Source organism: Bos grunniens, chromosome 3 (assembly GCF_055505025.1).
Source record: "Bos grunniens cultivar Pamir isolate PY7600 chromosome 3, Bosgru_T2T1.0, whole genome shotgun sequence".
Lineage (NCBI taxonomy): Eukaryota > Metazoa > Chordata > Mammalia > Artiodactyla > Bovidae > Bos > Bos grunniens.
The window spans coordinates 18,921,660-19,488,102 of NC_141167.1; the positions used below are offsets into that span (position 1 = coordinate 18,921,660).

The 566,443-nt window shown below is 48.1% G+C and overlaps 13 protein-coding genes, 5 long non-coding RNA genes, 1 other non-coding gene and 1 pseudogene across 96 annotated transcripts in view; 13 read left to right on the plus strand and 7 right to left on the minus strand.

Moving 5' to 3' along the window:
- The first annotated feature begins 4,136 nt into the window (after nucleotides 1-4,136).
- On the plus strand, nucleotides 4,137-88,463 carry PTPRF (protein tyrosine phosphatase receptor type F). 9 transcript variants are annotated; one of them, XM_086383813.1, is made up of 36 exons: nucleotides 4,164-4,354; nucleotides 11,242-11,318; nucleotides 18,382-18,517; nucleotides 27,170-27,315; nucleotides 27,501-27,642; nucleotides 39,524-39,712; nucleotides 45,426-45,443; nucleotides 48,152-48,262; nucleotides 57,691-57,960; nucleotides 59,476-60,057; nucleotides 60,272-60,408; nucleotides 60,850-60,994; nucleotides 64,432-64,737; nucleotides 65,416-65,609; nucleotides 68,565-68,591; nucleotides 69,895-70,012; nucleotides 70,092-70,670; nucleotides 71,338-71,435; nucleotides 71,597-71,850; nucleotides 71,947-72,040; nucleotides 72,596-72,814; nucleotides 73,091-73,245; nucleotides 75,768-75,883; nucleotides 78,856-78,888; nucleotides 79,678-79,775; nucleotides 82,795-82,918; nucleotides 83,064-83,239; nucleotides 83,965-84,084; nucleotides 84,376-84,530; nucleotides 84,606-84,891; nucleotides 84,994-85,172; nucleotides 85,386-85,512; nucleotides 85,695-85,820; nucleotides 86,069-86,223; nucleotides 86,303-86,438; nucleotides 86,789-88,463. In XM_086383813.1, the coding sequence occupies exons 3-36, from the start codon at nucleotides 18,427-18,429 to the stop codon at nucleotides 86,855-86,857; spliced, it is 5,775 nt and encodes a 1,924-aa protein (XP_086239939.1). In that variant the 5' UTR covers nucleotides 4,164-4,354; nucleotides 11,242-11,318; nucleotides 18,382-18,426; the 3' UTR covers nucleotides 86,858-88,463. The 9 variants fall into 9 exon arrangements, with proteins under 9 accessions (XP_086239950.1, XP_086239974.1, XP_086239972.1 ...); XM_086383824.1 differs by lacking the exon at nucleotides 45,426-45,443 and having other exon boundaries at nucleotides 4,137-4,354; XM_086383838.1 differs by lacking the exon at nucleotides 78,856-78,888.
- A 30,806-nt stretch (nucleotides 88,464-119,269) lies between these two features.
- On the plus strand, nucleotides 119,270-159,828 carry KDM4A (lysine demethylase 4A). Of its 6 annotated transcripts, XM_086383946.1 has the most exons (23): nucleotides 119,363-119,466; nucleotides 121,705-121,881; nucleotides 122,539-122,714; nucleotides 125,095-125,209; nucleotides 126,591-127,203; nucleotides 128,005-128,071; nucleotides 128,278-128,892; nucleotides 129,599-129,702; nucleotides 130,085-130,222; nucleotides 130,901-131,151; nucleotides 131,861-132,060; nucleotides 132,923-133,296; nucleotides 141,707-141,827; nucleotides 144,953-145,134; nucleotides 146,610-146,814; nucleotides 147,264-147,340; nucleotides 148,003-148,058; nucleotides 150,581-150,689; nucleotides 151,018-151,203; nucleotides 154,271-154,441; nucleotides 157,853-157,972; nucleotides 158,256-158,348; nucleotides 158,491-159,828. In XM_086383946.1, the coding sequence occupies exons 8-23, from the start codon at nucleotides 129,649-129,651 to the stop codon at nucleotides 158,629-158,631; spliced, it is 2,478 nt and encodes an 825-aa protein (XP_086240072.1). In that variant the 5' UTR covers nucleotides 119,363-119,466; nucleotides 121,705-121,881; nucleotides 122,539-122,714; nucleotides 125,095-125,209; nucleotides 126,591-127,203; nucleotides 128,005-128,071; nucleotides 128,278-128,892; nucleotides 129,599-129,648; the 3' UTR covers nucleotides 158,632-159,828. The 6 variants fall into 6 exon arrangements, with proteins under 6 accessions (XP_086240040.1, XP_086240022.1, XP_086240072.1 ...); XM_086383914.1 differs by lacking the exon at nucleotides 128,005-128,071 and having other exon boundaries at nucleotides 119,270-119,466; nucleotides 126,591-126,784; nucleotides 128,843-128,892; nucleotides 158,491-159,784; XM_086383896.1 differs by lacking the exon at nucleotides 128,005-128,071 and having other exon boundaries at nucleotides 119,334-119,563; nucleotides 126,591-126,784; nucleotides 128,843-128,892; nucleotides 158,491-159,784.
- On the plus strand, nucleotides 135,514-136,164 carry LOC147375170 (uncharacterized). The gene is made up of 2 exons (XR_015157819.1): nucleotides 135,514-135,653; nucleotides 135,979-136,164. It is a non-coding gene; the product is annotated as an uncharacterized LOC147375170 (long non-coding RNA).
- A 2,094-nt stretch (nucleotides 159,829-161,922) lies between the features above and the next one.
- Nucleotides 161,923-377,390, plus strand: ST3GAL3 (ST3 beta-galactoside alpha-2,3-sialyltransferase 3). 18 transcript variants are annotated; one of them, XR_015157735.1, is made up of 13 exons: nucleotides 161,923-162,082; nucleotides 190,904-191,048; nucleotides 255,992-256,039; nucleotides 275,551-275,593; nucleotides 303,550-303,642; nucleotides 350,413-350,507; nucleotides 354,247-354,310; nucleotides 355,187-355,282; nucleotides 355,580-355,766; nucleotides 356,795-356,878; nucleotides 370,567-370,713; nucleotides 370,890-371,036; nucleotides 376,352-377,390. XR_015157735.1 is itself a non-coding variant. In XM_086384037.1 (13 exons), exons 2-13 carry the CDS (start codon nucleotides 190,934-190,936, stop codon nucleotides 376,420-376,422), a joined length of 1,203 nt encoding a protein of 400 aa, XP_086240163.1. In that variant the 5' UTR covers nucleotides 161,923-162,082; nucleotides 190,904-190,933; the 3' UTR covers nucleotides 376,423-377,390. The 18 variants fall into 18 exon arrangements, 12 of the variants coding, with proteins under 12 accessions (XP_086240163.1, XP_086240186.1, XP_086240179.1 ...); XR_015157732.1 differs by lacking the exon at nucleotides 356,795-356,878 and adding an exon at nucleotides 368,857-369,043 and having other exon boundaries at nucleotides 370,135-370,713; XR_015157733.1 differs by lacking the exon at nucleotides 356,795-356,878 and adding an exon at nucleotides 368,857-369,016 and having other exon boundaries at nucleotides 370,135-370,713.
- LOC147375172 (signal recognition particle RNA) lies at nucleotides 209,379-209,668 on the plus strand. Its single transcript, XR_015161719.1, has one exon.
- Nucleotides 315,311-319,937, minus strand: LOC147375173 (uncharacterized). The gene is made up of 2 exons (XR_015157823.1): nucleotides 319,824-319,937; nucleotides 315,311-317,998 (listed from the first exon to the last, which is right to left on the minus strand). It is a non-coding gene; the product is annotated as an uncharacterized LOC147375173 (long non-coding RNA).
- On the minus strand, nucleotides 337,432-340,119 carry LOC147375174 (uncharacterized). Its single transcript, XR_015157818.1, has 2 exons — nucleotides 338,315-340,119; nucleotides 337,432-337,703 (listed from the first exon to the last, which is right to left on the minus strand). It is a non-coding gene; the product is annotated as an uncharacterized LOC147375174 (long non-coding RNA).
- On the minus strand, nucleotides 374,278-380,065 carry LOC147375175 (uncharacterized). Of its 2 annotated transcripts, XM_086384403.1 has the most exons (4): nucleotides 379,744-380,065; nucleotides 379,266-379,515; nucleotides 376,014-376,147; nucleotides 374,278-374,494 (listed from the first exon to the last, which is right to left on the minus strand). In XM_086384403.1, coding segments are annotated over exons 1-4 (693 nt in total). In that variant the 5' UTR covers nucleotides 380,051-380,065; the 3' UTR covers nucleotides 374,278-374,492. The 2 variants fall into 2 exon arrangements, with proteins under 2 accessions (XP_086240529.1, XP_086240519.1); XM_086384393.1 differs by lacking the exon at nucleotides 374,278-374,494 and having other exon boundaries at nucleotides 375,816-376,147.
- A 196-nt stretch (nucleotides 380,066-380,261) lies between these two features.
- Nucleotides 380,262-383,261, plus strand: ARTN (artemin). Of its 6 annotated transcripts, none has more exons than XM_086384341.1 (4): nucleotides 380,262-380,401; nucleotides 381,710-381,836; nucleotides 382,116-382,267; nucleotides 382,345-383,261. In XM_086384341.1, the coding sequence occupies exons 2-4, from the start codon at nucleotides 381,777-381,779 to the stop codon at nucleotides 382,877-382,879; spliced, it is 747 nt and encodes a 248-aa protein (XP_086240467.1). In that variant the 5' UTR covers nucleotides 380,262-380,401; nucleotides 381,710-381,776; the 3' UTR covers nucleotides 382,880-383,261. The 6 variants fall into 6 exon arrangements, with proteins under 6 accessions (XP_086240467.1, XP_086240497.1, XP_086240481.1 ...); XM_086384371.1 differs by having other exon boundaries at nucleotides 382,116-382,263; XM_086384355.1 differs by having other exon boundaries at nucleotides 382,119-382,267.
- Nucleotides 383,262-385,901: 2,640 nt separating this feature from the next.
- Nucleotides 385,902-393,270, minus strand: LOC147375177 (uncharacterized). Its single transcript, XM_086394040.1, has 4 exons — nucleotides 393,264-393,270; nucleotides 392,552-393,108; nucleotides 389,303-389,395; nucleotides 385,902-389,185 (listed from the first exon to the last, which is right to left on the minus strand). The coding sequence occupies exons 1-2, from the start codon at nucleotides 393,268-393,270 to the stop codon at nucleotides 392,558-392,560; spliced, it is 558 nt and encodes a 185-aa protein (XP_086250166.1). The 3' UTR covers nucleotides 385,902-389,185; nucleotides 389,303-389,395; nucleotides 392,552-392,557.
- Nucleotides 393,014-412,669, plus strand: IPO13 (importin 13). 6 transcript variants are annotated; one of them, XM_086383960.1, is made up of 20 exons: nucleotides 393,014-393,714; nucleotides 395,522-396,258; nucleotides 401,531-401,671; nucleotides 401,762-401,903; nucleotides 401,995-402,161; nucleotides 402,371-402,491; nucleotides 402,578-402,725; nucleotides 403,155-403,336; nucleotides 403,420-403,446; nucleotides 403,624-403,758; nucleotides 403,924-404,067; nucleotides 405,359-405,439; nucleotides 405,958-406,095; nucleotides 406,259-406,355; nucleotides 409,216-409,268; nucleotides 411,484-411,550; nucleotides 411,641-411,699; nucleotides 411,848-411,937; nucleotides 412,228-412,409; nucleotides 412,501-412,669. In XM_086383960.1, exons 1-20 carry the CDS (start codon nucleotides 393,631-393,633, stop codon nucleotides 412,595-412,597), a joined length of 2,892 nt encoding a protein of 963 aa, XP_086240086.1. In that variant the 5' UTR covers nucleotides 393,014-393,630; the 3' UTR covers nucleotides 412,598-412,669. The 6 variants fall into 6 exon arrangements, 5 of the variants coding, with proteins under 5 accessions (XP_086240086.1, XP_086240095.1, XP_086240128.1 ...); XM_086383969.1 differs by having other exon boundaries at nucleotides 403,230-403,336; XR_015157642.1 differs by lacking the exon at nucleotides 409,216-409,268.
- Nucleotides 412,670-414,695: 2,026 nt separating this feature from the next.
- Nucleotides 414,696-418,297, plus strand: DPH2 (diphthamide biosynthesis 2). 2 transcript variants are annotated; one of them, XM_086384026.1, is made up of 6 exons: nucleotides 414,696-415,079; nucleotides 415,277-415,389; nucleotides 415,915-416,138; nucleotides 416,337-417,020; nucleotides 417,110-417,286; nucleotides 417,368-418,297. In XM_086384026.1, the coding sequence occupies exons 1-6, from the start codon at nucleotides 414,933-414,935 to the stop codon at nucleotides 417,490-417,492; spliced, it is 1,470 nt and encodes a 489-aa protein (XP_086240152.1). In that variant the 5' UTR covers nucleotides 414,696-414,932; the 3' UTR covers nucleotides 417,493-418,297. The 2 variants fall into 2 exon arrangements, with proteins under 2 accessions (XP_086240152.1, XP_086240159.1); XM_086384033.1 differs by lacking the exon at nucleotides 415,915-416,138.
- Nucleotides 418,292-425,276, minus strand: LOC147375180 (uncharacterized). 2 transcript variants are annotated; one of them, XR_015157817.1, is made up of 3 exons: nucleotides 425,140-425,276; nucleotides 418,695-418,823; nucleotides 418,292-418,530 (listed from the first exon to the last, which is right to left on the minus strand). It is a non-coding gene; the product is annotated as an uncharacterized LOC147375180 (long non-coding RNA). The 2 variants fall into 2 exon arrangements; XR_015157816.1 differs by lacking the exon at nucleotides 425,140-425,276 and adding an exon at nucleotides 419,859-420,235.
- Nucleotides 420,300-423,626, plus strand: ATP6V0B (ATPase H+ transporting V0 subunit b). Its single transcript, XM_086384415.1, has 8 exons — nucleotides 420,300-420,450; nucleotides 421,237-421,285; nucleotides 421,518-421,601; nucleotides 421,730-421,807; nucleotides 422,015-422,084; nucleotides 422,197-422,248; nucleotides 422,456-422,646; nucleotides 423,327-423,626. Exons 1-8 carry the CDS (start codon nucleotides 420,384-420,386, stop codon nucleotides 423,351-423,353), a joined length of 618 nt encoding a protein of 205 aa, XP_086240541.1. The 5' UTR covers nucleotides 420,300-420,383; the 3' UTR covers nucleotides 423,354-423,626.
- On the plus strand, nucleotides 424,525-434,766 carry B4GALT2 (beta-1,4-galactosyltransferase 2). Of its 3 annotated transcripts, none has more exons than XM_086384122.1 (7): nucleotides 424,525-424,795; nucleotides 426,410-426,765; nucleotides 426,968-427,203; nucleotides 430,448-430,638; nucleotides 430,780-430,902; nucleotides 431,014-431,118; nucleotides 433,890-434,766. In XM_086384122.1, the coding sequence occupies exons 2-7, from the start codon at nucleotides 426,462-426,464 to the stop codon at nucleotides 434,038-434,040; spliced, it is 1,110 nt and encodes a 369-aa protein (XP_086240248.1). In that variant the 5' UTR covers nucleotides 424,525-424,795; nucleotides 426,410-426,461; the 3' UTR covers nucleotides 434,041-434,766. The 3 variants fall into 3 exon arrangements, with proteins under 3 accessions (XP_086240248.1, XP_086240260.1, XP_086240254.1); XM_086384134.1 differs by having other exon boundaries at nucleotides 424,548-424,902; XM_086384128.1 differs by lacking the exon at nucleotides 424,525-424,795 and adding an exon at nucleotides 425,777-425,908.
- Nucleotides 434,767-435,496: 730 nt separating this feature from the next.
- Nucleotides 435,497-439,209, plus strand: CCDC24 (coiled-coil domain containing 24). 30 transcript variants are annotated; one of them, XM_086384139.1, is made up of 9 exons: nucleotides 435,497-435,708; nucleotides 435,921-436,096; nucleotides 436,236-436,352; nucleotides 437,024-437,101; nucleotides 437,693-437,747; nucleotides 438,241-438,310; nucleotides 438,453-438,531; nucleotides 438,615-438,883; nucleotides 439,073-439,209. In XM_086384139.1, the coding sequence occupies exons 1-8, from the start codon at nucleotides 435,568-435,570 to the stop codon at nucleotides 438,850-438,852; spliced, it is 954 nt and encodes a 317-aa protein (XP_086240265.1). In that variant the 5' UTR covers nucleotides 435,497-435,567; the 3' UTR covers nucleotides 438,853-438,883; nucleotides 439,073-439,209. The 30 variants fall into 30 exon arrangements, 19 of the variants coding, with proteins under 19 accessions (XP_086240265.1, XP_086240266.1, XP_086240381.1 ...); XM_086384140.1 differs by having other exon boundaries at nucleotides 437,027-437,101; XM_086384255.1 differs by having other exon boundaries at nucleotides 435,921-436,086.
- SLC6A9 (solute carrier family 6 member 9) lies at nucleotides 439,169-470,674 on the minus strand. 2 transcript variants are annotated; one of them, XM_086384017.1, is made up of 14 exons: nucleotides 470,558-470,674; nucleotides 464,958-465,073; nucleotides 453,163-453,236; nucleotides 452,368-452,499; nucleotides 451,713-451,983; nucleotides 445,094-445,226; nucleotides 444,765-444,899; nucleotides 444,580-444,683; nucleotides 443,933-444,170; nucleotides 443,709-443,843; nucleotides 443,495-443,594; nucleotides 443,306-443,406; nucleotides 440,578-440,748; nucleotides 439,169-440,452 (listed from the first exon to the last, which is right to left on the minus strand). In XM_086384017.1, the coding sequence occupies exons 3-14, from the start codon at nucleotides 453,233-453,235 to the stop codon at nucleotides 440,258-440,260; spliced, it is 1,788 nt and encodes a 595-aa protein (XP_086240143.1). In that variant the 5' UTR covers nucleotide 453,236; nucleotides 464,958-465,073; nucleotides 470,558-470,674; the 3' UTR covers nucleotides 439,169-440,257. The 2 variants fall into 2 exon arrangements, with proteins under 2 accessions (XP_086240143.1, XP_086240136.1); XM_086384010.1 differs by having other exon boundaries at nucleotides 453,080-453,236.
- A 2,444-nt stretch (nucleotides 470,675-473,118) lies between these two features.
- Nucleotides 473,119-475,260, minus strand: LOC147375185 (uncharacterized). Its single transcript, XR_015157825.1, has 2 exons — nucleotides 474,614-475,260; nucleotides 473,119-473,775 (listed from the first exon to the last, which is right to left on the minus strand). It is a non-coding gene; the product is annotated as an uncharacterized LOC147375185 (long non-coding RNA).
- A 20,591-nt stretch (nucleotides 475,261-495,851) lies between these two features.
- LOC147375186 (non-histone chromosomal protein HMG-17 pseudogene) lies at nucleotides 495,852-541,092 on the plus strand (annotated as a pseudogene). Its single transcript, XR_015161400.1, has 2 exons — nucleotides 495,852-495,860; nucleotides 528,184-541,092. The product of XR_015161400.1 is annotated as a non-histone chromosomal protein HMG-17 pseudogene (transcript).
- A 9,857-nt stretch (nucleotides 541,093-550,949) lies between these two features.
- Nucleotides 550,950-566,443, plus strand: part of LOC147375187 (Krueppel-like factor 17) — a 15,616-nt gene continuing 122 nt past the window's right edge. The window contains exons 1-4 of one of the 2 annotated variants that reach the window (XM_086384474.1): nucleotides 550,950-551,147; nucleotides 564,204-565,068; nucleotides 565,389-565,601; nucleotides 566,204-566,443. The exon at nucleotides 566,204-566,443 is cut by the window's right edge and continues 122 nt beyond it. In XM_086384474.1, the coding sequence (XP_086240600.1) occupies nucleotides 551,064-551,147; nucleotides 564,204-565,068; nucleotides 565,389-565,601; nucleotides 566,204-566,241 (1,200 nt within the window). In that variant the 5' untranslated portion in view covers nucleotides 550,950-551,063 and the 3' untranslated portion in view covers nucleotides 566,242-566,443. Of the gene's footprint in view, nucleotides 551,148-564,203; nucleotides 565,069-565,388 lie in introns of both variants that reach the window. The other variant, XM_086384481.1, reaches the window with a different exon arrangement.

A 566,443-nucleotide genomic window follows, 5' to 3' on the forward strand; every position in this document is an offset into this window, starting at 1 on the left:
GTGGAAGCCCCAGGGCAGGGACGGCTGATCTCTGCAACAGCAGCGCCGGCCTGAAACAGACCTCAGCCTTTCTCCTCAAAGAGGACCACAGACTGAGCATCTTTGGGGCTGCGTGAGCCCCTCGGCGTTTTTGGATCACTGGAGGGAGGTGAAGGAGAGCTGTGAGTGATATGGAATTTTCACAAATCTGGTGGGTAGGGACTCAGGCTGAATTTAATTTGATTTAGACCCACTAAGAGATGACTAAGAGCTGTATTTACGTCATGAGTTGGAGCAGAATGTCCAGTGGGCCCAGGACCTGGACAAAGGGTGAACAGTGAGTGGGAGCTGACATCTGGCTCTCCCCCTACCCTGCCCCCCTGGGGCTGGAGCCCAGCAGACACAGACCTACCACGTGGTAGCGCTCGGCCTTCACAGATGAGCACAAGGACGTCCCTCCCCGCGAGGCCCAGGAGCAGGGCAGCAGGTCAAGTCCACATGGACCCCAAGCTCAGAGTTTGGCAGTCTGGACCGAGTCTTGGCTCCTCTCCTTCCACAGTGCTCAGGCACACACAGGCCCAGCCACCTGAGGCTCTCGTCCACATGCCCCCAGGGCCCAGGCCTCTGGTTCTTTTACCTCGGCCTTGTGTCTAGTCCCAGGCACTGGGCACACTGAGGTCTGGGCCGGCTGCTTGCAGCCAGTCTCATGCCCCACCTCAGCAAACACCTGAACCACGCATGGTTCTGAAAGATGGGCGAGCAGGGGGCTGGAGACCAATGGTTTGAGGTTCTGAGAACCCTGTGTCCCTGAGGGGGTTGAAGCAAGAGCCTGGTTGGTGTAGCATTGAGTGGGGCTGCCGACTTCAGCCACAGGCGAGTAAGGCCCTTGGCCCATAGGGCTTTCCAAGTATTAGGTTCACAGACCAGGCACTGCTGAGCTGAGGGAACTGGGCTGTCAGAGCTGCAGACCCACTGAGGCCCAGTCTGCAGGCAACAGGTCAGCAAACACCACAAGCCCCTCTCAGGCCAGGCCAGGCCAACAGAAGCCCCAAGTGTGGAAGAGATCTGAGGCTTGGTCAGGGAGCCTTCCTCACCTGGTCACTTATGTCTGACGGTCCCTGAGCACAGAAGGGGAAAATCTATCTTTTCAATCCTTTAATACAAATCTATTGAGCAGCTTTTGTGTATCAGGGCCCAGTACTGGCCACTGGGGTGCGGCAGTGGACAAGGCGGGCTCCTTCCTCCTGCCCTGTCCTCAAGGAACCCACCACCTTTAAGGTGGGGGGCAGACACAGATACTAACGGTGGTGACACCCAGGGTTTAGAGTTTGGGCAGGCAAGACCCCACTCAGCAAGAGGTTAGAGGTAGCTCCCTGGAGGAAGTGATGGCTCCAAATAGGTACCATTGTTTCCAGGGGACTGACCCCACTCAACATAGAGTCTTCTTATATATATATAGTGTGTGTGTGTGTGTGTGTGTGTGTGTGAAGCCACTGTCACTGACTGACATCTTTTTTAAAAAATATTTTATTTATTTATTTGGCTGTGCTGAGTCTCAGCTGCGGCATGCAGTATCTTTTTAGTTTAGGTCCATGGGATCTTCAATTGTGGCATGTGGGATCTAGTTCCCAGACTAGAGGAACCTAGAGCCCTAGGTTCCCAGGGCTTGAACCTAGGCCCCCTGTATTGGGAGTTCAAAGTCCTAGTCACTAAACTACAGGGAAGTCCCACAGAGTAAGTCTTAAGAGGTGTTTTTTATGACTATGTGTGACAGATTTTTGTGTGAACTGAAGCCCAAAAGTCAAAAGCTATCTCTGTCTCTTTCCCATCTCCTCCCCTCCTCCCTTGTTCTCTCTCCATCCCCACTCTCGCTCACCTCCCTTGGGATGATCTCTAGCCCCTTTCTATATTTCAAATTTTACAGGTTGCATTAGATGAGGGTGCAGAGGGAAGATGCCCTGTTTCTGGTCCAGTGACTGATTGAATGAGGTGCTGCTGCCTGAGAGGGGACTGCTGGGGGCTAGCAGATCTGGGGTGGGAGAGACAGTGAATTCAGTTTACCTGACCAACAACTGAGGAGTGGTCTAGAGAAGACTCTTGGAAATACTCAAAACATTGCTTCCCTGGTGGCTCAGACAATAAAGAACCTGCCTGCAATGCAGGAGATCTGGGTTTGATTCCTGAGTTGGAAAGATCCCCTAGAGAAGGGAATGGCAACCCACTCCAGTATTCTTGCCCAGGAGACCCATACCAGGGAGATAGATTTGGAAGTCATCAGCATTTGGTTGGTGGTGGTGGAGACGGTCCATGGGCAGAGAGCAAGAAGGGACAGTGTAGACAGATCCTGGGAGGAATAGGAGATGGTAAAAAAGAGACTGAGAAATGGCAATCAGGGAAGGAATATAGGCCACTGAAGCCAAGAAGAACTGTTTTCACGAGTCAGCAAGGAGCAGGCTTCACTGGCCGGAAAGTATACTTTTTTAAATTTAGAAGAAACCCTCCCCCGAAGCCTAAACTCACTCCACTTCTGAAAAACAGGCCAAAATGTCTAAAGATGCACAAAACTTGCAATACCTCCTCCACAGGACACCAAAATTATCAGTGGATAAAAAACCACAGACTAAGAATGTTCATTTTTGATCCGTTTGTCATCTGGAATCCGGATCTGATTGTTTGCCCAGAATCACTCCCATCCCCTTCTCACACACGAGGGGGCGCACATACACCGCCTCTAAATTCAAGTCCTGGGCAAAAGCAGGCAGTGAATTAGGTGGTAACCATAACTCCACTCAGCTCCTAGCCCCAGACCCCCCACCTCTACCTCTGCCCGGCACATCACATTGTGCTCCTGGAATCCAGGTGCTTCAACAATCTCCAGACTTTATTTCTCACCTGACCCTCAGACTCACAGAGATATCACAGAGACCCCACAGATCAGAGGCCCCATAGGGGTCCTCATCCGACCTAGGCAGTCAGGGTAGGCTCCCCATCTTTCATGAGGGGGGCAGGCAGGAGAGGGCTGATGTGATATGGACTGCACAGTAGGTCTGAGATCAGAGGCTTTGGTGCCAAGGTGTGTCTCTTGGTTTGGAGCTCACCAAGTTCCTATGAGTTAGGACCTGTAGTAAATCTTTTGGTAAGTTATTGGTTTAGCCAGAGATTTTATAGGGTCAGCATTTAAGTTTGATATGAGGAGTCAGAAATTCAATACTGAGGTTTGTATCAGGCTTGGAGGACACTATTTAGCGGTGAACTAAGGGCCAATTAGGACCTGACTCAGGTCTACCCCAGTTGGCATTGTTGATTTTGGGGCGCTGGCCAGCCTCAGGTTGGGGCTGACATCGGGTCAGAGGAGTAGAGTGAGTATGGGGCTGCAGTGAATTTGTATGGAGCTTCTACAAAGCCAGTCTCATAAATCCTAGGTTCCAAGATTACCACTAGAGGTGAGTCAAGTTAGGGTCTTAAATGGCCCCTCAAATGGACGAGGTCTGAAGTCAGTATTTGTATTAGGGTCCTTTTCTGGGGACTCAATCCTAGTTCACAGCATGTTGGTATTGACCTGGGGCTGGGACTGCAGTATTAAGAGTTTTATGGAAAGGCTTGGGGTTCACAAAAAAAGTGCTGGGTAGCTACCATAGCAAGGTAGCTATTGGACTAAGGTTCACACAGGGATTGGGGCTCAGCACTGGTACTGGGGTCCATTTAAGGACCAGAATTGATGCTGGGGTCACGGTCAAGTAGAGGTGATAACGGGGTTTTAGCCTAAGAATTGGTATTTCAGTTTAATATAGGGGTTCAGATTAAAACTACTACTCGAGCCAATTTCACGGCAGATTTAGGGGTCTGGACTTACTATTGAGTTGGGGTGGGTCCGGGCTCAATAGCAGATTCAGATCTCTATGGAGAGAAAATGGGGTCCTAGAGTAATATCAGGCTCACATTTGGATTGGAAGCCTATAGTAGGATCCGGACTTCGTATGGAAGTTTGGGTCTGCCCATGCTTATTATTGGGGTTCCGGTTCTGTACTGGGGTCCGGGTCGGTTTAGACGCGGGGTTGGGTTGCGGTCTCGGGCCTACGCGGCTCAGCAGCTCTACCAGCGAGAGTGCACGAGGGGAGGGGCGGCGCCGGGGACGCGCACGGCAGGGGCAGGGGCGCGGGCGTGGGCGCGGGCACGCGGCTGGAGCTGGCGCGGGAGCGGCGGAATCGGTGGCGGCGGCGGCAGAGGCGGCGGCTCCAGCTCCGGCTCCGGCTCCAGCTCGGGTGGCGGTGGCGGGAGTGGGATCCGGTGGCGGCGGCGGCGGCAGAAGAGGAGCAGGAGCAGCGGCCCCAGAGGCTTGGGGGGGACATGCGGACCGACGGCCCCTGGATAGGCGGTGAGTGACCCCCGGGCCCCCTTCCAGTTCCCTCCGCATCGGTCCCTTCTCCACTCCCCCGCCCTCTCCCACGTTCTCAGAGCAGAGCTGGGGGCGGTCCCGGGGGGCCGGGGGCGCCGCTTAGGCCGGGCCGCGCCCCCACCTGCCGCGCCCGCCGCCTCGGCTAAGCGCCCCCACCAAGCCCGGCGGCTCCTCCCCGCATTACCCCGCGGCAGACGGACCCCCCCACCATCACCCTGCCGCCGGCTGGCTAGCTCCCTGCCGCCCCTCGCCGCCTTCTCCTTTCTCCGCCTCGCCCCCTCCCTCCCGCCGCACCTGAGCCGCAGCCCGCGCCGCCCCCCCACCCCCCGCCGCCCCCCCACCCCCCGCCCAGCGCAAAGTTTCCCTTTTGCGTCGGGGCTCCCCCTCCTGGGTCCTGCCTCTTGTGCCCCCACTACCGGCGCGGACACGCTCCGGGGGCGGCCCTCAGCCTCCCACCGCCTCCCCAGCTCCGGGCGGGTCCAGGCCGCGCCCCCACCCCCGCCACACAGGCGCCCCCTCCCAGCCGGCGGGGGATCCGCAGCCGCCGCGCCCCCGTCTTGCTCGCGGCCCGGGCGCACGTGCCGTCCCGGGGTGCGCGGGGCGCGAGTTTGGAAACCCCCACCTCCCCACCCCCAACCCAGGTCGCCGGCGCGGGCCGGGGAGGCGCTGGGCCGGGCTGTACCCGCCCCTCCCCGGGTGCAGTGACCCGAAGGCCCTGGGGCGACCTGTCCCGTGAGGACGTGTCCACTCGGACCCGCTCCGGAAAGTTCACTCAGTCGCCGCCCGGCGTCCCGTCCCGTGTTGGTGTGCCCCGGTCCTCATCGCTGTGCCCACGATCCTGTCTCGGCTTATTTCTCCTTTTCCCTCCGTGTTTCCGTCTCTCTACGCCCTTCAAAGCCTCTGGATCTCTGTCTCCCCGTGTCGCGGCCTCCCACTTTCAACCCACTCCACCCCCCAAGCAATCCCGGGGTCTCTCTGCTGTCTGCGACTCCCTCCGGGGTCTCCCTGCTCTCTCTCGCTGGGTCTCTGTGTTCTTTCTCCCGGCTCTCAGTGCTCTTTGCCGGGTCTCTGTGTTCCTTCTCTTGGGTCTCTGTGTTCTTTCCCTGGGTCTCTGTGCTCTTCCCGGCTTTCTGCTCTCTCTTCTCAGGTCTCTCTGCTCCCTCCCCCATCTCTGGGTCTCCCTTCCCTGGTCTCTGTCGGGTCTCTTGCTGGTCTCTTAGTGTCTCTGTCTCCCACGGACAGGAATCTCTGCCGCCCCTTTGCAGAGACCCAGACCTCCTCCTCGTTCCTTTGGAATGCTGCCCCTCTGGTTCTTCCACCCCAGGGTGGGGGATGGGGCTAGTTTTTCTCCTCTTTTCAACACCCCCCACCCCCCAGTGCAGGGCCCCCAAGTTGGAACAGGTTGATGGGTGGGTGCCGGGTACCTGTCTGAGCAGTAAAATGGAAAGGAGGCTGCTGGCAGGAGTGGGTGGTAGGGTCCTCTGGATTCCCCTGGGCCCTCCCCCCCTCCACCCCCGGGGCAGGCCTGGAGTCTGGACTGCGAAAGTGTTGGTGATGAAGACTCCCCTTGGGCTCCCAGAGTGACCTGGTGTGGGATCTGACCAGAGAATCCAGAGAAGTGCATTGGGGTGAGAGGCCTGGAAAAGGATCCAAGGCTGGTGCTTCCAGGGGGATCCTCAATGGTGAAGGATCCACCAAGAAGGCAGGAGATCTGCTGAGGGATCCTTTGAGAGGCATATGGCATCCAGTGGGATCCAGAGCAAGGTTCTGTCAGAAAAATCTCAGGAAATTCTATGCTTGGCTCCTTATTAACTCTTGCTTCAGGGAGCAAGAGAATCCCAGTGTTTCACTGATGGTATGAATGAGCCTAGGGCTTCAGGAAGGAGTAGGTGAGCCTCCCCAAGCACAGCCCCCCACATCCGCAGCCCCAGCCCAGGCCACACACTCACAGCCCCCTTTTCCACACTCAGCTCACCCTCCCCCCCCCCACCTCCACTCCACATCCACTTGTCTCCCCAGTGCCCTCTCATTTGCACACTTGGGCCTGCGCAGCAGCCAGAGCTTCAAAATCTGCTGTGTTTGCACGCCCATGTCCCAGTCTGCATGCTTGCTTACACCCTCACTGCTCCCCTGTGCACAGCCTAGGAAGGGTGTGTGTACACGTGCAGCCTCATGCTTTCTTGTGCACACATTTTCTCATACATTTTTGCTTGCCCAGTTTCCCCTTGTCCTTGGAAACATCTCTGTAGTTCTGTTTTCTCCTTGCTCTTCCTCTTCCCTTTTTTCTCCCTTTACAAAGAAAATAGTTTTCATTTACTTTCTTCCTTTCTCCTTCCTCCTGCAGCTCCTGGCCTCCCCTCTGGTCAGCCTCGTGCACATAGCGCGCATGTGTATGGTGTCCCGGCTTCTAAGGGAGGAGGCTAGGTTTGGGTGCTGGTGAAGCAGTTGGGGAGGGGATTTCGGAGAGTGGGGGAGCGTTGCAATAAGAGCAGCCTGGCTGCTTTCCTTGGGAATTGTATTTATGTGCAGCAAAACGCTGGCCTTTGCTCTCTGTGCTCCCTCCACTCTTGTTCTCGTCAGTCCTGACTGTGGAAGTCCAGTACAGTCAGCAGGAGATAGGACCCAGACCTCTTCCTACAGAGGCTGTGACACATACTACAGCCCCTCCACTTTCCAGTTTGAGACCTTGGCCAGATCCTGTTCTCCCTGAGTCTCAGTTTCACTCCCTATAAAATGGAAGAGGTCGTCCAACCCTAGCTGGTTGCCAAGGCTGTCGTGGGAATCCCCTGTGTGGCAGTGTATCAGCAGCAGTGGCTATTGCTTCCGGTGTGACTGATACTGCTGTGTGCTTGGACCAAGCTTGCAGCCAGGGCCCTGCCGTTGAGAAGCTCATGGTCCCTGGGGGAACAGACTGCATCATGAGAATGCAGAGCAATTCAGTAACCTCTTATTGATTGCTGACTGTGTGCCAGACTCTAGGCCAGGCACTTTCAGCTGGGCTGCCATGCCTCCTATGGGACTAACTGCTGTGTAGAAGAGGCAGCCCACTTCTTAGGAACTGCTAAGGTTAAGCCCAGCATCAGCTTCACCTAAAGCAGCCACCATTCTGAACTGAGGTTAGAAGATTGGAGGAGTTCACCACAAGTTCAGAGATCAAGATGAGATGAGTCCCAAAGAAGACCAAGAAAATGGGCTATCTGAATTGGGGTTTGAGGGATGAATAGGAGTTTTCCAACTGAAGAAAAGGCACTCCAAGCAGGAAAAAAAAAGTATGTCTAAACACCCAGAGGTCTTATCACTTGTGGCGTGTTCGGAGATAGAGCAAATCTAATGCCATTTTAAGTAACTATGACTTTACTCTGAGAACACAAAAGGGAAACACCAAATAATTAAAGTTTGAATGAAAGGGAGGGGTGTGTGGAATGTGCTGTGATCAGATTCATGTTTCCAGAAGAGGATTCTGTGGCTGTGGGAAGTAAATAGAAACAGGATACCCAGTGAGGAGAAGGGTGAAGGTAAGTCAGATGAGAGAGAATGGTGGTTTGGTAGCATGGAGCCATTTAGAAGGCACACGTTTATTAGGACAGGATGATTTATTGGATGTGGGAGTGAGGGAGAGGAAGGGGTCTAGGTTCCTTGGAGTGACTGGGTAGGGCTTTCACTGAGCCAGGGACTTGGGGATGAAAGGTGGATTTGGGGAGAGGCAGATAATAAGCTCATGGTTCGACCTGTTGGCCTTTGAGATGCTTGGAACATCTGAGGGTGGGATGAGGGGGTCTTTTAGGAGGGAGATGTGTGTGAGAATCTGGAGCTTGGGGGAGAAGTCTGAGGAAGGATGGAGAGTTATATGAGAGCATGTAGAGCTGTGCCCAAGAGAAGACAGCCTCACTGGTAAAAAGTGCAGACTCTAGTTTCAAACTGATGGGTTCAAAACCACTTAATAGCAGTGTGACCTTGAGCAAGTTGCTTAGCATCTCTGAATTTGTTTTCCCTTTTGTCAAAGTGGATATAGCAGAAGTCCATATCTTGTGCGGTGGTTCGAAGATTGAAGTTAATATGCAGAAAGTGCTTAGAATAGGGCCTGGCATCTAGTAAGTATTGCTGTCTCAGTGTTAGCAGTTCTTATTGTAATAATCATCAAAGGGGGCGGTGCAAACCCAGCCCATCAGAATCACAGTGGGAAGGGCTTTTAAAACTCTTTGGGCATCTGCTCACCTAAAGTAGCTGCAATTCTGAGCTTTGGTTCGCAGGCTGGAGAGTGCCTAGCCCTCAGCCCTCAGCCCTCATGCCATCCCTGGGATCATGCGTGTTGCTCAGGTGTATCTGACGTTCAGGTGGGCTAGTGTGAGAAGACTAGAGGATGAAGCCCTGGGGAAGAGACGTTGGGAACGGGGGAAGGGGATTCTGAGAAGGGGCGGCCTCAGCGTGCTGGGTCCCCTGTCTCCCCACCTGCCCTGGCCCTGGGCGTCAGATGAGGTGTCTGCCTCTGAGGTCCAGATGTACCCAGACTCTGTCCCCAGTGTTCAGATCTGTGAACAGTCATTTGGCTCCTTGGCAGTGTTTCAGCTACTTCCGGGAACTGTTCTGGTGCAGCTATGGGGGCTGCCTGGGAGCCGCTTGAGAGAAGTGTCCGTGCTCCTCTAGACTTCAACTTGCTTCTGATCCTGCTGCCAGGCCGGCTTCCAGACTTGGCAAATGATAGAGAGCCCTGCCAGGGGCCAGCCCTGGCTTAGTGCCAAGGCCTGCTCACCTGATCCTGGTCACAAATGCCAATCTCGCTCCTGAGGCCTTTGTGGGTGCCAACTGGTGATTCCTAACTTGGGTCCGGTACCAGCCAGGCCCTTTCTGAATAGCTCTCCCGTTGGTCTCCTGGGTGTGCCTGGCAGGCCTGGCTGATGCTGTGTCTGGGGTGGTTCTGGGAGCTCTGCAGGTGACCCTGACGGGTGATTCCGATCACTCTCTTAGGTTGTTTTGGGCACTGGTGGCTCCAGGTGCTGTTCTAGCTCTTCTGGAATCCTGTTTGTGCTTCAGGGTCTTTCCACGGGCAAGGTTCTCTGCCTGCTTTGTCTGTCCTCTGACCCACCTCCAGGCCATTAGGGGCACATCCCCCTCTATCCAGGTGTGGCTCCTGCTCAGCTTAGGTCCAAGCACCAGGCCCAGGGCTCCTGGTGTGGCCCTGGGCGTGGTCATAGTGCAGCTGGCTTGGGGGACCCTCCCCATTCTCTGCCTTGGACTCTGCCCCAGGGTCCCTGAGCAACGGTGGAGCTGACAGCTTCACGCCTGGCCCTGTGAGGCCCCAGTGGGCGTCCCCAGACAAATGGGCCTTTGAGTTTGGGACATGGAAGCTGGTTGTCTGGCCAGACCCACCTGGCAGCCTGTGTGCTGGGAGCAGGGGCCACAGGGAGCTTTATGGAGAAGCCGGTGGGCTGGGGGCAGGAAGTGTGTGACCATCCCGAGGCCCAGGGCTTTGGGCTCTTGGGGGAGGGGGCAATGGAGGTAGGAGAGGATGTGAGCTTCAGGGTCAGCATGAATGGTCCTGGGCTGGCTAGGCCTGTCCTGGTCAGTCAGGATGGGGCTCTGGCCTGAGGATGTCCCCTGTGTTGCAGAGGTGGTCAGTCTCAAGTGAGGCTGATTCCCAGGTGCCAGGTGTGGGGGGTTGGCCTTGGGGGCTCCCTGACCCAGTCCTATGGGTCTGTTTGGGGAGGAGCCAGGGTGGAACTGCTGTGTTGGGCAGGATCCCTGTGTGCGTGGCAGCGTGAGACCGAGGAGAAACCCGTGCAAGGTGCGGCCCGAGTGGAGCAGGCAGCAGGGAGATGGTTGCTGAGCAGTGGGGAGGGGGCTGTGAGAGCTGTGGGCAGGTCAGACCCTTCCCCCACCCAGGAGGGGACCCACTCCAGGTCGGGGCTCAATAATGGCTCCAGAAGGACGGGGCCGGGCCCTGTCACTGTGTGTGTGCCAGTGGAAGAGGCATCCAGGGGCACACCTTCATTTTAGAAATTATAGAGCAGCACAGAGTCAAAAATAAACATTGCTTCTGAAGCTTCTTTGAAGGCTCCATGCATGTTGGCGCGGTTCTCCCCAGGTTGAGCTGTTTTCCGTGAACTCATTCATGTGTCCATCTGCCCAGTTAGCATATATTGACAGAGCACCTACTATGCGCTGGCTTTCTGCTGGGAGCTGGGGACCTGGAGCTGAGCCGGCACGCACCAAGCTTATTATGGTTGTGACTCAGCGGCCACTCAGCAATTGTGTAAATAAATAAATCATCACATCTGTGGTCAGTGCTCCGAGGCAAGGTCCAAGTGTGTAGCCTGGGACGTCCTGGAAGGCCTCCCTGAGAAAGTGCCCTTGGCTCTGAGAACCGAAGGGTCACTGGTTAGAACAGGTGGGGAGTGCAGTCCTGGCAGTGGAGCAGGGCCCAGGCAAGGCTGAGAGACTGTAAGAGTATGGCACATGTGAGGATCAGAAGAGGAAATTGTCAGGCTGGCTGGCTGGCAAGGGAGCACGGCCAGGTGGGGCTGCGGAGGTGGGTGGGCAGAATTGCTGTGCTGGAAGGTCACGCTAAGGAGCTTGGACACAAGATTTTCTCCCGAGGTCAGGGGCTTGCTCTGTGTTGTTCACGGCTCTATACAGGGTACCTGGCAGAAAGGCTGGCGCATAGTAGGTGCTCAGGAGCCTGGAAGGAGTGATTGAATTAAGCGAAGAGATGGGCATTTTTACTAAATGGAGATCGTCCTGCTTGAACGGTCCCATAACCTGCTTTTTCCACCCCTGCATAAACAGCACATTTTGAATGTCTCTGTGTCAGTACATGTTCTGCTGCGGTGCTGTTCTTAACGTTTCCTCGTCCTTTTCCCTCTTTCCAGGAAGGAGCGGAGGCCCCGGTGCCCTGCCCTCGGTGCTGGTTGTCCAAGAGTGACTGGCGTGAGCAAGCCAAAACCTGGTGAGTGTCCAGCCAGGTAGGGGTGCGGAGGACAAGGCTGGGCAGTTCAGATTTAGACTCAGACTGGTGGAGAGCCGTGCAAGGATTGTCGCCAGGGGACATGGTGATGCAGGGTGCATGTGGCAGAGAGGTAATGGAGGCCTGGACAAGGAAGGCAGTGGTGGAGGTGGAGAGGAGGGATTCGAGTGCTATTTAGGGAGGCCGAGTAGACAGGACATGGTGAAGGGTTGAATGTGGGGCAGGAGGCGGGGGGTGGCGGGGGGAGGTGTCGCTGATGGCTCTCGAGTCTCTGGCTGGAGTGGGTGGTGGAGGTGGCTGGGGAATGATATACAGCTTGTCAGCTGCTGTAGGTGTGAAATAGGCTTCAGGATAACATTGCAGGACCTCCACCAGGATCTCTGTGCTTCCCATTCACCATGTTTCTCTAGAAAAGACTGTTCCTGTTGACTGTAGGTTGTGGAAGAAAGAGCAGGATCCTCACAAGATCTGGGGTCCATTCTTCCACGTCTCTTTGAAATCGACTTCTATCTGCTAGAAGCCCAGAGCGTAGTTGCAGGGGATGAAGTTGGAGGGTTTGGTTGCAGTTGAAGTGTGTTAGGCCTTGGATGTCAGACTAAAGATTCTCCTGAGCGCGATATGAAGGCACTGAAAGTTCTTACTCAGAGAACCTGCATCCGCACATTCATCCGCCCGTTCTCCCATTCATTTGTTCATTCATGAAACGTTATCTGCATGTCTACTGTGGGCTAAAAGCAGCAGGCAAAGCTGAGGGCCTTGATCGGATATGCATTTCTGTAAACTGAAGGGAGTGTTGGTTTGTGTGCAGGAGGGGCTGGAAGGGAGTGACCAGAGGCAGGAAGCCCACTGAAGACAGGGGTGCTGATGAGATCTTCCTAACGTGGTGGTTGTTGGGGTAGAGGCAGGATGCATTCAAACGTATTGACCAGCTGCACAGGTGGGATGAGGAAAAGGGAGAATTTGAGGAGGCCCAGCTGGCTTGGGTGACTGGTCGTGGTGGTGCTCGTCGCTGAAGTAGGGACCTGGAGGAGGGGTTGGGGAGGATGGGTTCTGGTTGAGTCTGAGTCCTCTGCAAGTGCCCTGAAGGCAGAGCCCATGACTGTCTTGTTCATCACCCTGCCTTCTGGCTCAGGGCCCCATATACCCCCCTGGACAGTTCTGCATGATGGCCAGTGAAGAGGTCTGTGGAAGAGATGGGTTTGGCCTAGGGAGGGGAGGAAATGAGCATGTATCGGGCATCTGCTGGGGGCCAGGCCCTGTGTGTGGTGAGGCGGGCTTTGGGCGTCTGTAGAAGATGCAGGGGCAAGGCCATGTCACTGGTCGGAAAGGTCAGATGGGGAGGAGGGGTATGGGGATACCCATCACCTGTCCATCCACCCGTTATGGGTCTGACCTTCCTGGGAGCCCAGTCTCAACAGAAAAGGGGCCTGAACATGGAGCCCCTCTGTCCTCTGGGGAGGCCACTTGCTGATGGCATATGTGAGGGGTAGGACTAAGGTGTGCTATGTGGCTGGGCTTCTGGAGGCAAGACTGACTGGGAGGGGGTGGGCAAGAGGCCTTGAGATCTAGAGGCCTAGGTTCAGCTAATGTAAGAGTCAAGCATACCTGGGGTCTTGGGGTCCAGGGTACTCATAGGGCCTGGGTTCTGGGGCAGGGGCCAGGGCAGGATCTAGGGGACATCAGGGAACGATCTTGCTGTCCATATTCAGTTCAGTTCAGTTCAGTCGCTCAGTCGTGTCCGATTCTTTGCAACCCCATGAATCGCAGCATGCCAGGCCTCCCTGTCCATCACCAACTCCCGGAGTTCACTCAGACTCATGTCCATCGAGTCAGTGATGCCATCCAGCCATCTCATCCTCTGTCGTCCCCTTCTCCTCCTGCCCCCCATCCCTCCCAGCATCAGAGTCTTTTCCAATGAGTCAACTCTTCGCATGAGGTGTTTCTCAACCTCAGGACTGTTGACATTTTGGACCAGATAATCCTTAATTTTGGGGGGCTGACCCGTTAACTGTAGGATGTCCAGCAGCATCCCTCGTTTCTTCCTACTATGCCAGTAGCACTTACCCTCCCCCATCAGACAATCAGAACTGTCTCTAGACATCGCCTGATGTCCCATCGTGGGGCGAGATCACCCTGGATTGAGAAGCACTGGTCTGTGCCACTTTCTGCTGCCTTCTTTGTGCTGTACAAATCTGGAAAACTGAGGAGGGCCACTCAGGGAAGATTCGCACTAATCGGCCACTGGAGCTGAGTTCTGGTGGGTGAGTAGTGGCTGGGCCAGGAGAAGGCCTTTTTTCCAGTGGAGAGAACAATGAGTGCAGAGGCCTGGAGGCACCACGTTGGTGAACATTAACCCAGGGGAGCCTCCACTCCCCAGAGGAAGGAGGCCAGAGGGCTGGTGGCCTAGGAGTTATAGCTGTAGGAAGGTGCCTCTGCTGGCCCTTTGGTCTCCTGCCCCCAGAGCTAAGCCTCTGCTGGAGCTCGTGCCTCCCCCAGCGACTCTGGGACAGTCTTCCTAGGATCCCCATCCGCTCACACAGGAACCTGAATTGCTGAGGGCTGCCAGGGGGTCAGGGTCCCAGCTTCCTGGGTAGAGGGGGCTGATTCTGGCTGTGCCCTAGACCCTGACCAACTAGCTGGAGGAGCAAAGGCGGCCTGCTGCCGGCCACCTCCTTTCTCGGGGCCGAGGTCACGGCACGGCTGAGACTGATTTATTCCCGTCTTAATCTGGTGGTTGGTTTGGTGAGAGTTGGAAACATGTTGGTTTTCCCTTCCCAAGTGTAACAAGGCCTGTTTCCGCCTCCGCGGCCGCTGCTGCAGTGCCACGCGGTGAAGTGTCCGGGACGTGACAAAAGGGCTTGGTTAGCTGCCCGCCGGTGAGAAGATGAACAGCTCGCGGCGCTGCCCGCCCTCACATTCCTCTTGCCCAGGCGCTGGCCTCTCCCCTTGGCCGGCCGCTCCCTGGGGCCCTGCATACCCCTCTTTTTACTAACATCCATTCTGGGGCCCCAGGCCCCACTGGGAGCCAGGGTCCTGGCCCAGGGAGGAAGTGGGGAGGAAGCTGTAGGAACAGGTGGTATTTGGAGACTAATTAATATTTGTGAATAATAACACGTGCCCAAGGGAAACAAATCAATCTGTGTTTGCATATTCATGAGGAGGCCTCGGAATGATCCCAGCTGTTCTCCAGCCAGGGAAACACCCCCCACACACCATGGCTGGCGTCACATGGTCTCTCTGGGGCAGCCCCCATTGAGGCTGGCAGGGGTGGATGGCTGCATGGAGGTGGCCTGGCCTCTGTTTACAGGCCTGTCCGAGATGTTTGTGTTTGAATCCTATGGCTTGGTGTGGTGCCTGTTCCTTTTTTTTCCTCACAGCAGCGATCCCCAGGCTCTTCAATTTCACAAACCAGTACAATTTCCAGAAGGACTTGGAGGCCAGACTTGGGGTTAGCCATTTTTATTTTGCCAAAGTAAGGACATTATTAAAAAATAACTGGTATCTGCTATCCCCCATCACTTCCTATAAGAAAGGACATTTTAACACCAAGGACAAAATTTCAGAATAAAGGACAGTTCTTCCCAAGAAAGGGCAGTTGGCAGCTTTATGGTGATGTAGTAAAGAAAAAGGATATATGAAAACCATCCTGAGTGTAGAAAAATGGCATCCAGTGATACTGTACAATAGCATTCAGTACGGAGTTGTTTTCCTACCCAAGTGTGTCAGTTGGTAGAACCGACGGTCCGCAGTGCAATCCAGAGACGAGCCGAGTGTGCAAGTGCTCAGGCTGTGTTTTCATCTCGGCTGTTGAGAGTCCAGACTCACCCAGCCATGGGCAGAAGTGGACACTCTGCTCCTAACGCCGTCGCACTGAATTCAGAAGGTTCTCGGCCACCCCAGGCAGGAGGGTGTCAGCCCGCCTCCCTACTGCCCTCCTGCCGTCTCCTCCCAGGTGACCCTGAGCACCCTGGGGCTGGGGGCAGGGCCAGTGTCTAGACCCGGGGCCTGGGACTCTGATGGGACTTCAGCGTGGGGCCCTGAAGCTGGGAGCAGCCTGCACCGCCTGACACTGGGGTGGGCTCTGTGCCCAGAGTCGGGGCAGAGGCAGCTTGCTTGTACTCGGAGCTGATGAGGGAGAAGCCTGGCCGGGACAGCGATGTGCTGGCCAGAGTAATTCCCTGAGAACGTGTCTGTATTTTGTGTCCCCATGTTTCCCCATCACTCTGGGTGTCCCCATGTCCATGGAACTGCTGGGAGAAGCTGTCTAGGAGGGAACATCATCTTTTCAACCTCTTTACCTCTGTCTCCTCTTTCTGCATTTGAGCAGTGACCTTGGCACTCCAGACCCAGATACACAGGGCAAGCCAGGAGTCCCCAGGTCAGGGCCAGTTGTCTTTGTTTCAGTGGCAGTGGGCTTACCAGAGGCCCAGTTTCCTGACACCCATGGCCAGAATCTCATCCAAGAGGATACCACACGATATCTGCTCTGGAATAACAACCCCACGATGGCTGTACTGGGCTTCTCTGGTGACTCAGCAGTAAAGAATCCACCTGCAATGCTGGAGACTCAGGTTCAATCCCTGCATCAGGAAGATCCCCTGGAGAAGGAAATGGCAACCCACTCCAGTATTCTAGCCCGGGAAATCCCACGGACAGAGGAACCTGGTAGGCTACAGTCCATGGGGTCAAAGAAGAATCAGACATGACCAAGTGACGCTGTGGCTGTACTGGGGACTGAACACCCCCTGATATTGATAACTGGTGTTATTTATCTGTGATAATGTACCTCGGTGATGTCCATCGGGCAGCTGCACACCCATGATGTCTGTCCACACTCACATGGCGTCTGGCCAGGATGGCTACACCTCCATGATGGCTCTGCCTGGGAGATGCACTGCTTGTGATTACTATGCCAAGGCAGCTACAGGGGATTATGGCTCAGTGGCCATTATACTGGGGAGTTACACTCCATGATGGTCGTGCTGTGCTGTTCCTCCACAGTGTCTCTCCCGTGTAGCTTCATCACCTCTACATCCATGCAGAGAGCTGTGTGTGTCTGCACTGGTGGTAGAGGGGGCAGGCTCACACTTGGACTGCTTGTACAATACCTGGGGGGGAAACCTCTGTGAATTCCGTATTGCTGCACCCCGTGATGTCTGTACTAGTCCCCTCTGCCTTTGTCCTTTGGTGCGACATGCCACTGATATGCATACCAAGGATGCAGGGTGGTTTTATCAAGGGCCCATACCCCCGTGACAGCCCGGCCCGGCAGCTCACCACCTGATGTCTGCTGGGAAATTGAGTATCATTGGTCACGGTGCAGCATGACAGTGCCGTGGTGACCAGGCCCAGACAGACAGGGCCTTAGTGATGCATGACCTCCATCCCAACTTGGCCATACAAGGCATCACGGTGGGGATGCCCTCTCTCCTGGTCTCAGCTACCTGAACTCTGATCATTCAGCAGAACCCCAGGTGTGGGGTAAATGGGGCTGGATGCCCACCAGGCTGCCTCAGTGTTCTTGCTTTTGCTGCTAAGCCCATCTCAGACTTCTGGTAAGATCTTGAGACAAGAGACAGCTCCCCCCTTCCCGTTTGTGGTCAGCCCCTGCCTCAGTTCACAGTCCTCCTGCTTTGTCCCAGCACCTTGGCTCCCTTTCTGCCCTCTGCCCTTCTGAACTTTGTCCCGGTTGAGACTGGGGTCCAAGTTCCAGGGCAGAGCAGAGCCATCTTTGAGTCCTGTCTCTTCCTGTTACCAGCCCTGTCACCTCCTTGCAGATTCTCTCACCCTGTGGGTCTGCCGGGTCTGGTCCCCTCTCCCACCCGAGTCTGTAGGTACCACCGTGGAGCCCCGAGGTGTGTCCACCAGCACTCTGTGCCCTGTTGTGTCCCCAGGGCATTAATGAGGGACTTTGTACACCAGCCCCTGTCCCAGAGCAAGGTGTGAGTTGAGCTGGTGGGCACTGGAGCACATCTCCTGAAGCCCCCTGAACGGGAGCCGTGGGAGAGAGACCCTCAGGAGCTCGCCATCAGGGCTGGGGAGTGATAGCGGTGTGTCTGTACCGTCTAGTGTGACTATGCTGAGTGCTCCACATGGGTGCCAGGTAGAGTGTGTGTGGAGGGGGAAGGAGCACACCCAACCGAGGAGCCCTGTAAGCAAAGGCCTGGAAGCATTCAGACCATCCCGTATGGTCTTCCCCTGCCCAGGTTTCTGGCTCAGCCCGGAGGGCAGTTGTGAGTGAGTCACCATCTGAAGCTTGCCACCCCATCAGTTGATCTGCTCTGGGCCACTGGGGTAGGGCAGAGGAGGTGTGGGGTTGACTCTCAGGGTCCAGCACCCCCAGTCCTGGCCACTAGGGCCTCCCTGTGATTTCCCTGTAGAGAAGGTTGGTGCCATGGGAATTGGGTAGGATGAGGGTGGCCAGGCAGGGCGGCTGCAACTCGTCCAGAGCGCGTCCTGGCGAGTCCAGACGGGTTGCGGCTTTGGCTCCAAGCCTCTGATACCTGGATCCTGTCTGCCACTGCCAGGGCTGTGCTCTGAGGCCTGTGCCCAGCATGTGGGCTCTGCTGGGCAGAGGAGGCGCAACAGGAGGCCCCAGAACTCTGGAGTTCCTGGCCTCTGTGGGTCTGCTAACTGCTCTGGCTTGGTCTCCGTCTCCCCCTGTGTGTCCGTTGGACCCCGTTTCCCTGTCCCAGTCTCCTTACGGAGGCGTGTTGGAAACTCTAGGTCCGGAATGGAACATCCCTGTACATCCTCTGGTCTCAGAATCTCCTGCCCTCTACTCAGGTTCAGAGAATGACCTGAGGGCCTCTTGTACTCTCCCTGTGTATGACTCGTGGGTTATCCTTGGGGTCTCCAGGGAATTGATGAGGCGTCTGGGTTTGCACAGGATTTGGAAGTTCTGGATGGTCATTGCACACTCCAGGGTGGGGGTGTCTGTTGAACCAGGTGGTCTTGGTGGTGAGTGGGAGCCAGGAGGTGGCGGGTGGACAATGGGACATGGGTGGATACCAGCCAGTTAACTCTGCCCTTATCTCCATCACAGGTTGATTGTCCCAGGCTGTGGTTGGCCGCGGTGCTAGAGCCCCGGATGACCCCTGAGCCAGCCCCAGGGAGGACGATGGTGCCCCTTGTCCCTGCACTTGTGATGCTTGGTTTGGTGGCAGGTGCCCATGGCGACAGTAAGTCTGGCCCTCAAGGTGTGGGGCCTCCCAGATGGAAAGGATGCATTCTTCCTAGTAGGACTCTGGAGGGGGGATGGGACCAGTCACCAGGAGAGACCGGATGGCTAATACACCTCCAGACCTTCTGTCCCAGAGAGGCCTCCCGCTTGGAGCACCCGCCTCCAAGGAGCACCCCAGCCCTGTACTTCCCGGGAGCACTCTGTGTAATACCCGCCTGTCTCTTAAGGTGCTGCAGGGTGAGGCGTGTGTGAGTGTGACCCTGTTTGTGGGCTGGAGGTGAGACATGCCCAGGATTTGTGTGGTCACAGATGATGTGCTCAGGCGTGTCTGTGTCCACTGCTGTGGACCTGTGCAGAAGGCACAGTGTGGGTTGCATCAAGGGATGGTGTGGGAATAGGGGGGCCGCATACAAGGAACGTGTGTGGGTGTGTGAATGGGACACCAGGTGTGTGCACAGGTCCAGGGAAAGGTGAGAAGGGAGCCACCACAGCCCTTCCCCTGGTCTAGGCCCTTGTAGACGCTGAGCCCTTCTTTCCCTTCCCCACTTCAAGGCAGTGGGGGCATCCCCTCCCCCAGCCCCTCAGCCCTTAGAATGAGGGAAGATTGCACTTGGCCACAGGAAGCTGGACTCCAGCGCCCCTCCTTGTGTGTTGGGGGAGGTGGGATTGTCCCCTGCCCACATCCAACTCGGAACTTTGGTTCCTTTCCTGCCGCCCTTCCCCCTGCCTGGCACTACAAGACTGGCCGCAGCCCGCCCCGTCACCATGGTTACCACTGCTTGGTTACTGGTGGGAGGCGGGGCACAGGGCAGATTTAGCCAATCTGCACACGGAGGGGGAGGGGCGAGGTCGGAGCCAAGGTCCCCGGGAAACGGGGCTGTTCCCATCCTGTCTGGAGCCCAGAGGTGGCCCAGGGCCAACCTGGGGGTCAGCCTGGGGGTCAGCAGTCCATAGGTTCCCTCAGCCCCCTCTCCCAAGTATCTGGGTGCAGAGCTCTCTCCTTGCCCCACCCAAGCCCTTTCTCCTAAGGGCTCATTAATTATTCAGGACCAGATCCTGGAGGGGGTGGGACTGGAGAGCTCCACCCTTTGTCCTCCAGGCTGAGCTGGGTGGGGCTTGTGGGGCAAGGGGGAGACAGGGTATTCCTCTTGGGGTTCGGGGCATGGGGTGATGAGAGCCTTAAGGTGCTGGTGATGAGAGGGCCAGGCTAGCAGGAGCAGGGCAGAGTAGGGGGTGCTGGAGAGAGCTGGAGCCTGCAGGGACAGCCCAGGGTAGAAGTCACTGGATGTGACTCTGAGATGGCAAGGAGGCCAAGGCTCATCAGAGTCAGCCCCTGGACACTGACTTGCTGGCCTTGCTCCCCCACCCTCGCTCTGGACACTCGTAGGGCCTTCAAATGGGAGCTTGAGAGCAGAGGGAGGACCACTCTGCGGGCTGTCAAAGACAGTACACCCGGGAGTGAAACTGCCTCCCCTCCTGCTCAAACCCAACATGCTGGAACCTGTGCCCACACCCTCATCCCCCCAGACCTGCCCATCTTTCTGTGTTCTCTCTCCTGTGAATGGCTTTCCCACCCACCCAGCCACCCAAGTGAGAAACCTGGGCCTCCTCCCACTCTCATACCCACATCTAATCCATCACCAAGTTCTGCTGTTTCTCCCTCCTGAACATCTTTGGAATGCATCCACCTCTCCCTCCACGGCCTCATCCAAGCCAGGCTCAGCGCTCTCTGGGGCCTTTGCAGGCCACAACCTCCTGGTGGCTTCCTGTCTCCAGTCTCTGTTCCATGGTGGGAGTCAGGGTGCAAAATGAAAACCTGATCATGTTGTCTTTCAGTTGAAAATCCCTTGCTCTCTGCTGCCTTTCGGTTGGAGCCTTGGGGTCCAGGCCCTGCATCTTTGAGCCTCTGCAGCCTCATCCTCCACCTGCCCCATCCTTCACCACACCCCCGCCGCGCTGACTTCTCAGTTGCTCCCGTGCTCTTCTGTGTCCTCTGATAGGAACCCTCTTCCCCATCTCCTTCGCCTGACGATTTCCACTCACCTGGAGCCATCACCTCCTCCAGGAGCCTTAGTCATGTGCTGCTCCCCTGGGCACATGTGACTCTGTGTCAAGTCTGCGAGTCCCAGGGGGTCAGACCATTGTCCAGCTCAGGGCCTGGAGTTTGGTAGATGAGTAATTGAATTGGAAGGGTGGAGTCAGGCCTGAACCCCTAGTAGGAGCGGAGTGGAACAGAGCAGTCTAAGAACCTCCATGCTGGGCTCTTAAGGACCAGAGCCCAAAGTCTTGAAGTCAGGAACCAGCTGGAGATGCCTCAATAGGTGAGTTGGGTTCTGCTCACAGGCAGAGAGCGGAAGAGGGGCATGGGCTAGGGGCTGTGATGACCTGACCCCAGGAGGCAGGGTCTGCCTCACATTGCACAGACATGTGGATTTGTCCCCGCCCCACACCCTTGGCCAGCCTTAGGTTGGGCCTGGGGGGCTTCTAGCCAGGGCAAGCAGGCAGCATGGACAGAGCTGCTGCAAAAGGAGGGGCAGGCGCTCCAGAGAATTGACGACCGGAGCAGCGGAGCGCGGAGCGGACAGATGTGTTTCTATAGGCCTCTTAACGAGACAAATGAATGGGGGCCCTGGCCTCTGAGGAAGTGCAGGGAAGGGGGCGGAGAGGCAGCTGCCAAGAGTTAGCCCAGAGGCCCTGAGTCAATGCCGAGTCAAGTCCAGCGGGGACCTGGGCGTGGGGCTCGGGGGCTCCCCCAGCCAGGGCTTGTGTTTCTGAAGAGGGCAGCCTGTGGGGCCAGAGGTGGTCCTGAGCAGGAGGAGGTTTCTGCTGATCCGCTGTGTGCTTGTCAGGTGCTCAGTGGGAAGAATCCACAAAGGCCTGCGTCTGGAGCCTGCGGTGGGGTTACTACAGCGTGTGCTGTGCTGGGGGCGGTGCTGGCACCCCCAGAGGTAGTGACCTAAGCGTCGTGGGAGCGGGTAGGAGGCTTCCTGGAAAACCGGGGCCCTGAAGGGTGAGTGGGCATTTGCTAAAGGGGGGGTGTTGCCTAATGAGATGGGGGAACGGGCTTCTCCCTGGAGCCCACGAGAGGACCACCGTGAGGACCATCTCCCTTTTGTTCCCGGACAGCGTAGGGCAGACCAGTTACTTGAAATCATAGGAGCCCAGAGCAGGATGCGGAGAAGGCATTGGCGACCCAGTCCAGTACTCTTGCCTGGAAAATCCCATGGACGGGGGAGCCTGGTGGGCTGTGGTCCATGGGGTCGCTAAGAGTCCGACGCGACTGAGGGACTTCACTTTCCCTTTTCACTTTCATGCATTGGAGAAGGAAATGGCAACCCGCTCCAGTGTTCTTGCCTGGAGAATCCCAGGGACGGGGGAGCCTGGTGGGCTGCCGTCTATGGGGTCGCACAGAGTTGGACACGACTGAAGCGACTTAGCAGCAGCAGCAGCAGAGCAGGATGCCTAAAGGCTAGAAGTATGGGTGGGTGGGTAAAGTCCTACTAAGTAACTGGGGATGTATCTGTCATCACAGCCCCGACCCGGTCTATGGAGCTGGAATGGGGCGGGCAGCGTGCTGCACGTGGTTCAGCGGTGCCTTCCCCACCCCACCCCCGCCATCCTTGGGGAGGCCAGACCTGGTGGCCTGTCTAGACTCTGCCCTCCGTGGAACTTCCGGCAGCTTGCTTTCCCTCTCAGGGACTGTTTTCCTATTGCACAATGAGGATAGTCACTTCTACCTGGAAAGGTTAACTGAGGTCACATGTTGAAAGCACCTGACACTTCGTACGTGCTCCCTCCATCCCAGGCCATGACCTGGAGCTCCCTGTGTGTCCCCTGGGAGCCCAGGGTTGTCTCTGAGCGAATCTCCCTCCCGGGGATGCCAGAAGTGGTCACAGGAGCCAGCGTTAATGAGTCCCCAGCTCATTAGGCTGTTCAGGGCCGGGGAAACCTGCCTCCTTGCCCTCCCTTACAGCCCCTGGCTGCTGCGTGTCTGTGTGCCTGTGTACAAGGGGCTGCAGGAAGGTACAAAATAGCAGTTATCTCCCTAGGGAGTAGCCTCAGGCAGCTCAGTTTGGCTGGGCCCTGGGACTCATGGCCCCCCAGGGCAGCCCACTTGTTTCTTCTCCTAGGCCACTCCCTCCCACTTGGCATGGGCTCAGCTACCTAGGAGTGTCCAAGGCATATGCCCCTGGGAGTTGCTGCCCAAAGGCCTGTGCAGCCATGACTTCCATGTGGTCAGGGAGGGGTGGGTATGGAGGGGAGGTGGCCCCACATTCTGATGGGGCAAAAAGCCCCTCCAGCCATGTGTCCTTGGGAGTTCTGTTCAGACCCTTCCTGGACGCCAGCTCTGGTCAGTACTGGGCAGAGTGGTTAAGTCACTGAGGTTACCTGCCTGCCTGGAGACGTGACCAGTGACTGTAGCCCAGAGGCTGAGGGGCGCAGAGCAGGCTCTCATAGGCTTTAGGGCAGGGTGCACGAGAGGGTCTGGGCACATGGAAAGGCAAGGGGGATGCCCATGGGCTTGGGTGGGATGGCATCGCCACAGGACCTGAGCTGTGTCCCGCACAGTGCTTGGTCCGTGGCAGGGACTTTTTTTTTTTTTTTTTTTGAAAGAGTCAAGATAGGTGAGCCCCGAGAGGGTAGCAGGAGTGAGTGTGGGAAAGGCAGCAGGGGGACAGGATTTGTGCCCCCAGAAGTCCAGCTGGTGAAAGAGGTGAGGGCTTGGCAGAGCTGTGGGATGAGAGGTGCCTTCCTGTTGGGGGTGAGTGGGCTGAGAGAAGTGAGGGTCTGGTCTGATGAAGAGGAGAGACCTGCCCCCTGGACTGCCCCGGGCTTGCACACTGCCAGTCTTTGCCAGAGCCTGGTGGGTGGGTGGGCTGGGCAGGGCCCTGGCCCCTCTCCAGCCTCCCCGGGAGGTTCCGCCTCCTCGACGGCCCCAGGCCTTGGGCACCGTCCAGCCTCCACTGTACTCAGGCCTTCCCCTTTCTCTCTCTCGTGACCTGTACCTGGCTGCCTCCCCAGCTCCCGGTTCTTTGTTTGGCGCAGAGGCCCCACCCCCGGGCACACTCACCCGGCTGTCTGGTTCAGCAGGTTCCAGCCTCTGGTTTCTGCAGCTGGCAGGTTGAGGCAGGAACCAGGGGGGTTCCACCCCGGGCTGCTCTCCCCAGCAGGTGTTGAGGGCTCCCCAGTGTGGTGTGTGAGGGGCCGGAGGCCTCCATCCTCCTCCGCAGGCCTTCCCCCATGGTCTTCAGGTCACCTCCCTTGTGCCCCCCACTGCCCTGTGCCAGGAATGGGGTTGGCGCTGGGACAGGGAGGGAATCAAGGCAGGCAGATTTCTGCCCTGCCCAGGGTTATTGTTCTCTGTCGGGAAGCAGCCATGAATCAAATACTCCTCCACAATGTGGAAAAAGTAATAACCTCACACGTGTACATAACAAACCGTCAGCAAAAGCAGTAGCCTCACACGGGACGTAGCAAACCATGAGCACGGCTGTGAGGCAGAGGGGAGTCACCAGAGAGCCCCAAACACAGAGCCACGCCAGTCGAGGTGGGGGCGACCGCAGAGGGGCAAGGAAGGTTTTCTGAGGAAATGATGTCTAAACTGAGACCAGAAAGGTGGATAGGAGACAGTGGGTAAGGAGGTGGTCTAAGAGGTTTGTGGCAGGAGGAGCAGCTTATGCAAAGGCCCTGAGGCGCAGGATGAGCATTGCTCATCCAGAGGATGGGAAGCCAGGGCTCGGGGGGTGTGAAGGGCTGGGGTCAGACCTGGCAGGGCTCTGTCCACCACGACAGGAGTTTAAGTCTTGTTTCAGAAGCCATGGGAGGCTTCTAGAGGGTTTTGATCAGGGAAGAGGCTGCCACTTCGCTCCGGCTGCTGAATAGAGACTAGGCTGGAGAGGACAAGACTGGAGGCAGGGACTCAGCTGGTTAGGTTGGTGCAGTGTCCAGTCGAGGGAAGGTGTTGTCTGGACTAAGGTGGTGGCAGAACAGGAGAGGGGAGCTGCAATCTGGAGGTGTGGGGGAGGGGTATGCAGTGTGCAGAGGGGTGGGCAGGAGACTCTTCCCCACCCCCGAATGTGGGAGGAGGGGTCCTTTCTGAGAAGACCTGACTGAAAGGACCAGCGTACAAAGACAGGCTCTGCAGATCGGGAGTGTCCGGAGCCTCCAGAGGGCAGTTGGGGCAAGAGTGAGGGAACCTGAGGCTCTCTGAACCTTTGTGGTGTCCCCGTGCCACTCTGGCCCCCAGCAGGTTTGCGTGTTACCCCAACAGGGCTGCTCTCGCCCCCTCTGGGTACTCCCAAGTACAAGTCAGATAGGTCCCCAAGTCTCCCTCCTCCAGGGAAGCCCTAAGCTGTGCTTAGGGTGGAATGCTGGCTCAAACCCTGGTTTCCACCAGATCAGTGTTGATCTGGCTGCTGTTTGACCTTCTGAGCCTCCCTCTCCCCATCTCTAAAATGGGGATGATAATACTACTGGTGCTAAAGAGGGTGATAGCTGCCCACAGGCGAAGTCTACTACATGTCCAGCTGTGGGAGCAGCCTACAGACACCGTTACATTTTGTCTGCCCACACCCCTGCCTCTAGCACTGTTTAGCAGATGAGGCTCAGAGATAGTTAGTGACCTTTCTTAATAATTACACAAAACCTCCAGAGCCCACTGGACCCTGGGGTACTGGGTAAGATGGACCCCTCCCTGCTCCCTGCAAGGCTGAGCCCTCCCAGCTCTGCACTGCAACTGTCACTCCTGAGCCTAGCGGTTGGTCCCCAGACCCTTCCCTCAGAGACACTGCTCCATCTGTTGTCCCTCTTCTCTGTACTGGATCAGCACCTTCTCTCTCTGCTGGCTCCTTCCCATCAGCATTTAAATACCATCTTTTGGGCTTCCCTGGTGGCTCAGTGGTAAAGAATTTCACCTGCCCGTGAAGGAGACCCAGGTTCAATCTCTGATCCGAGAAGATCCCACATGCTGCAGAGCAGCTGAGCCACCCACGCACCACGACTGTTGAGCCTGTGCTCTAGAGCCCGAGACCTGCAACTGCCAAGCCCGCAGCCTCGACTACTGAAGTCCGCTTGCCCTAGAGCCTGTGCTCTGCAGCAAGAGAAGCCACCACAGTGAGAAGCCCATGCACCACAATGGGAGAGAAGGCCCCGCTCTCTGCAACTAGGGAAAAGCCTGTGCGGCAGTGAAGACGCAGCACAGTCAATAAATAAAATTATTTTTAAAAAGTACTGTCGCATCTTAGGAAAAAAAGAAACAAGAATGTAAAAACCTCCCTCCAATCTTCATCCCCTCCGAGTGCCATCTTTTCTTTCTCTTCCCCATCACAGCCAGTGTCCTTTAAACAGTCACTGTACTCTGCTCTCCACTTCTTCACCCCCAACTTACTCCTCAGCCTTCTTTGGTCTGGCTTTGGCCCCTGCCACCCCCCTGACTCTGCTCGTGACAAAGCCTCCAACTACACCAAGGCGAACTGTTTCTGCCAGGTGCTTTGGAGTCAAACAGGCTTGAATTCAAATCTCAGGTGTGCCGCTCATTGGCTGTGTGACCTCGGGCCAGTGACTTGACCTCTCTGTGCCTTTAAACTGGGGACAACAAGCAGTGGAGGACTAAATGAGATAAAGTACCAGGTACAGAGTGGGATTATCATCATTGCACAAACATGTTTTTGTGCCAGAGACCAGGCCGGGCCTGGCCTCATCAGCACCGAGCAGGTGGTCTGAAAGGTCACTTCTCACAGTATCAGCCTTCCTGGAGCTGTTCATTGGCCTGATTAATAGGAAATGGATCCGCTGTCGGGATTAACGAGGCGTTGCTACATCTTAATGAAGGCCCCGTTTCCCGCATCTCATGACCCTGGGTGGGATTCCAGGTTGACCCTGTTGTATATCAGAGTGGTGTGGGTGGGCGTGACCGTACAGTGTCCGACCGTACAGTGTCCAAGCCCATTCCCTTCTCCCCCTCCCGCTGCTTCTCGGTGGAACTCTGGGGAGACGTCCAGGCCGTCAGAAGACAATCACCCAGTCAGTGGGAGCTGGGTGGGGAGGGTAGATTTACAGGACAGCATTCACCTGGGAAGACATCCAGAGATAGGACGTCTCTGGATTAGGACATGGAATGTCTAGGCCTCCGGGACTGATGGTGCGTGGGGGCTGGGGAGAGGAGGAGTCATGGTTTCTGGCTCGAGCCTTGGGGTAGGTGGTGGTACCATCACCTGGGTGGAGAGCAGTCATGTCTGCGAGAGAGGCTGGGCCGTTCCCAGCAGCTCTCAGCATGCCTTTGTCCTGGAGCTTGGAATTGTTGAGGGGATGGGAGACGGAAGAGTGAAGCAATTAAAGTACAGACTCAGTACTCCAGACTCAGTTGCCTGGGTTCAAATCTTGGCTCTGCCACTAAGCAGCTGTCATGTTGGGCAAATCCCATCACCTCTGTGTACCTTGAGTTCTCTATAAGCAGAAATAAAACCCACCTGAGGAGCTCACAGCTCTTTGAAGAGCGCCTGACACATAAGAAGCACTGCGTAAGGGCCGGGCATCACTACCATTGTTTCCTTTATAGACCTTCCTTCCCCTCCCCCACGCCTGCCCGCTGTAACATAGGCCATGTCTGCAGTGACCATCCCTTGGTGACTTGATGTTCCTCTCTCTCCAGGCAAACCTGTCTTTGTCAAGGTCCCCGAGGACCAGACTGGATTGTCAGGAGGGGTGGCCTCCTTCGTGTGCCAAGCCACGGGGGAACCCAAGCCGCGCATCACATGGATGAAGAAGGGGAAGAAAGTCAGCTCCCAGCGCTTCGAGGTACAGCCTCGGGTGGGAAGGGGCAGGCAGGGCCCCAGTTCTGCCTGTTTTGAGGTCTGGTCCTATATCACATCCTCTTGATCTCCCGCCCTGGGGGCTTTTTCTCAGCAATAGAAAGGCTGAGCCTGAGCAGGCCCCGCTGTCTGTCCCGAGCAGGCTGTGACGGTGTGTCTATCCTCTGGCAGGTCATTGAGTTTGACGACGGGGCAGGGTCTGTGCTGCGGATCCAGCCACTGCGGGTGCAGCGAGATGAAGCCATCTATGAGTGCACGGCCACCAACAGTCTGGGGGAGATCAACACCAGTGCCAAGCTCTCAGTGCTCGAAGGTACCTGCTGGAAAGGGATGAGGCATCGGGGGGCGGGGAGACTCACGTAGGGGATCAGCCAGCCAGCCAGCCAGCTCCGGCCCCACCGTGGACTGCAGTGTGTTTGGCCATCCTGGGGTCAGAGAAAGTCAGTGGTGGACAGCGATGATCGCTGGGTATTTGGCATATGCGTGGTGTCTTTGTGTTGTGCTGAGCCGGGGTGTTGCTTGGCTGGGGTCTGGGGCCTGACCTGCGGTGTGAGGTGGTAGCTACGTATCACTTGGGGTACATGATTCGTGGCAGTGGATGTGATTTTCTTGTGGAACCTGGCAAGAGGCTTCAGAGAAGTGTGTTCCCAGTCGCTGTTATGAGCAAGGGCCCTAGGCTGGAGGCTGGGGCTCTGTATGTGGATTTTAATGACCTCTCTCACTTGGTGGCTCCTCCATTCATTCACAAACATGCCCTGATGACTCCTTGTGTTCTGAGAGTTATCTGACCTGATCCTGCCCTTGCGACTTCAGTCTCCAGTATGTTCTGCGTTCTGTACGAGAGGCCCAGGGGACTGTGGGGGGTGGGGGGCGCACAGGGGTTCAAGGGAGGAGGGAGCTGTTGTCTGAGTCCTGAAGACAAGTGGCAGTTGGGGTGGGGGCCTCGGTGGGGAAATAGCATCAGCTCACACCCAGGTCCAGAGGCAGGAGACCATGGAGCTTTCAGGGAACTCTTGAGTGGTTCCATTTGGCTTTGGGGTGGCGGGTGGCTGGAAGACACAGTAAAGTGGGGAAGAGTAGGTGGTTCAACATGAGCCTGGAGAGGTTGGAGGACAGATCACACCGGACCAACCAGGCTGCGAAACACTTTCCTGGGGACACAGGAAGCCGCAGACAGGGAGTGACATGATCGCCGCCCACCCCCACCTGCCACGATGAAGGCAACAGTCTGACTATGTCTGCATGTATTTTCAAAACATGGCTTGGACTGTTGCTTTAAAAAAAAAATTGCAATACCAATACCTGTTCACTGTTGAAATTTTGGTAAGTATAAAATAGCACAAAAGAAAAATTTAAAATCACTTGTTTATCTTACCACTACTATTAACATTTGGTTATTTCCTTATAGTCCATTTTCTGTGCATGCGTTATATATGTAACAAAAACGAGATTACATTCTGCCCAATGATTTGTAGACTGCTTTTTAAAAAAACATATGAACATCTTCCTGCCGATTAAGTATTTTTCTGCTTCATTGTTTTTAATGGCTGTGGGGGAGTGTCACATGCAAGCACCCTAATTTATTCAGCCATTCCCTTATTGTTGGACACACATGTTGTTTCCTGTATTTTGGTTGTATAAATAAGGGACTGTGTGCTTCCTTACAGATGTGTTCACTTTCCTGATTATTTCCTAGATGCACGGAAGTGGAATTGCTTGGTTAAAGGGCCACATGCGATGTTTAGCCTTTTCAGTATTTCCAGAAGACTGTGTCAGTTTACACACCCATCAAACAGGGCATGAGAGGGCCTCTTTTCTGCACATCCTCACCAGCAGTGGGAATTACCATTAAAAAAATCTTTGCCAAGTTAATAGGCAAAAAATGGCATCTCAATTTAATTTGCATTTTTTTGATTACGAGAACAGTTGAATATCTTTTTGTGTTAGCCGTTTTTACACTGTGGCTTTATGTGTTCACGTTCATATCCATTTGGTAACTCCTTTGTGCCTGTGTGTCTCCTGCGAGGCAGGGCAGGGCCCTCCAGCTTAGAGGGGCAGCGGCTAGGGTCAGGGGCTCTGGACCGCTTATTCTCTTTTCCTTGTGACCTTGGGTGAGTAGCTGTGCCTCTGAGCCTCATTTTACTCCATCTGTAAATCGGGGATGTGATGCCTGCCACCCAAGCTGGTTGGGAGGATTAAATGGGATGCAGTTAAGCACTTTGCTGGATTCCGGCCTGAATGGTCGCTGCTGTAGGGCTGAAAGCCACACACCCTAAGGTCCACACACGTGAGCTGCCTGCGCCTGGTGTCTGTGCTGCCTGGCCTCTGGGTGACGCAGCCCCCACCGTCCACTCCCCTGAGGGGCGGGGGCCCAGAGGACAGGCCCTGCACCAGGATCCCTGACGGTTGGGTGCTCTCGAGCTCCTCCCTGCCACCCCTGACCTCAGTTTCCCCACTCATGACCTCAGGATAAGTATTTCAGCACTGCCGTCCCTTCTGTTGCTCGCTGCCCCAGCAGGAGCCATCTGCCCTGCCCTGGCATTTGGGAGGTGGCCGAAGGGCCAGACTGTGGCTCCCACCCCAGAGGGCATCTCTCAGGCCCTCGAATTAAAGGGAAGAGAGACTCCTTATTAGTGTTGGAGGAAAAGTCCCCACAAAGTCCCTACATGCTAGTTCTGGAGGGGCCTTCTTGGAGGAGGGTTTCTGTAGCAGGGGACAGGGGTGTGTTCATGCTTCTGGGTGTGAGAGGTGTCTGATGAGATTGGGGAGCGCATGGCAGCCCCAGGCCTGCTCCTGGCCCGGTTGAGATGGAGCTGTGGGCCTGAGTGAGCCCCCCTCCTGCTCCTGAAACACAGCACCCGGAAGGTGAAATGCTGACTTGCCATGTTGGTCTGCGTAACCTTGACTGGCTCTGGGCTTGGCAGAAAGGAGTGGAGTAGGAGGTCGAAAAGGTGCCAGAGGGCGGGGCCTGAGGAAAGCACCTCCCCGCAACCGTGCCAGGCCTCCCCTGCTAGCCAGAGAGGCTGGGTGTATGTAGGAGTGGGGTGAAAGGATAGTTTGACTACAGCTGTGGGCTTGGGTCAGAAGAGAGCCAGGGCCATTCCTGGGAGGAGGGCTGGGGAGAGGAGGAAGCTGGCTTGGGGACTGGGACTCAAGGTTGAGTTCCTTACATGCAGCGCAACATGCACTGCGTGTAGCTCAGCACACGCTGGGCACTTCAGAGGAGTGGCCCGGGGCTCCCTGGGATGACTCGGCTCAGCTGAGAGGTTGCTGTATCCCCGGCCTGCGTGTCCATGCCGGGCTCCCTGCCCTGCCTTGCTGTGCCAGGCCCAGCTCCTCTCACATTTGAAGCACCCCACACCACTCCCACTCCGTGGCCTTTGCACCCAGCTCCCTGGGCAAGACTGCCACTCCCAGGGAGTCCCGATTGCCCAGCAATGCTCAGCCGGCTGCCTCCCCACCCCCTTGGCCCGGGCTGGGTACAGGGTGGGGGTGCCCGGCACAAGCTAGCTGGGGGTGAGCTGCCCAGCGTTCCTGTCTGAGTGGTAATTGAAGCCATTAGCGCGCCAGCCTCTCCCTCGCCGGGTAATGGCAGGAAAAGCTCTTCTCACTCTGCACTCTTGAGGCTGAATCACTCCCCCTCCAACCCGCCTGCCGACGCCACTGAGACAGGGAATCTGACATTTTCCCTCGTGAGGGAGGGGGAGCTGAGGGGGAGGGGAGGCAGGCCTTGCTTTCCGGCCTTTCCTTCCAGGAGGTGGGGGAGCCAGGAGGGTCTTGGAGCTCAGTCTGGAGGTTCAGGATCTGCCTGGGCCAGTGGGTTCCAGCCAGGAGGTACCGTGGTCAGGAAAGCCCCGGAGGATGCCAGACAGCAGAGGTGTGGCCCGGGCCCTGGTGACTTGGGCAGGTTCTGGAAGGGTCTAGGAGAAGGGGAAGGGGGAGAGGGGGAAGGAGGAGAAAGGCCAAGGAGCAGACATGAGCCATTCTGACTTGTCTTGGAGGGCTTGGCTTGGCGGACTCAGAGCGCAAGAGGCAGCATTTGCTTGTGGTCATGGAGACAGCAGACAACACGCACCCGTGTGGTGGCGTGTGTGCCCTGTGCGCTCTCTGGAAGGCTGTGTGTGTGAGGTGTGTGATGTGGTGTTACAGTCTTATGGGCTGTGTGTGCCTTATGGGTTGTATAGAAAACGGGGGCTGTGCATCCGACTGTGTGTGTGTGCATGCATGCGTGTGCTTGTGCGTACGTGCATCAGGCAGTGTGTATGTGGTGTGGTGTATACAGCAGGTGGTGTACGTCATGCCGTGTGTGCATCAGACAGTGTTTATATGGCGTGCGGGCTGAACAGCAGGTGGTGTGCATGTTATGGGCTGTTGTGTACAGCGGGGGAAGGGGTGTGCAGCAAGCAGCCTGGGCCCAGTGTGTGCAGTTAGTCTGGTGCTGCAGGAGGCCAGAGATGTTGGACTCATTGCCTCCAGGACCCCACAGGATCCCTGCTCAAGGCTGGTGGCCGGCCAGGGCAGCTATACAGAGATGGATGTGGGGCAGAGTGGTCAGCCTGAGCTGTTGTCAGTGCCTGAGAAACTATCCTTCAGCAGGCCAGGGCGAGGGGCACCAGGGAGGGATCCTACCCAGGCCTTGGGACTCTCTCCTCTTCGTCTCCTTCCCCCACTGAGCCCCGGCTCCCTCTCTCCTGTTCCCACCTGGCCTTGCTGTCTGCTGGTGGCTGACCAGGACCACACCACTCCAGGTCACAGAGGCCCAGGAATCCAGGTGCCTGCATGGCGTGCCTGGTCTTGCCCTCTTTGTTGGGGATAGGCTCTGGGGGAGGCCTGCTGTCAGGCCTGTGGGGTAGTGACTGGTGGCAGGAGGTGGGCAGTCAGTGCTGGGCCTGGACCCCCAGGCTTGGCCGTGGTTTTGGCCCTGGTCTGGGGACTGTGGGATGATGAGGCCCTCTTGAGCCCCATGCCAAGCCCCTTTGAAGATGAGGACTGATGAACAGCATACAACCCTGGCCTGCCATCCTGGGCTGGCTGCACCCGGAGCATGGCCAGTACAGAAGCTCGTGTTTTCAGGGTGGGTGGGCATTTCCCCAGGGAGTCAGCTCTCCCTGCCCCACCCTCCTCCGTGTCCCTGACCCAGGGCTGATGAGGGGGTGGGGCGTTTGGGTAAAGGGCTATCACAGGCAGAGGCCCACCATGCCCCTTTCCTGTTGCCTGCGTACGTGTCCAGGTAACGGGCTTGTTTTGAGGAAGCTGGGCCCATCACCTCCCTGATTTGCATCCACAGAAGGCATAGAAAGGGCCCCTAGAACCTAGCACCTAGAACCCAGGCCAGCTTCTGCCCCTTCCCTCACAGCTGAGGCATTACCTAAGTGCTTCTGGCCCCATGACTGTGGAATCTGTGACCTGTCCCTCCAGCCCTGCTGTGACCATAGTCACATTCAGGACTACACAGATATGAGGCTTTGCAGCCATTCCCTGGAGAGATCTGAGCCCCAGACGTAGGAGTGGGAGAGGTGTCGGTAGGTGGGCATTGCCAGGAAGGTCTTGAAGATCTAGGGAAGAAGAAACCTAGAGAAGATTCTAGGTTTCTTGGTACCTGGGTTCCCTCACTTCTTTCTAGTTCTGATCTATCTTCTGATCTATCTTGGGGCCCAAGTGGATCCCTTTCTGAATGGTTCCTCCTGTGGGGTGGGCAGTAAGCCTGCCTCTTCTGTTAGCCACAGACACTGGATGCCTTCTCTGTGCCCAGCCTGCCCCTCCCACCCCTGCAGTCACAGGTATTTACAGGGCCCTGCTGTGTGCGTGGCCCCCTCGCCTACAGCCCTTGCCCCAGCCTCAGGACCGCAGCAGAACCGGCAACTCTGGGAACAGCTAGCCAGCTTGGAGGTTTTAAATGCCCCTCTGTGTGCACATCCTCCACCCCTGATGAGGTGTCCCCTGCCTCTGGTTGCCAGGGGAGAGAGGATTTTAATCAGGGGAATGCCTGATAAAATGCGTGCTTCAGAAAGGTCCCTGAGGGTGCAGAGGCGGGCACTGGAAGACCAGTGAGAGGTCAGGGCAGCGGCCCAGGCAAGAGGTGGCAGTGGCCCAGACCCAGGCAGTGCGTAGAGGAGGAAGGGAGACTGGGTTCCATGCAGTTTAGAAAGCTTGCCTGTGGGACTTGGGGAGGCGGGTGACTCGGGATTGCTGGCTCCGGGCCATGTAGATGGCAGTGCTATTTGCTCAGGTTCAGGTATGAGAGGAGGACCCGTTTGAGGGGCAAGTTGATGAGTCCACTTAGAAATCTGTTGTAGTAGGTATGTGTAGGCATCCTGGGGAGGGGTGTCAAGGAGGCCTTGTTCAGATTTTGCCTGGCACTCTGAGGGACAGCTGGAGATAGGGGGGAGAGAAATGGCAAGTCTTAGGGAGCCAGAGGACAGGAAGAGGGCCTGGATGGAGCCTCAGATGCTAGGTCTTCCTATAGGGGTGAGTCCCTGGAAGTCAAGAGAAAAGAATCTGAAGGAACAGGGAGGGGTGCTGTCGAGAGGTCGGGCAAGATGACTGCTGAGACGTGGCCTCTGGACTTAGCTCCATGGAGTCATGGTTGACCTTGGTGAGCATGCTGGTGTCAAGCCATGGGGGTGGCAGCTGGGCTGCAGGGACCTGAAGAGCAAGAGGGAGGTTCTCAGTGGTCTGGAGGGCCCGGGCCGGAACCTAGTTGGGGTAAAGGGACCGAGAGAATGGTCCTGGAGTAGGACTGAGTTGGGAACCCTGGGAGGAGGGTTCAGCGTGGGTCAGACCCCAGAAGCTGGAATGTGGAGGGTGCAGACCTGGGGCCAGCCCCCGGGGTCACCTGGTGGCGTGCGGCTGGGAGGCCTCACCAGCCACGTTGAGTAGAGCCCTAGGAGGCGCCAGGGAAGTCCTGGGGAGGAGGGGATTGGGAGGGGGAGGCCTCGCCTGCTTGGCTGTTCTCGGCGACAGGCCCCAAACAGCTCAGATTCAAAAACAAAACAGGCTTTTAAGATGCCAAGTTTGATGAAATCTGAGTGCTGGAAGAGGTGGGAGTTTTCTCTTAGAAAAAGCTGAAAATGAAGACTGAAAGCTGCGAAGGGAGCCCAAGGCTCCCCAGGCCTCCCTGACTGCCTGGCAGCTTGGGGGAGGGGTGGGGCTCTGGAAAGGGTGGGAGCCTGCAGGTCCAAGGGGCCCTTCACGCTTGCTCAGGGGTGTCCTGACCTTGACCTTGCTAAGGATGGGGCTGCCTCAGGGACAGGGCCTGAGGTGGCCTTGGCTCCCTTAGAGTGCGGGCGGGCTGGGGGAGCCAGCAGCCTCGCTACCCACCAGGTCCCCTCGTGCGTCTCCACACGTCTGCGGTTCCCGGCTCTGGCCCCACAGGCGTCTCCAGGCGACTCGCCACGTCAGCATCCGTGTTGCTCTGCATGTCTGCACATGTGTGTTTCCGCGTCTCTGCGTGCCCTCCCACTGGCTCTGCTTGCGTGCGTCTGTTTCCACAGGTGCTTGTCGCTGCAGGTGCCCCTCCGCACGCACGTGGATGTTTCTATTTTTGCACCTGTCTCTCTCCATGTATCTCTCTGTGGGGCCCTGGTTGTGCACGGATCTAGGTGTCTGCGTTCAGCGAAGAGGTGAGGCCAGGTCCAACACTCAGGCACCGGGAAGGGGGTCAGGCCTACAGACGGTACACCCCAGGCAGCCGGTGTAAGTGTGTGTGTGTGTGTGCGTGCCTGCGTGCGCACAGAGACGCCAGGAAGCTGGGTAAACACGAGTGAGGAGTTCCTGCTGACAGACGGTGCCGCCGCTCCGGGACCCCGCGAGGCGTCTCCATCTGTCCGCCTCCCTGGTGCAGCCCCCTCCCTCTGGCCCAGACTCCGCCTCAGGCATCCCGAGCTGAGCTGGACAAAGAGACCTGTGTGTGCTTTGTAGGGGGCGGCAGCAGCCTCCCTCCCCCACTGGCCTAGGCTGATCCCCTGTCCACCCCCACCCTAGCCTCATCCATCAGGCCTCAGCTCCAACCAGCCTCACCTTCCCACTGTCTCCCTCCCCTCCCCCAGCCCTAACTCGGGCAGCCCCTCCCTCCCTCCCCACAAAAAGCTCTCCCTGGCTGCTCATGCTCAAGTGTTCCCTACTTCTGCATTTCCCTCCTCCTTCAGGAAGCCACCAAGATAGCACTGATCCAACTGCATTCCTGCTGTGGGGACCTGGGCCAAGCTCTTGTCCCTGTCTGAGCCTTAGGCTCCAAACACCCACCCCCCGGCCCCCGCACCCTTTCTCTGCCCAGTGAGGATGGCAGAGAAGAAATCAGGGTTCCCACTGCAGTATCTAAAGACCAGTGTATATGCACACGTGTGTCCCCAACCCAGGTACACAGATCTGTGGGCAGACCCTGGGAATGTGTGCGCCCTAACTGCATGCAGGCAGAATACACAAAGAGCTGTAGAGGCTTCCCAGTACCTCTGAGGTCCACTAAAGTCCCCACGGGTTTTTCTTTTCTTCGCGGGGACCCTTTTATCAGAGGATGGACCGACCTTTGCCTCAGAGGGACACACTGCAAAAACCTGGCCAGGGGCAGATGTGGGGACCTCTCCGCTCTGTGCGCACTGAGGGGGCAGCCCCCAGCTAGGCGTCGATTGAGCGGGAAGGAATCTGGGCTCCCTAGAGTTGGGGAGTAGGGTCTTGAGTAGGGGTGTTGTGACTCAGCTCAGGAGGGGACGGGAGGGGTCGCAGCGGCTCGGACCGCGGATGCGCGCACCGCTTGGACTCGCAAGCGCCGCCTTTCCGCCGAGGCGCCGGCTCTCCGCCGTTGCCATAGTTACCAGGAGGTCTGGAGTGGGGAGGGACCCTTCCTCCCGCGGCGCTGCGCAGCCCCGCCGCCCTCAGGATGGATTTTGAGCGGACTCGGCGTGACCAGTCTGTGCCGGTGTTGGAAAGTGGTGCGTGCCGGCGGGTGGCCGTGTGTGGAGCAGTCGTGTTCGTTTTGCAGAAATAAAAACGCGGCGGCGTTGTGTGCAGGGGTCTGCGATGGAGCGCCCAGCCAGAAGCCCAGCCGGCAGAGGGCGTGGTATGGGAGCAGGATGGTGGCTGGCTCCCGCAGGGCCATCCCGAGCCCAGCGCCCACACCCTGCCCAATGTGGGGTCCCACCACCTGGTCTCATCCCAGCCCCACCTCGACTTAACTCTGTGGCCTTGGCAGGTTCCTGGATCTCTCTGCGCCTGCATTTGCTCATATACTTTACACAGTTTCAGTAAAGATTAGATCAGTTTGTAAGGCATTTTAATGCATTATCTGGAACTAGGAAGTGCTCCATAAACCTGACCTTTATCCCTCTACCTGGGCCTCTGTTTTCCCCGTTGTTGATGGGTTTGAAGTGATCATGTGATGCCAGCCTGAGGAGGAATTTGCCCTGGTCCTTAGCGTGAGTGGTTCAGGGTACAGTGACCCCAAGCTCCTGCGGTTCAAGGTACAGGGGTTATGTGAAGAGGATAAACGTGACAGTCTGATGGTCGGTCAGTGTACACCAGCCTGCCCAGGACTCAGCTTGGCCAGACGGGCACAGGTGTCAGTAAGTGGCTGCTGTCCTTGGCTATATTTGAATGTGCCTGGGGGTGGGGGTGCTCCACCAAGTGAGTGTGGAAGGAAGAGCCAACAGCAGGTCATTCCTGAAGGGCTGGAGTCCTCCTGTGAGACACGCTCCCCCCACCAAGGTGCAGAACTGCAGCCTTCCGACTTGTGCCTGGAAGCCTAGTTGGCACAAGGGACTGGCTTTTGGGTCCCGCTGTTTTATGGACTCTTCACACATGCCGGTTTTAGGCTCTGGCGGCTATGCCTCAGGGATGATCTGAGCCAAGGACGGAGCCATTGAGGGCACGATAATTGAGGGAGGAAAATTAATTGTCCTTAATTTGGCACGATCCCAAAGACTTTCCCCGTGTTAGGAATTCAGAATACATTCCCAGGACACAGGGCTGCAGATGTATGTACTTCTTCCCTTCTCCTTGATCAGCACCTTGTGGGTAGAGATGGAGGCCCACTGACTCCTGGGCCCTAACTCTGGCAGGCCCTGCCCCGCTACCACTCCACTGCTCAGGAGGGCTGAGCAGGTAGAATTGAGGCCTGGGAAGAACTAGACTGGTGCCCCAGTGGGCTGGGATGGCTCCAACAGCCCAGAGTGTCCCCCGGCTGTTGGGGAGTCCAGGAAGGGTGGAAGTGGATGGAGCCCTGCCTGGGCCTTCCTGGAAAAGCTAGTGGCGGCAGGACCAAAGGAAGCTGTTTCCCTGCTTGGTGCATCCCAAGTCCTGCTTTCATTTCCATCCTCCCTTTTCTTGCCACGGTTAACATTTTCCTTTTAAAAATCAGAGCTAAAAGTCAGGATGCTGTGGCATCATATTTACAGCCAAACAGACGCTGGATTCATGTCTGGAATTTATAGGGCTGCAGGTGGGGAGATGTTCTGCCAGCTACCTAGAGAAGCTGGGGAGGTGACTCCTACTGGTCCCCGCCCCTTCCCCCGACAGGGTCACAGTCCCTTAGGGATGCTTAGGCAGCTGGAGCCTTGGCAGAGCGCCCCCTGGGGTGTGGCAGCAGAGAGAGGAATGTCTTGCCCTTGCCTGCTGGGGCTCCTCCAGCTTCCTCTCCTGCCTGCCCACCAGTCACCTCTCCTGGGTCTCTGGGGGGACCAGCCCTGCCAGCCTCTACCTTCCTCCTTTCTGAGGATGCCACTTGCCTTTTCCCTGGTATGGGAGCTGACCTCAGCAAACATCCCCGCACACTCGAGCTGGGCCTGTGGGAGGGAGATGGGTGTGGTGCTGGCCTCCCCAACCACGGGGCCCCGCTCCTCTATCAAGAAACTGACAAAGGACAGGGTTCCCATTCCCCTACTGGGTGTGCAGCCCGGCATCCACACTGGTGGAGAGGCTCTGCCGAACCACCACACTCACTCTGTGGTTTGCTCCTGGCAAGGGGCGCCTCTCACCAGACAGGAAGGGGGCCCCAGGCCCAAGTCTTGGTACTTGCCTGCCCTGGTGGCCCAGCCCTTGCTATTATAATAATGTCAGCCAGTAGTCCTTGGGTTCTGATTCTTTGTCCGATACTTTCCAGCACGTTATGTGCATCATTAGATGTAGTTTTCACGATGACTTTATAAGGAGGGCACTTGAACCTTGTTAATAGATAAAAATGGATAAAGGGAGAGGATTAGTAACACTCCCAGGTCGCAGAGCTAGTTAGTGATGGAGGCGGGAGCTCTACTTGGTCTGCACTTGTCCAGAGTCTGTGTTCAGCCCCATGTGCTCCCAAGGGTGGGGAGTGGGCAGCCTTGCCCCTGTCTGGGTCCCTCAGGGCTAATGCAGGAGTCCGTGTGCAGTGGGAGTAGGGGTGTGCTGCTGCGGTCCATCCCTGTTGCTCCTGTGGACATGACTGCTCTGTGAGCCCCCAACCACTGGCAAGCTGGGAGAAAGCAGTAGCCAAGGAGTTTTGCTTCCCTCATCAACTTTTGATGTCCTCACAGGGCTTTTTTTTTTTTTCCCTTTTTTAAATCTCTTCAGCCTCCACATGCTCAGGCCTGGGTTCCCAGGCCTGACCATGGCCTCCAGGGTCAGGACTGAGTAAGGAAGGAGGTTCAGGGTGGGCACCAGGGATTGAAGATGGGTCATTGGTAAGGCAAAGGGTGCCCAGAGTCAGGGCCAGAACCCAGGCGGTGACATGGGGCTCTGTCCCTGGTGGAGCTGAACGCTGGATGCAGGCAGCAGAAAGGACACTACCCACGCACACAAGAGGGTGGGGACTGGATGGCACAGGGAGCCTCTGGGCTGAGTTGTGGCTGGCGATGCCACTGTGGGAGCCATGGGCCCCCTACAGCCCAGTGTCCATGAAGCACATGCTTCTGTGGCCAGGAGAGGCTCAAAACTTATTTTCCCAGGGCCTGGAGAGGTAAGTACTCATGTCTGCAGTCTGAGGCCTACTTCTCAGACCTGTAAACTCCCTGGCGGGACACGGTGGGCTCCCTGGCAGCTCGCTGACCCCGTGAAGGGCACAGCTGGGTAGTAGGGCTCCAGACTCTGGTTCCTCACGTCAGGGCAGGCGTCGTACTTAGAATGCAGAAAAGAGAGGAGCCAAGGGTCACAGCCACTCTGGGAATCATGACGGTCCCATCCGGCAGGCAGTGCCAACCCTAACATGCACATCTGCTCTCTGTCTGCAGAGGAACAGCTGCCCCTTGGGTTCCCCTCCATCGACATGGGGCCTCAGCTGAAGGTGGTGGAGAAGGCCCGCACGGCCACTATGCTGTGTGCAGCAGGCGGGAATCCAGACCCTGAGATCTCTTGGTTCAAGGACTTCCTCCCTGTGGACCCCGCCGCGAGCAACGGCCGCATCAAGCAACTGCGTTCAGGTGAGCAGAGGGCTAGGGTCGAGGGGCCGCGCAGACTTCAGGAAAGGTGCTGGGCTGGACCCCAGCGCTTCTCTCTTGGGCCTGGGAGCTACGGGAGGCCTTGGCCTGGGTTGACCTTCCAGGGCTGAGCAGAGGGTACCTGGTGGGTGGGCCAGATACTGCTGTAGGCCCACCTGAGCTGCCCAGGAAGAGAGCTTGGCAGCGAGGGCTGCTCATCAGTGATTCCTTCACCTTCCTGGGACTGTCCGACTCCACACTACAGCCCGCCTCTGCACCTGGAGGTACGAGTGTCTTTCCCAGCCTGTGTTGGGCTCTGCAAAGGTGCTCTGTGGGCATTCATCCTCCACCTTCCCTGGAGCCCGGCCTGAGAGAGGGGCCCGGACAGTGCTTCTCTGTGCTTCTCTGGACGTCAGGGAAAGAGGCCAAAGATGTCTGATTCATCAGGCTTCCAAAGGCTGGACCTCAGAGGCTTGCAGCCAGGGGGATGTTCAGCCATCCTTTGGCCACCCGGGCCACCCGTCTCCTCTGGATGTCTCAGTCGAGCCAGCTTGGAGCCCTGTGAGCAAGGATACTGCCTTGAAACCGGGCGGGAGGTGTCGCCCCGTCGATCGATCTGCCTGCGAGGCTCCCGCCAGGATAATTGATTCCGTTTTTGTGGGAAGGGAGCCTTGGAATCCGCTTGGCTGCAGCTCTGCATCTGCCGCCAGTGCAGGCTGGGCTGGTCAACCTCAGTCCAGGAGCCCTCCTGCCAGCTGTGGGATGGTAGGCTCGGGCCGGGTGGCCAGCACCAACGTACCCATCAGCTGCGGTGTCAACACCGCAAAGGAGGTCATAACCCTAACCCCTCTCAGAGCCTTGCCGGCTACAGAGGTGTCATGTCACCCCCTGGGGTGCCAGCCCCTCCACACCAGCTCCCGCCGGGTGGGCGCCCCCATGGTGCCCAGGGAAGGAGGAAGGGATGAACCACCCAGCAGGGACAGGATTCTGGTCCCAGCTGCGGCCGCCTGAGACAGCCTACGAAGTGTTAGCTCATTTAATTTAATTAAAACTCAACAAGATGGAGGCAGCTGTAGCGCAGTTAATTAAAACAGCCATAATCAAGGCAGGAAACAGGCCGCCAGCGTTCGCGGCCGCTGCCCAGTGTGGCACAGCGGCTGCCACGGTTCGGCTCCTCTGCGTGTCCCCGCAGCCCCCAGGCAGGCTCCCCAAGCAACCAGATGGTCCTCCCCGCAGGCCTGGCCTCCGCCCGGCACTGTCTGTGGCAGCAGTTCCGGGAAGGCACGCCGTCTCGCGTGTTCCGTTTGTTAAGTATTTATGTGGCGCCTGCTGTGTGCCGGGCTTGGTGCCACCCATTCACGGCCCCATGAGTCAGCTCGTGCATGGTATGCTGCTCACTGGCCTCCTCAGCCTCTCAGCAGCCACCCTGCCTCCCTCTCAACCCACTCGCTCCCCGGTTGCCCCGGCTTCCCTCTTTTCCAAGCGCCCCTTCTCTGCTCGGCAGCCCGGTCTGCTCATTCCTCCGGGCAGGGAGCGCGTGAGCCCTGCTCTTGCCCCGTAGACAGAGCTCTTCCCCCAGCTGGCTTACCCACCCCTGTAGCTTCAGGTTCCATCTGTCTCCACGCCTGCAAGTCCCTGTTCTGTCATTCTAACCCAAACATCCTGCTGGAGTCCTAGACTAAAAAAAGCCCTCTGGCTTCTGGGTGTTACCCTGACCGTGAAGGGTGCTAACTCCTTTCCGAACAGTGGTGCCCTGCTTCCACTGACCCTCTCTCTGTGAGTGGCAGCCCCTCTAACCCGGAACTTAGGACATACCCCAACTCCTGCTCTATATAAGGAGCTCCCTAACCCTCTTGATTGGTCACCCACATGGCTTTCACGTTGGTCCTCTTTTCTCCTCCTGTATCCCAGGTCACTGGACACTGCTTTCCAAGCTCTCCCCTTGAATCCGTCCTGCAGCACTGGCAGAGTTTCCTGTCTGTGCCCCGTATGCTCTGATGGCCTCGGTGGCATCTCGTTGCCTCCGTGGTCACGTGCACACTCCTGAACAGGCACACACAGCCCTTCTCACTCTTCCCTAGCTCACATCTCTAGCTTCTTCTCATCAGGTCCTGGCTTCACCCACTAGCTTCTTGGCCTCACTGAAGTTATTTAACTTTGAGCTTCAGTTTCTCATCTTTAAAAAGGAGTTACAGTGAGGATTAAGTGAGGCAGTGGCAGTGAGAGCTATAGTTGACTGGCCTGTGAGGAGGGTTCTGTGAATGGGGCTCTTTGTAGCTCCAGTCACTCCCCAATTTGTACCGAGTCCCCCAACCACATCCTCACCCTCTGCTCACATTCACTAGAACGTGAAGCCCCCCTTCTCTGCGTGAGGCCCACTCCTTTGGGACTCGCCTTGCTATGTGTTGTCACCATCTGGCTCCAGCTCTGGTCACTTAGGCTGGGTGTTCTGCAGGGAGGGCCTGGGGTTGGCTCCTGCCTGCAAGGGCCTGGCAGGTGACCAGCACAAGCCCAGCTCTAGGACAGATATCTCTGAGCCCTGAGGATAAACGATTTACTGATTTTGGGCCCTGTCCTTGCAGACCTGCTTCTCAGGTCCAGGGAAACCTTTCTTGTTTGACCTTTCCTGCCACCTGAAAGCGGTGACCTAAGGGTAATGGCCCAGGATCCAGCTTCTGGGATGGCATCTGAGGGGGCCTCAGTCATCCCACTTGCTCAATAATCAGACTCTTTCCATCACTGCTTGACCCTGGTCCTGACCCTTGACCCAGTAGCTGATGCCCCTGGCCTGTACGGTTTAGAAGGGTGTGGAACTGTGCCGGGCACATCTGACAGGGGCGTCCCTGATGGAGTGGAATAGCCCCGAGCACTCAGCTTTTACAGGGACCTCACAGTTTACGCATCACCAACCGTTTACAAAGTGCTTTTCTGCCTTTGGTTGCACTTGACTCTCTTGCAACCATGAGAAGTAGGGCAGTTTGTGATTATCAGGCCTGCTTTACAGGCGAGTTAGGGAGTCACCCACCCGGGATCACGTGGAGATCCGAGGCTGGGGATATCCCCTGGGACTGCATCTAGGGCCTTCTACTATCGCATCTGACTAAACTGGGGCCTGGGGAGAGGCTGGGCCCTGCCAGGGCCCCAGAGCGCCACAGCCTCGTCTTCTCCGAACCTCAGGCCCTCCCCGACTGTACCCAGAACTCCTCAGGTGTCTGCGGACTGAGCCCCATCACATGGCATCAGAGCGTGGCTGCCTGGAGCAAAAGCATGAGACAAGTGCGTATGCCCAGGCACGACCCCTGCTCAACAGGTGCTTTCTTCTCCAAAGTGACGTCACCTGCTGCCACAGCCTGTGCCTCTTGAAGGATTTGAACTTGAGACCCGGTGTGGGCCCCAGAGGAATGGGCACAAACTCAGGGAGAGTGGAAGTCAGTCAGGAGTGGGCAGCATCACTGGAGCCAAGACGGGGCTGACCACCAGGTGGGGACTCCAGACCACTGCTGTGGGCCCCCACGCTCTGCCAAGTCCGGAAGGAGCACTGGGACACCTCAGTGCTGCACTCATCCCACGGCCTGAGTGTATATGCCACCATCCCCATCACCGTGGAGGACCACTTGCCCACACTGTCCGCTGCTCAGCCAGACACCTGAGCCTGGATGCCAGCATCTGGCTGCAGAAAGGCCCACCGGCCCAGACAGGTGGGCCTGAGGGCTGCAGCCCCCATTCCGTCCTAGCACCAGCTGGTCTGCCAGGAGGGCCTGCTGCCAGCAACAGTCCCTTTTATCCGAACACTCTGGCACCCCTCAGGGGTAGTGTGGGTCTGAGGGACCCTCCAGTCTCCCACACCCATCACGGAAAATGGAAAAGACAAATTCTTTCAGTTTGGTGGGGAAACGGCTTTCCAGAGAGGCCCAGAGTCTTGTCACACAGCAGGTTCGGTTTTGGGATTACTGAGGCCAGAGCTAGGGGTCCCAGCCCTGGAGCATTTAGGTGGCCACCCCTTCCCCTCCCTTTCCCTCTCCCCCTCCCATGTCAGACCTGCACTGTAGTAGATCAGCCTGTGGACATTGTGGTCTCAGGACCCCTGGTTGTAAATGTCAGAGGATCTCCAAGAGCTTTTGTTTGTGTGGATTATTTATCAGTATTTGCCATATTAGATGTTAAGACCAAGAAAATTTTAAGTATTTATTAATCCACTTTAAAATAATTTTAAAATCCATTACGTGTTAACATAAACAACATTTTTTTAATGGAAAATAATTATATTTTGTGAAACAAAAGCGTTCAGTGAGAAGAGCGGCCCTGTTTTACACTTTTACAAATCTCTTTAATTTGGGGTTTAATAGAAGGCAGCTGGATCCTCCTGTCTGCTTCTGTCTTTGGTCTATTGTGATATCACATCCTGATGCCTCCAGGAGACTCCCTGTTTGTTTATGAGAGAACAGGAATGAAAAAGACCAAAAGCTTCTCAGTAATGTGAAAATGGCTTTGACCTTGCAGACCCCTGAAAGGGCCTCAGGGACCCTGAGGGTCCATGAAGCATGCCCGGAGGATCACCGGGAAGATGACTCTCCCTGGACCGTCTCTGTGCGCCTCACACACTGCCCAGGGCCCAGCGCTGCCTTCGCCTTCTCTGCAGCCTCTGAGTCTGCAGGAGGCAGCCTGGTCCAGTGGGAAGGCTGTGAGCCAGCCCTGGTTGGTTCCTGCCACCTCGTAAGCTGTGTGACCTGGGGCTTCGAGCACTTGATGTTCCTCAGCCTCTATTTCCTCATTCTTGCGGACATGGATAATTCCTCCTCAGTGGGTGTCAGGTTCAATGAGCTGTAATCAGTGTTTGTCTCCAGCACACTGCTTTCCCCAGGAGTGGGCAGAGAGGGGCAGGGTCGACAGTGCTGACCTGGACCTGCCCATAGGTCCCCGCTCCTCTGGATGGGGCAGCCGGAGAGAGGGGCCGCTGTTGGGGAGGGAGCCAGTCTAGACCTGATAATAGCCCCGCACCGGGTGTTTGCAGGGTGAGCCTCTGGCCCTCTAGGCTGCTGATTCCCAGGGTTACAAGGCAATGAGCAGGCAAAGGGGTGTGAGGCATGGCCTCTGCCTCTCACCAGCCAGGTTGGGGGTACTCTGCAGGTCACTCTGTTCAGCAGGGTTGAGTGACCTCACAGGGATCTGCCACCCGATGGTGAGGAGGGGGCTGGTGTGTGTGTTTGTAGGGGGCTGGTCTGGAAGTGGCCTGAAGTGAGCCCTCCCTTTAGCCCTTTCTTCTGTCTGCTTAAATGCTTTGCTTTGGGTAAGTCCTCTGTTTTGAAATCCTACTCAATCTTGTGCACTTCAGGGACACCCTTCAGGGGTCCCTGCAGGGTGGGGTTATCACCTCGTCTCTTCACTTTCCCCCTCCATTGACCTCAGCCAGTGGGGTCTGCAGGAGCCCTGCCTCACCGTCCTGATTCCTGCCACCCCCCAGCCCTTCTGACCCAGCCTCAGTTGCCCCCCTCCTCAGAGCCATGCCAGTGACCTGGGGAACACAGCTTCGCCTCCACGCAGCTGGCGCTTGCTCACATACCACCTGCAGCGGCCTTAGCCAGACCTCAGTTTCTCCGTGTATTTATTAAGGCCCTCTCTCGCGTTTTATTTTATCTGATTTGGCTTTTTGTGGCTTTCCTTCCTTTTGTACTAATGCTTCTCTCTGATCTTATTTGCATTCAAATTACCTCGCCAGGTGGTTCACCAATCAGAGGTAAGAATGCTGTCCGTGCATCTCGCCACGCCACGCCACGCCGTCACCACCACTCCATCCCGTCCCGTCCCGTCGTCACCTCCCCCATCCCCACCTCTCCAGCCTCCTCATCTCCAGCTCCGGCCCCTCAGCACCACCGGCCACCACACACATCCACTCTCAGCCATCCCCTCCTGTGACTCATCCATTCCAAGTCTGGATTGTGGACATAACTCGGCTCTTCCCCGCCTTGGGGCTGCAAGCCCACCGACCAGGCCTTCTAGGCCAGCCCCGCAGACAGAAGGGGCTCTGCTGACTCCTACAGGGAAGCCGGGCCCTGGTCTTCAAGGCTGGCCAGAGATGGAGAATCTTCCCATGAGGTGGGGGAGCATGACCAAGCCTTGCCTTCCATCTCTAGAACCTCCTTGGTCTTGGGGCCTTCAGTCATTGCTAGCTCCCCCTTCAACATCCAGCCCTGTGGTAGAGTGAGGCTCCCCCTGTAAATCTCTCAGTCCAGCAAACGCTGGGAAGGACTGGCAGTTAAGACTAACACAGAGGCTGGAAAGCCAACAGAAATCAACAGGGTCCTGGGTAGCCTGATCCCCTGACCTGTGCTTTCATGCTGCAGGACCCTACATTCAGGGATTCCAAGCCCAGACTGGACTCAAAGATCCACGAAGAGCCATGTTCAAGTTTGACTCAACTTCGTGTCCTTTGAAAACTCAGTTTCTCTCTCTTGAAAGTCTGTTTCCTCCTGTTTAGGCTGAGGCCAGGGACCCACCTCATGGGGCATGATGACTAGAGCAGAGGGAGAGGATTGGGTATGGTCTGGCCCAGAGCAGACATCCTGTAAAATGGTGGCTTCTGTAGTGTTTGTATTCACATCGCTTTCTCCCCGCCTCTCAGTATCCTTGGGCACCTCTAGACCCTCAGAGTTCAGGGCCAGGCTGTTTTCAGAACAGAAGATGGGGCCAGGCCCCCACTGCCGGCTCATGGTATTGGTTCCAGACTTGGGGGTTTCTGTGTGCAGTAGTCTCAGGGTCTGCGTGGGGTCCCCTGACCAGTCCTGGTTCTTAATGCAGGGGAGCCTCCTCCTCCACCCAGAATCCCACCCAGGTACCACTTCCTGCTCTCACCTGTGGCACCAGCTTCCAGGACTCTCCTCTACCCTCAGCTGAACTGACCTTCGTACAGCCCCCTCTCCCCTTGGCCAGGGGCCTGACCCCCATTTGCTTGAATGAGCATTTTCTGTGACAGCGTCCATCCATCCCATAAACATGACCTGTTGGGTGCCCGTCAGGGCTGTTCTCGTAGGAGCTGGGTATTTGGCATGTGTCCTGGGTCCTCATGCTCCCTGATGCTGGTGGGGAGGGCTGACCAGGACCACAGAGCAGGCCAGCCCTTTCTCCCTCTGCGTTGGGGTCGAGCCTAAGCATTGCTCTCCCCACCTCCCGTGTTCATAGCCCCTCCTGCTGCCCAGCATTTGGGTGATGAAAGAGAGGTATTGGGGGTGAAGAGGCTGTTACATGCTACAGCTCAGACCTGCAGTGGGACCCCGCCCCCTGGAGCCTGGGCCCCGAGAGCTCCTCGTGGCTCCTGTCCCATTGGGTCAGGCGGGATCAGGCAGTTCTGTCTGCGTCCTGTGTGGGTGTAACTGTCAGCCGGCCTGGGCTCTGGGAGGGGTAGGTCTGTGTAGGCAAGGGTTTCTGTCAGGCTGTGTCCTGTGGGGTTGTTAACTGTCCCTTGGAGCGTCCTGCGTGGGTGTGACTGTCTGTCAGCTTGTTCCAGGGAGCAGGTGTTGCTTGTGCCTTGGGGTGTTCTGTCATGACGGTTCGCCCGGTGTGCCCTCTCCAGCAGCAGTGTTCTTAGGCGCTTACTGCCCGGGCTGGAGGTGGCCAAGTTCTGGTTTCGCCCCCACCCCCCACCTCGCCCTCGCCTTGGCCTCCCCTACCTGGTACCTGGACCTGCCAGGACTGGTCCCAGCCCTTTCCTCCGCCCTCTGTGAGGGTCATTTTCAGCGCCCACCTTCTACCCCCACCCCCACGTCCGGCTCCTATCTGTCCGTCTGCGGCCAGAGCAGCCCTTTCGGGCGCTGGCCTGAGTGGGAGCTGCAGCCTCCATTAGCCTCCTGAATTATGCAGGAGCCGCGGTGGGTCGAAGCACTTTAGCAGGGACCAGGCTGAGGAGAGGAGCCGGAATGGGTGGGGCTGGCGGGGGTGGAGGTGAGGGCGGGGAGGAGGGGTGCTGTGAGCAGAGGCTGCTGGGCACTAGGCCTGCAGGGCCAGCCCTTCCTTCCTGTGGGTTCTGGTGGGCGGTAGAATCTCAGGTCTTGCCCGAGGAGGGCATCGCACGCTCGTGGGTTCCAAGCTGCTCCCACCCACGCCTGGCTCCATGATGCTCTGATTGGGGATGCTCATTAGCAAACAGGCTCCAGTACTGTGTACTGGCCAGAGCGTGGCAGATGCTTGGTGGAGTTGGGGGATGGGGTGGAGCCCCTGGCCGAGCCCACAGGCCCGGCTAGACCTCGAGTGGAGAGGGCTTGCTATCTGGAGCATGACCTTCAGTTCTGTCCAGGAGGCCTCTGGGCTTGTCAGGGAGAGCTTCCCAGAAGCAGCACCTGTACCAGGTGTGGCCCTGATGCCTGCCACATCTGGTCGACCCGAGCCTCAGGTGTTGTCGAGACCCCTCCTCAGGTTCCAGGCCAGACCGCCGTCTCTGTGTCCCCACAGGTGCCTTGCAGATTGAGAGCAGCGAGGAGTCGGACCAAGGCAAGTACGAGTGTGTGGCGACCAACTCTGCAGGCACTCGTTACTCGGCCCCTGCCAACCTATACGTGCGAGGTAAGGACTCAGGTGGTGCCCAGCTCTGCCTGACTCAATGGAGCAAGCCGCAGTAGCCGGGCTTGCTGCCCAGAACCTTGGTGTGGACCATCGGGCTGCCATGGGCCTTGTCTCTCCTCCTTTTCACCTCTCTGCAGCAGCCATAGCAGCAGCAGCAGCTCCCACTGGGCAAGCTCCTAACATCCACCCGACTTTGCCTTCCTCCCGCAGGCCCTTTGGGAACAGCTACTCTTGGGAGCATTTGTATCTCTTATAGGTCCTGCCTCATGGGCTTGGAGCCCCATGAGAGTCTAGAGCCTTTCCAGCAGACTGTGTGTGTGTGTGTGTATGAACATATTCACACCTGCCTGGTCGTCCTTGAGTCTGTCCTGCCCGGCCCAGCAGGGTGGGCTTCAGGCCAGGTGTACCTGCCTTCTGACCAGGTTTGCCTTGGCGCTTCCTGGGGGAGGAGCCAGGTGTGCCTTGTCATCAGCCAGGACCCTTGTGTAGGGGGGTGAGGCCCAGGCAGCTTTGAGCCCCTGCAGGTGGGCACCTCATGCGTTTGAGGTATTTCTCGCTGGGACTAAGCGGGTCACGTGTTCACAAGTCCAGGTGCCCAGCAGAGAGGGTCTGGGGCTGTTTTGGCCTGTCCAGTCTCTGTTATGCTCATAGCCCAAGGGGAACCAAAGCTGGCCACCTGCCCCTTCCTGAGAACACTCTGGGTTTTGTGTGCACAGTGTCCAGGAGGGGCCTTTGGCACCCCTCCTACCTCTACCATCCCCCCAGTTAATCCTCCTTCACAGATGGGCGTCATGAAAAGTGAAACCGTCTCCCCTCGGGGGATTTCTAAAGGAAAGTGGATGCCGCTTCTTTGCAGTGATGATTTCATCACGCTAAGTGCTTAGTATAGCATCACAGCGGGCGTCGTCTGCCTGTCCGCCCAGGCCAAGCGCGGGGCAGGGCGGACGCAGTGCCCTGTCCCACCTTTCAGGGCCACGTGGTCAGACAGACCAGAGAGAATTAGGCCATCAACCATGAGCTTATTAAGGGGCTGTGCTGTCAGTGCACAAGATCCCAAGAGGCCACAGGTGATGGGCAAATGGGGCTTCAGAGAGTGGCTGATGCCTCGTCAGAATTGGGGGCATGGGATGGGAGGTCCCCATTGGTCCCCTTCTCAGGTGTTCTGCTCTTCAGGGCTCACCGGAGCTGCCCCAGGGCCTGTCTTAAGGAGCAGCGTCAGGGCATGGAGGCCAGGAGCATGCAGGTCACCCAGATAGCCAAGATGAGTATGTCAGAAATTGCACGGCCTTCCCCCCACGCTGCCCCCAGCGGAGCTTCTGACCAATACACAAGGTCCTAATGAGTCCCCTCTGAGAGGAGCAACTGAACGACTCTCCTCAGAGACCTCCCTCCTCCACCCAGACTGTTCCAACTGCTGTGTGGGCCTGACCTAGCACTTCTTCCAGAAGACCATCGTGTTGAGACTGTGGAGTTTCGAGGCCTCAGCAGTGAAGTCCTTCACTGCATGTGGCTACACCAGGGAGAGGAGGGGCGGGCAGAGCTGCAGGCACCGTACTGAGGCAGGAGGCCCAGAGCTGGGGTGGCTGAGCTCCTCGTCGCCATCTTGGCTGTGCGGCGTTCTCTGAAGTCACCGTCACGCTGGCCTCAGCCCGAGGTGGGACAGTAGGTCTCTTTGGATGAGCTGAGCTCAGCTGCTGTAGCTGGTGGCTCGGGCTCTGATCAGGGGGCTCTTACCTCCTTGTCTGTGGGAACTTCACTGTCTGCACGTGATGGGCTCAGGCAGGACTCTTAACTGGTTCCTGCCATGGCCCATCCCCCACTCCCACGGGTCTTCCTGAACTGCCTTCCCGGACCCATTTCCACAGGCCTTTTGGGCTGGGAACATGGGTGTTCCTTTAGTTCTAGCCCCACTTGCTGCTGCTGCTGCTGCTGCTAAGTCGCTTCAGTCGTGTCCGACTCTGTGGGACCCCAGAGATGGCAGCCCACCAGGCTCCCCCGTCCCTGGGATTCTCCAGGAAAGAACACTGGAGTGGGTTGCCATTTCCTTCTCCAATGCATGAAAGTGAAAAGTGAAAGTGAAGTCACTCAGTCGTGTCCGACTCTTCTCGACCCCATGGACTGCAGCCTACCAGGCTCCTCCGTCCGTGGGATTTTCCAGGCAAGAGTACTGGAGTAGGGTGCCACTGCCCTCTCAGAATCCTAAAATAGGGACAGCCTCGCTTTGGTTGTTCCTCGCTCTTACTGGCACACACACACATTCCTGTGGGGCCAGTCCTCAGTCCGTCCCTAAGACGTGTCTGATAGCCAGGCCCCCACCTGAATCCGTACCCACCCTGCTTTGCAGAGAGAGATTTGCCCTGTACCCCTAGGACAGAACCCTAAGCTGTGCTGCTAGGACCCTGGCATCTGGGGTCCACCCCCGCTCCTCATCATGGTCTTGGCAGAGCCCCTGCTTTCTGCCCCAGCAGTGCTGAGAGCCCCATCAGCCCTTTACTTTTCTGGGACAGCCTCTGTGGTGCTGGCCACCAGCTCTGTATCCTGAACCCCTCTTGGGGGTGGGCACGCATGGAGAAAGCCCCCAGTGCTGGCCTGTGCCCACCTGCTTCCCGGCAGAGCGGTGGTAAAGCTTCCTTCCAGACAGGGCACCTGTCACCCTCCAGGCCAGTGGGAGACCGGCCCTGGGCTCAGCCTTAGCATCGAGGTCAGTGGGGACACCAGCTCAGGGTTTCTCAACCTCAGCACCATTGACATTTGAGACCAAGTAACCCTACACTCTGTGGGGCTGTCCTGTGCATTTTGGGGTGTTTACCGACCCACTGGATACAATAGCACCCCCTGGTCACCGCTCACAGGGTCTCCAGATCTTGCCCAGTGTAGCTTGGGGGAATCCTCTTCCCCACCATTACGAAACACTCTTCAGATGGACAGCCTCACTCTGGCTCTTGTCTCCATCCATCTCTAACTCTCTTCTGCCACGTCCATGGGGCCCGAAGTCATGTCTCCTCCTCGGATTTGGCTCCAGTGTCCACCTCACACGCCTCCTCTGTCCCGCAGACTAGGGGCCCCCTCTCTCAGACCCTAAGTGGCTGCATTTCATAGGCCTGTGCGTGTAGAGCTCCCAGCCCGGTGCTGGGCACACAGAAAGTGCTGGGCAGTCAGTAGCCGCTGCTGCCGCGGGGAAAACACCATGGGGGCTGCACCACCCAGTTTCGTCTGACTTTGCTCAGTTGCCTGCAGCTCCACCCACGGTCTAGCAGGCCCAGGCATGCCGGGTGGACCAGCCTTTCCATCCCACTACCTCCCCCAGTGACTCACTCTCTCCTTCCATCCACAGCGTCTCTCTCGTCTAGCTCTTAGGACGCACAGCTGCCAGGGACCAGGGAGGGGCCACGCTTTCCACTGAGCCTGGCCTGCTTGCCCCCGCCCTTCCCCACTTCTCTGCAGGGACCTGGCCGCTGGGTCGCAACTGTCTGTAAACGGGGCGACAGCTCCGTGGCTTCTCCCCACAGGCTCCAGACCAGCTTCCTCACACTCTGGGGCCGCGCAGCATGGGGCTTCCTCAAGGTGGCGGGGTTCTAGTGGCCCATGTGCCTCGGTGGGTTTGTGGGCTGGGTGGGCCCTGAGCTCAGTGAGTCTGTTTGAGCCTTGGGGTGCGCGTGAGGCATGGGGGCCTGCCTGTGCCACACTCCCACCCGTCCCTGTCCCACCCTTTGGCACCCGGCACCTGCCGGCGGGACCCAGCCCTGTCCGCCCGTATCCTCCATGAGTCCTGAGTCTTTTGTGAGCGGCGTGGTCCGCGCGCACCTGTGGGCACGTGTGTGTGCGTGGGGCACAAGAGTCTTGTCTCGTTTCCGTGCTGTGTGGGCAGATGAAGGTTGGCCTGTTTTTACTCTCTCTGTGTTTCTCCTTGTCTTTTTTTTATTCCCTCCTCATCCTCATCGCACTCTGCCATCAACCCAAACTCTCATCTCTCAGATCAGCGAGAAGGTTGGTCCTTTTCACTTCTTATCCATCTACAGTTCGTCCATCGACGGGATGCCCCCGTCAGTAGGGACCAGAGGGCTCGGTCAGCTCTTCGGGCTCACCCCAGTCAGGCCTGCCCACCCGTCAGGCTCTGCACTCCCATTGTTCGAGCCGGCAGGCGGGCAGGACCAGGGGTGGGTGGGCAGGTCCCCCTGCCCCGCATGTTTCTGCTGCTTGGGTCCCTGACCACCCCACGTGTCTGCATGTCCCCTTAGCTGGGCTCCCCTGCTGGGGAGGTTGGGTGGGCACGGTGCATGGCACAAGACTGGGCCCTGCCTTTGTGCCCAGGCCAGGCCAGCTGTCTGCTCCAGGTGGAGCTCAGAAGTGGTTGTGGGCTCTGCAAGAGCTGTAGGGCTTTATGTGCACCTGTGAGGCCTTCCACAGTTCCCCCCATCCCCCCTGCTTAAAATCCACATTTGCTAGCGCTCAGCTGAAACCATTGGGAAAATGAAGGGGAAGGCTAATCTAGAATGAGCTCACCCCTCAAGATCCTGCGGCCCAGGGTGAACGTCCTCCAGGGTCTGCACTATCCTTGAGCACCTCCCCGAAGCTGGACGGACAGCAGCCATGCTGTGCCCACCGAGCTTAGTGTCGGGCAAAGGGTGAGTGGCGTCACCTTGGCTCACTGAGGAAGCGTCCCATTGACTGGTCTCTTCCCTCTCCAGTGAGATCCAGGTGAGGGCCTTCCCACCTGGTCCAAGCTTCCCACCTTCTCCCAGACAGCTGGCATTTCCCCAGCCCCGCACTGGGTGCTGGGCATCATTTGACCAGGAGCTCGCATCTGACCGAGCAGTCAGCTGCTGCCTAGAGCCATGTGTGAGCCTCGCAGCAGCCCTAGCATGGCCGTGGGTCGGGGAGGGCTTCCCGGAGACCTCGCAGCACCCCATTCCAGAGCAGTCTCACACCCTCAGGGCCAGGCCCCTACTCCTCGCCCTCAGTCCAACAGCAGGGGCCGAGGGGCAAGGACACAGGCGGCAGTCCTTCCTGTGTCCCTTGGTCTGAGCCGTCAGAGGAGGCACTCCCGTCCACTGGGCGAAGCCCCAGGGAGCAGACCCGGGCCACCTGGTGTCCTGTGCATTCTCTTTGTGGGTTGGGTTTCCTCCACGAGGAGAGGGAGCCTGTCGGGAGGAGGACTGCAGCCTTGGCTCAGAAACCAGCCCTGAGCATCATCATATGCACTCCTGAGCTCTGGGGCATTTCAGTTACACCGTTTCGCTGACCGGGCAAATCTGCCTGGGGCGAGTTCAGAAAACGGTCATCAGCAGAGAGAGCCCAGCCTGCCACCGCCTCCCCCTGGGCCCCTCCCCCGCCCTCCCGGTCCCTTGTCCCTTCTCCTTTTACCATTCCATGGTTCCACCAAAAATAATATTTAATGGGAAGGCAGAAATGAGTTTCTAAATATTCCAGGGGGGATTTGCCGTGCTGGTAATTTGTTTGGTGCTGATAATTACATCTTACATTTTTCCAGCTTTACTTAAAACTGTGTGCCGAGTGCGCTGGCATTTAATTACTGCTCTGCGGCAGCCACAAGGTTATTTATTAAAGAGTTATTTTATCTTGATACGGTGGATCCTGCCCCTTATCCCCTCCTTAATGTTGTGTTATTTTCATCAGAGAAATTTCCGCAAGTGAATGCCGATTGCGGGGCTGCCTCCCCCCTGCGATTAGGCTGTCACTCCACTGAATGCCGATGCCTCCAGGCGCCGCACCGCCCTATTATAGGGGGTTGTCAGCTCAAATAATTAGACTTAAAAGTTACAGCTGAAATACAATCCAGAAATGGCAAGGCCCTGTTTTGGAAATTGTCTATAAAATGTCAGCAGTAAGGATGCTCGGGGAACAGTAATAGACCGTCATTGTTGGAGCTCAGGATTAGACCCTAGGTGCGTTTTTTCCCCGGCCCTGGTTTTTCCTTCCCTGCTGTTGCTGCTGTCAGTAGACCCGAGTCCAGGGCGAGTCCTGCCCCTTCTGGAGGCCTCGTGTCAGTGACTGCAGGGAGGCACCAGCCACTCCTGGCGCTTGGGACAGCGGGGTGACCATCCAGAACTCGGGACTCCACAGATACTCAGGGTCCCAGGAAGTGGTCACTTGCCTCTGTTACCCCCACCTTCTCTCTGTAGTCCTAGCCCCTACACCGTGGGGAAGATGAGTCTGCTCTGCGGCAAACCTGTCCAGGCTCTTTGTGTTGGCTGAAGCCCAGCAGGCCTGTGAAGGGACGTGCCCTGCTGGAGCGTGCCATCCAGGAGTCCCTGGGCTTGAGGCCCTGCCCTGGTGCTAGGGGTGATCCTAAGGCTCACCTCTGACCTCTCACTCATCCTTAGCCCCTGGGGTTCTCCCTTCCACTTGCATCTGGAAGGGGGGAATTTAAAAATAAAAACAAACCCTTCTCAATGTTAGTTCCCCAAGGGCCCTTATTTCCTAATAGTGGCGAGAACACCTTGTCCTCCGGGACTGTTTGAGGTAAAGACCGGTCAGTTTTCTTCACAGCTTAGGTTGAGACCTAAGGTTTATCCACCAATGACCTACTTCCTTCCCCTGGGGCTCTTTGTTCTCATGTCCAGGGACCTGATCGGGTCCCAAGATTCTGCCACTGACCACCGTCAAGCTGGCAGGTGTGTCCCTGACACAGGCTTGAGGCCCATCCTCATGCCAACTGGAGAGTGTTTCTCCCGGCAGCCTCAAGAGACCCAGAAGCTTCTTCATGGAGCCGCCTGGGTCTCTCTTTTCACCCTGTGAGCCAGGGCTCAAAGGGCCCTGAGCTTTTCATCCCACGGACCTGCTTCCAGTACGTGTATAAACACGTCCCTGAGTGTCAGCTGTCAGTTCCCGCCTCTTTAACTGGGAGGTGCCGGCATCCACAGCGTGGAAACCCGCAGCCCAGAGGAGGTGCCCGAGAGTGGTTCTCTTCCCCCCAGACCCATTTGGATGCCCATGAACAAGGAGGAGATGGGGAAGCCACTGGCAGAGAGGAGAGGCAAGGACAGAGTTGGTCAGTTAGGACCGTGGAGCCTTTTTGCCTTAGCCAGGCTACAGAGGGGAGAGGCGAGGAGAGAGTTGGTCAGTTAGTGAGCCTTTTTGCTTTAGCCAGGCTACATCTCCACCAGCGGGCATGCCGCTCCTCATGACCTGTGCCCCAGGTTCAGCACCAGAGCCCAGGGAGTGCCTGCACCATGTCCGAGCCTCCCAGCCTTTTGCTGTTTGTGGGGAGCGCTCAAAGGAAGCTCTTTGTCGTGGCTTTCTCCTGCCAGCCGTGCCCCCGGGGTCCACCTGTGCCCCTGCCGCACAGCACTGCTCTGCCACCCAGTGCAGACTCCCGGCTTTAGGACAGATGACAGAAGCCCACTTCTATCAGCTTAACGCCAAACATGGAAACTCTTGTCTTACAAAACTGAAAGTAGAGAAGTAGATTTGGCGTCAGGCACGGCTGGATCCAGGTGTTTAAACAGTTCGGTCAGGCATTCTTCTGTCTCTGTCTCTACCTCTGCTCTCCTCAGTAGCTCCTTTGTTCTCAAGCAGGTCCTGTCGAGTATTGTGAAAGGTGGTCCCCAGCCTCCCACCCCCCAGGTTAGAGACCAGAAGTGGAGAGGAAAAGCCACGTGTCTTAATAGTTTTCGCAAAAGGCCAAAGGTTCTACCTCTCGAGCCACATCTGGGTCACATAGCCCATGAACCAAAAATGGGGGCTGAGATGGTTCTCCTAAGAAGATGGGGATGCCAGTTCTGGGAGGAGACACGCTGACACCACAGTGAGCGCGGGGCACCGAGGGAAGTAGACGCGGCCCCTGGCGCTGGCTGTGGCACTGGCGGTGCTTTGGCTCTGACTGGAGGCCTCAGAGGGAGGCAGTGTGGGTACAGTTGAGGCTGAGTAAAATGAGGGCTGAGGAGTCATTCAAAGCTCGGTGCGAGAGTTTTTAACTGGGCAGGTAACGTGAACAGATAAGGATTTGTGCCGGCTGTTTGTGGAGGGCCAGTGACCGGGTCGGGGGATGACCAGAGCAGGAGGAGCAATGGAGAACACAGCACAGCAATCCAGGGAAGGATGGTGGCTTGGACTTTGGAAGTGGCATTCACCTGTGGACTTGGCAAGAAATTAGAGTGTTGGAAAGCTATCTTAGGTGGTGCTTTAGCAGGACCTGGTGATATGCTGGATGTCTGGTCTGTGGGTTGCAGCTTTGACCTCTGTGTAATGAGGTCACAGGTTGGACCAGGTGGTGTCTGCAGTTACTTCCAGCTCTGATTCCATGCTTTTGGGCTGAGCGAGCAGCAGTCTGGCATCTGTGGTGGAGGTGTTCCCGATGTAGCACCATGGGTCCTTTGCATGCCTGGGCTCCCCAGCAAGGACCCTCAGAGACCTGCACCCTGAGTGATGCCCTCTGGGTCTAATCTTAGCCTCGCTGCCTGCCTTCTTCAACCCTGCGTGTAGGGGTGCCCAGGAAGGACACACCCCAGCCTCTGCCCACCAACTGCATGCCCTGTTTGCATGCCAAGCATGTCTGCCCATGGCTAGGTTTTGCTTGCCTTCCCTCCTTCTGCATGTTCCGAATGTCTTTACCAAGCTCGAGACTTTGGCAGGCGGGGTGGGAGGGGGGTCCAGGCTGCACCTTGAACTGAGAAGCGCAGAACAGCTTCTTTCCCGGGGAGCCCAAGGTTGGAGGTTGTGGCCAGGCACAGCCACCCTCCCCCTTGAGACCCTGTCCATTGGTGCCGAAAGCCGTCTGCTTGGCACCCTCATCATGTTACTGCCATCGTCATGCCCATCCTGCCCGCGGACCACGTCCCTGGCCCGCCCAGAACTCTGGCCCCTGTCCAGTCCCTCCTGGAAGCAGCCCCTCCTCTTGGGTTCTCAGGCTCTGCCAGGCTGAGGTCCTGGGAGGTGGTCCTGCTGCTGCCCTCATCTCTTCCCCGGGGATCACAGCCTGGAGGTGGAGGCAGTGGCCTCAGAGAAGGTGGCCACATCACTTCCGGGCTGACCCTCTGCCCTGCCCGAGTCCTGCTCTGAGGACCCTCCACCCTAGGGTGTCTGGATCTCTCGCACTAGTGCCCCAGCTAGCCCTGCTGGAGACCCTCCTTGGTGGGGGCAGGGGTGGGAGCAGGTAGAGGTGGGCACTGGAGAGCAACCTGGGATGTGGCCCCTACAGGCCTTGCACTGATTCCCCTGTAATCCTGGGCCTCAGTTTCCTAGGCTGTAAAACGGGAGCTTGGTTGCAGAATCTCTCGTGTTCCAGACATTCCCTGAGAGCGGGGGCTATTCTGGCCCCAAAGCAGAATGGGTGGGGGTCAGCCAGGGCCCAGGAACCCCACCCCTTGGCTCTGACGAGAGGGGCTTCTTGGACGAGGGGCCCCTGCCCTTCCACCCGCACACGTGCCCTGCCCGGCCTGTGAGCGCCTCTCTCCCTCCTCCCGCAGTGCGCCGCGTGGCTCCGCGTTTCTCCATCCCTCCCAGCAGCCAGGAGGTGATGCCGGGCGGCAGCGTGAACCTGACGTGCGTCGCCGTTGGCGCACCCATGCCCTACGTGAAGTGGATGATGGGGGCCGAAGAGCTCACCAAGGAGGACGAGATGCCGGTCGGCCGCAATGTGCTGGAGCTCAGCAACGTGGTGCGCTCCGCCAACTACACTTGCGTGGCCATCTCCTCCCTGGGCATGATCGAGGCCACGGCCCAGGTCACCGTGAAAGGTGAGCCTCACTGGTGTGCTGGCCATGGCCCGTGGCCTTCCCTGGACTGGGCGGGGAAGGGGGGCATGACTGCCGGGAGATGGGTGGGGCTGAGGGTTGTTACCCTGCTGGTGCCTGGCCCTGGGGGTCCTCCTGGCCCTCAGTGGTGGACAGAAGGCTTTCTGTCAGAAACTGGCTTAAATATTTGAGCTAACAGGTGCTAGGTCCCTGCGGGGCAGATGCCGTGCTGGTTAGGAAGCACAGGTTATATTGTTCAGGTGGCGTCACCCTGGCAAATAGATTCTCTTGTTGTTCCCATTTTATAAGTTAGGAAACTGAGGCACAGAGTTACAGGGAAGTAAATGATGGAGCAGGGACTTGAACCCTGGGGGTCTGAATCCACCACACACCCCTCTAACCATAGAACTGGACCCTCAGCTTTCCCAGCCTCCCAGAAAGAAGGATGGGAAACAGTAGCCAAGGCAGGTGGGTTCTCTCTGCCCTGGCCCTAGGACAGCCACATGTAGATCAGACTCCTTGGGGCGCTCTGCTTCCAGTCTTCCCTCTGATAACACCCCCATTCTGCAGCGTGAGTCCTCTGTTTAACAGAGCAGCATCACATTATAGAAGGGAGAAACACCCTGCGGTGGCTTCTGACTGCTTTTAAGATAAAGACCAGGATCCGCACTGCTGTGACCTGAGCAGGCTGACAGTCCCAAGTGTCACCTGCTCTCACCCCACCCTTGCTGTCACTGGCTCCACCTCGCTCTCCAGGTCTCAGTCCTGGGAAGCTTTCCCCAATCACCCCATTCAGGGACACCCTGGACTTTTCTCCATCTCAGCACCCTGCTTTCTGCTGCATTACACATACCAGAGCCACGATCATTGCTCGCTGATCGCGTCTCTCTCGCACTGGTGTATGAACCCCATGAGCGCAGCGACGTGACCGTGTAACAGCGCGTCCTCAGCCCTAGCGCAGTGCCTGGCGCCCCAGCAGCACTCAGTTTGTGAGTGCCTGTTGTTCGGGGATTGGCTGTGGACCTGGGACTTCTCCCCTCCTTTTGAGCCAAGCCATGGTGTCCGTGGGGCCAGCAGCCCCATCCGTCTCTCTCAAATCCAGGATCATTCCCTGAGGAAATCCCTTCCCTCTCCCCGCCCCTGTTACACACACTTGCCAATGGGTGAGCCCAGATGCACTGCAGAGGCCTGTGTGTCTCCCATCTGCACGGGCCCAGGCAGGCCACCTCTGGGTCCGTTTGCTCAATGAGCCACCAGGGCTGGTGTGAGGTCCAGGGAGTCCTAGAAGTGACTTAGGTGGACACCGAGTGACCCAAGGCCCCTGCAGGCACTGACGGGCCTGGCCACCAGCCCCCGCTACCAGACCTCAGTGGTCACCGAGGGCTTTTCAGGCGATTCTTTGCAGGGGAGGGCTGTGGGGGTGGGGTCAACCACACTCTGGTTGGATGAACCCCAGGGCAAGGTCAGCTCCTGGGGTCATGACCTCAGGCAGCCCTAAGCCTTCCACTTTGTCCCCAGCCCTGCCGAAGCCTCCAATTGACCTTGTGGTGACAGAGACAACTGCCACCAGCGTCACTCTGACCTGGGACTCTGGGAACTCAGAGCCTGTATCCTACTATGGCATCCAGTACCGCCCAGCGGGCGCGGAGGGCCCCTTCCAGGAGGTGGACGGCGTGGCCACCACCCGCTACAGCATCGGCGGCCTGAGCCCTTTCTCAGAGTATGCTTTCCGCGTGCTGGCGGTGAACAGCATCGGGCGCGGGCCGCCCAGCGAGGCGGTGCGGGCGCGCACGGGGGAGCAGGCGCCCTCCAGCCCCCCGCGCCGCGTGCAGGCACGCATGCTAAGCGCCAGCACCATGCTGGTGCAGTGGGAGCCGCCCGAGGAGCCTAACGGCCTGGTGCGGGGATACCGCGTCTACTACACCCCCGACTCCCGCCGCCCTCTGAGCGCCTGGCACAAGCACAACACAGACGCCGGGCTCCTCACCACTGTGGGCAGCCTGCTGCCTGGCATCACCTACAGCCTGCGTGTGCTGGCCTTCACCGCCGTGGGCGACGGCCCCCCCAGCCCCACCATCCAGGTCAAGACGCAGCAGGGAGGTAGGCGCAGGCCAGGCTGGATGGTACCCCCCTCCCTCGGGCCATGAGCCGGGGGGTGGTGGGGGCGGTCTTTGGGATGATGAAAGCCCGTATCTGCACACACAGCCGCTGGGGAGGCAGGGTGGGGGTTGGGTGAGGCCCTGCCTCCTTCCGCTGGGGGCCCCTGCCCTTGGGGGATTGGCGAGGCTGACGGCGCCTGGCTGGGGTATTGCAGTGCCTGCCCAGCCCGCGGACTTCCAGGCCGAGGCGGACTCAGACACCAGGATCCAGCTCTCGTGGCTGCTGCCCCCGCAGGAGCGGATCGTCAAGTATGAGCTGGTGTACTGGGCGGCAGAGGACGAGGGCCAGCAGGTGAACACCCAGCAGTGTGGAGGGAGGGGGGCTGCTCCCGGTCCTGGGGGTCCGTGCTGGGCTCTCCTAGGCAGGCTTTCCTGGATTCTGGGGTCGTGGGGACACAGCCCCTTGAGGCTCTGGGACCCTTGCTGGCCTGTGTGGTTCTGTAGTCTTTGTCACCCCTGTGCTGGGGACAGAGCTCCTAAGTCCGTCCTGGGTCTCCTCGGCTCTGTGGCTCTCATGGCACCAGCAGAGCCCTCAAGTTCCCCAGGCCACCATGTCCGTGGTGTTCCCATGCCCATGTGGTCAGTGAGGTGCCCTTGCATGGGCCACGTGGCCACATGGCAGGGAACCAGCCCTGCAGCTACAGTGGGTCCACAGGGATCAGTCCGTGTTGGGGGTGACCTCTGAGTGACCTTTGAGGTCAGGGTGGTCAGTGAGTGCTCTTTGCTCTTCCAGCACAAGGTGACCTTCGACCCCACGTCCTCCTATACCGTAGAGGACCTAAAGCCCGACACACTGTACCGCTTCCAGCTGGCCGCCCGCTCTGAGCTGGGGGTGGGAGTCTTCACCCCCACCATTGAGGCTCGCACAGCACAGTCCAGTAAGTGTCTCCCAGAGCCACGGCTGCTACAGCTGGGCGGGTGTACACACATGTGCACCCTTTCCCCTCGACCAGGCGGGTGGTCAGTTCCGCTGGGCCCTGGGCTCAGTCTGGATCCCAAGTGAGGGACAGGTAAGTGCCCTCTAGTCTGCATCCGGGCGGCTGCTGCCCTCGCTGCTCCCTGCCCACCTCCTGCCTTCCCTCAGCCCTGCCCCCGCCCAGGTAAGTTCTGTGTGTCCTCCCCCACCCGCTCTGTGCTGGTCACATTAGCCCGCAGCCACCCTCCATCGAGGCACCGCTGTGCTCGCTGTGTTTCCGAGCTGCTCCAGCGGCGTCTTCCCTCCTGTATCCCCACATCTCATCTCCCTGTTACCCATATTCCTGCCTCCTGCCCCCTCCACGAGAGTCCCTGTGAGCCAGGCAGTCTCACTGAGCCAGCCGCACGGGGGGAGATGAGGCCGCACCGGGGCCGTGTGGCACTCGCATGTTGGACTGTGCATGAGGCTGTGTGTGTACGCATTTAGGAGTGCTGCGTGCAACTGTGTTCCTGCGTGAGACTGATGCTGTGAGTGTGTCCATGTCTGAGCACCCAGCTGTGCAGCCCCTGAAGGTGTCTGTCACTGTGGCTGGGTCTGGGTGTGTCCATTGGCTGTTCTTAGGATTGGGACCCAACCAGTGTGTCTCAGGGTGTCTGGCTCTCTGCACCTCTCCCTCCCGGCGACAGATTGCGAGCCCATGGGCTCTCTACTCACATGGCCACAGTGAGCCATCATCTGTGAGGTGGCCTGTGATAATGGGGCCAAGTATGTGTGGCTGGTTGGGGTCGTGGCATTGAGACGGCACGTGTGATGACATGTCATGGTCCTGTGAGGCCCCTTTTGTCACATGGGATTGTGTGAATGTGCCGTGTGTGACTTGGTGTTCCTGGATTCATCCTACAAGCACCTGCCACACTCCTGCCGGGGCCCATGCACCCTGCTGGGAGTAGCACAACCATGACGTGGCCTCTGCCCACGGGGGTCCTTGTCTAGTGGGGAAGACAGATATTAAACCCACAATTACCCAAATGAGCTTTTAATTATATTTGTGTAAAGTGCCGTGGAGGAAACAAACAGTGGAGAGAAGATGTGACGGGAAGCTGGTGTTATCTGAGGGGTCAAAGGGGCTTCCTTGGGTGACACGGAAGCCCTAGGCAGGGGGTCAGCAGGTGCCAGAGACCTTGAAGCAGGAAGGCGCCTGGTTGTGGTCAGGGTGAGCAGCCAGCCAGTATGGCCAGAGCAGCCCCCTGACGACAGCATCAGGGCTTTGGGGACAGGAAACAGTAGAGCTGCCTAGCTAAGGGTGAGAATGCGCGGAACAGCCCAACAGCACGCTGGAGACGGGAGGCGGTGTGCGTCGTTCTAGGTAAGTGGTGGCGGCTTAGGGGAGCTGGAGGTGGGGGTCGGGGGTGGTTTTGAGAGCTGTCTGGGATCCCGCTGGCCAGACTTCGTGACAGATTAGGTGTGGGGGTGGGCTAAGGGAGGGGGTGCCTCGGGTGCAGCCTTGTACATGGTGTGCAGACCTGGGAGGAGAGTGGTGCCACTCACTCCCTGGGATGGGAAGTGAGACAGAAGCAGGCACGAGCGGCACGCCTGGTGCAGAGGCCCCCAGGCTCGGGAAGCTGTGTGCCATCCGGGCGCTGATGCTTGGCGGGTGGCCGGGATCCAGAGCTGGGGCTGGAGTTCAACTGAGAAGGAGGACCAGGGATGGGAGGGACTCCAGGAGACGGCGGTGTCTTGGAGGTCAGAAGAAGAGAGTTTCAAGAAGGAGACCAGATGTTGCTGCTGAGTGGTCAGGGCCAGAGCGTGACCACTGGGTGTAGTAATACGCAGGGGTGGACCTGGCGTGAGGGGCTGAAGCCGACTGGCGACCCAGGAGGCTTGTGTGGGAAACACGGAGGTAGAGACAGAGGCTTAGCTGAGAAAGGGGACACCGCAGCTGGTGCAGTAGGGGAGGCTGTGGGGCCAAGGATGGGATGTAGGAAGACTAAGATGGGGAAATCTTGAGCACACATAAACGTCATTGGAAATGTGTCCACGAGAAGTAGACAGTGCGGAAAAGAGGATAGTTGGCACCTTGGGAAGTGAGGAAGAGGGCAGAGCACGGGCAAGGGGAGAGACTGGCCTTGGACAGGAAGGTACTCCCTTCCTTCCTGGGGTGGGGGAAGGAGAAACCCGCAGCCAAAGCTGGCCGGTTGGTGGGTTTGGTACCGAGAGCTGAAGGAGCTGCTGTCGGGAGGTCTTGGTTTTCTCTGCAGAGTAGGAGATGGGATTATCTGCCGAGAGGAAGGGAGGTTTGAGGAGCGTGGAGGAGGTGGAAGGTGTTTTACGTCAAGCGGCGTGGTAGGGGGTGGCGGGCAGAGAGCAGAGGCCAGCCGACAAGCGTGGATCGTCCCGGGAGCCATGGGCACTCACAGGGCTCTCACCAGCCTTGGCAGGTTCTTCTACCTGCCCCGTGTGCTGCCTTGAAGGGGGTGGGGGATGGGGTCATTCAGAACCTGCCGCAGGCTAGGCAGGAGCTCAGAGTTTGGCGTGTTGGTATGAGTGGTGAGCGTCTAAGCTGAATAGCAAGGGCAGTGAGGATGGTAGGTCAGCAGATGGGGACCCTGGGGCTGCAGGGCAGGCAGTGGGCTGGGGACCCTGAGCAGCTGAGCTGGGCCATGAGGCGAGGGCCTGTCAGGGGGTGTTGGAGGCCAGTTATAGAGAGAGTGGCAGTGTCTGGGGCAGGACGCCCTCAGTGCAGGGAGGAGAAGGCTCTGAAGGTGAGGGACTTGGGAGCCAGTGGGTTGAGGGGCTGCTGGCATCCTGGGCAGGGTGGTGACAGAACTCACGATGAGAACACCCCCGTGATGACAGCGGAGTTCTCAGTGGGACTGGGGTCTGGGAATGATGAGTGAGGGCCCCTCTGATGGGTCCTTTCCCTTAGACTGCTCCGGGGGCTTTGCACCTTGGCCATAGACACCCTGTCCAGGCAGACACAGGCTCAGGCCGCCTCGCGCCACAAGAGCCATCAGGTCACTTGTCCTGAGAAGGGGAGAGCTGTGGGCACAGCCATGAGTGGTTGTAGGCGTGAGCAGGGATGAGGGTGGCATGGCCTCTGTTGCTTGTGTGTGTCTGATGCCGTGTGTGTTTCGTATGAGACAGTGGATGTGTGAGGCGCTGCGTTAGAGGCCTGCGTGTGTGTCTGTGTGCGTGTGTGGAGAGCCTGTGGTCCGGCGGGAGAGCTGGGCTGTCTGGTGGCCAGTGGCGGCAGCTTGCCTGGAGGGGCCCCGGGAATAACCACGCCACCCCCCCGGGGAGTAGCCCGCCTGGGTGAGTCTCCGTCCTCCGTGACCGGTCGCTGTGCCTGTGGCCCCCCACCCTCCATCTGCCTGCTTCCCCCCCATTTGTCTCCCCCAGCCCCCTCCGCACCCCCCCAGAAGGTGACGTGTGTGAGCGTGGGCTCCACCACCGTCCGGGTAAGTTGGGTCCCGCCGCCGGCCGACAGCCGCAACGGCGTCATCACCCAGTACTCGGTGGCCTACGAGGCGGTGGACGGCGAGGACCGTGGGCGGCACGTGGTGGACGGCATCGGCCGCGAGCACTCCAGCTGGGACCTGGTGGGCCTGGAGAAGTGGACGGAGTACCGGGTGTGGGTGCGGGCGCACACGGACGTGGGCCCCGGCCCCGAGAGCAGCCCGGTGCTGGTCCGCACCGACGAGGACGGTAGGCAGCACTGGGGATAGGCGAGGGGAGGGGCGGGGGACAGGAGAGCTGCCTGCTACGGGTGAGGATGCACGGGACAGCCCAGCAGGACGCTGCAGGCAGGAGAGGCTGTGCCTCGGTCTAGGCAAGAGGTGTCCCCACCGGACACCCAGGGCTCAGCCTCCCGAGCGCCTCTGAGGGACTCCCCATCTTCCCAGTACAGGCTTAATGGCCCCGCCTGGGGAGATGGAGCTCGTGGGACAGCCTGTGCCTGAATCCCAGCCCCGGAGCTCCCCAGGCAGGGGAGCCTCAAAAGGCTGAGGCCAAAGAGGGCGAGAATCAGAGAGACTGGTTCTGGAGACACTAGTGAGGCTCACCTCACTAGATGTCAGGGTGACGCGGGGCCCAGAGGAGACAGCACAGATTGTGCTGACTTGGGCAGGTCGAAGGCCTGGTGCCCCACCTCCCACCTTGGTCCTCCTCCCCACCGAGTGAGGCAGTCCTGGGCCCAAGGGCTGCAGAGTCCCAGGCTCTTCCCCGTGCAGGTGGAGGGAGCCCTCCACGTTCCTCTGCAGGACAGACAGTCTAAGGCAACCGCATCAGGGGCAGTGGGGTGCGGAGGCATGGCACTGCAGCTGTGCTGTGCCTGCCTGACTTCCTTCTCCACGCACCTGACTTCCTCCTCCTTCTGGTCCTCAGTGCCCAGTGGGCCACCGCGGAAGGTGGAGGTGGAGCCGCTCAACTCCACTGCCGTGCGCGTCTCCTGGAAGCTGCCCGTCCCCAGCAAGCAGCATGGCCAGATCCGCGGCTACCAGGTCACCTACGTGCGGCTAGAGAATGGCGAGCCCCGCGGCGCCCCCATCATCCAGGACGTCATGCTGGCCGAGGCCCAGGTGTGCCCCCGGGAGGTGGTGGGGTCGGCAGGCAGGCGGGCGAGACCATCACATTCCACTTCCTCTTTGGAACCCAGGTTCGCTCCCCTCCCCTGCCTGCTCTCAGAGGGCCGGTGACACCAAGACATGCTGTGGCATTTGGGGAAGCGCTGAGACCAGGAGGTTAGGGCCAGCTGCCAGGATCACTCCCTTCTCTGTCTTGGGTCTGCCTGAGCTGTCCCAACCCAGGCTTGGCCAGCCCCACCTGCCCTGGTGGCAGTCCCAGCCTGGCAGTCACCTCAGTGGCTCAGCCACTGGTGCCAGCAGTGCAGAGCTCTGTCGGCACGCACCCAGGCCTCAGCCCAACACTCCAAGCTCTCCTTGGCGGCTCGCAGGAAATGCACCCGCTGTCTGTTAGGCTGGGTTTTCGAGCTGTGCCTTCCTCCTCTCACAGCCAGGGCGGTCACCTCCCCCATTTGGCTGTTGTCCTGGCAGAGTTCCGTGAATCGGGCCAGGCTGATGTTTGCTCTCAAGGGCTGGGCTTACGGCCCGTCTCACTCACACCTCTACACCCTTCCGTCCTCAGGGGATGGTGCTTCTGCCCAGGAGCTTGGGGTGAGGTTCCTGGGGTATTCTCAGCACTGTTTGGCTATCCAGGAGAACCTGGGGCACTGGGAGACTGGGCGAGCGGGCCAGAACTTCCCAGGAAGGGGTGGCTAAGCTCAGATATGAGACCAGGTCTCAGGATTCCTGGGAAAGGCCTGTAATTGCTATCATAACTTCCCTCCCCACATAGTCTGTTGAAGATTCACGACACCTAGCGGCGTGTCTGTGCTGAAGGGCTTTCTGTCCAGAATCAGGGCTGTGAGGGGGTGGAGCCTGACTTACCCCCAGAATGCAACCCCCCGCCCCGGCCCCCGGTCTGGCTCTTCACACCACCCCTGTCCCGCAGGCTGGGATCAGACTGGTGTCCTTCGTGCCGCACTTAGGGTTGGACTCACCCACAGGCAGGCAGGGCTTTCGTGTCTCCAGCTCCGGCTGGCTTCAGTTTTCTGCCCAGAGGCCACGCTGTTCCTCCTCTGGGCCTACCCAGCACTAAGGGAGCAGGGGGGAGAAGGCGGGCCTGTGACTACATTCCTGGGGCAGGTTGAGGGCTCTTCCTGGAGCCTCGGTGGGTGGACACACCCACCCAGAAGCATCCCGGGAATGGGGAATGGGCTCCCTCCGGCCCTGCCGCCCCAGGAGACCAGCAGCACAGCTGCAGCCACTGCGGCTCCAGAGAAGCTGCTTCTCTTCGGGTGCCCCCTTCTGGTCCCGAGTGGTTAGAAGGGAGCTGGGCCGGAGGACGCAGGGCACTGTCCTCTTGGTCTCAGATCTCCTGTGACAGGAGGTAAACATGCGCCCGAGCTCTAGGGAAGCCGAATGAAGGTGGAGGACCCGCCTTTGTATCCCCTGACACCCGGACTGGGTCATTGTGCTCCAGGCCAGGAGGTGAGCAGATGGGGCCTGGTCCCCAGCCTGGCCACAGGGCCCAGCTGTCCCCCGAGTGCCTGGTCAAGGACATCACAGCCTGTCCTTCCCCACAGCACCATCTGCTCAGCCCAGGCCTCATCAGTGGCGTGCGTGCCCCCCACGACTGTTTGGCCAGACTTGTCTCCCTTCATGTGTGTGTCCCCATCTCCAGTCTGTTTCTCGTGGCCGCTGACTCCACCTCCCTGTCTCTTTTTTTCCCTGTGGTCTGTTTTTCCTTCCTCTCTGTTTCTGTCTCTCCCTCTCGCTGACTGCATTTTCATCTGTCTGTTCTCTTCTCTCCTGTGATCCCTTCCGTGCTCTGGCCCTGTGTTTTGCCTCAATCTGTTTCTCTTTCCCTTCGTGTCTCTCAGTCTCCCCCTTGCAAGGCCCTCCACACCTATGCCTGGCTTGGATAGCAAAGGCAACCCCCATCCCCCTAGGCAAGGAACCTAGAGCAGGGCTGGGCCCAGGCACACCTTAGAAAGTGGCCGAGGCCAGGAGGGACGGCCGAGGGCCTCCTCCCATATCTTGTCCCACACTCCTTGCAAGGACTTTCAAGACAGCTTCCCAGAACAGGAGCAACTGGGATTGCTGGACAGAGATCAGACCAGCACTGTGAGGCGGTTGGGCCAGAGGACCCCATGGTCGGGGGATGACATGGCCCCGCTTCCTGTGCTGTGCTGGACAGCTCTCAACCCCCAGCCCTCCAGTGCCCCAGAACCTTCCTCCCTCCACCCTCCATGCACCACAGCCTGGAGAAGAACATATTGAGAATCAGCAGCAGCAGTAGCGCCAGCCCAGATCTGTGCCTTCCTATCTTGATGTTCAGGTATCCTGGGAAGGAACTGGGTCTTTCCCAGTGCCCGTAGGGCAGGGTCCAGACTCTGAACTTGGCACTCATGGCCTCTGTCATCTTGCTGACCAGTCTGCCCCGCCCCTTCCAGCCACAGCATAGCTTCTGCTGTTCCTGGGACAACATCACTTGCCTAGAGCACACTGCAAAATCTGTCTTCCCAAGTGGGATGCTTCTGAGAGTAAAAGATGTTGTGAGTAATCATACCAGGACAGCAAGCTTAGACCAGGACTGTTTCCAGCAAACCAGTACAGCCACTTCTGTGTACAATACAGCACTTCCGTGTCTCCCCACCCCTCTGCCTGAGCTGTAGGACCCACCCCCTCAAGTCTGGCAGCCTCTCCCTCTAAGCACCTCCAGGCGGCGCCCTCCGACCCCTCAATGTCAGGGAGCCCTGTTGCTCTGGCCCTCTGCCCTCCAGGTCTCCCCTCCTCAACCTTGATGCCCCCAGCTGGGCCTGTGAGGCAGGGGCTGGGATCTTTGGATGGCGAGTGGTCCTGGGGTGCCACCCCTCTGGCTCGTGCCTGCCACCAGCCTTCCCCCAACCAGGCCCTCTCAGGGTCAGAGTCCTTCACATCCTGTCTCCCTTTCTCTCCCCGTCCCGCGGTCAGTGGCAGCCAGAGGAGTCCGAGGACTATGTAAGTAAGAGGTGTGCGAGCGCGGGCAAGACCTGGGTTAGGCTGGGCTCGTGGGACACTCCCCCTCCCCCGCCTCTCCTCCCAGCCTGAGCCGCCAAGATCCACAGGGCACCAGCCACATCTGGAGAAAATTGGCGTTTACGCCAAGCCCCGAGCTGAGCAGTGATTGGCATTTTCTCTAATCCTTACTTCTCGCCTGTCAAGCAGCAATTTCAGACCAGTGTTCAAGATTGACCGGGCCCTGGCCCTTGCTCTGGCCAGATGGGGATGGAGTTAAATCCGATCCTGATCGTTAGGCCTTATTGATCCCTGGAGTGAAAAATCACCTGCTCCAGGTCCAGGCTGGGAGGCGGGTCTCGGGGCTGGGTTCCGGCATCGGTGTGTTCTGGAGCCCCAGCCCTGGGAGACCCTCCAGCCAGGGCAGAAGGGGCCTGCGAGGGTTTGGTGGCCGCTGCAGTGGCCCCACCCGAGGCTCAGAGCTGGAGGGACGCCAGGGCTGGTGGTGACAGCTCTGTCTCCACTGCGCGGTGGTCCCCTTCCTCTTCCCACTGTTCCTTCTGTGTGGTGTGGCTTGGCCTCCCATGGTGTTTTTCCGCATGTCTCTGGAAATGATGCCTTGGCTGGAAATGGGCATGTGGGCAGGGCCTGCCAAGGCAGGGGGACACTGCCCTGGCTGACTTTTCAGGCGTCACTGGAGACAGTGTGCTCCCCAGGGTTGGGGGGTTCCCTGTCCTCTTCATCTCTCTTCCCTGCCCCAGCAAGCTTTGCAAGGCATACGGTGCTCACAGAGCCAGGGCCTGGATGGGGACAGGAGGGGTCCTACTCAGTGCTGCAGGGTGGTGCCTCGGCCCACCCTTCACTTCCCTCTGGTGTGCGTGTGCATGCGTTAGTGTCTACAGGTGGCCCTCTGCCTGTGGGTGCAGGAGGAGCCGCAGGCTGCATGGGTGTGCGTGCCAAGAGCCGAGCGAGGTGCTACGTGCGAGCGAGGCTGTCTGCCCTGTGTGTCACGTGTGCCCGGACCTCACGAGGTGTCATTCACAGTACAATGCAGTGAAGGAACAGTGTGGCCCTTTGTTCTTGTCTGAAAGGAAGAATGAGCAGCTTGTCTGCCTCAGGCTTGTGGCTCCCCGGAAAGGCTGGGTCCTCCTGGGCACACATCCACCTGCCTGTACTGCCTCCCGCAGAGTCCAGCACCGCACAGCCCCCCTCCCAAGACCTCTGGCCCACGTGCCTGGGGTGGCTGGCCCGGTCTGGTCCCTCCTTGCTCTCCTGTGATGGGAATGGGCCCCTCCTCCTCCTTTAGGAAACCACCATCAGCGGCCTGACCCCGGAGACCACCTACTCCATCACCGTGGCTGCCTACACCACCAAGGGGGACGGTGCCCGCAGCAAGCCCAAAATTGTCACGACCACGGGGGCAGGTGAGTGAGGCTTTGGGGTCAGAGCTGAGGGCGGGGCCGAGAGGAGGGCAGGGCCAGAGCCCAGTGCGTGGTTGTTCAGTCCCAGGACGGCCCACCATGATGGTCAGCACCACGGCCATGAACACGGCGCTGCTCCAGTGGCACCCGCCCAAGGAGCTGCCCGGGGAGCTCCTGGGCTACCAGCTGCAGTACCGCCGAGCCGACGAGGCGCGGCCCAGCACCATCGATTTTGGCAAGGACGACCAGCACTTTACGGTCACTGGCCTGCACAAAGGGGCCACCTACATCTTCCGGCTCACTGCCAAGAACCGGGCTGGCCTGGGCGAGGAGTTCGAGAAGGAAATCACGACCCCCGAGGACGTGCCCAGCGGTTTCCCCCAAAATCTGCGCGTGATAGGGCTGACCACATCTACCACGGAACTGATCTGGGACCCCCCAGTGCTGGCGGAGAGGAACGGGCGCATCACCAACTACACCGTGGTGTACCGTGACATCAACAGCCAGCAGGAGCTTCAGAACGTCACTGCTGACACCCACCTGACGCTCTCCGGCCTCAAGCCAGACACCACTTACGACATCAAGGTCCGCGCACGCACCAGCAAGGGCGCCGGCCCGCTCAGCCCCAGCATCCAGTCCCGGACCATGCCCGTGGAGCAAGGTGTGTGCTGCGGGCACGTGGCTACGCCTGGGGACCTCTGCTCTCCTTGACTCACTGACCTCTGGCGACTGTGAGCCACCAACCTCTGGTGTGTGACACTCCAATCTCTCATGACCATGATCACTAACCTCTAGTGAACAGGCGCCACATTCTCTGTGTGTGGCCTCTGACCTCTGCTGTCCTTGGCCTACTGACCTCTGCTGGGCAACTCCAATCTCTCGTGACCTTGACCCACTGATCTCTCATGACTGCATCACTGCTCTTGGGTATGCAACACTAACCTCTTGGGGCCACGACCCCCTGACCTCTAGTGAACACGGTCCACTGTGCTCTGGTGCGCGGCCACATGGCTTCTCGTGACCGAGTCCCACTGACCTCTGGTCACTCTGACCTGCTGTCTGTAAGCTCCAGCTTCACCCGTGCCCTTCTGGAGAGCCTGACCACGGGTCCTGTGGCTTCTGCCCCACTCGGTTCTCACCATGAGGAAGAGCTGGGACTGGGAGCTGAACTGTGTGCAGTGGAAGCTGGCGGGAGTGGGGGTTCTGGCCCTCTGCAGCCATCCCTAATCCCCTGCCCCCCCCAATCTCTTCCCAGCGGGGAGCCCTCCAGGCCCGGTTATCCCCCTTAGGCAGTCAGAGGTGACTGTTCTCCCCTTACATCCCAACAGTGTTTGCCAAGAACTTCCGTGTGGAGGCTGCAATGAAGACATCTGTGCTGCTCAGCTGGGAGGTGCCCGACTCCTACAAGTCAGCAGTGCCCTTCAGGGTAGGTGGGGCCGGCTGGCCCGGCACACGCAGTCCTGCTGCGGGGCCCACGTTGCAGTCCCTGCCTGCGAGTCTGTGTTCACAAAGCTCTGTCCCGCAGGCCTGGGAGGGGGCCCCTCACCCGAACACGCCACCTGCGCCCCCGCTTCCCTTCCCGTGCAGATCCTGTACAATGGGCAGAGCGTGGAGGTGGACGGGCACTCCATGCGGAAGCTGATTGCAGACCTGCAGCCCAACACCGAATACTCATTTGTGCTGATGAACCGTGGCAGCAGCGCGGGGGGCCTGCAACACCTCGTGTCCATCCGCACGGCCCCCGACCTCCTGCCGCACAAGCCACTGCCAGCCTCGGCCTACATCGAGGACGGCCGCTTCACCCTCACCATGCCCCGCGTGCAGGAACCCGCACTGGTCAGGTGTGCAGACACGTCTCCGGGGGCTGCGGGGAAGAGGGCGGGGCTGGCCATGCAAAGCCAGGGGAGGACGGTCCTGACTCTCCTCTGCCCACCCAGGTGGTTCTACATCATGGTGGTGCCCATTGACCGCATGGGAGGGAGCATGCTGGCGCCACAGTGGAGCACGCCTGAGGAGCTGGAGCTGGACGAGGTGCCTGGGGACCCGGCCAGGGCAGCCCTGATGGCAGTCCCATTGCGCTGGTTGGCTGTGCCCCGGGGACTCCCCCCAAACTGGAATTATTTTCTGATTGGCAGCCTGCCCGCGTCTCTGAGGAGACGCACTCTGAGCTGGCTCCTGGGAGCTTTCAGAGAACTCCTGGGGGGCTTACAGAGACCTCCCCAGAGGGGTTTGTGGAGGATCCCCTGGGGTGCGAAGTGGCAGAGACATCTCTCAGATCTAACGACTCTCAGGCCCTGTGAGCCTCACAGTCTCCCAGGGTTTAGAGGCCACAGACGGGCTCGAGTGGAACCCCAGCAGTGGTGGGCAGCCAGCCCTCTCTGGTGAGGGTGAGGGGCAGGTTACCCAGAGGGCCCCTTCTTAGCAGGTTGGCTGGGAGGAATGGCACCGCCTGCTGGTGTCCGGCGTGGCTCTACATGGACAGTGAGTCAGGCCGGGCTCAGGCCCCTAACACGGAAGGTGAGCCTAGCCTCAGCCCAGGAGCGTGTGCTCCAAGGCCCCTGTGTGACTCCTGTGCTCTGCTGCCAGCTGCTGGAGGCCATCGAGCAGGGCGGCGAGGAGCGGCTGCGGCGCCGGCGGCAGACGGAGCGGCTGAAGCCATACGTGGCCGCTCAGGTGGACGTTCTCCCGGAGACCTTCACCTTGGGGGACAAGAAGAACTATCAAGGCTTCTACAACCGGCCGCTGTCTCCAGACCTGAGCTACCAGTGCTTTGTGCTCGCCTCCCTGAAGGAACCCGTGGACCAGGTCTACCCGAGACCCCAGGCCTGACCAGACACCCCCAGACCGTCTCAGACACCCCAGAGGCCCCAGACCTGCACTGAGGTCTCAGGGCACTAACCCCTGGGATGCAGAAGGCCAATCCGACCTGGCCCTAGGGGCTCAGTGAGCTGACCAGGCCCAGGTCAACCTCTTAGTTCCGGGAGACCTGGTCCAGAGCCCTTTCTCCAGGAGTGGGGGTTGGAGGATGGGCAGTCTTACCCCGGGGCTCACCCGCTCTGCTGTTCCTCCACTGGGTCACAGAAGCGCTATGCCTGCAGCCCCTACTCCGATGAGATCGTGGTCCAGGTGACACCAGCCCAGCAGCAGGAGGAACCCGAGCTGCTGTGGGTGACGGGCCCCGTCCTGGCAGTCATTCTCATCGTCCTCATTGTCATCGCCATTCTCCTGTTCAAGAGGTGAGCGCTCTGGTGGACGGCCACCTGCCCGTGGACCCCCAGGCCTGCCCTGGCTAGATACATGCAGGCCGGGGCAGCCACGCCGGCCTGCAGCCCAGGGTGCACGCTCCTGGGCTTTGAGGGGAGCCAGGAGAGCGAAGCAGTGTGTGTGCACACCCACTGGTGTGAGCCTGGGTGTGATGAGCAGCCGCGCACCTTCACAAAGGATCTGTTCGGGTACATCCCTGGGGCATGTCCGTCTGTCTGTCTCTGTGGTTTGGTGGATGTGAACCTGTCTGTCTCTCAGCTTCAAAACACCACCTTCTCCTGGCCCCCTACCTTCAGTATCCCCTCTGCCACCAGCCCTAGATGACTCCCAGCCTGACTCCCCTGCCCAGGCCTTGAGAGGTCCAGACCCAGCTCCAGGTCCATGTGCCCACGGACACTGACTTGACAGACGTTTATTAAGTTCCCACTGTGACCACAGCATCCACAGCTGTCCCAGACAGAGGGTGTCTTGACCGTTCCCACAGCTCTCCCCGCAGGGTCCCTGTCACAGGGGATGGGCCCCCCTGCCCCCCCCACCCAGTTACTAACCAGAAATCCAGGTGTCACCCTCCCCCCTCCCCCCTCCCACTTCCCCCCAGTCTCTCGTGAATGTCACTTGACCTGCCCCCCACCCCACCGTGAGCTCCCCATGAGGTAAGGCACACGCACGTGGCACGCCTCAGTCCTGCCTCTCGCAGCTGCGGCCTCCGCCTCTTCTCACCGTGCCCGTTCCTCTCTGTCCTCCTCCCAGCCTGAAGGGTATTTGCAAAGATTTACTTTGTCACCCTCAATATAAAACTTCTCAGCTTTAACTAGAGAGTTTTATAGCCTGTCTGCAGCCTGACGGTCCATCAGATGCCTGGCTGCTCTGGCCCCTGCCGCCAGCCCTACGTCATCGCTGAACTAATGCAGTTCCCGGCCGGCCTGGCCTGCGCCCCTCCACTGCACTCTTGTCCCCTCCTTGGAGACGCCTTTCCAGGCTCTGGTGCCACGAGGCTCTGCCAGGCCCCTCCCACTCCCTGCTCACACCGTCCCCCACTGAATGATGGTGCTGCCATGGGAACATCGCTGGGCCTGTTTCCAGCACCCAGCACAAGGCTGTCAGCGCGCACTTGTTGGACCTTGTGTCTGCACACAGGTGCACACCCGAGGGGGCCTGTGCCCAGCGCCCCGTCTCTCCCGGCCTTGGACCCTGACCCTTGACCCAGTGCCTGCTACCTGAAGTTAGCTCCTTCCTCCCAGGGTGAATAGGGACAAGCTCGCCTGGTTCAGGGCCGGAAGATCCCTGGGTGGGGACCTGAGGAGCGACTCCCACACCCACTCAAGCCCCCTCCACTGCCGTCTGGGTCCTGGTGTAGGCCAGGAGAGGTGACCCCCTCCCTGTGAAGGCCACGTGGGTGCCGTAGATCGGTCCGCAGTGTCCCCGTGTCATGAGAGGGCCTGAGCATGTGTGGCGGAAACAGTGACGGTTCCTTTCTTCTGTCCTTGCCTGTCTCTCGGGACCTAGTAAACAAGAAAGGTAGGAGTCCTTCCTTCTCTCTTCACACGCCTCCCCCTTCACTTCTTGTCCTCCTGCGCACTGCGGGCCCATCGGGGAGGGGCACTGCTTGGACCAGAAGCCTCCTGGCCTGCGGCTGTCTGGTCAGCTCAGCAGACGCCGGGGCCAGCTCTGTCACTCTCTCCACCTGTGCCCTGCACAGGGGGTGCCCCTTCTCAGGAGACAGGCTTAGCTCAGAACTCCGATGCTGCCCATGCATGCATAGGCCGACTCGGAACTCCCCAGAGCCTGCCCCCGGCTCCCAGGTGTCTGAGGTCACCGAAGCGCTGCAGGAGACAGAGCCTGGCCTGCGTGCGAGGAGCGCTGGCTGCAGGGCAGTGGGGAAGTGTGTGGTGCGTACTGACGCACACTTGCATAAGTTTCCTCCCCGACACAGCTGTGTCCACTGCGCAGAAGCCTTGGATACTTGTCAGCAGATGGACCCCACAGTCTGTCTTTGATCCTGTCCCTGTAGACTGGGGAGCCGAGGCCAGCGAGGGAAGACTGCCCAGCTAGGGAAACGCCTTCCCCTGCTGCTCTGTGCCTTTACCCTGATCCCGAGAGCCAGACAGCGGGAGCCCAGCTCTCTGTGATGTTTGCATATCTTATGTGTCGTTTGCATGTTTACTCCTGGTGGCTCCTGCTGCCTCAGCGTGGGGGTCTTGCGGACAGCAGCCACTGCCCAGCCGTGACCTGTCCCTGTGGGAAGGAGCTACCAGCCTCTGCGACCCCTTCCTTTCTTGCTGTGCTGGCCCACTGTCCACTCCCTACCCCTGCTCTCTCCCCATCCCACCCTGTGAGGCTGCTCTGGCCCTGGCTCCCCTGCACTCAGAGACCCCAGGCCGGGATGGGAGGGGCAGAGCTGTGGACACAGAGCTCTGGGGCAGCCAGCCATGCCACGTGTCTCTGTCCTCCGCCTGGACCTCGGTTCTCACCAACCACCCTTCTGCCTGTCCAGGAAAAGGACCCACTCCCCATCGTCCAAGGATGAGCAGTCAATTGGGCTGAAAGACTCCTTGCTGGCCCACTCCTCCGACCCTGTGGAGATGCGGCGGCTCAACTACCAGACCCCAGGTAGGGTGGCTTCGCCAGCCTGCCTGCCCCGCCTGGGTGTGCCGGTCTCTGCCCAGGGATGCTGGCCTCACCCTGGCCCCCATTTCCTGTTCCTGCCTTCCACCCTTCTCCCTGAACCCATCGACTGTGATGAAGTGACCAAGGAACGCCTATATCCAGTGGCTGGACAGGCGCTGCAAGGCCTGGAAGCCTCAGTGGGTGGGGTGAAGCTCCTTAGACCCTGACCTGTCTTCAGTCAAGCCCTCCAAATATAGGTCCGGGATCTTCACAGAACCCACATCCCAGGCCCGGGGTGCCAGCCCCTGTACCTGCATTCTGACCCCTGCACCCAGAAGAGGGGTTTGTTGGGGAGGTGATGGCTCATCAGATCTTGTGGCAGGATGTGGGTGTCTGCACCTCACCCTTCCTGATGGCTGGGCCCAGATCTTCCGTGTGAGCCCTGGGACCCAGCACAAGACTTGGTGCCTGCCCCTCCTTCCCCACCACTGTCATGGGCTCTCTGGATGTCATTCCCTGTCTGCACCCCAGCAGACACAGCTCAGACTTCTTCCTGGGGGAGGCAGGGTCATTCCTCGGCTCCCAGGTGCTCTTTCCATCATGACACCTCTCGCCCTGGGCTGGGGTTGCCTCAGTGATAGTCTGAGCTCTGTGAAGCCAGGAATTGTCTTCGTCCTCCGCCATCTCTTGGGTTGTGCGCATGGTGGGTCTTGTTAGGTGCCTGTGAAACACACAGCTGAATGAACGAGTGAGCTATAGCACACACAGGGTTTGTGTGTGCACGAACTACTTAGCACTGAGTGCTGAATGACCGCACCATTTCATGGCTGGAAACAACAGCAATGATGTTAGTCTCACAGCTTTTATGAGTCAGAGATTCAGACAGGAGCATAGCAGGAGCCGCTTGTCTCTATTCCAGAATATCTGGGGCCTCGGCAGGAAGACTCATAGGCCAGAATCATTTAAATGAGAGGTCAGCAAACTGTGGCCTGGGGCCAAATGTGGCCCACCACCTGTTTCTGAAAATAAAGTTTTATTGGAACACAGCCATGCCCTTTCATACATGTACTGTCTGTGGCTGTTTTCACTCTAGAGCAGAGTTTAGTAGATATGATACATACCATATGTCCTTAAAGCCAAAAATATTTACTCTCTGGCCTTCTATGGGAAAGTTTGCTGAGCACAGAATCCTGGAGACTCGTTCATTCTTGTGTCTGGTGCTTGACACTGGAGTCAGCTATGGGTCCACCTGGGGTTTTCAGCTCTCTTCCTGACATCACTCCAAGTGCGTGTGTCCTGAGAGGGAGAGAGCCAGGCTGTTGCAACCAGGTGTGGTCAGATCTGCGAGGAATCAGAACTCCAGGGTGCTGGGGTCTGGAGGGCAGAGAAGCCTCCCCTGAGAGGGATGCAAAGCCCTGGGGGCCATAGGCAGGCAGAGGGGCTGGGAGAGACCTCCTTTCGGTGACAGTGGCGGGTGCAGAAGCAACGGGGCGCTGTGTCCTGTAGCACTGGAGCTGGGCGTGTTGAGAGCCCAGAGCTAAGTCTAGAGGGGGGAGTCACAGAGGGTGCCTGCACACCAGGCTAAGGGGTTTGGACTTCATTTTGAGGGCGCCAGGAAGGCATGAAGGGTTTTCAGCAGGGGAGCAATGGGGTCAGAATTGAGCTCTAGAAGTGTCACCCTGGCTGTGGTGTGGAAGGCAGATTGGAGGGGGAGAACCTGGGGAGGCAGACCGTTGTGAAGGTGCTAAGGACCTGGGCATGGGGGCTGGCCGTAGGGACCTGGCTGAGCAGCAGAGCTTGGGCCTGATTCCCTGTGGGGTGAGGAAATAGGGCCGGGGTCCCAGGATGGCTCCGTGGCTGCTGGTTGAGCAGTGGGATGGCAGGTCCAGGGGGACCTCCACACCGACATCCAAGCCTGCAAATAGATGAGCTCTCCCCGGAGAAGGGTGCAGAGAGGGGAGAGCGCGGCCCAGGAGCAGCCAGGGAAGGAGCTGGAATGTTGAGGAAGGGTAGATGCAAGGATGGCCAAGGAGGGGGAGCCAGACAGAGAGGGCGTTGGGGAGAGGAGTGTCTCTGAGGCCAGGCTGAGGGGGCTGTGCGAGAGCCTGTGGCTTTGGCGGTTGGAACCTCGGAGAGGTCCGAGTCCCGGGCAAGGAGCCTTTCAGCGGGTTGAGGCACTGTCAGTGGGGGATGAGCCAGTGGATATGCAGGCCCTGCTGGGGTCTGGATCCCTGTGGCTGTAGGGATCTGGGAAGGGAAGGCAGGGTGGAGCACAGGGGAGCCGAGGTGGTGGTATAAGGGATGGGGAACCAGAAGGTCAGGAGGCTGTGGCCCGGGGCGGGCCTCGGGGCGGGGCATGGTGAGGGTCATCAGAGGTGCTGAGGTCAGGGGACGAGGCTGCTGGCCGGGAGAGGGGTCTCTGTGCACAGGGTTATCCAGGGAAGGGAAACAGCGACCAGAAAGAAGGGTTGGCTGGAATGGCGGCACTGCTGAGGGTCCCCCTTCCCATGTTTTTAGTTCAGCGAATGTTTATTATTTTCTCTCGTAATCTAACTTTCCTTCTGAAGATGCTTGAAATGCACAGAATTGCTGAGAGAGCGATGCGGTCCCCATCTGCCCATCCTTGTTGGGGACTCACCCTTCTGTTTCTCACCGCATGTGCCTTCCCTCTCTCTAAAAGCACACTTCTCTTTTGCCAAATGATCTGGAAATAGCCAGGGTCAAACTTGATCACCAGAGGCCACAACGTTGGCTCGGACCTAGAATTTCTTCACAGGAAGAGGCCCCCAAGGCCGTGCAGGCTCTAGGGGGTGGGAGAGGGGCGTCTGTCGCTTGGGCAGGGTGGAGCAGAAGGGGCTGCGGTGGGCCAGCCCTCCGAGCTCCCCAGACCCCCACTGGCTGCGATCCAACAGCAATGTAACCAGAGGTTAACGGGTGTCCTCTTGCCCCGCTGTTTTTGTTCTTTTTCTCTGCAGGTTCCAGTGTCCCCAGTTGCCCGAATATCTCAAGTTAGTTTTTCGCGTTCCCCATCTGGGGCCCACTCTGGCTTCTGTGTGTCTCCTCTACTTCTCTCACCCGTCGCCTCTCTCCTTCCTTGAGCTCTTCTCTTCCCTTTTCCTGTCTTTGCTCCACCTTCTCACCGCCCCGTCTTTTCCTTCTCCATCCCACTCTCTCCTCACCTCGCCCCCTTCCTCTGGCCGCCCCGTCTTGTCTCTGCCTCTCCCACCTCCCGACTCAGTCCGACTCCTTTCTGGTGCCTCTCCCATCTCCTCGCCCCAGCGTCTCCCTCCTCTTCTCTTCCTCTCCCTCTGAGTTCTTCCTCATCACTCTACCGTATCGCCGTACATCATGATCACTCCATCCACATGCTGGGTGCTGGGATGATGAGGTCACAGAGCCTCCCATGGTGACTGGCGCCTTGAGGGCAGGAGCACTGTCCAGAGGAGGGCCTGCGGGCGGGGCACAGGCTGAAGCAGCCCAGCCCCGTCCCGTCCGCCGGCCTCCACCTGGGCGTCTGGCCCTGACCTGGGAGGAGGGCCAGCCACTCAGCACCGTGTCACGTGGCCATGCCCACTCGTGCCCACGGCATACATACCCCCCTGCCCTGTCCCCTCCCGCCCCCCGGCCGCTGTGTGCCCTGCCACCCCTGTCGCCGCATGTGCCGCTGTCTCCATGCCACCAGTGCCGAGTGCTCCATGGTCACACGTGTTCACATGCGCACATATATGCATCGGGCTGTCTCCGCCACCAGCTCAGGCCCCACGCTAACTCTGCTCATGTACCCCCGCTGCTCCCAGGTATGCGAGACCACCCGCCCATCCCCATCACCGACCTAGCTGACAACATCGAGCGCCTCAAAGCCAATGACGGCCTCAAGTTCTCCCAGGAGTACGAGGTGAGACATCCCTTCACTGCCACCCCTGCCACCACCATATGCCTGGCCCCAGGCCAGCTCCTGTCCTGCCTTGGGCCCCTGCTGTGTGTTTGGGGAGTGGGTGGTGGGCTCCAGGCTGCCCAAGAGCACAGACTGAAGGGGTCAGCAGTAGCCAGTGGGGAACTCAGCTTCTTAGGTACTGGGCCTGGTCAAGACCTTTCAGGCACTCCAAGATTAGGACACAAAGTCACATGCCCCTGTGCTAACAGAGGCAGATAGAAGGTCATAAACACAATTAGTAATAATAGCTGGCATTTGTAGAGAGCTCCCTGCCAGCCAGCTCCAGGCTAGGCACTCTGCATGCACCATCTATTTATGTCCTCCTTACAACCCTGTGAAATGGGAACCAGTGTTATCCCATCTTACAGATGAGGAGGCTGAGGCTCTGAGAAGGGAATGACTTGTCTAAGGTCACGTCACTGATGAGTAGTGGCACCCGTCTGGCAGCCTATGCCTGCACACGCGTGTGCTCAGAGTGTCTGTCACAGAGATGGGGAGTCTGGGAGCCTGACTCCTGCCGCCTGGGCTGCATAAACCCTCCTGCTCTGGGTGCTTCCTTCACTGTGGTTTCAACCCTACCTACTCCCAGAAGGCGCTAGTGGTAAAGAACCTGCCTGCCAGTGCAGGAGACATAATAGATGTGGGTTCAATCCCTGAGATGGGAAGATCCCCTGAGAAGAAAATGGCAAACCCACTCCAGTATTCTTGCCTGGAGGATCCTATGGACAGAGGAGCCTGGTGGGCTACAGTCCATGGAGTCACAAAGAGTCATGCAGAGTCACAACTAAACCGACTGAGCATGCATGCACGGTGGGGGCTCAGACTTCAGAGCACTGCTTCACAACCTGGAGTCAAGGCTTCTAGCTCCCAGCTGGAGAGGTGCTTTGCTAGTGAAGGAGGTGATAAGGAGAGCCCAGACTCCCCTGAGGAGTACTGGCGAAGGTGTTGTTAAAGCATCTTCTGCCTCAGCCCCACTCAGTCCCCACTCCCGGCGCAGGCCTGGCACAGGATTCGCCTCGGTGGATGATGGATGGATGGGTGATTGAAGGGCTAGCTCTGCCCTGCCTGTGCATCCACTCCCCTCCAGTCACATGTCCACCCTCCACTGTGCTTGCTGTCCTGGGCACCAGGGCTCCACTTCCAAGGGCTGTGGGTCAGGCTTCTGCAGAGGAAATTGAGCTTGGCAGGTGAATTGATGATCACATCTGCCTAGAGGACAAGGTGCTGCCTCTTCCTGTGGAGCTCCCACTGGGGGGCCTGCCCTGCACAGGGCCCCACCACAGAGGGGATAGAGCCACCGAGTCAGGCTCCCTGCCTCCAGTTCCCGTGAGGCCTTCACTCATCCAGTTCCACGTCCCACTAACCCTTCCTCCTGTGGGGCCCTGCACCCCACTGTCCAGGCCTGCGGTGTCCTTCTCTCACCTTCTGCTGCTTCTCTGCTCCCGTCTGCGCTCCCCTTACAGACCTTCCTCCTTCAGGAAACCACCTCTGGCCACCCTGGCCTGCCAAGAGCTTTTCTGCAGCCAGGATCCGACAGCTCTGTTACCTTTAATGATGAGCATCATCAGGCACTTAGCTTGTGCTTGCCACTGGGAGTGTGGAGACAAGTGCCCACAGGGAGTTCAGTCCGTAGGGAGATGAGTGCAGACAGATAACGCTAAATGTGACCTTGTGCCGTGGTGTTAAATATGCAGATGTGCAGAGAAGGTCCTCTGACAGCAGCACGAAGCAGGCAGGCCAGGGGTAGGGTGTGCTGGGGTCTCATGGAAGTGCTCACTGACCTGGGGAGAGTGACAGGCTGGTGCAGAAACCAACAGGCAGGTGTTGTGCTGTGCTGAGAACTTCGGGTCGTATTCATCTGTAAAAGGAGGGTAATAATAGAGCTGGTTTCATAGGAGGATTGGGAGAGGGAATACAGAGTGCAGAGAATAGCGCCATGCACACGGTAAGATTTTGCTGAGATTCAGCTGTTATCATCCGAAGTGACAAGGAACCATGGAAGGCATTAAGCAGGGAATTGATCATCAGATTGGCATTTTATAAGAATTGTTCTGGCTGCAAGACAGAAAGAGGCAGGGAAAGAGACAAAGGAAAGAGGCAGGGAGATGCCCAGTCTGAGCAGGGGTGGCCCAGCTGAGGCCCTGGCAACAGGGTGGCGAGAGCCAAGGAGCTGGGGGAGCATTGGGACGTGGTGACGGATGAGACGGGGGGCACAGAGGAGTTTGGAGGATGACTGGCAGGTTGTGGCCGCGGCTTTGGGGTAAACGAGGATAGAGCCCTTCACTGAGACAGAACCCCAGCAGCAGAGCCAGATTTGCACAGGGGAGCTGATGCTCAGCTTGGCAAGGGCTGAGACTAAAGAAGTGTGGGGCATCCTGGTGGGATATCAGGGGCCTGTGGGCTCTGCAGACCAGGGCTCAGGGGAGACTCTGGGCTACAGCTGAGTTATGTCAGCTCCAGCATATGGCCGTGAGGTCATCCAGGAAAGGTTGGAGAGTTCAAAGAGGGCCTAGGAATGAACCCCAGAGAAGCACTGTGTCCTGCCTCCGAGAAGGAACAGCCGGAGAGGGAGGAGGAGAGCTGGGCGAGGCCGTGCAGCGGTGTCTGGAGCCCAGCAGCACTGGGTCATGCACAGCTGGCTGCCTCTCACTTCTGCCCTCGTTGGCTAGCTGGGCGCAGGGCTTGAGGGACTTCCCCTGCCCTCTCCCCACCCCTACCACTCTCCTAGGCAAGGGGATTTGGTACCTTGGTCAGAGGAGTCTTCAGTCTGTAACCTTGCTGACCAGTGCCATGGTAGCCTCTGTGCTCCATGGCTGGGGAGCTGGGGCTCAGCCTTCCCCAGCACCACGGCACAGAGCCAGTGACTGTGGCCTGGGAGCAAAGGCAGATGTGGGCACAACCTGGAGGGCTGGGTCTCCTGGGGGCACTAGGTAGAGATCGGCTGTTACCCCACTCCACCTGCCTCCTTCCTTCCCTGCAGTCAATTGACCCAGGACAGCAGTTCACGTGGGAGAATTCAAACCTGGAGGTGAACAAGCCGAAGAACCGCTATGCCAACGTCATTGCTTACGACCACTCTCGAGTCATCCTTACCTCCATCGATGGTGAGCCTAGGGCGGGGCCCCCTCGCATCCCCTGGCTCTCCTCCTCCTCCTTCTTACTGGGTGACATCTCCTCCTTCAGAAGAGGCCCACTGACTAGGTTGGAGGCCCCGAGATAATGCTCTCCCATGTCCCTTCCTGCCTGTAGGTGTCCCCGGGAGCGACTACATCAATGCCAACTACATCGACGGCTACCGCAAGCAGAACGCCTACATTGCCACGCAGGGCCCGCTGCCTGAGACCATGGGCGATTTCTGGCGGATGGTGTGGGAACAGCGCACAGCCACTGTGGTCATGATGACGCGGCTGGAGGAGAAGTCCCGGGTAAGGCTATTCAGGGCCCTGCTGAGGTTGGGGTGTCAGGTATAGATACTCGGCCACCAGGTGACTTCGGGCACCTCTTCTGTCCCTGTGGGAAGACGCCCTTCAGGGGACTTACCAAGTACTATTGTTCTCCTGGGTTGTCCTCGTATCCCAGCTGCTGGGCGCTCCTGGGACGTGGTGTGTTCCCCAGACGCCAGTGGGTTCCTACCGTGTTAATATGTTGTCCCAGATGCTGTCATTTTCCAAGAATGTTAACATGTCCCCCAGTTACTGCATGTTTCTGGGACGTTCACGTGTTCCCTAGATGCTAGAGCGTTGCTGGGGCCTTAACACATCTCCTAAGTTAATTAGTGGAGTAGAGCTGCTGTTATCTGCTTTTGCACAGCAAAGCATTGACTGGAACATAAAATTTACAGAGCTTGAAAATGGTGTATAAACGTTATGGGTAAATTTGGCAGAAAACGCACCTGGTGCAATCTGGTCATGAATAAATGATTTTCAGTTCCATCCCTCGTTCCCCTCGCGAGGGCAGGGGTGGCGGCCTAGTGTGAGGTCCTGATTTGGTCTGGTGAGGGGGTGGTGTGATGAATCTGAGATCTCGGGGGCCAGGGGCCTGGCAGCCAGCACAGCTGGACCTTCCACCGGCTCCTGCCCTGGGCCCTGCCTGTCGGAGCCTTTGGGTCCCTCTAACCCCCTTGCCCGCTCCCCCTGCTATCTCTCTGCAGGTGAAATGTGACCAGTACTGGCCAGCTCGTGGCACTGAGACCTACGGCCTCATCCAGGTGACCCTGCTGGACACGGTGGAGCTGGCCACCTACACTGTGCGCACCTTCGCGCTCTACAAGGTGCAGCCCCGCCCCCGTGCCCGGCCCCGCCTGGGGCCCGTGTCCCGTGGTCTGAGCGTGCTGTGCTGGGGGAGCGGGGGCGAGTGGGAGTCCGGTGTTGGAGGTGTGAGCGGGCCATGCCGGCCGGTGCTGTGGGCGGGACGGATGGAGGCAGCACCTGAGTTCCTTCAGGCTGCCCCGTGTGACTTCTGAGTCCCGTCGGAGAGCCGGGGTCTGGCCTTGGTGTTGGGGCAGGCTGTAGCAGGCATGCTCCTTGCCCACTCACTCCATCTCTGCTGCTGTCCTCCGCAGAGTGGCTCCAGTGAGAAGCGGGAGCTGCGTCAGTTCCAGTTCATGGCCTGGCCAGACCACGGAGTCCCCGAGTACCCGACCCCTATCCTGGCCTTCCTGCGGCGGGTCAAGGCTTGCAACCCCCTGGACGCGGGGCCCATGGTGGTGCACTGCAGGTGAGGGGGTGCTGCCACCAGGGCTGGGTCAGAGGTGAGGGAGGCCTCTGCCCAGGCTGAGTCCTGTTCCCGCAGCGCGGGCGTGGGCCGCACGGGCTGCTTCATCGTCATCGACGCCATGCTGGAGCGGATGAAGCACGAGAAGACAGTGGACATCTACGGCCACGTGACATGCATGCGGGCGCAGCGCAACTACATGGTGCAGACTGAGGACCAGTACGTGTTCATCCACGAGGCGCTGCTGGAGGCTGCCACATGTGGACACACGGAGGTGCCCGCCCGCAACCTCTACGCCCACATCCAGAAGCTGGGCCAAGTGCCTCCCGGGGAGAGTGTGACTGCCATGGAGCTGGAGTTCAAGGTGGGCTCGGGGCTGGGCCTGCATGGCTCCAGCGCCTGGACCGGGTCATGGGGACGGCCCCCCCAAGGAAGCCCGGCCTGACCACCCCTCCCCTCTCGCTAGTTGCTGGCCAACTCCAAGGCCCACACATCCCGCTTCATCAGCGCCAACCTGCCCTGCAACAAGTTCAAGAACCGCCTGGTGAACATCATGCCCTACGAACTGACCCGTGTGTGTCTGCAGCCCATCCGCGGCGTGGAGGGCTCCGACTACATCAATGCCAGCTTCCTGGATGGCTATCGGTCAGCACGCTCGTGACTGCCCACCATGCCTATGAGTAGCTGGGCCCGCGCCTGGCCAGTAGGGGGCACAACAGAGTTGGGCTGGCCCAGAAGACCTGGGTGGGCTTCCTAGAGAGGGGGTGATCTGAGTGGGGCCCCAAGGGACTAGGCAGCCATGGGGAGACTCGAGGGGCAGCAACACCTCCAGCATATCCAGTCTTGTGTCCGCCCCAGACAGCAGAAGGCCTACATAGCCACACAGGGGCCTCTGGCGGAGAGCACCGAGGATTTCTGGCGCATGTTATGGGAGCACAACTCCACCATCATTGTCATGCTGACCAGGCTTCGGGAGATGGGCAGGGTGAGCACACCAGCAGCCTTCCTCAATCGCATCCTTTCCCTTCCAGCCCCGTAAGCATAGTCTCAGACCCTTACTACCACCTGCGGCTCCCAAATCCTCTGGAACCTGGAGCTCGCCTTCCCCGCTCCTCTCTTCCCCACCTCCTCCCCTTCTGACCCCAGGGCCGGGCCCTCTGTCCACAGGAGAAATGCCACCAGTACTGGCCTGCAGAGCGCTCTGCTCGCTACCAGTACTTTGTCGTCGACCCGATGGCTGAGTACAACATGCCCCAGTATATTCTCCGTGAGTTCAAGGTCACGGACGCCCGGGTGAGTGGACAGGGGAGTGTGTATATGTGCATGAAGGTATGTTTGTAACACTGCCTGAGCCCCTCTGGGGTGGGGGCTGCCTGCATGGTACCCCAGCTCCAACCGTAGGAATCTAAGGTAAGGTGTGGGGGCAGTGAGCCCATTTCCCAGTATGGCTTCAGGGTGCTTACCTGTGCTGATGCACTGCCCGCCTGGCCAGGGGGTGCTGCCACTCCAGCCCTGACCCTTGGCCCTGCCACCTCTCCCAGGATGGGCAGTCGAGGACAATCCGGCAGTTCCAGTTCACAGACTGGCCGGAGCAGGGCGTGCCTAAGACGGGCGAGGGCTTCATCGACTTCATCGGGCAGGTGCACAAGACCAAGGAGCAGTTCGGGCAGGACGGGCCCATCACGGTGCACTGCAGGTGGGGCTGACCCCGTGGAGGGCTGGGCGGGTCGGGGGCCTGGGGGCAGGAGCCCTGACCCAGTGCTCTCCCGTGGCAGTGCTGGTGTGGGCCGCACTGGGGTGTTCATCACGCTGAGCATTGTCCTGGAGCGGATGCGCTACGAAGGCGTGGTTGACATGTTCCAGACCGTGAAGACCCTGCGCACACAGCGCCCAGCCATGGTGCAGACGGAGGTATGCAGGCCACTGGCCAGGCTGAGGCTGGCTCCTCCCAGACACATGCCCCTGGCATTGCCCAAGGCGCAGGGGAGGGGTGACCGGACACACTCCCCGCTCAGCAGCTGTTGCCCTGGGTGCCAGTGGTATGCCTGGCTCCCAGCTAGGGTCACACGTGGCAGTCCTTACACGGGTACACAATCTAGGGACAAACTGGGATGGCAGGGGGGAAGCCCGAGCAGATGTCTGGGTCCAGCCCCTGCTCCTGGCCAGCAGAGGCTAAGTCCATGAACCGTTGGCTGCAGTGCATGTGCCCTTGGCCATGTGGGGGGGTATCCGCCCATGCTGACCGGCCCCCTGTCCCGTAGGACCAGTATCAGCTGTGCTACCGCGCGGCCCTGGAGTACCTCGGAAGCTTTGACCACTATGCAACGTAACTACCGCCCCCTCTCCTCCGCCACCCCCACCTGGGGGCTCCGGAGGGGACTCAGCTCCTCTGAGCCATACCGACCATCGTCCAGCCCTCCTGCACGGATGCTGTTGGGACCACAGCATTTCAGGAACATTGCCACACTGCACAGAGAGCCCAGAACTGCCCTGGGCAAGGGGGTGGGCCCGCAGGCAGGCACCACGGCATGGTCTCTGTCCACTAGGCCTGCCCCGGAGCCACTGCGAACTCTCTGTTCTGCTGCCGCGGTTCTCATGCTTCTCATGGGGTGGGGGGGATGGGAGTGAAGCCTCCCTTTTTATACATTAAGTGGGATTATAGACAGGGATTATAGCCTCTTCCCTCTGACTTTTCTTTTTGCAAATTCTTAACTGCAGACTGGGCTGCTGTGGGGGACGGGGGAATAGTTTGTTTTCTCCTTGAGTTCATTTTGGATCCTTTTCTTTGGTACGACTTTCGCTGCTGCAGGACGGAGCGTGCCTTCCCCATGTGTGTGGAGCCGGGGCCGCCAGCCTGAGCGGAGGCACCGCTGATCTGGCTGCCCTTCCAGTCCTGCTGACAAGACCCTGTTTCAGCCAAGTGGAGGGAAACACATTTGGGGGGTTTAATTTCTGTTCCATTTTTCCGTAAGAGCCTTATTTGAGGCCCCACAGACAGTGGTGGGGGAGAGGAAACGGGAAGCCCTCACCCCCAGTCGTCTATTCCAGTGCGTGTGTAACATTCACAGCCCAGACCACAGATGTGTCTGGGGGAGCAGGCGTTCCTCATCACCATCATGTTTTGCAAAGGTTAAAGATAAAGCAAAGATGAAAAACAAACACAAAAAAATCCAAAAAAAGAGAAAACCCAAGAAAAAAAGAGAGGTACCCCCTGGCCTCTGCTTCAAACACCTGAGAGGGAAGGTGACTCTAGGTGCCTGGGGGTTCCCTCTGGGTCCACAGAGCCTGCCTTTTGTCTGGCATTGCAGGATGGCACAGTGTTGGGTAGGCTGTGGGTCTGGCCACGTGGCCGAGACGGTGGGCGCTGGTCAGGGTGTGTGCCACGCCCCACACACCTCAGGGCCAGGCAGGGGTGCGGCTGGCCGTTCAGGTCCAGGCCAGTGGGCCTGGTAGCACACGTCTGTTCTCCGAGCGGGGGCCAGATGACTTCCTTCCCTGGTTTGCAGCTGTCTTCAAAGCCCCCAAGGAGCTCTCTTTTCCACTCCTTCAAGATGCCCTCCTAAACCAATGTGGCAAGACTACTGGACTTCTCTCAATGGTACTATCCTCAACCCTTATTATCTTGGCTTGCTGGGGGGCAGGGAGAGGGCCTCTTCCTCTGGGCAGCACTATCTAGGTAGGTAAGTGGGGGCGGGAAGGGTGCATAGCTGTTTTAGCCGAGGGGCGTGAGACGGGCGTCCCCAGGTCTAGCTAGGCTGTCAAGACCAACAGTCCAGGGTTGGTGATGTTGAATGAGACATTCGTTTTTACCTTGTGGACGCTAGTGCTGTAGAGTTCACTGTTGTACACAGTCTGTTTTCTATTTGTTAAGAAAACTACAGCATCATTGCATAATTCTTGATGGTATTAAATTTGAATAATCAGATTTCTTACAAACCGGGTCTCTCGTCTCCGCTCTTTCTGGAATGCGAGTCTGGGCTGTCAGTCCCTCCGGGTGAGTTCTGCCGATTTCCTGCTCCTCAGGAGACAGTGTGACTGTCCTGAGGATCTGGTGACGAGACAGGCTCCTGGGATGGTGACCAGTTTCAAAAGGGAGCCTGAAGACTGAGCCACCAAGCATGTGGAGGGACCACCCTGACATGAGCCCCAGCTCCCGGGGCTGGCAGCACACCCCTGCCAGATTCTGGGTCGCCACATCTGCTTCTCCTTCACCTCCTCCCTCTCCCTTTCCCCTGCTGTGAGGAAAAGAATGAAACTGCAGCAGTGGTGGCCAAGACCATATGGAAATTGGTTACAGGATACTGGTAATTCCCGCAGTGTGGGTGTCAGACCCAGTGTGGCCATCTGGCTCCTGGACACAGAGCAACATTTGTAGTGGTCTCTCCACTGGTAATCAGATAAGTCCTACCAGGTTGGAACCTTGGAACTTCTGGGGATAAGAGAGACAAAGTCCAGAACAAGTGGAGAAGAGAAATACATGTGATCAGCAGTGACCAGACTAGAGAGAGTATTGTGGTGAGCCCAACACAGAGGTGCTATGGCAGCACCTCACTCTGCAGCGGGATCAGGAAGGGCTTCCTGGAGGAGGTGACGTAGGCTGGATTCTGAGTATTACATAGGCTAAGAAGGTTTTGTTTCAAAAGATGAGAACAGCATTTCCAATGGAGAGAGTAACTTGTACAAAGGCACAAAGGCTTGGAAGCAAGAAACAGACTAACAAATATGATAGATTACAAAGAACACCCATGACTGGGGTAGACAGACATAAGGAGACTGAAGGCAGCTGAGGGGTTTGAGCTGGTTGTGGACCCTCTGCTGGGTGGCGCGCGTCTGTACCACGCTGAACAGAGGCTCTATACCATGCCTTTGAGGCCTTCACTGCCCCCCAGTGTTGCCAGAGGTCTCTTTGGTGGCCGCGGTTTCTCTAGCCCCTAGCTCAGTGCCTGGCGTATTTCTTTTCATTCAGAAAAACAGTGCCAGCATTGCATTATTCTTGATATTAAATTTAAATTTCCTAATAATGAGCCATTAAACACTTTCAAGTGAGGGTAGGTATCAGATTGTCACTTGAAGAGCAACAGTATATGAACTGTATGAGGCAGGCTCTGCATACACTGCTTTATGGACATGATCACTTAGCCTCAGAACAACTTAGCAGGTAGACCACACAGGGCAAGTCGGTGCCAGAGCTGGTTACGGCTGTTCCAGAGCCCCTGCTCTTTCCATTGCCTGGTGCCAGACTCCCTCTTGGCTGTCACCCCCTCCCAACCCACTCCTCGAGGCTCCAGGGCTCCCCATCACAGTGTGAGGCACCCCATCTACAGGTTCCCCGATCAGGCATCTCTTCTCTTCCTCCCTCACCCTCACAACTAGTCACCAAACCCTGCCCTTTTGGCCTCTTCTGCACCTGTTTGATTCTCTGCATTTCCGGGACCCGCCCTCTCCTGCCTGGACTGCTGCCATGCCTGCTCCCTGGTCTGCCTGCCCCCAGCCCTGCCCCAGCCAACCCATCCTCGGCATTGCCACCAGAGTGATTCTGTTAGCAGACGTGACCACAACACTGTCCTGACAAGCCCCGGCCAGGCCTTCACAGTCAGCCCAAACTCCATGGGTTTCTGAGGCTGCAGGACCCTGCTGTGCAAGTAATTTGAAATAGGTATTCTTCATGTGATTCTCACAGCAGTGTGTGGGGTGGGTCCTATTAGGCCATTTTGTAGATGAGAAAATCAGGCCTCATTCACTCATTCAACAGATAACTTGAGCACTTGCCGTGGGCTACTCATCGGGGCACAGACTTCTGCCCAGGTGGTGTTTATCCTCTTAGCAGGAGGATAACATGCACGCAGGAAATAATACATGGATATAGTTTGTTAGAAAACGATAGGTTCCTCAAAGCAGGGAGGAGATTAGATACACAGGGAAGGTTTGGTTAATAATCAGGGTGGTCAGAGGAAGCAGCATTGAAAAGATGGGATTTGAGGAAAGACAAAGCTGCTGATAGATTGGCCTGAACGTCTTTGAAATGAGCATCCAGGCTAAAGGAGCAGCTGCAGCAGAGGCCCTGGGCGGGAATGTGCCTCCTGGGTTGAGGCACGTGTGGCCGTGACATCGTGAGTAGGGGATGGGAGAGCAGCGGAAGATGAGGTTGGAGAGGAATGGGGCAGCTTCTAGGCCATTGGGAGGACTTTGGCAGAAATCCCGGTGTGGTGAGCAGTGGCTAGATACCAGTTCTGTCTTGGAAGCAGAACTAAGAGGATTTGTTTACAGACTGGATGAGAGAAACGAGTCAAGGTTGACCCCACAGTTTTGGTCTGAGCAACTGGATGAAGTTGCCATTTACTGAGATGGGGAAGCTGTACATAGGAGCTGAGGAGTTTGGAAATTTCAGGAGGGTCTGCCTGACTCTCCAGAGCTCTTTCCCCACTGCTCCCTGCCCATAGCTAGAGACAGAATCAGATGCATAGAGGAAGAAATATATATATTTAGAAGGAAATACACCAAAAGCTGTGAGTGTGGGTGGCTTTTTCCTTCATAATTTTCTAAATTTTCTGAAAGACTATTTTAAAAAGGAAAAACTTTTAAAATAGTATACCCAATACTTCATTTTATTTCACCATGCTACGCCTCTTGGGGGAATCTTAGTTCCCTGACCCAGGGAATCAAACCCATGCCCCTGAAATGAAAGCGCGAAGTCCTAACCACTGGCCTGCCAGGAAACCCCTGACACTTCATTTTTTGGAACAACAAAAATCTTCCATATAGAAGTGTAAAACATTAAAGTTTCCACCGTTTCCTTGCCCCCCAACTCCCTGGGGGGAATTCCAATTTATTCTTTATTATTCTGGGCATTTTATATGAATCTTGAAACATGTATAAACTTTATTTTTATACAACTATCGTCCTGTTGTTCATAGCTTTCTGCAAATTGCTCTTTTCATATTAGTGGGAGCTTCCTTCCATGTTTTTACCTGAGTGACTGAACTGAAACTGCTACATACTCTTCTATTATGGATATGCCATAAAATTTTTTAATGGTTATTATTGTCGCTTTTTTATTAAAGGAAAAAGTAGATACAGACTTTCTGGGTGCTATAGTGGATAAGAATCTGCCTGCCAATGCAGGGGTCACAGGTTCGATCCCCAGTCCGGGAGGATTCCACATGCCATGGAGCAGCTAAGCCTGTGAGCCGCAACTACTGAGCCCAGGAGGCTTAGAGCCTGTGCTCCACAACAAGAGAAGCCACCTCAACGCAAAGCCCGCACAAGGAACCAAGGAGTAGCCCCTGCTCACCACGGCTAGAGGAAGCTTGCGCACAGCAGTGAAGACCCAACACAGCCAAAGTTGAAAAGTAGATGCATACCTTTTCTTTAATAAAAATAATTTAAATCATGCCAACAGTCTTAAAAGACACAAAACCAAAGGTAAGGTTTCCTCCCTCCTCCCCACAACAGTTGCACCCCCTAGAGCTTCTGATTTTAGTCGTTTGGGTGTAAGCAGTACATCTTCCACAGTAAGCTGCATAGTAGCACACCTGGTGCTGCTGCTGCTGCTGCTAAGTCGCTTCAGTCTTGTCTGACTCTGCGTGACCCCATAGACGGCAGCCCACCAGGCTCCCCCGTCCCTGGGATTCTCCAGGCAAGAACACTGGAGTGGGTTGCCATTTCCTTCTCCAGTGCATGAAAGTGAAAAGTGAAAATGAAGTCGCTCAGTTGTGTCCGACTCTTCGCAACCCCATGGACTTCGGCCTACCAGGCTCCTCTGTCCACGGGATTTGCCAGGCAAGAGTACTGGAGTGGGGTGCCATCGCCTTCTCTGACACCTGATGAGTCCTCACAATAAAACCTGTGGAATTCGGTCAATTTAGGTGAACTCCCACCTGTTCCTCTTGATTTTGTTATATATCTCTTTTCATTCTTTACAAGCTCTCTCATGACTAAACAATATATTTAAATATTTATTTCCTGATTTATCATCCTTTTGACTACCCTCTATGAAGAATGAGAAAATTAGCTTACTCTCCTTGATTCTCCCTCCTCCAACTACCATTTTTTTATTTCTCATTGTCAAGGTTTATAATATTTTCTGATCTGTTGGTGGAGAAGGCAGTGGCACCCCACTCCAGTACTCTTGCCTGGAAAATCCCATGAATGGAGGAGCCTGGTAGGCCGCAGCCTATGGGGTTGCTAAGAGTCGGACACAACTGAGTGACTTCACTTTCACTTTTCACTTTCATGCATTGGAGAAGGAAATGGCAACCCACTCCAGTGTTCTTGCCTGGAGAATCCCAGGGAAGGCGGAGCCTGGTGGGCTGCCATGTGTGGGGTCGCACAGAGTTGGACACGACTGAAGCGACTTAGTAGTAGTAGTAGTAGATCTGTTGGTATAATTGTCTGATCCTAAATATCAAAAACCTATAAACAGCATTTTAACTGGATGTTTATGAAAAATCTTTCAAGCATCAATTTCAAATAAGTCTCTACTTTTTTATTTCCTTCCCTTCTGGAGCACACTCCACTCCCACAGTTTCTTATACAGCATTTTGAGCCTTTTTCTTTACTTTGGTAGAATACCTCTCACAAATTTTTTCTCATAGGATTATAAACTTTCTGATTATTGTATTCCTAAAAATATCTTTTTCTTACATTCACTCTCAGTTTTAACTTTGTCTGGCATGGGCTTCTTTATTGGAAAAAAAAAAAAAATTGGGGATATCCCTGGCTAAGTGATATCCCTGGGGATATCACTGGTTAAGACTCTGCACTTCCAGAGCAGGGGAGCGTGAGTTGTGAGTTCAGTCCCTAGTCTGGGACCTAAGATCCTGCATGCTTTGCAATGAGGCCAAAAAAAAAAAAGTTTCCAGAAACTTTTAAAGCTATTGTTTCTAGTACTGTATGAACCAGTTGTTGAAGGAGGAGGGTTATATATCACTGTTGATGCTTTGATAACAGGTTTCTTTATCAAGTTACCTTGATATTTGCTTGATCACCAATTTGATTTTTTTAATTGTAAATTCTGAACTTAAACCCAGTTCAGGCTTCACTTGGGAAGAATGACCCTTGACTCAGGGATCTTGGGCTTGTGCTTTTCTCAGCCCTGGTTTATCCATCAATCTGAGTTCATCTACTTACTATCTTTCAGAATTTTTCTGTTTGAGAATCCTTTGGAGTGTAGCTAATATGAGTATCTAAATTGGGGTTTTCCCCCAAAATACTTATTTGTTTAGGTCACCTTTCTCCCTGTCCTGATTGGTAATGCCTCCTTTTTATCACATTTGAAGTTCTTATAAGTACAGAGTCCACTCTACTCTGGGCCTGAAGTTTGTTTCACTTGTCCGTTCATCTAGTCTAAGCCAGAACTACTCATTTAACTTGCATGGCTTTGTTTCATTATCTGACACAGCTACCTAGTCCCCCATCATTATATTTTTTCTGAAAACTAATTAGTGCAAAAAAATAATAATAATTAGTGCCAGTCCCTGTTTTTCCTTTACTAGATATTAAATTATTTTTTGAAAACTCCATCCTCAATTCTGATTGCAGATTTTATTGATAAAATTGACAACAATGTATCTGAAGAATATATGTTAATGTAAAAGAAAGAAAACCTGATTGGACTCCAAATGAAGCCTAAAATTTAAAGTCAAAAGTAAGCGTGCCCATCCAGCCCTGCTGAGAGGGAGGAAACACTATTAGATATGTGCAGCCATCCCAGCTTCTAGAACGGGGGCTGTAAGGCAGGCAGTGCAGGCTGTTAGCATCCCCAGGGTCCACAGCCCAGTGCTTTAGATGTTATGCTCTTCTTCAGCTCTCGGTTCATCTCTCCTTGAACCTTTCACTCCAGCCTTATCTAAATACCAGAGTTTCTCAGGCACACCTTGCAAAACTTTTGTAACAATCAAGGGGTTAAATCTAAATCTTTCAAATCAATAAGAACAAAAGTAAACACCCTAATAGAAAAACAGGCATGGACACAAATAGGCAATTTACAAAAGAAGATACACAAATTCCGATAAAATAGGGGAAAATACTCAGCCTCACTATTAATCAAAGAAGTACAATTGAAGGAACAGGAAGGTACTAGTCTGCGACAATCAATGGACAAACAAATGCTAATATGCTGTGGGGATTTGAACACCCAGGTGGCGCTGCTGGTAAAGAACCCACCTGCCAATGCAGGACACCTAAGAGACTCTGGTTCGAGACTCCATGGGGCCCGGAAGATCTGGAAGAGGGCACGGCAACCCACTCCAGTATTCTTCCCTGAGACTCCCATGGACAAAGGAGCCTGGTGGGCTACGGTCCATAGGGTTGCAAAGAGTCAGACATGACGGAAGCAACTTAGCACACACGTGCATATTGCTAGTAGGGATATAATCAGCTTCTGTCTTTTTAGGGGGAATATTTGCCTTGTCTATCAAAGGCTGTAAAATATGCTTTGCCTTTGATTCAGTGATACAATTTTAGGAATGTATATAAAGGAAACGATCATACAAACATTTTAAAAAATCTATAGGCAAAGATTCATGGCAGCATTGCTTATAATACTGAAAAGTTAAAAACAACCCAAAATAGACAAACACAAACATAGCCTACAGCCTGGCTCAAGTGAATTTGGAGGCCATCAGTATATACATCACTTGGGAGCATTTTAGAAAATGAAGCTCAGGCCCCACCCTAGACCTACTGAATCAGAATTTGTATTTTGACAGTTTCTTAGGGCATGTGTAAAAGAAAAAAGCACAGGCAAAGATATACACTAAAATGTTAGCAGTGATTTTTCCAGGTGGTGATGCTCTCTGTTTGGTTTTCTGTTTGTTTTTATTATTGTTGTTGTTTGCATCAACTCCCCATCCCCACCCCAGTGCGCACACACGCACGTGTGCGTGCACACACACACACCTTTATGGACTTCAACTGTAAAAAAGGAATCTCCATACTATTTTTCCCATGCTAGTAGTTGGGGCCAAAAACATAGAAAAGGTTCTGGAAACTTCAGGACAAATGAGGGTCCTCCACCCCCTGGCAGGACAGATTAGATGTGCCCCCTCCCTGGATGCTTCTCCCATTCATTCTCCAAACAACACATCTCCCAAAGAGCAAATCTGATCTTGTCAACCCTCCTTAGAACTATTCTGAAAGTGAAAATGTTACTCACTCAGTCTTGTCTAACTCTTTGCAAATCTATGAACTGTAGCCCCGCCAGGCTCCTCTGTCCATGGAATTCTCCAGGCAAGAATGCTACTGCTGCTAAGTTGCTTCAGTCCTGTCTGACTCTATGCGACCCCGTAGACGGCAGCCCACCAGACTCGCCGTGCCTGAGATTCTCCAGGCAAGAACACTGGAGTGGGCTGCCATTTCCTTTTCCGATGCATGAAAGTGAAAAGTGAAAGTGAAGTCGCTCAGTCGTGTCTGACTTTTAGCGACCCCATGGACTGCAGCCTACCAGGCTCCTCTGTCCATGGGATTTTCCAGGCAAGAATACTGGGGTGGATAACCATCCCCCTCTCCAGATGATCTTCCTGACCCAGGGATCAAACCTGGGTCTCCCACACTGCAGGCAGATTCTTTACTGTTTGTGCCATCAGGAAAGCCCTGTAATCCAATTTCCCAATGCCCCTGCATTGGCAGTGCAGTCTTTTTTTTTTTCCAACTTTTTTGATAAATTTTATAGAAAATTTCAAACATCAATAAAATTGAAAGAACTTTACAGCAAGCACTCCTAAATCTACCATTAAATTCAGTCATTAACATTTGTATACTTACTTTACTCCATATTTATCCATCTATTTATCCCTCTATCCATAAATCTATCTTAGTTTTTTATGTAATTCAAAGTAAATTTCAGGTATCAGTACATTTCTGATACTTCAGATGCTTTAATATGCATATATAACCAGAATTCAATGTTTTCCTCATAGCTTTCTTTTTTTCCTGTTGATACAAAGCACAGACACAGATGCACAAATCTTAGATGTTTTTTAACAAAGTTTTGACAAATGCAAACAGACTGTGTAACACTGACAGCATGCTTCATCACAGTCATTGCCCAATCCAAAGTACAATCACTGATTTTTTTTTTTCCCAGAATAATTTTGCTTGTTTAGAAATTCTTGTGAAAAGAAAGTGAAAGTGAAGTCATGTCCGACTCTTTGCCACCCCTTGGACTTGTAGCCCACCAAGCTCCTCCATCCATGGGATTTTCCAGGCAAGAATACTGGAGTGGGGCAGTGCAGTCTTAACCACTGGACCACCAGGAAAGTCCTAAATGTAACCCAATTCCTTAAAGGCTACAAGGTCCTGTTGGATCTGCCCTGTCATTCCAGGGCAATGAAGTGTATTTCCCTCGGGTGCCTAGTTCTCTCCCATCCTTTCACACATCGTTCCCTACCTTTGCCTGGAAACTCAGCCCACCACCTTGCTGACTGCCTCCTAGCCCCAGGCCTCCTGAGGCCAGGACATCGTCTCTTCCAGGAAGCCTTCCCAGGAATGGTTGCTGCTGCTGCTGCTGCTAAGTCGCTTCAGTCGTGTCCAACTCTGTGTGACCCCAGAGATGACAGCCCACCAGGCTCCCCCGTCCCTGGGATTCTCCAGGCAAGAACACTGGAGTGGGTTGCCATTTCCTTCTCCAACAGGAATGGTTAGGGGTCCCAATAGCATAGGCACCTGGTCTATGGCGCTACAATCGGGTTGTCAGATTCATGAGGGCTGAGGCTGCATCCCCGTGGCCTTTGGTCTCTGCATTGAGTGGGGACATTTTGAGGCCCAGATTCAGTGACATCCCTAAGGTGTCTGCTGGCTCTGTCATTCAGTCCTCTCAGGGGCAGTTCTGGCTCAGAACATGGCAGCTGCCTGGGACTGGCTATTTTTGGGGGTGCGGCCCAGCCCTTGGGAGGATGATGAAAGGAGTACATATTTCTTTAAAGCAGAAGACACCCCTACTCTAAGGAGGATGCCCCTCACAAACATGGGTGAAGCCCTTCGGCCTGCCCCAGGGCCTGCCCCTCGATGGTCCCTGTTGCAAATGCATTTTCTTGTTCCTCTCCCTCTGATGGGCACTTTCTTTATGAGAATGTGTCCATGGTAGACAAATGCAGAGGTGTGGTGGGAGGTGCCTAGATGCCCTTCCTGGCACACCTGAGCCAGGACAAATCCTCACAGAATCCTCTTTTGGCCCCTATCTTCCCCACCCTCGACCAGACAGCCTCATATCCAGCTGTGCTGTGGGTCCAGTAACCATATCACTGTGTTGATATTATTCTTGCTTCTTCAGCTATTCCCATACTAAAATAGGGGGGAAAAAAAGAAATTATGTAGGCAGTGGTGGAGAAATTAAATGCAAATTGGCATTATAATTATTGTGTGATTCATCTGTCTCCTCCATTGGACTGTGAACTTTTTGAAGATAAGGACCCTTGCCTTCCAGCCTAAAGGAGGGACTCAATAAATGTTAAAAGGATAACAGGGCTTACTAGTTTGCGTTAGTGGTAAAGAAACTGACCACCCAATGCAGGAGGCATAAGAGATGTGGGTTCAATCCCTGGGTCGAGAAGATCCCCTGGAGAAGGAAATGGCTACCCACTCCAGTATTCTTGTATCTTGTATTCTCCAGTATCCCCTGGAGAATCCCATGTACAGAGGAGCCTGGAAGGTTACAATCTATAGGGTTGCAAAGAGTCAGATACCACTGAAGTGATTTAGCACAAAAAAGGATAACAACAGACTGGTTCAAGATTGGGAAAGGAGTATGTCAAGGGTGGATATTGTCACTCTGCTTATTTAACTTATATGCAGAGTGCATCACACAAAATACCAAGCTGGATGAATCACAAGCTGGAATCAAGTTTGCCCGGAGAAATATCAATAACGTCAGATATGCAGAAGATACCACCATAATGGTAGAAAGTGAAGAGAAACTAAAGAGTCTCTTGATGAAGGTGAAAGAGGAGAGTGAAAAAGCTGGCTTGAAATTCAGCATTCAAAAAAAAAGATCATAGCATCCAGTCTCATAACTTCATGGCAAATTGATAGGAGGAAAAGAAACAGTGGCAGACTTTATTTTGGGGGCTCCAAAATCACTGTGGATGGTGACTACAGCCATGAAATTAAAAGACGCTTATTCCTTGGAAGGAAAGCTATGAAAAATCTAGACAGTATATTAAAAAACAGAGACATAACTTTGCCAACAAAGGTACATCCAGTCAAAGCTATGGTCTTCCCAGTAGTCATGTACAGATGTGAGAGTTGAACCACAAAGAAGGCTGAGCACTGAAGAGCTGATGCTTTTGAACTGTGGTGCTGGAGAAGACTGTTGAGAGTTCCTTGGACAGCAAGGAGATCAATCAATCCTAAAGGAAGTCAACCCTGAATATTCACTGAAAGATCTGATGCTGAGGCTGAAGCTCCAGTATTTTGGCCACTTGATGTGAAGAGCCAACTTATTGGAAAAGACCCTGATGCTAGGAAAGACTGAAGGCAGGAGGAGAAGGAGGTGACAGAGGATGAGATGCTTGGACGGCATCATCGACTAAATGAATATGAGTTTGAGCAAACTCTAAGAGATAGTAAAGGACAGGCAAGCCTGGTGTGCTGCAGTCCATGGGCTGCAAAGAGTTAGACATGACTGACAGACTGAAAAACAAAAAGGATAAAGTGGGAGGAGTTTGATCTGGCCCTGAGGCAGGATGAAAATCTGATTGTTGGGTGGATTATGTTAATAAAGCCACTGGATGAGCAGATCTATTCAAATCCCTGAAGGATGATGCCATCAAGATTTGGCATTCATTATGCAAACCTGGAAGACCCAGCAGTGGCCACAGGACTGGAAAAGGTCAATCCTCATCCCAATCCCCAAGAAGGGTAGTACCAAAGAATGTGCTAACCATTGGATGATTGCAATCATCTCCCTTGCTAGTAAGGTCATGCTTAAAATCTTACATGCTAGGCATCAGCATTATGTGAACCAAGAAATTCCAGATGTCCAAGCTGGCTTTAGAAAAGGAAGAGGAACTAGAGATCAAATTGCCAACATTCGCTGGATTACAGAGAAAGCAAGGGAATTTCAGAAAAAAACATCTATTTCTGTTTCATCGCCTACGCTAAAGCCTTTGATTGTGTGGATCATAATAAACTGTAGAAAGCTCTTAAAGAGATGGGAATACCAGACCATCTTACCTGTCTCCTGAGAAACCTTTATGTGGGTCAAAAAGCAATAGTTAGAGCCCTGTATGGAACAACTGATTGGTTCAAGATCAAGAAAGAAGTACGACAGGGCTGTCTGCTGTCACCGTGTTTGTTTAACCTATATGCTGAGCACATCATGAGAAATGCTGGGCTGGATGAGTTACAAGCTGGAATCAAGATAGGCGGGAGAAACATCAACAACCTCAGATATGCAGATGATACCACTCTAATGGCAGAAAGTGAGGAAGAACTAAAGAGCCTCTTGATGAGGGTGAAAGAGAATGAAAGAGCTGACTCAAGACTAAATATTTAAAAAAAACTTAGATCATGGCATCTGTCCCCATTACTGCATGACAAATAGAAAGGGAAAAGGTGGAAATAGTGACAGATTTTTTTATCTTGGGCTCCAAAATCACTGGACAGTGACTGCAGCCATGAAATCAGAAGACAGTCGCTTCTTGGCAGGAAAGCAATGACAAACAGAGACAGTGTGTTGAAAAGCAGAGACATTACTCTGCTGACAAAGGTCCTATAGTCAAGGTTATGGTCTTCCGAGTGGTAATGTACGGTAGTGAAACCTAGACCGTAAAGAAGGTAGAGCACCAAAGAATTGATGCCTTTGAACTGTGGTGCTGGACAAGACTCCTGAAAGTCCCTTGGACAGCAAGGAGATCAAACCAGTCAATCTTAAGGGAGATCAACCCTAAACATTCACTGGAAGGACTGATGCTGAAGCTGAAGCTCCAGTATTTTGGTCATCTGATGCGAACAGATGACTCATTGGAAAAGTCCCTGATGCTGGGAAAGATTGAGGGCAGAAGGAGAAGAGGGTGTCAGAGGATGAGATGGCTGGATGGCATCACCCATGCAATGAACATGAACTTGGGCAAACTTCGGGAGATGGTGAGGGACAGGGAGGCCTGGCATGCTGCAGTCCATGGGGTTGCAAAGAGTCGGACATGACTGGGCGACTGAACGACAACATGGCTGGGCTGCCAGAATACCAACTTTTAGAATTTCTTCTCCCAGCTCTTCTGAGGCCCTTCCCTTCCTTTCTCCTCTCACCCTAGGCACAGACCCTAGTCAGACCCTAGAGGGTCTTCCCACCTTCAACCTCCTCATCTAGGTGGGGTCAGCATCCACCACCCCAAACTTTACCCTCTCCCTGATGAACTGCTTGTCACCCCATGCCCCACCCAATGAAAGGAATGGCTCATATGGAGATATACCAAGGAACAATAGCTCTTAAGGAAAGAAGAAACAGGACTTTCCTCATGGTCAGTGGTTAAGAACCCACCTGCCAGTGCAGGGCACACAGGCTTGATCCCTGGCCTTGGAAGATTCCACATGCCATGGAGCACCAGAGCCCATGCACCCTAGAGCCTGTGCTCTGCAACGAGAGACGCCACCACAGTGAGAAGCCTGAGCACCACAGTGAAGAGTAGCCCCCGCTCGCCGCAATGGAAGAAAGCCTGTACAGAGCAACAGAGACCCAGTGCAGCCAAAAATAAAGTTTTTAAAACAAAGAAAGAAGGATCAACCAGGACCTGGACTGGACTTTGACCTGTGATGAGGTTTTTGGCCCCAGAAGCAGACTCCTCAATCAGCCCCTACAAAGACCTTGTGTCCCAGGCCTCTTTCCAGGGATGGCCCCCTCTAGCCTCCCCTCGGGCACATTTTCAGGGCAGCCTCTGTCGTTCCTCCCATCTGAGCTCCTACATGGTCCCAAAGATTTAAATCCAAGAAACACATGGCATACATCTACGCTGTGCTGTAATAATGCCTGCTAGCACCACTCACCACTTATGTGCCAACCACTTTACCTACATTGTTGAGACTGAATTCCTCCAACAGTCTTGTAGAGTAGCTCATATCAGTATCTCCTTTTGCAGCTGGAGACTAAGATTCAGAGAGGTCAAGCAACTCACCCTAAGCCACACAGCTACAAGAGAAGTTGAATCTAAATTTGAACCCGGATCTGTGTGACTCCTGAGCCTGAATGCTTAAGCGTTATACAAAATGCAACCTGTGTGGTTTCATATTCCTGGAGTGTACAAAAGTCCCTTCCCTTAGAGGCTTCGCTGTATGTTGGGAAACAGACATTAGTCACAGAGATCTTAACGCACTTATGTAATTACAGACTCTCCTAGATACTCTCCAGGAAGAATGCCTAAAGCAAGGAGAACAACACAGAACCAGACTGGGAGTCAGAGAGGCTTCTGTGAGGAGATAGTCTTTAGTAAACCTAAACACAGAAATGGTATGGACCTAACAGAAGCAGAAGATATTAAGAAGAGGTGGCAAGAATACACAGAAGAACTGTACAAAAAAGATCTTCTCAACCAAGATAATCACGATGGTGTGTTCACTCACCTAGAGCCAGACATCCTGGAATGTGAAGTCAAGGGGGCCTTAGAAAGCATCACTACGAACAAAGCTAGTGGAGGTGATGGAATTCCAGTTGAGCTCTTTCAAATCCTGAAAGATGATGCTGTGAAAGTGCTGCACTCAATATGCCAGCAAATTTGGGAAACTCAGCAGTGGCCACAGGACTGGAAAAGGTCGGTTTTCATTCCAATCCCAAAGAAAGGCAATGCCAAAGAATGCTCAAACTACCGCACAATTACACTCATCTCACACGCTAGTAAAGTAATGCTCAAAATTCTCCAAGCCAGGCTTCAGCAATACGGGAACCGTGAAATTCCAGATGTTCGAGCTGGTTTTAGAAAAGGCAGAGGAACCAGAGATCAAATTGCCAACATCTACTGGATCATGGAAAAAGCAAGAGAGTTCCAGAAAAACATCTATTTCTGCTTTATTGACTATGCCAAAGCCTTTGACCGTGTGGATCACAATAAACTGTGGAAAATTCTGAAAGAGATGGGAATACCAGATCACCTTACCTGCCTCTTGAGAAACCTATATGCAGGTCAAGAAGCAACAGTTAGAACTGGACATGGAACAACAGACTGGTTCCAAATAGGAACAGGAGTATGTCAAGGCTGTATATTGTCACCCTGCTTATTTAACTTATACGCAGAGTACATTATAAGAAACGCTGGCTGGAAGAAGCACAAGCTGGAATCAAGATTGCTGGGAGAAATATCAATAACCTCGGATATGCAGATGACACCACCCTTATGGCAGAAAGTGAAGAGGAACTAAAAAGCCTCTTGATGAAAGTGAAAGAGGAGAGTGAAAATGTTGGCTTAAAGCTCAACATGCAGAAAACTAAGATCATGGCATCTGGTCTCATCACTTCATGGCAAACAGATGGGGAAACAGTGGAAACAGTGTCAGACTTTATTTTTGGGGGCTCCAAAATCACTGCAGATGGTGACTGTAGCCATGAAATCAAAAGACGCTTACTCCTTGGAAGGAAAGTTATGACCAACCTAAACAGCATATTCAAAAGCAGAGACATTACTTTGCAAACAAATGTCCGTCTAGTCAAGGCTATGGTTTTTCCTGTGGTCATGTATGGATGTGAGAGTTGGACTGTGAAGAAAGCTGAGCACTGAAGAATTGATGCTTTTGAACTGTGGTGTTGGAGAAGACTCTTGAGAGTCCCTTGGACTGCAAGGAGATCCAACCAGTCCATTCTAAAGGAGATCAGTCCTGGGTGTTCATTGGAAGGACTGATGCTAAAGCTGAAACTCCAGTGCTTTGGCCACCTCATGCAAAGAGTTGACTCATTGGAAAAGACTCTGATGCTGGGAGGGATTGGGGGCAGAAGGAGAAGGGGATGACAGAGGATGAGATGGCTGGATGGCATCACCGACTCGATGGACATGGGTTTGGGTGAACTCTGGGAGTTGGTGATGGACAGGGAAGCCTGGCATGCTGCAATTTATGGGGTCACAAAGAGTCGGACACAACTGAGCGACTGAACTGAACTGAACTAAAACCTAAACAGTTTATTAAAGAGCAAAGATCTCACTTTGCTGACTAAAGTCCATATAGTCAAAGTTATGGTCTTTACAGTGGTCATGTACAGATGCAAGTGTTGGGCCATGAAGAATGCTGAGCACTGAAGAATTGATGCTTTTAAACTGTGGTGTTGAAGACTCTTGAGAGTCCCTTGGACAGCAAGGAGGTCAAATCAGTCAGTCATAAAGGAAATCAACATTGAAAATTCAACGCAAGTACTGATGCTGAAGCTGAAGGTCCAGTACTTTGGTCATCTGATAGGAAGAGCTGACTCGGTGGAAAAGACCCTGATGCTCGGAAAGACTGAAGGCAAAAGGAGAAGAGCATGGCGGAGGATGAGATGGTTGGATAGCATCACCTCTTCAATGGACATGAACTTGGGCAAACTCTGGGAGATAGTGAAGGACAAGGAGGCCTGGAATGCTGTAGTCCATGAAGTTGCAAAGAGTCAGACAAGACTTAGTGACTGAACAACAGATGTCCTGAGGCAGCAGGGAGTACAGTGCCTTTAAAGAGTGTTTTAGAAAAACAGAACAAAGGCCTGTATGGCTGGAGCCCAGAGAGCGAGGGACAGTGGGGCAGGATGGGGTGGAGAGTGGCCAGTTGCCAGATCACTCAGGGCCTGGTAGGTCATGGCAGGGGGCTTGGAGTTCATGGTGAAGGCACAGGGAGCTTTTAAAGGGTTCTCAATAGAGTTGTGAATTCAGATTTGCTTTTTAGAAAGATCACCCCGGCTGCTGTGTGGAGAACAGATTGAAAGGGGCAGTGGTTGCTGGGGTCCAGGAGAGATGTGAGAGGGCTTGAAATGGGATGGTAGAGCCAGGGAGGTAAGAGGAGTAGGGTTCAGGACAGAGTTTTGAAAGTAAAGTCAATAGGATTGGATGTGGGCTGCAAGGGTGAAGAATCAACACAGACTCTGCACACCTGGATAGAGACTGGTGCTTTTACCGAAATGCTCAAGAATGAGGGAGGAGCAGGTTTAGAGGAGAATCAAGAGTTTGGTTTTGCCGAGTTTGAGGTGCCTGCAAATGTCCAAGTAGTGGGATAGAGTCAGTTTATCTTTGTATCCCCAGAGTCAGCACAAATAAGTGTTAGTTGCTCAGTTATGTCTGATTCTTTGTGACCCCATGGACTCTAGCCCGTCAGGCTCTTCCATCCCTCAGATTTTCTAGGCAAGAATACTGGAGTGGGTTGCCATTTCCTTCTCCAAGCACAAAATAGGTCCTATTTAAAATATCTTTAAATAAAAGAATGCACTGGAATTCCCTGGTAGTCCAGTGGTTAGGACTCCAAGCTTCCACTTGCTAAGGGCCAGGGGTTGAATCCCTGGCTGGGGAACTGAGACCCCACAAGCTGCTCGGCCAAAAAACAGCAGCAAGGAATGTACGTGGGTTGAATTTGAGTCAAGTCTTGAGGAATGGAGGGGATTTGGCTTTGAGATGAAGATATTTTGGTGCCTGAGATAAAGATGGTACAAAACAAACAAACAAAAAACAAGCCAAGTAGAAGAGCTGGTGGAAGCAAGGGAGAAAGGTGTGAATGTGATGTAGAGGGGGCCCACAGGGCGTCTCCTGTTGTGCCTCTCCATGGCTTCTGTGCCTTTGCTGGAATGCTGAGCCATCCTCTGCTGGGCGGGAAGGTGAATCAGAGCCAGAAAGAAACTTTCTGTTTCTGTTAAATGTAGAGATCCAAGGTGTATTTATGGGTATGCGTGTGTCTGCCTCAGGGCACTTTTATATTTGCATTTTTATATTTTGTAGGCTAGGAGGCACTGGTCTTTCCAACTGACTTTGTCTGCAAGACTGAATTGAGCCTGAATTCTCTTTCTCTATACCTAGACTGACCTGGCTGCAGAAGCTCCCCGCAGTGATCCAAGCTGAATAGGTCAGGCTGTGTCAATGTGTTTCTGTTGCTTATAGATCGTGGCTTCTTTCCTGGGCAACTAGTTATCAGGCCCTTTGACCAAAGCTCCTGAGAAAGATGTTTACATTCAGCAGCTTAGTCCATAGGCAGAGATTGGAATGCTACTGACTCAGAGGTGAAAGTCAAAGGCATCATTAACATACAAACGAAGTCCTTCCTGGTCCTTTACTCATTCAGTTCATCATTCACTCTTCTTTTTTACAAATATCCTCAGGCTCAGTGTCTGTTGCAGGCTACTTAACTTCAAGCTGAGCTAGTTCAAATCATAAAAGGTGATGCTGTTAAAGTGCTACACTGAATATGCCAGCAAATTTGAAAAACTCAGCAGTGGCCACAGGACTGGAAAAGGTCAATTTTCATTCCAATCCCAAAGAAGGGCAGTGACAAAGAATGTTCAGACTACCACACAATGTCCTCATCTCACATGCTAGCAAGGTAATGCTCAAAATTCCTCAAGCTAGGCTTCAACTGTACATGAACCGAGAACTTCCAGATGTACAAGCTGGGTTTAGAAAAGACAGAGGAAGCAGATCAAGCTGCCAACATCTGCTGGATCATAGAAAAAGCATGGGAATTCCAGAAAAGCATCTACTTCTGCTACATTGACTATGCTAAAGCCTTTGACTGTGTGGATCACAACAAACTGTAGAAAATTCTTAAAGAGATAGGAATACCGGACCACTTTACCTGCCTCCTGAGAAATCTGTATACAGGTCAAGAAGCAACAGTTAGAACCAGACATGAAACAATGGACTGGTTCCAAACGGGGAAAGGAGCACGTCAAGGCTGTATATTGTCACCCTGCTTATTTACATCATGTGTAGTGCAGGGCTGGATGAAGCACAAGCTGGAATCAAGATTGCCAGAAGAAATATCAATAGCCTCAGATAAGCAGATGACACCACCCTCATGACAAGAAGCAAGAGGAACTAAACAGCCTCTTGATGAAAGTGAAAGGGGAGAGTGAAAAAGCTAGCTTAAAATTCAGTATCAAAAAAATGAAGATCACGGCATCTCGTCCCATCACTTCATGGCAAATAAATGGGGAAACAATGGAAACAGTGAGAGACTTTATTTTCGTGGGCTCCAAAATGACTGCTGACAGTGACTGAAGCCATGAAATGAAAAGATGCTCCTTGGAAGAAAAACTATGACAAACCTAGACAGTGTATTAAAAAGCAGAGACATCACTTTCCCAACAAAGGTCCATCTAGTCAAAGCTATGGTTTTTCCAGTAGTCATGTACAGATATGAGAGTTGAACTATAAAGAAAGCTGAGCACCAAAGAATTGATGTTTTTGAACTGTAGTGCTGGAGAAGACTCTTGAGAGTCCCGTGGACTGCAAGGAGATCAAACCAGTCAATCCTAAAGGAAATCAATCCTGAATATTCACTGAAAGGACTGATGCTGAAGCTGAAGCCCCAATACTTTGGCCACTTGATGTGAAGAGCCGATTCACTGGTAACGAGCCTGATCCTGAGAAACACTGAAGGCAGGAGGAGATGGTTGGATGGCATCACCAACTCGATGGACATGAGTTTGAGAAAGCTCTGGGAGATAGTGGAGGACAGGGAAGCCTGGCGTGCTGCAGTATATTCAGTTACAAAGAGTCAGACATGACTGACTGAACAGCAACTTCCCTGCCTTCCAGTTTCCTCAGCTATAACATGGGGATGGTGAGACTTCCCCAATCCTTAAAGCTTCATCTTCCAATGCAAGGTGTGTAGGTTCCACCTGTGGTCAGGGTGCTAAGATCTCAAGTGCCTCAGGACCAAAAAACTAGAAGGTAAACAACAGAAACAATATTGTAACAAATCCAATAGACTTTAAAAAGAGTCCACATAAAAGGCAGTGGGGGAAGGACGGGGTGGGATGAACTGGGAGAGTAGCACTGAAACATACACATTATCTTATGTAAAATAGATGGAAGTGGGAATTTGCTGTATGACACCGGCTTAAGAATCTGCCTGCAATGCAGGAGGCCCAGGTTCAATCCCTGAGTCAGGAAGACCTTGGAGAAGGGAACGGTTACCCAGTCAGCATTCTTGCCTGGAGAATTCCACAGACAGAGGAGCCTGGCAGGCACAGTCCATGGGGTCACAAAGAGTCAGATGTGACTGAGTGACTAACACTTTCACAGGGAGCTCAAACCTTGTGATCTCTGACAACCTAGAGGGGTGGGTTGGCGTGGGAGGGAGGCTCAAGAGGGAGGGGATATATGTATACCTATGGCTGATTCATGTTAGTATATGGCAGAAACCAACACAATATTATTGTAAAGCAATTATCCTCCAATTAAAAATAAATTAACATTTTTTAAATGGTCCGCACAAAGAAGTCTAGAAAAATAAAAATAAATAAAATGGGGATGGTAATAATGACTTCTTCAAAAATTCATTCTGAGGATAAAATCCCACGCTTCCTTAGTGATCCAGTGACAAAGAATCCACCTGCCAATGCAGGTGTCAGAAGATTGCACATGCGGCAGAGCAGCTAAACCCGTGTGCTGTGTCTGCATGCTGTGTGCTCAGTCATGTCTGAGTCTGAGTGACCCCATGGAGTGCCAGGCTCCTCTCTCCATGGGATTTTCCAGGCAAGAATACTGGAGTGGGTTGCCATTTCCTACTCCAGGGAATCTTCCTGACTCAGGGATCGAATGTGAGTCTCTCTGATCCCCTGCTTTGGCAGGTGGGTTCTTTACCACTGTACCACCTGGGAAGCCTGTAGGCCACAGCTACTGAGCTCGTACTGTAGCGCCTGAGAGCCACAACTACTGAAGCCCCTGCATCCTGCAGCCTGTGCCCTGCAACAAGAGAAGCCACCACCATGAAAATCCCGTGCACCGTGACGAAGAGTAACCACTGCTTGCCACAACTAGAGAAGGCCTGTGTGCAGCAACGAAGACCCAGTGCAACCAAAAATTTTTTTAGAAAACGAAAACTTCAGAAATATCATTTGACTCAATATAATATTTAGTGAGCACACGCAAAGAGCCAGGGCTGTCCTAAGTGCTGAGGATCTTGGTGAACAAAACAGATCCCTGCCCCCACAGTGGCAGGTATTCTAATGGGGAGAGTTGAGCAACAGAAAAATAAATAAAGCATGTAGTGGTGGTCCCAGAAGGCTTCAGTGAGGAGGTGATATGTCAGCAAGGCCCTAAAGGGGGTGAGGGAACAAGCCATTCGGATTTGATGGGATAGGGAAGTGGAACAGTGAAGGAGGGAGGGGACGACACAGGGTTGAGGGTGGGGGGAGCCTGCAGGCCATTATGAGGACTTGGCTTCCCTCCAGAATTAGATGAGAAGTCATTTGATGGTTTTAAGAGGAGTAACTTGATCTGGCATCTAGTATTAAAGAATCACTCTGCCTGCTGTGTTGAGCAGACTGCAAGGGGCCTGGGAGAAGCAAGAATTATGCTGATCAGGCTACAGATGATGGTGGCTTGGATCAGGTGGTCACAATGGAGGTGGAGGAAAGTGCTGGGTTATGGATAAATTTTGGAGGCAGAACAGAACTAAATAAATGTTAGTGTCAATGCACCACAAGCACAATTCATACAAGAAAAAATTGATAAATGAGACTTCATCAAAATTAATAACGCTTGTGCTTCAAAAGACACTATTAAAATGAAGACAGGGAAAACTCCCTGGCAGTCCAGTGGTGAGGACTCCACACTCTCACTACTGAGGGCACAGGTTCCAATCCCTGTTTGGGGAACTAAGATCCCACATGCTCTGCAGCACAGCCAAAATATGGAAGGGAGAAAAAAAGTCGCAGAGTGAAATAAAATACGTTTAAAGCCTATATCTGATAAAGGACTTGTATCTAAAATATATAAAGAACTCTTACAACTCAGTATTAAGACAAACAACCCAGTTTAAAAATGAGCAAAATATTTGAAGAGACATTTCACCAAAGAAGATATGTTAATGGTCAATAAGCAAATAAAAATATACTCAACATTATTTGTCATCAAGGAAATACAAATTAAAATCTCAATGAGGGAATTCCCTGGTGGTCCAGTGGTCAGGACTCAGCACTTCCACTGCCGGGGGTCCAGATTCAATCCCTAGTCAGGGAACTAAGATCTCGCAAGCAGAGCTGCATGCCCTAGAAGTAAATTTTAATAGTAAAATAAAACCCCAGTGAGATACCACTTTATATCCACTGCTGCTGCTGCTGGTGCTAAGTCGCTTCAGTCATGTCCAACTTTGTGCAACCCCATAGACGGCAGCCCACCAGGCTCCCCCATCCCTGGGATTCTCCAGGCAAGAACACTGGAGTGGATTGCCATTTCCTTCTCCAATGCATGAAAGTGAAAAGTGAAAGTGAAGTCACTTAATCGTGTCTGACTCTTAGTGACCCCATGGACTGCAGCCCACCAGGCTCCTCCATCCATGGGATTTTCCAGGCAAAAGTACTGGAGTGGGGTGCCCTTGCCTTCTCCGTTATATCCACTAGAGTGGCTATAATAAAAAAAAAAACAGTAACAAACACTGGCAAGGATGTGGAGAAATGTGAAGAGAGTAATGAGAATGTGAAATGGTACAGTTGCTTTGGAAAACAGTTTGGGAATTTCTTAAAAAGATAACCATAAATTTACCATCAGTTCAGTTCAGTCGCTCAGTCGTGTCTGACTCTTTGCCACCCCATGAATCGCAGCATGCCAGGCCTCCCTGTCCATCACCAACTCCTGGAGTTCACTCAGACTCATGTCCATCGAATCAATGATGCCATCCAGCCATCTCATCCTCTGTCGTCCCCTTCTCCTCCTGCCCCCACTCCCTCCCAGCATCAGAGTCTTTTCCAGTGAGTCAACTCTTCACATGAGGTGGCCAAAGTATTGGAGTTTCAGCTTCAGCATCATTCCCTCCAAAGAAATCCCAGGGCTAATCTCCTTCAGAATGGACTGGTTGGATCTCCTTGCAGTCCAACGGACTCTCAAGAGTCTTCTCCAACACCACAGTTCAAAAGCATCAATTCTTCAGCGCTCAGCCTTCTTCACAGTCCAACTCTCACATCCATACATGACCACAGGAAAAACCATAGCCTTGACTAGATGGACCTTTGTTGGCAAAGTAATGTCTCTGCTTTTCAATATGCTATCTAGGTTGGTCATAACTTTCCTTCCAAGGAGTAAGCGTCTTTTAATCTCATGGCTGCAGTCACCATTGCAGTGATTTTGGAGCCCCCAAAAATAAAGTCTGACACTGTTTCCCCATCTATTTGCCATGAAGTAATGGGACTGGATGCCATGATCTTCGTTTTCTGAATGTTGAGCTTTAAGCCAACTTTTTTCACTCTCCACTTTCACTTTCCTCAAGAGGCTTTTTAGTTCCTCTTCACTTTCTGCCATAAGGGTGGTGTCATCTGCATATCTGAGGTTACTGATATTTCTCCCGGCAATCTTGATTCCAGCTTGTGCTTCTTCCAATCCAGCATTTCTCATGATGTACTCTGCATAGAAGTTAAATAAGCAGGGTGACAATGTACAGCCTTGACATACTCCTGTTCCTATTTGGAACCAGTCTGTTGTTGCATGTCCAGTTCTAACTGTTGCTTCCTGACCTGCATACAGATTTCTCAAGAGGCAGGTCAGGTGGTCTGGTATTCTTATATCTTTCAGAATTTTCCACAGTTTATTGTGATCCACACAGTCAAAGGCTTTGGCATAGTCAATAAAGCAGAAATAGATGTTTTTCTGGAACTCTCTTGCTTTTTCTATGATCCAGTAGATGTTGGCAATTTGATCTCTGGTTCCTCTGCCTTTTCTAAAACCAGCTTAAACATCTGGAAGTTCACAGTTCACGTATTGCTGAAGCCTAGCTTGGAGAATTTTGAGCATTACTTTACTAGCATGTGAGATGAGTGCAATTGTGCGGTAGTTTGAGCATTCTTTGGCATTGCCTTTCTTTGGGATTGGAATGAAAACTGACCTTTTCCAGTCCTGTGGCCACTGCTGAGTTTTCCAAATTTGCTGGCATATTGAGTGCAGCACTTTCACAGCATCATCTTTCAGGATTTGAAAGAGCTCAACTGGAATTCCATCACCTCCACTAGCTTTGTTCGTAGTGATGCTTTCTAAGGCCCACTTGACCTCACATTCCAGGATGTCTGGCTCCAGGTCAGTGATCACACCATCGTGATTATCTGGGTCGTGAAGATCTTTTTCGTACAGTTCTTCTGTGTATTCTTGCCATCTCTTCTTAATATCTTCTGCTTCTGTTAGGTCCATACCATTTCTGTCCTTTATCAAGCCCATCTTTGCATGAAATGTTCCCTTGGTATCTCTAATTTTCTTGAAGAGATCTCTAGTCTTTCCCATTCTGTTGTTTTCCTCTATTTCTTTGCACTGACTGTTGAGGAAGGCTTTCTTATCTCTTATTGCTATTCTTTGGAACTCTGCATTCAGATGTTTATATCTTTCCTTTTCTCCTTTGCTTTTCACTTCTCTTCTTTTCACAGCTATTTGTAAGGCCTCCCCAGACAGCCATTTTGCTTTTTTGCATTTCTTTTCCATGGGGATGGTCTTGATCCCTATCTCCTGTACAATGTCACGAACCTCATTCCATAGTTCATCAGGCACTCTATCTCTCAGATCTAGGCCCTTAAGTCTATTTCTCACTTCCACTGTATAATCATAAGGGATTTGATTTAGGTCATACCTGAATGGTCTAGTGGTTTTCCCTACTTTCTTCAATTTCAGTCTGAATTTGGCAGTAAGGAATTCATGATCTGAGCCACAGTCAGCTCCTGGTCTTGTTTTTGTTGACTGTATAGAGCTTCTCCATCTTCAGCTGCAAAGAATATAATCAATCTGATTTCGGTGTTGACCATCTGGTGATGTCCATGTGTAGAGTCTTCTCTTGTTTTGGAAGAGGGTGTTTGCTATGACCAGTGCATTTTCTTGGCAAAACTATTAGTCTTTGCCCTGCTTCATTCCGTATTCCAAGGCCAAATTTGCCTGTTACTCCAGGTGTTTCTCGACTTCCTACTTTTGTATTCTAGTCCCCTATAATGAAAAGGACATCTTTTTTGGGTGTTAGTTCTAAAAGGTCTTGTAGGTCTTCATAGAACCATTCAACTTCAGCTTTTTCAGCATTACTGGTTGGGGCATAGACTTGGATTACTGTGATATTGAATGGTTTGCCTTGGAAACGAACAGAGATCATTCTGTCGTTTTTGAGATTGCATCCAAATACTGCATTTTGGACTCTTTTGTTGACCATGATGGCTACTCCATTTCTTCTGAGGGATTCCTGCCTGCAGTAGTAGATATAATGGTCATCTGAATTAAAGTCACCCATTCCAGTCCATTTTAGTTTGCTGATTCCTAGAATGTCTACATTCACTCTTGCCATCTCTTGTTTGACCACTTCCAATTTGCCTTGATTCATGGACCTGACATTCCAGGTTCCTATGCAATATTGCTCTTTACAGCATCAGACCTTGCTTCTATCACCAGTCACATCCACAGCTGGGTATTGTTTTTGCTTTGGCTCCATCCCTTCATTCTTTCTGGAGTTATTTCTCCACTGATCTCCAGTAGCATATTGGGCACCTACTGACCTGGGGAGTTCCTCTTTCAGTATCCTATCATTTTGCCTTTTCATACTGTTCATGGGGTTCTCAAGGCAAGAATACTGAAGTGGTTTGCCATTCCCTTCTCCAGTGGACCACAGTCTGTCAGATCTCTCCACCATGACCCGCCCATCTTGGGTTGCCCCACAGGCATGGCTTAGTTTCTTTGAGTTAGACAAGGTTGTGGTCCTAATGTGATTAGATTGACTAGTTTTCTGTGAGTATGGTTTCAGTGTGTCTGCCCTCTGATGCCCTCTTGCAACACCTACCATCTTACTTGGGTGTTGGGTATCTCTTCATGGCTGTTCCATAAGACACAGAAATCCCACTCCTAGTTATCTATCTCTAGTTCCAAATCGGAAAAGGAGTACATCAAGGCTGTATATCATCACCCTGCTTATTTAACTTATATGCAGAGTACATCATGAGAAATGCTGGACTGGATGAAGTACAAGCTGGAACCAAGATTGCCAGGACAAATATCAATAACCTCAGATATGCAGATGACACCACCCTCATGGCAGAAAGTGAAGAGGAACTAAAGAGCCTCTTAATGAAAGAGGGAGAGTGAAAAAGTTGGCTTAAAACTCAACATACAAAACAACAACAACAACAAAAAAAAACCCAACATACAGAAAACTAAGATCATGGCATCCGGTCCCATCACTTCATGGCAAATATATGAGGAAACAATGGAAACAGTGAGAGACTTTATTTTGGGGGGCTCCAAAATCACTGTAGATGGTGACTGCAGTTATGAAATTAAAAGACACTTGCTCCTTGGAAGAAAAGCTATGACCAACCTAGATAGCATATTAAAAAAGCAGAGACATTACTTTGCCATCAAATGTCCATGTAGTCAAAGCTATGGTTTTCCCAGTAGTCATGCATGGATGTGAGAGTTGGACTATAAAGAAAGCTGAGCACCGAAGAATCAATGCTTTTGAACTGTGATGTTGGAGAAGACTCTTCAGAGTCTCCTAGACAGCAAGGAGATCCAACCAGTCAATCCTAAAGGAAATCAATCCTGAATATTCATTGGAAAGACTGATGTTGAAGCTGAAACTCCAATACTTTGGCCATCTGATGTGAATAACTGACTCATTTGAAAAGACCCTGATGCTGGGAAAGATTGAAGGCAGGAGGAGAAGGGGATGACAGAGGATGAGATGGTTGGATGGCATCACTGACTCAATGGACATGAGTTTGAGTAAATTCCGGGAGTTGGTGATGGATAGGGAGGCCTGGCGTGCTGCAGTCTATGGGGTGGCAAAGAGTTGGACACGACTGAGCGACTAAACTGAACTGAATTATCTATCAAAGTGAAAACATCCATTCACATGAAAACTCATACATAAATGTCGACAGAATCCCTATTCATAGTTGCCAAAAAGTGGGAAACAACCCAAATGTTGATCAATACTACCAAAGGATACTATTCAATACTAAAAAGAAATGAAATACTGATATATGCTATGGCATGGATGACTCTCAAAAAATTAATGCTAAAAGTCAGACACAAAAGACCATTCACTGTATGGTTCTATTTGCTTGAAATGTCCAGAAAAAGCAGTCCTATATAGATAGGAAGTAGAGTTGCCTCGGGTTGGGAGTGGGGATTGAGAGTGATTATAACTGGACATGAGGGATCTTATTGAGGTGGAAGATTTTACTGAGGTGATGGAAATATTCTGCAACTGGATTGGTTGATTGTTACACAGTTACCATCAGCCACTACAACTATGAGTTAGTGCAGTCAAGAAAGCAGATGTTTTTCTGGAATTCCTTTGTTTTTTCTATGATCCAATTTTGAGCATTACCTTGCTAGTATGTCAAATGAGTACAATTGTATGGTAGTTTGAGCATTCTTTGGCATTGCCTTTCTTTGGGATTGGAATGAAAACTGACCTTTTCCAGTCCTGTGGCCACTGCTGAGTTTTCCAAATTTGCTGGCATATTGAGTGCAACACTTTCACAGCATCATCTTTTAGAATCTGAAACAGCCCAGCTGGAATTCTATCACCTCCACTTGCTTTGTTCATAGTAATGCTTCCTAAGGCCCACTTGACTTTGCACTCCAGGATGTCTGGCTCTAGGTGAGTGATCACACCATCATGGTTATCTGGGTCATTAAGACCCTTTTTGTATAGTTCATCTCTGTATTCTTGCCACCTCTTCTTAATCTCTCCTGCTTCTGTTAGGTCCTTACAATTTCTGTCTTTTATTGTGCCCATTTTGGGGTGAAATATTCCCTTAGTATCTCCATTTTCTTGAAGAGATCTCTAGTCTTTTGATTCTATTGTTTCCCTCTATTTCTTTGCATTGATCACTTAAGAAGGCTTTCTTTTCTCCCCTTTGCTAGATTGTAAACACCACAAAAGCAGCTAAAGGTTTGTCCCCCTCATTACTGGTAGGTGGAAAGATTCTGAGAGACTTTTTGCTGGATCTGATAGGAGTAACAGGTGCTGCTGATACTATCTCTTTCCTCCATATCCCTATGAATAGGGGCAGGTTGTCTGGAGCTTCAGCAATCTCTTTATGGCTATGAAGAGCACACATGAAGGTCAAAGCCAAGTTGTGAAGTATGATGGAGAAAGATGAAAGGAGACTGTGTTTTTGGTGACTCTGTGGAACATTGAGCCAATGCCAATAAATGCCCCTCTTCCCTTCAAACTTTTTATTACATTTGGGAAAAATAATTTTGTTTAAGTTACTGTTGCTAGGGTTTTGTGTTTCTGGCAACAGAACACATTCCTAAATGATACCACCAATAAGACCCAAGTGATCCTCTCAAGATTTTTGTCTCATGGAAGACGATGGGCATGTAAACAAATCTAGGCACTTGTAAAGCACTTGCTTTGTGAACTCTGTGTGGGTGAAGTGATGGACCATATCAAGGAATCCCTAGTTGCAAACTGGTTTCTGGCCTTTTTTTGAGGGGGGCGGGGAAGTGATTGGATGGATGGCTGCCTCACTGAGATAGGAGTCCTAGGAGGTGGAGCTCATTTCTGGAGTGAATAGATTAGTTCTTTATTGGGCATATGGGTTTTATATACCATGGCACCCCACTCCAGTACTCTTGCCTGGAAAATCCCATGGACGGAGGAGCCTGGTGGACTGCAGTCCATGGGGTCACAACTGAGCGACTTCACTTTCACTTTTCACTTTCATGCATTGGAGAAGGAAATGGAAACCCACTCCAGTGTTCTTGCCTGGAGAATCCCAGGGACGGGGGAGCCTGGTGGGCTGCTGTCTCTGGGGTCGCAAAGAGTTGGACACTACTGAAGTGACTTAGCAGCAGATACCCAGGTGGTGGAGGGGGTGGTGTCCGGAAATAGGAGGATATATGGATCTGAACTCAGGGGAGACTTTATGGGAATACAGAATGGGTGTATCAATGTGCACTCAGTGTGCACATATGAGTGAAGCCTGAGAGTGAAAGTGCATCGAGCTCTTGTTTCAGGCTTTATGCTAAGTGCTTTGTATCATCACCACCACCATCATCTTCCACCATCACAGCTAACATTTACTGAGCACTTAATACCTTCCAGCTTGACTTCTAAGTGCTCTGCCTGCAATATCTCATCCAGTTCTCACAACTTAGAAAGGGAAGTGCTATTCCAATTTTAGCTATAACTAAGGATTAGAGAAATTAAGTAACTTGCTCTAGGTCATAATGCTAGAGCTGTAAAACACCTATGTGGGTTTGTAGAATGAGAAAAGAAAGAAAGAAAAGAAAGTGAAGTCGCTTAGTCGTGTCCGACTCTTTGCGACTCCATGGACTGTAGCCTACCACACTCCTCTGTTCATGGGATTTTCCAGGCAAGAGTACTGGAGTGGGTTGCCATTTCCTTCTCCAGAGGATCTTCCCAACCCAGGAATTAAACCTGGGTCTCCTGCATTGTAGGTAGACGCTTTACCGTCAGAGCCACTAGGGAAGTCCTCTGGTGTGGAATGAGAGAAGAGGACAAAGGTCAGAGAGCCATGAAGACTTCAACATTTTTTTTCTTTTAAAAATAATTTGCTTTTTAAAATTAATTTTGTAATTTAATTTTAAAAATTAACGTATCGTATACATGGAATGTTATACATAACTTATAAGTGTATATAGCTCAAAGCAATGTGAACACACCACTGTAATAACCACCTTGCAGATGGAGAAAACAGAATATTACTAACACCACAGAAGCATTCCTTATGCTAACCGCCATCATTCCCTGTTCCCACCCAAAGTTAAACCCAACTTGGTCTTCTTTCACTATAGATTAGTTTGCTTCAGATGTGAACATTTAAGGGGTGAGAAAGGAAAGATGAGTGTAAAAGGGTGACTAAGATAAACTGGTCAGAGATACAGGAAGATGAAAGAGAAAGGGATTGCAGTTCCACCTCTCATGCACACAGACCAACTGGAAAGCTAGTGATACAAAGTAACAGCAATCCTGGAAAATCCTTTTTGGCCTCAGTGGGAAATGTTACAAGATTAAATTCCTGGAGTAGTTGGTAGTAAAGTGGTGCTAGTAACTGTATCCATGCCCAGGGCAGCCAGTCAGTGAAGCAAGCACCTCATGTTTGGGGGCAACACTGAGGAGAGTGGTGGGTGATTTTCCTTGTTATGTATACTCCAAGTTGGATTCTTCAGACTTTTAGCAATTTTCTGAGCTAACCAATGTAATCTGTTACCTAACACAGTAGGTCAAGAGAGAAAACCTTTATAACTGTTGTGAAAGGCTATTGGTTGCCTACTCAAAAGTCATTCCCTTGTCTTTTTTTGAGAAATAACTCTGCTTTTTTAGGGAGAGGGTGGGGTTGGGGGGAGGACATAACCAGTCCCAGGGTGTGTGTGTGTGTGTGTGTTAGTTGCTTAGTCGTGTCCAACTCTTTGCAACCTCATAGACCTCCTCCGTCCATAGGATCCTCCAGGCAAGAACACTGGAGTGGGTTGCCATTTCCTTCTCCAAAAGGGACTATAGAAAGAAAGAAAGTGAAGTTGCTCAGTCACGTCTGACTCTTTGTGACCCGGTGGACCACAGCCCACCAGGCTCCCCCATCCATGGAATTTTCCAGGCAAGAGTACTGGAGTGGGTTGCCATCTCCTTCTCCACAGCCTCAGGGTATAAATTACAATTGCTCTACGTCCATTCCATTCTACCTAATACTTTGCCAGCATATATTAACTCTCATCTTTACAACAATTCTGCAAGGCAGATATTACCTTTTCCTTTTCAGTGATGCGAAAACCCAACCTCAGAGGAGCGAGTAGTTTGAACACAGATCTGACTGCACAGCTCTTTTCAGTGCACCACAGACCTACTCATCTGGGGGCACTTTTGTACATCTTAATAACTCAGGTTGAGAGTATTCTACTTTTCTATTTGACCTATCAGACTGTCCTAGCTGCTTCCTTCCCCATCACCCCTGACAATGTGGGGCTCCTTAGGGCGACTCACGACCCCTCAGGGACAGTTCCTAATGACTTCCAGGAATCCTCCTCGCCCTCCACAAGTGTGTCTAATGACTTCCAGCATCTTCTCCCTCCTCCCCAAGAGCTACTCCTAATGACCCCCAAATCTCTGCTTACTGAAGAACAGCTTTTTAATGACCCTAAGGACATTTGCCCTCAAAACTTGTCCTAATGACCCTCAGAGCTCCTTTCCCCTTAGGAACTGCTCCTTTCAAGAAATGTCCCGGTTTGCCGGCAAGTGAGGGGGTTCCCAAGACCCTTGATTAGCGTTTTAAAAACCGAGACATTGCTGCCCAAACTGGGACAGGTTGGTCACCGAGTCGGGAATTCTTTGACCTCAGAAGCTACCCCTAAGGGTCCGGAGCGCACTTTTACTTTAGGTAAGGGTTCTACTCACCCCGCAAAAGACTGTACCCACCCTTTAGAAACATCCTACAACGGCCTCATTACCGCCTTTACTCTGGCCAACGATCCCACTTCTAGGCACTCAACTGTCTTAAGTCCAGACTAGCTACGGACAGCCCGCCTTCGATTGGCCGGCTCTGCGACTCAGCCGACGTGCTCAGTGGCCGCAGTCCCGGGTGGTACTACTTTTCCTCCTGGCAACAGCCCGAGTCGGCGCTCATAGGCTGAGCAAACTGATACGCCTAGACTTTGGGGATGCTTCACAGCGCTTTCATTGGCGGGTTGAAGCTTATGGCGGCCCCCGGATTGGTTGACTTTGTGGAGCGCTGTGCGGCTGCGCAGAGGCCGACTTTAGAGGAGGCGGAGTCTCGTCCTTCGCCGGCTGGAAAAGCAGGGTGATCGGCTAGTGGCGACAGCAGAAGTCGAGCCTTAGCCCTTTTTGGGGCAGTGGGCTTTAAGTAAGAACTACCAGGTTTTTGAATCCTTTAGATTTGTTGCTTCTGTAGCCTTGACCGTGATCGCCGGTGGGGGAGGGGCGAAAAGCGGCCTTCTGCGGTGAGTGATAGGCATAGCTTTCGACCAATGGAAGCAGGCGCTTCTAAAATGAGCCCTGAGATTGGCCCTTTCCAATCTCTTTTGGCAAATGGGCGTCGGGAAGGGTGGGCGGGTCTACTGGGCCTTATTTTCTCTTCCTGCGGCCCGGCCTCACTCGCCTAGGCGGCGGGGCCGGGAGGGCCTGGACGTTTACGCGGTGAGCTTCGGAGACCTTGGGAGCGCGGGGGCTACCTTGGGAGCGATCCCTGCGGGATCCGATGCGAGGGGAGGGAGCGGGAGTTTGAGATAGTTAGTAATAGCTGCCTTTACTGAGTTGGTAAGTACCAGGCCTAGTGCTTAGCGTTTCGCTTGCATCATCTGAGTTAATCACAGCAACCCTGCGGGGTAAGGAGGTTGGGATCCCCATTTTACAGGAGGAGTAACTGAGACTTGGGCAATTTACACAGCCAGGGTCACACAGCTGATAAATGGCAGACACTAGATCTGTATTCAGAGTTGTTTTAATTCTGGGGCAGTGCTCTTTTAAACCACAAGGCTTTGTTGCTGAGTGGGGGAAGGAAGGTGTCAAGGAACAGGAGCTTTCCCGAGGGAATAGATTGAGGGAAGGGGATCCTAGAGTAGAAGAAAGGGAATGAGCAGATGATGTAAGAGCAAGGAAATCGGTTGTTCAACAGTTACTGAGTGTGTACTCTTGTGTCGTGCATTGTTCTAGGTTTTGGGTATACAAAGATGAATAAGGCCAGAGGCAAATAAGCCTCTTGTGGGGCTTTGGAGGCTTTGGGATGGGGCCTAACACTGTGTTCACATGATTTATATTTGCAAAAGTAAGATACTTTGTATTCTTTTCTTAGGAAAGGGGTCTTCAAGATTGCGTAAAACTTGAGGTTCCTTTACACTTGGATCTGCCCTTGCAAAGGGCTTAGATTAAGTGGAGATTATGATGTAGGCAGCACAGAGAAATGGAGCACTGGGAATGCATTGCAGGACTTTGGGTAAATTTCCTGGTATGTAAAACAGGGATTACAGTATACCTACCGTGCACAGTTTGTCAAGGTGCATAAAAGCACCAGGAAATGGAAGCTGGAGAGATGCAGGTACTGGGACTTGTCTTCTCTACTACCTTAGACAGTTCTGCTCCATGCTGTCTTCCTAGTCTTTCACTAGATTGTTGGTATGTTGGAGGAGTTTTCCCCCTTCTGATCTCTCCAGCTCTCAAGGGGAACTCTTGGAGCTGAACTGCCATGATTTTGGGTCTGAGATTTGGGGGAATTGAGTGAAGAAAAGGACATAAGTTTTTTGCTTCTAAACTGTTTTTAGCTGGTATGCTCGGTTCTTATTCAGTTGAAATAGTCTATTGTGTTACCAGGCAGTGGGGATGCACCCACTTAGCCAAAGGCCTCATCTAAAAACAAAGTAGTATTTATTTCACCTCCAGTCAGTTATGAAGTTTGCCCTGTACTGCCAATTTATTGCCTGTTTTAATTTTGTTCTTTGAGTTCTGGGTACAGTGCAATTGGACTAGTCTCTACCTTGATTTCATGTAACTGTGCTGAAACTGCATTTCGGTGTAGCTATGAGAACAATTTCATTTAAGGGTTTTAAAAATCGTAGCTCTGACTACTAATATCAGGATGCTTTTTAGCCCTTTAACTTTGTAATCTTGTAGCTAAGTAACTTTTCTTAAGAATCTAGAATCCTGTTTGAAATCTGTGCCTTAGAAGGAAGCCCGTAGATAGATTTTTATTTAAAAAAAAATCAGGTTGTAGTATATGAAGTTGAATACTTAGAATTAATTAGCCAAGTATGAACAAGGGAGCAGCTGTAAAGATGGGCGGGGCAGCTGCTTTGTCAGATGGGACCAACAACCAAATAATTAGTTTCCCTTTTTTAGTTGAGACAATGTCTCCATTAAATGAGGTTTGAATACCTGCAATTTTGATACATCAGAATCATTTAGGCAGAACCTTTTCTATCCATTTATCTTACTCATTTAAATAACCTGCCCCAGGCAGATTCCAGGTGTGAGGTCTTCTTGGTGCTGCAGACTTTCTTCCTCTTTCGCTGTTTTCAGCACTGACATTCCCAGCATTCAGTCTTAATTACATCTTGTATAATTTTATGCTCTTAATGTATGTCTTCAGATTTCTGCCTGACCAAAGTGACCTCAAAAAGGAGGGAAGATGGCTTCTGAATCTGAAACCTTGAATCCCAGTGCTCGGATCATGACCTTCTACCCGACTATGGAGGAGTTCCGAAACTTCAGTCGTTACATTGCTTATATTGAATCCCAAGGAGCTCATCGGGCTGGGCTGGCTAAGGTGAGGGGTGGAGGCCTTTGGGACTGAGGGCGGCAGTAAGATTTTTCCTAAATGAAGCCTTGAAGAACAGTTTTACTGAAAGGCAGGTGGGGTGGTAGTTGAATATATGCTGTCCTATTTACAAGTTAATTCCTTTCGTTAACATCTGAAACATCTCTTTTTTTAGGTTAGAGGAGAGCTGTTGAGAATCTTTAAAAGGGAGGGAAAGAGCCAGTGTCCCAGGGCCAGCTGCTGCGGTGCTTCCATCTCTTGGTGGAGAGGGTGTTTTTATCAAATCAACTTCTCTCTTTCTCGATTTCCCTCTCTTTCTCGGTTTCCCTCTTATTCCGCACTCTCATAGTAATTTGGCTTCCCATATGAACTTTCTGTTAGATTGAGAGAAAATCAACTCTTCAACCTCCTCTCTTGGTGCCCAGATAATATTCTGAGGCTGAAAATGAATGAATATTCCTTACTTTAGGTCATTGCGTCTAGGCAGCTAGTTGGTAGCAGAACTGGATCAGGGCTAGCTTGACAGTGTGACTTTTGCCGTGTTTGAGTGAGCATGGTTAAATCCACGTGACTTTCTAGTAAAATCAGCTGTTGGCCTGCACACTTCGTGGACTCTGATCATGCTTGCGAGGTTTCTGATCTCTTTGTTCCTTGTGTTCCCTACAGGTTGTTCCTCCAAAGGAGTGGAAGCCACGAGCCTCCTATGATGATATCGATGACCTGGTTATTCCTGCCCCCATCCAGCAGCTGGTGACGGGGCAGTCTGGCCTCTTTACTCAGTACAACATACAGAAGAAGGCCATGACTGTGCGAGAGTTCCGCAAGATAGCCAACAGTGATAAGTGAGTGAAGCACGTTCCTTTTAGCATCGGGACCTTATATTTCGTGGGCAGAGTGGTCTTCAAGACTGCTGCCATCCTACTGAAGTCCCCTTTGCTCAGCTGCTTTTCTCTGTCTCCTTTGCTGTTCTTTGCATGGAAACATTTCTCTTCTCAGTACACAGTCACAGTCTAAACTCGTCTATGTTTTTACATAGAATAATCCCATTGCTTTTCCTTCAAAAGTAGGACTTAATCATTTGCAAGGTTGCAAAGGGGAAACTTCTAGTTGGTTCAGAGGCGCTTTGGCCAGATGTATCGATAACACCCACTTATCAAAAAGTGGCCTCGGTAGAGTAAGTTAATCTCTTCCTTCTGGGTCCTTCTGTCTTTAATCATGTCAAACTCCTCACTACCTATCTCATTTTTTCTATGACATTAACCAAAGGTGAGTAAACTAACAAGCTGTTTGCTGTTTTCTGTCACTCCATGGTCATTGGTACATTCTTGTCTCTGTTGGAAGTGTCCTTGTTTAGGTCCGCTGTTTTCCATTGTTTTTCTGTGCTGTTTTTAATAATTTCGCTCTCATTTGACCTCAGATATACAGAGAATGAATTGTGCATTCCCCTTGTTGGACTGACTAGTCATTCTTATCCTCTTGCTTGAATCTTCTCCTTTCCCTTGTGTCTCTTCATTTTGAGGCTCCATAAGGGATTCGTCCCTCCCCCTCTCCTCACTTTTTCTCCTGAGTCCTTTTTGGTCCACAAACGGCTGAATTGGCTTCAGCCGGTCAGATGTTTTGTGCCTCCGGCTCCGGCTTGGCTGTGGAGAAGCCCCGGGGAGAGCCTCAGCTCGCCAGGCTTCACACTTAGAGCGCTTTGTAATCTCACATCAGGTCTCACTCTTGCTCCATCTGTGCTCTGCCTCTTTTCCTTGGACTTATCACAGTTCTGAATGTGGGCTCCCAGTTTTCTTGGCAGTCTAACTCTTAAAAGCATCTCCTTTGCTGGCCAACCTGCTGTCTAATTAGAGAATCTGTGTAAAAGCCTGTTGAAGCAGTGTGCTGTGCTCCACAGATATGAGCCTGTGTCGTCGTTCATGTCTGCTTCCTAGCTCTGCACTGGGCCAGGCACACTTGCTTTGTTTCTCCTGGGGTTGGTCTCATTCAGTCCCCGCCTGCCCCCTCGGTCTTCTAGTCTCCTCTCATTAACATATAGTAGGCCTTGCCTTTCAGGATATCTGTTCTTAAATCAGTCAGTCTTGTGTCTTTTCTCTTCATCTGAAATACAACCAGTTCTTACCCTTGATTTCTGTCTGCATGATCAGCCAGTTTTAAGAAAATCCAGTAGGTAACAACCTAAATTTATAAAGCAGATCAGTTGGAAGTAGCTATTTGTATTTAAAGGGAACTTCAGAGTTCTAAACTTCATTATCCATTAGGTTGACATCAAAATGTAAGGCAGCATTTAAAGTAAGATTGTTTTTTTACCCCCCCAGTTAACCTCATTATCTCCACACAATTTCAGTTTGGTCTTCCATTCCTTATCATATATATTTTTTTGCCAAGTTATACTGTGTATTTTCAAATACTAGGTTTACACGTTACTCTTTAAATTGTGTAATACTTTTTAAGTGGTTTGAATTTTTAAAAAGTTTATCTTGGAATAAGTTCTCAGTATGTGATTTTATTGAGCTAAAGAATATAGATATTTTTAACAGTATTATGTGGAGATACATATGGATAGGGTGTGTGTGTGTGTTTGAGCATATGTATGTACTTGTATTTCGCTCAATGGAACATTTGATAATGCAAAAACCTGTTTTTATGTTTTTAGGACTATTTTATATTTTTATTAAACTATTTTGTTTTCAGGCATGCTTATTTGTTGGATGTTAGCCACACTGCATAGGATGGTGGGAATGCAGCAGAGACAATTCAAGTGAGCCCTCTTGGAGACACTTCCTTAGAGTGCAGGGAAGTGACTGCTGTTCCAGGGCCTCACCTCTCCATGTGTGGGCGGGTTTTTGGTTGTCTGTGGATACACAGGGATTTGCAGTTGTTGGTTCTCACAAGTTTGTAAGCCTGTTTTCCCCCTGGGTGGCCAGGCCACTTGTGAGTGGAGCAGGGAGTAGTTTTAGTAGGGTCTTTTAAAAGAGTGGAGGATAGCATTCTGAAGGAAGATGGGTTTACATCTCGGTGTATGTTATCTTCCTTGGGCCTGGTACCCACAGAAGGGAGGTTGAGGGAGTTAGTGGAACCTTGAAGGCCAAGGTTATGTCTTGTTCATTTGAAATGTCTTGCTATCCCTGGAACAGGGGATTGTGTCTAGTGCTATCCATAATGCCTGATGAATTTAGTCTCTTATGAGTGGCTAACCCTTTTTTTTTTTCCCACTTTTGAAAGGTACTGTACCCCACGCTATAGTGAATTTGAAGAGCTTGAACGGAAATACTGGAAAAATCTCACGTTCAATCCCCCAATCTATGGTGCAGATGTGAATGGCACTCTCTATGAAAAGGTGAAAGTCACTGGAATCTCTATGCAGCGTTTTTGCAGTTTTGTGATTTGATACCATTTTCATCTGCCCAGCATGCAATAGACACCTAAAAGCTGTTTGTCTGTTTTGTTTTTTTTCCTTTTTTTTTTAACCATTTTCTTTATTTGGCTGCATAGGTCTTAGTCGTGTCTCACAAGGTCTTCATTCTTGGTGGTGGCACGCAGATCTTTAGTTGCAGCGTGTGGGGTCTAGTTCCCTGACTGGGGATTGAACCTGGGTCCCCGCATTGGGAGAAATGATTCTTAACCACTGGATTGCCAGAGATGTTCCCCTAAAAGCTGTTTTGCTGAATGGGTGTTTGCACAAAAGAGTGGTCCACCGCCAGCTGACGGGCTGTGCTCGCTTAATCGGGGGTAGTTTTGCATGTGACTGAATTTTATTTCTCCCAGTCTACATGTGAATTGGATGATATGGTGTTCTTTGCAAGGGCCATTAGAATAGTCTGTGGGTGGTAGCTCTGATGAGTTCTAGAGAGGGTGGGATCACAGTAAATGAAATGTTGGGGAGGGCGATGTGGTTTCTGTGAAAAAAAGATCACTGACTAATATAATGAAAGGGGTATATATTTAAGAAAAGAAACATTTAGATTTTGAGAATCTTCCAACAAGAGTCTATAGAAAAAGCTGTTTTTTAACGAATTGCATTGGCTTAGGATATAGTGGTTTTGGACAGCCTTACATGTGGTGCAAAAAAGGGCTATTTGGGACCGTTTTAGGATGATTTGAAAAATCTATAGAGTGTTTCAGGGATTATCACTCAGATTATTGTTTTTGTAAATTATTTGAAGGAAGGCGTTTAAAAAGTGCATTCCAATTTTGCTGTTGATGATCACTTTTTTGGGTGGTGGGAAGTGAAGCTTGTAGGCATAAATCCAGAACGTCTTTACAGGAGGTGGGCTTCTTGATGACCTTTTTAATTCAGGGTAACACTGTAGACTTTTTACTGAAGACATTGCCCAGTGGAAATAAGGGCTAGGCAAGTCACAAATTAGTAAATTCCCATGCTTTGTATTTGTTGTGATTTGAGAGGTCTTTCCTCTTTTGACCTAAGTTTATTTGGGTTCTGTGCCAACTGTTCATCTTGGGTTTAGAACAGGTGGCTATCACCTCGCTTTCTCCTCTTTCACTTACTAGTGTTCAGTGTTGCTTTGCTCTTTGGGGGCATAATGGCATCAATTCCAGTGGCAGCTCTGAACAGCGAGTGAGAGGTGCTGTGGTCTTTATGTCCACACAGTCTCAACAGTGTGCCAGATCTTTGTTAAAAGTGACAGCTCACCTGTGACCTGCTCTGTAATTGGTGGGTTCAGAGCCTCAGTTTTTATTCAATCTAACATCCTCTGCAGCATGTAGATGAGTGGAATATTGGCCGGCTGAGAACCATCCTGGACTTGGTGGAAAAGGAGAGTGGGATCACCATCGAGGGTGTGAACACCCCGTACCTGTACTTCGGCATGTGGAAGACATCCTTTGCCTGGCACACCGAAGACATGGACTTGTACAGCATCAATTACCTGCACTTCGGAGAGCCCAAGTCCTGGTAAAGTCGGCCTGCAGTTGGCACCGGGGCTGGTCAGCTCTGTGTGCACATGGACCACCTTGGGATGGAGATAAAATACAAATACTGGTTTGGCAGGCTTGGGGTGGGACTGGCGTGTTACGTTTTCTTCCGACTTTGAAGCAGCGAGGTGCTGTTAGAGCGCTGGGGCTCTCCCTGCCCTTGGCTCTCCCTGCCCTTGGAGCAGCAGGTTTTAGAGGGCAGGGCACCTAGTCCCATCGTGTGGATACGGAAGGTGGCTGAGTGACCGAGAGCCACGGGGGCTCTCCCAAGCTCTCCCACTGCTGTCTGATTTCTTTTTCTGAACAGGCCTGAGGCATTTCTTAGAGGCAGATTTCCAAGACTGGAGTCGCTCCTTCAGATGATAGAAAGCTTTCTTTTCCTCATGGAAAAAATATTTGGTGAGCAGCAGTGTGTGCCTAACCCACGAGGGGGCGCGTGGTCACTCGGCATCCACTCCCTGCTGTTCATTGCAGCCGAGGCAGATTCGCCCTCTCGTCTGCCTGCTCCCACCCATCCATCTCAGCACGTCAGCGAAGGTGGTGCCTTCAACAGAGCATAGGACCGATGAGGCGCTCACCCTCACACAGATAGGAGACTGATCAAGAGAGAGAAAGTGGGAGAAAAGCTGTGATGGGGAACAGTGGGTGCAGTAGGTCCACACAGGAAGGCACATGAGCGCTAGGCCTAGAGAAGCCTCCCCTGGAAGAGGTGATGGCCAAGCTGAGGCCTCGCATGTGAGGATGTGGCTGGGTGGGGTGGTGGGTTAGGAGGGATAGGAAAGCGTGTCTGGGTGTTTGTAGCAACATGTGCAAAGACTTGGGAGTGAACGCAGTGTGTTGAGTACCTAGAGGAAGCAAGTCCTTTGTGCTCTGGGTGCCGATTATGAGGATGGAGGCGCGAGGAGGCCGGAGGGGACACCGACCAGGTCTTGGGGAGTCATGGAAGCTGTGTCTGTCTCCATTCCTTTTCCAGCCTCTTCAGCCACATCCTGTCCCAGGGGTTTTCTTCTGTTCTGTCAGATGCCTTTCCAGTTTCCAGTCTTGGGGTGGGGAACCCTTTTGAGCCAGTGATTACCCCCTGACTACTGACCCAGTTCCTTAGAAGCTAGACTTCTATCTAGAGTCAGTAACTTTTGTGTCTTCCCCATGTTTACTCTGAAGTTCCTGAAACTAGACTTTGTTACTGCATACACTCTTTAGGTCACCTGAAGTGGTTCCTCCAGAGACGTCTGTGCAGGGTTGCCTGATGGATCCCAGAGCCCTTTAGGTGATAGTTTCCTCATCTGTTTTGTTTCATAACAAAACTATTTGGGATGGGAAGGTTTTGTTGTTGTGGAGTCATCTTTAGAACGCACTATAAAGGTAAACTAGACTTACTGTGAGTTCCTGAATATGAAGTTTTTAACAGTTTTGCAAAAGTTTTAAATAGTCTTCTATGTGTTTTTTAGTTTTTCCTTTTGTTTCTTAATGAAGGGCAATCCTATGGTGTCTGGATACCCACAGTGTTGGAGGCGTGAGTGGCTACTGGATAATCAGTGCACTGTTGAGGAGACGAAGGGAAATGGGCTCTTCAGCAGATGGGGGCCAGGTCTCTGGTACCTAATCCATCGTCACCTTGTTGCCCATTTTTCTCTCTATCCCATCCCAGTTAAGCCTTTCAGGCTCTGCCAGGAGCACTTTAATGCCATCCTCCTTCTCTCTCTCTTTTTTTTTTCTTTGTTTAAGTTTTATTGCATGAATAACATTATAAAGGAGAGCAACGTTGAGTGTGTGCCATAAATCCTGGTTCATGGTAACTATCAAATAAACGTCTTATTAATGAATATAAAAGATAAAAATCGCTTGCCCTTCAGTGTGGGTTCCCACTCCAGTGCCCAGACAGTCTAATACGTCATTTCTCCAGATCCCTTTCTAGTTCTTGTGGTCGGGAAGTTGAAAAGTCTGATATTTCGAGCTGTTCTGAGAGTGGGCACGAGCCCTTGGGCCCCTTCCCGGGCCAGCCCTCTGCTCAGTGGCCGCTGCTTCTGTGTACTTACAGGTACTCCGTCCCACCCGAGCACGGAAAGCGGCTGGAGCGCCTGGCCAAAGGTATGGTGTTCGCTCCGTGGGCCGGGTCAGATCTGCCAGGGAGCTGCGCTCATGGCTCTCGGATGTCCACTGTCAGTGGTCCTTTCTTAGGCCCACACGTGGGGGGTGAGCCAGACTGCCAGTTTGGGTACGTCTCAGAGCAGCTGAAATCACAGCCTTTCCCACTTTGTCCTGGGAAGGGGCTTAGTAAGCGTTAGACTGCCTTTGCCTCACTTTCATCATGCATGGGTTTGTTTGACCAGGGATAGTGTACTGGTCACCTTGGATCTGGTTCTTTTGCCAGAACCCCAGTTGGTCAAGTCAAAGTTGCATCTCATGCTTTGGTTCTTGTAAGTGGACTCTAGTAGATTTATACCTCTAGAGAGACTATTTCACAAGCGCTTGTCATTTGTACTTAGATGTGTTACTTACAAAAGATTGAGGGTCCTGGTGAATGGAGAAAGGCTCTAAGTAGTTTTAAAACTCTATGAGAACAGAGGCTGCCAGGGTAATCCCCCAAGCAGGATTTGATGACCACTACACCGGGGACAGTCCAGAGCCTCATCATAGAACGCTAGGACTGGCCTGGAGCTAGAATAATCTGTGGCGATCACCTTGGTGATTCATCCTCCTTACATTTAGACGAGATGCGCTGTGTGAAGTGACTCCAGGGTTACATAGCCAGTGTGGAGCCGTGTATTAACTGTACCCGTTTTCAATTAAACAGGCTTTTTCCCAGGCAGTGCTCAAAGCTGTGAGGCTTTTCTCCGCCATAAGATGACCTTGATTTCTCCTTTAATGCTGAAGAAATACGGAATTCCCTTTGACAAGGTGAGCGGATTGCGCACACAGCAGTCCTTGGCTTACATGGAAACCACTCTTTCTGGCGTGTGTTTCACAGGGAGCTTTATTCTACTTGCTCCTCTGTACCAGGTGTGGGCCAGGACTAATCTGTGTCACCTTTTGATTTCAGTGCATTAAAGGTGGGTTCCCGCCTTCCTGCTGCCAGAGGAGGGTCCAGCCCCCTTGAACAGCGTTAATCCAGAGGAGTCATTAATTACAGTCATGGTGTCTAATGTGCGGGGACTTGGCATGTTGCAGAAGACACTAAGACCCCTACAGGCTTTGTGACCTGTCCCTGGTCACTGAGTGCTGGCTGACCTGGAGTCCAGCATTCCTGCCCTTCAACTGCTTCCTGTTTGCTCTTGTTCAGGTGACTCAGGAAGCCGGAGAATTTATGATCACTTTCCCTTACGGCTACCATGCTGGCTTTAACCACGGCTTCAACTGTGCCGAATCCACCAACTTTGCTACCCGACGGTGGATCGAGTATGGCAAACAAGCTGTGCTGGTAAGTCCACTGTTTCCTTCATAATAACTGTGTCTAAAAACAGCTGAGCCAGCCAGCCAGCCTTCTTAGGTACACTGGCTGGTGTTTCTTTGAGCTGCTGGAGTTGAGAAACGGAGTGGCAGGGAATGTGCAAAAGTACCAGCATCTTGTGTTCACAGAGATAAAATTTATAAAGTTGTATAAAATGAGGTTTCCGTGCTTGAGTTCGTTGGGCATTAACACTGCACCCACACACACAGTGCTGTTTCTTGCTCTAGCCACTCTGGGTGTTCGCCGTCGAGGAGAAATCTGATGGGCTTCCCTTTAAGGAAGCAGCAAGGCTGGATGTTTGGCCGGGAGTAGACTTGCTGCCGAGGTCCTGGCCTGAATAGGTGGCAGAGGGCAGGTGGACGTTGACCGTCCCGGGTTTAATGCTGAGCCTTGTCTCTTAACTGTTCTCCACGCACCCTGGCTAGCGTCCCAGTTGACTCGCCCCAGTGGCATGCGTCCTCCAGCCTTTTCTCCTGCTTCCTTTCATGTGTGAAGGCTCTGCATGGACGCGATGCCCTCAGCCTGTGAACCCAAACAGTTCAGCCTGAAACTGTTCTCTTTTTCCATTTGGTGGGAGAAGGTGGGAGAGGGGGGTGGGGGGAGCTGGGGAAGGGTCTCACCTGGAACCGCTCTGGCGCCTTGCGACAGTGCTCCTGCAGGAAGGACATGGTGAAGATCTCCATGGACGTGTTTGTGAGGAAGTTCCAGCCAGAAAGATACAAGCTCTGGAAAGCTGGGAAGGACAGCACCGTCATCGACCACACTCTGCCCACACCAGAAGCAGCCGAGTTTCTTAAGGAGAGTGAACTGGCCCTGAGAGCCCGGAAGGAGGAGGATTGCCCAGAGGAGGAGGAGACGGAGGGGGTGGAGGATGGAGAGGAGGGCGACCTGAAGAGGAGGTAACCCCGAAGCCCCTGGGCCCAGCTGCCTGGGTGGGGTGGGGTCAGGTGGGGTGGAGTAGGGGAGTGTCTGGTAGGTCCCCTCACCTGCTGAGGGGCTGCTTCTGAGCGGGGTGTTTGAGCACAGCTGAGGGAAGGTTCTTGGTGCAGGCTCCAGAATCCTCAGGTATTCAGACCCTTCCTCATGCTGCACGCAGAGGTGATGGCACCTCTCCTTGGGCCATAGTCACCCAGAGGGAGGCTCACATGTCTGTGGGGGTGTGGCTCCCTCAGAGCCAGAGAAGCCCACCTTCTCGCTGCTGCTTGAGGGTTTTTTATAAAGGAGAGAGTGATGCAGGGAATGGGACTGGTGAGGGCAAGGGGCAGTGTCCTCAGTGTCTCAGCCAGAGGACCTGTCCTCAGCAGTTCCCCCCACCTGGGGCTGTGTGGGGAAGAGAGGAGGAACGTTCACGGGGGGACCTGCTGTACGCAGGTGTTCTGCGCATGCTCAGCACAGCTTTTCCCGAGCCTCATGTCGGCTCTGTGAGGCGGGGCGACGACATCCCTAACTGCACTTGATGGAACAGGTTCGGGGCCGTGAGGTCCCCAGTCTTGGGTGGCTCCAGAGTGTGAAGCAGGCTCTGGCGGCTCCTGTCAGGTTGCGTGGGGATGTGTTTGTGTAAGCGGATATACACACTGGCTCTTAAAAAGCGTGCCCTCCTCTTTGCAGCCTGGCCAAGCACCGGATCGGGACAAAGAGGCACCGCGTTTGTCTTGAAATCCCGCAGGAGGTGAGTCAGAGCGAGCTCTTCCCCAAGGAGGAGCTGGGCTCCGGACAGTACGACATGGCGGAGTGCCAGGCCGCCCTCTCTCCCGTGAGGCCCACCCACAGCTCCGTGCGCCAAGTCGAGGACAGCCTCACCTTCCCAGGTGAGTTGGTTGTGGTATTTTTTCCCCCACAGCCCTAACTGTTCTGTTCTATGTTGGATGCCACATCACTGCAAGGTCGCAGGCATGACATGAGGGAGGTGGGTCTGTGAGCAGATGGTGACCGGGGTGTGGGAAGCGCTCTGGGTGGGGACACCTAGGGTCACGGAGGGACGTGGGGGAAGGCCCACAGCTGTTGAGGGAGCTGGCCATGGTATCCTGTGATTTGAGCAGGGGGCGGGAAGGGGAGGAGACAGGTGTGCCACAGGAGCTTCTCCCTGAGACGTGGGATGAGACAGCATGGGGACTGCCTACCTGCCATCTGAGAGCTTGCTCACTGGGGGCCCGAGGGGCCATTGGTATTTCAGGAAGGGACGGCGTGGTCCAGCACCGTGTTTGAAAGCCTTCCCACGGACGGTTATCAAGGGTAGATTTATCTGGAAGGAGCAGGTGTCAGCCTCGGGTCAGGCCCAGCTTGGGGGACCTCTGCGTGGACAGAATTGCTCCGGGTGTGTGCTGGGAGCCATCAGCACTGTGGGCACAGCTTCTTCCATGGAGCAGACTTCCTGGCCTGGCTCGCTGGGTCTTTGCTGAGCTGAGGGGACTTCTGGGGAAGGGACAGCTGCCGTGTGCTGTGTGCTGGGCTTGGGAAGCAGTAGCATCCTCACATCACAGAGGAGGAAACCAGAGGCCCAGAGAGGCTGAGGCAGCTCGCCCCAGATTGTGCAGGGGACCCCCGTTACGGTGGAGCCAGAATTGGAAACCAGGCCTTCCTCAGCACCCATGTTCTTTGGTCTGTGCCCCTCTCTCGGGGTTGAGATGTGCAGGAGGGAGTGGATTCCGTCCAACGTGTCTTGTGTTTCAGATTATTCTGACTCCACTGAAGTTAAATTTGAAGAGCTTAAAAACGTCAAGCTGGAAGAGGACGACGAGGACGAGGAAGAGGAGCATGAAGCAGCTGTCTTGGACCTTTCTGTGAACCCAGCTTCTCTTGGACGCCTCGTCTTCTCAGGCTCCAAAAAGAAATCGTCTTCCAGCCTGGGCTCCGGTTCTTCACAGGATTCTGTTTCTTCCGATTCTGAAACCAGCGAGCCTCTGTCCTGCCGAGCCCAAGGGCAGACCGGAGTCCTCACTGTGCACAGCTATGCCAGAGGGGATGGCAGGGTCCTTCCAGGAGAGCCGTGCGCCAGGAAGAAAGGGGGCGCCACCCGGAGCATCAGTGAGAGGGAATTGGCCGAGGTATGGGTGCTGGGGTGGGCCACTGGGGGTGGGCTCCTGCAGGGTCCCCAGTGGCAAGAGGAGACCCTCAGGATGGACCTCCAGCCTGCAGTTGTGTCAAGCAAAAGCCAGGTGGCATTGGGTCTCTTTAGTTTGTTTTTTGCTGGGACGGCTTTTTTTTTTCTTCCCTGTTATCTCTATGTGACTATTGCTCCCCAGAATGGCTTTGTGGCTTCCCTGGCCACCCTCAGTGGATCTTCAGTTGAGCGGGGCACATGCTCTGACCCTCCTGGCCTTCGTGGCGCAGGGTTAGAGCAGCAGTGTTTGCAGCCTGGTGTTTGAGGGTTGGAATGACGTGGCCTTTCTTACCCTGGGCTGCCCTGGGAGTTTTCCGGCCACTCCCCGTGTTCATCCTCCCCCTCCTAGTATGACACTGCTGCCAGCATCCCTTTGGAGACCAGGATGAATCCCAGAGCTGTCAACAGGGACATGTTTGCTCAGGCTTCCTCCCAGAGCATGGTGTTGCCAGAAGCTGTGTTTTCTGTTTGTTCTGTGTAGAAAGGCGCTTGGTGAGTCTGTGTGGGGTACAGCAGGGCCACGTGGGGTGCAGCCCAACTCAGGCCTGCCCAGGTGACCTCTCTGTCCAGCCTCATAGCCTGTGGTGAAGTTGCATCTGGGCTGAGGGTTGAGGTGGGGCCACTGGCAGATTGTAGGAGTGAGCACAGAGAAGCTCTCCTCGATTCCCTGTTCCCTTCACCTTTGGAAAATTTGTCGTTTTGAAGTTTTTATTTGCTTTTTAAAAAAACTTTTCATTTTGTTTTGGAGTATAGCCGAATAACAGTCTTGTGATAGTTTCAGCTGGACAGCAGAGCGACTCAGCCATCCGTGTGTATCCATTCTCCTCCGAAGTTTTTATTCCAAAGCATTGTTAAACTATACACAAACGGAAAACTGTCACGAGCCCCCTGTGTGCACACATTATCCCGGTGTGCGTGCATTATCTCTGTGTATTAACATTTGACGTGCTGGCTTTATCTTTTCTTTGCCTGAAGTACTAATGCTTTATCCATATTCAAATTCTCCTAATTTTTCAGCAGTGCGTTTCTGTGGTTAGTTTGCCTCTTGTCTTTAACACCCGTATGATTTTTCTTTCTGTTTTTTCTGCATCTCAGCCTCAGTTTCTGTAGATGCTGTTTCTCCATGTGGAGTCCCCTTCCCTCTCATGCGTGGTGCAGTCTGGTGAGCCAGTGACCCCCGTGTCTCCTTCCCTGCTTTCCCATTGCCTCTGACCCCCATTCCCTGCTCTCCTGTGGTCACTTCTACAAGCGAGGGCTCTTCCCCTTGGAAAGCAGAGCCCCTTCTGTTCCTCGTGGCAGCATCCCAGTCGCCTCACCAAGCTCTGTGCGCTCTTGTGCGTCTTGCTGTCTGCGCAGGCCACACTGTCCTTGTGGACCGTCCTCCTGATGTGCAACCACAGAAGCTGCTAACAGTAGCAAGGACGTACTAGAGAGTAAATACTTTACAGCATTGAGGCCATGTATTAATATGTATATAGTTATTAATTATATATTATTAATCTTACCATGGAGTCAAGTTTTTTCTAGGGTTGGGTTTTTTTTTTTAGGTGGTAGCAGGGCAGTAAATAAATAACAGCCTTTTTTTTTTTCTCTCCCAAATTAGGAACCTGTAAAATTGGATACAGGACGTGGGCATATGGAGCTCAGAATGTCACTTTGTCACCAGTTAAAATGGTTGAGGAGAGTGGTTTTTGACCCGTGGCCAAGTAGCCCTGCTGCTTGTTTACCCTCAGTTAGAGAGATGACCCGTGTGGTCACAGGCAGCCCTGGGCCGCTCAGGCCCCCCCCCAGGAACAGACAAGCCCCAGTCTGTGTCCTTTGGCGTGTTGTGCACACAGGCAGCAGTGCAGTCCCTCTGTGAGAGGCAGATCCCACTGAAGCCAAAGCCAGGACTCCTCCCATGGAAACGTGCTGGGAGAGGAGGCTTCTCTCTTAACACGCCTCTCTGTGTGACCCCTGCTCCCAAACCACTGTGTGTCTTCCTGGTTCCTTTTCGCTCGTGTGTGGGCTTCTCGGCTGCAGCCTGAACACCTTTTCTCCTCTCGTCACCTGCCGTCTCTACCACCTCCCCCTTGACGTGCTGGCGTCTTTGAACTACTTCAGAGTCACTGATACGTCTTGGCTGCTTGACCTCTTCTCTTTACCCTGTAGTGGTTTGTGTGCCTGCTGTGGGCTAGGATGGTACCTTCAAAGGAGCTCGTCGTCGAGGCCAGCAGACAGCTGCGAGCAGGGAGTGCTAGTCCCTGGTGATCTGCGTCGCAGCACACGTGGTGGAAGTGTGCAGCTCCGCCCGGGGTTGGGGTAAGGGGTCAGGGACGGCAGGAGAAGGAGGTTAGCAGGAGTGTGAGTCTGGTGGGGGAGAGGGTTCTCTTTGGAGCTGGGGCTCACGCCAGCATCAGGGCAGGTTGGGGTCCACAGTGGTTTTGTTGGTCTCAGTGGGACGAGAGGGCCTTGGGAGGTGTGGGTGGAGGGTGTCAGGAGGCCCGTCCTAGACCTCTGCCTGTTCTCTGAGGCTCGACTTCAGTGACAGGGCGAGGGGGCAGTGGAAGTTTACCTGACATGTGTTTTTGGAGAGTGAAAATTTCTGTAACATGTCTTTTTCTTTTTTTTTTTTTGATGCACAAAGATACATATGGAGTAATACAGCAAACCACAAATACTCATCACCATCACCGAGATCTAACAGTTAATATTTTGGAAGCCCCATATGCTTCATCTGTCCTTTTAATTTCCTGAAGTATTATATAGCAAGCAAATCATGACATGGATGCCATGCAATTTTCTTCCTGCTTCAATGTGTATCTCTGAAAAATGTGGGTGTGTTTTAATCACCATGCTGTTATTATACCTAACAAAATTACAGAAATTTTCTAGGATCATCTAATACTCAGTTCGCAATCAGTTTCCCCAGTAGTCTAAACAAAATGTATTTGACAGTAGGTTTGTTTGAATCGACATTTAATTAGTCTTACACCTGACATTTGTTTATTATATGTCTTAATTCTGCCTTGATCTAGGGCTGTGCCCTTCTGACCCCCTATCACTGACTCAAGAAACTCCGTCAGTTATTCTTTGGACTGTCTGTGAAGTGTTCTTTTAGCTTTGTGTTGATGTTTCGGAAGATCATCTTGGAAGCAATGTAAAGGTTTTTTGGGGAAGAAGGAGGCAAAATTAGAAACAGTAGAGATTCTCTTCAAGGTGGGATTATGGATGATTTTCACTTCCTGCATTTATAAATTGTTTGAATGCTTTTATGAATACCATGTTGTTTTTATAATTAAATACTTGAGGACAGGAGGGGAAAAAAAAGGTTTGCAATAGGGAAATCAGTTTGGAACCTGCTTCTTAATCTGAGAGATGGTAAGGACCTGAGCTGTGTGATGGGGGGTGGGGGTCTGGGGCCACCACTTGGAAGGTAGGAGTGGGAGGGCACCATGCGGTGACGTGGGATTCTGGCTTGTGTTACTTACCGGATGGACAGGGGTGTGTCTGTGGCGGGTGAAAGTCACAGAAAAAGTGAAGGGGAGTTTGTGGCTCGGGACGTGAGTGCAGTCTGGGGCATGCTAAATGCCACCTGCGTGTGCGGCAGGCTGTGGAGATGTGCACACACACGCCCAAGATGGGTAGATGGGGGAATCCTCTCCACCTGGAGGGTGTCGGTGGGTGTGGAAGAGCTCCCCGGTGGGGCGTGGAGAGCAGTTTTCGCAGTGTGGGTAGAGGTGGAAGGCTCGGGAAGGAGAAGGACAATGAGAAGAGAGCGCCAGAGGTTTGGAGAACTAGGAGAGGGTGGTGTGTGCAGAGCCAGCGAGGAGAGCATGGAAGACAGTGGCAGCCTACCGAGTGGGCCTGTGTTGAAGAGGGAATGATGGAAGATAATGGGGGTGCTCTGACAGGAGCGAGTGCTGTGGTTTCCAGCAGAGGCAGGAGACGAGGGGATGGCTGCAAGAGGGTTTTTAATTGTAATATATGCATGACATAAAATGCCATTCTACTGTTTCTTGGTGCCTCACACCGCTGTCCTGCCGGCACCAGGCTTTGGAGGGGGGAAGAGGCCATTTGTCCAGTAACAGGCCCCTGCTTACGGGGACACGGCCCTTTTCACAGGCCACTAGTCACTTCCCAGCTGCTTCCCTGCCTCCTTTAGTCTCTCTAGCACTTTGCTCCTTGTCTGTGTTGCTGTCTTGGTCTCAGTGCGGTTGTCCCAGGCTAGTGAAGGTGCACTGCTAGGAACCAGGCCCTGGGCCACCTTCAGCCTTGCTTCTTGAGGCATCAATGTGGTCCCCAGGGCTTAGCCCAGGAGCCTCTGTAAATAGGGGTGGAATGAAGGGAAGTGTAGCTCCAGTTAGGAACTGACATGAGGGCTGATTCACTGGGCAGAATGGCGGACTGACAGTCAAGGCTTGGGCAGAAGCTGAGACACTCTGCCCATCCCTGGAGAGGTCCAAGAGCATTGTGTCTATATTTGGAAACAGCTGGGCTTTGAAGAACACCCTGGTGGGCTCCGTCCCCATGCTTTAAGTATCCCTCAAAGTGTTATCTGGCCCGCTTGTCGTTCAGTTTGTGTGCCGCCTCTTGTATCGGGGCCTTGGTGAAAGGGCCCCGGTGACTGGCTGCTGAACCCCCACCACCTGAGTGGTGAGTGGTGCACAGTGATGAGCCTGCTGCAGAAGTTCTTGTCAGTTCAGGCTGCTTTGAAAAAGTGAGTTCCCCGAAGAAGGAGAGAGAACGCTTGGTTCTTCTCTGTACAGAACCAGCCCCATCAGGAACATTGACCTTGACCTGGTTGCTCACATGAAGGGATAAAGGAACTCCAGGAGCCTGGAGCTCCAGCCCCCTTGCTGGCAGGGCCTGGGAGACCCGGCATGCTCTCCGACCCTCTCCTCACCAAGGGCTCCGGGCACAGTGCTCTTCACCTGCTCTTGTCACTGGGTTGCCACTGGCCCTGGCTCATGTGGTTAATTGGTTGAAACAGGGTTTGAGCCTAGTTCTGTTCCTACGGGCATTTAGAAATTGGAGTACATTGCAGGGAAAGGCAGAACTGGGAAGAGTATTTAGCCAGAGGCGGTGAAAATGTGGAAGGATGTTCACTATGGATAGATGCGACTGCTTTGGTTAGAGGCAGAGCGATGGTAGCAGGAAGGCAGCTTTAGACTCTGGCTGGGTCACGTCTCACTGTCTCTGCATCGCCCAGCAGCAGGCATGGTCCTCTGGGCGCATCTCGAGTGTGCAGTAGGCACTTTGGTTAAAGAGGTGTGGACAGAGGCAGCCTCCTTTCCCGGAGCCACATTCTGGTGTTTTTGGTCCTGACCCCTCTGCCTCCTCCAGGAGTGAATGAGAGGCATTTTGCTTGCCTGTAAAATGATTAATCTCCACCTCCTACCGCCATGTGCATTTTCTGTTGCTGCTTTAACAAGGGACACAAATTTAGCATCTTAACTCTAATTTGCCTTCTTCTGGTTCTTCAGTTCAGAAGTCTGAAATGGGCCTCATGGTGCTAAAGGCAAGGTGTCTGCCTTCCTTTCTGGGGGCGTCCTTTTCCTTGCCCTTTCCAGCTTCCACAGGGTGTCCTTATTGCTTGTCCCTGACCCTTTCCTTCCACCTTTGAAGGCAGCAACATCTGGCCAAGTCACATCACTTTGACCATGACCTCTGCTACCTTCTTCGATTGTTAAGCAGCATTTGAATACATGGGGCCCACCCAGACAATCCAGGATGATGGTCATCTGATTAGCAATCTAACAGTTCTTTGTCCTGTTAATCTAATGTATTCACAGGGATTCGGACTGTGCATCTTTGGGGGACAAGCTTCTTCACTAGTAAAACCATACTCAAATCCCCTTTCTTAAAATACAATTGAAGGAAATTTCCTTCTCAGCTGTCATCTAATTCCTTCCCTTTATCTTCTCAAAAATTGTGTGATGGCATTCGCTCCCTGGTTCCTTATTGTGTATCTACTGGAGTTTATCTCTAAAATAGTCCTGGCACCTCCCAGTTGCTGAGTCCCTTGGCCACTGCTCTTCTGTAGTCTGGACTGTGGATTTCCCCCTTGAGGAAACCCCCCTCTCCCCAGGATCTCCTTTCTTCTTCTTCTTTCTCCTGTCCTGGAAGGCATGGCCTCCAGTCAGTTTATCTTCCACTGATCATCTCATTCACTTCATCATTTAAATTCTGAGCCTGATGTCCAGGATTCCTAGATCCACAGGTCTTGCTCTGACTTCCTTTCTGAACTCCCAGGCTGAATTTCTTCTTGCCCCCTCCTGCTGCTGCTAAGTCACTTCAGTCGTGTCCGACTCTGTGCAATCCCATAGACGGCAGCCCACCAGGCTCCCCCGTCCCTGGGATTCTCCAGGCAAGAACACTGAAGTTGGTTGCCATTTCCTTCTCCAATGCATGAAAGTGAAAAGTGAAAGTGAAGTCGCTCAGTCGTGTTGGACTCTTAGCGACCCCATGGACTGCAGCCTACTAGGCTCCTCCGTCCATGGGATTTTCCAGGCAAGAGTGCTGGAGGGGGTTGCCATTGCCTTCTCCTTCTTGCCCCCTGGGTATTTCCAAATGAAGGACCCACAGACAGGTTGTGTGTACCATACGGAATGCGTTTAACTTGGCTTGTTAACCACTCCCCTCTCATCCACAGGAGCCTTCTTTGTCTCTCACCTTGGACACCCAGGAGACCCAGGCCAGAAATCCTCACCACCTCTGCTCCGTTTATTCTCACACCTGTACTTCCTGGTCTTTGCCATAACTCACTTTTAGGGTTGTTATCTAAGTAATCTTCATAGTAGGGGGTGCAAGAAGATAATGGAGGAGCAGGAATCAAATAATGGAACTTTATTTTTAATCCTTTCAGTCTGTTTTAAGGTGTGTATAAGTACATTACTATATATAACTCATCAGTAAGTATACACGCATTGGGTGCATATCCCTACATTTTTTATTTTCGTGATTACACTATCAAATAAATTTGGTGGGTATTTCCAGTCTGTTGAGCCGAAGAACACCCTCCTTACATGACCTCTTACTCACTTAAAAAATGTAAATCAGAAGCAGGGGTCTTGTGGTCAGAATGGAGGCGGCCTGGAGCCCCAACCTGTTCACTCCAGTGGCAGCTTTCATGGCCCCTTCCTGGTGTACATTTTGGAAGGCGCTGCTTTAGACTGCTGGTGTAGTTCTGGTCTGATGAAGTCTGTGATAGTCTTCGTCTCACTTCTCCACATCACCGCATGCCGCCCTGAGCATCACTGCTTGGGTCGAGCTAGGGAGCACGCCCTAGGGGCGTGTTTTATCTCACCTACCTTCCCCCGCAGGCCTTTGGACTCAGTATGTCTTGGTAAATGTTTGTTAAATGAGTGGGCAAACAGACACTCAGTTTAGGGCTCTGTGCTCAGCATTTGGTTTTTTCCTGACGTTTTCAAGTGTGACCCCTACGTCCTGGGGCTCTGTGTAGTGGCACATGGAGTCCTCAGGTCCAGTGTCCCTTCTCCGAGGGGGCACTGTGATGCTGCCCTTTCTCTGCAGCACTCTAAAGCTCTGGTTTCTGTCACAGTTGCAGAGTGGGCCTCTTCCAGGCCTCAGGTCCTCGTTCAATAGGTTTTGCCATAACCCGTGTCTCCTAAAGTCAGTACAACCAAGTTTTAAACATATCGATTAGAAGGAAACTCTGATGTGGTATTATTACTGATTGAGTCCTTATACTTTAAACCTACTCACATTTGCTCTGACATTATGTAAATGCAACATTAAATCAGCCTTTCTCTCTGCAGCAGGCCAGGGTTTCAGAGGCGTGCTCTGTCCTGGCTGGTGTTCTCTGGAGAAGAGGAACAAACAGTGTCAGCTAGAGCTGAGGTCTTGAAGGTGCAGGGGAAGTGGCCTGTTTTCTTTTTAATGGGTCGGCTACTCCTCTCTGCTTTGCTTGTGCTCGGGCCTTTCAAACCTAGATGGCCCAGGTGCCCAGCACTTTATAACAGCTGCTGCTGGCCTTCTTGTCCAAGGAACGGGGCCTCCTGTGCCTGTCTGGGCTCTCAGACACAGCCTCGTGTCAGTGAGCTTCAGGGAGGGGTGCGGCTCTTCTTTAGAGCTGGAGCAGGTTTGTTTTAGGTACGTTTGTTTCACCCTGTTTCTGAGATCCACACTTACTAAATCCAAAAATGGTTTACACAATCCTGGTTTGGCTGATTTGCATGACACTTGTCACTTTAGCTTCTTCTAAGACAGGTGTTTTCCATGTTTGGTTTTATATTTGTTCCTTTGAGTCTCTCTGCCCTGCTCTTTCCTTTGGTTTCCACTGTAAGACTGACTTCTGCTGTGTCCCCAAGTGGCGGGAAGGCCAACTTGATTTCTTCTTGTGGTTTGCCCAGGTTGCGGATGAATATATGTTTTCCCTGGAAGAGAGTAAGAAGTCCAAGGGCCGCCGTCAGCCCTTAAGCAAGCTCCCCCGCCACCACCCGCTCGTGTTGCAGGACTGCGTCAGCGATGATGGTAAGTGGTAGTTTCACTCATCTCCAGAGGAAAGGCTCTCAGCACATCAGGACCTCCTCCAAGACCTCCGGAAGCTACGCGGAGGGCCGGGGTGGATCCGGAGGGCCGGGGTGGACCTGTGGCTTAGCTGTTCCCCCCAGGTATTCCTTGCAGAGGGCTGGATTTCAGGGTATCAGACTTATTCTCAGATTTCACTATAGGTTCGGGTGTCTTGGAATTTGCCTATTGCGGGATCGTAACACGCAGATTCTTCCTTCGCTTCTCTTAGGAAGGAGTGGCTGATTGTTCAGGGGAGCAGGTTCTGTCACTGATGCCAAGGGCCCTGTGCTGGATGTGTGGAGACATAGATTAAGCTAAGATATGTCCATGCCCTCAGGAAGCCCACGGGGTAGTTGACTGATCTAAAGGGAGGAGGTGGTGATCCAGGCGGAGGGGACAGTGCGAGTAACTAACCCTGGTGTGAAGACAGGCAGGGAGGTATATTCAGAGGAGCCAGCCCACTGTGGCTGGGTTTTCAGAGCCAAGCCAGGGCGTGGAGGAGGAGGAGGAGGAATGAGGTAGTTGTGAGCTACTTCTCAGGAGTGAAGAATTTGCCTTGGGCGCTCTGAGCCCTGGAAGTGTTTCGCCAGAGGAGGGGCTTGGCCTGATATGCATTAGAAAGATTGTTCCTAATGATTGTGTTTAGAAGGAGAAGAGGGCTTTTGTCGCAGCCTCTGTGAGGTCCAGGGGTCTGAACTAGGAATATGGAGAGGACCTGGTGACCCCATGGGGAGGATAGAGCCTGCGGGTTGGACATGGCGCTGTGCGGTTGGTGGGACGGGGAAGCCTGAGCTGAGTGCCTCCCTAGGTTCTAGAGTTGGTTGGGTTTGGAGACCTATGTTCAGTGTCTAGGGAAGATGTAGACCGTGGAGGGTGGAGGGGGTATTTATATCTTTATTAAGGGGGGCCACTCAGGGAGGGGGCGTAGAGGCTGGGGTTGGGAGGACTGAGGAAGAAGAGGCGGTGAAGGAGACAGGTGAGTAGGCAGGGATGCACTGGAGGAGACTTGCAGCCCAGAGCGTGATAGCCATCAGTACAGCGTGGCCTCCTGTGCTGCCCGGAGCTGGCAGAGCCTCCGAGGTCCGCAGTGACTAGGCCCCTTGTTACTGTTGCCTGGTGCCCCGTCCTTCCCTGTCCTGTCCTTGCCCACGCCCGGGGCTGGGTGGGAAGGCCCAGAGGCTCCTCAGTCAGCCCTTCCCCCTGCTCCACAAGCCCCATGTTCCCTCTCTGCTGTGATGTTGACGCCCACCTTTGCTCTTCTCCTTTGATAGAGGATCAATCACGGTGAGCTGGGTGGGGAAAGCCTCTCGAGAGCACGATTTAGAGTCTCAGAAGTCCTCTATGGTCTTTCTCCAGCCCTGGTGGGGGCTTCAGGACCTCTAGGTTGGCAACAGCCTCACTTCTGATTTTTCCCCAGTGCGCTAAAGCAGTGCAGACTAAAGAAAACTGGGAAAGCTGGAAAAGCTGGAAAGATAACTCTACAGAGAGGACCGCTCTGAACACTTCAGTGTGTCACTGTTCTGATTGTCCTAGTCAGGTGTTAAATTACGTCCACGTGTGTCTTTTTCTGATAATGTGAATGAGATCATGATATACATCTCTCTAACTTTTTATGTTTAAAAAACTTTAAATGTAGAGAAATTGAAAGAGTAAGAACACTGTGTTGCCATAATTGCTTTGTCTCTCCCTGTACATTGTTTGGGCTCCCCGGGGGATACTGGTGGTGAAAAACCTTCCTGCCAGTGCAGGAGACGCAAGAGACCCCTGGGTCAGCAAGATCCCCTGGAGGAGGGCATGGGAACCCATTCCAGTATTCTTGCCTGGAGAGAATTCCTTGAACAGAGGAGCCTGCTGGGCTATAGTCCATATAGTCTATATAGACTCACAAAGAGTTGGACACAACTGAAGCGACTCCCCATGCACGCATGCGTTGTTTACCTATGGGCATACATATCTGCTGTGTCATTTGAAAGTAAGATGTAATTGTCAAGTCTTTTCATTTAAAGTGAACCAACAGGCATCTTCTACGTAGGATCATCTCCTGTGTAAACACTTGACCTCCGAAAGTCAGGAGTAACTTCATAATACCCTCTGATTCTCAGTCCATAGTCATCTTTCCCTGCTCATCCTAAAAATGTGTTCTTTCCTCTAAACCAGTATGAACCAAACTAGGGTCATACATTGCATTTAGGAGTTTCTTCAGTCTCTTAGTCTCGCACACCCTTCTCTCCACTTAAAACTTTTTTTTTTTAATTGAGGCATTTAGTGAAGCGCATAGTGAGTGCCTAAACTGTACAGCCTAATGAGGTTTTATCTAGGAAAGCTGTGAAATTTTGGTTCCTACAGTTTTCACTAAACTATTGAACTTTTTCATCGTTTATTCAGTATTCACAAGTAGAGTGGCTCTTGGCTGCTTTTGGTTGTGTAAGCACAGCAAGTGTGTGTGTGGTCATTTTTCTCTGGTGATTGTGAGTGGTCTGTTTCTGTTTCTCTGTTCCTGTCTCGATCACTCTTGTTCTGACTAGGATATGGAAAACGTGTGCTTGGACTTTGGCACCATGTCTCCTGTTTAGGCCTGATTGATGGAGCTTGTAGGGGTCGATTTTAACTGCAGTCCATTACGGTCGCCTTCACTGAGATCACATGCATGGCAGCTGCCAGATCCCTTTGGATTAAACGTGATTGAAGGTGGAGGAGATAACTGTTTGTTTGCACTGAGCTTGAGTTGCAAGGAATAAACAGATAAATGGGTAGCTTGTGTCGTATGTTCCAGAGCTTTCCTTGGGCTGCTCAACATAGGTCTCCAGGGTCTCTTGGAAGGCAGTCCTGTCCAGAAAAAAGTGAGGAGGTCATTGGAGGAGTTGTAGCCACAGATTGCAGGGCTCCCCATAAGACCATCCTAATTCTGGCGGAGTCCTTTGAAAATCACCCCTGCCCTTGGCCTTTGTCACCCACAGGTTCTCGGGTTAGTCCCGACCTGGAACCGGAAGGTCCCAGCTTGAGCTGAGCTCTTCGGCTCTCCAGGCGGAGCCACAGAGCAAGGCTGGTGCTGCCTGCCTGACTCACACCTCTGCTTCCTCCTCTAGAGCTACCAGAACAGCTGACCCCCGAGGAGGAGGCTGAGGAGACAGAGGCCTGGGCCAAGCCCCTGAGCCAGCTCTGGCAGAACCGACCTCCAAATTTTGAGGCTGAGAAAGAGTTCAACGAGGCCATGGCCCAGCAGGCCCCTCATTGCGCTGTCTGCATGATCTTTCAGACTTACCATCAGGTAAGCCCTCGTATCCCCTCTGTTTACCCAGTGCCAGCACTCAGGACAGCTAGCTTTAATGGTGGGGACATAGTTTGGGAAGGGTGTGTTTTTGCCCCATCCGCCTGCTGGATGGAAAGGCTTCACCAGGCAGGTGAGCATGTGGGTTTCACTTGAGAATGCTCTGGGTAAGAACAGAGGGTGTGGCTTGGGCTCTGGGGGATTCCCGGCTCCCTTTGGCACTCAACACTGTTTGCTGAGGAATCTGCTCTTTCTAGTAAGTGATAATTCCTTCTAGGTAGTTTGTCGTCCTGGCCAGTCTGAAGAACTGGGGATTCTTTAAATCAGATCCTCCAGCGTTGTCTCTTTTCTTCCTTGCCCATAGCCACTGTGGATGTTGGCAGCAGTGGAAAGGCACTTGGGAGGGGCAAGAGTAGGGGCTTTGCAGGAGGAAGAGGGATGGGAAAGCACCCTGGCTGAGCCCAGCCGTGCCCCTCCCACTCGTGGGGCATTTGATGCCTCCACCATCATGGGTCTCTTTGAGTCTAGCTCTTGGAGGCCAAAAGGGCACCCACAGCAGCCTGTGCCAGAGGACCAGCTCAGTCTCAGCTGGGACCTACACAGGACAGCACGTAGGGAGCCAGTCCCGTGTGCTAGTTGGAGTGGCGTGGCTGTCCCTGAGCCGGGCAGGGGCCCCAGGTTCATGTTTGCCAAAGAATGAAACTTCAGACCCACGTACTTTGAGTTAGTAACTCATTCTTTCTTTCCAGTGACCAAAAAGCGAGCCCAAAAGTTCACTACGTGTCCTTGACTGGGCGGGAAGCAGGCAGATGGCCTGGCTATTTATCTGTCGAGCGGGGCTCAGCGTTCCATGAATGGCACAGGCTTGGGGTTGACATGTTTCTGGGCCCCATCTTTGGAACAGGGGGTGTATGTGCCATCCAGCGGCAGAGCCCGCAGATCCTCGCAGTCAGGCTCTTTGCCAAGGGAAGGACATGGACACAGTGTTCTTCCCGAAGGGGCTCCAAGCCAGGAACAGCATGTGGGGCTCCAACCATGTGACAGAGTTGCAGCTCAGGTGACTGCTGACATGGCCTCGAGAAGAATCTGTGCTGGCCCGGGGGAGCACCTGCCCTGGGGCCTCTCTCTGGGTGGGGTGCTGTGCCATGCAGCACAGAGGGAGGCCCCTAAGAACAGCCTCGCCAGCCTCTCAGTGCATTTTATTACCGTCTGGTTGGGAAAGATTGAAGTCCCAGTTGCCTATTACCTCTCTTCCTCTTCCCGGTTGTCCCCGGGGGCCTTTGTTTGATGCTGCTGTGAGAAATTGAATTTGAGTCATTAGAGGTAACTTCAATTAGCAGCTCTGGGATAATGGCTGTGCACCTGGGAGCCATAGCCGGCCCCGTCAGGAAGAGAGCAGCTTTCTGCTGACAGAGCAGGTGGGGAGTGCAGGACCCAGGTCGGGTCCCTGAGGTGTGCGCTTGCCCCCTCCTTAGGTGGAGTTTGGAGGTTTTGGTCAGAGCTGTGGCAGCGCTCCAGATTTGGCCCCCCAGACGCAGAGGACCAAGCCATTGATTCCAGAAATGTGCTTCACCTCGACTGGCTGCAGCACGGACATCAACCTGTCCACCCCTTACCTGGAGGAGGACGGCACCAGCCTCCTGGTGTCCTGCAAGAAGTGCAGCGTCCGGGTCCACGCCAGTGAGTGCCTCACCTCTTCTCTGCATGCAGTCTCAGGGCAAGGGCATCTGATCAAGTCCTTCCACCTCTCAGTCTCCCGACAGCCTCCCAGCTCCCCACCCCACTGCCCCCCCAGTGCAAAGATTGCTTATATGTTGTTGGAGTGGTCAGATCGGGTCTGTGACTTGGGTCTGTGCTCGTACTGTCCACCCTGGGCTGTCCCCCTGGTTGCAGATACGTGGAGGGGACTAGTCCCTGCTGGTCACTGGGTGTTGGTACCAATGAATCTGGTTTCTGACTTTTTGAGACTTTGGTCCATACCATATGGCTGATTTGTGGGGGCCATGGCGCTAGAATTCAGGGGTCTCTGTAAGATTTGCTTGTCGCTTTGGGAAAGGGTATTTGGAGAGGAGCTGCAGGTCTGCTTTCTGACTCTGGGTTTAATTTGCTCACCTCGGTGTCCCTGTTAGGTTGCTACGGGGTACCCCCTGCAAAGGCTTCTGAAGACTGGATGTGTTCTCGGTGTTCAGCCAATGCCCTGGAAGAGGTGAGCGCGTCCATGCTGTCGCTGTCTCCCCGTGAGACGCGCTTGCTCAGGGCCACTGTTTCATGTGGACCCTGCCCCAGCGGTCTGAGCAAGACCCGGTACACAGTGATGTGAGAGTGTTGTCAGAATAAACCCCCCCGCCGTGAGCGCGCTTGCTGCCCATCTGCAGCGGGGCCTGATGGCGTCTGGAAGCTGTTTGCCCCATTGTGTCAGGACCGAGTAGAGGTCCTCTGGTGAACAGACCACTGCCCCCTGTAAAGAATTGAGCCATCAGGGCAGAGCATCAGAACAGGGCTCAGATGTTCATTTTGTGCCTTTCTCTTTATTCTTCACTCCTCTCTGGAACCTGGCAGTACCCGCATAGGAGGCAGGCAGAGCCCTGTAATGCCCGCAGCCTAAGCAGGGTATCGTTCATGACTTTCAGTTGTTATTATTAACAGGGAAGACAATTAGGTTAAGTCAGGCGAATAATTGGTGCACTTTAGCCCCGAGTGGCCTCCCTGTCTTCCTGCAGGGGAGTCCTGGTTCCGGGGGCTGTGCAGGCGAGGCCTCCCATGCTTTCTCATGTGAAGGCTACAGTTGCCTGAAGGAAGTCACTAGGAGAACAGATTGGATGTTAATAATTCGGTGGTGACCACTCCTCCTCCCCTACTTCTTGGCAGGACTGCTGTTTGTGCTCATTACGAGGAGGAGCCCTGCAGAGAGCCAACGATGACAGGTGAGTTTTCTGAGCCCTGAAGCCGTGTGCAGGCGTGCCGCCAGGGTAGGGGCTGTCATCCACATGACTGATGATGACTTGGGAAGCACACTGTTTGGGGCTGAAATAGCATCTCCAAGACCAATTTTAAAGATGGGAAGCCAGGCAGTCCAGAGCTTCCCCTTGGAGGCAGCATTGTAAGTTACACCCTTCTGGAGAAGCTAAGATGGACTCACGAGGGTGTGAAGACCCTGTGAAGATGATGCCGGGGCTTCATGGTGGACAGGGGACCTGACGGGTTAGATGTGGGGCTGGTGCAGAGGTGGCCATGGCTGTGGGCTGTGAGCCCTTCCCAAAGCAGACTCCCTGGCTGTCGGGAATGAGGGCGCATGTCCTTCAGGAGGGTGTTGGGACATTGAGGAAGCCCAGCTACACCTACCCACTCGTCAGCCAAACCCATAGAGGGTTCTGTTCCTCAGTCCGGAGCTGGGCTTCTCTGCTGCCAGCAGGTCACTTTCAGTCAGCTGAATATTTTAAGTCTTTATTGAATCTGTTGCAGTGTTGCTTCTGTCTTTTTGTTTTGGTTCTTTTGAGTGCTGGTCATGTGGGATTTTAGTGGGGTCTTAGCTCCCCATCCAGGGATCAGACCCACACCCCCTTGCGTTGGAAGGCGAAGTCTTAACCACAGGACCACCGGGGAAGTTCTGTGAGCCGAGTTTTTGTGCTTGGTCCCGGCTTAGTGGTTCTGGGGTAGAAATGTCAGGTGAATGAGGTTTTTGCTCTGAGGCCTGGCTGCCTAGGGGAGAGTACTCACAGGTCGATGGGGAAACAGCAGGGAGGACCCTGCTTCCAGCTGAAATCCTTAGCGCACACACCACCAAGCCTCTTGCCTCGCAGGCATCCCCTTCATGCTGCTCTGCTCACTCCTTCCACTGCTCTGGAGCACTTGCTGCCCTGACTGGAGGGCACTGTGTTCCTTACAGTCGCCAGAGTGCTGTTTAAGTCCTCCTTTTCTTTGAGTGGAAATGGCTCTGCTTGCACCTCCCACCTTCGCCATATAATCCTTGGTCTGCCCTGCGGAGCTGTGCAGAAACAGACCTGTCCCCACTCACACACTGCAGGTGGCCCCACGTGGCCCCTACACCGTCTTGTCGTATGTAGGTTTTCACCTGGCCTGATCCTGAGAGCACTCACCATCTTAGTGGAGCCCATCTAGGTGCGTGTTAGTTTCTCCAGCTGTCCCAAACTTTAATTCTCTGAGGGTGTCCATTGAACACACCTCTCAGAGTAAATGGGGCTGGACAGAAACGAAAGAGTGATTCTGAGGTGGACGAAGGGAGCAGAAGGGAGAGGTCATTTTGGCCCTGGGAAAGGTTTGGGCAAAGGCGTGGAGGGGAGGGCTGGGCTTACTGGCAGATTGGGGCCCATTTGGAGATATTTTGAGGAAGCGCCCAGGTTCTCCAATTAAAGACATCTGTAGGGAGTTCTCTAATTTATTTTCACTTTCTAAACCACACCCCCAGTTAGCTGTGGCTCTGTGTATTTAGCAGCAGGCTGTGAGTGGTGTAAACAGTGTGATGCTGTGCTGACCTGGGACTGTGTGGTGGGGACCTTTTCCCACTTAGTGTGGGAGACACTTCTGGTCTTAACTCTCTGGGTCTGAGGACCTTGCTGGGAACTTCAGGGGTCACAGTGGCAGAGGGAGGAAGCACCACAGTCAGGCCCACATCAGAAGAGGCCATGCTCTTCAAAAGCGGCAGTTGAATTTTTGTTCTCTGTATCTTTTTGTCCAGAGTTTGCCCCAGCTGTGCACGTGCACGTTTATTTTTAGTCCTGTACAGTTCCTTTGTATTTTGTTGCTTGAGGAGAAATTTGTCCAGGTAGAAGCATTGCAGCATTGTGGCAGAGGGTCCCAGGTCCCAGTCTGTCTCATCCCCCTTGCCCTCCACCCCCACCTCTATACTCTAATTCTAAGAGGTCAAAGGTCTCTTCTTCTGAAGCTTCTTATGCTGGACAGGGGCTGCAGACCATTGCCTACACTTCACTGACTGTTCCAAGGACCTGTAGGGACCTGGGCCACTTTCTCCCAGAATGGGTTGAACTCTTTGAGCCATCCTGAAGCCTTACTTCGAACTGTTGGAACCTAGAAGACACAAACTTAACCAAAAGGTTAAACAAACAGGGCTAAAAAGGAGAACCATGATAGCCATTTAGCCATTTGAAGAGCCCGGAGCAAAAACAGGGTGTTGGGAACAAAAGCAGGTACTGAACATGCATCCTGGACTCAGCACCACCAGAGGGGTGGGCACACCATCTACCCTTCTGGCCCGACCCCTAGACACATGTTACTCTCATCCTATATAAGTCACAAGCTTGCCTCCCCACCCTGCAGGGAGCAGGCAAGCAAGGGAACTTGTTCTTTGTTCTTGCTCCCCCTTGCTACAGCAGGGCCTCTATAAGCCTTGCCTGGGGGAAAAAACCAAAAACAAAGAAGAGAAAGCCATAGGGTCTGAGGGGACTGAAGTGGCCTTTGCCTTTGGCAGATGGGTCCATGTCTCATGTGCGGTGGCGATTCTGGAAGCAAGATTTGTCAACATTGCAGAAAGAAGTCCAGTGGATGTGAGCAAAATTCCCCTGCCCCGCTTCAAACTGGTAAGGAGAGAGAGATGAGCATGTGACTGTGCATCCTTTCTCTGTTTCCAAGGCTCTGGGTAGAGGGGAACATAGCACTTATGAGGGCATCCCCTGGCTGGTCTTGTGCCCCTTGGTTTGGGGCGTGATTTAACAGTTCTCACCCTGTGGTTAAAACTACTTAATGAGGGTGTCTGTTATCAGATATGAGATTAACAGAGGGTGTATGCACCCTCGTGTTTTGGGAAGCAGGTGGGCTCTTGCGTGTATGGCTCTGTGCATTTGGGGGAGCAGTAGAGGAGACCGTCCCAGTTTCTGCAATATTTGGCCTACTTCCCCTGTGTTGTAGAAATGTGTCTTCTGTAAGAAACGGAGGAAAAGAACTGCCGGCTGCTGTGTGCAGTGTTCTCACGGCCGTTGCCCAACTGCCTTCCACGTGAGCTGCGCTCAGGCTGCAGGCGTGATGATGCAGCCAGACGACTGGCCTTTCGTTGTCTTCATCACCTGCTTCCGGCACAAGATCCCTAATTTGGAGGTGAGGGGGCTGCCATTCTGGAATCCGCTTGACCATTTTTCCTGAGTCATTTTCTCTGCAGGCTGTTCATTTGTTGTGTCAGCAAGTTACTTCCTTAAGCACTATGCTTCTCAGAAATGCTAATGAGTGTGGAATTAGGAGGTGACCCCTGTCCATCTCTGCTTCCTGCCCTGTATTTCCTAATCCTGGGGTATCAACTGCCTTGTGGTTGATTCCTTGTTTGCCTCTCCTCCTGGATAAACTCCTTGAGGGTCCGTGTCTTGTTAATCTGGGTGTCAGGGACATTGCAGAAGCTCTGTAAATATCGTGAACTTACGGGAAGAGTAGTATACCATGAGCCCTACATGGCACTGATTTTCTCTAAGTAGTGAAGCTTAGTGAAAGCTGCATGAAAAGGTTTGGATTAAAGGTGGCATTGATGTGGGTCTTAAATAATAAAGGGGAATTATGAGCAGGATGCAGTTCAAGTCTTCAGAAACAGAATGAGCGAGCCTCAGGAGGAGGAACGTGTAAGACTGGGTTCTGGGAACCTGGTGGGGGTTGGTACTAGAAAGGCAGGCAGTGCCAGAGGAGGAAGGCCCTGGGCTGCCACGTTCAGTTAGGAGTCTGACCTTTCTTCCACTAGGAGAGGGGAACTTGATCAGTATTATGACTTCGAGCTATATTTTTTAAAACCATTCTGGTTTGAAGAAAAGATTGAAGGAATACGAATTTGAGGCCAGGAGACCAGTTAGCCTAGGTGAGAAGTTGAGGTCTGAAGTGGGAACACAGAGGCAGAGCTTTAGGATCACAACCAGCACTGGATCCCACAGTGGGTGGAACTGATGGGTCTGTTGACTGCCATGGGGAGAGGAAGAGGGAGGTGAGCGAGTGTGGATTCCATCCTTAAAGATGGAAGGGATGCTAATACGATATTAACTATGTTCAGGAGCTGAGATGGGCCAGGGCTGTTTTGTAGGGGAAAGTGGGGGAGATAGAAAACAAGGGAAGGACCTGTAGACTTTGATATTGCTGGAACATTCTGGCTGAGGTACCAGGAGGCAGTTGGATTCACTGGATGAAAATTTGGATATTATCAGCATTTAACAGGATAGTTAAAGCTAATTCCTATTAGAAACTGGGCTCTGGAGATTCCTAATAGAAGGAGTAGATGGTAGAGCAGGAAGCAGGGAAAGCAGCTGAGAAGCAGAGAGAGACGTGGAGAGAAGCAGAGCAGCAGGGGGCTCAGGAGGGCCTCATGCTGTCGGGGTGGCAGCGCTGTGTGCACCCCACCTTGGGGCTCCAGGGGCAGTCAGGACAGGAGCCATTGTGCCTTCCGTGAGGTGCAGTCTAGTAGAGGGGACGCCCATGAAGACTTGTCAGCAGTGTGGTAAAGAACAGTCATAAAAGGAAGGACACAATAGAGCACCAGCGCAGAGGACAAATTGTCCCCTTACCGTTTGGCTCTTGGAAAAGGCCTTGGCTGACTGGCTCTTTCTTCTTCTCCTTTAGTTACTTACTTATTTGGCTGCCTTGAGTCTTAGTTGCAGGACATGATTTTCATTGTTTGTTGCAGCCCAGACTTGGTAGTTGTGGCTCGCAAGCTCAGTTGCTCTGCGGCATATGGCATGCTTAGTTCCCTGACCAGGGATTGAACCCACATCCCCTGCACTGCAAGGCGGATTCTTAACCACTGGACCACCAGGGAAGTCCCTGGATCCTCCGTTTTCGTAAATATATTCTACTGAGTGCAAGAGGTGGTTGGGGGTGGGTTGGGAGCTTAGGAAGAAGGGAAAATAGTCAATGAGGAATAAAAGCCTGAGGTACTTTTGGTGAGGGGGTAGGAGTTTTGTTTTGGAACAGGATTGTGATGTGGTGGTGATTATTATCCCCCTGCCCATCCACACACCCTCACATTGGCAGCTGTAGATGGCTGGTACTATAAGGAAAGGTGGGTACTGTTGAGTATTTCTTTTACTAATTCATTCTTCACCCACGTACTGGGCATGTCTGACAGTTATTTGTGTTTTGTTTTGTTTTAACTTTATTTATTTTGGTCGGGCAGCTTGTGGGATGTTAGTTCCCTGACCAGGGATTGAACTTAGGGAACCTCAACCGCTGGAGAGCGGGGAATTCTCCAGGCACAGTTTTAGGTGCTGGGAACATACTAGTGAATGAGGTAACAGTGCCTGCCTTCCTGCTGCATTTCCTGTGGTTGAAAGATGTGTTGAAACAAGTAAACATACAGTGTTAACAGATGCGAAATAAGAGTAAGGCTGGATACAGGAATGGAAGAGGAGGTAGTAAGCAGTGTTGTCCCTGAGTTGACTCTTGGATGTGAGGGAGCCAGTGTGCAGAGAACTGGGGAAGAACCTTTCAGGTAGAGGGAACAGAGGTGCAGAGACCTTGAGGTGGGAACGCGCTTGGCACGAGTGCTCAGGACAGCAGGGAGGCCAGCGTGGCTGGAGCGCAGAGCTCGGGCCGCTTAGGGAGGGGTGGTTGGACCCGAGGCTGCCAGATACTCTGTGATCTCATTTGCATCAGGGGCAAGTTCAGAATGGGAAGAAGGGTGATATGAGGGCCCCAGAGACAGCAGAGTCCTTGTAATGAGGAGCTGTGTCATAGACAGCTGAGGACATCCAGGGAACCTCAGTCTTTGTGCTCTGACCCTGAGGGTAGAGCTGGTGGGAAGGTCTGTGTGGAGTATTGTGTGGGGGCCCCGGGCCTGCTGCACGTCCACTTTGATGTGTGTCTGGACTATGTGGATTAGTAGGTGCTGTCTGGCCAATTCCTCACAATAGGGAAGTCACAAGAGTCTGGGGAGTTTGGGGTGAGACAGGATGGTTGGTTGGCATAAGGACCAGTTGCGTACTATGAATGAGGGAGGAGCTACATTATGGGGGAAACGTGACACTAGGTTTTCCCATGTCCTGGCCGGGGTGTGGGTATCTGGAAAGACCTATGCCGTTTACCTTTCCATTCTCATGCCTCTCTTTCCCTGGTGAAGAGGAACCAGCTTATCTTGGTCCCCATTTGCTAGGCCTGTCAGCTCAACATGGGCATAACCCAAGCCTCTGTTTTTTTCCAGCGTGCCAAGGGGGCCTTGCAGAGCATCACCGCAGGCCAGAAGGTCATTAGCAAGCATAAGAACGGGCGCTTCTACCAGTGTGAGGTGGTAAGGCTCACCACTGAGACCTTCTACGAAGTCAACTTTGATGACGGCTCCTTCAGCGACAATCTCTATCCTGAGGACATAGTGGTAATGTCTGCGTGGAGCTTCTTGGGCATTTTGGGATGGGGGTATTTCTAGGTTTGACTGACCGTGTGCCCACCTGCCTTTTCTAGCCAGGCCCATGGATCCATCATTTGGCCCCCAAACAGAAAGAAGTGTTTGTACTGGTCTTTCTATACAGAGAACATTGTATGCCACTAGGGTACCCTGGTTTCTCTAGAAGCTTGTAGGAAGCAGTGTTTTCTGCAGTAATTTGAAACATGCTTGTATTGCTCAGTCGGTAAAGTATCTGCCTACAATGCGGGAGACCCGGGTTCAATCCCTGAGTTGGGAAGATCCCCTGGAGAAGGAAATGGCAACCCACTCCAGTACTGTTGCCTGGAAAATCCCATGGATGGAGGATCCTGGTAGGCTACAGTCCACAGGGTTGCAAAGAGTCGGACACGACTGAGCGACTTTGCTTTGCTTACCCTTAACTCATTGGAAAAGACCTGATGCTGGAAAAGATTGAAGGCAAACGAAGGGGACGGCAGAGGATGAGATGGTTGGATAGCATCACCAACTCAATGGACATGAATTTGAACAAACTCTGGGAGATAGTGGAGGTCAGAGGAGCCTGGTGGGCCACAGTCCATGGTGTCGCAAAGAGTCAGACACAGGTTAGTGACTGAACAGCAACAGCAACAACCTGTGAAGGTGTTCTGATGCACTGGATGAAGGGCCCAAGCTTTGGAATCAGATCAGTGTGCCAGTACCTGCTCAGCAGCTGTGTAATTTCTGGAGAATTATCCAGTTACCTCTTTTCTACCATGCCCTCTTGGTACATGTGTGGAGTGTGCTTTTGGTTCTTTACAGTTGAAGGCTTTGGAGGCTGAATAGAAGCTGCTTGGAGATAACCCTGGCCTGACTGTGTTACCAACACCTGAGACACTGGAGGCCCGGCCTGGACTTGGTCCTGGGTTTTCTGGCTCAGGACTCAGCACTCAGTTCAGGTTTCCCCTGTTGCTCGTCTCTCTGTCCCCATTCCCCCACCCAACCCCCAGCCTTTTCATGTTAGACTGAGCACTAGCATAGTGGGACGAAGCCACTTCTTCCTTTAACACGTCCACACACATTAGCAACTTAGCTAAAGATCCACTCATTAGTTGTAAGGCAGAATTCTATGTATTAGCAGCAGAGATGGTATCAGGTGTGTCTGTGGCAGTAGGCTAGCTATGCTTTGTGATGCTCTTCCAGTTTGGCAGGCACTGGGCTAGGTTCTTGACTCGGGGCTCTGTCAGACTCGGATAATACCAACTCAGAAGCAGGAGGTATCTGCAACTTAGAGAACTCTCAGGACTCTTAGACATTATTACTGAGGACCCTAAAGAGCTTTATGTGGATTGTCTATTAACCCTTGCCTGCCTGTGTTATCAACAAGGTTCATTATTTGCTCGTGATTTTCTATTGGCTCATTATTAGTAGAAATTAAAACTGAGATTGATTTGAAATAGTCCATTGTTTTTAACAATTTGAAGTAAAATGAAAAGTATTAGAGGAGTGCCAGTTTTCTATAATTTTGCAAACTCCTTTAATGTCTCAGCTTCATTTTGTTGGAATATATTGTTTTGGTTAAAGTGTATGAAGAAAACTCTGTCTCACATAGATAAGCAGTTGAAAAAGTGAGTATTTAAATAGCCTTCCAGATGATTGTGTTCATTCTCCTTTGATACTGCACCAAACCTCAGTGCAGTAGTTAGCTGCAGTGCGGACTCTGAAGGCAGCTTGGTGAACATGCTCTCTTAAATTCTGTTGGTCTGTCTTACACTGAGAATGCATCTTTCACCCGTGGTGATTGTGAACCCTCACCCATGTTGGTGTAATGGGCTATGCAGATATTTCAGGTATTGTTAAATTTTATTATACAGTACCAAAAAACCACTTTAATTTGTAGCACGAATCTCAGAAAAGTCTTTAAATTTTAGGGAGCATCAAGCTCATGGTGGTGATACGACTTTTCTGAAATTATAACTTGTGCTTGAAAACTTAGGTTTTATTACTGGCAGTACCGTCAATCCGTTTTCCTCGAAATGAAAGGCTCACTTCATTCATTTTCAATATCTCTGCCAGTACCCAAGTCTGAATAACCTGTTTGTCTTTTTTTTTTTTTTTTCCCCCAAATAAAACTAGTGTTTCACAAAAAAAGCAGTTACTTCTCACAACTCAGTTACCCTGTGCTTTTTCTCAGGACAGCCATCATGCTTCAGTGTGCAAAAGAAAATGTCTTCTGAGTACTTACACATGTACTTAAAGATTGTGGTTTAACAAAATAATTTTTTCTGCTTTATCAAAGGGACATTGTTACGTGGTTACAGGTTTTCCTCTTTTGTTCCTACATCATGAGTACACAGTGGCTAAGAATTAGTAACAAGTAGTAGACCTCAGGGTTGTTGCTTCAATATGTGCTGTGGTGCCAGCAATCGCACACTTTTAGGTGTTATGCCGTCACTGCAAATGTCAGCACAGTGAAAGAGACTCATGTTTTAATGTTATTGTGAAAATTATCATGCCCTTGCTTGCTCCCTGCTGGTGGCTCAGGAATCTCCCTAAAGTGTGCAGACCATACTTTGAGAACTGCCGTTATCGGAGGAAAAACTGAGTATCCTAGAACTTAAGTGATTTATCCAAGATCAATATTTATCAAAGATCAGATATTTGACTAGTTAAAACTGCCACCTCAGATTCTTTTGTGGGGCAGTGCTTTCTATTTAATTGTTGAATTCATAACACAATATAGTTACTGTGTAACTAGTCAATAATGAGTTGGCAATACCGTATAAAGCCATTTCTATTCAATAAATGAATTGGCAGTAGAACCTTCCTCTTGTCATGAGTGGAAATTGGAAAGAGCAATTAGAATTTTAGATATTTGGCATTTTAGACTCTGTCCCATTCCTGCTCCAAGGTGTATTTTTTGGGCCACGTCCCCAAGCACCTTCTCCCATTTCTGCCCATCAGACCTTTGATTCAGCTGCCATGAGCATGCTCACACACTGACCAAATTATGTAACAAGCCCTCTACTGGGAATGCAGCGAGGGTTCCACCCAGCCTTAGGGTGCCCCTTCTGCAGGGAGTCAAAGTGCTAAAGTTTTTTGCCAAGTCCCATGGTAGGTGGTCTTTTATTACTTTCCTGTTAAGAACCCCTCTCTTAAAATAGTGGAGTGCAGTTTGAGTGTTTCTTCCTGGCAGAACCCTTAGAACTGTCCCTTAGACAGTTGAACGGACATGAGAAAGGTTCTTGATGATGGTAGTTGTCTTCTACATTTATTAAGGTTATTATAGCTGCTTTTTTTGTCACCTGGAACAGCAGCAGCCAGCAGAGATAGCAGGTAGACTAGGACTTAAGCAGGTCTCTCAAATGGACCTCCCTTTCACCCTTCTTCTTACTGTTCCCTCAGAGTCAGGACTGTCTCCAGCTGGGTCCTCCTGCTGAAGGGGAAGTAGTCCAGGTGAGATGGACAGACGGCCAAGTCTATGGAGCCAAGTTTGTGGCCTCCCACCCCATCCAGATGTACCAGGTAACCAGAGGCTTTGCTGGGGATGGGGGGAGGCTGCTGTTTGGTTAGTTAAGTGTTTCCTCTTGAGCCAGAGGCGGGGCAAGTCTTTGCTCTTGGGAGAGGAGAGCTTAAGGTATTGGTCACAACCCTTTTCAGAGCTGGGGCTGCCCTGTGTCCAGTCTGCTGGGTATGGCTTCAGTGTTCTAAACCCTTCCTGTGTCTGCAGGAAATGGCAGGAAATGGCCAATGTGCATGGTGGACCAGGGAGCGACAAGATAGCTTAAGGCCTTTGTTTCCTTGGTAGGTGGAGTTTGAGGATGGCTCACAGCTTGTGGTTAAGAGAGATGACGTGTACACGCTGGATGAAGAGCTTCCCAAGAGAGTCAAGTCTAGACTGGTGAGTATGTTTTCTGTGTGCCCTTGGTTCCCCTCTGGGAGGAAGGGAACAAAGCAAGGACATGATCCTTTGTTTTTGCTTCGGGAGGTGGGGGCATTGGCCACAAAGTGCTCGTTTATTTGGCTTGCCTATTCTTCTATAGTCAGTAGCCTCAGACATGCGCTTCAATGAGATTTTCACGGAGAAAGAGGTTAAGCAGGAGAAGAAACGGCAACGAGTTATCAACTCAAGGTACCGGGAAGATTACATCGAGCCTGCACTATACCGGGCCATCATGGAGTAGGGGTGCTTCCGGCAGCTGAGAGAGTCCCAGTCATCAAGGCGAAAGCACTCTGGGGTTCCACAGCACAGCAGACACTTGGAACTCTGAAGTCTCTAAAGTGAATTGTAAAATGAAAAGGAATGAACTAACCGACCCCATCATCTTCTCACCCTGCCCTCATTGCATTCCGCTGTGGTGCAAGGATGAGCCCTTCTTGGACATGTGGCAAGATGCTGAGCTCCCAGCTGATGGGCTAAGCACTGGAATGCTATGGCTGCACTGGCCCCAGTCTGCAATGGGTCGACTGTGCTGACTGGGCTGGTTACTCTGTTCCTGGCCTCGGACTTAGCTTCCTAACGATCACCTGCACCAACTAGGCAGAGGTGCTGGTGCTTGCCCCCCTAACCCCTTTTGTATTTATGTGTGTGGGTGTGGGTGTGTGTGTGGGGTGTGGGTGTGTGTGTGTGTGTGTCGGTATGTATGTTTGGTCTGGACCAGCTTCTGCCAGCCCCTGGCCTTTACTTTCTTCCTTGCCTATTCAGGGCAACAAAAATGTGAAATTCTGCCCTCAGCTGAGCTGAGTAAGGGCCCCTGGGGGTTGGCTGGAGATGGCTGTGGCATCTGTCTGTCCCTAGAACTGCCTCAAGGGAGTGGTGGCAAAGCTGCAGTGATGAGATGGAGATGCTGAGGAAATAAGCCAGCTGTTTGCCCTCTCTTGAAGAAGAAGATAGGATAATCTGGGGGTGTGTGCTCATTATCACTTGAGGCACAGAGCACCTGTGGACACAGTATTAGAGGGTGTGGGTGGGGAATAATCTGAAGGGAGATCTAATGATGGAAGCAGGCAGAGCCTGGCGAGTGATTCTGTCAACAGAAAATTGCAATCATGCAGGGGTTGGGAGGGTTAAGATGAACTGGGGCCACTGGAGGCCAGGGGCAGGTTTAGATACGCCCCTTGGTCTAGGAGTGGGAGGGAGCTGATTTTGGGGGTGGGGGTGGGACTGGAGGGCAACACTGAAGGGGTTAAACAGGTTTTTGCTCCTCATGAATTTGTTTGCCTGGGCCCAGGATTGGAGGGCTTCACACTTATACCCTGTGTATACAAGAATCAGATTTATAATACTCCCCGTTTTTTTGTTACGTATGAACGCTATAAACCAAATTATTTTGAAAACTGGTGCATCACCTTGTCCTTAGCAATAAAATGTGTTGAGCAGAGGATTGGCTGTGTCTGCCCCAAGGAGCCTGATGGCTCAGGGTCAGGCCGGGAGTGTACCTAGAGTCCACAGGCTCTGGAGCAGGGCCATGCCTTTTAAGAAGGCTCTTGAAGGCCCTCCTAAAGAGATGGACTCTATCAAGTTCTGGTCCTTTGGCTCTGTGAAGGGGACCTGGGGAGAAGAGGCCCTTTGGCCGAGAGCACGTCCTTTTGCTTCTTTTACTTTAGAGATGGGATGGAAAAGCTAATAGAGGGAGAACCAGACCACTTCCACAACCTGTAGAAAGAACTGAGTTTGATCTCTTCTCATCTCAACCCCACTTACTAACTTCATTGAGCAGGTGTAAATTTATACCAGTGTCTGTTCCATAAAAACTGTAGAATCAGCTTGAAAGAAGGCAGGACATTTTAGGTACTTGAAGAGCAAGAGGTTGCCCCCTGTCCCCCTTCCCTTGGGTCCTGAAACCTTTCTGATCTGTCTGTAGTTGGTGAGACACTTCCTGGAGGACGACCCAGTTCCTTTGACCAGCGGTGGGTTCCTAAGGTCCGGGTGGACAAGGATAGAGCAGCAGCAGAGCAGGGAGGGACTGGTGAACTGGGCACAGCAGAGCTGTTCCAGCTGGTCTAGTTCTTGGCTCTGGCCAGGTGTGGGAGAGTCTTGGGTCAGCTTAGCAACTCAACGCTGCTTTGTGTCCTGGGGCTTGGGAGATGGCTGCCACCTCTGGTGTCTGTGGGGAAAGGATGAGCAGCAGGTTTCAAAGATTCTTTTCTGTTCTGCCAGTCTCCTGGGGCCAAGAAAAGGGAGGTTGACTCTTTTGTCCAGCACCCAAGGATTCTCAGGGGAGAGTGGACAGAACCTGGCCTTAATGGATTGGCAAGCCCTGGGAACACACATCTTTGGAGGGAAGGAAACTTTCCCCAGACTTGGCAGGGTCTGGAACCTCCCTCCCTCTCGCTGACCTACCATCCCCATCCGTGCTTCAGGACAGGCAGGAAAGTCCCTGGTGTAACCCCAGCTGTTCCTTCTCAACAGCTGATTATTTTTCTAGAAATTTTTGTTTTGGTCGAATGTAATAATCCCCTGGGAAACTTAAAGTTTAAAGAGGTGATGAAATTCAAGTCCCACAGAACAGGCCCTTGTGCCTACAGTCAGGCCCAGGCCTCAACCAACTCACCGGGCTCCCCCTCAGAAGCCTTTTTGTCAGGACAAACTGCCCATCTTTGGTGAGGTAAAGTCTTAGGGTTGGCAACCAAAGATCGCAACCAGACAGTTCTTCCTATCCCGTAAATTCGCGCGAGGGGTAATTGTGTTTTAAATTGTGCCCCAGTAGGGTGGGAGAAAGCTGGGATCTCCGGAGCTGCGAAGGGTAGACGAAACGGGGCGGATAGGTCCTGGAATAGAAACTGTAAAGGCTATTAACGTGTGAGGCTGTAAAGTAGTAAGAAGGGCAGCCAGCGACCCCTGTACGCCCTCACTCCACAGGATTGGGCAGGGTTGCCCAACCTGTGGAGGTCCACAGCCTCGGGTCTCAGCCTGGGTCTGGGGCGGATGTCTGCGTCCCTTGGCGTGGAGTGACCGTGGACCCCTGTCCCCCTCACGACCGAGAACAGGCTCTGGAGGGATTATCTGGGCGGACCGTGAGCCCTGCGGCCGTCAGAAACCCACATCCCGAACGCGCACCCCCCAGGGTGTGAAGCTGCGAGTGGAGGATTCCTCCAGTCGGCAGTCGGGCTCCGAGGAACCGGGAGGGCGCGTCGGCGCGGAGGCAACAGGGCCGGGCGTCGGTCCAGCAGGCCTGGCCGGCAGGACCGACTCCCCACCCTGCCAGCAGCCCTGGTCCGCGCGGGGCGGGGCGGAGGGGAGAGGGGGTCGCGGGATGGGCGGGTTGCAGAACTCGGGGCTCCGGTGATAGCGGGCCCCTCTGGGGTGTGCCCGCCCACTGCTCGCAGCGCAGCCCCGCATTGGTCAGCCCGGTGCCCCGCCCGGCTCCCGCGCGCCGATTGGCCATGAATGCCCGACCCCCGGCGAGGGCGCTGAGGCGGAGAGCCGGATTGGTGGTCCCGCCGTCCCAGGGTCGCGGCCGCGCGCTCCGCCCGCGGCTGCGTCCCCACTATGGCGGCGCCCAGGCGACCCACCGCGTCGTGGGCGCCCGCCGGGGTCCCCCGCGGCTGCCGCCCCAGCCTAAGCCGTCGCCCCCACCTTCCCGCCCGCGTCGTCCCTGGCGCCGCCTCCCCCCTGCCTCCTTTCCCGCTGCGGTAAGGATCGGTCCTGCGCGCGTCGGGGCGGGTAGTCTCCGGAGTAACGGTCGCCGCCACCCTTTCCCTCCCCTCCCCCGCTACCCGTGGTTCCGGGTCGCCGGGGCGCAGCGCCTGAGCGCGCTGGTGCTGGGGAAGGAAGGATCGCGCGCGGCCCAGCGGTCTCCAAATGATGAAGTCCGGCTCAAACTGGGGGCTCGGGGAGGGAGTTCGGTCCCACGGAGACCTTGCCTCGGTAAGGGCTACCAGGCCTCGGGGAAGAGGACGGCTGGACTCGGGCTGAGCGGTCTAGGTCACCTGCGCGCGAGACTCCGCAGCGCTGCGCACCTGGGTGCAGAGGAGGGACATGGTCAGGCGGGCCTTCGCTGTGGGAAGAGCAAGGAAAAGTGGAAAGCCTGAGTGGGATCAGCAGCGTACGGGTAGCGGTTGTCATTGCTTATTGCTCTACCAGCTGCCAAATGTTCCGGGAACCCGGGTCAACTTGACTGACAAAGTACGCCTCTTGCTTCGTTTCACCTGGCACTTCTCCCCATTGTTTACTCTCTGATTTTGTTTGCAGGAGGAAATATCTTAGTGATGAGAGGAGATTTGATTAGGATAGTGTCCCACGAATATTTTTTAATTCCTTTTTGTAAGCGTGCTCGTTTTATAATTCCTTAATAAGGACTTCGCTTATGTTTGTGTTTCCGGCACAGAGGAGGAAGGAGAGAAACTGAACTGAATCATTGTAATTAATTGAGAGAGGAACCAATGAAGGCACCTGCTATTTTGTAACAAACAAGCAACTTACAAACTTTTCTGTCGATACACTTTGAATGGTCTATACTATAGTTAGTTGAACAGGAAGGTAGGTAAAAAAGCACTTACTGGGTTCCTCAAAGTAAATAAACCTCATGGAAGATTAGGGTTATTTCCAAGTCAGAATCACCTTGGAGTGCTGATCATTGAAGTGTTAGGTATATCTTCAAGTCAAAAAGATTCAAAGGAAGCTGGCACAAAAATTTATGATCGAAATGGTGTGTTCAGACAATCTCTTAAGGCAATAGCGGTTCCTAAGAGTAAAGATTCTTAAGGATATTTTGAAACATTAAGTGATGAAATCTCCCTGTTTCACATGTCTAATCATGATTTAATAAAAGTAAATTATTAATGAAAAAGATGTGCGTATTCTTAGAGACTAAGTTACTTTGGATTATCAATAAAGTATCTGTTGTGTACATGTTGTGTGTAAGGCAATGTAACTGTGGGGACCTCACAACCTGTATTGTATGAGACTTGTTCTGATGAGATGGTTTGTGGATAAAGGGCACACAGGAAAATGATCGTTAATAATATGGTCTCTAGAATTCCAGGACAGTAGGTACTATGAAAATTCTGGAAAAGGAGAAATCTGTATGTTTGAGGAAGGTTTTACATGAGAACTGAGGCTTGAGTTGAGCTGTGAACTCAACTAGGTATGCATGAGTGATGATGAGAAGGGAGAACTGAGGAAATGAGAAAGTGAGGATGGGGAAGGTGGCAGAGGAGAACTGAAAACACTCGGGGGTGGTTCCAGGAGGTTCTTATTGGCAAAAGTGGGAGATAAGGTTGGTGGTATCAAATCAGGGCGTACTTTTGTCCTGCGTGAAGCACAGGGTAAACAAGAAGTAGTTCTTCAGATGAAACTGGAGCTTGCTATTAGAAAAACAGATGGCAGCACTTTATTTGCCCTTGTCACTTTTCTGAGTAACCTCAGCTATTTAGAATCATGGTCCTCTGGCTACCTAGCATCTGCACCTCAGGATTGATTCTTGCCTTCCTTTCATCTCCCCGAGGTGTTAAGTTGATTGCCAGTTTTAATTGCTACAACCTCCACACTGTTTCTAGTATTTGCTTCTTTTGGTTCCTACCATCATTATACTGATCTGGGGCCTTTCCCTCTTATTACTGCAGAAACCCTCTAACATCCCCCCTGCCTCCTTTCATCTGTCCTGTGTACTATCATCATTTCTAGGTAATTCATTTCCCCAACCTAGACTTTTTATTTATTTTCCCCCATCTTTATCAGATTTAATTGACACATATAACCCTGTAACTTTAAAACACACAGCATTTTGATTTGATACAGATATGTATTGTAAAATTATTACAATAAAATTAGTTAACATCATATAATTACCTTTTTTTGTGGTAAGATCAGTGGAATTATACCTTCTTATACATTTTCTTTCTTTTTTAGAGTATAATTGCCTTACAATGTTGTGTTAGTTTTTGCTATAAAGCAAAGTGAATCAGCTATATGTATACATATATCCCCTCCTCCTTGACCTTCCTCCTACCCACCCCCAGCCTAGGCTTTTAATGGCTTCCTACCTTCTGTTGAATTAAGGATAGCCCAGCCTGGTCTGGGCAGTATGGGTAAACTCATTTCTTGCTATTCCCTTTGATTTTACAATATTTTCCAAGTCTGGAACTGTTTGTTCTTTGTTGTCTGTGCTCACTGTCTTTGCTCTTGTTGCTTTTTCTGTCCTAAATGACTCCTTGGAATCTCTAAGTGTTGGTTCTTACCCATTTGTCAGGGCCATTTGATGGGAACTCTCTTTGTGAAACTCCTCTGTACTTATCTCCCCATCGGCATGGAACTCAGTTCAGTTCGGCCTCTCAGTCATATCCGACTCTTTGAGACCCCATGGACTGCAGCACGCCAGGTCTCTCTGTCCCTCACCACCTCCCGGAATTTACTCAGACTCATATCCATTGAGTCAGTGATGCCATCCAACCATCTCGTCCTCTGTCATCCCCTTTTCGTCCCACCTTCAATCTTTCCCAGCATCAGGGTCTTTTCAAATGAGTCACTTCTTCACATCAGGTGGCCAAAGTATTGGAGTTTCAGCTTCAACATCATTCCTTCCTATGAATATTCAGGACTGATTTCCTTTAGGATGGACTGGTTGGATCTCCTTGCAGTCCAAGGGACTCTCAAGAGTCTTCTGCAACACCATAGTTCAAGAGCATCAATTCTTCGGTCCTCAGCTTTCTTTATAGTCCAACTCTCACATCCATATATGACTACTAGAAAAACCATAGCCTCGACTAGATGAACCTTTGTTGGCAAAGTAATGTCTCTGCTTTTTAATATGCTGTCCAGGTTGGTCATAATTTCTTTTCCAAGAAGTAAGCATCTTTTGATTTCATGGCTGGCAAACCACTTCAGTATTCTTGCCTTGAGAACCCCATGAACAGTATGAAAAGGCATGGGACTAATTCCCCCTTTAAACAGTTATAACACTAGAATCTGCCTTTTTGCCCCAATTGCCAACATAAAACTGAAACTTTTTCAAGACATGAATTATCTTCATCTTCTAGCACAGTGTTTTGTACATAGTAGGTACTTGGTAAATATATTTTAAATTGAACATAGCTTTGAACCAAGATAGATGCAAAGAAAATTCTTTGTGCAAGCAAAATGTTTATCATAAAATCTTTAATAAAGCTACTTATGTGAGAAAGCGGATGTATTGGTCTGGATAGCTTGGATTAGGCTTCATTAACAAAAACCCTTAAGACTTTAGTGGCTTAACAGAACGAAAGTTGACTTCTCATTCATGCCACATGTCCAGCAGGACTACATGGGTGACTCTGCTCCTCTCAGTTACTCAGGGATCCATGCTGATGGAAACTCATCTTAATATGGTTTTCCATGACCATTTTGATCGAGTGGAGGATGGTGACCAAGGGACACTGGATTTTGAAATATCTGACCTGAAGTGGCACATGTCACTTTCATTTCCATATCATTGGCTAAAGCAAATCACATGGCCATGCCTAATTTTAAGGAATGGCAGGGAATTGCAGGCCTAAGCATGTGCCTGGAAAGCAAAGAGCCCGAAGTGACTGCTGGACAGCACTAATGACTGCTACATCTTCTATGAGCATCACGGCCCAGCCTGTGGAAGATTAGAGGTAGCAAAATCAGATGCACTACTAGAGAGAAACATACTGACAGTAGCAAGAAATGAAGCTCTAACGAGGCACGGAATGAGAGTGGACAGGGAAGTCAGAGCTCCACTGCAAGCACTGTAACGCTTGTAATGTAACAGGCTGAGGCTGTTGGTATGAGGGTAAGTGAAAGTCATTCAGTCGTGTCTGACTCTTTGCGACCCCATGGACTGTAGCCTGCTAGGCTCCTCTGTCCATGGAATTCTCCAGGCCAGAATACTAGAGTGGGTAGCCATTCCCTTCTCCAGGGGATCTTTCCAACCCAGCGATCGAACCCAGGTCTCCCACATTGCAGGTGGATTCTTTACCGTCTGAGACAGTAGTCTGATTTTCCAGTTATTCCTTAGGGCATTATTATTTTATGGCACCCTCAGAGATGAATTCAGGAATGGTCCTGAGGCATCCATAAAGAATTAAGTTTTATTCAAGATACACAATTTAAGAATCCAGAAAGTGTATAATAAGGTATATTTTTACTTGAATGGTTAAAAAGATCCTAGTTCAACCTTACTGGTTTAATTTGGTTTACCTAAGACTATCAAACTTTGGTATTTGGGGAGGAGATTTCACTTTGGGGCTTCCCTGGCGGCTCAGATGGTAAAGAATCTGCCAAAGAAGGGAATGGCAACCAAATCCAGTGTTCTTGCCTGGAGAATTCCAAAAGTGAAAACAGGGTTCAAATGTTGCTTCTGCCATTGATTGTCTAACGTTGGGCCAGTGTCTTGATTCTGGAGTCCAAGTTTCCTCATCAGTGAAATGCATAGGGTGGTTATGAGTTCATTTTCTATAAAGTGCTTTGCCCAGTACCTCGTTCAGAATAGGCACCCATGGTCATGATATTCATTGGCAGCAGCCTCAGGATTTGAAGAAACTGAGAAATCAGGTAAGGAAATCCCAGGATTCCCTACCCTTTTCTACTTCTTGGCATCCTGCCACACTCTTTCTTTCTCACCTTTCTTATTTTCACACGTATCCTATTTCGTTTTTTACTTGGTTGTATACGCGTCTGTTTGTTCTCTGTACTAGGTCCTCTAGTCATCCCACAAGTAGTTGTTGAACGTGAGCTCTCTACTAGGCTCGGTGCTCAGTCACGGCATTGCAGATACAAAAGGCATATCCCAGGCCTGAAAGAGCCTGTAGTCTGGTAGGACCAGAAGCCAGTGAACTCGCAGTTAGAATACATTGTACTGTGCTGTGTTTGGGGGTCCTGTGGGATCTCCTAAAAGGGAACCTGATGTCACACAGGGAATATAATTAATGATTTTCCCAGAGAAGCTCACACCTACCTAAGTCTCAGATAACTAATTATTAGCTGAGTAGATGTAGGTTTAAAAGACTTTTCAGGTAGGAAACAATGTGTGTAATGACCTAGAAATGCAAGAGAGTGTGGCTGCATCCCGAAGATGCTTGAATGGCAGGAGAACAGTCTGTCTGGGGAGTGTGTGGAGGCTGCAGAAGTCAGACTGTGAAGGCTTGTGAGTTCAGGAGTTTATCCTGACTGAGGAGGAGCCACTGAAGTACTTGAAGGTGGGAGATGACTTGATCAGCTTTTCCTTTTAGGAAGGTCAGTGTGTGTGGAGACACCAGAGGAATGAATGTTCTGTTTCCCTGCCATGGAAAATTGTGAGATTTGCAACCATAGTACCATGTCTGCTACACAGAATCATAAAATACCTCTCGATGAGGAGAGCTTAGAATAAAGTGAGGCTGGAGGGAAGGTTCCCAGTTAGGCTGTTGCAGTAGTAGGAGGGGTGTGTACATGTCCTGCCTGGGGTAGAGTCAGCTGACCAGGGTTTCCATCACGGCTTCACCAGTGTCTACGATGTGACCTTGGACAGTCTTCAGAACATCTTGTGTCATCTTGGTTTTTCAAACTGGTAAAATGGGATTAAAAAGTCCCTACCTTGCAAGGTTGTTCTGAGTATTTGAGAAAATAGATGTAAAAAGCCTGCTCCTGTACTGTTAGACACTTAAGGGACTTCTTATAATAAAAATAATAGTTTTCTTAATGCTTAGTATATTCCCTGATTCATGGTAAGTGATTGTTAGCCTAAATTCCCACCACCTGACATAACCACTGCCAACATTATGTTTTTGTTTTTGTTTTTAATACATCTTAAATGATTGAAATGCTGAATTTTGTGGGTTGGGCATGAGGGAATTATCCTAAGATCAGGAAGAGAAGAGTTAGTCGATATTAATACCATGGCAATTTAAACATTCTTCAAACAACAAATTGTATATGTTTATTCAGCTGTTCCCAGCCCTCACGCAGAAGTGGTTCATACATCTGCATATACTCTTGTCACTAATGTTATAGTGTGCTCACTGCCTGGGGTGTCAAAATACATGTGCCTCTCTTTCAGCCTGTCATCATCATTGTGACTCTGTCCCCCTGAAATTTTGCTGCTCCTCAGTCTTCTTCTGAATATATTTGTAAAGATGATAATAGAGGTTTAATTCCAATTTGTTCTCCTTTCAGTTTCGCCCTTGTTATCCAGGCTGACAGGAGTTCCTCCCCTATGAACTTCTACACAATTTATGTTATTCTAATTTAGTATTATCTATCGCCTTGTCTTACAGAATTTGTCTGTGTCAGTAAATTTCTCTTTTGTGGTTTTCTTTACAAAGTGATAGAAAGAAGGCATGTTTATATGTTTCTGACATGACTTAAAAATCCATGGGAACCTTGTGTTTGAAATATGTTAATAAATAGGATTTCAATATTCTATTCCTAAATTTTAAGTATATAGCAGTGGTTTTTCAGAGTCTTTGATATCAGGACCACTTTATTTTTTCTTTTTTCTCTTTTTTTTCAGGACCACTTTATAAGTTTGAAAATTATCGCAACCCCAAAGAACTTTTATTTCATGGGTTTGTCTTTTGATATTGAATGTATTAAAAATTACTGAGATTTTAAGTCATGAGAATGCGCTAGCTCACATCCCATTAGCTGTGAGGACAGTGGTGTGGTTACATGTCGTATTTACAGCCTCTGGAAACCTGCGCTGGACCCTTGTGAGAGAATGAGAGGGAACAAGGCAAATAATGTCTGAGAATTACTGTGAAAATAGTTTTAAACTCATGGATTCACTGAAAAGGCCTTAGAAACTCTCTAGGGTCCTTAGACCACAATTTGAGAACTGCTGACATGGAAACATGAGAGTTTTTATACTGGACGTCTCTACATCTTTTTGGCAACACAATAACGTAAGGATGGAAGCATTGCCAGATGTCTGTTTTCAAAATGCACTCAACAGTTTCTTAAAGAACAAAACAAACCACCCCCCCCCAAAAAAAAAAACACCAAACTAGTTTCCAGGTTTTGTTAAGACATGAGTCCCAGGGACGGGGGAGCCTGGTGGGCTGCCGTCTGTGGGGTCGCACAGAGTCAGACACGACTGAAGTGACAGCAGCAGTTTTTCACCTTGAAAGGACTTTTTATTTTGGGAAAATCTTCTAGGTGCCATACAATTAACAGACATTTGCCTGCCATCCCAGAAAAGTTGAAAAGATTTGGAACACCAATATTTGTAAAAGAAAAATAAGCAACTGCTCTTTAAGTCCTGGAAATCTTGTGCATACTTGCTTGGCCAGATGGTAAGCAGAGAACTTCTTTGAGGCACAGAAGTTTCATGGTTACGAACCATCTCATTGCCAAGTTTAGTTATGGTCCTGTTTGTTTAAAATAGGATCCAGCTTTTATGAATTAATCGCATTGATGCCATTTTGAATTGCATAAGCTGCACCACGCCACGGAGCAGGTGGTGAGTGATGGTACCACTGCCTCCCGTGTTGTGGAACTTTCACACTTCTTGAGGATTCTTCCTGAGCCTCATGTGCCCCAAAATGTCTGACAGAGGGATTGTTTGAGGAGGTCAGTGTCCACTGAAGTTAAGTATCAGATAAGTTTACTAACAGGAGTTCTGGTATTTTCTTCCGTGGCTGTGAATTATTTTGAGTGCCTTTGAGATGCTCCTTCTCTAGACAGCAGATGGTCTGGGCTGTTGCACATGCCTCTCGCCCTTGCTTGGCCTTCCTCAGACTGTGCTACTCAAACAGTCTTTCTAAAATGCAGATATGATCTTGTCATTTCTCTTCTTAACGCCTTCACTGGCTCTCCGTTGCCAGTGGATCCATTTCTACCCCTTTAGCATGGCATCTAAGGCCTGTCTCTCAGCTTCTTCACTGCAGCCTTTCTGAAACCTCACGGACAGTTATCAGTTTCCGCCACCTCATAATGTCTGTGCCAGTTTAACTGCGTGCATCACACTGTTCTCAAGGGCAGGCGTCACACTGTGTGCCTTCTGCTGTACTCAGCTGTGGGATAATGGCTTCTGCGTGGGCTGATAAGATGGCATAGCTTCCAGCATGGTTCTAGCATAGTTATTCTGTAGTATTATATTTCTTTTCTTACCCTTTTTAAAAAAAGATACGAGCTGATGAACAATATGGAACCACTACATAGGCCTAAGACACCTAAAGTCTCAGAGACATAATAGCAATGAAAGGGGACATTTATCTCATATTTTCTAATGATGTATTTTACACTTACAGGAACAGAACAATATAAAGATATCTATTATTTACCAAATAATACCATTATACTAAATCTTAATATACCATATTGCTTCAGTTTGTTTTTGTTTTTTTAAACAAAACTTGGCAGTTCCAATAAAAACCCTTTATATATTTTTCCCTGGTATCCTCTCTCCTTAACCAGAGAAAGCACTATCTTAAATTTAAAGTTTTAAAATTCACATACATTTTTATGCCTTTGTGGTTTTTCTACATCCTGTGTGTCTGTATACCATATGCAGCACGGGTTGGCAAACAGGCCTGCAGGTTTTATTGCAGCACAGCCGTGCCCATGTTTCAGTACTGTTCTCAACTGCTCTCACACTGCACCCTTCTGTTTCCCGTTTTCTGGACATAATGCCATCTTCTAACCACCTTCAGCACCAGTCCCCACCATTTTATCTCAACTGGCTCAAAGCACGGTCATCTTTTCAAGTATTCCAGTTGCATTTCCTCAAGACTTATTCAAGTCAGCTTTTCCAAATAAAAAATTATGTCTAGAAACTTGTCCTCTGAACACCATTAAAACAAATAAGCAAAAACCCAATTAAACCAAACAGCTCCTATTCAGAAAGACTATTTTTTTGTAACAAAAAATAAAACATTCAAAACTGAGAGTTTTGTTTCCTTGGATATTTACCCATTTTCTCAGCTACTTCTCAAGGGAACAGCTGACCAGGGACAGAGTATTTTTCAGCTTTACTTATCACTTTCACTGTTTTAAAACTTTGGTGAAAGTGATAAGTGTTAGTTGATCAATCATGTCCAACTCTTTGCAACCCCATTGACTGTAGCCCACCAGGCTCCTCAGTCTATGGAATTTTCTGCCAAGAATATTGGAGTGGGTAGCCATTCCCTTCTCCAGGGGATATTCCTGACCCAGGGGTCAAACCTGGGTTTCCTGCACTGCAGGTGGATTCTTTCCCATCAGAGCCACCCAGGAAGCCCTGACACCTTGGTGTTGACATCTAATTTCTATTCAGAAAGGCACTTACTGCACATGTTATGTGAGTCTGGGTCCAATCAAGAGAGAGAATCCATGTACTTTGAGTAGGTCAAGTTTACTGTAAGAATTATTAACTTTAACAGTGAATTAGAGTAACATGAGATTAGCTAGTAAGAGTAAAGAAATAAACACATGGAAAGATGCTCAACATCATCAGTCATTAGGGAAATTCAAATCAAAACCACACTGAGATGCCACTTGAAACCCACTAGGATGGCTTCATCAAAAAGACAGATGATAAGGAATGTTGGCACAGGTGTGGAGAAATCAGAGCTCTCATACACTGGTGGGAATGTAAAATGGTACAGTTCAGTTCAGTTCAGTCGCTAAGTCGTGTCCGACTCTTTGCGACCCCATGAATCACAGCACGCCAGGCCTCCCTGTCCATCACCAACTCCCAGAGCTCACCCAGACTCACGTCCATCGAGTCAGTGATGCCATCCAGCCATCTCATCCTCTGTCGTCCCCTTCTCCTCCTGCCCCCAATCCCTCCCAGCATCAGAGTCTTTTCCAATGAGTCAACTCTTCGCATGAGGTGGCCAAAGTACTGGAGTTTCAGCTTTAGCATCATTCCTTCCAAAGAAATCCCAGGGCTGATCTCCTTCAGAATGGACTGGTTGGATCTCCTTGCAGTCCAAGGGACTCTCAAGAGTCTTCTCCAACACCACAGTTCAAAAGCATCAATTCTTTGGCGCTCAGCCTTCTTCACAGTCCAACTCTCACATCCATACATGACCACAGGAAAAACCATAGCCTTGACTAGATGAACCTTTGTTGGCAAAGTAATGTCTCTGCTTTTGAATATGCTATCTAGGTTGGTCATAACTTTGCTTCCAAGGAGTAAGTGTCTTTTAATTTCATGGCTGCAGTCACCATCTGCAATGATTTTGGAGCCCCAAAAAATAAAGTCTGACACTGTTTCCACTGTTTCTCCATCTATTTCCCATGAAGTATGGGACTAGATGCCATGATCTTCGTTTTCTGAATGTTGAGCTTTAAGCCAACTTTTTCACTCTCCACTTTCACTTTCCTCAAGAGGCTTTTTAGTTCCTCTTCTCTTTCTGCCATAAGGGTGGTGTCATCTGCCTATCTGAGGTTATTGATATTTCTCCCGCAATCTTGATTCCAAAATGGTACAGTGGCTTTGAAAAATAGTCTGTCATTTCCTTAAACGGTTAAACATAGAGTTATCATATAGCCTGGGTATATTTTGCTCCTACATGTAATGAATGTACCCAAGAGGAATGAGAACCTATGTCCATATAAGAGTTTCTGCATAAATATGCATTGCAGCATTGTTCAGCCGAAATGTGGAAACAACCCAAATGTTTGTCATCTGACAAATGGTTAAATAAATGTTGGTATGTCCATATGATAGAATGTTACTTGGCAGTAAACAGAAGCGAAGTACTGACATGCAAAAACTTTGAAAACACTATGCTAAATGAAAGAAGCCTGTCACAGAGGACCACATATTGTTTGATTCCATTTGTATGAAATATCTATAAACATTTGCCAATTCTATAGAATAGAAAATAGTTTAGTGGTTGCCTGGGGCTGGAGGTTTGTAGGGAATGATAGCTAGTGGGTACAGGGTATCAATTGGGGGTAATAGAAATGTTCTAAAATTGATTGTGGATATGTTTGCACAACTCTGAAAATACTAAAAAGCATTAGAAGGTATACTTTGAATGGTTGAATTTTATAGTATGTGAGTGATGTCTAAATAACTGTCATATGAAGTAAAGAGAATGCTAAAGAATATAATAAACAGGTCTAAGGAGCAGCCACCACCACCGGGCTGAGCTAGCATGCCCAACAGAGAGCTCTCCAACCTGCTGCACACCCACTGCAGGCTGAGATTCAGACTTTGGTGTAGTGGACACCCCCATGAATCACTGGATTACAGATGGGTGTCTATGATGCTGCAGGGTGGGGTTTCCCAGAAATCTGCCTCTCAGGGACTGGGGAATGCTGTTTACAGAGAGGTGTCTCACCAGGCACTCTGTTAGTTCTCTTACACTGCTCAAGAGAAGTGCTGAGAGACGCTGTTGGCTGCTGTTGCTCCCTGTTGACTGCTGTCCACTGGAAAAGTTCTGTATGTTGCAGGAGCCTACCAAGGGAATACTGGAACCCAGAAACCATGGCTTTCCTGCAGCCTCCACAAAGCTTGACATCATGTCAGCTGGCAAGAGGAAAATACTTTAAGGGCCCAGGTCCATTTTCACAGAGCAAGCAGAAAGATTGAATTTGGAGCTAAGAGGCAATAAGTCTGTAATTCACACAATGGGTGATCAGAACCTCAGCATACTCTTAGCATTTTAATTCCCTTTGGAGATCTTCAGGTTTTCCTTGCCACCTTGGCTGTTGTGGCTTGGAGAAGCTAGGACTCTATCTTTGTGTCAGCCCAGCTCTCTCTAATTATCATTTTTGTGTATCTTCTTTTGTTGTTGTTCTATATGCTTGGTTCCCTTTTCAGACACCAGGTATACCTATACTGGATCTCCTGTGGCAGCTGTTGTGTTTTTGGATTTGGGTTTGGGTTCATTTTGGTAATATTTTTAAGTTTTTTATTTTTCATTTTCTTTTACTCATTTTTTATCCACCAGGGCCTTCATGACTCTTACTGTGTTTTTAGCAGTTCTTAATTGTTCCCTTTCATTGAGGCTTTTGTGGTGGTATTTTTCTTTCTTCACTTTTGGCACTTGAGTGCTAATTTTATTTTAAAAATGGTGTTTTACTGTACTTTCCGTAAGGCTCTCCCTTTAATCTTGGCTCTTTGGTCTTGTTTTATAGAACCTTTTGGGAGTGGGCAGTGCTTGGAGAACTTTTGTTAATTATCTGTAATCTGTAACCGTCCTGTGACATAGTTTTATTCTATTGTGTGGTCTTCATTTACTACACTTCCCCTTGACTCTCCCCCTTCCTTTCTTCCACTCTCATTTAGATTCTGTACTGGTTCTATTTCATTTTTGTTCTGTTGCCCCCATATAGCCTCTTCAAGTGAAGAGTTACATGATTAAAGGCAGATCATTTGAATTTGAATCCTCACTCCGCCACTTACTGGCTCTGTGATCTTAGAGAATTTTCTCTCTCTGTGCCTGTTTGTTCTCTATATAATGAGAATGATAATCTTGTAGGATTGTTAAGAAGATGCAGTGAGTTAAATCATATAAAACTTTTAGAACTCTGGCTAGTCCACAGTAGGTACTATATGAATATTAGCAATATTAGTTTATCCCTTGCATTGACTTGCAATTAGAAAATCTACAATTCTGCAATATTCTTCTATAATGTATTGCACATTAATTAACTACTTAAATCTGCTTAGCCATGCATAGTCTGAAAAGGAGGTATGCATTCAGCAAAACCATTTAAAAAACTGATGACTTTTTTAGTAACTTGTTCAGGAAGCTAGGTAATAAATGTGCATAATCACTCAGTCGTGTCTGACTCTTTGACCCCATGGATTGTAGCCCACCAGGCTCCTCTGTTTACGGGGATTCTTCAGGTATTCTCCAAGAATACTGGAGTGGGTTGCCATCCCCTTCTCCAGAGGATCTTCCCAACCCAGGGATTGAACCTAGGTCTCCTGCAGTACAAGTGGATTCTTTACCGTCTGAGTCACCAGGGAAGCCCAGATAATAAATAGTATGTAATAACTTCTAATTAGCTTGCCTCAAAATTATTCACAGGAGATATGTTCAGGAAATACTTTGTAGTTTTTGCTCCATGTAATTTTGTAATAATTGAGTTCATATTCATCATGCCTGATACTTGAAGGTCAGCAAAATTCTAACATTTCAGAGTAAAAATTGTTCCAGGTATAGATTAGAAAATAACCACATTGTAGGATGTTTTACAAATGACAAGACTTTGGTGTATTTTGTTTCAGTGAGTTCAAATTTTTATATAATTTTTATGGTTAATTAAAATAACCTAGATTTATATACCTTTTGTACCTTTTTTTGAGCAGACTATATGTGATTGAACATTTGGTCAGTGAGCACGTAGGTTTTGAATACCTACCAGGAATGCAATGGTGAATAAAATAGACATGTTCACTTTCTGGATTAGCCAGAATATATACTTTAAGCACATTACTCATGATAAGTAAATACTTGTGATTATAAGCTCACTATGTAATGGATAGGGATATATATGTGCTATGGGAATTTCTAACAGGGAGACCCAACTTACAGTGTGGTAAGGCTTCCAAAGACTGAGTGGGAGTTGGCTAGATGAAGTGGTAGGGTCAAGGAGGCTTTAGCCTGCCATTAGGAGACAGCATGGCAAGTTCAAAACACTGAGAGATGTTCCCTGTTGCAGATTCTTAGAGGTGAGGTCGTAAGAGATGACAAGAGAGATGGGAGGAGAGGTGGGCAGGGGCCAGATTCACCAGTCTTACAGGCCCTGTTAAGGGCTTTGGAACTTTACCCTAAAGACAGTGGGAAAGCTAAGAAGTTTAAACCTGGGAATGAAATAATATTCACGTTGGCTGCTATGTGGAAAATGAAGAGGATCAAGAATGGATATGGGAGTACCCAAAGGAAATGAAAACAGAATCTTGATGCATTATATGTACACACCTGTTTATCACAGCATTATTCTCAATAGCCATGATATTGAAATAACACAAATGCCCATCTATAGATAAATGGATTAAAAAAAGATGTGATACATACACTCAATGGAATATTCTTTGGCCACGAGAAAGGGGGCTATCCTGCTGTTTGTGACAACATGGATGGATCTTGAGCACGTTATGCTAAATGAGATAAGTCGGAAGGACAAGTACTACACAGCATCACTTAAATGTGGAGTCTGAAAAGCAAACCTGTGAGAAGTTAGAGCATAAGTGGAGGTTACCGGAGGATGAAGGATTGCGGGATAAGACTGATGCTGGTTTAGGGTACAGACTTAGCAAGTAGTAAACCCATAGAGAGCTAATGAATACAGACAATAATATTGTGCTATAATGTAATATGGCATGTATTGTTTAAATGGCAATCATATTACAATATATAAATGTATCAAAGTAACATGCTATATACCTTAAATTTATAAAGTGTAATGTATCACATTTATCACATATGAAATAATGGAGATGGGAGGTTTATTAGGAGACTGTGGTAATCGTCCAAGCAAAAGATTATAGTGACTTGAAAGATAGTGGTGGCAGTGAAGATAGAGGGATGGATGGATTCAAGAAGTATTTAAGAGGTAAAATTCATAGGGCTTGATGATTGATTATATGTGGAGGGTAAGAGTGAGAAGGAGGATAGTGTCAAGGTTGATTTCCAGGTTTTTGACAGACGCCTCTGTGAAGGTGTTGCCTTTTATTGAAATAGTGAACACACTGGAGAAAGGGGGTTTACTGGGGAAGTCTGAGACATCTGCGAAACATCTAGATGATGATACAAAAGTTAAATAGAGGAAATTCCCTGTGGCTTAGTGGTTAGGATTCTGGGCTTTCACTTCCGGGGCCAAGGTTCAGTCCCTGGTTGGGAAACTTAAGATCCCACAAGCTGGACAGTGTGGCTGAAACCCCCCCCCCCCCAAAACAAAAGTTCAATAAATGGAGATGGAACTGTCTTCTATCTGGATGGAATATATCAAGTTTGGGACAGTCAGCATAAGGATGGTAAATGAAGTGGAATGAGATTGTCTTGGGTGTATCTGTGTGTTAGTTGCTCAGTCGTATCCGACTCTTGTGACGCCATGGACTGTAGCCTGGCAGGCTCCTCTGTCCTTGGGATTCTCCAGGCAAGAATACTGGAGTGGGCTGCCATTTCCTTCTCTGTGGAATGAAAATATAAGAAAAACTCAGACATACAACACCTCAAGCTTCTCTCTATGGTTAAAATTGCTCATGCTCTCTCTCTTCCTCCCTCTCCCCACCTCCATCTCTCTCTCTCTACACACACACACACACACACACACACAGATTGTGTCTTTAGTATATATTTTTGTAATGTGAGCAAATTATATTGTATCTGGAGTTGGAATATAGTTAGAATATATTCATTTATTTGATCTTTAGACAAACACTTCTTGAATGGGCTGTGTACTAGGTGCTGTGTTGTTAACTGTGGGTGATTCATAGACCTAAGTTACAGATTCCGCTTTCAAATTATATGCTAATTCCTTAGACAAGATATTTTACAAGTGCTCGGACAGAGGTAAGCATGGGGTGTTACCAGAGCATAGATTGCCATAGTGTTGGGCAGTGTTTAAGGAAAACTTTTTGAAGGAAATGAGACTTGAACAGAGTCTTAAAAGAGGAGTTGGTGTTGCTGAAGACAAGACGGTGAGAAAGAGCTCTTACACCACCCTGTACTCTCTCTCAGTCTCAGATGCTTTAGAAAGGCCAAGTGATGGGAGACCTGTGGTGTCCAGTGGCTTTGGCAGTTAAGTGGTCAGTGGTAAACTTATTGAGCAACAGGCGGGAGCAGAAGCCAGATCAGATGTGGTGGGTGAAAGAGCAAATGGGGAGTGAGAAGTCAAACTCCTCCAGGGCAGGGTCTAAATTTGACTGTCTAGTATCCTCCATGGCTTGTAGTAATCCCTGGCACTTGGTGCTTGTTGCATTGAGCTTTGAACAGAAGAGAGACATTTCCTTCTTGGAGCTAAGACGAAGGCCTGAGGAGGGGATGAGCCCAACTGCTGCACGCCCTCTGCCTGCTGAAGAGAGCTGGCTGTGAGCATTTACGGCTCTTAACCTGCAGCTTTCTGTGGCTATGCAGGGAGGCCAGGTGTGCTCCCACAGTCAGAAAAAACCAGATTCTCTGCATGGATCTGTTAGTTTTCTTTTTATTCCAATTTTTTTCTTTTTAATAGTTGAGGATATGATATTTGTATCTTTTTTCCTTCAATATGATTTCAGAAGCATTTCTCTGTCATTAAAATTTTTTTCATAAACAGCATTTTAATTGGCTGCATAATCTCTTGATATTTACTTGAACATTTATATGCACATTGGTTTAATTTTTTTTTCTTTTTTGACTTTTAATTTTGAAATCATCTCAGACTTACAAATAAGTTGCAAGCATATAACAAGGAACCCCCATATATCTTTCAACTAGTTTATTGTGGTGCCTATCAGATTTCTGCATTTTAAAATTACTCTTTTCCTCTCTGTAGTTAATAAGTTTCCTTTGGGGAGATACTTTAAGATGTCCCATTTCTCAAAGTATTACTTATTAATTTTAGCATCCTTTGATGTTTCTTAGCTGAGTTATTCCTAAAATGATTGCTAAATAATTTTCTAATTACATTATTCTACATTCTTTCCACTCTAAGGAAGAGCTTTCTCCTCTCCTCACTTACTAAATTCTTATTTAATGGGTCATAATCCTTTATTATCAGTCTAAATTGCCACAGATCTGGCCATTAGGAGCCCCTCAAACCGACTGCTTTATCCTTTTGACATGTCTCTCTTTGAGTACTTTCCTACCGTCAGGCTTATCTTGTGCCCTCTCTGCCTCAGCCCTGAGTTCAGCCATTCTTCTAAGGATCCCTAGTTCCTATCACATAGTGGAGAATGGTATTTAAAAACCAAGATCTTGGTGCTAGATGTGCTCATTGCTATTGGGATATGACTGCTGCTGGGCCCTTTCAGTGATCAGAGCTAGGACTTCCATGCATGTACACACACAAAAGCACACACACAGTCCACATCTGTAGTTATTTTTATGTTTTTGTATGTGTATATATTGAAAACCTTCACTTCACACTGATACCTTCAATTCCAGTACATCCCAAAAGATGCATTCTAGTTTATCTTTTCCTACTTGCTCTTTGGAAGAGAAGTCTTGACAAACCTACACAGCGTATTAAAAAGCGGAGACATTGCTTTGCTGACAAAGGTCCGTATAGTCAAAGCTATAGTTTTTCCACTAGTCATGTGTGGATGTGAGAGTTGGACCATAAAAAAGGCTGAGCACCTAAGAATTGATGCTTTTGAACTGTGCTATTGGAGAAGACTCTTGAGAGTCCATTGGACTGTAAGGAGATCAAAGCAGTCAATCCTAAAGGAAGTCAATCCTGAATATTCATTGGAAGAATTGATGCTGAAGCTGAAACTCCAATACTTAGGCCATCTGACGTGAAGAGCTGACTCATTAGAAAAAAACCTGATGCTGGGAAAAATTGAAGGCAGGAGGAGAAGGGGACAACAGAGGATGAGATGGTTGGATGGCATCACCAACTCGATTGACATGAGTTTGAGCAAGCTCTGGGAGATGGTAAAGGACAGGGAAGCCTGGCGTGCTGCAGTCCATGGGGTCGCAAAGAGTCGGATGAGACTGAGCGACTGAACAACAGTCTTTTTGCACATTTGCGACTGACGTCTCCATCATTGAGAATTTGGCTCCTCTTAGTCTCAGTGTATTTAATTTGTTTGGTCAGTCCCATGTCACTGCCTGTCTTCTCTCAGACTTCTGTCATCTTCTGTCACTCCCAGACTTCTCACGATGGCCTGATGCCCCTTCTGTCTTCACTTCAGATATATGTGCCTACCTTGCCTGGCCCCTAAAGCCGAATGGCATTTAGATTAAACTGTTCAGAAAGAAAGAGACAGAGAGAGCACATTCCTGTTTATGGCTGCATAATCCTACGTTTTGTCAATACACGATAGTTTTTGAAGGTGTACTGGAGAACTTTTTCTCTTATATTACAGAGTGCTGCAATCAGCCAGTGCATAAGTCTTTTTGTGTTTTTGTCAGTGTATCTTTGGGATAGTTTCTTAGAAGTGAGAATATGTGGTTAAAGTGTTGAAGCCTGTGTGATTTTGTTAGATATTGCCAAATCCCTCCCATCACCAGTAACGTATGAGGATTCTCCCCACAGCCTCACCACTAGAATATCTTGTCAAACTTTTGTCCTGGCAGTGAGTTTGAAATGTCATCTCTTTCAGAATATCAGGATATTGTGCTCCTCCTTGTTTTGGCTTATTTTACACTCTTACTTGCTGCTTTGAATGTCATCTACTTCTGGAAATCTGTTTCCTCCTTAGACTGTTCTGCCTCTTTATTTGTAGATCTTTTTCCTTAATGGAAAAGTCAGAAATTAAATAGGTGATTAGTTCACCATTCTCACTGTCATATCTGTTGAACAGATAGTAAATCTATTGGTCGTGTGTCTGCCAGAGCCTTCGGTTGAAGTCACTGGCTGTGGCAGTTCAGTTGTCACATCTGCATTCAGGACAGAAGGAATGGGGAAGGGCTGGGATCAGCCACTTCAGTCCCCTTTTAATAGGAAAGAAGAATCTTTCCAAGAACCACCTGCTTTTTGTAGGCAGGCTTCTTATATCTTAAAGTTTTCATTGTTTTTGTGGGAGGATTGGACACAGTACATATCCTTTGTGCTACTGAAAATACGAGTCTCCAATTTCTATTTCACTTTGGAAACTTTGTACATTTATTACTTGCATGAGTACAGAAATTAAATATATGAATATATTATGAAAAATACCCTCTCCATACCCACTTTTGGGAGATAAGTATTGTCAGCAGCTTGGTGTGTATTCTTACATCTGTGTGCTTCCTTCTTAACTTTATTTATTTTTTTTGTTAACCTTAATTTTAAATATTACTGTTGTCCTTATTACCACCAGTATGGGGCCGTATATACATTGACATACATACTATTCTACAAGACTTGTTTTTCACTTAAGCAGTATACTCTAGCTATTTTTCTATGTCAGGACATGCCTCAGAAAAATGTGTGAGGCTAAGCAATCAAATACACTGTCCTGTTCGAGCCTGTCACATCAGCCAGAGCAGACACTGAACCTCCACCTTAGACATCAAGGCAGACAGCCATAGAAGATGTTGACAGCTGCAGGAAATCTTGTCACTAACTTCCTTTGGTTAACTCCTTTGCTGTCTACCTCCTGTGGTGACCTCAGTGGGAGCAGTGATATTGATAGCATTGTGTAGTTGTATCGTAATGTATTTGTCTGGTTCCCTATTGATCGACATTTGAGTTGTTTCAGGTATTTTGCTCTTATAATCATTGTTGCTGATAAATATCCATGCACGTGTCTTTTAAAATATTTGTTGAAGTGTTGCTTTAGAAAAAAGTCATAGAAATGGTGAGTCAAGGTGTATGAATATTGTAAATTTCAATAGCTATAGGTTTCCCTTGTCACCTGAAAGTACAGCATTCCTATGAAACTTTTCATAGGCTGAAGTGCTAGAAAGCAAAGAAACAATTACGTTAATTTATATGGAGAACTTTTTGAGTGTTCCCAGACCCCAAAAAATAACTTACCAAAGCATACCAAATAACACTTAAAACCTAAAATAACACTACATCAGATCAGATCAGATCAGTCACTCAGTCGTGTCCGACTCTTTGCGATCCTATGAATCGCAGCATGCCAGGCCTCCCTGTCCCTCACCAACTCCCGGAGTTCACTCAGACTCACATCCATCGAGTCAGTGATGCCATCCAGCCACCTCATCCTCTGTCGTCCCCTTCTCCTCCTAACACTAATATATAATGAAAGCAGAAATGACTTGATAAATACACAGCCTGTATAAGATAGAAATAATGTATTTATGGTATTGTTTCACTCACCAGAATCAGGAAGAGAGCAAGGTTAAGAGGCAGTGGTGATGGTGTGTTAGGCTGAATTGTCAGAGGTTGGGGTGGTGCGAGGTTCAGAGGTACAGACTATGGTGTAGGAGAAAGGGGAAGCGGGTCATTTATCAACTTCTCATTATAATCTGAATCCAACAGATCAAGCAGGTCACTTATATCTACATCTTCTATGGCTGTCTGCCTTGATGTCCAAGGCTGAGTTCCGTTGTCTGCTCTGGCTGCTGTGACAGGCTTGAATAGGACAGTGTACTTGATTGCTTAGCCTAACACACTTTTCTATCACACTGTTCTTTATAGGCACTCAAAGCATCCTGCACACCTGCCCTAAATTTGCATGTCCTTTCAAAATTAAAGTCATACTTTTCTGCAGTCATTGTAGCACTCAGTCATAGTGAAAAATCTCTGTGAGTGCTTTACATTTCAGTTTGTGGATGACTTCACTTTGGGGCGGTTTCCGTCAATATCCTTTACCCTTGCAGTTGCAGCAGCTGTTTGTCAGTTCTTGGTCGTAGAATGCCAAAACACTTCAACGTCTTCATCAGCTTCTGCAAACCCAGCCTCCTTAGCTGTAGTCATTGTTGCCACACTTATTGTTGATTTGAAACCCTAAAATTGCTTATTACTTCAGGACACAGTTTCTTCCAAATGCCATTTCTCAGTAAGACTTTTAGCCTGTTGAAAGTATCTCCACGGTTAGCAGTTGCCAATTTAATTAATAAATTTGTGTTTTGCTTATTTGTATTTTTTATTGAATGAAATATTCTTTAAATTCTGTAGCGCTTTTCGGTTTTCAAAAGTTTCACACACAAGGTTTCATATAATCCCATAATAACCTTTTGTTTTCCCTATCCCTGTACGGCCCCTCCCTGCTTCCCTTTCCCCACTGGGAACCACTTGTTTAGTCTCTATATCTGAATCTAGCAATTGCCCACTTTATATTTTAGTCTTTCCAATCTCTCATAAAGATGCTTTGGAGTTTTCTTCTCTTTCAGTGGCACGTAATAAGATGCATCACGCTTTTTGCATATAATAAGCCTCAATTGTGGCTCCAAGGCCTTAGTCACACAGTTGCAGCAACAGTGTCATATTTGGTGGTAGGAACACACCATGAATGCTACTGCTATACCTGGTAATACCAGGTGGAGAGCAGCAGAATTATCCATAATCACGAGACACCTGTTATTGAGGTTATTTTCTCAGCAGTATTTTTCATCAGAAGGACTAACATACCCAGTCATGTACTCAGAAAAAAAATCACTTGGATATTCCAACTACTTGGATGTGAATGAAACATAATGGGAAGTGTATTCTTACCAATGCCTTGAACGCCCTCAGATTTCCTGAGTGGTACATTAGTTGAGGCCTTAGGACAGCCGTCACCAGTGGTGTCAATAGTAGGCACTAGGGTAAACCTCTCCTTTGACGCCTTGTGTCCCTCAGCTTGCTTTTCTTCTCTTGAAATAAACGTCTTGCTCAGTATTTTTTTTCCCAGTAAATTACAATTTTGCTGTAATCAAATGCTTATGTGAATAGCCACTTTCTGTAATTACTTTTTTCTGTTCTTCTGGGAGCTTTTCAGCAGCTCCAGTATCAGCCAAAGCACTCTTACAAGTAACCTTTAAGCTATGAAGCTGCCCTCACCTCAGAAACCAATGCAACCATCCATAGGTGCCTTTAAATTTTACTCTTGTAACACTATCATCACCATTGTCTAGTGCTTCCTTTCTTTCTTTCTAATTCTTTTTTTTTTTTTTTTTTGGCTGCACTGTATGGCTTGTGGCGTTAAAACTAAAAGTTCTTTGACCAGGGATTGAACCCAGGCTATTGGTCATGAGAGTTTTAACGTCTGGACGACCAGGGAATTCCCCATCCAGAGCTTTCTGTTTCATCTTTTTGAAAAGACTGATATCTCCTTAAATATAAGATAAGTTAATGAAGGAACATGCTTTGTACATGCATCAATCCACTCAAGCAGTAGACTTTCCAATTTGTCGTAACGTTACTGGATGCCAATTGAAAGAGAACACTTTCTCTACTAGCAGAACCAATAGTAACTTTTTCAGCATTCAGTATTCTTTCAGAGTGTAAACAGTTTGAATGGTGGACACAGGCAAGTTCAGTGCAAATGCATTTTTATTTGGTTCACTACAGTTTAAATGCTTAATTATGTTCATTTTTATGCTGAGCATGACACTCTTACAAGTTCTCTTAGGCCTTTCTGAAACCTTAGGACACATCTTGCTAAGAGTTGCACAAAATAAATCAAGATGAAGTTCAGATGCTCATAAAAAGATTTCAAAGCCATGTTGGCTTGTTGCGGAGATGCTGAGTATAGTTACTGGGAAAGGAAGTTGGCGGTGCCACGCTCACTGCTCTGGGTGCTTGCTGCCTCTACAACTGCTAGGTGCAAAAGATACTGAAAGCTCTTTGCATCTCTTCATAAAAGTGAAGATCTCTGAATTTCTTTCATTTAGTAAAAACAGATAATGACATAGGTTTCATGGAAGCAAAGTGGTGTAAATTGAACTGTCAAAAAACAGGGGATACCTGTACTTCCACATTGCTCCTCAAAGAGTATACCAATTTATATTTTTATAATGTATTGTAATCACGATGGTGTGATTACTCACCTAGAGCCAGATATCCTGGAATGCGAAGTCAAGTGGGCCTTAGCAAGCATCACTACAAACAAAGCTAGTGGAGGTGATGGAATTCCAGTTGAGCGATTTCAAATCCTAAAAGATGATGCTGTGAAAGTGCTGCACTCAATATGCCAGCAAGTGGCCACTCAGCAGTGGCCACAGGACTGGAAAAGGTCAGTTTTCATTCCAGTCCCAAAGGCAATGCCAAAGAATGTTCAAACTACCGCACAATTGCACTCATCTCATATGCTGGCAAAGTGATGCTCAAAATTCTCCAAACCAGGCTTCAACAGTACATGAACTATGAATTTCCAGATGTTCAAGCTGGATTTAGAAAAGGCAGAGGATCCAGAGGTCAAATTGCCACCATCCGTTAGATCATCAAAAAGGCAAGAGAGTTCCAGAAAAACATCTACTTCTGCTTTATTGACTATGCCAAAGCCTTTGACTATGTGGATCACAACAAACTGGAAAATTCTGAAAGAGATGGGAATACCAGACCACCTGACCTGCCTCCTGAGAAATCTGTACGCAGGTCAGGAAGCAACAGTTAGAACTGGACATGGAACAATAGACTGGTTCCAAATAGGGAAAGGAGTACGTCAAGGCTGTATATTGTCACCCTGCTTGTTTAACTTCTATGCAGAGTACATCATGAGAAACGCTGGGCTGGAGGAAGCACAAGCTGGAATCAAGATTGCTGGGAGAAATACCAATAACCTCAGATATACAGATGACACCACCCTTATGGCAGAAAGTGAAGAGGAAATAAAGAGCCTTTTGAGGAAAGTGAAAGAGGAGAGTGAAAAAGTTGGCTTAAAGCTCAACATTCAGAAAACTAAGATCATGGCATCTGGTCCCATCACTTCATGGCAGATAGATGGGGAAACAATGGAAACAGTGACAGACTTTATTTTTGGGGCTCCAAAATTAGTGCAGATGGTGACTGCAGCCATGAAATTAAAAGACGCTTGCTTCTTGGAAGAAAGGTTGTGACCAACCTTGTGTGAAGTTGCTCAGTCATGTCTGACTCTTTGCAACCCCATGGACTGTAGCCTACCAGGCTCCTTCATCCATGGGGTTTTCCAGGCAAGAGTACTAGAGTGGGTTGCCATTTCCTTCTCCAGGGGATCTTCCCAACCCAGGGATTGAACCCAGGTCTCCTGCATTGCAGGCAGGTGCTTTACTATGTAAGCCACCAAGGAAGACATGACCAACCTAGACAGCATATTAAAAAGCAGAGACGTTGCTTTGCCAACAAAGGTCCCTCTCGTCAAAGCTTTGGTTTTTCCAGTAGTCATGTATGGATGTGAGAGTTGGACTATAAAGAAAGCAGAGCACTGAAGAATTGATGTTTTTGAACTGTGGTGTTGAAGAAGACTCTTGAGAGTCCCTTGGACAGCAAGGAGATCCAACCAGTCCGTCCTAAAGGAAGTCAGTCCTGAATATTCATTGGAAGGACTGATGTTGAAGCTGAAACTCCAATACTTTGGCCACCTGATGCGAAGAACTGACTCATTTGAAAAGACCCTGATGCTGGGAAAGATTGAAGGCAGGAGGAGAAGGGGACGACAGAGGATGAGATGGTTGGATGGCATCACTGACTCAATGGACATGAGTTTGAGTAAACTCTGGGAGTTGGTGATAGACAGGGAGGCCTGGTGTGCTGCAGTCCATGGGGTTGCAAAGAGTCAGACATGACTGAGCAACTGAACTGAACTGAATTTGTTTTTTTTTTTTTTTTTTTTAGTTGAAGTGTACTTGATTTATAATATTAGTTTCTGATGTACAGTAAAGTAATATATGTGTATGTATACATATATTATTTTACATATTCATTTCCATTATGGTTTATTAGGGTACTGAATAGAGTTCCCTGGGCTATATATAGTAGGACATTTATCTATTTTATATATAGTAGCCTGTACTTGTTCATCCCAAAGCCCCGGTTTGTCCTTCCCCGCCCCTTCCCCTTGCGTAACCATGACTTTGTATTCTGTCTGAGAACCTGTTTCTGTTTTGCACATAAGTTCATTTGTGTCATGCACTTTAGACTCCACATGTAATGATGTCATGGTGTTTGTCTTTCTCTTTCTTAGTTTGATCATCTCTAGGTCCGTCCATCTGGTTGCAGATGACATTACTTCATTCTTTTTATGGCTCAGTAGTCCTCCATTGTGTATATAGACACCACCTCTTCTTTGTCCATTCATCTGTCAGCGGACATTGTGAAAAGTGCTGTTATGAACATCAGGGTGCATGTATCTTTGAATTAAGAGTTTTCTCCAGTTATATGCCCACGAGTGCTATCACTAGAAAATATGACAACTCGATTTTTATTTTTTTGAGGAACCTTCCGACTGTTTTCTGTAGTGGCTATACGAACTTACATTTCCTACTACCAGTGTTGGAGGGTTCCCTTTTCTCCACACCCTCTCCAGCATTTGTTATTTGTAGATTTTTTTCATGATGGCCATTCTGACCAATGTGAGTTGTTACCTCAATGACATTTTGATTTGTATGCCTCTGATAGTCAGCAGTGTTGATCATCTTTTCATGTGCCTATTGACTATAGGTATGTGGGATTTCTGTGGAAGGAATGATGCTGAAGCTGAAACTCCAGTACTTTGGCCACCTCATGCAAAGAGTTGACTCATTGGAAAAGACTCTGATGCTGGGAGGGATTGGAGGCAAGAGGAGAAGGGGACGACAGAGGATGAGATGGTGGGATGGCATCACTGACTCGATGGACATGAGTCTGAGTGAACTCTGGGAGTTGGTGATGGACAGGGAGGCCTGGCGTGCTGCGATTCATGGGGTCGCAAAGAGTTGGACACGACTGAGCGACTGATCTGATCTGATCTGATGTATTCTTTGGAGAACTGTCTATTTAAGTCTTCTGCCCATTTTTAATTGGTTTGTTTATTCACTTTTTTTTTTCATTACTGAGTTATATGAGCTGTTTGTGTGTTTTGGAAATTAAGCCTTTGTCAGTCACATTGTTTGCAAGTATTTTCTCCCAGTCTGTAGGTTGTCGTTTTGTTTTGTTTATGGTTTCCTTTGCTATGCCAAAGCTTATAAGTTTGATTAGGTCCCATTTGTTTATGTTTGACTTTTATTTTTTAATTTTCTTAAAGTCTTTATAGAATTTGTTGCAGTATTCCTTCTGTTTTTTTAAGTTTTCTTTTTTGGCTGAAGGGCATGTGGGATCTTAGCTCACCTACCAGGGATTGAACCTGCTCCGCCTGCATTGGAAGGCGAAGTCTTAACCACTGGATCACCAGGGAAGTCCCATATGTCTGATTTTTTAAATTTTCAAAATTATAGAGGCAATACTTGTGACCTATAACAAATTTATTTCAAAGTGTATGAAGGGAAAAGTACTTTTCATTGTCCTATACTATTTCTTAGAGGTAACTACATCAACAGTTAGCTATGTATCCTTCGTATCTTTTTAAAAACCTTACATGCCTATTGTAAATTCAAATATATGGATAAATTCAGTTATATATGTGTGTATGTATCCATGTCTGTATGTGTCTCTTTATTGAGACAGCTCATTTCTAGACTCTGTTCTGTTCCATTGATCTATTTGTCTTTTCTTGTGCCAGTACCCATCCAGCTTAATAATTATAGCTTTGAGTTGGTTTTAATATGGTAAGGCAAATCTTCATTTCATCAAAAAGTTTCTTCACTCTTCTTGGGTATGAACTCTTCAGATTAACTTGGTGTGAGTGTGTGCTCAGTTGCTCAGTCGTGTCCGACTCTTGGCAACCCCATGGACTGTAGCCCGCCAGGCTCCTCCATCCATGGGATTCTCCAGGCAAGAGTACTGGAGGGTTTCCTCCTCCAGGGGATCTTTTCAACCCTGGGATTGGACCCGAGTCTCTTGCATCTCCTCTATTGGCAAGTGGATTCTTTTACCAATGTGCCACCTGGGAAGCCCTCAGATTGTTAGATCTAAGTTAAAAAAAAACACAAAAACATGGATTTTGACTGGCTTTAGACTAAATTTATAGAGAACTGACATTTCAGGAGAACTGACATGTTTCCATTTTTGAATTTTGTCACTTGGAAACCTGTCTGTTTATTTATTTGGATCTTTTATGTCCTTTGGTGAAAATCTTGTTCATTTCTTCTGAAGTTTATTTTTAGGTATTTTGTAGATTTTGTTGCCATATCATGAGTGGAATTTTCTCCCCTTACATTTTTTAAATTGATTATTGCTGGTATAGTTTTTAAGAAGCTGTTGGATTTTGTAAGTAAATCATATAATCACCTACTTTATTCAATTTTCTATTAGTTCTAACGGTTTTTCAGTTGAGTCTCTTGGCTTTTTTAGGTGGATGATTATATAGTCTGAAGATGCTAACTTTTTATCACTTCATGTATAATGTTTATATATAGGATATAATATTTATAGTATTTCTCATAGATTATTTCATGTCTTAGATATCTTAGTAGGGGTAGGGAAGAGTGATCCTAGGAAGTCATCTTGACTGAGGTTACATTTAAGGTAAGTATCAAAGAATGTGCAGCAGGTGCAATAGCAGGGTGGTAGAGAATAAATTCCAGACAGACCTTGAGGAGAGTAACAACAAGAACTGTTCAATGAATAGAAAGAAGAGGGGCTAGAGCATAGGGCGCAAGTGAGGTTGGGAGGAGCAAGGGGTGGTTGGAGAGTAAATAGGGGTGCAGTCAGAAGCTGCTAGACTCCTGAGGAGCAATTACTTTGTCTTATCGGAACTGAGAATTTAATGAAGGGTGTGTTAAGGAGAATGGTCCCTCCAAGATGTCCACACGTGGGAATTGACTGGCAGTCCAGTGTTTAGGACTCCTCACTTCCACTGCAAGGGGCCCAGGTTTGATCCCTGGTTGGGGAACTAAGATACCACAAGCCACATAGCACTGTAAGAAAAAAACAATCAAAACCCAAAACAACAACAATGAGGAAAAACAACCAAAGCTGTCCACACACTAATCCCTGAAATCTGTACATATGTTACTTTACATGGCAGACGGGTCTTTGCGCATGAAATTAAAGCTTCAGACTTTAAATAGGGAGGCTGCCCTAGATTATTCACGTGGGCCCTGTCTAATCACATGAACCTGAAAAGCAAGGAGGTTCCTCTGCCTGGAAACAGAAGCAAGATGTGGTTAAAGGGGAAGTTGGAGAGATCAGTGCAAGAGGAACCTAACCCACCGTGACTGAAGGGTATCACATGGAAAATCTGAAGAGGAACACTAAAGCAGACTGTCTGATAACCAGCAAGGTAGTGGGGCCCTACAGCTGTAAGGAACCGAATTTAGCCTGGAGCAGCTTGGAAGCGTGCTCATCCCCAGAGTCTGCAGAAAGGAATGCAGCCCTCCCGCGCCTCTGGTTTTGGTCTTGGGATAGCCTATGCAGAGGGCCCTGCTGAGCCATGCTGCACCTGGACTTGCCGCTTTTAGAGCTCTGAGATAATAAATTTGAGTGGCTTCAGGCTGCTGAGTTTGTGGTAATTTGCTAGAGCAGCAGTAGAACACTAGCGCAAAGGGGTTTACGCCAGGAAGTAGGGTTAAATTTTGTGTTATTAATAGACTGCCCTTTGTGTTGTGTGGAAAATGGATTAGGGAGACGCAGATTTGGAGGCAGGGCAACTTGTGTTGTGGGAATATGGTGGTGTCAGGGCTTAGGTGGGCAACGGTGGGAAGCAGGTATGATTTGAGATTTACTTGCGAGGTTGGAATTGCCAGTTTGGTCACTGATTTGGTGTTAGGAGTGAGCGAGAAGAGAGACACGAGGGTGACAGCTGGCTTGGATGCTGAGTGATGGTGAAGCTGTCCTTTGAGCCAGGCTTGAGCAGGTCGGAGGATGCCACGTCATCAATCAGTGATAATTCCAGGTTGTTCTTCATTTGGAAATTGTCCTATAAATACTTATTCTAAGGTAGAGTATATCAGTAAGATGATTGCTTTATCAGTTAAGACCTAAATTGTTTTTCTTTGTTGTTGTGTTTTTTTTTTTAGGTCATGTAGGAAATTGTAGATCATGTGAAGATGGGACTGTTGATATTTGTTCGCAATCTGCTGCTAGCCCTCTGCCTTTTTCTGGTACTGGGATTTTTGTATTATTCTGCATGGAAGCTACATTTACTCCAGTGGGAGGACTCCAGTAAGTATGGTCGCACTCTAGCCTACCCTCAGAAAAAGCCTGCTGTGGATCAGTTATGGGGCTTTCCCGTGGCTGCAATGCTCTCAGATTCTTCAGAGATGAGCACTGAGAGTAAACTGAGCTTCCTGGAACTTAGGCTCAGAAACCATCCACCACTTTTGTTGCTCTAGGGTGAGAACTTTGATGTTTTATAAAAACTGCATGCCATGGCAAATCTTTTTATGAACTTAAGGAAAATATGCTGTTTTATCTTCAATAAAATTCCAAACCATACCAGTACTTCTGGTACTCCAATGTTGTTCTTTCAAATTATTATACTTTACTACCACTCCCATTTGCCAGTTATCATCTTGGGGCTTGCTGTTGAAGTTGGTTTTCTAATGCCCTTAAAGCATGCATCTTTACCCTTTCCTTGGATTTTCAGCTTTTAATTTAACACTCTCTTTGTTTTATTTTCCCTAAAGAACTTTTGTCTACTTCATCTTTTTAGCCCTTGTTGGTACTGAACTTGTACCTGAATAGAATAATGGCTTTTCCCCCTACCCAGTAGCTCCTAGCCCTTTCTCCCGTGGCAGTCATTTCATGGGTTATACTTTTTTCCGTATGGCTTTCTGACCCGCCTCCCCAACACCAGCTTGCTTCTGGTTCACTCAGTGTCGCCTGCATTGTGGTTTGGGGTTTGCAGTTGAAGAATTGCACTGAGCCGCACCAGCCTCGGAACAGTGCCTTCTTGGCTGTCTTTCAGGTGCCACATGGTGGCCACACGTGGTTTTCCTTTTGCTTCTTTTGTCTCGTGGCTGTCTGAACTGGCTGCAGTAAAGTTTGGGTAGTCTGTTCTGATTCCTAATGTCTTTTCTCTAGGATAGTTCTATTTTTACAAACACTTATTGGATACCAGTGTGGAATTCACTTGAGAGTAGAGTCAGTCTCTAGCTCAGAGGTTAACTGAGTTAGAATGAGTTGGAAGAGGCAGCTGGCAATTGGCCTGCTACTGTATTGACTCCTTAATGTGGGAACTGTTCCTGTGAGGTTGTTCATAATTTTCTCACAAGGTCCAAAGTACTGAAGCAGCTTTAAGCCAGTTTTAAAAGCATAGTGTTATACTTTTCATATTATTGTTTTATGAGTAATGTTTAAGTGCCTCTTAAATGCATAGTTTATAATTATCATTACTTACTTTGTGTTTCTATTTAAATTTTTCTGTTCCAACTTATCTTTAAGATCAAGGAGAGGACCCAGAGTAAGGAGAGTTTATATCTGCTTCTGCTAAGTTGCTTCAGTCGTGTCCGACTCTCTGCGACCCCAGAGACGGCAGCCGACCAGGCTCCCCTGTCCCTGGGATTCTCCAGGCAAGAACACTGGAGTGGGTTGCCATTTCCTTCTCCAATGCAGGAAAGTGAAAAGTGAAAGTGAAGTCGCTCAGTCGTGTCCGACTCCTAGCGACCCCATGGACTGCAGCCTCCCAGGCTCCTCCGTCCATGGGATTTTCCAGGCAAGAGTACTGGAGTGGGGTGCCATTGCCTTCTCCGGAGTTTATATCAATGCAGTGTGAAATTCTGTAGTTAGCAGCATTGTCCATATCTGTAATGGTTGGGTTCATTTATATTCATAAAAATGATGGGAATATGTACAAGGAATGGGAGGCTTTCCTTCTCTGTTAAGAGGTACTGTGGAAGACATAGCCAAGGATTAGATGATTTTTTTCTAGAGAAATTGAGAAGGACATTAACTTTATGGAAGACCTATTGTGTGTCAGGTTTTAGGCTAGATAATTTACAAATTTAATTTACTTCTTACTATAACCATGTGAAGAGGCTATTATTATCTCTATTTTCCATTTGAGCAAACTAAAGTGTTTAGTTTAATTTACCCAAGTTACATAGCTAATTATTAGAACTGGAATTGAGTCCTGATTTTCTTTCTTTAAACATATTTTCATTATTTTACTGAAAAGTATAGTAAATATTAAGAGTATAAATTAATTCTGTATTTCAATTGGTAAAAAGAAAGAACAGAGAGACTCAGAGAAGAAATCATAGAGTGTCAGGATAGAGGTGAAGAAAGAAAAGGGGAGGAAAATAAGAAGAGAAAGAAAGTCCTCCAGGCGACAAGGGGTTTATTAGGTTGGAGGTGACAGTTGCTGTTCTTGTGCTGTAGGTTCCATAGTTTGTTAACAGTTACCATCTGCTTTGAGTTAGTTATTAGCTGACTACCCACTATCCACATCTTTTCTGTTATTCTCTCACGCCTTTCAGATATTTGACCTCGAATGGGTTTTTTAGACCTCCTTACTATAGCATGTTGTTTCTGTGCTGTAATATCAGAGGATGGAGTAATGTGATCAACCCTAATGTCTTACCAACTCAGGGGTTATCTTTTACCTTGTAACCTTTACTCAGTCAACAAGGTCAAGCTGAAGGAGTTTCTAAAGCAAATGGCTACTGTGTACTGAATTGTAAGTGATGGTTTGACAGTATTGATGCTGCTGCTAATAATAATGAAATGAAAATAATAATTTGTTGAGTGTCTACTGTATGTATCGTAATGAGAGCTTTATATTCATAACCTCATAGTTTACATTGATTATTATTATCCTCTTTTACAGATGTAGAAACTGAGGCTTCAAAGAGGCTCAGTGATCAAGAGTTTGTCTCTCATCTGTGGAGCTTAGAGGGCACTACCAAGCTTGAAAAATAAATGTCTTTGGCATTATTTTCCTTAATTTTTATTCATTTATGACTTAACCAAGGTTACATATTAGGATTCCATCACGTTGGGGGAAAGACGGGGAGTCAAGAGTTTTTTATTATCAACTGATTTATTCAGTAAGCAATATGTTCTTATTATGGTCCAAACTGTTCTATGTAAACTGCATATAAGATGAAGGTAGACTTTATGCTCTCAGCCTATAACATGAGAAAGAAATAAATCAACTACTATAATGTGTCATATTCTAAAAGAGAGGTCTGTGTGAAATGCCATGTTAGAGCATGGAATTCCTTCCTGCTAGGAAATTTTAAGAATTAATCCCAAGGCATGTGGTATTAATAGAAAGATGCAAACTGTTCTCTCTTGAGCAGTTTAGAGCTGCATGTGGCCAGTGCTTAGTCAGATTGCCAGGGCTTGGGTCAGGTGCTCAATCTAAAGGTTTGCTGTGTGAGATTGGTCCTAGTTATCAATGTGTTTTTAGAAGTTCTGTAGCTTGAGGTTTCCCGTTCTGCATGTTAAGGGGCTTGGAGGTTGCCACTCTGACTAACAACAAGTGAAACACTGAACAGACGAAAAGTCAACTCCTCTTGGCTCTGTAAGAGAGAAGAGCACGCAGGGCAGACCATTGCCACCGCATCTGGAGAGAACCACTAAAAAAAAGTTTAAAAAGTAGAACCTGTATGCTAAAAAAGGAAAGAAAATAGAATCATAAATTGCTCGATTAAAACCATAAAAAGCATAAAAAGAGTAGAGGATAAAAATAAGAACAAAAAATGAGGACAGCAAATAGAAAACTGTAATGAATATGGTATTACTCCAAATATATTGGTAGTCACTTTGAATATCAGTGGTCTAAATGCACCAATTATAAGACAGAGATTGGCCCAAACAAACAAGACCCGACTGCCTGTTGTCTGCAAGAAACCCATTTTAATTATAAAGACACATATAAATTAAAAGTAAATGGAGAAAAATATACGGTGCTAACACTAGTCAAAACAGGTAGGAGTAGATGTGTTAATTTCAGACAAAGCAGGCTTCAAAACAAGGAAAGTTATCACTGATAAAGAAGGCACGACATGATGATAAAGGGGTTGGTTCTCTGACAAGGCATAAAAATTCTCAATGTGTATGCACCTAATAGAGCCTCAAACTGTGAGGCAAAAATCAGTAAAATTGCAAAGAGTAGTAGATGAATACTATCATAGTTGGAGACTTCAATACCACTTTGTCAAAAATGAACAGATCCAGCAGGCAGGAAATATGTAAGAACCTAATTGAATTCAATCACACCATCAATCAATTGGCTATAATTGATGCCTATAGACTACTTCACCTGGCAACAACAGGATATGCATTTCTTCTCAAGTTCACATGCAACATTCAAGATAGACCATGTTCTGGGCCGTAAAACACATCTTTTTTTTCCCCCTTCAAGTATAGCTAATTTGGCAATGTTATGTTCATTTCTAGCATATAGCAAAGCGATTCAATTTATATACGTATATATACACAAATATACATATATATTCCATTATATTTTATTCCATAATATTGAATATAGTTCTCTATGCTATATAGGGAGGACCTTGTTGTTTATTTTATGTATAATACTTTGTATTTGCTAATATCAAACTCCTAATTTAACCCTCTCCCCCTTTTCCCTTTTGGTAACCGTAAATTTGTTTTCCATGTCTGTGAGTCTGTTTCTGTTTTGTTGGTAAGTTCATTTGTATTGTATTTTTTTTGTTTATTCTTGGATATAGTGGATTAACAATGTTATGTTAGTTTCAGGTATCCAGCAAAGTGAATCAGTTATACATATATCCATTCTTTTTTAGATTCTTTTTCCATATAGGTTATTGCAGATCATTGAGTAGAGTTCCCTGTGCTCACAGCAGGGCCTTACTAGTTATCTGTTTTATGTATGGTAGTGTATATATGTTAATCCCAATCTCTTAATTTATCCCCTCATCTTTTACCTTTGATAACCAAAAGTTTATTTTCTATATCTATGAGCCTGTTTCTGTTTTGTCAATAAGTTCATTTGTATGATATTTTAGATCCCACAAATAAGTGATATCATAGGCTATTTGTCTTTCTCTGACTTACTTCACTTAGTGTGACAATCTCTAGGTCCATCATTTTACTACAGATGGCAGTATCTCATTCTTTTTCCATAAACATCTTAACAAATTTATAAGAATAGAAATCATACAATGTGTTCTTTCAGACCACAAAAGAACTAAACTAGAAATCAGTGAAACAAAGATAACTAGAAAATCCCCAAATACATGAAAATTAAACTGTATACTTCTAAGTACAACATGGGTCAAAAAATAAATATATGAGATTTTAAAGAATATTTTTAACTGAATGAAATGATAGCCAAACTGATAAAAAAAAAAGTGGGATATAGCAAGATCAGAGGGAAATTTATAGTGTTGAAACATATATTAGAAAAGAAGAAAGATCTAAAATCAATTATCTAAGTTTCCACCTTCAGTTCAGTTCAGTCGCTCAGTTGTGTCTGACTCTTTGTGACCCTATGAACTGCAGCATGCCAGGCCTCCCTGTCCATCACCAACTCCCAGAATTTACTCAAACTCATGTCCACTGAGTTGGTGATGCCATCCAACCATCTTATCCTCTGTCATCCCCTTCTTCTCCTGCCCTCAATCTTTCCCAGCATCTTTTCAAATGGTCTTTTCAAATGAGTCAGCTCTTCGCATCAGGTGGCCAAAGTATTGGAGTTTCATCTTCAACATCAGTCTTTCCAATGAACACCCAGGACTGATCTCCTTTAGGATGGACTAGTTGGATCTCCTTGCAGTCTAAGGGACTCTCAAGAGTCTTCTCCAACACCACAGTTCAAAAGCATCAATTCTTCAGTGCTCAGCTTTCTTTATAGTCCAACTCTCACATCCATACATGACCACTGGAAAAACCGTAGCCTTGACTAGAAGGACCTTTGTTGGCAAAGTAATGTCTCTGCTTTTTAATATGCTATCTAGGTTGGTCATAACTTTCCTTCCAAGGAGTAAGCAAACGTCTTTTAATTTCTTGGCTGCAGTCACCATCTGCACTAATTTTGGAGCCCAAAAAATAAAGTCTGACACTGTTTCCATTGTTTCCCCATCTATCTGCCATGAAGTGATGGGACCAGATGCCATGATCTTCGTTTTCTGAATGTTGAGCTTTAAGCCAACTTTTTCACTCTCCTCTTTCACTTTAATCCAGGGCTCCTTAGTTCTTCTTCACTTCTTGCCATAAGGGTGGTGTCATCTGCATATCTGAGGTTATTGATATTTCTCCCAGCAATCTTGATTCCAGCTTGTGCTTCATCCAGCCCAGGGTTTCTCATGATATACTCTGCATATAAGTTAAATAAGTAGGGTGACAATATACAGCCTTGACATATTCCTTTTCCTATTTGGAACCAGTCTGTTGTTCCACATCCAGTTCTAACTGTTGCTTCTTGACCTGCATACAGATTTCTCAGGAGGCAGGTCAGGTGGTCTGGTATTCCCATCTCTTTCATAATTTTCCAGAGTTTATTGTGATCCACACAGTCAAAGGCTTTGGCATAGTCAATAAAGCAGAAGTAGATGTTTTTCTGGAACTCTTGCTTTTTTGATGATCCAGCAGATGGTGGCAATTTGATCTCTGGTTCCTCTGCCTTTTTTAAAACCAGCTTGAACATCTGGAAGTTCACAGTTCATGTATTGCTGAAGCCTGGCTTGGAGAATTTTAAGCATTACTTTACTAGTGTGTGACCTGACTTTAAGACTTATTATAAAGCTACAGTGATCAAGATAGTGTAGTGTTGGCAGAAGATTAGACAAATAGAGCAGTGGAACATTGATAGAGAGCCCAGAAATAGACCCACATGTAGTCAGTTGATAAAGGAGCAAAAGCAATATAATGGAGAAAAGATAGTTGTTTTAACAAATTGGAGCTGGAACAACTGGACATCCATATCCCCCCCCCCCAAAAAAAAAATCTAGATAGACATTATATCTTTTACAAAAATTAACTCAAAATGGATCACCCCACAGATCTAAATGTAAAACATAAAACTTTAAAATTTTTGGAAGATAGAGGAGAAAACCTACATGACCTTGGATTTGGTGATGACTTTTTAGATACCCTGGTGGCTTAGAGGTTAAAGCATCCGCCTGGAATGCGGGAGACCTGGGTTCGATCCCTGGGTGGGGAAGATCCCCTGGAGAAGGAAAATGGCAACCCACTCCAGTACTCTTGCCTGGACAATCCCATGGAGGGAGGAGCCTGGTAGGCTACAGTCCATGGGGTCACAAAGAGTCGGACATGACTGAGCGACTTCACTTTCACTTCACTTTTAGATACAACACGAAAGGCACAATTTGTGAAAGAAAGCAGTAAAAAACTGGACTTCATTAAAATTAAAAGCTTCTGCTCTGTAAAGAGAATGAAAAAACAATTTACAGTTTGGAATAAAATATTTGTAAAGGACACATCTGATAAAGGATTTTATTCAAAATATATGAACTCTTAAAACTCAACAGTGAGAACACAGGTAACTCTGTTTAAAAATTAGCCAAAGACCTCAACAAAGAATGTATACAGATGGAAAATAAACATGAAAGAATGCTCTACATCATGTATCATCAGGGAAATGCAAATTAAAATAACAATGAGATACCACTATATACCTATTAGAATGGCCAAAATCTGGAACACTAATAATACCAAATGCTGGCAAGGTTGTGGAACAGTGAGAACTCATTCATTGCAGGTGGAAATTTAAAATGGTACAGCTACTTTGGAAAATAACAGTTTCTTATGAAACAAAACATACTCCATGCTCCAGCAATCACATTCCTTGGTATTTATCCAAATGAATATTGTGTCCAGAACCTAAAGTTGTATGTTTATAATGTTTTATTCATAAGCAAACTTGGAAGCAACCTAGATGTCCTTCAGTAGTTGAATGGATAACTAAACTGTAGTACATCCAGACAATGGAATATGATTAAGTGCTAACAACAAATGAACTACCAAAGGCATGAGATGATGCGGAGGAACCTTAAATGCATATTGCTAAGTCTTGAGTGGGTGAGTCCCATTAAGTTACAGAAGCATGAAACACCATGGGCTTTCCTCAGATCCATGCTAAACGCAGCATTAAATCACGGCTACATAAGTTCAAGGTGATCAGGCAGTAATTGAACTACTACTTTTTTTTTCTTTTTTGGGCTGTACTGCATGGCATGTGGGATCATTTCCCCAACTAGGGATTGAACTTGTGCCCCCTGCAATGGCAGTGCAGAGTCTTAACCTCTGGACCATCAGGGAAGTCCCTGAACTGCCTCCATTCTTGTTTTTCTTTAAGATTTGTTCATTCATTCATTTTTGGCTGTGCTTGGTCTTTGTTGCTGTGTGAGGGCTCTTCATGTGTTGTGTGGGCTTCTCACTGTGGGGGCCTCTCTTGTCGTGGAGCACAGACTCTAGGTAGTTGGCTTCGGTAGTTGTGGCTCAGAGACTCTAGAGCATGGATGGGCTCAGCAGTTGTGGCACACGGGCTTAGTTGCCCCGCAGCATATGGGATCTTCCCGGACCAGGGATTGAACCCGTGTCCCCTGCATTGGCAGGCAGATTCCTAACCACTGGACCACCAGGGAAGACCCCTGCACTGCCTCTTAAAGCAAAAATCAGTGCTCTTCAGAGAAAGATAATAATACTCAGTTTCTACATGTAATATCTACAGTGTCCAGTGTTCAGTAAGTTACTAGACATATAAACAGGAAAATGAAATCCATATTCAAGGAAAAACTCCAAGTCTATGGGTAAGTTGGCCCAGATTTTGGACTTGGCGATAAAGTAGCTATTATTGATAATCTGAAGAATGAAAAGAAGTATAGTGAACAATAAGTAGTCTTAGCAGATAAATAGAAGCTATGAAAAAGAACCAAGTGCACAGTCGATATCTGAACAGTATAGGAACAGAAATGAATTTTTCATTTAATACTAGACTGGATAAAACAGAGGAAGTCAATGAACTTGAAGAGAGTGTAATAGAAATTATCCAATCTGAGCCACAGAAAGAAAAAAAAAATATTGAAGAAAAATGAACAGAATCTCTGGGACCTGTGGGACAATATAAAAATTTTTTAATATAAGAATTGGGCAGAAAAAATAGTTTGAAGAAATAATGGCTGAAAACTTCCTGAATTTGGTGGAAACAAATTAACTGATCTAGGAAGCTCAGCAAACTGTAATAAGGATAAATATTGGGGGAGAGAGGAAACCTAGGTACATCAGAAACTTGTGAAATTTAAAAATGAAAACCTTGAAAGACAGAGAAAAGGAAACATTGTGTATGAGGGTAAGAAATTCCACTGACTTTTCACCATAAACAAAAAGAACACAATGAAAGCTCCTTAAATGTTGAAAGAAAATACCAAGAACTTGTCATCCCAGAATTCTTAATCTAAGGAAAATATCCTGCAAAAATGAGGATGAAATAAAGACATTTTCAAATAGAGAAGAGTTAAGAGAATTTGTTGCTAGCAGAACTGTGTAATAAAAGAATCCTAAAGGATATCCTTCAGGCAAGTGGGAAGTGATACCAGATGGAAAGTTGGATCCCCAGGAAAAAATGAAGATCACTGGAAATGATAAATAATGGGAAATATGAGAGACTTTTTTTCCTTTCTTCTCATAACTTGCTTAAAAGACAACTAATTACTTAAAGCAAAAATAAAGACCCTGTAAAGTGAGGCTGTGAACGTGTGTAGAAATAAAAAGATAGGACAACACTTGCATAAAGAGTAGGGGGTGAGTAAATGGAATTTGCTGTTGTAAGATTATTACATTTGTGAAAAACAAGAAATGGGAAATAGGAATGTTGTGTATAAAGTAAGTAAAGGGTAGAGTAAATATAAAATGTCATATGTAGAAAGGTATTATATTGACTTTGATAAGTGAGGGGTATGATTCCTATCAATGTTCTACTTATTACCTAGTAGAATAACTAGTAAAAAAAAATAATAAAAAGAAGTTTTTATCTAAGAAATCAATAGAAGAAATAAAATAGAGCACTATAAAATTTCAGTTAATCCCAGAAAAAAGAAATATAAGAAGAAAAAAACAGAAGGGAGAAACGGAAAACAAATTGTAAGACAGTTGACTTCGTCCTTACTATATAAATCATTACATTTAAATGTGAACAGATTAAAACTCCAGCTAAAGGCAGAAACCATCAGAATGGTTAATGAAGTAGAATCTTAACTATGTCCTAATATGAGACATATGTATTAAATTTAAAGACACAGATGGGTTCAAAGTAAAAGGATGGAAAATATATAAACAATAAGCATTTGGTACAGCTATATTAATTTCAGCAAATTATACTTTAAGACAGAGAGATGAGAGAGGGTCATTACTTAATGATAAAAGGAGAAATTCACCAGGAAGACATATATAAATGTGTATGTGTAAAATAAGCTAATAAAAGCAGTAACAAACCTAGACAGCATATTAAAAAGCAGAGACATTACTTTGCTGACAAAGGTCTGTACAGTCAGGCTATGGTTTTTCCAGTAGTCATGTATGGACGTGAGAGTTGGACTATAAAAAAGACTGAGCACAGAAGAATGATGCCTTCAAACTGTGGTGTTGGAGAAGACTCTTGAGAGTCCCTTGGGCAGCAAGGAGATCAAACCAGTCAATCCTAAAGGAAATCAACTCTGAATATTCATTGGAAGGACTGATGCTGAAGTTGAAGCTCCAATACTTTGGCCACCTGATGCGAAGAGCAGACTCATTGGAAGACTCTGATCCTGGGAAAGATTGAAGGCAGGAGGAGAAGTGGATGACAGAGGATGAGATGGTTGGATGGCATCACTGACTCAATGGACATGAGTTTGAGTAAAACTCTGGTAGATGGTGAAGGACAGGGAAGCCTGACGTGCTGCGGTCTACAGGGTTGCAAAGAGTAGAACACAACTGAGTGACTGAACAACAACCAATAAGATTAAAGGGAGAAAAGGACAAATCCACAATCATGTTCAAATATATTAATACCCACTCAGTAATTAATAAAACAAGTCAGAAAATCTGTAAGGCTATAGAAGATCTCAGCAACACTATCAACTACTTCTACCTAATTGAAATTTATAGAACACTTTACCCAATAATGGCAGAATATGCATTCTTTTCGAGTGTAAGCAGCATGTTCATTGAGGCTGATGCTAGGCCATAAAATAAGTCTCAATAAATTTTAAAAGATTGAAATCTTAGTATATTCTGTGGTTATGATGGAATTAGAAATCAATAAGACAGTAATTACAGGTACAGGCAAATTAAAACTTGCAGGCCAAACCCAGCTGGCTGCCTGTTTCTGTAAAATTTTATCAGAACACAACTGTGTATAAATTCATTTACATATTGTCAGTTGCTACTTTTGTGCTATAATGGCAACATTTAAAATTTTTATTTTTATTGAAGTATAGTGGATTTACAATGTTGTGTTTGTTTCAGGTGTGCAGCGAAGTAATTCAGTTATGCATACATACCTACATGCATAGTTTCAGATTTTTTTTCCTTATAGGTTATTACTAAATATTGAATATAGTTCCCTATGCTATACAGTAGGCCTTGTTGTTTATCTGTGTTATATACTGTAGTGTACATATGTTAATCCCAAACTCCTAGTTTATCCCTTACCCTTTCCGCTTTGGTAACTATAAGTTTGTTTTCTGTGTCTGTGAGTCTGTTTCTATTTTGCGTATAAGTTCATGTTGTCGTTCTTTTTACAGTTTCCACGTATAAGCAAAATATGATATTTGTCTTCGGCTTCATTTAGTACAGTCATCTCTAGGTCCATCCATGTTGCTGCAAATGGCACCGTTTCATTCTTCTTCATGGCAAATATTCTATTGTATAAATATACCACATCATCTTTATCCATTCATATGTTGATGCACATTTAGGTTGCTTCCATGTCTTAGCCATTGTAAATAGTGTTGCTATGAACATTGGGGTGCATGTGTGTTTTCAAATTATGGTTGTATCTGGATATATGCCTAAGAGTGGGATCAAAAAATCATATGATAACTCTATTTTTGGTCTTCTAAGGAAACTTCATACTGTATTCCACAGTGGATGTACCAGTTTACAGTCCCACCAACAGTCTAGATGGGTTCCCTTTTCTCCATGCATTGAATAGTTGTGACAGAGACTATCTGGCTTGCAAAGTCAGAATATTTATTTTCTGGCCTTTACAGAAAAAGGTTGTTGACTCCTCAAATATTTGCATATTAAACAAGCTCTTAGGTAATTCATAGATTAAAAATGAAACCATAAGAGAAAACAGAAAATATTTTAAACTGAATGATTATGAAATTCTATATATTAAAATTTGTTGGGTGCAGCAAGAACAGTGTTTAGAGGAAAACTTTTAACTTTAAATGACTACATTAGAAAATAAAGTCTTACAAACAGTCTTCTGCATTTCTACCTTAAAAGACTAAAAGAAGAAGGGTAAATTTAATCCAGAGCAAGCAGAAGAAAATAAATGATACAGATATGAACAGAAATCAGTGAAGCAGAACAAATCATTGGGAAAATTAAGAAAACCAATATTTGGTTATTTGATAAAATTAAGAAAATTGATAAATTCCTAACAAGAATAGTCATGGATGACACCAAAGGCACAGACAACAAAAGAAAAACAAATTGCATTTCAAATTGAAGCTTTTTTGCTTTAAATGACAGTGTCAGCAGCATGAAAAGGCAACCAGTGGAAAGGGGGAGAATATTTGCAAATCATATATCTGATAACAGATTGATATCCAGAATATGTAGAAAACTCCTGCAACTCATGATTCGGGGACTTCCCTGGTGGTCCAGTGGTTAAGACTCTCTGCTTCCAATGCAGGGGCCTGGGTTTGATCCCTGGTCAAGGAACTAGATCCTTCATGACTCTATTATAGAGTTCACATTGCCACAACTAAGACCCAGCAGAGACAAATAAATAAATGAATTAAAAAATAAAAAAAACCCAATTCAGAAATTGTCAAAGGACCTGCATAGACACTTCTGCAAAGGAAATACACCTAAATGACCAATTAACATATGAAAACATACTATCATTAATCATTAGGGAAATGCAGACCTAAACTACAGTGAAATATCGTTTCACACTCATTAGGATGGTTATTATCAAAAAACAAAATAACAAATATTGGCAGTGATGTGGAGAAATTGGAACCCTCATTGCATTGCTGGTGGGAATGTAAATTGCATTCTTATGTGCATTCCTAAGTGCACCTGTTATGGAAAATGGTATGATTTATGAAAAAATTTTAAATTACTGTATGGTCCTGCAATTTTACTTCTGGGTATATACCAAAAGGCAATGGCAACCCAGTCCAGTACTCTCGCCTGGAAAATGCCATGGATGGAGGAGCCTAGTAGGCTGCAGTCCATGGGGTCGCGACTGAGCGACTTCACTTTCACTTTTCACTTAAATGCATTGGAGGAGGAAATGGCAACCCAGTCCAGTATTCTTGCCTGGAGAATCCCAGGGACAGAGGAGCCTAGTGGGCTGCTGTCTATGGGGTCGCACAGAGTCGGACACGACTGAAGCTACTTAGCAGTAGCAGCTTAGCATATACCAAAAAGAAGTGAAAGCAGAGACTTGAACAGATATTTGTACATATGTGTTCATAGCAAAATTATTCACAATTTTCAAAAGATAGAAGCAAGCCAAGTGTTCATCAGTGGATGAATAGATGAACAAAATATGGTATATACATACAACAGAATATTATTTCACCTTAAAAAGGAAAGGAATTTTGACACACACTATATGGATGAACTTTATATTCATGGTGCTAAATTTAATATCGCAGTCACTAAAGGACCAGTGTTGTATGATTCTATTACTTGAGGTTCCTAGGGTAGTCAAATTCATAGAGACAGGAGATAGAATGGCAGTTGCCAGGACCTGGAGAAAGGAGGGGGATGGAGATTCAGTGTTTAATGGGTACATAGTTTCAATGGGAAAGATGAAAAAGTTCTGCAGATAGAACTTTTGAAGAGGTTTAGTGCTTTGCTCTGGATTAGGTTTTTGCTAAAGATAACATGACTGGTTTGATTTTCTGTCCGGACCACTAAAAAACTTTCTCCATATCAGTAGTAAGGCTGTTTTGTGTTCTTATTATTCTGTGTGTTCACTGGATTAGCATTTTTAATTTCCTTCAAGAACTTTTTTTTTACATCCATAACTTGGCTGTTTAGTGAAAGAGGCCAAGCTTTTGGCCTGTCTTGGCTTTTGATATGCCTTCCTTACTAAGCTTAATCATTTCTGGCTTTTGATTAAACTGAGAGATGTGCAATTCTTCTTTTTACTTGAACCCTTAGAGGCCATTGTGTATTATTATTATTATTATAATACTTGGCTTAATCTCAATGCTGTTGTGTTTCTGGGAAGCCCGAGGTGAGGGAGAGAGGAGAACCGGCCAGTCGGTGGAGCAGTCAGAATACACGCAACATTTGTCCATTACGTTCACCATCTTATATGGGCACTGTGACACCCCAAACAGTTACAATGATAACATCAAAGATCACTCATCACAGGTCACCATAACAAATGTAATAAAAATGGGAGAAAAAAAGTTGAAATATTGCAGGCATTGCCAAAATATGACACAACCCCAAGAAGTAAGCAAATACTGTTGGAAAAATGGTGTCCATAGACTTGCTTGATGATGCAGGTTGCCACTAGTCTTCAATTTGTAAAAAAGCGCAATGCTGCAAAATACAGCAGTGAAATGAGGTATGCCTATAATAGGTTGTATTTCAGGTAATTATAGGAATTTTGTCTGCATGTGGGCGTGAGTGGTGATAGCTGTGTGGTACAATTGAATATTGCATGGTGTACATGTTCCCTAACGGAATACCGATTTAGAGTTCCACAGCAAACTCCAGTAAAATGTTAATTTTGATTTTACTTACACTGCGTTTTTGTAACTACTCAGTTATTTACTTTCTGAGTGAGTTTCTAATAACTAGGAATGCCTAATTATAAATAAAAAAATGAAAGTCTGTGAAATTCCGTGAAAGGACTACATATTTGGATTGATTTGTAGGTCATCAAAAGAACCTATCGGTAGACCGCAGATCATACAGAGAATCACTACTTGCTGTGAAAGTGTATGTGATGATGGGAAGGATGCAAGTAGCTCTCTGCTGCCGTCTTGCTGCTCTTCTGCCTCCCTTGCTGATCTCATGTTCTAAACACATTACAGCCACTCTCTTCTAGATTGCAGACTGTTGGCAGGGTCTTTCTGCCTCTTTGGTTTGATGAAGGCTCTTCCTGCTTCTAATGAGAGGCAGTTTCTGAGGGGATACTCCAAGCTGGGCCCTCGTAACCCAGTTCTTTCCTCTACACAGTTGTTTCAGAATTTGGGGGCTTCCCTGGTGGCTCAGAGGGTAAAGCATCTGCCTGCAATGCTGGAGACCCGGGTTCAATACCTGGGTCGGGAAGATCTCCTAAGGAAGGAAATGGCAGCCCACTCCAGTACTCTTGCCTAGAGAATCCCAAGGACAGAGAAGCCTGGTAGGCTACAGTCCATGGGGTCGCAAAGAGTTGGACACAACTGAGCGACTTCACTTTCACTTTCACTGGGTTAGGAGGACTGCAGCAGATTGGAAGATGCTCAGACACAGCCTCACACCAGATTCTTAATGTATGTGTGTGTGTCTAGTCCACTTGCCTTCAGAGAACCCCAGTTCATTACAGAAATCTGTACCTACTTACACCTCTGTTCATCTCTGTAAAGAGGGGGAGGGACTTGCCCTCCCAGATATTAAGACCTTCTTAAAGCCACACTATTAGAAACAATACTGTTGATGCTAGAACAGAAAAACTGGCCAGTTAAAAAAATAGCTCAAACCTATGCATGTAGGAATTTATTAGAGCATAAAAGTGACAACATGAATCAAAGGAGAAAGGACATACTGAGTTAAAGAAAGCTGCATCCATACCTAACTCCATGTACAAATATAGACTTTAGATGAACTGAAAATTTACATGAGAATAGGAAAATTAGAATGTTAATAGGAGAAAATGAAAGATTATTTTTGTGACTTAGATGGCAAGGGGAAGGACTAACAAAACCTTTAAAAGCACAACTCATAAAACAAAAAAATTGATGAATTTGTCTAAATAAAATTTAAAGATTTTTGTGCCATTAAACACACTTCAGACAAAGTTAATATATAGATATTATACTGGAAGAAGGAATTCTCACTATTTAAAATTTGCAAGACTTGATATCTAAAATACACAAAGAACTCCTGAAAATCAAGAAGAAAAAGGCAGCAACCGCAGTAGAAAGTGGTCAAAGAATTGGAACAAGGAATTTACAGAATAAGAAACTCATAACGCTAAGCATATGAATAGATATTCAAGCTCATGGGCTTTGAGAAACATTAAAATTAAAACAAGATATCACTTTATACCTCTTAGAAGTTGGATAATGTCGAATATTGACAGAAATGTGAGAATATAGTATCCTTTGCTGGCGGGAATGTAGACTGATAAAGCCATTCTGGAGCTCAGTTTAGCAGTAATTAACCAACTGAACTATATGTACATCCTTTAGCTCAGCAAATCTGCTTCTTTATATATATTCCATGAAACTTATCAGAGATATTCACTATTTGTAGACCCAGCGGGTTCAAGGACAAATACGTTTCTATTCTAGGGGTGGGTTGAATAGGTAAAACATAGGGTATTTATACATGAAATGGTAATGCAGCTGTTAAAAGTAACAGTTCACATATACATAAAACAACATGGGTAGAATTTTAAAATATAGTTTGAGTCAAAAATGAAACAGAGTAACACAGTGCCACTTATATAAATTAAAAAGACAGGTATACAAAGATTTCTTAGGATACAAAAAGCATAAAAAACAAAAAGCATGAGCTATAAAAAATTAAAATGTGATAAACTTTACCAAAATTAAAAATGTTTGTTCTTTAAAAAACACTGATACAATAAAAAGTAAATCACAGAATGGAAAAGAATATGTAGTAATTAATACAGTATTCAATTATAAAATATTCAGTAGTTGTATGTATTTATATCTGAAATGTATAAACAGTTCTTATAAATTAAGGATAAGTTAACAAAAATGGGCAAAAGATTTGAAGAGACACTTTACAAAAGAAGAGATATGAATGGCCAATAAACACATGAAAAGAGTCTCAACATTGTTATTCATCATGGAAATGCAAATTACAGCTACAATGAGATAACACTATATACCTGTGAGAATCACTCAGGTTTTTAAAGAAATGATAACAAAGCGTTGGTAATAATAATGAAACAGTTAGAATTCTCATATGTTGCTGTTGTGAATGTAAAATAGTACAACCACTTTGGCAGTCTCTTAAAAAGTTTACATACACCTGCCAAATGACAGTCTTTTCACTCTTGAGTATTTACCTAAGAAAAATAAAAATGTGTGACCACTTAAAGACTTGTATGTAAATGTTCATAGCAGCTTTATTCCTGGGATTCCCAAACTGGAAATAAATCAAATGTCTATTGGCAGACACAATGTGGTATATCCACACCATGATGTACTGTTCAGCAATGAAAAAGAACAAAGTTGATTTGCCCAACATCATGGATGAATGCCAAACTCATATATGAGCAAAAGAAACTAGATACAAAAGAGTATGTATTGTATATTTCCATTTATATAAAATGCAAACTAATCATTAGTAACTAAAAGCAGATCAGTACTTAACTGGATAAAAGAGGAAGGGAGTGATGGATTGCAGAAGAACAGGGAGTTTCTTGACGTTGATAGAAATATTCTGTGTCTTGATTGTGGTGGTGATTTCATGAATGTATATAACTGTCAGAACTCTTCAAATTGTATTTGAAGCAATTTAAAACTTTAAATGGAAGCAATTTATGTAACTTATTCCTAGATCAAGTTGGTATGAAAAAAGTAAATACATAAAACATATGTTAAAAGCAGATGAGCATATATATTTGTATAAAACACAATAGAATAGTTGTCTTTGCAAGTGAAAGGAAATGGGGAAAAGGGAGAATAAAAATTATGATTTGATTTATGTTATTTTCCATAGGGTTCCTTGCAGTTGGTTTGGTCTGGGTGGATTAACTTTCTGTATGCCTGTACATTTCATGATAGGAGGATGGTCTATTTGAGCATAAAGAAGAAGGCCCTCTAGGGAGCAGAATGGCCATTATGTACCTTGAAAACCACAAAATATTGCTGTAAGAAATGAAGGAATATTGAAATAGAGATACACTGTGTTCATGGATCAGAAGACAAGATTATTTTCAGTTTAAGAGTCAGTGTATTCCTGGGAGTTCCCCGGTGGTCCAGTGGGTAGGCGCTCTCACTGTGTGGGTTCAGTCCCTGGTCTGGGAACTAAGCTCCCACAGGCTGCACAGCATGGCAAAAAACAAAAGAGTCAGTGGATTCCCAGACTCTCAGAAGGCTTGGGAGATTGTTTTTTGGCAAGGCGAAGGGGGTTGGGGGCGGGAAGAAATTGACAGCTGACTCTAAAATTAAAATGGCGTGCGCCTGTAATCCCAGCTACTCAGAAGGCTGAGGCTGGAAGATCGCTTGAGCTCAGGAGTTCTGGGCTGCAGCTGCGCTATGCGGATCCGGTGTCCGCACTGAGTTCGGCATCAATATGGTGACCTCCCGGGAGCGGGGCCCACCAGGTTGCCTAAGGCATAGTGAACCGGCCCAGATCAAAAACGGAGCAGGTCAAAACTCCCGTGCTGATCAGAGAATTTAGAATAATCAAAAACAATTTTTAAAAATAACAAAGTTGTAGAGTTTATGCTACTTGATTTCAAAACTTAAAGTTACGATAATCAAGATAAGAGTGGTACTAGTATTAAGATGGACAATAGATCAGTGAAACAAAAAATAGCCCAGAAATGGACCCACACATATATGGCAAACTGATGTTTGATAAAGGTGCTAAGGCAATTCACTGAAAAAAGAATAATTTTTTTCCTGTAAATGGTAGCAAACAAACAAATCTCAACTGAAATGTGCCACACACCTAAATAGGAGTGCTAAGACTATCAAACTCATAGAACAAAATATAGGAGAAAATCTTGAGTTTGGTAATGATTTCTGAACTAGGACAAGAAAAAAAGCACCAGAAAGTTAATAGATTGGACTTCCATCGAAGCTAAAAATTTTGCTCTTTGAAGAAAATCACAAAAATTTAAAGGCAAGCCATAGACTGGGAGAAAACTATATGAATCGATACTTTACCAGAACAGATATGTAGATGTCAAGTAAGCACATGAAAAGATACTCAAAATCATTAGTCACTGTGAGAAAATGGGAAATAAAACCACAAGAAGATATTACTCTAAAGCCTTTAGAATGGCTAAAATTAAAAAGATGGACTGTATCAGCTGTTGTCCTGGATGTGGAACAACTGTAACGCTTAAACACTACTGGTAGGAATGTAAAATGATATACAACCACTTTGAAAAACAGTTCGGCTGTTTTAAAAAAAATTAAACATCCACTTCACCATACCTCCAGCCGTTCCAGTCCAAGCAAGGTGCAACCATATGTTCATACAAAGACTTGTACATGAATGTTCATGGCAGCTTTACTTATAATAACCAAAAAACTAGAAATAACTCAAATATAGGTAAATGGATAAATTGTGGTATACCTATACAATGGAAGGCTACTCAATATTAAAACAGAGTGAACTATTTTTTCTAGTTTTATTGAGACATAATTGACATAAACATTATATTGGTTTCAAGTGTACAGCATGACTATTTGATATATGTATATATTTCAAAATGATTATAATAAGTTTAGTTAATATTCATCACCTCCCATAGTTATAAAAATGGAATTAACTATTGATACACAAATAACATGGATGAATCTCAAAATAAGTGTGCTGAGTGAAAGAAGCCAGACACAAATGAGTACATAAAATGTGATTCTATTTATAAAAGACAAAATTATAGTGATGAAAAGCAGATTAAGGGTAGTATGAAATGGGGTAGGTTATCAGGTGGATTTAAAGGGGCAAGAGGTACTTTTGGGCTTGATAGATATGTTCATTATCTTAATTGTGATGATTTTGTAAATATATGTCAAAATTCATCAAGTTGTATACTTTATATTAATATATGGCCAGTCCTTGTATGTTAATTAGACCTCAGTAATAACTTTTAAAAAATAGAGAAGAAACGGTTGATTACCTTGAAAGGAATAACAAACTAACAGTTGATTTCTCAAGAGTAGCAATACAAACTGGAAGACAGTGAAGCATTTTACTGTGTTTGAATAAATGTGTCAACCTAGAACCTGCACATGCAGTGAAACCATTTTTCAAGAATGAGCAAACACTGAAGAAAGTTCGCTACCAATAGTTAAAAGCACTTACAAAATATAAACTTCAGAACAAAGAAAGTGATTCCAGAAGAAGATGCAGGAAGGAATAGTAAGCAAAGAAAACAGTAAATACGTGCGTCAATTTAAGTAAATATTGAACAGCAGTATTGTCCAAATATTTGGCATTATAAAAGCAAAAAGATGGAACCATATTACTAGTTAATAATAGCATATAAGTTGAGAGAAGATGTTAAGAGTTAAGAGTTTTCTTGTATTGTTTGGTAAGAGGATTAAGTATATTTGATGAGTTTAAGTAAATATGCAGGTAAGGTTTCTGGTATAACTACTACACAAATAGAGTGTATAACTTAAAAACTAACAAAAAGAAAAATGTATTGAGAAGAAAAAAGGAAAGTCAAACAAAAAAATAATTTTTAAGAAAGAGGCCAGCCCGCAATATCTGAAACGAAAGGTTGACTAGTTGGTAATTTAAGCAAGAAGAGCGTGCTTGTAAGATGTCATCTCTCTAAAGCAGAGAGCTATGTTTTGTAGCAGTGTGGTTTTAAGAGTTTGGTCAAGAGTATTAATATCTTCTTATTAATACGATACTGATTGCCCATTGCAGTGTGTTGACATTTGCACTAATACTGTAAAGTGATGGTAGGTAAAACTGTTCACACCTTTGCACAGATCAAAGCAGAGGCACCAACTGTACTATCAGTTGTATTTTTCATTGCCACGCAGAGTAAAAACAAGCAAAAAGTTGTTTCAGAAACTGATGAGAATCTGAATTTCTCATATTAAGTTGTAAATTAAAGAGATTTGCAAAAAATCTAAAATGATGCCACTCTGTTCCTACATTTGTTTTGAAAAGTTATTTCTTCATAGAATTATGATATGTATGATAATATATAGTGGGTTTATTAATTTAAAATAAATTACTATTTTGAAATTTCTTAGTTTCCAATATATTAAATACTAATGTAATTATTAACCTATATACACAAATACTCTTTGGAGCCCTCATTGAGTTTTAGGAGTGTTAAAAAGGGCCTGATACCAAAAGTTTAAGAACTACTGTTTGTTCTGGCTCCTTCGGAAGAGAGGAGCTCGGAGATTGGTGGACTTTCAGAAGGAAGAGTATTTAGGGATTGGTTGCCCACTGTCTGTGGGTTCACAGTTATCTGAGTAAGACTCACTGATGGGATGATTTTCAGAAGCATAGTCGTAGAAGTGAAGCTGCTGTTGTTGTCTGGCTTTCAAAAGCTTGTATTATGGTGTGAAACTATTATTGACTGATTTGGATGGGTTTGAAACTAGTTCTGGTGGTTACTTCTTGCTATAAAAGAGTAATCAGTACTTTCCTAGGTGCTTAGGAACCTTTTATTTTCAGTGGAAGAGATGGCGAAAAATTGAAAACACAACTCTTATAACTCAATAATAAAAAGACAGATAATCCAGTTTTTAAAACGAGCAAAAGATGTGATTAGGCAATTCTCCAGAGATGATCTATAAATGGTCAGTAAGCACATGGAAAGATGTACAACATCATCAATAGGGAAATGTAAGTCAAAATCACAATATACTATTTAATACCCATTAGATGGTTGTTCAGTCACTCAGTTGTGTCCAACTCTTTGTGATCCCATGGACTGCAGCATGCCAGGCTTCCATGTCCATCCATCACAATCTCCTAGAGCTTGCTCAAACTCATGTCCATTGTGTCAGTGATGCCATCCAACCATCTTGTCCTCTGTCATCCCCTTCTCTTGCCTTCAATCTTTCTCAGCATCAGGGTCTTTTCTAATGAGTCTGCTCTTCACATCAGGGCTATAGTCAAAATGACAGCTCATAAGTGTTAGTGATAATGTGGAGAAATTGGAACCCTCATGCACTGTTGTTGGGAATATAAAATATTGTAGTCACTTTGGAAAACAGTCTGGCAGTTTTCTTAATAAGTTAAACATACAGTTACCATTTGATCCACTCTTTTGAGTGACATAAACTCAAGAGAAATGAAAACATATGTCCACATTAAAACTTGTATACAAATATCCATAGCAGCATTATTCATAACAGCCAAAAAGTAGAAAAACCCAAATATCTATCAACTAGTGAATAGATAAATAAAATGTGTTTTATCTGTACAATAGACTATTCAGTTCAGTTTAGTTGCTTAATCATGTCCGACTCTTTGCGACCCCATGAACTGCAGCACACCAGGCCTCCCTGTCCAACACCAACTCCCGGAGCCCACCCAAACTCATGTCCATTGAGTCGGTAATGCCATCCAACCATCTCATCCTCTGTCGTCCCCTTCTCCTCCCGCCTTCAATCTTTCCCAGCATCAGGGTCTTTTCAAATGAGTCAGCTCTTCGCATCAGGTGGCCAAAGTATTGGAGTTTCAGCTTCAACATCAGACCTTCCAATGAACACCCAGGACTGATCTCCTTTAGCATGGACTAGTTGGATCTTCTTACAGTCCAAGGGATTCTCAAGAGTCTTCTCCAACACCACAGTTGAAAAGCATCAATTCTTTGGCGCTCAGCTTTCTTTATGGTCCAACTCTCACATGACTACTGGAAAACCATAGCCTTGACTAGACGGACCTTTATCGGCAAAGTAAGGTCTCTGCTTTTTAATATGCTGTCTAGGTTGGTCGTAACTTTTCTTCCAAGGAGTAAGCGTCTTTTAATTTCATGGCTACAGTCACCATCTGCAGTGATTTTGGAGCCCCAAAAAATAAATTCTGTCACTCTTTACACTGCTTCCCCGTCTGTTTGCCATGTAGTGATGGGACCAGATGCCATGATCTTTGTTTTCTGAATGTTGAGCTTTAAGCCAACTTTTTCACTCTCCTCTTTCACTTTCATCAAGAGGCTTTTTAGTTCCTCTTCACTTTCTGCCCTAAGGGTGGTGTCATCTGCATATCTGAGGTTATTGCTATTTCTACCAGGGATCTTGATTCCAGCTTGTGCTTCCTCCAGCCCAGTGTTTCTCATTATGTACTCCGCATATAAGTTATATAAGCAGGGTGAAAATATACAGCCTTGACGTACTCCTTTTCATTCACCAATAAAAGGAATGAGTTACTGATACATCCTACAGCATGAATGAACCTTGAAACATGCTAAGTGAAAGAAACCAGTCACAAAGGGTCACATATTGTGTGAAATGTCCAAAATACATAAATCTGTAGAGACAGAAAATAGATTAATTGTTGCTTAGGACCCCAGGGATAGGAGGATGATAGCTGAAGGGAAAAGAGTGAGTCTTCTTTCATCATCTTCTGTCAAGGCTGGTTGGACAAGGGAGAAATGCCCTTCCTGGGAGCTGTACAGCTTTAGCAGTTCATTTTCTGTTGGTGGGGGTTTGGGAGCTTGGGAATTGTTTTAAGATTTAATAACCACAGGCTTTTAAGCAGGCTGGGCTTGGAATTTCTTTAGCTGTACAGTTTCCTCAGAACCTAAGTAGTTGAGTGTAAAAAGGGTTTTTTGAGATAATTGTGGGAATATGAATGTGGACTGAGCATTTGATGATACTGACAAGTTTGTTAGATGTGATGACACTGTGATCATGTAAAGAAATGTCTTTGGGTTTTATAATTATGTCTAGACAAAGTATTTAGGGATGAAAGCATGATGTCAGGGACTTGTTTTAAAATAATGCAGGCAAAAAAGAGAGAAGGAAAAATAAAGAGGGGCGAGGGAGGGCCGACAAAGAAGAGAATGAAACCAGGAAGCCAGTAGCAAAATGTTTAATTGTTTGATCTGTAGGATGGGGCTCATTATATTCTCTCCACTTTTATGTGGTTAGAAAATTTTCATTAAAAAAAACCTTTCATAGGTTAGTATCCACAGCTGCCAAAGACTCTGATCTTTTGTTTACTGGCCTCTGTGCTCTGTCTATTTTCTAGCCCTTGAATTAATTTGTGGCTACTTTGTAAGACCTTTTGAAACAGTAGGCTAGAATGGGAGATGTACTTAGACGCTCAGTCATGTCCAACTCTTTGCAACCCCAGGGCCTGTAGCCACCAGGCTCCTCTGTCCATGGGATTCTCCAGGCAAGAATACTGGAATAGGTAGCCATTCCCTTCTCCAGGGGATCTTGCTGACCCAGGGACTGAACCTGGGTTTCTTGCATTGCAGACAGATTCTTTACTGTCTACTTCTAATTGTATCTTCTCCTGTGGATTCACTCCAGGTGTCTGGCAGGTAACTATAGGTTGAAAAATGTTTGGGACCATAGTTTTCTCCTGTGAAAGTTGCTGCTTGGCAGCACCCCTTAAATTGCTTCAATTTGGGTTACAAATCCTACCATTTATATGCAAGTATAGAGTATACAGAATATATATATCAAGGGGGGAAGACTTGTGCGTGTATATTCATATTTATACATACACAGGCATATATATTTTCCACAGTTAATTGTGATCCACACAGTCAAAGGCTTTGGCATAGTCAATAAAGCAGAAATAGATGTTTTTCTGGAACTCTTTTGCTTTTTTGATGATCCAGCGGATGTTGGCAATTTGATCTCTGGTTCCTCTGCGTTTTCTAAAACCAGCTTGAACATCTGGAAGTTCACGTATATGGAAGTTCACCTATATGCAGGTCAGGAAGCAACAGTTAGAACTGGACATAGAACAACAGACTGGTTCCAAATAGGAAAAGGAGTACGTCAAGGCTGTATATTGTCACCCTGTTTATTTAACTTCTATGCAGAGTACATCATGAGAAACGCTGGGCTGGAAGAAGCATAAGCTGGAATCAAGATTGCCGGGAGAAAAAAAAAAAAAAGATTGCCGGGAGAAATATCAATAACCTCAGATGACACCACCCTTATGGCAAAAAGTGAAGAGGAACTAAAAAGCCTCTGGATTAAAGTGAAAGAGGAGAGTGAAAAAGTTGGCTTAAAGCTCAACATTCAGAAAACGAAGATCATGGCATCTGGTCCCATCACTTCATGTCAGATAGATGGGGAAAGAGTGGAAACAGTGTCAGACTTTACTTTTTGGGCTCCAAAATCACTGCAGATGGTGATTACAGCCATGAAATTAAAAGACGCTTACTCCTTAGAAGGAAAGTTATGACCAACCAAGATAGCATATTCAAAAGCAGAGACATCACTTTGCCAACAAAGGTCTGTCTAGTCAAGGCTATGGTTTTTCCAGTAGTCATGTACGGATGTGAGAGTTGGACTGTGAAGAAAGCTGAGCGCCAAAGAATTGATGCTTCTGAACTGTGGTGTTGGAGAAGACTCTTGAGAGTCCCTTGGACTGCAAGGAGATCCAACCAGTCCATTCTGAAGGAGATAAGCCCTGGGATTTCTTTGGAAGGAATGATGCTAAAGCTGAAACTCCAGTACTTTGGCCACCTCATGCAAAGAGTTGACTCATTGGAAAAGACTGTGATGCTGGGAGGGATTGGGGACTCTGATAGCAAGAGGAGAAGGGGATGACAGAGGATGAGATGGCTGGATGGCATCACCGACTCGATGGACGTGAGTTTGCGTGAACTCCAGGAGTTGGTGATGGACAGGGAAGCCTGGCGTGCTGCGATCCATGGGGTCGCAAAGAGTCGGACACGACTAAGCTACTGAACTGAATTGAACTGAGGCATATATATTACATAGAGATTTGTGTAAATATGTAAAAATAATTCTGGAAGCATGAGACCCAGTAATGATAACAGGCTTCCCTTCAGGGAAGAAAGCTGATAGGTAGGAGAGGATGTAGGATAAAAGAGACAGGATGGAATCCTGGGGTACCAGAATCTAAGGGGTGAGCAGCAGGTGGTGACCTCTTACAAAGTCGCCCTGAATAACCAGTGTTTCTTACACTTCTAAGAAAGTATGGGAAGAAACCAAGAAGTAGCAGCCAGAAAGATAGGAGGGAAAGTCAGAGGAAGGAGTTTCAAAAAGGAAGTAGTCTTAAGACTTCCGTCTGCACTTTGACCCAGCATTTCGCCTTCCAGGAATCCATCTATAGGTATACGCGCACATTTGCCAAATGGTCTTTGCCAGATTATCTACAGCAACATTTGCTTTTTGCCTCATGTTTCTACTAGCAGGCGAGTGGAAGGAACTGGAACATTCACCAGTAGGAGCTAAGTTCTCCCATCCAGTGGGGGTGCTCTGACCCTGAATAAGGAGGCTCTGAATGTGCTGGTATGAACAGAGTTCTCAAGGATTGGGATCCTCAGAATGCTTTAAGCTTTTGTCATTGCTCTGAAAGGATGTAGCTGATTATTGTATTCTTTATCCTCGTGGCAGAATACTTTCTTTTTTTTGGCTGCACCCATGTGTGGCTTACAGGATCTTACTAGTTCCCTGACTCGGGATTGAACCCAAGTCCTCAGCAGTGAAAGCACAGAATCCTAACCACTGGACTGCCTGAGAATTCCCCAAAACACTTTTTTATTGTTGTTCCCTGAACTCTAGTGTATTGTTATTCTTATGAACTTTCTTATTACAAGCAGTTGTTGGCATACTCAAAGTTTTGAGTTATTAAATCTGCTCCATTTGGAGCCAATCACAGTTGCCGCCTGCTGTTTTGTTTGTTGGCTGCCAAGTGCCTTTATATGGTAGTTTAACTTTTTCATGACACTTTGAAATGTTGCAGTCTCCTTGAGCCACAAGAGGGCAGAAGAACCATTTGATTGCCTCAGGACAGGCTTGCGCTGATCTCCTTTGGCAAAAGTGTGCCTGAACTAGTTGTTACGCTAACTCATTCGCTAGGCCACGTGCACCTCGAAGGCAGAACTTCTGCCTGTCATCAGTGGAGGAAGTGGAGGGATGAGAGGAGACACCATAGGTTTTGGAATCATAGATACCTGCCTTTTGCTTTCCTGCCATCCCCCCTGCAAATTGCTTAGTGAACTAGTTGCAGTTCTTAGCCTCTCTTAGAGCCGAATATGCAGGATATATATGTAGTATGCAAGTATATGCAAGACATCCAAAAGCTGAGGCTTCACAGTAAGTGCAGTCTGACTTTGAGCCCCAGCTCTGCAACCTTGGGTGATTTATCTGCTCTGTGAACCTGAGTTTTATCACCTGCATAACTGGTTAAGGGCTTCCCTGGTGACATGGTATTGCATCAGGGATATAGTACCTGTCTCAGGTTGGGATCACAGGGAAGTGGCTCTGAGATAAAAATTAGTGTATGAAAAGCTTATTGTGGAGTGCTTTGGGGATTGACACTCCTGAAAGAAAAGAATGTGAAAAGGAGGAAGAAGAAGCAGGATTATCCAGAGGGAGAAGCTGGGCCATGATGAGTCCCAAGAAAGGCCTCAGGCTATACCATGAGGGCATTGAAGTTGGGATGGTCCTTGTGAGTTGAGGGAGGGGGCTGTGCCTTATAGTTTCTCCTTGACTAGTGATTGGATGCCACTAGCCTTGGATGAGGCCACCCCAGGAGGAGCATGACCCTGCGCAAGATAGCTCTCTTCTGCCAAGGCCTTCCCTGAAGAGGGCTGAGAGCTAGGGGCTTTCTGCCCACCACGATCCCAGCAGCTAGACTAGCCTGTCCTTACTCAGGGGAGATCTGAGGGGCACCAGTGCCCAAGTCACGCAAAAGGAAAAATAGCTACATGGCTAGTGAAATCTAACAAAAGATAGCTTCAGACAGAATTGCTTGTAAGGAGTACTTAGGAATAACTGTTACTTTTTAAAAAGTTTATTTTATTTTTGACTATTTGGGCTTGCTGCACAGGCTTTTCTCTAGTTGCAGTGAGCGAGGGCTACTCTGTTGCAGTGCTTGGGCTTCTCATTGCAGTGGCTTCCCTTGCAGAGCACAGGCTCTAGGACATTCAGGCTTCAGTAGCTGTGGCACACGGGCTCCATAGTTGTGGCTCCTGGGTCTAGAGCTCAGGCTCAGTAGCTGTGGCACACAGGCTCCGTAGTTGCAGCTCCTGGGGTCTAGAGCTCAGGCTGGGTAGCTGTGGCACACGGGCTCCGTAGTTGCCGCTCCTGGGGTCTAGAGCTCAGGCTCAGTAGCTGTGGTGCACGGGCTTAGTTGCTCTATGGCATGTGGGATCTTCCCCACATCAGGGATCGAATCCATTTCCCATGCACTGGCAGGCAGATTCTTTACCACTGAGCCACCAGGGGAGCCCAGGAATAATTGTTGCTTTTAACTTTGAGTTCAAAGTAATATCATTTTAGTTAAGGTAGACCCTTTAATACTATAGACGATTCCCAAGTTTCAGTGTGTTTTAGTCGCTCGGTCATGTCCAACTCTTTTGCGACCCCATGAACCATAACCTGCCAGGCTCCTCTATGTAATTCTGTCCATGGAATTCTACAGGCAAGAATACTGGAGTGGGTTGCCATTTCCTTCTCCAGAGTTTCAATGGCTTAGCATAAGGAATCTTCATTTCTCTCCTGGCACAGTCTAGTGCGGATCTGTGAGGACAGAGGCAGAGGTTCTGTCCTATCTCATTCATTCAGGGACACAGACTGCTTCAGTCTAGTGATTGCCGGCTCCTAGAGCTGTGGGGTCACCCACTGGGTCCTCTGGTCCAGCTCACAGGGCAGAAACAGGAACATGGAAAATATACAAAAGGTCTCAGTGGACCAGGCCTGGAGGTGATGTGTTCCTGCAACCCACATTCCACTGACCAGTTCCCAGGCATGTGGTCCCACCTACCAGGGGAGGTGGGAAACTAAAGTAGTGGAGTGCCCAAGAGGAATAGGATGGATGTAGAACCCTCACTGTACAGTAATCTCTTGCTCACATCCTTGTGGTGGCTGGATTTACTTACTCTTGGTGAGTCAAAGACACTTCAAAACTGTCATGTTTCAGTTCCCCAGAGTTACATAATTAAATCGCCATCATCATTATTTTGTGGCTTTGTTTACCTGGGAGTATTTAAAAAAAACTCAAGAAAACAAAATTTTACCAGAGAAAGGATACAACAGAGCTGTGAACTTAAGGATTCCTTGCTCTGAAAAGGCAGGAAGAGGCAAAATAACTTCAGGGGTGTGTGTGTGTATGTTTAGTGACACAGAAGAAAGCTGAGAAGTCTTTAATCCTGTCATATAGCTATGAAGACAGACTCTTCTGTCTCCCTCAGCTAAAGCAGGCATGTCGTCCTCGGGGTAACATGGAGGTAGCTGGGAGAGATAGGATTACAAGGAAATAATCATGCAAATGCCACTGATAGCTCTTTGTGGGTTTCATGTAAATACCACCCAAGCAGCCCTTGAGTTGGAGAGAGCGAAGCCAAGGTAGAGATATCAGTGACTTTTTCTGTCAGTCAACAAGAAGGGTTACCGCTGAGAGACAGTTGATCCCTCAGCTCTGTCTGAGGCAGTGTGTGACACATAGGATGAGAGGCACCAGGGCCCAACAGGTTTGCAGACTAAAAGCTGAGGTCGTAGAAAGGAACCAGGGATAAGACAGGGCAAGGTTAGGTGTTTCAAAGATGAGAAGGAACACGTGAAATCGTGGAAGGCTTGAGAGAGAAGTGGGCTCTGAAGCAGGGACTCTTGACATGTGAAGTAGGGCATCTGGGGGCCTGGGAAAAGGCTCCAAATTAGTAGAACACTCAGTATTTCTGAAGCAGGAGAGACTGCTGAGAGTGCTGTGAAGAATGGCGGGGTGGGCAGGTGGTGAGGAGTTATGGGACAGAAGGCTGTAGAGGGAGGGCAGAGTTGTATCACAGAGGGCCTGCATGTCAGGTGTGTGAGTTCAGATTTGATGCAGCAAGGCCATCAAAGGTTCTTGGACTTAATAGGAATGCCTGGAAATGTGGTGTTCTGGACTTCCATGTGAAGGAGGATTAACAGAACCCAAAAGTTTATTCTGGAATTTCTATTTGAGTACCTAGAATTTTTGTCTTCCTTTATTCCTTTAGTAAAATGCATTCCACAGCCATTTAATCATACTTATCAAGCTAGTTACTGTACCAGTCTCCAAAGATCAAAATTAAGCTCTGGTCCCTACTTTTGAGGAAATTATTGTCTGGTTTGGTGAGATATACTTAGTTCATGAGGTCTTACATATGTGAAGATAGAGGGGTGTACAGCTGTCCTTACGGTGCTTGCCAACCTTTTAAAAAGCCCTCATCCTCCTGTGAAACATTGAAATCTCAGTCTCTCTCTCTCTGTTTTAAAAAAACTGTTTATTGATTTATTTGGCTGCATCAGGCTTTAGTTGCAACACAACACAGTCTGTGGGATCTTAGTTCCCCAACCAGGGATTGAATACACATCCCCTGCGCTGCAAGGCAAATTCTTCACCGCTGGACCACCAGGGGAGTACCTCAGATCTCAGTCTCTTTTAATTGATATTTAAAAATAAAATCAATACCATAATTAAAAGTTCAGGGAAATTCTCCTGCCCCTACTGGTCCCCTTGATTATTACCGTTAGACAGGGAGTGGCTAATTGGACACAGAAGTACAGTGTTAGGGCGATGGGTGCAGGAAAGCCTTCATAGGGGAAGTGACTCTCAAGCCTGGACTTGAAAGATGAATAAGGTGAGAAGTGCATTTTAGGCAGCAAGACTAGCCTGAGTAAAGGGAAAGAACCTGAAGAAGGGCTAAGGGAGAGTCTTATAAGGCATACTGAATTTGGATTCTGTTTCAGGGAAGCTACTGATGCAAGGATTTTAAGCAGGAGAGAAATGTGGTGGGATTTGCATTTTAGGAGGATAACTTGGCAGCAGTATGGAGGATAGATGGAGACAGAAAGATGGGAGGTAGGAATACCAGCTACCACAGCCCTTCACCAAGTGGAGAGGTTCAGGGTTGAGGGGAAGGCCGGGAGAGGCTGCACCGTGGAGAGGAAGCCTGAGCTGAATAGAATAGGAAGCACAGAGTATAGCAGTAGAGACTTAACAGCAATGGGAAGATTACGGGCAAAGGCGCAAAGTATGAAAGAGCATGGCATGTTTGGAAAACGCTGGGAAGTCCCATGTGGCTAGTTTGTAGGATATAATTGGGATTATTCTCAGTGGGTAGATAGTGATTCAGGTCACATTAAAGCAGTTAGACTATCAGGTAAATGAAGAAGCCACAGACCACACATGAAACAAGTTCCAACAAGTCGTCAAGGGTTGATAACATACAGAACAAATTCTCTGGAAATAGGAAATTAACTTAGAAATCAATAACAGAAATATAACTAGGAGATCCTTTTATGTTTGGAAATTAAAAAAGCACTTACAATCATTGGATCAAAGAAAAACAGTCATAATGAAAATTGGAAAATAGTTTGAACTGAATGGTATGCAGAACACTACATGTCATAACTCGTATAATGCTATTAAAATCAAGCTTTGAGAGAAATCTGTAGACCTAAAGGCATATATTAGAAAAAAAGCACCAAAGGCTGAAAAATCTCAACATTTATTTTAAGAAGTTAGAGAACATATCATATAGCAAATTAGACCCAAAGTAGGAAAACAAAATAATAAGAGTTTGATGTAGAAAAATTTTACAGCATAAAGAATTAACAAAGCCCAAACTTTGTTCTTTCAAAAGATTAATACAATTGGCAAACCTCTGGCAAGACTGATCATGGAGGAGCGGGGGACTGTGTGTGTGTGTGTGTGTGTGTGTGCGTGTGTGTGTGTGTGTGTGTGTGTGTGTGTGTGTGTGTGTAAACACCAGTGCCAAATGAGCAACATCAGGAATAGGAATGGCTGGGACAACAATGGAGAAGCTATAGACGTTCAAAAGACAAAAAAGAGGATATTGTGAGCAATTTTATATCAAAAGTTTTGAGAATTTTATGAAAATCAATTTCTAAAGTAATATCGCTGACCAAAACTAACTCAAGAAGTAATGAAAACCTTAAAATCCTATAAACATAAACCAATGAAATAAAAAATAATTGGTTTATTGTTAATTATTTAATAATAATCAAAAATCTTTCCATGAAGAAAACTCTTAAGCTCAGAGGGCTTTCCTGGAGATTTATTTAAAAGACTGAAATGAATAAAAAAAAATTCTAGCCTTACACAAACTCTTCCAGAGAACAGAAGAAGAGGGATACCCCTTCTCATTTTTTGAGACTAGCACACCCTTAATACCAAAACCCAACAAAGACAAGACAGGAAAATTACAGGTCAAGCTACTTAAAAATAAGGATGTAAAAATCCTGAAGAAAAAAATTTTAATTAATTTATTTTAAATGAAGGATAATTACTTTACAATATTGTGGTTAGCAAATCCCACAATATATAAAAAAGAAAATACATCATGATTGAGTTGGGCTTATCTTAAGAATATACATGGCTGATTTAACATTACAGAAATTCATCAATGTGATTAACCACATTAATAACTTAAATAGATTTAAATAGGTTAAAAAGAAAAATTGTATTATTTCAGTAGATATAGAAAAAAATCAATAAAATCCAACATTCACCAATGCTGACTGCTTGGCAGATTAGGACTAGTAGAGGACTTTAACCTGAAAAAGGGTATCTAGCCATAAAAGCTCCACATAAAATGCATTATTTAATAGTGAAATTTTGAAGGTTTTATTTTCAAGATCAGAAACAAGACAAGGACCAAACATGACTCTATCAATATTGAGCTGAATGCCAATGCAGTGAGGCAAGGAAAAAAAATTACGAAAATTTAATTGGAAGAAGTAATATGATGGGGGTGAGGGCATGGGTTTGAAAGAAATTTAGGAAGCCTTGTCTGACTTAGATGCATGTATTTATTTATTTTGTTGATTAAATATATTACCTGGTAGATAGTGTTGGATAAGAGGAGCCTGGTGTGCTGCAGTTCATGGGGTCACAAAGTCAGACATGACTTAGCAACTGAACAATTCATTGGTCAAAACTCTTCAAACTGAACGTTTATGTTATGTAATCATACCACAATAAAACTAATTTTTAAACATCTTTTAAAAGATATATATGTGTGTGTATGTATACATACATACATATATTTATATATTACCTGTTAATGCTCCCAAGTCCAAGCTCATGCTGCTTACCACAGGATAGGCCAGTAAGTCAAGAGACGAGTTGTGGGGCAAGGAATAGTGACTTTACTTGAAAAGCCAGTAGACAGAGAAGATGGCAGACTGGTGTCTCAAGGAACCGTCTTACCCGAGTTAGAATTTGGGTTTCTTTTATACTAAAAGGGAAGGCGGTATGGCTAGTTATTGCAGATTTCTTGGTGTAGGAATCCTTTTTTTCTGCAGCTGTACAGGTAGGTCTGGTCACAGTGTTCCTATAAATCTCCAACATGACAAATGTTATTCTCTGTTCTGCAACTTTTTATCTCTATATGAATGGGAAAGTGTTATACTTTTAAAGCCAGAGCCCTGAGAATGGGCCATCTATCCTATGGATTTCAGGCTGTAGGCAGCATTATTTTGGAGAAGGTGCAGAGCCAGCATGACTAAGCACAGGGTTAGTGCTAAAGGAACAGATCCAGTATGGAGTCAGTTCGTTCTTCTCTGTTACAGTAATGGGGAAATAGGAAGAAGCTGAAGCAAAGGAAAGGGGCCTAATATTTATTTAGTTCTTATTCTCTGAAAGTTCTGGACTAGATGCTTTCACATATTTAATTATTTAATTCATGCATTCTCTTCACTGTCTTGAAAACTCATGCAATTGATGCTTAGGAAAGTTACGTGAGAAGAAGGACATATATTTGCATAAATTTATCCCCATTGTTAAATACTAGTTCAAGCTAAGTGAACTAGTGAAAAGTGAATGTAAAATTATACTGATTAGCTCAGTGTCAATATGGGACCAAGATTTTAGTCTTTCACTCCAGGGGGCACATACTATGACTTGAAAGCACATAATGAAAAGATTTTTGACATGGGAATATGTTGGAGTCCTAGAAGCGTGGTTTGGGTAATCACACAGAATATCTCTAGTCAGAGTCTATGTAAGATATGAGAGAGAGGGGGCAGGGTGGGGTAGATGGAGGAGAGCTGGAGGGGAAGAGAGAGATCTCTGCCTCAAGTGTACAGCTGTAGGTAAAGAGTAACCAATACAAACAGAGCAGATTTTAAAAAGTATTGACACAAGGAGGGAGGTATAACCCTATTATGACTTGCTGAAGAAGAAGAAATTATTTCAATTTAGCAAATACTTCTGAATTCCTGCTGCATTCCAGACAATTTGCCAAGTCCCTGGGATACTTAAACAAGTTCGATCTCTAAGCTGGAAGGAATCTCTGAGCCCAGAACTCTAGCAGAAAATGTCCAAAGCTTCCTTGCATGGTATCCAAAGGCCTTCTGTTTTGATCTCCAACCATCTTTGCAGCCTCATCTGCCAGAGTGAAAACATTATCATCTATAGTGTTTCAGTGCTCTATATTCTTATCTACCTTAATCAGGTCTTCACTCTTCCAGTTATTTCCAGTTGCCAAGTCCAAGTGGAATTCTTTTGTCCCTTATCAGCTGTTTCTCACCTTCAGTTATATTCCTCTCTCTGACATTTCCACTCTCCACTTTTTCCTGTCTTTTTTCCTTTGGACAATAATGTGTTCACTTATTTACATATACATAAAAATTGTGAATGTATTTCAGTGCATATAATAAGTGTTTGAATCTGTCTGCAGTAAGCAGATTGGCTTAGAATTAACATGAATTAGGGATCTCTTTTCCATCTACTATAAAATTGATTCTTAGAGATTATTGTTGTTTTTCAGTTGCTAAGATGTGTCCGATTCTTTGCGACCCCATGAATTGCAGCATGCCGAACTTCCCTGTCCTTCACTATCTCCCAAAGTTTGCTCAAAATCATGTCCATTAAATTAGTGATGCTATCCAACCATCTCATCCTCTGTCACCCCCTTCTCTTCCCGCCCTCTGTTTTTCCCAGCATCAGGATCTTTTCCAATGAGTTGGCTCTTCACATCAGGTGACCAAAGTACTGGAGCTTCAGCTTCAGCATCAGTCCTTCCAATGAATATTCAGGGTTGATTTCCTTTAGGATTGACTGGTTTGATCTCCTTGCTGTCCAAGGGACTCTCAAGAGTCTTCTCTAGCACTACAGTTTGAAAGTATTTATATTTAAATAAATGAGACTTGGGTGATATCTTTTGGGGAAAACACTTTTGATTCGGTGATCTAAAAATTAAACCAGAACTCAGAAATTATAGTTTTTAATAAAATTTTATGTGTTTACATCATTATAAGGCTCATTATAGAATACATATGTACAAGTCTGTCATTCAGAGGCAGTCTGAGGTAATTTTTGTTTTATCTTCCCCTGAACTTTTCCCTAGCTTTTTTTCTTTGTTGTACACACCTAATCACATTGGTGTATAGATACCATATATTTTCTAAAGTTTCTAATTGTGTAATTTAAATGTTATAGCATTAATAGTCTGAAATTAGGCTGGAGGGCTACAGTCCATAGGGTCACAGAGTTGGACATGACTGAAGCAACTTAGCACGCAAGCATGCTCATAAGATCACAAGGCATTATGGAATTCAGTTATTCATACATGTTAAATATGAATACATGCTCATTTAAACACCTTCAATAAGCAAGTAGAGTAAAAAATGATTTATCCATCACATAATCCCAATTTTAAAGGTCTGGGAACATGGAAGGTTTTGTTTGTTTCCTCTTATAGATCTTATATATTTTGTTAGACTCATACCGAAGTGTTTTATTTTGGGGATGCTGCTGTAAATGGTGTTGTGTTTTTAATTTCAATTCCCATTTGTTCATTGCTGGCTTATAGGAAAGTGATTGACTTTTGTACATTCACCTTGTGTCCTACAACCTTCCTATAATTGCTTATATCCTTATCTGTCTTAATCAGATCTTTACTCTCCCAGTTAGTTTTTTAATAATTTTTGGGGGGTTTTCTACATAGACAATTGTGTCATGTGTGAACAAAGACAGTTTTATTTCTTCCTTTCCTATCTGTATAGCTTTTTTTTTTTTAATGTTAAATATTTATAACTTTTTTTTTTTCTGTATAGCTTTTACTTCCTTTTCTTGTTTTATTGTACTAGCTAAGACTTCCAGTACAATGTTGAAAAGGAGTGGTCAGATGGGTCATCCTGGCATCATTCCTGATCTTAGTGGAAAAGCTTCTATTTTCTCACCATTAAGTATGCTGTTAGCTGTGAGTTTTTATAGATACACTTTATCAAGTTGAGCTAATTTCCTTCTAATCCTAGTTTACTGAAAGCTTTTATCATCACTTGGTGTTAGATTTTGTCAAATACCTTTTCTGCATCTACTGATATGATCATGTGATTTTTCTTCTTTAGCCTGTTGATTGGTGTATTACATTAATTGATTTTGAATGTTGAATCAGCCTTCCATACTTGAGATTAACCCCACAATCGTGGTGTATAATTCTTTCTATAGATTACTGGATTTGATTTGCTAATATTTTACTGAGGATTTCTGCATCTACGTTCTTGAGCAAGATTGGCCTGTAGTTTCTTTTTCTTGTAATGTTTTCATTTGGTTTTGGTACTATGGTAATGCTGGCCTCAAAGAACGAGTTAAGAAGTATTTCTTCTGCTTCTGAAAGAGATGAGGGGGGTTGATTTAATTTCTTTATTAAAATTTGATAAAATTTACCCCTGAACCCATCTGAGCCTGGTGATTTCTGTTTTGAAAGGTATTGATTAGTGATTCATTTTATTTAGTAGATACAGGCCTATTCCAATTGTCAATTTCTTTCTGTCTGAGTTTTGGTAGTTTGTGTCTTCAAGGAATTAGTCCATCTCATCTAGATTATCAAATGTATAGGCATAGAGTTATTCATAGTACTCTTTTATTCAAAAGTAAGTTGCAGCGTTTTTGATACTTTCTCTTAAATACCTCAGCTTCCACCTGCTAAAAATAAGGATATTCTATTACATAATCATAGTATCATTACACACGTAAGAAAATTGACTTATTAATTCTCATATTAATGATTTAATAATTAACTTAGTAACCACAAGGGAAGGAAACATTCTGAGGGTCAACACTTTAACCGAATGATCAACTTTAACACACCAATGTGATAGTCGGACTTCCCTCAGAGTTCAGCTGGTAAAGAATCTGCCTGCAGTGCAGGAGACCTGGGTTCAATTCCTGGGTTGGGGAGATCCCCTGGAGAAGGAAATGGCAACCTGCTCCAGTATTCTTGCCTGGAGAATCCCATGGGCAGAGGAGCCTGGCAGGCTACAGTCCATGGGGTCTCAAGAGCTGGACCCGACTTAGTGACTAAACCACCAATGTGATAATCTGACATTATATGCCTTCTAATGTGATGCAATAAGAAGCACACATCCCACTTAGAGTGTTTGTGCCAAAAATGTTTAATCAATCTGTGAGGAAATAATCAGACAAAAACAACACATAGGACATGCTGTAGGCCAGCTGTCCTGGACTCTTAAAAAAAATTCAATTACATTTACCAAAAAAAACAAAGATGGAGGAGATGGGTTTAGAAGCTAAAGAGATAAAATAGCCAATGCCAAGGGCAGACTTTGACTAGAACCCAGGTAGAAGGGAGAAAAGTCGTAAAGCACATTTGGGGGACAACTAGCTCAATTTTAATATCTCTATATATGACAATATTGAATTCTTGTTATTCTTATAATTCTTATAATATAAAACAAGGTTAATAGTGGTGGTGATTCAAAGTTGTTTTTGTTGTTATTTTTACTCTTATTTCTCTGATCAAATAGGACTGTATAACCTATAATGTATTTTAATAAAAACCAAAGCTGTTTTCTATCCCATTCCCTTGTGGAGAGTTTTGCAGTGAACATTTCCAGAGGGCTTCACCTGCTGTGTGTATGTGTGTGTGTGTGTGTAGGTGTTGTATCAGCTGGCTTCCCAGGTGGCACAGTGGTAAAGAATCTGACTGCCAATGTGCTAATGCAGGAGATGCAAGAGATGCAGGTTTGGTCCCTGGGTTGGGAGGATCCCCTGGAATAGGAAATGGCAGCCCACTCCAGTATTCTTGCCTGGAAAATCCCATAGACAGAGGAGCCTGGTGAGCTACAGTCCATGGGGTCATGAAGAGCCAGATATAAGTAAACACTCATACATGGGCTTCTCTCTCTGGCAGATTTAGGACCTTTGCATTACTGATCAAAAGCTGGATTTCATAGGATAGGAGCAGAGAAAGGACGAGGGCAATGAAGGATAAGTATGGGATAAGCTCTGTGAGAAGCAATAAATAACTCATCTCTTTGAGAGAGGAGGAACCTAGCATCCTATGGATATTAAAAAATACAGACTTCTAAGAATCTGTAGCTAGAAATACTGTGAGAGGGAATGGTAGGAAGACTATCCCACTTTGAGATGTTACCTCACAGTGTAACTCTAAAGATGTTTTCTCCTGTATCTCCATCCTCTGCTTTTGATTATGTTCAGTCCCTGTCTGCCTGATCCTGTAACATTTTCTTCCCTCCAGAACCAGCTAACTTATTCCTTGAGTACTTTGGATACCACTTTAAAGATAATTTGTTTCCCTTGCTGAATGAAGAAGCACCCTTCTATATTGCCAGAATTTGCCTGTTATTCAAGAGAAGCTGCAAATAATTTTTGTGTGAAATCTCCTGTCTTATGAATGTTAACAAATTTAAAACTTTTCATGCACTTTGTGGACTAAATGTAACACAAATACGAGCCTCCAGTTTGCAACATCTGCTTGAGGGAACCCGGAAGTATAGGTAAAGGAGAATTCTAAGCCAATAATGAGGCAAAACTCCCTTCTTGTGCAGCCCTAAAGTTAAAAAATAAAAGTTACCGAGTAAAAGACTCAGAATACTAAGGACAGAAACCAGACGAGGTATATATGTATATGTGGATGTGTATATATTTGGCTGCACTGGGTGTTCATTGTGGCATGCGGGCTCATCGTTGCAACGCATGGAATTTCTCCACTTGTGGTGCATAGGCTTCTCTAGTTGCAGCTCCCAGGCTGTAGAGCTCACGGGTTCAGTAGTTGCATCATGGGGGCTTAGTTGCCCCATGGCATGTGGGATCTTAGTTCCCTGACCAGGGATGGAAGCTGTAACTTCTGGACCACCTCAACTACTGGACCACCAGAGAAGTCCCACAAGCTTTTCTTTAAACCAATTCCTTTTCATTTTCTCCTTTAAATAATTATTACTTTTACTGATTTTTTAGCCCTCTAATGGTGAAGTTTTTTTCCCCCCTTGCTTTCATTAAAAAAAAAATCTAAACAGTAAAGTTCCCTCTGTTTTATAAGTGGCCAGCAAAGGATATTTGTCCAGTCGCCTCCATGATCACAGGGGTCAGTGTTTCACTAGAGAGGAGGTGTTCTGCCTTCCACTTTTATTTTTTAAGGTAACAGCTTTCTTAAAATATAATTTACACACCATATAATTCTCCCACTGAAAGTATAAAATTCAGTGGTTTTAAGTATATTCACAGAATGTGAAAACATCACAGTTAATTTTAGAACATTTTCATTACACCAGAAAGCCTGCACCCATTTGCAATTAGGCTCCATTTCCCCCTAACCACTTCTAGGCCTGCTGCTAAGTCACTTCAGTCGTGTCCGACTCTGTGCGATCCCATAGACAGCAGCCCACCAGGCTCCCCCGTCCCTGGGATTCTCCAGGCAAGAACACTGGAGTGGGTTGCCATTTCCTTCTCCAATGCAGGAAAGTGAAAAGTGAAAGTGAAGTCGCTCAGTCGTGTCCGACTCTTAGCGACCCCATGGACTACAGCCCACCAGGCTCCTCCGTCCATGGGATTTTCCAGGCAAGAGTACGGGAGTGGGTTGCCATTGCCTTCTCCACTTCTAGGCCTAGGCAGCCACTAATCTTATCAATGTAGATTTGCCTGTCCTGGACATTTTATATAAATGGAATCACACATAGTGTTACCTTTTATAACTGGCTTCTTGCACTTTATGTTCAAGATTCATCTGTGTTGAAGCATGTATCAATACTTCATTCTTTTATATGATGAAATAATGTTCCATTGTGGATATACCACTTTTTATTTATCCTGTCAACTTTAACAATATAATAGCCAGTTATTTTGCTAGCAAAAGTGAGTTTACATGGAAATAGTGGAGGACTTTGCAACTCGGGAAATGTAAGCTATGGTAAACCATAGGCAAATCCAGAGAATGAAGAAGCGGGGCTTGTTTTTACGGGGAAAAGACGGGGATTTGGGAGGGGCTGTGATAAACAGAGAGTCCATTGGAGGAAGCTGGGAATCCAGAGTATAGAGGCTTCTGATTGGTTGGACTGCTACAATCACTGATTGGCTGGGCTGTCCTGGAGCGAAGTTTTCTACTCTTTCTGGATAGTAAAGTAAAGCCAGCTTTCTGTTGGAGCTCTGGCACATCTCTTACTGCTTGAAGTAATTGAGGGTACATGGTTCGGTGTGAGAGCGTCTCCTACGGGCCTGTCCTGACTCCAGTTTTAGCTGAGATTTCTTTAATTCCACATTTCCACCTTTTGCTTAAGCTCTTTCCTTAAAAGCATTGCTGATCAAGAGTCAGGGTTTCCACATGCAGTAATTTATTCCTCAGACCTTCCCTGGTTGTCCCATTTCATGTCAGAGAGAAGGTACACAAATTGGACACCTCAGGAGGACACATTTGAGTAACTCTCAGGAATTTCTCATTATAAGTCCATATTTAGTAAAGCTTGTGTTATAAATTATCTTGAGACACTGGGCTAGCATCATCATATTAGGCATGTCATTTTTTATAAAGGTTTGATAAGTAATAGATGTAAAACTTAGCAAATATACAGAACAGAATTAAAAACAGCATTATAAATCCAGTTTTAAGATGGTTCTCAACCAGGAGCTCAGACCCAAAGGTAGCCAGTTGAATAAATCAGAAGACAGTAGGTTGTTGGGTAAAATGTGCTGTAACTAATATGCTTGCTCTTTGATTTTGTGTAATTGGGCCTCTGCTTCCCCAGAGGCATGTCCCCACATTTAACAAGAGGTGTTTGCTATTGCATAGACACCGTCTTGTTCAGCAAGTAAGTAATCAAAGGCTATGTGGTGATCCAAAATCACCTTGGCCAATGAGTTAGGTGAGCATTGCTGAGTTGAAACTGTGTTGGTTATGGAGTCAGCTAACTCCTAATATCAGGGAGAGATTCCTGATTACTTGTGCATTGGCACTCCAATCATAGGAAGAAAACTCTCCCTGTGGAGACAAAACCAGAATCTTGCATGCTTCCAGGAAGTTCTTCCTTAAGGTTGTTGTAAAGGCTTAATGAGATGGACCAATGAGAGGCTTCTGTTTGGTTATGTAGGGAGAACAAGATAGTGAACATAGCAAGGCTACACTCCACAGTCGTCATATTCTCCACCTGTCAAGACAATGACTTGCTTAAGCTTAAAGGTATTCCACAAACTTCCATATGTGAAGGTATAACCAGGAGATATGATAAGACTCCCACATAAACAATAGCATCTATGGGGTTATTCATTGGAATAGGGGCATTTGCATTACTTAACCAAGGCTCACACATAAGGTTGTTACACACCAAGAGGATATTTAGACATAGAGATGTGTCAGCAAGTTTACAAATGATGTGACTTACACTGGCAACTCCGCAGAACCTTTCATATAAATGTTTAGAAGATCTTGTTTTTCCATCCCAGGGTTGAGTCAAATTGAAGCAGGAAGTAAGTTTAGGCAGGTTTAGCACACTGACTTTATGAAATGGGCTCTGGAAACAATTTGGACAAACAACAGCATTTGGAACCCCAGTAAAATTTCTTATACAGTGAACCAAAGGGTCTTTGCTCCCTTAGATGGACTGATGTTTTCAAGGGCAAATCCAGCAATCAGAGAGGTTCCCCCTTTCACAAGGGATTGGGAAATAAAAATAAGGGCATTGTCCTTCCATGGAAGGGAGGGAGAAAACAAGGTGAGAGACAGTACTGAAAGAAAGGGACACAGGCTTGGTCCAGACATCCTGGGAAAGCTGTCAGCCTCAGATACTGTCTGCTTCGGATCCTAGTGCGCTTTATCTTCACGTTGCCAGATGGTCCCGTTGGGATTCAATACCTGCTTTAAATGTGATGTGTAGATGCAGGGGTCTACTTCTTGGAGTTTTGCGGTACAAAGGTTAGTTAACAGTACCTGATAGGGGCTCTTCCAGTGAGGCTGGAGAGAGTTCTTTTAAAGGTGCCTCTTCCGGTATACAGAATGTCAGGGTTATAGAGTGTGATAGGTGGGGTCTTTGACTCCTGGTAATGTGCTGCAGAAAGGGGGCTCTACTAGGGCATGGTTATTTTTAATAGATGTAATTAGACCTTTACAATACAGAAGTATTTTTGTCTGTATCAGTTGTGGATTGAAAGGAGCAGGGACCAGTTGCTGCTGACATCCTGTAACTGGAACAGACTCCCATTGAAGCTATACAGATATATACTTTGTCATGAAAAAAAGAATATTTAATAAGAATTTCAGAATTTGGGGGAATCAGACAGGGATAAAAAGATAAGTGCTTCAATCTTTGTGGCCAGCATACACTTTACCAAATTGCTGTGAATTATAGAAAACTTAAAGCAGAGGAGAAAAATGATCCCTTTATACCTGGAAAACAAAACATTAAAGCAGTTTGTTTTCCATTAGTTTTAGAAATCCTTACCCAGTTCAGTCATACGATCTTAAAGTTGTCAAAAACCCATATTCCACAGTACCTGTCAGAACTTTATACATGAATCTCTTTAAAGAAAAAACATATTTGCAAAAGTATTAAAGGAGTAACTGCCTATAACTGACAAAAAGACTTGAGATTTTCCAGAGACTGTGAGAAAGAGCTCAGAGTTAGCTCAAGGTCAGAAAGACTTCATTTAGAACTTGCTTTTGGGGAAGTTTATTAAAAATATCAAAAGGTTTTAGACATTTGATCAAACAGGATCATAGATTATCATGAAATGATAATTATCTGTTGGATCAAAATAACAATAAGTAACAAATTTCAAAGGCAAATACGAAAAGTTACATAGTTGTAGGCAAAACTTGGTTCTTTTAATGTTGAGAAGATTCCATTTTCTTAAGTAACCAGAGACCAGATTAAGACAATATGAAGCCTAGGAAAGAATTTTGGTAAAACACAAATCTTTGTTTTCTAAGCAAATTACTTAGAGGTTAAAAAAAAAAAAGGGAACAGGCTACTTAGTCCAAGAAAACTTTGCCCTTTTAAGAGATTAATTATTTTTCAAAAAAATTTCCCAATAAATCTTCCACAGCTTACTATTTCATTTAGCTTTTGTCCTATTTTTCATCTTTCCTATTCTGAATTAGCTTCACTTTAGGACAAAATTACACTCTTTCCCTCAATAAAATGCATTTCCATTCTTCTACCTTTTCTTACCAAAAGTGAAAGTGACAGTCACGTCTGACTCTTTGCAACCCCGTGGATGATATGTAGTCCTTGGAATTCTCCGAGCCAGAATCCTGGAGTGGGTAGCCTTTCCCTTTTCCAGAGAATCTTTCCAACCCAGGGATCAGACCCAGGTCTCCCACACTGTAGTCAGATTCTTTACCAGCTGAGCCACAAGGGAAGCCCAAGGGTGCTGGCGTGGGTAGCCTGTCCCTTCTCCAGCGAATCTTCCTGACCCAGGAATCGAACTGGGGTTTACCAAAAGCACCTGTCTTACTTGTGTTGCGTATATGCTTGTTTCCCCTAATTATTTCTGGTAGCTTTAAACAATTGTGAGTAGTCTATACGAACTAATGAATATATTTCATAATTCCTAAAAACGTATTTTCCTCAAGGAAATTTTCCAATGTGGTATGTTTACCAGTAGACCCGAATATCTTTAGTTCCTTTGTAAAGGAAGCCAAAAGTAGATGAACCTATTTTAAGTAATGTTCTAGTATTTTGATCTTATTTGGGAATGATCTAGATATTTAATGACCACCTATTATTTAATTTAACTTAGCAAAACTGTAAAGTTTCAGGATGCCAAAAAGATTTGGGGAAACTGTTTAAAAGATTTACCCAGAAATGTATATCTCATTCACATACTTTCAATTCACTTGTTTTCAACATTCATGAAAAACTTTATCATACCATGTATTGCTCACAAATTTTGTAATGAAGATAACATGAACTTATCTCACCAATTAACCCAGGCAGAATAAAAATTGTATGCCTGCATTACTTTCAAACACTGCTAACTCCAAGGACATGCCTGTTTTAATTAGACCACTACCCCTAAACTAGCTTTCAAACTGTATCATGTAAACCCAGAAAGTCTCTGTTATATTTTATTTCATTTAAGTGCTCATTTGTTTGTTTGTTTTGCTTTTTTTGTTTTTAAGCCAATTAAATAAAGCTCTTTTTGAATTAATTTTAGCAATACTATCCAGAGGTAGAAAAGAAAAAAAAAAAAAACCACACATATATACATACATATATAGATACACTGGTGGCTCAGAGGGTAAAGAATCTGCCTGCAATGCAGGAGACCCATGTTCAACCCTTGGGTCAGGAAGATCCCCTGGAGAAGAGAATGGCTATTCACTCCAGTATTCTTGCCTGGAGAATTCCACGGACACAGGAGTCTGGTAGGTTATAAGGGGTTGCAAAGAGTCAGACATGACTGAGCAAGTAACACACATATAGATACACATGAGCACACAGACAGATGCAAACAGGGAACTTGTAGTTTTATTTAAAATGTTAGCCATGTCTCAGGTACAAAAATACAAAACTCAGAAGAATAGTGTGATCCAAATTGTTTTTATGGCATACTATAAGGATCCTTTTAGAACTCTTTTTGGAGTCAAATTGTCTTTTAGAAACTTCTGCATATCAATCAAAGAAGGCAGTCTGTTGTCTCCTGAGTGGTTTGGAGTTCTCTCTGTTAAGATTTCCCCTTAAGATGGCTTTATTTAAAACAAAGGTCGAACCTTTGAACAGGATAGTTGACCTACCAAAAAACTTCACCAAGCAGACGGAAATAGAAAACAAAATTTCCCCTAAGAGTTTTGGAATCTATTTGTCTATTTTCAAAAATATAGGACAATTGCTGTTTAAATCTTTCCTTTTAGTTGTTTATTTGCTCCAATTGTCTTAGAAACAGTAATTAGGGGGTTAGCATTTGGATTCTCAGAGGGTCTGATTTTTTTTTTTTTTTTTTTTAGGGTCTGATTTTTTAAAGGGGCAGGTTTTTGCAGAGGAGAGAGGAAGAAGACATTGGGGTCAGAGCAAGAGCACAAGATGGCCGCCAGGGCCGAGGCTGAGACAAAGTGGGTGGAGAAGACACACAGATGGTCCAAAACCAGAAGTTGGGGAGGGGAATACAAGAGTTTGAGGCTCTGGTAGATTTTTTCTTTTTTGGTTATTTTGGCAATTTTAGAAACAGAATCTTGCAAAGAGGCAATTTTAGAGTTTTGTGCATGTTTCCAGTTACCAGTGAAATGTTTGTTTTAATTTTAGGATGTAGTCCTCCAATTTAATCTTATTTGAATTTGGGGAGCTTGAAAGTTCCCCTTAATAGCAGCTGTAATTCCTAATTACTTTTAGTTTGTCTAGCCCACTTAGTTTAAAATGCAGTAAAGGGTGTCCACAGTTTTTAAACATGAACTGGCCCGAGTCTCCAAAGGAGGACTGCCTTCAGAGCAATTAGATGAGTGGGGTCCCATTTCCCTAAGTTCTCCCAGAAACCCAAGAAAGTTGGTAGAGTCTTTGCACAGATTCCAAAAGGAATAGTTCCCAGTTAGCTCAGTCTCCAAAAGAGAACCTAGCTACCACATGCTCCAGAAACAACTTGAGTACTAAGGATAAAGCCTTGTACCAGACAAATGAAATCTTTCCCCTTAAAGGACAAAGCCTTTCCAGAGCCTGAGTAAAGTTAGAGAGCTCAAAACACAAAAGAGTGGAGCTTGGCATCCAAGAGAACACTCTCCAAATTGAAAGCGGTCAGCGACTCAGCAGAGGGATAAGCACAGGCGACTTAGTGCAGGTCACCTCACTTGATTCTAGGAGCCAAGTCTCTCGGAGTTTGCCCCTTTGGACCCCACTTGTGCCACCAAATATGTCAACTTTAATCATATAATAGCCAGTTATTTTACCAGCAAAAGTGAATTTATTCTACAGTACCAGAGGAATTCCCCTTTATGGATCACATCCTTGTCGCGGCAAAGGGGCTTGTGTAACCCAGTGAAGCTATGAGCTGCACCTTGAAGGGCCACCCAGGATGGACGTGTCATAGTGGAGCGTTCTGACAAAACACGGTCCACTGAAAGAGGGAATGGTAAACCATTCTGGTATTCTTGCCATGAGAACCCCATGAATGGTATGAAAAGGCAAAAGGATATGACACTGGAAGATGAGCCCCCCAGGTTGGAAGATGTCCTGTATGCTACTCGGGAAGAGCAAAGGGCAAATACTAATAGCTCCAGAAAGAATGAAGCAGCTGTGCCAAAGTGGTAATGATGCCCAGTTGTGGATGTGTCTGGTGGTGAAAGTAAAGTCTGATGCTGTAAAGAACAGTATTGCATAGCAACCTGGATTATTAGGTCCATGAATCAAGGTAAAGTGAACATAGTCAAGCAGGATATGGCAAGAGTGGATATCAGCATCTTAGGAATCAGTGAACTAAAATGGACAGGAATGGGTGAATTTTTAATTCAGATGATCATTATATCTACTACTGTGGGCAAGAATCCCTTAGAGGAAATGTCCTTAGAGGATGTCCTCTAAGGACAAAAATCCCTTAGAGGAAAGCTCTCATAGTCAATAGAAGAGTCTGAAATGTACTACTTGGGTACAATCTCAAAAATGACAGAATGATCTTGATTAGTTTCCAAGGCAAAAACCATTCAACAACACAGTAACCCAAGACTATGGCCCAACCACTTATGTCAAAGAAGCTGAAGTTGACCAGTTCTATGAAGCCCTACAAGACCTTCTAGAAATAACACCGAAAAAGCATGTCCTTTTCATCACGGGATTGGAATGCAAAAGTAAGAAGTCAAGAGATACATGGAGTAACAGGCAAGTTTGGCCTTAGAGTACAAAATGAAGCGGGGCAAAGGCTAATGGAGTTCTGTCAAGGGAACACACTGGTCAGAGCAAATACCCTTTTCCAACAATACAAGGGACGACTCTACACATGGACATCACCAAATCATCAATACTGAAATCAGATTGATTATGTTTTTTGCAGCTGAAGAGGAAGAAGCTATATACAGTCAACAAAAACAAGATCTGGAGCTAACTGTGGCTTTTGCAACTCCTTATTGCAAAATTCAGGCTTAAACTGAAGAAAGTAAGGAAAAACACTAGGTCGTTCAGGTAGGACCTAAGTCAAATCCATTATGATTATACAGTGGAGGTGATGAATAGATTCAAGGAATTAGATCTCATAGACAGAGTGCCTGAAGAATTATGGAGAGAGATTCATAACATTGTACAGGAGGCAGTGACCAAAACCATCCCCAAGAAAAAGAAATGCAAGAAGGCAAAGTGGTTGTCTAAAGAAAGAAGAGAAGTGAAAAGCAAGGGAGAAAGGGAAAGATATGCTGAACTGAATGCAGAGTTCCAGAGAATAGCAAGGAGAGGTAAGAAGGTCTTCTTCAATGAACAATGCAAAGAAGTAGAGGAAAACTATAGAAAGGGAAAAACTAGAGATCTCTTCAAGATAATTGGAGACATCAAGGGAACATTTCATGCAAGGATGGGCACAATAAAGGACAGAAATGGTAAGGACCCAACAGAAGCAGAAGCAATTTTAAAAAGGTGGCAAGAATACACAGAAGAACTATACAAAAAAGGTCTTAATGACCCAGATAGCCACAATGGTGTCGTCACTCCCGTAGAGCCTGACATCCTGGAGTGTGAAGTCATGTGGGCCTTAGGAAGTTTTACTACAAAAAAAAGCTAGTGGAGGTAATGGAATTCTAGCTGAGCTATTTAAAATCCTAAAAGATGATGCTGTTAAAGTGCTGTACTCAATAGGCCAGCAAATTTGGGAAATTCAGCAGTGGCCACAGGCCTGGAAAATGTCAATTTTCATTCCAACCCCAAAGAAGGGCAGTGCCAAAGAATGTTCAAACTACCATACAGTTGCACTCATTTGCATGCTTAAGGTTATGCTCAAAATCCTTTAAGCTAGGCTTAAGCAGAATGTGAACTGAGAACTTCAGATGTACAAGCTGGATTTAGAAAAGCAGAGGAACCAGAGATCAAATGGCCTACATTCATTGGATCATATAGAAAACAATGGAATTCCAGAAAAACGTCTACTTCTGTTTCACATTGAATATGTGAAAGCCTTTGACTATGTGTATCACACAACAAACTGGAAAATTCTTTAAGAGATGGGAATACCAGACCACTTTATTGTCTCCTGAGAAACCTGTATGTGGATCAAGAAGCAACAATCAGAACCAGACGTGGAACAACTGGTTCTAAATTGGGAAAGGAGTATGACAAGGCTGTATATTGTCACCCTGTTTGTTTAACTTATATGCAGAGTACATCATGTGAAATGCTGGGCTGGTTGAATCACAATCTGGAATCAAGATTGCCAGGAGAAATATCAACAACCTCAGATCTGCAGATGATATCACTCTAATAGGTGAAAGCAAAGAGGAACTAAAGAGCCTCTTGATGAAGGTGGAAGAGGAGAGTGAAAAAGCTGACTTAAAACTCAGCACTCAAAAAACTAAGATCATGACATCTGCTCCCATCATTTCATGGCAAATAGAAGGGGAAAAGTAGAAGCAGTGATACATTTTGTTTTCTTGGGCTCCAAAATCACTGCAGATGGTGACAGCAGACATGGAATTAAAAGATGCTTGCTCCTTGCTATGACAAACCTAGACAGTGTGTTAAAAAGGAAAGACATCTCTTTGCCAGCAAAGGTCCATATAGTCAAAGCTATGGTTTTTCCAGTAGTCACGTATAGATGTGAGAGTTGGACCATAAGGAAGGCTGAGTATTGAAGAATTGATGTTTTCGAATTGTGATGCTGGACAAGATTCTTGAGAGTCCCTTGGACAACAAGAAGATCAAACCAGTCAATCTAAGGGAAATCAACCCTAAATACTCATTGGAAGGACTATTACTGAAACTGCAGCTTCAATATTTTGGCCAACTAATGCAAAGAGCTGACTCACTGGAAAAGACATTGAAGCTGGGATAGATTGAGGGCAGGAGGAAAAGGAGGCGACAGAGGATGATGATTGGATAGCATCACCAACTCAATGGACATGAATTTGAGGAAACTCTGGGAGATAGTGAAGGACAGGAAGGCCTGGCATGCTGCAGTTCGTGGTATTGCGAAGAGTTGGACATAACTTAGTGGCTGAACAACAAGAACCAGAGGAATTGCTGTTCGGGAAACGCAATCTATGGCAAACCATAGGCAAATCCAGAGAACAAGAAAGAGTAACCTGCTTTTTTAGAGGAAGGGGAACTTGCTTTTATTGGGGAAGCTGGGTGGAAATTTGGGAGTTGTTGCTGTGATAACCAGAGAGTCCATTGGAGGAAGCTGGGAGTCCAGAGTATAGCGGCTTTTCATTGGTTGTACTGCTACAGTCTCTGATCGGCTGGGCTATCATGGGGTGGAGAGTTTTCTTCTTCCTTCTGGGTAGTAGAGGCACCTTTCTGTTGGAGATCTGGTGTAATCTCTTCCCATTTGAAATAATTGAGGCTGCATGGCAGATTTGTGACCCCATGGACTGTAGCCTGCCAGGCTCCTCTATCCATGGGATTCTCCAGGCAAGAATATCGGAGGGGGTTGCCATTTTCTCCTTCAGGAGAGCTTTCTGGCCCAGGGATGGAACCCACGGTCTCTCGTCTCCTGCATTCGCAGGTGGGTTCTTTACCACTAAGCTACCAGGAAAGCCCTTCAATTTGAGCAGGATTCTTTAATTCCACAATTCATTCATCAGTTGAAAAGACATTTAGATTCCTTTCTCTTTTTTGGCTATTGTGAATAACACTGCTTTAAACATTCATATTCAAGTTCTTGTGTGGACATAAAACTTTTATTTCTCTTTGGTTTATGTATACCTAGCAGTAGAATTGTTGAGCCATATGGTAACTCTATATTTGCCCTATATTTGTTCCTATATTTGAGATACTCCCAGGCTGTTTTCCAAACTTGCTTTACCATTTTACATTCCCATTAGTAATGTACTCCATTTCTCCCCATGCCTTCCACTCTTAGTATTTAAGATGAATGACAGTGATGTCAACCACTTGCTTTTCATTTCTCAATTATGGTATTGAGAAATAATACAAAATAGAAATAATGTAAAATATTAGGTATACAGTTTTTTTCATGACAAAATATAAAAACTTTACCAAGCAACCTTTCACTTTATTTCTTTCCTTTGTCTTAACTAAGTGATCTCTTGGGAATGGAATGGCACCATGCTCTTAATGACAGCCTATCAAATATATCTTTTTTCCATATGAAGGAAAGAATGTCATACAGCAAATGACTTAATAGTCTTATCCTGTCCAAAGGTCTGTGGCATGTAGGAATATTGTAGGCCCGCTTTCATAGAGAATCGTGGTTTTTTTATTATTTGGACTTCAAAAATTGTATTGGATTGTAAAGCAAATCCCAGACATCAGGTCATTTTACCCATAAGTATTTCGGTATCATCTCGAACAGTAAAGGACTTTAACAAAAGATAGCCAGTATGTTATTATCTCACATTAGCTATTTGTTGTCCAGTTGCTCAGTCATGTCTGACTCTGTGACCCCATGGACTGCAGCACGCCAGGCTTCCCTGTCCTTCACCACCTCCTGGAACTTTGCTCAAGCTCATGTCCATTGAGTCAGTGATGCTGTCCAACCATTTCATCCTCTGTCATCCCCTTCTCCTCCTACCTTCAATCTTTCCCAGCATCAGGGTCTTTTCTAATGAGTCAACTCTTCTCATTAGGTGGTCAAAGTATTGGAGCTTCAGCTTCAGCATCAGTCCTTGCAATGAATATTCAGAGTTGATTTTGTTTAGGATTGACTGGTTTGATCTCCTTGTAGTTCAAGGGATTCTCAAGAGTTTTCTCCAACACCACAGTTCAAAAGCATCAATTCTTCAATGCTCAGCCTTCTTTATGGTCCAACTCTCACATCCATACATGACTACTGGAAAAACTATAGCTTTGACTATATGGACCTTTGTCAGCACATTAACTATAATTCCTTAATTTTTTCCAATACCCATTTATATTTATATATCCCTAATTATTTTAAATTTGCATTTCCACGGGTTTTTTTTTTTTTTTTAATCTGAGTCCAAACAAGGTTCACAGATTTGGTTGTTTTATCTTTTAATTGTTTTTTATTCTAGACTAATTATTTTTTATAGATCATATTTAGATAAGTAAGATAATCACAAAATAATATAAAACAGTATTTAGTAAAGGATTTAGTATTTAGTAGGATATGATCAAATATGAGGCATCTAGGTTTTTAGTAAGGGCTTCCCTCATAGCTCAGTTGGTAAAGAATCTGCCTGCAGTGCAGGAGACCTGTGTTCGATCCCTGGGTTGGGAAGATCCTCAGAGAAGGAAATGGCAACCCACTCCAGTATTATTGCCTGGAGAATCCCATGGACAGAGGAGCCTGAGAGACTCCAATCCATGGGGTCGCGAGAGTCGGACGTGACTTAGCGACTAAAGACAGACAGAGGTTTCTAATATACTCTTCATTGACCCTGTTGGTAGATATATGATATATGGGTTAGAGAACCAGATTGACTAAATTTGAAGCTCCCGCCCTACCACCACAGGTTTTGTAATCTTTTGCAAGTGAATTTAATATTTGTTTTTATTAAAGTTATACATGTGCATAGTTCAAAAAGACAATTCTACAAGACTTGTTACCAACAAAAATGAACAAGAAAATCACTGCCTCATTACCACCAGTACTTGATTTCCTACCTCCAAGAAGCAGTTGTTTTCAACTCTTTTAACCTAATTTGTTTGTTTGCCTCCAGATCTCAAGGCAACCTAGTTATATTGCCATTCTTGATATTTCCTTTTAAAATTTTAATTTAATTAAAAATTTATTTTATTGAAGTATAGTTGATTCATTTTTGATATTTATGTTTTGAGTATTAACTATTTCTGTGGGCTCCCAGGTGGAGCTAGCAGTAAAGAATCCACCTGCTAATGCAGGAGATGTAAAGAGATGAATGTTCAATTCCTGGGTTGGGAAGATCCTCTGGAGGAGAACATGGCAACCCACTCCAGTATTCTTGCTTAGAAAATCCCACGGACAGAGGAGCCTGGTGGGCTGCAGTCCATAGGGCTGCAAAGGATTGGACGTTACTGAAGCAACTTGGCACACATCCATTTCTCTAATGGAAGATGAAGGTTTAGTTCTCTATCACACTCACTGCAGTCTCCCAAAGTGGCACAGTGGTAAAGAATGTGCCTGCCAATGCAAGAGACACAGGAAACATGGGTTTGATCCCTTGATTGGGAAGATCTGCTGGAAGAGGAAATGGCAATCCACTCCAGTATTCTTTCCTGGGCAATTCCATGGACAGAGGAGCCTGGTGGACTACAGTCCATGGGGGCACAAAGTGTCAGACATGACTGAGCAACTGAACGCACACACGGGCACACTGACTGCTCCTCTACTACAGATACCAAGTCCGTATTTCCATTCTCCTAAGATAGTTAGAAAAGCATTCAGTCTAAATAGTATAGCCATGAAGATGCTATTCATAGGTACCATGATTACTGTCTTTTCAGAGAACACTTTATTTTTCCTGAAGTCAGAAACATTCATGCTTTATATTTTGCTTAGTTTTCTATGTATTGATCAATAATTCAACTCTGCACCCTTCCTCAGTTGTATAAATCTGCTCTCCATATGTCCAAACACATTAGATAGTCTATTAGTTTCATTGTCTTGAAGAAATCTCTCTAGGGGCCTTGTGACTTGCACTGCTCTGGACTATTTTCTATCTATCCCTGCTGCCCTGCATGACCTTGGAGTCTCCCTCACCATCCTTCTTTTTTGGTATATTTCATTTCCTGGAGTCCATTTAAAAAATTTTTTTATTCTTCACTTACTAGAACACATTCTCTAATAATATCCTGAGAAAGGATGCATGAGAAATAAATTTTTGAGACTTTGCCCATATGAAAGTGTCTTTATTCTAACTTCATATTTAATTGATAGTCTGGCTGGGTATAGAATTCTTGGTTGGAAATTATTTTCCTCAGAATTTTGAAGATGTTGCAGCACTATATTTAGGCTTTCAGTGCTTTTCTTGAGAGATCTGAAGCCACTTTGATTTTTAAATTACTTTTATAAAATCTCTTTGCTGTTATTCTCTCTGGAAATTTGAGTGTTCTGAAATTTCATGATCACAGACTTGTTGGAGGGCTATTTTTATTTTGTGCTGTACACTCAGAGGGCCCCTTTAGGTTAAAAAAACTCAAGTTCTTTGGTTATGGGGAAATATTATTTAATTATTTCTTTGAGTATTTTCTCCCTTCTATTAAATATTTCCTTCTGTTAGAACTTCATAATTCAATTGTTGTGTTACCTAAACTGTTGCTCTAATTAAATAAACAAAACAAAAACAAAAAACAAAAAACTTTTGTCTCCCACATTCTATCTTTGTCTTTTGTACTACATTTCCTTGACTTATTTTATAATCCTTTCTATTTCTGCTATTATGTTTTTAATTTCCAAGAGTTATTTTTTGTTTTAATTCACTGAATGTACCTTTCTTTTAGAAATGGCATCTATTTCCTGAATAAAATATTTTCTCTTTGCAGATTTTAATGATTTTTAAAAAATTTTCACTGTCATCTGTGTTTTCTCTTTTTCCACATTGCATTTATTTTGCATTTGTTTTGGTCTCTATCATATTAGATACTTTCTTCTAATGCCTTGTGGTCTTGGCTGTCAGCCTACACTTAAGAGGGAGGTTTCTTCTTTTTAATATCATCTTCTCTCATACTTCTAGTGGTACCTGGTGCTGCCAGTGATTGGGCCTTTGGGGAATTCTGTGGTATATTTTAGGATATATTTCAGCTTTTCCCACTACTACTGTAGGATTCGCCTTTCCTGGTTTTGCTGGGTAAGTTCCACTTATTTATCTGCTTTCCAAAACTTCTGTTGCTGATGTCTCTTCTCCATTCTCTGTTCCTGTGTACTTCTGATTTATAACAAACAAATGACCTTTTCTGTCATTTGGAGGGGTTTGGAAGGGAGCGAGGTGTATGTGTAATCTACATCAAGGTTCAGCAAACTATGGTTTATGCACTAAAACCAGCTCTTCCCTATTTCTAGGGCACCACGACCAACACTTTCCCAGGTCCCTGAAGTTCCAAACTTCATCCTAGCTTCTCACTCTCAGTCTTAACACACACCTAATACCATTTTCAACCCACCTTCTATTGCACCAACAGGTGTTTGTAAGTGGTGCCACCCTTTCCCCCTTACCCCACCTCTTAGAGGGCAGTTGGTAGTATAAATCTAGCTACTCTCAGACTTCCTGGTCTCCCTGTGGGTGCTGATGCCCCCCGGGGGTGTCCTGCCCCTGATCCTCAGCCAAGTGCCTTTTGTCTCCTGGATGACATAGCAATTTCTTCTGCAATTTCATGGTGACTCACTTTTTAAAAATAGTCTTTGATGTGTCAAAGCCTTTTTTGAAAGTTTGAACAGGTTGTATTGACTAGTTCTCTTTTAGTCACATGCATTTTTACCTTCTAAAAGAAACCCTAATATATTATTTAGGTACAATTTTACCTTCCTGAAACCACACACCCCTTACTTTCCATGCTTCAATGCCTCTCCTTCAGTGTTCTCACATGACCAGCACAGCCTGTCCCGTGAGTTTATCTCACACCAGCTCAAATACCCGCTCCTTCAAGTCTTCCCAGCTTCTCCCAGAAAAAATTCTCCCTCTTGCCTCTTAACTCCTAGGGCGACTTCTCTAGAGGCTTGTAATATAGTTAATTATATCTTTGTATTCTCCTTCTGATGGTTCATAAATTCTTTCATGTCAGGAACCTTGTCTAATCTTTCCATACAGTCTCTTGAGTTTGGAAGAACTCTGTATATGTTTGATAAATTAATGACATAAACCTGGGGAGAGACTTCTTGAAATAAGTCTACTAAGTCAACAGCCTCCACTTAACCCACTCGTAGTTCAGTCCCACTAAAGTTACAAATGCCTTCCCAGTGAGTGATTCTTCAGTATCTTTTCATTCATCAGCTTCTTCCTCCTCTTTGTCACATTTCAGTTCAGTTCAGTCGCTCAGTCGTGTCTGACTTTTTGCGACCCCATGAATCACAGCACGCCAGGCCTCCCTGTCCATCACCAACTCCCAGAGTTCACCCAGACTCACGTCCATCGAGTCAGTGATGCCATCCAGCCATCTCATCCTCTGTCGTCCCCTTCTCCTCCTGCCCCCAATCCCTCCCAGCATCAGAGTCTTTTCCAATGAGTCAACTCTTCACATGAGGTGGCCAAAGTACTGGCGTTTCAGCTTTAGCATCATTCCCTCCAAAGAAACCCCAGGGCTGATCTCCTTCAGAATAGACTGGTTGGACCTCCTTTAGATACTCCTTTTTACCGACAATTCTTACCTCCTCTGGCTTCCTATGTCCTGCTACTCCTATCTCTAATTATTTTACTCATGTCTCTTCCATGTACCACACTCTTCTAAATCAATGCTTGTGTTTCGTTTTCTGTCCTTGGGCTTTTTTTCCCTCTATGTGTCTTCAGGAATCTCATTTCTCTATGTATCTCAGGAATCTTCAGAACTCATGTTATGTTTGTTTGGGGTTAGGGTTGAAAGGGAGTAAATCGAGGGGCTCAGACTAGGAGTTAGAGTTCCTCAGAATCTAAGCAGTGGAGAGAGTAGAACAAGATACAGATAGGCATATGGCTATTGAAGTATCAGTTTTGCTGATGGAACAGTAAATACCCAAAATTGAGAGCTCTTTCTTTCTTTTTTTTTTTTTATTCTTAAATTTAATAATTTTAAAACATGTGTTCCCCATCCTGAACCCTCCTCCCTCCTCCCTCCCCATACCATCCCTCTGGGTCATCCCAGTGCACCAGCCCCAAGCATCCAGCATCGTGCATTGAACCTGGACTGGCATCTCGTTTCATACATGACATTTCACATGTTTCAATGCCATTCTCCCAAATCTTCCCACCCTCTCCCTCTCCCACAGAGTCCATAAGCCTGTTCTATACATCAGTGCCCACTGATGTATAGGGTGCCCACTTTCACCATTACTATTCAACATAGTTTTGGAAGTTTTGGCCACAGCAATCAGAGCAGAAAAAGAAATAAAAGGAATCCAAATTGGAAAAGAAGAAGTAAAACTCTCACTATTTGCAGATGACATGATCCTCTACATAGAAAACCCTAAAGACTCCACCAGAAAATTACTAGAACTAATCAATGATTATAGTAAAGTTGCAGGATATAAAATCAACACACAGAAATCCCTTGCATTCCTATACACTAATAATGAGAAAACAGAAAGAGAAATTAAGGAAACAATTCCATTCACCATTGCAACGGAAAGAATAAAATACTTAGGAATATATCTACCTAAAGAAACTAAAGACCTATATATAGAAAACTATAAAACACTAGTGAAAGAAATCAAAGAGGACACTAATAGATGGAGAAATATACCATGTTCATGGATTGGAAGAATCAATATAGTGAAAATGAGTATACTACCCAAAGCAATTTATAGATTCAATGCAATCCCTATCAAGCTACCAACAGTATTCTTCACAGAGCTAGAACAAATATTTCACAATTTGTATGGAAATACAAAAAACCTCAAATAGCCAAAGCGATCTTGAGAAAGAAAAATGGAACTGGAGGAATCAACCTACCTGACTTCAGGCTCTACTACAAAGCCACAGTTATCAAGACAGTATGGTACTGGCACAAAGACAGAAATATAGATCAATGGAACAAAATAGAAAGCCCAGAGATAAATCCACACACATATGGACACCTTATCTTTGACAAAGGAGGCAAGAATATACAATGGATTAAAGACAATCTCTTTAACAAGTGGTGCTGGGAAATCTGGTCAACCACTTGTAAAAGAATGAAACTAGAACACTTTCTAACACCATATACAAAAATAAACTCAAAATGGATTAAAGATCTCAACGTAAGACCAGAAACTATAAAACTCCTAGAGGAGAACATAGGCAAAACACTCTCTGACATACATCACAGCAGGATCCTCTATGACCCACCTCCCAGAATATTGGAAATAAAAGCAAAAATAAACAAATGGGACCTAATTAAACTTAAAAGCTTCTGCACATCAAAGGAAACTATTAGCAAAGTGAAAAGACAGCCTTCAGAATGGGAGAAAATAATAGCAAATGAAGCAACCGACAAACAACTAATCTCAAAAATATACAAGCAACTCCTTCAACTCAACTCCAGAAAAATAAATGACCCAATCAAAAAATGGGCCAAAGATCTAAATAGACATTTCTCCAAAGAAGACATACAGATGGCTAACAAACACATGAAAAGATGCTCAACATCACTCATTATCAGAGAAATGCAAATCAAAACCATTATGAGATATCATTTCACACCAGTCAGAATGGCTGCGACCCAAAAGTCTACAAATAATAAATGCTGGAGAGGGTGTGGAGAAAAGGGAACCCTCTTACACTGTTGGTGGGAATGCAAAGTAGTACAGCCACTATGGAGAACAGTGTGGAGATTCCTTAAAAAACTGGAAATAGAACTGCCTTATGATCCAGCAATCCCACTGCTGGGCATACACACTGAGGAAACCAGAAGGGAAAGAGACACGTGTACCCCAATGTTCATCACAGCACTGTTTATAATAGCCAGGACATGGAAGCAACCTAGATGTCCATCAGCAGATGAATGGATAAGAAAGCTGTGGTACATATACACAATGGAGTATTACTCAGCCATTAAAAAGAATACATTTGAATCAGTTCTAATGAGGTGGATGAAACTGGAGCCTATTATACAGAGTGAAGTAAGCCAGAAGGAAAAACACCAATACAGTATACTAACGCATATATATGGAATTTAGAAAGATGGTAACGATAACCCTGTATACGAGACAGCAAAAGAGAGCTCTTTCATGAAGTTAGATTGGAAAACACAGATTAGACCCAATGTCCAAGAGGGGCCTTCTACTTCTTCTGAGATTTAGACTGTCAGGATGAGTTGTGCTTGGAGCAGGTTATTGGGAAGGAAGTGCTACAGGATATTAAAGCATGCAGGCTGGAAGGTAAAGGAAGTGAGTCCACTCAAACTATAGACAGCTCCAAGATAGCAAGAGACTTGAAAATGAGAATCTTAATTATAGGCCAAGTCCCTAGGAACTAAAAGCTAAATCTCAAGGTCTCATGGAAAGATGATGCATGGGATAGCTGACTGCACCAAAAGAATATTCTGCATCCAAGGCAGCTCTGGTGTCTTGTCCTCAACAACAGGGTTGTGGCTCTTCACTGTTGAAGAGTTGATGCTCTGCCACTAACATGGGCCCTAAGGCTCAGCATCAAGTGCAGTCCATAGCCTCCCAGCCTCTGTTCTTATTTGCTTGTTTGCTTGTATTTCCTGCCAACAGCCCCAGCTCTGTGCATCCCAACTCAAGTCTGTAAAAGGTAGAACCTGTCTGCATTTTAGATGGATGATCAGTCTATGGATTGCCTTCTCGTGGATCAGGTGCTCACCTGTGGTCCGGTTGTCTGACCAGAGGGGAGGCAGGGTCATGTGGCTTAGATGCAGGCTACTCTCATTTAAGCAAAGAGCAGCATCTATATGCCCAAGCCCAGAATATAGATATATATAATCCTCCTTCTTCTTAATCTCTTACTCATGTCCCACAAGTCACTAGCCTTATAAATGTTCCCTTTTAAACATTATTAGCATCCATTGGCTTTTGTTTTTTAATTTTGTTGCCACTGCCTTGGTTCAGGCCACCATCATTTCTCATCTGGAATGTTGCGTTCTTTTCTACCAGTCCTCTGGCCTTCAGTCTCTCTTTCTGTCTCTCCAATCTACCTTTTACTGTGTTGCCAGAACAGTCAGTTTAGTTGCTGCATAGCAGTGAACATTTATGTTTAAGAATATAAATCAGCACGCATGTACACCCATGGCAGATTCATGTTGATGTATAGCAAAACCAATACAATATTGTAAAGTTATTAGCCTCCAATTAAAATAAATAATTTTCAATTAAAAAAAAATAAAATAAAAAAAGAATATAAATCAGATCAGTTTCTCCCCTAGTTTTAAGCGGGGCTTCTCCCTGCTATTGAAATATAGTACAGATGTCTCGCTGTGGCCTCTTACATAAGGGCTCCTACAGATTTGGCTCCTGTCTTCCTCTCTGACCCCATGTCACACCCCCCTTGTGTTCTTCATGCTCTGTGTTCCAGCAACACTGGCCTTCTCTCTGTTTCTTAAATGCACCAAGATTGCTGTACTTTCTTTCCTTCCACCTGGAACTCTTTTTCCTTTGGTCTTTTCTTGGTGGATTCCTGCCTTCCAGTCTCAGTCATATGTCGCCTCCTCAGAGAAGTCTTCCCAAAACACCCAATCTAGCATTGCCTGTACTTCCACCTGTGATCACTATTACATCATTGGGTATTCTTCATGCCACTTATCACTGTCAGACATTATTGTGTTCATTTATTTACTGTTTTTTTTCAATCTCCCTGATTAAAATATAAATTCCTTGAGAATAGGAGCATTTTTGTTCTTCTTTATTATTGTATCCCTAAGTCTGGTGTATCGTAGTTGCTTAATTAATATGTTGAATTAATGAACAATGAAATATCCCCCTTATTTCCATACCTATTCATTATACTTAGCTTCCCCCCTTCAGCTTTCAGTTCAGTTCAGTCACTCAGTCGTGTCTGACTCTTTGCGACCCCATGGACTGCAGCACGCCAGGCCTCCTCCCAGACCATCTCCTGGAGCTTGCTCAGACTCATGTCCATCGAGTCAGTGATGCCATCCAACCATCTCATCCTCTGTCATCCCCTTCTCCTCCTGCCTTCAATCTTTCCCAGCATCAGGGTCTTTTCAAATGAGTCAGTTCTTTGCATCAGATGCCCAATGTATTGGAGCTTCAGCTTCAGTATCTGTCCTTCCAATGAATATTCAGGACTGATTTCCTTTAGGATAGACAGGTTTGATCTCCTTGCAGTCCAAGGGACTCTCAAGAGTCTTCTCCAATACCACAGTTCAAAAGCATCAATTCTTTGGCACTCAGCCTTCTTTATGGTCCAACTCTTACATCCATACATGACTACATCCATAGCCATGACTAGATGGGCCTTTGTCAGCAAAATAATGTCTCAGCTTTATTGAGTTATTATTGACAAATAGTTGTTGTGTAAGTTTAAGGTGTACAATGTAATTGTTTGAAAGACATATATAATGTGAAATAATGACTACAAAAAGGCTAGTTAGCACATCCATCACCTCACGTAGTTACCTTTTTGCATGTATGTGTGTGATGATAACATTTAACATCCACTGTCTCAACAAACTTCAAGTATACAGTATGGTATTGTTAACTATATAATGCTTAGCTTTATATATGTTTTTATTTTACCTGTTAGGTTGTAAGCTACTTGACAGAACAGTTTGGTTTTTTTTTTCCCCATTCATTCTTCCATCTCTAGGGCTTACCTGTGGTGGCTAGCAGAATATATGTGCTGAGTGTGTGCCATGACAGGTAGTACCCAAAACATAGCTTATTCACCACATAATATGACTTTTGGAAGCCTCTCCAGTGACTGGAAAGACTGGGCCCTGTTCTCTATCCTCTCTTTATATTCTTTTTATCCACTTCAGAAACCAGACACAGGAAACATCTGACCATAATAAAAGGTTTCTAGTCAATTCCTCACTGAACAAAGTCATGTGTAGCGATGCTCTGTTGTGCTTTGGTCTGGAATTCTGTTTGGTCACTTGTGTAGCGCACCACATGGCTGCCTCTGGCCTCAGAGCCAGGAACAGCTGGAGCCCAGGCTGCTTGAAATAAAAATGACGTATTTGTTAGCCTGAGAGGGGGAAGTCTGGATGTTCTTGCTCTGCTTCTTGCAAAACAAACTTTTCAATTTGTTGAATACTGAATTTTCCCTTTAGCTGTCAAAGTGGTTTATAGCTCAAATGATCTTACATCCTTCAGAATAAACACAAAAAAATGAATGGCCAAACTGATTCTCAAATCTCTGCCTTAAATGCTCAAAGCAATATCCATCCAAATTACACAAAACATGATATATGTCCCTGACTTCCTCCTGAAGTTTCTGCCCGCTCACTTGCATCTTCTGCAGTTTAAAGACACACGGTCTTGGGAGCATTCCACCACCACTGGAAATAATATTTACAAAAACTCTTTCTTTCCAGTAAGACTGTTATCTGTTTGGTGCTTGCTTCTTGCACATCTTTATCATGCTTTACTTCTAAGTGCCAATTAACATCTCTGCTTCCTTGGCTAGAAGGGAAAGACCAGCTCCTATCTGCTGGATAGGATAGATCAGATAGGATAGATTAGATAGACCAGCTCATATCTCTAGTATCACCAGCCCTGGCGCATAATAGGCCACTGATAATAGTTGTGAGAAGGAATGAAGAAGGAAAGAATTTTTTCAAAGCTGGTCTATTTAGGAATTGAGGTTACTGAGGTATAAGGAAAGGGAAAAGCCAAATAGCTTGTCAGCACATATAGTGAATCAGGAAGGCGATCAAGAACCTGCCATCCTTTTGCATTGGTACCAATGAGTTAGAGGTTAAAATCCTAGAGCTGGATTAGAAAGTTTTTTCCTAACTTTTTTTTCCCTCTGATAATACAAGTTACATGTTCACTATAGAAAATTTTCAAAACTGCAGGAATAAATATCATCTATAATTCTTTCACCCAGAGACAACCATTGTTCACATTTAGGTTTCTTTTTTTTTTTTTCCTTTTACTCTTAAAGTTTTAGTCTTTTAGTTAACGTGTAGCCTTTTTTCTTTTAGAAAAAGATTGAAAACTTTGAAAGAGATTATTTCAGAACTGCTTGTGTGTACAAAGATGGTAAATTGCAATTGGAAAAGTACCTGTCAACTGCAATAAAAATTTGAGATGGTGTTGCTGTTGCTCATCTGGGCAGTCAGCTTCTCAGAAAGGCTTTGCTAATCTCCTCCAGGTGACTGTGATCCCTCACCTAGAAGGCGCCTGGGGCCCTTTCCTTATTCCCCCTGCACTGCTTCGTGGGAATGCTTTCATCTTCCAAGGATGAGGCTGGGCTTCAACCTCTGAATCTTTCTGCTACAAGGACATTTCAAGGTTGACTTGAATTGAATGAGAATCTCTGTGCAGAATAGATCTCTCCCCACACCAGTTTGTGAAATATCACTCAGATACCATCACCTTTGAAAGGAAGCGAAGCCATTTACTAGTTTATTCCTTTGTTTAATGAGCATGTTGACCACTTTCTGTGCGTCAGTCAGTGCACTTGACATCAAAGCCTCAAAATAAATAGACAGTCCTTGTCCTCAGGGGACATGCAGTTTAATGAGAGAAGAGCAAGAGTAAAAACAGGATTATAATGCACTATGACAAATGCCGTAATAGCCGTGCAGGCCTAAAGAGAAGGGGCAAATTGACCAGAGAAGGCTTTAAGAAGAGGAGATGATCTCTTTGGGTCTTAATAGAAAAGTGGGAGATTTTCTATGCAAGCAGGTAGAGAAAACAGTATGTCAGATGTCTGAAAACATGAAGGTGAAGATCTTTTTGGGAAAATAGAAACAGTTTAGCATATCTGGAACATGGGATATATTACAGGTCATAAATGAGCCAGAATGGTAAAGACCGTGAAGGTCAGAGCTTGAACTTTATCTTTCAGGCTAGAGGAAGCCACTGAAGCATTTTAATCAAGAGCAAAGAGGTGGTCAGGTATACTTTTTAGAAAAGTCATGCAGCAGTATAAAAGATGATGGAAGTAGGCTAAGTTGGAGTTTAAGTGTGGATAAGGAGGCTATCAGAACACTCCCAGAAAAAGAAGGATAGGCAGATATCCACAAAAGGCAAAGAACCTGCCTTCCAGTGTAGGAGACGTAAGAGACACAGGTTCAGTGCCTGGGTCAGGGAAGATCCCCTGGAGGAGAGCACGGAAACTGCAGTATTCTTGCCTGGAGAATTCCCATGGACAGAGGAGCCTAGTAGGCTACAGTCCATAGGGTGGCAAAGAGTTGGACATGACTAAGTGACTGAGCATGCACCAGCTGTTATTCTGGTAACATGTCAGTGAACAAAGCATCCATAGTATCTGTCTGTATGGAGCTTATAGTCTAGCAGTGGGACAGATGTAACTTCCAGTTTTGATAACTCTTGTGTCAGATATCCATGTACAGTACAAAGAAAATGATGTATACCTGAGATCTGAAGGGTCCTGCTGGGGTGGGATGCTCCCTGGGGTGCAGATGCTGTTCCTATAGGCAGCCAGCTAGTATTCCTTTGTAGTGAGTGAGCCTTTTGAATATGATCCTTTTTGAGTCTGGAGTCTCTGGGGTTATGTTGGGCCTTAAATTGTCTTGGTGTCCCTTGTATTAATAATTTGCATTTATTGAGCTGTGTGTTGGCTTTATGCCATCATTTGTATTGGCTCCTGTTGTAGGAAACAGCCATAAAAGATTCACAGTTATTTATCATATAATAGAAATGTAGAAGTTAACAGTCTTCAACATGGTGCAGCATCTCCATTTATTAAGACCTACAAGAGGAATTGCTTTCTGATCACTATACAGTATTTGCTTTTCTACTTCTGGTTGCTCTGAGGCACCCTGTCCAATCCTGCTTCAGGTCTCCACACAGGACACCCTCTGCCTGGAATGCCCCTTCCCTTCTTGTCGGGTTTAACCTCTACGTATCCTACATATCCATCAGCTTGTAGTTCAGGTTTCACTTCTTTAGGGAAGCCTTGCCTAACCAATATACACTCCCCTTCCAAACATTTAGTGCTTTTCCCACATTCTTTGTTGTTGTTTTTACTTCATCAGTTTTCAGTTGAATAAGTTGTTGTTGGGTGACTTTTTTTCTCTTAGACTGATGACAGATCCATGAGGGTGGAGATCGTGCATTTTTGTGTGTGTCTGGATTGCAAGGGCATAGTATAGTATCTTGCACGTAGTAGATGCTCAATAAATATTTACTGAATAGTTGAATGAATGAATGAATGAATATACTGTGAGCCCTCAATCTTGTTCATGTTCTCCTTTATTTAGCTGTTTGGGAGCTCAGACTTCTTTGATTCAACCTGTAGTGTTTGGTTAGGTCCTCATGGCATGCATTTTGTGCACTAACATTCCCCTGACTATATAATATTTTTCCTTCCTTTGATTTCTTCATTTTTGAAATTCCAGTGTATACTGTAAATTCCTGTAAGTCACTTGATACCTTTTGGGGGAGGAAATAATAAACAATTGGATATAATAATAGGAAAAGAAAGTAAATCAAAGGAAAATGTTGGTGCCTTTAACCAAATTCAGGATGGACATTTTCTTTTGCTTTGTTTTAATTTTATTTTCACTGTGTGAAGGAAAAAGAAGTAAATTTGTCCCCTAATTTGGCAGGAAATACTTCTGAAGAATTTGGGGCATGTCTCTGCCCTGAGATGTTCCTCCCAGGGGCAGGAGGCTGGGGCTGGGCTTGGCAGGGCCTCCTGGCCCAGTGGATGGGTGGGACGGACCTGTGGAGGCTGTCTGTGCAGCTGATTCCTGTCCTGTTGACCTTTCCTTGGGAGAGGGTTTGGGCAGTGCCAGTGAGAGCTTGCTCTTTTTGTTTGTTTTTGTTTTGTTTCTACTGTAAGAAGGAGAAAGAAATGAACTTGTCCTCTTGTGTTGCAGATTCAGTGGTTCTTTCCTTTGACTCCGCGGGACAAACGCTAGGCTCAGGTACCAATCCCTCCCCTCTGTCATCCTTTCTGCTCTCAGCACTGGCCACAGCTGAAGTGGAGCCTAATGAGGTCGGGGAGGGGGCGTCTGGGGAGGGCACTGGAATATTTCAATATTGTGGGAAGATCTCAGGAAGCTTTTCTAGGGACCTGTAGTCTGGGAAACAGCAGTGGGATGCAGCGTCCAGAGGACTTTGCCAGTTGTTTTAAATGTGTGCAGCCAAGAGTTTGCAGTAGATGCTCCGTCCTCATTCAGGGTGGTCCAGGGTCATAGAAAAGATGTCTGTTTCCTGTGCATACATGCTGTCTCAGAGAGAGATGGGCAGAGGCCACTGAAAGATGCCAACCTCTGGGCACGCAGGAGCAGTGGACCATCAGGCTCTCCAGGAACATGCTGGGATGGTGAGAGCATCACAGCTTCCTGAGAACACACACCCTGTTGCAGGTTCACGGGCACACCCCATATAACTCAAATACACACCTGTGTGTAGGGGCATGTACTGTGCACACGTGCTGAAGCACTCCCATGCTTCCCTGTGTCAACAGCGCAGGACGCAGAAATCGGCACACCCACCACTTTGACTTGGATCACCCAGGCTTAGTGGAGCCCTGCTCTCCCCTATCTCAGGCTGTTTGCCTGCCCCACAGCCCTCTGCTGCTGGCAGTGAACAGAAAGGGAAGATACTGATTCTTCAACTTGCTGCCGTTGCATCCATATGGGAGCCCTAGAATGACTTTACCTCATGAGGAGAGCATCTCCATGCGTCAGGTCTTAATTTTTACTTGAAGATGGTGGTTCTTGTACCATGGGTGCTGCCTGTGAGTAACAGGGAGACTTTGCTGGCCTGTTAAAGGCAATTAACCCATTTTGCTGTGGTTGACTGCGATAGACTGATGCTTCACAATGCAGCCATGAGGTTCAGGCCACTGTAGCAATGTGGGCGAGGGGAAGGACGATCAGAGAATATAATCTCAGCTACCACTGTTTACTGAGGGCCTACTGTGCACCAGCACTAAAAACACCAAAGCCAAGTGCTTTTTCACACTTCTTGCAAGGTGTATAGTAAGTACATCTTTAATTATAGATAAAGAAACCTAATACTCAAGAGTCAAAGTACCCTGTCCAGGGCTACTCATATCTGTCTAACCCTAGAGCCTATACTCTCTGCCTTGCCATCTTGCTGTCTCATACCTTGATACTTGATACTCCACTGAAATGCTTTAAGACAGAATGGACAGATAGAAAGAGTTTTGAAATAGGCATAAAGTTGTGTCAGTTCACATAGGAAAACATGAATCAATTTTATTACATTTATTATAATTTATTACATTACAATTTTATTACAAAGTAAAACTTCTGTTAATCAAAAGATACCATTAAGAGAGTGAAAAGGCAGAGTGAAAAAAGATGTATAACATAAATAGCCAACAAAGGGCTTGTTTCCAGAATAAAGAGCTACAAAGATCAATGTGAATAAAGAAGCAACCCTGTGTAGAAACAAGCAAAAGACCCAAATAGGCCCTTCACAAAAGAGGAATCCAGATGGCCAATAACCCAATGAAAAGGTCTTCAATTGTATTAGTACCTAGGGAAATGCAAATTAGCATTTCAAGCACAAGCTGGAATCAAGATTGCCAGGAAAAATATCAGTAACCTCAGATATGCAGATGACACCACCCTTATGGCAGAAAGTGAAGAACTAAAGAGCCTCTTGATGAAAGTGAAAGAGGAGAGTGAAAAAGTTGGCTTAAAGCTCAACATTCAGAAAACTAAGATCATGGCATCCAGTCCCATCACTACATGGCAAATAGATGGGGAAACAGTGGAAACAGTGGCAGACTATATTTTTGGGGGCTCCTAAATCACTGCAGATGGTGACTGCAGCCATGAAATTAAAAGACGCTTACTCCTTGGAAGGAAAATTATGACCAACCTAGACAGCATATTCAAAAGCAGAGACATTACTTTGCCAACAAAGGTCCATCTAGTCAAGGCTATGGTTTTTCCAGTAGTCATGTATGGATGTGAGAGTTGGACTATAAAGAAAGCCGAGCACTAAAGAATTGATGCTTTTGAACTGTGGTGTTGGAGAAGACTCTTGAGAGTCCCTTGGACTGCAAGGAGATCCAACCAGTCCATCCTAAAGGAAATCAGTCCTGAATATTCATTGGAAGGACTGATGTTGAAGCTGAAACTCTAATACTTTGGCCACCTGATATGAAGAACTGACTCATTTGAAAAGACCCTGATGCTGGGAAAGATTGAAGGCAGCAGGAGAAGGGGATGAAAGAGGATGAGATGGTTGGATGGCATCACCAACTCAATGGACATGAGTTTGAGTAAACTCTGGGAGTTGGTGTTGGACAGGGAGGCCTGGCGTGCTGCAGTCCAGAACACGACTGAGCGACTGAACTGAACTGAGATACCACTGCACATCTACCAAAATAGGGACACTTGAAAAGCCTGATAAAAGGTTGGTAAGGATTTGATGCAGTGGAAATTCTGCTGTCAGTGGGTAAGTTGATCACAACCACTTTGGAAAAAACTGTGGTAGTGTCTAGCTAAATCTGAATAGATACATACCCGTGACCAGGCCCTGGGAAGGCCCTAGGAAATATATTCCCTGCATAAATAGATAGTTACATATATATACCAGAATATATGTATAAGATACATGTGTAAGAATCTGTCTCTGTAACTGAAAGCAGCTAAAGGCCTGGACATTTAGCAGCTATTTGAAAGACTCTGGAATAGAAACAGCAGTAGACAGATTGGAGGAAAAAGCTAGAATTAGAAGTACTACCACACTGGCAATGGATTTCTCATTTTTCCTCTGGTATCCCATGTCATGGACTTGAGGCGTCCAAAAACCTGAGCACAGAGTAGACATCAGGGCACAACTGGAGAGAATTCCAGAAGACCTCTAGTTATGGCTCTGGTTGGGAAAGGGGCTCTAAGGCTCAGACAGAGGGGGATATCCCTAAGGTCGTTTTTTCTGTTTTCTCATGCCTTAATCCCCAGGCAGTCCCCTGAGTGGTGGGGATGGCAGTGCCCAGTAATAGCAGTGAGGCCTTCAAGCACCTAAAACCGAAGAAAGGAAATATTCTTCTTTGATCAAAACTTCCTTTTTGTAATCCCAAGAGGGTGGGAGAAAATCCAGTTGTCTTTTCTCTCCCCACCTTCTTGCTGCTTGGTTCCAGATTTGGGTACAGTTTAGGAAATGTGTGGCAGAAAGTGGTAAATAAAACCCCAGCTTTGGGGCCAGAGGACCAAGAAGGGGAGGCCCGATAAACTGGAAAGTACAAGGAGACAGCAGAGAGGAAGGAGTTCAGAAAAGCAACTCCGTAATGTTGTATGTGAACTTCTGGGCTCACCCTGAGCTGTGCATGTGCACGTCTGATTCCAACCAACACACCAAAGACTTAAGAACTGAACTAAGGGATGGACCAGACTGGACACTGGGTAGTGCACACAGAGGTCACACCTGAACAGGCTTTGGAAGCAGAACTGGCACTGAAACCACAGCTCACAGAGGGCTGGTCAGAACTTGTCACCTAAACCCAGCTTGGTTGATTGTCTGGTGAAACAAAAATATCAGCATTCTCCACTGGATTTAAATCAGACCTGGATTTAAAGAAGATTTAAACACGTTTCACAACATAATATTCAAAATATATAAGACACAATCTAAAATTAATTATCATATGAAGAACCAGGAAAATCTCAACTTGCCTGGGAGAGACAATCAATAGATGCTGATGCTAGGGTGACACAGATGTTGGGATAATCTGACAGACTTTAAAGTGGCATTTATACAAATGCTTCTGGACGCCTTTCTCCATCTCTTCCATCTGGCTGTTCCTGAGTTGAATCCTTTCATAATAAACTGGTAATCTTGTAAGTAAACTGTTAAAAAAAAATGCTCTCAAAAGTAAGGATAAACACTGTTGACATGAATTTAGATAGAAAGTGTTAGCACAAAAAGAAAAAAACTTGTATATATAATGAAATGGAGATAAGAGAAAAAAATACAATAATTGAAAATTTAAAAACTTTGCTAAATAGGCTCAACCACAAAATCGAGATGATGAGCAAAGAATCAGTAAACTTGAAAATAAACTCTCCAATCTGAACAATAGAAGAAAAAAATGTCAAAGAAGTTGAACGGTGTCTCAGTAACTTATGGGACAATGCTGGAAGGTTTACAGTCTGTGTCACTGGAGTCCCAGAAGGAGAGAAAGAGTGCAGTACAGAAGAAATGTTTGAAGAAGTAATGGCTTAAACTTCCCAAATTTGGTGCCCAAGTAGGGTTTATCCTGGGAATGGAAGGCTGACTCAACATTCAAAAGTCAATCAGTGTAATCTACCATATTAACTGTCTAAAGAAGAAAAACTACATGGTCATGTCAATTGATAAAGAAAAAGCATCTGATAAAATTCCACACCTACTCACGATAAAAATTCTCAGAAAACTTAGAAGGGAATTTTTTCAATCTGACATAGGGCATCTACAAAAAGCCTACAGCAAACATCATACTTTGTGGTAAAACTGCTGTCCCCCTAAGATCAAGAACCACTCCTGAAAGTCCTAGCCAGTACACTGAGAAGAAAAAGAATGAATAAGAATGCAGATGGGAAAAGAAGAAATAAAACCAACCCTCTTCATAGGTGACATGGTTTCCTACATAGAAAATCCCAAGGAATCTGTTTTTAAAAACTGCCAGAACTAACAACTAAGTTTAGCAAGATAACAGGATGCAAAATCAGAATGCAAAAAATTAATTATATTTCTGTATACTAGCAATGAATAATTGAAAGTCAAACATTTTTTAAAAACTGAAAACAAATCATGGTACCCCCGCCCCCAAAAATAAAATGCTTATGTATACATATGGTGAAATGTGCAGGGTCTGTATGCCAAAACCTGTTTGTCCCCCATATTTTCTCCCTCACCTACCAAACTTCCAAGGCACAAACCTCGTGATCACCTTGATTGTTCCTCTTCCTCACCCTTTCCTACCTTTCTGTCTTCATGGTGTGTCCTTCTTTCAAGCATCACTGTCCAAGGTACCATCTTCTTCCCCCTTAGACAAGTAAACATCTCTTAACTGGTCTCTCTGTGCTCACTGGTTGCCTCCCAGTGGTCCATTCTCTATGTTGTAGTCAGAGTCATCTTTTATAAATGTGGGTCAGATCACATCTTGTTCCACCTGCAATCTCTCCAGGTCCAAACGCCATTAACTACAGTGTCCTATTCCAATTTCTAATTATCTCAACACTTTGATTTGTGTTCATTTGTCCCCTCGCTGTCCTCAAGCCACATTGGCATTCCTGCCATTCCATGAATATGCCAGGTTCCTTCCTGCCCCAGGGTCTTTGTACTCACTTTTCTTCTGCTTAAGTTAGTAAGTGTTAGTCGCTCAGTCGTGCCCGACTCTTTGCGACCCCATGGACTGTCCATGAGATTTTCCAGGTAAGGATACTGGAATGGATTGCCATTTCCTTCTCCCAGGGGATCTTCCCAACCCAGGGATCGAACCTGGGTCTCCTGCACTACAGGCAGATTCTTTACCGACTGAGCTACAAGAGAAGCCCTTTCTTCTGCTTAGAATGCTTTTATCTTTTACTTTGCATAATTGTCTCAAATCTCTGTTCAAATATCACCTCTGCAAGAAGGCTATCCCAGAACACTTTATCTAGTCTACTCTCTTGATCTCCAACCTTTCTCTAAGCAGATATGCCTTTATTTCTTCTTAGCTGTCATCCTTCCTTCAAATTACCTGCTTATTTACCTTCCTTCAAATTATTTATTTATTTACCTTATTTAGTTATCCACCCCTCCCCCCACCCCAACTAACATGTAGGCTTCATGTGGCCAGGGACCTTGCCTTTCTTGTTCACGACTGTATCCCTGGAACTTGGAACAGTACCCACCACATAATAGGTGCTCAGGAAATATTTATTGAAGGAAGGAAGAGTAGAAACATAGAAACATTATTTAGGACATAATAGGACATTGTCCAATGTCCAATGGCGTGTCCGTACAGTGGAATACTGTGTAGCCATTAGAAATGATGGTGCAATTTTATTTTTATTGACGTACAAGATGTTGAGGGTATTGTTGAGTAAACAAAATAGGAACAAACAGCATGTATATTGAAGGTACATGAAAGTAAAATTATATATGCATATTTACACATATATTTGTGAGAAGAGATTTCTGGGAAGATACCAAAATGTTTGCAACAAATAGCTTTAGATAATGAGAGTTTTGAGTGATTCTTACTTCATTCTTTTTAAGTTTTTTTTCATATGGATTTTTATAGTTAGCTTGTGTTATTCCTAAAACTGGGGAAAATAAAATTATTTTTGTTTGGAGAGAAGGACTGTATCTGTGCTTAGTGATTATTTGTATATATCCACCCAATGGGTGGGGCTTCCCTGGTGGCTCAGATGGTAAAGAATCTGCCTCCAATGAAGGAGGCCCCTGGTTTGATTCTTGGGTTGGGAAGATCCTTTGGACTAGGGAATGGCAACCCACTCCAGTATTCTTGCCTGGAGAATTCCATGGACAGAGGAGCCTGGAGGGCTACAGTCCATGGGGTGGTAAAGAGTTAGATATAACTGAGCAACTAACACATACACTAGCCAGTAAGCTCCATAGTTTGAGATACAAACCGCAGAGTGAGCCATTTTTTCTATTTCCTGTCCCAGCTGCCCTTTTGACATGCTGTCAATCATAATCTTGCCGCTTAGCACAACATGCCCTGGCATGGTCTGGGCATACTTGATATCATGAATAAAACTGAATTTACTGTCTGCTCAGCTCTGCTGCTAAGTCTCTTCAGTTGTGTCCGACTCTGCGATCCCATAGACGGCAGCCCACCAAGGCTCCCCCGTCCCTGGGATTCTCCAGGCAAGAACACTGGAGTGGGTTGCCATTTCCTTCTCCAATGCATGAAAGTGAAAAGTCAAAGTGAAGTCGCTCAGTCGTGTTCGACTCTTTGCGACCCCATGGACTGCAGCCTACCAGGCTCCTCAGCTCTAGACATCTGCTTTCCTTCCCAGGACAGAGGAGAGTTCGTGCATGGCCTCTCAGCCTGTGTTGGGATGGGGCTTCTACCTGCCAGTGGAGGCCCCAGGCTGCTTGGGTGGAGGGCGCACAGGCACTGAGGGCCTTGTCTTATCAGGACCTGCTCACTAGGCCTCTGCCCTCCCCCACACCAGTGTACACCCGTTTGAGATTGGGCTTCAGTTGGTGAACTCCTTACTTTACTGGGTCAGTTAATTTAGTCCAGGTCAGTGAATTCTTTCTGTGTTTATATTATATAACTGCTTTTCCTATTTTAGTTTGTCTTTGATTAATTGATCCTACATTATGATTTATTTTCCTGACTTGATGTGGGAGCTGTTTGCACTTTGGCCAGCCCCTCTTGGGCCTCTGTGGGACTCCCATGGTTCATGTGTGGGCGTGGCCAGGCCTTCTGACACCACCCTGGAGCCAGGAGTGGGAGGTAGGAGTAGATAATTGCTCTCATGGCAGCTCTCCTAATATGAGGGTCTGCTTTTCTTATCCTCAGAGAGTCAGTGTAGCATAATGTAAAGACAAGAAGCTGCAAAGTCAAACCTGGGTTGGTTCAACAATACCCCAGCTGGTCCATGTACTGGCTGGGGATCCTGAACATGTTAATTCTTATCTCCAAGACTCTGTTCCCTCCTCTGTAAAATGCAGGAAATACCCACCTCGTAGGAGTTGTAAGAGTTACACTGAGAGTGCAGGTGAAAGTTCTGAAAGCAGTGTGAATTCACAGTAGATGCTCAGTAAATACTCATTCCCTCACTTCTTCCCTCTGTCTGGCATGTCCCACAGGCCATTTGCAACTGTTGCCAACTTCCTCCTCCACCCAAGCCAGGACATACATTACTTATGTTTAATATAGCCTGTGACTTTTATTGGAGGCTGTACAGTGCCTTTTCTTTAGAAAAGAGGGATCTATTTTGGTTAGGATAGGTCCTCATTCCATTTACCCCTATGCCCTTTGCACTTAGCAATTCATCATAGCTCAGAGACTGGAGCCAAAGACCCCCTTGAAAAAAGATCTGGCAGCAGAGTTCTTCTCTTATGTACTTGGACTTTTCTTGCCCGATGGCCTATCCTGCTTTTCTGACTTTCGTGCATTCTAATATGAAGTGCTGTAGTTTTCTGATAGAATCAAGGCCATGGTTTTATCCCTTCACTAAACTTCATCTACTTCAGTAATATTCCTCAAGCTGGCCTTCCTGGGGAATATTCACTGTTGTCATCAGCCTAAGCATCTGCTTTGCTTTCTAAGCACAGTGACCACGCACGGGAATTTGTGGTGGCTCTTTACAATGATCAGAGGAGGTGGGTCACTGGGAACCGGAAGGGCCAGTCGCACAATCGGCTCACAGTGTGCAGCTGTGTTCCCTGAAAGTCCATTCTGGGGCTCAGTGGCTTGAGAGTGGGGCTGGAATGGGACGCTTTCTTTCAGGGAGCTCCCCCTTCATCCTAGAAGATGTTACTGTGTAGTCAGTACCCCAGCCACTTGCACATGAGAGCGTAAGTAGGAGGTGATAATATCCGGACCCCCTGCTAAGATAAGCAGGAGGGACTCAGGGTTACTTAGACAGGGAATTATGAAAACATTTTTAATTTCCTTTACATTATACAATTATGATAAAATAAAATACAAAGTGATATGGAATGTATTAAAATTTCAAATTGCTGTAAAACAAAAATATTTTTAAGTTTTAAAGTTAAAAACTTGAGCTTGTTTTAACGTTTATTAATTTTTATCTTGGCATTTATGCCTCTCAGGTCGTCAGTTTTCATAGTTTCCAAATATACTGGAAGAGAATTGCGTTCTCCACTTGTCAGGTGTAAGGTGCTCTGTTTTTCAGCTAGTTCAAATTTATTTATTCATTGTTCTGTTCAGGTCATCTGCTTTCTCACTGACTGTGTGAGCCTGGTTTTTCAGTGGTCTGTGAGTTTCCCATTATGATGACAGGAGACCCATTGTGTCGTTCTCCTTGTAATTCTTTTAATTTTGCTGATAGAGACATTATTAGGTACATACACACTTTAGTGCATGGCCTCCTTTTGTCTATGTCCAATTTCTGAACCTTCTAGGAGTTTATATGAGTTCAGAACACCAACTTACTGCTTTGAAATGGCAATGGAAGGGTTAATGGTTAATTTCAAGACTTGAAGCATTTGAACAGGCACTTTATGCATTCACAAGTCTGACTTGGTACAGGGGCAGGAAGAGAAGAACAGAGACTTGCATGGTTCATGCCACTACACACCTGGAGCCAGGCAAGGGACACACGTGCACTCCTTGGTTAGGGGTTTTTATAATGCTGGGCTCTCCAGCCTGGCTGAGGCAGGCAGCCTAAACCACCAGACTAAACATCTCTCCTTCACTGTGCAGCTGTGGCATTGCTGCTCTGACACCTGCGGGAGAGGACCTTCAGCTGTGTATGTACATCAGCATGTGTTGTGTCTGGTGACTTGAGAGTCCCAGGATCTTCCATTCTTATTACAGATTTGGCATCAGTTGACTGCCAGTGAGAACTGGGCTTTTCTGCCAGCTTCCCCAGAGGCGAATTTTCCCTGAAGAGTTGGTGCACTCAAAATAGCATTTCTATTGTATAAGCTGAATTCACATGCTACTTCAGGAACACATTTGTATACAGTGAGATATTCTGGGTGAAAAGTGGTACCGCTTATTAAGGCAGGGATACAGGAGGAGGCTCAGAGAAGGCAATGGCACCCCACTCCAGTACTCTTGCCTGGAAAATCCCATGGATGGAGGAGCCTGGGAGGCTGCAGTCCATGGGGTCGCGAAGAGTCGAACATGACTAAGCGACTTCACTTTGACTTTTCACTTTCATGCATTGGAGAAGGAAATGCAACCCACTCCAGTGTTCTTGCCTGGAGAATCCCAGGGACCGGGGAGCCTGGTGGGCTGCCATCTATGGGGTCGCACAGAGTCGGACACGACTGGAGTGACTTAGTAGTAGTAGTAGTACAGGAAGAGGCTATGCATGTGTGCAGGTGGTAAAAATGAACTCTGTGAGGCAGCCTGAGTTTCAGGTTACTATAGGTATCAAAGTGGAGATGCCACCTGGATGCCCAAGTCTGGAGCTCAGGAGAAGGGTTGGGCAGAGAGATTTGGTATGGGTACAATGGGAAGATAATTGAGGCAGGCTAAACTGAACAGTTAAGCATGGTAAAGTCTAGACCAGATAAGGAAAAGTGAAAAAAGGAGGAGAAACAACTGAAAAATAGACAAACTATGTGGGAAAGAAGAGTTCTTTCAGACACTGAACTATAGATGACACAGGACCCTGGTCTTTGAAAGAAGGGCAATAAATGAGATAAACCCTATAACTGCCCGAGCTAATGGCCTAGACAGGATTTCCAGACCATAGCACAGGAAAGGAGAACCCAAACAGAACCCAAGAGTCTTCCTAAGAGGAAAGAGAGTTGAGAATTTGTATCCCGACTAAGCTAGCGGGGAGAGTGAAGCTGACTGAGGGAGGTATGCTGGCACTCCAGCCACTTTTGGTCATCTGTAAAACCCTGCACCCGGGCCCTTCCCACACTTTGGTTATGTGATCCTCCGAGTAGCTGTATTTACCTAAGTTAGTGCAACCAGTATGTTGAACATGCAGGAGACATCAGGGGTTAATCACAGCCACTTTCATTGGTCTCTCTGTGTCCCCTTAAGATGTTTTCAGCGTGGGCGGTCCAGAGAATTTTTCGGTACCTCTGAGGTAATAGAAATCCCATGGTCTTATTGAGTCACCAATTCCAAAATTAGTGTCCTGCCCTGTGTAATAGCATAGCTTTCAGCTCATTCAGAGCTGCAGTGACTCCCCTCGCAGCACAGGGTTTAGAAGCAGTGGTGCTGACCCAGGAAGGGTGTGCCCCCTGTTTGTCCTCCTCTTTCCACTTGTACGCCAGTTGCCAGCTGTGATTTTGAACCTCTGTGGAATTGGAAAGGAAGGGAGAGAGAGGATGAGCAGAGAAGACATAAGATAGTGTGGGCACTCCCTGGACTGGCCAGTGTGTAACGCTGACTCTCGTGGGGTCTCTTGTAGATGTTTTGCAGACCCCTCCAGCTGGGGACCTCTCCCTGAGGGTCCCCTGATGTGGGCAATGCATTCGCCAGAGCCTTGTCATTCACTCCTGGTGTAGCTCCTGGGACTCTTGGAATCTGCTCTTATTTCTGTCTGCCCAACAGCCTGCTGGGCAGATCTTTAGAAAAGGACCTAAAGCCACCCCACACCAGCATATTCATAGATCCTTTTCTGCAACAAATTCTGGGAATACAGGCCATGTCCTCTGTAGTCAACTTATCTGCCAGAGTAAGACAGAGTTCACACTGCTGCCTGCATCCAGGCCACGGACATACTTCAGTTGATCCTCATAATCTTTAATTTTTTTCTTGAATCTATTGCCAGTATTTACAAACTGAGGAATTTTACCATAAAAGATCCAAATTCTTGACTTAAAAAACCCCGGATGATGTGACAACACCAGGTCTGCCTTACTGCCTGACATAGATAGCTGGAGATGGGAGAGGCTGTCCCATTTGACAGGGCATGGAATCACCAGAGGGACTCCATTCCCTCTTGGCTCTGTGACCTGAACCCCAATGTCAGTTGCCATTTATCATCACTGGACTCATGCAGTTACATTTTCTTAAACTACAGACGAAATGTGAAATATTTCTAGTGCTTATGTTTCTTAACAAAGAGAGAAAACAACAGATAGTCCAAAAGAGCCATGGAAAGGAAGGGTATAATTTATTTAGAAGCACAGTGTCTTCTTACCTGTTTAATGTGCAATTAGTCTGTATGAGTGTATAAAACACAACTTAAGACGCCATTCGAAAATAACCCATAAATAGAATCACGGTTACTATACAAAAATATGTGGTGAAGAAGACATTTCAGCTTTCAACAAGGAGGTTATGTGACTTGCTGCAGAAGGGCATTACACTCATCCTCTTCCCTGGTTTATGTTTTGTTCCTACTTGGCCCTGACTTTTCAGTTTGCGACAAGGGGAAAACATCCTCTGGCCTCTCTGGAGGAAGAATCAGCCAAAACATGGATTCACTGTATGTCTGAAGGTGTCTTAGCGCATATCTGGTAAGGAGTAACAGGATAGTTCCCAAGGTTTTGGCCACATGGAGAAAAAGCAACAGGTGTTGGCAAATTAATGAGGTTTTCTTTTTGATGGCAGGGTAAAACCAGATTTTTGAAACAGTATTCAACTTTGAAACTAACTCTTTTGGGAAATTTTGTTTTCAGTTTATTTTTAAAATTGAAACCTTATTGATTTTTATAAGTACCTGATATATTAAGCAGAGTCTTTTTTCCATTTATCTGAATTAGAGCAAAACCAAAATTATCTTGAGGAGAGGCTGTCACTGGCCCAGGTGTCTTCTCTTGGGATCCCCTTCATGGATCATAGCCTTGTTGTGGTGAAGGGGCTTGCATAACTCAATGAAACCATGAGCTGTGCTGTGCAAGGCCACCCAAGATAGATGGGTCATAGTGAAAAGTTCTGACAAAACGTGGTCTACTGGAGGAGGGAATGGCAAACAACTCCTGTATTCTTGTGAGAACCCCATGAACAGTATGAAAAGGCAAAATATATGACACTGGAAGATGAGCCCCTCAGGTCGTAAGATGTCCAACGTTCTACTAGGGAAGAACGAAGGGCAATTACTAATAGATACAGAAAGAATGAAGCAGCTGGGTCAGAGCAGAAACGATGCTCAGTTGTGGATGTGTCTGGTGGTGAAAGTAAAGTCTGTTGCTGTAGAGAACAATATTGCATAGGAACCTGGAATGTTAGGGCCATGAATCAAGGTAAATTGGACATGATCAAGCAAGAGATGGCAAGAGTGAAGATAGACAACTTAGGAATCAGTGAACAAAAATGGACAGAAACGGATGAATTTAATTCAGGTGATCATTGTATCTACTACTGTAGGTAAGAATCCTTTAGATGAAATGGAGCAGCTCTCACAGTCAACCAGAGAGTTTAAAATGCAGTACTTGGGTGCAATCTCAAAAATGACAGAATGATCCCAGGTCATTTCCAAGGCAAACCATTCAACATCAACATCTAATGGCAGAAAGTGAAGAGTAGTCCAAGTTTTTGCCCCAAACACTGATGCTGAAGAAGCTGAAGTTGACCAGTTCTATGAAGACCTACAAGACCTTGTAGAATTAACACCAAAAAAACAGATGTCCTTTTCATCATAGGGGATTTGAATGCAAAAGAATGAAGTCAAGATATACCTGGAATAACAGGCAAATTTGGGCTTGGAGTACAGAATGAAGCTGGGCAAAGGCTAACAGAGTATTGTTAAGAGAACGCATTGGTCATAGCAAACACCCTCTTCCAACAACACAAGAGACGACTCTACACGTGGATATCACCAAATGGTGAATACTGAAATCAAATTGATTATATTCTTTGCAGCCAAAGATGGAGAAGCTCTATACAGTCAACAAGACAAGACCTCAGATCATCAACTCCTTATTGCAACATTCAGGCTTAAGTTGAAGAAATTAGAGAAAATGACCACTAGGCCATTCAGGTAGGACCTAAATCAAATCCCTATGATTATATAGCGGAGGTGATGAATAGATTCAAAGAATTAGATCTGGTAGACAGAGTGCCTGAAAAACTATGGACAAGGATTCATAACATTGTACAGGAGACAGTGACCAAAATCATCCCAAAGAAAAAGAAGTGTGAAAAAAGAAAAAGAAAACAGCAAGAAGGCAAAGTGATTGTTGGAGGAGGCCTTACAAATAGCTGAGGAAAAAAGAGAAGTGAAAAGCAAGGTAGAAGGGGAAAGATATACCCAACTGAATGCAGAGTTCCAGAGAATAGCAAGGAGAGATAAGAAGGCCTTCTTCAATGAACAATGCAAAGAAATAGAGGAAAACAATAGAATGGGAAAGACTAGAGATCTCTTCAAGAAAATTGGAGATACCAATGGAACAGTTCATGCAAGGATGGGCACGATGAAGAACAGAAACAGTAAGGACCTGACAAGAAGAGATTAAGAAGAAATGGTAAGAATACACAGAAGCCAGAAAGAAAAACACCAATACAGTATACTAATGCATATATATGGAATTTAGAAAGATGGTAACAATAACCCTGTATACGAGACAGCAAAAGAGACACTGATGTATAGAACAGTCTTATGGACTCTGTGGGAGAGGGAGAGGGTGGGAAGATTTGGGAGAATGGCATTGAAATATGTATAATATCATGTATGAAACGAGTCGCCAGTCCAGGTTCGATGCACAATACTGGATGCTTGGGGCTGGTGCACTGGGACGACCCAGAGGGATGGTATGGGGAGGGAGGAGGGAGGAGGGTTCAGGATGGGGAACACATGTATACCTGTGGCGGATTCATTTCGATATTTGGCAGAACTACTACAATATTGTAAAGTTTAAAAATAAAATAAAATTTTAAAAAAAAGATGAAAAAAAAAAAAAAGAATATACAAAAGAACTATACAAAACGGTCTTAATGACCCAGATAACCATGATGGTGTGGTCACTCACCTAGAGCCAGACATCCTAGAATGTGAAGTCAAGTGGGCCTTAGGAAGCATTATGACAAACAAAAAAGAGAAGGTGATGGAATTCTAGCTGAGCTATTTACAAATCCTTTAAATGATGCTGTTAAAGTGCTGCACTCAATATGTCAGCAAATTTGGAAAATTCAGCAGTGGCCACAGGTGTAGAAAAGGTCTGTTTTCATTCCAATCCCAAAGAAAGGCAGTGACAAAGAATGTTCAAATTAGCATTCATTTCACATGCTATTTAAAGTGAAAAAGTGAAAGTTGCTCAGTCGTGTCTGACTCTTCAACCTAGGAAAAAACCCAGGAATTCTCCAGGCCAGAATACTGGAGTGGGTAGCCTATCCTTTCTCCAGCAGTTCTTTCTGACCCAGGAATCAAACCCAGGTCTCCTGCATTGAAGGCAGATTCTTTACCAACTGAACCACCAGGGAAGCCCCCATGCTAGTTAAGGTTATGCTCAAACTCCTTCAAACTAGGCTTCTAACTTCTAACTTCAGACTCCTTCAAACTAGCAGTACGTGAACTAAGAACTTCAGATGTACAAGCTGAGTTTAGAAAAAGCAGAGGGATGGTGGGATGATTTGAGAGAATAGCATTGAAATGTATATTATCATATGTGACACAGATTGCCAGTCCAGGTTTGATGCATGAGACAGGGTGCTCAGGGCTGGTATACTGGGATGACCCTGAGGGATGGGATGGGGAGGGAGGTGGGAGAGGAGTTCAGGATGGGGAACACATGTATACCCGCGGCTGATTCATGTCAATGTATGTCAAAAACCACTACAATATTGTAAAGTAATTAGCCTCCGATTAAAATTAATTAATTAATTTAAAAAAAGAGAAAAGGCAGAGGAACTAGAGATCAAATTGCCAACATTCACTGGATCATAGAGAAAGCAAGGGGATTCCAGGGAAACATCTATTTCTGCTTCATTGACTACATGAAAGTCTTTGACAGTGTGGATCACAGCAAACTGGAAAATTCTTAAAGAGTAAGGATTACCAGACCACCTTACTTGTCTCTTGAGAGACCTGTATGCAGGTCAAGAAGCAACAGAACAGGAAATGGAATAACTGGTTCAAAATTGGGAAAGGAATACAACAAGAGTGTATATTGTCACCCTTATTTAACTTATATGCGAAATGCTAGGCTGGATGAATCACAAGCTAGAATCAAGATTGCAGGGAGGGACGGGACATATGTATACCTATGACTGATTCATGTTGATGTTTAACAGAAAACAACAAAATTCTGTAAAGCAATTATCCTTCAATTAAAAATAAATTAATTTTAAAAATTAAAAAAAAAAAAGACCAAGGTGTGAAAAGCCTTACCTGCCAAGGAATATAAGTTAAGGAATATGAACTTCAGCCTAAGCACAGTACAGAGTACCATGACCACACTGGGTGTTTTTAGAATTAAAAAAAGAAAAAGAAAGATTACAGGGAGAAATATCAGCAACCTCAGATATGCGGATGATACCACTCTAATGGCAGAAAGCAAAGAGGAACTAAAGAGCCTCTTGATGAAGGTGAAAGAGGAGAGTGAAAAGGCTGGCTTGAAACTTAACATTCAAAAAGCTAAGATCATGGTATCTGGTCCCATCACTTCATGGCAAATAGGAGGGGAAAAAGTGGAAGCTGTGACAGATTTTATTTTCTTGAACTCCAAAATCACTGCAGATGATGACCAGCGTGAAATTAAACAATCTGCTCTCTCTTTGAAAGGATTTGGGAGAATGGCATTGAAACATGTGTAATATCATATAAGAAACTAATTGCCAGTCCAGGTTCAATGCAGGATACAGGATGCTTGGGGCTGGTGCACTGGGATGACTCAGAGGGATGGTACAGGGAGGGAGGTGGGAGGGGGGTTCAGGGTGGGGAACACAAGTACACCCGTGGCGGATTCATGTTGATGTATGGCAAAACCAATACAATATTGTAAAGTAATTAGCCTCCAATTAAAATAAATAAATTTAAATTTAAAATAAAATAAAATAACAGAGAGGACCATAAAAAAAAAAAAAAAAGGAACGCTATGACAAACCTAGACAGCGTATTAAAAAGCAGAGACATTACTTTGCTGACAAAGGTCCATATAATCAATGCTGTGGTTTTTCCAGTAGTCGTGTACAAATGTGAGATTTGGACCATAAAGAAGGCTGAACACAGAAGAATTGATGCTTTCGAACTGTGGTACTGATGAAGACTCTTGAGAGTCCCTTGGACTGCAAGATCAAACCAGTCAATCCTAAAAAAAAATCAACCCTAAATATTCATTAGAAGGACTGTTGCTGAAGCTGAAGCTCCAGTACTTTGGCCACCTGATGCAAAGAGCTGACTCATTGGAAAAGACCCTAATGCTGGGAAAGACTGAAGGAAAAGCAGAAGGGGGCGACAGAGGATGAGATAGTTAGACAGCATCACCAATTCAATGGACACGAATTTGAGCAAACTCTGCAAGAGAACGAGGACAGGAAAGCCTAGCGTTTTGCATTCCATGGGATCAGAAAGAGTTGGACATGACTTAGCCACTGAACAAGAACAGCAAAATTCTCTTGGGAGGCAAGTCTCCTGTTGAGTCGTGTGTCCTATTTGGTACATCTTCAGTTTTAAGAAGACGAATGACTCCCTGGAGCTCAGCTGTTTATGAAAGTGTACAGTCTGGCCTTAATTGGCCTTGCAGGTTATCGGTGTGGGTAATTTTCCTCTCTTGGCCATTCCTTGCTCATGTATGGATGTGAGAGTTGGACCATAAAGAAAGCTGAGCACCGAAGAATTGATACTTTTGAACTGTGGTGTTAGAGAAGACTCTTGAGAGTCCCTTGGACTGCAAGGAGATCAATCAATCGTAAAGGAAATCAATCCTGAATATTCATTGGAAGGACTGATGCTGAAGCTGAAGCTCCAATACTTTGGCCACCTGATGCGAAGAACTAACTCATTGGAAAAGACCCTGATGCTGAGAAAGACTGAAGGCAGGAGGAGAAGGGGATGATAAAGGATGAGATGATTGGATGGCATCACCAACTTGATGGGCATGAATTTGAGCAAGCTCCAGGAGTTGGTGATGGACAGGGAAGCCTGGCATGCTGCAGTCCCTGGGGTCACAAAGAGTTGAACACGACTGAGCAACTGAACTGAACTGCTTATTAAAGATGAAGTTCTTTGGAAGCTGTGTGCTGCTTGGCCTCTTCCAGCTGTTTAGGCTTGGTATTCTGTTTTATCCTCAGATTGAACTAGGCCAACTGCGAGCTGTTGAGTTGGCCAAAAAGGTCATTTGGGTTTTCTGTAAGATGTTATGGGAATTCCCAAATGAACTTTTTGGTCAACCCAATACATTCCTAGACCACCTTATTTTAATTTAGCCACTCTACACAGACACACACACATACTTAGCACTCATTGACAAAGCTATATAAAATAAGCAATTATATGACACTCCTTATCATCATTTTATACAAATATCTTTGAGGACCCAGAGGAAACATCCCTAAAATCTTAGTATTAAGAAGATCTGGGATTCTCCTGGTTCATTTTATGGACACTATAAACCATTATAACAGTGCTTTGTGTTTAGTTTTATCTGTGAGAAATCTTAGGGATATGTCTGTAATCCTCTCCCAGCAAGCACATAAAACCTTAGGACATGCACTTTTTAGTATTTCTATCCTGGCTGCTTTTTATTGTTTTTTCCTTTGCTTATTTCTCCTTTGGCCTACAAGATTTTTAAAAAGATTTTTTCCTTTTTAAAATCTTGTACTTTGTAAAACTGCTTCAACTTTGTTTTAGAATGAGGCAAATGTAGAGAAATTAAGTACAATATTCATGATTTACCATTTGTTACAAACATATTGTCAATTTGCTTTTAGATTTCATTTTAAATTTCCTATCCTGTATGAAGTCAGATCTTTTACTGCTTTGTGATTGTCATGGAGTGAATCATTGCTGCGAATCTGAAGATCCCTTGGCTGCCATATTTTCACCCCAGAGTTAACATGACTGATTCAGTATAAATCTTTTTTTAAAAATTGGAGTATAGTTGCTTTAAAAATATGTCCGTTTTTGCTATACAGCAAAGTGAATTTCAGCCAGATGTATACATATATCCCCTCTTTTTTGGATTTCCTTCCCTAAGCACTGGGTAGAGTTCCCTGTGCTATACAGTAGGTTCTCATTAGTTATCTATTTATACACAGGAGTATATGTATGTGAATCCCAATCTCCCAGTCCATCCCACCACCCCACCACCTCCCACTTTGGTATCCATACTTTTGTTCTCTACGTCTGTGTCTCTATTTCTGCTTTGCAAAGAAGATCATCGGTACCATTTTTCTAGATTCTACATCTGTGTGTTAATATATGATATTTTTCTCTTTCTGACTTCCTTCACTCTGTATGACCGTCTCTAGGTCCATCCACCTCTCTGCATATGGCACTATTTTGTTCCTTTTTATGGCTGTTTAATATTCTATTGTATATGCAGCATAAATCTAAGAGCTTAGAGGAAGCAGAGGTTGCTTACTGACCCTCTTAATTCTTCAAGGGGCCCATTTTTTCGGCTTACTAAATTTAAATTTCAAGTACCACATTTAAACAGGTAGGCAGTTATATGTCAGCATAACAGTGGTTGGCCCATAAGGCCTGGGAAATGCCTAGCACTGAACCTGGTCCTTCACAAGACAGGCGTTCAACAAGAATTTGGTGACTTAAATTTACTTGCGGTTTTTGTGTTTGGATCTAGAAGCATTTGTCTGCCCCGGTGGTCTGGGACTCGGTTGGGGAATGCAATCTGCTACTGTCTGCAATGACTTGACATCAGTGACACTTTCTGCTTTACTTTTCTCTTTCAGAATATGATCGATTGGGCTTCCTCCTGAAGTTGGATTCTAAATTGTGAGTAGAATGACCCAGTTTCTTGACTTTGTGATAGAGATCTGTGAGAGCTGGAGGCCGGCCTCAAGGGGCCAGCTCTCATCACTCCTGGGGCGTCTGTCCTCCGTCTGTCCGCTGAAGCTTAGAGCATGTTACAGTCTGTGGGTGCAAATATAAGGCCTTAGATTTGGCTGGCACAGGGAGCTGATTACAGAAGGAGCGTGCACCTCCCCCCACCACACCCCACTGGAGTTTGAAGGACAAGGAGGAAAGGCTTCAGCTGCAGAGTGGAGGCTGACTAAACCACGGCAGGAGACAGTGCAAAGCTTTCAAGACGCTTCGCAGCCAGGCATGCAAAGCCTTCTGTGCTCAGGTTTCCTCCCGGCTTTAACTCCTGTCTCTCTCCAACAGGTAGATCCTGGCTTTCCCTCTATCCTTGTATATGTTTATTATCCATGTCTCAAATCCCCTTTCCTTGTTTGTCCACTAGGAAAACTTAAGAACCACCTCCTTCCTATACAGAATTAGTTATCTCTTCCTCCGCTTCCTGTGAATTTTCTACCTCTGACACCCATCATTTCATTATACTATAATTAAGTGTAATAGTTATTCATTTATCAAGAGTGCAGGCTCAGAGCCAGGCCGTGCTTGATTCAAATCCCAGACTGCCATTTACTTTCTTTGTGATTTAGGGCTGACCACTTAACCACTCCGAGCCTCAGTTTCACCTGTAACACAAGGACCTCACAGGGTTGTAAGAACTGTACAGAAATGGTGAATTTACAGGGATTTTCAAATAAGTATCTCATTCTTTCAGAATCCTTCCCTATTCTGGCCCTCTCGGCCTCCTGAGCACCAGGGCAGCGCCAGCATATGGTTGTTAGGTGCTAAGTCAACACTGAACACATGGCTGCGTGGCTGGCTGCATGGCTGCATGATGACAGGTGCCTGTGTGCCTCCCTCATTAGACTGGCTGCCTGGAGACTGGGCTGTACCCCTCTGTTCATGCCCTGTCCAGGACCCCCTCACATGGCCGGTGTGCAGTAAAGTGTTGCAGAACTGTCTGTGGCTCCTTGCTGTGGTTAGTCATCTTCATATACCCTTGCCCCTGTCCTGTACCAGACAGATGAGAAAGATCAGAATTGAGTCTCCTTTCTTTCCTCTCCTGCTTGAGGCCTTGACCACAGCTGCTTCTGATGGTGATGGCTGCACCCACATGCAAGACACCAGCCCAGAGTTATTTGGCTTTCCCACTGAATGGTCTGGCATGTAGCCCCTTTTCCTGGCATCTGGCCTCTTGGCTCTGGTGCCCCACACCATGAGCTCAGGTGCTGCAGTTCTGCCAGCTTTTATACATCATGGAGGCAGCCACAAGGGAAGAGTGGTCTGTTCTGTCTACCAAGCTAGTGTACAGTTGTCAGCCGCATGTTACCATCCAGGGAATGGGGCTTGATAATGCTAGGAATCTATAGGCTTCACCCTTAGAAAATCCTTAATTTAGTGCTCTGGGCAAAAAACAAATCAAGCATAAGCTATAAGCAAGTGAAATGCCCTCAGAACGGAAGAGATGTAGTAATTTACCAAGTCACATCACACTGATGAACAAAAGACGTGGTATCCAGGACATGTTAACTATAGTGTTTAAGCTGTCTTCAGCAGTGTGAGAAGGGGGAATCGGAGGACACTTGGCCTGCTGTTCTGACAGTTGGGTGGTACGTGGTAGGCTCTTGTACAGCTTCTTTTTGTGTACCAGGCCGGTTCTATAAACCATTTGAGTCAACTTGGTCTTTAGCCTGGGGAATTGGCTTGGCTTCATTAGATTTACCTCAGAGGTCAAGGTACAAGCTCCAGCTTTCCTGCCTCGTACTGAAAAGGCCTTTCTAATCCAAGGTTATCTTCAGAACAAAATACAGACACATGGGAAAGGTTTTTATCTGTTCCAGAGAGAAGTTTCCAGGTTAAGGATTCTGGTTTTCAGAGGTAATTCCTTGGAAATATCCAGACCTCCCCTTACGAAGTCTTTCTCCGCTATGTTGTGTTCTATTTCTGATGCGTAGGAAAGGACCTACGCTTGGATCAGAACTGGATTTGAATTCCACCCCTTCTGCTTAGGATTATATAACCTTAGATAATTCATTTTTGCACTATGAATCACAATTTTCCCTTATCAAAAACATGAATAATAATACCCATTTCCTCAGGTTTTTATGAAGAATAAAAAAGAGTTCTATGAGTAAATATGCAAATGTAGAAATTTCTTATTTATCTTGATTGGATTCATTTAGCTTCTATCCCATAAGAATTCATGTGTTCTGGAAATTTTTCAGCCATTATCTTCTTTAAATATTGCCTCTGCCCAATTGTCTCTCTCTCTACTCCTCTTCTTAAACTCTGATTAAGTGGTAGACTTTCTCATTCTCACCTCTAGGTCTACTAACTTTCCATCTTTTGATCCTTTCTGCATTGAACTGGAATGCCAAAGGATTCAACATAAGGATAAACTAGAACTAAAACTGTACCCCTAAGCCAGGACTGCAGGAGAGGCTGCCTGCCGGGGACCAGCCCCGGCTGATCCAGGGTATTCGAAGGAGAGGCGGCGTAGGCGAAGATCAGGAAACAATTGCTTAATTAAACGTTAATTAAGGATATAAAGAGTAATAGAATGAGGATAGCTCAGTGAGGAAATTCAGTGGAGAAAAGAGGCTGAAATAAGGATAGCTCAGTGAGGAAATTCAGTGTAGAAAAGAGGCTGAATAATTCAGCCAGAAGGTAAGAGAAAGAACGACATGGTGAGACCAAGTTTCGGTGAACAAGGCCCGCACTTTATTTTCCAAAGTAGTTTTTATACCTTAAGTTATGCATAGAGGATAATGGGGGAAGGGGTAGAGTCATGCAGCAAGCCAGGCTTTCTTCCTGCAGACTTATCATATGCAAAAGCTTAGGTGATTTGCATCATCTTCTGGCCCGGAGGCCTGTTAACATTTTAAGACCTTTTCTTCAGAAAACTTATTTTTCTCTAAAGGTGATTGGTCAGGAGCCACCCTCCAAAAGCATTAGATAAAGTTGCATTCCTACAGAGCAAAGGTGTGGTGGGCTATAACAATAAAAAGAATTAACTCAAGGGTCCCAGGTTACAAACATTAAAGCTACTACTTATACCAATTATATTAATCAATACACTGCCAGGGACACAGCAGGTAAGGGATATGGAAACTTAGCAGCAAACATTGGCCCAACAAGTGAAAATCCCTTCACCAATACAATTTCCAATCAATCTTTTAACTACTCAAAAGAATGTGTATTTAGACAGTTTAGAACATCTCCTGCCTCTCACAGTTGGGAGGCTCTGAACAATCACATGTGGCCGGAAAAACCTATTCAGGCAGGCTAGAGGATTTCCAAAGGAGTTTGTAGGTTAAACACTGTCACACCCAGGAATTATTAACTGGAACTGTAAGCTAACTCTTTTTTCAGAGAGAGGTAGTGGGGGACAGCCCCCCGTAAAGTCAGAGGTGTAGGTGAGAGCACAAAGCAGAAAGTAGGCAGACTCTGGTTTTGGGTGTAAATGCTCGAGAATTTCCAGGGGGACTCCTGAAGCTCGATCCCGCCTTTGCGTATGCCGAGCCTCCTTCCTCATGACCTTTGTCATGGGCGGGGTTCCTCACGCTGGCTCCCGGCAGTGATAGAATTCCAGTTGAGCTATTCCAGATCCTGAAAGATGATGCTGTGGAAAGTGCTGCACTCAATATGCAATATGCAATATGCACTTAATATGCAATATGCCGGCTCCCGGCAGCTGCCAGAGCTCTAAGTGGATTAGGGCAATAAGTCAATAAAGAGGAAACAGTTGATATTCACAGCCTGGGCTCTCATACTCAGTTGGTCCACAGAACCTCAAGCTGTGAACTCTGTGTAAGGTACTCCAAACTGGCCATGCCTCCAAGCATGATAAAAGCAAATGCAATTCCTCTCTGGAGGAAGACATGAATTTCTCATGAATAACTTTTCAAGGAAATGAACGGCTCACAGGAAAAAATAACTAAGCACACAAGGAAATAACACTTCTTTAGAGAGAACCATGAACAACAACAGATGACAGAGGGGGACCCACAAAGACTTCCGAAATTGGAGTTATCAGACACAGTTTATAAAGTAATTAGATACTCTGTATTTAAGGAAATAAAGATAAGATTGAACGATACATGTAATAGGGGCTTCCCAGGTGGTCAATGGTAAAGAATCTGCCTGCCAATGCCAGAGACACAGGACAACAGGTTCGATCCCTGGGTTGGGACAGTCCCTTGGAGAAGGAAATGGCAACCTGCTCCAATATTCTTACCTGGAAAAATTCCATACATGGAGGAGCCTGGCAGGCTACAGTCCATGGGGTTGGAAAGATTTGGACATGACTGAGCAATTGAGCACAAGCATTCATACATGTAATACGGAACTATAAAAAGCAAAGTATTAGATTAGAAAGACAGAATTGAAAAATACAGTGACCAAAATGAAAACCTCAGTAGATGTATTTAGCAGCAGGTTCATTTCAGTGCAGTCACTCAGTCACGTCCGACTCTTTGCAACCCTATGAATCGCAGCACGCCAGGCCTCCCTGTCCATCACCAACTCCAGGAGTTCATTCAAACTCATGTCCATCGAGTCGGTGATGCCATCCAGCCATCTTATCCTCTGTTGTCCCCTTCTCCTCCTGCCCCCAATCCCTCCCAGCATCAGAGTCTTTTCCAGTGAGTCAGCTCTTCACATGAGGTGGCCAAAGTATTGGAATTTCAGCCTCAGCATCAGTCCTTCCAATGAACACCCAGGACTGATCTCCTTCAGAATGGACTGGTTGTATCTCCTTGCAGTCCAAGGGACTCTCAAGAGTCTTCTCCAACACCACAGTTCAAAAGCATCAATTCTTCGGTGCTCAGCTTTCTTCACAGTCCAACTCTCACATCCATACATGACCACTGGAAAAACCATAGCCTTGACTAGATGGACCTTTGTTGGCAAAGTAATGTCTCTGCTTTTGAATATGCTATCTAGGTTGGTCATAACTTTCCTTCCCAGGAGTAAGCGTCTTTTAATTTCATGGCTGTAGTCACCATCTGCAGTGATTTTGGAGCCCAGAAAAATAAAGTCTGACACTGTTTCCACTGTTTCCCCATCTATTTCCCATGAAGTGATGGGACCAGGTGCCATGATCTTCATTTTCTGAATATTGAGCTTTAAGCCAACTTTTTCACTCTCCTTTTTCACTTTCATCAAGAGGCTTTTTAGTCCCTCTTCACTTTCTGCCATAAGGGTGGTGTCATCTGCATATCTGAGGTTATTGATATTTCTCCTGGCAATCTTGATTCCAGCTTGTGCTTCTTCCAGCCCAGCGTTTCTCATGATGTACTCTGCATATAAAGTAAATAAGCAGAGTGACAATATACAGCCTTGACGTACTCCTTTTCCTATTTGGAACCAGTCTGTTGTTGCATGTCCAGTTCTAACTCTTGCTTCCTGACCTGCATATAGGTTTCTCAAGAGGCAGGTCAGATGGTCTGGTATTCCCATCTCTTGAAGAATTTTCCACAGTTTGTTGTGATCCACACAGTCAAAGGCTTTGGCATAGTCAATAAAGCAGAAATAGATGTTTTTCTGGAACTCTCTTGCTTTTTCCATGATCCAGTGGATACTGGCAATTTGATCTCTGGTTCCTCTGCCTTTTCTAAAACCAGCTTGAACATCAGGAAGTTCACGATTCATGTATTGCTAAAGCCTGGCTTGGAGAATTTCGAGCATTACTTTACTAGCGTGTGAGATGAGTGCAATTGTGCAGTAGTTTGAGCATTCTTTGGCATTGCCTTTCTTTGGGATTGGAATGAAAACTGACCTTTTCCAGTCCTGTGGCCACTGCTGAGTTTTCCAAATTTGCTGGCATATTGAGTGCAGCACTTTCACAGCATCATCTCTTTCAGAATTTGAAATAGCTCAACTGGAATTCCATCATCTTCACTAACTTTGTTCGTAGTGATGCTTCCTAAGGCCCACTTGACTTCACATTCCAGGATATCTGGCTCTAGGTGAGTGATCACACCATTGTGATTATCTTGGTCATGAAGATCTTTTTTGTATAGTTCTTCTGTGTATTCTTGCCACCTCTTCTTAATATCTTCTGCTTCTGTTAGGTCCATACCATTTCTGTCCTTTATCGAGCCCATCTTTGCATGAAATGTTCCCTTGGTATCTCTAATTTTCTTGAAGAAATCTCTAGTCTTTCCCATTCTGTTGTTTTCCTCTATTTCTTTGCATTGATCGCTGAGGAAGGCTTTCTTATCTCTCCTTGCTATTCTTTGAAACTCTGTATTCAGATGCTTATATCTTTCTTTTTCTCCTTTGCTTTTCACTTCTTTTCACAGCTATTTGTAAGGCCTCCCCAGACAGCCATTTTGCTTTTTTGCATTTCTTTTCCATGGGGATGGTCTTGATCCCTGTCTCCTGTACAATGTCACGAATCTCATTCCATAGTTCATCAGGCACTCTATCTATCAGATCTAGGCCCTTAAATCTATTTCTCACTTCCACTGTATAATCATAAGGGATTTGATTTAGGTCATACCTGAACGGTCTAGTGGTTTTCCCTACTTTCTTCAATTTAAGTCTGAATTTGGCAATAAGGAGTTCATGATCTGAGCCACAGTCAGCTCCTGGTCTTGTTTTTGCTGACTGTATAGAGCTTCTCCATCTTTGGCTGCAAAGAATATAATCAATCTGATTTCGGTGTTGACCATCTGGTGATGTCCATGTGTAGAGTCTTCTCTTGTGTTGTTGTAAGAGGGTGTTTGCTATGACCAGTGCATTCTTTTGGCAAAACTCTATTAGCCCTTGCCCTGCTTCATTCCGTATTCCAAGGCCAAATTTACCTGTTACCCCAGGTATTTCTTGACTTCCTACTTTTGCATTCCAGTCCCCTATAATGAAAAGGACATCTTTTTTGGGTGTTAGTTCTAAAAGGTCTTGTAGGTCTTCATGGAACTGTTCAGCTTCAGCTTCTTAGTACTATTGGTTGGGGCATAGGCTTGGATTACCGTGATATTGAATGGTTTCCCTTGGAAACGAACAGAAATCATTCTGTTGTTTTTGAGATTGCATCCAAGTACTGCATTGGATTAGATACAACTAAAGACAGGATTAGTGACCTGGAAGCTAAGTCAGAGGAAGTGACCTATAACAAGATTGTCCAGCTCTTTTTATAGAGTCAGATGGTCAATATCTCTGAGTTTTGGGAGTTTTGCTATCTCTGTCACACCTGTCTCCGCTGATGTGTTGTGGAAGCAACCATAGATAACACATACAGATGAGTATGGCTTAGCTGTATTCCAACAAAACTTTTTATTTATGGACACTGAAATTTTAATTTAATGTTATTTTTATGTCATTAAGTATTATTCTTCTAATTTTTAAACCCACCATTGAAAATGTAAAAGACATTCTTATCTCACAGAAACAGATAGTGGGTCAGATTTGGCTCACAAATCATACATGCTGGCCCTTCACCGAGAATGCAGCACAGATATATCTGCATGGGAATTGCCTCTCCACCCCAGGTGTTTTTTATTCTTGAAATTCTATTGCAGTTGACCCTTGAACTGAAGTGCATCCACTTATATGTGGATTTTTTTCAACAGTACACAGTTCAGTACTATACAATCTGTGACTGAATGAATTGGAGCACGCAGAATAATGGATATGGAGGAACCACATATGTGGTTATATGCAGACTTATATGTGCAGATTTTGACTGTGTGGAGGGTCAGCACCCCTAACCACTTGTTTTTCAAGGGTAAGCTGTTTATACAAATACATTTAAAATACCTCTATATCAAATGACACTTCAAAAACCTGGAAAGAAGTATCTTGGATTTTTTTTTTTGTTCTTCATTATATTCTTCTAATTATGTTTTTGTGTAATAAGTGGTTTCTGTTTCCTTTGAGAATTCCCTGCTGCTTATGTCTTTATGACAAAATCACTTGTCAGGACTATGAAAATTGTTCAGAATACTTATGGAGCTGTACAAGATCTTTTCCTTTAACAGCAGGCTGTATTCTTCAGGAAGGCAGTATTTTTTTGGAGGTTAAAAATGTGGACTGTGGAATCAGATGTGGATTTTTAAAGCCCCATTCCACATCTTACTAGCTGTAATCTTGAGTGAGTTATTTAACCGCTAGCCTGTTTCCTAGTATAAAGTGGGGATAAAAGTAATCACCCAAGGTTGAGATACAACCTGTGCTGTACCCTTATCAGTGTCTGGTAACCTGGGAAGCATATACCCCAAAATGAGACCTGAACCTCAGCTTGCCTCCTGCTTTACGCCCCAGACTTCATTTATTCACTTGTTCACTTAGAAAATATTTCTTGAGTACTGACTGTATGGTTTGTTAGTGGGATAAAACTGAAAATTCTAAGCCACATGAACAGCCTTACAGGCTTGGTTGGAAAGGATGTGTTGTGAGCTGAAGTGTAAGTGAAGCGGGAGGGAGTGAATGAGACCAGCAGGGGAGGGAAGAAAGTAGTACTTCTGGATAGTATGAGCAATGAACAGGCTTTCATTTTGGTTCATATTTATTCATTTATTTGGCTGTGCCGGGTCTCTGTTGAGGCATGTGGGATCTCGTTCCTGACCAGGGATCAAACCTGGGCCCCTTGCCTTGGGAGCATGGAGTCTTAGCCACTGGACCACCAGGGAAGTCCCTGTTTTTTTTTTCTTTTGTTTTTGTAAAGAAAGATGACATACTAGTGACTCAGAAGCATAAATGGAGTACAAAGAGGTATGAGGGATCTTCAGATGCATAGGGTATAGAAGAAAGAGCTGCCTCTATCACAAGGCTGTAGAGGAAATGGTGTTTTCAGGGGAGACCCAGGTTTCTATGAAATTAGAAGATGGAAGGAACATTCACTGAAGAAGTTGAGGCTGTAAGGAAATGAGGCTTTATGGGAGACAATGGTGAGTTATAGTGTGGTGATGGGGGAGAGAAGTGAGAGACTGGACCAAGGAGAAGCAGAGAGCAGTGACTTGGGCACAAAAGAACTGATGAGGGTGGCATCGAGGGAGTAAATAACAGGATGTGAGGGTGGCAAGTTGGGTTTTGTTGGCCTCATAGTTGTCCAAGAATTGTCCGAGAACATGTGTTCCCTGGAGGTTGGGCACTCAGGCTGCTCCATGCACTCAGCTGCAGCCCAATTGGATGATACCTCCAGAAGTTTCAAGTCTGGCCCCTGGAGAGACTCTGGGTTCTCCAAAAGGAATCTACTGTGCCAAGTGGAGGGTCCTAGAACAGGGCTCAGGCTTGCAGGCTGTGCCCAGACATTGAGAGAAGAGAGAAGCGCTTTCTCCTTCATTCACAGCTTCTTAGGTAGCTACCATGTGTCAGCAGTCTTCTGTGCTCTGTGGATATACCAGTGAACAGGTGGTCAGTAAATGGAAAGTGTGATCAACAAGCTTTGCAGTATCTTGGAAGGTGATGAATGCTGTGGAAGAAGATAGAGCAGGACAAGGGAATGCTGGAGAAGAGACTGCATGTTTAAATGGGATAGGGCAATCCTCCTTAAAAGGTAGATTTTAGCAAAGACTCAACAAAAGAGAGGGAGTGAGGCCTGCCAGTATCTGGAAGCAGAGCCCTCGGACAGAACCCTGAGGAAATCTCAGTCTCAATTATGAGGAAGATGACACCAGGAGCCGGGAATGTGCCCATCAGTCCAGCGGAGACAAGAGCCATCTGGAGCCGTGAAGGCACCAGAGCCGGGTGTCCAGGTGTGTTTTTCCTAAGCTGATGTCAGCCTTCTGGAAGCTGATTTAATTAAATGGAAGTGTCATCTGTTTCAGCTGGGTGTGGGTGTGTGCTCTGGGAAAGCTCCTGTCTGCTGCCACAGTGTGGGGTTTTATGGTTGCCATGTGGGCAAGAGCATGGAGGCGTTATTGTTCAGCCTCATTTCATAAGGAATTCTGTGTGAAGATACAAGGATATGGAAGCCAAAACCAACAACTTTTAACTCCCAAAGGCTTGTGAAAACCAAACCAATCAAGAAAGACCTATAAACATGGGGTAGTCTAAAACACATGTTGAGGCATAGCTTACTATTTCCAGAACAGACTGCCAAATCTCCTATGGCTGCCAGGATAAAGTGTTTATTGAGCAGCTACTATATACCCAGGGCCATACTAGGTACTTTCTGTGTTACCTGTTCCTCAAAACAGCCACTCACATGACCTCATCCAGTCTCATGTCTTGTTGTTATTCAGTCCTAAGTCGTGTCTGACTCTTTGTGACCCCCATGGGCTGCAGCCTGCCAGGCTCATCTGTCCTCCACTATCTCCTGAAGTTTGCTCAAATTCATATCCATGGAGGCGGTGATGCTATCTAACCATCCTACCATCTGCCACTCCTTCTCTTTTTGCCTTCAGCCTTCCCTAGCATCAGGGTCTTTTTCAGTGAGTCAGCTTTGCATCAGGTAGCCAAAGTATTGGAGCTTCAGCTTCAGCAACAGTCCTTCCAATGAATATTTAGGGTTGATTTTCTTTAGGATTGCCTGGTTTGATATTGCAGTGCAAAGGACTCTCAAGAGTCTTCTCCAGCACCACAGTTTGAAAACATCAGTTCTTCTATGCTCAGCCTTTTTTATAGTCCAACTCTCACGTCCATACATGACTACTGGAAAAACCATAGCCTTGACTAGACAGACCTTTGTTGGCAAAGTGATGTCTCTGCTTTTTAATACACTGTCTAGATTTGTCATCACTTTCCTTCCGAGGAGCAAGTATCATTTAATTTCATGCTGCAGTCACCGTCTGCAGTGATTTTGGAGTCCAAGAAAATAAAATCTGTCACTGCTTCCACTTTTTCTGCTTCTATTTGTCATGAAGTGATAGGACCAGATGCCATGATCTTAGTTTTTTGAATGTTGAGTTTTAAGTCAGCTTTTTCACTCTCCTCTTTCACCCTCACCAAGAGGTTCTTTAGTTCCTCTTCACTTTGCCATTAAAGCAGTATCCAACAACACAAGAGACGACTCTACACATGGACATCCCCAGATGGTCGACACCAAAATCAGATTGATTATATTCTTTGCAGCAAAAGAGGGAGAAGCTGTATTCAGTCAGCAAAAACAAGACCTGGAACTGACTGTGACTCAAATTGTGAGGTCCTTATTGCAAAATTCAGGCTTAAATTGAAGACAGTAGGGAGTACCGCTAGGCCATTCAGGTATGACTGAAATCAAATCCCTTATGATTACACCGTGGAGGTGATGAATAGATTCAAGGGATTAGATCTGGTAGACAGAGTGCCTGAAGAGCTCATGGCTTACATGTCATCTATATGCTGAGGACTCCCAAATTTATAGTTCAATCTCTTCTCTTTCCCCACACTCCATACTCATTTATCCAGTGGCCTCCTTTACTTGAATGTATATTAGGCATCTTACATTTAACATGTCCAGAAAAAAACCTCCTGATTCATACCCCCTGCCTCCCAGATCTTGCCTACCCAAGTAAATGGCAACCTCATCCTTCCACTTGTTCAGGTCAAAGATCATAGCATCATATGTTTAACACCAAACTGCTGCTGCTGCTGCTAAGTTGCATCAGTCGTATCCAACTCTGTGCGACCCCATAGACAGCAGCCCACCAGGCCTCCCCATCCCTGGGATTCTCCAGGCAAGAACACTGGAGTGGGTTGCCATTTCCTTCTGCAATGCATGAAAGTGAAAAGTGAAAGTGAAGTCGTTCAGTCGTGTCCAACTCCTGGCGACCCCATGGACTGTAGCCTACCAGGCTCCTCCATCCATAGGATTTTCCAGGCAAGAGTACTGGAGTGGGTTGCCATTGCCTTCTCCGTAACACCAAACTAGTCATCAACAAACTCTATTGGCTTTACCGTACGTACCTCTAGATCCAACCGCTTCTCACTACATCCAGCACTGTTAACTCTGTGCAGCAGCCGTAACGTCCTCATACCTCATTGTTGCATTCTAGCTTCTCTCCTTGCTTTCCCACTTGCCACCCTAAGGTCTACTTGCATACTGAAGCCCAGTGATCCTGTTACAGTGCAAGATAGATCTGGTTACTTCAGTGATCGGAACTCTCTCATGGCTCTTCATTTCTCTTTGACTAAAAGTCAGAGTTTGTTTGACTGTGCTGGGTCTTAGCTGCAGCACACAGGGTCTTCAATTTTCATTGCGGCATGAGGACTCTTTAGTTGCAGCTTTCAAATTCGATTAGTTGTGGCATGTAGGATCCAGTTCCTTGACCAGGGTTAGAACCTGGGCCCCCTGCATTGGGAGCGTGGAGTCTTAGCCACTGGACCACAAGGGAAATCTCAAAGTCAGAGTTTCTACCATGCTCCACCAAGACCCTACACAGTCTTGACCCCTGTTTTCTTACTACTCTCCTTGTTTATTATTCCCTACTGGCCTCCTTGGCCAGTGCTCAGTCATGTCTTGTGCTCAGTCCTGTCTGACTCTTTGCAACCCCATGAACAATAGCCCACCAGGCTTCTCTGTCCATGGGATTTTACCAGCAAGAATACTGGAGTGGGTTGCCATTTCCTCCCCCAGGGATCCTGCTCCTCCAACCCAGGGATCAAACCTATGTCTCCTGTGATGGCAGGTGGATTCTTTACTACTGTGCTACCTCGGAAGCCCATTCTGGAGTCCTTGCTGTTCCTAAAATACTCCCAGGTCAATCTTGGCATTTACTCCTTCTTTTATTTGGGACACTCTTTTCCAGATACCTACAGAGATCGCATTCTCTCTCACCTCTTCAGACCTTAGCTCAAATGTCCCTTTCTTAGTGAAGTCTCCCCTGACTGTGCCATTTAAAATTATAACCCACCCCCCATTGGCATTCCTCTTCCCTTTACTTTGTCATTTTACTCCAGTGTTTATCACTATTGGAAATCCACTTACTTGTTGATTGTCTGTCTCCTCCCACTTAAGGTGTGTGTTTTGGGGCGGGGGGAGTTAATTTGTTCACTACTGTTTCCTACCACCTAAAACATTGCCTAGTGCTTACTGATTGCTTAATAAATATTTGTTGGTTGAATGCGTGAGTTGGCAGATCACTCTCTGAAGTAGGCGGTATTAAATGAGAAACTAATCATAGAAGTAATTTCCTTGTGTTCACAGAAGTACAGGTGATGAAGCCAGCATTCAAAATGTTCTCAGCCTGGCACCAAACATCCTACTTGTCTCGATGTTCAACATCGCTTTCTATTTTTTACCCCCAAATTTGCACTGTCAATTTGATCCTAAATTTGAACCACTATATAGTAAACTTTATCAAGGCAGGAACTGTGAATGTCCTGCTCACAGATCCATCCCCAACGCTAGTATAACGTTTGTGGTGAATAGTAAATATTCAATAAATGTTTGTTAAATCAGTTAAAGACAGAGGAAGAAGCTCTGAGAAAGAATAGTGCCATCTTTAATAACAAAGCCCAGATTCCCCCCAGTATTGGAAGATTTGGGGATATGGGAGTGCATGAATGTGGACTCCCCTTGCCTTTAATCCTGAGTTTCACCATCTCCTGGAGGGTCTCTCACTTAAGAGCCTGCTTTCACCATTGTGTTGACTCCAGAGAGCACAGGTTCTCTTTAATACTTTAAAAAGAGAAATAATAACAGAAACAACAAAACTTTTCTCTTGGTTTCTCTTAGCAAAGCTAAAAATATTTCACTACAGATTCAACGAGGACAACAGGTAAATAAACCTTGAGAGTAAAAGAAACTCAAAATAGTCTGGTTTGCAAAATTCAGAGTTCTGTCTCTCCTGTAGACAGCTGAAGCCAGGGCCATACTTAGTTCACAAGAGGAGAGCACAGCATTGCAGGACTTGACTGGGTTCTTAGCTTGGTGACTTCTAGCCTGTTTCACAACTCACTGTTCACATTTCTTCCTAGATTTCTTGATACCTATGTGGTCAAGATCTTAAAAGTCAAATTCCCACTTGGTAGCTCATCCAGAGCTCTCAGCACAGTGGTTCTTAACCTTGACCTTGGAATCACCAGGGGAGCTTAAAAAATTACTGATGCCTGCCTCCCACCCCTTAAAGATTCTGAAGTCATTGACTTGAGGTGTGGCCTAGGCATTGGGATTCTTAAAGTTCCCCATGTGAGTCTAATACTGCTCTAAAACAGTGCATTTCCTGTCTGAGGAACTCACTTTCCCAGGTGAGTGATACCAAAAATAAACTCACCTTTAAGGGGAGGCCACTGCTTATACATAGGACATGTCTATATACAGTATTTCTCAACCCAGGATCTTGCCATCCAGAGTCCTGGTTTAGTTGATTAGGAATCAGACTCAATTACCTTTATGTTTAAAAGTTCCACCAGGTGATTCTAACATGTCAGGGTTGAGACCCAGGGTATCACCTTCAAGCCTATCACTATAACCACATCTGAATACAGTGTAATAACTACTGCAGAATGTAGTATCAGTTGTGCTAGGGCAGTCAGATTGTGAGTACGTTATTTCTTTTGAGCTTACATTTTCTGTATTGTCCTTATATACCTTTTTAATGAAAAAGTACATTGGGATGTGCCTTCTTTTCTGTAATTAAAAAAAAAGCTTCCATTATGCTCTCTAGGTCTCTAAATACTATTTTCAAAAATCCATTTTATATTAATTTTTGGCTATCAACCCTTTCTCTAGTTTTTTCTTCAGAGTCTTTTAAAATCTGAATCAATTTCAGAGTTTCTTGTACATTCTGTTGGCCTACTTAAATAGTTCTTCATTATGTATAACTGAAATAAATATTTGTGTAAAAACTTAATATCTGTCTTTTCTGTGCTGTCAAAACTCCATGATGTCTAAGGATGAGACATGATAAGTCTGGAGGAATGGGCAGACCAAATCATACAGGGCTTTGGAGGAGACAGCAAGAAGTTTGGGCTTCTTGAAGACAAAAGATGCCATTGAAGTATTTTAAGGAGTTGAAAAACGTAATTAGTTTTGACTTGTAGGAAGATGATTTGGGCTGCAGGAAAGTATACGGGTTGGAGAGGAACAGAAATGGAAAGGAAAATAAGACTTAGGAGGCCATCATAGGAACAAAGAGTAGAAATCAGTAGAGAAAAATCAACAAAATCAAAAGCTGATTCTTTGACAATATTAATAAAATCAATAAACCTCTAACCAGGTTAACCAAGAAAAAAAGAGAGAAGACACAAATTAACTAATGTTAGAAATGAAAGAGGGATCACCACTACTGATCCCAGGGATTTTAAAAGGGTCATAAAGGACTAACTCTGCCTGCAATAGACCAATTCCTTGGAAGACACAAACTACCAAAACTCATGCAAAAGAAATAGATCATCTGAAAAGGCCTGTATCTACCAAGGAAATTGAATCAATAATCAACCTTCCAAAACAAAAACACAGAAAAAAGAGGTTCAGATGGTTTCACTGGTGACTTCTAGCCAACATTTAAGGAAAAGATGATACCAGTTCTCTACAATCTCTTCCAGAAAAATAGAAGCAGAAGGAACACTTCCTGATTTGTTTTGTGAAGCCAGCATTACTCTGAAACCAAAACCAGATAAAGACATTATAAGAAAACTACAGACCAATATCTTTCATGAACATAATGCAAAAATTCTCAACATATATTAGCATGTTGAATCTAACAGTGTATAAGAAGAACCATACATCTTAATGAAGTGGGATTTATTCCAGATATACAAGGTTAGTTCAACATTAGAATATCACTTACTGTGTTGCATCACATCAGGCTACAGAAGAAAAGCCATATGATTATATCTGTAAGATGCAAAAAAGCACTTGATACAATTCAACATCCAATCATGATTTTAGGAAAAACTCTCAGCAAAATAGGAATAGAAAGAAGCTTGCTCAATTAGACAAAGAACATCTACAAAAAAATCAATACCTAACATCTTGCTTGATAATGAGAAACTAGATGTGGTGTTAGTGGTTTAGTCGCTAAGTTGTGTTTGACTTCTTTGCGACCCCATGGGCTTGTAGCCTGCCAGGCTACTCTGTCCATGGAGTTTTCCAGGCAAGAATACTGGAGTAGGTTGCCATTTCCTTCTCCAGGGGATCTTCATGACCCTGGGATTGAACATGCGTCTCCTGCATTGCAGGTGAATTCTTTATTGCTGAGCCACCAGGGGAGCCCTGAGAAATCCAAGTTTGGGAAAAAGACAGTGTCCCTCTTTACTATTCCTATTCAGCATTATGCTGAAAGGTCTGCTGCTGCGTTGCTTCAGTCGTGTCCGACTCTGTGCAACCCCACAGATGGCAGCCCACCAGGCTGCTCTGTCCCTGGGATTCTCCAGGCAAGAATATTGGGGTGGGTTGCCATTTCCTTCTGCAGTGCATTCATGCATGCTAAGGCGCTTCAGTTGTGTCCAACTCTGTGCGACCCTATGGACAGCAGCCCTTCAGGCTCCACTGTCCACAGGATTTTCCAGGCAAGAATATTGGAGTAGGTTGCCATTTCCTTCTCCCACTGAAAGGTCTAGCTAACAGTAAAGGAAATAAAAGGCATAGACATTAGGAAGGAAGAAATAAAATTGTCTTTGTTCACAAATGATGTGATTGACTATGTAGAAAATTCCAGAGAATTGGCAAAAAACTCCTGGAACTAACTAGCAGTTAGTTGCAAAGAAGCAGGATACAAGGTTAATATACAAAAGTCGGTTGCTTTCCTATATACCAGAAATGAACAATTGGAATTTGAAATTAAAACACAATATCATTTATATTGTCACACACACAAAAAAATACATATAGAAAGATCCAACACTGTTTAGATGTCAATTCCTCCTAACTTGATCTATAGGTTCAACATAATCTCAGTTAAAATCCTGGTGAGTTATTTTATGGATAGCAACAAACTTATTTAAAAATATTATTGACCAGAGGATTTTTGCAGAAACTAATGCCTGAAGTGTTAATACCGTCTCCAGTCAATAATGTGTTAAAGTTTATATAGAAAGGCAAGCAACTGAGAATAGTCCACATAATAACTGATAAAGAAGAGTAAAGTTGAAAGACTGATCCTACATTAGAGTTACAAGAAAGCTACAATAATTAGGAAAGCATGGTATTGGCAAAAGAATAGACAAACAGACCAATGGAATAGAGTACAGAAATAGAAATTCACAAATACAGTCAATTGATCTGTGACAGAGGAGCATAGGCAAGGCAATGGAATCTTAATGTAAATCACAGAACATCTAGAAGGTAACAAGAGAAAATCTATGTGACCTTGGATTTGACAATCAGTTTTTAGATACAAAACCAAAAGTGCAATTCATGAAAGAAAAAAAATCAGTAACCTGGCTTACCAAAATTAAAAACTTTTCTTCTGTGAAAGAAACTGATAAAAGAATAAAAACGCAAGCCACGAATTAGAAAAAATACTTGCAAAACACTTGTTTAATGAAAGACTTATTCAAAATATACAAAGAACTCTTAAAACTCAACAATAAGAAGACAACAAACCCAGGTAGAAATGGGCCAGAGACCTTAATAGATGCCTCATCTGACAAGATATACAGAAAGCAAATAAACACACAAAAAGATGCTCATGTCATGTGTCGTTGTTGTTGTTTAGTAGTAAGTTGTGTCTGACTCTTTTGTGACCCCAGGGACTGTAGCCCACCAGTCTCCTCTGTCCATGGGATTTCCCAGGCAAGAATACTGGAATGGATTGCCATGCCCTCCTCCAGGGGATCTTCCCAACCCAGGGATTGAACCCATTTCTCTTACATTGGCAGGCAGATTCTTTACCACTGAGCCACCAGGGAAACTGCGTGTGTCATTAGGGAAATGCAAATTAAAACAAGAATAAAATATCCCCACACACCTATTAGAATGACTAAAATCCAAGACACTGACACACCAAATGCGGGCAGGGATGAGGAACAACAGGAAGTCTCGTTCATTGCTGGCAGGAATGCAGAACGGTTCAGCCATTTTGGCAAGGTGTTATAAAAGCTAAACATAGTCTGAAGAGCAATTACTCTTGTAGGTATTTACCCAGTTGAGGTGAAAACTTACGTCTATACAAAAACTGCACAGAAATATTGCAGTATGGCACAAATGTTGCACATTATTCTAGTCTGTACAGTAATAAAGGCCTTTTTGTTTAATTACCTTTAAAACATTTTTAATTGCCAACAACTGGGAGGAACTGAGATGGCCTTCATTACATAAGTGAATAAACAAACTGTAGTACATCCAGGCAATGGACTATTATTTGACACTAAAAAGAAATGCACTATCAAGCCATGAGCAGGTATGGAGGAGCCTTAAATGTATATTGCTAAATGAAGGAAGCCAGTCTGAGAAGTCTACATACTGCATGGTTTCAACTGTATTACATTCTGGAAAAGGAAAAATTAAAGAGATCAGTAAATACTATGCTACAGTTCTTATGAGATTTAGCCTTCCCATTGAGCTCAGATATGGACTGGCCAGTTGAAGACAAGACCTTGTGTTAGAGATGTTTGCCTCATTTCAGTGGCCCTCCTTCTCTGTTCCCAGGAGCCTCCTGATCTCCCTACCTATAGAGCAGAAATTTGGAGACAGCCAAGTGAGTTGGAACAGTTTTTTTCCTCATTAAATTAGTGAAATTATGATGATAATTCAGGTGATCTAGAAGCAGTAAAAGTAGAAGTCAAACATTAAAAGAGTAGAAACAGTTACTGACATTTGTATAACCTTTAAACAATGTTCTGACCTCCATTGTTGCAAGAAACCATTTGATCTTCCCATCAGTCCTATTTATTTTAGCTATTTTAAGAGTTAAGGGAACTGATTATCTCATGCCTGAGGTTACACAACTAGTAAGTATAAGAGTTACTTTCTTAAACTCCAGTCTTTTTACCTTTAAGCCCACTGTTCTTTCTACCAAAGCAAGCAAAGGCTTTGATGGGAAAAAAGGATGGATTTTAGAATCAGTTTCCCTTGTCAAGAATGATAATAAATAGTAGAGCTGCTCCAAGGATATGCAGAAAGTGCAAGTGAAAGTTGCTTAGTCGTGTTTGACTCTTTGTGACCCCATGGACTATACAGTCCGTGGAATTCTCCAGGCCAGAAGACTGGAGTGGGTAGACATTTCCTTCTCATGGGATCTTCCCAACCCAGGGATCATATCCAGGTCTCCTGCATTGCAGGCTGATTCTTTACCAGCTGAGCCACCAGGGAAGCCCAAGAATACTGGACTAAGTAGCCTATTCCTTCTCCAGAAGATCTTCCCAACCCAGGAATCGAACAAGGGTCTCTGGCATTGCAGGTGGATTCTTTACCAGCTGAGATACCAGGGAAGCCCTAGGATGTGTGGAGCCCCAGCTAAATATTTTTGTAAGGTCTCTGCTGTATAAACAAGTCCATCCACTTGAGATGTAATGGTTTATTGATGAGGATTTAGAGCAACACAGGAAAGAAGAGATACTTAGATTTGTGTTTATTATTGAATCAGTGCACCTGAAGTATCTTTAGAGTATCCAGATACTCTCTCTTTCTGGTTCAGGGACCATCTCATCTTTTTTTTTTTTTTTAATTGTCAGGTATATCATTCCTGACTAATTTCACATCTTATACCATTAAAAAAGGTAGCAGTACTCTTATTATTTACAGTGCCAGGACTTTCTGGAACCTGTTTTATAGAAACAATGTAGATCTTCTTGTCTCTTCAGTTCTCTAGTTCCCTTTATTTCATGCTGGTTACATCATTAATCTTGATACCACACGACGTTATCCTGCATGCTGCCCACAAATACTGGATTCCAGCAACTCTGAAAGTTGTGACTGCACTTTGTTGACAATGACCATAAATGTAAGTCTTAACCAGAGTATGCAGGGGAAACATGAATTGTAATTAGTTTTGTGGCCATGTTAAACTTACCATATGAAACTACCCAGACTGAATCACGAAGAAGTAGAAAATCCTAACAGACCAATTAGGAGTAAGGAGATTGAATCAGTGTTCAGAAGCCTCTTGACAAACAGAAGTCCAGAACCAGATGGCTTCACTGGTGAATTCTACCAAACATTTAAAGAAGATCTAATACCAATCCTTCTCTAACTTTTCCAAAACATGGAAGAGGAGGGAACACTTTCAAACTCATTTTATGAGGTCAGCACTAATCCTGATACCAAAATCAGACAAAGACACTACAAGAAAAGAACATTACAGGCCAATATCTTTGATGAACATAGATATAAAAATCCTCAACAAAATTTTAGCAAACTGAATTCAACAGTACATTAGAAGAATCATACACTGTGATTATTCCAGGGATCCAGGGATGGTGCAACATCCATAAATCAATTGATGTGATACACCACATTAATAAAATGAAGGGAAACATCGTATGATCATCTCAGTAGATGCAAAAGAAGCATTTGACAAAATTTAACATCCATTCATAATAAAAGCTCTCAACAAAGTGAGTATAAAAAAGTAATGTAACTCAACATAATAAAGGCCGCTTCCCTGGTGGCTCAGAGGTTAAAGCATCTGCCTCCAATGCAGGAGACCCGGGTTCGATCCCTGGGTCAGAAAGATCCCTGGAGAAGGAAATGATAACCCACTCCAGTATTCTTGCCTGGAAAAGCCCATGGACGGAGAAGTCTGGTAGGCTACAGTCCATGGGGTTGCAAAGAGTCAGACACGACTGAGCGACTTCACTTTCTTTCTTTATGATAAGCCCACAGATAACATCATACTCCATGGTAAAAAAGCTGAGTCTTTCCTCTAAGATCAGGAACGAAACAAAGATGTCCACTCTTGCCACTTTTTTTCCATCGTAGTACCAGAAGTCCTAGCCAAAACAGTTAGGCAAGAAAAAGAAAAGGCATCCAAATAGAAAAGGAAAAAGTAAAACTGTCTATAATTGCAGATGACTTAACATTCCTAAAGATTCCACCAAAAATAAAAACAAACCTGTCAGAAGTATTTTTAAAAATTCAGTAAAGTTGCAGGATACAAAATCAGTATATTAAAATCAACTGTGTGTCTACACACTAATAATGAACTATCAGAAAGAGAAATTAAGAAAACAATCCCATATACAATTGCATCAAAAAGAATAAAATACCTCAGAATAAATTTAGTTGAGGAGATGAAAGATTTTACACTGAAAACTATAAGACACTGATGAAAGAAATTGAAGATGCAAATAAATGGAACAATATTTCATACTGATGGATTGGAAGAATTAATACTGTTAAAATGCCCATTGTATCCAAAACAACCTACAGATTCAATGTAATCCCTACCGAAGTTTATCCTTTGAAAATTTATAGAACAGCACATCTTCCAACCATGCTTCTCTCAGCCCCACGTGCCTGGATCTAAGGGCTCTTCTGCCTCAGAGGATTCCTGTAAAGCTATATTAGGTAATTAGGTCAACTGTCTGGCGCATAGTTTATGTTCAATAAATGCTAATTCCTCTGTTCTTTTCACTACCACCCAGAAGAGTGTGCATTTTTAACTGGAATGGAGAAAAAAGAGGCTTCCCAGGTGGCACAGCAGTAAAGAATCAGCTGTGAATTCAGGAGACACATGAGATGCAGATTGGATCCCTGGGTCGGGAAGATCCCGTGGAGCAGGAAGTGGCAACCTACTCCAGTATTCTTGCTTGGAAAATCCCATGGACAGAGGAGCCTGGCGGGCTACAGTCCATGGGGTTGCAAAGAGTCAGACATGACTGAGTGACTAAACACACACACACACACACACACACAACACACACACACACAACACACACACATGTAGAAACAAAATTGGAGTAATCAAAAGAGATTCCTGGTGGAGAGTCTTGGTGAGAACTACCTGTATAGCTCAGGCTAAAAGCATTTGCAAGAGCTTCCTGGAAAGCATCCTCCCAGCCAAAATGAAGTAAAGTAACAGGGCCTTGGAGACAAAGAGAAACTGCAGTAATGTCAGCTTCAGAATCACTGATCAGAGAGCAGAATGGCTGATTTGCTGAGAAGGTATTGCAGTGCCCAATAACAGGAGCTGAGAGGCAGGGCCTCCGGAGCTGAGAAATACCCTAAATTCCAGATGACACAGATCAAGCAGTCCCTGTTCTCTTAAAGAGGCATAAGACAGTGCCACCAAGTTGACCATAGATCACTCTAAGTGGGCAACACTGTATAGAAGCCCAAGTCTGCAGTGGAGTTCACAAAGAGCAAAGGGTCAGTGATGCCCAGGGCAGGACAGATCGGCACACCCCAAATGTGGGTGAATGGAAAGACTGAAGATAATTTAAGAAGAGCCAGCAGACCTGTAGTCACGGAGGGAGAGGCAGTCAGAGGAGATAGAAATTATCCTGAGGGAGAAAGCTCTATATCTTGGAGCTTGAAAGGATCTTTGGCAGTATTCAATAACCTTTCTTACATAAAAGTTGTTTCGGGGAAAAGAAAATGAAAATGTTTAGTGACAGGCTAGGATTACTATAGCTAACCTAAGCTGCTTCTGCCATTTCCCAAATCATGTCACTATTCCATAGACGTCTCTCTAGTCGTTGGAAAAGTGCATCTTCGCCCAGGAGGCTCAGGAGGACAGAACTGAAGATGCAGTGGCGGGATGAGCTCTGTGCTGAGGACTCTTTGCTGTGTGTTCATCATGCCAGCCCTCTCAGCACAGTCATATGTTGACTGGCTACCTTAATTAAGTTGCTATGTTTGCTTGATAAGAAGCTAATACTTGTTAACTACGGTTTGTCAGGCTGTGTGCTGGGTGTGTTACATTTATGGTCTTGTTTCATTCTCACAACCAGTTCTTTGAACTGCTTCTAGTAAACTAGCTCAGGGAAGGAGTAAGGGGGCACAATAGGGGGCTGCTCTAAGTTCAGTCTTCTCTGAGATGTTCTAGAAATTAGGCCATTGGTCATGAGATGCCCATCACTGATCTACAGAGTCCTAACCCTCAAAGTCCACTCTTCATTTTCCCCATCCCCACCCCACCTCACCCCCACCCTTCCTGTCAGTTCACCTTCCAAGTCAAGGTAACCAACTGAGTTCAGTCCAACAAACACTTTGCCAGGCACTCATACTCTCAGTGCCATGCATGGTACTTTGTGATGGGCACTATGCTCAGGTTTCATGGTCTGGGAGAGAAAGATGTCTAAATGGATAGTTACTCGTCAGGGTGACAAGTGCTAGGCCGTATTCCCATCCTAGACATCATTGTATCTCTAACCCCAGGCCAGCATCTAGGGCATAACAACAGCAAGACTGTTAGAGTTAGCATGTACCGAGGGAGAGGGAGACCTATGTGCCAGGCATTGCACTAAGCACTTTATTCTCAGTGTAATCCTCCCCACAATTTTATGAAGAGTTAGTGTAATTCCAGTTTTAAAGATGTGGAAATTAAGTCATAGAGCAATTAAATAACATGCCCAGTTAGTAAGTGGTGGAGCCAGGCTATAGGCCCAAGCAGAGTGACTCTGTTGCCTCTGAATATCTGCTGAGTGACTGAGTGAATGAGAGGACAGAAGGCCAGGAGGTGGGAAAGACAGAGAACATGGGAACCAGTGAGCAAGGTCAGGTGAAGGTCAGTGCTAGGTAAAATGAGGTCCACAGGCATGGGAGGCTGGTTCTGCTTGGCAGCGGAAGCCATCACGATAGATTTCCTGAAGGAAGTGGTGCTTAACTGAATGTTCAAGATAAATAGGTGGTCACTGGCTAGGGGAGGGCAGAGTAGACAGAGCTAAGCCAGCCCTTCTACTTTCCCCCTCTCACCTTCTCCAAGACTTCTCCAACGGTCCCACCTCTACTGCCCCATGCATGAGTTTTCCTCTTATTCTAACCAGCTTATATGCATGCTAAAGATTTTCCTAACCTCAAAAAAAAAATCTTTCCCTGTGCTTTCCCTCCAGCTATTGCCCCGTTTCATTGTCTCCCTTTGTAACAAAACTTCTAAAAATAGAAGTCTATTATTCCCTGGCTCCAATTCTGTTTTCTCTTAAACCCAATGAAATCACCATTTCACTCCCACTCCGGTGAAACAGCTCTGCTCAAGGTCGAGAGTAACCCCCGTGTTGGCAGATCCAGCCATCAATCCTATGTCCACCTCCTCCCAGGCCCCACACAACGTTCGATGCAGTTGGTCCCTGCATCCTCCTTAAGACCCTTCCTTCCTTTGGCAACTGAGACATCACACTCTCTCCTGGGTATTTTTCCATCTCAGGCGCTGCTTCTTTCAGCCTTTTGCCATGCTCCTCCTCACCTCCCAAATGTTGATCATGAAAATACACATGGTGATCAAGGGCACTCTCCCACTGGAAATCATTTAGGACTCTCCAGGACAGAATCCACACTTGAGCCCAGTATTCGAAGCCGGCACCGTCTTGCTGCCTGCCTCTGCCACCTCACCTTTCATGAAGTATTTGTGTGGCGCTCTGGAGACCAGCCAGCCCCTCCAGATGTCCTTTCTCACCACATCCTCCAAGATCCCTGGGAATCGAGTGGTTCCCATTGGCAGATGAAGAGGCTGAGAATCAGATTGTCCTTCCTTTGCCCAAGGTCACACGGCTTGCAATGTCCTTTGTGAAAGTTTCTAATTCCAGGTCCTGTGTTCTTCCCACTTACAACACGTTTGTTGTTTGACCTGATTCCTTAAACTCGGTGCTTCTCAGTGAAGCAGAGGCATGGAAGTCTGGTTCCTTCTTTTAGGTGCCAGCTTCTCCATCTGGATCTCCTCTGAAGAGCGCAGTGGTTTACACTCTTCACCCCAGGCGCTTGGTAGGCACGTTTGCAGGACAATGGGTGCTCTTACTGGTCCACATGCTAAATCTCCCCAAATGAAAGGCCAGCTGCAGAGCACGAGAAGAACAAGGGTTGAATGATTTGATCAGACATCTGTGGGGGCCTCCTGGCATTTGGAGTGTGAGCGCCTTAGAGAAACTAACCATTCTGGCCCGAGGGAGTTGGAGACAGTTAATCTTGGTGGTTCTGACCGCTCACTGCCCCAGAGGTCCCAGCCTGCTGCATGACTCAGAGTCCCCAACACTTCCCCTATTCTTCTCTCACTGGGATAGTTGGGAGGCCATTTCTAAGGCATTTTAATTTGGTAATAGCTTGACATGGCCCGCTATGCCCAGGGCTGTGTGTTTTAGAAGTTACTGTTGCTTTCTCAGTGGGGGAGTTGGTTTTGAGCTGCTCCATCCGGGACATCTGACTGCCCTGCATAGCCATGGGAAGAGCCTTTCCTGTTGGCGTCTGGCCTCCCATGCTCCTGCTTGTCTGGGCTTTTTCTTCTCCATTATGGATTACCTGAGTGCACAGACCTTGGACTATTCCATAGCCCAATTCTTTTTTTTTTTAATTTTTAAACATTATTATACAATTTTTAGAGACTACTTCCCACTAATGCTTGTTACAAAATATTGGCTATGTTCCCTGTGTTGTACAATACGTCCTTGAACCAGTCTTACACCCTATAGTTTGTATCTCCCACTCTCCCACCCCTGTTTTGCCCATCTGCACCCTTCCCTCTGGTAACCACTAGTTTGTTCTCTATATCTGTGAGTCTGCTTGTTTTTCGTTATATTCCCTAGTTTGTTGTATTTTTTAGATTCCACATAATCATGATACCATGCGGAATTTGTGTTCCCCTGTCTGACTTATTTGACTTAGCATCATGCCCTCCAGGTCCATCTGTGTTTCTGTACATCCACAGCCCTGATCCTTGAGGAACTTCGCCAGAAGTTGATGGTGTTTATTAGAGAGGAAAGATTTGGCTGAAGGTTCGCTGTTGTACATGCATTTCTACGTGCATTTCTGCAATGCACTGTGTTAAAGAGGCAATGGCCATCCATCTTTCCTTTGCTTTGTGGAACTTTCTGGAATTCACAAAGACCATAGGAACCAACAGTAAGAGGCAGGCAAGGGGATGGGGGGCCATGAGGGACTCTTGGTGCCTCACTGAATGTTACACACTGCCAGAGAGCTTCTCTACCCCATCTTCAGCTGCACTGACCGCTCGTGCTGTCCCTGGACTCTGTGCGACTCTCTGTGATGGCACTGACTGGGATCCATGCCAGGGCAGTGTCCTGTTAAGAGCTCCTGCACTCATGTCAGAGAAAGATAGGTTCAAATAGTATCCAGAACTTACTAGTTGTATGACCTTGAATAAGTCTCTTCATCTTTCTGAGCTTCTATGTAAATTAATAATTAACAGCACCCTACTCACATGGCTATTGAGAAGAATAATTGAAGAAACCTGTAATGTTCCTGTCACTGTGCCTAGTCCAGAAGTTTCCAGTAGGTTCAGTAGTTGCACTGAAGTTTATGTTTCATTTCTGAAATACAGTTGTTTCCATAAGAAAATACTGTTATGTAAATTCTCTTGTTAAACCCTTGACCTTTTTTTGCCTGCAAAATAAAGGCCCAACTATGACTTGTCACTCAGCATTTGTATTTGCATTTCAGGCTTTAAATTCCATTGTTAGGGAAGACTAAGAAAATGTAGATTTCTAGAAGAAAATGCATGTAGATACAGATGAGAGTTTGTCTAAATTCAATGAGCAGTGGCTCCGTATAAGGCCCTGGGCCAGGATCACAGGGCTGAGGAAATCATACATGATACACGCTAGGCAGTGGCATCATGGTTTCTGGCTGTCCTGTACAGGCACCAACCTCCCCCACCCCATACCCACTGCACCCCTGTCCCTGTAGAAGGCAGCCCCAAGGGAAGACTTGCTGCAGGGCCCTGGCGCAGCAGAGCAGCTGGGCATCAGTGTGCTGGCAGCTGGCCCAAGGATGGAGGCGGGGGAGGTTGGGGCTGGGAACTGGCCAGCAGCCAGACCTCCCTCAGGTGCCCCAGCAGTCACGGAATGGGTCCTGTTCTTCCGCTTTGGTTTTCTCTAGACTGCACTGAGCAGGGTTTGGGGAGGCAGGGCAGTGACTCCAGCCCCATGTGGAACCCATACAGATGTTGAAGACCAGAGAAGTGAGATGACTTGACTACAGTCACGCAGCAACAGATCCAGGGCTAGAACTCACAAGCCTTCTGAAAGATAGTGAGCGCTGTCTGACTTGTGGACTCCTGAGATTGCCTTATTTCCAGTGCAAGTGCACTGAGATTGTCAGTGAGAGTTCCTTCAGAAAATCGATGGGGTCTTCTTTGTGCCCATTCTCTGTGCAAGGAACTGGGCTTACAGGGTTAAATCAGACCCTGACTTTGGGAATTCACAGCACCATGAGGGAGACATAGTACCAACAGTTGTAGTTCAGTATGGCAAGTGCCCGTGTGGGCAAGCATGTAATGTGGGTGGTGGTAGATGGACAATGAGCACAGAGGAGGCACTTGGCCCAATCTGGGGATCTAGGAGTTACTCCCAGTGAAACTGACATCTGAGCTGAGTTGTGAAGGACCAGGAAGCAGAAGGAGGAGAACAAGGAAGAACATTCCAGGCAGAGGGAATAGGATAGCAGGAGAGCATACTCAATGAGACCCCCCAACATATATTTGATATATATTCAGGGCACTGAGTACTTCCCACTGGCTGGACCATAGTATGTGTGAGAGAATAAAGGCAGATGAGGCTGGACACGTAGAAACATTCAAGAAGGTTGAAAAGGCTGTGCCTGTGATTTTATCAAAGCCTGGGAGCTCTCTCCTTAGATCCCCAGGGCGCCAATCTCCTAGTCTGGGAGCCTGGATGGAATTCCTGATTTCCTTGCAACCAGGCTTACTGCAAAGAATCTATTTGAAATCCAGTGAGTTCCTTTTACCAAATTCCACAGAAGGGCCTTGTTGTTTATCTACTTATTCCTTTAGAATGTCCTGGCTCCTCCCCTCCACCCGCCTCTGGAAACTTGGTGTGGAAAAGGGACTGAAGTGCTGATTGTAGGAAATGAAGCTTGATTCAAGGTTTAAACACCAACAGCTCTTCATGAAACAGTAACCACTGCCCGGCAAGCTATGACTCTCCCTCTCTCCCCACAGGCCTGCAGAGTTAGCCACCAAGTACGAAAACTTTTCAGAGGGAACCTGCAAGCCTGGCTATGCTTCGGCCTTGATGACTGCCATCTTCCCCCGGTAAGTGCTCGGGTTTCTTCCCATCACCTGGTTAGCCCGGTCCATGGCCCAGGGCTCAGACACACCTGCCCCTGGTGGCAAGTGGTGTGCTCCTGAGAAAGTGAGATTCTGTGATGTCTTCTCTCCTGCATCCTTGAGTCTGTGGGTGCCTGAATGCCTGAAATAACTTTGCTTTTGGTTGGCTCCTACCCTAGTCCTACTCTTGGCCCTGGTTACACCTTACCTCATCCTCTCTGAGCTTGTACCTGCCAGCACAGCTCGTTTCTGCAGAGGAGAAAGAGGAGGTAGGACCTATGTGCTCCCCCTCGGAAGCCAGGTATCCAGAGGCAGCCAGACAGTGCTCCGCAGCACAGAAGCTCATAGTCCTTTTTAGAAGCTCGGACCTGGCTTCAGGGAGGCATGTCCAAATAAAGCAGGAAATAGAGCAGAGGAGTTTCTGAGGCTGGCTGTTTTGGCACCTTCCCTCTCTGTCCCTTTGGCGTCCTGGAGTTCCTGATTTCTTTGATTGCAGGCTGCTGAAAGAAGACCTGCCAAACCCTGGGAGATCCTTTCACCAAATTCCCCTAAGAGGCCTTGCTTGCTTATCTGCCTTTTCCTTTCGGGTTTTCTTTCCTGAAGCCTCGGTGTGGAAAAGAGCCTAATGTGCTGTGATCATCTTGTCTGCAGTCTGAGTGCAGTGAGACCCTTGGGGTTGTTTCACTCCATCAAAGAGCTATAGGAGTATCTGACTCAAGGGGTTGTAGGAGGGGCTGCTCAGGACCTCTGGGAGTCAAGATGTAGCACTCAGACCACCAGAGGAGCCCTTGGGGTGGCCTCTTGGAGTGGGCTCTGCTCACTGGGGGAAGGGTATGCACCCCATCCCTTAGAGGATGAGGTTAGGGCACACAGTGTCCTTGCACAGGAATGCTATTATGGTCTCTTTCTTTCCTAACATAAGCCATTCAAGCTTAGCTCCTTGTATAAAATGGGGGCTCTGCTGGCTGGATATCTGGTGTTCAGATAGAGATCTTTGTCCAGGCTCTGCATTCTGACTTGATTCCAGTATTTTGCTTCTCCCAGCTATTTACTGAGCACTTTTTCAGGGTCTGGCAGTATGTTCCATATTCTTACATAGGTTTTCTCAGACCTACAGGGCTCAGGCCCCTGGGCCAGACACGTGTGAGTTTTCCTTGACCTGCATGTGGATTTTATAACTGAAAGTAATACAAGCACATGGGGAAAAGAACTCAATAGTACAAAAGGGTATTTACTTCCACTCCAGACCCCAGAGATAGCCAATATACCATAAAAAGGAACAGACTGTAATTATTGTCCTGTGTCTTGCTTTTAGCCACCCCAAGGGCTCCTCTGAATCCATATATGCTGATAATAGGATAATCTCTAAGATATATTGCATAATATATAATTGTTTTTTTGAGTCTGCCTCTTTTGTTTGGTATAATGCATTTGAGATTCAAGCATATGTGTAGCAGTTGTTTGTTCCTTTTTATTGCTGAATAGTATTTCATTATACAGGCATGACATTTTATGTTGTTTATCTATTCAGCAGTCAAAAGGTATCTGGGTTAATTCCAGTTTCTAGCTATTATAAATAAAGCCAATATAAACATTTGTGTAGAGGATGTATGCTTCACTTTGTAAGAATTTGTCAATCTGTTTTCAGAAGTGACTATATTCTTTTGCCTTCCTGCCAGCAGCGTATGAAGATTTTAATTGCTTTACATCCCTGATATCCATCTTTTTTATTTTAGCTGTCCTAGTAGGTTGAGAGTGGTCTCTCACTATGATTTTAATTTGTATTTTACTAATGACTAATGATGTTGAGTCAGACTTGCCTGTGAGCATCCAGGAGTCTTTGGCGAAGGCCATGGGTTGACAGTGACCTCCATGGGGTTGCTACTACTGCTGCTAAGTCGCTTCAGTCATGTCCGACTCTGTGCGACCCCAGAGATGGCAGCCCACCAGGCTCCCCCGTCCCTGGGATTCTCCAGGCAAGAACACTGGAGTGGGTTGCCATTTCCTTCTCCAAAGCATGAAAGTGAAAAGTCAAAGTGAAGTCGCTCAGTCGTGTCTGACTCTTAGTGACCCCATGGACTGCAGCCCACCAGGCTCCTCCGTCCATGGGATTTTCCAGGCAAGAGTGCTGGAGTGGGGTGCCATTGCATGGGGTTAGGGGCACTGAATACAACAGGCCTGAGAGCCTCGGGGTGTGCTGCCATAAATCCTTTCAAAGGAGGTAGCCATTACCCCTACCATAGTTTGGCCTCAGGGCAGGAACTACAGGGAGGAAACACAGCCCCGCCCATCAACAGAAAATTGGATTACAGATTTACTGAGTATGGCCCTGCCTACCAGAGCGGGGCTTCCCAGGTGGCACTAGTGGTAAAGAACCCGCCTGTCAATGCAGGAGATATAAGAGACAAGGGTTCAGTCCCTGGGTTGGGAAGATCCCCTGGAAGAGGGCACGGCAACCCACTCCATTATTCTTGCCTGGAGAATCCCATGGACAGAGGAGTCTGGTGGGCTACAGTCCATAGGATCACAAAGAGTCGGACATGCCTGAAGTGACTTAGCACATCAGAGCAAGACCCAAATTCCCCCGCAGCCAGTCCCTCGCATCAGGAAGCTTCCACAAGCCTCTTATCCTCACCCATTTCAGAGGGCAGACAGAACAAAAACCACAATCACAGGAAACTAACCAAACCGATCACATGGATCACAGCCTTGTCCTATTCAATGAAACTATGAGCCATGCCATGTAGGGCCACTCAAGATGGATGGGTAATGATGGAGAGTCCTAACAAAATGTAGTCCATTGGAGAAGTGAATGGCAAACCACTTCAGTGTTCTTACCTGCGAACTCCATAAATAGTATGAAAAGGCAAAAAGATATGACACTGAAAGATGAACTCCCCAGGTTGGTAGGTGCCCAATATGCTACTTGAGAAGAGTGGAGAAATATCTCCAAAAGGAATGAAGAGGCTGAGCCAAAGTGAAAACGGCACCTAGCTGTGGATGTGACTGGTGATGGAAGTAAAGTCTGATGCTGTAAAGAACAATATTGCATAGAAACGTAAAATGTCAGGTCCATGAGTCAAGGTAAATTGAACATAGTCAAGCAAGAGATGGCAAGAGTGAACATCAACATTTTAGGAAGCAGTGAACTAAAATGGACTGGAATGGGTGAATTTAATTCAGATGATCATTGTATCTACTACTGTGGGCAAGAATCCCTTAGAAGAAATGGAGTAGCCCTCATAGTCAACAAAACAGTCCAAAATGCAGTACTCGGATGCAATCTCAAAAATGACAGAATGATCTCTGTTCAGTTCCAAGGCAAACCATTCAATATCACAGTAAACAAAGTCTATGACCCAACCAGTAATGCTGAAGAACCTGAAGTTGAACTGTTCTATGAAGACCTACAAGACCTTCTAAAACTAACACCCAAAAAAGATGTCCTTTTCATCATAGGGGATTGGAATGCAAAAGTAGGAAGTCAAAAGATACATGGATTAACAGGCAAGTTTGGCCTTGGAGTACAAAATGAAGCAGGGCAAAGGCTAACAGACCTTTGCCAAGAGAACACACTGGTCATAGCAAATACCCTCTTCCAACAACACAAGAGAAGATTCTACACATGGACATCACCAGATGGTCAATACTGAAATCAGATTGATTATATTCTTTGCAGCCAAAGATGGAGAAGTTCTATACAGTCAGCAAAAAACAAGACCAGGAGCTGACTGTGGCTCAGATCATGAACTCCTTATTGCAAATTCAGACTTGAGTTGAAGAAAGTAGGGGAAACCACTAGACCATTCAGGTATGACCTAAATCAAAGCCCTTATGATTATACAGTGGAAGTGACAAATAGATTTAAAAGATTAGATCTGATAGACAGACTGCCTGAGAAACTATGGATGGAGGTTTGTAATATTGTACAGGAGGCTGTAATCAAAACCATGCCCAAGAAAAAGAAATGCAAAAGGCAAAATGGTTGTCTGAGGAGGCCTTACAAATAGCTGAGAAAAGAAAAGTGAAAGGTAAAGGAAAGATATACCCATTTGAATGCAGAGTTCCAAAGAATAGCAAGGACAGATAAGACAACCTTCCTAAGTGATCAATATAAAGAAGTAGAGGAAAAAATAGAGTGAGAAAGACTAGAGATCTCTTCAAGAAAATTAGAGATACCAAGGGAACATTTCATGCAAAGATGGGCACCAAAAAGGAAAGAAACGGAATGACCTAACAGAAGCAGAAGATATTAAGAAGAAGTGGCAAGAATACACAGAAGAACTGTACAAAAAAGATCTTCATGACCCAGAAAAATCATGATGGTGTGATCACTCACCTTGATCACTCACCTGGAGCCAGACCTCCTGGAATGCAAAGACAAATGGGCCTTAGAAAGCATCACTACAAACAAAGTTAGTGGAGGTGATGGAATTCCAGTTGAGCTATTTCAAATCCTGAAAGATGATGCTGTGAAAGTGCTGCACTCAATATGCCAGCAAATTTGGAAAACTCAGCAGTGGCCACAGGACTGGAAAAGGTCAGTTTTCATTCCAATCTCAAAGAAAGGCAATGCCAAAGAATGCTCAAACTACCGCACAATTGCACTCATCTCACACACTAGTAAAGTAGTGCTCAAAGTTCTCCAAGTGAGGCTTCAGTAGTATGTGAACCATGAATTTCCAGATGTTCAAGCTGGATTTAGAAAAGGCAGAGGAACTAGAGATTAAGTTGCCAAGATCTACTGGATCATCAAAAAAGCAAGAGAGTTCCAGAAAAACATCTACTTCTGCTTTATTGACTATGCCAAAGCCTTTGCGCTGTGTGGATCACAATAAACTGTGGAAAATTCTGAAAGAGATGGGAATACCAGACCACCTTTCCTGCCTCTTGAGAAATCTGTATGCAGGTCAAGAAGCAACAGTTAGAACCCACATGGAACAACGGACTGGCTTCACATTGGGAGAGGAGTATATCAAGGCTGTATATTGTCACCCTGCTTATTTAACTTATATGCAGAGTACATCATGTGAAATGCTGGGCTGGATAAAGCACAAGCTGGAATCAAGATTTCCAGGAGAAATGTCAATAACCTCAGATATGCAGACGACACCACCCTTATGGCAGAAAGTGAAGAACTAAAGAGCCTCTTGATGAAAGTGAAAGAGGAGAGTGAAAACGCTGGCTTAAAATGCAGCATTCAAAATATGAAGATCATGACATCTGGTACTATCACTTCATGGCAAATAGATGGGGAAACAATGGAAACAGTGAGATAGTTAATTTTCTTGGGCTCCAAAATTACTGCAAAGGGTGACTGCAGCCATAAAATTAGAAGATGCTTGCTCTTTGGAAGAAAAGCTATGACAAACCTAGAGAGCATATTAAAAGGTAGAGACATCACTTTGCCAACAAAGGTCCATCTAGTCAAAGCTATGGTATTTCCAGTAGTCATGTATAGATGTGAGAGTTGGACCATGAAGAAAGCTGAGTGCCAAAGAATTGATGCTTTTGAACTGTGGTGTTGGAGAAGACTCTTGAGAGTCCCTTGGATAGTAAGGAGATCAAACCAGTCAATTCTAAAGGAAATCAGTCCTGAATAGTCACTGGAAGGACTGATGCTGAAGCTTAAGCTCCAGTACTTTGGCCATCTGATGCAAAAAACTGACTCATTGGAAAAGCCCCTGATGGGTAAGGTTGAAGGCAGGAGGAGAAGGGGATGACAGAGGATGAGATGGTTGGATGGTATCACCGACTCCATGGACATGAGTTTGAGCAAGCCCCAGGAGTTGGTAATGGACAGGGAAGCCTGGCATGCTGCCGTCCATGGGGTCGCAAAGAGTCGGACACAACTGAACAACTGAATTGAACTGACTGTTTCCTTTGTGTAGATGCATGTTTCTGTTTGTTCTTTTTCTTTTGCTTGAAGAATGTCTTTTAACATTACTTATGAAGAAAATTTAATGGCAATGAAATCTATCAGCTTTGGTTTCTCTGATCAAGTCTTTATTTTACCTTCAGCTTCAAAAAGTTGTTTTTGACTGCGTATACAATTCTAGGTTGACAATTTCATAAACACACACACACAGTACTTTAAAGATATAACTTCATTTTCTTTTGATTTGTATAGTTTCTATGTCTTCTGTCATTGTTACCTTTTTTTGCTTTGTATGTAACGTTTCTCTTTTCCTCTGGCTACTTTTTTGAGATTTTATTCCTTATCACTTGTTTTCAGCAATTTGATATGATGCACTTTGTTGTAGTTTTCTTTATATTATTCTTGACTTGCATTTATCTAGCTCAGTGAATCTGTGGGTTTGTATTTACTTTTAATCAAATTTGGATGCTTTTTGTCCTTATTTTTTCAAATATATTTTCTGTTCATCACCCTTCCCAGGATTCCAGTTACATGTATGTTAAGCCTTTGGTCCAATTGGTTTGTTTGATGCTATTGTGTTGGTGGGGTTTTTTCCCCCCAATTTCTTATTTCTCTTTGTGTTTCATTTTGGACAGCTGATATTTCTGTGTTTTCAAGTCCACTGGTATTTCTTTTGTGGTGTCTAATCAGCTGTTAATCCCATCTGGTGTGTTTTCATGTCAGATACTGTGTTTGTAATCCCTGTGGTTCTATTACGGTCTTTTTATATCTTGCACTTCATTCTTTATTATGTCCATGTGTTCTTCTATTGGTAATTTCATCATCTCTATCATTTCTGGGGTGGTTTCTCTTGATTGATTTTTCTCCTGGTAATGACCTATATTTCTAATTCTTCATATGCCTGACTGGTAATTTTTTTTATTAGATTCAAAACAATGTGAAATTTATGTTTTTATGTGCAAGATTTTTTTTTGTATTCTCTAAAATAGTTCTAGTTTTGCTTGGGTGTGTAGTTAAATTACTTGGAATCAGTTGTATTCCTTTGAGACTTGCTTTTAACACTGTTGGTGCAGGTGTTGAGTAACCCTTTGTCTAGAGCTAATTTATCCCCATTACTAATGCAGTACCTGTCTGAAGACTTGACTCAGTGCCTTGTTGGTTGCAAGGCGTTTCCACCCTGCCTGATTTATTTCCACAGTGCTTTTGTCAATACAAACAATGAATTTATAATTTTGAAAGTTATTGGCAAATTGTCCTCTGTAGCAGTTCTTGAATTTATATCTACACATAGTATTTTATAGAGTTGTCTTTGTCTATTTTCATCCAATACTTGTATAGCTTTATTATTTATATTTGAATTAATAATCCATTTGAGATTTTTATTGTTTTATTTTGGTGTTAGGCATGATTTTTGGTGTCAGGATCTGGATTTAATTATTTTCCTTATGGGTAACTAGTGTTTTTTTGATATTTTGACCAAAAAGTTGTAAGTAAATTTAGGAATTTGAAATTTGTAGCAACAATATTTTGACATAAGAGGTTTTGATACAGTTCTTTTAACATGTTAGTTTTGACCCCACCTAATAAAAACCAACTTAAATCTCTCTCTCTCTGTTTTGTTACCAAGTGCTGTATGAAGCATATTCTCACTCTGTTCCTAAGCCTCAGGCCTCTTTGAGCCCACCCAGTCACTGCCTCCCACACCTGAGCAAAGACTGGGGAGCAGGCAGTGGTAAAGGAAGGGATGCTGATACTCTGGCCTGTCCAGGATGCAGCATCCTGCTTCTCTGGGAAGCCAGCCGGCTCACTCTCGCACCTGCCTCCTTTCCTCTTCAAAACTTGCCTACCTGGATCCATTGTCCTCTAGTGAGAGAGATGGGGAGGAGGGGGCATGAGATCCAAAGGAACTCAGATTTATTGAGCATCTGCTCAACTCTGTACAGTGGATTAGGGCTTTTCATCCATTGGTCTCATGGAAGGGAAAATCTTCCCTGACCTCCTCCCATGAACACACTGTTACTCTTTCCTCAACCCATCCTGCTGAGTGCTGCACACATTGCTCTGTTACTGTACTTATAACTGTGTATTGATATTTCTTCTTCCATCATAGGCTGTGCACCCCTTAGCACAGAAGTATGGTCTTGTTCATGGCTGCTAGTACTTAGCAGACCCTTTAGCACTTAGTAGGTGCTTAATGCTTGTTACATGAATGGATATGGATCTCTGCCCTTGGGAGACTAAGAGTCTGAGGGTGTGAGAAATGTTGATAAAACACTGTTTCAGTGGAGAGAGTTACCAACGAAAAATAACTATTTTGACATGTCTTTGGATATCAGTTGTTATGTACTTACTGAAAGCCCATGTGCCTAGCGCCATACTAGGTATCCAAGAACACTTATAAGAGGAGTTCCTATTGGAGAGCACCTTATAATCCTAATCTTATTAATATAATAATCTTAAAAATAGCTCAAGTCTTCTGATGTTCCGACTCAAAACATACCCAGAAAACACACTTGCTTTATTCAAGTTATTTTATTTAGAATGGCTCATTGGCTTTTAAATAGTAGCTTTACCATTGATGATTCCTTGGTGGCTCAGATGGTAACAAATTTGCATGCAATGCAGGAGATCCAAGTTCGATCCCTGGGTCAGGAAGATCCCCTGAAGAAGGGAATGGCTACCCACTCCAGTATTCTTGGCTAAAGAATTCCATGGACAGAGGAACCTGGCGGGCTGCAGTCCACGAGTCTGTCACAAAGAGTCTGACACAACTGAGTGACTAACACACACACCAATGTGTGCTAGATTAGAAAGAGATGAGATGTGGGGACCCAACGTGCTCAGAGCGCTCTCCCTTAATAGGCTGTGCATGATCTTGGAAAAGTCAGAGCATCACATAACTCATTAGTCAAGAGGATGAAATGAGATGATGTATCTTGGGGCTATGAATGTTAGATCCTTCCAACAAAATTTAATATTAGACATTAATTGAATTCTGTTTTTTCAATGACTTTCATTAAATCAGGTTAGTTTTTTTTCAGTAAGAAATAAAGATCCCAGAATAGGTCATGGTATACATTTAAAATGTAGGTTTAAAAAATATGTATAACTCATAAAAGCTTTTTAAAAATATTTTTACTTCCTTATTTCTTTGGCTGGGCAGAGATCTTCGTTGTAGCGTGCGGGATCTTTAGCTGTGGCATGCAAACTCTTAGTTGTGGCGTGTGGGCTCTAGTTCCCTGACCAGGATCGAACCCAGGCCCCTTGCATTGGGAGCACGAGTCTTAGCCACTGGACCACCAAGGAAGTCCCTAATTCATAAAATCTGAATGGACGCTCCCCATTTTCCTAGCAGTGTTTTGCTATAAACGTACAAGTGGCTTTTTAGAAGTGCTTTCGTGAAAGATTGAGTATCATGTCTTTCTGATGGTCACCAGCAGAGCCATTCAGCATCAGGTACAAGCGCACAGCCATAGGTGAGGCCTGCGGCAAACAGTTGCAGCAGAAAGCAGAATCCAGACCCAGACTGTGCCCAAGCACAGCAGCGACACTGACAGCCAACACCTACTGACGTATCAATATTGACTTCCCAGATCCTCTGCTAAGAACTTTTCCTGTTTGTTCTGTTTAAGAATCTGCCTGCCAACGCAAGAGATGCAATAGATGTGGATTCGATCCCTGGGTTGGGAAGATCCCCTAGAGCAGGAAATGGCAACCCACTCCAGTATTCCTGCCTGGAAGATCCCATGGACAGAGGAGCCTGCTGGGCTACAGTCCATAGGGTTGCAAAGAGTCAGACCTGACTGAGCACGCATGCACAAGCACAGTCTTCCCAACAATCCTCTGAAATAGAACAGTTATTGATACAGTTTTAGCTCTGAGGAAATGGAGGCATAAAGAAGTTAAGCAATTGGCCTGAGGTCACATGGATAGGATGTTTTGAACCTGAGTACTCTGACCTCAGAGCTTACATGCTCAACTGCCACCTTCTACTGCCTCTTGCTGCTGCTGTCTTACGGGCAGGGTGGCTGGGCCAGATCACAGAGGTCTACCAGATGCCCTGCGGGGGCTCTAGCGGCATTGGTGTGGAACTGCCCTTTTGCCCAGCTCTACAGAGGAAAACCTCACTCCCTTGAGATGTTTGTTGCCTTGGGAAGGCCAGGGTGTGTAGTGTGTGTCTGTAACTGTGTGTGTCTGTGATTCTCATACTACTAAGGAATCATAGCTGTCATCCAAGCTGACCAAGTCCCCAGAGTGCAAAGGATGGCCTGTGAAACCTTGCTGAGATCTCTGAGGCAGGAAATCGGGAGGAATGACAGTCCCAGCTGCCTGTTTGGGGAACCGTGCATGAGAAGGTGCCGGAGGCCCATTGCACTGCCCTGGGGGATTTGAAAATTTATAGTCTTCTGGCCAGGGTGACTGGGTATCTTGTATCCCCACATTCCAAAGCCCCTCCCCCTCTGTCCTTCATGGATTCTGGGACTTTTATCACTTCAACACCAGGGAGGAGTGGAAAGATGGGAAAGGCATCCTTGTAAAGCTCTGTCCCGTACCATAAATTACAGAGGAGAATAGAGCACCATCCGCTTCCATAGATTCATTGTCCTAGCCTGAGAGCAAGCTGAGTGTTCCCCCACTCCCCTGCCCAGGAGTGTGCAAGAGACTTGTTACTCTTGCTCTCTCTGCTTCCTCATTCCCCCTTATTCTTAATTTCTGTACTCTCACTTCCATTCCCACCACCCCTCCCTGAAATGCTCTTGTCCAGATTGCCCAGAAGGACTAACTGACACATCCAATGGGCGGACCTCTTTTTTTGACCTCTCTGAAACATTTGGCAGTATTGATCTCTTTCTCCATGTTGAACATTTTGTAACCCTCTTTTCATTAATGCTTGTCCAAACTCCCTTCTCATTCTCCTATTTCTCTATTATTTCTTTTCAGTCTCTTTTACAAGCAGTCTCTTTTTCCTGTACCCACCCTTAAATGTTGATGTAAAAAAAAAGAAGAATATTGATGTCTGCTAGGCTTCAACCATGGTCCTTTTTCTTCTCTTCTCACTATATGTTAGCTTCAGCTACAAATACGTGCTGGTGACTCTCAAATCTGTTAGGACCCCAGATCTCTTCTATCTCTAGACCCAAATATCCAACTTCTTACTGAACAGCTCCACTTGGATGACTCTTGAGCATCTCAAAGTCAATGTATCCAACTCACCAAATTTTCAATCATTCTAATCAGCCCATGTTGCCTATTTCGGTGAATGATACCACTATTCACTCTGTCACCGAAATCTGGGTGTGATTCTTTCTCCTTCCATTCTAAATCAGATATCCGGTTAGTCATCGAGTCCTGACAGGTCTACTCTCTATAGAGAAGTCCGGCCGTTCCCCTGAGCACTGATTCCTCAACCTCTCTTTAGAAACCTGAATCTTCATTCTGCTTACTGACTCCTTCATATCACTATTTAATCGTACTTAGGTTTTTCTCCTCCCTTAAGAAGCTGCCATGTGGACTCCACTGTCCTAAGTAGTTGTTGTTTAATTCCTGAGTAGGATCTGACTCTTTTGTGACCCCATGGACTGTACTCCACCAGACTCTGTCCATGGGATTTCCCAGGCAAGAATACTGAAGTGGGTTGCCATTTTCTTCTCCAGGGGATCTTCCCAACCCAGGGATTGAACACATGTCTCCTGCATTGTCAGGCAGATTCGTTATGGCTGAGCCACCAGGGAAGCCCATCCTATAGTAAACGTAATGATAATAACTACCACATCATTCATTCAACAAATCTTTATTGAGCAGCTCCTAAGCACCAGATACTCTCCTAGGTGCCAGAAGCTTCAGCATTATGTAAGACACTTAAAATCTCTCCTCTTGATGGCTTACACTCCATTGGCAGCCACAAACAGCCTGTGTGTGTAAAATATCACAGTTTTATGGCATCCACAGCTTTATCCAGCCACTGTACTAAATATTGTATGTTCATTGCCTATTTAATCTTTACAGTAGCCCTGTGGAGAAAATGTTGCTATGCCCACTTTACAGATGAAAAAACTATAACCTCCCCAAGGTCACAACAACACAGAGCCAGGAACCAAACCCATCAATTCCACCTTGTGTCCTGAGTTATGGCTCTGAACCGTGAACCTATAGGGGATTACAGATGCCTTTTGATTGGAGAATGTAAGTATCTTCAGTAGGTACTTCTGCAGTGAAATCCTTGGATGCTGGGCCTTTCTGGAAAGAGCAGAGTGCTCAGTAACTAAAGCTTCTCTGTGGAGTGTTCAAGGGCTGACAGTCCTGCCTGAGCTGGACAGACTACATGCCTGTCCTTGACCTGGACACCAGCTTGTAGCTGAAGGAACTACCATCTGTGTCCTGTTGGTTTCTCTGCCGTCAATTTTTTTTTTCCCATGTGTTCCTAAGTGACATTTGTTCTCATCTCTTCTGGGAACCAATCCATGATCTGCTTTTAAAGTAACTCCACTTCTGGGAATTGCCTGAGGGTCCAGTGGTGAGGACTCCATGCTTCCACTGCTGAGGCCAGGGGTTCAATCCCTAGTTGGGGAGCCAGCATCCCATAAGCCACATGGCTAAAAAGGGGAAAAAAATTTTTTTTATTAAAAAATAAAGTAGCTCCACTTCTGGTCTCAACCTACCCCTGCTTCCTGACCTTTCCAGGAACTCATGCCCTGTAGCTACACCCTCATCTCCTTCCTCTTTGCTCTATCTTCCAATCTTTATAGGTGGATCTGTAGTACACGGCTAGAGTTGTTTTCTTTGGAGAAATCTCTTGCTCTAGATGACTAAGGACCTATATACTTCTTGCACAGGTAAATGCTGCAGACCCACCCGGTGAGATTTTTTTCTGGTTATAAACTCATACATCATAGACAAAGTGCTAGGCCTCCATCTGCTCACCACTCCTGATGTTATCAGAACGTGTCTTTTCTCCTGCCCCAATTCAGGACCTGAGGAGCTAGGTCTCATCCCCTCTCAAACTCTCCTACCAAGAGTCCTTGGCAGAATGCCCCAGCAGGTATCTGTCAGTAGGGAGCCTATTAAGTGTCTTAGAATCAGAAGTGTGAGAACTGGTCTACAACAAAGACTTTTGAGAAACTGAAAATACAGTGTTAGAAAGGTCTGTAGCAATTAGAGTAAGTTTTTGTCATTTGTCATCTAACAATTTTAAAATGGGGCTTCTTATATTTTATATGTGTTTTCATTTTTATAGTGATTCATTTTTATTATATTTTATAAAAGGATCACTCTGTGACAGAATTGAAATTTGAAATGCAGCACAACAAAGTGAATCAGTTATACATATGCTCTGCTGCTGCTGCTGCTAAGTCGCTTCAGTCGTGTCCGACTCTGTGCGACCCCAGAGACGACAGCCCACCAGGCTCCCGCGTCCCTGGGATTCTCCAGGCAAGAACACGAGTGGGTTGCCATTTCCTTCTCCATATATATATGCAAATACCACAACTATACTCCAATAAAAATTTTAAAAACAAACAAAAACTGGTCCTTCTTCCCAGGTAGTTTGAGAAGCATGGACTATAGTGATAAGAGTACAGGCTTTGAAAGTGAATAGGACTGGTTGGCATAATCTCTCCAGACCTCCCTTTCTTCCCCTGTACCCACTGACCCCAGGATTAAGGGAAGCAGCACCTGGACACACACAGCCAGGTGTATGTGCTCTGGGAGAGGCGAGGACAGCGGGTCCTGAGTGGAGGCGCAGAGGAGGCCCCTAAGCACGGCTGGGCGATGACAGTTTGACCCGGAGGATTCGTGGGGCAGGGGATGCGTGGGCTATCCCCGGGAAGATGGGGCTTCAGAAGCAAGTCAGACACCCTGGTGGGAGCAGCTTTTCCCCTTGCAGTCCCAGCTCCAAGCTGTGCCTGAGAGCAGGAAGCCTTAGAAGTGCTTAGTAGCCCAGCGCCTGGTGAGAGCAGACCGGCAGGCTGCATTCTTGTGGTATTTGGAGATTGATCTTGTCAAGATTAGCAGCTTTGCTTTTCTTAGTTCAGGTACAAGATCCTCACTTGGGGAGCTCTGCTGCCTGTGAGGAGCAAAAGCGGGCGAAAGCACAGAACGTGATCCTGGCCACTCACTGTTCGAGGTTCCAGGACTGGAGCAGCCCAGACAGACCCTGGCTACTCAGCGGGAGGCGGGCCCGACTCTGAGCTCCACCCACACAAGTCCCGGGAGGGGCGGAGGGAGACGCTCTGCCCTGCAGCGTTGGGGAGCAGGCCGGCGGTGGTTTCAGCATCTTGTGGCTCTTCGGGCTCCATCTGCTCCCCCACGGTGACTGGCCTCCACGCATAGCTAGTGCTGGAGAGGAGAAGCAGGGCTGAAGCCTCACCGCTCCCAGGTAGAAGGAAGACTCCAGCTGATGCCTGCCTCCTGTCGTGTGAGCTTTCTGCCCCTATGCCATGCATGGAACCCAGGCTCAGGGCTGGGCTAGGGAGAGAAAGGAAATGATCCATATACACAGCTCAGAGGGAAGGTGGACAAGACTGTCCGGGGCTACATGGAGAGGGCTGGGTAACCTGGTCTCTACTCATGGGAGACCCTCGTGGGGGAAACACAAGCCTGTTTGCTGACAGCATCACAACCAGCAGGCCTGTTGACAGCTGACCTCATGACATCTCTGTGCCTCTCATGTTGGGACAGTCCCATCCTCCCTCCCCACGTTCCCAGAGCTTGGTACAGGGAAGTTTCCTGCAGCAACACAACTTGAAAACAGATGGTTGCAAAACACGGAAGAACACCTTGAACTCTGTTTCTCAGCCCCTCGAGAGTGTCTGGGCCAGGGGCCAGCTGCAGAGCTTGCCCCAGGAAGCACACCGCCAAATGGAGTGAGACCCCCAAATGGGGCAAGGCAGGTACAGGAGGCCTGGGCTCAGAAACCGGCTCTCTGGGGCTGGATGAGGGATGGTTCTGTGCCTATCATCCCCACTACCCGTGGTCCCCTGTGTCCAGGGGCAGTGTCATCTGTGGGGTTCTGGCCAGGGAAACGGCTGTCTCTACTTCATTCCCCATCTCCCCCACCACCCTCCTGCAAGCCCCAGGACCAGCAACAGGGATTCAGGCAGGACTTGATTCAGCTTGCCCCTAGGACCTTTTGAACCTTCTGTTAAGCGGCCGCCAGGACGACCATGTCTTTCTTTTCTTGCTCAGAGGCCGCTGCCCGCACAGGTCCCCTCCCCCCAGTGGGCTTGTCTCCACTCCCCCCACCACCCCCAGGGAGGATGCAGCGAGAGTGATCGCTGGTTCGATTAGGCTTGCTGAGCCCATGTGGGGAAGGAAGGCCTCGGGGGCAGTGACCTTTTATAAAAATGTGGTCAGCAGCTGCCTCTGGTGTAGCCCGCTCTTCCTGAGGCATGATGGAGAGCAGTGCCAGAGGCAGCAGGCTCAGCAGACCATGCCCTAGGCTGTGGGGAAAGACAGTTCGGCTGGGAGACTGGGGCCCTTGACCCAGCCTGGTCTCCAGCAGGCTCAACAAAGCCACTGACCCTCAAGGAGATTATAGGGAGAAAACAAAGGATTCAGGGGCTACAGGCTGGTGAGGTGTCTGTCCACACAGGCACAGCTGCATAGAGGGTAGGGGTGCAGGGGTGACCTGGAGAAGCGTTTGCCCAAGGGAGAAAGGAAGGACAGTCATCCTCTGCCCCGCCTCTGGATCCCCAGGACGACCTCTGCTGTGAGCAGCAGGTCTTGTCCTTGTCAGTTATTAGCCCCTTGCAGGCAGGGCTTGGGAGCTGGATGCAGAGGGGGCGGGGCAGGGACATGGGCTACAGGGCTAAAGCCACCATGTTCCCTCTAAAGCTGGAGCTTGCTCATTTTCTTCCCAGACTGTGATTAGGCCTACTTATTGGCTACCTTTCAGTCCTTTTCTGAGGGTTTTCCTGAATTTCAAGAAGTAGAGAAATTTGTAGCTGTGGCAGAAGTAGTCCAACCACACTGTGCTGCGAAAGTGGGGAAGGGCATGTTTGCTACCTGACTTCACCCCAGGTCAGTGATCCCTTGAGTTTGGGGCCTTGCCAGTAGTACCCATGCCGGGACCACAGCATCTCATTCCTGCTATCTTAGCAAAGACCAAATGGGGCCAGGGCTCACCTTCCTCAGTTGGGGCAAATGAAAAGAGCCTGGATCTTGGAGGCAAACGAACTCAGGTTTGAGTCCCAGCTTCACCACTTAACTAGCCGTGGGACCTTGGACAAGGTCCTCTAGGCCTGCCCAGGTTCAACTTCCTCACCTGTCAAGTGGGAATAACAGCCCCTACCTTGTGGGCAGTCAGGAGAATGCCACGAGACGTGTGGTTCTGGCCGTCAGTGAATGCACAGCAGTGGCAATACTTGTTGCATTCTGTCCTTACGCTTGACTGCCACCACTCCCATCAGGACCTTCCGGTGACGTGTCTTGGCTGGGAGCTGTCTGGAGTTGTACAGACTGTGCGTACAAACGCAGGTGATTGGCATCTGTTGATACAGAAATGCCTCCACATATCAGGAAGTGTGGTTTTTGGCAATCTCAGCCACACAGGATGCAACTGATAACCTGTAATTTAGTGAAGAAAAAAAAAAAAGGAAAAGAAAGAAAGGGGAAAAAAGAGAAGAAAAAGTCTTCTGAACCCCTGATGGAGTTATCAGAGCACCCGGGAACTGATGCTGGCTGGTGCCCTAACCCCTGGGGAGCCCTGCCCTACAAACCATGGTCTTTTATACCTTTGTCTGTGCATATACTGTTCCCCCCAGACTGGCATGCCCTCGCCCTGATTCCCTGCCTTGAGGACACTGCCTCGATGACAACAGGCAGCTCGAACGTCACAGAGCACAGCATCTCTTGTGTGCGTCTAGGGGTCCCTCCTCACATTCTCCACCTGTCAAACTTCAGCACAGATGGCGCTTCCCCTGCGAGGCTTTCCCTACATGCACGGGCAGAGGTCGGCTCGGGGCTCCCACAGCTCCCTTTGTGCCTCTCTGTCACCCTCACACAGAGCACATAGTTCCCCCCCAGGTCCTCTAGTTTTCACCTTTAATGCAGCCTGTGTGGCTCATAACTGAGAGTGAGCAGGCGACAGCTCCCATGCCCTTGCCTTTGTCTATGAGCGCGGTTGTCACGGCAGGCTTTGGCTTGGAGTGGGGTCCTGCTGACCTTCTTTTGCCACGTGCACGCACACCATGCCCCCCACCCTGACCCAGTGCTCTTTGCTTCCTTGCAGCAGCCACACTACCAGCATCAGCAGTGAGAAAGGTCTAATAAATGTATTCAAGGACATATTAAATTCTAGATAATTCTCCCCTCTAAACACTGAATTTGATGGGCTCCCCGAATAAGCACAAATAACTGGGAATTGCATGTCTGTTGGTTCACTTATTTAATGCATTTTTTGTTCAGTGTCTGTGTTGGACACCGGGGAACTGGGTTTGAAAATACAGGCATGGTGCCAGATCACCATCTGGGGGACCTTCAATGCAGCTGTATCTCAGGGCTCCGGTGACATTCAAGCCAGGTTGAAAGGCAAGAGACAATGGAGAGCCCTCTCCACCACCTCCTGTGCTGGCCCAGCTCTGGCTACACAGTAGGTGTCTTGGGTGAACATCCCACTTAGCTCTGTGGGCTGTGGCAGGGCTGAGAGACTGACAGCTTTGTAGCCTCAGAAAAACGGGCTTGTGAATGGCTCTCATGGAGCAGAGTTGTAACGAAATAGAAACGACATCTGAAAAGACTTTTGAGCCAGTCTTCTTGGCATGTTCACCCAAATCAAGCCCAAACAAAAGGCTGTTGATGCTGTGTCTTCCACACAAGTCACGAAAAGCTTCAGACTGAGAGTGAGCTGTTTCTGTTTCTGCAGTCCAGAGACGATAAAGAATGAACACTGGCCCGGAGAAGTTGTCCCCTAGAATTGCACTTGTCTGTGCAGCATGTGATCTTAATCCCCCAGCCCCATGCAGAGGCTCCAGTGTGGCGAGAGTGCCCTCAGGGCCAGGGAGCAGGGCTCCCACATCTTCCACTTCTGAGGGGCCAGGACCAGACCCTACAGATCCCCATCTGGACACTTCCTTCCCCCTGGTGACTGCTTGCCTGGCGCCTCACTGCCTGGGGACCCAAGGCAGATTCTGCCCCTTCCCCAGCCCCTAAGCACCCTATCTCTGCCAAGCCTTATGCAGAGCTTTGGGAGACAGTGATCAGTAAGAAACAGTGCATGAGAGAGACAGGACAATGTGGTGACCACAGGGACAGAGCAAACCAAGGAGCTGTGCACACCCAGATGAGGGGCAGCTATACTGACTAAGCAAGCAGGAAGGGCTTCCTAGAGGAGATGCCCCCTGTGCTGACAGTTGGAGGACAATTAGAAACTGACCAGGCAGAGTCTGGGAAAGGCACTCACACTAAGGAAGGCGATGCATTGTCAAGTAATCTGGGCTGTCCAGGGTACAGGTCCTGGTGGGAAGAGGCCTTGAATGCCACGCCAAGGAGTCTGCCCTTATGAGGTCAGCAAAGGTTTTGAGTGGGGGACAGTATCAAGTCTGTGCTCTAGAAAGATCATTACATTGAATGGGGGAAAGGATTAGAGGAGGTGGGACTGAGGAGGGAGCCCCTTGGGAGGCAGTGATGAGCACAGGATGGATTGGTGAGATGCTGGGAAGAGAAGTGACCTTAGGTGGCTGGAGGCAGGGTGGCAGGAAGGAGTAGAGATGACCCCCACATTCTGATTTGGGGAGCAGGGGAGATGGTGGCCCTACTGTCTAAAGTAGAGACCACAAGGGAAGGGCAAGTTTGGGAGCAGCTGTTGAACTCATTTGGGGAAATACTGACCTTGAGGCTTCTACGAATCATCAGATACAAATGTGAAACACCAGGGTCCTTCTAGTTTTTCTCCACCCCTCCCCCCATTTCTTTCTATTATAAACAACATTGCTGTGAACAGTATTCTTATACAAATATGTTTTTAGACAGTTCCTTGACAATTTCAGTATGTTTTGGACACAACGAAAGAATTTTATATATCTATATATATTGCACAGATTCATTGTTTGCCTAAACTTCCTTCCCACTCCTTCCCTCATTATTTATCTTACAAGCATTTTCATATCTTGGATGCCCTACTGGGTACTAAGAATGCAGAGTCATGCATAAACCCTACCCTAGAGCTCCAGTCTCGAGGGGGGAGTCAGACATGAGCACAAAATGTAATATAGCGTTGATGCTGTGGTAGATGAAAATATAGGATGCTGTGAACATGCAGAAAAGAGACACCAAATTAAATTAGAAATGTCAGAGGCCCTTTTTTCCCCCTAACTTCTGGGTTCACTCCTCTTCACTGTTATTATTCACGGTACCCCTTGACCTTCATTCTAATAATTTACTTCTAGCATTTAAAAGCCATAGAAAGTCCTCTCGTTGGCGAGTGGTGACTCACCATCATTCTGTTGAAGAATTTTCTTTCTTTTTTTGTTTTTGTTTTGTATTTGGCAGAGGTGGGTACTGTAAGTGTCAGCAGTTGAAATGGATCATGTCAGTAGTTTCTCAAAATATGTGGCCTGTGGGCCTGAAAGGTTCATGGACCCCTCAAGGCTGTGTCCAACCAGAACCCAAAGAGCTGTGCCTTTTCCTGTCTCCTGATCTCTTCTGGAATCATTCTTTGTTTTCTCGCTACCCCTCCCTATTTTCTCAGCACTACCTGTTCTCAGAGACATCCAGGTAAGGACATGTTACGGTCCCCCCTTCAGCAGCTTGGGCAAAATACCTCAGAAGTTCCTTTCCCTCCCCCAGCGTAAGCCCGCAGCACTGGGAGGGTGTGTAACAGAATGCCTGGAGAAGCCATCTTTTTTGGGTGAAGTGATAGAAGAAGAATTTTTGCAGGAAGTGATATTTTATCCAAGTCTTAAAGATTGTTTAGGAATTAGGCAATTGAAAAACAATAGGTCAAGTGTTCTAGACAGAGGGGCAGCATAAACTCAGAGCGTGAGCCACCCAGGGATATTCAGAGAACTGCAAGTGATGTGGCATGTTCGGGGCACGGTGTTACGTCCTAGGATACTGAAAGACAAGATGTCATCCAGGGCAGGGTCCGGGGAGACCTTACAAGTCATTCTAAAAGGATTGTGATGCTGTCCTGTGAGACGATGTGGGGATATCATTGACATGTTTTAGACAAGAGAGAAGAGTATGCCTTGATCCAGTTTGCTACTTGGAAAGGTTTCTCTAACCTAGTATGGAAGACGGACTGGAGGAGGGAACATAGAGATGAGTTAGGAGACTGCTGCAGTGCCTGCTGAAGGCAATGCCGGGGATGGAGATTAGCGGCTCTTTGAGGAACACTTAGGAAATAGAATCAAACTATCCCTCCTCTTCTCCCGGAACATCTTGTGTGACTTTTCTCCCAACACCACCACTTCTGATCATGGCGCTGTAATTAGTCTCTCCCTCCAGGACAGGAGCATAGCATTCCTCTTTGTGGCCAACCCAAGCACCTAACTAGCACCTGGCACTGATCAGGTGCTCAGTAAGTGCTTATTATGCCTCCTGAATTCATTTGATGATTAATTGAGTGTGAATGGCTGGGGAGAGGGAAGTATCTGGAATGACTCCCAAGTTTCTGGCTTCAAAAACAGGAAAAGTTGGAATGCTATTCATTGAGATAGGGAATCTGAGAAGACGGGCAGTTGTTTCTCATTTTCCAATTCTGGCTTTTGTTAAGAGAAGATGAAAGGGCAGAGATCACAAATCTGGTTGTGGACATAATGAGATGCCTCCAGGACACTTAAGGAAAGATGTAATCAGTTACGTGTATGAGTCTGGAGTCCAGGAAAAGCGGTCAGAGCCAGAGATGACGCAATGGGAATCTCAGCATGTAGATGGAGTTTGGGCTGTAGATGAGGTTGTACGGGGAAAGTGTGTAGACTGGGTCCCAAACCTGCAGCTTACAAGATAAAGTTGACATGCTTTGTGTGGCCGGCACGTGCACGAGTGCTAAGTTGCTTCAGTCATGTCTGATTCTTTGCAACCCCATGGACTGTAGCCTGCCAGGTTCCTCTGTCCATGGCATTCTCCATTCAAGAACACTGGAGTGAGTTGCCATGCCCTCCTCCAGGGAATCTTCCTGACCCAGATTCAAACCTTTATCTCTTATGCCTCCTGCATTGGCAGGTGGGTTCTTTACCACTGGCGCCATCTGGGAGCCATGTGGCCAGCACAGTGTTTTCAAATAGTGTGAATTCTTTTAGGCAATCTGTCCTCTCTACTTGCCATGACCTAGTCCTTCTTGTGGAGAAGGCGATGGCACCCCACTCCAGTACTCTTGCCTGGAAAATCCCATGGATGGAGGAGCCTGGTGGGCTGCAGTCCATGCAGTGGCGAAGAGTCAGACATGGCTGAGCGACTTCACTTTCACTTTTCACTTTCATGCATTGGAGAAGGAAATGGCAACCCACTCCAGTGTTCTTGCCTGGAGAATCCCAGGGATGGGGGAGCCTGGTGGGCTGCCGTCTCTGGGGTCGCACAGAGTCGGATATGACTGAAGCGACTTAGCAGCAGCAGCAGCAGCCCTTCTTGTCTTACATCTGGCCCAATTAACATATTTGTAGTACCTTCTTGGCTCTGGAAGACATTTGAGCTTATAATTTTGGAGGGAGAAGAGAACCCAAGGACACAACTCTGAGCAGTATCAACTTATAAGGGATGAATAGGAAGGAGACCTAATGAAGGAGAATGGGAAAGAATGGCCAGAGAAATTGGAGGAAATCTTCAGAATAATATTTCCTTCTCTTGAAAATTATGGGAAGCAAAGTGTAATAAGGGCTTCCCAGGTGGTGCTAGTGGGAAAGAATCTGCCTGCCAATGCAGGAGATGCAAGAGATGTGGGTTCAATCCCTGGGTTGGGAAGATCCTCTGGAGGAGGAAGTGGCAACCCACTCCAGTATTCTTGCCTGGAGAATCCCCATGGACAGAGGAGCCTGGCGGGCTACAGTCCAGAAGTCGCCAAGAGTCGGATACAACTAAGCACACACACACACACACACACTCACACACACACACAAAGTGTAATAAAGTCTAAAATGCGGATTTCATTTGATCCAGCAATTTTTCTTCTCAGTATTTAACATAAGGAAATAATCATATCTGCGGACACAAGTTTTTGTAATGTGATGCTTGTTGCAGCATGTTCATCATAGCAGAAAATCGGAGACAACATAAATGCCTCTTAGCTGTGCATAATTAAGTAAATATAGTATGTCCACGTGATGAAATAATATGTGATCATAAAAAATGATGTCAGATTTTATTTCCTGACACAATCCCACAACCTACCATTGGATTTTTCAAAAGCAAGTTATGGAACAGTCCATATTAGAGCATTCCATTTACGTTAAGTGTCTAGTTATAGAAGGAAATGTCTGGAAGCCTTCACACACAAATCACAAGAATCTCCCAACAGCTAAATCCAATAGACCTTTCTCTGGCCTTTGTGGTTTTTGACATTGTTAACCTTTCTTGGTTTCTGCTCCTTGTCGTCATTCCCTGACCTTTGTCCCATAGGCTGGCAATCAAGACCGAAAAATGGCAGACTCAATCCTGGGAGAACCCTTTGAAACTGGCAGCCTGTTTATATAGTAGAGCACACCCAAAACAGAGCACTTACTGGGCAATTCTCTGGAAACGAGCCATCGAGGACAGTATTTCCCTGGTTCTTGCGTCTACAAAACCCTTCTCGAACACAACCCTTCCCAGGGTCTCTGGGTCTAAATTTCCTCTCCTTACCCACCTCCCCCACCCACTAGCAAAATCGCCTGGTTATCCCCTCTCCCACGCCTTCTGTTCAATCAAGGGGTTATTTTTAACAGTGTTGTGTATACCATGCTTCCATCCTGGCAAAACACCAGAACTTTGGGACAGATACTGAGATGGAAATAGTCTCCCACAACCTCCCCCCTTTCTAAAGTTTTTCCTTTTAAAGAGAGAAAATAAGTTATCTAAACTGTAGAGAGCTCTACCAAGAAAGTCCCTGGACACTAGCTTGGAGCGACTGAACTTACAGCCCTGAGGTTACACTGAAGGCTGGACCTGCTGCCACTGTGAGCCTAACTTCAGCCCAGGGCAGCCCAAGGAGGGGGCAGGGGACCAGGGCGTGCCGGGAGAGGCGGTTCCTGCCACTTTTCTGAACTTGGTGGGTCGAGAGCCCCTGTCTTAGAATAATGAAGATGTCCTAGTCCACCCCCCATCCCCAATAGCCAGAGGCTCTTATATTCCAGAAGCCACCCATCCACTTCAAGAAGGTCAACGACTAGAGGGTTTTAATTAAAAAAAAAAAAAAAAGCAGTAATATGGTAATATGCCTTTCTGCAGCTTCCACTTATGATTCTGGTTCTACCCACCAGAGCCACACAGAACAAGACTAATCCCTCTTCTCTGTCAGATGGTTGGACTTGAAGCTGATGATTGTTTACCTTCAAGTTCCCTCTAGTCAGACGTCTCTGCTCTCTCGAGGTATGATGAAGCCCCTCCCTACCACGGTGGGTTTCTTCTCAGGGTCAGTCCCGTCTTATTACTGTTCCCTGTAGAAGGCATCCAGGATGGAGCTTACACTTGCTCTGCAGTGACCTGCCAGGAAGAAAGGATGCAGGGTAAGCACCTCCCCATTTACAGTGCTTCTCACAGTGACACCGCAGAGACGCTGCCTTAGTGGTCTTGTCACCTTGACCATAAGTCTGTTCTCGACGTGCTTCTGCCGAGCACCCCTCCCCTTCCTACTCAGCATGTGTGATGGAATTTATGGACCCAAACCAGGTCTGGTCATGGAGCTATCTGGAACCTGTGGGATCTTCCTTGGACCTTCAACATAAGCTGTTTCTTTCGTTTCTCTTTGTTTTCCATAGACTTGATGACTAAGCCATTCTATCCCAGAACAGATTCTTCCACCGACCTGGTAGGTATGAGTGGAAGTGTCTACCGGCTACCAAACTCTTGAGTTTTCCTGCCATCCAGCCCACGTTGCCATCCATTTCTCACAGTTTGCTGTATCCGTAGGAGAGGGCCCTTGCCACATGTCCTTCTGGGACCTGTCCCCATCCGTTTGTGGTATCTGAGAGCTCCACTCACAGGACTCACATAGAATCTTAGAAGGAGCACAGACTTTGAAATCAGAAACCTCAGATTTTAGACCTGGTTCAGCACTTTCTCGCCTTGGACAAATTAAACTCTTTGAATCTCACTTTCTTCATCTGTAAATTAGGGGAAATGTAGTCCTTGCTTATTTAAAATTTCTTTTGTTAGGATGAAAGGATTATAGCCTAGTGAAAAACAGTAGGTAGGATAATTATTTCATAAACATTTAAGGAAAACTTTCTAGTACGTAAGCCCTGTGAGTGACACAAATAGGGATCACACGAGCCCTGCTGATTTTGACCCGGCAGGAGGTTTGGATATGCCATAGCACATGGCAATTCCAGGCCCTGCCAGGGGCAAGGGAGCTAGAACCTGGGGGGGCAAGGGATGTCAGGGCTCAGGGATGAGGCAGAGTCTGGGCTTCCCAGGAGAGTCTGAAATCAAGCTGGGCACAGTCGGCCTTTGCTAGCCCAGTCTGGTGTCAGGACACATGTTGAGAAGAAGAGGCTCGAAACTTGCGGAGGCAAGTCAGGAATGGGAGCTCAGAGACTGGAACTGGCACTGGAGAAGTCCCCGGCAAGAGCTGTGTCTCTGCAGGGGTTGGGGTGACAGCCAGCTGACATCAAGCTGAATCATGAGGCGAGGATATGTGGTCACTGCGCGGAGGCCGCACCCAGGAGACCGTGCCTGTAACGGAGTTGAAGTTGGGGCGGGTGTGGTCGGGAGGGTGAAGTGGGTGTGTGGATCACCAGTGGAAGGATCCTGTACACAGAGAGGAAAGTAGAAACTTGGGGGAGAAGGATGGGATAGATGACGCAACCAGGCACTGAGGGGAGGGGTGGGCCTCTGCTCTCAGAGGGAGACTCATATTCTACAGCAGGGCAGAGTGGTAGGAACATGGATGGGCTTGTAATTGCGGTATAAAGGTGAAGGAATTCTCCCTTCCAGTGGTTTTTATTTTCTCCTGTAGAAGGCACCCAGGATGGAGCTCACACTTGCTCAGGGGTGACCTGCCAGGCAGAAAGGATGCAGGATAAGCACTCCCCATTTCCCGTGCCTCTCACAGTGACACCCCAGAGACTACCTTAGTGGTCTTGTCATCTTGATCATTGTCTGCTCGAGATGTGCTTCTTCCAAGTCCCCTCCCCTTCCTACTCGGCATGTATAGTGGAATTTATGGACCCAATCAGAATAGAAGCAGGAGATGGGGCCATGCGCTGGACAGGAAGGCAGGGTGCTGGGAGAGAAGGTTGAGAAGAGTGGAGAACATTCGGAAGGCCCCCGTGGAGAATGGAAGAGACTGCTTACTAGGGCAGCCAGAAGCCATCCAGCAGCAGAGCAGGCCAGGCGGGTGGCCATGACCCTGTGGTGGCACCAGCAGACTGAGTCGTCCAAATTCGGGGCTAGGATTCTAGAAGGAGCAACCCCAGCCCAGAAATCTTGACCCCATTTGACTGTGCTTCCTCAGGGACTCATCTGTAGGAAATAGCTCCTGTTCCTAAAGTGAGGAGAAAGTGCTGGGAGCTGGGGTAGGGACAGGGCTCAGGCCATCCCTGAAGAGAGCAGTCACGGCCGGAATGGACTGTGCCAGGCGAGCACCTGACCGAGCATGGTTAGTTCCTAGGACCCACCCTGCGTGTGGACACAGCAGCAGTTTCTGGTGGACAAAGTGCTCTAGTCCTCCTGGGATGTGGTTGCCAGAGTCTTGGCAGGTCATACACTGGAGCATGGAGGGGCCCGGGGGAGCCAGGTAGTAAAGTCTGGAGAAGGAGGCTAGGGAGACAGCCCAAGCGTGCTATTGAATAAACCTGTGAGGCTGGACTGTTAGCCCAGGGGCAAGGGCTGTCAGGCTGTATTTGGGGTAAGTATGAGTGGCTAGGATGAGGTATGAAAGCTGACCTTGATACAAAGATGTGATCTGAGGACAGGACTTCTGAATGCTTTCCTCAGTCATTCTGCAGGCTTCAGCTTCCTGACTTAAAGCAGGGTGTCTCACATCTAACTACAGAAACCAGCATCAGGAGAAGGGCTGAGGGAGTCCGGGGGGGCTGTTGGTGGCTACTGGTAGGGCTGCTACTGCCATCAACCCGGCCTCTGACCTGGCACACCCTGGGGTATCAGTTTTGGCTGATACCAAAACTGGGAGGGAAGTAGGGGGTGAAGGAAACACAGTTATTGAGCAACTGGTGTGCTGGGAACTTGGCATGCCTATGTGACTTCATCTGTGATGCTGCATCTTTTCAGTCCCGTTTTACATTCATTCATTCAACAAATGTTTATTGACCTGCTAAGTGTTAGATGCTGCTGTCAGTGCAGGAGATACAGTAGTGAGCAAAACAGGCAAACCTTCCTGCCTTCACAGAGCCCATATTCTAATGGGGAAGCAGGCCAACAATGCCAGATGTATGAGAAAAATGTATAGTATGTTAGACTGGGCTTCCCAGGTGGCGCTAGTAGTAAAGGACCTAACTGCCAGTGCAGGAGGCACAAGAGACGTGGGCTGAATCCCAGGATGGGGAAGATCCCCTGGAGGAGGGTATGGCAACCCACTCCAGTATTCTTGCCTAGAGAATCCCACGGACAGAGAAGCCTAGCAGGCTACAGTCCATGGGGGTCACAAAGAGTCAGACATGACTAAAGTGACTTAGCACATAGCACATAGAGTTGGACTATAAAGAAAGCTGAGCACAGAAAAATTGATGCTTTTGAACTGTGGTGTTGGAGAAGACTCTTGAGAGTCCCTTGGACTGCAAGGAGATCCAACCAGTCCATCCTAAAGGAGATCAGTCCTGGGTGTTCACTGGAAGGACTGATGTTGAAGCTGAAACTCCAATACTTTGGCTATGAAGAGCTGACTCATTTGAAAAGACCCTGATGCTGTGAGGGCAGAAGAAGGGGGTGAGAGGATGAGATGGCTGGATGGCATCCCTGACTCAATGGACATGAGTTTGGGTGAACTCCGGGAGTCGGTGATGGACAGGGAGGCCTGGCGTGCTGTGTGGGGTCGCAAAGAGTCTGACACGACGGAGCAACTGAACTGAACTGAGTATATTAGATAGTGAGAAATAGAGCGAGAGTAGACAGGGTGACTGAGAATGGTGACATTTAAGTGACAACCTCGGAGAAGTTCAGGAGGGGCTGTGCTAGTTATCTGAGGGAAGAGCCTTCCAGGAAGAAGAAACAGACAGTACAAAAGCACTGAGGTGGGATCCAAAACCAGGAAAGAGGCCTATGTTGCTGGAGTGGGAAATAATAGGAGCTGAAGTCAGAACTTTAAGAGAAGGCTGCAACATGGGGACACTGGAGGTCATTCTAAGGATGGAGGCTCCTGAGCAGGGAGTAACTTAGGTTTTAGAGGAACACTTGGGCTGCCTGGATGAGATAAGACTGTCGTGAGGCAGGGAGGCCAATTAGGAGGCTGTTGTAATGATTGATGAGAGAGACACTGGTGACTCGGTCATGGTGGACACAGTGGTGGTGGTCAGAAATTGTCATGTTCAGGATGTGTTCTGGAAGAACTGACAGGTTTGCTGACAGTGCAGATGTGGGTATGAAAGAGAGAGAAGAATCTAAGCTGGCTTCAGGCATTTTGCCTGAGCAACTGGAAGAATGAAGGTGCCACTTAGCAAGATGGGGAAATGATTGCAAGAAGAGCAGGTTTCAGGGGGAGTATCAGGAACTCAAGTTTAAACATGCAAAGCATGAGATGCCTCTTAAACATCCAGATGGAGATATCGAAAAGTCTGGCATTCATGGGAGGAAAGGAGGCAGGCTGTGAAAATGGAAGAGGCGGTCACATAAGTGAATGTAGAAGGAGAAGCAAGGACTGAGCCCTTGGGCACAGCAACCTGTAGTGATGATGGAGACGAGGAAGAAACTGCAAAGAAGGCATGCGTGGAATGATAGCAGGAGAACCTGGACAGTGTGGTGTTCTGGAAGCCAAATTAGGCAAGTATTTCAAGAGGAGTAATAAACTATATAATATATTGCTGGGCGGTAGGGCAATTGTATAAATTGTTGTCTAAACTAGGACACTTTAGAGAATGAAAATGGGTATTATTAATAGTTACTCCAGGATAATCCCATGGACGGAGGAACCTGGTGGGCTACAGTCCATGGGGTCACTAGAGTCGGACACGACTGAGCGATTTCACTTTCACTTTTCACTTTCATGCATTGGAGAAGGAAATGGCAACCCACTCCAGTGTTCTTGCCTGGAGAATCCCAGGGACGGGGAAGCCTGGTGGGCTGCTGTCTCTGGGGTCGCACAGAGTCGGACATGACTGAAGCCACTTAGCAGCAGCAGCAGCAGCAGGATAACATATATAACCAAGATGGCTCCAGGCAAATCAGAATATTGTATGGTCATTATATGAGAACTGACCATTAGGTTTAGCATCATGAAAGTAATTGGTGACCTTAAATGATCAGTGTGGAGAATGGATTCAAGAGAAATGAGAGGAGAGAGATCAGAAATGTTGAGTGTAAAGTTCAGTCAGAAAGAGAAAGATAAATACCATATGACATCACTTACATGTGGAATCTAAAATAAGGCACGAATGAACTTATATACAAAACAGAAACAGACTCACAGACAGACAGAGCAGACGTGTGGTTGCCAAGGGGGAGGTGGGTGGAGGAAAGAAGGACTGGGCGTTTGGGATTAGCAGATGCAAACTGTTACATTTAGAATGGATAAACAGCAAGGTTCTACTGTATAGCACCGGGGAAAAATTCAGTTTGCATGTGCTCAGTCGTGTCAGACTCTTTGCGACCCCATGGATTGTAGCCCACTAGGCTCCTCTGTCCATGGGATTTTCCAGGCAAGAATACTGGAGTGAGTTGCCATTTCCTTCTCCAGGGGATCTTCCCCACCTAGGGATCGAACCTGCATCTCCTACATTGGCAGGCGGAATTTTTTACCACTGAGTCTAAATTCTTCTTTAGGTTACTCAGTTTCAATGCTGTTACCAGAAAAGCTGCATTCCATTTCTCATCTCCTTGCTCTGTGTCTGTTCCTTGCTGTTGAATACTTTAAAAACAGCATCTGCTAATGGAGAAGGATTCATTTCAAATATACCATCTAATTTCTGTAATTTTTTAATCTCTGGGGCGGCTTTGCCTGATGCAGGTCATATTCATCGTCTTTACATTCTCAGGGCCCCAGAGGCTATTTCTGTGCAGCACTTATAAACTTGATAAATCCTGTCTAGAAACTCTGATGGGTCCTCAGTTGATTTTTATCTCCTGAATTTCGTTCATGTCTTTTGTCTGGGTACCCCACTGGGTTTTCTCTCAGACCTCCACATCAAGAGGTGATAGTCCTCTGACTCCTTTTTATCCTGGTGCAGTAGCATAAATACTGTACATATAGTATCACATCTCTTTTCCCTATTCTTTTGCAAAAACACTTATCCTGTGATAAACCATAATGGAAAAGAATATTTTAAAATGTACATAGGTGGATAACTGAATCACTTTGCTGTACAGTAGAGATTGGCACAACATTAAATAGTAAATCAACTATACTTCAATAAATTTTTAAAAAAAAGAAAGAAAGAAATGAGGAGTATAGATAGTTCCTTCTCAAAGTATGTTTTGGTAGAGAAATGTGTGATAACTAAATCCGGGTGGTCATTGTACTGTTCTTTCAACTTTTCTGTATACTTGAACTTTTTGTTTGTTTTATATTCCACACATAAGTGAGATCATATGGTATTTGTCTTTCTCTGCCTGACTTATCTTACTTAGCGTAGTGCCCTCAAGATCTATTCATGTTGTTACAAATGGCAAGACTTAATTTTTTAATGGCTGAATAATATTCCAGTGTGTGTGTGTGTGTGTGTGTGACATTTTCTTTATCCATTCATCCATTGATGGACACTTAGATTATTTCCATATCTATCACTCGAATTTAAGGTGAGATGAGCCAGCATGCATTTTCCTCTGACCAGCTACTTTCATCTGCACAGGTCCAAGTCCAGAGTAGGTAGGATGTGGGATTTAACAGGAGTTGTGTTTTAGCTGAATGAAGGAGGAGCAAAGAAATTGAGGATATATACAGGGAGGTGGTTGATTTGGAATGTAAGCTGGGTGAGAACAGCAGTAAGGACATAAGGAGGTGAAGGACAGTGAAAAGATGGTAGAACTAGTGGCTTGTAGATCCTAGTGTGTTGAAGGATTGTTGGAGTTTTGCTAGAAGAGCAGGTGAGCTATAGTTATACAGATAGGTAGGGATAGTTGGAGACTGAGAGTTTGAGACTGAGATTAGAAAGGGCTTTAGTAATGGCTTGGTCTAGGATATAGTATATATAGGAATAAATAGCTGAGGTAGGGTAGAGAGTAAGATCACTGAGGGAGGAGAAGGCAAAGTAGGTCTGCCTTGAAATTTACCAGTTTAGATTTAGAAGGAAGCTCATCTCTCCTATTTCCTGCTTTTTGAGGAAGGAATACACTATAAATATGGAGAGTGATGATAACTGTTTCAGAGTTTCTCTTCTTCAATTTATCTTTGACCGAACCTGAAATTAGGGGGTAGGGACCTGCTAGGGAAGGTGGTGTTAGACATTAGCAAACCCAGTGGCCTGTAGTGGTCCATGGCCATAGATGGTCAATGGTCAAGGCTGCCAGAGATCAGAAAGGCAGCTAAGGTCATAAAGAGCCTGGGGGCAGAGACCCAGGCCAGTATCAGAATTGAGGCTCTTGGCCTCACGTGTAAGAGAGTAAGTCATAGAGGCCCTCATAAGGGACTGAGGGCAGGAAAGTCTATGGATTTGAGCCTAAGTCAGTGACATCAATAATATGGAACATCTAAAGATATTCCAAGGAGGGGACAAGATGGGTTGGGGCTTGCTTGTCTCCAGGACCCTTTACTCTACCAGGCACTAGCAATGTTATATCTTGGGAAGGTCCCTAGAATGACCTATAGAAAGTGGTTCTCTTCCTGGTGGTTGTCTGAAGGGTGATGGGGTGCTGAGTGCAGCAGAGAGCAGGGGAGCTCAGAATGGATGGGTGTGAAAGAGGAAATTGAAGACTGCAGCTCAGTGATTTTTAAGTGACAAATCCCTGCCTCATGTGCTGTTTATTCATTTGTCCACTGATTACCTACTGTTCTAAGTTTTAGGCAGGTGAGGGAGAAGATGATGCACAGTGATAAGACAGTCTTTCTCAGAGTACTTCTTAGCCTGTCATGAGTTCAGATGTAGGAACTCTTGGGTTTGCAGGGGCCAGGACACCCATGTAGAGGTGAGAAATGGCAGAAGTACCAAGAGTAGCAGCATCAGTGTTTGCACAGGGCCGGAAATTCTTACTGTAGGACAATCTCCCTGTGTATCTTGACAACAGGACTATGATAGGCGGGGTTCCCGTCTATCAGCTTGACCCATTCTGTTTGGCAATTGATCTGGTGTCTGGGGAGAGAGAATTCTGCCCCTGAAGCCTCCAAAGGTCTCCAAAGTCAAGAATAATACTGGACCCCCTGGACCAAAGGAGGTAGTGAGAGTATTCCATATGGGACCAGAGCCCCAGCTAGGCAGGGGAATCCCAAGAGCAGTCTGCATTAATGTATTGGCCACCCTGGAGCGGTGAAGAGAAGTGTGATGAAATCCAGCCACGTGGGTTCAAGGGCTTCAGACTTCCCTGGCTGAGGTTGGCATGTCCCTCACACTTCCCTACGGAGAGAAGCAGTTAGATCGCACCCAGGCTCTAGAGGCAGTGAACAGCTGGAGAGGTTGCCCCTCAGCCCGTGACTTAGGTGCTATTCATTGAAAAAAGAGAAAAAGAGAGAGAACTAGGGTTAGGGGAAGATAATAGACTCCTCTTAAAAAATACATGGAACATAGGTGCCGGTGGAGTATCTTGGACAAGATGTTCCAGAAGCAGTTGGATATAAGACTCGAACTCAGGGTAGAGATTCTGAGAGTAAGATGGAGACTCAGCAGCCACCAGCTGGACATAGGCATCCAGATGTTTGGAACTTGGACCCTCCTGAAGCAGTCCCATCTTCTAGACTTTTCCTTGCAGTGCTTCCAGGGACTGTCAGCAGTGGTGGGAGGCAGAGCAGGTGGTGGTCGACAGTGACGCGCTTGTGCCCTCACCCAGGCTGCCTTCCTCAGCCCCCTTCTCTGAAAGTAGAGGGGCTCATCTGAGAGCACAGCTGCTGCTCATTCTATGCTATGTTGTCTCATTTCTGAGCAGAGGGAGGAAAAAAAAAAAAACGGCTGAACCCTTCTTCTGTTCCATTTTCCTTTGGGGCTCAGAAAATAGCATACCTGTATTTGTTTCCTGTTGTTGATGTGACACATTATTCTCTCATGGCTCTGGAAGCCAGAAGTCCAGCATCAGCATCCTTGGGCTGAGACCAAGCTGTGAGCAGGGCTGCACTCCCTCCAGATGCTCTGGGAGGCAGTCCCTACCTTGCCTCTTCCCTCTTCTAGCGGCTGCTGGTGTTCCTTGGCTTGTGGCTACATCACTTCAGACTCTGTCCCTGAGGTCATATTGCCTTTTTTCCTGTTTGTGGTAAAATCTCCCTGTGCCTTTCTCTTCTAAGGACACTTGTGAATGGATTAAGGGCCCTCCTGCAAGATCCAAGGTAATCTCCTCATCTCAAGAGCTTACCTTGATGAAGCTCATAGTCTTACAGGGAAACACCAACAATAAACAACTTTTAAGTAAATTATTTAGTAACTTCTTGTTGTTTAGTCGCTTCAGTTGTGTCCAACTCTTTGTGACCCTATGGACTGTAGCCCACAAGGCTCCTCTGTCCATGACATTCTCCAGGCAAGAATACTGGAGTAGGTTGCCATTTCCTCCTCCAGGAGATCTCCCTGACCCAGGGCTCAAACTCGTGTCTCCTGGATTGACAGGCAGATTCCTTACCGCTGCACCCCCTGGGAAGACCTCTCTTACGTGTACCAGTTGATTACAGTTGGAGAATGCAAGCTCTGTGTGACTAGAGATCTGCCTATTTTGTTCAGTGCCATATCCCCCAGTACCTAAAACTGCGCCTAGCATAGCAGGTAGATGCTGAATAAGTATTTATGAAGTGAGATCAGAGATCTGCCTCCCACCAAATCTATAAAACCACCGGCACCTGCTCCACTTCTTCCTCCTTTCCCCTTGATAACCTGGAAGCAGCGTCCACTCAGCCGTGAAGATCACCCTCTTCTCACGTGCAGTGTCTTCCTGTCTCAATCAGAGTAAAAGGTGAGGTCCTTACAACCTCCAGGGCCATCCATGATCCCCCGCCCCCCGCCATTTCCTCTCTATTTTCACCGCTCACTACCCCCCTCTGCTCACTGGACAACAGCCATACTCCTTGCTGCCTTGGGGCTTTTACTGGAGCTGTTGCCCCTCTTGGAATATTCCCCTCCAGATATTCATCTGTCTTACTCCCTTACCTCCTCCCAGTCTGTATTCACATTTCACCTTTCTCATGAAGTGAACCCTGACCATCCTGTTCAGCACTCAACTGCTCCTATAAACCTTGCCATACCTTTTCCCCCCACAGTATTTATCTTGTTCTAAGTTACTAAATGGGGCTTCCTTGGTCACTCAGTGGTAAAGAATCCACCTGCCAATGCAGAAAATGCGGGTTTGATCCCCAGGCTGGGAAGATCCCCTGGAGAAGGAAATGGCAACCCATTCCAGTATTCTGCCCTGGAAAATCCCATGGACCTAGGAGCCTGTCAGGCTACAGTCCATGGGGTCACAGAGTCTGACACAACTGAGTAACTAAGCAAGCACACGCACACACACATGAGAAAATAAGCAAGTGAACAAGATGATTTTAAATGGTGCTGAATGTTTATGAAGAAAATAAAACAAAGGTGAGTGATAGAGACAAGAGGAGGAAACCCACCCTTAACAGAGGGGTTGGAGAAGACCTCTCTGAAGAGGTGACATTTGAACAGAGATCCGAATAAAAATGAAGAGCCAGCCTTGGGACGGTCCACAGGGGTTCCAGAAAGGTCCAGAGGCAGGAAGATGTTTGTTGTATTCAAGGACTGGATGGAAGGCCAGTATGTACGGTTTCAGGGTCAGTCAGGAGGAGGACCTGAAATGAAATGAGAGGCAGATGAGGGAGATTAGTCATTGTCTGTGGTTTGGTTTTGATCAGAGGCAGTGGGAAGGTTTTAGGCAGAGGAATGTCCTTATGTGGTTGATGATTTAGGAGTATCCTTCTGGCTAGTCTAGGAATGGAATGGAGGGTCCAGGGTGGAAGCTGGTCACTGACCGCTGGTCATAGGGTGATGATTTGGGTGACTTGGGTGGTAGCAGTTGACACAGAGATTAGTGGGCGAACAGGATTTACTGATGAACAGATAAGAGATAGATAGGAAAAATAAATGAGTCAAGAATGACGCCATCCAATTGGCAAGATAGAGGATTGTTTATAAAATAGGTATTTCTCTTGGGAGAATGTGATGATCTGGGCAAATGGGACTAAAAAAGCAAAGAATGACTCCTAAGTTTTGCTTGATCAACTGCCTCTGCCTGGCCTCTCCTTTCTCCACATCAAAGCCAGAAATTCCACCCTTCCACCACAGTCCTATCCATCACTTATATCCCCACCACATCTTTGAGTTCTCTACCCTGCCACCACGGTCCTATCCACCATTGACATCCCCATCACGTCTGTCACACTCCTGTGTGCCTCTAGCTTACCTCGCACAGCAGGGTCCAAACTTGAAACTGATGCTGCCACTTTTTCTGCTTCTGCTTCCTGGTTGCTGAACTGTTAACAGAGACACAGGAATATAATGTATCAGTCCCACTGTGGCATCCTGGTGGAGAGAGAGGTCTCCTGACTCTCCCAGTATTCAGCACCGCTCAGTAATCCCATCCCTGGTTGACTTACAGTGACGGCTCCAAACCTCTTCAATTACCACAGCTCACACCTTCACATCCATAACCCTTAACCTCAGAGATTCCCCAGAGAAACGAGGTTCCCCCAGCTCCCAGCACACCTAGCAGAGAAGCCACCCTCACCTGCTCCCCCGTTTCCCAGGGAAAAGTCAGTTGGTGCTCTGGGTCCCTTCCCTCCTACTCTGATCTGGCCCCCTCGCCTCCCAGGGCCTCTCCGCTGCTGCCCCTCTGTCTCCCGTACCCCATCCCCCGTCTTCTTTGCTGGCTCCTTCCCCCAGTACAAGCAGGCTCAGTTCTTCTTCCCCCTCCTGTTTTACTCGCCAGCTCCCAGTCCGTTTCTGTTCTCTCCTCCACTACCATGTTTCTGTAGAAATGGCCTTCTCTCTCTGGAACGCTCTCACTTCTCTCCCTGCACCACCCCCTGTGGTCTGCTTCCATCCTCTCTCCATCCCTGACAGTTCACTTCCCCAGGGGTCCAGTGACTTTCGTGTATCCCAAAGGCCGTATGATAAAGTATGGATGACATTGTGTCCATCCATGAGGCTCTTGTAAGGAAGAAGGAGGAAATAGGATGACAAGCATACAGCACTTCAGACAGTGTCTAGAATATCGCAAGAGCTCAGTGACTGTGAACTGCTGTCATCACTGTTGTCGTCTGTCACACGTTTCACCATTGCCTCTGTGTGTGTGTTTGCTGCCTCATCCATCATCCATGAAGCCAGGACTCTGAGCTGTATTGTCATATTCCCAAGGACTAGCATGGTACCTGGGATAAGCTGGGGCTTAGCAAGTATTGGAGAGCTGGAGGGCTGTCACTGGGGCTGGGACTGTGTCCTTGGGCTCTGGGTTATGTGGCCCCTGTAGACAATCTGGCCATCATCCAAGCTCTGACTGGGGGAGGTGCTCTTGCCTCTTGTGCTTCCCGTCTCGTGGTCCTTTCCTCACCTCCCCACGCTTCCCTCTCCTTACCAGGATGCCGGGCGCCTTCCCTTCCTCCTTGGTCTGTGCTGGGTACAGTCTGTCAGCAGAGTCTCGGAGCCCTGTCAACAGCAGTCCAGGCACTGCCCCGTTGAGGGCCTCCTTCAGCATAGGCCTCCCTGCCTGTCACACACATCATGCATGTGGCTCCAGCCTGTCTGGACACAGATGTGGCCAGAGTCCCTAAACAGAAGGAGGGGCAGCAGCTGGCAGCATTTCCGAGCAGGAGGGGTTTTCTAGGAAACAGTAGGGATGTCACTGGAAGCCTGGACATCACTTTGGAGCAGGGGGGGTCAAAGTGCCCATGAGGAGCTGCACAAAGCCGCCCTCAGAGCTCCACAGGTGAGCAAACTCAGCCTTCACTGGCCCATGGGGGCCCACACTGTGGAGCCGGTCACCCCAAATTCTTTTCCCTCTTCCAGCCAGTGGTCATTTACTGAGCACCTGCTGCGTCCTGGCCGTGTGCTGGGGAGGGAACAGGCATGTTAGTATGCAGTCAGTGCCAGGAGGGTGCACAGAGAACAGTGGGGACCTGGAGAGGCTCCTTCAGCCCCTTGTGGCTCAGGGAAGACCCGACCTGTGCAGAGGCAAAGACACTGGAGTCAGGCTGAAGAAGGAGCAGAGATCCGATTGAAGGGGAAGAGAATTCCAGGCAGAGGGCGCAGCAGGTGGAAAGGCATGGAGGTGTTAAAGAGCCTGGCAGGTTCTAGAATCTTTAAGTTGTTGGACATGGCTAAAGCTTAGGGAGAAGGAGGAAAGGAGAGGGAGTATCTGAAGCAGGGAGCTTAGCATAAGGAAATCAGATCACAGTCTGGGGCTTTGTAAACCAGACTAAAAAGCTTAAACTTTATCCTCAAGCAGCAGCAGCTATTGTAGTTGGTAGAAGCCTATATCAAACTAATTCAAGCAAAAAGGAAATTGATTCATTTATATAACTGTGATGTTCAGAGCTGAAGTATCTTCAGGCCCACCTGGACTAGGACTCTGCTTTTCTCTCATATCTTGGCTCCACTTTCCCTGGGCTTGACTGTTCTGCAGACGGTTCCTCTGTGTAACCACAAAAGATGGCTCTAGCAGTTCTAGGCCCGCAGGTGACAGATTTTTTCTTTCTTAAAGGTCCGGATAGTAAATATTTTCAGCTTTGCAGGCTATGTACTCTCTGCCACAGCTACTCAACTCTGCTGACACAGCATTAAAGCAACCATAGACATCATTAGGCAAATGAATGAGTGTGGCTGTGTTGGTTTTTTTTTTTTTTTGGTTGTGCTGGGTCTTTGTTGCTTCAGGGGCTTTTCTCTAGTTGCATCAGACAGGAGCTATTCTCCATTTGTGGTGTGCAGGCTTCTCATTGCTGTGGCTTTGGCTCCTCATGTTGTGGAGCACGGGCTCTAGGCACGTGGGCGTTAGTATTTCGGCTCATAGTCTCTAGAGCACAGACTCAGTAGTTGTGATGCGTGGGCTTAGTTGCTCTGAGGCATGTGTATTATCTTCCCCGACCACAGATGAAACCTGGGTCTCCTGCACGGGCAGGCAGATTCTTTACAACTGAACCACCAGAGAAGCCCTGTGAAAGTGAAAATGTTAGTCACTCAGTCGTGTCCTACTCTGCAACCCCATGGACTGTATAGCCCACCAGGCTCCTCTGTCCACGGAATTCTCTAGGCAAGAACACTGGAGTGGATTGCCCTTCCCTTCTCCAGGGGATCTTCCCAACACAGGGATCGAACCCCGGTCTCTTGAATTAGCAAGCAGATTCTTTACCACTGAGCCACCAGGGAAGCCCTGTGGCTGTGTTTTAATAAAATTTTATTTATACAAACAGGCAGCTGGCCTTTGGGCCATGATTTGCACAAGCCCTGTTCTAGGCTAATGCAGCCTTTACACCTCACTATCTCAGAGGAAAAGAGAGAAGAGAGAGACTCTTATATCCCTTAGTGTCCAAATATTAAAGCCCAGAGAAGAATTTGATTCATCCTACTTGGGTCAAGTGCCCATTGTCAACTCAATTACTGTGGTTCCAAGAGGTGAAGTATCTTGAGTGGTCAGTCTATTCCACGTGCCCACCTAAGCAGCAGTGGGGAGTCAGCTCAACAAGGACCATATGGAATAAGAAGTGGGTACTTTACAGAAGAAGGAGGAAGGAACACAGATATCCACTGCAAGGTGCCAACAAGAAAGAGCATGAACTGAGTGCCCAAAGTTACCAGTGATGATCCAGCTTGAAATTGGTCCTGACACCACCTCGGGGCATCAGACCAACCCCTGCAGTGCTGACTCACACCCTGTCCTGGCCTTTTCCCTCTGTGCAGAGCCTGCTCCTCAGCTGCCTTGTACCCAATTTGCACCCAGTCAGAACACACTTGCCCACTCATCCCTTCCTCATGCTGCACCTGCCTGGGTGGGACTAGAGGGCAGGTCACTGGGTGGGGGCCAAGCTGAAGCTCCCCTGACCTTGGTGGGTGCTGCTGCGCTCTGGCGGCCTCAGCAGTCTCTCTCTTGGCCTTGAAGGGAGGGTCGCTTCTGGTTCTCTTCCCTTCTGAGCCTTTGTCTGCACTCACCTTCTCCTCAAATCAACACTTTCCCCATCATGCTCCACGAGCTCACATATACTTGTCTTTCCAGGCTCAGCATCTCCTTCAAGATTTTTCTAAACCCTAAGTTGGTCTGAGGCTTTTATGTTGTTGTTTAGTCACTCACTCATGTCTGACTTTTTTGTGACCCCATGTACTGTAGCCTGCCAGGCTCGTGTTTGGTTGGTTGGTACCTGCTGTTTGTCTTCCCTGCCTCTTCTTTCAGGGTATAGATCCACCTGTCTTGCAGATTCATGACACTTTCTCCTCTAACTCCTACTCTTCAGGACCCATTCAGGTAGGTTAGCAGGAGGAGTGACAGCTGAATGGAAGCTGGACAAATTATTGGCAAAGTGCTCATCTGGCTTGCTTGGACATATACCAGAGTCTGACAGCGCAGGGCTATTTATGGTGGGGCTGCCACAGCAAGATCCCAAATGAGATTGGGTAGATTCTAGAGAATGTGTGTCCCTCTGCTTTGCCCACCCCTTCACTCCCCAGAGCAGGTTCTAGAAAGGAGGATCTCTGGGGTTTGGCTTTTACCTCGTTGTATGACAGTCTCACTCTTTTGGCCTATGGCTGAGTCTGGCAGATTGCTGTGCTGTGGCACCTGGTGTCAGGACCCACTCCTGGGCTCTGCCTTCCTTTTGTCTCCCAGGCTGCTTGGGCTCTTCATCCTTACTGTGAGAAATGGCCAGAAGGCTGGTCACCCAACCCCGTAGGCACAGGTGGAGGGCCGAAGCTGTGTGTTGCCTTAATCCAGCAAGCCCACATCTGGAGGCAGCTTTCTCTGCTAGGTTGGTAGGAACTAGGAGGAAGACCCTGCTCTGGGTCTGCTGGTGCCCATAAAGTACCACTTCCCTCCGTGTTAGTGAGACCCAGTTAACTTCCCTGCTGGTCTCTGGGCACAGGCTTGATGTTCCAGGCCTTAGGAAATGGTTTAGGTGGGTGAACCAGGATTGGGGACATTCACTTTCTACACTGCACCTTTGCCACACTTCTGGGCATTAAATGAGCTGGGAGAGTCCTTTGTGTGTGTTGCGGGTAGGGGGCTCCTGGGTTGCCCATCCTGGCTGCCTGACTGACCAATGTGCTGAATTCATCGTCCTCTCTCAGTTTATAGGTAGGTGGGCAGGGCACTCACATGTGTCCTGGGGTTCCAGCCTCACTATGAGAGGCACAGGGGGTCAGACCCACCCTTAGCATGTGCCCTCCTAGAGTCCCGAGTCTCCACTCTACTATGCTCTACTGTCCAAGAAGGAAAGACAGATCCCAGTGCAGCTTCCGCCTCCTCATTCCCCTGTTCCTTCTCACGCACTCACACACACCCTCCTGAAACCTGATCTCAAGGCTGCTTCGCGTGCTGGGGTTCTCAGCAGAGCTGGCAGAGCCGGCGGGCTGGGGCCTGTCTGCTGGAGCCTGCCCCACCCTGCCCCACTACCCCCTAGGCTAGGGCAAGCAGGTCAGGCATCCCACAACCCTGCTAGTCTGGCCAGTTATTCTGTATCTCAAGGGCCACCTCCACCCTGGCTGGGCCCCCAGACTGGCACTGGTCTCTGGACAGAAGCCCCAGAACTCTCCTCCAGGTGTAGCATGGGGCTCTGCCCAAACCGCCTGCACAATTAACACACACACACACACACACACACGCACGCACGCACGCGCGCGCATACACCACCTTTACCATCACCCCACCCCATTTCCTGTTCTTTATGGCCCCCGGCTCGGTTTCCAGGCCTCCACAGGCACTGAGCCACCTCCTGGGGGCTGAGCAAAGCACAGTGGAAACCCTAGTGGAAGAGTACAGGCCTGCCTGGGGGAGGGAGGAAGGCTGTCCAGGGAGAGCAGCCTCTGGGCCTTAAGACTGAGAAGAGATTTTCCAGGCAAATAGAGAGGACAGGGGATGGGGTAATACAGAGAATGGTGAGGGGGCTGCATTTCAGGCAGAGACTGCATGTGTAAATCCATGAAGGACAGCATGTTCAGGGAGCTACAAATAGCACAAGGTTAGAACACAACTAGTCTCAGAGGAATAAAATCCAGATAGCAGTAGATCAAGGAGTGAATAGGAGATGAGGAAGCTGAGACAGAATATCCACCTCTCTTTCTCGAAGTTTTGCCGGGAAAGGATGGAGAGATTGGTAGCGTGGGCGCATGGTCAGGAGAGTTGGAGTTAATTTGTTGTTGTCATTGTTCAGTCACTAAGTTGTGTCTGACTCTTTGTGACCCCCTGGACTGCAGCACACCAGGCCTCCCTGTCCCTCACCATCTCCTGAAGTTTGCCCAAGTTCGTGTCTATTGAATCTGTGATGCCATCCAACCATCTCATCCTCTGTTGCCCTCTTCTCCTTCTGCCTTCAGTCTTTCCCAGCATCAGGGTCTTTTCCAATGAGTTGGCTCTTCGCATCTGATGACCAAAGTACTGGAGCTTCAGCTTCAGCTTCAGCATCAGTCCTTCCAGTGAATATTCAGGGTTGAGTTCCCTTAGGATTGACTGGTTTGATCTCCTTGCTGTCCAAAGGACTCTCAAGAGTCTCCTCTAGCACCACAATTTGAAAGCAACAATTCTTCAGTGCTCAGCTTTCTTTATAGTCCAACTCTCACATCCATATATGACTACTGGAAAGACCATAGCTTTGACTATACGGACCTTTGTCAGCAAAGTGATGTCTTTGCTTTTTAATACACTAGGTTTTTCATAGCCTTCCTTTGAGGAAGCAAGAATCTTCTAATCTCGTGCTACAGTCACCATCTGCAGTGATTTTGGAGCGCAAGAGAAGATAGGTCATTGCTTCTACTCCCCTCCACCCCCTCATTTGCCATGAAGTGATGGGACCAGATGCCAGCTTTTTCCCTCTCCTCCTTCACCCTCATCAAGAGGCTCTTTAGTTTCCCTTCGCTTTCTGCCATTAGAGGTAGTTTTCACATAGGAGAGACCTGAGTTTACTGTATGCTTAGCGGGAAACAGACAGGAGTGGGCTGCATGGTGTGATGGAGAGACCAGCTTTAATGGATCTGAGGTAAGGTAAGAAAGTAAGAAGTGCAAGGAGTTCCTATCTGATAAGCTTGATTTTGTCTCTGAAGTGAGAGAAAAGAAGAGATGTCTGCTTAGCTAAGGCTGAAAAAGGATAGAGTTCATGGAGAGTGAAGAAGATTTGCAGTAGCCACAGAGCGAGTGTGAGGGCTCACCTAAGGCTCAAGTCCATGAATTTGTAGGGGAACAAGTCTGTGTATGTGTGTGTGTGTGTGTGTTCTAGCAGCACTTTGAGTTTGTAAAGGGTAAGAGTGTCAGATTTGATTCATCTTTGATTGGATTTTGCCTTACAAATCAGACAAAAGACAATGGAACAAGAGGGTATAGCATCCTGGCAAGAGAGACTGAAGAGATAGATGGAATTCTAATAAAGAGGGAAATATAACCTGGGAATGAAGAAAGCCTTTTAAACTAAAACTCAAAACCCAGAAGTCATAAGGGAAAAGATTAATAAATTGACTTCATTAAAAGAATCTATTATAAAAAGGAGGGGAAAAGCAAGAAAACACCACAAGCCAAGTGAAAAAATAAATAAACTCAAATTTATTTGCAATTGTATCTCAAATGGCTTATATATATATAAAATATATCAAGAGCTTCAAAAGAGAGAGAGAGAAGATTGTTAGCTAATGCTGTGGTGGTCATCATATTGCCATGTATGTGTATGAAATCAGCATTGCACACCTTAAACTTACACAGTGTTATGTATCATTTATAGTCAATTATATCTTAGTAAAGCTGGGACAAATAGAAGAAAAAGACCAGTAATGCTTTGGGAAAATGGGTAAGAGGTACGAACAAAATTCACAGAAAAGGAACTGCAAATGGCCCTTCCATATATGATGGTGTTCAATTCAAAGCATAGTAAAAGGAATACAAATTAAAACCACACTGAGATACTATTTGTCAGACTGGCAAAATTGAAATGTTCAACAGAATACTCTGTTGGGGAGGCTGTGGGGGAAATGATACTGTCATATGTCCTGGTGAAGGGGAGTTTGGCTATGGATCAAAACTGTACATATGCATTTTCCCTTTGATCCAGCAAACCCAACTCCAGGAATCTATTCCAAAGATACACTGGCAAATAAAAAAAAGATGGATGCATGGTTGTTCATTGTTAGGACTGTTCGTGGTACCTACTCTAAGAAAGACGAGAAACAACCCAGGGAACTGACTGAATAATATATATACATAACCACAATGAGGTATCATCAAGTATATAACTCTTATCTACTGCTGTACATTGATCACCAGAGTATATTGAAAATCAGTGAAAAAAATAAAAAAGTAAAAGTGTATATGTTACAGTTTACTGAATATAGAAGGGCATAGGAATTCACACACATAGGTATTTGCTTATCTCAAAAAAACAATGAAGGAAAAATAAAAAACTAGTAAAAATGAATACTAAATGGGAATAAAGTAACAGGAGTCAGACACAAATAAAAGTTTGATTTCTCTGAATATATCTTGCTTTGTGAATTTAATTCTGGAATTCTATAGTTTTATGTCATCATAAAACAAAATTAAATTAAAATGAGGGATAAGCAAATTCTAAGACACAAAAAGAAATATATGAACCTAACTATGTATTGTTGATGAAGTGAACTCAGCAGGATTATTTCAAAATAATTTTGCAAAAGCAAAATAGTTTATCTGTACTTCTCTAGTGGGATATACCCTAAGCAAAGAGAACTGTAAAGAAACTTTAAATCACTTTTAGTAATGAAAGTGTTAGTAATAATACTTGTGGTATTATCCTGAATCTGCCCTCTGCATTTTGTATATGTATCTATATGTGTAGATGTTAACATATAGATATATACACAAATATTACTATGAACAAGGAAATCAGCTTAAGAGAAAAGATATATAAAATCTAATGGTTTCAACATATCTTTTCATTTGTGTATCCCTGTACATTCTATTAGGGGCATCATTTTTTATTAGGTTACCAGCAGAATGGTTTTTGTTCTATTTACAGAGCAATATTTTCATAATATTATAAGGTGAAAAAAAAGTAGTCTACTGAGCAATCTAAAAAATAATATGGGAAAAGGAAAATCAGTATGGAAATATACCCAAGGTTAATTGTCTCTGTGTTGTAGGATTATGAGTATTTTTACTTGTGTGTGTGTGTGTGTGTGTGTGCGTGTGTATGTGTGTGTGTGTGCGCGCGCATGCCTATTTGTATCTTTTCCCCAAAATTAACACATATTACAAACAACACCAAAAAAACAGGCTTTTTTTTTTTTTTTTTAGTAACAATTAACATAATGAACACAATTGCACTCATCTCACACGCTAGTAAAGTAATGCTCAAAATTCTCCAAGCCAGGCTTCAGCAATATATGAACTGTGAACTTCCAAATGTTCAAGCTGGTTTCAGAAAAGGCAGAGGAACCAGAGATCAAATTGCCAACATCCGCTGGATCATGGAAAAAGCAAGAGAGTTCCAGAAAAACACTATTTCTGCTTTATTAACTACGCCAAAGCCTTTGACTGTGTGGATCACAATAAACTGTGGGAAATTCTGAAAGAGCTGGGAATGCCAGACCACCTGACCTGCCTCTTGAGAAACCTATATACGGGTCAGGAAGGAACAGTTAGAACTGGACATGGAACAACAGACTGATTCCAAATAGGAAAAGGAGTATGTCAAGGCTGTATATTGTCACCCTGCTTATTTAACTTATATGCCGAGTACATCATGAGAAACGCTGGGCTGGAAGAAGCACAAGCTGGAATCAAGATTGCTGGGAGAAATATCAATAACCTCAGATATGCAGATGACACCACCATTATGGCAGAAAGTGAAGAGGAACTGAAAAGCCTCTTGATGAAGGTGAAAGAGGAGAGTGAAAAAGTTGGCTTAAAGCTCAACATTCAGAAAACGAAGATCATGGCATCCGGTCCCATCACTTCATGGGAAATAGATGGGGAAACAGTGGAAACAGTGTCAGACTTTATTTTGGGGGGCTCCAAAATCACTGCAGATGGTGATTGCAGCCATGAAATTAAAAGACACTTACTCCTTGGAAGGAAAGTTACGACCAACCTAGATAGCATATTGAAAAGCAGAGACATTACTTTGCCAACAAAGGTCGGTCTAGTCAAGGCTATGGTTTTTCCAGTGGTCATGTATGGATGTGAGAGTTGGACTGTGAGGAAAGCTGAGCGCCGAAGAATTGATGCTTTTGAACTATGGTGCTGCAGAAGACTCTTGAGAGTCCCTTGGACTGCAAGGAGATCCAACCAGTCTATCCTAAAGGAAACCAGTCTTGGGTGTTCATTGGAAGGAATGATGCTGAGGCTGAAACTCCAATACTTTGGACACCTCATCCGAAGAGTTGACTTGTTGGAAAAGACCCTGAGGGATTGGGGGCAGGAGGAGAAGGGGACGACAGAGGATGAGATGGGTGGATGGCATCACCGACTCGATGGACGTGAGTTTGGGTGAACTCTGGGAGTTGGTGATGGACAGGGAGGCCTGGAGTGCTGTGATTCATGGGGTCGCAAAAAGTTGGACACGACTGAGCGACTGAACTGAACTGAACTAAACATAATGAACTTCCTAATCAGCTGGAAAGATGGGGGGGAAAGGAGAAGACAAAGAAAATAATGTATTGAGATCATTCGGCTAGATCTTAGGAGATTTTGCTAGCATATAACACCCAATATCCTAGGAAGCAGATAAAATCCTGTCCGTGCCTGACTGAGAAACTGCAAAACTTTTATAAGCTCAAGCCTGACACAGAAGTGCTTGCCCCAGGCTTACCCAGGGACCTTATGGACTCTGGCCAGGATCCTCGGGGCCTCTGGTAAAACATCAAATGTATTGATTCACTTAGACTGTGTGTACCAGGTATGAGAAACATGACTGATTCTTGAACTCAGAAGGGGAGTGAGCTGAGAAGAAAGCCGGTGTGCAGGAATGGCCCTCCTGTGCCGATATGTATTGACAGCTTCTTCCTGGCAACAAAGAATGGGGAGGGAGCAGCACTGAAACTTTTCTGCCTCTTTCAAGTTCGCTTCAAAATCTCCAATAAGCTTAGACCTCCAAGTGATTACTGCTGTGATTCCCCCCGGGCCTGGTGATTGTAACGATGTTAGTGATGATGGGAACAAGAAATGGATGCTGAGGTTCGAGTTCGCCGGGAGGGGTGAGTTCTAACTTCTGGGCCAGGAGAGCCCCTTCCTCCAGTCTTCAGTTTCTCAGTAGAGTGACTCAGGCTGTTACAGAGACAGTCACGGAGGCCTAGGCCTGTACACCTTCATTCTCAGCCAGGAAGGCCCTGAGCAGAGGTCCACACCCAGGAAGTGACCAGGTGCTGGCCATCTCCAGGGCTGCCTTTTCAAGGTCTCAAAATCAGGGTGCTAGGTTCTAGTGGGGCTGTGTTGTCCAAGCATCTCTGAAAAGCTTGGTTTCTCTTTTTCCTCTCACTCTGCCCTCACTTCCTTCTGCACCCCTCTGATGCCATCTCTACCTCCCAGCCTCCCCCCTGCCCTGCCCACTCCCTGGCTTCCCAAAATGTTCCCAAGTTTCTCTCCCAAGCTCAGCATCACTTCATGCTTCCCCCTCTTCCCCTTTTCCCTCCCATCTTTCCTCCAGACCAAAATTCGCCCTCCCTGTAAGCTCCATGTCCCTCCCCCACCTCCCGGGGAGCTTAGCATTCCCTTTGGCCTCCTCTCTGCCAGCAGAATGCTCAGGCGTCTGCTCCTCTGAAGCCTCCCCTCAGCCCTCCTGCCTCTCAGCTGCAGGATACTGCAATTCCTCCCTTCTGTCAAACCTCTAGCTCTGATGGCTGTTCACCTGCTTTGCCCTCTCACCGTGGAGTCTCCTTCCTCCTCACCCTGGGTGGTCCACCTCCCAGAATTCTCTCCCAAATTCTGTCTCTCTGCACTGGCTGTATTCGAGGGGACTTTTCTGCTCACTGGACAGCACCTCATCTCTGAGTTCCCAGCTTGCAGGAACAGCGAGGACAGCCATGCTTGTGGGATGGATGCAGGCCGTGGATAACCTGCCAGAGAGCATCCAGCTCAGGGATATTGATCCCTGCTGAGTGCATCCTGTCTCTCCACTCCGGCAGCTGGCCACATACGGCCTGGCCAGTCCCACTCCTCCAAACCCAGGCTCTGCTGAACAAGGCCTATCAGACCCCACGTAGAAACTACCCAATGAGTAGGCTGGGGTCGCCCAGGGGTGCTGGAACATAGAGGCTGGCTTCCAGCAGATTCACAGTCAAGACGGATGCCAGCCAGCACTGCAGCTAGTGCACTCTGGGACCCTCAACAGCCCTGTTGTATTCCAGGTTCTCGAAGCCAGCACCTATGTTCCTGGATGACTCCTTCCGCAAGTGGGCTAGGATCCGGGAATTTGTGCCGCCTTTTGGGATCAAAGGTCAAGGTATGTTGGGGACCCTGCCCCACTCTATATTAACATCTTGTCTCCCAGGTTACCTCCCTGGGCCTCAGGGCAGGGCTGTACCCTCAGCAGTCTCCCTGCTGGGGACGCCCCCCCCCCCCCACAATGCCCTACCTCCCCTCCCTTCTTCCTGTCCTTGCTTGTCTCCTGCTTTTTTAGTGGACTGTTTGCTCAGAGCTTTGCTGGGGCTAGGTACACAGTAGTGGAGTAGACAGATGTGTCCTTCCCCTCACAGAGCTCCAGTCTGACGCAGACACTGGTACTTGGGGGGCGGGACAGTAAGGCCTCTGATGAGAGAACACAGTGCCGTGAGACCACCCAAAAGGGGTGCCTGAGACATCCGCACGAGAGGACTAGGTATGAGGGGGGACATCCCAGGGGAAATAGAGGCCTGAGACATCCGCACGAGAGGACTAGGTATGAGGGGGGGACATCCCAGGGGATGCCTGAGACATCCGCACGAGAGGACTAGGTATGAGGGGGGACATCCCAGGGGAAATAGAGGCCTGAGACATCTGCACGAGAGGACTAGGTATGAGGGGGGGACATCCCAGGGGATGCCTGAGACATCGGCACGAGAGGACTAGGTATGAGGGGGGACATCCCAGGGGAAATAGAGGCCTGAGACATCTGCACGAGAGGACTAGGTATGAGGGGGGGACATCCCAGGGGATGCCTGAGACATCGGCACGAGAGGACTAGGTATGAGGGGGGACATCCCAGGGGAAATAGAGGCTGTGCCCCATGACTGCCCCCAGACCCCTCCGTCTACCCCTCCTGATGTTCTTCACCTTATGTGGCCTCCCCTCCAGTCCTTCCTTATCCTGTCCAAGGCTAACCTTTCCCTCCGATACTCAGAACTGTCCCCTTCCATTGCCTCAGGAACCTCACCGTGCAGCTCCTGACAAAAGACTTTCGCGTCACTTAGAGTTTAACAGTTCTGTTTCCGTGACAGATTTTCTGCCCCTAATTCAGGGCATGGTGGATTTTTGGCTTTACATCGTACATAGAAGGATCAGATCCCAGTTCTGCCTCTCTACTAGCTGTGACCATGGACAAGTTGCTCACATGTTTTTTCATCAGTTACATGGAGAGAATAAGACTGCCATATCAGGTTGTGGTCAGAATTAAATGAGATGACTGTTAAAGGGTGATATCATTTAGCTAGCAGACTCCAGAATGCCCAAACCTTCTACTCAGCCAACCCGCCCCTCCCTAAAAAGAAGACAGTGGCCAGCAAAAGGATAGTCTTGAACTGGAGCCTTGACCTTCAAAACCTCCAAGGTTGGGTTCAACCCCATGAACTCCTTTTTCATGGGTGCAGGGAGCCAAGCAACCTAACTTTTCTCGTAAACCCTCACTCGAGATTCTGATCCTACTAAGCGATGAAGGGCAGGAAAGGCCAATACAGAGCCCATCATCCAGCGAGAAAATCACCCCATAGTTTATGACCATTCTGCTAAGCTTCCCCTCCTAGAAAACAAAAACCCCGTGCATAGCCTTGGCCTTGGTCAGTTAGCAGCAGTATGCTTTTCCTTACAGGTAGGAAAAGGAGGGCATCTGTGACCTTCCCCAAAGCCCACTGTAAAGTGTGTCTGAAGTCACTTGGTGTAGAACGTCCCTTAAAGGAATGTCACCCTGACCCTCTCTCATTCAACTCCTGGAAAGATTGCCCATGCCAGTTGTCTCCTCTTCCTCACCATTTACTCCTGAAGAATGTCCCCCTCCACCACCACCACTTCAGTGATGCTCAGTGCCCCCTATGAGAGCCCAAGGATACTTTCAGTCCTTAACTTGACCTCTTAGCTGCATCTGACAGGCTTTTCCACTCCATCTTTTAAAGAAATTATAAGGTTAGAGGGTAGGACAAATTGAGAGAGTAGCGTGGAAACGTATGCATCGCCATATGTAAAATAGTCAGTGGGAATTTGCTGTGTGTCAGCAGGGAGCTCAGTCTGATGCTCTGTGACAACCTAGAATGGTGGGATGAAGTGGGAGGGAGGAGGGGGGTTCAGCAGGAAATGGACCTACGTACGCCTCTGGCTGATTCATGGTGACGCATGGCAGAAACCAACACAATATTGTGAAGCAATTATCCTCCAATTAAAAATTAATAAAATTTTTTTTAAAAAGGAAAAAAAATTAAAAGATTGTTGTATTTAATTTTGGAGGCATCCTTTCTTTACATGAAGTATTTCAGGCTTATAAGAAAGCATGAAGACTGATATAATGAGCACCCACATACTCTCTACTCAGTTCAGAAATAACACATGAGATACAGCTCAAGTTCCATGTAGCCTTTCCTACTCCATCCCCCGCCTTCCCCAGGAGACCAGTATCTTGGTTTTGGTGTTATGGCTCCATGCCTGTTTATATATTTCTACAGCCAATTTATATATCCATTAAAAATATGGCATGGTTTTTGCATGTTTTTGAACTTTATCAACAGAATTGCATATGTGTATGTGTCTTTCAAATGGATTTTTTTGCTTATACTCTTCAGATTTATCTGTATTGGTACAAGTTACTCTAGGTCGTTGATTTTGTAACTATGTATAGCATTCCATATACCACATTTAATCTATTTTCCTTTGGTGAACTTCTAGGTTGCCTCCAACATTTTGCTATTACAAACAGTTCTGCAATGAATGTTCTTGTACATGTTTCCTTAAACAAATGTGTGACTTTTCTGATGCTGTCTACCTAGGGGTAGAGTTGCAAGATGTTTCCCACTGTGGTTGTACCAGCTTACTTATCTTTAGGTCTTTATGTACGTTATCTTTTTATCTTCCTAATAATTCTGCACTGCAGGAGTTACCATCTTCATTTGAAAGATGAGGAAACTAGAGCCCAAAGACAGCTAAGTGATTTATCTAAGGTCAAAGAACTCATAAGCAACAGAGCCAGGATTTGAGTCCAAGGCTGATAGCATCATCTGATATACTATAATGCTCTTGTTATACCAAAGTTTGAAAGGAGAGCAGTCGTCATTGCCAGAGCCAGAGAGAGGCCAAGAAGAAGGAGGCCTGAATATGGTCATATGATCTGAGAGCAGAGATGTCACAGAGCCCTTGCTGTGGGTAGCCTGAGTGGAGAGCAGGTGGGCAGATGCCAGGTCACAGGGCTTGAAGATGTAAGGTGGTAGAGACAGCCTGGCAAGAACAGGATTAGGGATTGGCAGTGTTAGAGGGAGGAAGTGAGGGGAAGGTGGTCTCAGAAAATGAGGCCAAGTGGCCTGAGCTGGGACCTGGCTGGGACCACTTGAGCTCTGCACCATTGGTGTCCCCTCCTTTGCTTCCTGGTGTCTGCTTGGTGGGGACACAGAGTCATCGTGTGGTCTCTGTCTTTAACCGGCACTCCCATTCTTGGGGAGACTGATGCCCCAGCTCCCAGGCCAGGTCCACACCTGAGGGTGCATGTCTCTGGGGCCTGACTGCAGAGTTTCCAAAAGCCAGCTGAGACTGCCAAGGAAGGGCCAGGGAAGCCTGAGGAAGGAACTGCATGCGGGTGCCGTCAGGCTTCAGACAGAGGCGTGTGCACACGCCTGTTCTCCCGCCTGCATCTCCTTTCTCAAGGGGAAAGTTAGGCCAGTGTCCCAGCCTTGTGTGCGGAGCTCCCTCCCACATCTTAGCCCCAGGACCACGTACTTTCAGCTCATCAGGAAACATCTCCTGGGAGCCCTTAAGTGACCTCTAACAGTTGCCTCCCTCCCCTTCCACAGACAATCTGATCAAAGCCATCTTGTCTGTCACCAAAGAATACCGCCTGACCCCCGCCTTGGACAGGTAAGCCATTCCCCAGCTTCCTGCCCCTCAGCTGCCTGGCACTTGCAGAAGTACCGAGGCCCAGCTGGCCTTTCCCTTGTCCTGGGCAGATTCTGCAGCACACCCACACATCCACACACACACTGGGGCGGATAAGCAGGTAAGCAGGGCCACTGCACTGAGCTAGCCACCCCGTTGAGCTATAAGCACTTGGCAAGACATGTCAGTCCTCAGGCAGCAGAGGTCTGAGAGTCAGAATGGAATGTACTGGGTGGGATCAACTTAGCAGTGGGACTGAGGGGCTGGGTGGTGGGGCGGCTGAGAGGGCTTAAATCCAAGAGGTAGTGACAGCTCAGAAGCCAATAGACCCTGGATGGATGAAGCCCCAGGGTCAGAGGTGGGAGAAGCAACATGAGTAGGGCTCTCAGGTGGCTGCTGGGTGCAAGGGGGCTTCTGAGTTAGAAAGGAGTACAGCCTTAAGTCCTGGCGCCCCCAGGCTCATTCCTCTGTCCTTGCTTCCCTAGCATACCCCTCAAGCTCAGCCCACTTTTCCCTCTCCCTGGAACGCTGCCCCCAAACTCACTAACCCTTGGGGAGTCTTTAACCCGGAATGCCATCTTACCAGAGCCTCCTTCCTCACCACGCCAGAGTCAGTGCCCAAGCACCTTTCACGCCCACGTTTCCCTGGAGAAGAGTCAGGGAGATCTGAGAGCCCAAGCTTCCCGGCTCTCCGCAGTGTGATTCCAGCCTCTCAAAAATGCTGCTAGAGGCTCACTGTTCTTCCTCGTCCATCCCAGCCTGTGTCTGGCCAAGGGCATGGGGTCAGGGGCCAAAGCAGCAGGGGGAGAGGAGACCTGGTGGCCAGCTCTCCAGAGGTCTCCACCTCTGTCCCCTCAGCCTCAGCTGCCGTCGCTGCATCATCGTGGGCAACGGAGGTGTCCTGGCCAACAAGTCTCTGGGGTCGCGAATTGATGACTATGACATTGTGGTCAGGTGAGCTCCTCAAAGCAGTGCCTCAGTTACCTTCGTGTCCTGGCCCAACCCCCTGATCCCTGAGCCTATTAAAGACTGTCTATCTGGGCCATTGGACTGGAGGTCAGTAGAAGCCTCAAGGATAACCCAGGTTGGAGGGCTTTGGGACAGAAAGCTAGGAGGCTCCACGTGGCCTGGGCTCCCCATCCTCTGCCCCTGGGGTCTTCTGGGGTCATGGTGTCTCCCCAAACACAGGCCTGCAGAGCGCATGCAGTGAGCCCAGGACAGGCTCTGTCTGACTGGGCCTGCTCTCTATAGACTGAACTCAGCACCAGTGAAAGGCTTTGAGAAGGACGTGGGCAGCAAAACCACACTACGCATCACCTACCCCGAGGGCGCCATGCAGCGGCCTGAGCAGTACGAACGCGATTCCCTCTTTGTCCTCGCTGGCTTCAAGTGGCAGGACTTCAAGTGGTTGAAATACATCGTCTACAAGGAGAGAGTGGTGAGCTCCCTGCGCCCAGGCTCCTCCCCTTCTAGCTCCGGCCCTGCCCAGCTTCCACGTCAGCCCCTTCCCCTGACCCGGGCAAAGAACAATAGGAACCTTTCAGGAGAAGCGGTAAGGACCAGATGCAGTCAAGGGGCAGAGAGGCCAGGAGACGCCAGTGTCGCGGCCCAGACTCCTGGAGCTGACGTGCCTGCCGTCTGCTGCCTGCCTGCAGAGACTCAGGCTCTGGTTCTTCCTCGGCCTTCTCTAAGCCAGACCCCAGGCGCCGCCTCAGCAGCCCCTGTGGGCCCTCCCCTGGCGTTCACTGAGAGCTCTCACCTGGCTAGCCCCAGCCTTACTGCTGATCTCCACAACTCCCTGCCTTAGCTTTGTACTTGTCCCACCTCCCTCCCCCCCAGTTCCTCCCCCACTCTGTGAGGTCTCTCTGACTCTGGTCATGTGGGGCTCCCCCTGTTCCCAGCCAGGTGACCCTGTGATCGTTGCACAGGGACAGCAGACCCCTCACCTCGAGGGTGCCAGTTCCCAAACTCTAAATCCTGGCCTCTCTCCATGTTGTACTTTTACCACTGACTTGTGGCTGGGTCCCGACCTGCCACTGAGTCTGTCTCCACTCTGGGAATGGTCAGGTTCTGTACTCACTGTTCTTGGCAGACAAGGATCTGGGCCCCTTTCTTTAGAGAGCTTCTATGGCCAAGTAGGGTCAGACTGCTCCTCTGTGGACCACCCACTGAGTCCCCTCCTGAGCCCTCTGTCTCTCAGCTCTGGGCCAACTTGTTCAGGCTCATTTCCACCTCTCCCTCAACCAGCTGTCACCAGCCAACCCAGGAGAAGGGCACTGCAGAGTTCAGGCCATTCATCTTCCAATACCCAAGCCTCTTAGCATAGGAGAATGATGACAGAAGCCCTCTGCCCACAATAAGAAGCTAGCTGTTCTTTCTGGAGGTTCAGAGGAGAGCTGGGGGGGATGGCTGGAACAGTTTCTCCTGCCTATGGAGGTCTCAGTGCAATTTGGTTTAACTCCACAGCCTTTTCCCAAGCAAGGCCAAGGGCAGGCAGAGTCAAGTAGGTAGCAAGGAGAGCGAAGACAGAAGTCAGGTCCAGAAATTCAGGTAGGTGGGACAGAGGGGAAGGGAAGCCCATCTAGAGCCAGGCTGAATGTGGCAGCCCAGTCCTCTGGGGCAGGTCTGGCTCCCCAGAGGGGAAAAAGGGGCTTGGCTTCAGCCAGTCTGAGCGGCAAGCAGGCCCACTGCCCACGCATAGCAGGCAGAGTGTCGGGGCTGAGCAAGCAGCCTGCTGTTTTCAAGACCCTAGTTCTCAGAGCCCTTCTCTTTACCTTGAAGGCAAGAGAATTAGAATCATAGGTAGGCACTTCTAAGGGAGAAATGGGAGGAAATTGGGTCTGCCCTGGTGAACCCCAGAAAGCCTGGGGGCTGCTTTCTCACCCTGCCTTCTGCCCATCTGCTCACCTGCTTCTGGAGGGCAGGGCCCTGATCCCCTTTGCTTGTCTTACCCCTCCGGGCCCAGCCACCACAGATGACCTGGTCTTGGCTCAGACACTAAATCCTGCTTCTTGCTGGGCAGACTGGGATAGGACAGGCAGCCCAAATCAGGAAGCCAGGCCCAGGTGGGCCGGTCCAGCCAGGTGGGTGTTGTCACATGATCCTCCCAGATTCAATTAATTCAGGACTCTTACAAGTCACCAGAAGGGGTAAGGAAAGAGAGAAGAAAAGAAAGGAAGCCAACTAGACTTGGAAGGCTCAGTACACTCAGGCCACTCGGGAAGCAGACAGCAAGGCCTCACTGTTCCCCAAAGACTCAGGAGCTCCCTGCCCGGCCTGACCTTGGTGGCAGGCCTGTGCGGGGACCTAACTGGAGCAGCTGGGGTGAAGAGCTGTGGGCTGTGCTCAAGCACATGCTCACTGCGCTGATGTCTGTGTCCTGTCCTGGCCTTGCCCAGGGCTTCAGGACCAGCCCTGTGGTCCTTGCTGAGGACTCCGTCCCAGAGTTGGGGGATGTGAGTGGAAAGGGGAGAGGGGAGCTGGGAGAGAGTCCTCTGAAGTTCATGAGGCTCCTGGCGCCAAAGTCAGAGATAGATGGGGCCTTTAGAGTGAGTGGCCAGAGGAAAGCCAGTGATACCCAAGGCCTCTCCTCTCCCAGCACGCAGAGTGGGCCCGCCCAGGCCCTGCTGGCTACCCTGGAAGCTTCTTTGGCGCCTCCTCCACCCCAGGCCCAGGGCTCATGCCTTCGCAGGACCTCTCCCATGCACTGTTTCAGACTCTTCTGGTAGTTGTGTGTCTGGATGGTGCTCAGTCATGTCTGACTCTTTGCGACTCTATGCACTGTAGCCCACCGGGCCCCTCTGCCCATGGAATTTTCTAGGCAAGAATGCTAGAGTGGGTTGCCATTTCCTGCTCCAGGGTCTTCCCGACCCAGGGATTGAACCCCCATCTCTTGAGTCTCCTGAACTGGCAGTCAGATTCTTTATGCCTGCGGCACTTGGACTTCCCTCCTCTGGCAGCTGAGACCCGGTAAATGTGGGGAGGCAGCTTCTCAGGCCCGCCCTGTCTGGTGTCTGGCCGCAGATTTGACCTGCTCCTGCAGTGATGTTTCTAACCGTGCAGCCCCTGGGCTACTGGAGTGCTCGCTACACCTGTCTGGCACCTCACATGCAGAATTCTGGCAGGAGGCAGCTCTGCGTTCCAGAGCCAAGGCCTGGCTGGGCAAGGCTGGAACAGGTCTTAGGCTTCAGCTGTGGCTCAGTGCCTTTGTAACCTCCTAATTCCCAGGAGTCCTGATGGGGTATGAGAGTGGGAAAGACGTAAGAAAGGAAGACTGTACAACCCAAAACCTAGCCTGTGCTAGAGCTAGCCATGCTTTCTCCATCCACACAGGAGCACGCCTCTTTGTGGCTACTTGATTTCCTGATTCACTGGGTGGTAGCACAGGTACGGAGAAGGCAATGGCACCCCACTCCAGTACTCTTGCCTGGAAAATCCCATGGATGGAGGAGCCTGGTGGGCTGCAGTCCATGGGCTCACAACTGAGCAACTTCACTTTCACTTTTCACTTTCCTGCATTGGAGAAGGAAATGGCAACCCACTCCAGTCTTCTTAACTGGGGAATCCCAGGGATGGGGGAGCCTGGTGGGCTGCCATCTATGGGGTCTCACAGAGTTGGACACGACTGAAGTGACTTAGCAGCAGCAGCACAAATAACTCCAAACAAGTTACCTTTTGAGGCCCTTTATCTCTCAGATCTCGGGAGACCAAGCCATCAAGCAGGTAGAGGAGCTCCCAGCAGGTCGTGTGTGCTGAGTGCAGCTCAGAGGCGCCCCCGTGGGCTGCTGAGTGGGGAAGCTGAGGTCAGGAGGGAGGGAGGAACTGGGGACACAGAGGCACAGGTGTATGTAGGTCCACGGAGCGGGGCAGCCAGCAGCTCTCGTGGAATTCTGGAGGCACATCTGGCTCCGCCCCTCCACGCAGTCACTCATTGGTCAGGCGTTCTTGGTGCTGTCACTGAGCTAGAAATGCAAAGTCGCTCAGTCTAATGGGACAGACTGTCCCCAAACTAGAGTCCTAGCACTGTGGCGGGTGCTGTGCCCTGAGCTTCCTCCTCCTGGTGTTTGATGAAGGCTGGAGATGCCCTGTCCATTGTCCTGAGGATGGAGCTCTGGGACCTGGACTGGACGGGACATGTGAGCATCCCACGCTATGTCCCCTGCCTCTGCCAGCCTCCCCACCACGCCCCAGGATACTGGTCACCCAGCACTCCCAAGGCCCTGGGAGCTGCTTCCCAGTCCCCTTGGCGGCCTCCTCCTCTTCGTTCGTTCTTGGGCAACCCAGAAAGCTGGCCTCACTGCTGAGCAGCTCTGACTGGTCATCCATTCAAGAGGCCCTGAGACCTGGGCTGAGTTGGTGGGTGTGGTTCCCACCCAGCAGTGGGGAGAGGAGAGGACACTGGCTAGGGGTTAGCCCCTGGACAGCCTTAACACAGGCCTGACCTTCCAGCTATTGTTTAGTCCTTGGGGGAGATAGGAGGGATCGGAGAGGCCAGCCAGGGCCCCACATTCATGCACAGGGGGACTGGACCCTGAATTTGAGAGACAATGTGGTTGAAGAGGAGAAAGCAGCTTAGGCCTTGAAGTCATACAGACTTGGGTTTAAATTGAGACCCTGTCACTTGTGAGCTGGGTTCCCTTAGGCAAATCACCTAAGCCCCTGAGACTCCTCTCATCTATAAAACAAGAGTAGTACTATCCATCCTTCAGGGTGGGCTTAAAAGTTAAATAAGATGAAATACAGAAGCACCTGGCATGGTGTGTGACAATTATGTTCTGTCTGCGGCGATTATGGATATTTATCATAACTGGTGCTGGTACTACTGGAGGAGCCCAGTTGCACTAGGGAGTGGAATCTTTGTCTAGATTGTAGGGCCTAACCTAGGAAATGATCTAAAAGCAGGGTTCAGAGGCCAGGCCTAGAAGAGGGAGAGACATGGGGCTCCTGGTGAAAGGCCGCAGGGTGGGCTGGCAACCCAGGAGTCCACAAGGCAAACGGCCCCCAGGTCCCCGCATGTGTGAGGCCTTGTGGGACCAGGCACCCAAACCCAAACCATCTGCACCTGCACCGGTGCCCTATTCCAGGCCTGAGGAGCACAGAGCCTCTGAGGCCCTGCCTAGCAGCAGCTCAGTGTGGACACCACCTTGCCTCTGGGGAGACTCAGTGCAGGGCACCTGAAAAGCGTGGTGAGGCAGGTAGACACCATGGCCTCCTACTGCTCAGCGAGTCCTCTGCTGAGCCAGCTCGGTGGTCCTCACCCCCGCGGTCTCCTTTCCAGACCTCTAGACAAGCTCTCCTGGGAGCCATTTCCTCTGAAGCCATCTCCAGTGGACACAGCTCTTTCTCACAGATCTGTTATCCCCTATTATACCAGGAAGGTTCCCTGCACTTGCCCCACCCCGCATCCTGCCCCTTGCTCCTTCACCCCCAGAAAAGGTGCTCAGGGGTTGGGGCTCCCGTCATCACCTGCTCTGCTCCTCGTCACTGTCATCCGTGACGGTTGACATCCTCTCGGTTACTCATCTCACAAACGTTGTTATTGTTGTCTCCCTCCTCCTCCTCCTTCCATCATCCTCATCATGGCCATCACTAAGCTCTTCCATTTGCTAACTTTCTTTGAATTCCTTCATTCAGTTCTCACTGTGACCCTGTTAAATGGGTGCTATTATGACCCCCATCTCGGGGTTTAGGAAACTGAGGCATAGCGAGGATGAGTTACTTGCTAAGATCACACATCTAGTTAAGAGGTAGAGGTGAACACAGACCCAGCTCTGACTGCCGTCTCTGGATGCATCTCCCCCTACCTTCTCAAGAACTGTTCTTTTTTGTTGATTTTCTTTTCTTACCTCTCTAATGGATCTTCCTCTCACATTTATAAATTTGTTCAGCCTTTTTTTTTTTCATTTTCTCACCTCAAAAATGAAAGCCCCAGGAACTTCCCTGGCAGTCTGGTGGTTAAGACTCCACGCTTCCACTGCAGGGGATGAGGGTTCAGTCCCTGGCTGGGGAACTAAGATCCTGCATGCCATGCGGTGTGGCCCCCCAAATTAACCCACAGCATAACCCTCCATGATTTGGGCCTTCCAACCCCTTCCTTGTCCCGGCCACTTCTTCCTGGACTGCACATTCCTTTGGCCATACCAAAGTGTATGCCCAGTTTCACACCTCCACATCTTCCCGAGGCGATATTAGACGCTCCTCTTCTGAGCCCCCACAACACCCTATTATACGTAAGGGCTTTCTTACCTGTCGGCTTGTTTAAGCTCCTGGGGAGCAAGGAGTGTCCTATTTATCTCTAGGCCCATCACCTCCAGAGATGTTTGAGACGGAGCTGGCATGCACTAAACAAATAAATCAATGTGGAAACTGAAACCCAGAGGGAGGCAGGAACGTGTGGCAGAGGCAGGATTCCAACCCAGGTCTTCTGACTTGGTGGGGCTGCCTCCCTCCTCATGGCCCCAAAGAACATTCTTTTAGATTCAGACCGTTGCGTTCTCCTCTCGCCTCTTCTGGGAATCTCTCTCCTCTTAGCCATGTTTGATCTTCTTTCTGCAGTTCCAAGATCATTCTCCTTGATAAAAAAAAAAAAAGGAAGAAAGAAAACTAAACAGCCCTTCGCCTCTGCCCCGTCCAGTTGTCTGTCGGCATCATACAGCCAGCCCCAAGCCGGCTCCTCTTTTTGTTCATTGCTTTTTCCAAATATAGCCTTCAAAAAGGTTTCTGACCCTGTCCTCATAGCATGCATCAAAATAAATTCCAAATGGACTAAAAAGTAAAATATAAAAATACAACCAAAGGAAATTTTGAAGAAAGTAAAATAGAAATCACATCTCTAGCGGGAAGAGAATTTTCGAAGGACAGAAGTGCTAGGAAAAATCATATTTGATAATACACGAGTATTTAAATGTAAACAACAGCCAAAGAGCACTGGATACCACAAAACTTTGAAAAGTTTATTTAGGAAATATGACAAATGGTTATTATCATGAAAGTAGACAAGAAACCATTAGGACCCCAGCAGTTAAGGGGCAGGAGACTCAACTGATCACACGGAAGGAGATATAACTAGTGAACAGCAGCAATCTGTTTAACCTTCCTGGCAGAAAATTCATGTAAAAGCAACAGGATGCCACTTATCACCTATCACATCTTCAGAGAATGTGTTTGAATTATAATACATAATTCTGGCAAGAGTGCAATGACAGGTGCTCTCAAAGGCGACTAGTCAGAGTGCAAATGGGGACAAGCTTTTTGGAAAGGAAGTGACACTTGGCACCAGGAGCCATCACCCAAGGGAAGGAAAAATCTGCCTACAAAGGTTTTTATTATAGTGTTATTGATAATGGCCAAACCCAAATATAACCTAAGGAGTTTATTGTGAAAAGTACGGTTCAAGTAGCAGATGGCAGATAAAGGAGTAGCCCAAGACCCTGCAGAGGCTGCGGGCACCTAGACCAGCCCGCACAGCTGCTCCTGCCCCCACTCCTTTGGTGTGGGGGTCACTGGAACAGCACTGGATTCCGCACAAGGAACAAAAGCCAGCCTCTTCCTCTGCCTCCGCCTACTCCTCTGAGTTTCATTTTCCTCTTCTGCACAATGGGGATAGTGAAAGCTTCCCGGTGTGGCTCCGGTTGCACAGCTGTAAGGCGCCACGGGACCCCTGGCACACTGTGCTCGCTGCAGGTGGCATCACCTTCTGAGAAGGTCAGGCCTTGCCTTACAGAGCTGCTCCCAGGCCCATCCTCCCTGGTACTGGAGACCCCAGAATTTCTTACCATAGCAGTGCCAAGTCCACTTCTGTGCTTTTGAGGGTAGAACACATCTCCCTGTACAGACTCCTAAGTCCAAGGACGATGTTTGCAGAGGCTGTGAGTAGAACTTGGGTGTGCAGACTGGGCAGTCCACACATGTGTGCACAGTACTTCCCATGGTGTGAGATGGGACTGGGTGAGAAGGGAAGGGGAGAGCAGGTGGGGTCAGGCTCCCCCTGCACACCAGGCCAGCACCAGTCTCCAGGAGTCAGAATTCTCAACTCAGACCTGGCCTTCTAGGTTGTTTTTCAAGGGAGGGTAGAATACATTTTATTTAACAGCTTGGTACCTTGACTAGTAACATATTTAGAATCTAAAATTTAGATGTGGTGTGTGGACATCCATTGGTAATTTTGTCCCTGGTCTCACAAATCTTAGGGATAAGCCTTCATGGATGTGGTGGCAGTGGCTGGAGGTGACCTGGGTGGAGAGGGGACCAGACGGTGAAAGGTCTTGTTAGCCAAAGTCACATCAAGGAGCTGGGACTTCATCCTGTGGACTATTAATAGCAGAAACTAACAAGCTGCCTTTGTGCCAAGCGTATTATGTGTGTGGCTTTTCGTTGTCAAGTCACAGAAACATGATGAAGAAGGACTGAGTCCTATTTCCCATATTTTGGAGATGATGGTAATGAGAATTTGAAGGGGTAAAGAACTTTCCGAGGGAATACAGTGTTAGTGGTTAGGATTCAAAAACAGACCTACCGAATTATTAGGGCATTTCGCAGGCAGAGTGGACTGACAAGGGAAGGAAGGAGGCAGTTGTGGGTGGATCTGTGCAGGAGCCACAGACCCGGTGCTGCTTGGTTGGGGAGAGTGAGAGGTCAAGGGCGAGTGAGGATTCAAATCTGAGTTGTTGGGGAGGAATGGTGGTGGCTGGAACCCTCAGGGGAAATGGATTGGGTCAGAAAACAAACCTCTCAGGGCCTTGGTTTCTATAGGAGGGGACCAGACCAGATGTTCTTAAAGGTCTCTTTTGTAGGATGGTAATCAATATTTTGAGGGTTGTCACCTGAAATATTATATTTGTACAAAAAATTAAATGGTTTAAATGGTTTATACATAACAGAGACTTCTGCATTTGTTGATTGGCTGGTCCAGGTTAATTGTTAGTTCTGAAGGAGTTTGTCCGCCTGTGAATAGCCCTCTTTCAAGCTCTACTTCACTTTACTTGTAGTTTCTATAGTATTCCTGCTCTCCCCCATCTTCAGTTGTATACGTGTGAGTATCTGGGACATGTGTCTTGTATGTATCAGTTCAGTTCAGTTCATTTGCTCAGTCGTGTCCAACTCTTTGCGACCCCATGAATCGCAGCACGCCAGGCCTCCCTGTCCATCACCAACTCCCAGAGTTCACCCAGACTCATGTCCATCGAGTCGGTGATGCCATCCAGCCATCTCATCCTCTGTCGTCCCCTTCTCCTCCTGCCCCCAATCCCTCCCAGCATCAGGGTCTTTTCAAATGAGTCAGCTCTTCGCATGAGGTGGCCAAAGTACCGGAGTTTCAGCTTTAGCATCATTCCTTCCAATGAACACCCAGGACTGATTTCCTTTAGAATGGACTGGTTGGATCTCCTTGCAGTCCAAGGGACTCTCAAGAGTCTTCTCCAGCACCACAGTTCAAAAGCATCAATTCTTCGGCGCTCAGCTTTCTTCACAGTCCAACTGTCACATCCATACATGACCACTGGAAAAACCATAGCCTTGACTAGATGTATGTGTGTGTGTGTGTGTGTGTGTGTGTGTGTGTATATAAATAAGTATGGCAAATGTTTTCAACCTCTTTTGGGATCGTTCTCGCATCATAGTGGATGGAAGCCCCAGTGGTTCAGTGGTAAACAATCCGCCCGCAGTGCAGGAGCTGTGGGAGACACGAGTCTGATCCTTGGGTCAGCCCTTGGAAGAGGAAGTGGCAACCCACTCCTGTATTCTTGCCTGGAGAATTCCGTGGACAGAGGAGCGTGGTAGGCTACAGTCCAAAGGGTCTCAAAGAGTTGGTCACGACTGAGAGACTAAGTGTGCATATCATAATAATCATACTGTATATTGAGATATTTGTAGATAGTCCTGGGTTATAAACTCCTTTTAAGTAAGGAAAAAAAAGACTAGACCTGTGCTCTGAATTATCCTGACAAGCTGCCTCAGTGGGGCAGTGGAAACCCTCTGAAGATTTTAGCCTTGAGAGGGTCAAGAGCAGATTTGTGTGGAACTGAAGGCAGGCATGATGGAGGCAGGGAGGCCTCGTGGCTCCTGGGAGTGACCCCAGTGAGCTGGTGACCTGTCCTCAGGGGGTGGCAGCCCGAGGCGGGAGTGAGCACACCTGCCCTGCTCCTAGCTGCAGAAAGCCAGCCTGTGGTCAGGCCCTCCATCCAAGACCTCTCATCTTGGCAGGCAGACTGCTTGCCTCCCGACGGAGGAGCAGGAAGAAGGAAGAGGCTGTAGGAGAAGCAGCATGCAGGGGCGCCGGCAAACACGGCAGAGCCCGGCTGGACCAGAACTTCTTCCCAGATGCTCTCCTCCGGTGCTCCTGGCTGCTCTGGCAAGAGCAGAGCAAGTTGCATCAACAGGAGAACGGCGGCTCCACACACATGAGCCGGGTCCAGACTTTGAGTAAGGCAGGGACATTCCTGGAAGAGGGATTCAACCCAGCATTCGGCTCACAGGTGGCCTTGCAAGAGAGCTTTGACCATTCCAGGCCAGCATCATAGGCCAGCTTTATAGGCCTCTGTGTTGTGTCCTGTGGGTCGGGGAAATGAGATGTGAGAAGCCTTGGGGTGTTTGGACAGGCCTTCTGAACAGGGCTGTGTGCTGGGGGCAGGCCTGGCAGGGTTACCCAGCGGGAGGAAGGCCTCCAGCACCCAGTGCCCTCCTGCAAGGAACCCAGGGGTGAAGCTGGTCCCCACTTGATATGAGTCCATGAACTGGCCCGTCTGTGGCCTCTAGCATTGCCAGCCACACCCTCTGCCTCACTCTCGGCTTCTGTGACACTCATTCAGAACCATAACAGACAAGATTTACTGAGTGCTTGTCACGCGCCAGACGTGGTGCCAGACGCTGTAAAACGCACAGCACCTCACTTCATCTTCATGACTGTCAAAGACGTGCTCTTGACATCCCCATTATGCACGAGGACCTGGAGACCTGCAGAGATCCCAGGACACACCCCGGTTGCACACATGTGGAGTCTGGGTGTGGACGTGGGTTTTCCCAACTCCAGGGCCCGAGGTCCCCCAGGGCATCACACTCTCCCCACCTCCTCGTCTCTCTTACCCTTGGTTCTCAGTCTCGGCAGGCTCCTCTGCTCCACCGACCCCTTCAGTCTTGGTGTCTACAGGGCTTTCCTCTCTTCCCACCCCACGCAGAGATTCTCAGTCTCAGGTCATCAAACCCCCTCGCCTTCAGGGACCCCGTGCCCTTCGGCAGTGGTGTGCGGCGTGTTGCGTGTGTGCCTGTGTATGACTTCTGAGGAGGGAAGCCGCAGCTTTTATTTGAGGAAATGGGCTGTAGTTGTGTTTACTTGGTATGTGTCTGCCGGGGGGACACGGTGGCGATGCCCCAGCCAGATCCTGGTCTTGGCTGTTTCTCCTTTTCCTGGCATTCCTGAGGAGGTGCTGCACCAGGACAGTGACAGGTGGGGAAAATAAAACAGCGGTGCCGGGTCCCAGCGCCCTGATGCGGGCTCTCTGGGACTTGAGACCCAAGCACAGGGCTTGTTCCTGCCTCCACCCCCACCCCCACCCGCCACGTCCCAAGGAGCTGCAGGTGTGCCTGTGACTTTGCATCTCCTGCCACTAAAGGCAACTCCAGTTGTTGTGCAGTCTGAGTCGTGTATGACAAATGTGACGCACGTGTCCTGGAATCCAAGCGGTCCCAGCAGTCATTGCTCCTCCTGGAAAACAGTAAAGGTGGGAAGAGACACAGAAGCCTCCCTTCCCTCTCCACCCTGGAGCTCTTGGCAGATTCTCAAAGGGGGCTTGAGATCCTAAGTTGATTACCTGCCATTTCACACACTGGTTCCATATGGAACCCTTTAGCACATGGGAACAGCCAAGAGATGTCTCTAAGAGGGAATCTCGGGTCACGGAAAGACCCAGGCTCTTGAGCTGAATCCAACTCAGATTCTCCCCAGCTGTGTGCCCGCGGGCGCTTCTCTGAGCCTCAGTCCCCTCTGTGAGATGGAGTGCGTGACACCAACCACAGCGACCCCGACTCCCCTCAGAGCTCCCAGCAGGGTGGGTCCAAGAGAGGCCCTGTTCATCCTGTTTCTAGGCCCCCTTCCTCCTGAAGTGGGCGCAGCAGTGATGCTAAGGAATGGTGTGGCAGGAGGAACACTTATCCTGGCATCACAACACTCGGGTTTGCATCCTGCCCCAGCCACTTACGTGACTTTGAGCACATCGCTTCATCTTGGGTCCCACACCTGTGAAGTGGTGAAAGTTGTAGAGACATAAATAATATCTGCGAACACCGGCCTGCAGCCTCCACGCCCCCAGCTGTGCCGTCCCTGCCCTCCCCACCCCTCCTGAGCAGCCCCTGGGCTTCCTCCTCTTTGGGTGTGTGTGGGCAGGTGTGGGCAGGAACCTGGGGCTGTGGGGGTGGGGGACGATGCTGGGGCCTGCCTGGCTCTGGGGAAGGGATGGGGGCTGTGCTTGGCTCGGCACAGGCTGGTACCCGCCATTCCTTCAGCACACGGAGGGGCTTCTCCCCAGTTTTGCACAATAACTTGGCCACTTCTCCACCTTCCCCTTTCTTGCTGGGTCTTGTCCTGACCTTTACCCGCTTACACACATATACTTCTCCTGGACACAGAGGCAGACATAGGAGGAAGACGGCCTGGGGTCTGCTCTCTCATCTGTTTAGAGCTGAGACCCAGAGAAGTTTGCCCCCAGGGCTGATCCATTGTGCTGACACTTGGAGGACAGATAGAATTTGCCCAAGACAGTGGCGTTGCCACAGAGGTAGGGGACACGGGAGGGGGTGGCTGGAGCACACAGTCCATTGAAGGCCACAGGAGACGAGCCTGAAGAGGTACAGAGGGCGGTGGAGGAGCGGGGATGGAGTTCTCGTCCCCTGTCACACTTGAGGTCACTGCTGGGCCACAGAAATGAATCAGATCATGAGCCCCTGCCCTGGGGCTGATGTTGGTGTTGATAGCAGCTGAGCAGCAACTGTGAGCTGGGCACTCAGCCTGAATTATCTCATTGAATTCACGCAACATAAGATAAATACCCTTAGAATCCCTAGTTTATCCATAAAGAAATGGTAAGTTTCTTGCCCAAGGCCTCCACGCAGCTGAGGGACCAGAGCCAAGTTTGGATCCAGGCCCAGGATTCTTCTGTCTTAGTCAGTTCGTGTTGCTATAACAAAATACCACTAACTGGGCGGCTTATAAACAACAGACATTTGTTTCTCACAGTTCAGGAGGCTGGAAGTCCAGGATCATGGTGCTGGCAGACTTGGTGTTTGGTCAGGGCTTCCGGATTCAGAGATGGTTCCTGGTTCATAGATCGTGGTGTCCTCATAAGGAGCAGGAGATCTCTCCTGGACCACTTTTGTAAGGGCACTGAACCGATTCTTGAGGCCTCTACCCTTGACCTAATCACCTCCCAGAGGCCCACCTCCTAACCACCACCTTAGGTGTTAGGCAAACAAATGAGGAGAGGGGAACAAACTTCCAAACCACAGCAGGTCTTAACTCCATGTTTTCTCACCTCCCAAAGGTGAGAGACCATTTCTACCTTGAGATGAAGGCGTTCAGAAAAGGCATAAGGAGAGAGGAGACGTGAGTCTCAAGAAACAAGTGAGGTGGATCAGGTGGATGGAGGTGGGCAGGCCGTTACAGACAGAAGCAGCAGCAGCAGCAGCAGCGGAAGCGTGAAGGTGTGAATCAGCAGGCGGGGACTTCAGGTGGGCAGAAATGGAAACTGGAGCAGCAGGCGGGGTTACTGGCTGAAAAACTCAGACCTCTAGTGGGGCAGTGGTGATGTGATCCAGTTTGTATATAGAAAGATCATTCTAGCAGAGAGTGGAAAGCGGTTTGGGAGGCAAAGATGGCCCATTCTGGGCACTCATTACATGTTTGTTGAGGAAATGAATGTAACTCAACAATTACTGTGTACCGTTTACATCCTAGTCCTTCTGCTGGGCTCTGGAGGGTTAGTGGTCAATAAAACAGACACTCTAAATGGCCTCCTTATGATAATCCATTTGAAAGACGGTGAGACCTGGACTTTAGGTGGTAGCAGTGGGCATGGGAGGAAAGGATGGATCTGTGGGATCCTATAGAAAATAGAGTCAAAAGAGCCAGATGACCAATAGGACAGAACAGGCTGGAGAGATGAAGAGGGATGTAGAAAATCGATGCCCAGGTTTCTGATTTGGCTGATTGGATGGACAGCAGAGCTTGGGGAACACGGGAGGAGCAGATCCAGGGGGACCAGAAATAGCTGAGGTGTCCAACAACAGAGGGACATAGTCCCTGCATAGTCCAGGGGACATGCCTCCAGGCTGCAGGGTTGGTTTGTGACCTTCTCTAGCAGTATTCGGGAGCCTGGTTATAAGGGCGGGAAAGATGGATGAATGGGTTGATCCAAGTTCGTGGTTCCCCCGGGCTAGGACAATAGAGTGGCAAAAGGCAGGGAGTTGAAGGTGATCACGAAAGAATGGCTGAAGCAATCTACCCGAGGGACTAGACCAGGGAGGGCTTGTGTACTGAACGGCAAGGCAGGGCTGGGAACTAGAGGAAGGGAGGGAGGAAGAAGGAGAGCAATGTGTGGCCCTGGAGTGGACCCCAGGGTGTCAGGGTCCAGAGCTGCCACCTTTCCAGTCCAGTACTGCGACCCCTGAGGGAAGAATCACCCCATTTGGCGGATAAAGAAACTGAAGCTCAGAGAGCTTGTCACTTGCCCAAAGTGACCCAACTGCATCAGTGGCAGGACAGGGGTTGGAGTGTTGTTCTGCTGTGCCGTACCAGCTCACGTTCTGTCTTTATTTTTCAGGTTCACTTTAGAACAGTTGACTGAGAGAGCGAGGAAATTCAGCAGAAGGGAAAGGAGGCGAGCCCAGCAGAGCAGATAGGAGAGAGAGGGCAGGCTCCTCCTGGGCCCCTCCGTAGCGGCAAAGGGGAGGGGTACTACTGGGCCGCTGGCTCTTCCTTTTGGCCTGAGAGGCCCCCGGCCAGAGCAGCACAGCCCCGGGCCCTCCCTGCAGCTCACATGGTCTCCTTGTCTCTGCCCCACATCCTGCGTCCCCAGCGCACACCGAGTCCTCCGCTCCAGCCTGTTTATTCTCCAAGCCCCAGGCTCCCCGTACACACCTCATGCCCCCGACCTGGTTTCTCACTTGCCTGTACACATTTTGGGTCCCCACCACCCCCCCGGGCCGGTCATAAGCTGTGTGCCTGCTCATGCCCACTTGTGCTGTGTCTACAGAGTGCCTCGGATGGCTTCTGGAAATCTGTGGCCACTCGGGTGCCCAAGGAACCCCCCGAGATTCGCATCCTCAACCCATATTTCATCCAGGAAGCTGCCTTCACCCTCATCGGATTGCCTTTCAACAACGGTCTCATGGGCCGCGGGGTGAGACATCTGGACCCTGGGAGGGGGAGGAGGGGACTTGGCCAGAGGTGCCTTGGCAAGGAAGGATGGGGGACAGGGTGGGAACAGAGGGCTCAGTTCTCACGAGCCGAGCTCAGCTCAGGGGAGCTTCGCTGAGGGTCTCAGCCTCACTCTGCCCACCTTCCCTCGCTTTCCAGAACATCCCGACCCTCGGCAGTGTGGCAGTGACCATGGCACTACACGGCTGTGACGAGGTGGCAGTTGCAGGCTTCGGCTACGACATGAGCACACCCAATGCCCCCCTGCACTACTATGAGGCCGTGCGCATGGCAGCCATCAGAGAGGTGCGGGGCTGGGCGTGGGGTAGTCCCTGGGCTGGTCGAGGGAGGGGGCAGTGCCAGCACCAAGGAGAGATTCTGTGTGTGCACAAATGAATGGTCAAGGGATGAGCCAATGGCGGGTCTGGCTGCTCGGAGACCCCTGGGAGGCCCTGCCCCAGCCTCAGCTAAGCTGGGCCACCAGGTGTCCTGGACCACCATGTCTCTGACCGCAGCATCCTGCATGTCCCTCTCCCAGTCTCCTCTTTGGGCTTCCCCTCTGCCCGCCGCCCCCTCCGCTGCCCCTTGTCCTGGTCCAGCCCCTGCCTCCTCCTTGCTGCTCCCTGGTCGTCACGTGCCCATCTGGGTGCAAGCTCAGGGCCATCCTCCCTACTTCAGTTCCTCCATCCCCCCAGAGAACTGCCTCGCCCCCTCAACAACCTGCAGACATTGCCTCTCAGTCTCAGGATGCCCCAGTGCCTCCTCCACCCTTCCCCGTGGCAGGGCACTGAAGCTCTTTAGCATCCAGAGTTGCTTCCCAGGCGATGAGTATGTGAAATTCTCCCAGTCAGCCAGTCTCTCCTGGCCCCTCTCCCTTCATAGCAAGAGCCCCTGTGGAAAACCCGAACACCCTTTTCTTCTTCCCCTCGCCTTCTGCTGCTCCCTGCCTGGACCCTGGGCATCTGCAGCTTGTGCTTTGAGCAGCTTCTCTACTCCTGCCTCTGGGTGGCGAGGGTTGTTAGAGGAAACCTCTTGTCCATGCAGACTCACAGCTCATCAGCCCTCGTTCTGCTCAGCAGTCTCTTACAGGCCGCCTCCAACCCACTGAACTGTTCAGGTCTTATGCTCCCCAAAGCTCCCGCCCTCTCCTCCTCCATGCAGAGGAAGGAGGAAAACTGCTGTTGCCGGGCAGGCTCTGCCCCTCTTATTCCCACTCAGCCCTTCGCCCCTCGCAGCCCAGCTTCCCCCTTCACCTAAGAGGACTCCCACCAAGGTCACCAGTGACTCAAGGCCGCCAAGTCCAAAGGACACGTGTCAGTCTTGTCCTTCCTGGTCACTTGGCAGCGCCTTCTGTGTTGACCGGTGCTTCCTCTGAAATGCTCTCCTGCTCAGACTCTGAGTCCGGCATCTCAGTGCCCCTCCTGTTCCCTCACCACGCTCTCTCATTCTCTTCCTCCTTGTCCTGGATTTCAGTCTACCCCTAAGAGTCAGCATTAACTAGGGCTCCACCCTAGACAACCTTCTTCTCACTCCGCACATTGCCCAGCAGATTCACACCCCCATCCAGGGCTCTGTTCCCATCTATATTGTTTTAGGCTTTGGGGCTTTATTCAGGTGGCCTTGAGTGGTTGCGAGTTATTTCAAGGATATAAGAGAGACTTGAGAATCTCTTGGGAAACAACCTTTCAGCTGGGCCTCCTATTTACTGGAATGGGGTTCAGGAGTAGTAAGCTCCTCCAGGGTCCAGGAGAGCCCCCGACCTGTCTTACCCCTCAACGGTGCTCCAGCCCTGCCTCCTGTTCACCAGGACCCCGTGGAGAGACCCTGTCTCTCCATCTCTACCTCTCTTCACGTACCTTCTTGCTGCCTCATCCCCTGCCAGCACCCGCCCCAAATTGCTCTCACTGCTTTTACGTGCCTCCTGCTTCTGTTTACTCCTTTACTGGGTCTCTTACACATTCCTTTTATGTAAACTTTATGTAACGGCTTTCGGGAGAGGGTGAGAGGCAGTAGCTGGATCAGGAAGGGCTTTCTCTGCCATAGGAAGGAGAGTGGACTTTGCTCTGAAGGCAGGAGGGAGCTGTGGACCAGTTTTCAGCTGTGGATGAGTGCATAGTAGGGACTGTGGCTCCAACATGACAGAGGGGTCCAGGCAGGAACAGAAGCTAGTTGGGATGCTATCTCAGCAGTCTAGGCAAGAGATGAAAATTCACCGGAACTGTTCAGTGATGACAGGAAGACAGGGGCAAGAACTGGTTAGGATTTTAAATCAGCAAGGCCTGGAGAGGGCCTCCATTCAGAATGAGGTGGAAGGACCCACCTTCCCTGAAGCACTGGTGGAGGCTGTTCCCTCTTCGACCTGCTGTGTCTCTCAGTTGTCTTACCCCCACCCCCTTCATTATCCTGCAGAACCATCTGGCTCCGACTCGTGGCATCTGCTGCACCACCTCCATGGGAGTGCTGAGCAGTGCTGGCGAAGAAATCAGATGGCCTGGGTTCACAGCCTGTCTGTATACCTTCCTTTCCTTATCAATACATGGGGTAATGAGAGGTTTGGGAAAGAGTCAGTGTGATAATGTGTAAAGAAGGCCTGGCCATAGTAAGTGCCCGCACATGTTTGCCATTATTATTAATGGTAATGTTTTTACACCTACTTATTACTATTGCCTCTCAGCATCCTAGAGGAGTCCCTGAAATGCTGGTGCCTGGGTGTAGGATCCCTGCTGTCCCTCGGGGTGTCTTCAGTGGGCAAGGGAACCATTCAGTACCCTGGCCCCACCACTGCTTCACAGCCCATTTTCCAGGCCCAGTGGGAACGTGTGAGATGTGAAGACAGTGAGGCAAGGGCTGAATGCGGGGGGGATACTGAGGGATGTCAGAGGCATTCATAAAGGAGGAGAGAGAGTAGAGAAGGGTCAGAAGATGCGGGATCCTGGAGACCCAAGGAGGGCATGCCTACAATCACCAGCACAGAGCACCAGTGTGGCACGGAAGTCCTAGGAGAGGTGCTGAGACGCGGCCATTGGAGGTACCAGTTAGGGGGCCCTTGAGGGCTGTGCTGAGCACAGTTTCAAAGGAGCAGGGACTTCGGAGCCAGAGTGCAGTGGCTGAACAGTGAGTGCGGCTCCCACTGAACACTCTCTGGGGAAGCCTGGAGGAGGGAAGAGGAAGGGGACTGAGCAGTGGCCAGAGGGTGAAGTGGGCTCGCCCAGCAATCTCCCACAACAGGGAAATCTGGGCTGAAAATGGAGGTTTGTGAGCAGTGAGCACAAGGGAGGCATGGATGAGATGTCTCAGGGAGACGTCAGAGGAGGAAGTGCGAAGGTCAGGGCAGAACCTTGGGAGCACAGAGATAAAGATGGGAGTTGGGAGAAGGACGGCCCTTCTGCATCCAGAGTCAGGGGTCCTGGTGAGGGTCCCAGAGTCCTGCCCTGGCCTGTGGAGAGTGCTGTGAGCCTCTGTGCTGTGTACACGGGGGAGGGGTGGAGAAAAGATCCCCAGGGAAAGGGCATTGCCTGGTCCAAGAGAGAGGCACCCTGGCAGACGGTTTTGTTCACTCTTTTATTATGAACTTGTCAAACATATTCACAGTAGAGGAGAGACTAATGAACTCCCACGCAGTGTCGCCTCCCGCCCCCAGGAATCAACACACGCCAGTGTTGTTCAATCTGCTCTTCCTCTCAAGCCTCCCCTCCCCGCTGGTTCCTGGGACACAGATCTCAGGCGTCATACCATTCCAGCCATGAACATTTCAGCAACTTTCTCTAAAAGATAAGGATGACTTTTTTTAATATTACACGATTATCACACCTGGAATTTTAACAATACTTCCTTTTTTAAAAACACCCTATTGCCTTGTAGTATCGGTTTGCTTGTTTGGTTGTGCTGGGTTTTATATGCTGCGTGTGAACTCTTAGTTGTGGCACGTGGGATCTAGTTCCTGCATTGGGAGCACAGAGTCTTAGCCACTAGACCACCAGGGAGGTCTCAGCAATAATTCCTGAGTATCGTCAGATATCCAGTCCTCTGCTGACCTTTCAACCCTCAGAGACTCCCAGTAGATATTCTTGAAACGGACCCATCAGACTGGTTACTTCCTGGGGAGTGATGCAGGCGTGGGGGAAGTAAAGAGCTGTGCGGGTCTCTATGCTTGCTTGGATCCTGGCCCTGCCGTTCCTCCATGCCTTCATTTTCTTACCTGGAAAATCTAATTTCATTCAACACATATATGTAGAAGTTTGAATCTTCAAGAAAGGGACTTTCCTGGTGGTCCAGGGGCTATGACTCCGCGCTCCCAGTGAAGGGGGTCAGGTTCCATCCCCGGTGAGGGAACTAGATCCCACATGCTGCCACTAAGCGTTCACAGGCTGCAATTAAATATCTCGCATGCCGAAATAAAGATCAAAAAAATTAAGACCTGGTGCAGTCAAATAAATAAATAAGTAAATTTAAAAAAATAGATCTTCAAGGAATAAGGGTGAATCTCCCAGGGGTCTGCACCAAGGAGGGTGGTTTGCCGACAGCTGAGAATAATGCCAGGAGCCAGAGGAGCCAGAGGTCCGAGGGAGGCCACAGGGACAGTTGTGTAGATGCGGCAACAAACGAGGAAGACTCTGCCACCTCCAAGCACCGTGGAGTGTGGATGTGAGGGGAGAAAAAGCATGTCTAGGGGACGCTGTCCTTAGCCAGGTTCGTGGTTAGCACAGGAAGTTGAAGGGGGTGTTCAGAGAAGAGGAATATAGGGGATTTTTGCCCAAGTTTCAAACTGAAAAGATCTGGCAGGTTGGAGGAGGTTGCTTGGAACAGACAAGGACCAGACAAGAGCTATAAATTCTTCACGCCAATAAACAGTGGCTGTGAACATCCTAGGGTGAGCCGCATGCCGTCGGATGCAACAGAGCAGTCAGCTGTGTCCAGACTGTGATAAAGCCATTGGCTTTCATCATTCCTTTATTCATTCAATCCTGTTTCATTCTTTGAGAGACTTAGTCATCACAGCTTCCTGGCACTGGGGAAAGGAAAGAACCTGAGCCTGGGTGCAGTCTTCCCTAGGAAAGCCCTGGAAGGTAGCATCTTCCCTCCAATTTCCACAGTAACAATAAAATGAGCCTCTACCCCGACCCCCCTCCTCCGGCTCCTCTAATCTAAGAGGCAGGATTTCATCAGCTGCCCCTAGGCCTGGAAAGTGGATTGCGTCAGGTCAGAGAATGACTAAGCCACCCCACGTGGTTCACTTTCCAGCAGGGCCCACCCCCCAGGCTTGGGCCAGACCTAATGACTCACATGGCTTGACCTTGGGGTGCCGAGGGCCTAAGGGCCCGGAGAAGCCGCCGGGCAAGGAGGGGTTGAAAGAATGGGAACGTGGTTGGAAAGCCTCCATCTCTAAGGCTTGGAAGAAATTAAGAGGCACAGTCTTCCTGAATGAGGGAAACGAGTTAGAAGGTTATTTTCTCCAGGTCCTGAGAAAGGAGGAGGGTGAGCCGCAGCGCTTCTGGAGTGGCGGAGGGTGGTGGTCTCAGAAGAGGGCACAGAACCCTGGGAGCCTGCAGCATTCTAGCAGGGCTCCATCCCTGCAGCCACTTGGGCTGTCCAACTGACTGCCACTCCATCTTCCCTTTCAGTCCTGGACGCACAACATTCAGCGAGAGAAAGAATTTCTGCGGAAACTGGTGAAAGCGCGTGTCATCACTGACCTCACCAGTGGTATCTGAGGTGCACCCAGCACTCCGCTACAGAGGTCCAGCCACCACCCCCTGCCCACTTCACTGGCCTCGGCCTGGCTCTGCTTGAGAGGCGCGGGAGCCTTCAGACCGGGAGAAGGACCGTGCCACGTGGCCCCAGGGGTGGCGAGGCCCTGGCAGGGCAGCCAGAGCTATGTCTGCTCAGAGGCCAGCCTCAGAGCCCAGCACTCGGCCTTCAGCTCAGCCTGGGCCCTTGAAGCCAGAAGGCCAGGAGGCCACTGGTTGTGCCCAGCAGGCCCAGCATGCAGGAAGCGGACGCTAGGCAGCAAAGCTGCTACCAGAATCATTTCTCCAATCAGTGTTCGGTGTATTATCACTTTGTGAATTTGGGGGGGGGGTAGGGATAATTTATTTTTTAATCAGGTTGGAGATGTCACGTTTGGTCCACTGGCCGTACAGAAAGAGACCCACTAAAGGGCCCCTCAGGCGATGGTCCCAACAGGCTCCCCATAGAGTGGGGGTGCCAGGACTAGCCTGTGCCCTGCTCCAGGGCCGAGGGGAGGTGGGCGGGATCTCAGGCCAACCCCCTCCAGTTCATGACAGTGTTTGGCCTTTCTTGGGGAACAGAGGGGATATTCCCACCCAGCTGCCCCACAGGGAAAACTTGGAGCCATCCTTTAAGCCAACAAGACGCCCCTGGGTTTGAGCGGAAAGAACTTCAGAGTTCCGGAGGCATGGCCTGGCCCAGCCTGATGGGAACGGCCGCCACCCCCACCCCAGCTGCAACCGACCCCCAGGACAGTGCTGCAGGCCTGGAGCAGCCTACCCGGCAACTCTTTTGGGTTTCAGCAACGAGACTGCCAGGCCCTCGGGTTCTGCCTTTAGCCTGGACCAGAGGGAAGTGAGGCACCAGGACTTCACCCAGGCTGCGGGAGGCCTGCTGGGAAGCCATCATGGAAGCAATAAAGCTCTTCCCTGAGCCTGCCTCCTCTCGCTTTCTCTGACTTTCCCGGAAGAAACAGGAACCCAGGGCTTCAGCAGCCACCCTAAACCCAAGGGCCATCTCTCCAGCCTTCTTTCCACCTCTCCCAGCTGCAGGACCTGCATGGTCACCTAGGGGCCTTCTGGAGCCTCCCCTGTCTCACAGCAGTCCTGCACCCCCTTTGCCTTGAGAGGCAAACCAGGGGCATCAGGACATGCCCTGGAATCTACGCTGGCACCCCCCTAAAGGAGCTAGAGGGCAAGGGACTGAAGGCCACAGCACTTAGGACAGCACCGCTGGGTCATCACAGCCCGAGCTCTGCAGGGACAGAGATTCCTGCAGGCACAAGAAAGTGGCACTGCCAAGTACCCAACACAGAGCAGCCCACTGACCTCACCCACTCCTGGCAGCCCCACCCTCCCCCTAGCACACAGTCTCCTCTCAGCACCCTCTTCCTGCACAGAACAGGAAGGCAGAGCCTAGCCTCAGGAACCCCTGGCAAGTGGAAAGGACATCCCACCTCCAGAGCCCTGGAATCTGCTCTGTCCCTTCCCCCGCTTGGCAGGCCGGCCACAAGCCTGCCCCTGAGGCCACAGGCCTGGGTGTGAGTTTCCTGCCAGAGTTGCCACGTGGCAGCAGGTGGGGCAGGCTGGCCCCTCACCTCTCACCTGACATCCCAATCTGAGTGCCATCCCCTTCCGGACTCCCCACATGCCCCTATACTGTGGCACTTTGTCCTCAGACAGAAACCTCCTGGGCGGAGGAGAAAGCAAAGCCCTGACTGAGGGACAGGGAGACCCAGAAACTTCCCTCCATTCTGCTGGAGACAAGGCCACTCTGATGCAAACTCCAATGCGAACTTGTGTGCTACATGAATGGCGCCCCCTGCGGTTGTACAAGGCATAGGCTGCATGCCAGCAAGCTGCAGCCGTGACCATAAAGCCCTGGGGAAGAAGCCCCTGCCCAACTGGGCAGCTGGCCGGGGGCGAGCAGAGCTGCTCCCTGCCTGGGGACAGTCAGGCTTCTAGTCCCCATCGCTGCACATGAACTGCTCTCCCCAAAGGCGTGGCTCTCCACCTGCACACACCAGAATCACCTGTGCAGATGTGGAAACTGCGCATGCCCCGTCTGATTCAGGTCTGGGGGTGGGCCCAGATCTGGGTAGTTTTAAAAGATCCACAGATGGTTCTGACACACAGCCGGAGTACAGCTGGTCCAAACGCGTCCCCTGAGCACTTTCATCCCCACCCACGGCTTCCAATGGTCGGTTGGTCAACAGTTCCCAAACTGCTATCTCCAGCCCAGCTCACTTCACTTTCTCCAGGCTACAAATTCAGTCACTTCCTGAACATTTCCACTAGGATAATCCACGGGTCCCTTCAGCTCAGCACGATCGACACTGAACTCACAAGCTCCTGTCCACAGCCTGCCTCTGCTCCAGGAGCCCCAGCCAGAATGAATCCCCTACACCTGGTCACCCAGACCAAAGGCAGACTGTCCCATTGCCCCACCCCATCCAATCTGGCACCAACTGAGTTTTCAAAAAGGTGCAGCCCTGAAAGAGCCCCTGAAGCCCCACACTCTCCCCACAATTCAGCTTCAGATTCCTCTCTTCCCCCAGAAGCCTCCTGACATACCTCCAAACCATCCTCACTTCAGCCAGAGTTAGCCACAGAAATGCACGTTTGATCACACCATTCTCCTGCCTGAAACAAGTTCGGTGGTCCCCAGAATAAAGTCCAAACTGCCTATAAGGACATACAGCATCTGGCCTTTCTTTACTTCTACCCCTGTTACTTACTCACCCAACCTCAATCCCACCAGCCAAACTGCCATAATTAGGCATCTTAAATACGACCCTCCAGCTCCTACCTCAACCCTCGGTGCAAACCTTCCTCCTCCGGGACCCTCCTCTTCTTCAGCCCCTGGCACCCCCTCCTACCACGCTGCCCTCGCTGTGCCAGGCTGAGCAGCGGTGTTTGCAGGTGTGTCTGTATTCCAAGCCCCAGGCGGCAGCGGAGGGGAAGCGGTGGGTCTAGCGGAGGGGCTGGGGCCGCTAGAGCCGGGTCGGACCTTGAAAGCCCCAGCTCGGTGCCTTGCGAACTTAAGGAGTGCGATGAGTCTGTTGAGAGAAGAAACTAGTGGTGGATCAGAGAGAGCAGCTAGCACAGAGTGGCCAGCCACGACGACAGGAGCCCAAACGCCAGTGGCCCAAGGCCCATCCCCTCCTGCTCCCGCCCTCTGCCCGGCCTCCCGACTCCCTACTCCAAGTGTCTCCAAACTCTGAACACCCAGTGTCTGCGCCTCTGCACCGACCTGGGGCCCTCCCCAGTGTCTCCTCCCCCGCTACCTCGGGGGACCTTAGTGGAGCGAGGGGGACCGAATTCCAGAGGGTGGAGCGGCCAGGTGAGCCCTGAAAGGTAGGGCGGGGTGGGGGAGCGCTTGGGCCCCACCCCAGGATCCGGTGACGCCAGGGCTGGAATTTGACACCGGACGGCGGCGGGCATGAGGCTGCTGAGGGATGGAGTTGGGCTCTGCCCCCAGACACGGCCCACGGGCTCCGCCAGCAGCAGGTCCCTCGGGTCCCAGCTCTCGCTGTGTCCCGGACCCAGAGCCCTGCACTCGCGGTAAGCCGACCTGTTTCGCCCACCTCTCATTCCAGCCCAGGGGCTAGGGGGGAGCGGCCAGGGTTTTCCCCTTCCACTCCTTTCTCACATTCTCCCTCTCCTGGGCCCGCTGTGCAGCTCTCCGCCCCTCCCAGCCCCCCTCAGTCCCTCTAGTTGCTTGTCGGACTATGCTAGCCCTGCCTAGCCCTGCCGGCCCGCCGCGGTAATGCGAGGCTCCTACTGCCGCTACAGGGCTCAGACTGGCTGCCAAGACCTCGCTTTTGGCTAAGAGAGGCACGGCCAGGTGCACAGCCCTGGGCATGAAGTTTCTGGGCTGCAGGGGAAAGCCCGGCTCTGGTTCCAGGAAAGGTGCCTAGAAGAACAGGAAACAGAACCCCCCTGGTGAGTATCGGGCTGGTAGATGGGGCGGCCAGACAAGGGCTGGAGGACCAGGTGGCCCCAGATGGCACCGAGGGAGTGGGAGGGCCTAAACTGCCCGCAAGAGACCTGCTCCTGGGCTCCCCCTACTGCAGGGGCCTTTAACCCTATCTTGCTAGGCTTTCCTTCCATCAGTGAGAACAAGTCACTACCCTGGCTCCTCTGGCCCAAATTCTGCTAGGAGAGCACATGTGGCGCTGGAGGGCCTCTCCAGGGAGACCTGGCCCTCAGGCACGTGGCATTCTGTGCGCTGGGGGTGAGGTAGGAGGTGACAGCTGGGACCCACGAGCAGGACAGCTAGTGAGGGCCCATGAAGGCTCCAGGGCTCCAGAGAGGTGTTTGGGAGTGCCAGGCAGTGCGGGCTCATAAATATTGGTGGGACTCTGAAAGGCCGACTGGGTTCATGAAGGATGGTTCATAGGGGAAACTTCTAGGAGCAGGGCCAGGCTGCCAGATCCAGAGGGAGCTTGCAGGCGGACAGTCCTGGACCAGCTCTCACGGTGGCTCAGCTCTCAGAGACCAGGCTGGTGTAGGAAGCAACTCTTGGGAGTTGCTGGGGCCTGAGTCTGGCTGAGGGTAGGGGGAAAGCCCACCCACCGTTGAGTCCACAGGCTTGACAGATGCTGCCCCCTGGTGGCCATAGAGAGCCATGGCCCAGACCCCCTCCCCTGTTCCTAGAGGGCTCCTCAGCCTCTACCACCTGCTGACTCTTGAAGGATGTCTGTGGTCAGGAGAGACTTCTGTGGTCAGGCGGCTCTGCATCCAGACAGAAATCACAGAGGAGCAAGGTGCAGCAGCACTTGGGTGGGCAGCACAGGCTGAAGCCTGGACCTCACTATCATCCAATAACTCGGGGCAACCCGCAAGCACCCTAATTCTTCTCCAGGCCACAACTTCCTCCTCTGCAGTATCGACAGCAGGCTCTCTGTGAGGTCAGGGTGTCCAGCTGCTCCCTTCTCCAGCCCTGCAGCACAGAGCAGGAAGTTCCCTTCCCCGCACAGCTTGTGGGTCTACCCTTGTGACTTTAGATAACTGCTGAGCTTCTCTCAGCCTTGTTTGCTGGTCTGGAAAACGGGGATGATACATACTATTTACCTCATGGAGTTATGAGATCTGAAAGGAAACAGGTGCAAAGCACCACCACATAGGTTCTCGATGCAGCCACTTCTCTTGGGTTGAGCCCAGCTGCCCAAGCCCCTTGTCCCTCACCTGGAGAAGCTGAAGTAGAGGGATAACCTGCTCTGAGGATAACTCATCTCTCCATGTTCCAAGCTGCCTCAAGAGGAGGGTGGGGGAACAGGTCGGCTACAGCTGATGGGAGCTCCTGGTGTTGACAGAGATGGAGCCTGGACGTGGAGGCCTTTCTGTGCTGCCCCTCCGGGCTGGGCCTAGGCGGCAGGTGAGTGGTTCTCCCAGAGACTTCTACCGGGTATTGAGGAAAGGTGGCTTGACCTGGGAGGGAGAGCATGGCTCCTGGGTGCAGGTATCAGAAGTGGGTGGGGAAATAGTCAGGGAGGGGCCAGAAGGAGGGAGCAAGGTCAGTGCCCTCCAGAGATCCTTTCTCCCCGCTCCCTGGGGCTGCTGGCCCATTATCCTCCAATACTGTCGGGCCCCAGCCCCTTCCAGACCCTACCAAGCTGTCCTCTTCCCCGCTGAGGCTCCCCATCGTCTCTTCTAGCAGCCTGCGCTATGGCCCACCCTGGCCGCTCTGGCCCTGCTGAGCAGCGTCGCCGAGGGTGAGGCCTCCCTGGGCCCCGCGCCCCGCAGCCCGGTCCCCCGAGAAGGCCCCACGCCCGCCCCGGCGTCCCCCGCGGGCCCCCTGCCCGGTAGGTGAGAGGGCAAGAGGGCGAGGGCGCGTGGCGGGGCGGGCTGGCAGGGGACCCGAGCGTAACTGCGTCTCGTTCTAGGGGGCCGCGCGGCCCGTCTATGCGGCGGAAGAGCCCGGCGCCCGTCGCCCCCGCCGCCCCGGCCCGCGCCCCCGCCGCCAGCGCCCTCGCCCTCGCCCGCACCCCCTCGCGGGGCCCGCGCGGCGCGGGCAGGGGGCCGGGCCGGCCGAGAGAGCCGGGGAAGCCGCGCGCGGGCCGCGGGGGCGCGGGGTTGCCGCCTGCGCTCGCAGCTCGTGCCGGTGCGCGCGCTCGGCCTGGGCCACCGGTCCGACGAGCTGGTGCGCTTCCGCTTCTGCAGCGGCTCCTGCCGCCGCGCGCGCTCCCCGCACGACCTCAGCCTGGCCAACCTGCTGCACGCCGGGGCCCTGAAGCCGCCCCCGGGCTCACGGCCCGTCAGCCAGCCCTGCTGCCGACCCACGAGCTACGAGGCCGTTTCGTTCATGGACGTCAACAGCACCTGGAGAACCGTGGACCGCCTCTCGGCCACTGCCTGCGGCTGTCTGGGCTGAGGGCTCGCTCTGAGGGCGTGCGGACAGACCCTGACCCGTGGATCTAACTGCCTGGGATCACTGGGGGCTCGGCGGGAGATGGAGGCTTCGGCCGTGTGAGTGATGGACATCAGCCCTGCGGAGATGGAGGCACGACTGCCCGGTGGCCCCAGGGCTCCCACCCTGCCGGCCTCAAGCCCGCAGACACCAGAGACCTCAGCTGTGGACAGCCGAGCACCCACTGCTCACAGACTCTGTCACTGCCCTGGCCAGGAACCCAGGACTCCTCTAGAGACCCCAGCAGTGTGAGGTCTCAACCTAAGCCCGGGCCTGGGGGGACAGATTTGGAGACGTGTTGTAATTCGTTGCCGAAGTGCCTGTGCTGGAGCGGGCCGTGGACTCCCTGGTGGGAGCTGGACCCCTATTTATTACGTCTAAGTTATTTATTTACTTCTGTGGTTTGTCAGATCCTTTCCTGGGCTATGGTGGCTGGATGGGGGATGGGTAGAAGCAATTGGATGGAGATCCCACCCTGACCATCCTGCTCACAACTTCGGGCTCACTCAGCAATCACAGGCCTGGCCTGGGACTGCTTGCTCTCACCCAGAAGCTCTGGGACCTGAGGGGCATGGAACACAGGCAGAGGAGGTGGCAAAGATGTGATCGTTAGTCCCAGCAGGCCAATTCACAACCCCCTGCACAGTCCCCAGCACTTGGAACCTGGGGAGAAAGCCATTGCCTTGAGACCTCAGGCATGCTGGGGGCTTGTTAGATGGTAAAGATTGCACCACCTCACTGTCACTGATCAGAGTCCTGCCCTTCAGGACAGCCTGACAGGTGCATATACTGCCTGTGCTTGCAGATAGCCCAGCATGGGGAGCTCACTACCACACTCTGTGAAGCAGCCCACGTCAAGACAGCAGCTGAAAAGCCTGAGGGTGGGGAAGAGGGTGCAGTGGGAGGCTGGTTTGGGGGGGATGAAGCACAGATCATCATGGAGATAAGAAAGCAGGAAAAGACTGAGGGTATCTACAGGGACCTGCATCCTGGGTAATGAACAAGGATATTCATTCATTCATTCAACAAATATTTATGAAATACCTATTTTATGTCAGATGCTATGCAGACAGCAGGGCTACAGAAGTGACCCCATGATCTCTGCTATTAAGCTTAAACCAGGAGAGACAGACAATAAATAAATAATTTCCATAAATAATTATTTAAATTCAATTTGGCCAACAGCATGAAAAAGGACCAGAAGCTGAGAGATACATACCCTCATCTGGAAGGAAAGAAGGAGAGGTTAAATGCTGACCCTGTCCCTCCACACTGTCCCCAAGTCATAACACAAAAGCCAGCACAATGCCTCTGAGCTTGAGTATGTCCTGTGAAACCTTGTTTCCTAGGCCCTATGAATTTGTCCTATATGATTTTTTTTTCTTTGAAATTAAGATCAGGACACGTATTTGGATGCATGATGCGTCTGTGGAGCCGTGGGACATGCGAGGGGTGGTCAGGAGGCAGTGGGGGTGCTGGTCTGGAGCTGAGGAGGCAGGTCTGTACTGGAGGTTGACTGGGCAGCTGTTAGCACAAAGGCAGTAGCTGCCGCCAGGGGTGCACGAGACTCTGTAAGAGCGAGGCAGACTGAGGCTGGGATCCCTCAGGCATTTGACACCATTAACCAAAATTCCTTCCCAACTGCCTGAATGCCTGCCTGCTTTGGCACAGATGCCCCCTTCTTCCAGGCTGGAGTGAGGAGCTGGCAAGAGCTCTTTGAAGGCTGTGTGCATCCGAGTCAAAGAGGCGAAAGGAGTCGTGTTTCCATTCTTCTGTTTTCACTGCCTCAGTTCTAGGTGCCCCCAAAACTCTAGTGTCTCATGCTGCCCTCAAACACCTGCTTGGCCCCTCTCCCTGCTTCCAAACTGATTCAGGATCTTCAGTCACCAACCCCCACCTCCAACCAAAGAAAATGGCAGCTTGGAGACATCTCACGAAGGCCGTGCCTGGCCCTGGCTGGGGGTGAAGAGGAAGAAGTGGAAGTGTTAGTCACTCAACTGTCTGACTCTTTGCAACCCCGTGGACTGTAGCCCACCAGGCTCCTCTGTCCATGGAATTCTTCAGGCAAGAACTCTGGAGTGGGTTGCCATTCCCTTCTCTGGGGGTGAAGAAGAAGGTCCTGTGAATTTCAGAGTCACTGAGACCAAGGAGCCCCTGATGAAAAGACTTGAAGGCCCGGTAGAGGGTTTGAGGGCCAGGCTCTGGCCCTCAGTGGACATCTGTGCTCTCAGAGCCACTTACAGGAGATGGGTTGAAGCCATGTCTGGCAAGTCCCATAGAGAGACAGCCAGGTCAGAACCTGAGCCAAAGGCGCTGGCTCTCAACACTTGAAAAATTGTCAGTCCTTGGGAGAGCAATTTCCCCCATCTCGCCACCCCCCCCGCCCCGCCCCCACCACCACCAACCCAAGGCTGAATTCTGGGCCCTGGAGAGACTGCCCAACACTGTACAAAATTGTGGATCAAGCCACAACTTCTCCAAAAGGAACACATTCCCACAAGAACTAGTCTCAGTTTGCAGCTCACAATGAACCAATTGTGTTGTGCTAAGTCACTTCAGTCATGTCCGACTCTTTGTGACCCCACAGATAGTTGCCTGCCAGGCTCCTTTGTCCATGGGACTATGAATACTAGAGTGGGTTGCCATTTCCTTCTCCAGGGGATCTTCCTGTCCCAGGGATTGAACCCGCATCTCCTACATTTCGTGCATTAGCAGGCGGGTTCTTTACCACTAGCGCCACCTGGGAAGCCCCTATGAACCAAATCCCTCTTCAAAAATAATAAAATAAATGAAGCATTTTTCCCAAAGGGAACACGTTGCAGAGCTCCACCTCTCTGCCTACAATTTAGCAGAGGTCACCTGGCACGTGGCCTCCACACAGATGGCTCTAGAATCTCCATTTTTGACTGTCATCTCTTTCATATTTGCAAAATGACACTGCCCATTTGAATGAAATTCCCAGAACTAAGGTATGATCTCCTCCTAAGGCGTATCAAGTCATCACCTCTTGCAAGACAGAAAACTACAGATGGCTATTTTAAAGATACAATTTTATTTATTTATGACTGTGCTGGGTCTCGGTTGCTGTGCGGGCTTTTCTCTAGTTGTAGAGAGCAGGAACTACTCTCCAGTTGCTGTGCGCAAGCTTCTCATCAAGGTGGCTTCTCTTTTTTCAGAGCACGGGCTCTTGAGTGCTCAGGCTTCAGTAGGTGAGGCGTGTGGGCTCAACAGTTGTGGTGCACGGGCTTAGTTACTCTGTGGCATGTGAGATCTTCCCAGATCAGGGATCAAACCCTTGTCTCCTGCATTGGCAGGCAGATTCCTTACCACTGAGTCACCAGGGAAGCCCTACAGATGGCTTTGACTTGACAGTTTTCCCCATTTCAGGGGGTACCCAAACATCCCTTTAGATTAGTTTCAACCAGGAATCAAGGTTTGGGGAAATCCATGTGCTCCCCCTGCCCCAGCCAGTGGTGTTCCTCGTCTCTTGTCCAGGGATTGCCACATTTCCCCTGGCTAGAGAGCCCTGTGCCTGAGTGCATGTGGACTGGCTACCTATTTTGAAAAGGAAGGTAGGGTAGAAATCTGAGAAATCAGAGAAAAGATCTAGAATTTGTGCCATGTGAGATCACGTCTCTTGTTCACAGGGGCGGTGCTTCACCTGTTTTGCAGCTGGAGTGTCCTTACAGAAACTTACATGAAAGCCAAGGATCCTCCCCACCCCACCTCCCACTTCAATGCTGAAAAAACCACTGATATGGAAATCTGGTGAAGAGTTTGAGGGAGCCCATAGACTTTCTGAAGCTCATTCAGAGATTCTATAGGAGTCCATGGCCCTCGAGGTATCCTGCTCTGTTCCAGATACTATTATTAATGTCCTCCTGTAGCTAGAGTAATTCCTCTATCTGTGCACAGGCCCTCCTTCACAGGGTTCTCTGTATCCATTATTTACAAGCCTCCCTATTCATCAACCTTTTTCTATTGAATGTCCTCTTTCCCTCTGCATTTAAACTTGCTTGAATATATCACGGCACACACACACACACACAAAGACACTGTGATTAGACATATATAAATATCAATATATAATCTGCTTACACCGCTCCTCCTTCACGAAAAGAGCTCTTGCTGTGGTCCCTAGTGGCCTCATCATTGCTAAACCCAAAGGCTGCTTCTCAGCCTTTAGTCCTTTGGATTCTCAGAGGTACCCAACTTTGTCACTCTCTTGGAACACTTGTCTACTCTTGACTCTCCATCCCATACTCTCCTGGATTTTCTCCCACCCCTGCTCATTCTTAAGACTCTTCGGGGGTTCCTTTTCCTCTCTCAGCCCCTTAAGAACATCAGAGCTCTGGTACAGGCCTTCTCTCCCCATTTTACTCTCCCTGAGCAATATGACCAACTTCCATGATTTCCGTTACCACTTCCATGCTGATTATGCTCTCATTGTATCTCCAGTTTAATCTTTCTCCTAAGCTCAGCCTGTATTTCCAATTCTTTCGTCTGCATAGCCTCAGAAACCTCCAACTGAACTTATCTGTTCTGGATGTCTTCTGTTCATTCCTTCAGATGCCCTCTCCACCATTCTCGTGCTCTAAGCCCCACGTCAGTGAGTTTCCTTGCTCTTCAGCCTCCAAGCCCCCTCCAGGGTTCCTCCCAGGTGAATGGCACCAATCTCCATCCAGGGATACAAGCCAGAAACTTGGGCAACAGCCTAGATGCCCTGAACTTTGCCACTTCCCTTTTCCATTAGTTCTCAGATCCTTAGATCTTGCAAGTCCATCCTCCTTTCCCTCTTTCCAAAGCTATTCTGTGGAGACTTCCTAATTTGTGGAATGGTTTATTATTCATCCTTCTAAATGGTCTCTGTCTTCAGTCTTAACTCCCTCCAGTCATTCTCAGCTCTCTGACCTTTTAACATTAATTAGGCACTAAAAGTAGTGCCTTGGGCCAGTTATGGGGAATCCAAGATCAGCCAGAAACGTGTTCTGCCATCAGGGAGACCACAGTTGGAGGTGGAGTTAAGGGAAGGGCTAACCAGTTTGGCAAATAAAAATAGGACATCCAGTTAAACTGGAATTTCAGATAAGCAATACTTTTTTTTTTTTTTAAGTAAGTATGTCTCATGCAATAATTAGGACATACTTATACCAAAAAAAAAAATGTTGTTTAGGTACTTCCCTGGTGGTCCAGTGGCTAAGAATCCACACTCTCATTGCCGAGGGCCAAGGTTCAATCCCTAGTCAGGGCACTAGATCTCACATGCTGTAATAGAGTTTGAATGCTGCAACTAAAGCTCCCTCATGCTGCAAGGAAGAGTAAAGATCCTGTGTGCTGCAACTAAGACCCGGCACAGCCAAATACACAAAGAAATATATTTTAAATGTTGTTTATCTGCTATTGAAGTGGGTGCCCCCTTTTTTTCCTGGCAACCCTAGATGGGGGTAAACAAATGAACAGAAAACTAAGTCCCCCAACAGAAGTATGATTAGGGTACAGTGATGTATGTCAGGCTTGGGGAGGATTCTATACTCACAAAGGAAGAGGAATCATTTCTACCTAGACGGACAGGGAAGAGCCAGGAAAGTCTTTGTGAAGGAGGTGGCTCTTGAACTGGGCCTTGAAAAATAAAATACTTGCTTTCATTGCCTCTCAGTTCTAAAACCCCCCTTTTCACCAGCCACGCCCTCTCCAGCAAGGTCTGGGGCTCAGCCTTGGGCAGGAGTTGGAGGGGGTGGGATAGGTGAGGGCCTCTTCCTTGGGCTATATTTTTCAGAGTTATCTTCTCTTCTTACTGGCTGGCCAGTCCCTCATTCCTTCCAAATGAGGGATATAAAATATAAAATTTTTATATTAAACTGTTTCTGTATGCTTATTGCGTGGTTTCTCCTGACTGGCCCCAGCTTGACACAGCCTTCTCAGCAGAGGCAATTGCATGAACAAAGGCAGGAAGCATGGAACAGCCGGAAGAGCCAGGGATTTCATGTAGAATTGGGGGAGGGTCCTCCTCAAGACACAAGTCTAGAGAGATCATAACAGTCCTCGAGTGCTATACCAAGGAGCCTGGACTTTGTGCTGAGTGGAGCCACTGAGGGTTTTAGGTGGGATTGTCTAGAGACATGTTCCAGACAGATGACTGGCCACTGTGTCTAGTTTGGACTGGAAGGGGCAAGGCAGGGGACACCAGTTAGAGATGCTGCAGTTAGGGCTGCTCAGACAACAAACGCTGGCGCCTTGACCTAGGCAGAACAGTGTGGAAGGACAGAGAGACAGGAGGTACGATCCACGGGACTTGGTGATGAGCTGCTTGTGAGGACCTGATGGAAGGGAGAGTTTTCAGGTGGCTTGGACAACCAGTAAGAAATTTAGGGGATGTAGTATTTTTAGCCCATAATGGGAGTAAGGTGTGGGGGAAGCCGTGTTTGATTTTGTACCTGTTCAACTTGATGTGCCCGTGACAGTTTCAGAAGGCAAGGAGGCTGGCAGCGGCCGGGTCTGGCAGTCAGGACAGTCTGGGCCAGAGAGATCTAAGAGTCATAAATCAAAGACAAGGAGGTGGTGAGCAGCAGAGGCTAAGGCTTGGAGACCCAGCAGTTTAGAAACAGGGAGAGGAGAAGGGACAAGGCTGTGAAGGAGACCAAAAGGGTTGACCAGAGTGGTGGGAAAAACAAAGCAGAACAAACGGAAGGCGCAAAGGGGCCAGATGCAGCAAAACCATCAAGTCACATAAGGGCTGAAACTGTCCACTGGGTTCTCTGGCCACAAGGTGGCCTAGGGACTCAGGCTAAGCTTCTTGCTGAAAACAACTAAAAATACTTAGACAAAACATACTTTTAAAAATTAATGCACCTGTGAGCTGGTATACACAGAAGAAATATTCAGGCCAAAATAAACAAATACAGGAAACCACAAAGGTAAACAAAGTTCAGTAGCTGGTATTCACCTTGAGGGCATTTTCTTTACCTGGGGAACCTGGGCATTGGTAGCAAGGGCTCCCTTGCAAAGAGCTTATGGGGGCAAAGGGAGTCTACCTGGAACATTCTCAATAAGGCCAGAACCCCAAAGGACTATGCCCACATCTAGAGGTGAACTAGAAATAAACCTTCCCCTCCTTTCCCTAACCTCTTTCCCTCAAACCAGGGGACTACAAAGAAAATAAACTTCCTTAGTGCAATTAACCTTAGTGCTAAGTGGAAGGGGAGAAACCTCCCCTGAGAATTCTTAACCATAGGCAGGGCCCTCATTTGGTTTTGCAGACCAAAATTCACACTGTTTTAGAAGGCTGAAAAACTTCAAACTGGTTAATTTGTCATGGACATGGATTGCTAGTGGCTCCAGGTGACCAACAGAAGCTCTTTCTCCCCCTCTCCTGGGCTCTGGAATGCTCTCCTGAATTTGGGAACCCCTCCCAGGGTTGTCGGGGCTTCCCAGTGACTCAGTGGTATGGTTCAGGTGGCAAAGAATCTGCCTGCAAAGCAGGAGACCCAAGTTCAAACCCTGAGTCGGGACGACCCCCTGGAGAAGGAAATGGCTGCCCACTCTAGTATTCTTGCCTGAGAAATCCCATGGACAGGGGAGCAGGCTGGCTACAGGCCATGGGGTTACAAAAGAGTCTGGCATGACTCAGTGACTAAACAACAACAACAAGCCAGGGTTGTCACAGGTTCTGGCCCCTATATGTTCTCTTCTTTTTTAAAAAAACAATTTTAATTATTTAAAAATTTTATTTATTTTTGGCTGTGCTGGGTCTTTGTTGCCTTTGGGAAGACTCTTCTCTAGATGCAGCAAGCAGGGGCTACTCTTTGTTGCATTGCTTTTCATTGCAATGGTTTCTCTTGCTGCAGAGCATAGGTTCTAGGTGCACAGCTTTCAGTGTTGCAGTGTGTGGACTTTAGAGCTCGGGCTCAACAGTTGTGGTACACACGCTTAGCAGTTGCTCCATGGCATGAGGGATCTTCCAGGTCAGGGATCAAACCTGTGTCCCCTGCATTGGAGGTGGATTCTTAGCCACTGGACTACCAGGGACGCCCCCTCATTTTTTTTAGAAAGAGGTAGACAGATTTTGAACACAGAATTTGTGGTCTTAACCCTCCCTCCATTCCTCCACCTTCCATAATGATATATTAGTATCAGGGCCAAGACATTTCACACCCCTATGCACAGACCTGGAATCAGTACTTTATTGTGGCTTCCTGTTTCCTCCTTCCAAATCCCCCTTTCCTTCTTCAATGTATTATACTGTTGCAGGAAGGGGGACGCCCCTCCCAGGGTCCAAAAGAGGGATCTTGTCTAACCCTAGGAGATGAATGGTCCTTGGAGACACATGTGCTGACAAAGCAGACTTTATTGGGAAGGGACACCTGGGTGGAGAGCAGTAGAGTAAGGGAACCCTGGAGAACTGCTCTGCCTCAGGGATGGCAGTCTCAGTTTTACAGTGATGGGATTAACTTTCTGGGTTGTCTTTGGCCAATCACTCTGACTCATGGTCCTTCCTGGTGGCGCACACATTACTCAGCCAAGATGGATGGCAGCGAGAAGGATTCAGGGAGGTGGTAGGACCTGTGGGGTCTCCTTTTGACCTTTTCCGAATTTTTCTGGTTGGTGGTGGCAGCTTGTTAGTTTCACATTCCTTACCACACATTGTGTGGTGAAATAACTCATGCAAATAGTTACTATGGTGCCTGGCCAGGGTGGGCAGTTTCCGTCAGCGTTTCCCCTAACAATACTATAGACATATTTTTCTAAAATGTAAATTCAATCATCAATGCCCACTTGCAACCTCATCATGGTTTCACATCGCACTTAGGATAATGTCTCAATTTGTCTTTCCAAGCTCATCGCTTTCCTCATCCCCTCTGCCTTCCTCCCCCTCACAGACAACCCCCTTAAAGTGAACACAGCTAACTAACTGTACTTCAAACATTTTCTTGATAAAGATTTGTTGAATGACTAGATTCCCACTGGACTCTGCTTACCAGCTAATCAAGCCCCCTCCTCCCCAGTCTCTTGCTGTTGCTATTCAAGCTAAGATCAAGTTTCTCCTCCTCAGGGAAGCCTTCATCCACCTCAGGCCTCCGTGGCTATAGCCAATGCCAGCTTCCTCCACTGAACACAAGAACAGAGGTCCTTTCCTTTTTTATTTTTATTTTTTCCACTTGGGGTAGAGACTGCTGGCGACTTGGGCCAACCAGATCTGTGGCTGATCTCTGCTATCCTCGCTGTGTGTCCAGCGAAAAGATAAGCTCAACTTTCCCCAACTTCGGCTTCCTCATCTGAAAATAGTGAATGAAAATACCCACCACAGAGTTGCTGCGAGAACTGGACTTAAGGTATGCAATGTGCTGTTCCTTGCACTTAAATATAAGCTATTTTAATTACTCATAAAGACAAGTTGCTTCCGAGAACCTAATGAAATTCTCCAAGCACTGTCCATGGTAAGTAGTTTCCCGGTTGCTCACTGGGTGGCCCTGAGAGCCATCCTTTTTTATTCCTGAGGCGCGCCAAGCCCCTTTCCTCTTCAGTGTTCTTCTCAAGACAGTACCCTTCCTGGGACCGAGGTCTTGCCGCCAGGTCTTGAGCACCAGATTAACCTGTGTCCCCCCACCCGCTCAGTCCCCTCCCAAACACACACCTTAACCTCCAGCCTGGCTTCCCAGCTCTATCCCACCGGCCCCTAGACTCACGTCCTCTTAGGAAGCTGCCCCGCAGCGCCTCTCGCCGGTCGAACTTGGCCGCAATAGGCCTAAGGCTGCCTGGGCTCGGCTGATCCCCAGACCACGTGCTCCCGGCCTCCGCCGCAAGGCACCGCCTTCCCGCTGGGCGCCATGCGGACTACATTTCCCAGGGTGCGCAGCGGCGGGGCCTTGGCTCGGGTGGTGGGGGGGGCGGGGGGGCTCGAGCGGCGCGCCGTTCCGCGGCCTGCTCAGGGGCGCGCGGGCAGGCGCGAGGATACGAGAGGGGACCCGGAATGAGTTTCCGCGCAGTTCCGCCGGGCCGTGCCGGGCTGTGCCGGCCGGGTCGGGCCAGGGCAGGCGCGGGTCCGGGTGGGACGGCTTCTGAGTCGGCGGTGCCGCGGACAGGCGCTCGGGGCAGCCCGTGCCTCGCTGAGGTCCCCGCCCCGTCCCGGCCGGGCCGGCTCGCCTGTCAGTCACTGGGGCGGAGGCAGCGGCGGTAGCAGGGCCGGAGACGGAGGGTGAGAAGAGCGCGGGCCTGGCCGAGCCGAGGGGACCTGCCACAGCCCCTTAACTCCACGGACTCTTCGCCCGAGATTTGCGAAGCTGTACCCCTGCGCTTCGTTGGACGCCTCCTTAACCCGCGAAGGGCTCTCTCCCCCGTAACCTCCCACCCCCGTGACCTCCTGCTAGAACCCGAGATCTCACTAGGGTGTTGTGGTACAGGCCATCGACCCTGTGACCCCTTGGTTTTCCCCAGGCCTCGCTTCCCTATGACTCCCTCTTCATAGATTCTGGGGACAGAACCCTGATCTACCATCAGGACCCCCTCCTGCAAACTCCTCACTGACGGCTTTCTCCTAGGAGTTCCCCTCAGTGGGTCTCCTCCTAAGAGCACCCCTTTTGGCCTCTGGCTAGCCCCCCACCCTCAACCGAGGTGGGGCGGCCTCGGCAGCCATGCTTGCCCTGGGACCCCTGTCACGCCACCACTTCCTGGGCACCCAAGCCGGAGTCTAGCAGGGGGCCAGCAGCCAAGAGGCTGGGGCAAGAGACAGGCCACGGTCCACCTCCCTGCTGGGGAGGGAGCAAAGATGGAGCGGCGGGAGGAGCAGCCGGGGGCTGCAGGGGCTGGAGCAGCACCAGCCTTGGACTTCACGGTGGAGAACGTGGAGAAGGTATGAGGGCTCTGGGGAGGGGCACTCCAGTGACAGAGCAGAAGTTCTGGGGACTGACACTAATGCCAGGGCCCAGGCCTGGGCTGGGTGCCCGTTGGGATGGTGCCTCCAGAGCACCTGGCATTTGCTGTCTCTCTGGGCTAGCCAACAGCAATGCAATGGTGTCTTAGGCTATTTTTGGCCTTCCATAGACACGGGTCCTCTGTGGACACGCTAGGGTCTTGGGATGGTCCCTCCAGGGTGCTGATGGTTTAGACCCTCCAGCCAGACTGGCTAGTCTCCAGCTCCATGGGAAATGCATGAGCAGTGCAGTAAGAAGCCAGGAATGAGGGAGACTTGCAGCTCAGTCCCCAGAAACCAGAGTGATGCTGAGCCATCCTGGCCCTGTTCTGTTGAGCAGGGGCTCAGAAAATAATCTGAAACTAAAACAATCTGGGTTGTGTTTTCACTTTTCCTTGGAGAAGGGTCCTTCGGTTATTGGATGGAGGCCAGACCACTCCCGGGCAGGCGGAAGTAGGGCTGGCCCCTTGGTTTTGTGCTGGATCCAAGGGGCCTGGTCCTGCTGGCAGCTTCAGGGTCCTTCCCTACTCACCTGCCCTCATGGCTTCCTGCCATGGCACTCTCAGGCTCCCCCGCTGCTCAGTCTGTCTTTTCAAACTGCTTCTCTATTTCTTTGCTGGGTTCTGCCCCCAGAGGCTGGGAATGTAGAAATGCTTTCCACCCTGGGGTGGATGGGGGAGACAGGGCTATCGTGGTGGAAAACAGGGAATGGTTGCAGATACTCATTTGTTATTCTTGAGGCCCGTTTACCATACCCAGTGGTAAGGATGCATCTTTCTGCTTCTGTTCTCTGCCTGCCTCTGCATCCCAAGGGTCCAGACAAGGAACAGTGGCCATAACTGGCTGTCAGGGGTACAGATAGGGCTCAACCTACTTGGATGGAGTCTGCTTAGGGCTTAGGACTCTTAGGGCTTAGTACCCTGCTTAGGACTCTCACAGTCCTGGCCTCACTCATCCACCCCTTGGGGCTGGGCAGTGTTGGCATGGTGGCGCACTGTTCCATGTGCCTCCAGGGAAATAAACCACTGTTTTCCTACTGTGTGAAGTCCTAATGGAATTGGGACCCTGGGGATTTAGCTAGTTGAGAACTCCAGGCTAGGCATTTGCCAGGGCTGCAGGCCAAGACTTCTCTGAACCAGCTTTTGGACCCTCTTGTATGCTCTCTTAGGAGTGTTCTCACTCTCCTTTCAGTTTATCTGTGCCCTAGGGCTGCCTGGCAAAGTCTTAGTCCTGCTCAGATTTCACAGTGGCTTTGGTGCCAGCATCTGGAGTGACCTAGGGATGATCCTGGGGGAGCTAAATGGAGCTGTTGGAGTAGATGAGAGCAGCTGTGCCTGGGAGGGTTGGAGGCGGGGGGTGGCTCAGGCTGTTCCATGCTCTTCTCAGGCTTAGCTTCTTCCTTATGGAGCCACTCCTTCCACCTGGGCCTTGCCCTTTACCTCAGGTGCTTTTCCTTTGGGGAACTTGGCCTCCTCTTTTGCTGCTTCCCTGTAGTTCACGCTCCCAACCCCTAAGGTTTTGCTGTAAAGAGAAGAGGCTATGGTGGAGTGTGGGCAAGTTCAGGCTCTCAAGATCCCGGCCGGACCCCAGGTCCATGAAGCACTGCTGAGCCTGAGCTCTCCCTTCCCGCTCAGCCCCCTGGTCAGAAAGAGAGGACAGTTTTGCAGGACCAAGTCATGGCCTATGTTGTGGGCTCTGGCAGGATCCAGAGTGGCCAGCACCTGCTCAGTCTTGTGCTGTCCTGCAGGCGCTGCACCAGCTCTACTATGACCCCAACATTGAGAACAAGAACCTGGCTCAAAAGTGGCTGATGCAGGCCCAGGCATCCCCTCAGGCCTGGCACTTCAGCTGGCAGCTCCTGCAGCCGGACAAGGTGCCTGAGATCCAGTACTTTGGGGCCAGTGCCCTACACATCAAGATCTCTCGCTACTGGAGTGACATCCCTACTGACCAGTATGAGAGCCTAAAGGCACAGCTCTTCACCCAGATCACCCGCTTTGCCAGTGGCTCCAAGATTGTGCTGACTCGGCTGTGCGTGGCACTGGCCTCACTGGCTCTCAGCATGATGCCCGACGCTTGGCCATGTGCTGTGGCAGATATGGTACGGCTGTTCCAGGCCGAGGACTCACCGGTGGATAGCCAGGGCCGCTGCCTGGCCCTGCTGGAGCTGCTGACAGTGCTGCCCGAGGAGTTCCAGACCAGCCGCCTGCCCCAGTATCGCAAAAGCCTGGTGCGGACCAGCCTGGCAGTGGAGTGTGGGGCTGTCTTCCCACTGCTGGAGCAGCTGCTGCAGCAGCCCAGCTCACCCAGCTGTGTGCGTCAGAAGGTGCTCAAGTGCTTTTCCAGCTGGGTGCAGCTGGAGGTACCGCTGCAAGACTGCGAGGCGCTCATTCAGGCTGCCTTCGCGGCTCTGCAGGACTCAGAGCTCTTTGACAGCAGTGTGGAGGCCATTGTCAATGCCATCTCACAGCCTGATGCCCAGAGGTGAGCCAGTCCCAACCATCCCGGAGATGGACAGCCTGCTTGGCCAGCCACACATCCATCCATCCATCTGTTCAGTAAACACTAATTGAGTACCTACTACATGCCTGGCTCTATGCTGAATATACAGCAAGGAACCAAACAAGACATGGTCCTTGTCCTTGTGGTTCAGAGAGGGAGACAAGACATTAGACAACAAACCATCCAACGAATTATTCAATGAAAATATTTGACTCTCCCTTCTCGTTCTCTTAGTCACCAAGTCCTGGCTGCTCTGCTCCTGACTCTGCGGCATATCTTTTCCATTTCCACTGCCCCCACCCTAGTGTAAGGTGTCCTCATCTCTCTCCCCTGATTACTGAGGGGATTCCTCACCAGTCCCCTGGTTTTCACACTTGCACCTTTCATTGCCAACTCAGCACCCAGAGAAATCTTTTTAAAAATGAGAGCCTAATCTTTCCTTTCTGCTCAGAAATCCCCAGTGGCCCCACGCTGCTCTTAGGATAAAGTTCAGAATTCTCAATGTGATTCACGAGGGCGAAGCACAGCATGGCATCCCCAGCCTCGTTTCAGGCCATGCTACTTCCTTTCTTCATTCTCACACAAACGTTTCAGTTTCTTGAGTGTCCCAGGCTCCTTCCAGCCTCCAAGCCATCACATGTACTTGTCATATCATCGTTGCCTGATCTGAAACTTCACTTCCTTGGGAAAGTCCTCATGATTTTTAAGACTGTTTGGTCTTCTCTATTTTATCTCAGCGCTCCCAGTGTTTTTCCTTCTTAGTCTGTAACGCAGTTTCATTATAAATTAATGTATGTCTCCCCATTAGTCTCTCAGCAATGTGAGGACAGGCTCTCTGTCATTTTATTTTGTCACATTGTGCCTGGCAGCACTTGGTAGCATTCATTATTTTTTAAACAGAGGAAAAGTAGGAGTTGCCTACTTGGTGAGGGTAGGGGTGGGAGAGGGTGGAAGGGGAGGGAGTGTTCCAGGCTTCGGGAGATACAGCAGGGGCAAAGGCATGTAGTGGGCAGCCCCACCATACACTCAAGGAGCCAAAACAAGGTGAGTGTAATGAGATGTTTCCTCGGGAAATGTTGCTTGAGCGTCTGTTTATGTGTGGGGGTCTAGGCTGACCACAGGGAGACTAAAGATGGATAGGTTGATTTCTGCAAGTCAAGAGCTCAGAATCCAGGAAACACATGGATGGGCAAGTACAGCCTATGTGATGAGTGCTCTAATAGAGGGAGCAGGTTGCTGTCAGAACCAAGAGGAGGCATTTAACCCAGTGTGAGGGTATGAAGGGCTTCCCTGAGGAGGTGCCAACTGAGCTGTGCTTTGAAGGCTGTGTAAGAGTTAGCCAGATGGAGGTAATGGATATGGGGAGGACATTTCAGACCGAAGGAAGAGCCCAAGCAAGGAAAGGGTGTGAGAGAGCCTGATGACTGGGTATGATTAAATAGCAAAGTGTAAGGGCCAGTGATTGGAGATCTAGATCCAGATCATCAAGGCCTTGTTGACCAGGCTTAAGATTTTGGTCTTTGTGCTCAAGAGGATATAATAAGAGAAAATGGCGTGATGAGATTTTTGGTATAAATTGGATTGGCTGGGGCAAGCCTGGAAGCCTGATACTTCACATTTCAGAGAAAAGGCTTTGAGAATGCTCAACAAAGCCAGAAGGGGCAATACCATTGAAAGGGATGGCCTGGGGAAGTGGTTGATGGCTCTAGCTTTGGCATTAGTCATGTTTGAGTTTGAATCCCAAATAATTCACTTCCTAGATCTGAGACCTTGGATAAACCACTTTTAAGCCTCAGTTTCTGTTATCAGTAAAATGGATCATTATACAGAGTTTAAATAGAATAATGTTCCCAGGGCCTGACCCTGGTATTCTGGGAATATTTTGGTATGAAGATTCAATAACAGAATGTTTCTGAGAGCTTTAGCATGGTTCCTTGACATCACATTAATGGCGGTTACTAGTATTTGGTATCATGATTGCTTTGGCAGTTAATATGAGCTCTTTCCCATGGCATCTCAGCTTTTCCAGCTTAAGGTGGGTACCAAGTCCTAGGTCAAGGCCTTTCTTGGCTAGCTAGGCTCAGACAATTGGTGGCTAAGGGGAATTGGCAGGGCCAATGTGTGGGTGATGTGAGGTGTCCTTGGATACACCCAGGTTTACCCGCCTAGCCAGTCTCGAGGGCTTTGGCAGGTAATTGATGCCTCTGCTTCTCTGAACGAATGAGCAAGCAAGGAGCCAGTGAGGGAACCTATAGCCTCCTGAGCGCCCATTGGCTGCAGCCCCCTTGGTTGCTTAGCAACTCTCCCCATTTTCTCAGCTCTACTCCCAGAGCTCTAATTGCAGGTCTGGGCTGAGCTCAGTGTGAGTGGCAGCCAAGGAGTCCCAGCAGCTCTGCCCCGGCAGCTCAAGCTGACCAACAGGAGCCAGGCCTTTTGAACCCAGGCTCAGCTGTGGTGTTCTAAAGGCATCCTCTCTATCTCCCTCCCCCAGACCTAGAAACCTTGAGGCCTCAGGTACATTCTGTTTGCTCACAGGTCTCAGGCACAGGTGTCTGGGTGGTAGGAAATCAATGCAAGAGCTTCCCCTATGGGTGGACTGCATCCAGCCTGGAGTCAGTGTTTGGGCTTTGCTCTGTCTAGTCCATTTCCTAACTTTGGCTTGAGAAAGTCACCTTCAGTGGCTTTAAATTTTGGGTCATCCAGCCATTCCCCAGGTGTCCTGACGTTGGCTCTCTCCTTGGCTGAGCTTGCACTCAAGTCACCATTTTCCCACCCTATCCACAGCTGCTGCTTTTTGCCTGGCTCTCTCTCCTTTGGAAAAAAAATGTTTCCTGAGATTTGTTTTTAATCCTGGGAAAGCTTTTTGCTGGTGGGCTGGAGAAGGGAAAAAAGATGAATTAGACAGGCTCATGGGAGCTCCCATCAGTTAGAATTTGAGATATATGCTGAGATCTGCATAGATCCTTTGAGGAAATTCAAGTTGGGCCCTGAAACAGAAGCAGACCTATAGCAGTGCACGGGGCTGTCTTAACCTGGAATCTGTCACTGTGTGCTCTGTGACCTTGAGTAATGCTCTGAGTTCTACTCGGCTATACTGTCCTTGATTTATCCTGTTATGAGGCAGAGATGAGACAAATTAAGAACATTGATTACCTACTGTGTACATGAATTTTGAAGATGTGAGAGAGCCCTGGAATTCAGTGAGGATGCTGTGGGGGTAGGGCACTACCTCCTGCTGCCATCTCAGCTACTGGGCAGCTCACGGCCATGGCCTTGGCCCTGCCCCTACTCATTGTGCCAGAGTCTGGCCTGAAGGTGCCCATTGTCTTGTGGTGCAGCCCGTGTCAGGGCCATGAGACAAGCCATCCCCGCTGTCTCCAGGCCACACCCTCTGGAGCTGTCTCTGGGCTGGGGGTAATCTGGTATGAATGTCTTGTCCCACCAGAACCGGGATGTGGAAGCCAGCATCCCGGACTGGTTGCCCCTTGTCCTTCTCATCCTTTGCCTAAGGTTACCTTGCCAGGGCTACCTCCTAGCAAGCTGCTTGGGGCAAGTCCAGATAGAACTCCTTCTGGATATTCAGTACCGCCTTCCTCCATGGTTTGCTATGGTGACACTATGATTGGCAATAGAGGGATCCCCCCCTGAGAGCATCACTTCCTCTGCTTAGTCTCTCCACATAGCAGGCAGCTGGGGATGGAGCTAGCCTTCTCTCAGTCTCCTTTGTATACTCTGCTTCCTCTGCTCCTTCCTTAGGGATCACTGTGCTTCAGTGCTCTGGCTCAGACCCTCTTTTCTCATTCAGCACTTACGCATGCACGCATGCTAAGTCGCTTCAGTCATGTCTGACTCTTTGTGACCCTACAGACCATAGCCCACCAGGCTCCTCTGTCCATGGGATTCTCCAGGCAAGAATACTGGAGTGGGTTGCCATGCCCTCCTCCCATTCGACACTTAATTCTTGGGCACTTTCCAGCTATTCCCATAGCTGTTTGCTGATGATTCCAAAATCTATGTCTCTTGCTCTGACCTCTCCATTGGGCTTCAGGTTTCTATATCCAGTTCTCTCTGGACACTTCTACCTGCCTGTTTCCCTGGGTACCTCTGATTCAATATGCCTAACGTTGAACTTAACACCCTGTGGCCTGCCGTTAAATTTATTACTGTCCCCATCCATCCTCTCCTCCAGGTCTCAGGAAGTATTTCCACCAGGGAGAGTTGTTCTTGACTCTTCGCCATCCTCCTACCCCTGTTTTGTCTCTGAGTTCCCTCTGAGTCCTTACTGCCACCAGACTCCTTAGGAGTTAGGATTTGGTTGCAGGGGACGGAGTGGAGGGTGGAGGTTGATGCTCTCCGGAGCTGTTGCTGTCTCCTGAAGTCTTTAACAAGACTCTTCAGCGTGTATTACCTCTTCTGTCTCCTATTCTCATTCAATCTCCCCTGATACTGATGGTATTAGTTTCCTGCAGCTGCCATGCTAAGGTACCACACCCTGGCACACACGACAGAGATTTATTGTCTCCCAGTTGTGGAGCCTGGAGGTCTGAAATCAAGGTCTCAGCTCCCTCTGAAACCTGTAGGAGCACCCTTCCTTGCTGCCTCCCAGCTTCTGTTGCTTTGCTGGCAGTCTTTGGTGTTCTCTCGGCTTGCTGCATAATTCCAGCCTCTCCCTTTGTTGTCACATGTCATCCTCCCTGTGGGTCTCTGTCTTTACATGAAGGTCTTCTTTTAAGAACATCAGTCATATTGTATTAGGGCCACCCCCTACTCTCTGATCTAATCTGCAGTGACCCTGTTTCCAAATCAGGTCACATTCTGAGCTACTAAGGTTAAGGCTTCAACACATCTTTTTTGGGGAAACATAATTCAATCAATAGCTGTCTTATTCTCTGGCCCCCCCAAATTTATTTGTCCTCCCCACATGCAAAACACATTCACCTCATCCTAACCTCCCTAAAAGTCTTAAGCCATTCAAGCATCAGCTCTAAGTCCAACTGGAGGACACAGGTCCAGCCACACTTACCTTTTTGTATATCCTTTCCAGAGTTCTCCTGGAGGTCTCTGACCTAAAGTTATTCCCAAATCGGGCAATGTCAAACCTGCCACATAGGCCTAGCCCCTGACCCCTTTCTTGCTTTGGGTTTGATGTGGAAAGGGGGGCTTTGATGGACAACAGAGATGTTGTGCCTTTCTCCCAAAGCTGGTGGGGGATGGGCAGACAGTTCTGATGCATCTCCTCACCCTCTGCCTCCAGGTATGTGAACACACTCCTGAAACTCATCCCACTGGTGCTGGGACTGCAGGATCAACTGCGACAGGCAGTACAGAATGGGGACATGGAGACCTCCCACGGCATCTGTCGCATTGCTGTGGCTCTGGGCGAGAACCACTCCCGGTGAGGACAGGGGCAACTGCAGGTGGGATGGCAGGGCCCTCACAGACGTAAGGGAGGTGGAAGGACCTCCCCATGCCTTCTCCCTCCCAGGGCCTTGCTGGACCAAGTGGAGCACTGGCAGAGCTTCCTGGCCCTCGTCAACATGATCATGTTCTGCACGGGCATCCCTGGCCACTTCCCTGTCAACGAGACCACCAGCTCCCTGACCCTCACCTTCTGGTACACACTGCAGGTGTGTCACGTGACCTTCGGTGGACCTGGGCCGTGATGGAAGAAGGGGAGTGATGGCATCTGTGGCTAACTCTCCTCCCTGGTTCTCTCAGGATGACATTCTGTCCTTTGAGGCAGAGAAACAGGCTGTGTACCAGCAGGTGTACCGGCCAGTCTACTTCCAGCTGGTGGATGTGCTTCTGCACAAGGCCCAGTTCCCTTCTGATGAAGAATATGGATTCTGGTCCTCAGATGAGAAGGAGCAGTTCCGAATTTACAGGTGACAGTAGCAGGCCAATCCTAGCTCTGAAGGGAGTCCTGAGATAATGAAGGCAATGAGGGGAGGGGTCCAAGGCCAGGTTCCCTGAATCCTGGGCCACCCTTCTCTGTTCTCTAGGCGCTTTGGCAGGGCTGTGAGGGAATTGGGGTGGGCTCCTGTGCTTGGGGGAGGCATCTAGGCAGTGTATAAGGCCTTCATCTGCTTCTTAGGGTGGACATCTCAGACACGCTCATGTATGTCTATGAGATGCTGGGGGCCGAGCTCCTCAGCAACCTCTATGACAAGCTGGGTCGTTTGCTCACCAGCTCAGAGGAGCCCTACTCCTGGCAGGTACCTCCCCAGCCTGATTCCCTCAGCCCTCCCAGATCTGTCACCTCCTCCTCCTCAGCCAAGCCAGTGGCATCCTCTTTCCCCAGCACACAGAGGCCCTGCTCTATGGCTTCCAGTCCATCGCAGAGACCATCGATGTCAACTACTCCGACGTGGTGCCCGGGCTCATCGGCCTCATCCCGCGGATCAGCATCAGCAACGTGCAGCTGGCGGACACCGTCATGTTCACCATTGGTGAGCCCTGGCCCACACCCGTGAGCACACCCCCAGAGCCACAGCGCACAGCCCCAAGCCGACCTGCTGGGTCCTGTGCAAAGTGGGAGACAGAAGTGCGCACACACACAGTCAGAAACTGCGGCCAGTGGACTGTCCTGGCATGTCTAGGGGTCCTGGCTACAGTGCGCTGAGCTGCAGTTCAGTGAGGCTAGTTCATTGCCGCTGAAACAGTGGCGCTGGGCCTCTGCCGAGTAACACCTTCCCGCTTATCAGCGGTAAGGTCATGTTTGAGCCTGTACGTGCATATTTGCCCATCCCATGCTCTGCACACGCAGCGCGCTCTCTGTTCAGGGGCTCCAGCTCCACCCTGCCACATCTGCCTGCCTTGCAGGGACCTGGCACACAGGCAGCCTGGCCTGCCTCAGATGCCTTCCCTCCTTCCCCCAGGAGCTCTGTCTGAGTGGCTGGCTGACCACCCCGTCATGATCAACAGCGTTCTACCCCTTGTGCTGCACGCCTTAGGCAATCCCGAGCTCTCTATCTCTTCTGTGTCCACCCTCAAGAAGATCTGCCGAGAGTGCAAGTATGACCTGCCGCCCTACGCTGCCAACATCGTGGCTGTCTCCCAGGTATCCCAGGGCCCTGGGTGCAGCCAGGCCTCAGGGCACAGTCTGCCCTACACTGACACCATATTCCTTCTCTTTATCCCTAGGATGTGCTGATGAAACAGATCCATAAGGTGAGTTCATTAAGTTTCTAGGGTGCTTGGCTCTTTGAGGTATTGAGGGGATCCAAAGAAATCCCATCTTCTGCCTTTGTGCCTTATTCTCGTTCTTGGAACCTTCCCCAAGAGGCTCATTCTCCCCACCCACAGCTAGGCGTCTCTGGGACTGACCCTCTGTGCTCTGCCCCACAGACAAGCCAGTGCATGTGGCTGATGCAGGCACTGGGCTTCTTGCTGTCGGCCTTGCAAGTGGAGGAGATCCTTAAAAACCTGCACTCGCTCATCTCACCATATATCCAGCAGCTGGAGAAGCTGGCAGAAGAGATCGTGAGTGAACCCTTGCGCACGTGTGTGTGTGTATGTGTCGTATATGGCTGCAAGCAGCAGTGGGTCTCTGGGGCTGCCCTTTGTGTGGGCTGTGGCTTAGCTGCTGAGGGGTGGGCTGGTAGTCAGGGTTGGGAGATCCAGAGCTTGGTTCCCTTCTCCCCGTAGCCTAATCCTTCCAACAAGCTGGCCATTGTCCACATCTTGGGGCTTCTCTCCAACCTCTTCACCACACTGGACGTCAGTCATCATGAGGATGATCATGAAGGCCCTGAGCTCCGGAAGCTGCCAGTGCCACAGGGACCCAACCCCGTGGGTGATGTTGTCATTGCCACTGCCCCCCCACCCCCAACCCTGTGGGAATGTCATAGTCACCCCTGAACTCTATGGGTAATATTGTCATTGTTTCCCTGGCCCCATGGGGCATGATGCATTTGGTCCTTTGACCCTGTGAATGACCCTCCCACTGCCCCCTGCTCTGTAGGGAGTGATGTCATTGTCTCACTCAGTCCTGTGGGTGATGTTGTCTTTGTTCCTAGCCTAACTGGGGTGGTGTTATAGTGTTTCCTTCTCCCCATGGGCGACACTGACATTATACATCTTAAGTGATGTAATTATGGTACCCTGTATAACCCCCAACTCAGTGGGGCCTTCTACTTTAGCATTCACTGTCCTCTACAGGCACTAAGGATGCTTACATACTCCACATGTAATAGTTCTTGCCTTTGAGTGGCTTTTGGTCTAGAGGAAATACATGTAAACAGACTGTCACAAAGCACTGTGATAACTGCTGTGGTAAGCTTGGCACAGGACGTTGGGGTGACTACTTATAGCCTCAGCTGCCCATTCAAAACTAGGAACATCAGGATATCTGATGCTCATCTTATAGAACTGTGCTGAACAGCCCGTATAGTCTTGATTAAAAGTACTTTGCATACTGTAAAACTCTGTACAGATGCGAGGGACTGCTTTAGTCATTGTTCCAAGTACCCCTCCAGTGTTTTCTCCTGGAGAAAAGGTTAGCCACGGTATCCTGGTCCTTCTGCTCAACTCCCCACTCCAGTATCGGTCACCCTTTTGGCTCCAGACCAAACCAAAGCCACTGTCCTCCCAAAGAACCCCTCCTTCTTCTATGGTAGTCATCATCCCTCCTTCCCTCACCTCCCAGGACCTCAGGCTGCTCTGCTCCACCATAAGCTGCCCATTTCTACACATCCCTTGGGGTTCTCTACCCTAAGCCTATCTGGGTGAGACAGTATCTCTGCTTCTTCAGGGGCTGGTCCATAGGCCTTTGGCACTAAAATGCTTTTACTGAGCAGAAGTAGATAGGGAGTGACTTTTTAAAAAGATTACAAAGTTTTAATAGTCTTCTGAAGCTTGCAGTTTGAGGCTTCCTCTAAGATGATCCTTAGAATTCAGGGTATCTTTGATTCATGGGGATTCAGCAAAGCACTCCTTCCCCGGGGTCCTGTGTACCAAGTCTTCAGCATGCAGTCTGGGGTTATAGGTTTGAAATTCCAGGCCTACCTCCAACTACCAAGTAGTCCTTCTCGGGTGGGCGAGAGTGCTGGTGGGGGCACCTCACTTCTTCCTGTGTCTTCAGGTGGTGGTGGTACTGCAGCAGGTCTTCCAGCTTATCCAGAAGGTGCTGAGCAAATGGCTGAATGATGCCCAGGTGGTAGAGGTGAGTGCTGACCCTTGCCATCAGCCCCTATGGTGACTCTGCTCAGAGATGGAGCTTCCACCACCTCAGCTTGCTATGATCTGGAGGAAGTGAAGGAGACGAATCCTACCCCATAGACACTCAGAATCTCTGGGGAAGAAACTTTCTGGTGTCACAAGAAGTGCTCCACCCAAGGCTGTGATGCTGGGGCTGAGTGCCAGTCAGGATCCATTTTAGCGTCCAGACACCTGCCTTGGTTCCCTCCAGTGCAGGCGGTTCTCACTGTTGTTGCTCCCTGAGAGGCCGTGGAGATGTAAGGAGCTGGAGTTAAGTTACAGAGTTCCATCCTCAGCCCCTCTGAGAGGGGCTTTTCAGCCTCTTGCCTTCCAGGGTGAGGGTCAGACTAGCCTACCTTCCAGGGTTCACAGAGCCAGGCAGGCTGGTGGGTAGGGCCCCCTTTTTAGGCCTCTGTGCAGGGCCTCCGTTCTGCTGCAGCCAGCGGTGACCTGCTGACCAGGCCCCCTTTGCTTTCTTCCCAGGCGGTGTGCGCTATCTTTGAGAAGTCCGTTAAGACGCTGCTGGATGACTTTGCCCCCATGGTGCCACAGCTGTGTGAGATGCTGGGGCGGATGTACAGCACCATCCCCCAGGCCTCTGCTCTTGACCTCACTCGACAGGTGGGCCTTCATCCCAGGCAGAGATCTGACCCAGGGATTGGGCGGGTGGGTGGAGTAGGGTGGATGGTTGCTCTGGCAGGAGTCCTCGCTTGCATTCCAGGGACGCTGGCCTGTCCTGGTGGGCCAGGGCCTCCGCTGACCAGCATCCCCTGCTTTGTTGCAGCTGGTCCACATCTTTGCTCATGAGCCTGCCCACTTTCCCCCCATCGAGGCCCTCTTCCTGCTCGTCACCTCCGTCACACTCACCCTCTTCCAGCAAGGTAGGTCCCGACCAGGGTCTCTGCTGCTGCCGCCACTGCCACTGCCTCTGCCTCCCTGATTGGGGAGCCACAGCTGCCCACTCTGTTCTCCTCTCGCCCCTGAGTTGCACATGGGTTTTGATGGGAAAGTAACGGGATCAAGCCCAGCACAGCTGTCACCTTACAGATAGTTGACACCTTAGGTGGAAGTGGACAAGAGAGTGACTGATGTCTTCTCCTGGGCTCAGGGCCAGGCCGGGTGTGGGGGAAGGTGGGGCTGGAAGCTCTGAGGGACTCGGAGCACCAGCTTGGCTCCATTTCCTTTGGCATAGAATGAAAGGTGGCAAGAACATGGGCTTCGAAGTCAGCTAGACCTAAAGTCTAAGCTCATCACCACCAACTAGTTGTGTGACCTTGGGCAAGTCACATACCTTTTCAGAGCCTTTGTTTCCATATCTGTGAAATGGGGATGTCAGATACTTGCTAGGACTGTTAGTAGGTATTAATGTAGCATCTTTTGGGCCCCTGGCTTGGGGGTTTTGCACATGATGTTCTCACAGAGTGCTGGTTCCTTTCCCTGCATTGAGACTCATTCCTTTCTAGGCCAGAAGCCTTTGGCTGTGATCCCAGCCCCCCAGTCACTACGGCCCTCTGCCTGAGAGAAGTTGGGAGTAGGGGGCTCCAGGCTTCCCCTGCTGCCTAACCCAGGCTTCTCACTTGGAGAAGAAACAACGTTGTTCCGTCAGCCTCCTGAGTTTTGCCTAGAGTCATGCTCACAGGCTTGAGGCTCACCAGGAGTCTTAGCTGGAGCCAGAGTGCTCTCTGCTTCTGTCCTCAGTATTTGGTCCCCTGATGCTGACCTCTGCTCTGGTGGACCATGGGTTGTTTCCAGAGTGGGGAGAAATCTGAGCCAGAAACCAGATGTCCTCCTCAGCCTCACCTCTCCCCACCCTCCATGGCCACTGCTCCATCTGGATCGCCTCAGCAATCTTCTGACTGGTTTGCCTGGCATCTGCCTTTCTCCAACCCGTTCTGCACCCAGCAGCTGTAATATTTTTTATAAGACATAGATCTGAGGACTTTTCCCTCCCTGGCTTAAAGCCCTTCGTTGCTCCCCATCACCGTCACCATCACCCTCATGGTTCCACTGCCCGCCAGTGCGTGACAGACCTGCATACTTCTCAGCAGTCATTCCTGATGGCTCCAGCAGTTCAGCCACCCTGATACTTCCCCCATCATGCCCCCTTTGACCTCTGTGCCCTGCTCCTCTGCCTGGATTGCCCTGTGCCCTTCACTGGGTAGGCTCTCTCTCCTCCATGCCTTACCCCTATATCAGTCCTCAGAGGCTTCTCTGAAGCAGAGCTGGCTGCTTCTGACCTTGCTCCAGAACTGCATGGGCACGCACCACTGATACAGCGTTGATCACACTCAGTAAGCAGCTTCCATGACTGTCTCCCTCCCTGGACTAAGCCCCTCAAGGGCAGGCTTGGGTCTCTTCCTTCTGCATCCCTCGGAACAAGGCCAGCAGAGAGCAGACACCAGACACTGTTGAAGAAAGGAGGCAAGGTCTCCTTGCTCTTGGAGCCTTTCTTCCTCACTGTCCAGCCCACCTCTAGCAGGGCGGCTGCTGAACCTCAAACCTGCCATCTACAGGGACCCCAGGCTTGGGTACGTTGGGCCTCACTTTACAGGACTTGATTACAGGACTTGAGTAACTTAGGGGGCAGATGTGGAAGGGACAGGCTTTATCAAGGGCTTCTCACAGCCTGAAGGAAGTAGGGAAGAGATGATTATCGACTTGACAGTCGGGGAAACTGAACGTGGATGGCTTGCACAAGATCACACAGCTGCTTAGTGGTATCTCAGGCAGGGGTTTCCACAGCATCTCCTCCTGAGAGTGGAGCAGCCAGGCAGGAGCTCCAGGCCATGCCTCGTCCTTGCTGAAAGTGTCATCAGAACTGGAGGCAGGATAGTGTCCAACGTCCTACCTGTTGGGCTTGTTGGTTGTCGTACAGGACAGGATGCCCCCCTCACCTGCTTCGCTGTCCCGGTCTTGCCATACCTCCCTCGGGCTCTGCCCTCCCACTGCACCGCGGGGTGACACACTGGCTGGTTTCCCTCTTTCTTCGTGCGTCCCAATGGTGGGAGGGGGTCGTTAGCCCTGAGCCCGGCTCTCTGCTGAGTCTGTGTCCATGCGGAGGGGCATTGTGGGCGGGGCTCTCATTTTTGCCTCATCATGCAGCTCCTTCCCCTGGGCCTTGACTGGCCAGCCCCACAGCATATCAGGCACTGCCAAACCCAAGAAGGAGTCTTCTGGATTAAGAGAACCCTGTAGATTCTCTTCTTTGTGTAGACCAAGAGCCTTAAGGGCAAGGAAGGGAGAGGACACCTGCTCAGACCATGATGCCCAGGAAGGGCTTTCAGCCAGGCCTCCCATGGCAGTACCAAGGACCAATCTCCCACCAGCCCTGCCCTCCTCTTGATGATAAATGATGGGGAGGTATGTGATCAGAAGCAGTGTAGGGCCACTGCAGTCTGCCAGAGGCCACAACAAGAGTGTGGGGACTGTTTGCCCAGCTACATGGTGGCCAGCATCGCTCAAGCACTGCAGGGTCCTTGGGGACTGACCTGAGGAGGAGTGAAGAGTAGGTGGAAGGCCCCTTGGGAGGGAGCTGGGGCAGACCGTCCTTCACTTTGCCGTCTCTTTCTGTTGGGCTTCTCCCAGTTCATGGTTTTTGTATGTTTTGTTTCTTTATCTTGCTTCCTGCTGCTCATGTGCCCCACGCTGTCTCCCTGCAGGCTCTCAGTCCCACATAACTATATGAGGTTGAGTTGCTGTTTGTATAATTTTTTCTTAAGTTCCATCTTTATTATATTTTAGGGCCCAGGGATCATCCTGATATTGTTGATTCATTTATGCAACTCCTGGCACAGGTGTGTTTTAGTTTTATTCATTCACGTTCTGTTCTCTCTCTTTCTCTTTCTCTTATGTTGAAATTCAATTTAAGCCTATTTTTAGCTTTCTGTTGACAAATTTTTTTTTTCTGTTCAGTTGAATAGAGTTTCTTCATCTGTTTCCGTGGAAGTTGACAACCCAACATCCTCCTTTAGTGCCCCTTTGCCTCAACTAGCTCAGTCTTCCACAGAGACCAGGGAGAGGCTGATCCCAAAGGGAGGGAGCTGGGCTGGCCTGAGGGGTGGGCATGGGAGGGGGTGGTAACCGTGCCCAGCAGCTCCTGTGGGCCCAAAGTGACCAAAGAGCTCAGGGGCAGGACCGGAGTTGAAGGGCCTGGGGTTCACTGTCCCCGTGCTCCTGCGGGGAACTGCCTGCCTCAGTGCCCCCAGCCTGCTCTTGAGAGGGAGGCTGGGAGGAGCTCCGAGGGAGGGGCCAAGCTGAATGTGCTGCAGTGAAGCCCAGAGCTCGGCTGTCGCTGGGCTGCCAGACAGGTCCTGCTGCTGCTGGGAGGTGGGGTGCTGGCTCCATTGCGAGATGTGTCTGGTGTGTGTTTAAGTGTCTCAGAACTGACTCGTGTGTTTCGAGTCCAGTTTGGGCAGGGAACAGAAATCACATGGCTGCTGTGAGTAGTATGTGTATTGTTCTGAGTGTCAGAATAAATGTGTAGCTGTAGTGAGCCTGTGCACTGATGTGTGTTGTGTGCTGATGTGCATTAGACATGGATGGAGTTTGAGTGTCGATGTTTGTTGGAGGTGTGTGATTTGGGCTGTGGGAGTGCGTGTTATGGAGGGAAGGAGTATATACGGTAGTGGTGTGTCTGTATGAGGGGTTGTATGTTTGGGAAGATACATGTGTCAGGCTGTGGGAATGTGGGGTTAGTATGTGTGTCAGGGAGTTCCTGTGAGTTGGGGGCTCCTATGGGTTGGGGTCCATGATGTGTTTCTTTGTTTAATCACTCCACAGATATTTTTTGAGTGTGTTATATGTGCTTGGTCATGTGGTAGGTGCTGAGAATGTAATGGTGAGCAAAAGCACACACGGTTCTTACCCTCTTGGAACTTACAGCCTAGTAGAGGGGGTGTAGGAGGAGTGGGAATGGACAGTGTGCTCTGGGCCTGGGTGGATATGTGTGTGAGGGTGTATCTTTGGGGTGAGGACATTTGAGTGTGGGTGTGTGTGGGGAGAGTGCACGTGCTAGAGAACTGGGGAGGGTGAGGGCGTGGGTGTGTGGACATAGTTTGGGGATAGGGTTGGGGTGGGATGTGAATGTGTAGCGAGGGTGTGTTGCAAATGGGGAGAATGGTGTATACAAGGGATGTGATTGAGGTGTGATAGAGGGTAAGTAGGGCGTTTTAAGTGAGGGGCCTGTGGGGCTGTTTGCGCTTGAGTGAAAATGAGGGAGTGGAAGGTATATGAAGGCTGGAGGGTTGGGGGTTGATGTGGAATGCACTGGGGGGCTGCTGGGGGACAGCAGTGCTTGATGACTGTGGGAGCTGTGCAGAGCATCTCCTATGACCTGAGGATGTGCCATTCGCGCCTTGGTACCTCTTGGGGTGAGCTCTCAGCCCCTGTACTCCATCTGCTTCTCCTGACATGGCAGCCCTGGCTCCTGGGCTGGGTATGGATGAGAAGGGCCCGGACACAGGCTGTCCTGGGTGAGAGGTGGGGCCGTGGCTCCCAGGCTCCCGCCCTGCCTTTCCTCTTCCTAAGCTGGAGAGTGTCTGAGGAATGGAGGCAGGACATAGGAGGGGCGCTGTGAACTGGGCTCCCTGTACAGCTGCCATCTCTGCCCTGTTAACAAATCAAGGGGGGCCTCAACTGCCTCTGTGAATCAAAGTGAAGTCACTGCTGGCAACCTGGAGCCTGCAGGAGGTCTGGCCCTGGTGGTGGGGGGTGGGGTGTGGTGATGTGTTTGCTCGGGAGTGACTGGGGCCCAAGCTGTGGCATTATGACTCCCAACCTCTCTCATGCACATGTGCATTCATGTACACATACATGTACATGGCATCCCTTGGCTGCTCCCCTCCTGACATACTGAACTCTGGAGTGGTCTCATTCCCCAGAGATGGCTGGGTGGCTGGTTTTGGCAACCTTCACTTGTGGTGTGTGAGGTTGGGGCCTGGGTGGCAGGTGAGTGGGAGGATGATTCTTAGAGTCGACTAGGGCTGGGCTTACCAGCTCCACCTCCTGCAGGCTCTGAAGCGGAAGCCAGATTTGTTCCTGTGTGAACGACTGGATGTCAAAGCTGTGTTCCAGTGTGGTAAGTGGGGTGCCAGGTGGACAGGTGGGCCTGGGGCCCCCTCGGGAGGATCCCTGAGCCCCATCTGATCTGCCTCTGCCTCTCTCACAGCTGTGCTGGCCCTCAAGTTCCCTGAAGCACCTACTGTCAAGGCCTCTTGTGGCTTCTTTGTGAGTCCTGTGCTGACCCCCAAGCCCTGCACCATCCTTATACCCCGCCCACCCTGCTCAGGACTCTGTTGGGTAGGGGTGTGGTGTGCAGGCCTTGTCTCCAGGGAGATGGGGGTGGGGGGCTGACGGGCCTCTCCATCCTCTGTAGACAGAGCTGCTGCCTCGGTGTGGGGAAGTAGAACCTGTGGGAAAGGTGGTACAGGAGGATGGCCGGATGCTGCTCATAGCAGTGCTGGAGGTGAGATGGAGCGGGTGGGGCCGCGGGGTTTGGGGATGGGGTGGCCCTCACTGCTGAGGCAGCTGCCCTCCTGGGAAGCTTGCACCTTGGTTCCCTAAGCTCTGTTTCTTCATCAAGTAAATAGCTGGAAGTTGTTAGGTCGCTGTAAGGATCAGCTGTCTTGTGTCAAGTAGCACTCACTCGTCATGTGCACTGTGGCTGAGGAACTGCCCAGGAGTGGGTGGTGTGCCTAGGCTTTCTTGCTGCAGATGGGCCAAGGCCCTGGTGTGCTAAGAACCCATCTCCCTCAGGCCATTGGGGGCCAGGCCTCCCGCAGCCTCATGGACTGCTTTGCCGACATCCTATTTGCTCTGAACAAACACTGCTTCAGCCTCCTGAGCGTGTGGATCAAGGAGGCGCTTCAGGCACCTGGCTTTCCCTCCGCCCGCCTCAGCCCCGAACAGAAGGACACCTTCAGCCAACAGATCCTTCGGTAAGCAGAGCTGGCAGGGCCTGGGCTCGGGTCGCGGGGAGGCGGAGGCCGTGGTGGATGGTGCTAACTTGCTCTCCCTTCTCTCCTTCAGCGAGCGAGTAAACAAGAGGCGGGTGAAGGAGATGGTGAAAGAATTCACACTGCTGTGCCGGGGGCTACATGGCACAGATTACACAGCTGACTACTGAGGGGCACCCCGTCCCACCCACACCTCCTCACCCCTCCTTATCCCCAAAGAGTAAACTTGAACCCTCACGGCACTGCTGTCTCTGCTTCCTTTCCACTGCCACCACCACCTGACTGGGTGATCTCAGACAACCTGGGGGAAGAATGGGAGGAGGCTTGGACCCAGGCCTTGGTAGGGCATGATGGAGCCAACCTCTAGGTTTAGAGTGAAAGGGGCACTACTGCAGCCAAGCTGCCTAGACTGGAGCCATCCAAATATTGCCCTTGCCCTCGGGGTAGGTGGTGACTGCAGTAGTGTCAGCAACCTGCCCCCCAAATTAAGTTAGTCCCAGTGTTTATGCATGCATACACTTATTTAACCAACGGCGCTGAATACTAGACCACTAATTGTGTCATGCCTCGTTCTGTCTGAACAAAGGCTGATCTAGTCCATAGCAACCATACTACTCACTAAACTGGGAGAATGGAACCAGTGAGGAAGGCTGAGTGGAGGAAGTTCCATTTCTGAGGGCAGTGGGAGGTTTCCTAGGTAAAGGACTTGGGGCCTTCGGCTGGAGGTGAGGTGAGGCTGGGCTCATTTGGAAGGGAAGAAATAGAGAGCGGCTTGAATTCCAAGGTGGGTTTCTTGTGTGGGGTTATGGAGGCACCCAAACTTACACTTGGTTCAGGAGAGGTATAGAAAGCAGGGCTGAGTATGTGGGGGAGGAGGCGTGGTGGCCCCCAGAGGAAGAGGAAGGCAAGCCCTAGTGTTGTCTGCAAACCCATAGCTCCCCACTTCTGTGGTACCTGACATGATGGGCTGGGCTTGGTCAGGACCAAGGACAGCTCCTGGCCTGCTGTTGTTCTGTTACCTTAACAGGGTTCTCTCCCTTTCTGTCTCAGCCATAGTTCCACCCCTGCTGCCTCTCAGGCACCCCAGCCTTCTCAGTAAAATTGCAAGAGGAGGACTGGGTTTTCCTCACTCCCAGGCTTGAGCCATGAGTCTCCCTGGAGGTGATAGGAGAACTGGTTACTCCCATGTTTGTCTCAGTCTTTCTCCTGTTTTCCCAATCTCTGTAAGTTCTGTGCCCTACATTCTTCATCCTCATTCAGTCTCTTCCCACACCAGCCAGCATCAGCCTCCCTTTCATGTCATTCCCTGAAGTTACCCTGTGCTCTTTCCCTTACCCCTCCTCCACCCCATTCACAGCTTTTGATTTTTTCATTTCTCCTGGGGTATGTGGAGATGTTTCACATTTTGTCCTTTTCTTCTGTAACATGACACCCAGGTGTCTTCTTCCTCCCGGTCATGACCAAATGTTTTATATATGTATATATATATAAAACCTGGAAGAATGTAGGGTGTAAAGAAGAGTTTCTGAAATCAGACCTGGGTTTGGTACTGATTGTGTCACTGACTTGCTGTGTCTTATTAGGCAGTTAGCCTCTTTGAACCACAGTTTCATCATTCTGTAGTATGGGACAACTCTTACTCCAAAGACTAAACTCAGAATGTGAGTCCCTGGTGAACAAAAAGTGCTCCATGTTTGCCTAATGGACAGACTGCTGTGAGGATAATAGTGGATGATTTCAGTGCATGTGCTATGCAGAGGACCGCTTTATGAAGTTTTATATCGAAATTAATTTGCCCCCGCAATCCTATTAAAAGTACTACTGTTATAACCTCCTTCTGAGGAAACAAGTCATAAAGACGTTGAATAACTTGAGTAAGTAGTTACGTGGCATAGCCCAATATTCAAACCCAGGCAGTTTGGTATTTCACTTAAAAATTACGCAATGCCACCTCCCAAGGTGATAGAGTGCACGGGAAGTCCTTAACAGCGTAGGCGGATAGGAACTGCTCAAACCAGCATAGTTACTTTCAGGCAATCGGTGTGTCTGAGGGGGCATAGAGGCTGAACTGGAAGACCAGCGCCAGGAGATGAGAGCCAGGAGAACTACAACACCCACAAGCCTCCGCTCTTCCTCTGAGGCACTTCCGATTGGCTTCAGGCTCAGAGGCTGACCGTTGGTTCTCGGGATGGCGTGGCGGGGATTGGCCATGCAGGTTTTCAGTTCAGTTCAGTTTTAGACGGGTATAATTGCCGTCAGTCCCGCCTCAAACACCCGGAAGTAGTCTCCGGGGGAGGCCCATGTGTAGTGGTAAAGCGGAGAAACAGGAGTTGTCGTGGGAGAGGAGCTGGCTAAAGGGCTTAGGGTAGATTGACTCCCCAGCGCCTCCCCGCCCACCATCCCCACCAATCGATTCTGACCCTTTGAGGGCTGTTTTTGAGCACGCGGGGCCTGAAGCTGACGGAGGGAGGTTCCCATTGCCTGCCGCCACCCAAACTGTGCCTTATGGAGTCTACCTTCAGCAGCCCTGCGGAGGCGGCGCTGCAGCGAGAGGCAGGCTCTGCGGGGCTGCGCACTCCTCTTGGAGACCTGGACCGAGTGTACGAGCTGGAGCGAGTCGTTGGATTTGTCCGCGACCTGGGGTGTCAGCGGGTGAGGGCACGTTGGGGAGCGGATGGGTCTGCCAGAGGATTGGGGTCTTGGGGTAGTTTTGTGAGGCTGGGAATGGGGGAGATGCTTCGCAGGGTGGAGAGGCTTGGAAGGTTAGGTAGGGACTCCCTTAAAGGTTTCCCTTGAAGACACCTTCTGTGCAGGAGAGGCTGTTCTGACTCCATGGTACATGCTTACAGGTGGCCTTGCAGTTCCCTGACCAGCTATTGGGAGATGCTGGGGCCGTGGCAGCACGACTGGAGGAGGCTACCGGGTCGAAGATGTTCATTCTGGGAGACACAGCCTATGGCAGGTGTGAACTTCAGCTTGAGTATCGAGGGTGAGGTAGGGATCCAGGGCTGATGGTGTTTCTCCTTTATGACAGTGTCTGCCCCTCAGTAGCTTTGTTTCTCCTTCATGATGATGATTCCTTTCCTGATACTCGCTCTTAGTGACACTGTCTTTTCGTTTTATTTTTAAGTGGAGGATGAGATGGTTAGATGGCATCACCGACTCAATGGACATGAGTTTGGGTAAACTCTGGGAGTTGGTGATGGACAGGGAGGCTTGGTGTGCTGTGGTTCTTGGGGTCACAAAGAGTAGGACACGACCGAGCAGCTGAACTGACTGAATTGCTTAACAGTGTTGTGTTCATTTCTGCCATACATCAACACGTATCAGCCGTAGCTTAACATACGTCCCCTTCCTCTTGAATGTCCCACTCAGCTCCCACCCCGTCTTTTCATAACATGGTTTTCTTCACTGACCACATTTTCCATTGATGACAGCAATACTTTTTTCAATGAGAAGCTCTCTCATGATGGTATCTCCCCTGCAGCTGCTGTGTGGATGTACTGGGTGCTGAGCAAGCTGGAGCTCAGGCCCTTGTACATTTTGGCCCTGCCTGCTTAAGCCCTCCTGCCCGCCCACTGCCCGTGGCCTTCGTCCTCGGTCAACGATCTGTAGCCTTGGAGCTCTGCGCTAAGGCCTTTGAGGCCCAGAACCCAGACCCCACAGCGCCTGTGGTGCTGCTCAGTGAGCCATCCTGTGCCCACGCCCTGGGTGAGGGTTTTGCTTGTGCATGCGGGTAGGGTGGGCTGACCAGTTTGTGCCTTAATTCCTCCCTTTCAGTACACTCCTGTGGAGTTCTCAACATGGGCTGGGCCCCACCCTCTCCTTTTGGGTCCCAATCAGTCTCCTGGGGATGAGGGGGATCCCTTTTTACCAGGCCCCAACCTTGACACCACCTTCTTCTTCCAGAGGCCTTGGCCACCCTTCTGCGCCCACGGTACCTGGACCTGCTTGTCTCCAGCCCAGCTCTTCCCCTGCCAGCAGGCTCCCTCAATCCAAATCCTGAGCCCCTGGAGCGTTTTGGGCGCCGCTTCCCTTTGGCTCCAGGGAGGTGTCTGGAAGAGTATGGTGCCTTCTATGTGGGGGGCTCTGAGGCCATCTCTGACCCTGATCTTGACCCAGACCTAAGCCGGCTGCTTTTGGGCTGGGCACCAGGGCGGCCCTTCTCCTCCTGCTGCCCGGATACAGGCCGGACTCAGGATGAAGGTGTCCGGGCTGGGCGGCTAAGAGCACGCAGACGCTATCTGATAGAGAGGGCCAGAGATGCCCGTGTGGTGGGGCTGCTGGCGGGCACACTGGGTGTGGCCCGACACCGGGAGGCCCTGGCACACTTGCGGAATTTGACACAGGCTGCTGGCAAGCGTAGCTATGTGTTGGCCCTTGGGCGACCCACGCCTGCCAAGCTTGCCAACTTCCCTGAGGTGGACGTCTTTGTGCTGTTGGCCTGTCCTCTGGGTACCCTTGCCCCCCAGCCTTCTGGCAGCTTCTTCAGGCCTGTATTAGCACCATGTGAGCTGGAGGCTGCCTGCAACCCTGCATGGCCACCTCCAGGCCTGGCTCCCCACCTCACACATTATGCGGACTTATTGCCTGGTGAGTGGTGGGGGCACTGCCTAAACTAGAAACACTTGGGGCATGAAGCTGGGGGGCCACTATGAATCTTTTTTTTCCCTCCCTTCCAGGCTCTCCCTTCCACGTGCCCCTCCCTCCACCTGACTCAGAGCTATGGGATGCCCCAGATGTGTCACTCATTACTGGGGACCTCCGACCCCCACCTGCCTGGAAGCCATCAGATGATCCTGGGTGCTCAGCCCTGACCCCGAAGCTCCAGCTGGAGCTGGCTGAGAGCAGCCCTGCAGGTGAGTGTGGCAGATCTCCACTCCCATCTGAACCCTTCCCCCCTGTTCAGCTCATTCAGCCTCAACCCCCTCCCTCTGCAGCCTCATTCCTTAGTTCCCGGAGCTGGAAAGGACTGCAACCCAGCCTGGGTCAGACGCCGGTGACGGGAGCTGTAAGTGGAAGACGAGGAATTGCCATCGCCTACGAGGATGAGGGAAATAGCTGATACCATGTGGGACCAGAGCCACAGGTGGACTTAAGACCTTTAGTGCTCCCTGCACCAACCTCACTATTCTGCCAGGATCCTTGAAGGAGCCTCTCACTGAGGCAGCCCCTCACTGAGGACAGGCTCCAGCTCTGTCTTGTCTTGTCCTGTCCTGGCATTGGCACAAGGCTTAGCCCATACTTGCTTGGTAAAGGTCTGTTGTTTGACGAGGGAACAGCTTTAGGTCTTCCCTGAAGCCTCTGGGCCATCTGTTCTCCTGGGAGCAACCCAAGACCTCTGGCCATTCCAAGTTCCTGCTGTGCAGTTGAGGGTCTGTCTTTTTCAAAGGCAGGTGCTAGATGTTTAGACCACAGTTTTCCAGCCTTGGCACTGTTGATGTTTTGGGCCAGATAAGTGTTTGTGATGGGCTGTCTTGTGTATTATAGGATGTTTAGCATCATCTCTGGTTTCTGCCCAATAGGTGCCAGTAGCATACCCCTCTCCAATTATGATAAACAGAAATGTCTCCATATGTTGACAAATGTCCCCTATGGGGGCAAAAGCATCCCCAGTTAAGAATCACTGGTCTACACTTAGCTACACAATACATGTGGTTGTCAAACATAAATTTGAATTAAGATTAAAAGCTCAGTTTCTCAGTCACACTAATCATATTTCAGTACTCAGATAGCCACATGAGAGGACGGCACAGCTCCAAGACATTTCTATCGCTGCAGAAAGTTCTGTTGGGCACTGCTGGTCTACACTGACTCCAATTTGTTTTTCAGGGAGGTCACAGAAACTTGAATAAACCAGATAATTTTTCTCCTTGTTTTCTTTTTATTCATCAAATACTGCAAGTCCTGCACAGGTCCTGTGGGTTGAGATCTGAATTATATTTGAGAGGAGTCCTGCCCTCACAGTGTAGCTGGGAAGAGAGGCAGCTAAAAAGGCAATTACCACAGGGTGAAGCAGTATTCTTTATGAGGAAGGAAGTCCCCAGAGGCAGCTGGAGCCCAGAAGAGGCTTCTTAGAGAGGGTGTTACCTCAGCTGGATCTCTTGAAGGAAAAAACAAATCAGAAGTAATGGAGTGAAAAGGACATTTGGACAAAGGGTACACCATGCTCAAACACACAGGCATAGACCATCATTGTGGGTACTTAAAGCAAAGTGGAGTTGCTAGATCCTAAGGGTTTAGAGGGGTGAAGTGAAAATGACTCACCTTAGTTAGTTCCCTTCATTTGCTGAAAATCTCGACATATTGGCATTGTCCCTCTGGTGGCTCAGATGGTAAAGAATCTGCCTTCAATTCAGGAAACCTGGGTTCGATCCCTGGGTCGGGAAGATTCCCCTGGAGAAGGTAATGGCTACTCATACCAGTATTCTTGGCTGGAGAATTCCATGGGGGGAGCCTTGCGGGCTACAGTCCAGGGGTCGCAAAGAATCAGAAACAGCTGACTGACTAACACTGTTAGGGTGTTGTGATTTCTGCCCTCAAGGATTGCACAGTCTACTGGTAGAGGCAGTTCTGTAAACTGATCGTGGTAATTGGGACAAGGTGAGCATCAGTCATGTATTCTATAATGTATTCTATAAATATGGATTGAACACCCGGGGTGTGCCAAGCACTGGAAATCAGCAGTTTAGGAATCCTTCCATGGTTGCTTACATTTTTGTGGTGGAGAAGACAATCAGAACAGTATGCAGAATGGTAATAAGGGCTATGGAGCAATATAACGCTGAGAAGGAGGGTAAGAGAAAGGGCTACAGTATTAAACAGGATGATCAGAGAAGACTTTGAGCAAAGACTGAAAGAAGTTTTGAGTGAACCATGTGAATAATTAGAAGAAGCTGAGGGAACAAGTGCAATGCATTGAGGGTACGATTGTGTTCAAGAAATAGCCAGGAGGCCAGTGCAGCCTTTGGAAAAGACCCTGAAGCTGGGAAAGATTGAGGGCAGAAGGAGAAGGGCAGGACAGAGGATGAGCTGGTTGGATGGCATCATCGACTCAGTGGATATGAGTTTGAGCAAATTCTGGGAGATAGTGAAGGACAAGGAAGCCTGGTGTGCTGTAGTCCATGGGGTTACAAAGAGTCACGACTTAGTGACTGAACAACAACAGGGCAGCCAGAGGAGGGAGTTAGCAAGAAACTTAGGCTACGCAATCAGGGTAAGAGGCCTGGTAGACCATTATAAGGACCATGGTTTTTATTGCGAGGGAAAGGGGAGCCACCGAGGTATTTAAAGAGAGTGACATGATCTTATTGAAGTTATATAAGAATCGCCAGGGTGGCGGGAGACCCTAGAGCGGGCGCACTCTCCTGCCTCTGGCTAGGGAAAGCTTCCTGGAAGAACGTATCTTAAGATCATTAGGTGTTGGCCGACCTTGGGGTGAGCACGAAGAAACGTGCTTCAGGCAGAGGAAACAGCATGAGCTCAGTGAGGGACGGGTCAGACACCCTCGCGAGCTGGGTGGGACGGTCAGGGAGGAGGCCCGCGGGATCAGCACTGGCTTGGAGACTAAGCTAGGGCGGCGGTGAGCAGGCTCGGGTGGAAAGCAGGGCTGGTGGGCCGGAGCTGGGCGGAGTGTCCGGGAGTACAGCAGGCGGGTGCGGCCCGACCCTAGACGGACCGGCCAGGCAACGATCGAGGTATTCGGCAAGAAAGTTTCGGGCCGCGAGACTACGATCACCACAATCCTCTGCGCCTGCAATTCCGGCGTCGCCAATTTCCTAGACCGCCGGCGACCGAGCGCCGGGCCCGATGTGAGGTCACGTGACGCCCGCGGGTCACGTGGATCAGTCAGGTGACACCGCGGGGCGGGCCGACGGTCTACGGGGAGGACGGGGACGCAGGGACGCGGTTTGAGCTCAGGCTCCCCTCGACCCGCGTCCCGCCGTCTTTGCCGCCATGACGGGGCTAGTGCTGCTCTACTCCGGGGTCTTCGTGGCCTTCTGGGCCTGCCTGCTCGTCGTGGGTGAGGCCGCGCCCTGGAGGGCGGGGACGGCTTCGGGCCAAGCTGACCCGGCTGGAGCCCAGCGGGGAGGTTGGAGTGTTGGGAGTATTAGGTCCTGACGCGGGTTCTAATACCTCAGGCTCCTGGATTTGCCTCGCGTCTGTCTGGGCCCCTAACCCGGACAGAGGAGGCTTGTATCTGCAGCTGCTTGAGGAGGGGCGGGGGGGGGGGGCGGCGCGGGGTTGGGGGCGGCGCGGGCGGGGCTCTGTGGGAACCGCGAGCGATCGCAGCCCTGGTACCCTTCTGTCACTGGGCTCCGTTCCCCGGCTTCCTGCGCTCTCCCTGTCTTGCTCCTGACGGACCTGCCGGGGTCGCGAGCCGGCTGCTCCAGTTCCTTTTTTCCCGGTCGTTTTGCCCTCCCCCCGCACCCACAGCGTGTTGAGTAAACAGCCGCTCGGACTGGGCTGGCTGCATCTGGTGGGGCCTGGCCCGAGCTGTTGCTCCCTCCCCTCCTCCAGGGTATTCAGGCCTCCTGGTTGCTCCCCTTGACGGGTCTCCGTCTGGGATATGGTGTCACAGAGGGAGATAGGTTCTTGAGAGAATGGCAGAAAATGGAGGCCTGAGCAGAGGAATCTGTATAGGCAGCTGTGCTTTCATTTTGGGGAGAGCCAAAGGACTCTGTCTTGACTTAGGTGTATGCAGACCTTTGGGAAGCTGGCCCATCTGCTGGGCAGCAACTTCTTGCCTAAGTTGTGGAACTTCTGTCTAGAGAGCAGGCCCCTAACCCCGTTTTTCTCATTGCTGTAGGAATCTGCTACACCATTTTTGACTTGGGCTTCCGCTTCGATGTGGCATGGTAAGGGAGAGGTTTCCCCTAGGAGCTTCTTTGACACCTGCCCTCTCTGATCTGAACTCCTTCCCTCCCCACCTGCTCCTGCCCCCCAGCTGTCTGGGGTGTGGACCATTGGGAAATACGAAGTGTTTTGTTTCAGCATCCAGGACTGGAGGGGTTGGAGTAGGGTCGGGGTGGATTTTGTGCCCACTTCTCCATAAGGACTGAATTGTCTTTCTCCCTGTCTGCGCACCAGGTTCCTGACGGAGACTTCCCCCTTCATGTGGTCAAACCTGGGCATTGGCCTAGCTATCTCCTTGTCTGTGGTTGGGGCAGCATGGTGAGTGTTGGGGTCATGGGACAGGGAAGGGGGCTGAATCATAGCAGGGGGTGTCTTTGGGTTCTTAGTCATCTTGGGGGCAATGACAAGTTTGGGCTCTGCTCATTGGTTTCTTATTTGTCCATCAGGGGCATTTATATCACTGGCTCTTCCATCATTGGAGGAGGGGTGAAGGCCCCCAGGATCAAGACCAAGAACCTGGTCAGGTAAGTGTAGGACCCTTGTAAGGTTGTCAGAACCAAGTGGGAGCTGCCTGTGTATTTGACCTACGTTACATGCTGCTCCTCACCGGCCTCCTGATGGGGTGGGATGTCAGTGGAGGAAGGTGGTTGGAGACTCTCCAGGGAGGAAGGTTGGCTTCTTTCTCATCTCTTTCTCCTCTTCGCCCCCTAATCCCCCATTACTACTACCAGTATCATCTTCTGTGAAGCTGTGGCCATCTACGGCATCATCATGGCAATTGTCATTAGCAACATGGCTGAGGTATGGAAGACTAGGTGGGATGGGTCTCAATTCCAGTGTGTTTTATATTGCTTGGTGGGGGAGGGGGAGTGGAGTAGGGAATGGTTTCTGATTATTTCTCTGCCTCCCTCAGCCCTTCAGTGCTACTGACCCCAAGGCTATTGGCCATCGAAATTACCATGCAGGTAGGTGGGTGTGTGAAGGCAGAAAATTGGGGCTTCACAGATGATTCCCCCTCCAGTGCACACCCCAGCTTAGACTCTTCATTGTGATATTCTTTGGCCTGCTTTGCAGAGTTGGGGTGCTGGCTGGTCCCATTAGTCCATGTTGGACCCTTGCCTTCATTTTCCTGTGTCTGGTTCAATATCAGTGCTCGCTTTCCATCCCTCCAGGTTACTCCATGTTTGGGGCTGGCCTCACAGTGGGCCTGTCTAACCTCTTCTGTGGAGTCTGCGTGGGCATCGTGGGCAGTGGAGCCGCCTTGGCTGATGCACAGAACCCCAGCCTCTTTGTAAAGATTCTCATCGTGGAGATCTTTGGCAGTGCCATCGGCCTTTTTGGGGTCATCGTTGCAATCCTTCAGGTGCTGAATCCCCCTGGGGAGCCTCTGTCCTTGTCCCCAGTGCAGTCTCACCCTTCTTCTGGAGGAGCCACAGTGCTCCCTTCTACATCTGTAACCATAAAACCCCTGAACAGCTTTCGCTGCCTCCTTCTCATCTTCTGGTTTTCCCCTTTTGAAGCTTTCCATTTATTTCTGTCTTTAACATGGTATCACTGATAACATCTTTTTTTGTTACATTGTTTCTGTGTATGAAAGATTTGCTCTCTTTTCTGATTCTGTTATTTTTTCTGTTCCTCTGTGTCTTTGCAGTCTAGACCAGGTTGGGATCCTGTCTGTTGTGGTCTGTCTTGGTGTGTTTGACTGTATTGTCAGTTGGACAGCATGTCTGAGATGTGTGTATCTTGTTTGTCTGACAGTGTGTGAGTGTGGCTAAGGATCAGCCTGAGGATCTTGAGCGTGACTGTGGGCATCTGACTGAGTTGACTCTCAAGAGACTGGCATGTCCACATGCCACTTCTCTGCATCGAGTCTCGTAGTTGTCTCTGTCCCCATTCACTGTGTTTGTCACAGCATGTCCATCGTGGTCCAGTCATCCGTGGTTGTGGTCTGGCCATCCTGCCATGGGTCTCATCTTCTGTCACATGTCATTGTCTAATCAATTTTTTTGTCCCTGCCTGATTTCTGCTTTTCTTCTCTTGCAGACCTCCAGAGTGAAGATGGGTGATTAGATGGTCTGTGTGGGTGGGGCCGTGCCCCACTCTTATTTATTTGTGGTTTTCCCCGGGACGGCTGGAGCTGTACCCCTTAGACTTTCAGGGGGCTTGGTGTTCAGGGCCCTCCCTACACTCACTTCGTGCTGCCTGCTGACTTGGAGGCTCTGCCTGGCTGGATTCTCAGTGTGGGGAGGGGGCTGCAGATGGCTGTGCGGCTTCGCACCTGTGTCCCTCCCCCACCTCGTCTTCCCAGTGTTTGTGAAATAAACGTGGTATCGGTCTGGGTCAGTGCTGCTTCTTTTGCATTCCTTTGCCACCACCTTTCACAGAAGGGTAAAGAGACCTGTAGGCCTCGACTTCATGCCAGCCTCTCTAGCATTCCAGTTCATACACGCTGTCTCTGTTCTGGACAGCACTGGCTCCTGGGTGGGAAGGGAGTGGTGCTGGGCTGAGGCCTCTGTAGCTCTAACCCTCTTTATTGAAGGAGCGAGTCTGGGGATGTGGGCCCCTTGCTTGATTGTGGGAGGAGGTGACCAACCCCATTCCCTCAGGGCTCTGGTCAGCTCAGCCCCAGTTGACTGCATTTATTACCTGGTTCTCCCCTCGGGCATCCAACCATCTCTTCCTCTGGGGCCTTGGAACCCTTTCATTCATCTGTGTTCATCCCTGCAGCATCCCATGCCAGTAACTAGTTTGACCTCATGTTCCCAGGGCTGTGCCCAGCTCCTCCCCCGCCTGTCCAACCTCTTACCCAACCTCCTGTTCCCCTAGAAGCCCCTGCCACACACACCGATTCACACCTTTAAGCGTCCTGCCCAACTAGCAGCCATCTCCACCGGTGGACCTTTTGATTCTGCTCCCATCGATGAGCCAACAAATTCCTGACCTCCCTGCCGAACTTCCAGGTGCCCTTGATTGGCTGAGTTCGCGCTCCAACCAGACCCCATTCTTCCAAAACGGGTTTGACCCATCCACACCTCCGGTTCGGAGCCCTTGGATGAGTCTGATCAATTTCTCCTGCCCCTCCCTGGTCCTCGGTACCCTCGCTCCGCGGCCGCGCTCGGCGGCCAGCAGGGGCGGGCGTCGGAGGCGCGCGGCGGGTACGGGCGCGCTGGAGGCGGGGGCCGCGGGGACGCGCGCGCGGGCGCGCTGGCCGGGCCTGCCCCTCCGAGGCGCCGTAGCGCGGGAGGGAGGCGGCGGCGCTGTAGTCCGTCGGTCGGCGGGTCCGTGGGTCTGCCCGGCCGCCCGGCCCCGCCCTGCCCCCCGGGGCGGCTCGGCTCCATGGCCCGCGGCGGCGGCGGCGGCGGCGGGAGGCGGCCTCGGGGCCGCGGGGGCCGCTGACCGGGAGGAGGAAGGCGGCGGGGCCGGGCCATGGGGAACGGAGCCGACCGCAGCCGCCGGAGCCCGGAATCCAGCCGGAGCCGGAGCGGCGCCCCCTGCTGAGCCCCGAGCGCTGGGTGAGAGGGGGGGCGCTCGCGGCCCCCACCTCGGGGCCCCGAGATTCCAGACCCGGCCCCACGAGGGGCGCCCCGAGCGCGGCCCCGAGATCCCCGCCCAGGACCCGGTGAGAGGCGCTGGCGGCCAGACCCCGGCCTGCCGTCACCCCACCCTACCCCCATCCCTCGGCTCCCCCAGTCCCCCTCGGGCTCCTCTGCCCGCCCCCAGCCAGCCTCCCTTATTGTCCTCGCTCCACCCCGGCCTCGTGGCGTGGGGAGGCGCTCCACTTACGTCGCCCCTTTGCCTCGACCCCCAACCCACATCCTCTTCTCCAAGCCCCCTCCCCCCCAGGCTCCACACCCACCTGGTCTTCGCTGCTTCCCTGTCCAGGGGTGCCACGTGTTCAGGCCACTCAGCCTTCCAGCCCCGCCCAAACACCTCGCAGCCTGACCGGCAGCCTGACCCAAAACCCCTGACCCGGAGGGAGTGGTGGGAGTGTTTGCACGTGGGTCGGGGTGTTGTGAGCTGCCAGAGAGCCTGTCTGTGTGACTGTGTAAGCCCGGGAGCGCGGCTTTGTTTGTGAGTGGGTGACTCGGGGCATTATTGTTACCGTCACCCAGGCGTGTCTGTGACTCTTAATGTAGTTCTCTGTGTATCTGAGTGCAGCTACAGTGTATCTGACTGTAGCTGGGACCCAGGGTGTTTGTGTGTGATAGATACTGTGTATCTGAGGGAGACTCAGCCTGCTCTCTGAAGGCCTGCCAGAAGTGCCCCCAGAAGTGTTACTGCTGTGGGACCCCCAGTTAGAGCCATGGCCCAGGCAAAACCCTCTCCTGACATGCTGTCTCCAGGGGCCAAGCATTTCCCTTTCTGGGAATCAGAACCAATCCTTGAGGTCTTATGGGAGGGATGTCCTGGGCCCCATCCTGTCTTTTCACCTCTTGCTCCAGAGGGAAGTGATCCCATAAACATCTTGTTCAAATTTGGGCCACCTGCATGCTGAGGTCCACTTCCCAGCCTTCTCCCAGATGGCCTGGCCTACTCCCCACTGGGACCTGACCAAAGAAATCACTGCCCACCCCCATGTTCCAGAAGGACTAAATGAAGTCTTAAGTACCAAGTGCTCTGGCATGGTAAATACTCAGTAAATGCTCTTCTTTCCTCAGACCAGGACTCCTGGGTTGAGGATGCTACCCTGTGGGCGTTTGTTCTCTGGGGCACAGAGAACCCGTGTGGGTCTGTACATAAGTGTGTTTCTGTGTTCAGATATGAGCTGGTGTGATCAGAGGTCATGTGCCCATGATCCATGGTTGGGGGGGAGGGTGTGAAGTTGGGTAAGAAGGACACTGACCCAAGTGTGAGGGTAGGTGAGGCTCTCCATGTGTCTATGTGTCAGTGAGGATGAGGAAGGAAAGCACGTGTGGGTTAGTACTCAAGTGTGTGAAGATGCATGAGTAGTGAGTTGCCAGGGACCGTGTGTGTGTATTTACAGGTAGAATTTAAGTCAAGGGGTGTGAGCAGGTAAGTGTGAGCATGCACATCTAAGAATGTGAGCAGTGCACAGAAGGTGGGTGGGTGGCCTTGCCCCTCTGGCCCTGACCTGCTGGATGTGTCTCTCTCCCACCCCTGCTCAGGCCGGCAGCCGGATGCCCGGGCCCATTGGGCGGGCCGGCGGCCGCCTGCGGGATGAGCAGACTGCTGGGGGGGACGCTGGAGCGCGTGTGCAAGGCCGTGCTCCTTCTCTGCCTGCTGCACTTCCTCGTGGCCGTCATCCTCTACTTTGACGTCTACGCCCAGCACTTGGCCTTCTTCAGCCGCTTCAGTGCACGAGGCCCCTCCCGTGCCCTCCACCCAGCTGCCAGCAGCAGCACCAACTGCTCTCGGCCAAACGCCACTGCCCCCAGCTCCGGGCTCCCCGAGGCTCCCAGCGCCCGGCCCGGCCCCACGGCTCCTGTCCTGCCACCCTGTCCTGACTCGCCGCCTGGCCTTGGTGAGCCTGCGGGGTGGGGCTTGCCTCTAGAGGTGGGCCAAGGTCTGGGGGAGTGGAGTCTTGACCCCCGGGGGCGCCACAGGTGTTGTGTGTTGGTAGAGGGCTATTCCTGGGATTCCCTGGCCCACCCCAGGTAGAGGGAGGGGGCTGGCGTCCTTGGGTTCCGATGAAGACCTAATTCCTGCCCCTGTCCTGCCTGCAGTGGGCCGACTGCTGATTGAGTTCACCTCACCCATGCCCCTGGAGCGGGTGCAGAGGGAGAACCCAGGTGTCCTCCTCGGTGGCCGCTATACGCCTCCCGACTGCACCCCAGCCCAGACGGTGGCAGTCATCATCCCCTTCCGACACCGGGAACACCACCTACGCTACTGGCTCCACTACCTGCATCCCATCCTCAGGCGACAGCGACTACGCTATGGCATCTACGTCATCAACCAGGTGCGCAGCCGCAGCCTCCAGGCTGGTCACCGGCCACCAGGGAACCCCCGAGCACCTGTGGGGAGGGGCCCACGTGCCTGTTGGTGCGTCTGTGCGGTTGGGGGCATTCCTGAATGCCTGGATAGCTGTGTGGACATGCGATGTACGTGTGGGGGTCCGTGCATGTCACTGCGTGCACATGTGGGTTTGCATGTGCCTTCAGGGGATTGCATACGTGTTAGTGGTGGTGGACACATGGCCAGGTGTGCGTAGCCTCTGTTGTGGGTGAGTGCCATTGTTTACCTTTGGTAGGCCCCACCCCATGGTGGTGGTAGCTTAGGGTACACTGGCTATGAGATATTGAGGGTCCTGAGCAGAGAGAGAGTTAGACCTGAAAGAGAGATCAAGACTGCCTTAGGGCCAAGTGCTGAGCACAGCTGAGATCCAGGAATTCAGCTCAGGCTCCAAGCCCGCTGCCATGGGCCTGGCTGGGGCTGGCTTCTGGGTCCTGGAGAAGGTCTGATACAGGCCCTCCTCCCCACAGAGAATCCCCAGACTTGAACTTGGATCCCTTTAGACTCCAGGACAGTGGTGTGTCACTGGAGTAGGAGCAGGGAGCTGTGAAGCGACCAAGCGGCCCAGTTTAGCCCCAGGGTGGGAAAGTGACCATTGAGATGGGTCTTGAGGGATAAATAGGCATCAGCCAGTGCAGGGACTGGGGAAGGCAAGCATTCTAGGCAAGGGACAGAGGAGGCCCCAGGCCCCAGTGAGAGAACTGGTCTCCTGTGTTTGGGAACTGTCAGCTGAGGTGAGAGATGCCACATGCAGGGTGGGTAGCAGAGGTGAGGTTGGGAGGACTAGTGGAGGCCACAGCCACAAGGGTCCCAGGAGGCATCTCAAGCAGCTGGATTCCAGCGTGAAAGTGATGGGGCACCGTTTTGTCTTTTTTTGGCTATGCTGGGTCTTCACTGGGGGCAACGCAGGCTTTCCAGTTATGGTGTGGGCTCTAGAGTGTGTGGGTTCGGTAGCTGCAGTGCACAGGCTTAGTTGGGATCCCCATGGCATGTGGGATCTTAGTTCCCCAACCAGGGATCAAACCCTGTCCCTTACACTAGAAGGCAGATTCTTAACCCCTGGACTACCAGGGGCGTTCCCATAGTGAGGTTTTAGGGAGAGGGTAATGTGTATGTGTGCTTCTTAGAAAGATTGCTCTGACTACATGTGGACAATGGGGTGGAAGGGGAGTGGGAGGTAGGGCGCCTGGTTGGGAAGAGGCTACTGTGTTCAGGGTGGAGGTGGTGAATGTGCCTGTGAGTTGGGCAGGAGTCGTGCAGATGAGAGGAGAGATGTGATACAAGTAGCTGAGAGGAAAGGGAGGTGCCAGGACACCTTGAGGCTCTCTGTCTTGACTGCTGGCCCCATGTATGGTTGCGCCTGTGAGATGGGATCACAGGATCTGGGCCAGGTCTGGGGGAGAATGTGTCTTTTTTGCATGTGATGAGTTTGAGTGCCTGGGGGAAGTATAAGAGGAACGGTCAGCAGGCATTTGGACAAATGAACTGACCTAGGAGTGAAGTCTGAGGTGGAGAGGGATCTGGGAGCCACCAGTATATAGATGGTCCCTAAAACCAGCCATGTTCAGCCTGCCTGGGGTGGGGCCTGGGACCTGAGAGGAGAAAGCCAGCATGTAAGGAATGGGTGGAGAAAGACCACAGAGGCTGCAAGGGTTGGCCAGAAAGGTTCGAGGAGACCCAAGAGAACTTGGTGTCCCAGCACCCAGGAATAAGCGTCAAGAAGGCAGCGTGGCAGCTGCGTGAGCGCTGCTGGGGGAGTAAGGAAGGATGTAGACCGAGAAGCGTCCAGTGGATTTAGCAACAAGGTGGGCCCAGCGAGAGCCATTTCAGGGGCATGGTGGGGGCGGAAGCAGATTGCAGTGGGTTGCAGAAGGAATCAGATCTGACAAAATGCAAATAGCCAATTGGAGACAACTCTTTATTAAAAAAAAAAAAATTCTGCTGAGAAGGGAACGCAAAAGGTAGGGTGGGGTCTAAAGGAAGGGCTTTCTTTGGGTGAGAGAGAAATGGGCAGGTTTATGAGCCCTGTGGGAGAAACCTAGGGCTCCGGGGTGGTGAGAGAGGTTAGGAAGGAGTGCAGATGGAGAAAATGGACTATTGCTCCAAGGGCTGGTGGGAAAGAAGGTTCAGGGCAAGGAGGAAAGAGAGCAGGTGGGGCCGGGCCGTTCAGGGTCCAAGGGAGCAGCTGTTGCTCTCTTGGGCCCAGGTTGGCTGGTAGGGGGCTACTACTCCTCTCCTTCCAAGAGAGCCTACTTGAAGACCAGGAGCCTCTCTGGCTCCAGCCTGGAGATCATGGGTTGGCGCAGGGACTTCAGGGGCCAGCCAGCTCCTTCCATGAAACCCTCCTTCCTCTGGCCAGAATTCAGAGTTTGGGGCTGCATGGCCAGGAGGCCAACCTCAAGGAGACCTGATCCCACAGCCCCATTTCTTGGGGGACTCCAGGCTCACTATGCCTCTCATTTTATTGGGGAGACAAGTGAATTGAGCCTGGTCCCAGAGGCTGCCCAGGGAGTTGGACGTGAATCTACAAGAGCCAGAGGGGACAGGTGGCTCATCTTAGATGCTGGCCATTTGGGGACGTTCTTTGTTCATTTCACTCCATGACATGCTCAGTAGGGAAGCAGTGTGCTCAGGGCCACTCATCTTTAAGATCCTCACTGGCACAGAGAAGATGCCTGGCACCAAGGACAGGGCCAAGGGGCACGATTGAAGGAATGAATGAAATGACAGCCCTAAATTGCAACCGTTTGAATGGACCTGGCATAAGTGAAGCACAGGGGAGGGAATGAGTAATTATACTGGGGCGGGGAGGTTTGCTAACAGAGGCCTTTCCAGACATGAATTTGAAAAGTGGAGAAGGAGAGCATTCCAGACAGGGGCAACTGCTAACACTGAGGCCTGGAGGCAGGAAAGTCTGGCATGTTCTGGGGTTGTGGAGAAATATAGTATAGCTGGGCTTGAGGGGTCTGAGGTCATTGGCCAGAGAGGAGATGGAACCAAATTCTAAAAGGCTTTGCAAAGCTAGGTCTAAGATAAAGAGCTGGATTTGATCCCGAGAGTCTGGAGGCCCCGGTGGAGGATGAGTTGACGGGTAGTGCTAGGTCTGCAGGGACTACTCTGGACAGTGGTCAAGTGGCAGATGTTTCCAAGTCTCAGGCCCAGAGCTGACCTGTCTCCTCCACCAACCCCAGCACGGTGAGGACACCTTCAACCGGGCCAAGCTGCTCAACGTGGGTTTCCTAGAGGCACTCAAGGAGGACTCCACCTACAACTGCTTCATCTTCAGTGACGTGGACCTGGTCCCCATGGATGACCGCAACCTGTACCGCTGTGGTGACCAGCCCCGCCACTTTGCCATTGCCATGGACAAATTTGGCTTCCGGTGAGGGCTCCCTTCTCTGCTGGACCCAGGCCTCCCTGTCCCGCCCCGGCTGTCACTCCCAGCCCCTTCCCCTGCTTGTTGCCAGACCTCTATCTGGAATCCCCTCAGGTTCCTCATTGATGCATGTCTTCCGTGCCCCAGGCTGCCCTATGCTGGCTACTTCGGAGGTGTGTCGGGCCTGAATAAATCCCAGTTCCTGAGAATCAATGGCTTCCCCAACGAGTACTGGGGTTGGGGTGGTGAGGATGACGACATCTTCAACCGGTGAGCGGGGGTGGGGTGGGGAGTCGATGGGGTGTGGATGGTGGACACAGACTGGGCGGGGCTCTTCGCCCATCCTGGTGCCCACTCCAGCCCGGCTGTCCTTGACCCCAGGATCTCCCTGGCTGGGATGAAGATCTCGCGTCCAGACATCCGCATAGGCCGCTACCGAATGATCAAGCATGACCGGGACAAGCATAACGAGCCCAACCCTCAAAGGTGACCCCCCAGCGCCCTCAACCCCAGCCGTCCTGGCCCCTTACCCATAGAGGTGACGTCCCAGTGCTGCTGATCCCCAGAGGTGATCCCAAGGCCCTGATCCTTGACTCCTGATGACTCCCAGCACCCCCACCCTTGGCCCTTAGTCCCCAGCTCTACTCTCACCCTTGGCCTGATTCTGCAAGTGACTGAAATTTAAAGGTGGGGCTCAAATTGTCACTGAGTAACTTGCATTTCTCTTGGGCCCTCACAGACCTCACTCCAGCCTGAACAGATAGGACAAGAGACAGCAGGCCCAGGGCACAGCTCCAGGGCCTAGGGACCCAACAGAGATTGCCCCGAGCAGTGTGGGGTGGTGGGAGTGGAAAGACACTGCTGAGCCCTCTGAGATTGAATAGGTGGCTGGTCTCTGAGGAGGAAGCCACATGGGTGTCTTAATGGTGGCTGGGAGAAATGCCTGAGGGTATGTGAGATGGGTGGTGGAGAGCAGGAGGCGTGTTAGGGGATCCAGAGCACTCAGACCTAATCCCTGCTGGGCAGCTTGTGTGAAATTCAGTCTAGGGAGGGAGACCAGCAGATACAGCACAAGGTGATTTGGACAAGGTGCTGTCCTGGCAGAAGAGGGAGTGATGGTGGGAGGCTTCCTGGAGGCTGTTGTTCAGTTGCCAAGTTGTGTGTCCGACTCTTCATGACCCCATAGACTGCAGCATGCCAGGCTCCCCCGTCCTTCACCGTCTCCTGGAGTTTGCCCAAATTCATTCCATTGAATCGGTGATGCCATCCAACCATCTCATCCTCTGTCACCCTCTTCTACTTCTGCCTTCAGTCTTTCCCATCATCAGGGTCTTTTCTAATGAGTCAGCTGTTCACATCAGGTGGCCAAAGTACTGGAGCGTGGAGTATTCCTGGAGGAGGTGATGGTAAACTGGAGTTTGAAAAGAGTTATTCATTCTACAAATATTTGTCACACACCTACCTTGGGTACAGTACTATATTCACCAGGCTGATGGAGGAGGCTAGTCTGGATAAAAGGAATCAGATGTGTAGGAGTCTGGAATGTGTACATCCATTGTATACGCTGAGAGCCTGAAACTCTTCATTATTACATTCTCAAGGCTAGGAGTGACAGGAGGGGGTCACTGCTGATCCCAGGTTGGGAGTTTCAGTTTTGTCCCAGGGGTGCTGGGGAGTCATAGAAGGGCTTTCATGTGGGGAAGGGATGAGACCACATTTGGCTTTGGAAGGATCACCCTTTGAGTTTGAAGAAGGTGAAGGACTGGCAGGGCTGCTGAGTGGAGCAGGAGGAAAGTAGACCAGGCTCAAAGGAATCAGTGGAGCCCAGGGGGTATGCTGCATGTGAAACTGGCATGCACCCACCAGACCAGTATGAAGTTTTTCTCTGAAGCCAGGGTGTCAGAGTGGGGAGGGAGGTGGCCGTAATGATGTAGGGTTGATATCTGGCAAAAGCATGAAGTACTGGGCATCCAGGGAGCTGATGAAAAAGCAGTTAAGTTAATAACTATGGTGAGTAGGGAAGGGACGACAGGCTGGGAGAAGAAGGGCTTTGGGGTATCTGAGGAGGGGCACTCAGTGTTAGGCTGGCTCCAGAGAGGGATCTGAAGTGAGCCAAGAAGGATGGAGAGGATCAAAACAGTTGGGATGAGGGTGGCAGTGGGGCTTTAGAAGCACAGGCCAGAGTCCATGTCTCGGTGCCATCCTTGGTTAGTGATATCTGCATGGCCGAGATAGCAAGTTATTTCTGGCTTAAGGAACTCTGTGGATGCTGGTTTCATCTAGCTGGTTGCTTTTGCCTCAGATCTAGGAGTTCTCCTGGATTCTTCTTGCTCTCACCCTACATATCTGGACCATCAGCAGGTCTTATCAGTGCCGCCCCTGCAAGGTACCTGAGCCGGTCCACTTTTCCCTTTACTTCTGCACTAGTGCAGGCTCTTTGTAGCTCATGTTCCCTGGCCCTCCCTTTCCCAGACTGGGCTAAAAATCCCTCAGTGTTTTTTAACTCACAGAATAAAAAGCTGTTTCCTCTGACTTACAGAGGCTTGCCCATACATGCTCTAACCTCCCAGCTAATCTTACTCTGGGTTTTCTCCTTGGCCCATTAAGCTCTAGCCACTCTGCTGTGCAAATTCTCATTTTCAGTTTAGGGTCAGCCTGTGCTTTTACCTCTGCTGTCAGCTTGATGGCCCACACCCACCCCTTCCATGGCAGTCATCCTGTCTGCCGTTTCCCTCTGCTGTCTCCTTCAGTATTCTGGTGTCTTCCTTGTCTATTACTTGTCTGCCCTAGTGGTAAAGACTTGCCATGAGAGGAAGGACTTTGCAGTTCTGTTCATGGCTGTGACCTTGGTGCTTAGAGAGGGCCTGGCACACGGGGACTGCTCAATAAATAGATGGTGAAGGCATGATTAAAGGATGAGGAACAGAGAAGGTGGCACAGAGATGATGGGTGTGGGGAGTAAAGATGATGCATACGATACAGGACACGTTGTATTTGAGGTGTCTGTGGGGTACCCTGTGTCTGGGTCTGCAGTGAGAGAAAAATTGGTGAGTGTGTCATGATTCTGGACTGAAGGGGGTGAGATCTCTGTTTTGAGGGTTGTTGCAAGAGCCAAAGGGCCCCAGGCAAGTGGAGGGGGTAGCGAGGAGAACTGAGTTACCCCAGGAAGATGCCAGGAGGGCATGAGCCTTGGGCCCAGTGATCCCTACTGGGTTTGGTGGTGAGCCCTGATCTAGACCCACTTCTATCCTGTCTAGGTTTACCAAGATTCAAAACACGAAGCTGACCATGAAGCGGGACGGCATCGGGTCAGTGCGGTACCAGGTCTTAGAGGTGTCTCGGCAACCACTCTTCACCAATATCACGGTGGACATTGGGCGGCCCCCTTCGTGGCCTCCTCGGGGATGACACCAGTGGACAAAGGCTCCCAGTGCCAAGGATTGCCTGTCAGAGGACTGACCTACAGCCTGGCTGGCAGCTGCTCTAGGGTGGATCCCCCAGGACTGAGACTGTGGGCTCTGTTTTCTGAGGGTCTTCAGTAGGCACCCCCCAGCTGCACTTGGAAGTTTCAGAACCTACTTTGGGGGAGCTTCCATCCTGGGCAGGCCCCTCAAGGGTGGCCGTCTCTGGGGTCAACCCTTCCTGCTCCTCCCTCCCCAGTTCAGCCCCCCTCACTGTCAGGGTTGGGTCAGCCCCTGCACTGCCTCGCCGAGTGGCCTGGGCCAGGTCACTCCACCTCTCTGTGCCTCAGTTTCCCCCCCTTGAGTCCCCTAGGGCCTAGAAGAGTGGGAGGTATGACTAGGGGGCAATGTCGCTTCCAGGGGGAATTCTCAGACCTGAGGATCCCCCACACTCCCAGGGGAGGGGAAACCTTTTTCACTCAACATTGTAGGGGGCAAACTCTGGGGTACCCCCTGCTGAGGAGCAGCCCCAGGAGGGGACCAGAGGGGGTGCTGTGTCACGGCCTGGGATCTTGGGGTTGGGCTTTGCATGGGGGCGGATGGGGCTTGGATCAGTTGGGTTCCAACCCCACCCCGCCTCTCAGAGAGAAGGCAGTAGCCCCAGGACCGGCTCGTGTTTGTACATTGCACAGAAACTTGTGTGGGTGCTTTAGTAAAAAACGTGAATGGATAAGCCCTTTGTCTGTTTGGGGATGGGGATCTGGATCCCTAATCTCGGATCCTGGTGTGTTTGGGGAAGGGCGCCTGGCCCAATCTGTCTGGTCCGGACTGTCCTAGTTCCCCAAATCCCTAGAAGCGCAGGGGTTCACTAGACTTACGCGGGCTGGAAGGACAAATTTTACCCTGCTGCTGCCTCCTGGCCGGAAAAGGCAAGGAAGTAATAAACCCACCGGGCTCAAATTTCTCGGTTCTTTCACCTGCCCTGGCGTCTAAAGGTGCCCGGGGATGAAAGGTGCTTGGGGTCAGATTGATGTGCATGGTTGAGACTTGGAAACCACCTACCACGGCTGTGGGTTGGGCTTTGTTAGCCAGCACCGCCTGGAATGGGCGGGCCTGGGACTCTCTGGGGGCGGGGCTTGGGGCTAGCTGGCCCCGTTTCCCGGGTGACGGCCATGCGGAAGAGGCGGAGCTAGGGCCCCAGTCCCGCCGCCTGGCTCCCGGGGCCGCGACCTGAAACCGTGGCCTCCGAGAGTCGATCAGTAGTAGGGCAGAAGAGCGCCAGAGGCCAGCGGCTCTGGACCGAGCAACTCTAGTCGTGGGGACGGGAGGCAGAATAGAATGGGGCTTGGGAGAGGCCGGTCCGAGTGACAGGCTGGGGGCGTGGCCTGTGAGACCCGGAAGCGGGCGAGGCGTGAGTGGGCGTGCCCGGCCCTGGGCGACTAGCGGTATCCCAGTAACCCAGCGCTCGGACCGGGGGGTCCCGCAGGTCCAAGCGTGCGGCCCCGAGTCTGGGGGGCGGCGGCGCGGGCGGGCCATGCCTGGGGACTCCCCGTCGCTGTGGGAACTGGTGGAAGAGCACGTTCCGCTCCCGGAGCGGCCCGAAGTGAAGAGAATTCTAGGGGAGACGACGGTGGATCTGAGCCTGGAGCTTCGGGCAGAGGTGGGGCGTAAGAAGGTGGGCCCCACGGCAGATCTGTCCCACGACTTGGATGATTTGCTCACCTTCTATGGGTCCCTAACCCTGCCCAGTAACTCTCGAGCTCTTGTCGGATCTCATTGTCCGCCTAACCCTCTCCAATTTAACTGCCCTGCGCCTCATTCCCCCAGCTCCCCTGCCTCCCTTCACTTCCCTCCGCAGTCACCGAGGTGTCCCAGCTCTCCTTGCAGGTGGTGATGTTACGATCATTGCTCCAAGAGGCTCGATCTAGCCAAGCCCCTGGATCACGCCCCACCTCTGACCTCTCCTCCCTTCTGGCACCACCGCCCCTCGTAAGAGATCTTGTGCGCCAGGAACTGCGGCAGCTGCTCCAAGGTCTCCGCCGGAAGGCCATCTGTGAGGGCAGGTTGGAGCTCCAGACCTGGGGCTGGGGCCTGTGTCCAGAACTCAGATGGGCTAGCCTGGCAACTGACAAGTGGCCAGGGTTACCTTTCCTATGGTTCCCTGGAAGGAGCCCCTGAATTGCCTTTATGCATCTTCTGCAGGGACCAAACCCAGGCTTGGGTCCAGTATAGCCCCAAGGTCCTGCGCTTTGCCTTGGAGGAGCCCAGGCGTGATTTGCCAGAACAGGAGATGTTCCAGATGAGAGCTGGTGACCCCAGGTATAGTAATAGGAGAGGCGGGATCTGTCCTTGCTGAGCAACGGACCCCGGCCTGCTGGTAGGTCCCACCTGCGGGCATGGAGGAGCTCCTGGTCTGGGACTGACACTTCTACAGCCACCTGTGGTAGGAGTCAGCCCATGAGGGCTGCAGAGGCTCAGGAGACACGTGCCAACCCTGGGAGCTTGGTTCGATCTGGGTTTTAGAATATGAGGAACAGACTTCCAGACAGATACAAAGAGAAGCACTTTGCAGGAATAGGGTGCACTACACGCAGATATGAGTGGAAGGAAAGACTTCATCCAGTGGCCAGTTGTGCCTCAGGCTGGGACAACCAGGCTGTGAGGACTGGGGACTGAATGAGATAAATGAGCAGCAGCATGTTCATCAGTGAATGGTAGCAACTTACTTCTCACACATCCTTATGAAGGGGATGATGTTCCCTTCATAAGGGGACATCATGCTCAGAAAGGATGATCGACTTTCCCAGGCTCATACACAGTAAAGGGTGGCAGAACCCATGTGCAATCCCAGGCTCCAGATCTCCTCCTTTTAGTACCATCTTGTATTGCCTTTGTGAAAAAGCACAAAATTGTCTAGGAGAAATGGCATTTGTGTCCTGAAGTCCCGGGGTGAAGCAGCATGGGAGAGTGAGGTTGACTTCATCTGCCAGCAGCTGTCACCGGGACCTCAGTGTCATCAAGGACCAGCTGAACATGTCCCACATTGATCAGGTTGCTGGACACCTGCGGTGAGGCCCCCAAGTGTGTGCAGTGGGGGTGGAGACAGGGAGGGTGGGACTGTGGATGGACCCTGATGTACTGGGACTACTGGGAGGAGAGGGGAGGGAACACACCTGGCTGGGAGACCCAGGAGAGTGGGGCTGAGAGGTGGAAAGGGCAGGGTGCTGATTAGGTTGCTGCCAGGAAATCAGTCAAGTACAGATGCCTACATGGGCCTTGGCCTGAGGACTCTTATCCTGGGAGGTGGGAGAAGATGACACATAGCAGAGTTTTTAAAGCAGGGGCAGGGCTGTGATGCGGGAAAGAATGGAGGCAGGAGGACCCGCAAGTCTAGTCCTATCGTGTAGAAGAGAGAATGCTGCTCCTCAGGGTGGGCCCTGGGAGGCGGGCAAGGAGAGGACACACCCTGCCCAGGAAGAGGCTAGCGGGGCTGCAAGGCTGTGCTGGAACAGCATGAGGGCAGCAGAGGGAGAGGTGGGCTGTGATAGGAGGGCCCAGAGGAGGCTCCTGGGGAGGCCGGGGGTGGGGACCGCTTGGAGGGCTCTGCTGAGATACGGGTCTGCCACACTGCTTCCGGTGCTGCACTGTCCATGTCCCAGGGCCCTCCTGGAGGAAGAGTGCCGCGCGCTGGAGAGGGAGATTCCCATCCTGCAGGTGAGCTGCAGTCCTGGGCCGCCCTGCCCCCAGCCCTTCTGCTGAGCATAGACACCCCTGTCTCTCACCCAGGGCATGAGATCCACACACATGGGTCTGTGTGTGTCTGTGCCTGCAGAGGTTGTGTGAACCCTGGGTCCGTTTTTCCCGTGTGCACACTTCTTATGTGTGTGATCCCTAAGTACGTGAACCCATATTCCAGTTGAGTCCCTAAGTCCGAGGTCAGCACTTTTAGATCAACTGCTGGGTCTGCCCAGGTCTTTTGCCTCCTTCTCTTCCCCAAGTCTGGATTCAGGCCTGCCACCCCCTTGCCAAGCTCAGCTTTTCAGGGAGAGGCTGGTGTTCCTCTCAGGAGTGCCCCCATGTGGTTGGGATGAAGAGACTGCACGGGCTGGTTCCTGCGCCCCACCATGGGGATCCTGGCCTGGGCACCCTGCCCAGACCTGCCCTGCCCCTGTCGTAAGGCCAGGCACTAAGCCAGCTCTCCCTGCAGCACTGCCTGGAAGAAGAATATATAGGGGCCGCTCGGCCCTCTAAGCCAAGCCTAGAGCCCACCCTCGCAGGTGAGGACCCTAGCAGGCCCCAGAGCACCCAGCACTCTGTGCCACTCCCACCCCCCATCTCCCCCATGCCCCCCCGCCCCCCACTCTTGTAACACACCCTGGAAGACCGGGCGCTGTGTCTCAGGTAGAACCTCTCCTCCAGAGCTAAAGGAACAGAAGGCAGCCATGCAACAGGAGCTGCAGTCACCCCTGAGGCCTTCCTGTGTCTCCTCCAGCCACAGGTAACCCAGAGCAGACAGATAGCTGGATGGGGCAGGCTGAGAGGCAGGCCACAGCCCCCTCACAGCTAATCCCTCCCATTCAGGCCACAGCCCTTAGGGTCCTCCAGCCAGGGCCCTGGACCCCTGTCTTGCCTCCACGGGGCTGCTGGAGTTTGGGCCAGGCCTCTCCAGTGCTGCCTGCCTGCTCCTCCTCTGGAGCACTGCCCCAAACCTCGCAGCCTGGCCTCCACCTGCCGCTGGGGACGGAAGATTCAGTGCAGCCCCAGGAAAAGGCCAGCTTCTACTCCGATGTCCAGTGCAGCTCCCCAGGCCCCAACCTGAAGGGCTGCTCAGGAAGGAGGCTTCAGCTTCGGTTGGCACTTATCCTGTCTGCTACTGCCCCCTTTCAGCTTCCAGGGCCCAGCCTACTTCAGATCTAGTCTGGGATGAGCCCTCCCCAGGATTCCACTGCTGTCTGTCTGTCTGGCCCTCACTCTACCTTCTCACCAGGTCCTGGGTGTCCAGTCCTGACTGTCACAGCCTCTGGCATTTCTCCTCCCAGGTACACCCCCCCCGCAAAGGCCTGGCAGAAAGTCTTGTCCCAGCCCTGACTCATGTCCCCCTGGAGGACCCAGACAAAGCACAGCAGCAGCACAGAGACAGGAATAGAAATTTCATTAAAACCTATGGACTTTAAAATCCTAGTGGTGCGCGGATAGTCGGGGGTGGGAGGCACACCATTATTGCTACAGAGGATTAGAGGCGGCTCTTCCGGGGCTGTCACTGCACAGAGGGGCACGGAGGACAGACACACGGACACTCCAGGGCTTGGGGGAAGGAGTTCTGGCTCCAGAGAGGGGCTGGGGCACGTGGGCTGGGGCAATTTGGCACGTGAACAAGGGTAGCCCAGTTTGGGAAGACTGGGCTGTAGCCTGGTGGTGGTAGGAAAGCGGGTGTCATGTAGGGTCCCCTTCCCTGGGGCTCTGGGCTCAAACCTCCTGCTGAGCATCACCCCACCCCTACCCCCCAGAAACGAGTTCTTTGGGTGGGCTGTTGGGTCATGGGCCTCTGCTGGGCTGGCCCTGACAGCCAGTGCTGGAAGGAGGCGCAGAGACCTCAGAGCCGCCAAGTGAGGTGCAGGTGGGCCTGGAAGACAGATTGGGCCTGAGGCCAAGGGTGAGGGGGTGGCAACCACAGATAATACAATTTTTACAAAAATAATCACACAGACAAAAGGGCCGAGCCGCACAGCCTGACCCCTAACACTGCACAGCCCCCTGGCTCCTCACCCTGCCTCCAGGTAGGAAGATCTGAATTAGCCTGGGCGGAGGCTGGGGTCCACCCCAAGGGCAGGAACACTGGTCAGGAGGCCAAAGGCTCAGGGCAAGGGACAGGTAGGAGACCCACCCAGAACCTCAGCTCAGGGCAAAGTATGGGGGCATCAGAGGCCACGTGAAGCCCAGCAGGCCTCTGGGGACCTGGCCTGAGACCCCTCCAAAGTGCAATTGGGCCCCCCAGCAACCCCGCCATCACCCACACCCCCCAGCTGCCATCTTGGCATCCAAAGGACCTGTAAACACTAGGGACACGAGCACGAATGACCGCGCTAGCAGTGGTGGCCAAGGTGGCAGGGGCCACCCCTGGCCAGGGCATGGTGGGGGCAGGCGGGGACACCTATCCACCGTCTCCCCAGTCTTTGTGTTGGGAGCACGGGGTGGGGGTGGGGCATGCCCCCCAGCAGCTGTGCTCATATCCGGGAGTCCTGCAGACGGCTGGAGCCATTACTGCCCACCATGGGAATCTGGGCCTTGTCTGGGTGCAGCGGCTGGACCTCAAGCCCGTCTTCAGGGGAGGGTGCAATGGTGGGGGCATAGCGCCCTGTTCGGTGCTCCAGGAGGGCGGGACCCCAGTCTCTGCTTGGCTTTGTTGCATTTTTCAAACGCTGCAGGAGAGGTAGGCATGGGGGAGGGACAGGCGGGCAGAGTGCATCAGAAGGGAGCCCTGGAGCGCCATCCATCCATCCACCCCCTTCTGATTCACCTGGCTGCCCCTGTCCCAACCCCTCACCTGGAGGAGGGTGTCCCCATCTGTTCTGCAGAACTGGAACAGGGCGTAGAGTGGAATGCAAATGACAGAGGACAGAGCCATGAGGAAGCCAATGGCCACGGCCCAGCTTGGATACTGGTATTGGTTGTAGGTGATTGGCTGGTACTGGATCACCGAGAAGATGAGAATGAACTGCAAAGAGTGGGGGTTGGGAGTGGGCGTGAGTCCTGCCCAGCCCCACCCCGGCCTTAGGCCTCCTATCAGCACTGCTCCCCTCCCTCTCCAGCTTCCCAGAATAGAAAGGGGCATCTCAGGGAGGGCAGGGTTGACATCAACGTTTGGGTAGTGGAAGCTGATGGCACCAGGGGTCCAGGGTATGATGGGCAGGTGGGCACTGTGGAAGGGGAGGGGTCTGGCTTCTGGATAATCCTGAAGCAGCGAGAAACTGTTCAGCTGCCATGGCCCTTGGAAGTCAGTTCTACTCAAAGATTTGCAGTGGCCCCCAACTGCCTGCTGAAGTAAGGCCGAATCCACGGCCTTTAAGGCTTCAATGGTATTTTCCATCTACTAAGTGTTTTTTGAATGTTTCCTCCAGACCTGGGAGCTCCTGGGATTGCATCAGCTCTAGGTCTTCAGTGCCCAACACAGCGCCTGGCACAATCTTATGCGCTGATCTGAACTGACTTATGCAGGGAGGTGGGAGCAATGGGGGAAAGGAAAGGAGGAGTACTGCCAGTCTATGGCTGCAGAGACAGCAATGGACAGCCGAGGGGAGCTCCGGAGCCTAGAAACCGTGTCAGGTTGGGGGTGCTCTCAGGAACCTCTGTGGAAAGAGCCGAGGGACACCGGAGATAAAGCCTAGGGTTGCAGCAACAAAAATACTACAGGAAGTGGAAAGATGGGCAGGTGGCTCATGGGCCACCCGGAGGGCCTGGGGCAGTGGGTGCTGCTTGCCAGGAGGCCTGAGCATGCACCTCCCAAGCCTTCAGCTGCATCCTGGATCTCAGGCCCCTCCAGCCTTTTTAGTGACTAAATTCTAGAACTCAAGACCTGTATCCACTCGGGGAATGCTGCACTTAGAGGAGCTTATAACAAGTTTCCTGAATGGAACTAGAGCCTGATCTAATGTGTGGACAAATTCTTTATTTGAGCTGATAAAAGGATGGAGTTTGTAAAAAAAATTTTTTTAAAGATCTTTTTAGCACTATGAAGAAGTAAAGCCTCCAAAGAAAACTAACAGCCCAGAAGCACGCATCCACAGAGCCTGGCATCCTCACCCGAAGGTGATTCCAGCCTGGCTTTCTGAGCACAGAGAGGATGCTGCGGGCTTTGCCTCAGTTTCCTGGAGACACTGGACCCAGGCTGCCTCCTGCCTCCTGCCCTGCCTGGGCAGTGCCCTGAGTCTCCCCACAGGGCAGCAGCTTCCTGGGAGCCCTGGAGGATGAGCTCCCCCAGGGCAGGTCCTGGGCCAAAGCCGCAACCCCCGAGGGCACAGCACAGGCCGTGGCGTCTGCCCTCCCCCGCCTCCCACCGCTTACAGGACACTTCCGCTCCTCCTGTTTCAAAGCTGGGCCAGTGGCCAGAGCTGGTGCCTGTGCCAGGCTCGGGAAGATCCCACACCCCATGTGATGGAGGCCTCAGCCCTCAGGGGCCTTTTTTTTTTTCCCAGAAACAGGAGCCAAAGTGGAAATCTGGTGCTGACCTCTCTGCAGCACAGAGGAGCTGGCACGATAGGGGGCACGACTCCAGACACTGCCCGGACCATTGGGCTGACCCCTCTGTCACTCAGAGATGGCCCTACCTCTTTTCTGTGGAGGGACCATTATACTAGCAAATTCCTCCCCCCAGCCCCCGACTTCTCACCCTGATCATAAAGGACCAAATCAGGTTTGTAGTCCATAGACCACTCCTCCTCCTAAACTTGCTTCTAGTGCAGCATGGGCCCAGCACACAGGCTCCAGATCAAACCACCTGCTTCGCACGAGGGCTCTGACTCTTAGAAGCTGTATAACGTTGGGTCAACTACTTAACATCTCAGGGTCTCAGTTTCCTCATCTGTAAAGTGGGGATAATAACGAAACCATGGAGAGTTGTATCATGAGACTTAGTATATTGCTCTTGGTCATGGTGGGCTTTTTCCACCAGACCTCCCTGCTGGGGGGTCTGTCTTCCAGGTGTTGAATACTGGTGGAAACCCAGAACTCCCCCTCCCAAGCCAGCCCATTCCAGGGTGGCTTAGGAGGGTGTCCCGGATCCTGAGCTGCTACCTGACTTGCACAGCCTGCTTCTGGAACATGCATTCACACCACATATCCTGAGCACTCCAAGCACCTCAGCTATAAGGGACTAGAGATACAAGCTCAGCGAGGCTGTCAGAGGCCCAACGCCAATGTCAGTCCTGGTTCCTGAGACTCCTCTGGGGGGATGCCGGGTGGAAATACCAGGGAGAGAGGGCCGGCTCTCAGCTGCTGCCAGCCTATTTTCCCCTTCTGAAGCTGCGCACTGTCTTCTGTCAAATACAGGGCCCTGTGCTCCCTTCCTAACCCAAGGCCAGGGCTTGGGTGGTTCTGAGTCTGCACACCTGTCTGCCTCTATACAGCTTTGCTCAGACTTCCAATAACCAGAGCTGTGGGTGTGGAGCCCCCAGGGGGAGCTCTGGCCTGAAGAGCTCGTGCTCTTCCTTGGCTGGTTCCCAACAGAAAGACGCTCGCCACGGGGGCAGCAGGGGAGGGACCAGCGAGGAACTTACAAAGATGATAGCTGGTGAGACGAAGCGCCAGCAGATCTGGAAGAAGAGGGGTGGTGGGAACCCCAGCATCATCTGGATGTCCTGGAAGTAGTTCTGGTGCCCTGAAGAGAGGGAGGTCAGCAGCCCACAGGACAGCATAAGCAGGCCAAGGGATGGGACATGGAAGGCCGTGGAGGCTTGGGCACTTACCGTAAATGTACATGATGGACACACACATGATACAAGAGATGATGACCAAGGAGAAGCTGGCCGCATAGTTGTCCATCAGCAGCAGCCAGTAGATGCCTGCCTATGGGCCAGTGGGCAGCTGAGTCAGGGGTGCCTGAGGCTACGGTCCCCGTCTCTCCCCTGTCTTCCCCCCATACCCTGGCAACTCCCACCCAGCCTTTCCCTTGGTTCTTACTTGGCTGGTAAGAGGGATGCCCAGAAGGAAGCCAGCCACAGCCACGCCCAAGGTCACGTAAGTCTTTTTCTGCAGGATCCACTCATTCCCTACCTCATCCACAATGGCTGTGACCAACGTCTCTAGGAGGCAAAACTGCAGGATTCGGCCATCAGAGCAGGGGCCTACCCTTGGCCCCGCCTCCTCCCGCCCCCAGCCACAGGCCCGAGTCCCGCACCTCGTACCTGAGTGCCCAGCCCCAGCAAGATGAGCATGAAGAAGAAGAGCAGGGACCAGAGTGGGGAGATGGGCAGCAGTGTGAGGGCCTCTGGGTATGCCACGAAGGCCAGGCCCGGGCCGTGGTCTGCCACGCGGGACACATCCACACCCAGGTGATTGGCCATGAAGCCCAGGATGGAGAAGATGACGAAGCCGGCATAGACACTGGTGGCACAGTTAGTGATGCTGATGATGACACTGTCTCTAATGGGGAGGGAAGCACGTGGTCAGGACATGCAGCTTAGTTCCTCCTGCCCAGTTTGGGCCAGGCCGGGAGACTTGGAGACGGGGAAAGTTCTAGGAACAAAAGCACCCCCATTCTCATCTCTGGTCTGTTCTGGGCCTCCTTAAGTGGGCTTGAGGCTCTGAGTCCTTGCAGACCCCTGGGGCATCACTGTCGGCACCCCTTCTCTCTTCTGCCTAAGTGTTCTCTGTTCTGCAACGACTGGACCCAGACCCAGCACTGCCAGGATCTCCAGGCTGTGAGCGGAAGGGAGGGTCCTGGCAGGCCAGGAGGCTGCACTGGATCTGGTGGGTCTGGGGGAAGCAGGGTCAGGCTGCAGAGAGGGCAGGAGCAAGGGAGCAGCCCCAGCGCCGGCAGGGAGACTCTCACCGGTAACAGTTGTTGTGGAACTTGTTGTAGGAAGCCATGGTGACAAGGCCGCCCCACGCGCAGCCCAGCGAGTAGAAGATCTGGGAGGCGGCGTCCCCCCAGACCTGCAGGAGGAGCTGCGCTCAGAGGCTGGTGTCTCTCTGCCCCTCCCCATCCCTCCAGGTTACCTTCCACCCACAGCCCACCTTGGCCTCCAGGATCTTGTCCCACTGTGGGGTCAGGTAGTACATGATGCCCGTGAAGGCTCCTTCCAGGGTCACGCCACGGATGAACAGGATGGTCAGCACCACGTAGGGGAATGTGGCAGTAAAGTACACCACCTGGGGGTGAGAGGGGCCCCACTGGACTCCTTTGGGCTCTTCCCACCCCGCTCAACCAGCACGGGTCCTCTGGTCCCTCTTTCCATCCTACATGCTTTCATCACTCCTCCACCAACCCGCCCACTCACAAAACCCAGGCAGGGGAGGCAGGATATTTCTGGGTGGGCACAGATCCTGGAAGGAGGGGGACTTACTTTCCCTGAAGACTTGACCCCTCGGATGAGGCAGAGGAAGACGACCACCCAGGAGACACCAAGGCAGCCAAGGAGGGGCAACCGCACCTCCCCGAAGTTTCCGATGTCATCCGACAGCTTCAGCACGTAGAGCCTGGAAGGGGATACTCTGTCACTGAGGGCCAGCCCCGCCGTCCAGCAACACATTCCTAAGGCCCAGGGCCCAGCCTGGCAGCTCCCTCCTTTCTCACGGAATCCCGGCAGCTGGCTTGTCTGAGATGGGAGCCTTGGCAAGGCCCCAGCCGCAGCCTGCTCAGCCCGCTCTGCCTGCTGCCTCTCCCAGGATCCTCGAGGCCACACCCCAGGCCTGGGCTAGCTTCCTCAGCCCCTGGGGTGTGGAGGTCTCCCTGTCCCTGCTCAGACCTGTCCCAGGTCTTTCCTTTAGAAAGGCCCTCTCCTCCAGACTGGACATACCCTATCTGGTGTCACCTCCTCCAGGGAGCCTTCTGTGACCTTTTCACCCACACTAGTCCTCCAACTCTGATGAGCAGAGGGAGGCAGTGGAGTACTGAGGAAAGACGGAGGCTTCCCAGGTGGCACTAGTTGTAAAGAACCCGCCTGTCAATGCAGCAGACGTAAGAGAGATGGGTTTGATCTCAGGGTTGGGGAGATCCCCTAGAGGAGGAAATGGCAACCCATTCCAGTATTCTTGTCTGGAGAATCCCATGGACAGAGGAGCATGCAGGGCTATAGTCCCTGGAGTCACAAAGAGTTGGACATGACTAAAGCGACTTATCATACACACTGGAGCATGCAGGCCTAGACTTGAACCTGAATTCCTCTCCTGAGTGTGCATGACTCCCTCTGGAGCCCTATGCCATGTCAGCTGTGTTTCTTCAATCAACTGGACATTGATGTGCCAAGCCCTTGCTAGATGCTGGGCATATTGACCTAAATCAGGTATTGTGGGCACTGCCAGGAGTGTCTTAACCCCATGGGGAGGAGCACACTGGAAGTATTACTGGAAGAGGGGAGGCTTGAGCCAAAGTTTCAAGGATGGGGAGAAAGTGGGTGAAGAGAAATGAAAGCACACGCCAGGCTGAGGGCTTGGGTCAGGGTCAGGTCATGACCCAGCAGGACAGGGTCAGGAACCGCCTGGGCATGTCAGTAGCTCAGGAAGGCTGGAGGAGAAGGGGAGGGGAATAGAGAAGGATGAAGATAGGAAGCAACAAGATCAAGAGAAGTTGTGAAGTCAAGGCAGAGAAGTTTGGATTTTATTCTGAGAGCAATGAGAAGCTTCTGGGGGGGTTTTAGGTCTCTCAGGGCCTCTCCTTGGCTCAAAACCTTGTAGCAGTTCCCATCTCTGGCCATGGAAAAACCAGTCCATACAGTGGCTACAAAGCCCTCCATGATCCACTATCTCCTAACTGCCATCTCCCAAATCTCCTCTCCTCCTGCTCCCTCCCCGCTCACTGCTCCAGCTGCATCAGGTTCCTCGTTGTTCCTTAAATGTGCCAGGCCCACTCCCACCTCAAAGCCTTTACATGTACTCTTCCCTGTCTGGCGTGTTTTTTTCCCCAGACCTCCACATGTCCACATGGGTGTGAGATTTCTGCAGGCACATAGGGCCCCATGCTTAGAAGGGCCTTGTGCTTGCTTTAATGTCCTGCCATCACCATCTTGAAATTCTGAACACATTTGAACAAGAGGCCCCATCTTTTCATTTTGCTCTGGGCCCCACAAATTATGCAGCTGGGCTTGTCAACATGGCTCCCTCCCTCCTTGCTTCCTTCAAATCTTTACTTGGGTGTCCTCTTTGCAAAGGGGCCTATTCTGGATACCCAGATTAAAACTGTGACCCCTGCCCCAGCCTGGCACCCCTTACCCCATTCCTGGCTGTACTTTCCTCCAGAGTATGTCTCCTTCCATCGTACTGCACATTTCACTATTGCATTTGTTATCTGCCCTCTATGAAGGCAAGGGGTTTTGTCTGTTTTGTTCACTCTCGTATCCCTCCAGTGGTTCGCAAAGTGCCTGGCAAAGAGCCATGCCCAATAAGCACTTGCTGAATGGATGAATGAATGAATGAATTAACATCATAGAAAATGGACTGGGAAGTATAAAGGGGAGTATCTGGAGGGGGACTGGCTTGGCTGCTGGAGTTGTCCAGGCTAGAACTGATGAGCAAGAGACAAAATGTTGAGCCTCAGTCTCCTCATCTTTAAAATGGGCATCATAACATCAACCTAGGATAATCTGTAGATAAATTTAGAAAAATACAGGCGCCTTTCTTGCCCCTCTTTCAGTGAGGACTTCTCAGCACAGCTCCTAGGCTGTCCTCTAATCTTAGCTATTTTTACTTTATTTTTTTCCAACTCAGTTCTCAAACCTCATGACAACATGTTTAATACTTTGTGATGGGTGGTCAGCATGGTCCCTCATGGGACAATATTGCCAGGTCTGGGATTTGTTTGGTCAGCCCACTGGACGGTCAGACTTGCAAGCACCTTGTTAGGCCTCCTCTGCCTCAAATCTTTGCCTAGGCTGCCCTTCACATTGTTACCTGCAGAGGGCGCTGTCCAACACATCCCACTCCTGCCAAACTCCTGCCTCTGTGCTGGTTCACTCAACAGGCATCAGGATGAGAAATTTTCCAGGCTCTCAGTCCATGGGGGAACCAAACACAAAGGGATGAATAGGATCCACCCCCTGCTCCCAGGAGAGGCTCCTGGACCTTTGCGGCTGTGCTTTCCAATCTTTTTCCCTTTGGGACATGCAGAAAAAAATACTTTGGGCCCATGGGGCAAATAGACAGGTCACTCAAAGCTGAAGGCTGAAGGCAGCAGGGCTGGAGATTCTGGGCTGCCCAAGCCCGACCGGACTGGCACACTATTTAGGGCACATCGTGTTGGGAGGCTCTGCCTTCCAGAATAGCCACCGGGTCTTACTGCTACAGCTGAGAGGTGATTTACTTTAAGCACCAGCATTCAAAGTAAACAACACATTCCATGCTCGAAAGACTCTCTAAAAACTTTATCTAGTTACATATGTTAAACTGGTAGTGCTTTGTATTATTTTTTTATTGCAAGAGTTCAGCATGCAATACAAGGGCTTAAAGAGTTTGGAAGGCTAGACTTCTGAACTCTAACTTTCTTTTCATGGCACCATATTTAATGTTTTGTTTTGGTTTGGGACCATGTGCTTTTGAGACCAAACAATTAACTGAAAAACTTTTGGAACCCCACATATTTACAAGTTGGCTTTCACATAACATCTCTGGACTTATTCTGCATTATTTTTTAATTTCCCCAACCAGATGGTAAACACCATGAGAACAGGACACTCTCATCTATTTCACTGCATCTCCAGCAGTGGCTATCACTGTGCTTACTGAGTACCCGTCACTGTCCTTAGTGATTTCTGCTACCTCTTTATAATAACAAGAATGATGTTGTAACCACTCCCACTTAATGGATGAACAGTTGAGACTAAAAGAGGTTTGGTGACCTCAGAAGGCCAAGCTGGTATGTAGCACAGCCAGGATTTGAGTGAGGTCTGTGTGGCTCTAGAGCTGGCATGAAGACACCGAGAGAGGGGTGCTGGGATCCAAGTCCCATTGGGTGCCAGGTGTCTGCTGGGGAGATGAGGGCATGGTCCTGAGCAGGTATCAGATCAGCTCTCACAGGACTGTAAGATAATGCTGTAAAGAGGTGGTGAGGGCAGGGAAGACTGGAAGCCAAAGGGTGGGCAAAAGGCAGACGTGGGCTCAGAAATCTGCCCTGGGAGCTCTTCTCCCTTTAGAGGAGTCAATCTTTCTCTTGATTTGCTTTGTTCACTTGTAGAATGGGAATATTTTATAAAACCAGCACACACTAGTAGGGTTGCCGTGGGGCTCAAATGAGATTGTGCAGCTTTCCAAAGGGTTGCTGGAAACTGTGGACCCAGAATGCCTGCAGAGTATCATCAGCCTAATTCACATTAGGCATCAGGCACAGTGGGACATGTATATCCTGACACAGCATTGAAGCCTAGCTCCTTAACATCGGGGAATCAGTCTCTGAATCTGAAAATGGGGGTGATATCATATAATATGCCTAACACATAGTTCCCTGGTGGGCTCAGGGGTAAAGAACTCACCTTGCAATGCAGGAGACTTGGGTTTGATTTCTGGGTTGGGAAGATCCCCTGGAGAAGGAAATGGCAACCCACCCTAGTATTCTTGCCTAGAGAATCCCATGGACAGATGAGCCTGGAGAGCTACAGCCCATGGGGTTGCAAAAGAGTCGGACACGACTGAGCGACTAAACAGCAACAATAAGCAAATAGTAGGTGCCGAGAAATGGGGGTGCTTGCTCACCTCATCTTGCTGAAGCCAGCTTGGGCAGCCCTCTCAAAGGTCACTTCCCTAGGCTCTCCGGGAGGGGGCAGCAGGGAGCCATCCTGAAGGGAAGGAGTCCTGCCTGGAACTGGGGCTCCTTAGGGAGGCCTGGCTCCAGCCCCAGCCAAGGAGTGGAGTTCAGCAGGCCATCCTGTGCACCTCCTGACCCATGGCTAGTTTTCTTGGAGGGAAATTCCCCTCTAATTGCACTGGATAAAATCTCCTGAGCTTTGCCAAGCAGTAGCCCCATCCTGGAAGACAGTCCCTGGGGTGAGAATTTCTGGAGCATCTCTTGGCTTTGTGCTTCTGGAAGCTTCCAGAAGGTTCTCCCTCATCTAGATCAAGTTGCCCAGTCCACACCATGCCTCAAATGTAGCAGAATACCTAAGTGGGAGGAGTCTTCTACTCCCCGCTCTGTCCCTGCTCTGAGTGCAGTTCTCCGTATCTACTTGGTGCTCAGGAAATGACCCGTCCAATGACTGAATGACCAAATATGCCCAGAGGTGATTTTGCCCAAAACTCACTGGGAGGCAATGGCTCTATGGTCTCCACCATGAGTCTTTTTTTTTTTTTTAACCCCCGACGCCGGCCCGCCTCCACCATGATTCTTGAGGACGGTGACCACATCTTACCCGTCTTTGAACATCTATAGCCCAGCACAGGGCCTTCCCAGGTGGCTCAGTGGTAAAGAATCTGCCTGCCAATGTAGGAGGTGCAGGAAACACTGGCTTGATCCCTGGGTCAGGGAGATCCCCTGGAGTAGGAAATGGCAACTCATGCCAGTATTCTTGCCTGGAAAATTCCATGGACAGAGGCACCTGGCAGGCTACAGTCCATAGGGTTGCCAAGAGCCAGACACGACTGAGCAGGTATGCAGCAGCAGCAGCCCAGGGACACTGGGCCCTGAGGCTCTGAGTGCTGGCCCTCAGAGGATGTGGACCTGCTAGGACTTCAAATGTCACTGGGACCTCAACTGCTCAGCCCTGACTCTCCATCACAGCATGGAGAAGGCCTCGAACCCTCTGACCGGCAGGGGAGCCCTGTGCCTTTTGATGTCCTGGCCTCCTCTGTCCCAATACTCTGTCCTACCTGCTCCTAACCCCAGCTCCAGTCTGCCACCCCCTGGCTGTGGCTCATCTGCCCACGTCTCCCAATCCTTCCATAGCTCCTTTTCTCCCTCCTCTGCCAAGTCTTGTTTTTTTTTATTATTTATTTTTTGAGCGTGTCATGCAAGGCATGTGGGATCTTAGTTCCCTGAGGAGGGACTGAACCTGTGCCCCCTGCAGTGGAGGCACTTGAAGCTTGGAGTCTTAGACACGGGACCTCGAGGGAAGTCCATGGGAAGCCTCCTTGATCACCTGCTCTTGCCCTCACCACATCCCTGCATATACCTGCACTGAGGCCCCTGCCCCTAATAGCATTAACTACCCAGCTCCCTTCTGGACTGTGACCTCCTCATGGCACGGTCTCAGGGCCGTTCATACCCCATGGGCACACAGAGCCCGGCAGAGTGGACGCCATAAATGTTTGTGGAATGAATGAACGAGGCCTGCCCACTGGCCCACAAAGCCCTCTTCCCAAGAGCTCCCCAACAGGACGTGGGGAATTTCCTCCAGGATGTCCTGCTGTGCCCTCACACCCACCCAGCTGGGACAAGATGTTCCAAACACCCCCAGCAACAGCTTCCCTTCAAGCCAGCCCCGTGACTCCATTCTCTGTCACCACAGAGCTCAGGGGTGCCAGGCTGCCCTTCCCAAACACAGCTTGATAAGGACAGCTCTGGGCTCAGGAAACTTCCACAGCTCTTCTTTGGTTCTGCAGGGTTAGTTCTACACTTCATTCTTGTAAGTCCTCCAAGAAGGCACGTACTCCCTGTAGGCTACCACATGGCTGGTGAGTTCCCCACACACCTGTTACCCTTCGTCACAACAGGTTTCCCTCAGGCTCATCCGGGACTAAGGCCCTCTGTTCGGCTCTTCTGTTCGCCAGGAAGCCACCCCTTCTATTCCCCGACTCTCCTCGGCGGACCTGCCTGACTGCCGGAGTCCTCCCTCCCTCCATGCCGCTGTGTAAGGACTCTCACAAACTCACAAAGCCTGTGCGTCAGCCTCTCCTGAACTGGAGAGGCTGCCTACAGCCCTGCCCTGCTCCATTCCGGGCACCCTCCCTAGACTGCAGACCAGTGCCCGACGGCGAAGAGGGAGGGCTGAAGACAGGCCCCCAGGGTGACCCCTAGAAGCCCAGGTCCCACCGGGGCCTCACCTCCAGTACTCCTCGCTGGGGCTTGTCCTCTTGAGGGTCTGGTTGAGCGCCTGAGAGATGTTGCCAGGCAGGGCAGGAGGCTGCGAGCCGTTGGTGATGTTGGGGTTATCCAGCACGCTCATGCAGTCGGGCGTGTTCCAAGGGTTATTGCAGTAGGTCCAGGGCAGCACGGGCGTCATGGACGAGAAGAAGTAGTAGAAGGCGATGCAGATGACCACGTTGTAGTAGATGCCGATGTATGTGGACACCACCATCATGCCGTAGCCCACACCTGGGGGAGGGGAGGGGCAGGAGCAGCCTCACACACCTAGCTGAAGGACGTGAAGCTCATTTTGAAGGGCCTAAGGGGCAGGCTTTCGTGGAGGGCCACAGAAGGGGCAGGTCAAGGCCTTGGCAGGAGCGAGCTGGGGCTGGGGGTGGGGGGCAGTGAAGGGCTTTTGTGTATGCACGGGGTAGGAGGAGAGGGTGGAGGCCAAGTAAACAATGGGTCCCAGCATGTGTCCCCGGCCTTGCCTGGTGATGTGGGCCTCCGGTCAACACCCAGGTTCCATAGCGGCTGGCAGTGTTTATACAGATGGGTGAGTCAGCACGGCCCCCAGAGGCCCGTGTGTGTGTGTGTGTGTGTGTGTGTGTGTGTACCACATCCGGGCCTCACCTTTGAACATGGGGCTGATCCTCCAGACCCCCAGGCAGCCCTGACTTGCAAACTGGCCGAAGGAGAGTTCCATGAAGAAGAGTGGGATCCCACAGAAGATGAGCATGACGAAGTAGGGGAACATGAAGGCTCCTGGTGGGCAGGGAGAGGGCTGGCTCAGGGCCGGCTCTGGGGGATCCCACCCTCTTCCTGCTCAGAACCCGACAGCAGAACCTTTGCAATTGGCTGGGCTTCCAGGAGGGTGTGCCATGCCCTGGGCTGGAGCCTCAGTCTGAGGCACACTGCTCATGGCCTGTTTTTTAACTTGACAGAGGTTCCCAGGAAGTCTGCTCTGAGCTGAACCCAGGACTCAGAGCCGCCATGTTTGGGTGGGAATTGATGACTTAAGCAAGCAGTTTCACACACGTTAGCTGATGCGGTCCTCAAATATCCCCAAATCATTTGGTGGGGGGTGGGGGCTGTTGAAATGCATGGGGTATAAAACTGAGACTTGGGAGGCTGGGTTGCTTTCCTCTCTACCTTTTCTCCCCTTGAGGGATCAGGCTGCTGAGGTCAGGGGGTAAAGTGTACCTAAGCCAGGGATGGGGGCAAAGGAGATTAGAGCCAGAGGCCAGCCTGTCTGGAGTGGGGTCTGTGCTGGAAGGGGGTGGCTGGGCCCTGGTGGCTGGGCTCTATCCATGTGGGTGGTCCCTGCCCTGTGCCCACTGGGTACCTCCCCCGTTGCGATAGCAGAGGTATGGGAAGCGCCAGACATTGCCCAGGCCCACGGCATAGCCCACGCTCGTCAGTACAAACTCGATCTGGTTGCCCCAGTTGCCCCGTTTGAGGTTCTGGTCCTTCTTGGTGGCCTCGCTGGGCACAGCACCATTCTGTGGGGACAGGAGAAAAGCTACCATCAGCAAGGCATTGGCATGAGGTACCTGACCCTTCAGGCCTCCCCCAGTGGGGACACCGTGGACCCTCCAGGCCCCCACCCCGACCCTGGGCTTCCCCTCTGCTGGCAGGAGCTGCAGGCAGGCCTGGCAGAGGAGCACAGAAGGAAGAGCGGCTGCCAGAGGGTGCCAAGTGGGGCCTCCCTCACCAGCCCCCCAGCACCCTGTGCCGGGGGCACCAGCCCACCTGAGGAGCTACTGCCAGCATCTGAGAGGTGGGACATTGACAGAGAGCTCAAGTTGAGAGCCCCCCAGCCCCAATCCCTCCAAAGCCTCCCCTCTCCCCTCTGGGTGAGGATCTAGGAGCAGCTGAGCCTCATACCAAGCAGCCAAGCTGGGCTGGGCACAAAGGGGCCAGTGTCCAGACAGCCCCCCCACCCGCCACCACCACATCGCCAGGCTGAGCACGCTGCCCATGGCAGGCGGCTGTGGGGGAGGCGACGCTGGACCCCTCCCCCAGCTGAAGGCTTTTTCTAGGGGGCACATGGTGGTCAGGGCTGTAGGGTACAAGAAGAGGCAAGCAACTGAGCTGGGCCAGACCTGAGGAAGGCATTCTGGGACTCAGGATGGGAGGTCCAGGGGAGCCATCTCTAATTATTGCCCACGACTGGGAAGGGGAGCCCTGGGGAAGCTGACCTGGGCTGGGGCGGGGGTCTGCTGGCCATGAGTTGGGGGAGGAGACCAGAGCTGTAGGCACCATGCCAGACTTGGAGGACAGACTCTGCTAGGGGAACTAGAGGGAGTGACTCCGGAAAAGGGTCTCTGAGCTGAGAGAGCGTGGGCTGCAGAAGAGGGGGCTGGTCAGGAAGGGCTGATGAAAGGGTTGCCCCAAAGGAAGGTTGCAGGCTTGCCTGGGGAGCTGTGGGGCTGGACTGGGTGGCCTGAAGCCCCACTGAGGACCCCAACCCCACAGTTGGGACTAACCCGGTAAGTCCCTTTATAAGTGTGAGCAGACCCGTCCCCCATGTCATCTCCCTTCCACCCCTCCCACTGAGTCAGCCACCCTGAGCCAGAGCCTGAGGGGTCAGAGGAGTCAGAGGCAAGGGAGGACCCTGAGAGTCACCAACAGAGAAGCCCAGAGAGTCCCTGAGTGACAGTCTCCCAGAAATGGTCAGGTGTCCCGGGAGGACACCCAGGGTCAGAGACATAGCTGCACGACTCTGAGGGACAGCACTGTCGTGACACTGACCCTCAGTTTGAAAGAGAGATTCAAGGCACATAGGCAACTAAACAAATGGGCCTGGTCCCTTGCTGCTGCTGGACTCCGACACTGACCGACAGGCGCAGAGTGGGGGAATGGTCTCACCGGGCCTGCGCCTTCCAGGAAGGCCTCTTTCGGAAGGCAGGCCCAGAGGCCCCAGCACCTGATGGTGGCCCTCGTAGCCACGCACACTTTGCTCTCAGTGGGCGCATCTGGGGGGCTGCTCCAGGCTTGCACAGCACATGAGCACTACTGCACAGACACCCTTGTTCTGCACAAAGGTGTCACCTCCCACCCAGCACTGCCCAGAGGACAGCCTGTGTGCATTCATTTGCAGCCTCGGAGGTTTACAAGCACCTACTATGTGCCAAGCCCTACCTCAGGCTCAGGGAATTCAGAAGTGAACAAAACACACCCCGACTCACTCAGAGCTAGAAGTCCAGGGGGAAGTAAGCCATTGATGAGATAAACACATAATTTTTACATGCAACTTCAACGTGACCACAAAGGGGAATTTCTCAAATCACGAGAGCGTGAAAGGATGACTAGGGTGGGGGTGGGAGCAGGGTGAGGTCACAGAAGGCTGCCCTGACGAAGAGGCTTGAAGGCCACCTTGGGTCGGGGCGGGGGGGCAGCTCCCAGATCTAGTGTGACAGGTCCCTACAGAATCCTGGCTAAGCCTGTCTCCATCTCCTAGGGCCTTTTTTGGGGACAGGCCTAGCAATAGCTTGGGGCTTCGGGGGGCATTTTTTCAGAGGGTGTGAGCCCTGCCTGGGGTAGTTTATCCATTCCCAAACAAAGCCCAGCCAAATAGGCCTCCTATATGTTGATCCTACAATAACAGTTTTATTCTGTCAGAGGCTTGTTTACTTAGGGGCACAATGGAGGATTGTGGCAGCTGCAGAGTACATGGGTGGGGTCACGAAGCAGCAGTTACAGCTGTAAGAGAGACAACTGAGGGTCCAGAGTGGCCTCACGGGTGGAGCCAGGGCAAGGCCTCTTGCAGAGACCAAGGTCCTAAGGTTTGATGTTCAAGGCCTGACCAAGTGCAGCAGGACCAGACTTGGGCCTCTGAGGTCTCTGCTCCTCCCCTGGCATGGAGGGCCCTGGGAGGGTGGCCAGCAGCGAGTCACAGGCTGACTGAGCCCTCAGGAGTCAGTGGTCGCATTCACGAGCAGCACACTACTGAGCCTTGCGCTCAACAGTTCAGCCCTGCTGGCTGTGCCCCTTGGAGGCCCAAGCCTGGGGGACTGGGGCCTGAAACTGGAGATGGGGATGGGACTGTGGCGGGAAGTAACAAACCCGAGGGGTCTGCTATGCAGGACGAGGTGCGCTGACGCCCTGCAAGTGGTGGGAGGAGCTCCCAGCAGAAGCAGCACCAGCCGCTGCTCCCTGGCCCTGTATCCCAGCCCTTCAGTGCCCCATTCAGGAGCTGTGGAGGGAACGCTGCCGTGGGGGCCTGCTCCACAGCTAGGCCTCTGACTTTTCATTCCAGTGCAAGCTATGTGCAGGCAGTCTGGCTGGTGAGGGCGTAGTGCCCGGCAAAGGACAGAGGAAGCCCACCTTCCTCCAAGGACACTGGAGGAGTCCCTCTGTGGAGGTTCCTGGGGGCTCTAGTTCCCTTCCAGCCTTCTTCTGGGGACTCCCCTCCACTTCCTTCCTGGACAGCAATGCCAAGGCCAGCGAGACTTTTCCAATGCTGCATAACTTTTTTTCTCCTTGCATAATTTTCCTTATTCTAAGCCTTCCATTCTTTTTTACCTGCTGGGTGGAAGGCCTGTCACTGATAGTAACAGTCCCTACAGAGGTTGTTGGCTCTGAGGTGCCCACAAAAGAATGTCTTTGTGCTCGTGGGTTTGACCCAGACTGGTGGCCCGTCTGCCTAACCCAGCTCAGCCCTGCCGACTGGCCAGGCTCCAGGCTCCTGCTGCCCATCACCCATCTCCCACTGTCTGTGGCCCCTCGCTGCTCTCCCAACCTCCCTCCCTCGCTCACACCTGGGTGGTGAGTTAAACCAGAGTGGCCTGGTGCCCTTCTGGATTGGTCCCTCCTCCTTGGGCTCCCTGGATAGCCCCCACCCTCACCTCTGACTCGCCTTCATGGGCCTCATGGGTGATCTCCAGATTGGGGATTGCCCTGCCCTGTGCCCAAGCTTCCCCAGGCCCAGCACAATGCAGGCTATGGGGCGTGCCTTCCACGGCTGTGTGGGTGGGCTGGCTGGTCATCCTCCATGAAGTCCGCCAGGCAGAGACATACACACATAAGACCCTCAGCGCCCCATCCTTAGAAGCAGCCACTGAGGCAGCAGTGTCCGTGCCTGCACAAGGATTTGTGACCTGTCTTGGGTTCACAACCTCCCACCCCATCCCTGCCCAGGAAGGTGAGCCACACTGAGCAGTTGCTTATGTAAGTCCTCTCCCTAGCCCTCTGCCCTCTGTTTATTCACTGTTCTGGGTGAACTCCTGGAATTCAGGCAGTTCAGCTCCGAGGGCAGAAACCAGAGCTCCCCACCACACCTTGGGCTTGGCAGGGTGGGGATCCCACACTGGGGGTTAGCATCCTAGCATTCCAGAACCTGCACCCCTAGGAGCCCGAACCTCTTCCACTCTCAGCATTGAGAGACCTTAGCTATAAAATCAGGGGACAGACAGACAACCTCAATAGATCTCCTTATATTCTGTAGCTCTGCCTTGCCTGGAATTTGTTATTTCTGACTCTCTCCTGTATTTTCCATTAGTTCCCACTGGCTTTCTGAACAACTTAACAAAAAAAAAAAGTTGTTATTTGCTTTCTTTCCGATTATGAGCTTATCATTAAAAAAAAAAAAAATTGGAAACTCCAGCAAAGTGTAAAGAAACAGCACTGCAGAGCCCGCTCCCGAGGCCGCCCCCAGCCCCCATCCCAGAGGCACCCCTCCCTTCTTCGTGTCCAGACTCAGAGGCAGCCCAGGTTTCTACTCTGGGCGATGGCTGCGCTCAGGCTGCCAACTCCCGCCCTCCGAAAGCAGTGTCCACTGGCTATTTCTGTGAATTGAGAGCTCTCTCTTCTGCTCTCGGTGGACACTGAGGACTCCTGGAGCAGGCCGGGCAGGGCGGGCCCACTGGGAGCCGCAGGCTTCTTGTCCAGGACTCTGAAGCCCCAGGGTTTGCTCAAGGGTGAAGTCCTCTCCAAGACAAACTTTGCAGAGGAGAACGGGCAAGACCCTACATCCCAGACTGACCCTGAGCCAAATCCAGATCCCTGGCAGCCTTCTCTGAGCTCCAGTCGGGGAATTCAGGCAGAACAGCCATGACAGTAAACCGTGGCTGCCTCGGGAGACCCGGGGACCTCACACCCCTTGGTTCTTGGTTCTCTGACTTGTCTTCCTGAGGCAGCACCTGCCCTGCAATGACAGAGCCTTCCATCCTTCAGCTGGCTTTGCTGATCCAGACACGGGAAAGAGTTAAGCGCCGGGCTGGAGGAGCGGGACCATGGGAAAATCTACCCCAGACTCGAGCGTATGCAGGGACTATTAGTGTCTCCTGCCTCAAGGAAAACCTCGCGGCACCTCTCAGGAGATCAGGCCCTCACATGGGAGGTGAGAGAGGCAAGGACGTGCCTGGTGCTGTTTCATCCCAGAGACCGGACTGGCAGAGGGCTCTGCCAATTCTGACCTGCCAATATTGTGGACAGCAGACAGGAGATGCAGCCTGGGCATGTCGGGCTCCACTCCAGACCCTTGGGATAGTGACGGGACCACCGGGTGGGCTCTGCCTCTGCCCTGAAGCCCAACAGTCCTGCCCCGCACTGTGGCAGCCGTGAGCAGCCTCTGCCCCAGTCGGCTGGCATCGTGCTGGCATTTTGGAAGTGGCTTTGGTTGCTGATCCTGGCAGTCCTGAGGGTGAAGGGCAGCCCTGCATAATGCTACTCCCAAACCCAACTCAGGTCTCCCCAGAGGACATGCCTTCTCTTGCCTGCTGGAGGTCAAGTCAGGATCCGCTGCAGAGAAAGAGGTGGCTGTCCCAGTCCCCTTTCCCTCACTGCCATCAACCACACTGTGCCTGCCATCCCCGCCCATCCCCTGCTTCCAGGGATGAGGGCATACCAGTGGTGCCCACGCCACTGGGGCCTTGTCGTGGACACTGGCGAACATTCCACAGGGTTGTCGCCTCCCAGCTGAGAGGCTCGCCCACCCCCTTCCCCCATCCTCACCACTCAGCCCCTGTACCAAATCCCCCTGCCCCCTCACACACTCTCCCCATAGGAGTAACTGCCGTGGCACAGACAATGGGGCTGTATTGATTAGTACAATTCCTGGGCACCTCCGGCCCGTCTCCCCGGGAGCTAGGACAATGCAGCTTTGATACACAGAGCAGATTCTCAGCAGGTCCTTGGGCTGGGGGAGCCCTCACACCCCCATTCTCCTCCCCCGCGCCCCTGCCACACAGCTAACTCTTCCTGCTCCTTTGCACAGTTGCAACTTTTTGGGTCACTTTTGCTGGTGTCTGTCTCTCTGGCTGGCTGCGCCTGCCCCTCCCTGGCACAGACCACTCAGCCCCTCTCCCCACCCCCAGTCCTGCCTCCCAGTCTGCCTGGCACCAGAGAGGGGGCTTGACCTCCTCAAAGGTGACTGACCTGTTCTGGGGAGGAGGGGGCCACAGGTCCCTGAGCCGCCGCCATCCCGGGGTGAGCACTTGGAGCGGAGTGCGCGTGTCTCCTCCGCTCATTCACACCTCTGCCAGCTCCGGGCGACACTGACGCATCCCCTGCCTCTTCCACTGCCGGCTGGGCAGCATCAATTACTTTCACCTCATCTCCTCCCGAAGCTCTGCCTACCCCCTCCCCTGGCCCTCCCCCTCCGGCCAGTCCCCATGCAGCCCAGCGCGGATGCTCCACAGCTAGAGTGAGGCGTGGGGCTTGTTGTGTTTCTCCCTTGTTCCCAGCAAGTTATTGGAACAAAAAACACATACACACACTCACAACCACAGAGTGAGGCAGAGCGGGTGCAGCAGAGAGAGAGAAGGCAGCTCATTCACGTTCTAGAGTGGGGTCTGGGGCCCAGATGCTTCTGAGCACACGGACCTGGCACTTGGTGGGCTCCTGGTAATGAGGTTGGGTACCACTGGGCACTAGAGATGGTGAAGGGGCAGGGAGAAGAGGACATAGCCACAGGGCACTACCAGAGCATCTCAGACTTCACAGGGTGCTGTGGGCTGAGGGGTGATAGGCCCTGGAGCAACCCCCCCAGGACTTGGGGATCCCCAGCCAGCCAAGATGGCTTTGCTGATCCAGACACGGATCAGCTTCTGTGACACTCACACCTCTGTGAGTGTGTCCTCACAGAAGAATGTGACTGACTCTGCAAAAAAGTTGTGGCCTGGTGAACTGCACTGTCACCTGTCTGAAGAAAGATGGTATTACCCAAGAGGGTGGCTGCAGAACACAGATCCTTGACAATTAGCACTGGGTCACTTAGAACCTGAGGCAGTCCCTCTGGAAAAGAGTGCTGAGTGGTCTGGGTAGAATGTCACTCAGACCCTCCAATCCCTCTTCTCTGAGGCCACACTCACTGGTCAGTCTCCAGTGGGTGCGGAGACACCACAAAACAGCAACCAGGAAGGTGGGCACGAGTGTTCTGGTGCTGGGGAGACATAGCTTCCAGTTTTTGGAAACTGATGGGTGGGCAAAGGGTCTGGTACAAAGTAGGATCTTAGTAACCTAAGATCAGGCATGAATTCTGATGTAAAGGACATCTTCCCTGTGAGTTTGGTAAGTGTGCTGACTCCAATGGGAACATGGCAGGATGACACTATTTTAAAATTTGTTGTTATTATTATTTTAAAAATATTTATTGGGCTGCGTTGGGTCTAAGTTGCAGCGCACGGGCTCTCTAGTTGTGGCATGCGGGGTCAGCAGTTGTGGTGTGACAGTTTAGTTGCTCCGTGGCATGTGGGATCTTAGTTCTCTGACCAGTGGCATCGAACCCATGTCCCCTGCACTGCAAAGTGGATTCCTAGCCCCTGGACTACCAGGGAAGTCCCAACATCATTATTTTTTAAAAGGCGAAGTCTTTAGTCAGACAGGCCTGGGTTCAAACCCCAGCTCCGGTGGACCTCCCTCTATGTATCTCCTTAGGCAAGTTACTTTACTTGTCTGGTCTTAGTTTCTTTATCTCTAAAATGGGGATCATATCTACCCATCTTTGAAGCTAGTGAGCATTATTAATAATAGCAATAGATGATATATATTAAGTGCTTACTGTGAGCCAGACGCTGTCCTAAACACTTCATATGAATATATATTAACTCATTTAATCCTCCCAACAGCCCCTTGAGGTGGGTATGCTACTATGCCCATTTTGGGAGAGAAGATGGGGAGTAACCTTGGCTCAAGCAAGTCTCCCAAGAGAACGGCCTCAGACCCTAGAGACTGAGCTGCTTCCAGGCCAGCCTCATGCAGCCGGGTCCCCAGACACGCTCTGCTGACTTCCGCTGACTTCCTGCGAGTCCAGACTGAGGGCCAAGCCCCTGGCTAGGCCACTGGTTCCAGGAAGGCCCAGTCATCCATGATGCCCAAATGCTCACTTCCACCCAGGGTGGGCTCTGGGCTTTGGCTGCCCTGGCCTGGGCCGGGTGCCCAGAACAGGCAGCCCTGGCTGGACAGCTTTCTCTGGCTCTGGCCATGGGGACAGCAGGCGGCAGCAGCCCAGCTGGGTCCTGGCCGTAATGAGGCCTCATTAGTGGGATCCAGCTGCTCTAGCCCCACTCAGGGAGGCCGGCTCCCCCAAGCCCGCCTCTGACTTTTCTTAATAAGAGTGGGCATTCCTCCAGAGGGTCAAGGAGTTGAGGGGCTTTGTTTGCGACCTGTGACTCTGAGGGAAGGTCCTGCTGAGGCAGGACTGCAAAGTGCTGGGGTGTTGGGGCCTCCGGGAAGCTGTGTGAGGGGAGGGGAGGCCACAGAGCTAAGTCGGCGGGCTCCAGGCGGGCCAGGGTTGGGAGGGAGGCCAAGCGGAATGGAGGGCAGGTCCCAGTCCAGAGAGGAAGCCTGAGAAGGTTGAGGCTTTTCCTCTGGGTCTAGATGTTGTCCATTTCACTGGGGAGGCTGCAGCTGTGAATCTAGGATCACCAGTCATTGTGCAGGCTGCCCTGGCTAGGACAGCACCTCCTCTGTGCTAGTCCTTGTCATGTAAGGAGAGTGCACACTGTGTGTTGGTGCCTGAGATAGGAGAAGACCTACTGTGTGTCAAACCGCACTAGGAAGGCACCCAGCGTGTGCCAGGTCCAGTGCTGGGAGAGCACCCGCTGTGTGCCAGCCCCATGCCCGGGAGCCCTGGTGGTCTGCTGGGTCCTGCACTAGATGAGTGCCTCATGTACGCCAAATTCTGGGCCAGGTGAGGACCCAGGATATAGTCAGCCCTGAGCAAGGTGAGCATATATTGTGCACTTGGCACTGTGCTAGGTGAGTGCCCAATGTGTGCCACGTCATACTGGTTGAGCACTTGTCACATGCCGAGACTCATGCTAGGAGAATGCCTGGTAAGTGACAAGCCTTTTACCAAGGGAGGGCCCGGTATATGCCAAACCCTGTGCTTGCTGAGCTCCCAGGATGTGTCAAGCCCACACTGGTTGAGCACTTGCCACATGCCAGGACCCGGGCTGGGTGAGCATCCACTGTGTACCAGGCTCTGAGATGGCTGCTGCAGACAAGAAGTATCTAAACACTCTTGTCAAAGCACAACAGAACAGGTCAGGGTGGGGCAGCCCCAGGCTGCCCCAGAGCTTTCAAAGCCCTCTAAGATGATTTAGATGCTCTGGCACCTGGAGCCCTAGCCTGGGTGACTCTGCTTTTATTCATCATGAGGCTTCCCAGTAGCAGAGCCACCCAATGCAGCAGAGATGTGGGGAGAGACCAGTGAGGCTCACCAAGGCCTATCTGCCCAATGCTGTATGAGTGGGGAGCAGGCACAGGGAAAGGGACTGAGTGGGACTTTGTGTGAGACAGTGGGATTAAAGCTGAGCCACTGGGGCTCTCCTGTCTTGGGCTCCTCACTACCAGCTTCCTGTCCTCTGAGCCCCAGGCAACCCGGCCCTACATGTGTATAAATAGAGGCACTAGGTCTCCATGAAAGGAACCACCCCCACCCCCACCCCTGGTGCCCCCAAGCATCCCAGCTGCTCCCAGGCTTGGAGGCACCCCGGCCAGCTGGGTTCCTGCATGGCCCTGTCCTAGGAGCTGCTGAGGCGTGAGGGAGGCAGCTGAGCTGGCCTGGCAGAGACCATCTGGGTTGGGAGTGGGGGTGAGGCACACGTGCAGCAGGCATGTGGGCCTGGGCACGTGCTGAGAAGTGGCTTGCGCTCCATGGGGCACCTGCCGCATGGAGAGTCCAGCAGAGGCTCCAAGGATGACATAGGGTAGACCCTGAGCAGACCCAGGGGGCCATGTCTTCACACCCAAGCCTGGGGCAAAGGGCGATGGAAGTGAGGACCTCGTGGCCGGGGCCAGCTGCCTACTCCCTCATACCAGGGCACAAATGGCAACAGAAGTCACGGACCTGGGAGGGTCCAAGTGCCCCTGGTTTACACGCATGGCCCTCAGCTCCCTCTGTTCTGCCCCACCATGGCCTCTAGAGAAGGAGCATCCTTCATGATCTGCCTTTAAGGGACCACGGGCAGCTAATGAAGTCCGGGTACAGCTGCCCAGGTTAGCTAAGAGGGATGGCGCTCCTCAGAGACAAGCGCTACACGGAGGCAGCACTGGTTCCAACTGAGTCCTGAGAATAGTGTAGCCCAGGGTCATAAGCAGAACTGAGAAAGAAGCAGGAATAGAATCTCGAGCAACCACTAGGGGTGCCCAGGGGACCTGCTATGGAGCCTCAGACGCAGCAGCGGCGGGCAGATGTCAAAGGTCAAAGGGCACGAAGGAAACTAAGCTCTGGCTATCTTTAGGCACATCCTGGTGCTGGGAACGGGTGTCCCAAGGCAGCATTCCCTTCTACAGACAGGCTGGCCGGCAGAGCCTGGGGTCTGGGAAGCTCAGCCCCAGCAGGGGTTCTGGGACCTTGGGATTCAGGCTCCCTGTGCTGCCCACGTGGGTCCCCCATCACCCCTGCCTGCCTGCCCCAGTCCTTTCAGGGTCACTCCAAAGAAAGCAGAGCAGCCAGGGAGTACTCAGAGGGTTTCTTAAGTTTCACGGGACTCAGAATCTCCATGGAGGGAGGGGCAGAGCCGCACTCCACTTTCTGCTACAGGCCCATGGAGATTCCAACACTTTTGGCAAGAAGGAAGCCCGTCTTGATCCTATCATGGCATCTACTCCCCCCTAGCAAGTATGAGGGTCTTAAGCCCTCCATCTCTGCCCACGTCTGAGCACTCAAGAGTTCAGGCTGGCTCAGGAATACTTTGAGAAGCCTAGTTCATTCAGACTTGTTCCAATCAGGAGTGGGCCAGACCAGAGCGGGCCTAAGGGGCTGGATGCTGGAAGTGCAGGACCAGGCAGGAGAGAGAGTCCTGAGCCTGGAGCACAACTGTTTGACTCCCTCCCCAACAGCATTTCTCTGGACCCGGGACTTAAGAGTCCCAGAAATCCCTGGTGAGAGACAGGGCTTGTTTGGGGAGGGCTCAGCAAGAGACCCTAGGTCAATCAGTCTTTCAGTGAATGAGAACAGCAACAGGAGAATCCATGTGGGGAAGGGAGGGGCCAAGGGAAGGGCCATGTTTAGCCACTGGCTTCCTCCAGGGCAGCTGCCCGGTCTCACTGGTTCTTGAGGCAATATCCCCAGAGAAGGAATACAACGACTGCCCTTGGGGTATTTTCCTGGCTTCTGATTCCAGAGCTGGCCTGCTCCGCCCATCCATGAGCCATCCGTCCATGAGCTGGCCCTGCTCTTGCCCGCTGCTTCGTACCACCTCTTCTGTGCTCTGAGGCAGCAGGCAGTGAAGAGCCGTGACTTGGGGAAAGGGGAGGGGGATGTTTCCTGAAAGACCTCACAAGAGGATTCAACATGAAATGCTCTATGCTATTTCTCTAGTGGAAGACGAGAAACATCCATCTCTGAGGACTCCTCGATCAGTACCTACTGAATGCTCTCCACAGCAGGCAGAGCACAGGATGGGGGTGCTGGGGTGTCAGCCATAGGACAGCCCTCCCGGCAGGATCAACAGCAGCCTGCTTTCCAGGGTATCTTGTGATGAGGGTGGGGAGTGTGCTTCCTGCCTCCCAGCATGACTTTTGGGCTCTGTAGCAGAATCTGCCTGCTGTGGGCTCCAAACAGCGGCAATATCTAACCTGCTGGGTGAGGGGCTGCCTGCCTGGGCCTGAGACAGCCCTACCACTCAGGAGTCCTGGCAGTGCCAGACTCGGGGCCCCATGGAGCCTCCTAGGCCCTCCTGTCAAGGCCAGCAGCTGACAGCAGGCCCCAGAAGGGATGGACGGTGCTCATGACCCCCACCCTCTCCCTGCAGTCTGGTCCCTGTACTCACCAGCATCCCTTTGGCACCTTTTCCTACCATGGTGGTGGTGGGTTAGGGGCTCTGGACTCCCAGACCACACTCACAGGCTCTGTTTCTAGCACCTTTCAGAGTACAGGCCTCCAGAGCTGTGGAGAGAGCAGAGAATGAGGTGAGGATCTGGCCCAGGGAAGGCAGGGCAGGACATGTGTGGCTCTCCAGAACAGGTAGTGCAGGGCCCAGACCACCTGCCGCTCTTCCCTCCCGTCCTGTTCCTTTCTGGATGACCCTCAATCCAGTTCCTACCTCACTCTTCTCCCAACCCTTCCCCTGGATCCCTTGGTCTCCAGGCTTCCTGTCCCAATGGGCAAAGGTCTATTTTTGACTCTCCAGATGCCCAATTCTATAAAAGATAAAAAATGAACACAGAACTGGGACAGGGTCCAATTCCTTCATTGTCTGTGTGAATGGCCTCAACCTTTCCCCTGAAGGGGAGTCAGCTTGGATCAGCACATGCTCCCCGACCGCGCCCTGGCCATGCGGCCAGGATGGGCCTTCCCTATCCTGGTGCTGCTCAGCCTGGGCTCCAGGCATCTGGGCTTGTTGTTACATCACTAACTTGGACCAGAAGCTCTGGGCACAGCAAACACAGCATGTGCGGGCACGCCTCCGTGCCCTTGCTCAGGCGGGCGCCTGCCGAACACCCTGCCTCCTGCTCCCCAGGTGAAATTCTACAAACCCTTTGGGACCCTGCTTCAGTGTCACTTCTCTGTAGCTTTGCCTGACATGGCCCCCACTCCACTCCAGAATGAACAAATTGCTTCCTCTTTTGTGTTTTGTGCTACCAGTGTCCTTATAAACCCACTCTAGACATATTTGCTTATGTCTGTCAACTGTAGGTTGGCCAATTCCCTGAGGGGTTGGATGTGTTTCATTGACCCCTCTGTGCCCAGCTCGGCTTGCAGGAAGTGTTGGTGGAATTGAGTTGAAGGGAAATGGATAACACTGAGGCCTTGGAATCAGGAGCCAGGTCAGCTCAAGAGATCTTTCAGTCAAGTGGGGCTGGTGGTGGGGGGTGGGGAGCAGACAGACAGGCAGGAGGCACGGCCATGCGGCTGCTGGTGTCTGAAGGTTTGATGTTGGATGGATGCAGATGCAAGACGAGGTAGTTTTTGACATGCCACAGGAATGGAATCAAACTTCAAGAGCCTCAAGGAATGCTCTCACAGGAGGAAAACCCATGGTCAGATGGACAGGGACGTTCACCCTTCATAGGACCTGGTCACAGGAAGGACTGGGCTCTTCTCTGGGTACTCTCAGGGAGTGGACTGTAGCGCAAAGGCTATTCTGTGACACTTGGCCCCAACCACAGCCACTTTAAGAGTTCACCCGCAGACCCAGGAAGTCATTGGAAAGCTAGAAAAGAGGAGGAACCAGCTTTTCTTTGCCTATGCAAATCCACCCTAGGTTACCTTTGGCCCTTCCCCTGGTCACCAGTTGTCCTGCACAACCTCCTCAGGGCCAGGCAAGGGTGTGACTTGTGACCATTTCCCTCAGTTGCCCAGGCCAGGTTTCCTGCCTCTCTAGAGAAGTCCCTGCTCACGGCTTTGGTCTTCTGGGGTCAGTCAGAAGAAGAGAGAATGTGATCACACTCTTGTTCTCACTCTCCACATCCCTCCAAGCTATAAACTCTAGACTTATTGTCTTCAAAGCTGTCACTCTTTGGCTATCAAATAATAATGACAATGATGATAGTAATGAAGCGGAGCCACCTCATGGGTTGGACATCATGCCTTCTGGTCAGATGAGTAAACTGAGGACACTCTGTCCTGGAACTTGGGCTACAGGGTGATATCCCTGAGCAATGCGAATATGGCCCTTGTGTTCAAGGTGCTTCTCTTTCTCAGTGGGAAAAAGACTGCTTGGCAGCGGCTCCCAGGACAATGAGTTGGGTGCAAAGCTTTGCTACTTCTCCTGCTTCTGCTATTTCTGTTAAATGGCCCTATCCATCCATTCAAAAAGTACCACCTGAAAGCTTATGATAGGTCAGGCCCTCTGATAGGGGTTGGGCATCCACATTACCCAGGCACCAGGTCTGCCCCTCACCCATATATGGGCAACTATTGACAAGCTCTCTATCTGCCATGTGGGTCAGAGTCAAGTTAGCTTGTGATGAAGTGCTTGGACTCTGGGACCTGGGAGGAGGAGCTGACTCTGCCAACTCACTAGGTATGTGACTTCAAGCAAGTTACTTAACCTCTTTGACCCTTGGTTTTCTCAATCTGGAAGATGGGCTAATTATACTTCCTTTGTACCTTCTGAAGTTTCTGCTTAATTTTCGATTCTGCACGTCCTCCACTTTCTCCTCCCCTCCAATCCATTAATCTTCCCAAAGTCCTAAAACCCTGATTCCTTCCAATAGTCTTCCACAGCCAACAGGATATGGCCTAAATTGTTCAGCAGGCAGTTAGGGCTGGCCACAGTTCAATTCATTTATCCCACAAATATTTATTTCACACTTGCTCTGGGCACCTGTGCTGGGCACCATGAACTCTTCAGTCTCTGGCCTCCTGGAGCTTACAGGTTGGGTGGAAACAAGTGGAACTGGTGACTCAAATGCATATAATTAGAGCCTACGATAAAGGGTGCAAAAGTGAAAGATCTCTTCACCAGAGTCTACACCAGTGAGGCCTGGCCTTGTCTGAGAGTTACAGAGGACTTTCCTGAGGAAGTGATGTTTAAGAGTCAGAGTGGGATGATTAGGCAACAGTGAGCAACAGAAGAGGAAGAGCGATTCAAGCAAATGAAATAATACAGAGAAAGACCAGGAGCCTGGGGCTCAGAGTGAGGGAGAAAGTGGCCAAAGATGAAGGTAGATGCATAAGGAGGGTCAGGGTCTACAGGGCCTTGTTTTGATCTTTATCCTGAGGGCAATGACAGGACTGAAGTCTTTAAATCAGAATTGTAACTGTGAGCAGGAGCTACTGGTGGCGTGTGCATTTTGAAAACGCCAACCTAGATTAGTATGGAGAAAGGACTGGAGGGAGGGGAGAGGGGAAGAAAGGAAATTGATGAGGAATAGGCCAGGCCAGGAATGAGGGGGCTTGGCTCAGGAAGGTGATGATGGGGTGGGGAGAGGTGCACAGATTTGAGAAAAATATAGAAGGTCACTTTGGTAGGACTTGGTGATGCATTGGACTTGGGGGTGAGGGATAAGGAGGGGTCTCTGGTTTCTATTGGTATAATAGGAAGAAGCCAGTGCCCATTCCAGGGACAGAAATGCTGGAGATGCTGCAGGTTTGGAGTGGGGAGAGGATGAGCTAGGTTGGGTGAACTGGGTTCAAGTTGCCTGTGAGCCACCCAAGGAAGGATAGGGAAAGGACAGTCATAGGACCTGGTCCATCTTTACTGTCTCACTGCTCAGTCTTCCTCTCCTCTAAACAGGACTGTCGGGTCAATCAATTTTAAGGGTCCATCTGGGCCAAGCCTTGAAGTCATTGCTGGGAATGGAAAGGTGACAGGTTCTTTCCCTGCCTTCAAGAACCTCACAGTTTAGGAGAAAGAAGAGGAAGCGTAATTTCCCATTCACTGTGTTGGAGGGAGGGGAGGCGCTGTGGGAGTGGGGAACGGCCCTTAGTTCTGCTTAGAGCCCAAATCAGCTATCTACAGCCACTTATGGCCACCTGCGGGCCATGTGGGACTCTCCAGCATCCCCAGAGGGTTCTTGCCTTCATGCCTTTGCTTAGGCAATTCCCTCTTCCTTGAGCACCCTTGTCCCCATTTCCATCTGTATATACCCCACCCTTCTTCAAAGCCATTCCAAAGCCATTACCACCAAGAACCCTTCCTTTCTCTTCCACTTGCAGTCAGTCTTCCCACTGTGCCCCGGGTTACCCCCAATGCAAGCAATGTACATCTGATCAACATGTTCCTCACACGCAGCCGTTGCAGCATGGTTACTTGTGTCCAAATCTGCCTTCCCCACCAGCTGGAGAAATCCCAGGGCAGAGGGGTGATTCTTCTGCATCCTCAGAGCTGGGCACTGAGCCGCAGTCGCAGTGTAGGCCGAGTTAAGGGGGCGTTTTCTCTGCGGTGCTTGGAAACACTTGGGCATGCTCAGTGTCGCCCATTAGTCCCTTCCTAGAACCAGTCCTCCCTCACCCACTACCCTCCAATCTTCTGACACTCCCTCACTTTGGGGTTCTTTAACCTCTCAGGCCCTTCTCTCCTTCTCCACTCTTAGGCCCCTCAGCCTTTATCTTCTAGCGGCTGCAGCATCAGACTTGTTTCAGCAAAGAAACAGACCTAGGCATTATGAGAGAGCTGTCAGACAGACGGGGACGCGGCTCCTTTAAGAGTGGCCAGCGAGGGGGCGTGGCCTGCGGAGATCTAGCCCGAAGGGGGGCGCGGCTCCTTTAAGAAGCCGCGGGTCTGCTGAGAAGAGGCCCCTGAGCCGCAGGAAAAGGCGAGGTCGCTTTCAAAGCTGTAGCACCGCCTGGAGAGCCCGGATTCCTCGAAGCCGGCGCGCTCGCCTTAATCCCGGTGCGAGGTGTCGGGAGCGGGCGTTACATCAGCCGCCACGTGTGGGCCTCTCAGCTGGTGTGGGGGCGGTGACCCCGCCCCCCGGCCCCTGCGGTGGAAAAGTACCGGGGCGCCCAGGTCCCCGCCCCCTTGCCCCGCCCCCGGGCCGGCTCGGGCCCCTCCCGGCCCTCCGGGAAAGCCCCCCTCCCTCCCGGCCCCAGCCTCACGGTCTGCTCCGTTCGGCCGTTGTCTGCGGGGTGCGGGGCACCGGTTCGGGGTGGGCGCCCCGGGCTGCTAGGCCCCTACCCTCACCTGCAGCCGCCTGGGCCCGCCTTACGCGCACCCGGAATGAAGGTTGGGGTGGGGAGGGCGCGGATTCTTCCCAGGAGAGCAACTGCCCGAGAACACCGTGGCCGTAACCCCTTCCCAAAGCCGGGAGCCGCAGACAAGGGTCCGAGGGCACCGAGACTCCCTGACACGGCTTCCCAGGACCTTTGGGCGCGCGGGAACCCGCACCCGGCCGGCGAGTGAGCGAGCAGATAGGGAGGCAGGCCGGCTGGAGGGGCCAGATAGGCAGGCAGGCCGGCCGGCGGCCAGCGAGAAGATGGAGAGAAGGAGCCCGCATGAGGGGCGCAGACCCGGGCTGCCGGTTCCCGGCGTCGGCAGGCCCCAGCGCGCAGACCCTCTGGCGCCTCATACAGACGCTCTGGTTCCGGAGCTGCCGGCACTTTCACGCGCCCGCCGCCCGGGACCAAACCGGCATCGGCACGCAGCTCCCCCTCCTCCAGGAGCAGCCACCCAACCCCCCAACCCCGCCGCCGCCCCGCGCCGCCGTTCCGCCCGCTGCAGCTCCTTGGTGACAGCGGTGACACCCAGACGCACGCACCTACCCGACCTTTCCGGCGAGACAGACATCCCCACGCGTGCACCCACTCTCATCCACAGATGCCCGCATGCATGCGCGATCACACACACACACTCGCTCGCTCGCTCGCTCGCTCTCTCGGTCGCTCTTCCTGGGGCTCAGCCCCGTGGAGCCACCAAACACCCAGACCGACGGCAGGACAGAAAGAGGCTCGGGCCGCAGCGCCTCCGTCCCATAGACCCCTTACCATGCTGCAGCCCCCGGCCCAGGCGAGCTGGGTCCGAGCCGCGGTGCGCCCAGGTGGCTTTCTTAAAGGGAAAGTTGCATCAGCCTCTTGAGGCTATGTGCCGCCGCGAGTCTGCCCGCCCCGCGGAGCTGCTCGTCGCTCCTCCAGAGCTTGTTGTGTTTTGGTTTCGGGGAGGCGGGGGCCAAGAGTTTGGTGAAAGTTTGGAGAGTGAAGAAGGTTTGGGAGACCTAGCCAAGTCCCTCCCCTCTCCGAGCAGCTCCCCTGGCCGCCCTGCCCACCCACGCCACCCCCCCACCCCATTCTCATCCCCACCCCCCGGCCGACTTCTCAGGCTCCTCCTCCCAGGGAATAAAATTACAAGTTGCTCCAAGCTTTCCGACGATTGAACCCCACGAACCCATGGGAGTGGGCTCCGCAAAGGAGCCCCCTGCTCCGCCCCATCCTCGCTGCCCTCCAGCTGGGGCCCTTGGAGGAAGTAGATGTCGTCCCCTTCGGCTAGGTTGGAATGAAGCCAGAAAGGCCTGGGGCACTTGGGGGACTGGGGCTGGAGTTAGCCTGCCAGGCCCCCGGCCTTCTGCGCCTGCGTTCCCCCTAGAGAGAAGTCTGAGCAAATTCCATCCCCTTTAGAGCGGTGCCGCTGGGGACTGTGGGCACAGCTGGGTAAGGCCTGGGTCCTCCTCCTTGGAACTGGAGGGCTTGGGGGGCCTTTCTCCACGGACCCTCTCATTGGTTTGGTCAGACCTACACTGGCTCAGGTTCTATCCTTGTGTTGGGAAGATCCCCTGGAAGAGGTCATGGCAATCCGCTGTAGTATTCTTGCCTAGAGAATCCCATGGACAGAGGAGCCTGGTGGGCTACAGTATATAGGGTCGCAAAGACTTGGACACTACTGAAAGGACTTAGCATGCACAGGGATGGTTGTATTACAAGGGCTGCAGACACCAACCTGGGCCCTGTGTTCTCACCCTGGGGAGACATGCGGAGGTTCCAATCCTAGCTAAAGGAGACTTTGCCAAAGGGAGCTTTGCTGAGTCTCAGTTTCCTGTCCTACAAAAACACCTTGCTCCAGGCTGCCTCTGAGCAGCAAAGCCTGGCAGTTGGTGGAAAGGGGCTCCCACATTTACTTGTCTTGAGGCCACCAGCTTTCAAGGAGAAGGGCCAGTTAGTACTGGCTGTCAGGGGACTATTGTCATCCCAGTATCTTCTCAGGAAGGGGACCAGTCTCTTCTCTGCACCCTGAGTCTTTCCTCACTGTTGTCTGCCCAGGAAACCAGTCTTTGTTCCCTGGGGATAGTCAGCCTCCAAGAAGCTGATTCACACATGCCAAACTCAAATAAGATCAGTTGACAAGTGAGATTCCACTTTATTAATTTACAGAGGCTCTGAACAAGATAGCAGGTATCAGGCACTGACACTTCCTGCCAAGGAACGCCAGTCCATTCCACCAGGCTTCTCCAAGCCCCAACCACTCAGAACTTACAACCTATTCACATTAGAGGCTTGGTCAGAACAGGGACGATTTGGAGACACTACTCTCAGATGGTAAAGCGTCTGTCTACAATGTGAGAGACCTGGGTTCAATCCCTGGGTTGGGAAGATTCCCTGGAGAAGGAAACGGCAACCCACTCCAGTACTCTTGCCTTGAAAATCCCATGGACGGAGGAGCTTGGTGCAGGCTACTATCCATGGGGTCACAAAGAGTCAGGCACGACTGAGCGACTTCACTTTCACTCTCATCAGCAAGATTATTTTCGTTTTTACTTTGTCTCCAGCCTTGCAGTTTTGTGATTTGTATTCTATAGCTTGTTTGTGATTTGTATTCTATGAACAGGTATCTTATGTGTGTGTGTCCTCTTCCTGAGCAGTCTGTGGCTCCCATGCCCCCTGCCCTTGTGGATTTGTATAGATGGATCTGTGTTTGTGGAGGAGTGACTGTGTGCACCGAAGCAGCTCTGGGTCTCAGTGTGCATGTGTGCCCAATTCTGGGAACTGGGCCCCTGTGATCCAAGCGTCCCTCCCTCTGTCTCTCCTGCTGGGACATAAATTTTCTTACTGGTCTCTCCCTCCCTCTCGCTGGGGCTTGTCACAAAGGGCCACGACACAGGGAAGACAGGATGGAGGCTGCTGGAAGAGCCTCCATGGAGTGGAGTGGGGACAAGGAAGAATAGGAGGGTGGGACAGTGGCTTCCATTTCCCTTGAAGGAGTAGACTGGGACTGGGGGCCCCTGAGAAGAGAGCACTGAATGTCAGTGAAGCTTCTGGGACCAATGGGGCCACCCGACTACAAGGACTCCACGTGAAGCAGGGGCGGGGGGGTGGGGGGAGTGGGCTGGGATTCCAAGAAGTGAAGGGGAGGAGAGCTCAGGGCTCAGTCCTGAGTCAAGGAGAAGGTGCATTTGGGTTGGGGCAGGGAGACAGTCTCACACTTTAGCCCACGGGGTGGAGGAAATAGATTTTCCCCGGGGACTTGGGAAAGTTGGCGATGTTGCCCACATGGGTTTTGCTAGACTGATGACATCACACAAAGTACATTTGCATACATACAGAGACTTACAGATCTGTGCATTTTACTCATTTTTATCTAGAAAGGGCTTCAAGCAGATGCACAATGAGGTGAGTCCTGAGGAAAAGCTTAGGAGAAAGATTCTGGTTGTCTGTCTCCACGAGTCAGAGACTAAAGCGGCTCTTTTCTTCCAACCAGAATAAGGCCCCAAGGGAGGCAGGTTTGGGCCTAGCCCAGGTCAGAGCCGAGATGGCTTCACTCCCACCATGAGCTCTCCACCCTAGACCGCTGGCCCACAGGATGGGAAGGGCACGGCCAGCCTGAGCCACCATGGGGAGAGGAGGGGGATCAGGCCAGAGGACAGAGGGGAGGACCGATGGGTCAGACATCTCTCTGGCTGGCTTCTTCCTGGGCAGGGCAGCAAGAGGACAGGCAGCGGCTGGGCCCCACCCACTGTGGTCTAAGGCGTGTCTCAGGAGCCTCCCGCTGCAGTGCTATTTCCTGGGAGGGCTGGGTCCACGTCAGATCCCTCTGGTGCTGACTGGTTTCACTTGTCATCATCAGCCCGAAGAAGCAAGGTCTCTGTCGGGTGGCACAGAGTGTGCTTAGGTGTGTGTCTGGTGGGATGAAGGATCAGGCCAGACGTGGGCCACTTCTGGAAGGAACTGTAGGAGCTGGTGGCACTGGGCATTTGGTGGAAGGGTGCCGGGATACCCTGCGGAGAAGTTGGGGGAGGGTGGACATTGCTTTGAGTTATAGCCGGGACTGACCAGGCTTGAAGACCCAGCCTCAGGAGCTGCAGAAACCCACCTGGGCTTTGCTCTCAGATTCTTCCTCCCTTGAATGCCTAGTGGTCAGTGCCTAGCACCTTCCCTATCCTGTCCCAATGCAAGGGAGGGATCTAGGTTGGTTCCAGATCCAAGAGCTGCCTCTGGGGCTCCATGTGCCCTTCAGGCCACCCTGCTGTGCTTTCTCTGGCCCGGGTGGGCAGCATGAGCCAATTACAGGAATCAGAGCAGGGGCCCAGGGTGGATCTCAGCAGCTGCAGGTAAAATTAGAAAGAGAGATTGGAAACATGGACTTTGGCCTGTCTAGGGTACAGCTCTGATGTCCAGAGCATTCAGTGTTCAGATTTCTAAATACCTTAGAGCTCTCAAAATCCAGGATTCCCAACGCCAAGGGTCCCAGAGCTCTGAACACCACAGTGAACCCGAAACCTAGAGTTCCCAGCACCCAGAGGCCTTAAATGCCCAGAGCGCCTCATGTCTAGGCCTCTAGGACTCCTAACATCCAGCGCTGAGTGCCAATTCACTGGGAAGGAATCTGGAGTAGGGGGAGTGGTGGCCCTGTTGACCCAGGTCCCTTCAGTGACTGGCACTGCCTGAGGAGTGGCCATCAAGGAAGCTGGGCCAGGGGTGGTGCTGGAAGCAGCAGCGATGCTTCCTTGATGCTCTCATCCTGTCCTGAAGTAGGATGGAGAGTGGTGATTTTTCCTCCAGTCCCTCCCCACCCCACGTCACATGACCTGTGTAAGTGAATGTCCATTTACTCACCACGTATGAATGTACATCTCCTCTGTGCTGGGAACTGTGCTGATTTCTAGGAACTCAGCCCTGAGAGGAAAGGAACTCCCTGCATATGGGAACGTGACCGTGTGTATGTCACGTGCCAGTGTGAGACAGCATGTCTCTGAGGCCCACGTGTAGTCAAGGGCTTGGCTGAGAGAATGAATGGCTGCTGGCCTGCGAGAGTGTGGATGTCAGGCTGTGAGCACAGACGGTCAGCAAGTTGACATGTCTGATGGTCAGAGTGGGTCTATGTCTCTCCATCAGGCCGTCTCTGCCTTGCTGCTTTCTTAGGGGGTGGAGGCAAGGTCCCTATTCCGCCAGATCGGGCCTCCCTGTGAGGAGCAGGAGGCTAGTTCTGGGCTAGAGGCTGACACCCAGAGCCGTCCTGTTGAGGGATGAGAGATTCCTCCCACTGCCCCTGCCCCCGCTGAACCCAGAGCCTCATTGGATTGGGAGGAGTGGCTATAAGTGGAGCAGCCAACACCAAAAATAGCCATCCACCCTGGGGAGAATCCTGAGACACCACCCCCTCCTCCCAGTCCAGCCCAACCCAGCTTGCTGACCTGGAGCCTGGGTAAGGCTCCTGTCTGACTCCGCTTCCCTGGGTCCTGTCTGAGTAACCCTTTCAGACTGGGAGGAGGAACTAAGCCATGATGTGCCTACCAGTGATGACATCACAGGGAGCTGTGACATGATGGGGAGTGACACTGGGCCCCAAGTGGGTGGTGTCTGGCGGCCCGAGTGGGTGGATCTCAATCTGCTGGCAGCACCCTACAACTCCCAACAGCTGAGGATGGTGAGGCTGGATAAGGTTTACTGGGGGGCCCTGCCTTATCAGTCTTCCCCACATGCCTGATAAGCCTCTTACCCATGGGCTAGCTCAGGGAGCAGGCAGGGAGTAGGCTGGAAGAGGGGAAAGGGTCAGCTGGGGCTGGCTGAGCTCCAGGGCAGACAGCCAGGGTCAGGGAGACATGGCAGAGCCCCAGAAAGGGGATGTGAGGGGTCCCCAAGACAGCCATGGCTGCCTGCATTCTTATCCCAGGACTTCCACTTGATAGCCAGGTAAACTGGAACCTCGCTTTCCTCAGGATTCCTCAACAGAAGACTCTCAGTACTGGCTACCAATCACAGTACTGTTGTGGGGATTAAACAGGGTGAAGTAGGCAAGGAAGAGGGCCTGGTACCTAGTAAGTGCTCATCCTCCTTCCTAGAAAAGGCCAGGATCCTATAAGGGGCCCACCTGGCCCAGGAGCAGCCCCCGGCTGGCCTGAGCCTTGCTGGGGTTTCCAGAGTCTGTGCAGCCCCATCCCCACCCCATCCCAGTCTGGGCTTGACTTCAGACTCCCCAGGAATCCTGGGCTTCCTGGCAGGATTTCTTCCAGTGCCCACACTGACATCTTGGAGTCCTGGTGCCCTCTGGTGACAAAATCCATCCATGGCAGTTAGAGCCTATCCCTAGGATACATCTGTCCAGACAAAGTGCTGTCTTTATGCCTTCCGCACATCATGTTTCCAAGGTAGGAATTATCCCCATTTTCTAGAGCTGAGGCTCAGGCAGGTTAAATAATTTGCCCAAGGTGAAAGAACTAATCTAAGTGGTAGAACCTGAGTTTGAACCCAGGTTGGCCAGTCTCCAAAACCTATGCTCTTGCGAACAATGTACACACGCGGTCATGTGGTGACCCAGAGTTTTATGTGCCATACTGATAACTGGATTGCAGCGATGCTTGGGTGTGTGCTCACTGAAATTCTTCAACTTTGAATACAAAATCGTGTGACTTGGTTTTGAGCACAGTGAGGTTGGGTGTTTGACCACGGAGGTGTTTTGCGTGGCTGTATGATTGTATTGTGTGAGTGTAACCACAGTTAGGCTGGTCATTTATGTTGTGTGAAATCAGCCATGGCAAAGTGCAGCTCTGTGCGTGTATGTGTGTGTGTGTGTGACTGTCGTGGAGGGGTGTGTGGCTAGCTAGCGAGATTGTGTGGGGAAGCTGACCGAGGGCCCTGAGTTCCCAGCACCCCTTGCCCTTGTGGTCCCAGGACTGTGTGTGCTCACCATGACACGCTTGACGGATGGCTCCACACGCCTGATACACTCCCTTGGGCCTCCCAGGTCTTAGTCCTCCCCTCCCCCACTTTTTTGGGAGGAAGTAAAGCAAATAGTGCTGCCAATGGAATTGGCTTTCAGTTTTTCCATAGGACATTTGTGAGAGCGTTTTATAACCCTGTGAGTGATAACTCCGTTAACAAATCATTTAAAAGAGAAAAGTAAATAGAGCTATTCTAATTCTTTCATTTGAATTCACGTGTCAGTTCTTATCCATTCTCCAGGTCTTGTTCACAGATCCCTGGGGGTCTCCAAGACCCTTCCAGGGGATCTACAAGGCAAAAATGATGTTCATAATACTACTAAATTGTTCTTTGCCATTTTCACTTGGTTGATATTTGCACTGATGACACAGAGCAGCCTCGGGTAGAACTGCTGGCACCCAAACAGGAATCAAGGCGTGGCTCCCAACTGTACCAGCAGTCTCTCTCTTTTTTTTTCCAGCCACTGTGCGAGCTCAGTACAGAAAAAGAAAAGGGAAAGGCCAAGTTTGCTGTTGATAAAGCAACAAAATTACAAAATTTTATTAAATCTCGACTCTTGACTACATCTTTGCAACATTTGTGTGACAAAGGGGAAGTGTGCGTATAGAAGTATGATAGTTATCTCCAGGAAAAGCACTCAAAATGATTGAGTTGTGAGCCGAAAGTCACTTTTCTCACTGACTGGCTACTTTCACTTAAAAGAGCACATGACAAAAATAGTTATTCAGACTTGAGTTTTTGGCATGATTTTCTCAGAAGTGAATGAAGTGAGCCTGTTACTTCAAGGGAAGAAAACTATTAGTGTTTTGGTCAGTGATACAATTAGAGCTTTCAAGTGAAAATTAGAGTTTGGAAATCTTCCATCTGCTACCGTGAGTTTGAAAGCGTCCCAAGTTTGATGAGATTGGTAATGACATTAATGAATGTACAGGGTTTTTTGTTTGTTTGGATTTTTGTTTTGTTGGTTGGTTAGTTGTTGGTTATTGTGTATAATGAGATGTGTCAACATTTGGAAGATCTGATAACTAACTCAGTGAACCACTATTTTCCAAATGACCAGGGTACGAGTTACAGAAACGTGCACAGATAAAAGAACCATTCACAATGCAAGACAGACCAGTGGATTTTAATATAATATAATCGGTTCGTTGATATAGTTTCAGATTCCACACTGTCACTAAAGTTTAAGAAATGACACCTGTTGAGTTTTGGTGTAGAATCAGAGAGGAATAGCCACAGCAAGCTAAAAGACTATAGTTGTTGTTGTTGTGTAGTGAGTGGCTCAGTCGCGTCCGACTCTTTTTCGAACTTTTTCCACTGTAGCCCTCCAGGCTCCCTTTGTCCGTGGGATTCTCCAGGCAAGAATACTGGAGTGGGTTGCCATTTCCCTCTCCAGGGGATCTGCCCAACCCAGGGATCAAACTGGTCTCGTGCATCGGCAGGTGGATTCTACGCTGCCAAGCCACCTGGGAGGCTCGAGAGACTATTAACTTCTCTCTTTTCTGACTACATATATTGTGAAGCTTAGTTTCCTTCACATCTTGCAACCAAAACCATTTACTGCAATAGATTGAATACAAAAGCAGGTATGAGAATCAGTATGAATCAACATGAATATCAACAGATAAAACTCAAACAAAAATTTTTGTGTCCTCAATTAAAAAAAAAAAGCTTTTTATTTTATATTGAAGTATAGCCAGTTAACAATGTTGTGATAGTTTCAGGTGGACAGCAAAGGGACTCAACCATAGATATACATGTATCCATTCTCCCCCAGACTCCCCTCCCATCCAGGCTGCCACATAACATTAAGCAGATTTCCCTGTGCTATACAGTGAAAGAAAGTGTTAATCACTCAGTCGTGTCTGACTCTTTGCGACCCAGTGGACTGTAGCCCTCCAGGCTTCTCTGTCCATGGGATTCTCTAGGCAAGAATACTGAAGTGGGTTGCCATGCCGTCCTCCAGTGGATCTTCCAGACCCGGGGACTAAACCTGGGTTTCTTCCATTGCAGGCAGATTCTTTACCATCTTTAGCCATGGACCTTTAAGATGCTATACAGTAAGGTCCTCAATTACTTTTAAGTGTAAAGGGTCCTAAGATGAAAAACTTTGAGAACCACTGAATTAGAGTTTTATTTAAAAAAGGACAAAACTGTATTTTAAAACTTGCTAAGAAACTAGATCTCATTTGTCCCTATAATAATAATGATTATATAAAATGATAGAGGTGTTAGCTAATGCTACAATGGCTATCACACTGCAATATATAGATGTGTCAAATTAATATGTGGTCCCTTTAAATGTACACAGGGTTATATGTTAATTTTATCTCATTTTTTTAAAAAAAGGAGACTATTTTTTCTGTGTCATTATTAATGTACTATTAAAGAATAAGCTTCTTTTACTGCTTCCATCACAATGCAAAGAAGTCACAGATTTTCAGCACATTCACGGTGTGCCTGCTGGCATTTTCTTTCCCTTGTGGAATGTTCACCTTGTCATCTTCTCCCTGTACAACTTGGTCTTCCTTCATGAGAAGAAAAATTGATCCCTCAGTAGCTCCTGCCTCTAGGAGCGATGACATTGGCCAGTTGTCTAGCTGGACTGTCTAATTACTGGCTCTCCTTCTCATCCCATCTCTCCTGTTTCTAAACACCCTTTTGAAAAAGCGATTATTTGTTGAGTACTGTGTTAACTTTTTATTTATTTTCTCATTTAATCCTCACAATGGTTTTACAGGCTAGAAACTATGATTGTCATTTTATAGGTAAGAAAACTCAACCTCAGAAAGGTTAGGAGAAGCCTCTAGGAATGGAAATGACTTTAAAGCCCTTTTAATTCACACATTCAAAAAGTTGCCCAGCTGAATTTTGGTACTTGAACAATTGTTCTTAGTAATAAACTACCACTGAAGGGAGACATGAGCACAAATCCGCACCCGAGCCCTGAGGATGTTTGGGTCCTGGCCCCATGAGACGCCTCCATGCTGAGAGCATGTCTGAGCCCTGCTGATGATGTCTTGCCTGGACTGTTTCCAGAAGCTTTATGTTCTGTTTCCAGAAGCTTTTAGCCTTCACCCCGACATTCTCACCAATGTTCTCTATGAGCCCTTACCTGGGGCAACACACTTGAACTCCTCCTATATACCGCATCCTATACCTGAGCCCTGCGATCCGCCATCACACCAGAACCTAACTCCTGGAGTTGAGATCTGGGTGGGTTCAGACTCCAGGATGGCACTTTTAGGGAGCAGCAGAAGAAGTCGGGGCTGGAGGGTGAGGGGAGTGGGTAGAGATGGCATGTGAGCCGAGAGAAGCAGGCATGGAGAGGAACCTTGGGCTGTAGGCCCCCACCCACAGCCAGGAATGTTCCCAGACAGTGCTGACCTCTCACCCCAGCCCACTTCAGCTCAGGATCCACAGCCCCCACCAACCCCACTTCAAGGACCAGCAGCCGCCTCTGGAGCAACTGGGACATCACCATAGCAACCAGGCCAGACAGGATGGGAGTGGGGTGGGGCTGCTTTAAAGTCTTTTATTGCTTCAAAACATAGGCCTGTTCCTCTCATCGTGGTCATGTTCAGGGGCCCTGAGGACTGGGAGATCCAGACCAGCAGGGACCATCCGCTCCCCACCGTGTCTCTCAACTCAGGGAAGGAAGTTTCTGTGGTCTCAGCCAGGTCCTTGCCAACATAATCCAAGAGGAAATTCAGGCTCTCTGTCCAGGCCCGCCCCACCCCAACACTTTGGATGCTGGTGAACGTCTCCTGCGGGCGTTCTGGTGGCAGAGCTGGAAGAGAGGCAGGGAGGGGCTGACCCCTTGCCTCTGCCCCTCCGGGCTGAGATGCATTAGGGATGCGACCTTGTCAACTGTACCTGATGGGAGGAGTAGAGGAGTGACTGTGCGAGGTGGGGGCCGCTCAGGGCTCAGTGACCTAGACAGAGGCCTTGTGCAGGCGATTAGCTGTCACGCTGGGTCTAAGCTCCTTACCCTCAGAACTCTAGCCTCTGCACCCCTAAGTCTAATGCAGAGGTCGGTGGGGGGAAGGCCTTGATAGGTCTCCAGTGACCCATTTAGCGTAACCAGCTGTGGCCCTGTGTGTCAGGCCTCTCTCCATCTCTGTCTCTTTGAATCTCTCTGCTTCTGGGACTCCCCTGCCCGCCTTGCCTTGTATGGTGCCTCTGTGTTTTGGTCTCCCCGACTCCACGTGTATTTTGTGCTTTGTCTTTGTGAAGAGCTCTGTGGCCCTGACTTCCTGAAACTCTGGTGGGTTGACAGAGGGGCACGAATACCACTAGGAAATGGGCTATGGAGACCTCGGTGACAGGGCCGTGGGTGACAGGAAGCCTTTGGAGACACAGACCGGTAGGTGACGTGAGGTCTTAGGCAGCACAGGGTCTCGGTGGCGACGCGTGGCGGGTGGCCCAGGTTTGAGGCACGTTGGGTTGTTTGTACACACAGATTGGGTGACTGAGTTGTGGCTAACACAGGATCTGGTGACTCAGAGGCAGCAATTCAAAATGAGATCTTGGGCAGCCGAGCGACAGTGGTGGTTCTTAACTAGGGCAATTGGTCCCTCCCCTCCAAAGGACATTTGGCTGTGTGTAGAGACGCGTTTGGTCGTCTCATCTGAGGGGAAGGTGTGCTATTAGCCCGTAGCGTGCAGAGCCAGGATCTTGCTCCCCAGGCCACGTGCACAGGCCGGTTCTGCACACAGACCTAAATGTGGGGGCCCACTCTGAAACCCGACTGCCAGGCTGAAATCCTAGCTCCTGCCCTCTGCGACTCTGGGTGAATCTTCTTATGTCTAACGTGGAGTACCCAGGCAGCACCCTTCTGGAGTGCTGGGATTGCTGAGCTGACTCTTGTCAAGTGTTTAGAATTGGGCCTGGCACAGAGCAGGTGGTATTTTTTGACTCAGGCCTGGAGAGAATAAGGGTAGGTTTAAATTCAGGGACTCAAACGTTCTCTGCCTTTCTCGTTACAGTGTCTACTTCAGACAGGCTTCTTCCATCAGGAAACCACATGGCCAAAAGCCCTCCTGTCTTATAGTTACCGACCAGAGTTCTTGACCTTCCTTGTGGGTCAGTCCCTAAATCATGTCCGACTCTGCAACCCCATGGATTGCAGCACGCCAGGCTTCCCTGTCCTTCACTATGTCCTGCAGTTTGCTCAAACTCACATGCATTGAGTTGGTGACACCATCCAACCATCTCATCCTCTGGTGTCCCCTTATCCTGCTGTCAATCTCCTGCCCTCATCAGAGTCTTATCCAATGAGTCGGCCCTTCGCATCAGTTGGCCAAAGTACTGGCCTTCCTTACTCAATAAAAAATAAAAGGCCAGACAAGAAATTCAGGCAAGGGCTTTACTGGGGCTCCTACCGCAGCAAGGGGAAATGAAAATAAATAAGTTTCCCTTGCTGGCTCCCTGAGCGAGGAGGGCAAGGTGGTTCTGTACATGGGGTGAAGTTAGGGGTGTGTCAGGGGTTGGGCCAGAGGGGTGGCTTGGGTGGTTTGCCCACCCCTAGGTGCTGTTGAGTGCAGGCGGCATGTGGAGTACCCTGCTTTTGCTCCTGATCCCGGCTTTCGTTCCCAGCTCTTTAGAAGTGGCAGTTGGGTTTCTAGCCCTTTTTTATCTTGTCCATAATTTACCCTAACTGCATGTGCATGGGTATTTCTCATGCCTTGTTTCTTTGTATTTTTGTTGCTCCAGGAATGTTTGTCTAGATGCAAGTATTGCAGCAAAGGGTCCCAGGTCCGAGGTCTCATACGGTCTCTTCATGTCATGCAGGTGTAGTTATTTCTGAGGAAAAGAGACAAATACCTATAAATCCCAAAGAAATGGTTCTGATAGGCTAAGTCTGGGTCACCTGACCACTCACTTTTTGCAGAACACCATGTAAATAGATTAAGTCTTCTGTTCACCAGGAGGACTTCCCTGGTGGCTCAGCAGTAAAGTATCTGCCTGCAATTCAGGAGACCAAGGTTCGATCCTTGGGTCAGGAAGATTGCCTGGAGAAGGAAATGGCAACCCACTCCAGTACTGTTGCCTGTGAAATCCCATGGACAGAGGTGCCTGGAGGGCTATAGTCCATAGGGTCACAAACAGTCAGACACAAGTTAGCAACTAAAAACAACAACAACAAATTTTTCATGACAATTCTCTGGGATAGAATTCTTACTTTCCCCTTTTAACAGCTAAGGAAACTGATGCCCAGAGGTTCAGTAACTTGCAAACCCAAGATTGGATCAAGGCAGTCTGGTTTAAAAAGATGAACCCTTCCTTCACAGTCACCATCTTGAATGTTTATATTTAGATATATCAGGTTTTATTTTAAAATGTGCAATAAGAAGCAACATTGTATTTGTTCATAAGATGCAATCACAGAAGCATTTACATTACAAACAGTTGCTCGTTTTTCTTTTTCTAAGATAAAGCAATTGCATTCGTCAGTAGTCATCTGGTTTTTTGAGTGGGCTCATGAGAGAATGGTTGTGATTTTCTTGGTGAGAGAAAACAATAAGAGCTGGTCCTGGGGTGAAGGGTGGGGTAGGAGGGAGGAAGGGACCTTGGTGATGAGCAGAACTAAGTCTAGATAGAATCTGGCCTGGTCCTGAGATAGGACTGCCATGGTTGACAAATTCTTTGTTTTGATGATGACCAAACCTTTCAACTTTCCCTGAAGCATTGATAGGGATACAACACAGTCAAATCAATAATTTACTAATAATACATCTGCTGTCAGTTGCACTCATCTTGAGGGAAAGAATGCCTGCATTATGAGAGTTGTCTTGCCCTAGAGCCAAGGGTGCGAGACAAGGGGCATAGATAGACAGGTGTGCTACTTACATCCTTATTCATATCACCTAATCCTTCAGGTGCTTAGTATAAGGAATAATCAGATGAAAGCCTGTGAGTGGGTTGAACAGGAAGAGGAAATTTCCCTTGGGGAATTCGGCATCAGAGGTGGGGTTATATTGCTCTCTAGTGGACACGTTGTGAATTTACACAATATCAGACGATGTGGCAAGTTGGTTTTTGGTTTTTTTTTAAACCAAGGGGTTGGTCTCCAGAGTGTTTGGGAAGCCGGCCCATAAGAAACACTGTGTGTGTGTGTGTGTGTGTGTGTGTGTGTGTGTGTGTGTGTGTGTGTGTTGGGAGCTATGCAGCTTCGCCTAACTTCACCACGCAGAAATCAGGAAATGGTTAGAGAAGAAAGATGTGGGAGTAGTTGATGGCAATAACCCAAGGATTTTATTTAAAATGTGAGAAAACCAAAGCCTGTAGAGATAGGAACTTTTCCCCCTGCTTGACGTGGACTAAGTAAGGTGATTTAAATAGGAAGGCACAGCCAGTAACTTTCCAAGCAGAACTGGATGTCTGCCTGGGTGATTCTAGATGTCAGTTAAACTGAGAAATATTCCAATTCCACTGATTCCCTTGATTCATGCGGAACAAGAAATAAAAAGTGCTGTGCCATTATTTAATAAAACAAAACAAAGAAAAACAAGAGAAGGACCAAGAGATAGTATACCCACAGTAAATAAAAGAACATTTTTGTCAGGATGGGAAAATAGAAGGGTTTAGGGGGAAGGGCATGTAAGAGGAGATGAGTTAAAGATTTCATCTTAATGGTGAATATTTTTGTCTTTAAATATGTGTTTAACTTTTTCTCCTTCTGAGAGGGTATCACACTCTTTGTTTCCAGTGAGAAATTGTCTTTGATCCGATTGGATTTAGAGCTAGTTGTTTAAAAATTAGTATCTGGGGATTTAGAAAATATTCTGTTTGCTTGAATGGCTTCTCTTAAGTATGTAAATGAATTGCTCTATTATGAGCCTAAATTGCTCTTGGCAAAATTGTCTTTATGTGTTTAACTGGCCAAGGTATAATTTGTTTCATTTATGAACACAGTAAGATTTATCTATGAATTTAAGAGACATTGAAAAAGCTGATTTATTCTGATAATGATGTTAAGATTTTTTGGTTTTGTGTGTGCAAATAATCCATTAGTTTAATAAAATTTAATTGAAATTTCTCGTTAATACACCATTATAACTTGAACACATCTGTGCAAACATAACTTTTTTAGTCTGTTCTGGTCGTAACAAAATACCATACATGGGGAGGTTCAAACTGTAGGCATTTATTTCTCACATCTCTGAAGGCTGGGATGTCTAAGATCAAGGTCCTGGCAGATTCAATTCTTGGTGAGAGCCTTCTTCCTGGCTTCCTGGCTTGCAGAAAGTCACCTTTTTTCTGTATGTACACATGGTGGGGAGGGACGAAGGGAGAGAGAGAGGGGGAGAGAACGATGGATAGAGAAAGTTTTTGGTTTCTTCTTATAAAACACTAACCCCACTATGGGGGCCTCACCTCATGATCTCATCTAAACCCACACATGTACCTCCCCCAAGCCCCGCCTCATACTGTAACAGAGAACAAACCTGACTCCATATTGGAGCTCTTGCTTTAGCTCTAACCTGTGTGCTCTGTTTCCTGTGCTTACTCCTGCTGGCTCTGCACCCTGGAAAGGAATGCGGCCTACAACCTGAAACACACACCGTAGCTCCTTTCCAGGGCTCTGACTCCTGGGCTTGACTATTAAAGATATAACAATTTTCACTCAGATAGAGATAATTTTTCTCTTTTGGAGATTTATAGGAATATGGTGACGAGACCTAGAGTAGACAACTACAAGACCAAAGGATATCACATTCCCTCTGGGGTCTGGTCAGCACCAAGAAGTTTGCAACAACCAGCCACATCCTCTACCCTTTCAGTATAAAAGAAGGCTGAATTCTAACTCGGGTAAGATGGGTCTCTGGGATACCTGTCATGTGGTGAGCAGTATGAGCTTGGACTCGGTAACGATATCATCATATTAGGGGTTAGGGTTTCAACACATAAATTTTAACACATAAACACTGAACTGAACTGAACATAAATTGGGGGAAGACAAACATTCAGTCCATACAGTAACCATCCAGGAAAGATGCTCCTGATCACTACCTTCTCTGTCCTTCTCAAAGCAACCACCACCCGGACTTCTGACCCTCCACAGTAGTTTTGCTTGTTTTTGAACTTTTTATAGTTAGAATTATACAGTATATATGCTTTTGTATGTGTGAGATTCATTCATGTTGTTATGTGTAATAGCAGCTTATTCGTTCCTATTGCTGTATGGCATTCCATTGCATGAATACACAACTATTTATTCATTCTAGTTTTTCAGTTTTTGATGACCTGAAAATATAAATATTTTGGTACACATACCTAGGGTTGGGATTGCTGTTTCCCAGCATTTGCATACATTCAACTTTAACAGATATCATAAATGGTTTTATAAAGTGGTTGTAGCAATTTACACTCCTACCAACAATGTGTGAGAGTCAGCCATGGTAAAAGTATTTATCCCATAGAAATTGGCAACTTCTACAAATCACACTTTCTTTCCTAATGAGCCAGTTGTTAAATAGTTACCAGTATACCACTGCCATGGAGAAGACAGTGGCACCCCACTCCAGTGGTCTTGCCTGGAAAATCTCATGGACGGAGGAGCCTGGTAGGCTGCAGTCCATGGGGTCGCTGAGGGGCGGACAGGACTGAGCAACTTCACTTTCACTTTTCACTTTCATGCATTGGGGAAGGAAATGGCAACCCACTCCAGTGTTCTTGCCTGGAGAATCCCAGGGACGGGGGAGCCTGGTGGGCTGCCATCTATGGGGTCGCACAGAGTCGGACACGACTGAAGCGACTTAGCAGCAGCATACAATTGCCAACACCCACTGTCACAAAAACTGTGTGTTTTTCAATTCTTGGTATTATCAGTCTTTTTTTCCCCTCAAAATAAATAATAAAAAAAATTTTAGTTCAAAATTTTAATTGAATGTATTTAACTCTAAGACAGAATTTATTTATTTATTTTTTTAATATAAATTTATTCCTTTTAATTGGAGGCTAATTACTTAATAATATTGTAGTGGTTTTGCCATACATTGACATGAATCCACCACGGGTGTACATGTGTTCCCCATCCTGAAACCCCTTCCCACCTCCCTCCCCATCCCATCCCTCAGGGTCATCCCAGTACACCAGCCCCGAGCACCCTGTATCATGCATTGAACCTGGACTGGCGATTCGTTTCACATATGATAATATACATGTTTCAATGCCATTCTCCCAAATCATCCCACCCTCGCCCTTTCCCACAGAGTCCAAAAGACTGTTCTATACATCTGTGTCTCTTGCTGTCTTGAATATATGGTTATCATTACCATAAGACAGAATTTAGAGGTATTATTTTTATTTTATCAAGTTAAAACTAATATAATATTGTAAATCAACTATTCTCTAATAAATTTTTTTAAAAGATCAAATATACAAGCAATCAGATATCTTTTACTTTCTATACACATATATCCCTCAAATTTAAAAATGATAAACTTATTTTTCAGTCTTTTCAAAATCATATATATTTTTATGAAAATTTTAACTTTTATTGACTCAGCTAGGCTTTTTTTTGCTCCACAGCATTCAGGATTTTCGTTCCCCAGCCAGGGGTTGAATCTCATGCCCCCTGCATTGGGAATGCAGATTCTTAACCACTGGACTGCCAGCTGCTGCTGCGTCGCTTCAGTCGTGTCCGACTCTGTGCAACCCCATAGACGGCAGCCTACCAGGCCTCCCCGTCCCTGGGATTCTCCAGGCAAGAACACTGGAGTGGGTTGCCATTTCCTTCTCCAATGCATGAAAGTGAAAAGTGAAAGTGAAGTTGCTCAGTTGTGTCTGACTCTAGCGACCCCATGGACTGCAACCCACCAGGCTCCTCTGTCCATAGGATTTTCTAGGCAAAAGTACTGGAGTGGGGTGCCATTGCCTTCTCCCTGGACTGCCAGGGAAGTCCCAAAACCATATATCATAATGTCAAGGATGAGGAAAAGCCAGGACAACCTTACGTTGTTGGTGCAAGTGTTAACTGGTACAACGACTTTGGGAATCTCCCCCAACATTTCCTAAAACTAAGCATACATATACCCCTGACCAAGCAATTCTCCTCCTGAATATGTGCCTAATGGAAATGAGTGCTTCTGTCCACCAGAAGGCGCGGGTGAATGTGTTCACAGCAGCTGTCCTCATGATAACCCACTCTGGAAACAAGTCAGAAGTCCAGCAGCAGTAGGAGGAGGAAATACACTGTGATGTGTCCATTCGATGAAGTATTACACAGCAGCAAAGAAGGAGCAATGTATGGGCAGTATAACCACAGAGGTGACCCTCACATAATTCTGACCAAAAGAAATCAGATGCAAGAGGCTGTACTGTATTATCCCAATTATAGGAAGTTAAAAACTGGCTCAACCAACCAGTACAGTGGGAGAGGCCAGGTAGAGGGCACCCACGGAAGTGGTACTGACTTTCAGAAGCCAGGAGAGGGTCTTCTGCAAGGCTGGACTTATTCTATTCTTGATCTGAGTGGAGATTATATGGGATATATGTATTTAAAATTGACATTGTACTCATTACTGTGTCTAAATTATATGCCAGTAAGATGAAAAAGTCATGTGACTGCCTGCTGTTAAGAAAGATGTTACTGAGTCAGAGCTTTATGCCAAGTGCAGTTTTAGTCTTACGCTACATTTTGTTGACATCGCAGTGTAACATGAAAATACTCTTTGTGGTTAAGAGTGAATAATTCGTGATATCATGATTGTGGAAAGATTCTTAAATAAACAATCATTAAAAGACATATGTTCCGAGGGGCGAGGCGAACCCGAGCGGCGCGGGTCGGGGTTCCGGTAGGAGCGGGGTGGGGGGGTCCCAGTTGTGCTCTCCGGGGTGGCCACTGCTGCTGGAAACGCGCCGGCAGCGCGCCCGGGGCGGGGTGAACCCTGGCGGCGCGGGTCGGGAATCGGGTCGTGGCGGGGGTGGGGGCCGGACCCAGTTGTGCTCTAGGGGGTGGCCACTGCTGCTGGAAAAGCGCCGGGAGCGCACCAGGGGCGGGGTGAACCCGGGCGGCGCGGGTCGAGTTTCCGATCGCTGTGGGTGGTGGTCGGTCCCAGTTGTGCTCTCGAGGGTCCCCACTGCGGCTGGGAATGCACGGCGAGCGCGGCAGGGGCGGGGCGAACCCGGGCGGCGCGGGGCGGGGTCGGCTCCTGGCGGGGGTGGGGGAGGGGTACCCAGAAAAACAAAAACAAACAAACAAAACAAAACAAAAAGACATATGTTCCTCATAAAAATTAATGCAGAAAGTACTAAAAAAGTTTTTTTTAATTGCCCCAAATGCCACTACCCCAAAACAATCATCTTCAACCTACTTCAATATCATTTCTGACATCCTTGAACTTGTGTGTGACCCACTGTGTATATTTCTATCACATCTTGTCAACATAATAATAGTAGCCACATTACTTGAATTGATTATTAATGTCTGAATAGTGAAAGTGAAAGTGAAGTCGCTCAGTCGTGTCCAACTCTTTGCGACCCCATGGACTGTAGCCTATCAGGCTCCTCCAACCATGGGATTTTCCAGGCAAGAGTGCTGGAGTGGATTGCCATTTCCTTCTCCAGGGGATCTTCCCGACCCAGGAATCGAACCCGGGTCTCCCGCATTGCAGGCAGACGCTTTACCGTCTGAGCCACCAGGGAAGCCCTAATGTCTGAATAGTCAATTTCAAATGTGTTATTTAAGATGTAATTCAGTGAAAATGTACTTCTCTTGCTTTGTATGTTGAAATTCTATCAGTCAGTTGAAGTATAAATATATATGTAATTCTTCATGAGTAAAATGCTGTAGTAATTGATGATTTGAAAGCTGTTGATTGTGTACAAAAACACTGACAAAGAACTCTCAAATAATTTAATATGAAAATAGGCTGATAGTTAATGCAATATTTAAGAGAAGGTATGCTAACTAGGTATCTTTAGAAAGAACTTTATACTGTTTAAAAGTCAAGAACTGTTATGGTACTGGCACAAAAACAGACACAATAGATAAACAGAACAGGATAGAGAGCCCAGAAATAAACCCACACACTAATGGTCAATTAATCTACAACAAAGGAGGCGAGAATATACAATGGAGAAAAGACAGTCTATTCAATAAGTCCGTGCTAGGAAAACTGGACAGCTACATATAAAACAATGAAATCAGAACATGCTCTAACACCATATACCAAAATACACTCAAAATGGATTAAACATCTAAATGTAAGACAGCATACTATAAAACTCCTAGAGGAAAACATAGGCAGAGCACCCTTTGATGTAAATTGCAGTAATATATTTTTTTGGATCCACCTCCTAGAGTAAAGGAAATAAAAGCAAAAATAAACAAATGCGACCTAATGAAACATAAAAGCTTTTGCATAGCAAAAGAAACCACTGACAAAATGAAGACGACCTACTGAATAAGAGAAAATATTTGCAAATGATTTGATCGAAAGGGATTAATATTCAACATATGTAAACAGCTCATACAATCTGACATCAAAAACAAAAATCAAACAACCCAATTTAAAAATGGGCAGAAAACCTGAATAGACATTTTTCAAAAGAAGAAATGCAGATGGCCAACAAGCACATGAAAAGATGCTCAATATTGCTAATCAATCAGGGAAATGAAAATCAAAACCACAGTGAGATATCATCTCAAATCTATTAGAATGTCTATCATCAAAAAAGAACATAAATAAAAAATGTTGGCGAAGATGTGGAGAAAAGAGAATCCTTGTACACTGTTAATGAGAATGTAAATTGGTACAGTCACTGTGGAACACAGTATGAAGGTTTCTTAAAAAACTAAAAATAGAACTACCACATGAACCAGGAATCCCTCTCCTTGGTATATATCCTCCCCCCACCAAAAAAAAAACACTAATTTAAAAAGATACATACATCCCAATGTTCATAGCAGCATTATTTATTGCAAAGATGTGGAAGCAACATAAGTATCTATCAACACATAAATGGGTAAAGAAAATAGAACTTTATAGATGTGGTATATATACCACATCTCAGCCATAAAAAAGAATGAAATTTTGCCTTTTGCAGCGACATAGATGGACTTGGAAGGCATTATGCTCAGTGAAATAAGTCAGAGAAGGGCAAATATTGTATGATAGCACTTATAGGTGGGATCTAAGAAAATACAACAGACTAGTGAATATAACAGAAAAGAAACAGATTCACAGATATAGAGAACAAACTAGTTGCCAGTAACACTGTCTGTAAGAGAGAAGAAGAAAAGGAACAATTCATAAGCCCATTGACCACAGGGATAGTTTGTGGTGTATTCGCACATGGAATACTACACAGCAGTAAAAATGAAAATGATATTCCTTTTTGTGCCACAACATGGCTAATCTTCATAATTATAATTTTGAGTAGAAAAGCAAGTGTCAAAAGACCACTCTTTTCACTAAGATCAAAAGCAAATAAAACAAAACAATATCTTATTTAGACATCAACATATGTGATAAAACCCTCAGATAATTGTGACCTCTTGGGGGAGGCATGAGTATTGGATAGGAGAGGAGTACATGGTAACCTAAGTTACTGATAATAGTTTAGCTCTTGGGAATGAGTACCAAACTCGTGGGTTCTCATTACATTATTTTAAAAAATAAAATAAAGAAATGAATAGTCCTCACCATATCATCCTTTACTACTAATAGGATCTTCATTGCCTTTGAACTTGACCAGATAGGATGACCAATCTCACCCCTCAGGATGCCAGATTCCCACTCCTTTAAGTGTTTATTGCTACAACTGTTTTTGGTGTGAATCATTGTATTGGTCAAAGTACTTTATGCAAACCACAGACTCTAATACTCAGTTTAAAAAGAAAGGAATGTATTACAAGGTACTAGGTACTGGGTGGGCTTCCCTGATAGCTCAGTTGGTAAAGAATCCATCTGCAATGCACGAGACCCTGGTTCAATTCCTGGGTTGGGAAGATCTGCTGGAGAAGGGATAGACTACCCACTCCAGTATTCTTGGGCTTCCCTTGTGGCTCAGCTGTTAAAGAATCCGCTTGCAATGTGGGAGACCTGGGTTGGATCCTTGGGTTGGGGAAGATCCCCTGGAGAAGGGAAAGGCTACCCACTCCAGTATTCTGGCCTAGAGAATTCCATGGACTATACAGTCCATGGGGTCACAAAAGAGTTGGACCCAAATGAGCGACTTTCACTCACTCACTCACTCACTCACTCAGGTACTGGGTAAAGCTGAATTTTTAGAGGCAATAAATTGTGGCTGATGCTAATTATGAATAATGAGGCTTTCATAGGGTGGGATCCCTAGAACAGAGTCTGCAATGGAGATTTTTAAAAAGTATTTTTTATTACTATTTTTTGCTGGGTCTTTGTTGCTATGAGTGGGCTTTCTGTCGTCGCAGAGAGTGGGGGCCACTCCCTAGTTGCGGTCTGCAGGCTTATCATTGCAGTGGCTTCTCTTGTTGTGGAGAATGGCCCCTGGGTGCGTGGGCTTCAGTTGTTGCTGCACGTGGGTTCAGTAGTTGGCGCGGCTTGCAGGTTTCAGAGCATAGGCTCAATAGTTGTGGCCCTGAGGCATATGGGATCTTCTGGGACCAGGGATTGAAGAGGTGTTCCTTGCTTTGCAAGGTGGATTCTTAACTACTGGTTCCACCAGGGAAGCTCTAGAGGTTCTTACTTAAGATTCTTGTTTAAGAGATTTATTTTAAATCTTAATTTAAATTAATCAAGACATTAATTAACTTAATTAAGATTAATTAATTAATCTTGATTAAGAGATTACCTCTTTGTTTATTATATTTATTTAAGGAGTGCTCTTGGGAGAAGATGAGTGAGAGGAACCAGACAGGACAAGAGGAAGAAAGTTAAGCAAGAATTTGGGAGTGTTCTCATCTGGAGACTGTCCTCAGCCTGGTTCTCAGGGGAGCATCAGAGCATGATGGTACCACAGAACTGGCTCCCGTTTCAGGCAAGTGGGATAGGCTAGCCCTTTGTACCTGAGGGAGGGTGCCTAGCCTCCAAGGGAGTTGATTTCCACGTGACTGGGAAGGGGCCACCAGCTCAGACAGTGATTGGAGTTGGGTGCGCTGAGCAGGGCAGAGCCCTGGAAGTGACTCAGCACCAACCTGACCTCACTGGGAAGGGCAGGGGAGATCTGGGACAAGGTGAGGGGTGGAGGAGGGCAGCGAGGTGGGGAGAACAGAAGAGGAGGCTGTCTGTGCACCCTGGAAGTGCAGCCTGAGACCCTGGGGGCTTGGCCTTGAGAAGCAGTGATCTCTCATCCCCATGGGGACACAGAAGGACAGGCCAAGCCCTCCCCTTAGCTTCTCATTCCAGAGAGTGCCAAGCACATCATCATCCACCCCAGTCATCAGTGTCATCCTTCCTGTTACTCAGGCAGAGAGAACTAGGCTTTTCTCTTAGCAACCTGCTTCCCCCTCCCTCCTCGCTGCTCTCTGCAGCCCCAGACTTGGCCTTGATCTCAGGCTTTGAAGGTGCTGGATTCAATGTGATGGCTGATTCATTGGGTGATAGGCAGTTTTCCCCCAAGCTGCCTGCCTCAGTCTGGAGTGGAACATTCTGGCCTCACAGGAGGGCAGACCAGGAGGCATTAACCCCTGCTCTGCCAGCATGTTTCTCTAGGGCTAGAACCCAGGATTCTGGAAATTGTTCTCTCCAGGGTGGCACCAAAGGGAGCCTTGTGAAGGGCTTTGGGCACTCCATATACTTCCTCATTCTCACCCAGGCCATCCAGGAAACAATCTGAATAAAAGGAGTGTCCCCTGGCCTGCCCCTCTTTCCAACACAGAGGTTGCCACCTCTGCTCTTTTGTCTGCCCTGTGCCTTCTGCACACCTTCCCCTGCCACCTGCTCCCAGGGGTCAGCCCCCACCTTCAGCAGAGATTTATACCTTTCCGAATACTCGCACAGGAAGCCAGAGCCACCACAGGCTGGTGCCGGAAGTTCAGCGGCTGAGACAGGCCTGGGTAGGAGCCGTTTCAACATTCCAGTTCTCCCATCCTTCCGGGTGGCTGGCGGATGGGGGCATCTTAGCAGCGTGGGGTGGGGGCCTGAGCAGGGGGTGGGAGCTTTCTGGGAGGGGCCTTGGCCAGATGAGGCTCAGCAGGATCCCCCCAAGTTGGTGGTCCTCCTCCACTTAGTCCTGTCTTGAAGATGCTGAGAGAAAGGCTGTATCTAATTTCACCCCCGGCTGCTTGAATCAGGGGCCTCAGCTTCAACCCAAAGGTGCCAGCTTCCCCCTTTCTCTTTTCCCTCTTGTTCATCCTTAGCGTCTGCCCCACCTACAGTCAATGCCTGTCTCTTCCTTCAGACCTCATGCACCACTGTCCCACACAGCTGCGGCCACTGCATTCAGAGGGGGCACCTCTGTCTCTGTAGCACACAGGAGGTCACTCCACACCCTCAGCTGTTCCCCCTGTGCTCTGGACGCCTCCATCTTCCACCCTGTTGTTTTATTGATTATCACTTATCACTTGCCATTTTTAGTCTCCAAGTCTTTGAGTGTCTACCTGTAACCTATAAACTTGCAAAAACCTTCCTCATTAAAAATAAATAAATAAGTAAAAAGCCCAAATCTCCCTTCTTCACGCATCCTGCCCCTGGTTCTCCCCTCTTGTGTGTCTCCAGACCCTGTGGGGTTACCTAACAGACAAACCAGGGACTTACATCAAGAGCCAGCCAAGAGGAACAAGTGCCATGGGAATAGGAAAGGGCATTTCAACGAAAAGTGGCAATAAATCAATGTTGTGGTGTTTAAGATAATTTAGAAAAGGCTTACTTGAATTTCATCACACATACAAATTTTACATTATTTTGAAAATCAAAAATTAGTTTGTGTCACATATAGGAGGGATGGGAACCCTCATCTTTTTTCCTGGCCCCCCAGCTTGCCCTTTGCAGTGGAAGCTCAGAGTCTTAACCACTGGCGGTCCAGTGGTTAACCCTCACCTTTTAAAGGTGTTAATTCTCTCTTTCTCACCTCTAGCTCGTCAACCCTGTGTGTCTTCAGACACCATCAAGTGCTCCTGCCAAGGCCGCCAGTGACCTTCACGTTGAGAAATCTGATGGATGTCTTTTCCTCTCAGCTGTGGCCATCTCAGCAGACGTCACCTCTAGCCTTGAAAAGCTCTCCTGTGGCTTCAGTGACAACTGCTCTCCGGGGTTCCCTTCTACTTCCTAAACCTGTCCCTTTCGGACATCCTCATGGTTCTTCCTCTCGGAATGTTTGTGTTCCCCAGAGTCCTGAGCTGGTCTTCTTTGTCTCTCTACGTATCTCTTGCTGGGATAGTTCTTGCACTTGTGTGGCTTTAGTTACCATCTGCACTCAGATTACTTCTAAACAGCTTTCCTGGGGATTCCTATATGATCCAGTGGTTAAGACTCTGTGGCTCACTGCCAAGGCCCTGAGTTCAATCCCTGGTCCCCACAGGCCACACGCTGTGGCTAAAAAAATAAATAAAATTAAACAAACAGCTTTCCTTAGCTCAGCCATAGCTTCTGACTTGTAGATCTGTGCATCCCATTGTGTACTCTTTTAGGCGCCTAAATTCGCTAAATCTGAACTAGAGTTCTCAGGTGTCTGACGAAACATTCCTTTTCCAGCATCTTCTGTCTCTGGGAGAGGTGCCATCATCCATTCAAACCCTAAGCTCAAAACCTTCTCTCTGACATCCCTCACCTAAACTCCTCTACAATTTACCAGGTCTATCCTACTGACTCTGTCTCTTAACTATCTTGACTTATTCATTTCTCTTTGTTTCCTGGCTACCACCCTCGTCCAAGTTGCCATTATCTCTGGCTTGCAATAGCCTCTGAAGTGGTCTCCCCAGTCTCTACTTGTTCAGTCCACTTTCCATACCGAAGTCATTCTGATGGGGTTTTAGTGATTTCTCATTGGCTCAGGCTGGCCTTTCAGACTTTCCATCTCCTGGTTCCCAATGTCAGGTGTGCATGTGCTTAGGAGAGCCTTGGCTCTCATTCTCCGCTCCAACAATGTGTAGCTACCTGGAGCTTTCCCCCTCCTGCTTGGGCTGTCTTTTCTCCTCTCCTGTATTATTTTTTGGGACAAAAATACCCAGGCAAGAGATATTGGAGATGTGAACTAGGGTGGTGACATGGATGTGGTAAGAATTGATGAGATTCTGGAAAAAAGGGGAGGGGATAAGTTCAAGTTACACATGAACTTATTTACAAACTAGAAGTAGAGTCACAGATGTAAAAAACAAACTTATGGTTACTAGGGAATGGGGGGAGGGTAAATAGGGAGATCGGGACTGACATATACACTCTGTGCTAAGTTGCTTCGGTCATGTCAGACTCTTGTGACCCATGGACTCTATCCCACCAGGCTTCTCTGTTCATGGGATTTTCCGGGCAAGAATACTGGAGTGGCTTGCCATTTCCTTCTCCAAGGGATCTTTCTGGCCCAGGGATGGAACCTGCATCTCTTATGTCTCTTGCATTGGCAGGCAGGTTCTTTATCACTAGCACCATAAAATAGATAACTAATAAGAACTTTCTATATTGCACAGGGAACTCTACCCAGCACTCTATAATGACCTATATGGGAAAAAATCTTTTTTTTTAAAACAAGTGGATATATGTAAAAAAAAAAAAAAAAAAAAGAAAATAAATTGATGAGATTCTGGGCATATTTTGAAGGAAAATACAATAGGACTTGTTGGATTTGAAAATGTGGGAAGATAAAGGAGTCAAGGATAACTTTCCAGTTTTGTTATTTGTTTATTTATTTTTGCCTGAGTAGCTAGAAAAACTGAATTCCGCTAACAGATTGGGGGGAGACTGGGAATAACGGGTTTGGATGGGAAGAGAAGGAGTTCAGTTTTGGATACGTCACTGGAAATGGCTATTAGAAATCCAGTTAGGTATATGAATCTGGTTCAGGGGACTGATCTGAGTTGGAGCTGTAAATTTATGAGTCATCAGTGGAAAGGCGAAACTTAAAGCCACAAGACTGAATGAGAGCACTGAGGGTATAGGTTTCATAAAAAGTCGAAGAGGCCTAGGAGCCTTTGGCATTAAAAGTTTGCGGAGATGAGCCTCAGGAGAGAAAAATCAGGAGGAAAAACAGGAAAATGTAGCACCCCAAAAGCCTAGTGGCAAAAGGATTTGCTGGAGGAGGAAGTGGTCAATTGTGTCAAAGGTTAAGTAAGCTGAGGGCTGAGAATTGACCATGAGATTTAATAACAGGAAGGTCAATGATGATGCAGACAAGAACAGTTCAGGAAATGATGTGGCAAAAGCTTGTGGGATTACATCTAAGAGAAAAAAGAGAGAGGGGTTGGAGTTAGACAAGTTGTTAAAATTTTTTTTGCTGTAGAAAGGGTACAGTAAAGTGGATGTCTGCTAGAGGGTTAATGAAGATCATGAGAGTGTTTTTGTTTATTTGTTTTTAAATATGGGATAAATAACAGCAGATAGATTATTTCTGTATATTTATGGGATTGATCCAGCAGAGAGGAAATACTGATGAAACAAGAGGGAAGAAATATTAGAAGAACAAAACTCTCGAGAGATTGAGAGACTAAAGGACCTACTCCCTGAACAGGGAGGTTGGCTTTAGACAGAAACTCTTCTATTTTCACGGCTTCCTCTCTCCCTTTACTCTGCTCCAGTGTCTGCTCTTTGAGAAATCTTTCCTGTCCAGTCATCACTGTCTATCCTTTTATCCTGCCTTTTTAAAAAAATATTTATTTATTTGGCCGTGCTCTTTCTTAGTCGCACCACTGTGGCATGAGAAGGTTTTAGTTGCAGCATGTGGGATTTAGTTTCCTGGTCAGGGATTGAACCCAGACCCACTGCATAAGGAGCACGGTGTCTTGGACGCTGGATCACCAGGGAAGTCCCCTGCTTTACTTTCATTTGTTAGCACGTGCTCAGTTGTTCAGTCGTGTCCAACGCTTTGTGACCCCGTGGACTATAGCCCACCAGGCTCCTCTGTCCACGGGATTCTCCAGGCAAGAATACTGGAGTGGGTTGCTATTTCCTCCTCCAGGGGATCTTCGAGACTCAGGGATCAAATCTGTGTCTCCTGCATTGGCAGGCAGAGTCTTTATGACTAAGTCACCTGGGGAACCCTATTTGTAGCATTTGTCATAATAATATTACAGAATAAATATGTTTATTGTCTGTCTTTGTCATTAAAATATAAATTCCACGAGGGGAGATACTTGGTCTTCTTCACCCTATATTGCCAATACTCAGTATTAGTGTCTCACATAGAAGTTGCCCAGTAAATATTTGAGAATGAAGGAAGAAGTGAATCTTTCCCTCATGCCCATGGCAACATGCTCAATTCTCATTCCATTCTGATTTTTATTTCATTCTCCTATAACCCACATCTCCTCCCATTTTCCATCCCCATTCACCCAAGGAAACATTCTAACCTATCTCGACTGCCATCCCCATCATTCCCATACCACCCTTCCCCCCCGTACTACCCTTATCCTGAGAGTAGCCACCCTCATCTATGTCTCGTCTCCTCCATCCCCCAGCTTAATTCCCCTGCTAACCCGTCTCAGCACTACCCCCACCCACATCCTGTCTGCTCATCCTGATTGCGTCATCACAGTCTCCTTTTGTCCTTGCCATCATGGTCTCTGTTCTGCTCCTCTCCCATTCTGTTCTCTTGCCATCTACATGCAGTCTCCATCTCCATCACCATCGCTTTCCCATTTCCTCTTGCCATACCTAATCTGCCTCAGCATCATGGGGAAGAAACATAGCTTTGTACTGTGTATTGGTTAGAAATTGCCAGAGCCATGGTTAATACAAGCAGCTATGGGAAGAAAGAGATGGAAATGCTTTTTTTCAGTTACTTAAGTAAATATTAAAAAGCTTATTTTATGAACTAGCACTATTCCCTACAATAGACATAATAAATGACTTCCTGAGATTTTCTAAAATATATTTTGCATATGTTGGCATTATCACAGGCCTTGGGCCTGGGGGTTCCAAGCCTGTAGATGAAGACAGTCTCTGTGGTAAAATAATCTGCCTTCTCAGAGAGCTCTTTTTTCTTAATTTCCAGTGTCAGGAAACCCTGGGAAAGTATCTATAAGCTATGATTAAAAAAAGATGAAGCAAGTCAAACTGAATCTCACTTGGAACTTTAGTTTTTGTTCCAGACTGACTAGTCAACTAACAAGGATTTGGGAGTTATAAGTACTCTGTATCTTTCTTTATCTTATCTTCAAGAGAAATTATCAGCCCAGGACCTGAATAAGTAAAACATTTCTCATGCCCTTGAGATTTTTATCTTCTCTTTATAAATTTTTCCTCCCATACCAATCTGTGACCTAGAATTCCCTTCTAGTCAAGGCTAGACAAAAATGTATATATGTTCTAATCAATGGATTAATTATACAATTTATAGATATTATACTAATTATATCTTCATATACTTAATATATAATTAGTTACTGATACATATTAATGAAACTATTATTTCCAATGTAACTATGTAATTTTATTTTATTCTTAGCTATCTTAGTAAGATGCCAACCAAAGATCATAGGGCTTAGTGCTCAATCTGGTGTTTGACAACTTTTCTTTGGAATTTTCTGAATGTATAATAGTATTCTTTACCAATGAGGGCACAATCTTCTTTTTTTTTTTTTTTGGTTAGAATAAAGCTAAGAGACATGTGAGTTTGTGGAAAAAAAAAAACATGGTTGAATTTGCTACTGTTCATGTTGTATATAAATTTGACTTGTAAAAATGTTTATTTAAATCAGGATCTAATAAAGATTTCTCAAGTGGGGATATATTATCATTGAGACCAGGGATGTAGAGACCTTGGCCCAAGTCTCTTTGTCTTCTATGCAACATTTGGGTGAGTATCATTGATTTAACAATCACCTCCAAGAATCCTATCTTGTTCAAGGTCCATATTAACGAACATCCTTGAAATTGACACCTTTTACACTATTTTATTATGAATTAAAAAAACAATTTTTGCGGGGAGGTGCAGCTGTGTTGGGTCTTCATTGCTGCATGGACTTTTCTCTAGTTGCAGAGAGTGGAGGCTACTCTCCAGTTGCTGTGTGCGGCTCCTCATTGCAGTGGCTTCTCTTGATGCAGAGCTGGGCTTCAATAGTTGCAGCATGTGGACTCAGTACTTACAGCTTCTCCTGCTCTAGAGCACAGGCTCAATAGTTGTGGCACATGGGCTCAGCCACTCTCCAGCACGTGGTATCTTCCCCGACCAGGGATCAATCCGTGTCTCCTGCATTAGTAGGCAGATTCTTCACCTCTGAGCCACCAGGGAGGCCCCTCATTGTGCTTTTAGTTTACATCTTACTGATTACTAATGAAGTTGATCGATTTTTAAAATAATTTTATTTATTTATTTTTGGCTGTGCTGGGTCTTGTTTGTAGAAAGGGCTTTTATCTAGTTGCAGTGAGTAGGAGCTACTCTGTAGTTGCAGTGCCTAGGTGGCTCATTGCGGTGGCCGCTCCTGTTGGGAAGCATGGAGTCTAGGATGCATGTGCTCAGTATCATGGCTCCTGACCTACAGAGCACATGCTCAATAGTTGTGGTTCAATAAACTTAATACTGTTAAGATAGCAAGACTACCCAAACTGATCTATATATTCAATATAATTCCTGCCAAAATCTCAGCTAGCTTCTTTGCAGAAACTGACAAGCTGATCTTAATCTACATGTGGAAATTTAAGGAATCCAGACTAAACAAAAACAATCTTGAAAGAACAGGACAGTGCCAAGATTCATATGTTGCAATTTCAAAACTTAGTAGAAAATGACAATAATCAAGATAGTATGATGCAGGAGTAAGGATAGACATATAGATCATAGGAAGAGATGAGATCTCAGGAGAAATCTCTTACATTTACATACAATTGAATTTTGATAAAATGTCAAGACAATTCGGTGCAGGAAAGATCTTCTTAACAAATGGTACTAGGAAAGCTGAATATAAGCAAGAGAATGAAGTTGAACTTTTTTCCCCAGGGATCAAACCCAGGTCTCCCACATTGCAGGTGGATTCTTTACCAGTTGAACCACCAGGGAAGCCCTTTTTTCACACATCATACACAAAATTAACTCAAAATGGACTATATTCTTAAATGTAAAAACTAAACTATAAAACTCTTACAACATATACCTCCATGTCTCAATTATCATATTTCATAATACATTTTATTGTCTAGTAAAGCATGCCTCCCTTCACCATTTTCATTTTCTTCAAAAATATCTCTAATTTTAATCAAATGCTTTTCGCTACTTTTTATGAGATGATTGTATAGATTTTGCATTTTCTTCTTTCATCTATGGTGAATCACATTGATTGCTTTTTAAATGTTGAACTAAATCTTGTTATTGATTCTAGCTCACAGTGGTTTACTTCCTCATGTGGCAGACTTCCTTTTTTATTGCTTGGCTATCTTTGGTTAAACAAGCCATAAAATTAAGATTATATAAAATTGAACCCCAGGCTCATGAGAGGGCAAGTTCATAGTTTAAATTTCTCTGGTGAATCTATTATTATTATTATTTGCATTCAAGTTGCATCAAAAACAGGCAGGTTTTTCTTGTTTTTCCTTGTGTAGGCCCAGTACTTACCTTCCATTTCCCATAATGTCTATTTACCTCCAGAGTTCTAGGTTTCTGGTATTGGCACTTCCCCCTGAGGACAGCTTAGTGTTCATGTTAGCATGTCACTAATTTCAGAAAGTTGTATTCATTTTAGGCCCCTGGAGATTTTCCCTAGTGTTTTGAAGTCCTAACAAAGTGTATGAGTATATATTTGTTGAAATTTATCCAGTATCAATATATTTTTAAGCAGGAGGGCTTTTTCTAGTGAGCCGTACTGCTGGTGGAGAAGTCTTTTTGTTGCAGTATCTTCTAGTGTTTTAGGATATGTATCATTACTAACTTATTCTAAAATGTTAGATTATTTTTGTTAATGGACCTGGCAACACCATATATTGGGGAAGTTCATATCCAAAGTCTTTCTGTTTCAATTATTTCTCTGAGATCTTATAATTGTGCTTAGGGGAAAGATGGGAAGTAGGGAATAACCAGGATAATATTCCCATAATCACATAGTCCAGACAAATTCCTGAGCCAACAGTAAGCTCAGGTACCACAGGTGGAACAAGTCCTAAGAAATGATCACCAGCAATCTAATTGGGCAGTTGAACAGCTGGATAGCAGAAGGTTAAGATGCAGAGATGTATTGAATTCAAGGAAATATCATAAGGATTAATACAGCATTTATTATAATTTACATTGGCTCCGGTTCACAGGAACGAATCCATTTTGAATGAAACATTAAAACCTTTTAGTGGTAATGGCTATTTGTAGAAAGAGTATGGGAGTATTAGAAATTACCCTGGGCACAGGGTGTATTTGGAGAGTTTTATTGGTCCTATTCCAGCAGCAACCAGAGCAAGTTTTTTTTTTTTTTTTGGCATCCTCAGACTTCAAAAGTCTTCCTAGAGGAGGAACACAGGCATTGTGGGTGTCCCAGGAGAACTGATCCAACCACTTCAAGATATAAAGTTTCTTCATGAACAGAAGGAATAGTTTAAGAGGAGAGTTGTATTTTTATCCCTGGATTTTTTTTTTTAATTTTATTTTATTTTTAAACTTTACATAATTGTATTAGTTTTGCCAAATATCAAAATGAATCTGCCACAGGTATACATGTGTTCCCCTGAACCCTCCTCCCTCTTCCCTCCCCGAACCATCCCTCTGGGTCGTCCCAGTGCACTAGCCCCAAGCATCCAGTATCGTGCATCGAACCTGGACTGGCAACTCATTTCTTACATGATATTTTACATGTTTCAATGCCATTCTCCCAAATCCTCCCACCCTCTCCCTCTCCCACAGAGTGCATAAGACTGTTCTATACATCAGTGTCTCTTTTGCTGTCTTGTACACAGGGTTATTGTTACCATCTTTCTAAATTCCATATATATGCGTTAGTATACTGTATTGGTGTTTTTCCTTCTGGCTTACTTCACTCTGTATGATAGGCTCCAGTTTCATCCACCTCATTAGAACTGATTCCAATGTATTCTTTTTAATGGCTGAGTAATACTCCATTGTGTATATGTACCATAGCTTTCTTATCCATTCATCTGCTACTCAAAAGTTATACAACAGTAATCAGACAAATAAATCAATCATTCTGGATTTTTTTTTCAAATGTTTATATGTTTCTTTTCTCTCCAGAGTAGAAGATACTTTTCACTTTGGAATGGCAAGTTTTCTGTACCTCGAAGGCAAGACCCCAGGCTGAACCAACACTTTTGAAAGAGACCACTGCCTTGGTGACTGCATGGTGGAGCCGACCTCACCATTTGGTCTGTTTGCCAGAGGAGAGGGGATCGGCACACTCACTGTATCTTTAAATTTTGAAGTAAGAGTAAGGCTTTTTTTTTTTTTGGTTTAATAAAAGCAGCTAGATAATTTTCCTAAGTTTTTTCCTTCTAGAAGAGAGGTTAGTGACAGAGTTCTTCTCTTTAAAGTTGTACCCTCTTATGTTGTTCACAGACTGGCCCACTTCCAGCCTCTTGTGATTGATTAAGTATCGCTAAGCATCCAGAGGGCAGCTAATGAGCCAATATAAAACATACACCAAATCATTCATTAAGGTTAAAAGTCAATGAAATTAGTACAAGACGCTACCATGCCCTCAGGGCACACATTTTCTTCAGGTAGAAAGCTAAAAAAACCCAGGGAACACAGGTAGTAAGTACAAGCTGCCTGCATCCCTCCACGGAAGCTCAAATGATGCTTCTTTCTTCTGATTAATCTTAACGTATGTTCAGTCTTCAGTTAGTAGCTCAGTTTTAGCAGGGTGGTTGTTTAGGCTTGTTGTTGCTATGGTTAGAAAGCTTCAAAACACTTCAATAATGTTTTGTAATTAAGTAGCAAACTACCATTTAACACTTGAATATTTTCCAAGAGAATGGCCAGGAATTTCCTGAGTCTACCCAGTCCTTCTGTTGGCTACAGATTTCATAGTCTTGGAAATTATGGGCAGGACAGCTAATCATTTGGGTCTGTACTTCTTGGCCAATTTACTTTTTAAAATCTCCTTTTGAAAAAAAAATAAAATAAAATCTCCTTTTGGCTTTCTACCATTTGAACTAATTGCAGGTGATGTAAACAGTGAAAGCATTGGTGTTGATAGGCTTTACACATTTCCTTTACTGTTTGACCTGCAATCTGAGGACCCTGATCACTATTGAGAGATAACGTTCCCTAAACCTGAGAGTGAAGCTCTTTAGGAGCCTTTGATGAATGGTGACTGTGTTAGCCTTCACTCATTGCTAATTTCTCTCTGTTCTAAAAACACATGAATTACCAAGCTCATAATCAAATAAACATCATTTCTCTGCCTGGGCAGAAAAAAATCTAAATATTTACCCATGTCTTTGTGGTAGAGGATGAGCCACTCATATTTATGGGAAGTTGTTGTTACTGTTTGTTTTTTTTAAATTTTATTTTAGGGGCTTCCTTGGTGGTCTAGTGGTTAAGAGTCTGCCTTCCAATGCAGGGGACCTGGGTTTGATCCCTCATCAGGGAACTAGGATCTCACATGCCACAGGGCAACTAAGCCCTTGCATTGCGATGAGAAGGCCATGATCCATAGTGAAGACCCAGTGCAGCTAAAATTTGTTTTTATTTTATTGAAGTATCTTTGATTTACAATGTGCTAATTTCTTCTATATATATTTATGTGTATATATATATATATATTCTTTTTCATATTCTTTTCCACTGTTGAATAATAATGGTAGTGAATATAGTTCCCTATGCTATATAGTAGGACTTTATTATCTATCCATTCTATATAATAGTTTGCATCTTCGAATCTCAAATTCCCAATCCATCCCTTCCCCACCCCTCCCTAGGCAACCACAAGTTTCTTCTCTATGTCTGTGAGTCTGTTTCTGTTCATAGACGAGTTGATTTGTGTCATATTTTAGATTCCACATATAAACAATATGATATTTATCTATTTCTGACTTACTTCACTGAGCACGATAATCTCTAGGTCTATCCATGTTGCTGCAAATGACATTATTTCATTCTTCTTTATGGCTAAGTAATGGCAGAAAGTGAAGAAGAACTAAAGAGCCTCTTGATGAAAGTGAAAGAGGAGAGTGAAAAAGTAGGCTTAAAGCTCAACATTCAGAAAACTAAGATCATGGCATCTGGTCCCATCACTTCATGGCAAATAGATAGGGAAACAGTGGAAACAGTGAGAGACTTTATTTTGGGGGGCTCCAAAATTACTACAGATGGTGATTGCAGCCATGAAATTAAAAGACGCTTGCTCCTTGGAAGGAAAGTTATGACCAACCTAGACAGCATATTAAAAAGCAGAGACATTACTTGGCCCACAAAGGTCCGTCTAGTCAAGGCTATGGTTTTTCTAGTAGTTGTGTATGGATGTGAGAGTTGGACTATAAAGAAAGCTGAGTGCCAAAGAATTGATGCTTTTGAACTGTGGTGTTGGAGAAGACTCTTGAGAGTCCCTTGGACTGCAAGGAGATCCAACCAGTCCATCCAAAGGAGATCAGTCCTGGGTGTTCATTGGAAGGACTGATCCTGAAGCTGAATTTCCAATACTTTGGCCACCTGCTGAGAAATCTGACTCATTTGAAAAGCCCTTGATGCTGGGAAAGATTGAGGGCAGGAGGAGAAGGGGACGACAGAGGATGAGATGGTTGGATGGCGTCACTGACTCGATGGACATGAGTTTGGGTAGACTCAGATGGACTGGGAGGCCTGGCGTGCTACAATTCATGGGGTTGCAAAGAGTCGGACACGACTGAGCGACTGAATTGAACTGAATATTCCACTGCGTGAAGCCATAGTGATGTTACTCTTTGTTCAGTCAGTGAATGTGTATTGGGTACCTGCTATATCCCAGATACTGTTCTATGTGTTGGGGATAAAGTGGTGATCAAAGAACGCAAAGATTCCTTCCCTCACAGAGATCACATTCAAATGGGAAGACAGAAACAAGACACAGAAGTAAAATTATATTATGTTAGACAGTACTTAGTGCTAATGAGAAAAAAAAGGCAAGGAAATGGGATAGAGAATACCTATGTGGTCAGTGATAAGAGGACTGCAATCTTAGATACGGTGGCCAGGGCAAGGCTTCCTGGAAGGGGACCTTTGAATAAAGCCAGAAGGAAGTAAAAGCAAGCCATGTGACTGTCTGAGGGATGGACACGCCAAGATTATGAGTAGTAAGTACTATATACCTAAGTTCCACTTGAAAAGAGAGAAATGCTCGGGTGCATTCTTGCTATTGGAGATCTGGGAAATGAGGAGGAACCAGTAAAAATTTCACTGAGGTAGAAGGATTAACAGGAGATTTATGTTGCTCTGGAAGCCCACTGGAAAAAAAATGCTTTCAAGGATGAGAGGGTGACTGAATCTGTCAAGTGCTGCTGGCAGTTGGGTAAGATGAGGGCAGAGGTGGGCCAGGTCTCGAGGAGCAACAGGGGTGAGAACCCGATGGAAATGACTTCAGATGGAGAGAAACTGGAGAAGGCAAGTGCAGATTCTTACTGTGAGGGATTTTGTTTTAAGAACAATAGCTGGAAGGGGACACAGGTAAAGGAAAGTCTTTGCCTTTTTGTTTTCTGGTTTTGGGGGGTTGGGAGATCATATATTAATGGATCTATGCTGGTGGTGATTATGCACTGGAGAGAAACTATCTATGTTGTTAGAGAACTAAGGAAATTGCGGGAGCAAAATGAGGGTGTGGACAGCCTAGGAGAGAAGGCAGAGGCCTGTGGAGAGATGCTGTGATTGGTGGATTTGGTAGCGGGAGCTATCAAAATTCTCTCGAGCTGGCCTCTATTAGTGAAATAAGAAGCAAGGTCATCAGCAGGGAGTGAGAATGAACCTGTATGAAGAGGGAGGAAAGGATGTGAAATAATTAACTGAGAGAGTTAATGGACTAGAAAAATGTAGAATAATTGCTAGGAAGTTAAGTGCCCACTGGAGGTAAGTGGTCATGAATTTAAAATAGTCTAGTCAACATAATTGCTTTTCTTCAGCCATATTTGGCAGCACTGGTGCAGACATGGAGTAGCTGGGAGAATTGGATTTCATCAATATTTGGGTTTTGCTAAGCAAAGAATTCAGATATGTGGATGATACTGCTCTAATGGAAGAAAGCAAAGAGGAACTAAAGAGCCTGTTGATGAGAGTGAAGAAGGAGAGTGAAAAAGCTGTCTTAAGACTAAACATTTAAAAAACTAAGATCATGGCATTCAGCCCCATCACTGCACGGCAAATAAAGGGGAAAAGATTGAAGCAGTGACATATTTCCTCTTATTAGGCTCCAAATTCACTGAGGATGGTGACTGCAGCCATGAAATCAGACAATTGCTTCTTGGCAGGAAAGCGATGACAAATCTAGACAGTAATGTTGGCAGAGACATTACTCTGCCGACAAAGGTCTGTATAGTCAAGGCTTTGGTCTTCCCAGTGGTCACGTGTGGTTGTGAGAGCTGGACCATAAAGAAGGCGGAGTGCTGAAGAATTGAGGCCTTTGAATTATGATGCTGAAGAAGACTCTTGAGAGTCCCTTGAACAGCAAGGAGATCAAATCAGTCAATTTTAAGGGCTATCAATCCTGAATATTCCCTGGAAGGACTGATGCTGAAGCTAAAGCTCCAGTATTTTGGTCATCTGATGCAAACATTGACTCATTGGAAAAGTCCCTGATGCTGGGAAAGATTGAGGGCAGAAGGAGAAGAGGGCATCAGAGGATGAAATGGCTGTATGGCATCACTGATGCAATGAACATGAACTTGGGCAAACTCTGGGAGATGGTGAGGGACAGGGAGGCCTTGTGTGCTGCAGTCCATGGGGTTGCAAAGAGTTGGACTCCACTGGGCGTCTGAACAACAAGAAGAAAAGAATACAAATTGAGATCTGACCAAGGGAGTTAAGGGTGTTTGCAATGGTTGATTTGGATTGGTCATGGAATTTAAACCAGGTAAGGAAGTGTCTTGGCCCTGGTGGCTCAGTGGTAAAGAATCCACCTGCCAATGCAGGGAATGTGGGTTCAATCCCTGGGTAGGGAAGATTCCCTGGAGAAGGAAATGGCAACCTACTACAGAATTCTTGCCTGGGAAATCCCTTGGACAGAGGAGCCATGTGGACTACAGTCCATGGTGTCACAAAGAGTTGGACACAACTGAGTGACTGAACACGCAGCACAACGAAGTGTCTTAGCTCACGTTCCATAACAAGATACCACAGACTGAGTGGCTTACGCAACAGACATTTATTTTCTCACAGTTTTGGAGGCTAAAACGTCAGGATCAAGGTGTGGGCAAGTTTGGTTTCTGGTGAAGCCTCTCCTCTTGGCTTTTAGGCAGTTGCCGTCTTTCTGTGTCCTCACATTTTCTTATGCTTGTGGACAGAGAAAGAGATCTCTGGTGTCTCTTACTTTTCTGATAAAGACACCAACCTCATGGTTTCATTTTTTAAAAATTGAAGTACAGTTGCTTCACAATATTGTGTTAGTTTTCAGCATACAGCAAAGTGATTCAGTTTTATATATTTTCATGTTCCTTTCCATCATGATTTATTACAGGATGTTGAATATACTTCCCTGTGCTCTACAGCAGGACCTTGTTGTTTATCCATTCATTCTATATATAATAGATTTCATCTGCAAGTCCCAAACTCCTAATCCAGCCTCCGCCATCCCCCACCTGGCAACCACAGATCTGTTCTGTCTGTCTGTCTGTTTCTGTTTCATAAATAAGTTCATCTGTGCCGTATTTTAGATTCCATATGTAAGCAATATCACATGGTATTTGCCTTTATTTTTCTGACTTATTTCACTTAGTATGATAATCTCTAGGTCCAATGATGTAGCTCCAAATGGCATTATTTCATTCTTTTTTATGGCTGAGTAATATTCCATTGTATATATGTATGATATCTTCCTTATCCATTCATTTATTTATGGACATCAGTTTGTTTCCATGTCTTCAGTTCAGTTTAGTTCAGTTCAGTCACTCAGTTGTGTCTGACTCTTTGCGACCCCATGGACTGCAGCACACCAGGCCTCCCTTCCCATCACCAATTCCTGGAGTTTACTCAAACTCATGTCCATTGCATCAGTGATGCCATCCAACCATCTCAGCCTCTGTAATCCCTTTCTCCTTCCACCTTCAATCTTTCCCAGTATCAGGGTCTTTTCAAATGAGTCGGTGCTTCGCATCAGGTGGCCAAAGTACTGGAGTTTCAGCTTCAGCATCAGTCCTTCCAATGAATATTTGGGACTGATTTCCTTTAGGATGGACTGGTTGGATCTCCTTGCTGTCTAAGGGACTCTCAAGAGTCTTCTCCAACACCACAGTTCAAAAGCATCAATTCTTTGGCACTCAGTTTTCTTTATAGTCCAAATCTCACATCCATACATGACCACTGGAAAAACCATAGCCTTGACTAGACGGACCTTTGTTGGCAAAGTAATGTCTCTGCTTTTTAATATGCTGTCTAGCTTGGTCATAACTTTTCTTCCAAGGAGCAAGCATCTTTTAATTCGTGGCTGCAGTCATCATCTGCAGTGATTCTGGAACCCCAAAAATAAAGTCTCTCACTGTCTCCATTGTTTCCCCATCTATTTCCCATGAAGTGGTGGGACCAGATGCCATGATCTTAGTTTTCTGAATGTTGAGCTTTAAGCCAACTTTTTCACTCTCCACTGTCACTTTCATCAAGAGGCTCTTTAGTTCCTCTTCACTTTCTGCCATAAGGGTGGTGTTATCTGCATATCTGAGGTTATTGCTATTTCTCCTGGCAATCTTGATTCCAGCTTGTGCTTCATCCAGCCCAGCATTTCTCATGATGTACTCTGCATATAAGTTAAATAATCAGGGTGACAATATACAGCCTTGATGTACTCCTTTTCCTATTTGGAACCAGTCTGTTGTTCCATGTCCAGTTCTAACTGTTGCTTTCTGACCTGCATACAAATTTCTCAAGAGGCAGGTCAGGTGGTCTGGTATTCCCAACTCTTTCAGAATTTTCCACAGTTTATTGTGATCCACACAGTCAAAGGCTTTGGCATAGTCAATAAAGCAGAAGTGATATTTTTCTGAAACTCTCTTGCTTTTTCGATGATGCAGTGGATGTTGGCTATTTGATCTCTGATTCCTCTGCCTTTTCTAAATCCAGCTTGAACATCTGGAAGTTCATGGTTCTGTTGAAGCCTGGCTTGGAGAATTTTGAGCATTACTTTACTAGCATGTGAGATGATTACCAGCTGAGCCACAAGGGAAGACCTTCCATGTCTTTGCTATTGTAAATAATGCTGCTATGAACATAGATGTGCAAAAATATTTTTTACTTATAGTTTTGTCCAGATATATGCCCAGGAGTGGGATTGCTGGATCATATGACAACTCTAGTTTTTTGAGGAACCTCCATACTATTCTGTACAGTAGCAGCACCTACTTACATTCCTACCAACAGTGTAGGAGGGTTCCTTTCTCTCCACACTCTCTCCTGTGTTTGTTATTTGTAGACTCATTAATGATGGCCATTCTGACCAGTGTGAGGTGGTACATCATGGTAGTTTTGGTTTATGTTTCTCTAATAATTAGTGATGTTGAGTATCTTTTCATGTGCATATTAACCATTTGTGTGTCTTCTTTGGAGAAATATTTATTTAGATCTTCTGCCCATTTTTTGATTGGGCTGTTTTTGTTGTTGTTGTCGAGCTATTAGAGCTATTTGTATATTTTGGAAAGGAAGCCCTTATTGGCTTATGATCTCATTTAATCTTAATGAGATCCTTAAAGGCCCTATCACCAAATGCAGTCACATTGGAGGTTGGGGTTTAAACATTTTAATTTTGTTTTTGGGTGTTTTTTTTTTTTTTTTTGCCACACCAGGTGGCTTGTGGGATCTCAGTTCCCCAGTGGGGGATCAAACCCTGGCTTACATCAGTGAAAGCATCCTATCTTAATCACTGGACCACCAGGGAATCACTAACTTATGATTTTGGAGAAATGCAATTACTCCATAACAGAAGGAATGATTTGAGAGGATCTAGGATGGTGAAAAGGTGGTAAGATTAATGGATTGTAAGTAATGGTGAGATGATGGATAACTGGAATTGAAGCATTAGAAGGTATGAGCTGGAAGTGTAGGAGGAATTGATTGGAGAGGGGAGTATGAAATAGGGATTATAGAGGAGCTGCAGTCATTTGTAATGACAAGATCTAGGGTGTGACAGTGGGAATGAATGGTTGAGGTAGAGGCAGATGAGTAAAAAGACCACAGGTAGAAAGGATGCAAAGGAACTGAGGGGCTAAGGCATTAGAAGGACCATCTTGTGCATACTGAAATTATCAGGATTATCACAGGAGCAGCATTGTAGAGAGAGACAGCAAGCCAGGGGTTAAACCTTTATGGAAGGAGAGAGAACAGCTCAAGGTAAATAGATAATAGAAGTAAAGTATCATAAGTCACAGAGGAAGATATTTGCAATCCATATAACCAACAAGGATGTCACAGATTGAGTTTTCCAGAAGCAGATGTTGAGATAGAATTTGAGGTACAAGAAATTTTTTAGAGATCAACACTTGTGAAAGGAAGTGGGAGGAAGGAGGATTGGGCAGAGGAAGAACTTAAACTATGATACAGGTCCTACAGAGCTGTCAGGGAGCTCTGGAGCAAATACTGCATGTCAAAGTGTTCAATATTATGTCAAAATAGTTGGGTCTTTAGACCCCACAGCCTGCCTCAGTCACCAGAGACGGATTGCACTGTTATGTGACCGACCTTGGGCGGGCAGTCACTTGCAAATGTGGCAGATCCTGAAACAGCTGACAGCTGGAAGTTGTCTGCTTAATACACTCCCTATAGCTGGAAAACAAGTTCTGTCTGAAGGGGCATCTAGGTAGTGCATCTCAGTGTCCACCACAAACAGACTCATATTTTATTTTGCATATATGAAGAACCCCTATGCAAAGAATAATGCATACATGCACGCATGCTCAGTCACTTCAGTTGTGCCCAACTCTTTGCCACTCTATCGACTGTAGCCCGCTAGACTCCTTTCTCCATGAGATTCTCCAGGTAAGAATACTGGAGTGGGTAGCCATGCCCTCTTCCAGGGGATCTATCTGACCCAGGGATTGAACCCTCCTCTCCTGTGTCTCCTACACTGCAGGCAGATTCTTTACTGCTGAGCCACTGAGGAAGCCCTGCAAAGGATTAGCTGCTGCCTAAGTATGAATCTCTTTACATTCCAAATGCAGCAGCAAGTATGAATATCTTTACATTCCAAATAGCAGTATAGAAGAGGAGTCAACACGTGATGTCCTAAGGGATGGGCAACTGTCTTTGTAAATAAATATTTACTGGAACACAGTTATACCCTTTCATTTAGGCATTGTCTTTATGGCTGCCATCATGCTATAATGGCAGGGTTGCAGTTATAGAGATAGTATAACTTGCAAGCTTAAAATGTTTATTATCTGGAACTTTAAGAAAAAGTTTCTTGACTCCTGATATAGAGCAAGAAAAAAAAAAAAAAAAAAGACAAAACCTATACTTTTAGCATAGCTAGATGACAGAGAATGCCCAAACTTCAAATTACCTGTAAGTAGAAAAGCAAAACCAAGTCCCAGTGAGGTCTTTCATGATTCTATTGCAAATCTTTGTGGAGAGCAAGGGCAGGAAAAACTGCAGAAAAGAAGAGGGGACAGCTAACAGCAGGTCAAAGATTGATCTAAAATTGCTACTGTGGGAAAAAATACTGAAAAAGAATCCTTGTGGATCAGAGCACCAACCATGGGAAGGGATATAAAAAGGCATTTCAGGACTAGGGAGGCAATCTCAGAAAAGCAATTCTTCCAGGGGAATAGAATGCAAAAAAGGAAGGGAGAAGGCACCCTTTGGAGTTTAGATGGTAAAGAGGAAAATAACCAAAAGAGAAAAATGTTGAGCCATGCAACGCAAAACAGAACCAAAAAAATTGCAGAATAAAAACTACCATCAAACACACCCATCCACATTCAAGTATCTGTTCTCAGATTTTTTGGTCTCAGGACTTTGTTACACTTTTAAAATTTGAGTGCCTTGAAGACCTTTTGTACTTGTGGGTTATATCTACCACTATTTACTATATTTGATATTAAAACTGAGAATTAAAAATATTTTAGAAATTAATTTAAAAGCAACAATGTAGTATTTTTATGAAAAACAACTATATTTCTCAAAACAAAAAGTTCATGTGAAGAGCGACATTATTTTTACATTAAAAAAAATCTCTTTAATGTCTGGCTTAAGAGAAGACAACTGATTCTCTTATACGTATATCTGCATTCAATCTGTTGCAATAGCACATCGTATAGCTTCTAGAAAACTCCACACACTAGTAAGATAATCAGAGTGAAAGAGGCAAATAACGTATTTGTACTGTAATGCAACTAGTTTTGACTTTGTAGCTACCTGAAAGATTCTGAGGACCTGGACCACCAGGGAAGTCCATTTTTGGTTTTTTAAGGAAGCTTCATACTGTTTTGCATTGTGACTGTGCCACTTTATGTTCCCTCTGTGGTGTAGGAGAGTTCCCTTTGCTCTGCCCCTTCTCAAGCATTTATTATTTGTAGACTTTTTGATACTAGCCATTTTGATCAGTGTGAGGTGATACCTTATTGTGATTTTAATTTTCATTTCTCTAGTTATTAGAAATTTTGAGCATCTTTTCATATGCCTGTTAGCCATTTGTTTGTCTTCTTTGGAAAAGTGTCTGTTTAGGTCTTCTGCCCGCTTTTCTGATTGAGTTGTCTGTTTTCTCAATATTGAGTTGTATGAGCTGTTTCTATATTTTTTATATTAGCACTTTGTTGGTTGCGTTGTTTGCAAATATTTTCTCCCATTCTGTAGTTTGTCTTTTCATTTTTTTTCTTTTTTTTTTATTCTGTATTTTTGTGTTTTTTTTTTAACGTGGACTATTTTTAAGGTCCAAATTTGTTACAATATTGCTTCTGTTTTATGCTTTGGTTTTTTGGCCGCAAGGCACGTGGGATCTTTGCTCTTCAACCAGGGATGGAACCTGCACCCCCTGTACTGGAAGGTGAAGCCTTGGTCACTGGACTGCCAGGAAGTCCCTGTCTTTTTGTGTTGTCAATGGTTTCTTTTGCTGTGCAAAATCTTTTAAATTTGATTAGTGCCATTTCTTTATTTTTGCTTTTATTTCTTTTTCCTTGGGAGACTGATCTAAGAAACCATTGCTAAGAATGGTTGATGTAAGAAACAATTTATGTCAGAGAGTGTTTTTGTCTATGTTCTCTTCAAGAAATTTTATGGTATGTCTTACATTTAGGTCTTTAAATCATTTTCAGTTTAATTTTTTATATAGTGATCAGAAATGTTCTATTTTTACTGTTTTATATGTAGATTGATTGACCATGGGCATATGGGTTTATTCACGAGCTCTCTATTCTGATTCGTTGATTTATGTGTCTGCTTTTACACCAACACACGCTGTAGATTATTGTATATTTGTAGTATAGTCTGAAGTCTGGGAGGGTTATACCTCCAGCTTTGTTCTTTTTTCTCAGGATTTCCTTGGCCATTCTTTTCTTTTGCGGTTCCATATAAAATTTAAGATTATTTGTTCTAGTTCTTTGGAAAATGTCATGGGTATTTTGATAAGGATTGTATTAAATCTGTAGATTGCTTTGGGTAGTATGGCCATTTTAACAATATTAATTCCTCCTATTCAAGAGCATGGAATATATTTCTTTTTCTTTGAATCATCTTCAGTTTTCTTTATCAATGTTTTATAGTTTTCAACATATAGGTCTTTCATCTCCTTGAATAAGCTTATTCCTAGGTATTTTTTTAGATGCAGTTTTAAATGGGATTGCTTTTTTACTTTTTTCTGGTATTTTGTTATTAGTGAATAGAAATGAAATAGATGTCTGTACATTAATCAACTATCCTGTTACCTTGCTGAAGTCATTTATTAGTCCTACTGGTTTTTGTGTAGAGACTTTAGGATTCTCTATTTAGTATATTATGTTATCTGCAAATAGTGACAGTTTTACCCCTTTCTGTCCAATTTGGGTATATTTTATTCCCTTTTCTTGTCTGATTGCTGTGGCTAGGATTTCCAATTCTGTGTTAAAATGAACTGGGGAGAGAGAAATTATTGTCTTGTTCCTGACTTTAGCAGGAAGTCTTTCAGCTTTTCACTATTATGTTGGCTGTGGGTTTGTTGTAAATGAACTTTGTTATGTTGAGATATATTCCCCCAAACCCTCTTTGGTGAAAGTTTTTATCATGAACGTATATGGAATTTTGTCAAATGCTTTTTCTGTATCTATTGAATGATCATGTGGTTTTTGTCTTTCCTTTTGTTAATATGGCATATCACAGTGATTTGTGTATCCTGAGCCATCTTTGTGACCTTGGACTGAATTCAACTGGATCATGGTAAATGGTCCTTTTTTTGCACTATTGGATTGGGTTTGCTAATATTTTGTTGAAGATTTTTGTATCTACGTTCATCAAAGATATTGACCTGTGATTTCTCTTTTAGGATAATGTCTTTGTCTGATTTTAGTATCAGGGTAATGGTGACTTCCATAAAATGAATTTGAGAGTGTTTGCACTTGAATTTTTGGGAATAGTTTGAGAAGGATAGCTGTAAGTTTTTCTTTATATGTTTGGTAGAATTTCCTCAGCGAAATGGTCTGGTCCTGGGATTCTGTTTGCTGTTTTTGTTTGTTTACTTTTCTTTCTTTCTTTTTTTTTTTAATTACAGATCGTATTTCACTTCTAGTAATTGGTCTGTTCAAATTATCCGTTTCTTGTTAACTCACTTTTGGCAGGTTATATGTTTCTAGAAACTTGTCTATTTCTTCTAGGTTGTCCAATTTGTTGACAAGTAGCTGTTCACTGTATTCTTTTGTCTGTTTGTTTTTTTAATTCTCTGGTATCAGTTTTTATTTCTTTTCTTTCATTTCTGTTTTGGTTGCATAATGAGGCATGTGGGATCTTAGTTCCCTGACCAGGGATCAAACTCATGTCCCCTGCATTGAGAATGGGGAATCTTAACCACTGGACTGCCAGGGAAGTCTCTCATTTCTTAATTTGTTTATATGAGTCCTCTCTTTTCTTCTTGGTGAGTCTGATTAGAGGTTTGTCAATTTTATCTTTTTAAAAAATCAACTGTTGGTTTTATTGATCTTTTCTATTGTTTTTTTAATCTCTGTTTTAATTATTTCCTCTCTGATCTTGCTAATTTCCTTCTTTATCTGGCTTTGGACTTTTTGCTTCTTTTTTTTCTAATTCTTTAAGTGGTAAGTTAGGTTGTTTTTTTGAGATTTTTCTTGTTTTTTGAGAAAGGGCTGTATTGCTATGACCTTACCTCTTAGAACTGCTATTGCTGTATCCCATATATTTTGTAAGTTTGTGTTTTCATTTTTGTCTTTGAGGTATTTTTATTTCTTCTTTGATTTTATCATTGACCCATTGTTTTTTTAGTAGCATGTTATTTAGTCTCCATGTGTTCGTTCTTTCCCCATTTTCCCCCCCTGTGTTTGGTTTCCAGTTTCAAACCATTGTGGTCAGAAAATATGCTTGAAATGTTTTCTATCCTCTTAAATTTATTGATACTTGTTTTGTGACTTAGTATGTGATGATCTATCCTAGAGAATGTTTAATATGCACTTGAAAAGAATGTGCCCTATGTTTTTGGTTTTGGTTATAGTGTCCTGTACATAACAGTTAAGTCCAGCTAGTCCATTGCATCATTTAGGACCTTTGTTGTCTCATCGATATTCTGTTCTGATGATCCATCCATTGATGTCAGTGGCTTGTTAAAGTCTCCTACTATTATTGATTTAGTATCCGTTTCTCCATTTATGTCTGTTAGTGTTGTTTTATGTATTTAGGTGCTCATATGTTGGGTGTGTGTATGTTAACCAGTGATATCCTCTCGTGTTGATCCCTTTATCCTTATATACATGATCCTTTCTTTGTGGCCTTTGCTTTAAAGATGATTTTGTCTCATATGGCTAATGCTATCCTTACTTTCTTATCATTTCCATTTGCATTAAATACCTTTTCCATTCTTTAACTTTCAGTCTGTGTGTGTGTTTTGCCATAAAATGAGTCTCGAGTAAGCAGAATATTGTAGGTTCTTGATCTATTTTTTTTTTTTTTGTATTCAATCACTGTCTTTTGATCAGAGCGTTTAGATAATTGACACTTAAAAGTAATTATTGATAGGTATGTACTTCTTACCATTTTAATCCTTATTTTCCATTGTTTTTTAGTTCTTTGTTAATTTCCTCATTTTGTCTTTTCCTTTTGTGGTTTGATGATTTTCTTCTGTAATATGCTTGAGTTCTTTTCTTTTTGGTTCTTGTGAAACTTTTGTATGTTTTTTTTTTGTGGCTACCATGGACTTCAAGTATGTTGACCCGTAACTATCCACTTGCTTTAAACTGATAGTTGTTCAAGTTCAAACACATTCTAAAAGATCTACCTTTTTATTCCCCTCCCCACATTTTGTAATTTTGATGTCTTATTTCATATCTTCAAGTTTATGTTTTTACTGTTTATTATAGTTATAATCACTTTTAAAATTTTTTGATTATTTTTTGAACTGTGTACTGACTTGTTTAAGTGATCTTCAATTCTTTTATCTATTTACCTTTCCTATTGTGATTTTCCCTTTCATACAGATTCTTGCATCTTTTTCATTTAGAGAAGATCCTTCAGTATTTCTTTTAGGGTAGGTTTCAGTTCAGTTCAGTTCAGTCATTCAGTCGTGTTCGACTCTTTGCAACCCCATGAATCGCAGCACGCCAGGCCTCCCTGTTCATCACCAACTCCCGGAGCTCACTAAGACGCACATCTATCGAGTCAGCGATGCCATCAAGCCATCTCATCCTCTGTCGTCCCCTTCTCCTCCTGCCCCCAATCCCTCCCAGCATCAGAGTCTTTTCCAATGAGTCAATTCTTCGCGTGAGGTGGCCAAAGTACTGGAGTTCCAGCTTTAGCATCATTCCTTCCAAAGAAATCCCAGGGCTGATCTCCTTCAGAATGGACTGGTTGGATCTCCTTTCAGGCCAAGGGACTCTCAAGAGTCTTCTCCAACACTACAGTTCAAAAGCATCAATTCTTTTGTGCTCAGCCTTCTTCACAGTCCAACTCTCACATAGCCTTGACTAGACGGACCTTTGTTGGCAAAGTAATGTCTCTGCTTTTGAGTATGCTATCTAGGTTGGACATAACTTTTCTTCCAAGGAGTAAGCGTCTTTTAATTTCATGGCTGCAGTCACCATCTGCAGTGATTTTGGAGCCCCCAAAAATAAAGTCTGACACTGTTTCCACTGTTTCCCCATCTATTTTCCATGAAGTGATGGGACCAGATGCCATGATCTTCGTTTTCTGAATGTTGAGCTTTGAGCCAACTTTTTCACTCTCCACTGTCACTTTCATCAAGAGGCTCTTTAGTATTGCTAAATTATTTTTTTCTTGTCTGAGAAATTCTTTCTCTTGCCCATTCTAAATGATAATCTTGCTGGATTATCTATTGTGGTCTTGAAGACTGTTTTTATTTGGGAGCATCCCTGTGCAGGCTGCGTGCTTCCCGTGTCTTCGGTGTCAGGGTTGGTTTTGATATGGACACCAGCCACATCTTTTCTCAGTGTGGCTGGCCACCATCACCTTGATAGGGGCTGTGGTTGGTGTGGGAGGATCTAAAGCCTGTAAAGGGTGTGAGGCAGGACTTCTTCTCTGCTCCATGGCTGCTGCCATACTAAAAAGGGTGTAGTCTACTCCCCAGTTGTTGAAGTAGAACCCCTGAGGGTTGAACTCAAAAAGGTTCCATTCTCCTTGAGGGCATGCTCTGCCCCCAAAGAGAGGAGTATTAAACACATGAGGCTCGTGTGCTCACAGAGAACTGATGTGTTACTTGTGTAGGTGTCTGAAGCTCTGCTCAGACACAGCTCAAGTTTGAGTCTCTTCACCTGTTGTGTTGTCCCAGATCTAGTGGAAGGCTGTGGCATGGAGTGGGTAGGGTCAGAGTACTCACTAGGCTGGGGCTGGGGCTAGGTTGGGGCATTGTAGCTGTAGGAATTTACATTGCTGTCTTGCTACAAGAGATCTGGGCTGCCTCTGTGGCAGTCTTCTTCCAGGATCTGTCTGCCCCAGGTCCAGTGCCAAACTGTGGCATGGCGTGGGCAGGCTGTTTGTTTAGCTGGGAACAGTGTTGGGAACAGGGACCTAGTGTGCTTGTTCCTAGCACTGCTTGAGTAAGTACTGACAATGGCTACTGCTTTCCTGTCTGGGCCACATCCCAGGGCCCTCGGGGGTGGTCTCTGTGTAGCTAGACCAAATATTTTCCCAGGGCCAAGTCTGCCCAGATCTTGCACCTAACTGTGGTATGGAGTGAATAGGGCCTGAGTTTTTGCCCCACTCAGACTGGGGAGTGTGGCGAGGCAGCTGCCAGTGTAAAACTCTCTCTGCCCTGTTTGTTAGCAAGCCAGCACCTGTGCACTCTTTGTGGGTAGAGTATAGGATTCTCCACCCTTCCATCTGTCCCAGTGGTTCTCCCAACAACCAAGGGGGCTTGCCTTCTTTGTATAGGACACCAGGACTGGGGTGCCCTGCTTCCAGGGTGAGGGTCCACCTGTGTGGACCTTCTTTTGATTTCTCTCAGAGTTGGAGGTCCCAACCTGATGCCTTTTTCCTGTCCTACCTGGTTGCATGGAAATCTTTCTTGCAGCTTTGGTTGTATAGAAGTTCTTCTGCCAGTTTCTGGCTAGTTCTCTAAGAGACTTGTTTCATGTGAAGATGTATTTTTGATGTGTTTGTGGGAGAAGGTGAGCTCCATGTCTTCCTACTCCACCATCTTGATCTGATTCTAGTGCTTTCTTAACATGATAAATTGTATGTATCTTAATTCTAAAATCAGCATCTTACTTAAGGCAGAAACACCAAAGACACTTCCACTAAGTTCAGGAACAGGCAAAGACGATCCTTTTCCTCATTACTGTTAACATTGGCTAACACCAAAGGCATAAATCTTTGCAATAAGACAAGAGAAATCAATTAAAGGTATAAAAATTGAGAAAAAAAAGTAGAACTAATTTTATTTTTAGATGATATGATAGTATTCCTGAAAATCCCTAGATAATAAATAAAACTAATTCATTTAGTAAAAGAATTAAGTAAGATAACAGGATACACAATTAGGCAGATATAAGAAATCAATGTAGAGATGGTAAGAATGAAATTGAAATATTAGCCTCTTTAGTCTCCAGCAAGATGGCATATACTTGGCATGTTTGCTGACACTCCTTAATAAATCTGCAGTTGTTTTCAGAAATCTCAAAATAGTCTTCCCTGTAACAATCACAAAGTGAAGGAAGTTAAACTTATTGAAGAAGAATGAAATTATTTGCTGTCTTAAAAAAATATATAGGCATAAATGAGTATCTTGAGCAAATCATTTCTGAATTTTAGTTGTGATAGTTAAATCAGAGTTTTAAATTAAATGTCAGAGCATCTAGTGGTATTGAAGTACCACATATAAATAAAATTAATACCAAGCAAGTCCAGTACATTATTGAGGTAGTCATAGTTTTACCTGTGGGTGCCAAACATAATTCTTTAAAAAAACAAGCAAAAATCATGTTATCATGTAAAGCAATTATCTTTCAATTAAAAAATAAAAAAAATTAAAAAAAATTTCCAGTTGCTTTAGCAGCCATGTGCAAGTCCTTGTATTAAATCATTTGTACTATTCTTTGCTGAAGTATCAAAATGCTTAAAACCATAGCCTGCCCAAGATTGACAGTAGGGCACTCACACTATTGGGATAATTTAGCCAGTCAAGTTTTAAAGAAGACATGAAAGATGTTAACCAACAAAATTGATTAAATTTATGTTTTCTTTTGAAGCCTTTTATAATCTAAATGAAGAACAGAAAATTGCTCTTAAGGCAGTGTGTGTGCATGTATGTGTTTTCTTTTTTCTTTTGTTTTTTTTTTTGGCATTTCTTTCTCTCTAATATATATACATGCATATTATATATACACGTATATATATGCTGTTATTTGAAGGAATGACTAGTTTGTGTTCAAGAACTGTCACTGCACTGAATGAGTTTTTCAGTGGTCACTCCTTTCCAACCATTTTCCCCCAACCATCTTAAAACTGTTTTTTAATAATGAAATATTTGAGGGAATTCTCTGGTGGTCCAATGGTTAGGACTCTTCACTTTCACTGCCAAGGGTGCAGGTTTGATCCCTGGTTGGGGAAATAAGGTCCTTCAAACTGCAGGGCGTGGCCGAAAGTTAAAAAAAAGAAAAGTACAAAGAGAATGAAATGTTCGATAGATTTAATTTGGAAATTGCTATTTTAATTTTATAAGAACAATTAACTAAATTTGAAATTTTATATATACTTTCATCTAAAATGGAATGAAAATGAACTATAGAAGTATTATTGCTTTAAATGATAGTTATTATTAATATACTTTAAAGAAGTATATACATTGTTTTCTGAAAAAGAATTGAAGGAAATAAGACCAAAACCTGTTAGAAATATGAGCAAAAGACCAAAAACACAATTTACAGAAATATTAAAATGCCCTTAAACATATGAAAATACGTTCAACTTTACTCATAATAACAGAAAATGCAAAGTAAATATACTCTGAGATACCATTTCTCACTCACCAAACTGGTTAAAAACTAAAAATCATGAAACATTTCCATCGGTGAGGCTCTGGGGAAACAGATAGTCTTATACATTGCTGATGGGAATGCAAATTGGCACAACCCTATGGAGGAGAATTTAGTGATATCTATGGAAACTGCATATGTATTTATCTCCTGATTCATCTGTCCCACTTATAGAAGATATGTGTCTAACAATATGAAAATATGGACAAGGTTATTCATGCCGCAATGCTTGACACTGCAAAATATTGGAAGCAACCTAAATGCATAGGACAGTGTCTGACACACACAAATACTAGGCAACTGTGAGCAAGAATCTAGATGAACAGATACAGAATAATTTCCAGAATGTATTGTTAAATGAAAAAAAAAAAACATGTAAAAGGGTGTCTACAGTAATACTACCTTTTGTGTAAGAAAGAATGAAAATAAGAAAATATGCATGTTTCTGTTTATTTGTGCAAAGAAGCATAGAATGGTGACAGCAGAAATGAATGAGACTGGTGACCCACACTGGGTGGGAGGAATGGGGTGGAAAGAATGTGGGGATGGAATTAAGGTACAGAGAATGGGAAAGCGGAGAGATGCTTTGCTGAGTACACCTGTTGTTACAGTTCTGAGTTTTGGAATCATGCTAGTGTTTTACATACTAAAAACAAAAACAAATAAAAAGCCAAAAAGAGAGGTGAAGCCTACAATGGAATACAAAGAAATAAATGAAACCAAATGTGTTTAAAATGAAAAACAAAACCACACAGAAGAAGAAAAAAAGAGCTAGTTCAGATAGCTTTTGAACACAGAATTTTGTGTACACATTGTTCAGTCAAATAAAAACAGAAATATGGAGTTCTGTTTAATACTAAGACCTGGTTTGTTTTTTGCAATGGTATGGGCTAGAGATTTTCAAACTTCTTTTTCTGTGTATTCCAGGATTGAATACATATACCAAGTTTCTTACTGTTGAAGAAGGAAGTTAAAATTGTGAAAAGAGGAAAGGTTAGAATGAACCCTGTGCTATTGAATTAAAGTTGGAAGTGTTGAAATAAATTTAGTTTGGACATATGTGTGTATGTGTGTATGTATATACACATTTCCTAGCTTGGTCCACTAAGAGGGTATAAAAACAGTAACACTTCTGTAACAATGAGCTCTTCTAGTGCCTAGATCTTGGTTTTTAAATCCACAATAAAAACAAAACAAAACAAAACAAAAAAATGCTTGTAGGTTGAACTTGGGAAAATACACATGAACTTGGACAATCTTGTTGTGGCAGGAATTAAGAAAGTAGTTAAAGAACGTTGGTGTATGTCAAAAGGACACAGGACGTAGATTAAAGTGGCTCCATCTGGCCAAAAATGGGACAATTCAAGCATCAGAATAAGTGAGAGTATGGATTAGAATGCATTGAGTAAAATAAGAATCCAAGAGTTGACACTGTTATACATAAATAAATAAACAAAGAAGAAGAAAAAATGATTTCTTACAGTAGAATGCCAATTAATAAATGCAGAAGGACGAGGTAGTTAGGAATTAATATCTGGCAACCATAATAATAATAATCGATTCAGGGAAGAATCCTCAAAGAACACTAAAACTATCAAGGGAAATGAGCATAGTCTCAAATATTCTCCCCACAAAGTACTGGTGGATTGTGAAAGGAAAAATAGTAACTTTAGCCTGCAAGTATTCTGGAATTTCCCAGCTATCCTTCCGTATTGATTTCTAATTCAAATCCATTGCTGTCTGAGACAGATATTGTATGGTTTCCAGTCTCTTGCATTTGTTAAGGTATGTTTTATGGTCCAGAGTGTGGTCTGTCTTGTTCCGTGTGAACTTAAGAAAAATGTGTTTTGTGTTATTGTTGGGTGAAATAGCCTATAGATGTCAATTATATGCAGTTGATTGATGGTGCTGTAGAGTTTACCTATGTCCTTACTCATAGATCTGCTGAATCTGTCCATTTCTAATAGAGAAGTATTGAAGTCTCCAATGAGAAAAGTAGATTCATTTATTTCAAGCACTGTAGTTCTATCAGTTTTGACTCATGTATTTTGATGCTCTGTTGTTCGGTGAATACACATGAAGGATTATGACTTTATGGAGAATTGACCCTTTGATCATTATGTAATGCCTTTCTTTATGCCTGATAATTTTCTTGCTCCAAAGTCTGCTATGTTGTAAATTAATGCAGCTACTTCAGCTTTTTTGTTTTGTTTTGTTTTAACTTCTTTTTTTGTTTGTTTGTTTGGTTGTGCCACGAGGCCTGGGAGAACTTAGTTCCCTGAGCAGGGATTGAACCTGAGTTCTCTGCATTGGGAGAATGCAGTCTTAACCACTGGACCACCAGAGGAATCCCTACTCCAACTTTCTTTTGATTAGTGTTAGCATGGTATATCTTCCTCTACACCTTTAACCTAGATGTAGAGTAGCTTTCTTAATCCCATCCAGTGGGGAGCATCAAGTGGGAGAACAGAACACAACTTCTAATCTCTTTCAAGTGTCTTCATACTCCTCTCTTGCAAAAATGAAAGTATTATATACCAAGAAAAATTAAACTGAGTCTCTTGTAGAAACACATATTTGCATTCTTTTATCTGTGTTGACAATCTCTGTCTCTTAATTGGTATATTTAGACCACTGAAATTTAAAGTGATTATTGATATAGTTAGATTAATTTCTACCATACTTGTGACTATTTTCTATTTGTTATCCTTGTTCCTAGTTCCTATTTTTGACTTCCACTCTTTCTCTGCCTTTTCTTGTTTTTTGAGTGTTTAATATGATTTCATTTTCTCTCCTTTCTTAGTATATCAATAAAAATATTTTTAGCATACCAACAAAATTATATTTTTATTTTTTTAACTTTACAGTGAAGAGGTTTGTGGTGAAAGTTACTATCATCAGTAAAAAAAAAAGGACAACAGATGTCATATGTCTTCTGATATGATGCACTGACCTAGAGAAGGAAATGGCAACCCACTCCAGTATTCTTGCCTGGAAAATTCCACGAACAGAGGAATGTAGGGGCTACAGTCTGTGGGATTGTAAAGAGTCAAACACGACTGAGCAACTAACACACATGATGCACTGAGACGGGGACATCACTTACCTGATTTTCCTGCCCCAAAGTGCATAACCTTAATTAGTTAATTCCTGCACATGTACTCAGTTGCAAAGTGTCTGTAACCTCACTCTGCAACCTCATAGACTGTAGCCCCTGGGGCTCCTCTGTCCATGGGATTTTCCAGGCAAGAATACTGGAGTGGATTGCCAATTTTCTCCTCCAGGGGATCTTCCTCACCTAGGGATCGAACCTGTGTTTCCTGCATTGGGAGGTATTCTTTACCACTTGAACCACCTAAGAAGCCCTAATTAGTCATAAGGACAGCACAACAATCATACTCAAACCACTAAGATCTGGGTGTTGTTTGTTACTGCAGAACAGGGAGAAAATGTAGAGGATCAGCAGCTCAGCCTGGCGGTCATTGGTTTGGTGATGTCATTGATGGGTCATTTGGGTAATATAGACAGAAGAACTATGCATAGGTATAGATAGCACTCTAAAGAGACTGGCAAATCCATATTCACATACATACAGTCTCCGATGGCACAAGCAAAGATAAGGAAAAGAAAGTCATGATGGACATTGACATTTTACAAAGTAGAAAATCAAATTATTACATTGTGGACACTCCAGGCCATAAGGATTTCACCCCAAATATAATTAGAGGGGCTTTCCGGGCTGAGGTAGCTGAGATGTGGATACAGGCAGGAAAGGACTTTGAATATGGATCATGACCTCCCAATTCAGCTCCTAAAGAAACATAGCTCCAACTGCTCCAAAAAATCTTTTCAAGCTTACCCACCGCAAAGAGCTCAGATCCTCCTCTTCAGTAGTGAAATTCCTATCCCTAATGGATTTCCTGTGCTGTTACAGCGCTAAGCTGTAAGTGTAGCTGGCATTATTTAAAAATTAATGAGCGTCTTTTAAAAACAAAATACTGATGATGCCTCAAAGGAAAAAAGAAATCTGTTTTGTTAACTAACAGCCAGATACATTGATACAGATATAGACTCTACACTTTTTAAAATTTTTAATTAGGATAAAGCATAACATAAAGTTTACCGTCTCATTATTTTTAAGTGTACAGTTCAGTAGTGTTAAGTATATTCATATTGTTATGCAACCAATCTCAAAACTTGCAAAACCGAAACTCTATACTCATAAAGCAACTCCCTATTTCCTCTTCCCAACCAGCCCCTGAATAGAACCACCATTCTATTTTTTGTTTCTATGGTTTTGACTACTCTGTGAAGTGAAGTGAAAGTCGTTCAGCTGTGTCCAATTCTTTGCGACCCTGTGGACTATATATTCCATGGAATTCTCCAGGCCAGAATACTGGAGTGGGTAGCATTTCCCTTCTTCAGGGGATCTTCCCAACCCAGGGATCGAATCCAGGTGTCCCTCAGTGCAGGTGGATTCTTTAACATTAAGCTGAGCCACAAGGGAAGCCCAAGAATACTGGAGTGGCTCGCCTATCCCTTCTCCGGTGGATCTTCCCGACCCAGGAATTGAACCAGGGTCTCTGCATAGCAAGTGGATTCTTTACCAACTGAGCTATGAAGGAAGCCCAAAATTTAGTTTTAAAATTTAATTTAATTTTCCCCCTTTATTGAGATATAATGGACATACAGCACTGAATCAGTTAAAGGTATACAGCATAGTAACTTCACATACATGTACTGTGAAATGATTACCACAGTAAGTTAACTTTCACTGCCTCAGATAGTTAAAAACAATTGTTTTTCCCTTGAGAAGTTCTAGTCTCTTAGCAACCTTCAAATACACCACACAGCAGCGTTAGCTACAGTCACCATGCTGGCCCCTACACGCCCAGTACTCATTTATCTTAGGACTAGGATTTGTACCTTTTGACCACCTTCATTGAATTCCCCCACCCTTTTCCTTCCTTTTTAAAGCTGAACAATAGTTCAGCTATACACCACATTTTCTTTATCCCTTCACAGACTCAAAGCTTTTGAGATATACAAAGTCTTTCCAAGGCTGAAGAGATACAGGCTGTTTCAGTGGCTATGTGACAGCTGCTGGGTGTGGTTTCTGAACAGAAGAAAGAGGGGTCAGGATCTCTGCCAACTCACCTAAATAGCCAGAAGGTTTCATCTCTGCTTTCAAAAATTCTGTTTACTTAAACTGAAGAAACAATGTGCAATTGAGATTTATTTTTAATGAGAGACGGGGAAAGTTATGGTACTTGCTAGAAATTATGAATAATTATTCTTTTAGAAAAATTTAAAGTGCTAACCAATAAAGAAAAGGTAAAATTACCCTTTATGCACAAAGACTGGATTTTCCTGTGAAATTTTAGTTAAGTGGAATTAAGTTGCTGAGATTTATAGAAATTCTGCCAAGTATGTATTAAAAGGTATTGAATCAAGGTGAAATAAGCTCTATATCCATCCAAACTGCAAACAGTTCCAGTTTTCTCTTTTGATTTGCAATTTTACATACTTTTAAAGGGAACTGCTAAAGTGAATTTAATTGTCAAAGTACTAGAGGGTTGACCTATACCCTTTTGTTCAGGTAACTGTGGGAGAAGATTGGCTGGAGGTTTCAGAAAACAGATTTTGGTGCTGAATGTAAGAGAGTCCCTCCTCTAACATGAACATTAAACAAAAATTAATTTGAAATCTGTGGAAGCTGTTTCAACAGTAACCAAGACAGAATTTCAGATATGTAAATCCAACTAATAAATATCTTTAGTTTGAACATTCAAAATATTGATGTTTATTCACCACATTCACAAATTATAAGAAAAATCATATGACAGTTTCAATAGACATAGAAAAAGCACTTGATAACATTTAATATCTATTCATGAACACTCCTAACAAACTAAGAATAGAATGACATTTCCTTAGCCTGATAAAAGCTGTTTACAAAAACCCTGTAGCAAGCAACAAAGCTTTCCTTTTGAGATTGGAACAAGACATGAATGCCTGCAATCATCGCTTCTATTCAGCACTGTCCTTGAGGTCATAGTCTGTGATGTATGAAAAGGGAAAAATGAAAAGATAAAGGACTGGAACGGAAGAAACAAAATTGGCATTATTTGAAGACCCTATGATTTGAGGTATTTAAAAACCTTAAATAATGTAAAGATTAAATAAATATAACAGCACAGTTGCTAGATATAAAACCAGCATTAACAAAATCAATTTTATTTCTATATTCCTGTAAGAAAACAAAAATTGAAATAAAAAACTCACAATGGTATTAAAAAAAAAAAAAAGAAGTCCTAGGAATATGTCTACCAAAATATGTACAAGACCTCTTCAGGAAAAATGGTAAAACTGTAATGATAGACATTACAGAAGATCAAAATAGTTTATGTGCTGCTGAAGTGGGCACTACAGAAGATCTAGAGAGATAGAAAGACATGTTTGTTTATGGCTTGGAAGAATGTATTTAGTCTCTTCAAATAAATTTATAGATTCAATGCAATCCCAAAGAAAATGCCAACATGACAAGTATATTGTAAAACATTTGTGGGAATGTCATTGGATAGGAATTACCAATGACGGGAACAACGAAGAAGAGAGAGGAGTGATCCGTGGACTAAACAAAACCCGTGCACAACAGCATCCCTGTGTGTCTAGCACCTAAGCCCCTCTGCCATTTTGCCCAAGAGAAAGACTGAAGGGGATGCTAGAGGAAATAAAGCCGAGGTGAAGGACAAACCACAGAGAAGATCTACGAGGTAATCACTAAACCTGCTCCTCCAAAGTCAGAGCCCAAGCCTAAAAAGGCACTTGCAAAGAAGAGAGAGAAGGCACCCAAAGGGAAAAGGAGTGATGCCAGCCAGGATGGGAATAACCCTGCAAAAAATGGAGCTGCCAAAACCGACAAGGCGCAGAAAGCTGAAGGTGCTGGAGATACCAAGTGACATTTCATGATTCCATCCTATTCCTGTTTCCTCTCCCATTCTACCTCCACTCTCATCCCCATCTCTGTACTCCTCTCCTCAGCTCCATTCCCCATCCCTACAGATCCTTATTTCCATCTTTATTCTCATTCCGATCTGTATCCAATCCTCAGATTCTATCCCATCCCCATCTCTATCTGGTCTCCATTCCATCAGCATCTCCATCTTCATTTTTGTCTTCAGCTTCATTCATCTTTATCATCAGTTCCCGCTTCTGCCAGGGTATATTTCTACCCTTTTCCACTACCCATCCCTGGTGATGGTGAATCTGTCTTCATTGCCATCTCCATCTTATCTCCAACGCACCCCATCCTTACTCTTTTTTAAAAAATAATTTATAAATGCATTTACTTAGTTTCGATTGTGCTGGGTCTTCGTTGCTGCTCACGGGCTTCCTCTAGTTGCGGCGAGCAGGGGCAACTCCTCATTGCAGTACAATGTGGTGGCTTCTAGTGTTGTGCAGCCCAGGCTCTAGGTGCACGGGCTCAGTAGTCGTGGCACATAGGTTTAGTTCCACAGCATGAGTAGTATTCCCCAATCAGGGATCAAATCTGTGTCCCCTGCATTGGCAGGCAGATTCTTATCCACTGTATCACCAGGCAAGTCCATTGTCCCTATTCTTATACATTTCCTTTCCATCATCTCTTCCTCTAAGATGCAAATTGAGGAAGATTCATTAAGAAGTTCTAAAAGTCCAATGGAATGTTGGGGGACTATGAGAGTTGATGATCCCTCCATATAAAATTTCCTCCTCAGTTTCCAGGTGAGAAACCTCAAAAGAAATCACTCAAGTTAGATTTCAGATAGAACTGCACTGTTCATGGTGTGTTTAGGGCAGGGTAGGGACCAGGACAGGAAGTTGGAGGGAGTAGAGGAGAGGCAAGGCATCTTCAAAGAGATGTGAAGACACAAAGAGACATGTCAGAGAACAAAAGAGGCAAAAGAGAAAGATGTGTATGGAGTAAGAGATCTCAAGTGCAATTTAATCTGAACCTCTTTCCCATTCCCTTCCCCGCTCTCCCACAGGTCACGCTGTGATACAAGGAATTCAAAGTAGAAAAAGTGAAAGTAAGTGTTAGTTGCTCAGTCATGTCCGACTTTTCAACCCCTTGGACTGTAGCCCGCCAGGCTCCTCTGTCCATGGGATTCTCCAGGCAAGAATACTGAAGAGGGTTACCATTTCTTTCTTCAGGGGATCTTCCCAACCCAGGAATCGAACCCAGGTCTCCTGCATTGCGGGCAGATTCTTTACCAACTGAGCTATGAGGGAAGCCTAGAACATTACTTTTGCTAACAATGCTTCTCCGGTTTTCCTTTTGATTCTTTGTTTTGGTTTCTGGTCAAGTCTGTCTGTGATTTGTCTAACTTGTCTTTTGAGCTGGGCCCCTTTCCATAGGGCCCTCTATGCCAGGCTGAATTGCATTCCTGATAATCTGTTAATACTAGAAGTTAATCAGGAAATTCCCTGGCTATTCAGTGGTTAGGACTCTGTTCTATCACTACCGAGGTGGGGAAACCGAGATCCTACAAGCTGTACAGCAGCAAAATAAAAACAAAAAACCAACAACAACAAAAAAAGAATCTAATTGTGCTGGGGTGATGAGTTTCTCCCAAGATTAGAAGCAAAGGTCAGGAATCTAGTTTTATGATTGATATTTGGTAATCTCTGCCAGGGGATGATGAGGTCTCTCTGTTGGGTGAGATATGATAAAGATTGTTTGGTTTGTTAGTGCTTTTTGTTTGTCTGATTGTTTATTTGTGAGATAAGTCACTTTAAAATATTTTGTGCCTAATGGAAAGAAGAGCCCTTTGAGATCTGGACTGAGTTTTGTGATTCAATGTCTATTCGAATGACTAGTTGTACTACTGTTCTGCTAAAGTTGTAAAACTGAAGCTGCAAATTGTAAAATGAAAGACCACCTGTAGGCCTATAAATGAGAAAAGACTTTTTGTTTTGTTTTTAGAGGTTTTTTTTCTTTTTATTATTATTTTTTACTTCTTTGAGAAAAGCCTGAAATCTCATTATTCCAGCTTGGAATATTTTCCTACCTCCTAAGGGTGTTAACAAATTAGATTATAAAAACTTTCAAATTAAAGGAGATTTGTTCTGATTGGTTTATAGGGACTAACAAGAGCTTACATAAATCCAATATTGCCCAAATTCCCAGAACACAAAGAAACTGAGCTTCTAATACTTTAAAAGGGTTAAAGAAAAAAAAAAAAAAAAAACCACTTCCTCATAGAAATGACTGACTCAGAGGCAATTTTATACAAAATCCAAGTTCACGTAATCGAGTAAGCTTTAATCCTTGGACAAGTCAGACTGATCTGAAAATTTTGTCTAAAATACAAACATGTCGTTTTCCAGATTTTCCAAATACAAACACATATTTTAGTTTATTTGATATTTTCAGTTTGCTTTTATTTTCTCATGCACAAACATTCTAATACACAATATAGTCCTCTAACACTATTGCTCCTGGTATAGTTTCAATCACCTTTATTATAACTTTTACCGAAGTGACTAGGTTCTGCTTCAGAGAGCAAGAACATTGAGAACTGTCTATCACGAACAAATATTTTATCAAAACTTATAGGTTCCTGGACCCGATTGTGTGTGTGTGTGTGTGTGTGTGTGTGTGTGTAGATTTCCCCACAATAACAAGTAATGCTGGGTGTCCCATAATTCAGCTCAGTTCTGACACTATGTACTCGGAGACAGCATGGGATCCCACAGATGAAAGGTTCAGACCTACAACCTCCCCCACCCTGCCCTTCTCTAAAGGCTGTTATCTGTGCTTCTGACTAACTGGCTACATTTTGGAGGTTCTTACAATCCACTCTTTCCTTGAGTTTGATTAATTTGCTAGAGAGGCTCACAGAATTGAGAGAGACATTTTACTCACTAGATGACTGGTTTATTACAAAAGGCTATAACTCAGGGACAGCCAGATGGAACAGACGCATAAGGTAACGCATGGGGTAAAGGGCTTGGAGCTGCCATTTCCTCTCCAGGTGCTCTGCTTTCCCAGAAACTCTGTGGGGCCTAGAAGCTCTTTGAACCCAAAATCCTGTTGGGTTTTTATGGACACTTTATTACATAGGCATTACATAGACCACCATTCCCAGGTGGCACTAGTGGTAAAGAACCCGCTTGCCAATGCAGGAGACATAAGAGACTCGGGTGCGATCTCTGGGTGGGGAAAATCCCTTGGAGGAGGAAATGGCAACCCACTCCTGTATTCTGGCCTGGAGAATCCCATGGACAGAGGAGCCCGGTGAGCTACAGTCCACGTGGTCACAAAGGATCGGACATGACTGAAGCAAATTAGCATGCGTGATTGATTACATCATTGGTCATTGCCAATCAATTCAACCTCCAACTCCTCACTCTCTCCCAGAAATCAGATTGGGATTGAAAGTTCCCAACCCTCCAACCACAAGGTTGGTTCCTCTGGTGACCAGCTCCCATCTTTAGGTGATTAAAAAAGACAGTCCAAAAGTCACTTCATTGACATAACGAAAAACATATTTATTACTCTCAGTCACTTAGAAATTCCAAGGGAGCATCACCAACTCAATGGACATGAATTTGAGCAAACTGGGAGACAGTGGAGGACAGAGGAGCCTGGCGTGCTGCATTCCACAGGGTCACAAAGAGTCAGATACAACTTAGTGACTAAACAACAACAAACATTACAGAACCTAATTACTGTTGCTATCAAAAAATTTGTCAGAATTATACTTTGGTTTAATTAAACACATTAAATTTTATGTTTGTCTTAATCTTTCTTTTTTCAAAACAGCTTTGTTGATACCATACAACTAACACATTTAATGCGTATGATTTAATGGTTTATGGTTTTGGTATATTGCAATATTAATTTTTTAATTGCAGTAAAAAGAATACAAAAATGCTAATTTGAACAGATATATGCACTCCTGTGTTCATTGCAACATTTTTTACAAAAACCAAGACCTGAAAACAATCTGAGTGTCCATCAACAGATGAATGGATAAAAAGATGCAGTAACTATATACAGTAGAATATTACTCAGTCATAAAAAGATGAAATTTTGCCATTTGTGACAACACGGATAGACCTTAAGGTATTTTTCTAAATGAAATAAGCCAGACAGAGAATGACAAATACCACTAGACTGCACTCATTTGTGAAATATAAAAAGCAAACATGCTCCAAATAAATGAATAGACCAAAGCAAGCAAAAACAAACATGCTGATACAGAGAACAGAAGAGTGATTTCAACAGGGAGCAGGGGTAGGGACAGGAGGGAGGGAGGAATGGGTAAAGGGGATCAACTATGGTGACTGATGAAAACTAAATTTTTGGTGGTGAGTATAATGTAGTGTACATAGAAGTATAATATTGTACACATGAAGCTTGTATGTTATAAACCAGTTACCTCAATAAAAAATAATATTTTAAAAATGTCCTTGACTGATCTGAAAAAATTATACAATATATGTAACATAAAAATTGCCATTTTAGCCATTTTTAAATGTACAATTCAGTGGCATTAATTGCATTCACCATGTTGTTTGATTATCAGCATTAATTATTTCCAAAATTTTTCATGACCCCAAATAGAATCTTTGTGATCACTAAACAGTAACTCTCCCATCCAACCCATGCTCCAGCTCAGGTAACCTCTAGTCTACTTTCTGTCTGTTTGAATTTGACCATTCTAGATATTTCATGTCAGTAGCATTATGCAATACTTGACCTTTTGTGCCCTGGTTCTTCTGTTTATAATGTTTTCAAGGTTTATTCATGTTGTAGCACGTGTCAGGATTTCATTTTTTATGGCTGAATAATATTCCGTTGTTTGATAGATCTCATTGGTTATCCATTTATCTGTTGATGGACACTTGGGTTGTTCCATCTTTGGGATATTGTGAATGTTGCTGCTGTGAACGTTGGTGTACAAATCTTGTTTTTCTTCATCTTAAGCATTATATGAAAGTGATATCAGCATGAGTTCAATAATGAGTGTCGGTCCTTCTTTACACCAGTACAAAATTGGAAAAATCTGTTGTGCAGTCACACCCATTCCTGGAACATCATCTTCAAGAATATATCTCATTCAATCCTACAAACCGGATTAAGGAGCAAGGGTTTCAATTCACATGTGGAATCAAATCCCACAAAGCCCTCCCAGGAACCTGAAATGGCATCTTATATGTTCTACTGTTTACAGCATTGCAGCCCTTCAGATAGGAAGGAAGGCCCTTCCTATGGTTTGGTGAGCCAAACCTCAGCTGATTTGGGAAATCTTAAAGAGAAAGGACTCACTGTCTTTATAGTACTATAGGTAAAACATGGTGGAAATAATTTGGGGGGTGTGTTTCCTAGCCATAAGATTGAAGGGCAAATAATGAAAGTTTTTAAAAGTTTAATCCTAGATTCCTTATGAAATCTCTGGACAAAGGTTACATCTGGCTTTAGTACCTGCTCATCACCATGTCGCTCAAGCTCTGCTGACCAGGCTATGAGAAGACTTACTGCTTGATGTACATGAATCAGGCCAAACAACGTGAGGCCAGGCTTACTTTGTGATCAAGAATAATCTTTGGTAGAATACTTATGATCATAACAGGGGACTATTAAGAAAAATTGTATAAAACTGGTAATAAGGCAAAAGGATCACTACATGTTCCTTCTTTTGAAGTTTTAAAAAAACTTATGTTGAAATAACTCAATTTTCAGAACAGTTTCAATGATAATACAGAGTGTTCCCATATATACCTGTCACTCAGAATCTCACATCTTATGTAACCATGTGCTTTACTTTTCTTAGTTTTTGAAAGTTAATACTTTATTCATTTAAGATATAATGTCAAAAAGCCCAGTTCTTCCTTAAACTTTTATTTCATATGCTGATTATTTGATTCTTCAAAGAAATAATTTCTATTAGTTTATATTTATATGTTCAACATAGTTCAGCATGTTTATATTCAGTTGTGTTCAACTCTTTGGGACCCCATGGACTACAGCACACCAGGTCCCTGTCCTTCACCATCTCCTGGAGCTTGTCAAACTCATGCCCGTTGAGTCAGTGATGCCATTCAACCATCTCATCCTCTGCCACCCTCTTCTCCATTTGCCTTCAATCTTTCCCACCATCAGGGTCTTTTCTAATGAGTCGGCTCTTTGCATCAGGTAGCCAAAGTATTGGAGCTTCAGCTTCAGCATTAGTCCTTACAGTGAATATTCAGGACTGATTTCCTTTAGGATTGACTGGTTTGATTTCCTTGCAGTCCAAAGGACTCCAAGAGTCTTCTCCAATATCACAATTCAAAAGCATCAGTTCTTCAGAGTTCAGCTTCTTTGTGGTCCAACTCTCACATCCATGCATAACTACTGGAAAAACCTTGACTAGATGGACCTTTGTTGGCAAAGTGATGTCTCTGCTTTTTAATACACTGTCTAGGTTTGTCATAGTTTTTCCTCCAAGGAGCAAGCGTCTTTTAATTTCATGGCTGCAATCACCATCTGCAGTGATTTTAGAGCCCCAAAAAATAAAGTCTGACACTGTTTCCACTGTTTCCCCATCTATTTCCCATGAAGTAATGGGACCAGATGCCATGATCTTTGTTTTCTGAATGTTGAGTTTTAAGCCAACTTTTTCACTCTCCTCTTTGACTTTCATCAAGAGGCTCTTTAGTTCCTCTTCACTTTCTGCCATCAGAGTGGTGTCATCTGCATATCTGAGGTTACTGATATTTCTCCCGGCAATCTTGATTTCAGCTTGTGTTTCTTCCAGTCCAGCGTTTCTTATGATGTACTCTGCATATAAGTTAAACAAACAGGGTGACAATATACAGCCTTGATGTACTCCTTTTTCTATTTGGAACCAGTCTGTTGTTCCATGTCCAGTTCTAACTGTTGCTTCCTGACCTGCATATAGGTTTCTTAAGAGGCAGATCAGGTGGTCTGGTATTCCCAACTCTTGAAGAATTTTCCACAGTTTATTGTGATCCACACAGTCAAAGGCTTTGGCATAGTCAATAAAGCAGAAATAGATGTTTTTCTGGAATTGTCTTGCTTTTTCGATGATCCAGCGGATGTTGGCAATTTGATCTCTGGTTCCTCTGCCTTTTCTAAAACCAGCTTGAACATCAGGAAGTTCACGGTTCATGTATTGCTGAAGCCTGGCTTGGAGAATTTTGAGCATTACTTTACCAGCGTGTGAGATAAGTACAATTGTGCGGTAGTTTGAGCATTCTTTGGCATTGACTATCTCCCAGAGTTTACTCAAATTCTTGCCCATTGAGACGGTGATGCTATCTAGCCATCTTATCCTCTGCTGCCTCCTCCTTTTGCCTTCAACTACCATTCTGTTTCTATGAATTCAGCTTTTTTAGATTTCACACATAAGTGAGATCTTATAGTATTTGTCTTTCTCTGTCTGATTTATTTCATTAGTAGAAATACTCTAAGGTCCTTCCGTGTTGTTGCAAGTGGCAGGATTGCCTTAGTTTTTATGGTTTCCATAAAGTGGCTTCCATGTCTTGGTTATTGTGAATAATGTTGCCATGAACATGGGAATGCAGGTATCTCTTTAAGAAACTGAATTCATTTCCTTCAGATATATACCCAGGAAAGGACCTTTTGGTAATATGGTAGCTCTATTTTTTTTTTTTTTTTTAGGAACTTCCATACTGTTTTCCATAGTAGGCTGTACCAATTTACAGTCTCTCCAACAGTGCACAAGGATTCCTCTGTCTCCACATTCTCATCAACACCTGTTACCTTTGTCTTGATGGTGGCAGCCATTCTGACAGGTGTGAAGTGATGTCTCATTGGGGTTTTGATTTTCATTTCCCTGATGATTAGTGATGTGAAGCATCTTTTCATATACCTGTTGCCCTTTTTTAATGTATTCTTTGGAAAAATGTCTATTTGAGTCCTCCACTCATTTTTTTCAATTGGTTATTTGGTTTTTTGCTGTTGAGTTGTATGAATTCTTTATGTTTGGATATTAATCCTTTATCGATCATAGATGATTTACAAGTATTTTCTCCTGTTTCATAGGTTGCCTTTTCATTTTGTAGAAGCTTTTCAGTTTTAAAAAAGGCTCAACTGCTTATTTTTGATTTTGTTGTCATATTTAAAAAAATGTTATGTAGACCAATGGCAAGGAGTTTTCCCCTATGTATTCTTCTAGGTGTTTGACAATTTCAGGTCTTACTTTAAGTCTTTTTTTCTTTTTCAATAAAGTTTTTATTTTATTTATTTTCGGCTACAGTGGATCTTCGTTGCTGTGTGTGCTTTTCTCTAGTTATGATAAGAGGGGGCTACTCTCTAGCTGACTGTGTGGGGTTCTCATTGCAGTGGCTTCTCTTCTTATAGAGCACGGACTCTAGAGTGCAAGCCTGGTAGCGGAGCACTGGCTTAGCTGCCCTGAGGCATGTGGGATCTTTCCGGACCAGCGATCGAACCTGTGTCTCCTGCATTGACAAGCAGATTCTTAACCACTGGACCACCAGGGAATTCCTTACTTACTTACATGTAAGGAATGTAAGTCTTGAACTCACTCAGTTAATTTTTGTGAGTGGTGTAAGAGAGGGGTCCAATTTCACTCTTTTACATGTAGCTATTCAGTTCTCTTAACACTCTATTAAAGAGACTCCCCCCTGCCTATTGTGTGTTCTTGTTGCCCTTGTCAAAGATCAATTGACCTATACGTGTAGGTTTATTTCTGGGCTCTTGATTCAGTTCTATTTGTCTATGTGTCTATTTTTATGCTAGTGCCATACTATCCTGATAATATAGCTTTGTAATATAGTTTGAAATTGGAAAGTATTTTGCCTCCAACTTTGTTCTTCTTTCTCAGGATTGCTTGTTTATTTGGGGGTCTTTTGTGGTTCCATATGAATTTTAGGAATTTTTTTTTTTGGAGGAAATGTCATTGGAATTTTAGTAGGGATTGCACTGACTTTATAGATGGCTTTAGCTAGTATGAACATTTTGACAATATTAATTTTTCCAATCTATGAACATGAGATATTGTTCTCTTTATTTGGGTCTTCAATTTCTTCCATCAATGTCTTATAGTTTTCATTATCCAAGTCTTTTGTCCCCTCTTAATTAAATTTATTATTTATTGTTTTTGGTGCTATTGTAAATGGGGTTGTTTTCTTAATTTCTCTTTCTGAAAATTTGCTGTTAGTGTATGGAAACTCAACTGATTTTTGTATGTCAAGTTTGTATTCTGCAACATTACTGAATTATTTTATCCTAACAGATTTTTGGTGGCATTGCTGTTGATTTCTTCCTTGACTCACTGATTGTTCAGAAGTGTGTTGTTTAATTTCCATATATTTGTGAAATCTTCAGTCTTCCTCCTGTTACTGACTCCTAGTTTCAGACTATTATTGTTGGAAAAGATACTTGGTATGATCTCAGTCTATTTAACTTTGCTAAGACCTGTTTGTGACTTGATATATGATCTATTCTGGAGGAGGTTCAGTGTGTGCTTGAGAAGAATGTGTATTCTGTTTTGTTGCATAGAATGTAATATATCAGTTCTTTTTGTTCAAAAGTGTGGTTCAAGTCCAATGTTTCCCTGTTGATTTTCAGTCTGGTAATTTATCCATTGTTAAAAATGGGGAACTGCCTCCTACTATTATTGTATTGTTGCATATTATTACCTTTATTAAATTAAATATCTGTTAATTTGCCTAATATATTTAGGTGCTCTTATTGGGTGCACTTATTTATAATGTTTTACCCTCTTGCTTCATTGATCCTTTTATCATTATATAGCGACCTCTTTGTCTCATAACATTTTTTACTTAGTCTATTTTTCTGATATAGTTTAGCTCACCTGCTCTCCTTCTGGTTTCCATTTGCATGGGATGTATTTTTTCATCTTTTTACTTTCAGCCTATGTGTGTCTGTAAAGCTGAAGTGAGTCTCTTTTAGGCAGCTTATAGTTGGGTCTTATTTTTTATCCATCCAGCCACTCTGTCTTTTGCTTGGAGAATTGAATACACTTACATTCAAGGTAATTATTGATAGATAAAAACTTACTATTGCCATCTTGTTAATTGTTTTCTGGATGTTTTACAGTTCCATTTTTCCTTTCTTTTTTTCTTGTTGTCTTCCTTTGTGGTTTGATGATCTTCCATAGTGGCATGCCTCAATTCCTTTCTTTTTATCTATTATGGGTTTTTATTTTGTGATTACCATGAGGCTTACATAAAACAACATATAGTTATTAATATAGCAATTTTATTTAAGCTGATAACTGATCACATACAAAACCTCTACTTTTTTATTGCTCCCCCATTTTATGATTTTAATGTCACAATTTACATCTTTTTATATTGTATATGTGTTAAAACTATTATAACTATAGTTATATTTAACACTTTTGTCCTTTAACATTTATACTAGAGTTAAATGGATAACACTTTACCATATCACAATAGTATTCTGAATTTGATTATATACTTACTTTTATCAGTGAACTTTATACTTTTCAATGTTTTCATGTTACTAATTACTGTCCTTTCATTCCAGGTTGAAGAACTCCCAGTTCTTAGAACAAGTAGGTCTAGTGGTGTGAACAGCTTTTGTTTGTCTGGGAAAGTCTTTATCGCCCTTTCATTTCTAAAGGACGAGTTTGCCCGCTAAAGTATTCTTAGCTGAGCAGTTTTTTATTATTATTGTTCTTAGGTGGAAAGTTTTTTTTTTTTCTTCTAGCACTTTGTACATATCACTCTATGATCTTCTTTTTTGCAAGGTTTCTGCTGAGAACTTCACTGATAGCCTTATGCGGGTTCACTTGCATGAGATGAGTTAAATAATTTTTTTTTCTGCTTTCAAAATTCTCCATTTTTCTTTTTTGACAGTTTTATAATAATGTGCCTCAGTGAAGTCTTCTCTGAGTTGAATCTATATGGGGACCTATGAGCTTCGTGTATCTAGATGTCCATATCTCCTTCCAGATTTGGGAATTTTTCAGCTCCTTTAAATAAGCATTCAGCCCTTTTCTCAGTCTCTTCTCTTTCTGGGACTCTTATAATGCAAATATAGTAAGTCCCCTACATATGAATGAGTTCCTCTCTGAGAGCATGTTCATAAGTTCAATTTGCTTGTAAGTCCAACAAAGTCAGCCTAGGTATCCAGCTAACACAACTGACATATAGTACTGCATTTTAATAGATGTATAATACTCTTCAGAATATTATATATATAACATACAATAATAATAATATACAAAAATAATATATAAAAATAACATACGGTAATATATAAAAGTAAACAAGTAATATATAAAAGTAAACAAGTAATATATAAAAATAAACACAAAAATAAAGAAAATATTTTAAATCTTACAGTACAGTACCTTGAAAAGTACAGTAAGTACAACAGCTGGCATCAGGGGCTGGCATTGAGTCAACAGGTAAGTTGCTAATTGGAGGAGGAGGAGAAGTAGAAGATGGTAGAGCTAAAGGACTGTCAGCAATGGGAGAAAGAGGGCAAGTTGCAATTTCACTCAAGCCTGATGTTGACAGAACGCATATGTGCATCGTTGAAAGTTTTCAACTTGAAGGCTCATGTGTATGAGTCTTACTGTATTGTTTGCGTATATGACATATTGTATCATATAATTCATGTAGGCTTTCTTCACTCTTTTTTTGTTTGGTAAGAATGTTCAAGACTGTTCTTTGTTCTCCTCTAGCTGGATAATTTCAAATATCCTGTCCTGTCCTTTACAGGTTCTTCCTTTTGCTGTATCCTGTCTGCTGTTTATGCTTTCTGTTTATTGCATTTTCCATTTCATTTATTGTATTCTTTACCTCCTGAATTTGTTTGGTGCTTTTTTTTTAAAGTTCCTATCTCTCTATTGAACTATTTTTCAATATTTCAATATTCAATTATTCTACTGATTATTTTGTTCATGTCTTGGTTTCCTGGTTTCATTGAATTGTCTTTTTTGATATTTACTTATAGCTCACCAAATTTCCTTAAAACAGCTATTTTGAATTCCTTATTGGACAAATTGCAGATATTCATTTCTCTGAGGTTGGTTACTAAAAAAAATTTTTTTCTTTTGTGGTGTCATGTTTCCTTGATTGTTTGCATAACTTGAAGCCTTGCATTGCTATCTGCCCACTTGAAGTGGCAATCACCGATTTCATTCTTAATGACTGGCTTTGGGGTAGAAATATTTTCTGTCACCCCTGCTAGGTATTCTGGGGCTTTCTCAGACCTTTTCTAAGCGTACACTGCTCCATACTTGTCCCCTCTTGTGGTAGAATCCTTAGCTTGCATACTTTCTCGGTAATGGTACTGAATGCTTCAGTTTGTGATTTCTCCCAGGCCTACAGAGTTGGACTGGCTGTCTCAGTGTGCTTGCTTTGTTGTTGCTCAGTTGCTCAGTCATGTGTGACTCTTTGCCACCCCATGGACTGCAGTACACCAGGCTTTCCTGTCCTTCACCATCTCCCAGAGCTTGCTCAAACTCATGTCCATCGAGTCGGTGATGCCATCCAACCATCTCATCCTCTCTTGTCCCCCTCTCCGCCTGCCTTTAATCTTTCCCAGCATCAGGATCTTTTCCATTGGGAAGAGTCAGTTCTTCCCATCAGGTGGCCAAAGTGTTGGAGCTTCAGCTTTGGCATCAGTCTTTCCAGTATTCAGAACTGATTTCCTTTAGGACTGACTGGTTTGATCTCCTTGCTGTCCAAGGGACTCTCAAAGTTCTTCTCCAGCACCACAGCTCAAAAGCATCAATTCTCTAGTGCTCAGCCTTCTTTGCTCAAACTCATGTCCATCGAGTCAGCGATGCCATTCAACCATCTTCTCCTCTGTTGGCCCCTTCTCCTCCTGCCTTCAATCTTTCTCAGCATCAGAGTCTTTTCCAATGAGTCTGTTCTTCGCATCAGGTGGCCAAAGTACTGGAGTTTCAACTTCAGCATCAGTCCTTCCAATGAATATTCAGGACTGATTTCCTTTAGGATAGTTCCTCTTCACTGCCCTAAGGGTGGTGTCATCTGCATATCTGAGGTTATTGATATTTCTCCCAGCAATCTTGATTCCAGCTTGTGCTTCATCCAGCCCTGCATTTTGCATGATGTACTCTACATATATATATATATATATATATATATATATATATATATATATCGGAGAAGGCAATGGCACCCCACTCCAGTACTCTTGCCTGGAAAATCCCATGGATGGAGGAGCCTGGTGGGCTGCAGTCCATGGGGTCACTAAGAGTGAGTGCCTTCACTTTCACTTTTCAATTGCATGCATTGGGAGAAGGAAATGGCAACCCACTCCAGTGTTCTTGCCTGGAGAATCCCAGGGACGGGGGAGCCTGGTGGGCTGACGTCTATGGGGTCACGCAGAGTTGGACACAACTGAAGAGACTTAGCAGCAGCAGCAGTGTATGTATATATATATATATATATATGGATTCCCTGGTGGCTCAGACAGCGTCTGCCCACAATGCGGAAGACCCGGATTCAATTCCCTGGTCAGGAAGACCCCCTGGAGAAGGAAATGGCAACCCACTCCAATACTCTTGCCTAGAAAATTCCATGGATGGAGGAGCCTGGTGGGCTACAGTCCACGGGGTCGCAAAGAGTCAGACACGACCGAGTGACTTCACTTACTTACTTACTCTGCATATAAGTTGAAAAAGCAAGGTGACAATATACAGCCTTGACATACTCCTTTACCAGTTTGGAACCAGTTCATTGTTTCATGTCTGGTTCTAACTGTTGCTTCTTGACGTGCATACAGGTTTCACAGGAGGTAGGTAAGGTGTTCTGGTATTCCCATCTCTTTAAGAATTTTCCAGGGTTTGTTGTGATCCACACAGTCAAGGGCTTTAGCATAGTCAATGAATTAGAAGTTGGTGTGCTTGCTAACCAACTGCAAAAGCTCATTCTTACCACTGCTGGGAGCACTGATAGGGAGCCAGTCTTGAGGTAGGGGTGAGGCATGTGGACTTCTGGGGGTGACGTGGGGCAGTTGGGGGGATTTGAAGGTGAAGCGTCTCCAGTGGCTCATGCGCAGACCTCCTGATGGAGTTTGTGACACGGTTACTAGGATGTGTGTCCCTTGGATGGCCTCTGAGGGCTCTACTGCTGCTCCCTATCTTTCTGTTGTGCGGCACACCTCAGGTTTTGGATGGAGCAGCAAAGAAGTGGGAGTCTTTGGCAGTGACCTGCAAACTGAGGATGCTGGGCACTCACTCACAAGCTCACTTTCCTCCATGGGAGGGATCATGGGCCAAAACGGTCCCTCTGAGCACTGAGCTGTGCCTCTCTGGGGGAAGCAAAGCAGAACTGGTCCTCTTATCATCTTTGTTCAATCTCAAATTGCCTAAATTGTTGCTCTTTGGGGGGAAGATGGTAGAAAGCTCTTATTCTGCCATAATGATAACATAACTCTTTTGAGTCTTTTCAATGTTATACTATAGCCCAATAGGATTTATTAGTTAATTCTCTAGGGGATGTACCTTTGACTTGCTATTACTACTAATTACAGCCTAGATTCACTGAAGTTACAAGTTGACTTGTAGATTTTTGCCTCGTAAAGGTGTAAATGATATTTGGCTAGTAGAGAAGATAACTCCAAACGTAGTGCAGTTCATTGTTTTGCTATAACAAAGTACCATAGACTGGGTGGATTATAAACAATAGGAATTTATTTTTCACAGTTCTGAAGGATGAAAGTCCAAAATCAGGGTGCCAGCATGGTCATGTTCTGCTGAGGGCCCTCTTCTGTGCTTCAGACTGCCGTCTTCTCATTATATCCTTACATGCCTGAAAGAGAGGGACGGAGCTCTTTGAGGTCCCTTTCATAAGGGCACTAGTCCCATTCATGAGGGTTCCAGCCTCCTTACCTAATTATTTCCCCAAAGCTCCACTTCCTATTACCATCACATTTCAACATATGAATTTTGGGGAACACAAACAGTCAGTCCATAAGCCTCTACTTTAGCAAACTTATTTAAACATTCCCTTCCCATGTAATTATGTAAATCTCTGTTCTTTAACTGCTCTCTCAATCAGCTTTCCCAATCTTCTGAGTTAAGCTTTAAAAATTTCTACTTTGACAGAGTTACTGTGAGCCTGGGACTGAGGTCTGAGGTGACATTACTGAGACATTAAGCTCTGCTCTACAGTTATATAATGTGACAATTCAGAAAGTCCTTATGGTATTTTCTCCTTTCTTAGAAAAAAAAATTAAACATATAAAGAGTAACAGTGATCACCAATATATTTATCTTCCAAGTTTTTTTCTAGTTTTATGTATATAACTGATACAGTATCAATTATGTAAACTAAATAATAGTATATAGTTTATTTTTTGGTGCTGCCCTGTGGCTTTTGGTATCTTAGTTCCCCAACCAGGGATTGAACCCATGCCCGCTGCAGTGGAGGCTTGGATTCCTACTCACTGAACTGCCAGGGAACTTCCTCACCAGTTTTTCCATTTCCATGTCCTTTTCCTGTTCTAGGATCCAACCCAAGATGCTACATTACATTTATCAGATTATGTTTGAGGTTTATAATGATATATGGCATTCTTTTTTATTCATTCTGACTGAAGATAGAATTCCATTCTTTGACTGTAACCAAGGTATACATTCTCCCATTGGCACATATTTAAGTTGCTTCCAAATGTCCTTTACTATTATAAACTGGTGCAATCCTAGTGCCTTTATCCTTATCTTCTTTACATTGTCAGGAAACAGAGAGAGCATCTATCTGCAGCATCTGTCTGTAATTTATGATGAAGTGCCAGCCTATAACCTTCAAACTCTGGCTTTAATTTTCTGTTCTAGAAACAGACAACCTTCAAGTTCCCAGACAACCAAGTTCACTACTGACTCCTCTAGCTCTCTCTAATGTTTTCTACTGTGCCCAGTGCTTTCCTGTTTCCCAGACTTGCCTTTGCTGGTCATCTGCCTCACCCCACCACAAGCTCCAGCAGTATCAGTTAGAATGCTGTACACATTAACAGCAGAATGGGATTATATGTATGGCTGAGTCCCTTCGCTCTTCACCTGAAACCACCACAACATTGTTAATTGGCTGTTGTTCAGTTGCTCAGTCACGTTCGACTCTTTGGGACCCCATGGACTGCAGCACGCCAGGCTTCCCTGTCCTTTACCGTCTCCCAGAGCTTGCTCAAACTCATGTCCATTGAGTCCGTTATGCCATCCAACCATCTCATCCTCCGTCATTCCCTTCTCCTCCTGCCTTCAATCTTTCCCAGCATCAGGGTCTTTTCTAATGAGTCAGCTCTTCTGCATCAGGTGGCCAAAGTACTGGAGCTTCAGCTTCAGCATCAGTCCTTCCAATGAATATTCAGGATTGATTTCCTTTAGGATTGACTGGTTTGATCTCCTTGCAGTCCAAGGGACTCACAAGAGTCTTCTCCAACACCGATTGTATTGTACTAGCTACACGCCAATACAAAATAAAAAGTTTAAAGCTTGAAAAAAAAGTGAGCAGAATGAGATTCTTAAGTATGTTTAAGAAATAACTATCTTCTTAATTTTTTTTTAATGATCAGTATGGATATGGAATAACACCACATTGAGGCATATGAAAGTGAAAGAGATTTACCATACTCACAAGCTGTAGAAGAGAGAGGCAGGCATGCCATACAGGGGGCTATGTGGGAGGATCACTAAGGGAACCAGCTCAACCAAGCTGGGAGAGCCTGAAGACGGTGGGCAAGTTCCTCCCTGAGGATCAGGGTGATGTACACAGCAAAAGGAATGAAGGGGTTTCACTGGTGTGCTTGATTTCACTAGGTCACAGTCAGGATAGGACAAGAAGGGGAACTTGTGGCAGGGACCAGCCTCCTCATACCGTGCGCCTTTTCTCCTGGGCAGGGGGCTCACAGACTTCGGGGCTGTTGAGGCAGCAGGAAAGTATGATAGCTAGTCTGTTCCAGGTGGTCTCATATATCCTAATGGTTTCAACTCTGTTATCTACACCTCCAGCCTAGACTTTACTTCCCAAGCACCTGACCCATATATCTATCTGCCTCTGGAATATCCCTATTTTGCTATCTCATGTGCTGTACTGTGCTTAGTTGCTCAGTTGCGTCCAACTCTTTGCAACCCCATGGACTATAGGCTGCCAGGCTCCTCTGCCCATGGAGATTCTCCAGGCAAGAATACTGGAGTGAGTTGCTATGCCCTCCTCCAGGGGATCTTCCCAACCCAGGGATTGAACCCAGGTCTCCTGCATTGCAGGTGGATTCTTTACTGTCTGAGCCACCAGGGAAGCCCATGAACCTCCCCAGGTTCCTCTGTCCCTGGGATTTCTCAGCAAGAATACTGGAATTGATAGCCTATTCTTTCTCCAGGGGATCTTCCCTGACCCAGGAATCAAACCAGGGCCTCCTGCATTACAGGCAGATTCTTTACCAGCTGAGCTACGAGGGAAACCTGGCGATCTTATAGGTAACCTCAAAGTCATCCTATTCAAAAATGAACTCATCATCTGTAATATGCCCTGAATCTGTTCCCCTTCCAATGCTCCCTATATCTTAGGGAATGGCATGAGCGAGCTCCCAGAACTCAAGGTAAACACCTGGGAGTTTCTTTGGACTTACTTCTCTTCCCCAGCATTAACCTAACACAGCACTACGTTCTGTCTATTTTATTACCTTAGGATAGACACATTTGTCAACTGAATTCACTTTTTATTCACTTTTGCATTTATTCAGTGTCTTTTTATACTGGAACCTGTCCTGGCTTCTGGGAAACAAAAGCCAGTGCTTCTCAAACTGTCCTAGTGAAGGACCATTTCTTTTTTTCTTTTTCCAACCAATCAAGAATGGATTCTTTTGGGACTTCCCTGGTGGTCCTGTGGTTAAGAATCCACCTTGCAATGTAGGAGACTCGGTCTGATCCCTAGAGAACTAAGATGTCACATGCCTCGGAGCAACTAACCCATAGGCCCCAACTACTGAGCCCACATGGCACAACTAGAGTCCGTGAGCCACAGTGAAAGACCCCGTGACGATGTGACAAAGATCCCGGGTGCCCTAACTAAGACCTGATACAGCCAAATAAATAAATGAATATTTTTTAAAAAGAATGGATTCTTTTACAGAATACAATGAAAATCAATTACTAGAAAAATAAAGTGAAAGAAAGGACATAAAAAATGCCAGTCCCAGTTTTTCATTACTAGATTCAATCAACAGAAATTACTTGCCAAATCACTATAAAAGTTTATAAATGTTTCTCTCGATTCCTGTACCTATCTCACTGCAGACTGATTAAGTTTGCAAACTGGTGTCATCCATGGACCACACTCTGAGTAGAACAGAGGAGAGAGAGCAAGCAGAATGGAGTATGTATATGTGGGCCTCACAGTGAGAGGGGGGAAGGCAGAAAAGAAAGACTCTTAAGCAAATAAATAATAACCACATCATCAACAAAAAAGCAATTAGTTATTTGTGCCAAGACGTGGGTAACCCAAGGCAATGGGAGCACAGAGAAGGCACATAACCCAGCCCAAGTATCAGGGAAGCCTACCTTATAGGAGGTGCAAGACAGGTAGGAATTAGTCAGATTGCAGATGCTCTAATGACGAGCAGGAAGGATATTCTCAGCAGAGAAACATGTTCTGGAGACATTAAGTAGCATATGGCTTTTGGAATTACCTTCCTATGATTTGATGGACTGCTTTTCTCTGAGCCTCAATATGTATAAATGGATGTGACAGTCCTCTCTGAATGATGAAAGAAGCGGTGGTGGTGGTCCAGTTGCTCAGTCGTGTCTGACTCTTGCAACCTCATGGACTAGCCCCCCAGGCTCCTCTGTCCATGGGATTTCCCAGGCAAGAATACTGCAGTGGGTTGCCATTTCCTTCTCCAGGGGATCTTCCTGAACCAGGGATCGAACCTGGATCTCCTGAATTGCAGGTGGACTAAGCCATCATAGAAGCCCTAAGAGAGATAAGGATGAAAATGTAACAATATAACAGTGCCCAGTGCTTGGTACCATGCTTTTTTGTGTGTTTGGAATACTTAACACGAATCAGAGCTACCTTGGATGTGGGGTAGAATGGGTGAAGCGACAGGTCGCTGACCCAAGACCGGAGTCCAGAACGACCCAAGCTGAGGGGAAATAGGGTGGCATGCCTGCCCCTGAGTCATTCCCAGGCCTGAGGCATATTACTCTAGGATAGTCAGCAGACCATGAGTGTAGTTTTAGGTGGGGGCAGGAGGCAGGACCCCAGAATAATCTCTTCTTCTCCAGTCCCTGGTGTTCCAGATGTCCACAACAAAAATATGTTCTATATTAAAAGACTGAAGGGTGGGTTGTCTCTGTCCTGTTATGCCTTGCCCTGGGGGAGGAGGGGCTGATGAAATAAAGACATGAATAGATTGTTCATGAATCACAGAGCTAATCCTCTCAAGTACTGGTTGCTAATAGTGAGAATCAGGAAGATTAAGTCAGAGATCACAAATCTCAAAGCCAGAGTGATGTGAAATTGACATGAAATTAATTAATACATTTGATTTATGAAAATAATTTTGTCCTATAGAGGAATGAGGTGTTAAAAAATGACCGACTCTGTTTGTCAAATATGCTTCATTCCACAAATATTTTCTAAGTGCCATGTTAGAAGAAACACTAGGTGTATGGTAACTGGCAGAGGCCTCACATGGGAGTCAGAGAAGGCCCATAAAGAGGTGATACCAGAGCTGATACCTGAGCAGGTGTTAGTTATGGAAGCATTGGAGCACTACTTCTCAAGGTCACACCCTTCTTAGTGAAGACACTGATTCTTTTTTTTTTTTTTTTAGGGCAATATAAATACATTTATTTATTTCTTGAAAGTGAAAGTGAAGTCGCTCAGTCGTGTCCGACTCTTTGCGACCCCATGGACTGTAGCCCACCAGGTTCCTCTGTCCATGGGATTTCCAGGCAAGAATACTGGAGTGGGTTGCCATTTCCTTCTCCAAGGACACTGATTCTTAAGACTTATCTCACCTGTTACAATAGAGCAGAAGTCCCTGCTCTCAGTCACACCCTTCTTAGTGAAGACACTGATTCTTAAGACTTATTATCTCACCTGTTACAATAGAGCAGAAGTCCCTGCTCTCACCAAAAGCTCTCTTGTCTATTTGTACCTTGGGTCCTGTCTATTCTGCTTATTATTGTCATTCCTATAATTAAACCCTCTCTCTGCTTAAATGTCAGTTTCAGACTCCTTGGAAAAAGCTGTTTACCAGACAGTGTGTCTACCTTATCAGCACCTGTTCCCTTCTTACCCACTCCAGTCTGGCTACCGTCTCCTCTGTAACTGCCAAAGTCATAGTCAAAGTCACCAAGGATCTCCAACCTTGTCAAATCTCATAGGCTCTTACCTGGTTCTTAGCAATATTCGATGTAGTTTAACATTGCCTCTTTTACATACATGTTTCTCTGGATTTTTTTTTTTTTCTCCTACCACATGGCTTGTGGAATCTGGACCCCCTACAGTGGAAGCCCAGAGTCCTAACCAATGGACTGCCAGGGAATTCCCTCTCTTGGCTGCTTGAAATATAATTTCCTGACTTTTCTTCTCTCTGGTGGTTATTTCTCAATGTCTTTGGATGACCTCACTGTTATACCTGATCTTAAATGTAGGGTGAATTTGGGTTCTGTCCTGTTATCTTCCTAGTTGATATCATCCATTCTTATGACCTTAAAACCACCGTTTCTATGCTGACAACACCTAAATTTACATTTACACCCCTGATCTCTCTCTGAACATATTTGTTTATTGTTTGTTTTAGTTGCTAAGTCATGTCTGACTCTTTTGCAGCCCCATGGGCTGTAGCCCCACCTGGCTCCTCAGTCCATGGGATTTCCTAGGCAAGAATACTGGAGTGGGTTGCCATATTCTTCTCCAGGGACTCTTCTCGACCCAGGGATCAAACCCATGTCTCCTGCATTGGCAGGTGGGTTGTTTACCTCTGAGTCACCAGGAAAGTCATCTCGAAGTCAACATGTCTAAAGTGGAATTCTTGTCTCAGCAGCCTCTATATCTTCCCAAATTCCTTTCAGTGTTACCAAATGGTGCAGTCAGCACTTGGTCGCTTCCCCAGTAATCTAAGGGTCACCTTTAATTCTTCTTTTCCTCCCAGTCCTTTACCATTCAAATCCACTACCAAGTCCTACCTTTTAAAATTCTAAAATATTCTTTAATGACCATCATCAGCCCCCCCCCCCACCCCTGCTGACCACTGAACAGTGACTTCTCTTTCTTGGAGACCTCCTTTAGCTTTTTAATTGGTGTCCCTGCTTCTCTCTTGTCCATAAGCCTCAAAGGAATGGAAGGATTATTTCCTTTTTATCAAGGTATAATTAATTTACAATGTTAGTTTCAAGTGTAGAGCAAAGTGACTCAGATTCTTTCCCATGATAGGTTATTGCAAGATACTGAATATAGTTCCCTGTGCTATACAGTAGGTCTGTTATTTTAAAATAATTATTTTAAAAACTTAGATCATACCAATTTCTTGCTTAAAAATCCTTCAGTGGATTTTTCACCCCTAGAATAAAATCCAAACTACTTTCCACAGTCTCCAAGACCCTGCTTATCTCTGCTCTCATGTCATTCCATCCTCCCCCTTTATTCACATCACTGAGGTCACCTGGGCCTCCCTTGCCCAATTGGCCTCCCAAGCTCTTTCTTCTTCCATCTTCCTCCAATCTTCCTATGTCTGGTTCCTTTCAGGCACTTGGTTCTCAGCTCACCTGAGAACCTAGTGCCTGAAACAGAATAGCCTACTGGTCCTGCTTTGTTTTCTCCACAGTGCTCACCCCCATCTAAAATTATGTTGACTACTGATTTTATTATATTTTTTTCCTGTTTGCCCATTTAGGATGAAAATTCCCTGAGCTTAAGGACTTGGTTCTGTCTCGTTTGTCATTGTATCCCTAGTTCCAAAAGATAGCGCCCAACACACAGTGGGTAGTCCCGAAGTACCATAGAAAAAAACGCTTTGTTTCCCAGAGCTCCCAGTCTTCAGCTGGTACACTCAAGGACATCGGTACCTGGCCTATAGCGGAGGCCACGGCAAGAACCCCGAGCTGGTGGGGTGGTGCTGGAAGCTCTCCTGTCTGCAGACGCCCTACACCCTGACCTGCTGTTCTCTTCAGCCTCCATAAAGTCCACATGGCCTGACCGAAGTCTGAAACCTTGGGGTCTCCACCCTCACTTAGGCCAAATACAAATGCTCAGAAAGGCGGGTGGGGTAGGTAGGGTGGTGAAGACGTGAGACACAAGTAATGAAAGTCTTGAGGTCCCCTGTTAGTGACCCTGCTGCCTTAGGGCAGGCAGCGCCAGGCTGAAGCGCGGCAGGGTGGGGCAGCGGCTGCTGGGTGGGTCGGTGGGTGTGGCCCTTGGCTCCGCCCCCCCGCGCGGTGAGAAGTAGAAGCTGAGCGCGGTGATTGTGGCGTGGTAGTACCAGACCTGCGACGCGCCGCGGGTCTCAGCTCTGCTCGGGTGTGGGTCAGGACCCTAGCGCAGGGTCAATGTGCAACCCATCCCAAGTTCAAATGGAGCAGGGGGCCGAGGGCCTGAATCAGTGGCATGTGGCTTCGCACCACTTCACAGAGGTGAGTCAGGCCTTCCCAGGACACCGCGTGGGGGCTGAGGGCATGGAGGTTGGGGTAGTCGAGGGAAGCAGAAATCGGGAGGATTAGGGGTCCGAGGAATAGGTTGGGAAGGGAAGGGATGCGAGGAAGAGAACATTAATCATGTGTCGTTTGTTCCGTTAGTAGTCTTAGGGTTGGATACTGGGAGTAAAGATTTCAGATAACTTCTGATAGAGACTTTTTTGAGTACTCTGGGAAGAAGACAAAGAAAGTTGGCGGAAGCAGAGAGGAAAAAATTACTAATTGGCAGGGCTTTGACAGACCCTGGGAATAGGATAGTGAGTTTACCATTAGATATTTCATCGATTGTTTTATTAATAAATAGCCGGATGATTGGAAGTGTAGAAATAACTGTAAAGAAGAAATATAGGGGCCACGGTAACGTAGAGTAGAGGTGTTTGATCTGATTTAGGATGTGGAGAAGACAGCTGAGTATTCATTCTGGGACCGCAGAGAAATGGTTAGGTGAAGGGTTGGCAGGTCCTGAGCCCAGAGACAGAATGCTCCACTTTGGAGGCAGTGAAGATGCAGGAAGAGACCAAGGCCAAGAGAGTGATGGGAGAGTGGTCAAGGGGAGGGGAGGCAGGGACTCTGGAACCACCTAAGTCCTGCTGGGCTTGAGTTGGTTGTTCCAAAAGCAGGGGAAAGCCATTGAAGAGTTTAAGTATGATCAATCACAATTAAATTTGTTTTTTTTTTTTAATAAAAAATACTGATTAATAAATGGTAAAATATACGATGGTAAACTTACCATTGTACTTCCAGTATCTGTCAAAGGCCTGCCAATTAGTCATTTTTTCCTCCCTATCTGCTTCCTGCTGACTTTACAACTTTGTCTTCTTCCCTGAATACTCAAAAATCTCTATCAGAAGTTACCTGAAATCTCTTTAATTCCAGCACCCAATGCTGAGACTATTAACTGAATAAATGACACGTGATTTATGTCCTGGTGGGTATGGGCAGAATTCAAGGCAATAATTAGAAAGCTATCATGATAATCCAATCAAAGTGGTGGCTGAACTAGAAAGATGAGAGTGGAGAAAATGGAATAGATCTTGGAGTCGTTTTGGAGGTAGACATCACAAGAATTGGTAATTAACTTGGATTGGCGACATTTTCTGGGACCAAAGGATGAGACCGAACAGGAATAATAGTTTTTTTCTCCTGGGGGTAGGTTGGGGGGTGGGTGAGTGGATAAAGCCGATCCTGGGTTTTGGACTTAGTCCAAAAACTAAATGCCTTTGGGCTATCCAAATAGACTGAGCATTAAGCATCTGGAAGATTCTGAACAGGTCTGCCCTGGAGCTATTGATTTAAGAATAATTGACTATAAACAGAAGTGGATGTATTAACATGAGAAAGGTTGCCCAGAGAGTAGCTTAATGCAAAAGAGGACTGAGGAGGAAGGCCAGAATGAAGGGAAGAAGAAAAACCTGGCGAGTGTGTCCCTGTGTTCCAGAGGCCAAGGGGAAGAAACCATTTAAGGAAACAATGGCCATTATTCTTTTTATGCGAAAGGAATCTAAAAAAAAGTGGGTATATGTGTGCTGCTGCTGCTGCTGCTACTAAGTCGCTTCAGTCATGTCCAACTCTGTGCGACCACATAGATGGCAGCCCACCAGGCTCCTCTGTCCCTGGGATTCTCCAGGCAAGAATACTGGAGTGGGTTGCCATTTCCTTCTCCAGGTATATGTATATATACAGGCATAACAGATTCACTTTGCTATACAGCAGAAAATAATACAACATTGTAAATCAACTATACTCCAATAAATTTTTTAAAAAAGAAAGAGATCAATGGCCAGTAGTCTCAGAAACTTGTGACAGGTCAAGCAGGGGAGGACTCTGACACGTGTTTGGACTTGATAACATGGAGATCGTCAGTGACCTTTATGAACGCTGTTTCTGTGGAGAAATGGGAGCCAGACCAAACTTGGAGGAATAGTAAATTGAGATAGTGGTAAAGTGTTGTAGACATCCCCAAAGAAGTTTGCCTAAGAAGAATCAGTAAAGGAAAAGGGAGGGAAAAGTGGCTGTGTACCCCAGAAATACCCATCCAGTAGATAGATCTCTGGCGCCTATTATGTGCCTACTTTATGTTAGTTACTGAGTGTAAGTGGTGAATAAAATGGATGAAGTTTTGATAAAACGGATAGGATGGCAATTTCTTTTCTTCCATAGTCAAAACACATTATCACATCTTCAGAGTTAATGAACGATAATTTCTAAATATCATCTTAGATGTAATTCTTTCAAAATTTTTTAAAAAATTGTTTTGAAATACAGTTGATCTACAATGTCATGTTAATTTCTGCTGTACAGCAAAGTGATTCAATCATACACACTTACATATTCTTTTTCATATTCTTTTCTGTTACGGTTTATTAAAGGATATTATATATAGTTCACTGTGCTATATAGTAGCAACTTGTTTGTTTAGATGTAATTCTTATTCACATTCCCTAGTTGCTCCTAAAATGTCCTTTCCAGTTAGTGTGTCCAAACCAAAATCTACTTTAAGTCTCTTTGAAATTAGAAGAGTTTTCTTTTTTCCTTACTGACCTTTCATTTTTCATCATATTAACTTTTGCCTTGAGACTATTCCTCCTTGTGGACTTATCAGATTGCTTTCTTGTGATATGATTTCAGTTCAGTTCAGTTACTCAGTCATGTCCGACTCTTTGCGACCCCATGGACTGCAGCACACCAGGCCTCCCTGTCCATCACCAACTCCCGGAGTTTATTCAAACTCATGTCCGTTGAGTTGGTGATGCCATCCAAACATCTCATCCTCTGTCATTCCCTTCTCCTCCCACCTTCAATCTTTCCCAGCATCAGGATCTTTTCAGATGAGTCAGTTCTTCACATCAGGTGGCCAAAGTATTGGAGTTTCAGCTTTGACATCAGTCCTTCCAATATTAGTCCTGAATATTCAGGACTAATATTCAGTATGGACTGGTTGGATCTCCTTGCAGTCCAAGGGACTCTCAAGAGTCTTCTCCAACACCACAGTTCAAAAGCATCAATTCTTTGGCACTCAGCTTTCTTTCTAGTCCAACTTTCACATCCATACATGACCACTGGAAAAACCATAGCCTTGACTAGATGGACCTTTGTTGGCAAAGTAATGTCTCTGCTTTTAATACGCTGTCTAGGTTTGTCATAACTTTCCTTCCAAGGAGTAAGCGTCTTTTAATTTCATGGCTTCAATCATCATCTGCAGTCATTTTGGAGCCCCCAAAATAAAGTCTGTCATTGTTCCACTGCTTTCCCATCTATTTGCCATGAAGTGATGGAACCGGATGTCATGATTTTAGTTTTCTGAATGTTGAGCTTTAAGCCAGCTTTTTCATGCTCCTCTTCCACTTTCATCATTATGATTTAGCTTGATCTAAATTATTATATACTATATTCCCTCTAAAGATGTTAAAACCAATTGGATTCCTGATTTGGGGTAAGGATGTCTCAAAGGTACTATCCAGAGATACATCTGGCTCCCACCTTTGGTGACATTAGCTGTGGCCCTTGAATTCGGGGAGAGAAAAGCCTCATTGACCTATTTGAATTTATATTTCAGCTTTATTGTCATAAAGTAATTTGTAATTTTACCTTGGATCCATCCAATGTCCCCCTCCCCACTTATCATTCACTTTCATTTAAACAAATACTAATTTTTCCTTAACCAAAAGTTCCCTTAGTGTTAGTTGCTCAGTCTTGTCCGACTCTGTGCGACCCCACGGACTGTAGCCCACCAGTCTCCTCTGTCCATGGGATTTTCCAGGCAAGAATACTGGAGTGGATTGCCAATCCCTTCTCCAGAGGATCTTCCTGACGCAGGAATCAAACCTTGGTCTCCTGCCTTGCAGGAGAACTCTAACCCTTTGAGCTACAAGGAAGACCTAAAAGTCCCCTTAGAGGATATAAATTGATTTTCCAGTTCCACCATTCCTTCTGTATTAGTTTGTACTCTTCTGTAAAGGAGGATTTTTCTTAAACAACTGGAATCATTAGGTGAATTTGAAGTAATAGTTTCCTATCAAACAGAATAAATGCTTAATTTTTCACTTCAGTTCACAATGTTCAGAGCTGGGATAATAGCTGACTCCTTGTCACTTTTGATTCATGAATTTTCATAGATTTAATCTATTAAAATCAACAATTGTTCTTTTTGATTCTCAAATTGTTACAAATGTGGCCAGTGGGAACCCCTTCTGTGCCCCTTCTTAAGCATTTAAAAAATTATGGTAAAATCTGTATAACATAAAAATATTATATGTAGTTATGTTTATATAGTTCAGTGGGATTAAACACATTTTCATTACTACTTTCTGTCTCCTTGAATTTGACTTCCTGAAGTATCTCATGAATGGAATCATACATTGTTTTTTTGACTGGCTTACTTCACTTGGCTTAATGTCTTAATGTTGAAGCCTGTGTCAGAATTTCCTTCCATTTTAAGACTGAATGATATTCTACTATATATATATATATATATCTCGGAGAGGGCAATGGCACTCCAGTACTCTTGCCTGGAAAATCCCATGGACGGAGGAGCCTGGTAGGCTGCAGTCCATGAGGTCTCGAAGAATCGGACACAACTGAGCGACTTCACTTTCACTTTTCACTTTCCTGCATTGGTGAAGGAAATGGCAACCCACTCCAGTGTTCTTGCCTGGAGAATCCCAGGGATGGTGGAGCCTGGTGGGCTGCCGTCTATGGGGTCGCACAGAGTCGGACACGACTGAAGTGACTTAGCAGCAGCAGCAGCATATATATTTTGTTTATCTGTTGATGGACACTTGGCTTGCTTCCACATTTTGGCTATTGTGAATAATGCGGCTCTGAATATGTGTATAACATATCTATTCCAGTCCTTGCTTTCAAATGGGTTGCCTTTAGACTCTTTTGATAGTGTCTTATGATGCACAAAAGTTTTAAACTTTGATGAAGTTAATTTTGTCCGTATTTTCTTTTGTTACCAGTGCTTTCAGTATCATCTCTTAGAAATTATTGCCAATCCAATATCATGAAACTTTTCTGATTTTTCCGCAAGAGTTTTATAGTTTGGCTCTTACATTTAGATTTTTTTATCCATTTTGAGTTAATTTTATATGTTTTTTTTTTAAACCCTTGCCTGAGATCAACATGTACACACTGCTGTATTTATTAATTTATATATATTATTTATTTATTTTGGGCTGTGTGGGGTCTTCATTGCCGCATGTAGGCTTTCTCTAGTTGCAGAGAGCAGGGGCTACTCTCTGGCTGTGATCTCTTCTGTGGTAGTGGAGCACAGGCTCTAGGCCTTCTGACTTCCATAGCCCAGGGGCTCATTAGTTGTGGCTTGTGGACCCTGGAGCGTACAAGCTTTAGTAGTTGTGGCTTATGGGCTCCAGACTGGGGCTTCAGCAGTTTCGGTGCATGGGCTTAGTTGTTCTGAGGCATGTGGACTCCTCCCAGACCAGGGATCAAAACCGAGTCCCCTGCCTTGGCAAGTAGATTCTTATCCACTGCATTCACCACCAGGGAAATCCGGGTATATGGTGTTAGGTAAGGGTCCAACTTCATTTCTTTGCATGTGGATAACCAATTATACCAGCACCATTTATTGAAAAGATTGTCCTTTCCCCTGTTGAATGGTCTTGTCATCTTTTGACAATCATTTGACCATATATGTAAGGATTTATTTCTTGGCTTTCTTCCTTTCTTTTGGTCTGTTCTTAATGCCAAAAATAGGTTTTGCTTTTTTTGTTGTTGTTTTTTGGATTTTTGTACCTATATTCATAAAAATGTTGGTTTATAGATTTTTTTTTTTACTTGTAATATCTTTCTCTAGCTTTGGTATCAGGGCAATGCTTAGCTCATAGATTGGATTAAGAAGTAGTCTCCTTTTTTCCAGTTTAAAAAAAAAAAGTATTTAGCTGCATTGGGTCTTGGCGGTACTTGGGATCTTCCTTGCATCATGCAGGATCTCTGGTTGTGGAGCGTGGGCTCAGGAGATGCAGCACGGAGGCTTAGTTGCCCTGCAGAGTATAGAATCTTAATTCCCCAACCAGGGACTGAACCCGGATCCCCAGCATTGTATGGTGGGTTCTTAGCCACTGGACCACCAGGGAAGTCCCCTTTGCGATTTTTTGTTAGAATTTGAGAAGCACTGACATTTTTCTTTAAATGTTTAGTGTAGGCATGAAGCCGTCAGGTTCAGGATCTTTCTTTGTCCTGGAAGCTTTTGGTTACTGATTTACTAGGTGTGGGTGTATTCAAATTTTCTATTTTTTCATAATTTGGTGTTGGTATGTATTGTTTTTCTATGATTTTATCCATTTCATTTAGATTATCCAATTTGTTGGCATTCAGCTGTTCATAGTACTCTATTCTTAAAACTTTCATGTCTATACAATTCGTAGTAATGTCTTCACTTTCATTTCTGCCATCAGTAATTTGAGTCTTCCCTTTTTCTTGATCAGTCTAGCTAAAGGTTTGGAATTTTGTTAATCTTTCCCAAAAGCCAACTTTTGGTTTCAGTAATATTTCTCTAATATTTCTTTCCTGCTAACTTTGGGTTAATTTGTTCTCTTTCTAGTTCCTTAAGGCCTGAAGCTAGGTTTGAGATCTTTTAAAATTATAAGCATTTATGGTTATAAATTCCCTCTTACCATTGCTTTTGCTGTACCTTGAAAGTTTTTTAGTGTTGTTTTCATTTTTGTTTGTCTAAGTATTTTCTAATTTCCCTTGTGATTTCTTTTTTGACCTGTTGGTTTTTTAAGAGCATGTTGTTTAATTCCATAAATTTGGATATTTTCCAGCAATGTTGTTATTAGTGATTTCTGTCTTTTAAAATCTCTTGAGCCTTAATTTGTGACCTGACATATGATCTATTCTGAGAATGTACCTTGTGCATTTGAGAAGAACGTGTATCTTGTTGAGTAGAGTGTTCTGTATATGTTTGTTGTATCTAATTGGTTTATGTTTTGTTCAACTTCCGTTTCCCTATTCATCTTCTGTCTGCTTGTTCTGTTTATTATCTAGAGTGAGATATTGGCATCTCCAGCTGTTACTTAGAACTCTTTATTTGTCCTTTCAACTCTGTCAGCTTTGGTTTCAGATACTTTGACCTATTAATAGGTGTAAATCTTTATAATTATGCATCTTTTTGCTATGTTGAACCTTTATTAATATACTGATATATAATATCCTTTGTCTCTTGACACTTTTTTTAATTTAAAGTCTATTATGTTTGATAGCCACTAGTATAGCCATGCCAACTCTTTTGTTTACTATTTCCATGGAATATCTTTTCCCATATTTTCACTTTCAGCCTATTTTTGTCTCTGGATCTAAAGTAGTCTTTTGTAAACAACATATAATTAGACCATGTTTATTTGAATCCATTCTTCCAACCTCTGTCTTGATTGGAGAGTTTAAACTGTTTATATTTAAAGTAATTAATGATAGGGAGGGACTTCTGTCATTTCACTCTTTGTTTTCAGTATGCATTTAGCTTTCTTGCCCCTTGTTTCCTTTATTATCTTTTGTGTTGATTTTTGTTTGTAGTGAAACTTTAATTCCCTTCTCATTTCCTTTTGTATGTATCATACAACTATTTTCTTTGTGTTCACTATATGGATTAAATTTGACATCCCATAATTATAACATACTAATTTGAATTTATACCACTGAATGTGATTAAAATAAAAGCTCCATCCTGTCCTGTCCCCATTTCAGTTCAGTTATTAATGTCACAAAGTTACATCTTTATGTATTACGAGTACAAAAATACAAACTAGTACATTTTTTATGCATTGGTACCTAAGAAAACTGTTTTCCTTCATTCTCATTCTCAACACTTATGACATCAGCTATGTGGGTTTTCTGCAATAAAAAACTAACTGCCTGGAATTAGTGCCCAGTCCTACAGGTTAAGGGCTTAATCCCACAGACGGCCCCCTACCCTTATTTCCTCTTTTTGTTAATATTTATTTTTAAATTTAAAAATAATTTTATTTACTTATGTTATTTATTTTTGGCTGTGCTGGGTCTTTGTTGCTGTGTGGGTTTTTCTCTAGTTGCAGTTTGAAGGCTTCTCATTGCAGTGGACTCTGTGGAGCACAGGCTCTATGGCGCTCAGGCTTCAGTAGTTGTGACACGTGGGCTCAGCAGTTGCAGCTCCTGGACTCTAGAACACAGGCTCAGTAGTTGTGGTGTACAGGCTTAGTTACTCCATGGCATGTGGGATCTTCTCAGCCACAGACAGATCCCATGTCTCCTGCATTAGCAGGCGGATTTTTTTTACCACTGAGCCACCAGGGAAACCCCGTCATTTTTATTTATTTGGCTGTGCTGGGTCTTAGTTGTGGCATGCAGGATTTTTAGTTGAGACATACAAGCTCTCTAGTTGCAGCATGTGGGACCTTGAGTTGTGGCATGGGAACTCTTGTGGCATGTGGCATGTGGCATCTGGTTTCCTCACTGGGGATGGAGCCCAGGCCCTCTGCACTGGGAGCATTGAATCTTAGCCAAGGGACAGCCAGGGAAGTCCTCACCCCCTGATTCAGACACCAGTCACAAGTCCAGGTTGTCACCTTGGCTTCTGACCAACTGTCTGTGAATTGGGACCAGTTTCTACGACCTCCTCCTGAGATCTGATAATTTTCTAAAGCAGCTCACAGAACCCAGGAAAAGTTTATTTACTATTGCTGATTTATTACAAAATGATGTCTTAAAGAATACAATTGAACAGCCAGATAAAGAGCTACATAGAGGGTGAGGTATGGGAAAGGGGCACAGAGCTTCCATTCCCTCTCTTAGGTACACCACCCTCCTAGCACCTCCAGATGTTCAACAACCCAGAAGCTCTCTGAGCTCTGTACTTTGGGGATTTTTATGGAGACTTGATCATGTAGACATCATCAATTATTAATTCATTTTATAGGCCCTCTCTTGTCTCTGGAGAATGAGGGATACGGCCCAAATTCCAAGCTTCTAATGATGGCTTGGTCTTTCTTGGTGACCAGCCCCTATCCAGAAGGTCACCAGGAGTCACCTCATTAGAACAAAAGATGCTCTAATGGTAATAAACTCTTCCAGCATTTATCTGGAAATAACTTAATATTTCCTTCATATTTGAAGGACAGTTTTGCCAGTTATAAGATTTTTGGTTAGACAGTTTTTTTCAGCATTTTGAATATATCAACCCACTGCCTTTTGGCATCCAAGGTTTCTAATGAGAAATCTGTTAATAATCTCATCTGAGATCCCTTATATGTGATGAGTTACTTTCTTACTGCTCTCAAGATTCTCTTTGTCTTTAGACAGTTTGATTATAATGTGTCTCAGCGAGGATTTCCTTGATTGATTTTATCCTATTTGAAGTTCACTGAGCTCTTTGGAGGGCTATATGCATGCCTTTCATCACATTTGAGATGTTTTCACCCATTATTTTTTCAGGCAGTCTCTCTGCTCCTTTCTCTCTCTCATTGGATTCCCACAATGCATATGTTGATCTGCTTGATGTTGTCCCACAGGTCCTTTCAGTGCTCATTTCAGTTTTCTTCAATCTTTTTTTCTTCTTGTTCCTCAACTTGACAATTTCAATTGTCCTGTCTTCAAATTAGCTGATTCTTCTGCCTACTCAAATCTGCTTTTGAATCCCTCTAGTCAGTTTTATTTTAGTTATTATATTTTTAAGCTCCAGAATTTCTTTTTAGTTTATTTTTAGGTTTTCTTCTTTATCAAAATTACCATTTTGTTCATACATCAGTTTTGTGACTTTGTCCACATCTTCTTTTAGCTCTTTGAGCATCTTTAAGACAGTTGTTTTAAATTCTTTGTGTAGGAAGTTCACCATCTGGTCTTCTTAGACATTTCTGTTTATTTTTTCCCCCTTTGAATGGGTCATAACATTGCTGTCCTTTTATGACTCATGATTTTTTTGTTGTTGAAACAGGACATTTGAATTTTATGATGTAGGAACTCTGGAAATAAAATTCTTCCTCTTCCTTGGGGTTTACTGATTTTGTTTATAGTTTATTTAAATTGGGGTCTGTTGTCTCTGTGACAGCATCAGCCTGAGAGGTAAGCTCAAGGTTTCCCAGATATTTGATGAGTCTGGATCTTTTCTTAGGTATGTGTGGTAACTTTCTAAATTTTCCATATATGTGGTTACTTTTGAGTATGTGTGTGTGTGTGTGCACGCGTGCTCAGTCGCTTCAGTTGTGTCTGACTTTTTTCGACCCCAAGGACTGTAGCAGACCAGGCTCCTCTGTCCATGGGATTCTCCAGGCAAGAGTATTGGAGCAGTTGCCATTTCCTCCTCTAGGGTATCTTCCTGATCCAGGGACTGAACCCTCTTTTCCTGTGTCTCCTGCATTGCAGGCAGATTCTTTACCCACTGAACCACCCGGGAAACTTTTAACTATACTAGTTCTTAAATATATGGTTCCCAAAATGTGAAAAAGGGAAGAATGAAGGGAGAAAAAAACAGATGCCAGGGACTTCCCTGGCAGTCCACTGGTTAAGACTCTGTGCTTCCACTGCAGGGGGCACAGTTTCCATATCTGGTCTGGGAACTAAGATCCCGCAAGCCATGCAACATGGCCAGAGAGAGAGAGAGAGAGAGAGAGAAATAGGTGCCAGTCCTTTTAAATACCCTGTAGGTTCTGCCATTTGGAAGAGGAGGTTTGTGACGATTGCAGTGGGAGTTGGAACAGTGGCTTCCCACCTCTTTCTGCACCTCATGATCAGAAGCAGCAGTTGGTGATTAGAACACAGAATACCCATTACTTGGAGCACAAAGTTTTTGTTGCCCACTCTGGTTCCCACAAGTTGAGGCAGGCTGCTCCAGAAATGTGTGCACAGCTTCCTTGTATGGGACCCAGGATGTTTGGGGATAGCCACTAACTACCTAAAGAGCTGAAACTGACTGAAATTAACTGCAGCCTACCTTTCACACCTTCCCTTGAAGTCACAAGCATTTAATAGACTCCATTGTTCCAAAGTAATCATATCAGGCAAATTCTGCAGTCAGAGACGTGAATTCCTAGTGCTTCCTACTCTACTGTCTTCCCTGGTGTCACTTCAGCTGTGTCCGTTTGACACAGTCCTAATTATCTTGGCAAGTTCCCTTATTTTCTGGCACAATAAGAAGCCCCAGGTTCATTTATTCATTCCTTGCTCCAGACTTGGAGTCAGGAAATTCTCCCGACTCTTCCTTTTAGTAAGGAATAGAATTGAAGGCAAAAATCTGAGCATGAGGGATTTGTGCTTGTATAAAATATTTCCTATTTCAATAAGCATTATTTTTGTGTCTGATTTTTATAGTTTCACTTATGCTGAAAATCCAGATTTCTCACAGTATTATGTTAAAACCTTTTTATTGTGATAAAAGGCACTCAAACAAAAGTATGAATGTAAGTGCACAGTTTAACAGATTATTACAGAATAAGGACCTTTGAAACACTGTTAGCACCACGGAAGCCCCTATGGTTTCCCTTATCATTGTCTCCTTGTCTCCTTTCGCTCTATTATTACTCATAGCCTATTGTCTGGACATAATTTCTTTGAATTCCTCTGTCTACCCTGTGGTGTTCCTGTAATTGGTAAAAGCTGCAATTGCTTTCTTAAGTTTTGTTTTCCTTTTCTTTTTTTTTTTTAACTTATGTTTGAATGTTGTTAATTTTCCCTTGATCTTCAGCAACACTTTTCTGGTGAATTTTCTTTCTCTTTTGAGAAATTACAATCTTCAATTTCTGTTTTGGTGTTTTAGCATCTTCTGTGGATACTGTATTTTACTCATGTTTTGGTTTTCATGTTTGAATGGATTGGTCTTTTCTGGAGAGATACTGGGGTTGTGTTCCCAGTTTCTCAGATCAAGAGCTCTCTCTATTGCAACAGTAGTTGACAACTTTAAAAAATATGATTCTTGGATTGTGTCCTGTTTCAAGAAATTCTACCACCAATCTCTTCTCTTTTCCCTTAATATCAGTCAGTCAAGGAATAGTGCCCTTGCCTTCCAAGACAATCCCCCACCCTTTTAAAAAGGGCTCTTAAGTCTTCCCCTTTTCTTTACTTCCTCCAATGCTTGATCTCAGACTTAACCACTGCATTCCTACTCAGATGAGAGCCTCTTTTTTTTCCCCCTAAATTAGTACTTCTAAAGTTTTTAAATTTATTTTTGGTTGTGGTGAGTCTTTGTTGCAGCCCACAGCCTTTCTCTAGTTGTGGTGAGTGGGCTCCTCATTGCAATGACTTCCCCTGCTGGAGCACAGGCTTTAGGAGAGTGGGCTCAGTAGCTGTGGCACACAGGCTTACTTGCTCTGCAGCATATGGGATCTTCCTGGACCAGAGATCCAACCTGTGTCCCCTGCATTGGCAGGTGGATTCATAACCACTGGACCATCAGGGAATTCCTGAGAGCCTCTTCTGTAGGTAAATATTTGTGAATGGTTTCTAAGTTTTGCCAAAGCTGAGACCTATCTGAACCCTCCATTCTTCTTACCTTTATGGTTTTCTGAACCTGTTCTGATAGTTTGGGATGATCTTTAACCCTCACACTTAAACATAATCTGGAATTTGAGAGTTTTCTCAAGAGTCTCAGCTGAAAGTACAGATTGTGGAATATTTTATTTGCTCTTTATACTTTTTATGAAATAAAACTAAAAGCATGACAAGCAGGTAGAGTGGCATGAGTCACTTCTGGGCTTCCACCATGCTTCTGTCAGCCAGACTGGCATTTTATTTACTTATTTGCCACACTGTGTGGCATATGGGATCTTAGTTTCCTGAACAGGGATCGAACCCAAGCTCCGTGCAGTGGAAGCAAGGAGTCTTAACTACTGGACTACCGGGGAAGTCCCCGAGACGTGCATTTTAGAAAACCCAAACTGGAGAATGGCCTGAAGGTGTGATAATTCAGACAAGAGATGATGAAGGCTTGGATTAAGGGGGGGTCTGGAAATGGGGACATGTGGAAGTGTGGTTTAAGCTATGGTGAATCTCCCCTGACTTTCTTTCTCCAAGGATGCTGAGAAGTCAATGTCCATCTTGAACATGTCTTCATCTCCCGGAAGCAGTGGAATGCATACCTCTTGGAACCATAGTCCATTAGACATTCAACACATCCCTCAGTGCACAGAGCTGCAGAGGATCCCCTTGGCTTCTGCTGAGGCACCCAGGCAGAATGCCAGTGAAATGGGGCCACAGTTCAGTATGGCACTGCCTGACCACCATGTGAGCTACTGCCCCCAACTGACTTTCACCCCTTCCCAGATGACTTTCACTCAAGGAATGTCTCCTTCACAGCCAGGAATGATGATTTTCAAGGAACCCCAGATGATGCCCTTAGGAGAGCCCAATATTCCAGGGATGGCCATGACCTTTGGTGGGAATCTAAGGATGCCCCTTAATGGGCCACCAGCCTCACCTCCCAGTGGAATCCCAATGATGTCCCACATCAGAATGCGAACAATGTCTTATCCTGGCCTCCCAACAGTAGCTTCTAACAGAGACCCTTTACCACCTAAAACATTATTAAATCCAACCGTGCCTTCCACTGAGGCCCAAGCAATGCTCCCTTCTGTGGCTCAGATGTTGCCTCCTAGACAGCCCCACAACTTTGGGATGCCCCCAGGTGGACCTCCATTATTGCTGGCTTTGGAATCCCAGGGCTCTTTTGTGAACCAGCCAGTCTCCCAAGAAGACCCCTTCCTACCTAAGCAGCCCATATCTGCTCCACAAAGAGCAGAGCAGCAGTACTCCAGGACCCAGGAAAAGGCTCCCAAGCGGAGATCCCCAGTTTTAAGGCCTTACCGCTGCAACTATGAGAACTGTGAAAAAGCTTACACTAAGCGCTCCCACCTCGTGAGTCACCAACGCAAACACACAGGTAAATGAAATATCAGACATGTAGGGTGGGTGGAGAAATCTCTGGTTTTAGATTTGTGGTTTGTAATGGTTTGGAATTAGCCCATCATCCTTAAAGCTTGGGATCAAGCTCTGGTGGCCCCACTGACCTGCTTTCCCACAGTCTGGTATGCCTGTGCTGAGATGATGGAGACTGCTAGTTATGCCATCTCCTCACTGCTTTCCTATATTTTTCCTTCTGATTCCTCAACATTGACAGCTCTGCTTCATCAAGTCAGACCCCTTTCTTCCTACCTGCTAGCCTGTTCCTCTAAATTCCTTCTCCCCCTTGTCATTCCCCAGGTGAACGGCCCTATAAATGCACGTGGGCAGCCTGTACTTGGTCCTTCTTCCGTTCTGATGAACTTGGAAGGCATACTCGGATACACACCAAACATCGACCACATAAATGTGACCAGTGCGGCCGACAGTTCATGAGATCTGACCATCTCAGGCAACACCAAAGGACTCATATGCGGACGCCAAGATCTCCAGACCCACCTGCTGACAATGGATGTATGGCTGGTCCTCCTCCTACTCCTGGTCTTTAGGTCAATCTGCTCATCCCCTCATTTTGGCTTCTCCACCCAGATCCTGCGTGCCTCTGACCAGCTAGTCTCTTTGGTGGGTGTAGGCTCTGATGAAGACACTAAGATTATGAGGCAATGGTGAAGCCCGTATGAGCTCTGGACCCAGTCAGCGCTCCTCAGAAACTGTTGGATGTCCTCTCATCTCTGGGGCCACCTCCTTGTGCCAAGTTCAGCCACATGGGGAGATGGAGCAAAGTAAAGAATGGGAGCTTTAGTCAAAAGCTCTTTATCTTATGTCACTCCCAGCTTGAAACCCTTTAGCGACTCTCCTTTGCCTGCTACACAAAATCCAAGTTCCTTATCTTGGTCTTTGACAGTTTCCAGAGCCAGACTATGTTCAAATCCTGAATTACCACTTACTAGCCATGTGACCTTGGGAAAGGTTTTTGACCATTGTGCCAGGTTTCCTCTTCTGATAAATGAGAAAAACAGTATTGGACTGTTGTGAACACGTCTTATGTACAATATCAAATGCTCTCTGGCACTCGTTAGCCACATATCCAATTTGTCTCCTCCCATCATTTCCAGACCTGGATGAAATGCTCCCCACAGGACATGGGATCTGACATCTCAAGTAGCCCACTAGCAACCCAGGAGTGTGGAAGAGTTAATGCTCCAGGCGTAGTGTTTGACTATTGGGAGTTGGGAGAAATCCAGGCGGATAAATTCCCTCTTCTTCCCTCCCTTCCCTGAACTGATGCAGGATTTCTCCCAGTGGGGAGACCTCCCTGGAAGCCAGTGCACACAGCTTCTGTGGCTCTTCCAGGC

What these genes read in the sequence shown, in the direction of transcription:
- ST3GAL3 (XM_086384037.1), top strand. Translation starts at nt 190,934, where the DNA reads ATGGGACTGTTGATATTTGTTCGCAATCTGCTGCTAGCCCTCTGCCTT. An exon ending in GGGACAAACGCTAGGCTCAG is followed by an intron (nt 256,040 to 275,550) that starts GTACCAATCCCT and finishes TTTCTCTTTCAG; the next exon opens with AATATGATCGATTGGGCTTC. An exon ending in CTGAAGTTGGATTCTAAATT is followed by an intron (nt 275,594 to 303,549) that starts GTGAGTAGAATG and finishes CTCTCCCCACAG; the next exon opens with GCCTGCAGAGTTAGCCACCA.
- CCDC24 (XM_086384332.1), top strand. Translation starts at nt 435,568, where the DNA reads ATGCCTGGGGACTCCCCGTCGCTGTGGGAACTGGTGGAAGAGCACGTT. An exon ending in AAGGCCATCTGTGAGGGCAG is followed by an intron (nt 436,097 to 436,235) that starts GTTGGAGCTCCA and finishes CATCTTCTGCAG; the next exon opens with GGACCAAACCCAGGCTTGGG. An exon ending in CCTAGAGCCCACCCTCGCAG is followed by an intron (nt 438,311 to 438,452) that starts GTGAGGACCCTA and finishes CCTCTCCTCCAG; the next exon opens with AGCTAAAGGAACAGAAGGCA.
- KDM4A (XM_086383914.1), top strand. Translation starts at nt 121,744, where the DNA reads ATGGCTTCTGAATCTGAAACCTTGAATCCCAGTGCTCGGATCATGACC. An exon ending in GTGAGAGGGAATTGGCCGAG is followed by an intron (nt 133,297 to 141,706) that starts GTATGGGTGCTG and finishes TGGTTTGCCCAG; the next exon opens with GTTGCGGATGAATATATGTT. An exon ending in CCCTGCCCCGCTTCAAACTG is followed by an intron (nt 150,690 to 151,017) that starts GTAAGGAGAGAG and finishes CCTGTGTTGTAG; the next exon opens with AAATGTGTCTTCTGTAAGAA.
- IPO13 (XM_086383960.1), top strand. Translation starts at nt 393,631, where the DNA reads ATGGAGCGGCGGGAGGAGCAGCCGGGGGCTGCAGGGGCTGGAGCAGCA. An exon ending in TGATGAAACAGATCCATAAG is followed by an intron (nt 403,447 to 403,623) that starts GTGAGTTCATTA and finishes TCTGCCCCACAG; the next exon opens with ACAAGCCAGTGCATGTGGCT. An exon ending in ACTCACCCTCTTCCAGCAAG is followed by an intron (nt 406,356 to 409,215) that starts GTAGGTCCCGAC and finishes ATTATATTTTAG; the next exon opens with GGCCCAGGGATCATCCTGAT.
- B4GALT2 (XM_086384122.1), top strand. Translation starts at nt 426,462, where the DNA reads ATGAGCAGACTGCTGGGGGGGACGCTGGAGCGCGTGTGCAAGGCCGTG. An exon ending in TGACTCGCCGCCTGGCCTTG is followed by an intron (nt 426,766 to 426,967) that starts GTGAGCCTGCGG and finishes TCCTGCCTGCAG; the next exon opens with TGGGCCGACTGCTGATTGAG. An exon ending in GCATCTACGTCATCAACCAG is followed by an intron (nt 427,204 to 430,447) that starts GTGCGCAGCCGC and finishes CACCAACCCCAG; the next exon opens with CACGGTGAGGACACCTTCAA.
- ARTN (XM_086384341.1), top strand. Translation starts at nt 381,777, where the DNA reads ATGGAGCCTGGACGTGGAGGCCTTTCTGTGCTGCCCCTCCGGGCTGGG. An exon ending in GGGCTGGGCCTAGGCGGCAG is followed by an intron (nt 381,837 to 382,115) that starts GTGAGTGGTTCT and finishes CGTCTCTTCTAG; the next exon opens with CAGCCTGCGCTATGGCCCAC. An exon ending in GCGGGCCCCCTGCCCGGTAG is followed by an intron (nt 382,268 to 382,344) that starts GTGAGAGGGCAA and finishes GTCTCGTTCTAG; the next exon opens with GGGGCCGCGCGGCCCGTCTA.
- LOC147375175 (XM_086384393.1), bottom strand. Translation starts at nt 380,050, where the DNA reads ATGAGAGGTGGGCGAAACAGGTCGGCTTACCGCGAGTGCAGGGCTCTG. An exon ending in CTCCACTAAGGTCCCCCGAG is followed by an intron (nt 379,516 to 379,743) that starts GTAGCGGGGGAG and finishes TTCTCTCAACAG; the next exon opens with ACTCATCGCACTCCTTAAGT. An exon ending in GGTTTGCACCGAGGGTTGAG is followed by an intron (nt 376,148 to 379,265) that starts GTAGGAGCTGGA and finishes TCCCTCATTCAG; the next exon opens with GAAGACTGTGCCTCTTAATT.
- ATP6V0B (XM_086384415.1), top strand. Translation starts at nt 420,384, where the DNA reads ATGACGGGGCTAGTGCTGCTCTACTCCGGGGTCTTCGTGGCCTTCTGG. An exon ending in TTCCGCTTCGATGTGGCATG is followed by an intron (nt 421,286 to 421,517) that starts GTAAGGGAGAGG and finishes TCTGCGCACCAG; the next exon opens with GTTCCTGACGGAGACTTCCC. An exon ending in AAGACCAAGAACCTGGTCAG is followed by an intron (nt 421,808 to 422,014) that starts GTAAGTGTAGGA and finishes TACTACTACCAG; the next exon opens with TATCATCTTCTGTGAAGCTG.
- DPH2 (XM_086384026.1), top strand. Translation starts at nt 414,933, where the DNA reads ATGGAGTCTACCTTCAGCAGCCCTGCGGAGGCGGCGCTGCAGCGAGAG. An exon ending in GCGACCTGGGGTGTCAGCGG is followed by an intron (nt 415,080 to 415,276) that starts GTGAGGGCACGT and finishes ACATGCTTACAG; the next exon opens with GTGGCCTTGCAGTTCCCTGA. An exon ending in ATCCTGTGCCCACGCCCTGG is followed by an intron (nt 416,139 to 416,336) that starts GTGAGGGTTTTG and finishes TTCTTCTTCCAG; the next exon opens with AGGCCTTGGCCACCCTTCTG.
- SLC6A9 (XM_086384010.1), bottom strand. Translation starts at nt 464,987, where the DNA reads ATGGTAGGAAAAGGTGCCAAAGGGATGCTG. An exon ending in AAGGTGCCAAAGGGATGCTG is followed by an intron (nt 453,237 to 464,957) that starts GTGAGTACAGGG and finishes CTGTCCCCACAG; the next exon opens with AATGGTGCTGTGCCCAGCGA. An exon ending in TCTCACCAGCTATCATCTTT is followed by an intron (nt 440,749 to 443,305) that starts GTAAGTTCCTCG and finishes CACTCTTTGCAG; the next exon opens with TTCATTCTCATCTTCTCGGT.
- PTPRF (XM_086383813.1), top strand. Translation starts at nt 18,427, where the DNA reads ATGACCCCTGAGCCAGCCCCAGGGAGGACGATGGTGCCCCTTGTCCCT. An exon ending in CAAGCTCTCAGTGCTCGAAG is followed by an intron (nt 27,643 to 39,523) that starts GTACCTGCTGGA and finishes CTCTGTCTGCAG; the next exon opens with AGGAACAGCTGCCCCTTGGG. An exon ending in CCCATCACGGTGCACTGCAG is followed by an intron (nt 86,224 to 86,302) that starts GTGGGGCTGACC and finishes CTCCCGTGGCAG; the next exon opens with TGCTGGTGTGGGCCGCACTG.